This window comes from Homo sapiens, chromosome 12, assembly GCF_000001405.40.
Source record: "Homo sapiens chromosome 12, GRCh38.p14 Primary Assembly".
In the NCBI taxonomy this organism is placed as follows: Eukaryota; Metazoa; Chordata; class Mammalia; order Primates; family Hominidae; genus Homo; species Homo sapiens.
The window spans coordinates 100,002,591-100,457,011 of record NC_000012.12 but is presented as its reverse complement, the minus strand read 5'-3'; the positions used below and the strand labels follow the sequence as shown (position 1 = coordinate 100,457,011).

General features: G+C 40.5%; 5 protein-coding genes, 1 long non-coding RNA gene, 2 other non-coding genes and 4 pseudogenes across 47 annotated transcripts, besides 35 other annotated features; 5 read left to right on the top strand and 7 right to left on the bottom strand.

Annotated features, from left to right (window-relative positions):
• Nucleotides 34,957-99,938, bottom strand: SLC17A8 (solute carrier family 17 member 8). 2 transcript variants are annotated; one of them, NM_139319.3, is made up of 12 exons: nt 99,520-99,938; nt 76,059-76,311; nt 65,893-66,011; nt 63,529-63,643; nt 60,595-60,682; nt 55,149-55,235; nt 54,533-54,672; nt 54,267-54,416; nt 52,842-52,974; nt 44,132-44,242; nt 38,856-38,983; nt 34,957-37,197 (listed from the first exon to the last, which is right to left on the bottom strand). In NM_139319.3, the coding sequence occupies exons 1-12, from the start codon at nt 99,618-99,620 to the stop codon at nt 36,853-36,855; spliced, it is 1,770 nt and encodes a 589-aa protein (NP_647480.1). In that variant the 5' UTR covers nt 99,621-99,938; the 3' UTR covers nt 34,957-36,852. The 2 variants fall into 2 exon arrangements, with proteins under 2 accessions (NP_647480.1, NP_001138760.1); NM_001145288.2 differs by lacking the exon at nt 54,267-54,416.
• LOC124903108 (small nucleolar RNA U13) lies at nt 54,762-54,867 on the bottom strand. Its single transcript, XR_007063645.1, has one exon. It is a non-coding gene; the product is annotated as a small nucleolar RNA U13 (small nucleolar RNA).
• Nucleotides 83,564-84,313: an enhancer, noted in NCBI's record as "OCT4-NANOG-H3K4me1 hESC enhancer chr12:100766477-100767226 (GRCh37/hg19 assembly coordinates)". NCBI's record gives its function as "activates a minimal SCP1, AML or CMV promoter by ChIP-STARR-seq in naive H9 embryonic stem cells {active_cell/tissue: H9 hESC(naive)}" and the evidence as "EXISTENCE:reporter gene assay evidence [ECO:0000049][PMID:30033119]".
• Nucleotides 99,487-99,987: an enhancer, noted in NCBI's record as "H3K4me1 hESC enhancer chr12:100750803-100751303 (GRCh37/hg19 assembly coordinates)". NCBI's record gives its function as "activates a minimal SCP1, AML or CMV promoter by ChIP-STARR-seq in naive H9 embryonic stem cells {active_cell/tissue: H9 hESC(naive)}" and the evidence as "EXISTENCE:reporter gene assay evidence [ECO:0000049][PMID:30033119]".
• Nucleotides 99,988-100,488: an enhancer, noted in NCBI's record as "H3K4me1 hESC enhancer chr12:100750302-100750802 (GRCh37/hg19 assembly coordinates)". NCBI's record gives its function as "activates a minimal SCP1, AML or CMV promoter by ChIP-STARR-seq in naive H9 embryonic stem cells {active_cell/tissue: H9 hESC(naive)}" and the evidence as "EXISTENCE:reporter gene assay evidence [ECO:0000049][PMID:30033119]".
• On the bottom strand, nt 115,297-189,835 carry SCYL2 (SCY1 like pseudokinase 2). Of its 5 annotated transcripts, NM_001330256.2 has the most exons (20): nt 189,616-189,835; nt 173,865-174,069; nt 165,352-165,509; nt 160,115-160,250; nt 158,837-158,981; nt 145,819-145,968; nt 144,359-144,580; nt 143,474-143,590; nt 142,398-142,523; nt 141,278-141,454; nt 139,320-139,331; nt 139,087-139,209; nt 133,374-133,487; nt 130,258-130,390; nt 127,693-127,811; nt 122,746-122,846; nt 121,321-121,387; nt 121,106-121,201; nt 119,506-119,625; nt 115,297-118,484 (listed from the first exon to the last, which is right to left on the bottom strand). In NM_001330256.2, the coding sequence occupies exons 6-20, from the start codon at nt 145,927-145,929 to the stop codon at nt 117,840-117,842; spliced, it is 2,283 nt and encodes a 760-aa protein (NP_001317185.1). In that variant the 5' UTR covers nt 145,930-145,968; nt 158,837-158,981; nt 160,115-160,250; nt 165,352-165,509; nt 173,865-174,069; nt 189,616-189,835; the 3' UTR covers nt 115,297-117,839. The 5 variants fall into 5 exon arrangements, with proteins under 5 accessions (NP_001317185.1, NP_001317182.1, NP_001317183.1 ...); NM_001330253.2 differs by lacking the exon at nt 160,115-160,250 and having other exon boundaries at nt 189,220-189,835; NM_001330254.2 differs by lacking the exon at nt 160,115-160,250.
• Nucleotides 126,055-126,276: a silencer, noted in NCBI's record as "fragment chr12:100724514-100724735 (GRCh37/hg19 assembly coordinates)". NCBI's record gives its function as "represses an EF-1alpha promoter that drives an FKBP-Casp9 reporter gene in an ReSE screen in K562 erythroleukemia cells {active_cell/tissue: K562}" and the evidence as "EXISTENCE:reporter gene assay evidence [ECO:0000049][PMID:32094911]".
• Nucleotides 127,002-127,181: an enhancer, noted in NCBI's record as "active region_6859". NCBI's record gives its function as "activates an Ori minimal core promoter by ATAC-STARR-seq in GM12878 lymphoblastoid cells {active_cell/tissue: GM12878}" and the evidence as "EXISTENCE:reporter gene assay evidence [ECO:0000049][PMID:35858748]".
• Nucleotides 160,487-160,781: a silencer, noted in NCBI's record as "tiled region #7724; HepG2 Repressive non-DNase unmatched - State 16:ElonW". NCBI's record gives its function as "represses a minimal TATA promoter and a strong SV40 promoter by Sharpr-MPRA in HepG2 cells {active_cell/tissue: HepG2}" and the evidence as "EXISTENCE:reporter gene assay evidence [ECO:0000049][PMID:27701403]".
• Nucleotides 160,973-161,613: an enhancer, noted in NCBI's record as "H3K27ac hESC enhancer chr12:100689177-100689817 (GRCh37/hg19 assembly coordinates)". NCBI's record gives its function as "activates a minimal SCP1, AML or CMV promoter by ChIP-STARR-seq in naive H9 embryonic stem cells {active_cell/tissue: H9 hESC(naive)}" and the evidence as "EXISTENCE:reporter gene assay evidence [ECO:0000049][PMID:30033119]".
• Nucleotides 161,614-162,255: an enhancer, noted in NCBI's record as "H3K27ac hESC enhancer chr12:100688535-100689176 (GRCh37/hg19 assembly coordinates)". NCBI's record gives its function as "activates a minimal SCP1, AML or CMV promoter by ChIP-STARR-seq in naive H9 embryonic stem cells {active_cell/tissue: H9 hESC(naive)}" and the evidence as "EXISTENCE:reporter gene assay evidence [ECO:0000049][PMID:30033119]".
• Nucleotides 167,774-167,974: a silencer, noted in NCBI's record as "peak1911 fragment used in MPRA reporter construct". NCBI's record gives its function as "represses an SCP1 promoter by STARR-seq MPRAs in K562 erythroleukemia cells {active_cell/tissue: K562}" and the evidence as "EXISTENCE:reporter gene assay evidence [ECO:0000049][PMID:32103011]".
• DEPDC4 (DEP domain containing 4) lies at nt 175,040-225,377 on the top strand. Of its 24 annotated transcripts, XR_944493.4 has the most exons (12): nt 189,933-190,092; nt 193,119-193,515; nt 194,603-194,748; nt 195,244-195,282; nt 200,786-200,963; nt 203,297-203,523; nt 204,476-204,618; nt 204,711-204,836; nt 208,034-208,112; nt 214,443-214,526; nt 215,167-215,369; nt 218,895-219,214. XR_944493.4 is itself a non-coding variant. In NM_001387201.1 (11 exons), the coding sequence occupies exons 1-10, from the start codon at nt 189,936-189,938 to the stop codon at nt 215,340-215,342; spliced, it is 1,668 nt and encodes a 555-aa protein (NP_001374130.1). In that variant the 5' UTR covers nt 189,933-189,935; the 3' UTR covers nt 215,343-215,369; nt 218,895-219,214. The 24 variants fall into 24 exon arrangements, 19 of the variants coding, with proteins under 19 accessions (XP_016874272.1, NP_001374130.1, NP_001306240.1 ...); NR_170595.1 differs by lacking the exons at nt 193,119-193,515; nt 195,244-195,282 and adding an exon at nt 225,075-225,377 and having other exon boundaries at nt 218,895-219,044; NM_001387201.1 differs by lacking the exon at nt 214,443-214,526.
• Nucleotides 189,201-189,260: an enhancer, noted in NCBI's record as "active region_6858". NCBI's record gives its function as "activates an Ori minimal core promoter by ATAC-STARR-seq in GM12878 lymphoblastoid cells {active_cell/tissue: GM12878}" and the evidence as "EXISTENCE:reporter gene assay evidence [ECO:0000049][PMID:35858748]".
• Nucleotides 189,271-189,340: an enhancer, noted in NCBI's record as "active region_6857". NCBI's record gives its function as "activates an Ori minimal core promoter by ATAC-STARR-seq in GM12878 lymphoblastoid cells {active_cell/tissue: GM12878}" and the evidence as "EXISTENCE:reporter gene assay evidence [ECO:0000049][PMID:35858748]".
• Nucleotides 189,411-189,490: a silencer, noted in NCBI's record as "silent region_4766". NCBI's record gives its function as "represses an Ori minimal core promoter by ATAC-STARR-seq in GM12878 lymphoblastoid cells {active_cell/tissue: GM12878}" and the evidence as "EXISTENCE:reporter gene assay evidence [ECO:0000049][PMID:35858748]".
• Nucleotides 189,591-189,640: a silencer, noted in NCBI's record as "silent region_4765". NCBI's record gives its function as "represses an Ori minimal core promoter by ATAC-STARR-seq in GM12878 lymphoblastoid cells {active_cell/tissue: GM12878}" and the evidence as "EXISTENCE:reporter gene assay evidence [ECO:0000049][PMID:35858748]".
• Nucleotides 190,011-190,090: an enhancer, noted in NCBI's record as "active region_6856". NCBI's record gives its function as "activates an Ori minimal core promoter by ATAC-STARR-seq in GM12878 lymphoblastoid cells {active_cell/tissue: GM12878}" and the evidence as "EXISTENCE:reporter gene assay evidence [ECO:0000049][PMID:35858748]".
• Nucleotides 225,378-232,587: 7,210 nt separating the features above from the next.
• Nucleotides 232,588-256,197, bottom strand: ACTR6 (actin related protein 6). Of its 3 annotated transcripts, none has more exons than NR_048568.2 (11): nt 255,952-256,197; nt 251,955-252,072; nt 251,268-251,336; nt 249,226-249,349; nt 246,804-246,939; nt 246,661-246,717; nt 244,658-244,756; nt 244,484-244,562; nt 238,426-238,597; nt 236,866-237,004; nt 232,588-233,226 (listed from the first exon to the last, which is right to left on the bottom strand). NR_048568.2 is itself a non-coding variant. In NM_022496.5 (11 exons), the coding sequence occupies exons 1-11, from the start codon at nt 256,158-256,160 to the stop codon at nt 233,097-233,099; spliced, it is 1,191 nt and encodes a 396-aa protein (NP_071941.1). In that variant the 5' UTR covers nt 256,161-256,197; the 3' UTR covers nt 232,588-233,096. The 3 variants fall into 3 exon arrangements, 1 of the variants encoding a protein (NP_071941.1); NR_048569.2 differs by having other exon boundaries at nt 251,255-251,336; nt 256,093-256,197; NM_022496.5 differs by having other exon boundaries at nt 256,093-256,197.
• Nucleotides 253,716-254,401: an enhancer, noted in NCBI's record as "H3K4me1 hESC enhancer chr12:100596389-100597074 (GRCh37/hg19 assembly coordinates)". NCBI's record gives its function as "activates a minimal SCP1, AML or CMV promoter by ChIP-STARR-seq in primed H9 embryonic stem cells {active_cell/tissue: H9 hESC(primed)}" and the evidence as "EXISTENCE:reporter gene assay evidence [ECO:0000049][PMID:30033119]".
• Nucleotides 254,025-254,084: an enhancer, noted in NCBI's record as "active region_6855". NCBI's record gives its function as "activates an Ori minimal core promoter by ATAC-STARR-seq in GM12878 lymphoblastoid cells {active_cell/tissue: GM12878}" and the evidence as "EXISTENCE:reporter gene assay evidence [ECO:0000049][PMID:35858748]".
• Nucleotides 254,402-255,089: an enhancer, noted in NCBI's record as "H3K27ac-H3K4me1 hESC enhancer chr12:100595701-100596388 (GRCh37/hg19 assembly coordinates)". NCBI's record gives its function as "activates a minimal SCP1, AML or CMV promoter by ChIP-STARR-seq in primed H9 embryonic stem cells {active_cell/tissue: H9 hESC(primed)}" and the evidence as "EXISTENCE:reporter gene assay evidence [ECO:0000049][PMID:30033119]".
• Nucleotides 255,934-256,133: an enhancer, noted in NCBI's record as "active region_6854". NCBI's record gives its function as "activates an Ori minimal core promoter by ATAC-STARR-seq in GM12878 lymphoblastoid cells {active_cell/tissue: GM12878}" and the evidence as "EXISTENCE:reporter gene assay evidence [ECO:0000049][PMID:35858748]".
• Nucleotides 256,107-256,401: an enhancer, noted in NCBI's record as "tiled region #7946; HepG2 Activating DNase unmatched - State 1:Tss, and K562 Activating DNase unmatched - State 1:Tss". NCBI's record gives its function as "activates a minimal TATA promoter and a strong SV40 promoter by Sharpr-MPRA in HepG2 and K562 cells {active_cell/tissue: HepG2 | K562}" and the evidence as "EXISTENCE:reporter gene assay evidence [ECO:0000049][PMID:27701403]".
• Nucleotides 256,894-257,253: a silencer, noted in NCBI's record as "silent region_4764". NCBI's record gives its function as "represses an Ori minimal core promoter by ATAC-STARR-seq in GM12878 lymphoblastoid cells {active_cell/tissue: GM12878}" and the evidence as "EXISTENCE:reporter gene assay evidence [ECO:0000049][PMID:35858748]".
• On the bottom strand, nt 267,063-267,128 carry MIR1827 (microRNA 1827). The gene has a single exon (NR_031728.1). It is a non-coding gene; the product is annotated as a microRNA 1827 (primary transcript).
• Nucleotides 271,145-271,314: an enhancer, noted in NCBI's record as "active region_6853". NCBI's record gives its function as "activates an Ori minimal core promoter by ATAC-STARR-seq in GM12878 lymphoblastoid cells {active_cell/tissue: GM12878}" and the evidence as "EXISTENCE:reporter gene assay evidence [ECO:0000049][PMID:35858748]".
• Nucleotides 283,669-300,621, top strand: GOLGA2P5 (GOLGA2 pseudogene 5; annotated as a pseudogene). 2 transcript variants are annotated; one of them, NR_036632.1, is made up of 10 exons: nt 283,669-283,900; nt 286,025-286,075; nt 295,143-295,410; nt 297,044-297,454; nt 297,809-298,054; nt 298,139-298,214; nt 298,935-299,015; nt 299,273-299,484; nt 299,756-299,847; nt 299,954-300,621. The product of NR_036632.1 is annotated as a GOLGA2 pseudogene 5, transcript variant 1 (transcript). The 2 variants fall into 2 exon arrangements; NR_024261.2 differs by lacking the exons at nt 295,143-295,410; nt 297,044-297,454; nt 297,809-298,054; ... (3 more) ...; nt 299,756-299,847; nt 299,954-300,621 and adding exons at nt 286,345-286,447; nt 287,813-288,088; nt 288,379-288,560; ... (2 more) ...; nt 290,376-290,681; nt 290,872-291,962.
• Nucleotides 290,484-290,984: an enhancer, noted in NCBI's record as "H3K4me1 hESC enhancer chr12:100559806-100560306 (GRCh37/hg19 assembly coordinates)". NCBI's record gives its function as "activates a minimal SCP1, AML or CMV promoter by ChIP-STARR-seq in primed H9 embryonic stem cells {active_cell/tissue: H9 hESC(primed)}" and the evidence as "EXISTENCE:reporter gene assay evidence [ECO:0000049][PMID:30033119]".
• Nucleotides 293,078-293,810: an enhancer, noted in NCBI's record as "NANOG-H3K27ac-H3K4me1 hESC enhancer chr12:100556980-100557712 (GRCh37/hg19 assembly coordinates)". NCBI's record gives its function as "activates a minimal SCP1, AML or CMV promoter by ChIP-STARR-seq in primed H9 embryonic stem cells {active_cell/tissue: H9 hESC(primed)}" and the evidence as "EXISTENCE:reporter gene assay evidence [ECO:0000049][PMID:30033119]".
• RN7SL176P (RNA, 7SL, cytoplasmic 176, pseudogene) lies at nt 298,247-298,510 on the top strand (annotated as a pseudogene).
• Nucleotides 298,866-299,754: an enhancer, noted in NCBI's record as "H3K4me1 hESC enhancer chr12:100551036-100551924 (GRCh37/hg19 assembly coordinates)". NCBI's record gives its function as "activates a minimal SCP1, AML or CMV promoter by ChIP-STARR-seq in primed H9 embryonic stem cells {active_cell/tissue: H9 hESC(primed)}" and the evidence as "EXISTENCE:reporter gene assay evidence [ECO:0000049][PMID:30033119]".
• Nucleotides 299,755-300,644: an enhancer, noted in NCBI's record as "H3K4me1 hESC enhancer chr12:100550146-100551035 (GRCh37/hg19 assembly coordinates)". NCBI's record gives its function as "activates a minimal SCP1, AML or CMV promoter by ChIP-STARR-seq in primed H9 embryonic stem cells {active_cell/tissue: H9 hESC(primed)}" and the evidence as "EXISTENCE:reporter gene assay evidence [ECO:0000049][PMID:30033119]".
• Nucleotides 301,809-301,868: an enhancer, noted in NCBI's record as "active region_6852". NCBI's record gives its function as "activates an Ori minimal core promoter by ATAC-STARR-seq in GM12878 lymphoblastoid cells {active_cell/tissue: GM12878}" and the evidence as "EXISTENCE:reporter gene assay evidence [ECO:0000049][PMID:35858748]".
• Nucleotides 301,889-302,008: an enhancer, noted in NCBI's record as "active region_6851". NCBI's record gives its function as "activates an Ori minimal core promoter by ATAC-STARR-seq in GM12878 lymphoblastoid cells {active_cell/tissue: GM12878}" and the evidence as "EXISTENCE:reporter gene assay evidence [ECO:0000049][PMID:35858748]".
• On the bottom strand, nt 302,244-303,533 carry DNM1P19 (dynamin 1 pseudogene 19; annotated as a pseudogene).
• Nucleotides 303,464-303,965: an enhancer, noted in NCBI's record as "H3K4me1 hESC enhancer chr12:100546825-100547326 (GRCh37/hg19 assembly coordinates)". NCBI's record gives its function as "activates a minimal SCP1, AML or CMV promoter by ChIP-STARR-seq in naive H9 embryonic stem cells {active_cell/tissue: H9 hESC(naive)}" and the evidence as "EXISTENCE:reporter gene assay evidence [ECO:0000049][PMID:30033119]".
• Nucleotides 309,609-310,417: an enhancer, noted in NCBI's record as "NANOG hESC enhancer chr12:100540373-100541181 (GRCh37/hg19 assembly coordinates)". NCBI's record gives its function as "activates a minimal SCP1, AML or CMV promoter by ChIP-STARR-seq in naive and primed H9 embryonic stem cells {active_cell/tissue: H9 hESC(naive and primed)}" and the evidence as "EXISTENCE:reporter gene assay evidence [ECO:0000049][PMID:30033119]".
• BLTP3B-DT (BLTP3B divergent transcript) lies at nt 312,341-313,957 on the bottom strand. The gene is made up of 2 exons (NR_186018.1): nt 313,669-313,957; nt 312,341-312,472 (listed from the first exon to the last, which is right to left on the bottom strand). It is a non-coding gene; the product is annotated as a BLTP3B divergent transcript (long non-coding RNA).
• Nucleotides 313,830-314,593: an enhancer, noted in NCBI's record as "H3K27ac hESC enhancer chr12:100536197-100536960 (GRCh37/hg19 assembly coordinates)". NCBI's record gives its function as "activates a minimal SCP1, AML or CMV promoter by ChIP-STARR-seq in primed H9 embryonic stem cells {active_cell/tissue: H9 hESC(primed)}" and the evidence as "EXISTENCE:reporter gene assay evidence [ECO:0000049][PMID:30033119]".
• Nucleotides 313,830-314,723: a biological region, named in NCBI's record as "H3K27ac hESC enhancer GRCh37_chr12:100536197-100536960".
• Nucleotides 313,974-314,153: a silencer, noted in NCBI's record as "silent region_4763". NCBI's record gives its function as "represses an Ori minimal core promoter by ATAC-STARR-seq in GM12878 lymphoblastoid cells {active_cell/tissue: GM12878}" and the evidence as "EXISTENCE:reporter gene assay evidence [ECO:0000049][PMID:35858748]".
• BLTP3B (bridge-like lipid transfer protein family member 3B) lies at nt 314,138-419,940 on the top strand. 8 transcript variants are annotated; one of them, XM_047428554.1, is made up of 22 exons: nt 315,247-315,341; nt 328,287-328,432; nt 348,464-348,626; nt 353,061-353,099; nt 354,155-354,246; nt 358,471-358,660; nt 359,507-359,647; nt 361,175-361,345; nt 367,917-368,097; nt 370,654-370,737; nt 372,354-372,536; nt 373,878-373,996; nt 384,199-384,340; nt 396,969-397,162; nt 397,479-398,983; nt 399,266-399,441; nt 405,791-405,933; nt 406,694-406,844; nt 408,816-409,069; nt 409,374-409,482; nt 417,223-417,416; nt 419,257-419,940. In XM_047428554.1, exons 3-22 carry the CDS (start codon nt 348,564-348,566, stop codon nt 419,374-419,376), a joined length of 4,251 nt encoding a protein of 1,416 aa, XP_047284510.1. In that variant the 5' UTR covers nt 315,247-315,341; nt 328,287-328,432; nt 348,464-348,563; the 3' UTR covers nt 419,377-419,940. The 8 variants fall into 8 exon arrangements, 7 of the variants coding, with proteins under 7 accessions (NP_055869.1, XP_005268796.1, XP_016874538.1 ...); NM_015054.2 differs by lacking the exons at nt 315,247-315,341; nt 328,287-328,432 and adding an exon at nt 314,138-314,420; XM_005268739.5 differs by lacking the exons at nt 315,247-315,341; nt 328,287-328,432; nt 372,354-372,536 and adding an exon at nt 314,138-314,420.
• Nucleotides 314,474-314,723: a silencer, noted in NCBI's record as "silent region_4762". NCBI's record gives its function as "represses an Ori minimal core promoter by ATAC-STARR-seq in GM12878 lymphoblastoid cells {active_cell/tissue: GM12878}" and the evidence as "EXISTENCE:reporter gene assay evidence [ECO:0000049][PMID:35858748]".
• Nucleotides 318,112-318,261: a silencer, noted in NCBI's record as "silent region_4761". NCBI's record gives its function as "represses an Ori minimal core promoter by ATAC-STARR-seq in GM12878 lymphoblastoid cells {active_cell/tissue: GM12878}" and the evidence as "EXISTENCE:reporter gene assay evidence [ECO:0000049][PMID:35858748]".
• Nucleotides 435,837-436,000: a silencer, noted in NCBI's record as "fragment chr12:100414790-100414953 (GRCh37/hg19 assembly coordinates)". NCBI's record gives its function as "represses an EF-1alpha promoter that drives an FKBP-Casp9 reporter gene in an ReSE screen in K562 erythroleukemia cells {active_cell/tissue: K562}" and the evidence as "EXISTENCE:reporter gene assay evidence [ECO:0000049][PMID:32094911]".
• On the top strand, nt 447,121-448,025 carry RPS4XP1 (ribosomal protein S4X pseudogene 1; annotated as a pseudogene).

Sequence of the window (454,421 nt, the reverse complement as noted above, 5' to 3'; positions counted from 1 at the left end):
CCGCCCGCCTTGGCCTCCCAAAGTGCTAGGATTACAGGCTTGAGCCACCGCGCCCGGCTGTCAAATCTTAATATAAACCTCCATGGCTGCAAATAGAAGAATCAAAGAAAATTAGATAATCATCATACTTGTCATGTATTGACCTGCCATTTTTCATGTAATTAATACTTATTCAAACTTTCCAAAGTAGATCCTGTTTCCTTCTGTACAGCCAAGGAAGCTGAAGCTGGCTACGGAGCTTGCCTAAAGCCAAGGGCTAGAAAGTCCAAATAGTGGGGTGTGAACCAAGGCCCATCAGTCTTCCAACACTTACACTCTTTCCCTATACAGAGGAATCTCTGGGCAGAGGATTTTTCCTTCTCTAAGAATCAGAGGGATCTGGGACTGTCTGCTGGACATGAAACATAGCTATTCTTCTAGCAGTTTAGGCACAAAAAACCACAACTAATACACAGAACAGAGAAGAAATATTCCTGCATTCTCACAATGCAGCTACCACTAAGGGTTTCCTTCCAGGAATGTGAGTAGGGAGAATGAGATGGGATCCACTCAGGTGTGCAGTTAGTAGATTCCTGGAAGGAAATACGTAGTGGTAGCTGCATTGTGAGAAGGCGAGAATATTTCTTTCTGTATTAGGTAGTAGGAAAGAATATAAGCTCCTTAAGTGCAAAGGCCACTCTTACTGATCTTGGTATGTATCCTTGGGTTGAGCACATAGCCCAGGTGCTCAATAAATGTAAGATGAGAGGGTGAAGAAAAAAGCAAAGGCAAATGGAAGTGGGAGTGAGTCTGGCCCTTGGTCGTCTAGTCCCTATCCACTGAGTTTCTCACAGCTGGCTCCATCACAGTTTGTCAGGTGTTCCGGGGTTTCTACTTTCCATCAAACACAGTCTTATAATTCTACAATCTCTAAGCTCAAGTATTGCATCATGTTGGCATAACTGAAGGAGACATACCTAGAGCATATTCGCTTAGCTCCTCATAGAAATGTTTTGTAAGGATTTGCCATCTGCTTTTTAGAGACCATTGAATAAACAACTTTTATCTGCAAATCATTTTTGTTTCTTCTGAAATATAACATAAATAACATGGTCATTTATGTTACCCTCATTATTAAAGTCCATGCAGAAAATTGTTCCGCTAAGCTTATATGCTTTCTTATGTTAGGTATGTAACTCATCATGTTTCTATTTTTTGCTCTAGCTTCTAAAACTTCCAAGTTTGAACCCTCTAATTGTAGTTTAATTCATTTATTTATTCATTCAGTGAACATTTATGGAAAATGATTACTTTAGTTTCATTATCTTGTCCCTGCCTCATAGAGCTTTGATTTCCTTTTTATCATTATTGTAACTGCTTTTCTATTATATGTTTAGTACAATGTATTTTTATTACATGCATCTTTTGGAAGTTGCTGTAGAGAATAAATGTAAATAATAAATAATTAAAATAGTTTTACTGTAAATATGATAAGTCCTGGGACATACTATTGCATAGGAGCTAAGCACACAGGGCTTGGAATCCCATAGCCTCTAGAGTCAAATCTCAGTTCTGCTCCACTAGCAGTATAAACTGAGATGAACTATGCTTTCTGAACCTCACTTTGCCCACCTGCAAAATAGGGCTAAGAATTCCCACATGAGATGTTTATGAAGATTAAATAAGACAATGTATAAAAAGCACCTAGCATGGCCTGGCACATGGTAAATGTTTTAACAGTCACTACTTGTGTTAAAGCAGGTAAACATACAACAAATAATTCTGTCCATAAATACCTTGTCTCTGAGGTCGGTTGAGCTTGGTTTCCATGAAAAATAAATGGACATTTTTAAAGCCTCACATTTTAAATTAATTTTAAACTGTTTTCTTTTGGTCTTCTCCAAGATTCTCGGCCATGTTCCATCACCCCTTGTTGTTGAGTCCTCTTGTCTAATTATAAACTAAATTCTGGCTTGTTAGCAAGAAAGATTTTTCTCAGGCTCTGTTCTATAAACAATACCAGAGAAATCACAGATGCCTTGAAAACCAGGAGGGCTCTCCCAGTCTGCAATTTTTTTTTTTTTTAATCTTAAAGAACCACAAATGACTCTGACTTTAAAAGTTGTGTATTTGCTCTCAACAAGCACAGCACATTAAGCCTTTCTCTTCTATAGCACACATTATACTGTCTTATAATTGTTTATTTCCATGGCTGCCTCATCCAAAAACTTCCTGAAGGCTGGCAGACCATCTCATTCCCCATTCATCCTCTGTTCCTAGCCTAGTAGCAAGCATATAGTAGGTGCTCAATAAATATTTGTTGAATCATTGAATGAACCAATCAATTAATGAAAAACTACATGAAGACAAGGACCATATCTAATGCAGTGTGTTGTCTTCTGGGGCACTTATCATAGTGAATGAATGAATCAGCAAATGAATATCATTTAACCGAGTCCACTTGAGATACAAATAACTTTTAAAATAAGAACAATTTAAACATGATTCTTTACCTTCAGCCACAAAACAAGAACTTTTTAAAATCTCAGTCAATTTATTTTTAGAGAACGTTCAAAGCCACGCCCAGTGTTTAAGAGATTGACTATTTTCCTCATGACTATTTTCATCAAATTCTCAAACATTACTACTAATACAAAATCATCAAGTTCACATAACATTTTGCTGTGGAATCTTGGTGTTGTACTTTCTCCTTAGTGACAGAAGCTTGGGCAAAGAGCAGAGAGGGGTAAATGGACCCCCGCCCAAGATGGAGACTGAGTTTAGCAGGGCCCATAGCTGGAGCCTGGGCTTTGTTCTTCCTAGGACTTGGCACAGCTGGAAGACTGTTAAGGGAAGCCGGCCAGGAGTTCATTTAGTACAGAAACCCAGGAGACTCTAGGGAAATAACTCTTCCAAAACTGGATTCAAAGGTAACAAGCCAGTGTAAAGCTGAGGGGTGGTTCTACGTCTTTCCAATTGTGCACTCATCACTTACTCAAGTGCTCTCCCTGTCACTCAAGATCCTGGCACACACATGAACCTCAGCTCCTTTCCTGGGTTGTCACACACACACCCATACATAAAACACAACGTCACAAAGCCTGTCTTTGTGTGGCAGACAAAAAACTTTGGTAAGTCCAGATTTCTGTCAAGTAACTTGGTACCCCTTCCTCTCTCCTCTTCGTAGGAAAAAAAAAATTAAAATATATTCATTTACCTATACAGAGAAACATCCAAACTCCTTTTATTCTAACTTCTCTCTCCCAATGCTTATATTTTCACACCCAAATGGCTCTTATATTCCTAAACAAAGGCACTTCCTTCCCTAAGATGAATCTCATACCAGCTATTAAAGAATTATTTTTGCCACCTCAACAGAGATTCCTAATTGTTTCTCAATATCCATTCTTGCTATATTCACTCAGAACCCTTAATTTTAGCTGGGTATATGGACACCCAGCATAAAGGCTGTCTTTTTCAGTCTCTCTTTCAGCTAAGAGTAGCCAAGGAATATGAGCAGACCTCATGTGAGCAACTTACTAGTCATGGAGTACGTCCTCCACCTTCTTTTTACCTCCTTCCTATTGGATGAAATGTGGACATGATGGTGAAGGCTGGAGCAGCCATCTTGGACCATAAATGAATGGTATGTGTTGAAAATGACAGAGTAAAAAGATAGAAGGAGCTTGAGTCCCCAGCACTACAGAGCTGCTGTTCCTGTCCTGGACTATTTATACTCTGACTATTATGTGAGAGAGAAATAGACTTTTCCCTTGTTTAAGCTACTTTTATTTTGGTTCTTGGTGACAGCCACTAACACTGTATCCTGCCAAATATACCACTTTACCCAGATATTGGCAAACATCAGCAGCATCAATAGATATGTGACAGGCATTCTAATCAGGTTATCCATTAGAGTGAGCCCTGCTCATTTCTCTTGCTTTATTGTTTTCTTCTTTCATGTAGAATCATTCTGCAGACTCTTATCAAGTTAACAGACTTCTATTGTTTTTGGTTATAAATTTAAAATGTTAGCATTTTATATGGGATGGGATTTTTTTCAACCAATTCCAATTAATCTTGCATGTTGCTGAATTTAACTTTAGTTTACATTTAAGTTCAATTTAAAATTTCTATGTAGATTTTATTAAGCTTATAACTTTTATTTCTTTCAGATTTTTTTGAAAAAAAAAGTATAATCTTCAAACGTTCAGAAAAAAACAGAATTTTTTAACCCCAAGAAATCACTAGCAATCAAATTCAAGAAATCTTAGGATTTTGTCAGATTTGTTTCAATTCTTTATTTGAAAGAAATAAAACCCTATGTACAGTTGGAAAATCACTAGCAATCAATTTCAAGAAACCTTAAGATTTTTTCAGATTTCTTTAGATTTTTTATTTTAAAGAAATAAAACCTTACATATAGCTGGAAGCCCTGTATACCCTCCCGGATCCCATTCTCCATCTTTCTTCCCTTAAGGTTGCCACTCTCATGAGTGTTGTGTGTTATCATTCCTACATATATATTTATACTTTTACTATCTACCTAATCATAAGCCACGTATAGTAATCTTCTGTGTGTTTTCAAATTTTAAATAAATAAATGATAAGAATATCATTCTGCAACTTGCTTTCTTATTTAACATTAGATTCTGGTTCATTAATTTTAATTATATTTTATAATTATTCTGCAATGTGCTCATTCTTCCATTAATGAACATTGAGGCTGTTTTTACTTTTCCACTATTTCAACCAATGCTTCAATGAACTTTCTAACTCCAGATGCGAAGGCTCATTTTCTAGAATGTTTGCCTAGAAATGAAATGGTAGTGTTATAGTATATGCATATTTTAAATTTTAATAAACTTTGCTAAACTGCTCTCCAAACTTGCTCTACCAATTTATACTCTCATTCCACTATATCTTTACTAGTATATGACATTGTCAGATTTTTTTATTTTTGCCAATACAAGGGGTATTCAATGGTATCTCATTATCATTTTAATTGGCATTTCTTTGATTACTGGCAAGGTTTACTCACCATTTAGTTTCCTTACTGTGATTTGCCTCTTTGCCTATTTTACTATTGGGATATTTGGCTGTTCTGTTCATTTACAGCTATTCTTCATATTTTGAGAATCTTAACCTTTTTTAGTTATGTGCATTGCAAATATTATCTTCTCCCAAGCTATAAGCTGTCTTTTAATTTTGATGTACATAATTTAAACATTTTAATGTTAATTCTTTCTGTCTATGAATTGTGCTTTTGTCTTCTGATGAAGAATCCTCTCCTACCTGAAATCATAAAAACATTCCTGTATATTTTAAGCTAATAATTGTAAAGTTTTGTTATTCACATACAGATCTTTAATCCATGGAGAAGTAAATATAATTTGAGTTTAAATGTTTTAATTCTAGGAATAACAAATTATGGGTCTTATGACATTTGAGGGATTGGTGAAAGAAAACAAAAGGAACCAGATTTTGAAAAAGTAGAAATAACATTCAAAAGCATCCAGAAAAATATCATAAGTAGCTGAAAGAATTCTGTCATATGTTGGGGAGGGGATCAAATTTTAAGTACTTTTAGGATCTTCTCATTAATTTCTCATGCAGTGTGTGATCCTTGGTTTATGTACTGAGCTCAGTGGGTGCACCACTCCAGGTCTGCTCATCCTCACTCCCTCAACAGCCTTTGACACTTGCCTTTCTTCCCAGGCTGGAGCAATCCCAGAGAAGGCTCACATCTCAGCTGCTGCCACCATCGCCTCATATCCTAATGTCTCCAATTTTCATAGCCTCCTCCGGGACGAGGACTGGACTTAGGCATGGAGATGCAGCAGGTCCTGTGTGCAGGTTCAACCTGACTAAACCCTAGGGAGTTTCTGGTTTTCCCAGCTCACAATTGCCCAGAGGGACTGGCAAATGAGGGAGACTCAATGGCCTGAAGAGCTGATTTTCACCAATGAGGCAGAAGATGAAAACAAACTTGCAAATAAATTTCTTGCCCTTATTCTTCTTCCACAGCATATTGTTCTGAGAATCAGTGACTCCATGTGACCACTCTGGAGAAGTCCCACATTAGTCAGTGATGTTTTCCTGAGAAGCCGTGCCTAAACTTGGCAGCATACCAGCTTGTATTGCTTTCCCTCCTTATCTGCCGTTTTCCCTCTCCTTTGTCTTCTGTAGGATTGTATCCCTCTCTTCAACAAGCCATAGCACGTACATTTTGTTTCATATTCTCCTTCTAGGGACTCCAGACTAACAGAATTGGCTTAAATTTTTTTAAAAAATGTTATTTATCAGTAACCAAAATTCAAATGTTTATTAAAGCTGTAAAAAGTTCTATTAAAGATGTTAAAACTACGATCAATACATTTTGTAAATACTGTATAAATGAGTCAGTTCATTGGCAAGTCAATCATGTGGAGAATTGACTTGCTTCTGTAGAAGGGAAGACAAAGAGAAGTCCAGCAATCTGAGTACTATTTAGAAGATACATCCGATAGGAATTTGTTATGAACTGAATGTGAAGGTTAAGGGATGGATGATATTAAGGATTACCCCTAGGTTTCTGTTTGGGGCACCTGAATGAATGGCAAGCCCATTCGCTTCATTAAAGCAGAGGGAGGAGGTTTGTGTGTGTGTTAGGGCTGAAGACTGTCAGGGAAGGCCGAAGACTGGATTTGGGCTACAGACTGTCAGGGAAGATGATGAGTTCATGGAATCTGAAGGATCTGAGATATTTTGTAGGCATTTGCATAAATGAGTCTAAACTTCATGTAGATCTGAGTTGGAGTCATTGATTTTTGAGTGCTATGATGAACACTGCTAATTGACTAACAACCTCTTCTCTCATCTTCCTTGCTAACAGAACCCCACTTTTATTCAGGCAGTGATGTACTCAGTTTATGAATTAAAATTGATTAAGCCAATCATGGTAACCCCATTTCTCTTTGTCATTGATTGGTTGAGGGTGTACGTATAATCCATTTCTAAGACAAGGGAAATCTATTGGGGAACTTCTAAGAAAGATTTTCCTCCCTGATAAAACAGCATGAGAAGAAATCTCACTTCTGCCTTCAAAACTCCCTGCCTTCTCATTTTAAATGTGTTACGTGAGAATCTAAAGCTTGGAGTTCCAGCCGCCATTTTGAAACCATGAGACAGCTCTGAATGGAGGCGCTGAAAAGCAGAAACAGCCCAGGTATCTGATGACACCTCTGAGCCCCTGAGCCAACCCTGGAACAGACTTTCTCCAGACTTATTGTTCTCTGACATACTTAAATATCATCATTGTTAGGCCATTACTGGGGACGCTGACATCTGCAGCCAGTTTCCCAACGTCACACAGATATCTTCTGCATACCCTTGATAAATGGAGCCATAGAAAGTAGATGAGGCTGGCAGAGAAGGTCTTGGATAGAACTCAGAAAAATGCCAATGTTAAAAGGACATAGAGGAGTCTGCCGAGGGGTATGAGAAGAACTAGCTCAAGAGATGTTAACCATCCCATATCACAAAGCTAACAGTAGTTATAATCTAGCAGTATCACAAGGAAATAAATATTTTAAAATGTAACTCTGAAAATACTCTGATTCTATAATAGTGGATACAAATGATTATGCATTTGTCCAAACTCACAGAATGTACAACACCAAGAGTGAACCCTAATGCAAACTATGGCCTTTGAATGAAAAAGGTGTGTCAGTGTAGGTTCACTGATTGTAAAAAATGTAGCAGTCTGGTGCTGGGTGTTGCTAGTAGGAGAGGCTATGCATTTGTGCGCAGGTGTATATGGAAAATCTGTACTTTCTGTTCGATTTTGCTGTGGATCTAAAACTCCTCTAAAAAATAAAGAATGTAACTCAAAATGATCCATTTGGCTTTGAAATTCCAAATCTGTTCAAATATTTAGCCAAAGATAAGGCGAAAAACAGAAACCATAGGTTTTTAAAATCTAAATAAAGATTTTTAAATTTTTGGGACCTTCATTCTTTGTTTCACCACATTATTCCAAATTAAGAATTAGTTTGGAGTCATTTGTTGATAAAGTGAACATCTTTAAATTCCATGCTTAAGAGTTTCCTATGGGTTTGGGTCATGAAATTCACTTAGCCTTGGAGAAATAATTGCTTGTCAGCATGAAGCCAAGCTGATGAATAATTCTGACAGCATCATGCACCAAATTAGTGAACCGGCCAACTTCAAATTTCTCTATTAGCTACTGTTTTTGCCAAGTGTTTAATTGTGAATGGATGTGATAAGTTATCCCTCTCCCTTCACTTAGAATAAATATTTGTAGACTCAGTGACATTACACTATCCTTATAATGCATTTATTCTTTCCTTGTGTTAGTGATAATTTAAGGGCATAATACTCTGCTGGATCATAGCATAAAAGATGAGGTCAGAGAATACTTTATGTGAGATAATAGTGCAATTTTAGAAATGTTCAAGGTAAACTAATTTAGCACAAGGAAGACAAAAGGGCATGGGAAAGAGCTCTGGTTAGACAGAGCTGGTATTGAATCTTGGCCTCACCACTTAGAAACTGTGAGAAATTAAGCAAGTTTCTTATACTTCTTCAGTGTCCGTTTTTCATCTGCCAGATGGAGATAATAATATCAACTCCATAGGGTAGTTCTGAGAACTAAATCATGTCTGCAAAGAGCTAGCATAGTGCCTGGCTCATAGTACATTGTTAATAAATAACTAAAAGTCCTAAATCCATACATTTATAGATTTAATATTGGAAAAGGTTATTGGGGCTAAATATTTGTTAACTATGTTGCAAAAACATTATTCCCAATCAGTTACACATTTCCTTTCTTTTCTTTCGCTTGAGACAGAGTCTCACTCTGTCACTGTCACCCAGGTGGTGTGATCGTGGCTCCCTGCAGCCTTGACCTTCAGGGCTCAAGCAATCTTCCCACCTCAGCCTCCCAAGTAGCTAGGACTACAGGTGTGTGCCACCATGCCTCGTTAATTTTTGTATTATTTTTATAAAGATGGGGTTTCACTGTGTTGCTTAGGCTGGTCTCAAACTCCTGGGCTCAAGTGATCCTCCCGCCTTGGCATCCTAAGATGTTGAGATTACAGGCGTGAGCCACCACACCCAGCCAGTCACACATTTCTTAGCTTTGTCTATAGTATATTTCTCTGGGCAAAAAAGTCCCATTTTTATACAAATGATTTGCTTAAGATTTTTCATCCATTTATAAGTGGGATGGGCATAAATTTCCTTCTGAGTGTGCTCACTGTGTCCCTTGTTCCATGATTGTCTTTCAGCTCCAAGCCTACCCTTCCATGCTTTGATTTGAGATGCTGGAGCTGGAACTCTGCAAACTGTATTTCTGCCTTGCCAGCTGGCTTCTTATTAGACTAACAAAGGAGACTGCAGGGCTAGAAGAGGAAGAAAGGATTTGCTCCTGCCTGACAGCTTGCTATGTTCTTCTGTCTGCTTCCTTTTCCTGTGTGCGGTAGCCCAGCAATGCTTCTTTATCCATACAGTGGCTTTTCCCATAGCAACAACGGAATCCAGTTTGGGGTCTTCCAACACTTGCAGAACCAGCTTCATCATGCCCCTCCCCTCAGAGACACCAGTACAGGCGGGGCAGCAGCCCCTCCTCATAGATCTGAGTTTCAGTTCATGGGGCTCCTCCTCCGAACTTCTATATGCTAATAAATCCAACTTATTCCCTTTATTCCTTCACCCCCTGAAATAGAAGCTGCTTTCTGCAGCTGCTAAAATTGTGGTAACTGAGAGTTCTCTTTCTGTCCTTTCAGTTACCTAACAGTGTTATATATCTAGTTTTGTATTTTTTCCTTTATTTTACCATTTTTCGATAACTGGCAAGCTTTCTCTTTCCCAATTAGACCTTCACAGTCCATTATCCTTGTCTGACTTTGATAACAGAGTCTGGTAGCATTTTTTTTTTTTTTTTGACAGAGTCTGGTTCTTGTTGCCTAGGCTGAAGTGCAATGGTGCCTTCTCAGCTCACTGTAACATCCACCTCCCGGGTTCAAGCAATTCTCCTGCCTCACCCTCCCAAGTAGCTGCAATTATAGGCACCCGTCACCATGCCCAGCTAATTTCTGTATTTTTAGTAGAGATGGGGTTTCACCACGTTGGCCAGGATGGTTATGAACTCCTGACCTCAAATGATCCACCTGCCTCAGCCTCCCAAAGTGCTGGAATTACAGGTCTGAGCCACTGCACCCGGCCATGGTAGCCTCTTCAAATGAGTTACAAAGCTTTCCATAGTTTCTCATCTGTTCCTTGAAATTCAATAAAACTCTCCTATAGATGCTTCTGGCCGTAGTGTCTCTTTAATAGGTGTGTTTTGAAATTAATTTTCAATTACCTCTATGAATGTAGGTCTATTCAATTTTTCTGTATCTTCTTCAGTCAATTTTGGTAATTTGTGTTTTCCATGAAAATTATCCAGTTCAACTTTTTTTTGTTTTGCTTTGTTTTTGTTTATTTGTTTTGAGACAGGAGTCTCACTCTGTCGCCCAGGCTGGAGTGCAGTGGTGCAATCTCAGCTCACTGCAAGCCCTGCCTCCTGGGTTCACGCCTTTCTCCTGCCTCAGCCTCCCGAGTAGCTGAGACTACAGGCGCCCACCACCACACCCGGCTAATTTTTTGTATTTTTAGCAGAGACGGGGTTTCACTGTGTTAGCCAGGATGGGTCTCCATCTCCTGACCTCGTGATCCACCTGCCTCGGGCCTCCCAAAGTGCTAGGATTACAGGCGTGAGCCACTGCACCCAGCCTCAACTTTATTTTCAAATTTGTTGCTGTTAAGAGAATATTGTTGCACAATATTCTCTTAAAATCCTGGCTGGGCACGGTGGCTCACGCCTGTAATCCCTGCACTTTGGGAGGCCGAGGTGGGCGGATCATGAGGTCAGGAGATCGAGACCATCCTGGCTAACACGGTGAAACCCCGTCTCTACTAAAAATACAAAAAATTAGCCGGGCATAGTGGCAGGCGCCTATAGTCCCAGCTACTCAGGAGGTTGAGGCAGAAGAATGGCGTGAACCCGGGAGGCGGAGCTTGCAGTGAGCCAAGATTCGGCCACTGCACTCCAGCCTGGGCGACAGAGCAAGACTCCGTCTCAAAAAAAAAAAAAAAAAAAAAAAAATCCTACTACCAGTCATATTCTAATTTGCCTGGTTACAGAATTTTAGGTTCCAAATCAAATTCCCTCAGGCTTTTGAGAATTTGGCTCACTGTATTTTAGTGCTCCACCAACAAGAAGTCTGTTACTACTCAACTTCTCTTCCATTTGTAGAGAAAGCTTCCCTTTCTCTTTTCTTTTCCTCTGTAGACATTCTCTATTTTGTTTTCTTTTTTCATTATAGAGTTCAGAATTTTAACCAGGTGGATTTTTGTTGCATTCATTCTGCTTGGAATTTTCTGGGTCCTTTCAATCTAAGAATATATCTCTATTTAGCTCTAGAATGTTTTTCTATTGCTTTGCTAATCTTTGATTCTTTCCTCTCTCTGTCTGGAAATCTTAGATGAATGTTGAACCAGCTTCCACTTCTAACCATGACTGAGTAACAGGGAAAGGCTTTATGCTCTTTCCTTAAGCAACCAGAAAACTAGATAAAATACGTGAAATGATGGCTTTTAGACATTGGGTAATAGGACTTAGGGCTATCATCCCTGAGAAAAGTGAAACAAATGAGGTAAGCTTTGCGATTGCCCCATCTTACTTCCTGGAGGCAGTTTCCAGACCCCAGTGCATGAAGGGTTATCCAAACAGAACTCACTTGGCAATCTTGCCAAATCGAGGGGACAGAAGTCAGAGTTTGAAGAGGTACCATTTCTCAGATGACAAAAATGAAAGAGTATGACCGCACTTTCTGTTGGCAAGACTATGGGGAAACAGGCACCCTTATGCATTGTTGGTGGGAATGCACACTGGTAAAACAATCCTGGAAGGAAATTTGGCAGTGCATTACAAAACTACATTTGCACTTACCTTTTGAACCAGCGATCCCACTGAAGATACATTTCCAACATGTATCTCCAACATGTGTGTGTGTCTCTCTATATATATGTATATATATGTGTGTGTGTATATATATAATATATATATATATATAGTTATTTACTGCATCATTGTTTTAACTGAAAAATATTGAACAACCTAAACACCCATATTTAGGACCCTGGTTGGATAAACTATAATGTATCTACACAAGGGAGTATTATGCTGCTGTAAAAAAAGAATGGGAGGCTGGGCATGGTGGCTCATGCCTGTAAACCCAGCACTTTGGGAAGCCAAGGCAGGCGGATCATGAGGTCAAGAGGAGACCATCCTGGCCAACATGGTGAAACCCCGTCAACACTAAAAATACAAAAATTAGCTGGGTGTGGTGGAACGTGCCTGTAGTCCCAGCTACTCGGGAGGCTGAGGCAGAAGAATCACTTGAACCCAGGAGGCGGAGGTTGGAGTGAGCCAAGATCGTGCCACTGTACTCCAGTCTGGTGACAGAGCAAGACTCCATCAAAAAAAAAAAAAAAAAAAAAGAAGAAGAAAGAAAAAGAAAAGAAAAGAAAAAGAGAATGAGGAACATTTCCATGAGCTGGAAGGGTGTAATCTACAGGCTATATTACCAAATGAAAAAGGGCAAAATGAAAAAGAGTATATACAATTTGCTACCCTTCAAGTAAGAAAGAAGGTTCTAAGCCAAGCTGGCCTGTAATCCCAGCACTTTAGGAGGCTGAGGTGGGTGGATCGCTTGAGGTCAGGAGTTCAAGACCAGCCTGGCCAACATGGTGAAACCCTGTCTCTACTAAAAATACAAAAATTAGCCAGGTGTGGTGGTGGACACCTGTAGTCCCAGCTACTCAGGGGACTGAAGCAAGAGAATCATTTGAACCAGGGAGGTGGAGGCTGCAGTTAGCTGAGATTGTGCCATTGCACTCCAGGCTGGGCAACAGAGCAAGACTGTCTCAAAAAAAAAAAAAAGAAGGTTCTGTAAGAAAATATACCTCTTTCTGCTCCTTAGCACAGAAGAAATGCAGGAAGGATAATCCAGAAACTAATGAGATTATTACCTGCAAGGAGTAAGTGGGAATGAAGTAGAGAAGGTGGAGAAAGAGGAATTGGGTGGTAGGGATGGGGGTGGGGCTGCTGCAGGGGCACTTCTCTGAATATACCTTTTGGACAGCCTTGACTCTAGAATCAATGTAATGTTTCACATGTCAAAAAATAAAGTCAGTTAACACCAACTAAGATGAGTGTGTCCATGGGGGCAGAGAGGAAGGGGAACAGAAAATGAAATACAAACAGTAACAAATGAACTTAACTATATTAAATGTGAATAATATAACCACACTTGTTGCACCTCTGCCAAGCCAAATCAGAAACCAAACAATGCAGTGAGGACTGCGGAAGCCTAAGTCTGCCTCAGAGCCAGAGATCTAACTTTGTTCTCATGTTTTCTCTTGCCTGCACATCTGAATTTCCCCAATTGTTTTACTAGGTCTCAGTTGTTTATCATCATCCTAAATAATATCCTTAGTTAGCAGCTGGAGAAGCCATCAGTTTAGAAAAACACTCATTATTTTTAGATTTGGTTTGTAGTTTTAGAAAAATTGGCCAGTTGCAGTGGCTTACACCTGTAATCCCAGCACTTTGGGAGGCCAAGGTGGGAGGGTCACTTGACTCCAGGAGTTTGAGTCTACCCTGGGAAACAGAAAGACCCTGTCTCTACAAAAAATAATTTAAAAAAAAATTAGCCAGGTGTGGTGGTGCACACCTGTGGTCCCAGCTACTCAGGAGGCTGAGGTGGGAAGATCACTTGAGCCCAGGAGGTGGAGGCAGCAGTGAGCTGTGATCACACCGCTGCACTCCAGCCTGGGCAACAGAGCAAGACCTTGTCAAAAAAAAAAAAAAAAGAAGGAAGGAAAGGAGGGATGGAGGGAGGGAAGGAAAGAAAGAGAGAAAGAGACAAAGGAAGGAAGGAAGAGAGAGAGAGAGAGAAAGAAAGAAGGAGGGAGGGAGGAAGGAATATCTAATATTGGGTCCAGCACCATGCCCTGCTAAACAGAGGTCTACAAGTGAAAGAAATCGACATAGCGTTGATCAAAAAGAAAATTCTTCTGTTATGAAATAAAGGGCACTGTGTTGGATATTTCATAATCATCAGCTTCTACATGACTTTCAAATGCTCTTCATGCTCATTAACACAGATTAATAATAGCTTTTTAATTAATACTTTAATCAAAGTTGGAAGAGAAGTAGGCACCAGTTTTAAAAGCATGGTGAGAAACTGAATAAGTGAGTGTTTAAATTTTCACTGCTGGGGACTTTAAAGTCTTAGCTTATCACCACCATGTGTTAGGTATAATCCTGAGGAATGATCAGAATTGTTTAAAAAATGTTGACCTGGTGATTTTCCATTCAGCTTTTCCTCTCATGAGGAAATAATCAGAGACATACACAAATATTTACATACAAAGATTGCAGCATTATCTTTAATAGTACAAAAATGGAAAGTGCCCAGATGTCCAAAAATAGAGAAATAGTTAAAGGCGTTAAATGTCACAGCTATGCTATGGTATATTATGCATTATTAAAAATTATTTTTTAAAAAACTTTTTTTTTTTTTGAGATGGAGTCTTGCGCTGTCATCCAGGCTGGAGTGCAATGGTGCAATCTCAGCTCACTGCAACCTCCACCTCCTGGGTTCAAGTGATTCTCCTGCCTCAGCCTCCCAAGTAGCTAGGACTACAGGTATGCACCACCATGCCTGGCTAATTTTTGTATTTTCAGTAAAGACGGGGTTTCACCATGTTGGCCAGGCTGGTCTCAAACTCCTGACCTCAAGTGATCTGACTGCCTCAGCCTCCTAAAGTGCTGGGATTACAGGCGTGAGCCACCACGCCTGGCCTCTAGAACATTTTAATGACAGAATAACAGAATGTTAGAAAATAATGTTACAGAGAAGTGTGTCTCCATATCCTGCTTGCTAACAGAAAAATGTTGGGTATCAATAGCTCAGAGATATTTTCATTGTGTTACATTTTGTCTTAATGCATGATAAATATATAAGTTTGAGTATGTATATGTATAAAATATGCATATTGTACACACACACACATACCCCCTGCTACATACACACACATCCTGGAACAATTAACAAGGAAGAAAATAATGACCAGATAGAAACACACCAAAATGTTAACAAAGATGATCATTAGATTATAGCAATTGTGAGCAATTCCTGTTTCCTTACATATATTTCAGATATTTTCCAGATACTCTGCATTAAACATGTATTACTTTTACTAATTCTCTTCTTCCTGTTGCTCAGGCCAAGAATCTTGGAGCCGTCCTTGACTTTATTTCTCTAAAACCCCATATCTAATCTATCAGCAAACCTGTCAACTCTACCTTTAAAACAATTCCAAATCTACCTGCCCATTTCTCACCACTTCCACTCACGATGGTCCAAATCACCATCATCGGTAGCCTAGATTTCTGCCACAGCCTTATTTCTGGTCTTCCTGTTTCAACACTTGCACCCCCACCCACACCCCAGTTTCTAGAAAGAGCAGGAGGGGTCATAAAAGAACATTATAAGGAGTAAAAGAGAGTCCCATTTAGAGAGCAACAAGCTGAAGTCTAAAGAGGAACATCTCTAATGGGGGAATTGAGGAAAATGGCTAGAACATTTCAAGGAATACCAAAGTCTGACACTGCAGTTGTTTTCCAATTCTGTGTTTAAATCACATACTTCACCTCCCATTAGCCACACAAAACACACAGGAAAATATCTCTTATCCATTGTCGCTTTGCGTTGGTGTGATTTGGGGTTTCTTGTGGTAAATCCATTCAGAGAGAGCACAGAGAAGGTAGGAGGCAAAATGACAAACAGAGCAGGAAAGAAACTGGAGTAAGAAGTGACCACTCAGAAAGCTTAAGGCAGGGTGCTGGGTTCCCCACAGTGCATACAATGGAGGCTTCAGTCATTTTATTTCATTATGATGAGAGAAGGGACCTCAAAAGTCTGGGGAACGTAAGGCTACCCACTCAAGCATTTATGTTACATTAATATGTCAGGAAAGAGATAGGTTGATCAAATGCCACTTCCAAATTGTTTTCTAATTGGCTTCATGTGAATATCTCATGAGCAGAGGCAATGTCTCATTCACCTTCATTTCCCCCCGCACCTGCCACAAAACAGGTGTCAGAAAACATTTGTAAAACAAATGGATTAATGAAGAAGGAAGGAAAGAAGGAAGGAAGGAAGGAAGGAAAGGGAAGAAGGAATAGAGGGAGGAAAGGAGGAAGAAGGAAGGAAGGAGAGAATTTACAGGTAATAAGAATAGCTAGTGCTTCTTAAGTATTTTCTATAGCCAGGCATTCTAAGTGTTTTCATGTATTAACATACATAAACCTAACATAGATTTATGTATTTTCCCCAAAAGTCTTCAAGTACATTCTCATTAATTTAGCCATTCAACAACTATTTATTGAGAACCACTATGTGTCAGGCACCTTTTTAAGTGCCGTGGTACAGCAGTAATCCAATACAGTCACTGTTACAGGATTCACATTCCCTGACTTGAGATTAGAATTAAATTCCCTCTGGCTTTGTGTACCTTGTACATTTGTATTGTCAACTTCACTAGCGAACAGATTCATGGTGCACAGAAACTCTCTAATGAGACTAAAAAAGGAGCAGATGTTCTTAATTTCAAAAAGGGTGTTCATCAAAGCTGTTCTTATATAAGTTGTCCAGGTGCTGTTGGCTTCTGAAAATGCTTATAAGCACCAGAGCTAGAAACTCTGAGGGGATGTCCTCATTATTCCATTATATGAACAACTAGAAATGACAGGCAGAGTCAAAGCAAAGTAATTATCCTGTTAATTCAGGCCTCCCCAAAAGCTCCTTGTCTCAGCAGTTACCTTAGTTCACTAATAATTAACCTCACATAGATTTATGTATTTTCCCCAAAGGTCTTTCTCATTCAGTCACTCAGCAACTATTTATTGAGAACCTACTATGTGTTGGGCACATTTGGAAATGCCTGGGTACAGCAACATTCCAACAGTCACTACTCTCATAGAGTTCACATTCCCTCACAATTGAGGCAGCAGAAGAGCGATCCCCATTTTACAGAAAAATAAATGGAGGTTCAGAGAGGTTAAGTGACTCGGATCATGGATCAAGCAGAGAGATAATGGCACTGTATTCTGATTCTTACTACTTAGAATTCACAACACTATGACATGAAAAGATTGTTTTGATGAAATAGTTTACTGTAAAATGCTTTGCCATCTGTCACACACACACTGTGAAGGCTCTTGAACACATAAATCCTCTGTGGCATTGTTATTTAGAGGATTCAGTGCAAGGAGAGAGGTAGATAACCAGCAGGAAAGCTGTAGGTATCCTTGATTCCTCTCTTTCTCTCAAATCCCACAGCAAATCTTACCCAGAACCCAGTCACTTTACTCCACCTGCATTGCTATCACCCTAATCTAAGCCATCATCATCTCCCATCCAGACTTTTTTTTTCTTTTTTTCTATCCTTTGCTTTTTTTTTTTTTAGATGGAATCTTGCTGTCTCACCCAGGCTGAAGTGCAATGGTGTGATCTCAGCTCACTGCAGCCTCTGCCTCCGGGTTCAAGTGATTCTTTTGTCTCAATCTCCCGAGTAGCTGGGACTACAGGCATATGCCACCACACCTGGATAATTTTGTATTTTTAATAGAGATGGGGTTTCACAATGTTGGCCAGGCTGGTTTTGAACTCTTGACCTTAGGTGATCCTCCCACCTCGGCCTCCCAAAGTGCTGGGATTACAGGCATGAGCCACCAGGCCCAGCCTCATCTAGATATTTGAAGTAGATTTCTATGTGGTCTCACTGTCCTTCTCACCCTTGACTTTCCTCAACACAGCAGCCAGAGGAATATATATATATATATATATATATATTTTTTTTTTTTTTTTTTTTTTTTTTTTTTTTTTGAGACGGAGTCTCGCTCTGTCGCCCAGGCTGGACTGCGGACTGCAGTGGCACAATCTCGGCTCACTGCAAGCTCCACTTCCCGGGTTCACGCCATTCTCCTGCCTCAGCCTCCCGAGTAGCTGGGACTACAGGCGCCCGCCACCGCGCCCGGCTAATTTTTTGTATTTTTAGTAGAGACGGGGTTTCACCTTGTTAGCCAGGATGGTCTCGATCTCCTGACCTCATGATCCACCCGCCTCGGCCTCCCAAAGTGCTGGGATTACAGGCATGAGCCACCGCACCCGGCCGGAATATTTTTAATTTGGAAGCCAGATCTTGTCTCTACCCTGCCAAACACCCTGCAAAGGATTCCCTCCTTTCACAAAGAATTAAGAGCCAACATCTTTACCATAGCTTACAAGGCCCCACACAATCTGGCTCCCATTTTGCCTGACCTCATGTCCCACCATTCTCCCTTTCACTGTAATCATTCTAGTCACAGCAATCATCTCGAGGTCCTCAAATCCACAGGGCATGTTTCCACCTCCGGGCCTTTGCACATCCTCTTCTGTCTGCCTCAAAGATTTCACTCCAGATATCTGCATCTTTACGTCCTTCAGGTCTTTGCTCCAGTATCACCTTCTTAGTGAAGCCTTCCCTGATTCTCCTTTTTGAACTTGCCACATGCTCAAATATTTTCATTCCCCTTTATCTTGCCCTATTTATTTTCCTCATCACACTTACCACCCTTTAAAAAAAAAACTACAGAAATTGCTTATATATTATGTTCAGGAATTTTTCTTTCTTCTATTCACTTATGTATTCCCAGAAGCTACGATAATGCCTGCTATTACTGGTAGACACCAAGCAAATATAAGTTATTATTATTATTATCATCATCACCATCGTTTATAAATTCCAAAGAACAGGAACTATGAGGCTTATACAGAAAGAAATTTCTTCCATTTGGAGACACTATAATTCAGAAAATGTGATCAAAGGTTTTTATAGTCAAAGATATTAAATTGGAATCCCAGCTCTGCCATTTACTTGGGACGTTGGGTGAGATATTAATATTTGGCCTCTGTGAGTCTCAGGTCTCTTGAATATAAAATGGGAAAAATAATACCTATATCACAAGACTGCAGTACTGAAGAGAGGATATAATATACAGAAAGTGTCTAGTTTGATCAGAGCACAATTAATGTGAACTCTCTCAAATTAGTAGTTTCATTTTACGTTGGCCAGATTCTTATCTAATGGTGTGGCTTTGAATACATTCCTTCCACTCTTTGAGCCTCATTCACATAGCTCTACAATAAAAGGGTCCGTTGAGGTGTTCTCTCTCAGTATAAGCCCATGACCTTGACTGGCTTGGAGGGCTCCAAAGGGGCTGACGGGAACCTTGGGCCTCACAAGACATTGCTTCACCCTTTCCCATGGGTTAGCTAATCTGCAGCTGTTCATTACTGAGCCCTTTAAAAGTCAACAGATAATAACAGGAGATAAATAAAACCTTTGTCACTTACTGCTCTACCTTGGTTTTACACAAGTGCTGCCAGAATGAGTTGCAACAGGAACCTTTGAACAGACTAGTCAAATGTTATGTGCTGATAAACGTTTATTTAGAATGCAGTTTTTTTTTTCCTGGAATTTCTCAGTAATTAACCAACTGCTCTAATCAAGATCCTCTTAGGCAGCTGTTTAGAGTAGTTGTCCCCAAATTTCTCACCACTAGGTACTCCCCTTTTTGCTCCCATACCTCCTACACATAAATCCAAGTTTTCAAAGTTTTTTCTACCAAATAAACTGCATGCATCAGGTGATAATTCCTGTATTTTTCTTCAGAAAATATATTCCCTAATATGGGAAATGCCTGGAGGAAGCCTCTCTAGGTTCTTAAGGAGGGCATAGAAGCGACGAGAGTGGTGTCTTATAATTGATCTGTTAGAACAGATTGGAGATTGGAGACAGGAAGAGGAAAGAGCTGGAAACCTCAGCCAGGCTGGTACATTTATCCAGTAAAGTGGAAATGGCTCATGGTAATGGGGATAGAAAGTCACAGGTAGATCTGAGAGACATTTGGAAGAAAGAAGCAAGTCACAACCCCTGATGATGGCTCAGTAGTGTCACGGCTATAAGAAAAGGGTGGCCTTACTCTTTTGAATTAAATTGTTCTGGGTAAACACTAACATTGATCAATTTAACAAAATCTAGTGTGGCTTCCTCCAGGCATTTAAAATGGAGTTTGGGGGTCAGGTCCAGTGGCTCATGCCTATAATCCCAGCAGTTTGGGAAGCTGAGGTGGGAGAATCACTTGAACCCAGGCAATGAAGACAGACCCCATCTCTACAAAAATTTAGTCAGTCGTGGTGGTGTGTGACCATAGTCCCAGCTACTTGGGAGGCTGAGCTGGAAGGACTGCTTGAGCCCTGTGAGGTGGAGGCTGCAGGAGCCATGATTATGCCACTGCACTCCAGCCTAAGCAGCAGAGCAAGATCCTATCAAAAAAAAAAAAAAAAAAAAAAAGAAAGAAAGAAAGAAAAGAAAAAGAAATGAAGTTTGGATGCTGAAATGTTAAAAGATGTTTTGTTGGTTTAAGTGGAAAATGAAATAAAATATTTCAAATCAGAGCTTGCTTGGAAAATTCAGGAAGAATAATCGAGGTAGCAACTGCTCACTAAATCAAGTTTACAGGGCTTGTCTTGGCATTGTTCATTGTGCAACTTCCGTTTCCTATCCTCTTTGTTTCTCCTATGCCCACCCTGACAGGAAGGCCGCCTTTCCTCCACCTGTTGAAATCTTACATTCTCTCTAAGACTTAGTCCTATTTCTATCTCTTCTATAAAGTTTTTCAGGCAAGGCCAGTGGTTCTTAACCTTAGCTGCACTTTGAGATCACTTGGCACCACCAGTTTTCTGGAGTGCAGCCTGGGTGCACCCTCTGAGTGGTTCCAAAGTGTAGTTAATGTTGAGAACAATTATTATAGGCCTATTTTAGTCCCTGCACATAGAAAAAATAAACAAAACAGACAAAGCCCTAGCTTTCATAGAACTCATATCCTAGTAGGAAAATAAGCAATAAGCATATTTTTAATAAGGCAATTTCAAAGACACTTGCACTGCAGGTTTATAGCAGCAAAATTTGCAATCACAAAAATATGGAACCAGCTCAAATGCCCATCAATCAATGTGTAGATAAAGAAAATGTGATACACACACACACACACACACACACACACACACCATGGAATTTCTACTCAGCCATAAAAGGGAATGAAATAAATAATGGCATTCACAGCAACCTGGATGGAATCAGAGACCATTATTCTAAGCGAAGTAACTCAGGAATGGAAAACCAAACATCGAATGTTCTCATTTATTAGTGGGAGCTAAGCTGTGAGGACGCAAAGGCATAAGAATAATACAATGGCCAGGCGCAGTGGCTCACGCTTGAAATCACAGCACTTTGGGAGGCCCAGGCGGGCGGATCATGAGCTCAAGAGATCGAGACCATCCTGGCCAACATGGTGAAACCCCGTCTTTACTAAAAATACAAAAATTAGCTGGGCATGGTGACGCATGCTTGTAGTCCCAGCTACTTGGGAGGCTGAGGCAGGAGAATCACTTCAACCCAGGAGGCAGAGGTTGCAGTGAGCCAAGATCGCGCCACTGCACTCCAGCCTGGCCACAGAGTGGGACTCTATCTCAAATAACAGCAATAATAATAATAAAGAATGATACAATGGGCTTTAGGGACTGAAGGGAAAAGTTGGGAGGTGGGTGAGTGATAAAAGACTACACGTTGGGTACAGTGTACACTGCTTGGGTGATGGGTGCACTAAAATCTCAGAAATCACCACTAAAGAACACATCCATGTAACCAAAAACCAACTGTTCCCCCAAAAACCTATTAAAATTTAAAGATAAATAAGTAAATAAATAATAAGGTAATTTCAGAGTGATAAATAAAATAGATAAAAGTACATACAGTAATAAAACAAAAAGAAGCTAAGAAAGTTGAAGAGGCAACTTTAAACATTCTGAGGAAATGACATTGAACTGAGAACTGAATGTTGAGAAGGAGCCAAGATTTAAGGAAGGAGCACTTTAGACAGAGGGAACTGCAAGGTGGGCAAGTTTGAATAACAGAAAGAAGGCCTGTGAAAAAAAAGGATGAGTAGAACAATACAAGATTGAAAAGGAAGGCAGGCATCAGGTGATGTGCGGACTTGTAGGCCATAGTAAATCTTTGTTTTCTGTTCTACCTGTGAGGAAGAGCTATGGTAGATGGTTTGCAAAGATGGCCAAACAATCTTCGTGTCTCTGTATGGATGCTCCTTTGCAATGTGACTTTGAGGCTCCTCTAGTCAAGAGGTAAAGTCCGTTTTTCTTCTCCTTGAACTAGGTCTGGCCTGTAACCAAGAGAATGTGGAAGAAGTGACATTGAGGCCCTGCAGCTTTCATCTCTCCTTACAATGCTGCTCTGAGTCCATCATGTAAAAAAATAAAATTAGTCTAGCCAATTAGGGCATGAGTGCCATTTGGAGGAGAACCAGAGCACCATGATCAACAAATAGCATCAGCTCCCTGGGAGGCTGTCTAGTCCACCCAACCTCAGTCAAACTTGAGATGACTATAGTCACAAGAGTGACCAGGGGAGACCAGCAGACCAACCACCTAGCTGAGCCCAACCCACAGAATTGTGAGAAAATAGTTTTGTGTTCTAAAAACATAAAAACAGTGGTGGTGTGTTGTGCAGTGATAGACAAGTGATACAGGCATCTTTGGAGTTTTAAATAGGGAGCAAAATAACATTTATATGTTTTAAAGACCAATTTTGTCCCAAATACATTGATGGATTTATCCATAAGAACCATGGTCTTCATCAATCTTTCTAAAAAACATAAAAATATTATAGCCTCCATTTGAGACAGTGCAACTCACAGGGCTGTGTTGGATTACTGGGGCTTTAAACCCTTCTCCTCAAAATGAAATCTTGTCCTCAAACATATAAAACTGTGTGAAACCACGAACACTAAATTAAAAAGCCAAAAGTCATTTGACTTTCTACCTCATTTTAGCTGAGAATAGAACTTTTGAAATCTGATGAAAACCAGGATCACATTTTAGGCCAGAACTCGTTATGAAATATGTTCCTAAAGAAGATTAAAAAGGAAGTATCTGAGAACTCTAAACTGTGTTATTCTATGTTCTGCTGAAATAATCAAGGAAGCATTACATCATTTTTTAAAATGTGAAAGATTGAAAACTGATCTTTCAGTTGAAACCACTAAAAAAAAAAAAGAAATTAAAGATGATGATCTTTGGGCATGCAATCTTGGAAACAACTTTAAAACAACCAGCACTCTGAAAACATAAAAAGCTATTTTGTCAAAAAATTCTGTAGTTAGCAAAAGCCAAGATGTTTGCCCTTGCTGTGCATAATTATTTGATTTTCAGAAAAATGAGATTCACTTTGGTTATATTAAGTAGCATTATTTTTTAAATAGTTCTTTAAGTAACAAGATTTAACCAGCCTTTATGGCTATTTATTCACAGTATTCATAGTATTTCCCATTAATTTCTGAAGGATGTTAGCATTATCCTTCTGGGGTGTTCATCACTGTGCTTTATAATATATTATAGTCAGATGTTACATGGCTTGAGAGGAAACTATGCAGACTCTTTCAAAATGACTTTACCTATTTAATTCTAATATCTTATATTCACTATTTAGAATGGTGGGAAAAGATGAAAGAGGAATCAATCGAAGATGTTCTCACCTACCTGACCACTTCACCACTATAAGCCAAACTCCTCTGGTTATCTATTGCATTAGAGAAAGAAAAAGAGAGTTATGGAGAAGGACAAGAAAGAAGACAGCTCCAAATGAAGGAAGGAGACAGGTGAAATATGATAGAGAATAAACCAAGGCAGTCAGATGAAGAAAAAAGAAAGTGAGAAGAGAAAGTCAGATGCTTAAGCCAAATAATTAGGCTTTTTCAAGGGCATCTCAGGCAGTGGTCACAAAGCCACTACATAATTATTAGGTTTCCTTCAGCTTAGCACATTATCTGTAGCTCATTCTGGGCAAATCTTAGCCTCTTTTGGCCCTTGGATAACTTTGAGAATATGGTGACAGCTACAAAATACAGTTGACCCTTAAACAATGTAGTGGTCAGGAGCACTGACACTCACGCAGTCAAAAATCTGCATATAACTTTTGATTCCCCAGGAACTTAACTACTAATAGCCTACTGCTGACTCAAAGCCTTACCAATAACATAAACAGTCTATTAATGCATATTTTGTACATTACATGTATTATATACTGTGTGTATATATACATATATATAATATAGAGGAGAAAAGTAGAGAAGAGAGAGCAGAAGAAAGCTAGTATAAAGTAGCTAAAGAAAAAGAAATGTTATTAAGAAAGTTGCAAGACAGAGACAATTTATTTACTATTTACTATTTATTAAGTGGAAGTGGATCATCATAAAGCTCTTATCCTCATCATCTTCGTGTTGAGTAAGTTGAGAAGGAGGAGGAAGAGGAGGGGTTGGTCTTGCTGTCTTAGTGGTGGGAGGCAGAAGAGGTAAAAGAAGTAGAAGAGTTAAAGGGGAGGCAGGAGAGGTAGGCACACTTCATATAACTTTTTTTTTTTTTTTGAGACGGAATCTTGCTCTGTCACCCAGGCTAGAGTGCTGTGGCACGATCTCGGCTTACTGCAACCTCTGCCTCCCAGGTTCAAGCAATTCTCCTGCCTCAGCATCCCGAGTAGCTGGGATTATGGGCGTCCACCACCACGCCTGCGTAATTTTTGTATTTTTAGTAGAAACGGGGTTTTGCCATCTTGGCCAGGCTGGTCTCGAACTCCTGACCTCGTGATCCACCTGCCTCGGCCTCCCAAAGTGCTGGGATTACAGGCATGAGCCACCGCGCCCGGCTGATATAACTTTTATTGAAATATATGTGTGTATAAGTGGACCCATGCAGTTCAAACCCATGTTGTTCAAGGGTCTACTGTGTAGACAGACCCTCTTCTCAGAAAAATGTGCACATATACCCTTAGGTTTAGTTCATATTTTCTGAGAGTTTTCTGGAGACCCTTCCCATGGACCCCAAACTGAGAATTCTAAAGGTCTCACCTCAAGGCACTTGAGATAGCTACTCCCACACCAACACTATCCAGAACAACCATGGCTTCTCTGACTTCATGATCTCATTATAACAGCTCCTCCTTCCCCGTGACAGTCTTTCCATAGGAAATGTGTGGCAAAGAGGGAGGAGGTTTACCGGAAAAGCTCTGCCTCCTTCCCCGGTTTTGATAAGGGAGGTTAATCCTGCTCTGCCATGAGCGCTGGCTGAAAGGGCCATGCCTTCCAGCCCCACTGGGGAAAGCTGAGGAGGAAAGGGAAGTGGATTCACCTGGCAGTTCCTCTCAAGCCTGGCTGCCATGTTTCAGCAAATGCTACCACACAGATGGCTGAAAGAGTCAAAGTGTGTCCGGAATTGGTGGGTTCTTGGTCTCACTGACTTCAAGAATGAAGCCGCGGACCCTCGCGGTGAGTGTTACAGCTCTTAAGGTGGCGCGTCTGGAGTTTGTTCCTTCCGATGTTCGGATGTGTTCGGCGTTTCTTCCTTCTGGTGGGTTCGTGGTCTTGCTAGCTCAGGAGTGAAGCTGCAGACTTTCGCTGTTAGTGTTAGAGCTCCTAATGTAGCGCGTCTGGAGTTGTTCCTTCCTCCCGGTGGGCTCGTGGTCTCGCTGGCTTCAGGAGTGAAGCTGCAGACCTTCACGGTGAGCGTTACAGCTCATAAAAGCAGTGTGGACCCAAAGAGTGAGCAGTAGCAAGAGCTATTGCAAAGAGCGAAAGAACAAAGCTCCCACAGTGTGGAAGGTGACCCGAGCGGGTTGCCCCTGCTGGCTCGGGCAGCCTGCTTTTATTCTCTTTTCTGGCCCCACCCACATCCTGCTGATTGGTAGAGCCCAGTGGTCTGTTTTGACAGGGCGCTGATTGGTGCCTTTACAATCCCTGAGCTAGACACAAAGGTTCTCCACTTCCCCACCAGATTAGCTAGATACAGAGTGTCCACACAAAGGTTCTCCAAGTCCCCACCAGAGTAGCTACAGAGTGTCAATTGGTGCGTTCACAAACCCTGAGCTAGACACAGGGTGCTGATTGGTGTGTTTACAAACCTTGAGCTAGACACAGAGTGCCAATTGGTGTATTTACAATCCCTGAGCTAGACATAAAGGTTCTCCACGTCCCCACCCTACTCAGGAGCCCAGCTGGCTTCACCCAGTGGATCCCGCACCGGGGCTGCAGGTGGAGCTGCCTGCCAGTCCCGTGCCGTGTGCCCACACTCCTCAGCCCTTGGGTGGTTGATGGGACTGGGTGCCGTGGAGCAGGGGGCGGCGCTCATCGGGGAGGCTCAGGCCGCACAGGAGCCCATGGAGGGGGTGGGAGGCTCAAGCATGGCGGGCTGCAGGTCCCGAGCCCTGTCCCGCGGGAAGGCAGCTAAGGCCCGGTGAGAAATCGAGAGCAGCGCCGGTGGGCTGGCACTGCTGGGGGACCCAGTACACCCTCCGCAGCTGCTGGCCCGGGTGCTAAGCCCCTCATTGCCCGGGGCCGGCAGGGCTGGCCGGCTGCTCCGAGTGCCGGGCCCGCCAAGCCCACGCCCACCCGGAACTCCAGCTGGCCCGCAAGCGCCGCACGCAGCCCCGGTTCCCGCTCGCGCCTCTCTCTCCACCCCTCCCTGCAAGCTGAGGGAGCCGGCTCCAGCCTTGGCCAGCCCAGAAAGGGGCTCCCCCAGTGCAGCGGCGGGCTGAAGGGCTCCTCAAGTGCCGCCAAAGTGGGAGCCCAGGCAGAGGAGGCGCCGAGAGCGAGCGAGGGCTGTGAGGACTGCTAGCACGCTGTCACCTCTCAAAAGTTCTCTCAAGTCAGTAGCATGTTTTTGTGATAATGGCTTAACTCAAACTTTGTTTCAGAATCCAGACATGATGAATGGATATAAGTATGGGGAGGGAGAGAGGTAAGAAGAGAGAGAGGAAGAGAGAGGAGAAAAGAAGAGAAGAAGAGGAGAGAGCAGAAGAAAGAGAAGGGAAGAGGAAGGGAGGGAAGGGAAGGGAAAGGAGCGTGGAGAAATAGAGATACTATTACCTTGGGTTATTCTTGTGTTTGAAGTGCTTTGGAGCCCTGGAATTTCAGTCATCTGTTCACTTCAAATGTAACTATGGAAGAAATGCACATCAAAGCCCCCTTGAAATTGTTTTTCAGTCAGCTGCACTTTTACATTATCTGTTCTATTATTGTTGCTAGTAAATTTAACCAGTTACTTACTGAATGATACACCGCATAGAAATAAAAAGTCAGGCTAATTTTCCCTTGAAAATATCTCTTACAGGTGAAGTCAAGGATTTATAGTCAAGAACTTCGTTATTACTATTTATAATGGTGAAAATGTAGAAACTCTCTAAAGCATCTAACAACTGACATCTAAACATCTAACAACCAGTCTAGTTGTTAGACGTTTGGTCATTAAAATCGTGTTCTCATTGATGAGAATGTGGAGTAATTGGAACTCGAATTCATAAATGGTAGAAAAGTGAAATGGTACAAACATGATGGAAAAGTGTTTGCAGTGTCTTATAAAGCTAAACATATACCCGCCCTAGGATCCAGCAATTCTGCTCCTAAAGAAATAAAAACATGTTCATAAAAATACAAGAATACCTATATAAGCTTTATTTATAATACCCTTCCCCCGAAAAAATTGGAAACAACTCAAATGGCTATCAATAGAAGAATAAGTAAACAAATTTTGGTATACCCATACAATGCAGTATGATGCATCTATTAAAAAATGAACTACTGATAAACACAAAACATGGATCAATTTTTAAAACATTAACTGAAGGAAAGGAATAGGATTCAAAAGAGCTGATTCTGTATAATTCCATTTATATGAAGCTTAAGTTCAGGCAAAATTTATCTACAATAATAGAAATCAGAACAGTGGTTACCATTGAGGACTGTTTACATAGGTATATGTATACAAAGGTAAAAATCAACAAAGCAGTAAACCTGATTTGTGCATTTTATTGTATGTGAATTTTAAAAAATCGTGTTCTCAAAGAATATTTAAATACATGAGGACTTATTATATATGGTTAAGTGCAAACAGTAGGATAGAAAACTGTAGCTATAGTATGATCCCAATTTTGTTCAAAAATATGTGTATAGAGCAAGCTTGTCCAGCCCACGGCCTATGGGCCGCATGGGGCCCAGGACAGATTTGAATGTGGCCCAACACAAATTTATTAAAACGTGAGTTTTTCTGCGATTTTTTTTTTAACTCATCAGCTATCGTTAGTGTTAGTGTATTTTATGTGTGGCCTAAGACAATTCTTCCAGTGTGGCCCAGGGAAGCCAAAAGATTGGACACCCCTAGCATAGAGAAAAGACTGGAGGCATACATGCCTGAATGTTAAGAGTTATTAAATCTGAGGCCGGGCTTGGTGGCTCATGCCTGTAATTTCAGCACTTTGGAAGGCTGAGGCAAGAGGATTGCTTGAGGAATTCAAGAGTTATTAAATCGGCTGTAATACTAGGGTCATTTTTATTCTCTTCAATACATGTTCTATATATTGAAGCTTTTCTACAAGAAGCATATATTATACTTTTTAGACAAAAAAGGGGGAGGTTTCCCTCTCATTCTTTTTTTGAAGAGGTCAAAGGAGTCAAAGTAAGACCTCAACACGGTCTTACTTTGTTGCCCAGGCTAGAGTGCAGTGGCATGATCACAGCTATTGCAGCCTCAAACTCCTAAGCACAAGCAATCCTCCTGCCTCAGCCTCCCAAGTAGCTGAGACTATAATCACATGCCACCATGCCCAGCTAATTTTTTTAATTTTTTGGTAGAGATGAGTTCTCACTATGATGCCCAGGCTGGTCTCAAACTCCCGGCCTCAAGCCATCCACCTGCCTAGGCCTCCTAAGGTGTGGCTACAAGTGTGTGCCACCACACCCAATTAGAAAAAAAAATTTTTTTTTTAGGTTTTCTATAGCAAGCCTGTTTTCCCATTTCCATTCCCTGAATCCTAGTCTAGGCCCTCATTTCTAAATTGTTGTAATAGACTCCTAACTGACCTCCTAGACTCAAGATTCTCTCTAGCCCAATCTCTTCTCCTCTGAATGTATCTTCCTTTTTTGAAACTAGAATTCTATTTTTGTTTCAAGCATGCAGTATCTTCTCTTTGAAGTTCAGGTTTGTTCTATTCCCTGTGATACCTGGTTTCTTCCAAGTACCTTTCTTCCTGTTTTTGTTGGTCTCTGTCTTTCATATTGGAAACTTCCCCAAACTATCTGGCAATCCTTGGCTGTCTGTTCATAAGTAAGAGGAAGACAATAAAATGTTCACCCTTGATTAAACACATACTGTTCAGGATTTTTGTCATCACCACTATATTAAAACTGCCCCTGTCAAGGCACCAATGATCTCCATGTTGCTAAATCCAATGGCCCATCCTCAGTCCTCATCTTCCTTGATCTCACAGAAGCTTTGACACATGGACCATGCACTCCTCCACACCACACTTGCTTCACTTGGCCACAGGACACCACTCTCTCGGGGTTCCATCACCCCTACCCTCTATCTCCCTTTTTCTATCTCTTCTACTTGCTCCTTCTCGTCTTCCTGATCTCTCTATGTTGGAGTGTCCCCAGGGCTCAGTCATGTTCTTCTCTGCACTGGAATCTTGATGATCTCATCTGGTCTCCTGGCTTTACAGACCAACTATGTGATGTGATAGTGACTCACCAATGTACAACTCTAGCTCTGACTTCTGGCCCGAATCCTAGACTGTATTTCCACTGCCTACCTGATACTGCCACTGAGATATCAATAGGCAAGGAAAGCTCTAAAATCAAACAAGTCAAAATTCCCAGTTCCTTCCCCCAGTATTGTCCTGCTCCTCCCCAGTCTTCTGCCTCTCAGAAAATGTTCCCTCTTCCTTTGAAACATGTCCAGAACCTGAGTACTTTAAGGGACTTAGTGTTCTTTAAATATACCCATCATGTTCCCCCTTCAGGGCCTTTGCCCTTGTTTTTTCCTTTGCCTGGAACCCTTTCCCCCAAAATGCACTTGACTTGCTTCCTCACAGCCTTCAGTTCTCTACTCAAAGATCACATTATCCCTGGACACTTGACCTAACACATCATCCCTCATGTTCCCCACCCCCCTTACCTGGTTTTATGTTTGTTCTCAGCACTTAGCACTGACATACTGTGTCCTGGTTTTACTCATTAACAGCCTTATTTTTTGTGCCTTCCCCCAGAATATAAGCTCCATCAGAGCAGCGACCTATTTTGTTTACTTATTTTCTAGCCCTACTGCCTAGAACATTAGAGGTGCTCGTTACAGGTGCTAAATAGTTGTTGAACTTAGCTAGGTGTGGTGGCACATGGCTGTAGTCCCAGCTACTCAGGAGGCTGAGGTGAGAGGATTGCTTGAGCCCAGGAGGTCAAGGCTGCAGTGAGCCATGATGGTGCCACTGCACTCCAGCCTGGATGACAGAGTGAAATCCTATCTCAAAAAAAAAAAAAAAAATTGTTGAATGAATAAGTGAATGAATGAATGAATAATTCCCTTGGGCAGGGCTTGGTGGGTAGGTCCCACAGGGAGTGACTAGGCAAGGATCACTTTATTTTGATGGGGAAAGCCCCAAATGTCAATAGCTGTAAGCCCTTTTACTTATATGTGAGTTCCCACCACTGATCCCATGAATCCTATAATCTCCTGCTTAGGGGATATGATTCTGACTGGCAGCATTTTGGAAGCTCAGCCCAAGAAGGAAGCTGGAAGCTTTCAGTGTTCGTTATGCAAACTTTTGATTAATTTCCCTGTGTATAATAAGGTTCATTCATTCATGCATGCACTTGAAGAATAATTACCAGGTGGCTATTAAATGCCAGGCATCTCTAGATACTTGAGATACATCAGTAACCAAAACGGACCAAAATCTCTAGCTTTTGGAGCCGATACTCAGCTATGATGGGTGTTCTTGAATCCAGAGTGCCCCCACCCAGAAAATGAACTTCCTGTTTTCCACTAGGTTTGGGGAGGGGCAGTTTCTTGGTTGAGCTGGTGGGAGAGAGACTCTGGGGTGATAACTGCTTCTTACATGCCCTTTCAACAGCATTGCTAAATCTGATAATGATAATTTTCAACCAGTCCTTATGTTCTCAGTCCTCCTCCTCCAACCCCACTCCACTCTTCACTCTGTCCTCCAGAGGTACCTGGTGCTGGTACCTTCCATTTTAAACCTTTCTTGGGTGCAGTAACATGAAAGAGCTTTCTTCTTTTTCACTCAGTTCTGCTGAAGTCAGTTAAGACTCATGCATCCTTATTCAGCTTTCTAAACGTGATTTTTCTCCCTCTTTCACTTTGTCCTGGCCAGTTTATGTGTTTTTTTATTTTAATTTTAGAAATCAGCTAGAAATGACTGCATTTATTCCGCCATGTTTAACAAGATAACCTGAGTGCCATCACCAGCATAATCTCCTTAAACACCACATCAGATTTTGAAGATCATATTGGTTGAGCACCCAGTTTATGCAAGGCATGTACTGTGTGGCTGGATGTTTGTTGTGTCTATATTTGGGATTCCTGGGAAAAAATCAGTCCCTTGCAAACCAACCCTCACTCAACACAAACACACCCAGTAAGCGTTGGGTTCAACTTTCCTATCTTACCTATCTGCGTAGCTATGGAAATAGGGGAAATACAGGGGCCCCTGGTTCTCTGCAGTCCAGCAGTTGATGAGAAAAATGATCTCACATGTTCATCTGGCTTTTCACCTGTCCCTATCTCCTTAGGTCTAGAGTAAACTGCCAGAGCTCATTCCATCACTTTGATCATACTTCACTGAAGTAACTGGAACACTCTTGACTTTGAGAACACCACTGTCTGGAATTACTGCTAGCGAGTAGAAGCCATAGAGAACAGATTAAAGATTAAGAATTAAGATTATGATTCAATTAAGATTAGATTAAAATAAGAGTTTGATCTTAATTAGGCTTATGGTTAAAGAATTTAAAAATTAAGAATAGATTATTAGTGTTAATTAAGAATTAAGATTAAAATATGGCCTTAAGGGACCTGACTTTAAATTCTTCTCTGAAATACCATTTACTTATTAATAAATGCTTGGGAATAAATAATTAACCCTTTCTCATTGGGTTGCCATGAGAATTAAATGAGATTATGTATGGAAAGGACTTAGTATAAGGCCCAGGATACAGTACTACTTGTAATCTAAAGGAAAAGTCAACTTTTCTGCCCCTTCAGTTTGGCCCACGTGGTTATTAGTTCATGTTAGAATCAGGCCATAATCTATTTTATTCCAGGAAATTGATATTTTTAAGGCCTCTGGTCCTCCCTGGAGGAAGCTCACGGGCCCTTTCCCTACAAAGATTTGCTCCTTACAACCTAGTTCAGATCTCTCAGAATGACACATAGCAGGTTTACATCATTTATGACAGTTGGGGTTAGAAAACTATTTCAATATGCTAAGTGAGAGTTCATAAGACCCTGAACCAAGGCTAGAGCTGAATGGAAGGTGTAATTCATGCTTGCTTAGCAATCTACATGTTCCCCTTTGTTTCCTAGCCACGCTTGAAGTTAGGCTTGGGCTATGTACTAGCGTAGGTCAATGGACTGCAACCAAAAGTGATTGTGTTGCTTCCAAGTAAAGCAGTAAAACCCATTGTGCCTCCTTCTCCCTTCCCCTTTCATGGTGATATCAGAATTTATATGTTCCCAATAATTGACTACAAGATGCTGAATGGAGAAAATACATCCTGGATACCTGAGTGACTGGAATAAGCCTCCACTCCACCTGACCCCAACCAACCCACATTCAACTTGTAACACAAGAGAGAACTAAACATTTGCTATATTAAGCCACTGAGATCTAAGTTTAATTTATTATCACACTCTCCCTGAGGAGGTAGATTAGTTTGAGAGAACTTGTGAAGTTAAAATTAAAAGATATTTCAGCGTTTGTTAATGACAGACTAGGTAGTTCAGACCAACCTTCCTACCAGAAAAGCTGAACTAAAAAAAAAAAAAAAAAAAAAAAATTAATTCTGCTCAAAAGCATTGAAAAGCCAAAACAGTAGTGAAAAATACCCAGGCTACCATCTGACGTCTGACAGAAGATGAAAATCCAGAGAAGTGACTCTGACATTTGAGGCCACTTTTCTCCTGGGAGGATTTGTTAATTCGAACAAAGCCAGTGTTTGATGGCTGAGCAGTGTCTTTGATGGCCTGGTATGGAAACAAGAGTTGGACCCCGGTAAAAACATTGTAGTGTGGGTTGGGACCCTGAAGTGTTATGCTCCAGCAGTAAGGGTGAACAGGAAGTAAGAGCCTTCATACATCCTGTTGTCCAGCTTCAAATCATCTGGATGGCACAAAATACCTAAGGCCCTGCAACTGGACTAAGGTGATCCCAGACTGTTAATGCCCTTAGGCTCATGAAAGAAGCAAACAAAAACCTCCTAGAAGGACAAAAAAAAAAAAAAAAAAAAAAAAAAAAAAAAAAAAGCGGCATTATTTCGTGGCTAAAATTGCTAAAAATTATTTCTACAAATAATTTTTCAAATGCAATGTCTGATAAAGTCAAAGAAAACCAGGCATAGATGCAGTTAAGATAGTATGAATAAGGACCAGCAAAACCAACAACAACAACAACAATAAAAGAGACTAACATGGTCTCCAAATATTAGAACTAAGCAGACTTTAAAACAATTAGCTTACTATGTCCCAGAAAATAAAATACGGTATTGAAAATTTCAGCAGAGAGCTGGAAATACTTTTTAAAAGACATAGCAGAAACGAAAAAGAACCAATAAAAATTCTAGAACTGAAAATACAATCACTAAGATTAAGAACACAATGGATGGAGTTTTGCAGGTTAGACCTCACTGAAGAGAGAGAGATAAAGAACTGAAAGATAAGTCAGGAGAAGATATCCAGCATGACATATAAAGAGGCAAAGCACTGGAAAATACAGAACAGGTGATCAGAGACCTACATACAGTCTAGAATACATTTAACTGAATGCCTAGCAAAACAGTAGAGACAGAATGGAGCAAAAGCAGTATATTAAGAGGTAATGGAGAGAGTTTTCCCAAGCTGATGTAAGACATGGATCCACAGATTGAAAATTAAATTACATGAACTTGGCAGAGAAGAGAGAGAAGGGGAAAAATATTTTAAGTCAAGGATGACTCTAAGAATTCTAGCTTGAGCAAAAAGATAATGTGACTAACTGAGATAAGAAATAGAGAAAGAAAAACAGATTTATTGGGGTTGGGAGGAGGCAGAGTAAAATAGAAATACACATAATAGGTTCCAATTTTTACCTGTTGAATTTAACATCCAGACAGGGATAACAAATGGGCCATTATTTCTTTAATACTTACTTTTCTTGTCATATTAAGGAATTTCCAAAACTTTGATTGTTGGAAAGGATCATCAGATCTTTCTTGTCTCAAGAACCCTGCACCTACAGGCCTCCTTCCCTTCCTGCTAGAATCCATGGTTTGCATCCATGAATTGACCTACAAATGGACATTCGCAGCAAAATGTACAATGACTTGCAAATGGCATCTGTCTGGTGTTAAAATGTAATTATTTATCCATTGCTACCTATGCAGAGAAAAACCCATCACAACAAAATAATGTATTTTTTAGTTTTTAACACCTTGATCCATGACTTCATTTAAAAAAAAATACATATTATAAAGGCAAGTTACAGGAAAAACGTGGGTTTTCTGCATATGATACCAACTTCAAATGATGCGATAAATACAACTTTGTGTCACAATATACAATACTACCTTAAGGATTATCGTGAGTTTTTAAAATACAATTATTTGACTTTACTAACACACACACAAAATAAAACACTGGCTATCATAAATTGCTAATTTTTTATTTTTTATTTTACTTAGAAAACAGCACAACTTTCACAATAAGTTCCAGGGATAATGGATAAAAATGACATAGCATGTTTTCTTTTCAACTGGAAAGTCCCCCAAAATGTTAAAAGATAATGATGATGACAGCTATTTACGTGGGCATTTTCTGCATGCTAGGAACTGTTTTATGGGGCTTGCATGGATTCACTCATTAAAGAGATTTAAAGATGTCTACTAACATAAATTGTATGCTAGTGACATAAAGAATATTATTTAATGAAGAATCGCAATTTTTCCCCAAGATTATTCCATTTATAAAATACACTACAACTCAGCTAGTATCACTGGGGACCAGAAATACATGTGGGAGAAATTAGAAAAAAAAAAAAAAAAAAAAAACACTTTACAATAATAAGCTACAAGTAAATCTATAATTTTTTCCGTATTATATTTTTCTTCTGAAAGTAGGAATAAAATGTTTAAAATCAATGAACAGGAAAATAATTTTATTTTCAAATAACACTTTAGATGCCAATGTTAAAATTTTAAATATATCTAAAAGTATCCATGTAATTGCCTTATGCAATCAAAGGTGAATTTTTCAACAGTAACTGTAGGTCTAATTGCCCCAAATGTTTTCATTGTAGTATTTCTCTGTATAACTACTGCTATATTATTGTGATTTCCCTGAATATCATTCCAAATAGAGTCATCATGAATACTTTTGATACAAAATCATAATTTTATACAATCTGATGAAACTTCCTAATATAATCTCCAGCAGAAAAGGCTAAAGAGATACATTTTTTAAAAATAGAAAATTCTTTCAGAAGAACTTTACCTAAGAAAACACATGAACCTACTTCTTAAATTATTAAATGTCTTAAAAGTTTGTAAGTAGTTTGGGACATCATTTAGCTACATTCTTAATATTATGGAAAGTTGAAATTTAATAGCCAATCTCTTGTTTACTGCTTTCAGCTATTTTGACCATCAGATTTCTAAAAATTTGGCTCTCTTGCTTAGCTTTTCTTTAAAAACCTATTTGAATCTCTGATGTAGTCTTTGACCCTTATTACTTTAAAAACTATGGAGTCACAAAACCATTTGACTCTTCAGATAACATAGAACACTGAGGGTCTTTGAATCTAGCCTCTCACACATTTGAATCCCCTCTGCCTCATCAACCCAAATGTTTCCCTTCCCCAACACCTGCTAAAGTGGTGAGTTACTCACAATTACTCCATTTTCAGTTTTCATTATTACAAATGTCTTCCCTACACTGAATGGAAATCTTCCCTAAAACTGCCACCTATTGAGAGCTTCAACAGTCTCAGCACTGACCCTGGCAGATGACCTTGGGCAAGTTCATTTCTTGTTGCTTTAGATGCCTTGGTTGTAAAATGGGGATAAGAAATGTGTGTCATAAAGGTGTGGAGATTAAATAAGAGTGTTTATAAAGCACCTGCCACAACGTGGGGTTTATTGGGAATATGAAGCCCTCCTCTGCATGGCTACCCTAGAGATGTGGTGGCAGCTACTACTACTGTTTACATTCCTTCTGGCCAAACATCCCAATTTCCTTCAATGTTTCTTTGAACAACATGGTATTGTCTCCTTTTTCTTCTAGTCATTCCTTTCTGAATAAGTTTAGCTCTTTGAGAGAAGGGTCAACTGTCAATTCAAAAAATATGTATTATCAACTATGTTATCAACTGAGCGCAGCTCCTTACCTATACATGTCATTGAAAGATAATATTTCTCTTTTCCCTGTTGCTGGTTAGATCTTCTCCCCTCCCAATATTTGGACCTCTGGCAAGCTGGGCTACAAGAAAGGCAATAGGTATGGATACTTTCTGTTTCTAAAGTAAGGAGAAGACAGAAGTGCCTCTCAGACATTAGGATATAGTTGAGAAGTTTCTCTCTTCATTCTGGTAGGATGTCAGCTCTTCCTCATCAAGGGTCGCTCCTCTCTGTCCTTTCCATTCCTTCTTCTGGACTTCACAATTCTGGGAGGTGGCTCCATAAGACATCTTCTTTTTGGGACTCGCAAAACTCTCATGGTTGAGTTCTATCTCCTCAGCTAATTCGTCCTGGTCAATGATTCCACATTTCTCCTCAGAGAGATTCTCTGGGTCAGCCCACTCCTGTTTCTCCCCAGAAGCAAAGACCCCATAGAAGATCACACCACTGTAATGCACCAGGGCAGCTATGAGGAACACATTCTGCCATTCTTCACGGGTCTAAATAAGGAAATAAAGTGCCAATTAATGTTTTAACTAAAACTAGAGATTACCAGTATGTCCTGGAGGCCTCCACTGTGAAAAAGCACCTGCCCATTTGGAAGGTGATGCTCTAGAGGCTCCTTGGGCGGGAGGACGTGTGTCAGAAGCACCATCCGGGATTCAAACCAAATTTAAAAGAAAAACTTAAAAAATGAAAGTTAAGACAACAATGAATATGAAAGTTAGACAAAACAATAAATACGTATTTTTTTAATTTAGAAAATTCTTTTTTTTTTTTTTGAGATGGAGTCTCGCTCTGTCACCCAGGCTAGAGTGCAGTGGCGCGATCTCGGCTCACTGCAAGCTCCGCCTCCTGGGTTCACACCATTCTCCTGCCTCAGCCTCTGAGTAGCTGGGACTACAGGTGCCCGCCACCACGCCTGGCTAATTTTTTGTATTTTTAGTAGAGGCGGGGTTTCACTGTGTTAGCCAGGATGGTCTCGATCTCCTGACCTCATGATCCACCCGCCTTGGCCTCCCAAAGTGCTGGGATTACAAGAAAATACATTTTAAAATAAACAACATATACAAATATTAATACCTGCAGCACCATTGCATAGCTTTTTGAATACTCAAATGGGGTTTCCCTTCACATAGTCAGCTAAATTAAAATTGTTTTAGGAACCCACCGTTTTAAATATCAGAAGTCTCCTTCTTGCTTGTTGTTGGATACATAACAATATTTGAGCCATTAAAGTTCTCACCCTTGACTGACAAGAACTTTATAATATTTTCAGTGTAAAAAAAAGTATGTCAAAAAATAATGGGAATTTGTGTCTAAGGTTGGGGGAAGATATCTTGGATTTAATAGTCAGGTTATCAATCCTATCATTTCATGAACAGAGATGGAAAACATGAATTCTCTGCCTATAAAATCCTACCTTTTCTGTCAAAAAGTAAGAAAATTTATCTCACACTTTCTTCTGCAGGAAGCTGCAAAAACTTCTGAAGTTATATTTGTAATAGGCAATCCAACTAAGAAAATAGATGGGGGAAAAAAATCCCATGGTATCAAAGAATTCTTATTTGCAGAAAGCAGCATCTTGAGACGTTTCAGTGACAAAGATAAAGAAATCATGTGGGCTGTGGTTGAACTCTGGATGGATCTGCCTCTACCATCCACCCTTGTCTAAATTCACAAAGGCTCAGTAACAACTGGGTAGGTTATCAATGTCCTGTTTATTTTATTCTTAACAAGGAAGTAGAATAGCACTCATCTTTTTATGCTGAAACATGCTAAGCAATGGATGGAAATAGGCTATAAGGTTTAATCACTGAGAATGAGAAAACAATCTTCAGTAACTCATTTATCCCAAGTTGACTGCCTCAGTTTCTTCTTTGGGTCTCTAAACAGTTTCTATGGCCCATCCCCTCTCCCCAGACTATTATTCCTCAATTGAGAAAACATAGAACAAAACAACAACTAGCCTTGGTGCCATTGATAAGCAATGATTTGAAAATCAGAAGAAGGAAGAAAAAAAAAAGAAGTTCAGCTGACTCAGTCAAGGTCAAGGACATACACATTTACAGACTGCAGTAGAGCCTTGAAATCTCAAGTTTGTGTAGAGCTCCAGTCCTCTGATATTGTAACCCATAGCCACAAAGGAGACCTTTACCTTGTGCCTGGTCATTGCACCGACAATGAGGGGACAGACCATTCCAGAGAGGGTTCCCACTCCGTTTGAGATCCCCATGAGAATGCTGGCATAGCGTGGGGCAATGTCCAGGTGGTTGACATTAAAACCTACAGTGAAGCCAAAACCTCAAAATCAGAGTCAAGAACAGAATTTCAAATATGCTTTGGAAAATACTCAGTTGCCCCAGCCTTTACCAATCTGTTTGGTTTCCTCTAGTATATGACTAGTTTCCAGACCAAGAGGACTGGGTTCAAGAGGCTGTGTCTGCACAAAGCAGCACTGGTAGACAATGCTGGAATTGATTATGGATATCTATCAAGGGCTCTCTCTATAAAGAGAATTATGGCATCTCTACCTTGTAGGTTCTGAATTCCAAAATACGGTGTTTGGCACAATATTGAAAAGCCTAAAGCCTGAATCACATTTATTCAGAGTAAATAATCATACAATCACATACAGTATGACTAGACCAAACCTTGCTTTATAATATTCCCACTCCTACCCCTGACTTACTCTTAAAAGGCAGCCAAGGGTAAGCCTACTTTATTGGCCACATGGCCACATTTTCACACAATGAAAAGGGTGCTTTTTAATGAAACATTTGCACAAACATTGGGAGAACCTTCTGTAATTTATGAAACACTTTCACACACCTACTTGATTTGGAGTCTGTAAATCTGGACTTGAATCTTATTTCTACTATGTAAACAAGTAATTTGGGGGCCTTTGTTTCTTCATCTCCAATATGAGGATAATATTACTATTCACTTCACAGAGGTGCTGTGATAGAGACTCAGGGGAAATAGGTATGTGAAGCCCTTGGCAAATATCAAAGCTATGCTAACTACCACTACTACTACTGCTACCTTCTGCTGCCATTGCAAAGTAACTCCCTCTCTTTGAGGTCTTCTATCAAAAGATAATGCTGCTGGCCGGGCATGGTTGCTCACGCCTATAATCTCAGCACTTTGGGAGGCTGAGGCGGGTGGATCACCTGAGGTCAGAAGTTCAAGACCAGCCTGGCCAACATGGCAAAACCTCACCTCTACTAAAAATACAAAAATTAGCCAGGCATGGTGGCACATGCCTGTAATCCCAGCTACTTGGGAGGCTGAGACAGGAGAATCACTTGAACCCAGGAGTTGGAGGTTACAGCGAGCTGAGATCTGACTTTGTCAATATATTGCAGGGGTGCATGTTCAAATCAGACAGACCTCAGTTCTGGCAGCTTAGTTGAGATGCAAGCCTAGACCAAGGATTTAAACTTCCTGAACCTTAGTTTCATCTACATAACGGGATAACGATTCTTATAAAATTGATGTAGGAATTAAGTTAAATAATGTATGTTAACTACATGGTGCATAGACGTGTAAACCAACATGCATGCTCTTTACAGGTGGTTAGCCATCCGTCTTGTTTACCACCATCTCCCCTGAACTAGCAAAGTGCCTGGCACATTGTAGTCACTCAATAAATAGTTGCTAAATTAATTACCAGCTTCAGCTACTGAAATTATAGCAAGGGGTTGTAGGCTTTATTCATCTTTTTGTCTTCCTTTGCTTTGCTTTTTATTTCTCTATTCTGTGCAAAAAAAAAAACTGAAAATAGGACTTAAAACATTTTTTTGTTCTAATCTGGCACACTGGTTGGTTGTCTTTCCTACTTCCCTTCAGGGAGAAATTTTGAGAAAACTTTTTGGTAATAATAAACATACCTTATCTTTCAGGTCAATGTGCCAAATGATCAGAATATAAAACAGCTGCAAGTTCATTAATCTTACCATGGATTTGAATGTGATAAACACTTTATTAGAAAAGAATCCAGAGATAAGAAGCAATTAATATGATTGTTGAGTATTATGCTCTGATACAAAGCCTGGGCATCTGCATTCAGCTAAAGATAATGTGGGAAAAGCCATTTAGGTTTCTAGCTGCACAATCCTGACATTTGGGGAGGGGGGAAAATCACTGAGAAATTGAGATATTGATAGATTTTTATAGCAGATAAAAAAATTACACATAAACTGAGAGAATCTATCTTCTGTATAGGACATTTCCCAAAACAGGCATCACTCATCTCTTGCCTATTTTTAACTTCATCTATCTCAGCAGTCTTGTCTATAATCAGCTCCTAAATTGTGCCAGTCAGTCTTCCCTGACATCTATGTTTATTCCTTTAAAAGTTGGCAGACAGTAGATTCTGAGGAATTATTGCCCCTGTGGCTGCAATCCCTCCCACAGTGTCATTGCTGGGACCAACAGACCTTTATTCCACACTCCCAGCCACTTCACTCGGCAAGTTAAACCACACTTTGGTTTCCCCACCAATAAAGTGAATATAGCAATACCTTTCTCATCAAGGTTGCAATGAGGATTAAATGAAATCATGTTTAAAAAGTGGCAAGAAGGCCAGGTGTGGTGGCTCATGCCTGTAATCTCAATACTTTGAGAGGCCAAGGCAGGAGAATCACTTGAGGCCAGGAGTTCGAGACCAGCTTGGGCAACATCGTGAGACCCTGTCTCGAAAAAATATATATATATCTGGAAGTGGTGGCACATGCCTGTAGCCCCAGCTACTCAGGAGGCTGAGGCAGGAGAATCAGTTGAGCATGGGAGGTAGAGGCTGCAATGATCCGCGATCATGCCACTGCACACCAGCCTGTGTGTCAGAGCGAGACCCTGTCTATTTTTTTTTTTTTTTTTGAGACAGAATCTCTCTTTGTCACCCAGGCTGGAGTGCAGTGGTGCAATCTTGGCTCACTGCAACCTCAGCCTCCCCAGTAGCTGGGACTACAGGCACATACCACCACAACCAACTAGTTTTTGTATTTTTAGTAGACATGCGGTTTCACCATGTTGGCCAGGTTGGTCTCGAACTCCTGATCTCAGGTGATCCATCTGCCTCGGCCTCCCAAAGTGCTGGGATTATAGTCATGAGACACTGCACAAGGCAAGAGACCCTGTCTAAAAAAAAAGGAAAACAAAAAAGCAGTTTATGTGATTTGGAGTATTGGGTTTCTCTCCTTCAGATTGTGACTTAATTGGCAATCGGGGGAAAGGAAGCAATATGAACTTGAACATTTCAGTATCTCTGGGAACAGGATATGGATCTCTTTTGCATCACAAAGTTATCAAGGGAAGGCGTTCCTCCGCTTCCTACTGGAAGCAAATCGTGATTGCTCTGCCCTTGCTACTCAAAGTGTGGACTGCCCTGCAGCAGCAGCAGCTCTGGGGAACTTGCTAAAACTGCAGAATCTCAGGCTCCACCCTAGAGCTACCAAATCAGAATCTGCATTCTGAAATATCTTATGGTGATTTCACATAACACTTTGAGAGGCACTGGGCTGGTGTGTGTACTAATAGAACAATAATGGTGAACACTCATTAATTTTGTTATGCATCTGGCACTGTGCTAAGGACTTCAAATAAATACAGCTAAGGTTTTTATTTGAATAAGTATTTCCACTAGAATGTAAACTTTATGGGGATGGACACTTTCATTTATTCACTGCAATATCCCCAGTGCTAAGAATAATGCCCAGCCCACAAGAAGTGCGGGGAAATACATGAATTATCTAAGTTTATCCTCCCAACAACCCTATGAGGTTGCTGTTTCATCTCTCCAATCTCTAGATGAGAAAACTGAAGCTTGAGAGTTTTCATAATTTAGCAAATTTTTTATTTTATAAATAGTAAATAGTAAAGAGGGCCTCAAACCCAGGTCTATGCATCTCTAAACCAAATTACTTAGCTGCAAGTTACTTTTAATTTAGACTTTTACTTTATTTTCTAATTTATTCATCAACTCTATTTATTTTGAAAGATACAAGCCCCTGTCTTAGGGCAGTTTAGACCAGAGGTTCCATATTTTTCTATTCTGGGACACTAACACTGTTTGATATTTAAGGCAACCTGGAATAATGGAAGGAGCACGGCCTTTGGGCCAGGCAGAACTGTTCTGTCATCCTTCCTTTGCCACTAACTGTGTGATATTAAGAAAGTATCAAATTTTTCTGAGCTTTAGTAAAATAGTGAAAAACCCAGTAGCATAGTGATATACTACTACTTGCTTCACAATGTTATGATATATATACAATATATGTGAAATTTTCTTTAAGTAACCATTTTTTATTTTTATTTTATTTATTTATTTTTTTCTTGAGAAGGGGTCTCGCTTTGTCATCCAGGCTGGAATGCAGTGGCACGAACTCAGCTCACCGCAACCTCCAACTCCCAGGCTCAAGCCATCCTCTCACCTCAACCTCCTGACTAACTGGGACTGCAGGTGTGCGCCATTACACTTAGCTAACTTTTTGTATTTTTTGTAGAGATGGGGTTTTGCCATGTTGCCCAGGCTGGTCTTGAACTCCTGGGCTCAAGTGATCCATTCGTCTCGGTCTCCCAAAGTGCTGCGATTACACGCGTAAGCCAGCGCACCCGGCCAGTAACCATATTCTTATTACGATGTTTTAAAGATAGACAAACAACTAAATTTCACTCTTTGACCCAGTTTTGCATAGGAAGCTTCTGATATGATTGCACTCTGGCCTTTCTCTCACATATAGTAGACTGGTTTCTGCTCCTGTAAAATGGGGATCGTAATAGCACTGATACCCAGCAGGGTAGTTGTGAGAGAGACAGGGCTTAATATATGCAGATCTCATGGAATATTCCCTGGCACAGAATCTGTGCTTGGTCATCGCTAGCTCACATCATCATTGTCATTATTCTTTACCCTGTTCAGAAAGTCACTTCCCCTCTATGGACCCGCATTTTCTTGTTTGGAAAATGAAAGCAATGGAGTAGACAAAAATCTAAAGAAGGTTTTCACTCTTAAAAAAACTTCTGATCCTATGACTGTAATGACACTCGCAGTTCTCTAGCAAGAGGGCGAGGCTTGAAAAAGTCACAGGAGCCTCTGTCAGGTAGGGTGACATGGTGCTAAAGTATGAAAGTCCACTTCACCCAGGACATATGCTTGGGCCTCTGCTCGTGTCTCAGAAGGGTCATCTGCACTTTGTGTCTTTTCCCGTAACAAAGTAAGTAGGAAAAATTCCACCTTAACTGAGCTCCCAAGCCCAGTTCTCAGTGATCTTACAAAATCACCCCCACTAGATCACATTCTCTGGACGGTGGTCCTGCTCTCTGAGAATGGACTGGCTACTGAAAGAAGGTGCTACAATATCCTTGTCCTTCCTTCTTCCTGGGACTTGTTGAATCTATAGTCAAGATCTGGAAACCCAAAGGACACATTACCTGAAATAGCGAAGCCACTAAATCCTACAGCAAGTACCAGAAAGGAGATAGCCACCCCTTTGGTATGCGAAAAGCCAACCACCAGGAGTAAGGTTGCCTCCATGCCAAAACCTGCAAATGGAAACAGCAAGGGAAAAAAATGTCATTTTCATATCGGTCAACCCAAGTTCATTTATTTATCAAATAAGAACTAACCTATAATTCCACAGACCTAAGTTTATTTTGTTTGTGTCTATGTTTTTTTTTTACTTTAAGTTCTGGAATTTAAGTTTTTTTTTTTTTTTTTTTAACTTTACTTGAAGTTCTGGGATTTAAGTTCAGGGATACATGTGCAGAATGTGCAGGTTTATTACATAGGTATACATGTGCCATGATGGTTTGCTCCACCTATCAACCCATCATCTAGGTTTTGGGCCCCACATGCATTAGGTATTTGCCCTAATGCTGTCCCTCCCCTTGCCCCCTAGCAGGCCCCAGTGTGTGATGATCCCCTCCCTGTATCCATGTGTTCTCATTGTTCATCTCCCACTTATGAGTGGGGAAATGCAGTGTTTGGTTTTCTGTTCCTCCACAGACCTACATTCTGGTACAGTGCTTACAATGCCACCCAGGACTTTCATGACTACATGACTTTGCTAATATTCCCTGGGTGTTCACAAACTTTCTAACATTATCGCGGTGCACCTTGAACACCACACGGTCCCAATAGGTTCCAATGATGCTCCTGAGATGAGGGATGTTAATTATTAGTTGCTTCATGGGTAGCTGTCCCTGCCATTGTTAAATACTAAAACTCTACTATATAACTGTGGTAATGATTCCCCTTTGACTAGTTATGGCCTTTCCCTTAAAAGTAAAATGACAACACTCTAATATTTATTGCCAAAAGCAACCAGAAAACTGTAGCAAATATCTGAAACAAAAACAAACAAAGAAACAAACAAAAACAGCACTTCACCCCTTGTAAAGCAAAAGTCAAAATTTTTCTATTTCAAAGTTCACCAAGCTCTCAGGCCTCTTAAAAAAAAAAAAAACAAACAATACATGAGAATTTTGCACAGAAAATATTGCAGAACAAAAGTACTTTCTGTTCCTTTCATTCAGAATAAGTGAGTCTAGCACAATAAAAAATAAAAAGAATGAGGAAATTATGAAGAAGTTCCTTCTCACCCGAAAAAAAAGTTCAGCTGACAACAGACAGAAAAATGATATAAATATCATTTCCAAGTATATAGAGTGCCTTAGGAGGGGGAAGAGACAATTAGTGGTGCTTCATTTGGAGACTGTCTGCTGATTCCAGACATCTCCACACAATTGTTCTACAGTACCTCAAAGGCAACATGCCCAAATCAATTCTCTCATCCCCTATTTTTATTTATTTATTTATTTATTTTTTCTTTGAGACAGAGTCTTGCTCTTATCACCCAGGCTGGAGTGCAACGGCATGATCTTGGCTCACTGCAACTTCTGCCTCCCAAGTTCAAATGATTCTCCTGCCTCAGCCTCCCAAGTAGCTGGGATTATGGGCATGTGCTACCACGCCCAGCTAATTTTGTATTTTTAGTAGAGTTGGGGTTTCACCATGTTGGCCAGGCTGGTTTCACCATGTTGGCCAGGCTGGCCACTCCTGACCTCAGGTGGTCCGCCCACTTCAGCCTCCCAAAGTGCTGGGATTACAGGCATGAGCCACCACCCCTGGCCTCTTCCCCTATTTTTTTACTCCTAAACAAACAAGCAAACCATCACCAAACCATCGCCACCACGTGCTTTCTTCTCCTCTAAATTAATCTTCCATATTCTGTGTTTAGAACCCAATCTTTAGAGTCAAACTGGTATGGGTTCACTTTCCACTTCAAAATCACTAATTTTGTGACCTTGAACAAGTTACTACACCTCTTAGATTCCTCATCCAAAAGCTGGAGATAGTACCACAGCCTTGTGAGGTATCGGAAAAGTAAATGAAATTGGTATATGAGGTACTGAGTGTGGCACATGGGCACAGCTCAACAAATGATAGCCAGAAGTCCGATGCAGAAACTTCAGAACTACCTTGGACTTCTCCTCCTGCCTGAGCTTTCATATACAAATCTGCAGGTTTGGCCTCGGAAACATCTGTCCAGTGCAACTGCCACTTTCCCCTCCCCTGTCACTGCTTTAGTTCCAGGCCCCGTGACCTCTTACCAGGAAAACTGCAATAAGCCACCTTTTTTTCTTCTTTTGTTTGAGATGGAGTCGTGCTCTGTCACCCAGACTGGAGTGCAGTGGTGCAATCTCAGCTCATTACAACCTCTGCCTCCCGGGTGCAAGTGGTTCTCCTGACTCAGCCTCCCCCGTCGCTGGGATTATAGTCCACCACCACGCCCGGCTAACTTTTTTTTTTTTTTTTGAGATGGAGTCCTGCTCTGTCACCCAGGCTGGAGGGCAGCAGCGTGATCTTGGCTCACTGCAAGCTCTGCCTCCCGGGTTCGTGCCCTTCTCCTGCCTCAGCCTCCTGAGTAGCTGGGACTATAGGCACCCACCACCATGCCCAGCTAATTGTTTATATATTTAGTAGAGATGGGGTTTCACCGTGTTAGCCAGGATGGTCTCAGTCTCCTGACCTCGTGATCCACCCACCTCAGCCTCCCAAAGTGCTGGGATTACAGGCGTGAGCCACCACGCCCAGTCTAATTTTTGTATTTTTAGTAGAGGCCGGGTTTCCCCATGTTGGCCAGGCTGGTCTCCAACTTCTGACCTCAGGTGATCTGCCTGCCTTGGCCTCCCAAAGTGCTGGGATTACAGGCCTAAGCCACCATGCTCAGCCACAATAAGCCACTTTGGTAGTCTTCCCAACTCGTCCTCCTCTGATGCATTCTCAATACCACTGTCTTTCTAAGCCACACACCTCATTATTTGCTCCTGTGCTTAACGTGTTTGTCATGAGCTCCATATCATGAGTATAGTGTTCTATAATGAATACCTCCTGCTGTTCCAGTTTCATCTTCTTCCAGCCCTCATCTCTTTGCTTACTGCCCCCATTCTGTGGATAGCCCTCTGTGCCACAGACATACTCCTCTATTAGCTGTTTTCTAACCACACAATACTATCTCATGCCTGTACATATTTTCACACATTGTTTCTTTACCTGGGATACTCTTCTCTCATCATTTTCTCTTTTTCTGGATAAATCTTACTATTTTTAAAGTCCAGATTAAATAGTGCCTCCTCTAGAAAGCTTCCCTAACAACCCTCTCCCTACCCTCAACCAATGAAGCTGACATCACCTTCTCATCATTTTATAGAACTTTTCAATATTGCTTTGTAACTTTTCATTTGTGTTTCTGCCTCTCCCACAAAACTGTATATTTAACACAGAGTCTGTCTAGCATGTAGTATGCACTCAATAAATAACGTTTGGCCAGGCATGGTGGTGCACACCTATAATTCCAGCTCTTTGGGAGGACGAGGCAGGCGGATCACCTGACGTCAGGAGTTCAAGACCAGCCTGGGCAACATGGCAAAACCCCTTCTCTACTAAACATATGAAAGTTAGCCAGGCATGGTTGCATGTGCCTGTAATCCCAGCTACTCAGGAGGCTGAGGCGGGAGAATCACTTGAAACCGGGAGGTGGAGGTTGCAGTGAGCCAAGATTGCACCACTGCACTCCAGCCTGGGCAACAGAGTGAGACTCTGTCTCTAAATACATACATACATACATACATACATACATACATACATACATACATACATACATAACGTTTAATGAATTAATGCAAAGGAAAGGAAATGGGACCCAGAAAGAAGAAAATAAGATTCACAAGCTGAAGTACTTACCGTAAATGATGGTTAAGTTATTAATATTTACCTTTTTGAACCTATTTCTTCAACACTACTATAAAGAAGGGCAAGAACTAATAATTGTTTTAAATGGCTTCTAAAGAGGATGAAATGTAATTAGGGAAGTCTTACTTTTAAAACTATAGGCTTTATATCATTGCTACTTGTTCTTAATTTTGTTTCAACATTTAAGACTACACATAGGGAAAAATAGCTAGTGTTTCATATACTAACTATATGTGTCTTAGAAGTGCCTATCCTAAATAACAAGGCATCTGGCTGAAACTTCTTTTATTTTTACACTCTGAACAGAAGCATGCAGAAAGTCAATTCCCCCAAAGAATTAGAATGATGACATTGTATAAAGAATAAAACTTACAAATGATACATCAGTTCATCTGTAAGAAAAAAAATTTTGGCCAAATAGCAGATTGCCAGTGGAAAAAAAAGCATTTAAGAGCCTAAATGGTTTCTACTGACAGTTAAAATACTAGAGACAGGGCTGCATGTTTCAGGAGCTTAAGGATAAAATTTCAACTTTAGGGGTAATCAGGAGATCCTTAAAATTGAACCTATTTAGAGTTGACAAGAAAAACAAAACTAGGACTTAAAGGCCTAAGAAATATTTTATTTCATATTAAAATAATCTGAAGTTCACACTTGCAACTGATTCAGCCAGAATAGAATTTTTGACCTCAGTTACACTTTGCATGTTCTATAGAGGGGGCAGGACAAGAATTTGGCATCTGTCTTTAAGCATCATAGACGTAGACCCTGATTCAGAATGAATTGAACATCATGTCTTAAGTGATCTGTTTTGCTTTAAATGATTTTAATGGCATATTAAAATCTATGGAAATAAAAGATGACAGGCTCCAAGATATGTGTGATCCTTCTCAGATGAGAAATGCCTTCTATATTTCTTAGTAGGAAACCAAAAAGCCAACCAAAATTCTCTGGAAGATCATACCAGTGCTTCATCATTTCCAAATCAACCTGCATTCTTCACTGATGGCACAAAACTTTGTTTTCATGTAGTTATCTCTGCTCTAGCATCTCTGTATTTAAGCAGAAAAAGTGGGACCATTATGGTCTTTTTAAAAATTTTATTTTCTATATATAACTCACTGGTCCTACTATGTCAAAATATAAAAGAATGGCCGGGCACGGTGGCTCATGCCTGTAATCCCAGCACTTTGGGAGGCCGAGGTGGGTGGATCACAAGGTCAGGAGATCGAGACTACCCTGGCTAACACGGTGAAACCCCGCCTCTACTAAAAAATACAAAAAATTAGCCGGGTGTGGTGGCGGGTGCCTGTAGTCCCAGCTACTCGGGAGGCTGAGGCAGGAGAATGGTGTGAACCTGGGAGGCGGAACTTGCAGTGAGCTGAGATCACGCCACTGCACTCCAGCCTGGGTGACAGAGCGAGACTCCATCTCAAAAACAAAACAAAACAAAACAAACAAACAAAAAAAATATATATATATATGAACATGAAAAGCCATGTGAAGAGGTATTTTTTAAAGATGGGAGATGAGGCAGAAAGATTCCACATATGCCTTCTAGTTTCTGCAGAAAAAAAACTATTTCCTCTCAACAGGCACTTTGTTAGCAATTAAACATCTTTGAAAGTTCTCATCACCACAACATAACATAATCACCACCAATTATGGAGAAACAGCAGAGGTACTGGGGCAGAATTAAATAGGAACAAGACATTCCCACAAAATATGCTCAAGAATATCCAATGCATCTGGGTTTAGAAGAGGTTGTGCAAGTAGTGTTTAAAATCCAGAAACTTATTTAAAGTTGCCAGTTTAGAAGTACATTTTTTTGTCCAAAGGAAATACAATCACAGATATTTGTTAAAGAACTCTTTGAAAAACTTCTGTGTTTTTTGTGTCTTGAACATAGGAGAAAAAAAGCAGCATTAACATTTGTTGAGAACTTTTTATAGGTTGAACACCGCACTAGGTGCATTCATACGTTGTATCATTTAACTCTCATAACTATCCTCTGAAGTAAATATTATTATGTAATTTAAAGATGAGAACTGTTGGCTCTGAGAATTTAGAAATTGACCCCCCTCTCTCCATCTCCATTGCCACCTCATTTGTCTAAGCCACCATCTTCTCTAGACAGGACAACTGAAATCACCTCCTACCTGGTCTCCCTTCTTTTACTCTTGTACCCTGCATAATTCCCCAGATTAAAAATAAATAAGCAAGGCCAGGCGAGGTGGCTCATGCCTGTAATCCCAGCACTTTGGAAGGCCGAGGCGGGCGGATTACTTGAGGTCAGGAGTTTGAGACCAGCCTGGCCAATATAGTGAAACCCTGTCTCTACAAAAATACAAAAGATTAGCCAGGCATGGTGGCCCATGCCTGTAATCCCAGCTACTCAGGAAGCTGAGGCAGGAGAATCACTTGAACCCAAGAGGCGGAGGTTGCAGTGAGCTGAGATTGCACCACTGCACTCCAGCCTGGGTAACAGAGCGAGACTCTGTCTCAAAAAAAAAAAAAAATGAGATCATATCCATTCCGTGCTTTAAATCATCTGCATCTCAATGTACTTCAAATAAAACCCAAGCTCTGCATACGCCGACAAGGCCTGCCATGATCTGACCCTAGAAAAACATCCCGATCCCGTCTCCCGTCACTCAGCCATTCTGACTCCCCTTCCTTCTATTCTCACACAGGCCACATTCCTGCCTGCCCCAGGGTCATTGCACATACTATTCCCTCTGCCTAAAATCTTTTCCTGAGAGAGCTGCAATAAGGCACCACATGATGAGTTGCCAATCTAGCCATGTGGACATATTCAGAGGGATCACTGGAGAATGGCATGGCTTTAAGGAAACATAAGAGGAGAAGAATTGAGCTGGATGTATAGAGAGGACTGGATTGAGAGGTGAAGGTGAGAACTCACAGGGAAAGAGAAAGGGAGTGGGCAAAGTCAGAGACAGAAAGATATGTTCAGGGCTTGGGTGAGGGCTGTTCAGCTGGAGCAGAATTTTATCATTAGAAGGGTGAGGCTTTGGCTACTGTATTAGTTTTCATTTTATAAATGTTTTATTTTTTAATAGAGAAAAGTTCTCACTATTGCCCTGACTGATTTCGAACTCCTGAGCTCAAGTGGTCTGCCCGCCTCAACCTCCCAAAGTGCTAGGATTGCAGGAGTGAGCCACTGCACCCTGCCTACCGCTGTGTTAGTTTTCATTTGCTGCTGTAATAAATTACCACAAACTCAGTGGCTCAAAACAACACAAATATCAAGTATCTGCTGAGGGATAGACTTAGGGGTCTTTAAGATCTATTCCAATGATTAGATGTCACCTCTAAAATACTCTCTGCACTATTGTACAGTTCTGGAGGCCAAAAATCCAAAATGGTACAGGGCTAAAGTCAAGGCAGCAGCCTACAGAGTTGCATTCCTTCTAGAGGTGCTATGGCGGAATCTCTTCTTGTCTTCTCCAGCTTCTAGGGTCTGCTTGCATTCCTTGGTTTGTGGCTGCATCACTCTGACTCTTGCCTCCACCATCACATCTTCTTTTCTGACTCTGACCCTCCTTCCTCCTTTTATAAGGATTATTGTGATTATATTGGGCCCACCTAGATAATGCAGGATAAACTCCCATCTCAAGAACCTCAATTTAATCCCACCTGCAAAGTCCCTTTTGACATGTAAGGAAACATATTCACAGCTTCTGAGGATTAGGACATGGGCATTATTCTAGCTGCTACAGCTCTCTTGGAGAGGACTTGAATGCAATGTCCCAGAGCTTCACCTCCTGCCCACCAGATAGCAGGCCTATATCCGCTAACCCTCAGTCCTCTACAAGAAAGTTCAAGCTAAGGTCAGGCCCACACATCCCTGCCTGGGACCAGCAGTCAAGGAACTGGGAGAACAGGTGCCAACAGACTCTTAGGCTTTCTTCCCGAAATGCTATGGGATCAGATCATGCCTGCTCCTGTGTCCCTCGGTATAGTCTTCACTTCTAAATGTGCCAGACCTAGCTATCTGTCAGAGCATACGCAATCCGTCCCTTTCAACTTAATATCACAGTTGTGAGCTCTTGCCCATAGGTGGCGCTATCCTCTACCTCCTGCTCGCTCATCCTGACTAGTCCTCCAGAGGGGTAGCCGCAAACTAAGAGCTTTGGCGGTAGGCTCCGGCCTACCTGATACCTTGCAGGGATCTGCTACTTGAGCAAGTCCCTTTATTTTACCTCTGTTTCCTCATTGCAAATTGCATATAGTAATAGTACCTGCTCCACATGGTGGTTATGAAGATTAAATAAAATAATGTATGTAGAAGATTTAGCTTAGTGTCTGGCACAGAAAGCATTCAATAAATGTTAATTTTAAAAGCTAAACAAAAAAGATGAGTTTTTTAAAAAGCACTCATGAACATTGTAGGGGTTCACAATTACTTTCGCCTACCTCTTTTGGGAAATCACCTAACATTCACTTTGTCTTTACAAAATTAAAACATAAAGCAGGAGCTAAATAAAATCAAGAAAGAGAATGGTGTGTGTGTGTGTGTGTGTGTGTGTGTGTGCATATATCCCATGCACAAGCATAGGCTAGGAGGAAAGACTACTTTTCTTCTGTTTCTTACCAAAACATATGGATAGGTAGAAAGGTAAGCAGAGAAGGGAATAAACTACATAAGCAAACAATAAATGTGGAAGGATGTATGGAAAGGTCCCAGCTGGATGACCTCTTGGCAGCACTGTGATGGACAACACTCAAGTGTCTGCTGAGGGACAGACTTAGAGGTCTTTAAGATCCACTCCAATGACTAAATGTCACTTCTTAATATATGCTCTGCAGTTCAGTTTACCCTAATTCTACAAAAGCTGCCTAAGCCATCTATGAAATCCACAGTACCTCCACAGTTCATGATTTTTCTGACAGCAGTTGTGGTTAAAATTTGTCTGCTTCTTAAATAATCAGCCAATTGTCCTCCAATAGGTACAACGATTGTCATAACCATGTGTGGGACTGCTGACAAGAGACCCACCTGGAAGGGAAAGAAACAGTAAGCAGTTTGTCATTATTTCTGAGAGAGGGGCCTCCCTAATTCCCTTGCCCACCTCCACTCCACAGCCCCCCTACCTACCACCACCAAATTTAAGCATCTAATTATGTGGGAGCTGGGTAGGCCTGAATTTCATAATAAATAAATGATGAATGAGCGAATGATTTTAGACCTATCTGTGTCCTCTACCAGATTGGAAGCTCCTTGAGGGCAGCGATGACTTTTATTCATCACAGAGGGCATGGCACATGGGAGATAAAGCACTTGGCACCCAGTGAGCACTGATGACTGATGACAGCCACCATTTCATGATTATGCCAGCTCTTCCATGGTCACTTCTGACAGTATCTGTAGCTAGGCAGACATTTGTGTTTGCTCGGCTGCTGTTCTTTCCCTTGTAGGAAAGAGGTTTATCTTATGATGATGGTTGATGATTCACTATCCACACCCTTCCTCCCTAAAACACAATTGGCTTGATGATAATGTCTGGGAGCATTGAAAGAGGTTCTTTCTTTTTTTTCTGTTTATTTTTTCTTCTTCTTTTTTTTTTTTAGACAGAGTCTTGCTCTGTTGCCCAGGCTGGAGTGCAGTGGTGCAATCTCGCCTCACTGCAACCTCTGCCTCCTGGGTTCAAGTGATTCTCCTGTCTCAGCCTCCTGAGTAACTAGGATCACAGGTGTGCATCACTACGCCCAGCTAATTTTTGTATTTTTAGTAGAGGCAGGGTTTTGCCATGTTGGTCAGGCTGGTCCTAACCTCAGGTGATCCGCCAGCCTTGGCTTCCCAAAATGCTGGGATTATAGGCGTGAGCCACCACGCCTGGCAGAAAGAGGTTCTTTCTAACCCATTGCAAGCAATGATTGTTACTGCTATAGCCACCATTATGGAGAAGGGGTGTTCTGCAAAATGAATGGTAAGGTTCTTACTGCTACTCACTGAGTAGCTTACAGGAAAAAAAGAAAACCCACACCCTCAAATCTTTTTATCCTTGCCTAATATGCCGTCCTTGAGCTAGCTTCAAAAACACTCTAAGATTGGGTACAACATAAATCTTTAAAGCAGCTTAATACGGCTCTGATCCTTGCTAAGAAGAAATTAAACAGCTATGCATACTATGCATAGAATGTATAACTTGTCTGACAGCCAGGCTATTAGGTGTCACAGAACTGTTATGAATTATGATCAGCAATTTAATTATTTTATCATACAAAGTTATTCTCTGTAGAATCAAGAGATTTAAAGTTCAAAAATATTTGGAGCATCTGTGTGTTTACCTTACTTATTGCAAATCCAAAGACCTCTTCAAAATAAGCAGGCTGACTTATGAGGAGCAAATAAAAGGTCCAGCTTCTGCAAAAATTTGCCACAATGATTGCATAAACCGGCAAAGATGTGAAAAATCTTTTCCATGGGGTACTAAATTTCTAGGGAGTAAAAATACCATGATATTTTTAGTAAAGATATTGACATTTTTTCTGTAAGAAGGCAACACAATCACTTATGAAAAAAGGTAAGTCTTCATCTGACTTTTTATACTTACACTTAGACTAACCACGTTGGCCCCCTCTCCTATGCTTGTCTCTATATAGGTCTTCTCCTCATTGGATATTGTTGGATGAGCTGCTGGGCACTCATAGGCCTGCAACAGCCAAAACATGTACCAAATAATCCCAAACATGCCTGCAGTTAAAAAAGAAAAGGCTGGGTTATATGGTCTCATTTTCTTCCGTTTCTAAATTTTTCAATTTTTACCATATATATTTTTTTCAGGTAAAATGGGTAATGTACCAATGTTGTAACAAGGTTTGAGGGACTCAGACATCTCATACATGCACGTGAACACCCAATTATCACATTTATGAACTACAAAAGGATCTTTACAATATTTCCAAATGGCAGTATGTTCAGCTAGGGGTAAGTATTTTGTTGACGTTCCTCTTGTTAACTGGTATTTAAAGAAAGACAATGTTCTACTTATTTTTTTAGGTCAACTTTAATATAAATATTAATCAAATCATAGATAAAGTATTCCATTTATACAATAAACTTGTTTTAGTAATCTCTATTTTGATGTAATGAACTCTGAGCCAAACCCATATGCAGTAAAATACCATCTCTATGAGTCACATGTGAACTTGTGAAGTCAAATCACTCACCATAAATATAAAAGACAGAGGACCATCCAATGTACTGCACCAACACCCCAGCCAGGGGCATGGCAACCACTGCCCCTGCATAGGAACCTGGAACAAGAAAAGATTGAGGGAATCTGACCAATCATCATGCAAGCCTTTTCAGCTCATTTAGAATTCATATGGTAAAGTCAGGAATTAATCAAACTGAGCAGGAATCAGACTGCCTCCGTGCAGAGACAGGCAAACTCCCAGTGTGCCACAGAACAGGGCTTCCAGGAGAGGAAGGTCACCAAGATGCCCTTTAACTTCATCCAGAGACCACACAGGATTTAGACAAAGATTGCTCCAGCATCACAGTTTGGAATTACATGAGAGAATGGAATCAGAAGATGAAAAAAATCTAAGAGAAATTTTGAAAATTCAACCAGGCGCAATATTGGAAGCTAAAAAGAGCAAGCAAAGGAACATACAAAATTTGCTTAGGAGGACTGGGAGGATTCTCATCCAGATCTTTAAATGAGGGACATTGAATTATTTAAAAGATCATGATTTTTAAAGTCTTGATTAAAAAAAAAAAGGAGAGGGTTGCCAGGCACGGTGGCTCACACCTGTAATCCTAACACTTTGGGAGGCTGAGGTGGACAGATCACTTGAGGCCAGGAGTTCAAGACCAGCCTGGTCAACATAGCAAAACCCCATCTCTACTAAAAATACAAAAAATTAGCCTGGCATGGTGGCGCGTGCCTGTAATCCCAGCTACTTGGGCGGCTGAGGCACGGGAATTGCTTGAACCCGTGAGGCGGAGGTTGCAGTGAGCCAAGATCTCACCACTGCACTCCAGCCTGGGTGACAGAGTGACTGTATCAAAAAAAAAAAAAAAAAAAAAGGTGAGGGGTGAACAATTAAATTCCAGATGGCAAGAGGGCTGCTGTCTCCATTCAGCTCCTGAATGGGTACATTTTTACATGTATTTCTTACTTTGTAAAACTTAACCTTGCAAATGCTTACCTGTGTGTGAATGTTTATCTTGTCTAGACAAGATAATTGTGACTAGAGGCAGTGAGCTGACCTCTGCTATCCTCTGGACGTCTGGTAGGGAAAGATGAGCCCTGTGACCTCCCATTATTGGGAGTTATTAGCTGAAAGGAGAAGTTACTCTCTGAAACTCCCCCTGGGCTGTGAATGAAAAAACTCTTGCTTCAGAAAAAGTGAGTGGTGAAAGGAAATTCTATATCCCAGAATTTGATGCTAAGGAAGATCTTTAGGAAATGGGAGGTTGGGGATCTTCCAGAGAAATAGATTAAATCACATCTTTCCAAGGTGAGCCTGACCCTCGGTGAAAGGCCCAGCCTGAGATCTGGAATCTGAACATCATGACACCCGAGGAAGTCAAGAGACTCATTTTCCTCAGAGATAAGATGGGAATGAAATATCCATCTCAAGGGGTTGTTTTGAGATTCAAATAAACTATGTATGTGAAGATGCTTTGTAAGCTATAATGGGTTACACAAATGCCAGCTATTACCGCTATTATCATGTACAGAATGACAACACACTCAAAAAACAATCTCAGGGCTCCTCAAACCAATAAGGTGAGCACTCCAGGCATGTGTTGAAAATGGGCTGCAGGTCTCATTCTGCTGTGCGTGGAGATAGGGTGGCCTTTGTCCCCAGGCCAAATACCCTGGGAGGTGGGGTGGGTGAGTCTGGTTTAGGTAATGCAAAAGAATGCCTGGGACAGGGGCAGGTAGAGAATAACCCCACCAACTAAGATGCACTGAGTGCTTTCTGGGTGCCTAGTACCATGCTAAGTATACTGTACCTATGACTTTGTTTAACTCTCCTTCAACCTGACAAGGTAAGTACCAATATGACCCCCATTTTATAAGGAGAAAGCCAGGCTGGAGGAGGGGAGGCAGATTGCCTGAGGTCACACAGGTAGAAGTGACAAGTCACAGGACAGGAGCCCAGGTCTGTGGAACCCCAAAGCCCTTACTCTTATTTAATCATTCAGTCATGCCTCCTTCACTCAAAAGCACCTAATAATTCCCCTTACATAGTAAAAAGCATTCTATCATTGGGGAAACTTTACAATGTGATATGGCTTGGCTCTGTGTCCCTACCCAAATTGCATCTCAAATTGTAATCCCCATGTGTTGAGGGAAGAACCTGGTGGGAGGTGACTGGGTCATGGGGGCGGATTTCCCCCGTGCTGTTCTTACGATAGTGAGTGAGATCTCATGAGATCTGATGGTTTAAAAGTGTGGCACCTTCCCCTTCACTCTCTCTCTCTCTCTTCTGCCACCATGTAAGATGTGCCTTGCCTCCCCTTTTGCCTCCTGCCGTGATTGTAAGTTCCTTGAGGCCTCCCCAGCCATGCAGAACTGTGAGTTGATTAAACCTCTTTCTTTTATAAATTACCCAGTCTCAGGTGGTTCTTTATAGTTATGTGAAAACAGACTAATACACAATGTGACCTAAACTACCCTTCTTTTCTATCAGAAAAAATCTTCCTCATCCTTTTAGACATTCTCCAATGTCAGTTCCTATTAGACACAGCCCCTTGAGCAAACAACAGGGCACTCAGCCCTTACTGCAGCTGCCCCCAGCTGCTCCCAGACTGCCCTGGGGAGCAGACTGCAGCTCAGTCCCCTGGGCCTCAGATGATTGTTGAATGGTATGCAAAGAAGGAAGAACAGAACTGGGGGTGAGAAAGAGCCCCCGGTTCGGCCCTCACTAGCTGTAAGAATTTAAATCTTTTTTCCTCCCTCAGCCTCAGTTTCCTCAACTATAAAACAATGGGTTGTAACTGGATGTATTAGTCTGATTTCATGCTGCTGATAAAGACAAACCCAAGTGTGAGCAATTTACAAAAGAAAGAGGTTTAATTGGACTCACAGTTCCACGTGGCGGGGGAGGCCTCACAATCATGGCAGAAGGCATAGAAGAGCAAGTCACATCTTACGTGGATGGCGGCAAGCAAAGAGAGAGCTTGTGCAGAGAAACTCCCGTTTTTAAAACCATCAGATCTCATGAGACCCATTCACTACCACGAGAAAAGCATGGGAAAGACCCACCCCCATGATTCAATCAATTCCCACCAGGTCCCTCCCATAACACATGGGAATTATGGGAGCTACAAGATGAGATTTGGGTGGCGACAGAGCCAAACCATATCACTGGATGTTTTCTAGAATCCCTTCTAACTCCAATATCTTTTGAGATTAAGAATTTATACACTCCAAGCCTGGGTTTCCTTCTTCCACATTTTCCTTTGGCTGTTCTTTGAAACCAAGGCCACACCTTAGCTGGGACATGTAATGAGGCCTGTGTCCTTGATCAGGTAACTTTCCTTGAGAGTCAAACCATTTCTTAAATCAGCCCTTTTAGGGCTATAAAAACACACTAAGAATGGGGAGTGGCTGCTAGTCATGCTCATTTTGCTGGCAAATCAAAATGAAAGGTCTTACAAATAAACCATCCAAAGAAAGTAAGGTCAAGGATCTAACAAGCCACAAGGCCAGCTGGGGTGAGTCTTATCCTCTTCTAGAGTTGGTATAAGCACAGTAGTAGGGATGGAGATGCTTAAACTGCAAATGAGCGGATGGAGATGGTTTCTAAGGACAAGAGACACTGAATATGTAAAGACATCTCAGCTGAGCATGCAATTCCCAACGAGGCACAAAGTAGGCATAGCGGTGAATACCTCACACCACATTCTCAGGATTACTTTATTATTATTTCAAGGAGGTAAAAGGCCAGCAGGAAGAGGAAAATTAAAACATATGCAGAAATAAATAGAAAGCTATCTTTCTCCCTTTAGCAAAGAAGAATATCTTAGGAAAAGTGTGCTAGTTTGAAAATCAGACAGACCTAAGCTGTAATTCACACTGCCTAGGCCACACTGTGACTTTTGTGGTCTAAGGTACTTTTTTTTTTTTTTGAGACGGGGTCTTCCTCTGTCACCCAGGCTGGAGTACAATGGTGTGATCTCGGCTCACTGCAACCTCCACCTCCGGGCTCAAGCGATCCTCCCACCTTGGCCTCCTGAGTAGCTGGGACCACAGACATGAGCCACCGCACCCAGCTAATTTTTTGTATTTTTGGTAGAGATGGGGTTTCACCATGTTGCCCAGGTTGGTCTCAAACTCCTAGGCTCAAGCAATCCTCCACCTCAGCCTCCCAAAGTGCTGGGATTACAGGTGTGAGCCACCATGCCTGGCTGGTCTAAGGTACTTTTACCTTCATGGGCCCCTTCCCCCGACACATTTACCACTGTGTTGATGGCAGCGGCATGTGCTGTTGTTGTTCTGTTGTTGATTGATTCCTAGGGACCCAGCCACACCTAGAGAGGCCTGTCCCACAGGGGTAGCTTGGAGATGGCAACCTCAGCAAGGTGAAGTTTGGAGATGCAGGAATTAAAGTCACATACTACTTGGGGGCTACTCATTTACTTTCAGATAAGATGGATGGTCTCTACTTCTTATTATCTGGGATATAATGACAAAAATTAATTTACATTTCTATATGACAATGTGTACATGGTAGGAGCGTGAAGTAAGGAAAGTTCCAGATCAACAGTCAGGTCTTGTTCTAGCTCCATGATCTTGGGCAAGTCACTGAACTTTAGTTTCATATAAAAAGAAGAGGCGTGGGATGCTTGATGATCCCATCTTTCCACTTTTGTCCTTAGCAAATGTCATTTGTTGGCTAATCCAACAACCACTTCCAACCCTTTCTCCCTTCCCCTTCACTCCTGAAGAGGCTGGTGAAGCTAGGCATCTGCTTGCCTAGCCTCCTCTGCATTTAGTAAAGCATATGATACAGTTAGGGCCAAAGAAATTAAAGTGGAAGGTTGGTAGGGGGCTTTGGGAAAGCTTTTGTTTTCCTGATGAAAGGGACAGATGGAATAAGCACAGAAGTAAATAAAAAGCTATGTCTGAGGATAGCAGAGTAGAAAGTCAGAACATGCCTAGGCCCTGGATGGATTTTTGAGCAGCAGAACCAACACTAGCCACCACTCACCTTTAGAATTCTGTTATATAAAATAAATAGACTCATTTTAAGGCCCTTAGTAGGGTTTTCAGTTGCTTGAAGCCAAAAAAGCATTCCATTTCTTTTTTCTTTTTTCTTTTTAGATACAAGGTCTCACTCTGTCACTCAGGCTGGAGTGCTGTGGCCATCATAGCTTAATGCAGCCTCAACCTCCCAGGCTCAAGCAGTCCTCCTGCCTCAGCCTCCCTAGTAGCTAGGATCCCAGGCACACACCTCCATGCTCGGCTAATTTTTTTTTTTTTTTTTAAAGACGAAGTGTCACTATATTGTCCAGGCTGATCTCGAACTCCTGGGCTCCAGGGATCCTCCTGCCTCGGCCTCCCTAAAGTGCTGAGATTACAGGCGTGAGCCACTGCATGAACCCAAAAAAAGCATTCATAAATAAAATTTGTTACGATTCTAATATACCCACCACAAAAAGAGGTTGTGGCCAGTCGGCTTCTCTCCAAAGGTGGTGCCCACTTACTCCACATCCCATGGCAGGCTGGGTAGGTCACACCCTGGCAGAAGAGTTGAAAATAGATTAGTTGATTTGACTGTAGTTTCTGCTTGTGTTTAAAATATGGATGCTGCTTCTTCACACAGGCTACAATATAAAAGCCCAATTTACAGACACTGTTGTAGGTTGAATGTTTGTGTCCCCACCAAATTCCTATGTTAAAACCTAATTCCCAATGTGATGGTATTTGGAGATGGACCTTTGGGAAGTGACTAAGTAATAAGGGTGTAGCCCTCATGAATGAGATTAGTGCCTTATAAAAGAAACTCCAGAGAGCTCCCTCATCCGTTCTGCCATGGGCAGACAAAGAGAAGGTAGTTGTTTATGAACCAGGAAGCTAGCTCTCCCAAGTCACCGATCTGCCAGCACCTTGATCTTTGACTCCTCAGCCTCCAGAACTGTAAGAAATACATTTCTAGGCCAGGAGCGGTGGCTCACGCCTGTAGTCCCAGCACTTTGAGAGGCCGAGGTGGGTGGATCACTTGAAGCCAGGAGTTCAAGACCAGCCTAGCCAACGTGATGAAACCCCATCTCTACTAAAAATACAAAAACTAGTTGGGCATGGTGGTGCATGCCTGTAATCCCAACTACTTGGGAGGCTGAGGCACAAGAATCGCCTGAACCCAGGAGGCAGAGATTGCAGTGAGCTGAGATTGCACCACTGCACTTCAGCCTGGGCAACAGAGCGAGACTGAAAAAAAAAAAAGGCCAGGCACAGTGGCTTATGCTTGTAATCCCAACAGTTTGGGAGGCCGAGGTGGGCGGATCACCTAAGTCAGGAGTTCGAGACCAGCCTGGCCAACATGGCAAAATCCTATCTCTACCAAAAATACAAAAATTAGCCGGGTGCAGTGGCATGTGCCTGTTATCCCAGCTATGCAGGAGGCTGAAGCAGAAGAATCGCTTGAACCTGGGAGGCAGAGGTTGCAGTGAGCTGAGATCACACCACTGCCTCCAGCCTCGGTGACACAGTGAGACTCTGTCTCAAAAAAAAAAAAAAAAAATTCTTTTGTTTATAACCTACCTAGTTTATGGTATTCTGTAGAAGCCCAAATGGACTAAAACAGACACTAAACAGCATGATTGAGCTATTTTGACTCACAGTACAGATGCTGAAATTCAAATACACTTCACATGTAAGCATGGTAGGAGATGGGGGAAAAGGTCTTTATATTTATATTTCATATTATCATAGACTATCAGTGTAGGAAGAGCCTTCCACAATCAGTTGGTCCATCCACTCATTTCAAGATACAGAACCTGAGACTCAGGGCTGTTAAGTGACTAAAATTTAGTCTTCATGGATGCTAATATCGTGTTCTTTCCACTACACGGGTACATCCCAAAGTGTCATATATGTCCCTCTAGTGGGACTAGAGTTGGATTTGAAATGATATAACAACTTACATTTTTAATTATAATATATATACTAGTGTATGTATATTATATACATACACTATATATGATACAGTATATATATACACTATATATATTATATATATACTATATATGTATATATTATATATACATATATACACTAGTATATATGTTATAATTAATCTATATATAATTAAATTTATATATAATTCTACTATATATATGTATGCTTTGAAAAAGATGTAACTAGTGGCTGGGTGTGGTGGCTAACACCTGTAATCCCAGCATTTTGGGAGGCTGAGGTGGGCGGATCACCTGAGGTCAGGAGTTCAAGACCAGCCTGGCCAACATGGTAAAACCCCATCTCTACTAAAAATACAAAAAATTAGCCGGGTGTGGTAACTGGCACCTGTAGTCCCAGCTACTCAGGAGGCTGAGGCAGGAGAATCGCTTGAACCTGGGAGGCAGATGTTGCAACGGGCCGAGATCATGCCACCGCACTTCAGCCTGGGCTACAGAGCGAGACTCTATCTCAAAAAAAAAAAAAAAAAAAAAGGAAAAGATGTAACTAACACATCAAACCCATGATTTCAAAGATGGTATTGCTTAGAGTAATAGGTATCTTTTGTTTTTTGTTTTAAATGAGTCGATCTAGGGGAAAACAATAGGCAAATAATAGTACAAGTTGTACATGGGCATAACAAACTGGCGAAGGTCAGAGGTGAATGACTGTGTTTGGGAAACATTGCTGTATATCGAGGGTTGGCAAACTATGGGCCAATTGGTTCACCATCTGTTTTTGTATAGCCCACAAGCTAAGAATGTTTTTTACATTTTAAAATGGTGAGAAAAAAAATCAAAAGAAGAGTAATATTTAATGGCACACAACAATCATATGAAGTTCAAATTTCAGTTTGTAAAATGTTTAATTGGAACGTAGCCATGCCCATTTGTTTCCATATTGTCTCTGGCTGCTTTTGCACTATAACAGCAGGGTTGAGTAGATGCAACAGACACTGTAAGGCCTGTAAAGTCCAAAATATTTACCTTCTGGCTCCATATCATGCTGCCTCCTTCATTGAATTAAATCTCTGCATCAGACTACACCCTTGAAAATGTACAGATTTATTAATGAATCCACTTAAATTGTTTTAGTGGAATGAGCCTCTGCTATGTGAACTGTAGATTTGGGCTTCAGTTACACTATCTATTAAAATGAAGAGGGTCAGGTTAGATTATCTCTAAGATCATTATGCAAGGGTACTTTATTGTTCATAAATGTAAAATCACACAAGGCATTTTAATTAAAATTCTTGCAATTTTAGCCATTACCAGAGAATGGAAACAGCAGGAAAAGGAAGAAAATATAGAAAAAAACTGAGTAAAGGGGATTTTCTTCAGAAGGTGAATTTTCTAAAGGACTGCGCTGTCTCTAGCAATATCAAAAACTGTAAGGAAAGTATCTCCTACCTCCACTAAACCTTGCAGAATTCTGACACACATGACGCATCCGTAATGCACTCTGGCTGCAGAGGGAATAAACATGTTCAGAGTCGATGTTAAGAAGATGGCAGCTCCAAAGACCCTGGGGGACCAAAGCATTGTGTTATTCGGCAGGTCTGCTGATGGATGTGCTACTTCAGCTAAGCACCAGAAACAAACCTAACAGTTCATGAAAGATCCCTGTGGAAATCCCTGTGGAAAGATCGTACCTGTAATCCCAGCACTTTGGGAGGCTGAGGTGGGTGGATCACCTGAGGTCAGGAGTTTGAGACCAGCCTGGCCAACATGGTGAACCCCATCTCTACTAAAAATACAAAAAATTAGCCAGGCATGGCGGCTGGCACCTGTAATTTGGAGAAATAGATGTGTTAGGGTCTAGTGCACCCCAAGCTAGACTCTTGGGCTTCTTTGATTCCCAAGCTCTGGCCCCTGGACCAACTATGAACAAATTTTTGGTGGCACAGGGATGTCCTGCCTGGATGATGTCCTGAAAAGTTGGAGATTGGCCAGGTTCAGGTAAGCTTGCTAGAGACCTACCATCCTGCCTGGTTCCCCACCGACTGATCTTTTCTGACTGTTACTGTATGTTTGAGGTTGTTTCCTGCTTCCCAGAGTCAGAAACACTGACTATCCAAGAAGCATTGTATGTCCTGGGACCAGCCAAGCACAAGACAGGTTGTGTACCTGTCTTAGCTCCCATTTCCTGGCCAGCTCAGGGTGCCCTGGGAAAAGAGAGCAAGCAGCATTTTCTTCCCCTCTCACTTATGTTGATGATGTTTCCACTCTTTTTATGTGCTGGGAAATTAGATTATGTGTGATTTTTTTTCAAGGCTGAGGTGTAAGCGGTAACCCAGGAAACCATAGCAACCAATATTTTATCACTTTTTAAAAAGAATACAATAGATAACTAACAATAAATAAAAGACATAAATTAGACAAGAACCTAAATAAATATATGCTTATTCCTATTTAGATCTTATGGTAGTGGCTTCCAATTTTTTTACCTTAACCCATAAACAAAATATATTTTATATTGCAACCCAGTCCATACTCATACATACAAATGTAACTGAAACAAGTCTCAAAAACCAATATTTACCCTTATGTGCAATGCATTCAGATATTTTCTATTTTATTCTATTTGATTATCTTTTCTTCTATTTCTCTCTTTTTTAAAAATGCTCATTGGTAAATCATTATATTGTTTTCACAACTATCTAATGAGTTGTGCTTTAGAATTTGAAAAAAAAAACCACTTTTTAAAAATGGAATGCACTTCATGAAATCCATTTATGGAAAGTCATATGGGAAATACAATTGGAAGCGACCTGGAGAGATTTAGTTCACTCCTTTTCTAATACATGATACATTCTACAACATCTCCCCCAAGTGGCCATCCTCCTCTGCTTGAATACCTCCGGTGACAGAGAACTCACTGCTTCTTGAGACAGCTCACTCTGTTCTTGGGTACTTTTAATTGCTCAAACACCCACTACAGAGTCTCAAGGACATTAGAGACACATCTTGCAGTCTAGAGGCAAGCCCCCACCACTCATCTGAGAAAACCTTTATGGTACTGGGTGATATTAACCTAAGATTACAGAATGTCACTGGTCAAGGGGAACTGAAATACAATCTAGTCCAATGTTTCATTTCACAGATGAAGAAACTGAGGCCCAGGGAGGGAAGGAAAGTGACTCAATAGAGGTCACCCAGTGATCCAGTTAGGGGGCAGGAACCATTTCTCCTGACTCAGAGTTGATTGGTCTTTTTACCACATAATCACTTGAAGAGTTGCAAGGTAAATTTAATTGGATGAAAAACGAAATAAAAAGAAACTCTTGACTGGGCGCTGGTGTCTCACACGCCTGCAATCCCAGTACTTTGGGAGGCTAAGGCGGGTGGATCACTTGAGGTCAAGAGTTTGAGATCAGCCTGGCCAACATGGTGAAACCTCGTCTCTACCAAAAATACAAAAGTTAGCTGGGTGTAGTGGTGCACACTTTTAATCCCAACTGTTCAGGAGGCTGAGGAACCAGAGTTGCTTGAATGCCGAGTGGGGTGGGGGAGGGGGTGGGGCAGAGGTTGCAGTGAGCCAAGATCACACCACTGCACTCCAGCCTGGGTGACAGAGTGAGACACCGTCTCAAAAATAAAAATAAAAATAAATTAAGATCAGGGTCATTTGGGATCAGTATCTGTGAATTGCATCTATCCAGATGGCTCCTGTTTTTCATTCTGCACCCCCAAATTGAGAGCCAGCTATGCAGAATTTATAGGTACAAAGCCACATTTCATTGGTTTGTATCATGTTATATCAATTTATCTTACCTGTTAGCAGCAAACTTGTTTGAAATGAAACCACCTGGAATTTGTGTCATAATATAGCCCCAGAAAAAAGATCCATGGATAAGGCCCACTGTTTCTGGATCCCAGTTAAACTGTGCTGTCTGGAAATGAGAAATCAGATATAGTTGTGTTTGTTAGAAAAAGGCTGACAACCATTTTTTACCAATGAGCCTACACAATAATTACCTCATGAGGTCTTTCTTTTTTCATTTATTTAACACATACTTATGGAGGGCATCTTACATACTTGGGGATAGCAGCAAGCAAAAGTCCTGGGCCAGGCGTAGTGGTGTGTGCCTGTAGTCCCAGTTATTTAGGAGGCTGAGGTGGGACCTCAGCCTGGCTTGAGCCTCCTGGCTTGAGCCCAGGAGGTCAAGGCTGCAGTGAGCCAAGATAGTGCCAATGCACTCCAGCCTGGGCAACAGAGTGAAACCCCATCTTAAAAAACAAAACCGGCCGGGTGCGGTGGCTCACACCTGTAATCCCAGCACTTTGGGAGGCTGAGGCGGGTGGATCACGAGGTCAGGAGATCCAGACCATCCTGGCTAACACGGTGAAACCCCATCTCTACTAAAAATACAAAAAAAATTAGCCGGGCGTGGTGGCGGGCACCTGTACTCCCAGCTACTCAGGAAGCTGAGGCAGGAGAATGGCATGAACCTGGGAGATGGAATTTGCAGTGAGCTGAGATTGCACCACTGCATTCCAGCTTGGGCAACAGAGTGAGACTCCATCTCAAAAAAAAAAATGAAACAAACAAACAAAAGTCCCTGCTCTCATAGATTTCACCTTGTAATAAGAGATTATGTACAAATTTAAATATATATGTATTTATATTAATGGTCATGGTGACTCACACCTGTAATCCCAATGCTTTGGAAGGCCTAGGCAAGAGGATTACTTGAGGCCAGGAGCTCAAGACCAGCCTGGGCAACGTGGCGAGACCCCATCTCTACAAAAAATCAAAAATCTAGCCAGCTAGGCCAGGTGCAATGGCTCACGCCTGTAATCCCAGCACTTTGGGAGATAGAGGTGGGTGGATCATTTGAGGTCAGGAGTTTGAGACCAGCCTAGCCAACATGGTGAAATCCCATCTCTACTAAAAATATAAAAATCAGCTGGGTGTGGTGGCAGACGCCTGTAATCCCAGCTACTTGGGAGGCTGAGGCAGGAGAATCACTTGAACCCAAGAGGCAGAGGTTGTAGTGAGCCAAGATCACACCACTACACTCCAGCCTGGGTGACTGAGAGAGACTCCATCTCAATAGTAATAATAATAATAATAATAATAATAATACAAATCTAGCCAGGTGTGGTGGTGTGTGCCTGTAGTCCTAGCTACTCAGGAGGTTGAGATGGGAGGATCCCTGGAACCCAGGAGTTGGTCAAGGTTAAGGTAAGCTACAAACACACACTGCACTCCAGTGGGAGTGACAGAGCAAGCTCCTGTCTCTAAAAATACATATATCTAATGTGTGTGTCTCTCTCTCTATATATATATAATATATATAATGTGTGTGTATATATGTATATACACAGAGAGAAAAAACACAAAATAGCAATGAATGCTAAGGAGAAAATAAAATAGCTTGTGAATAAAACAAAAAATGGGGTTTTGGGGGGCTACTAAGTTATTTACTACATTATTCAGATGCCAGTTTTGTGATAGCACAAAGAGAATTAGAGTCTTAAGTCTCTCATTTCTTAATGAGGACAATAAAGCCCATTCTACCTATCCATAGGATGTGTGGGGATAAATGGCATGAATATTTCTAGTAGGTTATCTCTCTGCTTAGAGATTTTGCATGTAACAGATTAGGATAGTGACTGGCACACAGTGTAGACTCAATAAATGTTAGCAGCCATTACTGATACTATGCTGATGGCAATAGCAACAACACAACCTTCCACAACCCTTAGGCCATTGAAAATGTGATTCTCTAGGGCTGGAATCCCTTTCCTCATATTCTTTCCCAGGTAAAGTAACTCATTCTTTTTAGACTCATTGTAAATGGTCCTTCCTCAGAGGAAACTTCCTGAATCCCGAAAATTGAACTGGTCCCTTTTTCTTGGGCTTGTCTTACAGACCTTTGGTCCCACAGCCATGGCACCAACACAGTGCTGTCTTCAGTGAATGGACATCCACATGTCAATTTCCCACACAGGGCACCAAGAAACTCTAAGATAGCAGCCATGTCCTGTTTGACTTATAGTCTTAGTACCTAAATCAAACGCCTGGGAACATAGAAGGTACAAGTGTGTATTCGCCAAATGAATGAATAAATGAATGGCTTTGTAAAGCTTTTTGATATCAAAATGCAAATATGGAGTAAGAGGGTTCCTAATTATCAACATACTATGTTTTATAAATTTTCATCACTGCTTATCTTATTTTCCTGTCACAAGTTATTACATATTTATCCGCCCATCTGTTCAACGTTCGTCCTGTGCTTCCTGAATGCAATGTTAGGTGCTGGACAGTGTAAATACAGACTCAAACAAGCATTGTCTTTGCCTTCTAGGAGCTCACAGTCCAAGCCACTTTGGCCTATACTCTCTATTTCTCATTTTACGGATTAGAAAGTTGAAGCTCAATGGTAAAAAGGAACTAGCTAGCTATCATTAATTCAAATCAGCTCACCAAATCTGTATTTTGTGTTTATTGTGTAACACGCATAGTTCTATGCACTGGGGTACAGCAGTGAACAGCTGTAGTGACTCCTGCCATTTTGAAGATGCCAGTGGAGATAGCAGGTGATAAACAATTACAGGCAGAGTTAGATGGTAACCAGCAATAAGATGAAAAAATAAAGAAGGGAAGGGAATATGAAGTGTTGGATGGCAGTGTGGTGGGGTAAATTTTAGATAGAACGGCCAGGGAAGTCTTCACTGAGAAGATGAGTTTTAAGTAAAGACCTAAAGAAAGGAAGGGAGCAAGTCATATGGTCATTTGAGATGTGAGCTTTCCAGGCAGAGAAACAGCAAGTACAAGGGACCCAAGGTAGGGTTGTGTCTTGCGTGTTAGAGGAAAAGCAGTATGTCAGTACAGCTGGAGGGTAATGAATGAGGAGGAAGAGAATAGGTGTTAATGCAAGAGAGGTTACAATGATGAAGGGTTCTTTAAGACATCACCGGAACTCTGGCTTTTAAACAAAGAGAAATGAAAACCATTGGAAAATTTGAGCAGAGGTGGAATATGATTTCACTAAGGTGCTTTCTACAGATTTCCTCCTTTAATCTTTAAAACACCTAGAGGTAATTGCAAATGAGGAAACTAAGGCTTAGAGAGATTAGTTTACTTGTCCAAGGTCATACAACTATTTGCAAGGAAAAGGGGACACAAAACCTCTCATCTGCCTAACCCCAAAACACGATATTCTTTCTATTGCTTGGAGAGACTTAATTTTCTCACTAAGGAGAGACAAGACTTCTTTGCCCAGATCCACAGAATTACCTGAGGATCCAAGACAGAGGGAGAACTAGACCCTTTCTCTAACTCCCACTTCAACCAGCTGCTAATTGTCAATCACAACATCCCTTTCTCATGCCTTTCTCTCTGGGGAAATAGTGCTTCTGTCAATCTCTGAAAGAAATAATACATGAAGAAGAGCCCCTAGGCTGCTGAGAACTGACTTTCATTGTCATTTGAGACCCATTAAAACCATAATAGTGGACTAAAGACTTGAATAGACATTTCTCCAAAGAAGACCAATAAATGGCCAATATCTACATGAAGAGGCGGTCAATGTCACTAACCATCAGGGAAATGCAAATCAAAACCACCATAAGACGTCACTTTATACCTGTTAGGATGACCATTATCAAAAACAAAAGACAAGAAGTGTTGGTGAGGATGAAGAGAAAATAAAGCCCTTATATACTGTTGGTGGGAATGGGTGCAGCCACCATGGAAACAGTACAGAGGTTCCTCCAAAACTTAAAAACAGAACGAATGTATGATTTAGCAATCCCACTTCTGGGTATTTATCCAAAAGAGTTGAAATCATGATCCAAAAAGATATTAGTACCCCCATGTTCACTGAAGCATTATTCACAATAGCCAAGACGTGGAAAAAACCTGAATGCCCGTTGACAGATGAATAAAGAAAATGTGGCTGGGCGCAGTGGCTCATGCCTGTAATCCCAGCACTTTGGGAGCCCAAGGCGGGTAGATCACTTGAGGTCAGGAGTTCGAGACCAGCCTGGCCAATGTGGTGAAACCCCGTCTCTACTAAAAATATAAAAATTAGCCTGGCATGGTGGCACATGCCTGTAATCCCAACTACTCAGGAGGCTGGGGCAGGAGAATCGCTTGAACCTGGGAGGCGGAAGTTGCAGTGAGCCAAGATTGTGCCACTGCACTCCAGCCTGGGTGACAGAGTAAGACCCCATCTCAAAAAAAAAAAAAAGGAAATGTGGTATACACACCAATGGAATACTATTCATCTTTTATAAAGAAGAAAATTCTGCAAGATGTAACAACTGGCATGAACCTGGAGGACATTACACTCAGTGAAATGAGCCAGTCACAGAAAGACAAATACTGCATGATTCCACCTACATGACATACCTAAAATAGTCAAATTCATAGACTTGAAGAGTAGAATGATGGTTGTCAGGTGCTGGGGGAGGGGGAAATGAGGAGTTACTAATTAATGGGAAAAAGTTTCAGTCAAGCAAAATGAACACGCTCTAGAGATCTGCTATTCAACATTGTACTTAGAGTCAACCATAATGTATTGTACACTAAAAACTTTATTAAAACAGTAGCTCTCATGTTAAGCATTCTTATCACAATAAAATTTTTTAAAATTATAAATTTTTAAAAAAATGGCCCTGTATATGGACCATCACTATAATAAACCAAACACTGTGTCAGATATTGTGAAAGGCCAAAAAATGGCCCCCAAAAGATATCCACATCAAATCCCCAGGACCTATAAATGCTACCTTATCTGGAAAACAAGTCTTTGCTGATGTGAAAATGTCAAGAATCTTAAAATGAGATATCTGGACTATCCAGCTGGGCCCTAAACCCAATGACAAGTGTCCTTATAGGAGAAAGACAGATGGAGATTTGAGACAAAAGAGGAGACACGCAGAAAGATGTCCACGTGAAGATGGAGGCAGACATGAGAGTGACATTGTCGCACACCGAGGATCTGCTGCAGCCACTAGAAGCTAGAAGAGTCAAGGAAAGATTCTCTGCTAGAGTCTTCAGAGGGCATGAGGTGCTGCCAACACCTTGATTTAGACTTCCGGTCTCCACAGCTCTGAGAGAATAAATTTCTATTGTTTTAAGCCATCAAGTTTGTGGTAATATGTTACGGCAGCCTTAGGGAACTAATATAGGTATTTAATATAGGTTAGCTTATTTGATCTTCAAAGCAGTCCTTTTATTCCCATTTCACAATAAGGGCAATGAGGGTTAGCAAGGAACTTCTAGAAATGTCAGTTCCTGTCTGCTCACACTTCTGAGAGGATTGCACCTTCCCCCGCAACATGGGATTCTCCCCGACTGACTACCACAGCTGACTGGACACCTGAGTAGAGACAGCCAAGCCAGTCAGGTGTGGTGGCTCACGCCTGTAATCCCAGCACTTTGGGAGGCCGGGGTGGACAGATCACCTGAAGTCAGGAGTTCAAGACCAGCCTGGCCAACATGGTGAAACCTCGTCTCTATTTTTAAAATACGAAAATTAGCTGGGCGTTGTGGCATGCACCTGTAATCCCAGCTACTTGATAGCCTAAGGAGTAGAATCGCTTGAACCGGGGAGGTGGAGGTCGCAGTGAGCTGAGATCATGTCACCGCACTCCAGCCTGGGCAACAGAGGAAGATTCTGTCTCAAAAAAAAAAAAAAAAAAAAATGTTTAAGACAGCAAAGCCATAGGCTAGGCTCAGCCAGTCAGCCTCTCCCTCTCTCTGTGTCTCTGTCTCTTTCTCTTTCTCTCTCTCTCTCTCTCTCTCACACACACACACACACAGAGAGAGAGAGAGAGACAGCAACCCAAACCCACAGAGATTCTAGTTAGACAATAGTGCACTCTTGAACCCAAATAAGTCCCACGGAGTCACAGAGTCAGGGCCAAGTAAATCAGCTTCCTAGCAAGACAAAGGCTCAAGGCACTTCCACTGTGGAGGGCAGTGAGAAGCCAGGGAAGAGGAAAGAAAGCAGTCCATGAAGGACCAGGGAAAACGGAGCTGACTCCAAGAAAAGCCAATGAAAGACTCTGTGGGGCAAGCAAGCTGGAGACCTTAGCAAAGGCTTCTCTAGTTCCCACGAGGGAAAGCTCCATTCAGCACTTCTGGCAGGGCCTGTCCTGCGGCCTCAGAAAGAATTACATAAAGACTCCCTTCCCTCCTCAGGGTGGAGGACAGCCTGGGTTTCAGCCCCACCTCAGGCTGGCTTCTGCGTCCTGGGTGCAGACTGCACACATACACCACAGACCTGCTTTCTGCCCTTGGCTTTCACGAGATCCTCTTACAGCCCTACAATAATCCCCACTACCATTTTTTGTTTGTTTGTTTGTTTGTTTAGATGGAGTCTCACACATCTCGACTCACTACAACCTCCAACTGCCAGGATTCTCTTGCCTCAGCTTCCCAAGTAGCTGGTACTACAGGTGTGCGCCACCATGTCTGGCCAAATTTTTTGTATTTTTTAGTAGAGATGGGGTTTCACCATGTTGGCCAGGCTAGTCTAGAACTCCTGACCTCAGGTGATCCACCCACCTTGGCCTCCCAAATTGCTGGGATTACAGGCATGAGCCACCATGCCGGGCCCCAATAATCCCCTTTTAACTCGAGCCAGTTTCACTGCACATTTCTTCGCAACCAGCAATCTCTGACCAGGACACAAGGGCAACTTATTCAAGGTCCCAGAGCTCATTAAAACCAGGTCTGGCCAGTTCCAAAGCCCATGCTCTGAATCCTACAGGGCCCACAATCCATGGGAAGAACTTTGGACTTTTCCTGAGAGTAATGAGAAAACAAAATCACAAGTTTCTCAAACTTCGGTCATTTTATTTTCTTACTATATGCCAAACACTTTTCTAAGAGTTCACATGTTTTAACTCATAACTATTAAATTTAAAATATGGGCCAGGCACAGTGGTGCATGCTTGTCCCAGCACTTTGGGAGACCAAGGCAGGAGGATCCCTTGAGGCCAGGGGTTTGAGATCAGCCTGGGCAACATGGCATGATCCCATCTCTAAAAAAAATTTTTTTTAATTAGCTAAGAATGGTGGCATGAGCCTGTGGACCCAGCTACTTGGAAACTGAAGTGGGAGGATCACTTAAGCCCAGGAGGTCAAGGCTGCGGTGAACTATGATCACACCACTTCACTAAAGCCTGGGCAACAGAGATCCCGTTTCAAAAAAAAAAAAAAGTGTTCACGCTTTAGTTAAAATCACTCTTCATACCCCTTGTAGAACATATGCCACATATTTGAAAGATCTACCTATTCATACTGCTTATTTCTCTCCTTCTTTTGAAATAAAGATTTAAAGATATCTCAGTGCCAAATATCTAGTTTTTCCCTTAAAACAGAAAAACCAAACAAACATACCAGCCATTCAGAGCCTTTCTTAATACAATTAGCAAAGTATTTGTCATTTGGTTGAACATGCTCACTTGATATCTAAGCTTTGTTCTAGGCGGACAAGAGAAATAATCTGCTATAAATTAGAGCTGTACTAGAGTTACTGATACTAAATTCCTACTCCTGAGTCCAGAGGAAAAAAATTTAAACCATATTTCAGATTTTAATCAGTTTCTCTAAGACTCCAGAGGGCACAGCCGTAGAAACTAGAGAGCGCACACTAGCATTGTTCCTCGGGTTAATCAAAATGTCTTTTCCATATGCCTCAGAGCAGACTCTATTGACCAAGGTCTATCTTTTCAGGCAACAAACAAATGCAAAACAGCATCTCATTTTGATCTGGGCCTCAGCAGACAAGTTTTAATTAGCTGGTCTTGCTCACAAAAGGCTGAAAGAATGCATGTGATACACATCTGAAACCTTGCTAATATACATCATTCTTTATTTTAAAAACGCATGATATGCCCTTCTACCTCTATCCCCCACACCCCACAAAAGACAGGATATCCTTTTAGGACAGATTTGGCTGTGGCATCAAATAGAGACTAGTTAGGAGGATCTCCATGGTGCTGTTTTCCTCTGGCAGAATAATCTCTTGGTTTGAAAAAAGCAAAAACAAATAGCTTGCAGACCAACTAAAGACTTCTTTTGACAGATTGAAATCAAATTTTCTCAAACCAGTGCCTGGCAGGAGACTGTGCCAGATGATGCTAATAGATATGGCATGAAAGAGAGCATTCTATGATCAAGTCAGTCCAGAAAATATTGCCTACCACGTCTCCCTCTTGGAAAGTCTCATAAGACACAGCACAGTATGGGCTCCAGGTCTCGCACTGCCTTCTTCATGGCACAGCCTGCAGTGCAGTGATTTCCCAGACACTAGTTCAAAAAACTGTGATCTAAATGTTTCTTCAAATAGAGGGAGGGACCAGAGAACTATTAAATGTCTCTCTGCAGATGAACGGATTTCTGCATGAGTCATTGCAGTGTGTGAGTTTAGTACGATGAAACATGCATTTATGGGGTGTCCACTGGGCAGACATTTTTGTTTGTTTCTTTTACCCCATAACCTCAGTACTTCTCTAGGTCTATCGTTTAAGCAGCAAACCAGATTTTATGTTTCCAGTGATTCCTAAAACAATACTATTTAAGTCACTTCGAAGTATCCTTGCTTATAACTATGATGGCCTCTGAACTGGCCCTGTGGCCTCCATTCCTATCTTACCTCAATCTGGCCCCCTGCAATGGGGCAGTGAACAATCTGGAGCACAGATGTGATCATTCCATGCTTGCAGCCCCTTGCTACATGCCTACCAGGCTATGGATGATCAGCCCCCTATTTACTTCGCTGCCTCCACCTCAACGTGCTCTACCCAATCACTGGGAGTTCTCAACCTGGAGTCTGTGGATGGAATCCTGTGCATCTGAGAACTTGGATGGGAAGAAAACATGCATCTTTATTTTCACTCTTAACCAAAATTTAGCATTTTCTGCCATTATGAATGTAGGCAACAAGCCACCGTCATATGACTAGTACCTATGACTGTGTCCCACGTGGAAATAGCAAATATGTTCAAATCGTATTACAGTCATGGCCACTATTTCCAACAATGGCATACATTCCAACTTAAAATCAGAGTAAATGTTAGACCCAATACTAGATTTTGTCACTGATGTACTACTAAAGAAGCCCATATGTTTCTATGTCACAAATGTGATTTTTAAATGTTTTGGTATTTATATTTTAATATAATTGGCTTCTTTTGTCATCCTTTGTGTTTTATTTTAAGAACTTAAAACATTACTTTGGCAAAGGTTCATTAGTCATCTCCAGGAGTCCATGACACAGAAAAGATGATGAGCTCCTGTTTCAGTTCCTAAAATATACCTACATAGCATGTGTACGTTCTCTCTCTCTCTCTCTCTCTCTGTCTCTTTCTTACAGTCCTTCACAGTACCTTTTTCTTCAAACATTCTTCTTCCCACCACACCACACCCTCTTTGCCTGGTCCAGCCATCACTTTGGGAATTTGTTCACAATAGGGAAGTCTGGGCTGTGCCCTCTCCTATGAGCCCAAGAATCCTGTGTACCTCCAACGTGGCACCTACCCCCTCAAACTGTCATCACTTACTTGTCTCCATGAGGACAGGGCTCAGTCTAGGTCATTCACCTTTCTATCCCCATCATTCTGCACAATGCCCAGCACAAGTAGCCACTCTCCATTTTTGTCATATCACTGAAGGAATTGCAGGGCTTTCTCTCAAGGAGCAAAGTATTGACACAGCTGCAGTCAACAGTTTCCTCAGGATTGTAGTCTCAGCTACTGATCTGAGATGCTGAGATGCTGAGATGCTGAGATGCTGAGATGGGAGGAGCTACTTATCTGAGATGCTGAAATGGGAGGATGCTGAGATGGGAGGTTAATTTCAACCTGGCAGGTTGGGGCTGCAGTAAGCCAAGATCGTGCCACTGTACTCTAGCCTGGGAGACCGAGCGAGACCCTGTCTCAAAAAGAAAAGTCTTCCACCATGGACTGATACCAACCTGAATTTCCGGTTTTCCATCAACATATACGGTGCTATTGTTGACCATTTCCACAATGGCAACTCCAAGATTGCACCGGATCCCAAAGGAAATGCAGAATCCCAGCCCACTCATGATAGCAATGATGTAACGCTTGGGGAGGCCGCAGCAGTGGCAGTCGCAGAGTGGGGGGCTTGGCCTGGACGTCTGCACCGGCCTTCCTTCTTCATTCAGCTCAATGTTATCTTCTTCCTCAGTTGTCCCATCGATTTTTCTACATGGGAAAAAGGATAGGCAGAAAATAAAAGCCAGGATTAAAGGAAAAAGAAAGTATACTAAGCAAAAAGAAAAAAGGTACCAGCAGATGAAAAACAAAAAGGAAGACCCATAGTAGAATACTATGGAGGTATTACTATTATTATTAAAGTAAGTTATTATTATTATTAAATATTATTATTATTATTAAAGTAAGTTATAGTGGCTAAAACTACTGATGTTCTGGGTATTGTGTGGGACTTTTATAAACATTCAATCAATCATTTAAATTTTATAACAACCCCATGAGGTAGACAGTGTCATCATGTCATTTTATAGATGAGGAAACTAAGTCATTTGAGGTAGGATAGAGGCCCAAGTCCAGAGTCTATGTCTAAAACAATATGCTATACTGCATTTCCTGCTGAAAGAGCATTGACAGACTTTGTTCACATTGCTCGACCCAGCTGATACAGTTGACCTTAACCTTTCTAAGTCTTTTTTTTTTTTTTTGAGACGGAGTTTTGCTTTTGTTGCCCGTTGCCCAGGCTGGAATGCAATGGCACGATCTCGGCTCCCCGCAACCTCTGCTTCCCAGGTTCAAGCGATTCTCTCACATCAGCCTCCTGAGTAGCTGGGATTACAGGTCTGCACCACCATGCCAGGCTAATTTTTGTATTTTCAGTAGAGACGGGGTTTCTCCATGTTGGTCAGGCTGGTCTCAAACTCCCGACTCAGATGATCCGCCCGCCTCAGCCTCCCAAAGTGCTGGGATTATAGGTGTGAGGCACTGTGCCCGGCCTAATTTTTCTAAGTCTTAATAAAATACTAAGTGGAGGTGGAGAGGGACATTTTCTATCACAATGCACACCCATTTGGTTGTATATCCTTTTCTCCTTAGATGGTTCCTCTAAGGAGGTGATCATCCAGCACCTTTTATTCAAATGGTAGACCTCTATAGATTCCAATTATGGCACATTCATTACAGTGAATTTATCTCTTCTTTTAAAAAAAAAGTAATTGGACAAACGGAACCCTATCTGTCAATTATAAAGGAAGTTGTATCCTCTTACTTATTGTCATCTTTCTGAGGATACTGTCATGGCCCACTTAAGGTCCAAGTCTTTTTAAAAATAATTAAAGCTTGCAAGTTTTCATAAATATTAAATGCAGTGATAAATAGCTAATATAATGGTTAACCCAATAGTTTGGATAAAACACAAGTCATTTGCCCACAAGTTCATATGAAAGATAACCTTGGCAGGTTCTTTTTTTTTTTTTTTTGGGGACGGAATCTCGGTCTGTTGCCAGGCTGGAGTGCAGTGGCACGATTCTCGGCTCACTGCAATCTCTGACTCCCTAGCTCAAGCAATTCTCCTGCCTCAACTTCCTGAGTAGCTGGGATTACAGCCATGCGCCACCACACCCAGATAATTTTTGTATTTTTAGTAGAGACGGGGTTTCACCGTGTTAGCCAGGATGGTTTCGATCTCCTGACCTCGTGATCCGCCCACCTTGGCCTCCCAAAGTGCTGGGATTACAGGCGTGAGCCACCGCCCCCGGCACCTTGGCAGGTTCTTATGACTCAAGGAAATCAAATTTCCGGCACAAGTATAGAGAAACAAATACACTGGATTCAATTCAGTTCATCAGATATATATTGAGCGCCTACTGTGTCTCAGGTACTGGGCTAAGTATTGGGGAGCAATAGACAACGTGACATATTATCTGCCTTCTTCCAGCTCTTAGGCTGATGGGGAAGAAAGACACATATACAAGCAGCTATAATTACTGGATGATGTGGGTTTTATTGAAATCAAAGTGAAAAGCAATGGTAGAACAAGGGAAGGAGCTTTGAATTTCAACCGGTGAGCCCAGAGTAGAAGCTTAGTAAATGTGCCAGAACATTAAAGCAATTGGAAAAGAACCTAACCATTTCCCTACCAATGTACCTACCTACCTGCCGGCCTGCATTTATACTGATGGGGTCTATGCAGTTGTCCATGCTTCTAGCTAAGTCCAGCCCCTTTCCCTGGACACTAGATCTTGTCCCCTTTTATCCCCTCACGAATATTGCTCCAGAAATCCCCACCCCCACGCTTCATTCATTATGTTCTCCTCCCTAGTATAATAGATCATTCCTGTTGCCTATAAATAAGCTTTTATTCCTCCCATATTAGAATCTAAAATAAAAGACATTTTCTCTTTCAGTTATCCTCCTATTTCTCATTTTCCTTTTTTTAAGAAAGAAATGACTGTCTTCAATTCCTCTCCTCCTGTTCTCTCCTGGACCCACTCCAGCCAGGTATTCCCAACCTGAGCCCCCAAAACTGCCCTACTTAAGGTTATCAATGCCCTCCTCATGGCTCAGTCCAAAGGTCATTTTCAGTCCTCATCTGATTTAATCAACCTAGCAGCAGCATTTGATACAATTGACCACTTTCTCTTTCTTGGCCATTTTATGTTTTTCCAGGAAAACACTTGGTCATCCTCCTAATTCTTCTGTTTTATCTCTTATAGCTGATTCCTTCTTACCTCAACCTATATACACTAGAATGCCTAGGACTCCATTCTCGGGTCTCTTGCTTTCTGTCTATGCCCTCTGGACATCTAAGCAGGCTCTGGGCTTTAGATACCATGTATATGCTAACAGCTCCCAATCTTTATAACTAGACTTATCTGACATCTCCTTGGACACCTAAAAGGCAGCTTAAACTTAACATGTCCAAACTGACTTCCCCTAAAAAAAAATTAATTCCTGAAGTTATTCTCATCATAAGTAATGACAATTTTGCTACTTTGGTTGCTCCAGCAAAAATCTTGAAGCCATCAGGCTGGGCGCGGTGGCTCACGCCTGTAATCCCAGCACTTTGGGAGGCCAAGGCAGGTAGATCACCTGAGGTCAGGAGTTCGAGACCAGCCTGGCCAACATGGCAAACTCCGTCTCTACTAAAAATACAAAAATTAGCTGGCCGTGGTGGCACGCGCCTGTAGTCCCAGCTACTCGGGAGACTGAGGCAGGAGAATCACTTGAATCTGGGAGGCGGAGGCTGCAGTGAGCTGATATAGCGGCATTGCATTCCAGTCTTCATGACAGTGAGACTCCGTCTCAAAAAAAAAAAAAAAAAAAAAAATATATATATATATATATCTTGAAGCCATCTTGGATGCCTCACTTCTCCAATCTATGTCCAACTGAGGAGCTCATGTACCTTACTTTGAATGTTGAGTCGCCCACTTACTCAGCTGTGTGACTTTAGCCTAATTACTTAAACTCCCTGGACTTCAGTTTCTTCATCTGTAAGCTAGGAATTATAATAGTTTCTTCTTCATAGGGTTGTTCTTAGGATTGTCATAAATGAGTTATCAAACTTAGGTAATTTAGAACAGAACTTGCCACATAATAAAAAGCAACATATACCAGCTATTTTTATTACGTTAATCCTCACCGTCACTTAATGAGTCTATGATGCTAGACTTAGCATTGATGCCATTAGCTCTGAGAGGCAGTTGGATGATAGGACTTTATAATGGGCTGCCCTAGTAGTCTCCATGAATTTCTGGCAACCAAATACGTGTAACTTAAGTAGGATGGAAAACTGATGCTCTAGGCCTGGCGTGGTAGCTCACGCCTGTAATCCCAGCACTTTGAGAAGCTGAGGTGGGCAGATCACCTGAGGTCAGGAGTTCGAGACCAGACTGACCAACACGGCAAAACCCCGTCTCTACTAAAAATGCAAAAATTAGCCAGGCATGGTGGCGAGCACCTGTAGTCCCAGCTACTCCGGAGGCTGAGGCATGAGAATCACTTGAACCTTGGAGGCAGAGGTTACAGTGAGCTGAGATTGCACTGCTGCACTCCAGCCTGGGTAACAGAGTGAGACTCCATCTCAAAAAAAAGAAAAGAAAAGAAAGAAAACTGATGCTCTAATATTGACACATTACTATAATAGTATATTCCTAGCAGCTAAAACAAGGATAATATGTAACAACCACAGTAATATTGTATGAGGCAAATTCAGTTCTCTCCCTCTGCCCTCCTCTACAGATACTTTCATGTAATTCTCTTATTTGATCATTAATACAGCTCAGTGAGACATGGGAAATCTAATACTCCCATTTGACACAAAATACAACTGTAGTTCAGAAAGCAAGAACAAATTGGCCAAGGTCACACAGCCCTTAGTGGGTAGAGGCAAGATATGAAACCCTTCTCCTTTGCTGTCTAGGTTCCTTGGACCACTTTCCTGTGTGTTCCCAGCACACCAGGCCATGCTCCTTCTCAATGATCTTCCTGAGTCACTTTGTCATCTGTACCTGTTACTTTGTAGTCCTTGCGCAGCCATCATGACTCAGAAGAGCAGGGGAAGAGAATGGACTCTGGACTGAGAGATGCCCAGTGCTATCTCTCCCTTGTGCTAGCTCTGTGACTTTGGCTAAGTTACTTGACCTTCTACTAGTCTTCCAGGGATGCTGTAACAAAGCACCACAAACTAGGTGGCCTAAACAACAGAAATGTATTTTCCTACAATTCTAGAGCCAGAAATCTGAGATCCAGGTTTCAGCAGGCCTTGGTTTCTTCTGAGGCCTTTCTTTTTGGCTTGCAGATGGCTCTCTTCTCCCTGTGCCTTCACATAGTCTTCCTTCTATGTATCCGTGTGTCCCAATTTTTTCTTCATATAAGGACATCAGTCATATTCGATTAGGGCCTACCGTAAGGACCTCATTTAACCTTAATTACCTTTTTAAAGACCCTATCTCCAAATATACTCATATTCTGAGGTACTGAGGGTTAGAATTTCACCATAATGAATTTGGGCAGATCCATATGAAGACACAATTCAGCCCATAAGAATCCCTATCTCTAAACTGGGCTAATCGTAATGGGTATCTCATAGGGTTGTTCAATGATTGATGCATGTAAATGATTCACGGCAGTGCCTGGTACGTAAAAAGTGCTTTATATTAATAAGTGGTAAGTACTATCACTATTGCTATTAATAAAGTGTCACCAGTCATAAGCTTAGCGCTCTCTATATACATGCAGATGCTTTAGATGAAGGCTAATGAAAACTGAAAGCGCTGTGGAGCTTTGCACTGCTTAATTGCAGACAGCCCCAGCTGCTGTGCTCTGAATCAACCACCCATTTGGCGTGGGGACAGCGCCTCTTTCTCACAGGCTGTTATTCTGCCAAGAACTGAGCACCGCAGGGATGTGAGGCCGTTCTTTCCTGCCAGAGGCAGGACTCCTCTGACAGCGACTGGCTCTAGGACTCTGCACTGGCCATGCCAAAATGTCCCAGTATTGTAATATAGTCTGAAAGTCTTCCCACCTAGCTTTTCTTCCTTCCCTCTCTCCTACACAGGTAGCAGTTTGAATGCTCCCCCAGCCTCCTCCAGCTCCTTCCCCATTTTCCCTCAATAAATCTCTTGGCCAGGTGTAGTAACTCATGCCTGTAATCCAAGTACTTTGGGAGGCGGAGGCAGGAAGATCACTTGAGCTCAAGAGTTTGAGGCTGCAGTGAGCTGTGATTGTGCCACTGCACTCCAGCCTGGAAAACAGAGCGAGACCATATCTCGTATGTGCCGAGTCCTGTCTTGGTATCTGCTTTCTTGGAAGACCTGAACCAACACAAGCACCCTCTGTGTGCACAGTGTCATCTTAGACATCCCGAGACTTTCCAGAGGGAAGACATACAGTATGGGAGATGGGGAGAAAGAAGGGGAAAGTAACGATCAAAGGGAAAGCCCTGAAAGAAGGAGCTGTGGGCTCCACAAGAAGCAGGACCTACAGCTGGCTGACCTGAAGCCAGCCCCTCACAGCAGCTCTCCAGTTGGAGATGGGATATCAGGAGCTGTGGGGAGGGGTCTGAGCACAGGATCTCACTTTTCTTTGCCCAAAGTGGCAGCTGAGCCACCACTTCAAGGGATCATGGGCTCAGGAGCAAATGAGGATCAATAATTAGCAGGACCTCCTGAGTTGTTTGTGAGTCCTTTGCATAATATTGCTGTGGCAAAAGGGGAGCATCAAAATGAACAGAAATCTAACTTCCCCCAGGCAGGGGGCTCAGAGTCAGATTTGATTTGTTTTGTTTTATTTATTTTTTTGAGACGGAGTCTTGCACTGTCACCCAGGTTGGAGTGCAGTGGCGCAATCTTGGCTCACTGCAACTTCCGCCTCCCAGGTTCAAGCAATTCTTGTGCCTCAGCCTCCCGAGTAGCTGGGATTACAGGCGTAGGCCACCACGCCCGGCTAATTTTTGTATTTTTAGTAGAGACAGGGTTTCAGCGTGTTGGCCAGGCTGGTGTGGAACTTCTGGCCTCAAGCAATCCACCCATCTCAGTCTCCCAGAGTGTTGGGATTATAGGTGTGAACCACTATGCCTGACCAGATTTGATTTGTTTTAAAAGCATTCAAATAGCAGGCCATTTCTTGTATAGCCTAGCTCACAGAGGAAGACAGAACCCCCTCACCCTGTATCATGGAACACACCAGGCTTCTGGGCAGTCAGATAACCTGGATTTGATTTCCAGCTCTGCCACTGATACGCGAGCTGTGTGACTTGGGGGCAAATAACCTGGCCTCTCTGAATCTCACATATCCTCTTCTGTACAATAAATATTTATCTCACAGAGATACATGAGCCGACCCTACAAAGACTAACACATTATCACCAATAAATGAATAGACATTGCCTGAACGTTAGGGTCTCTGCCATCCCTGGTGTTTCCTTGGCATTTTATACATTCCTCTGTTAGAACACTTCTCACATGGAGTTAGAGTCATTTTCATTCAGCAGCATAGGTGCTAAGTAAATAGCCACTGATTTGGGCCAGGCACAGTGGCTCATGCCTGTAATCTGAGCACTTTGGAAGGCTGAGGCGAGAGGATCACCTGAAATTAGGGGTTCGAGACCAGCCTAACCAACATGGTGAATGAAACCCCGTCTCTACTAAAAATACAAAAATCAGCTGGGCATAGTGGCTGGCACCTGTAATCCCAGCTACTCGGGAGGCTGAGGCAGGAGAATCTCTTGAACCTAGGAGGCGGAGGTTGCAGTGAGCCGAGATGGTGCCATTGCACTCCAGCCTGGGTGACAGAGCGAGACTCTGTCTCGGAAAAAAAAAAAAAAAAAAAAAAAGTCACTGATTTGTGTCCATATATGAATGAAGGTCTCCCTGATCCCAGGACCATTTCCAACTCATCTTTATTCTCCATGTTCAGCATCGTGCCTGGAAGCAATGAATCCTTGTCCAACTGAATGGAATTGGTGGATCAATTCCAGACATCACTCCTGGCTTGAAGCACTTACAGACAGGGTTAAGGATCTATTCATCCTGCCCAGAAAAAAGGCTTTATAAAAAGGGGAGGAGACGAGAAAGTTATTTAAGAATAAGAGAAGAAAAACGAACTCATTTCTTAGGAGTTGGAGGACTTTAATTATCCATAATAGCTATTTATCCCATTTCGTTTTCCTTCCCTGCTTGACTGCAGTTGGTCTTTTAGATCAGAGAATCTTCATTCTTTCTAGAGTGACATTCTCATTGTTGTTTCTCCAAATATAGACAGCCGCGGTCTGCAGACTGCTGGCCCTCTGCACACTAGGGAGGTGCCTGCTCTCTGTTCTCAGGCACAGTTGTCCAGCAAACATCCAAGCCCCAGGGGTCTAATTGCCTAAGATATGCTAACTAGTCCTTAGGCACTTAAAGAACTATTTCTTTGCAATTCAAATGTTCCCACTAATTGCGGAAAAGGTTTTGTTTTGTTTTGTTTCATAGGTAATAAGATCAACATTTGGAGCACAAAGTGAGAGAACTTGCAGATAATTTTACGTATTTTAAAAATCCATTTACTGGCTGGGCGTGGTGGCTCACGCCTGCAATCCTAGCAGTTTGGGACGCTGAGGCAGGAGGATCCCTTGAGCCCAGGAGTTCGAGACCAGCATGGGCAATATAGAGAGAGCCTATCTAAAGTTAAATATATATATAAAACAGTATTTTTAAATCAATTTACTTGCTCACTGTATTTGGTATGAACTGAAATGTGTGACCCAAAATTCATGTGTTGAAGTCTTAACCCCCAGTACCACCAAATGTGGCTATATTTAGGATGAGGTGCTTAAGGACGTAATTATGGTTAAATGAGGCCCTTAGGGTGGGCCCTCATCTAATATGAATAATGTCCTTATAAGAAGAGGACATTTGAGCCAGGTGTGGTGGCATGGATGCCTGTGGTCCCAGCTACTTGGGAGGCTGAGGGGAGAGGATCACTTAAGCCCAGGAGTTGGACACTGCAGTGAACTATGATCTCGCCACTGCACTCCAGGCTGGGTGACAGAGTGAGACCCTGTTTCAAAAAAATACATAAATAAAAAGAGACTTGGACACACAGAGACACCAGGGATGCATATGCATAGAGGAAAGCCATCTGAGGACATAGCAAGAAGGCAATATCTGCAAGCCAAGGACAAAGGCCTCAGGAGAAATCAAACCTTGATCTTGGACTTCTAGCTTCCAGAACTGTGAGAAAATAAATTTCTGTTTGTTAAGCCACCCATTCTGTAGTATTTTGTTGTGGCAGCCCTAGCAAACAAATACAGCATTCAAATTTGCCCTCTGAAAAGGTCCCATTTAGCTCATGTTGTCTTTTACACGATCCTTGAGTTGCTATTCTACTGGAAGAAGAAAATTAACTGAAGGACGTTGACTACTTGCTACACTCTAGGGACTCCACGAGGTTTCTATAAAATATATATTATCTCCCTTAATTCTCAAAATAGTCTTGACAAATAGGAGATATCCCCATCTTACTGCTCAGAAGACTGAGACGCTCAGAAGACTGAGACACTCAGAATATTTAAAACCTTGCCCAGCTGGGCACGGTGGCTCACGGCTGTAATCCCAACAATTTGGAAGGCCAAGGCAGGTGGATCACCTGAGCTCAGAGTTCAAGACCAGCCTGGCCAACATGGTGAAAACCCATCTCTACTAAAAATACAAAAAAGTTAGCCGGGTGTGCTGGCAAGCACCTGTAATCCCAGCTACTCAGGAGGCTGAAGCAGGAGAATCACTTGAACCTGGGAGGTGGCGGTTGCAGTGAACTGCACTCCAGCCTGGGTGACAGAGTGAGAACTCTGACTTAAAAAACAAAACAAAAGAAAAGAAAACAAACAAACAAAAAAAACTTGCCCAAGGATCATCCAGCTGCAGCTGGTGAAGGGAGAACACAACTGAGATTTGCTATCCAGCCTATTGCTACCAGTGTGCCACACGAACTAATCAGAAAGCGCCTGACGAATGGCGAGTGCTTTACCTACAGAGACTTTTTTTTAAAGGTTCTGGAGGAGTATTGCAGTGGGATTCAGAGAACATGCCCTGGAGACAGACAGTACTGGGTTCAATGCTGACTGTGGTATTTATTAGGTATGTGGCCTTGAGCAAATTACCTAACTTCCCTCAACCTGAGTTCCCTCATTTATGAAAGGAAGATGGGACTACTGTGAACGTTAAATGAGACCGAGTTACAAAATGCTTAGCATAATTCCTGGCACTTGATAAATAATCAATAAATGGTAAATTTTAAAGAAAGGAAGGAGAATTTAAAATACGATCCCCAGAGCTAGTTTGAGATTTGAAATAGGATCTTATCAGCATGGATTTCAGCACACCACATTCAAAAGGAGCTCAATAAAGTGCACCTGGCCAACGCCAGCCCAGTCAATGCTCCCACAGTATCTATGTCTCTCATTTTTAAATTAATATTTGCCTCTTCCAGTAGATTATAATTTCAGAAAGTCAGGAACCAAAAATCCCTAGCACTCAGCCCAGCTTCATAGATTTTGAGGTATTAACCTATGCTGTTTTTGTTTCCTCCTGGTAATTTGACCCTTTCCTATCCCCCCATTTAAGCAGAGACTCACTGCTTCTTACCTCAGCAGGGATCATTAGATGAACAAGAGGAAAAAAAGATAGTCTCTATGGCTTTAAAAGCCTAAGTCACAGATGACAAGCTGAAAGCCCAATGGCCATATGTGGCCCATAGCCATGTTTTGTTTATCTGGTATAATGTGTGTATGGGTCTTTGCTTTTTTTTTTTTTTTTTTTTTTAGAATTTAGATTAATTGGCTGGGCACGGTGGCTCATGCCTGTAACCCCAGCACTTTGGTAGGCCAAGGCATGCAGATCACTTGAGGTCAGGAGTTCAAGACCAGCCTGGCCAACATGGCAAAACTCCATCTCTATTATAAATACAAAATTAGCTGGACATGGTGGTGCATGCCTGTAATCCCAGCTACCCAGAAGGCTGAGGCAGGAGAATCGCCTGAACCCAGGAGGCAGAGGTTGTAGTGAGCTGAGATTGTGCCTTTGCACTCCAGCCTAGGTGACAAGAGCAAAACTCCATCTCAAAAATAAAAAATAAAAAATAAAAAATAAATTTAGATTAATTGACAGAGTTTAAAAACCAAGGCCCAGCACAGTGGCTCACACCTGTAATCCTGGAACTTTGGGAGGCCAAGGTGAGAGGATTGCTTGAGGCCAGGAGTTTGAGACCAGCCTGGGCAACATAGTAAGACCCCCATCTCTACTTTTAAAAATTGTATTAAATAAATAAAAAAATAAATAAATATCAGGAGATAGCTCAAAAAAGCAGAAACAAGCAAACATATAAAACTTTGGATTTCTTGTTCATTTTGAAAAATCTGAAGACCTGAAATAATCAAGCTCTCACTCTGTCATGGCTACAATTGGCTCTCAATTTACCACAGTCCCCACCACTCCCTATTGTCACTTCCATAGTGAGCTCAGTTGCCATTTAACGTTATACTTGCACTGTTACTTTTCTAGTAGTTAAAATCAAGACATTAGAAAAATATGTTTTGTACCCATGTCTGTATCAAAAGTTGAAAAATAAAAATTAGACTAGTAGCACACATATGTAGCAGACAACCATCATTTATAGCTGTCCAATATCTTAATGAATTCTTGATATTTTGAATCTTGCTGGAGCAGCAAAAACAAAACAAAATAAAAAACAACAAAAACAAAAACAAAAAAAACACCTACTTTTCCTAGGCTCTCTTGCAGCTACAATGCAGGCATGAGAGGTGGACTCTGCTAAATCCAAAGCACTTGAATGAGATTTAGATACGGGACAGAACAAGAAGAGGATACAGCATGCAGGGGAATGGCAGTGCAGATGGTTTCAAATGCAACAGAGGCAACTGGCTCCTCTGTGACTGCTGTGGCAGAATTTCTGGAACAAGTCATCAATATAATCAACACTTAGAAGCAGGCAGTGGTGGCAGCTGTGTTTTATCCAGAACAGTCTAGAAGTATATGTTCTCTGCTGCTTTTTCCTGGAGAATACAGCATCCAGACCTGATCCTTCCAGGAAGTCTGAACAATTCCTAACATTCTTTTATTTTTTATTAATTTATGGTTTTGAGATGGAGTCTTGCTCTGTTGCCCAGGCTGGAGTGCAGTGGTGGGATTTCGGCTCACTGCAACGTCTGCCTCCTGGGTTCAAGCAGTTCTCCTGCCTCAGCCTCCTGAGTAGCTGGGATTACAGGCACGTACCACCATGCCTGGCTAATTTTTGTAGTTTTAGTAGAGATGGGATTTCACCATGTTGGCCAGGCTGGTCTCAAACTCCAGACCTCAGGTGATCCTCTCCCTGCCTTGGCCTCCCAAAGTGCTGGGATTACAGGGATGAGCCATTGCCCCCAGCCCAATTCTTAACATTCTTTACGAAATTTCATTCCACTTTAGCTAGAGTGTATTCTGTTGATTGCAGCTAAGAACTTTGAATGATACAACATATTTCCTTGCAGAAGTGGAGCCTATTTCTATGTGTTAATATGTAGTGTGTCTATGTCAAAATATATAATATGGTTGCTTTACTCTGTAGGTATTGAATCTATAGGCCTTACTAACCTTTAAGAAGCACTTAGAAAATTTGATTGTTGTAAAAGTACTTGGGAGAAGTTGTAAAAGGAGAGAATATAAACTTTAGATGAGAAAATACACTTTTGAGCTAAGAAAAGATACTGGGAGCAGGAGTCGTAGAATCTGATGAACATTTACATCAAGAAGCAGGAAAGTATGCCCGGGAATGGATCCTGAATGTACTAGATTTGGAGGGAGTAGGGTAATAAAGTTGGATAAGGGAGAGTTCATCAATATGGGAGGTAGATTGAATTCTGTCCTCCAAAATAGATATGTTGATGTTCTAACCCCCGATACCTGTGAATGTAGCCTTATTTGGAAATGGAGTCTTCACAGATGTAATCAAGTTAACATGAGGTCATAATAGATTGATTTCATGACTGGTGTCCTTATAAGAAGAGGGGAATTTGAAATCATAGACACAGACACCAGGGGAGAAGACCATGTGACAACAAATGCAGCAATTGGAGCAATGCATCCACAAGCCAAGGCACGCCTGGGATTCCCAGCAGCTACCAGCAGCCAGCAAGAGGCAAGCATGAGGCCTCCTTAAGAGCCTTCAGGAGGAGCTTGGCCCTGCCAACACCTTGGGTTTGGACTTCTGGTCTCCAGAATTGTGAGAGAATAAGTTTCTGTTGTTTTAAGCTACCTAGTTTGTGGTACTTTGTTACAGCAGCCCTAGGAAACTAATAAAGGGGGCATGGTCCCATGACACAGGGTCTAACATCCCGGCAAAGGCCTTAAGAGAAATGATCCTGATAAACTGCTAATACGGTTCTTGGAAACTTAAACAAAATAGATATGTCCAGAGTAGCCTGGTGACTTTTAAAATATAATTCTGTACTAATTTCTAGTCATTATTACATTATACACAGAGATACAGGATATGGCCACCATGACTTTTAAAAAAAATAACTTGAAAGCTGGGCACAGGGGTTCACGCCTGTAATCCCAGCAATTTGGCAGGCTGAGGTGGGAGGATGGCTTGAGCCCAGGAGTTCGAGACCATTCTAGGCAACATAGCGAGACCTTCGTCTCTACAGAATATTTTAAAAATTAGCCAAGCATGGTGGCTCGCAACTGTAGTCTCAGCTACTCAGGAGGCTGAGGTGGGAGGATCACTTGAGCCTGGGAGGTTGAGGCTGCCGTGAGGTATGATTGTGCCACTGCACTCCAGCCTAGGTGACAGAGTGAGACCCTGTCTCAAATAAATAAATAAATAAATAAAAGAATAAAAAATTATCCATTCCAGGAGAGAATGCCTAAGGCCACAAGAGTGTCCTTATTTTGGTTGGTCCAGGTCTACATCCTCTCTTTTCCTTCATTGTTATATAAACCTAATTTACAAGCCTATTTCATTTTTTAATGCCTGGTATAAAAATTGCTGAATTTGAACCAGTCATAGCGATGAATTACTGATAATTAAATTGGCTATCTTCTATTCCTTTAAGTAAAGTTTTGATCTCTATTATTTGGAATATAAGAATTCCATAATTGTTATATCTTTAATGTTGATCACACTCTTGATCAATTAAAAGGTCTCTCTTTAACTTATTTTCTTTAAAAATGAGAAATGTTGGGAACTGTTACAGCAGATTATAAAGAAAGATCAAAAGCCTCAAATAAATGACTATGCAGGAATGGATTTTCTATATAAGACCAGAAAACCCACAAACGAACTATATTTCTCAGGAGGCCTGAGGAATACTCCTGCTCTTAAGATAATAAGGAATGCAGTGGTGATGGGGCCACAGGCACCACTGATGCTCAGAAGCTGCTGTCCTCTTCTGGCTGAGGCTCACAGTAGAAGGTGCTGCTCCAGAACCAGTGGCAATTGGGATGATTGGGAGCACTTAACCATCATAGGTAAGGGCAGAAAATTCAGAACTACAGTTAGGGAATCAGCCCATAGGAATCTCAGAGATGACTCACAGAACATGGTGCTCCAAGGAACAAAAATAAAATGGGCAGCCAATAAGGGTATTGCTTCATATACATAAAACCAGAAAAGATAAAGAGCTGATGAATGGGCAGTAGGCTGAGGCTGGCCACCCCAGTGGAAAGTCACACTCTCTTGCCCAGTTTCTAGGCCAGAATCCAAAGACTGAAGGAGAAGACCGAAGGTTCCGTGACTAAGGAACCTGCAACACCACAGAAGGAAATGCAGTCATGATGCCCACAGTCCTTCCCCAAAGGACTCTACCACCATTAATTTGGGTAAACATACACTGAAGAAAGAGAAATACCTCTATCTTTTGCAGACTTTTGGATAAAGGGGCAAATTGATGTTGATACTCAGAGATTTATAGCACTATTCTTCCTCCATTAGAGTGGGGCTTATAAGGGTCAGGTAATAAGTGGAGTCCTGGCACAGGATCGTCTCATAGTGAGTTCATGTCCATGGACCCATCCAGTGGTCATTCCCCCATGTATAATTCCCACATGTATAATTGGAAGAGAGACACCTAGCATTTGGAAAACGCTTTCCGTGGTTCCTTGACTTGTAGAATAAAAGCTATTGTAATAGAAAAAAGTCAAATGGAAGTCCTTAAAACTGTCATCCCTGTGTAAGAAGATAAATCAAAAACAGTATTATATTATGCAGAATGACAGAGATTATTGCACCTTCAGAGATTTAAAGGATGCAGGGGTGGTAGCCCCCATTGGATCCCAAGGTAATTCACCAGCCTACCCCCTGAAAAAAAAAAAAAAAAAAAAAAAAAGAAGGGATCACGGTGGATGACAGGGAACTACCACACTCTTAACTCATGTACATAGCTTGCCTGTCTTGATCTGGTGCATTCTTTCCATATCCATTAGAAAGGAGGCTAAGAAATTCACAATGACATGAGATGAATGACAGTATATATCCGTGGATTGTTCTCTCTCATAATATAGTCAGAGAGACCTTCTGGACCTGCTGCAGAACATCACATTGATCTATTATGACCAATAGATGACATTATGTTATTTAGACCTCAGGAGCAAGAATTGACAAGTACTCTGGATGCCTCAGTAAGACATGTGTGCTCCAGAAATAATTGCTACAAAGATCACAGGTCCATCACGTGGGCGAAGTTCACAGGAGTCTAGTGTTTGAGACATTCCAGAACATTCCCTTCAAAGTGAAGGAAAAGTTATTGTGCTTTGAACTTCCTGCCACTAAGGAAGAAGCACAATGGTTGGCAGACCTCTTTGGGTTTTTGAGGCAGTGTATTCAACACTTGGGAATATTGTTCTAACCCACTTATTCCATGACATAAAAGGCTGCTGGTTTTTAATGAAATCCAAAAACAAGAAAATGTTCTGTAGCAAGTCTAGGCTGCAATAAGGGTGATCTTGCCACTAGGGCTGTATTCTCCAGCATACCCTTGGTACTAAAGTCATCTGAATAGGAAAAGACACTATATGAGGTTTCTGGCAAAACTCAATAGGAGAAATATAGCATAGAGCCTTAGGATTCTGGGACAAGGCCTTGTCATCTATAGTAGAGAAATATACAACAGACAAAAAACATCTCATGGCATGTTACTGAGTCCTGGTGGAGACACAGCATCTGACCATGGAATATCAAGAGACCATGCAGCCAAAACGACCCATCAGGAGCTAGGTTCTATCAGACCTGAGAAGTCCAACTGTCCATCATAAGACGGAAGTGGTCCATCTGGAATCTAACACCAGCAGGGCCACAGGACACAAGTAATCCCATGTCAGAGGGGCCAGTTTTCCACCTGACCTATATCTACTATACCAATGCCTCTCCATGAGCTCACACCTGTGAACAAATTACAGGAGGAAAAAAAACTTAGTTTGGTCCAGAGCTGGTCAATTTGGTATGTTAGAGCATGTTGCAAATGGACTGCTGCTATACTTCAGCCCACCCAGGGATGGCCCTGAAGGACAGTGAGGGGGAAAGCCTCCCAATAGGCAGAGTTTTGAGCAGTCTCCTGGCCACACATTTTGTATGAAAAGAGAAACATTCAAAGGTAAGGATATACATGGACTCATAGGCAGTGGTGAATGACCTCACTGGAGGTCAGGGGACATTTAAAGCAATATTGGAGGACTGGGAAAAAGATCTGGGGAAGAGATGTGGATCAATCTATGAGTGGATGCCTAGTATGAGCTCTCCTGATTGCACATTATCACATGCCACTTGGAAGAGGCACAAAACAGACGATAGGCAGGCTGACTTGGCCAGTTGATGTCAGCTAGCTTCCGTCCTCAGCCACCCAGTGCTAGAGCAGTGCACTTATGAACAGAGTAACCATGGCAGCAGGGATGGAGGCTATGTCGGAGCTCCCACTCACCAGGACTGAGCTAGCTCCTGCTGCGGTCAGCAACAAGACTAATGCTGAGCCCCTGAGATGGCACAATTCCTGAGGGGACAAACCAGTCTCTTGGTCAGAAGTTGTTTGTAACAGACCCCTTCCATCCTGGAAAGGGTAGCAATTCATCCTGACTGGGGTTGAAATATTCCATGTATGAGTTTGCCTATTCAGACTACAAGTCTCAGCCAACATCACTATCTGAGGATTCAGTGTCTGATTTCTCAACATGGGATCTCACATCACATTTTTTCAGACCAAAACACCCAATTTATGGTGAAGATGGCATAGCAGTGGGCACATGACAATGGGATGCACAAGCCCCACCATATACCACACCATCCAGAAGCTGACAGCCTGCCAGAGCTAAAGAAGCTTTTTTTTTTTTTTTTTTTTTTGAGATGGAATCTTGTTCTATCACCCAGGCTGGAGTGCAGTGGCTCTATCTCAGCTCACTGCAACCTCTTCCCCCTTGGGTTTAATCAAGCAATTCTCCTGCCTCAGCCTCCTGAGTAGTTGGGATTACAGGTGCCCACCACCACGCCTGGCAATTTTTTGTATTTTTAGTAGAAAATATATGTTTCACCATGTTGACCAGGCTGGTCTCCAACTCCTGACCTCAAATGATCCATCTGCGTTGGCCTCCCAAAGTGCTGGGATTACAGGTGTGAGCCATGGCACCTGGCCTCTGAAGAAGCTTCTTAAAGATGCAGCTGCGACATCAGCTTGGAGATGAAACCCTGGGAGGGTAAGGTGCTATCTTCCAGGATGCAGTATATTCCATAAATCAACAGTTATGCACCTGTAACGCCAGCATTTTGGGAGGCCAAGGCGGGTGGATCATTTGAAGTCAGGTGTTTGAAACCAGCCTGACCAACATACCGAAACCCCATCTCTACTAAAAATACAAAATTAGCCGGGCATGGTGGTGGGTGCCCGTAATCCCACTATTCAGGAGGCTGAGGCAGGAGAATTGCTTGAACCCAGGAGGCAGAGGTTGCAGTGAGCTGAGATCAAGCCGCTGCATCCAGCCTGGGCGACAGAGTGGGACTCCATCCCAAACAAACAAACAAAAAACCCAACAGTTATGATATGGTGCTGTGTGCCCAGTGGGCAGAACACACAGGTCAAAGAAACAAGGCATGAGAGAAGGAGTGGCCCCACTCGCCATCATTCCCAGTAACCCACCTGAGGAATATCTCATCTCTTCAGCTTAGGCTCTGAGGAGCTAGAAATCCCGATTCACAAGGAAGAATTCTTCCATTTAGGAACACAATGGAAATCCTAGTCAACATATGGTTACGACTGCTGCTCAGTCACTTTGGGGTCCTCGTGCCAAGACCAGAAGACATGGTAAGAAGTCACTACAGTGATAAGGGTCATGGATCCTAATCTTCAGGAGGAATCAGAACTGTCGCTTCATCATGGGAGCAGGAAGAAATATGTTTGGCACCCAGATGATCTGCTGGGACATCTCCTGATACTGCCTTGGCTAGTTTTTAACTGTCAGTGGGCAAATACAGCAACCATGACCTGGTGAGGTTATGTTAACCAGGGATTTAGACCTCTCAGGGATGAAGATCTGGGGCAACCCATCAGACAAGCAAACAGAAGTGAGGGAAATCAAAAAGGGGTGGAGAGGAGGGACCAGTCATCACAGTGGGGCCTGGAGTCTGTCTTAATAACTCTTCTTTGGAAGGCTCCTCAGGAATTACAACCATAGAGTCTTGGAGAAGCTGTACCTGGATGGAGTGAACTTCATGTGAGAAGCAAGTTGATCTGAGCGGTGCAGTGGGTGGGCTGTCATAGACACCATAGCACACTCCCCAGTTCCCCTTGATGGGCAAGCACACTTCTACTTCCAGAGCTGCTAGCAGGTCACGGTTGCTGTATTTTCCCATTTGCAGTTAAAACTAGGCAGGGTGCGGTGGCTCATGCCTGTAATTCTAGCACTTTGGGAGGCCAAGGCAGGAAGATCTCCTGAGCCCAGGAGTTTAAGACCAGCCTAATCAACATGGTGAGACCCCCATCTCTATTATTTTAAAAATTAAAATAAAAAAATAAATAAAACTAGCCCAGGCAGTATCAGGAGATGTCCGAGTGGACCACCTCAGTGCCAAACACATCTCTTCCTGCTCCCGTGATGAGGTGACAGTTCTGGTTCCTCCTGAGGATCAGGACCCATGACCCTTGCCACCATGGTGACTCCTTGCCTGGGCTTCTAGTCCTGGCATGAGGAACCCTGGAGAACTTCCCACTGCTCAGTGGCCTCCAAATAAACCCCTCACCCACCCCCATCAGCCCAGAGCTGATGACTGACTGAGGCAGAGATATAAAAGGCTGCCCCACTTGCCCCAAAGGAAGGACTCAGCACATCGCTTGTGCTCCAGAGCCTTCCCCTTTGGATCTGGCCACTGGGCATTGTGAGCATGCATCCTTGCTTGGCTCTTTCTCCTTTCTGTTTTTTTTTGTTTTGTTTTTTTTGGAGATGGAGTCTCCCTCTGTCGTCCAGGCTGGAGTGCAGTGGTGTGATCTCGGCTCACTGCAACCTCTGCCTCCCGGATTCAAGCAATTCTCCTGCCTCAGCCTCCTGAGTAGCTACGACTATAGGCACATGCCTCTATGCCTGGCTCATTTTTTGTCTTTTAGTAGAGACAGGTTTCACCATGTTGCCCAGGCTGGTCTCAAACTCCTGAGCTCAGGCAATCTGCCTGCCTCGGACTCCCAAAATGCTAGGATTATAGGCATGAGCCACCACACCCAGCCTCTCCTTTCCCTTCTTGTTTTACTCCCTCCCAGTTTTTTCAGGAAGAGCTCATTAAATCACATTCTAGGCTCACCCAAATCCCTGTCTCAGGCTGTGCTTTTTAGGGAACCTACCTAAGACAGAGGTGAAGTAAAGCAGGAAAGAGGGACAGAGAAGAGGGCAGGAGGAGGAGGGCAGGTGAGCTTCATGTTTAAATAGAATGGCCAGGAAAGTGGGGATCTTTGAGCACATACTTGAAGAAAGCGAGGGAATGAGCCATCAGGCTATCTGGGAGGAAAGCATTTAAGCAAAAGAAACAGGGCGAAAGCCGGGACAGGAGTGAATCTGGGGAGTTCTAATAAGAGCCAGGAGGCCGGTGAATCCAGAGTAGAGTGAGGCAGGAAAATGTCACAGATGAACTCAGAGAGCCTTCCAAAAGTCCTAGATCACAGAGGACCTTGAAGGCCATTGAAAGGGCACTGGCTTTAACTCTGAGTGAGGTAGTTTTGAGCAGGGGTGAGATGTGATCTGACTTGGTTTCCTAGAGTCACCCCATTGCAGCCAAGTTGCCTGAGGTCATGCAGGCAGGGAAGTAAAGGATGTTGCAGCAGTTGGAACCCAGGATCACCTGATCTCAGAGCAAGCTTTAACACACTCACCTTTGTTGATGGAGCAGGAAGTGCATATCTGGCACACTCCTGAATGCTGAAGACAGACACGATGCAGGGACTAGTTTCATTTAAAGGGAAGATAGACATACTTGTAAGGAGACCAGACTCCCCTTAAGCCTCCCTTGGAGAAAGCCTTCAATAAAGATGCAACTGATTAGGAGAATAGCCCACACTTGACAGCAGATCCAGAAGTTGCTGGCTACATTGCAGTCCAAGTAGACCTCCCTAAACCTAAATAAGTGGCCCAATATCAAGACAGTGAGTGGGAAGAGGAAAGACACTTGATTACAGGGGTAACATAATGTAGTGATTAAGAATGATGGGCATAGAACATCTGGTTTGAAACCTAGCTCTTCCATTTATAGCTGTGTGACCTTGGGCAAGCTACTTAACCTCTCTGTGCCTCAGTTTTCTCATCTGTAAAATTATTGCTAGATGCTGTGGCTCATGCCTGTAATCCTAGCACTTTGGGAGGCCAAGGAGGCAGTATGGCTTGAGGCCAGGAGTTTGAGGCTGCAGTGAGCTATGATCACATCACTGCACTCCAGCCTAGGCAACAGAGTGAGACCCTATCCCAAAAAAAAGAAAAGTTGTAATTATAGTAATCCCCTCTTCATGGGGATTTTAATAGAATTAAATGAGTTTACAGTGTCTGAAAGATACTGTTTTGTCACTGTTATGTTTTTTAGACATGAACAATTAAAGGACACATAAATTGTAATTTAAATTGAACAAATCTGCATGTCACTTTCTGGACATTAGTTTCCAAGTTTAATGCTTTCTATGTCATCTATATAATTCAATACTAAACTATAAATGAGTGCATCTTCTTTCTTCCTGCACTTCTAAAATATTATTTTACCTTTAGCTGATTAATTGCTCAGCTGCTTCTTATCAATGACTGTTTTCCAGGAAAGCTAATCATGCCTGACTGTAATCAAGCCTGTGTGCGAACTCTCAAATGCTTCCCTGTGCAATTGCCACTCCCCTGACTGTGAGGAACACTGTGATTAAAAAGCATCTCAAGAATTCCATTTAGATGATGACCTCAGCCTCAAACATTATTAGACAGCTGTGATTTACATTGCCTTCTAAGTTACAATGTAGGGGCTTCTAGCTTCCAAAAGCTCCTACAAAACAGAAAACAGTTCTTTGTGATTTTTTTACATGGGATTCTGTCAACTGGTTTTACGTGAAAAGCAGTGAAATGAGAGGGAAATGCCCAGTATGTGCCAGGCTCTGGGCAGGGTCATTTACATACAATTACCTTATACACCTGTGATTAATGCCAAACACGTGGCAGAGCTGGTCTTGATAATTCCTCACTAGAACTGAGGATCAACTTGGATCACCGCTCAAGCAATGTCTGTTTTCGTTTCTTCTGCCAATAATTTCTCTCTATAGATCACTGAAAAAAGGGATTTGACCTTGGCTTTATTTTTTCTAAAGCCATTCTACAATTAGGACAACCATGACAATATCTAGCATTTGTTTAGTGCATTCTCTGTCCCTAGTACTGTGCTAGCTGTTTTTCTATTGTTCTGAGGAAACTATTCAAACAGTCCTAGACACATAGCCCAATTTCTGGTTGAGGTCACACAATTTGGAAAATCGCCAATTTTGTTATATCCCTAAGCAAATCAATTTTGTAAACAAAAAGATCTCCATGTAGCTCCTCCAATCAAACATAGCAAAACCGGCTCTTCGATCAATAATTCCTATTGAAAAAAGCAATCAAATTTCACAAAAAGCAATTAAACTTAAGGTTGAAAAGAAAATTCCTAAGTATTTTTATATCAAATATTTTATAAATGAAGGCAGAGTTTGCTGTTTATAATGGTGACTATGGCCCAACGTCATAGGTTTTTAAATTTATTTTATTTTTTTATTTTTTGAGACAGAGTCTGACTCTGTCACCCTAGCTGGAGTGCAGAGACGCAATCTTGGCTCGCTGCAACCTTGAATGTCTGGGCTCAAGCAATACTCCCACTTCTTGGGAAGCTGAGATGACAGGCATGCACCATCATGCTGGCTAATTTTTTGTATTTCTGTAGAGACATGGTCTCTCTATGTTCCCCAGGCTAGTCTCGAACTTCTGGCCTCAAGCGATCCTCCCACTTCCGCCTCCCAAAGTGCTGGGATTACAGGCGTGAGCCACTGCGCCCGGCCTATGGTTTTTATTCTTGACTTTGCCAGATTCCTTTGTCATTACTTGAATAAGCCAATTAAGCTATCGTGCTTATTATGCAAAAATTATTTTTGCGTTTCTAATCAAATGAACGCCAACACAATAAGACGTTACCTGGGGAGTGCTCAACGGAAGGATAAAACACTCTGAAAAAAATGTTATTGTAATTTTTTCTATATTTGGCTGGTTTATGCTGCTGTCACTGAGCTAGGTTTTCATCTAGACATGCTAATTCAGTGTAGGTCTGATTGAAGCTTTTTTGTTTCTAATTACTAAAATAATAAGGTGTCCAACTCTTTTTTCTTATTAGGAAAGTTAATATTAACAGTGATACCATGGAAAATTTAACACTGACAGGAGCATATGTGTTTTAAAACACAAGAAATGGGATGAATCTCAGATTGCCTGGAAATAGTCATTTAAATGAAAAAGTTTTTAAATTTAAGAGATAATAGAAAAGTTAAAAGGACACACCAGATGGCATTTTCACTCACCAGGATTAGAAATAATCATCCAAACAAATAAAAAGTGTATCAAAGTTATTTTTCACATTTATTTATATCAGAGAGATAAAGCAGTCATTTTACCTTGCACATAAGGACCACTTATGAAATCATTTATATAATTTGAGAAGGCATTTACTATGTCTATAAAAATTCATAAATTAAACTGTCACATTAATTCAATCATTTATAGCAAACTCTCCTTCCATTAATATATTTTACTTTAAAAAATATTTACTTTTTGGTTTGGACTAAAATCTCATTCAATTCAGTGATAGTACTTAACATTTTCCCACTGCAATTATGTGAGATTTTCTGCTTCAAAGACATTTTTTAAGTTACTTCCTTCAAATTAATGTGTAACTATCCTTCTCTTTGCAAACTATACAATCAGGAACCACTTTATGTATTTTATTAAATAAGCTAAAAATTGCAAATATTTAATTTTCATTTATAGTGGATTCAGTGAAAAACATAAAAATTATTTCAGTTCAAGGCATATTTGTCATTACTAATGAGTTAACATAAAATATTATCTCCCTAAATATTTTCTAATTCAATGCCAAACATACCATATGCAATATCATCATCTCCAGAAAGTGCTAATCCAGCTATATAAACAGCATATTTGTCTTGATCTTTTCCTAATACAACCCAATACTATTCATGCATCTGTTTTTCCTCCAGGCATAGACTACTGGAGCTAGAAGGGGCTCCAGAAGGATCTAATCTGACCCATCCTCTCCTCATTAAAGTGTGGTTTTAAAAACGTGATACCAAGTCTCTCACACATTGGCAATACGAAGCTACTCAGAAAGGAACTAAAGTTCGCATTCAAACTTTACCTTTGTAAAATTCCCAAAGAATCTCCCACGGCGTTCTTCACTCCTTCCTTCCCAGGTTTCAGAATTTTTTCTTTGAAGGTATCAAATGCTTTAAAAGGCATTTTGAATGAGGGGCACCTCTGAGCCGTTAACAGTCAGTCTCAAAAACTGTCATCCTTCCTCATTTCCAGTGTGAGAACCACCTTGTTTCCCTTGGTGAACACCTGGAAGTCAGTTCTCGTGGAGGGAACTACTCAAAATCAAAAAGGAGATGAAACCCAGCTCGGATCTTCCAAGATAAGACAACTCCCTCCTCTCTCTGCTCCCCACCCCTCCAAAAAAGAGTCCAAGGGGTGTCTGGCTGGGAATTCAGTCCCTTGCAAAAGCTGCACGCTCTGCAGCAGCCTGTGGCAGCTGTCTCAGGCAGCCACTCTCAGACTGAGCGCAGCCTCTCTCCCTCCCTGGGCTGCAGCTGGGGACGCTAACATGAGCTCCGGACCACCAGGAGTCCTGAGACCAGCAGCAGTATCCGTGGCCTAGCTCCAGCCCCTCCAGCCAGCCGCGTCCCCCTCCTGCCCCACCCCAGCTCGCCTGCCGCTCTCACCAAGTGAGACTTTCCAAGGTGATGCTATAGTAACCGGCACAATACCTGCCCCTCAGCCGCCTGGGCTTATGAATGGGCTCTCAGCCAGAGCAGGCACCCAGAGAGAAATTTATGAAACATTTACAGCCCTTTGCTTTTCTGAGGTCTGGCCCTGCAGACAGGCTCACAGCCACCACTCCATGCCTTTTATTCCCCTCATGAGAGTCATGAAGCCGTTTTTCAGCCAGCCACTAGCATGGATGTGGTCCCACGAGGAACTTGCATTTGAGTAGCCCAAATGCAAAACCCAGGCCACATACATCCAGGAGGACATTTATTTGCTCCTAATCAACAGAGCAGGCTCTCTCAAAGTATGATACGTAGATGCCATTTGGGACCATCTAATTGAAGATTTCTGAGCCGGAAGATATCTAGAACCTGCTTAGAACTCTCCACTGACTCCTCATTGTCCTCAGGATAAATAAAATTATTTTTGTTTTTTCCCCTTTTCTCCCTCTAGATGGACTTTTTTTTTTTTACTTTAAGTTCCAGGATACATGTGCAGAACATGCAGGTTTGTTACATAGGTATACATGTGCCATGGTGGTTTGCTGCACCTATCAACCCATCATCTAGGTTTTAAGCCCCACATGCATTAGGTATTTGTCCTAATGCTCTCCCTCTCCTTGCCCCCCAACCCCTGACCAGCTCCGGTGTGTGATGTTCCCCTCTCTGTATCCATGTATTCTAATCATTCTACTACAAAGACACATCCACACGTATGTTTATTGCAGCACTATTTACAATACAATTCTTTATCATGGCACACAAGGCCTTTCCCTGGGACCCTAAGTCTTTCTTCTTGTCACTCTGCTTTCCACATCCTCATTTCACTGAACTCAGCAAGCTCCCTATTGCCTCTGGGCTTTACTCAAGCTATGCCCTCTGCCTGGGTAACTCTCTGCACCCCTTCAACTGGGTAACTTCTAGGGGTTCTAAGGTCATGCTAAGATATCAATCCTCTAGAAAACTGCATGGGCAAGGTGAGATGTCCCTCCTCTGTGCCTCCAAATCACCTGTCCTCTGCCCTAGCAGAGCCTGGCAGGGAGTGGGCGTTACCTAAATACTTGTTGAACTGGGGCTGAAACGCTGCAAGTTGTGGCCACATTTATGGGCAGCAGGATGACGCCTCTGTAAATGCTGCTGCGGTGGAAAAAAAACTCTTCATCTTTGAGGCTCCTGTGTTCCAATCCTCCAGTCTGCATGCGACTGACAAATCATAGGCTATAGGCTCTCAGGCTCCCCAGGAGTCATTTCCACAAGACCAGTCAATATCCTCTGCAAGCCACTGTCCAAATTATCCAAAATTTGAATTAAGTTCAACTAAGTCCGTGCTGAATCCTTGGTAGGCTAAATATTGCTAATATCTTTTGAGTTCTTTCTAGGGTCCTGGCTCTGTGTTAAGCACTCTTTAAGTATCACCACAATCTTCCCAGCAAGACTCTGTGGTAAATAACTTCTTATTTTCCCCAATTTTACTGGCAGGAAACTCAGACAAAAAGAGGTTAAACTTACCTGAGATCATACAGCTAGTAAGTAGCAGAGCCAGGTTTCAGATCCAAACAGCCTGGCTCCAACCTTTTCTCTCTCTCTCTCTCTTTGTCTCTCTCTCTCTCTTGCTCTCTCTCTCTGTCTCCCCCTCCCTCCCTCCCTCTTTCTCCCCACACATACTTTACTGAGACATATTTTGCATTTCAAATAATTCACCCATTTCAAGTGGACAATTCAGATTCTTATAAATTTACCAAGTTGTGTAACCATCACCAGAAAGCAATTTTAGAATATTTCCACCCCAACTAGATCCTTCATTTTCACTGTTAATCCTCATCTCCTATCCCATATCCTGCAACAACTAATCTACTTTCTATCTCTATAGATTTGCCTTTTCTGGACATTTCATGTAAATAGAATCATACAATCTATGGTTGCTTGTGTCTGGCTTCTTCCACTCACTATAATGATTCTGAGGTCTGTCCATGTCATAGCATGTATCAGTAGTTTGTTCCTTTTCTCTTTTTTGTTGAGTAATCCTTCGTTGTAAGGATATAACACAATTTTGTATCTCCATTGACCTGTTGATGGACATTTAGGATAGTTTCTAAAAGGACATTTGTTTCTAAAAGGACAATTTCTGGTCACCAACCTTCCCATCATAACCCCTCAAGACTGAGAACAGGAAGGCCCCAGGAATACGCATGTCTAATCATTCCACCGAGTATTTGCCTGTCCTCAAAAAGCTCACTTATTCATTAAAAGCAAATACAATCACAATAAACCATGATAGACATACTCTCTTACCGAAAGCATCCACTGGTGGAGCTTCTAACCCATTCCTCCAGCCCAACATATCCTTATGTTCCTTATCTCTTAGAGCACATAACGGAAGAAATACTAGGCAAAAACCACATCCATCTCTCCTGAGGCTCAATGACTTCTGAGAGCACTAACCATTCCTGCAGAATGTATTGCTCAGGAAGCATACCTAGATCTGCAGTTTCTTGTGGTGATTTAGATGTTTGATAATAATAATAACTAAGATTTATAGAGAATTATCTACATGCCAGACTTTAAGCACTTAACATGCACTAACTCATTCAATTCCCCACAATGACCCTGAGGTAGGAAGTGTCATTATACCATCCACAGATGAGGAGACTGAGGCACAAAGAGGTGAAGTAAACTTGTTCAAGTTCACACATCTAGGAAACTGAGCAGAGACAGGATATGGACCCAGAAAGTCTGACATCAGAGCTTGTGCTCTTACCTTCTACAGTAGAACTGTTGATAATAGGGACTAGAAAATATAAACCAAGACTATATAGAAGTGAGGCTCATTTCATTCATTTATTCATTTCTTCCTTTTCTTGAGGACCTACCTGGTAGCAGGCCCTTCTTAGGCACTGGTGATATAGGTTGAACTGTGATATTCCCCTTGAAGAAAGAAACCAACCAGAAAATGAATGAGTCCATTACAGTGCAGTGAGTCCCACAAGAGAGGGCCGGGGGAGCACAAACAAGGACACCTACCTGAGCCTGCAGATGGGAGTGGGAGAGGGCTTCCTAGATGAGGGGAGGATAGTATAAACCTTCAGGGAGGAGAAAGACTGAGGCAAACAAAAGGAAAAAACGGGGGAACAAAGACATGCATGAGACAGCATGGCATTTGGGGAACCTTGCATAGCGTTAGAGAGTCAGGTAGGAATGCCCATGCAGCAGAAAACACGACTGGAATGATGATCTTGAACACTATGCAGTTCAGTTGTTGCAGAAGAGCACTGAAACATGTGCTTCCCTGGTCACAACAGCAAAGACATGGAATCAACCTGCGTGCCCATCAGTGATAGACTGGATAAAGAAAATGTGGTACATATACACTATGGAATACTATGCAGCCATAAAAAGAGCCACATCATGTTCTTTGCAGGGACTGGATGGAGAAGGAGGCCATTATCTTTAGCAAACTAACACAGGAACAGAAAACCAAATACCGCATGTTCTCACTTACAAGTGGGAGCTAAACCATGAGAACACATAGACACAAAGAGAAGAACAACACACACTGGGGCCTATCAGAGGCTGGAGGGTGGGAGGAGGGAGAGGATCAGGAAAAATAACTAGTGGATACTAGGCTTAATACCTGGGTGATGAAATAATCTGTACAACCAACCCCCCATGGCACAGTAACACACCTGCACGTGTACTCCTGAAGTTAAAAGTTAAAAAAATTAAAGGAAAAAAGCAATGACAATAATTCAACAAATAAGGATCTCAATAAAGACAAAACTTAAAAAAAAAAAAAAAACCATGTGCTCCCCATCTCAAAATCTCAAATATAGCAAAGATAGGAAATTATGTGCAGTGTGGAATTCTCTGTGGGGGGGTGTGAAACAAGAGCCTGGGTCTGTGCTGGGGATATATAGACTGTAGATACAGTAGAAAAAAAAACAGCCATTGATATATATTTAATGACTTCCCATTGTCCTGTACTAAAAATGCCTCTTCCCTTAGGGAAAATAATGTAACTAAGGCATCTTTAGGGGTGCTTTCCCAGATCATAGCAATTCTTCATTCTCAGAGAACTTCCAGGGTCCCCTGCCCCCTCCCTCTCATAGTGACAGGTCTCCAAAAGTCCTGTAGTTAACTATAATGTTTCTCATCCCCCTGAGCACTGTTGAATGGACCGGGGTAGACACCTGGACCAAGCTGAACCAGTCAGATGTGAGATTCTCCTACTCATTTATTTATTTAATTTATTTATTTATTTGAGACAGAGTCTCACTCTGTCACCAAGGCTGGAGTACAGTGGCACAATCTTGGCTCACTGCAACCTCCGCCTCCTGGGTTCAGGCAATTCTCCCACCTCAGCCTCCTGAGTAGCTGGGATTACAGGTGTGTGCCCTCACGCCCAGCTAATTTTTTTTTTTTTTTTTTTTTTTTTTAGTAGAAACAGGATTTCGCCATGTTGGCCAGGCTGGTCTTGAGCTCCCGACCTCAAGTGATCTGCCCGGCTCAGCCTCCTGAAGTTGGGATTACAGGCGTGAGCCACTGCACCCGACCCTCCTAGTAATTTAAATTTGGAATTACAAGACTGCTAGTTAATCTTGCAGGACTCTGGAATTATAACTATAAGGTGGTTACATTAACTTTGTGGTGTAGAGATGCAGAGAACACTGGTCTTGGAAAAGATTGAGAAATAAGACAATGAAACTATAACAGGGCGAGGGTATGGGGTGAGGATATTTCTCATGGCCTTCCAGGCCTCATCTTCCTAGACTCAGTTGTCCTTTTACCCTTGGGTTTCACAAAATACTCACATCCTTACAATAAATTGCCCAAGATAGTTTCTGCTCCTTACAAATAAAGAGTCTTGACTATTGCGATGATTTAAAACCCAAACCCTGTAACGCCAAGCATTTCTCTAGCTAACACCAGATTGGTGAGCCTGACTGCCCAGTTTGGTGATATGGAGGACTCCAGTCTGCAGCAACAAAACAAAGAGAGCTCATAGGCTGGTCCTGAGCCGGGTTGTTCTAATCTGCCACCTAGACAAAAAAAAAAAAAAAAAAAAAAAAAAAGGAAACCAGCAAATCCCAAACAAGCAACTCAAATAGTTACTACAGAAAATTATTTCATCAAATCCAACCAAAGTATTAGATGGAGAATTTTAACCAGGTAACCAGGATCAGAGGTAATGACCAAATGATTCACCCTTTCCATAAGAGACTTCATAAGGAAACAAAAGTAATGAAGAGAACTGGTCATCTTGGAGTTCTCCTAAATTCCTAAATTCTGTGGCAGCTTTTCCAGCCAACCCTATTCCTTATCCCAACTCCATACTCCTCCTTCTCACCCCCATAACATCCTGAGACAAACATAAAAATTTCTTTTATGCAAGACTTCTCTCAATCCTTTAAAATTTGTATATTGTTAACTATCAGTAGTATTAACCTATATACATATATATATCTCAATTTCTTTCATTGAACTCCCATATTTGATATTAATTCTTCTATTGATAGTCAAGCTTATATACAAAGCATTTTCAAATATCTCATTTGATTCTCACTATAAACTTATGAAACAAATAAGCAGATAAAGAAATAAAGATGCAAATTTTGCCCAAGGTAACCTGGCCAGCAGAATTCAGAGAGCTGGGACTAGGTCCTAAAGATCATTTCCTGAACTTGTACCACCATGGTACATGGTACACTGTGATCATATAATCTTACTCTGAGTAGTAAAGAGTGTCTTTGGTGTAACTCAGGAAAGATATACTCAGAATCTTTGAGCTTTTAGAAACATTATTGAGCACCTAACTATAGGTATGCTTGTCCTAGCTACCATGGAAATTTTTAGAATAAAGTATGAGTGGGACACAGTGGTGTGTACCTGTAGTCCCAGCTGCTACTCAGGAAGCTGAGAGGGGAAGATCTCTTGAGCCCAGGAGTTCAAGCACAGTCTGGGCAACATAGCAAGACTTCATCTCTAAAATAATAAAATAGGCTGCTGGTTTCTAGGGTTACATATTATCTATCTTTCATTAAAATGTTCCACTGGAAATTAGGGCAAATTGACAGCAGAGTGAAGAGAAATTAGTATCAAACACTGATATACTGGCCTCTGGATTAAGATTGCCACCATCCACCCCATTCTAGGTAAGACTCCCCTTCTAAGGGAAGGCTAGTGGGAACCTTTATCCCATTCTATTGTAATTGCTTCCGTATCATCTTTCTGACTTGAGTTTCATGATCACATTTTATTCTCACACAGTAGAATAAAAAAGTGTATATGACAAAGTAGAATGGCCAAATTGATATTATCCCCATTTTACATGTGAGCAAACTGAGGCTCACTCAATAACTTGTCCAAAATTACATAGTTATTGGTGGAGCCGAGATTTAAACCCACCTGATTACAAATGTCACTTTATTTTTACATGCTGCTTCCAGTCCATAATAAAACACTGTTAGTCCCATTAATTTCAGCTCACTGTAAGTCAGCTACTCAGTTAATTTGTAGTTCAATTAATTTGACTCTAGTTTCCTAAATTACAGGATTTTTACACTATATGTAAAAGACATCTCCATAATACTTTGCAAATATAAACATGCATACATGGAGACCCTGGAAACATATCAATTTCCATTTTCAGTCTGTCACTGTAACTGCCTAGATATTAGGTGTCATTCATTTTCTTCCCAAATACATTAAATGAAATTTGAAAAGAAATGGTCAGATAACCAAAATACAGAACTTTAGGGTGTTTTTATACAGCATGGAATCAATCATTCATTAAGTATTTCACACATGATAAATGTCAAGAATTTGCTTTGAACATGAATTCCTTATATTTATGAAGAACTTTTAACTTCATTTTCACTGCTCCTTTGAGCCTTATAACTACATATAGAAAGAACTATGTTGAGCCAACTACTCCACTTTATTGTTGAAGCCCAGGGCATGGAGAAGGCCAGTGATACTTTGAGGTATCAGGCAGAGATGCAACAAGAAGTCACACTCATGTGCTCATTTGCTTGCTGCCATTGCTTACCTATAACAAATTATTTCTCATTTCATCTTGGAGGGTATCTCTCCCCAAGGTAAGGTATCTCATATTGGGGTATCCCAACATAAGACACTCAATTATCAATTTTTTAGTCTGTTTTCTGGCTGTAAAGACAATAACATTATTATTATTATTTAAAACAGAGTCTTGCTCTGTCACCCAGGCTGGAGTGAGCGCTATCTCAGCTCACTGCAACCTCCACCTCCTTGGGTTCAAGCAATTCTCCTGCCCCCAGCTTCCCAGGTAGCTGGGATTACAGGTGTGTGCCACCAGGCCCAGCTAATTTTTGTATTTTTAGTGGAGATGAGGTTTCACCATGTTGGCCAGGCTGGTCTCAAACTCCTAACCTTAAGTGATCTGCCTGCCTCGGCCTCCCAAAGTGCTGGAATTACAGGCTTATTTTTTAAACATGTGTTATACTACCCATATGCTCCGAAATCTCCCCTTGCGAAGAAATGAGGAAAGCTGGATTCCTTTCATTTGGTATTACTGCAGTGTGGAAACACTAGATTTGCTTTATGCACTATGCATGGTGACTTGCAAAAAATACTCAGGGATATACTAGAAAATCTGATAATCTGTTAAATACAGTTGTATTGTAATAATGCAAACTGAAATGTTGAAAGATCAAAACCAGAGATAATATTTTGAAGGATTTTTTTACCACCTTCATTTTTCTTGAAGGTGCAGATAGAACCCTGCGTGTCCAGATAATTTTAACACATAGAGCAGTGAACAAGGATGATATTTGGGGGGTTAAGGGTCACGGCAGAACAAACCCACACACCGTTCACAAGTATTTCTCATGATCCCATCCTTTTGTAGATGCTACACCAAAAGGCAGATATTCTTCCCATTATCTTCCCTAGCCTATTCATGTTAAAAAAAATCACCTGTAAAGGGGCTAATGTAATGGATGATTACTTGGGAGATAGTGACATCTTCTGGTAGTTTACAGACTAAATATATTTATGGCAGACATTTCCCCCACAACCCCAAAATCCAGCCACGGTTTTAAAAGATTTATTCTATATACATTAAGCCCCCAAGTGTGGATTCTTAAATGTATGAAATATTCAATAAAATATAAACCAGCTAAAAAATAACATTATAGCTCACTTATTCTGCTCCTTGCCTTGCTGTCATCCCTGGCTCTAATAGAAATGTTTTAATCAGCTAATATTTTTTTCTTTTTGGTATTTCTCCACATGTTCTAATTTAGGCAGCTAGCATTAATTCTGCTTTTCTTAGTCATGAAAAATTGACCAGATTTCCCTTATTTGAGAAGTTTTCATAAAATCTCAGAATTCAAAAGGACTTTGGCAGTTACCTGCTCTAATCCGCTCCCTAGTAGTTCAAACTTAATTTGAGAAAATGTGACCAAAGTAATCATTTGGTAGCATAAAAAAACAAAACAAAACAAACAAACAAAACACAGAAAAACAAAAAACAAAAAAACAGTAAAAAACTTTACAAAAGCTCTGTGCAGCTGAGCTCGGGCCCTGTCTCCTTTAAGCCTTCCCGACTATCTAGATTGCGTGTCCCTCCTACATGGATTTTGCTCATAGTGTGTATCACACTGTTCTGCACCTGTCTGCTTACTCAACTACCTTTATAACTACAGTGCAAACCCCCTGAGGGCAAGGCCTATATCTCATTTCTATTTGTGTCCCAAGAATCTCACAGTGCCAAGCGTATAGTATTTTATAGCTTAGTTTTATTTATGTATTTATTGAAAAATAAGTGCATTCAAATGGTGCCAGATGGTTTTTTTTGTTTGTTTTGCGACAGTCTCATTCTGTTGCCCAGGCTGGAGGGAGTGCAGTGGTGCGATTTCAGCTCACTGCAACCTCCGCCTCTCGGGTTCAAGCGATTCTCATGCCTCAGCCTCCCAAGTAGCTGGGGTTAGAGACGTGCACCAACACGCCCAGCTAATGTTTGTATTTTTAGTAGAGATGGGGTTTCACCATGTTGGCCAGGCTGGTATCAATCTCCTGACCTTTAGTGATCCATCCACCTCGGCCTCCCAAAGTGCTGGGATTACAGGCATAAGCCACATCGCCCAGCCAGGTGAAGTATTTGTTTTTCATTAAAGCAGAGTTTATTTTAGAGATCTATATCATCACAAAGTGAGTGGAAAAATCTATTGAGCACCTACTATGTGCCAGGAGCTGTGCTAGGTGCTTTGCACACTTTGCACACTAATCCTAATAGGCCTGTAAGGTGTGATCTTATTTCGTAGCTGAGAAAACTTATTCTGGTCAGTTAAGTGAAAGAGACAAGATTTACACTCATTCAGTCCGTGTAACTGTTTATACTCTACCTGATTCCAAAAGAGGATTTCTATGAACATAGATAAAAAACTTATTTTAAAAGGAAATCAGAGCAAATGAGAAATAAGGATTTTTTAAAAATCAGATAAAGCCAGAAGGTACGCATTGAATATTGCATACTATTATTATCCTATACATTTGCTACAGGTAAACAGCACATTTGGCTGAATCTCTTAGCTGTATTACCTAATCTGTTACTTTATGCGGACTTTAAAAGGTAGAAGCAGGCCAGGCGCGGTGGCTCACGCCACCCAGCACTTTGGGAGGCCAAGGCGGGTGGATCACCTGAGGTCAGGAGTTCGAGGCCAGCCTGGCCAACATGGCAAAACCCTGTCTCTACTAAAAATACAAAAAAAAAAAAAAAAAAAAAATCAGCCAGGCGTGGTGGCTGGTGCCTGTAAACCCAGTTACTTGGGAGGCTGAGGTACAAGAATCGCTTGGTCCCAGGAGGTGGTGGTTGCAATGAGCCGAGATCATGCCACTGCACTCCAGCCTGGACAACAGAGTGAGATTCATTCTCAAAAAAAAAAAAAAAAAGGAAGGGCAAACCACTTGCTTAGAAGCACATTGACTCCTGAACTGAAACCTGAAACCTCTCCAGTGGGTCCTCAAAGAAGCTATTTATGTGGGAGTGAACCAATGTCATCCCTGGCGTAAATACAAGTTCACAGCATAGTCAAAAGCTACCAGTGATAAAAGAAACCTGATGCATGGAGAAAACAAGGCAACCCAGGCACAAAGGTCTCAAGAGTGGGCTTAATTCAGAATTTCTAGAGAAAATGAATGGATTACTCAATTTTTGGCCTCCTCAATAAACATCTCTCAAAAACGAGATTTTGCCCATTGGGCAATAGAGAGTTAAATGTTGCTCTCTGACAAGTGGCTGGAGTACAGGTACCATTGCTGATTGAGGGCAGATTCACATAACCACTGTAGCTGGAGACAGACGTGACAACCTCTTATAAAATGTGAGCAGTCTAATGAGGACACCCACCTCAGTGAAAAGCCTTTCCATCTCTTTACAGATACAATCTTAAGAGTGCCAAATGTTAGAGACAAGATTTTCTTAAAAACAATTTTGGGGCCGGGCACAGCGGCTCACTCTTGTAATCCCAGCACTTTGGGAGGTCAAAGTGGGTGGATCGCTTGAGCTCAGGAGCTCGAGACCAGCCTGGGCAACATGGTGAAACCTTGTCTTTACCAAAAAAAAAAAAATTAAATTAAATTTTAAAAAATACAGAAATTAGCTGGGTGTGGTGGTGCATGCCTGTAGCCCCAGCTACTCAGGAGGCTTGGGGTGGGAGGATTGCTTGAGCCTGGAAGGTGGAGGTTGCAGTGAGCCAAGATCATGCCACTGCACTTCAGCCTGGGTGACAGAGCCAGACCCTGTCTTAGACAAAAAAAAAAAAAAAAAAAAAAAAAATTGGATCTGTTACAACACGCAAATGTGTAAAGTACCCTGCCCCACGTCTATAAAGTGTGAGTACTACAATTTTAGCCTGAAATTTTTTTAATAAAAGCACCTTTTTCTGGCTCCAAACTTCATACACCATATGCTTCTAGTGTGACCATGGATATGCCTCACATTTGAGTTTTGACTGATCATTATGTTCAAAAAGACTGGTAGGCTGAGGGGCATAGACTTGGGGCAAATCTATGTTTATTCCTACAATCAAACTACAGACATTAACGTCTCTATCTCATTTACCTTTATATAAAAGTCAAACACTGCCTTTACTAGCAACCAAGGTCACCACACAAAGGAACATATCCAAAACACAGGAGGAAAAAAGACAAAAATTGGAACTGCATCCAGTAGGTATAATTAAAGTAGCCAAACTGTATTTCTACTGTGGGAACTTTCAAAAGAACTTCCATAAAGTTTTAATATAGGATAGGTAAACACAATTCCAATGGCTTTTGATAGCAGTATATATTTATGGCCCCATTTTAAAATGACTTATTATTGGATTCAGGCTCTATCAGTGAGGGTAAGTAAGGAGACAGAAACCCCACACCAGATACTTGAACAGGGAAGTTTTAATATAATATTTGCTAACTAGTAGAAGCTGGTAAATTATTTGTAGGGGCAAAAGAGGACTCTAAGGGGCACAGAAGTAGCAGGTAAAAGGCAAATACTGCCTCTAGGCTGAAGAAAAGTGAAAAAAAAAAAAAAATGAACTAAAGACCAGGAGAGGCTCTCTTCCCCTACTCCACTCCCAAGCTGAGATCAGACTTCTCTGGAGAGGGTGTGGTTTCTACAGGAACATTCAGCCTGCCATGGTGAAGAAACTTGTCCGAGGGAATGGGCCACAGAATGGAAGACAGTTGCTTGATGGAGTGGCAGAGCTGGCATGGAAGCAGCCCATGGGAGCTGCTCCACAGTGGCTCAGGGTTGGGAGAAGGTAACCTGAGGTGCAGCTGGAGCTCCTCTGTTTGGACTGCTGGGCTTCTATGGTGGATAATAATGGGAGACCCACAACCATAAGTAAAGTATCTTCTTGCAGCTCTTGCTTTGCAGTGCCACTCTGGGGCCCTCATTTTTCCAGCTGGCAAAGGAAAAAAACAGTACAAGGCAAGGCAAAGGATGGGTTTGGAACTGAAACCATAAGTTGATAAATGCCATCATTCACTCCTTTAGTCACCGAGCTTCCATATACATCCACATTGTCTTATTTATTTTTTAGATGGAGTCTCACTGTCACTCAGGCTGGAGTGCAGTGGCACAATCTCGGCTCACTGCAACCTCCGCCTCCTGGGTTCAAACGATTCTCCGGCCTCAGCCTCCCAAGTAGCTGGGATTACAGGCGCCCCACACCTGGCTAATTTTTGGTATTTTTAGTAGAGACAGAATTTCACCATGTTGGCCAGGCTAGTCTCAAACTCCCGACTTCGGGAGCCGCTGTGGCTCAGGCCGGTTGCCGTGGCACTCGGGGAGGCGAGGCTACACGTTCGAGGCCAACCTGGTCAACATTGATTCAAACTCCCGACCTCAGGTGATCCACCCGCCTCAGCCTCCCAAAGTGCTGGGATTATAGGCATGAGCCACTGAGCCCAGACTATATCCACATTATCTAATGCAGCAGCTACTAGCCACGTGGCTCCTAAGTACCCGAAATATGACTAGTCTGAAGTTAAATGTGCTAAGTGTAAAATACACACTGCATCTCAAAGACTAAGTACCCAAAAAGATGTAAAATGTGAGTTTTTTATATCAATTCCATGCAGAAATATTTTAATTTTTTTTTTCTTAGATAGGGTCTCACTCTGTCACCCAGGCTGGAATGCAGTGGTGCGTTATCGGCTCACTGCAACCTCTGGGCTCAAGTGATCTTCCCACCTCAACCTCCCAAGTAGCTGGAACTACAGGCATATGCCACCATACTCAGCTAATTTTGTGTATTTTTTGTAGAGACGGGGTTTTACCGTGTTGCCCAAGCTGGTCTTGAACTCCTGGATTCAAGCTATCCACCCACCTTGGCCTCCCAAAGTGCTGGGATTACAGGCATGAGCCACCATACCTGGCAATATTAAAATATAATAAAATCAATTTCAGGGCCTGGAGCAGTGGCTCATGCCTGTAATCTCAGCACTTTGGGAGACTGACGTGGGCGGAGCATTTGAGGTCATGACTTCGAGACCAGCCTGGCCAACATGGTGAAACCCTGTCTCCACTAAAATTACCAAAATTAGCTGGGAGTGGTGGCGGATGCCTGTAGTCCCAGTTAGTTAGGAGGCTGAGGCAGAAGAATCTCTTCAACCTGGGAGGTAGAGGCTGCAGTGAGCCGAGATCGCTGCAGTGAACTGAGATCACAGCACTGCACTTCAGCCTGGGCGACAGAAGGAGACTGGTCTCAAAGGAAAAAAAAAATCAATTTCACCTATTTTTAATGGGATTACTAGAAAATTTTAAGTTACATATGTGGTTTTTACCCCTGGTAGTTAAATCCTTTCTGAGTGGCTGGAGCAACTTTGCTTCTTTGGACAGAAAAAGTTTCTAAACTTCAACAAGTTCCATCTTGGTGAAATGGCTTTTTCTTTTCTTTTTTTTTTTTAATTATACTTTAAGTTCTAGGGTACGTGTGCACAACGTGCAGGTTTGTTACATATGTATACATGTGCCATATTGGCATGCTGCACCCATTAACTCGTCATTTACATTAGGTATATCTCCTAATGCTTTCCCTCCCCCGCCCCCACAACAGGCCCCGGTGTGTGATATTCCCCCTCCTGTGCCCAAGTGTTCTCATTGTTCAATTCCTATGAGTGAGAACATGCAGTGTTTGGTTTTTTGTTCTTGTGATAGTTTGCTGAGAATGATGGTTTCCAGCTTCATCCATGTCCCTACAAAGGACATGAACTCATCCTTTGTTATGGCTGCATAGTAGTCCATGGTGTATATGTGCCACATTTTCTTAATCCAATCTATCATTGATGGACATTTGGGTTGGTTCCAAGTCTTTGCTATTGTGAATAGTGCTGCAATAAGTCTATGTGTGCATGTGTCTTTATAGCAGCATGATTTATAATCCTTTGGGTATATACCCAGTAATGGGATGAGTGGGTCAAATGGTATTTCTAGTTCTAGATCCTTCAGGAATTGCCACACTGTCTTCCACAATGGTTGAACTAGTTTACGGTCCCACCAACAGTGTATAAGTGTTCCTATTTCTCCACATCCTCTCCAGCACCTGTTGTTTCCTGACTTTTTAATGATCGCCATTCTAACTACTGCACTCCCTTCTCCCCAAGTCTAAAAGCTTTAATTACGCTATATGTCTGGGTACTATAAACACTGCTAACCCAGATGCCCCAACTCTCCTCACTCATATTTCAAACCAGCAGCCAGAGGCTGATTTTGACTATGTACATTTCTGTCATCTCAACTCTCCCCTCATAGCCATTTTTTCTCAATGTAAACATATTTATGATACCCAATAAGTACTGAACACCTACTTGCTACATGTCTGTCTTAACAGAAGCACTTCCAGAAGAATTCATACAGTAACAGATGCAAGGTGGTAGAGAGCAGATTAGGAAAAAATCTAGCTTCTATTCCAGGCGCTGATTTTTTCGGGTTAAGCCATGCAAGCCTCAGGCCCTCTGTTTCTACCTCTGCTGGGAGAGATAGGGCTGAATTACTTTATTTTTTTTTTTTTTTGAGACAGAGTCTTGCTCTGTCGTCCAGGCTGTAGTGCAGTGGCGTGATCTTGACTCACTGCAACCTCTGCCGCCCAGGTTCAAGCGATTCTCCTGCCTCAGCCTCCCGAGTAGCTGGGATTACAGGTGCATACCATCACGCTCGGCTAATTTTTGTATTTTTAGTAGAGACGGAGTTTCCCCATGTTGGCCAGGATGGTCTCGATCTCTTGACCTTGTGATCTGCCTGCCTCGGCCTCCCAAAGTGCTGGGATAACAGGCGTGAGCCACTGCGCCTGGCCTACTTAGTTTTATTCAAACTAAGTCATGAAATCCTTTAGCAATTGTAACCAACTTTTTAATTAATAGAATAAAAAGAGTACACTACACCTATTAAAGACGTTTTCTGAAACTTTTGTTTCAGGTAAATATTTTATATAGCAGTTGTAGGGTAAAATGTCTTTCTTATTGAGTGTCACAGTTAAGAGTTTGAAAGCCACTGATGTAGATAATCTCTCAAAATCCTATATAGTTTGAATTCTTACAGATTCATTTGTTCCAAAATTATTTTAAGACCAGTAATCACAAAGTATGAAATCACAACTTAATATGGAAAGTTTTATCAAAGCTAAAATTTATTTGGTGCATACTCCTCTTGATATCAGGTATGTTCGCATATACCTTTTTCTTTCATGTGTAAAAACAACCATGTGAGGTATTTTACAGGTCAAAAGAAAACAAAAACTACTTCCTTATTCAGTGTAAAGGAGGCTTATAAGCATTCCAAAATAAAAACAAACAAAAACCAGACAAGTACATAGTCTATTTCCATTTCCTTTTATACATCCTCTCTATATATCACACATTTAGCAATAGGAGAATAGAGAACTAATTCAAATGCAAGGGAATCTTTTTTGTAGATTCTGTTGACAGATGCTCTTTAACCTAAACATTTTCTACTCTAAACATAACGGACTTAATTGTCTTCAGTACGTGAAATAATTTTAAGGTGATCTAGTACTTTGAAAATTTCATTCACTTAAGAACACTTAAGCTGAAAAATAGCACTATTTTTCAGAGGCAATTTCTCAACAGAAAAAGGCAATGGTAACAGTTCAATTGATGGAAATGGTTGAAATAAAATACCTGAAGTAGAAAAAAGGTGTAGGAACAATTTTGTAAAAACATAGCACCATTACCTCAACGAATGAACAAATTTTACATACTGTATTTTTTTCAAATGACTTATTTTCATATTTAGTAGTTCAAGTTCTATAAGCTGTTATATTAAGCTTTCTTTCTGTTTAAGAGTTCAACACTAACATCATGTTATTTTACAAAATAAAAAACAATTTCTCAATAAACAGTGACTACTAAATTGTTACAAAGAAAAATTCTTCAATACTTATTTTATTCCATATGTAGGCTTTTTCCCAAAAGACATATTAATATTGCATTACAAACAGGACAGCTAATCTGGTCAAGTTGTGAATATATTTGACAAAAACATTTGATCTTCCTACTGTTTTTCATTTATTGGATGCATTTCTTTAGCAATTCTGTTAGTCCTTTTTCTAAAATCAAGTTAACCAAGTACAGCCCATACAGAAATCAGATGTGAAAGCTGACTTCTATTTTTTAAAGTACCCTCTTAACTGAATGCTGCCAGCAATAATATAATTAAATTACATTTTGTAATCAAGTGCTGTGTATTACATATATTGTGTATATATTTTCAATGAATATTCATATAAAATGAATAAACAATACCAGCATACTAAACTTAATATGGTTTATTTTAAATGATTGCTGGTTCCAGATAATTAAAAACCATCAACTCTATGGCAGCAACTATAATACATATATAGTTCGTTGAAAGATGGTTTTAAAGTTTTATGAGTGGAATATTATTTTTTAAAATACAAATGACATTTATAGCATAAGGCTCTGTGGTTGAATAATCAGCAAATTAAAGAAAAATATCAGAGAAAGGTTTTGAAAAATAAAGCATGTTTCCTGTTAAGAGAATTGATTCTTTCCTTCCTAAAAATGGCTAATAGAAATTAAAATATTTAAACAAAAGGTTCCTAAAATTCCTAGAAAAAAATTGAACTTCAGTAGCAGTAATTAATGAGGTCAGACTATCATGGCAAGCTGAAAATCTGTTGGTGGTCAGAAGATACAACTGCTCAATTTTTACAGAAGTAAAGTTTATTACATTTGAAACAATACAGCAGAAACCTCAAAAGTTTACTCATAAATATAGTTTAATTCTTACAAATCTTCTTTTGAAAATGCAATTCATATATGCTGCAACCTCAGAAGTTTGAATTTGAAATGAAATATGAAGGTAGTAGTCAGGGAAGTCACATCAGAGTGCCTTGTCAAATATCCAAACAAATCAGCACATACCTCTTCCTTGATACAGGAGGAAAAAAGTGATTCTAAATATATCCAAGTGAATGCAGAAAAATACATTACTATTTGAGGCAGACCATGCTAAAATATAATTTACAATGATTAGTTTGCACTTAAGATGGTTAATAACGCATTTAAACCAATGAAATGAAGGTTAAGTTGAATTTTGTAGTATTTGCTCAGTCTCTGTACTAAACAATAGTTCATCTGAAAAGTTTGGAAAAAGCAAATAACCTGATACTTCTCTTTATGCTTATCATTTTCTCACTGTCATCTTAAATGCAAACAAATCAATACAGCATCAAGATTTTTTACATATTAAAATGAAGACTAATGACTCATAGACTGTGTACCATATAGTACTTAATAGATGAGCTTGCAATGACCATCACCTCAATTTTTTAAATAACACCAAGATCCACAAGCCAAAATAAACATTTGATTAAAAAGTTATGTTATTCAAGATAACTCAGTTTCCTTTTTCTCTTTGAGATTGGGAAGGGCTGGGTCTTTAAAAACCTGAAGAGGAGTTGGTAAGAGGAAAAAATCCTCAATGCTTTAAAAAACTCAACTGGTTAGAAGTCCATACAACTACTATGCTGGCATGGACAGAGATGTTTCCTGTCACAGAACTGTTCACTTTCCCATAGAAGTACTTCCTCCAAGCCAACTATATAAAGATGTAAATCAGCTCACCCATGATTGAAACTGAAATAATCCTTCAAAATAGAAGTAAGACACCTCACCCAAAAAGATCTTTTAAATCATTGCTAGCTGAACTGCTATTGGTCATAGTAGTTGGTGGCTGTGCAAAGTTCTGTGGGTTAAAGAAAGGATTACCCTGCATACCAAAAGCAGATTGTCCTATCACGTTCATCTGTGTCCCCATTACTGAACTGCCCATAGTTGGAGAACCTTGAGGAGGTACAAACTGATTAAGCCACTGATTTGGTTTCTGTTGTGATAACTGGTTCATGCTAACTTTGGGTTTCTGAGGGCCAAAGAGATTATTAAGGGCAGACATATCTGTGGGTCTTTGTTGGGTCTGCTTTGCACCAGCAGGAGGAACACTCAAAGCATTGAAGTTTGGCAAAGTGGGAGGTGTTCCCAGAGTCATCTTGGTCACTCCAACTGTGCTTGGACTACTGTAGAAGTTCTGGTTTGTATTAACGGGCATGTTGAATCCTGAAGTCTGAAAGCCCATATTGGCATTTAGGCCATTTGTCAAATTTCTCTTTGTATTATCAGTTGGTGTAGAAAACATCATACCAATGCCCATGGAAGGAACAGAAGTGAAAGTACTTGAAGCAGAAGATTTAGGGGTACTAACAGAAAGGCTGGTCAAGGATGACATATTATCCATCAGTGTGTCTGTCAAGTCCTTAGTCTGAAAAATATGAGAGAATTACTTTATCTCTAAGAAATATAAATTACTTTATAATTAGTAAACATTTGACAGATTAAATTATAAAGGACAAGTTAGAATTAAGCTCAATGGTCTACACCAAATTAGCAAACTATAGCCTGCCGGTCAAATACAGCCTGCCACCTATTTTTATATAGTTTTTACAGATGAATATTTGCAATCGATTTGATGATAGGGAACACTAACTGTAAACTCCAATTAAGCAAAATATTATCTTGTCAAAAAAAGAATCGCATTCTTCTTATTCTATATTACAAAAAATACAGTAATTTTTTACTATTATTTGTATAGTTTGAATTTCATCAAAACTTTATAGGAATTTGTTTCCTCTATTCTTAAAAAAGTACCTACAAAATATTCTCAGTTTTGCCTCTTGGCCCACAAAGGTTTTTCTCAGAGAAAATGTTAGTGATTAAGAGGTAACAAAAAAATAGTTTAAAGAAAGCTTTTAAGATAAAGCTATCTCTGAAACCAGTAACAGTGTAAACTCTCTACAAGCAGGGCCCTTATTCACTGCCATAGCACCAATACCTGGAACAGTGCCTGGAACACAGGAGAAAACAAATACTAGCCAGGTCATGTAGGTACATCTTAAATCAAGTTACAAATCTAACTATAATTGAAAAGTCAAACACAGAAAATAACTTCAGCTCAAAAATATGTTAAGAGCATGAATATAATATTCTGATCATTTCAGAGTGAACAGAGTTGAATGAGTACTATGAGTCCTAATCTCTTTTAAGAACCCTTCCTATTCTTCTAGCTTCTTTTTTACTGGTAACAAGCATTGTCACAAAACATTATACATTAGGCAGGTTATAGCTGAGTTGGAAAATCATTTATGCCCATACTTCTTAGAAACCACATATTAAGGTATTATTTGAGATATATTTTTATACAAATACTAGTAGACTAAGTTCTATACCACCTTACTCCTTAACAGTCGTATTCTGGAAATTACACAAAAGAAATGAACTCTGACCTGTTTAACAGTAGCAACAGGTGTGTGCACTTGGGGTTTAAGAGGCTGCTGGCTTTTCAGCTTCTGTGCCTGCTCTTGTTCTTTTGCTAATTTTTGTTTTTCTTCAAGTGTAAGTGATGCCTTAAAACAAAATAAAGCAAAAAATCAACCGGCAATTTATTAAGTCCATTTGTAAAACAAAAGATAATCTCTTCGGGTAAAGTACATCTTACTACTTCACTGAAAAGCAAACTACTCTTGTCTTGGTGATTGTCACAGTAAGCTGTATTTCAAATTACTATATAATTTAACTTTAGATAAAAACTCACAGGATCTGTGCAAAAGTATTTCCAGCATGAAAATAATAATTATTTTAAAACCATTCATTAGAATCACTTTTTTCCAGACAATGACAATAAGATTTAGTGATTTCATTCTTGAAAATTGGGAAATCTATTTAAACTCTAATCTATCTCACCCCAAGAATATTTTAGGAACTCACAAAAAGCAAAGAATGAATGAAACAACATTAGCAGTTCTTTCACTGCTGATGTCTACAGCAAATTTGATGTCTTGTCTTTTATCAACTTTGCTAAACTAAAAGCTCACAATGTTCTCTTACAATTTTGTAAACTACTATGTCCAGTAGTCCCTTAGCTTTACACATACAGTATTCACATTTATGAATGAATAGAAGAATGCCCTCAGCAGAAGTCACAAACTGACTTAAAGTTTTTTTATTGGATGCTAACCAAGAGAAAAGTATCCTATTATAGTTTCATATTCAAAATCAGAGGGGGAGCAAAATTTTAGCAAGAAATAGAGAAGAAAAAAATGTGCTCAGATTTTTTATCTACTTATGAGATGGAATCAGATCTATTTTGAAAATCCTCTTTAAAATATTGTTGGTCTGCCATTAATAAGTCATGTATACATCATGTACCCCTGCTGGAATAAACCAAGAAGGGTACATCATCACTTCTGTAGTATGCCTGCCAAAAATGTACAACTTTAATCCAATTATGAGAAAACATGAGACAAACTCAAATTGATGGCCATGCTACCAAATAACTGACCAGTACTCTGTGAAAGTGTCAAAGTGAAAATCTGATGGACTATAAAAGTTGACACCATGAAATGACAGAAGATGAGGTTGCTAGGCTCAAAAAGAATGGAAGGAGTTTGGAACTCAAACTGTTGGGAATGTAGTGAGTGGGAGAGAAATTAAAATACTGAAGAGCAACAATCAGAGACAGCCTAGGATAGCTGGACAGCACAAATCTATAGTAGAATCCATCAACACAGGAGCAGAAGCAAAGAGAGACAGTGGGATTCACCAAGGGGTGTGACTGGCAAAGTACAAGAGAAAGGACAAAGGAGTCAAGGAGTCTATAAATATTACCTTGTGGCAAGTCAAGTAATAATGGAAGCTAAAAATCTTAAGTATGTTTATTCTCAAAATGGGTTAGGGTCATGTTTAACTGATAAAGGAATTTCAGAAAGATAATTACAAATGTTTCTTGTTAAGCTGCTGAACAGTATTTCCCAACAAAAATCTGTGGTTTACAGGAAGTCCTACAGCATAAAATAAGAGGGCTGAAAGAACAGTAAGGAAACTCACTCTTTTATGTTTATTCTGTAACCCGTCCTCTTTATTTTCGGACTCACTGCCAGTCAGAAGGTCTGCTCCAATGTTGTTAAAAACTTTGTCAATTTGCTGAAATAGAAAAATGTCAATAATTTAAATAAGTTCAATAAAAATGTGATTTTGCTGCTTAAAGATTAAAAGCCCTCCAGATGAAGCATACTTTCTGCAAAAATTAAGCTGCTTCTTACCTGATTCCCAATATTTGTAACTTTCATCTCCTCAGAAACATTCATTTGATTTCCTATATCCAAAGATCTGTAGGAGAGTTGAATTATGATAAAACAATAAAAAGAAATGCATATTTTTAAATACTCATGCCAAAAATTATTTATTCACATGGAATTTATTAGACCCCAATTAAACTCTTTAAGAAGAGTCATCTTTTCCATTATTTTCTACTGTTAATGTCTGCTTGCCCCAAAAATAACATTTGTATGTAAGTCCATTTCTTAAACTCAACATTGGGGATTTACTGGAGAATTTATTCAAGGTGTCATAAAACCAGTCAAGCATGGTTCTCTTGTCAAAGAGCTTAACATCTCACTCAAAGACAAGATATAATATGGGGAATTCAATGTGATTAAGTTCTGAGTCTGTGATACTAACAATGAATGCTATAATCACTGTTATGTGAGCCAGATCTATGTCCTGAGAAATAGGTAAGATTTAGATAGGAGGAAGAAAAAGGAAGGGTTCATTTGCCAACTCAAATATAAATACTTGTTATTAAAAATTTATTTCTACCTATAATGCATTTTAAAAATTATTTCTCCAGATTTTTATGTTAACATAGTCAATCCATCAAACACCACATACATACACACTATAGAATACTTCAAGCATACAAAGGGCTATTTCACCTATTTCTATACCATGTGTATTTACTTTAAGTCTTCATCTTGTGGGCAGAAGCTAAAGAGTTTCTACTTGGGGACCTTGTTCATGATTTATATCAATTTTACTGATTTTTAGATGTTTTTTGGTTCAGGATCAAACTTTAATAGGTATCCTAGATTCATGTGTTTTACTCTGGAGCAAAGAATATAGTGGGGCTTCGATTTTAATAAACTAGATTCAACAGTCAACGATTTCCATCTTTGCCTTCTTTGAATACTAGTTTTCTGCAAATAATTTAGAAAATCCTCCCTAAAAATAAAACCAGGTGAATGTTGTGATGCTAAATATGAAATGAATGCTCTCTAAATGTTTGTGGGGCTGGAGAAGAGAGAATGAAAAAAAAATCAAAACACTAGAAGTTCATAAATTTAAAAAATTTTCCTAATTGGTGCTTTTAGTTTTCAGCAACCTGAGTTTACAATGCTAGTGGCTACTGCTGACAAGAAATTTTTCAGAAACAGAATTTTCTTTATGTAGATAAAATGCTAAAATTATACCATATTACACTTTTGTACTCAGAAGTGACACTAGATTTTTCAACCACATTCTATTTTAATTCAGTTCAACTTATTAACATGATGGTAAATTTTGAAATGTTTTACATGTGGTCAAATTTAAATCCAGCAAGTTTTCTATTCCATATTCCAGAAAATCAATCATAAGACAACTATAATTTCACTCCCGGACCACATATAATTCATGTGCAACCTACTTACTTCTGCTGTTCTTGCATTATATGAAGTTGCTCCAGTTTAGTCTTATGTTCAGACTCCAATCTATTAAGCATTTCTTTTATGACGGAAATGAAAGAATTGAACTGGTATAATGAGAAATTGATATGGTTACAATGTTTCAAGTTAGCAGCAAATGTAATCAATTAAGATAATTCAGTAAATTAATCATAATATTCTCCATTTTTACCAGTAGAATAGGATCCAGTCACAGCGCTGATATTCAATAAGAATGATACATTTAAATTCGGCATATCATAGCAAGCTTTTATAATATCTTTGGTGATGATATGATAGTTGATGAGGCTTTTAAGTTCCAGAAAACATGTCTCAATAATGAGTTTTACTCCCGGAGTTGTTTAATAGCTATTATTCAGGGGCCTTGTATAAATTCACCCTTAGCAGTTATATATTGATCTTCTTGGGATAATTCAAAATTAACCATCTGAATTTGTGCCTTCTAGAAATAATCCATTTAATAGGCATAGAAAATTCCTGCTTATTCAGATTGCAATGACATATCTGGCTAAAATAAATCCTGTTTTCTGACAGTTGAAAAATTAAATGTACATAATCCAACTTTCAAATAATTAGATTTCATAAAGCATACCTAGCACTATGTCTTAACATAGTTTAAGCTTTGGTTAATTTTGGTCAACTGCTGATCATTCATCCCTATGGTACTTCATTCAGGATCATCATAAACAACTTATTTGAATAACACCACGTTACAGGAAGAATCTAGAAATGGCTCTCCTCCTTTCCCCAAATTTTATAACTACATTTTTGTGTTGAGTGTTTATACATACACTATTTTATTAATCCTCACAACTCTTCAAAGTAGGTTCATTAATATTTCTAATCTACAAATGAGGAAACTCAGGCTCAATGAGAGGTAAAGGAACTCAGAGATGCTAGAGAGCTCATATGGCAGAGCTAGAATTCATTCTAAGCCTGTCTCCAAAGTCTGCACCCTTTTCTACTACGTTATACTGCTTTTCACCATGCTCTATCAGCAGCAGCTTCTTCATCTTATGAGAAAGTCAAAAGGCATGTTTCCAAAGCAGTTTACTATGATTGACTTTCCACTGATTAGGGTTCCTAAAACTTTTTATTGAAGTATACTAACACAAAAGTCTACATGTCAAAGTGCACAGACAAAAAAAAAAAAAATTCACAATTCACACAAATTGAACACACCCAATGTAACTAGTAGCCAGATAAAGAAACAACATCGGTCCAGGCATGTGGCTCACACCTGTAGTCCCAGCACTTTGGGAAGCCAAGACAGGAAGATCATTTGAGCCTAGGAGTTTGAGACCAGCCTGGGCAACGTGGAGAGACCACATCTCTACAAAAAAATACAAAAATTAGCCAGGAGTGGTGGTACATGCCTGTAGTCCTAGCTACTTGGGAGGCTGAGGTGGGAGGATCACTTGGGCCCAGGAGGTCAACGCTGCAGTGAGCTGAGATTGTGCCACTGCACTCCAGCCTGGGAGACAGAGTGAGACCCTGTCTCAAAAAAAAAAAAAACAAAAATAAAAACAAAAACAAAGCAAAATCATTGTCAACATCCCAGAAGCTTCCTTATACCCCCTTCCAGTCATTTTCCACCCTCATACTCTTTGGGTAAACTTTATTCTGACTTCTAGCAGCATAGTTTAGACTATTGTACTTTATATAAATGGATCATTCAGCAGATCCTCTTCTATGCCTGGCTTCATTCACTCAACATGTTTGTGAGATTCATCCGTATTGTTAAATGTAGTTTGTGCAGAAAACAGTTAACATTGTAGGCCTAAACTGCTATCCTCGAAAACTCCTGCTTGCAAAATTGGCCTTTAGCTGATGTCTGGGAACTCAGATTTCAGAAAGGTTCCTATTATTAACTGGTAACAGTGGTTTACTTGCCTAAACTGTTTGTACAAAGAATATGTTCTATGCTGTACACCTGCCTTCCTTCTGGGAGTTTGGAATTTGAGTACATGCCAGGCAGAGGGTGTTACTTGATCAGACCTCATTGAAAACTCTGGACACTGAGTCTCTAATAAGTTTCCCTGGTTGGCAACATTTCACATGTATAACCACAATTCATTACAAGGGGAATCCTGCGTGATTTCACTGGGAAAAGACTCTAGAAGCTTGTGCCTGGTTTCCCTAGACTTTGTCCTATGAACCTTTTCCCTTTCCTGATTTTGCTTTATATCTTTTCACCATAGTAGAGCACAGCCTGGGCATAACTATATGCTGAGTCCTGAGTCCTCCTACTGAATCATCCATTCTGGGGGTGGTCTTAGAAACCCCCCTCAAACACAACTGATTGATTATTCAGTGTACTGCTGCAGGGCATTTGCTGTTTTTTATTCAAATGCTGAAAATGTATTTTCCTAAGTTACTTATCTTTGTCACTTAATGTATAATAGATTTAAATCATCTTAAATCAGAAAGGAACTAAGAAGGCAGTCTTAAATGAGAAACACTGACCATGAAACAAATGGGAAGGCAGACCACATCCATGCTAAACTACTGTAAAATACAAGAAGATATGAATCAAAATATTTGTTGATGAAAATAGCCACTCCCCCCACCCCAAAAAAAACCCACTAAGCTGAAGTAAATTAACACAACATTTCAAACAGAATTAGAGACAGGGTCTTGCTTTGTCATCCAGGCTGGAGTGCAGTGGTGCAATCTCAAATCACTGCAACCTTCACCTCCCAGGCTCAAGCAATCCTCCTACCTCAGCTCCCTCTGGTAGCTGGGACTACAGGCGCACACCACCACACCTGGCTAATTTTTGTATTTTTGTAGAGAAGGGGTTTCACCATGTTGCCCAGGCTGGTCTCAAACTCCTGAGCTCAAGTGATCCACCTACCCTTCCCTCCCAAAGTGCTGGGATGACAGGAGTGAGCCTATATATCCTAAAATAAGCATTTGGGAATATTTAAAAACTCTAAATCAGAAACATGAGAACTAAGAACAGAAATGACAAAAAGCTGAAGGCTGTTTTAGGCATATTATCCTATTCCTCCCCAATACTCACTGTCTCCCTTCTTGCCCACCCTAACCTCAACTCTGCTATCCAAGATATGAAGAAATTACCAAACCAAAAATTAAAATCTAGGGGGCCAGGCATGGTGGCTCATGCCTGTAATCCCAGCACTTTGGGAGGCCGAGGCAAGCAGATCACTTGAGATCGGAGTCTGAGACCATCCTGGAACATGGTGAAAACCTGTCTCTGCTAAAACTACAAAAATTAGCCAGGCATGGTGCCTCATGCCTGTAATCCCAGGTATTCAGGAGGCTGAGGCATGAGAATTGCTTGAACCAAGAAGGCGGAGGTTGCAGTGAGATGAGATTGCTCCACTGCACTCCAGTCTGAGTGACAGGGCGAGACTCCATCTCAAAAAAAAAAAAAAAAGAAAAAAAATTAAAACCTAGGAACAAATTTTCAGAGGCTTACCCTATTACTTCAAATGAAATGTTCATTCTGATTAGTTTTATAAATTTCTCTACCTCCAAAACTCTGCTCACTCAGCACTCTCCCCAATGCCAAACGCTCTCAACTTCCAGCTTTCTGCTTCCCTCATTGCTGTAATTCACTCTCAGTTCTAAATCCTCCCTGCCTATCCATCTCTGATGCTCTCAGTTAAACAGTAACCCAACTCAGTCTTTTCCATTATATTTCATTAAATACTAGTTCTGTTGTGAACAAAAATGACTCGTCTCTATATCTCAATTTTCTCTCAATTCAATTAATATTTTTGCTTCTGTCATTGCACTAAGTGCTGGGGCTATAATGAAGAATAAGCTCTAATAACCAGTCTTTGAGGAGTTTCTAATCTTCAGGAAGAATCAGTCACATAAGAACACAGCTGTGACAAACAGCGATAGAGGTATGCAGAGAGACAATTCCATAATAATCTTTGGACACATTATTCCTTTACTCAAACATTTACCACACCTTGAAAGTTCAAATACCTAAACCAGACAGGCATTTAAAGTCTACCTATTCTAGTCTCAATTTATCTTTCTCCCATTATTCTCCTACTGTATTATATATATCTGCCAATCAAATTGAATTATTCCTTCCCAGTGATATATAGACTCTTAAAATGGTTCCCAATTATCTCCTCCTCCTGCCATTCATGCCCTTGTGGAATCCCCTATCTTTGAGTGTGGGCTGAACCTGTGACTTGTTTCTAAAGCAACAGACTATGGCACAGGTGATGGGGTATCACTTCCTTGATTACAAGGGACTATAATTTCAGTCTTGCTAGCAGACTCTCTTTTGCAGGCTTTGATGAAACAAGTTGCCATGTTGGAAAGTCCCATGTGGCTAGGAACTGACAGTGGCATCCAGCTAATAGCTAAGAATGGAGGCCCTAAGTACAACAGCCCAAAAGCAACTGAATCTTGCCAACAACCACGTAAGTGCGCTTAGAAGTAGATCACTCCATAGCTGGGCCTTGAACGAGCCCCAAGTCCTTTACTACAGCACTGTGAGAAACCCTGAGCAGGGAATCCAGCTAAGCCATGTTCTGGCCTGACCCACAGAAGCTGTGAGATAATAAATGTGTGTTGCTTTAAACCCTTAAGTTTGTGGTGATTTGTTCTGTAGCAATCAATAAATAATGAATATACTCCCCAAACACATTCTATAACTTTGTTCTTCATTCATGTCAATTTCCCAGCCCCAAATTTAAAGTAGTCCCAAATCCTACATATTTCTCAACATCCTGCTCATTTACTATTTACCAATGACGTCTTTAACAATCTATCCTTCCACCCACAAACTTTCTTCATTTAGTTCTGTGGCATATTCTCCCCTCACCCTTTTTTTTTTAACCAATCTTTGTAATATATTTATATATCTAATGCCAAGAAAAAAGTAAGCTGAATAAAATGAATAAAGCACAAAAATACTCCTACCTGATTAAGATTAAGATTGTTTTCAATACTCAGGGGAATAAGATGAGGCAACACTTTTCCGGCCAGCTGCTCTTTGGTGATTCCCAACTTCTTATGAGTAAAAGTACATTTGTAAATACCTGATAGAAAAGAATGTGACAAATTTTATAAGTTAACACCATAAATTCATAGAAATCATGAAAATAATATATGTATACGAAATCCCTTGATAATCTGTGTAGTACAAGTTTTTCCCAATCAATGCCTAGAATAATGATGTTCTTACATATGAATCAGAATGATTTCAGCCTTTATCATCAGGCCAGATTTAAACACCATGACATATTTATCCTGTGTTCTTTTGGTTTAGGAGTACATTTAATGATAGCATAACATAAGAAGCTTATCAGAACCAGGTTCAATTCTTATTGTGCAGCAGTAAGGTTACAGAATGGCCTTCTATTCTGAAACATCTAAATATATATTTCAGAAATCATACTCAAGGCATCTATTTCAAAGGGTATAGTATAGGTACAGTCAAAATATAAGTCCTACACCTTTATTCACTTCTTCAGCAAATCAAACTCAACATGTTTGAAATTTAATAACTGAATTCAATTCCACAAAATCCTTCCCTATTGTCTCACCTATTTACTCAATCTTCAAGACCCCACTTGTTACATCTATCCACAAAGCCTTCATTTGGTAAACTGAGTACATTTCCGCCTCATTCTCTGAATGCTTTTGAGTTCTAAGTGTTTTGTATATAATCCAAAGCTTTGTGAAATACCATCCCCCATTATTCTGTTAATGTGCACATGACTTATATACCCAAAGAGTAACTTTATTGGGCACCTACTAAATGCTTATTTGCTGAGCACTATGCTTGTTACTTTCCCTTTGTTTCAGTGAAGTCTCACAAGAATCCTAAAATGACGTTAGTCTCATCCTCATTGGATAAATAAACTTTTCAAAGTCACCTCAAGAACTGACAGAGCCAGGATTAGAGCCAGGGCTCAAATTTCTACTATGCCAAACTCCTGCTCAAAAAGACTTTTTTTTTAAGACAGGGTCTTGCCCTGTTGCTCATGCTGGAATGCAGTGACACGATCATGGGTCCCTGCAGCCTCAACCTCCCTGGTTCATGTGATTCTCCCACCTCAGACTCCCAAGTAGCTGGGACTACAGGCGCATGCTACCACACCTGGCTAATTATTGTATTTCTAGTAGAGATGGGGTTTTGCCATGTTGCTCAGGCTGGTCCTGAACTCCTGGGCTCAAGTGATCTACCCACCTTGGCCTCCCAAAGTGCTGGGAATACAGGTGTCAGCCACTGCATCCAGCCAAGAAGACAAACTTCTTTCTGCACAAAAGATTCATGCGATATCCCTAGAGTACCTTCCATGTCTATAGAGGTCCACAATAAATACTTGCTAACCATTCCCACAAATATTTACTGAGCAGTTTCTGCAGGCCAAGCACTACATTAGGTGTTAAGAATACATGGATGAATAATATAATTTTTCTTAAAAATTAACAAAGAACCAGGCGGTAATCCCAGCACTTTGGGAGGCCGAGGCAGGTGGATCACAAGGTCAGGAGTTCAAGACCAGCCTGGCCAAGATGATGAAACCCTGTCTCTACAAAAAATACAAAAAAATTAGCCATGCGTGGTGGCAGGTGCCTGTAATCCCAGCTACTCAGGAGGCTGAGGCAGAGAATTGCTTGAACTCGGGAGGCGGAGGTTGCAGTGAGCTGAGATGGCACCGCTGCACTCCATCCTGGGTGACAGAATGAGACTCCATCTCAAAAAAAAAAAAAATTAGCAAACAACCTTAAATTAAATAAAAAATGAACCTGTTAAATGTTTTTGTGACTCTATAGCTATGCCTATTTTATTAGTGCAGCAGACCCCTGGCATTTTCAGATTGGACTTCTATAACTTTAACTATATATAAATGATTTCAGAGTTTCTTAGTAATTTGTAATTATGCTGAGAGAACAGAATGTCCTATAAGGTTAACATGCTTCATCAGCATATCACTTAGCCACAAAATATACTAATTAAGACTTAAACATATTAGAAAACCAGCTCCTATCACTTACCACTTATATGATCTTGAATCACTTATTTTACCTCTCTGAGCCTCAGTTTCCTTATAAAATAGAAACAATAGTACCTATTTAATTGAATTTGGGGAAGAATAAAATAACATAACGCAGAGAAAATACTTTGCCTCTTACAAATTGAGTATCAAATAAACCTCAGATATTACTACTAAGACCAGTATCAGCATTTCCAGTAGCTTTGTTTGCCTCTCTCACTTTGTACCATTTTATGGGGAAAACTACATGCTATCATGATATTCGTAAAGCTAGAATTCTTAAATATCTTATTCCTTTATAAATGTCAAGATTCTACTGCTTTTGCTAAACTTAAAGAGAAAAGTTATATTATGGTATTTATCACATCATTCTTCAATTATGAAATGCTATATACACGAAAGGAGAGTATAATTGTTTTATAGATTGGAAAATTTATTTGCATGATAAAATAGCATCAAATGACATTAAATTTTCAGCTACCTAAAATTCCCATGAGGACCGCAGGTTCCTTGGATGGAATTTGTTGTAAGAAGGGTAGGATATCATCAAGTACAAACCACTTATCCAAGTATTCCAAAATCTTTCCTAAGCACACTAATGAATTTACACGAACCTATTAAAAGAGGTAAATTGCATTAGTCATTAAAAGTTTTCAAAATCTAGAACAAAATATTTAAGTGTAAACTTAATCTTCATATAAATATGTTAAAGTCTCAAGAATAAATGTAGATTTAGAAGCTCTCATCCTTTATCAACATAGGAAATTCACTTATTTACTAATTTTCCTGGCTTGTTTCACAAAGAATTTATGATTGCTTCACCAGGTCACTAGTGAGCTAAAGTCAAGGAATGACTACAATCTTGTAGCATTTTAAAGTGATTAGAATTTGAGAAACTTTTACTACATTATGTGTTACTATCATAAGAACACTCCTTTGGGGACATTTGAATAATAAAAAGGACTACATTCTTTGCACCAAGTGATCATTTTCACCCACATTCCAGTATTTTACTCTAACTTGGGTTCAATTCATTTTTAAACTAAATATTTTAACATGTGAAGGTATCCATATATGTGTTTTCTATTTCCAAATATACAGTTATTAAGACCTCTTATTTAGAAGCTTTTATCAAAATTCCATATGCACTTGACTATTTGATAAATACATCATACCCTACTTCTATTTGGAATTTCTTAAGATAGAATATCTTTAAGTCAGGACTATAGTATTAATAAAACTCCAGTTTTCAAAAAACAGTAAACCAACAAAGGCAGAAAATAATTTTGTTGGCTAATAAAGCACCATAGTTCTACAGGAAAAATGGGGAAAAATTTCCATTTCTAAAAAACAATGTACAATTGTTTTCTGAAATTAAAACACAAGAGATATTATAAATTCAAAAAGGTATCTGAACGCTTAACTTGTACTCATAATTCGTTTTATAAAAGGAACAGCTGCATTCTACTGAGATATATATATATTTTAAGCAAAACCGAGAATACTAATTTTATTTACTTTTAGGATATATAAAATATTAGTCATGTAAGTAATGAATAAATATAGCTCTTGGAGGATTTTACCTAACTCTGTGTAGAATTTTTAAAAATTTTATTTTCAGGGAAGAGTATTAAGACACAATACTAACTCACGACTCAGGAATTTCCTAGTCAGAATTTTAAACTTTTAGAGATAGAGGACTATGAATACAATTTGGGAATTCCTATTTGCCACTCTGAAGGTAGGCAGAAGCACTGAAAGTACTATCTAAAATCCACTTAAAAGGTGACATATAAAATGTAAATCCATTCCTAGTTACTGTTCTAAATATAAATACATTCATTATAACTTCTTGTAAACAACATGCCTTAACGGCCAGTTGGCATCTTAAAAAGAAACATACATATAACTGGGCAGCAATTCACATCATTTAAGTATCCATGTTTCCCATTTCTACATACCCCTACATATGCTCAGAACTGAACTAGAACAGGTACTCGCTTTGCTTTGGTTTTGGATTTTTTTTGGGCGGGGTGGGGAGCGGCGGGGGCTTGCTCTGTCACCTAGACTGGAAGGAGCAGCACAATCACAACTCACTGCAGCCTCGACCTCTTGGTCTCAAGTGATGCTCCCACCATGCCACCACATCCAGCTAAATTTTTTTATTTTTAGTAGAGACGAGGTCTCGCTGTGTTGCTCATGCTCGTCTTGAACTCAGTGCTCGAGATCCACTCGCCTCAGCCTCCCAAAGTGTTGGGATTAAAGGTGTGAGCCACCATGCCCGGCCTACAACATGTACTTTGAGAAAATGTATGTTAATATAAATTTATGCTGCCATAAAATAAGGTACATAGTATGATTGTAAGATCTTTAAAAGGGCATTTTGAAAACTAAATTTTAAGCTGTATATTACTACCATCTATTTTAAAAATTCAATTGTAAAATTGAGAATTTTAGAGAAAACAGCTACTTTTAATGATAGTGAAGACTCAGAGAGGCACAGTGACTTTTCAAGGTCACAGGGGTTGTTAGTAACAAAGTGAGAATAAGAACTAAAACTTGACTTTATTTCATTTCATACTTGTTTGTTTCAGTAATGATTTCTTTTTCTACTTTGGTGTTACATTTTCCATTTCAAAGCCTTTCAACCAAGAAATGAACTAAAATAGATTCAATGGCTATAAGATAAAATCATATCATTCAAATTACTTTTGCTTATAATTTTATTAAGCTGTTTATTTTTATTTAAATTCACATTCCACCAGATAAAGACGGGATCTCCAGAGAACTAGTTTTACAAAATGCAAATTTAATAATATGTCCGTTATCAAAAATCAATATCAAGAACTGGTCAGGCAAAAGAGAACATTTCTCCCTCTTTAAAGCTGCTATTTTGAAGACAGCATTCAATATTACTTCTATAAAGAAATATAAATGTGATAAACTATTATATTTAGTGTTAGAGAAAAGGCTGGGGACATTTATTGCTTTCAATATGAGATAATGAAAACTTTGTTATTAATTCTACCTTCCTTGACTAACAAGTAACTGAATGTTAAAATTTTGTATTCAAAGAAGGTAACTATTTCCTTGGTCTACATTTTTTAGCACAACTATTTATCCTACTTGTATTCACATTAATTTATTGCTTTCTTGTACTCTACTTTTTTAAGAAGTGGGCAAGTCAGTGAGAAATAAGACATTTAGAGACCAATAACTAAAAATAAAGGCTATTTATAAAAGGAAACTTTTCAACAAGTTTTTACGCTTAGATACCAAGTTAAACTCTCATAATATTTTTAAACTAACAACAAAATAAATTCAGTTAAAGCAGAAAAGGATTAAGAAAAAAATAATCACCCAACTTTTTTACTGAAGCACTCAAAGTAAAGGGACAGCAAGTAAGGTTAGGAATGCAATATTATAAATTATGTATCAAAGAAAACTACAGCTCATTTTTATAGTACTATATACAAGTTATCTACAGCCAAGATGAAATACATCAACAATCTATAAAAGGGTTATTAAACAATAAGAAAATGATTTAAAGCACTGACAAGTGAAAAGAAAAACAAAAATTAATATGCAATTACTTACCGCAAGGGAAGATGTTTGTAGACAAGCATTTTTAATTCTTGGTATCAAAGCGTTTTTCATGGATGGGTAGTCTATAAGATTTGCAAAGGTTGGAATGATGTTTAGACAGAGCTCCTATAAAGAAAATAAACTGAATCAATATTAGGGAAAGACTCATCTTTTCTCTCTGATATTACAAAGTTTTGCATTTGCATGGCTAAACTGTCATATAGTTTGAAACAAATTTTCATATATATTATTTGGTCCTTTCAACAACTCTTTGAAAAATGAATGGTTATAATCACTTTTCAGTCTTACAGATGAGAAAAAAAGCTCAGAAGACATTACTCAAAGTCATACTAGGTCATAATAACTAGTGTATGACATCCAAACTCCCTGATCTCATTCCTAATCTCTTTCTTTGATAACACAAGTCCTCGTTTATCTTTAAATAACAACACATAAGTTTTGCTATCTCTCAGAAGAAGGGAAAATCAAGTATGAAATCATGTAAAAATACTCCTCTCAAGTAATTCTCTTAGCTGTTACATATATCCATATGATAACATACAACAGTTTTTTAAAACAACATACCGAAAGGAGTGTTTAATTTTTTTTTTTTTTTTTTTCTTGAGACAGGACCTTGCTCTGTCACCCAGGCTGGAGTGCAGTGACGCAATCATAGCTCACTGCAGCATCAACCTCCCAGTCTTGTGGGATCCTCTGGCCTCAGCCTCCTGAGTAGCTGGGACTACAGGTACACGCCATCATGCCCAGCTAATTTTTTTTTTTTTTTTTTGAGACGGAGTTTTGCTCTTGTTGCCCAGGCTGGAGTGTAGTGACATGACCTTGGCTCACAGAATCCTCCGCCTCCCGGGTTCAAGCAATTCTCCTGCCTCAGCCTATCCAGTAGTTGGGATTACAGGCACATGCCAACACACCCAGCTAATATTTTGTATTTTTAGTAGAGATGGGGTTTCACCATACTGGCCAGGCTGGTCTCAAACTCCTGACCTCAGGTGATCCACCTACCTTGGCCCATGCCCAGCTAATTTTTCAATTTTTTGTAAAGACAAGGTCTCACTATGTTTCCCAGGCTGGTCTCGAATTCCTGAGCTCAAGCAATCCTCTCACCTTGGCCTCTCAAAGTGCTAAGATTATAGGCATGAACCACTGAGACCAGCCTTAAAAGAGTGTTTAATAATTTTTAGAAGAAAATTGAGGACAGAGTATTACATAATCCCAATTCTTTTTTTTTTAGTTTTCTTTTTTTTTTTTTTTTTTTTTGAGACGGAGTCTCGCTCTGTCGCCCAGGCTGGAGTGCAGTGGCGCGATCTCGGCTCACTGCAAGCTCCGCCTCCCGGGTTCACGCCATTCTCCTGCCTCAGCCTCCCGCGTAGCTGGGACTACAGGCGCCCGCCACCACGCCCGGCTAATTTTTTGTATTTTTTAGTAGAGACGGGGTTTCACTGTGTTAGCCAGGATGGTCTCGATCTCCTGACCTCGTGATCTGCCCGCCTCGGCCTCCCAAAGTGCTGGGATTACAGGCGTGAGCCACCGCGCCCGGCCCTTTTTTTAGTTTTCTTGGGTTTTTTTTTCTTTTTTTTTTTTTTTTGGAGAGTCTTGCTCTGTCACCCAGGGTGGAGTGCAGTGGCAAATTCATAGCTCACTGTAGCATCCTGGGCTCAAGTGATCCTCCTCCCCAACTCAGCCTCCCAAGTAGCTGGCACTACAGGCATGCACTGCCATGCCTGGTTAATTTTATCATCTTTTATTTTTGGTACAGACAGGGTCTTACTATGTTGCCCAGGCAGGTCTCAAACTCCTGGCTTCAAGAGATCCTCCCACCTCAGTCTTCCAAAGTGCTCAAATTACAGGTGTGAGCTACCGCACCTAATCCCAAGTTCTAAAATGTGTAGGTACCTGTGTCTATCCATAGGTTTAGGAAAAAAGACTAGAAGGATATATATGAAAATGTTAACCATCGTCATCTGTGAGAGCGAATTTTAATTTCTTTTTTTTGTTATTTGTAAGTACTTCCAAATTCTGAAACTTAAAGCAAGCATAACTCAGAAATGGGGGAAAAAAAGATTTAAAACATTCTTGTTAACTAATGTGGTGCCATAGTAGAAATGATAACTGGCAAATTCTGGGAATAACAGGAAAACAGAGGGATGACTGGGGGCTAGGGAACTAAATGAGAAAATGAAAAGAAGAAATGGCTTGAGAACTAACTGGCTAAAGTACACACATCTCAGGCAGTTTATGAGAGATGATCCTTGTAGCAAAGCATAAGAGAAGGGATCACTGAGGAAAACGGAAGCACAAATGTGAATTAGGAAGGATACTACTGAAAATACTGGCAAACTTCAAGACATCCATTTATAGTTAGAAGACAGAAATAAATTAACTACTAAGAATCTGTTATCAGAACACTGGATATATTTTATTTGCTTTAACTTATTCTTAGGCTTCCAAAAGGCAAATGTAAGAGAGTTAATTGTTTGTATCCACTCAGAACTATTAATAATTAAGTGATTGATAAAATTTAAAAATGAGCCAGGCATGGTGGTGTATGTTCCTGTGGTCCCTGCTACTATGGAGGCTGAGGGAGGATCACTTGAGCCTGAGAGAGCGTGGGAGGTCAAGGCCACAGTGAGCTAAGATTGTGCCACTGCACTCAAGCCTGGGCCACTGCACTCAAGCCTGGGCAACAGAGTGAAAGCCTGTCTCAAAAATATATAAATTAATTAATTAATTAAGGACCACAGATGGGAGAAGAGAATGGGCAAGTGTAAGCAGTCAGTGGGACACTATGTTCCTATGTTCCCGTAAGGAGCTTCCTTACAGAAGATCAGGCTTTAAGACAGAGAGACAGAGATAGGCAGACTTACAGGAAAGGACCCCCTAACACCTGTATTATTAAAAAGCGACTGGAAAGTGCCATGCTGTCCAATCAAAGTCATAGCAGGAGGTTACAAAGAGGCAAATCTTAAATTCTGTCTAAATCACTTAGCTAACATAGGGAGAGCTCTCTCCCGAAGAGGAGACAGGATGAGGAACTTTATTTATTTATTTATTTATTTATTTATTTATTTATTTATTTATTTTTGAGACGGAGTCTCACTCTGTCGCCCAGGCTGGAGTGCAGTGGCACGATCTCAGCTCACTGCATCCTCCGCCTCCCGGGTTCAAGCCATTCTCCCTGCCTCAGCCTCCTGAGTAGCTGGGATTACAGGTACCCGCCACCACACCCAGCTAATTTTTGTATTTTTTTAGTAGAGACGGGGTTTCGCCATGTTGGCCAGGCTGGTCTTGAACTCCTGACCTCAGGTGATCCGCCTGCCTTGGCCTCCTAAAGCACTGGGATTACAGGCATGAGCCACCGCACCCAGCCCGGGATGAGGAACTTAATAACAGCCGGGATGAGGAACTATTTTAATAACAGGAGATTGCAAAACACAAAATCAAACCTCAAAGGAGTCTAATTAGCAAACTCTCAGAAACTTCTGTTTATTTTACACTTTATAATGGGTGGTGGGTGGCGGTGATGAAGATAATTTCGATATCCATTTAAAAGGTAAATTAATTTTCAAAAATTGTGTCTGATACACGTTTATAATGCCTCTTTTTAAGAATCCTACCTTTTGCAAACCATCTTCTACCCGTCCAAATGTTTTCAGAACCATCTGTAGCCTCTTAAATATTTCTAATCAAACTTAGCTTTAAAAATTTCAATTTAAAAATGAATTTCAGATGTTACTTTCTAGCCTACTATTTGCAAGAACCTGGAGGAAAAGATTTCTTATTTCTTGCTTTCTCTAGGATTCTCCTAATTGTTTAGATATGCTTTATCAACTAAGCAGTGCTAATTTCATGACTAAAGACTTACACTGAATGATACCAGAAATGCTGGTTTCCCCAACCTGGCCAACATGGTGAAACCCCGTCTCTACTAAAAATACAAAAAAAATTAGCCAGGCATGGTCGCCCATGCATGCAATCCCAGGTACCTGGGAGGCTGAGACACGAGAACTGCTTGAACCCAGGAGGCGGAGGTTGCAGTGAGCCAAGATTGCGCCACTGCACTCCAGCCTGGAAAAACAAAGGAAGAAATGCTGGTTTCCAAATCTTAGCAAAGTTACAAAAGTCAATCTGAATTATATACTACTTCAATAAAATACTTGCTGACACTTATTGGTCAAATTAACTATAAAGAAAAATGGATTTCATGTCACTTAATCTTCCCCTCCCTCTTCTTTAATATCACTAAATATAAAACAAGTTTGGCTGCACAGAGCCTGTGGGAATGTTTTGTGAGGCTATAATTCACAATTTCTTTAAAAAGAACTAAGAAATAGAGGTAGACACACCTTCCCCACTCATCCATGTCATTTGGACAAAGGCAGCATACCCTCACCTTTAAGAAGGCAAATCTAATTATAAGGAAAAAAATGTTAACATCAACCTCACAGCCTTGAACAAACGAAATAACTTAGCAGACAAAGACTGAATTAAGTCCAAAAAGTGACCTTAAATATGTAGTATTAGGTTCATATTAACTTTAGAGTAAATAACTTAAAAAAATCCTATTTTATTAAAATGTTTATACTAGCAGAGACTATAAGCTTTTACTACAAAACCATCCTGCAGTGAGATGTTCTTAACATAAGTATGTATTTTCAAAGTGAAAAAACTAAATTACACTTTTAATAGTGATCCAGAATTTCTTTCAGACAAAGAACTCATAGAACCAAAATTTTAATCGCAAAGACTACAAAACTAACAGTCTGGCAAAGTATATGGTGTTTTAAGATGGCCTTTGTGGAACAAAAGTTATAACTATACATGCATTAAGAATGGTCACACTAAATTACTGTCTGCTTTTCCATCTACCTGCTGTACAAATTAACTTCATTGCAGAAGAAACAGCATCTCTACATAGAAAACTGAGTTACCAAGCAAGAAGGAAAATTATGAGTATGGGAAAATACCTACTCAATGTTTTCATGAGAAAAAGGCACACGTGGCCACGCCCAATGGCTCAGGCTTATAATCCCAGTACTTTGGGAGGCTGAGGCACGAGGACCACCTGAGGTCAGGAGTTCGAGACCAGCCTGGCCAAAATGGCGAAACCCTGTCTCTACTAAAAATACCAAAAATTAGCCGGGTGTGGTGACAGGCACCTGTAGTTCCAGCTACTAGGGAGGCTGAGGCAGGAGAATTGCTTGAACCCAGGAGGCGGAGGTTGCAGTGAGCCGAGATTGTGCTACTGCACTCCAGCCTGGGCGACAGAGCAAGACTCAGTCTCAAAAAAAAAAAAAAAAAAAGAAAGAAAAGAAAAAGGCACATGCATCTTCGGAATTTTTGTTCATAATTATCAGTTTAGAAAGAAGCAGAAAGATGAAGGTATACAATAATACAAACTACAACATATCAAATCTTCTTCCATAATAGTACATTTCTGATAAATAAAAGCAACAAATCTACCTCATAATGCAGGTATTATGTACACAGACTGATTACTTTTTTCACTTACAATACACTGATTCTTTAAATTAGTTAGGAGTGAATATATTTTAGTTACAGTATATCAATAATGTGATTCAAAAGATAAATATATTTACTATTGAGTTATGTATTTTATGACTTAAATCCAAAATGTACTTTATACCTCTTCTTCTGCTTTAAGAATCAAAATCATCATTAAAGAAAAACAAATCAGATACTGTACCTGGATCTGAATGGAAGGAGCTTCTAGTGCTCTGTAAACCATGGGTAGAACACTGTTCTTTATCTCATCAGGAGGGGTTTTGGTTAGTAGCAAATCCATTTTTTGTAGGAAAATTAACAAAATCTGTTTAGAAAACGGAAACAATGTATTAAAACCTGGAATCTTTAAAAGATTCAATATATGCCAAATGTAAAGCTTCTTCAAAAGAATAACTCATATATTTTGACACTCACCATGTTGCTAGCCTGAATGCGTGGAAGACAAAAACACACAAATCAAGTCTCTTACATTTCTGGAGGCACAATATTTAACATCTGCTCTGAGTTTAAATGTTAATTAAATAAAGACTAATCTCCTCTCACATATCTACAGTAATCTATCACTTGCCCACACATACCAACTATCTGGAAAGCTACAGGGTGAAAAAAGCCAGTAAAGTGAGATATCCCAAAGAAGTAAAGTCCATCACTTGGCTTCTATGAAGCTCAAGAGAAAAAGAAAGTACAGAACTGAGAGGGAGTATAAGAAAAAATTCTAGACGCCAGGTGCAGTGGCACACACCTGCAGTCCCAGCTATTTGGGCGGCTGAAACAGGGGAATTGCTTGAGCCCAGAAGTTAAGTCCAGCCAAGGCAACATAGCAAGACCCTATCTCTTAAAAAAATTTTTTTTATTTTAGAAAAAAATGTTTTTAAGTTGTCCCTGGTCATTCTTCCACATACCTAAATTATAAGGAACATACTGCCCCTTCTATTTATACAGAAATTAGTTTTGCCAAGACTCAGGGAAGAATATTCGGAAGAAATTTTTTCTTTTTTTTTTTTTTTGAGACAGGGCCTCACTCACTCTGTCACCCAGGCTGGAGCGCAGTGGCGCGATCATAGCTTACCGCAGCCTCGACCTCCCAGGGCTCAGGTGATCCTCCCACCTCAGCCTCCTGAGTAGCTGGGACCACAGGCAGGCACCTGGCTTATTTTTGTATTTGTTTGAAGAGACAGGGTTTCACCATGTTGCCCAGGCTGGTCTTGAACTCCTGGGCTCAAGCAATCTGCCTGCTTTGACACGACAAAGAACTGGGATTACAAGCGTGAGCCACTGCACCTGGCCCAAAAGGTATTTTTAACTGGACAACTAAGAGAAAAAAGAATGGAGGCAAATAAGAATTCAGATTATAGGATCCTTAGGGTACTATCTTGACTGATGCATAGCTTAGGGAACAGTGGCTCCACCAACTTTCCCTCATGACACCTTGACCATTTGGGGGAACCCTGCTTCACAGGCTACAGCTCCCTCACTTGTTCTTTCCCTAATTCACAGAAATTCTCACCTTACCACCACATACTTCCTTCTGTTCCCCTCCTTTCAAGGGAAGGACTACAAAGAATCATAAAACCATTAAATTAGATAGTTGATATATAACTAATAAGCTATTCCTATACAATGCTACAAACATGTAATAATACCTGCTATGTGCCAGAAAATTTCATTTAATCTCAACAATCCTTTTCATTTTAGAAATGAGGAAATAGAAGCTTTAAGATGGCAACGACACAAGTCATACTTCAAGTAAGGAGATAAAGAAGCCCCAATTCAACCCAGGTGTGTGACTCTACTGCTCTTAAATCCAACATTACCTTCAATCTAGCAAATATATATTATATACATGAGAGACTGATTACTTTTTTCACTTACAATACATATACACATTATTCCCATGGTGCTGTAAGCATTTTCCTATTCTAGTGGAAGTAGTTATTAGCAATAAAATGGAGAGAAACAACTGGCACAAAGCACCTACATATTAAAGACTTAAATAACAAAATAATCAAAAATACTTCAAATACTTCAAAGTGCAAGAGAAAAACAAGTATTTATTTTCCTAAACCTGTAACTTTCTACAAAGTATATATATGGTACATAAAGAACAGTATAACACATGCAAAATTTCATTGCAGTTTATCTTCTGAGATAGTAACTTATGGAGAGCTACAGACATTTAACTGCAAAGTTCAATCATAATTTTAAAAATAGTTTGGTTCAAACATGTAAAGCAGCTTTCTGACTAATGGAAAAGAAAGTCTCATACACTTACCTCAGTTTTTTTTAAGTCATATATTCATTCCTTTTGTTTTCAGTGATAGTCACAATCATAAATAACAGTAGATAAATACACAAAAATATCTATAACATACCTGGATTGGCTCCTGCTGCTTAAACACAGGGCCAAGTTCAGGAAGAATTAATTTGACATATTCTTCTTTGGTGCATTCCTCAGCAATAAGTAGAACATTGGGCAAAACAAAAGGTACCATGTCAGGGTTTACAAATTCTGAAGTCAAACAAGGCAAAATTCTCTGCACAATGACACGCTGAAAGGCAAAAATGTTTTTTAAAAAAAAAATAAAATTTATTAAAGGTTTTTAGTATTAGTTAACACTAAGGTCTAAAACCTCTAATCCCTTTAGGTAACGTGACGATACAATTTATGGTTGAAACTGGTATATTTTCAGAGTAAAGTGGGATGCTATTGCTAATTATGCAAGGATAAATAGCATAAACTGGAAAGGTCATGGGTAAAAGGGGACACACGGTCACCCTACCTGTAGGAAACTTACCCTAATTAGTCTCCACCGCTATGTTTGTTTTTCCTCTTGATTCCTTCATTACTTACGATTCATACCACACAACATAAACACTATCATGTACTGTTAACTGTTTCACACGTTAACCCTAGCTACACTTACTATAAGGGCCTGAGAGCAGGGACAGTATTTTATGCCTCCTCTTTACTCTCCATAGCATCTAAGTAAAGAGTCAGACAAACAGTAGGTAACTAACGAATATCTGATAGATTAAACACTGGAAATGTTTTTACAACCAGGAATTATTAGTATTCCAACCAGTGCCTCTTCAGCATTCACCAACATTTTAAAAACTGTATTACACTCATCATTTAATAAGTCAGAAAAGGAGTAAAGGAATTGGAAAGGCTAACATCAACAGAAGTACCCCTTTAACTGCTGGTGAGACAATGAACTCCACATGATAGCTTATGGACTCTTCTTCTGACCTTTAATATCCAACTGCTGTCTCTGCCTAGTTAGTATCCTTCTAAATTTTTTAGCCTATTTATTTTTGGACCACGCAAAAAAAGGTCCACTGAACTTTTGGCTTCAGTTGGCAGTGTTTTATAGTCATTTATGTACCTCAGGCAAAGTTATATTATTTTCTTGGAAGAGTTATGGTAGTAAGTCAAAATAAACTTTAACTTCTAAAATCCTGATTATTAATAAGAAACTAACAATAACAAACCTTGGGCAGTTTTGGTAGAACCTTTGGCAGTCCTTTGAAAAACTGTGATTTCTGAAGATTATCTCTTTGGAATAAGGTATCAAAATATTGCAGTGTTACTGCACCAACATCATCAAAGAAGGGAATCTAAAAAAAATGGAAATAAAGTATTTTGATAAATGTTAAATTGAAAGTACTTCTCATATCTGAAACTGTCACAATATGGTAAAAAAAATACTCAGAAACATTTAGCAAAATGCTGAAGATCACCTTAGAAATTCTAATTATAAAACTCTGAATAAGAAAATAAATGATTTTTCAAGTTCAAATCTTTGGAATCTGTACCTGTGAATTGGCTGGGTAAAAACTTTCTTTTATGTAAGTCTAAAATATTGAAAGATTAAATAAAATAATTTGAAGGCATAAAAATACCAGTTATTAGTTAAAATCCATGGTTGGCCCGGGCACGGTGGCTCATGCCTATAATCCCAACACTTCGGGAGGCCGAGGTAGGCAGATCACCTGAGGTCAGGACAAGACCAGCCTAGCCAAAATGGTGAAACACTGTCTCTACCAAAAATACAAAAATTAGCCAGGTGTGGTGGTGGGGGCCTGTAATCCCAATTACTTGGGAGGCTGAGGCATGAGAATTGCTTGAACCTGGGAGGTGGAGGTTGCATTGAGTGGAGATCGTGCCACTACACTCCAGCCTGGGTGACAGAGTGAAACTCTGTCTAAAAAAAAAAAAAAAAAAATCCATGGTTATATGAGTGAAATAAAGGACTATGAATTCTCTAAGAGTCTAGAACATCTGTTTACTTAATTGTGACTGTTAGCACTCTGCTTATTTGAAATCTTAATTTTCTATCAGAGCAATTACGTACATATTTAGCTGTGTAAGATTAAGCAAAATTGAATATTTAATACACTCAAGGATACAGATGTTATTTGGGGCTGTATCTGACTGTTGCTTTAGAAGAACTTAATCTCAGAACAGGGATCCCTGGGGAAAAATATTTTTTTAAAACCCAAAAACTTAATCTACTTCAACTCATTTTTTGTTCCTCCATCTTAGGCAGAAATCCACATGTACTCACCTTTGTCATTTGATCTGCATCTGGTCTTACAGTCGGAGTTACATTTAACAGTAGCTTTACATGTTCACGAACTTCCTCAGGTATATTTGTAAGTGAACTAGATCCTAAACGACTCAACTATTCAAAAGAGTGATAACATTAAATGAGTATAAAATATTTAAAAAGACATATACATTTAAGAAAACATTTAAAAATTTACTCAATATTTTACTACAAATATACTGACTACATTTTAAACACACTGTTAATTCTATTGTTGCAAAACAAAACCCTTATCTTTAATACCCAAAATTGTTTCTATTCCTACAGTAAAATGTTCCAGTATTTATATTTACTCAAATGCCATGACTAAAGTTCTGTAACAAATTTTAACTAGTCCTCTTTATTTATTTGAAAAAAATATTTTTTTGAGACAGGGTCTCACTCTGTCACCCCAGGCTGGCATGCAGTGGCACAATCATAGCTCACTGCAGCCCCAAACTCCCAGGCTCAAGTGATCCTCCCACCCTGATCGGCCTTCCAAGTAGCTGGGACTACAGGCATGTGCCACCAAGCCCAGCTAACTTTTTGTATTTTTTTTTTTGTGGAGAAGTGGTTTGGCCATGTTACCCAGGCTGGTCTCGAACTCCTGGACTCAAGTGATCCACCCGCCTTGGGTCTCCCCAAGTGCTGGGATTACAGGCGTGAGCCAGAGCACCTGGCCTAGTCTGCGTTACTTATAAATTTGTTAAAATAAAAATATAATAAATTATTAAGCTGATCTTATGCAAACTTAAAATGAGATACTCATGTCATTTAAAGAATTTCCTGAACACATTTTGGAAAAAAATCAAAGACACATTTAATAAATTTTTTAATGCAAGCAAATTATTTATAGGCAAATACCTGATCCAACTGCCTACTGAAACTCTTGTAAATATCTTGCTTGTTGACTTCAAATATAGGTTTCCCTTTATTAAATACAGCATACATAACAGTTCCTAAAGAATACATATCACTGGCTGTTTCACAGCTCACAGAAAGTATGTATTCAGGAGCCAAATATTCAGGATTTGGAAGACACAATGAAGGTAAATTTGGGTCCCATTCTTTACAAGGAAATTTAGGCTGTAGTAAGAAAAGGAATTACATGGGTTACTTCAAATTCAACCAAACAACTATCAAGCAGTAGTAATCTATCTTTAAATTTCTACTCGGTCATGCAAGTAAAAATGCCATCACGCCTTCAATCCCAAAATTCCCAAATTCCCAAATGTAAAAAAGTCCATGCAACAAAATGAGAAATAAGAACCGTTACAACTGAGATTACTGGAGTCTCTTCCGGAAGACAAATTATCACTGTAATATGTAATATGAACATGTGAAGGTCTGGCTCATGTTTTATGATACACAGGCTTCAAAAGTTGTATGAGCTCAGATAGAGACTGTTGTTTGCAATTTGTTCTTTCACTAATTAGCTATGTGATTTAGTTAAAAAGTTCAAAAGATTGTAGTAACGATTAAACAAATGTGTGGAAGTTTGACCTAGCAGTGTCTGACCCACTCATGATATATATCCAACCAATACTAGTTAGTTCTGATTACCTTAAAACTGGCTGCTCAACTTACAAATCTTAGGTCAAATCACAGGCCCTCTAACGACTACATATAAGAAAAACCTATCACCAACGATCATAAGGTGCCATATCACCAAGGATCTTCTATGCCATGCAGACCCAATCAATACAAGGCAGAATTGATTTAATACAGTGTTTCTCTAAGTATGAATAGGCAGGTATCCTAATCATTAAGAAAAGGTGCTTTGGAAGCAGAAAGGCTGCGTTCAAATTCTGGCTCTATCACTTACCATCTACCTAAATTTAGGCAGTTCTTTTATTCTCTGAGCCTACTTAACTTATCTGTATTATTCCTATACCCCACTGAGTTATTGTGAGGATTAAATAAGTACAGAGAAAGTGTGTGGAAAAGTGCTTCAATAAGAATGTTAGCTATTGCCACTGCTATTATTATGCTCCCTAAAGAATATTCCATGACCCAATAAACAGGAAACACTGCTAGAGAGTCACATGTGTTATTGCATTTGACATCCTGAGGAAAAAAAAAAACCCTATTTAATCAAATAATTCTTAAATTTATTTAACTCTGGCATCCTTTTCTCAAATAACATTAACTACTGTGGTAGTAATGTGCCGAAGAATACTCTTAAGTGCAATGAACACTATAAATTTTCTATAAAGCTGTATATCTAAACATACCACTGTACCACATAGCCTATTTCTAGTCCATTCCAGATGCAATCAAAATTTCCCTGGCCTCAAAAATTAGAAGACTAAAACTTTCATTACCTCTTGTTCAGAAGGATTGGTTGATGATACACAAAAATCAAAACCCATTATTTTCCAGGCTCCACTTTTATTCAAAATTATATTTTCAGGAGTGATATTTCCATGCACCATTTTCACACTGCTATGCAAGAATGACAATCCTTCAGAAACCTGTAAATGGAAAAAACACATTTTACACTAAATAAAACTCCTTTCAATTATAATAAAATGTCTCACAAAAATAATAATTATTGCTACTCTTCACAATAAAAGTTTTGCGTGTCAGCTAAAAATCAAATTTCATCATAAATACCAAAGTATACACAGATGTAGTCAATTGCCAGAACAATCTGAAGATTAGTGAGAAAAATCTAGTTATAAAACCAGAGTACACCTATTTATTAAGTTCCTTCCTATATGCATATAAACAGAAGAAAAGATAAAGAATCCTTTGATGTCCAAATTTATTCAGTTCCTGAGTTTGAAAAGTGAGGGAATCTTTTATTCTTGAGTTGCAGACAGTGAATATTAAGATTTTTATATACATACACTTCAGATTGAAATTCAGTTTTCCTGAATAGCATTATACTCAGTTTTCAAATATTCAACTGAAGTTCACTTATTCTCACAGTGGATTAATATTTGGTAATTTTTATATTTGTCCCTGACATCACCACGGAATGTGTCAACCAAAACTAAAGGTTAGATTTCTGTTTCCAAGGAGTAGCTTTTGGCAAGCCAATGCACACTGACTTCCAGGACTTGAACATACATTCCAAAGAAGACATATGAATGGCCAATAAACACATGAAAAGATGCTCGAAGTCACTAACCATTAGGGAAATGCAAATCAAAACCACAGTGAGCTCTCACCTCACATCCATGAGGATGGCTACTATTTAAAAAAAGAGAAAATCCAGGCTGTGCACAGTGGCTCATGCCTGTAATCCCAGCCATTTGGGAGGCCGAGGCAGGCGGATCACAGGTCAGGAGTTCGAGACCAGCCTAGCCAACATGGGGAAACCCCGTCAATACTAAAAACACAAAAATCAGCCAGGCATGGTGGCGCGTGCCTCTAGACCCAGCTACTCGGTAGGCTGAGGCAGAAGAATCACTTGAACCTGGGAAGTGGTGGTTGTAGTGAGCTGAGATTGTGCCACTGAACTCCAGCCTGGGCAACACAGCAAGACGCCATCTCCAAAAAAAAACAAAATAAAAGAGAAAGAAAAAAGAAAATCCACATCTTTACATACCATGGGATAATTAAAATAGAGAGAGAGAAAAAAATAATAACTGCTGGTGAGGATATGGAGAAACTAGAATCTTTGTGTACTGTTGGTGGGAATATAGGTGCTATGTAAAACAGTATAATTGTTCCCCCCAAAAATAGAATCAGTGTATGATCCAGCAATTCTATTTCTGGGTAGATACTGCAAAGAACTGATAGCAGGGTCTTACAGAGATGTTTGTATACTCATTTGCACAGCAGCATTATTCACAATAGCCAAAATGTGGAAGCAATTCAAGGTCCATTGACAGATGACTGGGCACATAAGCTGCTTATAATGTGTATAAGCAACTATCATCTATCAATGGACACATGAATTGCTATGCATATACATATAATGGAATATTATTTAGCCTTTAAAAGGAAGGAAATTCCAACAAATGCTACAACATGGATGAACCTTGAGAACATTATGCTAACATAGGCCAATCACAAAATAACAAGTACTGTATGATTCCACTTACACGAAGTACCTAGAGTAGTCAAATTCATAGAGACAGAAAGTACAATTGTGGTTGCCAGGGGCAGGAAGGGAGGAGGAGTTGGAGGAATAAGGAGATACTGTTTCAGGGGCAGAGTTTCAGATTGCTAAGATGAAAACAATTGTGGAGATGTATGGTGGTGATGGTTCCATGACAATGTGAATGTACTTAATGAACGGACTCAAATGTACACTTAAAAATGGTTAAGATGGAAGAGGGCAGAGTAAGATGGCCAAATAGAATCCTACACTGTATATCCTCCCTGCGCAGGAACACCAAATTTTAAAAACTAGCTGCACACACGCGCGCGCACACACACACACACACACACACACACAAATCAAAATACCCAAAAATCAGGTGAGCACTCACAGTACCTGGTTTTAACTTTGTATCACTGAAAGAGGCACTGAAGAAGTGCTCTTTCATGGCTGGTTAGCAGTCAGTCCTCAATTGCCTACACCATCTCTCCCCAGTCCCTTACTGGGGATGTACAGCATAGAGACATAATCTGTGCACTTGGGGGACAGTGTAGTGACTAGGAGACTTTATATTGATCTCAGTGCTACCCTGTAACAGCAGAAAGCAAAGCTATGCTGGGCTCAACTAGCACACATGCTCTAAGGGAGCATTTGAACGAGACCTAGCCAGATGGGAATCACCCATCACAGAGGTCAGAACTGGAGTTTCTTGGCAGGCCTCTGCACCATGGACCAAAGTGTTCTGGGGACCTAGATAAACTTGAAAGGCACTCTAGGACTACACAAGGACTGCAATTTCTTTCTTTTTTGTTGTTGTTGTTTAATTATTACACTTTAAGTTCTGGGATACATGTGCAGAATGTGCAGTTTTTTTTACATAGGTATACACGTGCCATGGTGGTTTGCTGCACCCATCAACCAGTCACCTACATTAGGTATTTCTCCTAATGCTATCCCTTCCCTAGTCCCCCACCCCCGGACAGGCCCCAGTGTGTGATGCTCCCCTCCCAGTGTCCATGTGTTCTCACTGTTCAACTCCCACTTATAAGTGAGAACATGCGGTGTTTGGTTTTCTGTTTCTGTGTTAGTCTGCTGAGAATGATAGTTTCCAGCTTCATCCACGTCCCTGCAAAGGACGTGAACTCATCCTTTATTATGGCTGCATAGTATTCCATGGTGTATATGTGCCACATTTTCTTTATCCAATCTATCATTGATGGGCATTTGGGTTGGTTCCAGTCTTTGCTACTGTGAATAGTGCTGCAATAAACATACGTGTGCATGTGTCTTTATAGTAGAATCATTTATAATCCTTTGGATATATACCCAGTAATGAGATTGCTGGGTCAAATGGTATTTTTGGTTCTAGATCCTTGAGGAATCGCCATACTGTTTTCAACAATGGTTGAACTAATTTACACCCCCACCAACAGTGTAAAAGCATTCCTATTTCTCCACATCCTCTCCAGCATCTGTTGTTTCCTGACGTTTTAATGATTGCCATTCTAACTGGCATGAGATGGTATCTCACTGTGGTTTTGATTTGCATTTCTCTAATGACCAGTGATGATGAGCTTTTTTTCATATGTTTGTTGGCTGCATAAATGTCCTTTTCAGAAGTGTCTGTTCATATGCTTCGCCCACTTTTTGATGGGGTTGTTTTTTCTTGTAAATTTGTTTAAGTTCCTTGTAGATTCTGGATATTAGCCCTTTGTCAGATGGATAGATTGCAAAATTTTCCTCCCATTCTGTAGGTTGCCTGTTCACTTTGATGATAGTTTCTTTTGCTGTGCAAAAGCTCTTTAGTTTAATTAGATCCCACTTCTCAAGTTTGGCTTTTGTTGCCATTGCTTTTGGTGCTTTAGTCATGAAGTCTTTCCCCATGCCTAAGTCCTGAATGGTATTGCCTAGGTTTTCTTCTAGGGTTTTTATGGATTTAGGTCTTATGTTTAAGTCTTTAATCCACCTTGAGTTAATTTTTGTATAAGGTGTAAGGAAGGGGTCCAGTTTCAGTTTTCTGCATGTGGCTAGCCAGTTTTCCCAACACTATTCATTAAATAGGAAATCCTTTCCCCATTGCTTGTTTTTGTCAGGTTTGTCAAAGATCAGATGGTTGAAGATGTGTGGCATTGTTTCTGAGGCCTCTGTTCTGTTCTATTGGTCTATGTATCTGTTTTGGTATCAGTACCATGCTGTTTTGGTTACTGTAGCCTTACAGTATAGTTTGAAGTCAGGTAGCATGATGACTCCAGCTTTGTTCTTTTTGCTTAGGTTTGTCTTGGCTATACAGGTTCTTTTTGGTTCCATATGAAATTTAAAGTACTTTTTTCTAATTCTGTGAAGAAAATCAGTGGTAGCTTGATGGGGATAGCACTGAATCTACAAATTACTTTAGGCAGTATGGCCATTTTCACAATATTAATTCTTCCTATCCATGTGCATGGAATGTTTTTCCATTTGTTTGTGTCCTCTCTTATTTCCTTCAGGAGTGGTTTGTAGTTCTCCTTGAAGAGGTCCTTCACATCCCTTGTAAGTTGTATTCCTAGGTATTTTATTCTCTTTGTATCAATTGTGAATCGGAGTTCACTTATGATTTGGCTCTCTGTTTGTCTGTTATTGCTGCATAGGAATGCTTGTTATTTTTTATTGATTTTGTATCCTGAGACTTTGCTGAAGTTGCTTATCAGCATAAGGAGATTTTGAGCTGAGACGATGGAGTGTTCTAAATATACCATCATGTCATCTGCAAACAGAGACAATATGACTTCCTCTCTTCCTATCTGAATACCCTTTATTTCATTCTCTTGCCTGATTGCCCTGGCCAGAATTTCCAATACAATGTTGAATAGGAGTGGTGAGAGAGGGCATTTGTGCCAGTTTTCAAAAGGAATGCTTCCAGCTTTTACCCATTCAGTATGATACTGGCTGTGAGTTTGTCATAAATGGCTCTTATTATTTTGAGATATGTTCTATCAAAACCTAGTTTATTGAGAGTTTTTAGCATGAAGTGGTGTTGAATTTTATCAAAGGCCTTTTCTGCAACTATTGATATAATCATGTGGTTTTTGTCATTGGTTCTGTTTATGTGATGGATGACATTTAATGATTTGCATATGTTGAACCAGCCTTGCATCCCACGGATGAAGCCGACTTGATCATGGTGGATAAGCTTTTTGATGTGCTGCTGGATTCGGTTTGTCAGTATTTTATTGAGGATTTTTGCATCAGTGTTCATCAGGGATATTGGCCTGAAATTTTCTTCTTTTGTTGTAGCTCTGCCAGGTTTTGGTATCAGGATGATGGTGGCCTCATAAAATGAGTTAGGGAGGAGTCCCTCTTTTTCTATTGTTTGGAATAGTTTCAGAAGGAATGGTACCAGTTCCTTCTACCTCTGGTAGAATTTGGTTGTGAACCCATCTGGTCTTGGGCTTTTTTCGGTTCGTAGGCTATTAATTACTATATCAATTTCAGAATTTGTTATTGGTCTATTCAGGGATTTGACTTCTTCCTGGTTTAGTCTTGGGAGGGTGTATGTGTCCAGGAATTTATCCATTTCTTCTTGATTTTCGAGTTTATTTGCATAGAAGGATTTATAGTATTCTCTGATGGTAGTTTGTATTTCTGTGGGATCAGTGGTGATATCCCCTTTATCATTTTTTATTGTGTCTGATTATTCTCTCTTTTCTTCTTTATTAGTCTGGCTAGCAGTCTATTTTGTTAATCTTTAAAAAAAAAAAAAAAAAAAAACCAGCTCCTAGATTCACTGATTTATTTTTAAGGGTTTTTCATGTCTCTATCTCCTTTGGTTCTGCTCTAATCTTAGTTATTTATTGTCTTCTGCTAGCTCTTGAATTTGTTTGCTCTTGCTTTTCTTTTAATTGTGACGTTAGGATGTTGATTTTAGATCTTTTCTGCTTTCTCCTGTGGACATTTAGTGCTATAAATTTCCCTCTACATACTGCTTTAGCTGTGTCCCAGAGATTCTGGTATGTTGTGTCTTTGTTCTCATTAGTTTCAAAGAACTTATTTATTTCTGCCTTAATTTCGTTATTTACCCAGTAGTCATTCAGGAGCAGGTTCTTCAGTTTCCATGTAGTTGTGTGGTTTTGAGTGAGTTTCTTAATCCTGAGTTCTAATTTGATTGCACTGTGGTCTGAGAGACTGTTTGTTAGGATTTCCATTCTTTTGCATTTGCTGAGGCGTGTTTTACTTCCAATTATGTGGTCAATTTTAGAATAACTGCAATGTGGTGCTGAGAAGAATGTATATTCTGTTGATTTGGGATGGAGAGTGCTGTAGATGTTTATTTGGGCCACTTAGTCCAGAGCTGAGTTCAAGTCCTGAATATCCTTGTTAATTTTCTGTCTCGTTGATCTGTCTAATATTGACAATGGGCTGTTAAAGTCACCCACTATTATTGCGTGGGAGTCTAAGTCTCTTTGTAGGTCTCTAAGGACTTGCTTTATGTATCTGGGTGCTCCTGTATTGGATGCATATATATTTAGGATAGTTAGCTCTTCTTGTTGCATTGATCCCTGTACCATTATGTAGTGCCCTTCTTTGTCTTTTTTGATCTTTGTTGGTTTAAAGGCTGTTATATCAGAGGCTAGGACTGCAACCCCCGCTTTTTTTTTTGCTTTCCATTTGCTTGATAAATACTCCTCCATTCCTTTATTTTGAGCCTATGTGTGTCTTTGCACGTGAGATGAGTCTCCTAAATACAGCACACTGATGGGTCTTGACTCTTCATCCAATTTGCCAGTCTGTGTCTTTTAATTGGGGCATTTAGCCCGTTTACATTTAAGGTTAATATTGTTATGTGTGAATTTGATCCTATCATTATGATGCTAGCTGGTTTTGCCTGTAGACAGTGGGTGCAGCCCACAGAGGGCAAGCTGAAGCACAGTGTGGCTTCACCTCACCTGGGAAGCTCAAGGGGTCGGGGAACTCCCTCCTGTCGCCAAGGGAAGCCATGAGAGACTGTATGTCCCATGAGGGATGGTGCATTCTGGCCCAGATACTATGCTTTTCCCACGGTCTTTGCAACCCGCAGACCAGGAGATTCCCTCAGGTACCTACACCACCAGGACCCTGGGTTTCAAGCACAAAACTGGGCGCCGTTTGGGCAGACACCGAGCTGGCTGCAGTTTTTTTTTTTCAAACCCCAGTGGTGCCTAGAACTCCAGCGAGACAGAACCGTTCACTCCCCTGGAAAGGAGGCTGAAGCCAGGGAACCAAGTGGTCTTGCTCAGCAGATCCCACCCCCAAGGAGCCCAGCCAGCTAAGATCCAATGGCTTGAAATTCTTGCTGCCAGCACAGCAGTCTGAAATCAACCTGGGACACTCGAGCTCAGTGAGGGGAGAGGCGTCTGCCATTACTGAAGCTTCAGTAGGTGGTTTTCCCCTCACAGTGTAAACAAAGCCGCGTAGAAGTTCACACTGGGCAGAACCCACTGCAGCTGCAAAGCCACTATAACCAGACTAGCTCTCTAGATTCCTCCTCTCTGGGCAGGCATCTATGAAAGAAAGGCAGCAGCCCCAGTCAGGGGTTTATACATAAAACTCCCATTTCCCTGAGACAGAGCATTTGAGGGAAGAGGCAGCTGTGGGCACAGCTTCAGGAGACTTAAACATTCCTCCCTACTGGCTGTAAAGAGAGCAGCGGATCTCCCAGCACAGCACTCGAGCTCTGCTAAGGGACAGACTGCCTCATCAAGTGTGTCCCTGACCCCAGTGCCTCCTGACTGGGAGACACCTCCCAGCAGGGGTCGACAGACATCTCATACAGGAGAGCTCTGGCTGGCATCTGGCAGGTGCCTCTCTAGGACAAAGCTTCCAGAGGAAGGATTAGGCAGCAATCTTTGCTGTTCTGCAGCGTCCGCTGGTGATACCCAGGCAAACAGGGTCTGGAGTGGACCTCCAGCAAACTCCAACAGACATGCAGCAGAGGGGCCTGACTGTTAGAAGGAAAATTAACAAACAGAAAAGAATCAACAGAAAACATCAACATCAACAAAAAGGACATCTACACAAAAACCCCATTTGAAAGTCACCGACATCAAAGACCAAAGGTAGATAAATCCATGAAGATGAGGAAAAAACAGTGCCAAAAGGCTGAAAATTCCAAAAACCAGAATGCCTCTTCTCCTCCAAAGGATCACAACTCCTCACCAGTGAGGGAACAAAACTGGACAGAGAATAAGTTTGACGAATTGACAGAAGTAGGCTTCAGAAGGTAAGTAAAAACAAACTCCTCCGAGCTAAAGGAGCATGTTCTAACCCAATGCAAGGAAGCTAGGAACCTTGAAAAAGAGGAATTGCTAACTAGAATAACCAGTTTAGAGAAGAACATAAATGACCCGATGGAGCTGAAAAACACAGCATGAGAACTTCGTGAAGCATACACAATTATTAATAGCTGAATCGATCAAGCGGAAGAAAGGATATCAGAGACTGAAGATCAACTTGATGAAATAAAGCATCAAGACAAGATTAGAGAAAAATGAATGAAAAGGAATGAACAAAGCCTCCAAGAAATATGGGACTATGTGAAAAGACCAAACCTCCGTTTGACTGGTGTACCTGAAGGTGATAAGGAGAATGGAACCAAGTTGGAAAATCCTCTTCAGGATATTATCCAGGAGAACTTCCCCAACCTAGCAAGACAGGCCAACATTCAAATTCAGGAAATACAGAGAACACCACAAAGATACTTCTTGAGAAGAGCAACCTCAAGACACATAATTATCAGATTCACCAAGGTTGAAATGAAGGAAAAAATGTTAAGCCAGAGAGAAAGGTCGGGTTACCCACAAAGAAAAGCTGATCAGATTAACAGCAGATCTCTCTGCAGAAACCCTACAAGCCAGAAGACAGTGGGGGCTAATATTCAATATTCTTAAAGAAAAGAATTTTCAACCCAGAATTTCTTATCCAGCCAAACTAACCTTCATAAGTGAAGGAGAAATAAAATCCTACACAGACAAGCAAAAGTTGCGAGATTTTGTCACCACCAGGCCTGCCTTACAAGAGCTCCTGAAGAAAGCACTAAATATGGAAAGGAAAAACTGGTACCAGCCACTGCAAAAACACACCAAATTGTAAAGCACTGCAATTTCTATGCAACTCTTAGTCCTGGGCTGGGCTTAGAGTCAACTGACTAGGATGGCAAGTGTCCTAGGGAGATCTAGGGAGACAACAACTGGGACAGATAAGGGAGTGCTTGCACCACCTCCCCCACCCAACCCCAGGCAATGTAGCTGGCAGCAACAAAAGGGTCTCCTTCCTTCTGTCTGAAGAGAATAGAGTGAAGTGTAAAAAGGACTTTGTCTTGCATTTAGGTAACAGCTCAGCCACAGTAGAATACAGCACCAGGCAGTTTTAAGGGCCCCAATCTAGACCCTAGCTCATGGATGACATTTCTAGACACACCTAGGCCAAAGGGGACCCGCTGCCTTGAAGGGAAGGACCCAGTCCTGGCGGGATTCATCACCTGCTGATTAAAGAGCCATCGGGCCCTGAATAACCAATAGTGATACCCACATAGTACGCCATGGGTCTTGGGCTGTGCTGGCTTCAGGGCGGTGACCCAGCACATTCCCAGCTGTGGTGGCTATGGTGAAAGACTCCCTTTATTTGAGAAAGCAGAGGAAAAGCAAAGGGAACTTTGTCTTGCACCTTAGGTACCAGCTTGGCCATAGCAGGGAAGAGCACCAAGTGGGTTCTTGAGGTGCCCAAGTCCAAGCCTAGGCTCTTGAAGGCAATTCTGGACCAATCTTCCAGACAGAAAATCAACAAAGAAACATCAGACTTAATCTGCACCATAGATTAAATGGATCTCATAGATATTTACAGAACATTTCAACCAATGGCTACAGAATACACATTGTCCTCAAAGAATTCTTGAGTAATGCCCTACAAGTACAGGTAACCGAAGCAAAAACGGACAAATGGGATCACATCAAGTTAAAAGCCTTGCGCACATCAAATGAAATAAACAACAAAGTGAAAAGACAACCCACAGAGTGGGAGAAAATGTTTGCAAATGACCCATCTGACAAGGGATTAATAATCAGAATATATAAGAAGTTCAAACAACTCCATTGAAAAAAAAACTAATAATCTGATCAAAAATGGGCAAAAGATTTGAATAGACATTTCTCAAAAGAAGACATACAAATGGCAAACAGGCATAAGAAAAGGTGCCCAACATCAATGATCATCAGAGAAACACGAATGAAAACTACAATGAGATATCAACTCACCCAAATTAAAATGCCTTCATACAAAAGACAGGCAGTAACAAATGCTGGAGAAGATGTGGAGAATATAGAACCCTCGTACACTGTTGGCGGGGATGTAAATTAGTACAAGAACTATACAGAACAATTTGGAGGTTCTTCAAAAAACTAAAATTTGAGCTACCATACAATCCAGCAATCCCACTCCTAGGTATATTCTCAAAAGTAAAAAGGAAATCCGTATAGCAAAGAGATATCTGCACTCCCATGTTTGTTGCAGCACTATTCACAATAACCAAGATTTAGAGGCAAACTAAGTGTCCATCAACAGATGAACAGATACAGAAAATATGGTACATATACATAATGGAGTACTATTCAGTCATAAAAAAGGAGATCTTGTCATTTGCAACAACATAGATGGAACTGGGTGTCATTATGTTAAGCAAAATAACTCAGGGACAAAAAGACAAACTTTGAATGTTCTCCCTTATTTGTAGGAGCTAAAAATCAAAACAATTGAACTCATGGAGATGGAGAGTAGAAGGATGGTTACCAGAGGCTGGGAAGGGCAGTTGAGGGAGGTGGGGGAAAGTAGGGATGGTTAATGGGTACAAAAACAATAGTTAGAAAAAAATGAATAAGACCTAGAACTTGCTAGCACAACAGGGTGACTAAAGTCAATAATAATTTAATTGTACATTTAAAAATAGCTAAAGGAGTATAATGGATTGTAATACAGAGGATAAATGCTTGAGGAGATGGATGCCCCATTTTCCATGATGCAATTATTATGCATTGCATGCCTGTATCAAAGTATCTCATGTATAAGTATATATACCTACTATGTACCCACAAAAATTAAAAATAATTTTTAAAAATGGTTAAGATGGTATTTTGCCACAATTCTTTAAAAAATACAGCTAAGAGAATGACAAGATAAGCCAGATTGGGAGAAAATCTTTGTAAATTATGCAAATTATGTACTGTGTCCACACGTAAGTCAATAAGAAAACAACCCCTCAAAAAAATGGGCAAAGTATCTGAAGAGATATTTCACCTAAAAAGATATTCAGATGGCAAAGAAGCATATGAAAAGATGCTCGCTATCATTATTGATCAGAGAAATACAAATTAAAAGCACTATGAGATACTACTGCACACCTGTTAGAATGACTGATACCAAAGAGACCAAAGATAGCAGATTTTGGCAAAGATGTGAAAAAAATGAAATTCTTATATGCTGCTGATAGAAATGTAAAATGGCACAACCACTATGGAAAACAGTATCATTTTCTTAAAAAGTGAATCATACACATACTATTTGATCTAGCCATTCCTCTCCCAAGTACTTGATCAGGAGAAACGAATGTGTATGTTCATACAAAAACTTGTACATGAATGTTCATAGCAGCTTTATGCACAGTAGCCAAAAACTAGAAACAACCCAAATATTATGAACAGGCAAATGGACTAGCTGTGGTATATTCATAAAACTACTCAGCAATTAAAAAAAAAAAAGAATCAACTATTGATACACACAACATGTGAATCTCAAATAATTATGTTGGTTAAAAGAAGCCAGACCGAAAAAGAATAGGTACCATATGATTCCACTTATAAAATTCTAGAAAATGCAAATCTACCCATAGTGATAGAAAGCAGGTCAGTGATTTTCTGAGACAAGGGACAGACAAACTGCAAGGAAAAGGGGACAGGGATTACAAGGAGTATGAGGAAGCTCTTGGGGGTTACAAATAGATGCAGTATCTTGATCGTGGTGATGGTTTCACAGGTAAGTAAGTGTATGTCGAACTTATAAAACCACATACTTTGAATATGTGTAGTTTACTGTATGCCAATTATATCTTAATAAAGCTGTTAAAACGTAATAAAAATAATGTCTGCCCAAAAGGAACTTAGAATCTACTATATAAATTTATTCTATGGCACTGAAGATATTATTTTTGTTGTTGTTGTTGTTTTTTTAAGACAGGCTCTCACTCTGTCACCCAGGCTGGAGTGCAGTAGCACTATCATAGCTCACTGCATCCTCAACCTCCCAAGCTCAAGCGATCCTCCTGACTCAGCCTCCTGAGTAGCTGGGACCACAGGTGCATGCCACCATGCCCAGCCAATTTTTAAAATTTTTTTGTAGAAACAAGGTCTTGCTATGTTTGAGCTCAGGGTTGTCTCAAACTCCTGAGCTCAAGTGATCCTCCCTTCTCAGCTTCCCAAAGTGCTGGGATTACAGGCATAAGCCACCAAAGTCAGCTGTCAGGATATTATTTTGGTAAGCAGGGAAAGGAAAATCTGAAAAAATGAGCATATATGAAAAGGCTAGCCAGGCGTGGTGGCTCACTCTTGTAATCCCAGCACTTTGGGAGGCCGAGGTGGGTGGATCACGAGGTCAGGAGTTCGAGACCAGCCTGGCCAACATGATGAAACCCCATCTCTATCAATAATACAAAAATTAGCTAGGCGTGGTGGTGCACGCCTGTAATCCCAGCTACTGGGGAGGCTGAGGCAGGAGAATCGCTTGAACCTGGGAGGTGGAAGTTGCAGGGAGCTGGAGGTTGCAGGGAGGTGGAGGTTGCAGTGAGCTGAGATCGTGCCATTGCACTCCAGCCTGGGCAACAAGAGTGAAACTCCGTCTCAAAAAAGAAAAGAAAAGGCTAACAATACCTCTTGATATCACTAACTAAATTCCTTAAAGATAAAATTTTTATTTTTATCAAATACTTTATTTCAATTGAATGTTTTATAAAATGTATTCAGTTTAAGAATCAAAAGGAACCCACTCCATCCACTAGCCAATAAGTGACCCCCCAAAGGTTACCAATGTTATCAGTTTGATATATTTAAAATATTATTTAACCCGAACAACAAACTGCAGAAAAAATTTCCAGAACATAGGAATAATGACTAAATTACTAACAAGAACCAAAAGTTTACCTAAAATAGTTTTACATGGTTAATAAGTTTGAAATGCCAAAACCAATTTTAAAGGAAACAACTCTTTTTTACATGATGAATAAAAATACATACCTGAAGCAAACCATATTTGGTTTCTACATCATAAAGTTTATAATCCTTAATGTCTGGAGATATAGGGGAAGGTAGATTTTCCCAGTTACCAAGAACATTGGCTAAACTGGCAAAAACTGGTTCTGTACAAAATGCCAAGCAATCCCTGTTTTAAAAAAGAAAAAGTTATTTACTATCATATTATTACACATTATCAAAATCAAATATACATAAAATATTAGTGCTCCTATTAAACTATCAATAAGAAGGTAACTATTTTACATTTGTTAATTTCAGCATAGACATAATCCACTTAAACCAACAAAGTTAGGAGCCTCTGCATACAAATTATACTAGATAAATCACTCGGTCTTTTAAACTAAGTGTTGTGATAACTGCGATCTTTTTTAAAACTTAAAAAGTGAAAAAATAAAACACCACCTTGTTCAACCACCTTGTTCAAATGATTGATATTCTTTATGGAAAACCAATAAACTAATTCAAAATACTGTTACATTACACTTATGGTATTATCCTTATTTATTAAGGCTGTTAATTTTCAGAATACGCTCAAAGGAACTTCTGGATTTCCCACAGATGACCCTGGAATAGGAGTAGTCAGGAAGAGAGACAAGGCACAGCTAGCTCCAGTAGCCCAGTTCCCACTTCACAAAACAGCTTTGATCTATTTTATATGTCATTTTGAAAGGTGTCACAGTTATTAAATTTTTTAAATTACTAGTCTTTCATGTACAAGAAGATTTATAAACTCAGAAAATGTTAGATATTAACATTCAATGGCCTTACAGGGTAATGATCAAGAGCTCAGGCTTTGAGGACAGATACCTGACTTTAAGTCCCAGCATCCCTATGTGCTGTCTTGGTAACAATGGACACTACTGTTCTGAACCTCACTTCACCCATTTGTAAAATGGTGATAATAGACCCACCTTGAAGGGTTAGTATAAAGATCTAATGAGAAAATCATGTAAAATACATAAAGCATGTAAGCTCAATAAGCTTACCATTGCTATTATAATTACCAAGCATTTGCCACCCAAGCCCTAACACTTTAGGCCTTGGGCTTTAGGCTCTGGCAATGAAGAACTACAAAGTAGTACAGTAATGTGGCTACATAACAAGCTTCTGGGCCTGCATAGTAACTGTTAAATGGCAGTTATGTCCTTTAATTGATGTCTCATCTGTTCCAATACCTGAATAACTTTTCTTCTGCCTTAAATCTGTTTTTCAAATGAGAGCATATGCAGAAGCTTAATATATAAGAAATAAAAACAGAACTTAGGTTGAAGGTGAGAAATGGTCACATTGTCCTGCTGCCTGCTCAGCCATCATCAAGGAAGCTGCCTTGTTCTGTACTCCCAACACGTAGCTCATTAACACATTGGACCATAAGGCATGCTTTTGTTGAACTGTACTGTTAAAAAAAAAAAAACTGTCTTATAGACTTACATAGTGTCTTCTCTGCTAGGTCCCTTTGAATCTATTTTTTTTTGCTTCCAAACTGTCATCCTACTAAAATTACTGAATGTTACTAACAACTTCTCACTGGTCAAATGTAATGGATTCTTCTCTGTCCTTATCTTCTTTTTTATTCTGTATTCCCCAGTGTTAGCAGGTTCTTTTTCCTTCCTTTTGCTTCCATGACATGCTGCCAATTCTCCTGCCATACGACAATATTCCTCCTTTTTCTTTGGCTCTTGTTTTCCCTACATTTCAAGGTTCTTTCCTCAGTACTCTGCTCCTTTTACTCATACTCTTGAAAAACTCACTTTTTTTTAGGTTTTAATTACTGCCTGTAAGTGACTCACCCCCATATACATCACCAACTCTGGACTGTCATCTGAATTACTCTTTCTGAAGTGCATTTCCTTTGGGTAATTCCAGTGTCATGTCAGTATTATTAATTCATTAAAAACTGGAAGTTATCTTTTTCTTCCCTAAAGTGTCCCTATTTCTATCAATGCTACTACAATTTTTACAACCTAACAATTAGGACATCTTAAAGTAATCTTTGAATTGTCTCTCTTCATGATTGCCAATAAATTCCTAATTCTATAATATTTAAATCACCATACAAAAAGCTGCAGGGACACAGAAAAGTATAACTGATAGTCCTTCTCCCCTCAAGAGACTTGAAATGTAATTATGAGATATAAGACATGTAATTCTGCAGCATTCATTCAGGAAGCACTCATAAAGAGCCTACCAGGTGTCGGCCCTGGCCTGGGGCTGGGCTTAGAGCCAGGGCAGGATGGCCCGGCATCTGCTCCATGGAGCTCACAGCCCAGCCTAGGCTGGCAACTCCAGTCTGCCCCAGTTTCCAGTTCTGTCCATTCCCCTTGCAGCTCAGCATGGATGAAGCTTTGAAATCCAGCTCTCCCTCTCCCTCTCCCTCTCCCTCTCCCGTCTCCCCACGGTCTCCCCCGTCTCCCCATGGTCTCCCTCTCCCTCTCCCGTCTCCCCACGGTCTCCCTCTCCCTCTGTTTCCACGGTCTCCCTCTCATGCCCAGCCGGAGCTGGACTGTACTGCTGCCATCTCGGCTCACTGCAACCTCCCTGCCTGATTCTCCTGCCTCAGCCTGCCGAGTGCCTGCGATTGCAGGCACGCGCTGCCACGCCTGACTGGTTTTCGTATTTTTTTTGGTGGAGACGGGGTTTCGCTGTGTTGGCCTGGCCGGTCTCCAGCTCCTAACCGCGAGTGATCCGCCAGCCTCGGCCTCCCGAGGTGCCGGGATTGCAGACGGAGTCTCGTTCACTCAGTGCTCAATGGTGCCCCGGCTGGAGTGCAGTGGCGTGATCTCGGCTCGCTACAACCTCTACCTCCCAGCCGCCTGCCTTGGCCTCCCAAAGTGCCGAGATTGCATCCTCTGCCCGGCCGCCACCCCGTCTGGGAAGTGAGGAGCGTCTCTGCCTGGCCGCCCATCGTCTGGGATGTGAGGAGCCCCTCTGCCTGGCTGCCCAGTCTGGGAAGTGAGGAGCGTCTCCGTCCGGCCGCCATCCCATCTAGGAAGTGAGGAGCGCCTCTTCCCTGCCGCCATCCCATCTAGGAAGTGAAGAGCGTCTCTGCCCGGCCGCCCATCATCTGAGATGTGGGGAGCGCCTCTGCCCCGCCACCCCATCTGGGATGTGAGGAGCGCCTCTGCCCGGCCGCGACCCCGTCTGGGAGGTGAGGAGCGTCTCTGCCCGGCCACCCCGTCTGAGAAGTGAGGAGACCCTCTGCCTGGCAACCGCCCCGTCTGAGAAGTGAGGAGCCCCTCCGCCCAGCAGCCGCCCCGTCTGAGAAGTGAGGAGCCTCTCCGCCCGGCAGCCACCCCGTCTGGGAAATGAGGAGCGTCTCCGCCCAGCAGCCACCCCGTCCGGGAGGGAGGTGGGGGGGTCAGCCCCCCGCCCGGCCAGCCGCCCCGTCCGGGAGGGAGGTGGGGGGGTCAGCCCCCCACCCGGCCAGCCACCCCGTCCGGGAGGGAGGTGGGGGGGTCAGCCCCCCGCCCGGCCAGCCACCCCGTCCGGGAGGTGAGGGGTGCCTCTGCCCAGCCACCCCTACTGGGAAGTGAGGAGCCCCTCTGCCCGGCCAGCCACCCTGTCCAGGAGGGAGGTGGGGGGTCAGCCCCCGCCCGGCCAGCCGCCCGGTCTGGGAGGGAGGTGGGGGAGTCAGCCTGGGGGAGTCAGCCCCCCGCCTGGCCAGCCGCCCCATCCTGGAGGTGAGGGGCGCCTCTGCCCGGCCGCCCCTACTGGGAAGTGAGGAGCCCCCCCGCCCGGCCAGCCGCCCCGTCCGGGAGGGAGGTGGGGGGGTCAGCCCCCCGCCCGGCCAGCCGCCCCGTCTGGGAGGTGAGGGGCGCCTCTGCCCAGCCGCCCCTACTGGGAAGTGAGGAGCCCCTCTGCCCGGCCAGCCGCCCCGTCCGGGAGGGAGGTTGGGGGGTCAGCCCCCCACCTGGCCAGCCACCCCATCCGGGAGGGAGGTGGGGGGGTCACCCCCCCGCCTGGCCAGCCACCCCTTCCGGGAGGGAGGTGGGGGAGTCAGCCCCCCGCCCGGCCAGCCGCCCCGTCCGGGAGGTGAGGGGCGCCTCTGCCCGGCCGCCCCTACTGGGAAGTGAGGAGCCCCTCTGCCCGGCCACCACCCCGTCTGGGAGGTGTGCCCAACAGCTCATTGAGAACGGGCCAGGATGACAATCGCGGCTTTGTGGAATAGAAAGGGGGGAAAGGTGGGGAAAAGATTGAGAAATCGGATGGTTGCCGTGTCTGTGTAGAAAGAAGTAGACATGGGAGACTTTTCATTTTGTTCTATACTAAGAAAAATTCTTCTGCCTTGGGATCCCGTTGATCTGTGACCTTACCCCCAACCCTGTGCTCTCTGAAACATGTGCTGTGTCCACTCAGGGTTAAATGGATTAAGGGCGGCGCAAGATGTGCTTTGTTAAACAGATGCTTGAAGGCAGCATGCTCGTTAAGAGTCGTCACCACTCCCTAATCTCAAGTACCCAGGGACACAAACACTGCGGAAGGCTGCAGGGTCCTCTGCCTAGGAAAACCAGAGACCTTTGTTCACTTGTTTAGCTGCTGACCTTCCCTCCACTATTGTCCTATGACCCTGCCAAATCCCCCTCTGTGAGAAACACCCAAGAATGATCAATAAAAAATAAAAAATAAATAAAAAAAAAACATGTAAATACAACATAAAATAACAAGGATAGGTAGGATTCTAATAGGTGACACTAGAGACGCTGATAGAAAACACTCCAGAGGAAATAGCACCAACAAATACAGAGTCAGGAAAGTGTAGGATAAGTGTGGGAAAACCAGTCTACTTTGGGATACAGGATTCACAATAGTATTACATAACAGACAGAAACTATAGTGTTCTGGGTTTATCCATGAAAAGAAAGGCAATAAAAAATATTTTTATGACAAGAGACATATGAGCAAGCCAGGTGCAGCAGCATGCACCTGTGGTCCCAGCTACTTGATAGGCTGAGGCAGGAGGATCACACAAGCTCGGGAGTCCAAGGCAAGCCTGGGCAACAACAGCAAAACCCCACCCCAAAAATTAAAAAAGAAAAAGAAGAGGCCAGGCACAGTCACTCACACCTGTAATCTCAGGGAGGATCACTTGAGGCCAAGAGTTCAAGATCAGCCTGAGTAATATAGCAAGACCCCACTTCTACAAAACAAAAAATTTTTAAATTAAAAATCAAAAAATTAGCTGGGCATGGTAGCACACACTTGTAGTAGTCTACTTGAGAGGCTGAGGCAGGAGGATCACTTGAGTCCAGGAGTTCGAGGCTGCAGTGAGCTATGATGGCACTACTGTAATCCAGCTTGGGCAACAGAGTGAGACTCTTGTCTCGATCAATCAACTGACACATTAGCATATTTTTGGGTAGATGCAGCATGGTGCAGTAAAAAATAAAAACAGGGACTCAGGAATCAGAATGACAAAATGAATCCTAGCTCCAGCACTTAAAACCATACAGTTTCTTTGATCCTCTGTTCTGTGTAATTGTGAGAATTAGATGAATTAAACAATGTAAAACATTTAGCATAGTTTTTCACATAGTAAATGTTTGTATTTTTCCTTTTATGTTTAAAAAAAAGATCTTGTGCCTTTGAAGGGTGAGATGGTAGAAAGTGGTTATTGAGGATTCCAACGTAAGAATTGCAGAAACTCAATATATAATAAAAGATAAAAGCAAAACTGTACAATTGAAGGGAGATGGGACCTTCATCCCACACAGCCTGGAACCCTGCCAGTTCTGTGTCCTCCACTTTCCCATTCTTCCCCTATCCTTAAAAATCCTAAGGGCCAACAGGGCCACAGGACACAAATACCAAATGATCTGATTAAGATTTTCTGAATTAAGAGAGGGGAATACAGTCTGCTGAGAAAGAAGGAAGAAAAGCATAAATTTGGGTTATAAGTAATGTCGAAAAGGTTTATAAAGCTAGCGTATCTAAAGGAGTATTAAAAGTGCCACAAGCTTGAGAGTCTAGTTAAGATTACATAAATTTCATTTTCTTGTCACTCTCACTAACACTTCCCAAGCTCACCCTTGAGAAAAATAGATGGTAAAGTAACTGAGAGCTATGGACTGGCATGCTAGGCATAGTAGAAGGTTAAGTGTCTGAAACAGTAGTTGGCACACACACAAAATTGGCCTCCAAATACTGTATCAATGAAAAGGAGACAAGAAATTCTAGCAAATTAGCAAGGACAGCTACTTTCAGGCAAGAACTGTATTCTATACCCTTGTATGTTCTATTTTGACTATTGTAGTCATGAGCACAGGGTAGCCACTGAAGTACAGAATCATGGCAAAAGTAAAGAAAGTATTAATATTTCAAAGAGAGACATATACGTAGACAATGCAAATAAATTTTAGGGAGAAAACTAATGCATAAGAACTCAACACTTAGAGTATAAGAATTTTTCACTGACAATACTTGAAACAGATTTCAAATATAAAATTATTTTTAACTATTTGTTCAGGAAGTCTACTATGTAAGTTTTTGTAAAAATTTACCTGGATTCTTCTAAAGGATGCTGGACAGTAAGAAGTCGAGGGTGTCGAAGCCGAGTTAACTGTTGGACTCCTCGTTTTAGAGAATCAATGATTTGATCCTTTTCAAATTTTTGATACTTGTCAATCAGTTTTTTATCAAAGACAAAAACTGCCACTTCCTAAATAAAAGAATTGTGTAATTTTAGTCAAGAAATATAGAAAAGTAATAAAATTATATGAATGTCACAATCTACAAATAACTATGCCATAAAAATTTTAGCACCATTGTAATACTTTTCTGATATCAAAGAGTTGGTTTCCTTATGATAGTAAATCTAAACATTTTAAAAGGTGTAAAACCTAGAGTCCTCATCTAAAGAACACAGGAAAAACCTTACCTTTGAATTCTGCTATCACAGGTACATATTAATTGTGTACAATATGTTGTTTCCTGTGTAGTAATCTCTTATGGACACAGAATTCAAAGAAAATGTTTAAAAATTTAAAATGTAACTTACAATGATAATCGTGAAGTATACTACAAAATCTTGAAATGCTTTTTGAAAGAAAGGTTGTAAGTCAGGGAGTACTTGTTTGTAAGAAAAATGAATTTGTAGTATCTTTTACATATGAATAATCTATATTCTATCTCATACCTTCCTATCCCCCATCTTGTTAGGGGCAGTAAATGTAAACGGTTACTAGTACAGGGACTTGCTCTCCCACCACCTCTCTTTGAAATCATTCACAGCTTATTTTATACTACTAAAAGCACACATCCTCCTTACCATCTTCTTCCTTTCATTATTCCTCAGATACCCAAGGAAAAACAGTTCTCATCTAGTTACCCACTCTTAACAAATCAATAAAAAAACAGCTCTACTGATAGGTGATGTGTTAAATTACTGATGTGTGTTCTTGGTAATAACGCAAAATAAACTGGAAACGAAATTAGCAAAGAATGCTAGCCTTCCAAAATTCCTTGAAAGATTTAGAAACTCTTTCAGAATTTCTATGTCTTTGAAAGCCTCAAATTAAACCTACTGCTACTCAACTATCAATATCCAAGACAATTAGTTTTCTATTTTATTCTCATTTTTTTCTCTTCTAATTATTTTCTTCTGTTCTGCATTTTTGCTACATTAGCATTATTATTTTCATAAGTTAGCCTGGCAACTCAACCATCTCATAGAGATTCACTGCAAAAAGTCCAATCCAATAAATTTCTCAAACATAACTTGTAAAATGAGGGTTCCTTATGTATATAAATGAGTTAAGGATATTAGAGGAGTAAGTCTCTGAAAAGTGGCAACAAAAAGGAATTATTTAGCACTGTAACTCAATTAAAACACAACGTCCCCCCAAGCATTTGTGAATAAGGCAGCATTTACTACAATAAAACAACAGAGGATGTATCTATACAGCACTCAAGACACTGGCATTAGATCAGAGGAGCCTTTGAGTCAATTTCCCTTCAACTGACCAGCTGCCTTTGGGCAAGTTTTCTCAACAGAAAAAAAAAGAATAAATAATAGTATGAATACCTCAAAGGACCACTGAAGAATAAGTGACACAGTAATATAAAAAGAACTTATTGTAATACCTGACATATTCAATTAATGTTAGCTAACGTCGTTACACCACTAACATCAAGACTTGTATTTTGTTATTTTTCTATTACTGATGAGTTTTCTGCTGACACACATCTGATCAATGACACATACATATGATCAATGACACACATTCAAGACCCATGGTCAAGAATCAACTTTGAAAGACAGAGATTCAACAACCTGTCAACTTGATAAGGAACATTAATATACTAAGCTAAACAAAATGATGTGATATAAACCCAATACCATTCCCATGTCACACAGAAAAAAACATGCAGCATAAGAATATAACAGTGATCAAGAGCCCAGTTTCCAGAGTCACACAAACCTAAAATGAAATTTCACTCCTCCATTTATTATGTCGACCCTGAACTCAAACCTTGGTCACTGTTATTTTCAGACCACAGTCATAAAAGGAATGAGATAAAAAATGAAAATATAATACACTCTACAGCTAAAGTTTCAGGCATTAGTCTACTAGAAAATCTTACAAATAAAGAGGTTCCCAAGTCAACTATTTATATAATAGAAATAACAAGATAGCATTTGCGTATTTATATGTGCCAAGCATTGTGCTAAGTACTTTTCAGGAATTATTCTATTCCTCACAGAAACCCTACGAGACAAATATTATATTAACTTTACAAATGAGGATGTTGTGGAGAAGATAAATGTTTTCTAAGATAAAAAAAGTCAAGTTTCAAACAGTTAGTCCACAGGACTATATTTTTAGCCAAGACATCATTCTGTCGCCCCAGAAATAACACAGGGAAAATACGGAACACCAAAGCAAAACACGATGCATGTCTTCAAGAAAGAAATCAGTCATTTAGGCTGAGTAACAGCTTTAAATAGCACTCATATAAACACCTAATCTTAACTCCTGATCATTACGAGGCACAGGACAGCCAGGAGGTAAGAGTTTTACATAACACTAATTCGAACTAAAAACAAATGACCTAAAACTTCAAGTTCTCATCTTGCCATTCATGTGCACAATCTTATTTTAGTAAGTCTTCTGCTATAACACATTTTATAAATGTATCCAATTTAAATGTGTTATGGCCGGCACGGTAGCTCACGCCTGTAATCTTTGCACTTTGGGAGGCCTGGGTACTCCAAAGTGTCCAGCACTTTGGAGCCTGGGCAGCACAGTGAGATTCCATCTCAAAAAAAAAATTTTAAATAAATAAATGTTTTATTTTTCAAGTCTTTTTTTTTTTTCTTTTTTTGAGACAGGGTCTCACTCTATTACCCAGGCTGGAGTGCAGTGGCACAATCATGGCTCACTGCAGCCTCCACCTCCTGGTCTCAAGTGATCCTCTCACCTCAGTCTCCCGAGTAGCTGGGACCACAGCCACACACCACCATGCCCAGCAAATTTTTTAATTTTTTTGTAGAGACGAGGTCTCACTATGTTGTCCAGGCTGGTCTCAAACTCTTGGACTCAAGCAATCCTCCCACCTCAGCCTCCCATAGTGTTGAGATTACAGGTGTGAGCCACCGTGCTCAGCTCAAGGTGTTCTAAGTATATATAAAAAAAGGACTACATGAAATAGCTCTTGCAGTTTCACCACAAGTAAAGAGGAACACTATAGTTCACGAAGAAAAAGAAAACACTGGCTGGACATGGTGGCTCATGCTTGTAATTCCAACACTTTGTAAAAATGAGGCAGGAGGATGGTTTGACGCCAGGGGCTTGAGACCAACCTGGGCAACACAGTAAGGCCCCATCTCTTAAAAGAAAAAAAGAAAAGAAAAAAAAACTCACAAAATTCTCTCAGATAGTCCATTGTTTTACTTATCAAAGATAAGTCCTAAATAAGTCAGAAGAGGTTATCAACTATCTTAAAAATATTTTCTCTTTGTTTCAATCAGGTGATTAAAATTAACCAATGTTAACAAGGTTGTGTTGTTAATCCTCAGGCCTCATACTGACTTCCTAAAATAAAACTATTACACTGTACAAAGCCTTTCATCAGAATACATCATAATCTAATTTCATTTTTCTTTTACTACTTTTCTATACTACCCACTCTGCTAACACACATCATTTATGCAAAAGTCCAGTCACCTTATATATATTACAATCCTCTTGAAGAAAGAAACAACGTCTTATGTGCCTCTGTATCTACCACAGAACTCAGCAGTTATGCCTAGAAGATACTCAGATGTCTATTGCTTACTGATAGTAAATAAAGATAAGCAATTAAAGCTTTTTATTATCATCTTTAATTAAAATATTTTTTAACTTTTTATTAACAAAAATTTCAAATATACAGAAAAGATCAAATAGCACAATCATCCAGTATGTCTTCTGCTTAAGATTCAACAACTGTTAACTGTAGTTAAATTGAGGGTTTTTTAATACAAAAAATTATTAGAACAAAATATAAGCAATATATGGTATCCTATTATTTATTTATTCATTGCAGATTCTTTAAAAACACTGGCAAAGAAAGACACTTACTAAAAAGTATTTTTTCTCAATAGCCTAATTTAAACAAAAAAGGCTACGGAAGTATTCTAAAAGACTGTAGTATTTGTCACAATACAGTGTATGTCCCATTTGATACAGACCTAATTTATAATTTTTAAGAGCTACTTGTGAGCCAGGCATGGCGGCACACGTCTGTAATCTCAGTTACTTGGGAGGCTGAGGTGGGAGGATTGCTTGAGCCCAGGAGGTCAAGGCTGTAGGCTACGGTTGTGCCTGTGAATAGTCATTGCACCCCAGCCTGAGCAACATATTAAGACCCCCTCTCTGGAAAACAACAACAACAACAACAACAACAAAAACCAAAGAAGCTATTTTGCTTACTACAAAGTTGAGCTCTGTTGATAACAAGATACTTAAGTAATAAAATTTAAATTACATGATTTATAGTAATGTGTCTCGATTCTCTAACAGCGATCATGACCTCCACTAATCTAACCCTCAGAGGCACCAGAGGTGGCTTTTGGAACACAGATGTTCCCTGAGATCTCTATTTTATGGACCCCCATGACTGGCTGGTGGTGACTGTCAAGCATCACACACTTCATTTTTCATCTGATTTTGGGATAATGTTCCTTCTTCAAAACAGTAAAGCAAAATATAAACTTTTATTTATATTAAGTTAAAAATAAGTTGCTGAGAAGAATGAAAGGTAAAAACATATACCCCTTAAAATTACTAGTCTATGATCATCTTTTGTCTAAGTGACATGACTAGCATATTTGGCTTCACATAAAAGTTTCCTTTATTTTAAAACTATTAATTATTCTAATTTAATTATTTATTATAATTTAATTATGCTTTTGTATATACAATATTAGCAAGCCTCATCCATGAATACTGGCATCTGGATAACACAATGTATATTTTGTAGTAAGGAAGGGATTACGTCCAACCCAACGTTTGGTAGAGTGGATAAGATATGAACAATTATTTATCATATAATAATTATTAGAAATCAATCAATCTTCACTATCCTCACAGAAACAGTCATTTCAGGGAGGTGTTATGAAGCCCCTGAAGTAGGGCAAAACTATCAGGTCAACAAATACAACTTTTAAAGCCAACTAACACAAACCTACCCTATTTTCTTTCTTTTTTTCAAGAAAAAAGGTCTACTGCAAAAGCAAATATAAAAAGTCATAATAAATGTAGGATACTAGAAGACTACTCATAAATGTTAAATGAATCAATTTTGAAGGGTAATTCCTTGACAATACAGAATCTTATGTCAAACTAAACAGAAGTGCTTAATAAATAAATGCTTAAATATCCCAAGACCAGGCAAAATTACATATATAAACATACACACATACACACACATTTTTTTAAACATCCTCTCCCAAAATAAATCCCTTAGCTTGATATTTGACAGTTGAAAGAAATTTCAAAATCTAGAATTATTATTCTACTTGAAAGGAGGTAAAAATTAGGCACTAGGGACATAGCTGAGACAGAAATTAGATGTATATGGTGTTTTATTAGAAATTATTTAAACAAATTAGCAGCCTTGATAGTCATAATATTCCTACCTAACAGATAACAGTATTCCAATTTTTAAAGGACATACATGTACGTATGTATGTATGTATACGGTAAACATTTATCATTTATTATATATATAGCTTGGCCAAAATAAAAATTTCCATCTTTAATGGCTAGTTTAAATAAAGTATAACTTAAAAATTAGTAAAGTCAATGAAATCCAACCAAGAGCATTTGCCTCAGAAATACCTCTCAAATAAGTATTTACAACAAAGAACATAACAATGTTTGAAAAGAATACCTATATTCAAATGACCATTTTAAGCCTGAAAACATGAAACTGTGTAAAAAGACTAAGTCAGTTAGAAAGCTATTAACAGAAATATAATGGTATAAATTCTATGTTTGAATTACCTATCAGACATTTTTAAAGTTCAGAAGAGAGGGGAGCAGGGAATATTTCACTGAATTTTCAAAAATTAGATAAACCCTCCACCCAGAATGTCTAAAATTAAAAAGACTATATAACAAGATTGGCAGGGATGTGAAGAAACTGTAACTGCTGGTGGAAGTGTATACTGGCACCACACCGGAAAAATTATTTGGCAATGAACACATACACTACAACCTAGCAATCCCACACCTAGGTAATGCGTCATATGTGCCAATGGCACATACAAGAATGTCTACAGCTATACTCTATCAATGAAAAGAAAAACTGCATTGTTCAACAACACAGATATAGCTTATCCATATACTATTAAGGAAAAGGGATCAAATACAAGAGTATATACAAATGCATTTAAATAAAGTTCAAAAACAGGCAAAATTATTCTAGTGTTAAAGGACAGGGTAGTGGTTATCCCTGGAGAGAAGGGGGTTAGGGATAATGACAGGAAAGGACATGAGTATTAGCAGTGTTTTTTTTATTGGTCCGGATGCTGGTTACATGGGTGTATTCACTGTGAACATTTATCAAGCTGTACACTCATGATTTGTGCAATATTCTATAATATGCTGAACATAAGTTATTAAAAATAAGTTTATATTTTAAAAATTAATCAGACCACACAATTTTTTTTAGACAGAGTCTCCCTACATTGCACATGTTGGTCTTAAACTCCTGAGCTGAAGGGGTCCTTCCACCTTGGCCTTCCAAAGTGCTGAGACTACAGGCGTGAGCCACCATGGCTGGCCGACACCACAGTTTTTATTCTCTAAATATTACCTGGAGATGTCTTTAGCATCCCTGCTGAGATTCCAGAAAAAAATAATAGTGAGAAACTAAGAGCTGCTTCTAAATGAACACTCAAAAAAGAAACTAGGCCGGGCGCGGTGGCTCATGCCTGTAATTCCAGCACTTTGGGAGGCCGAGACGGGCGGATCACTTGAGGTCAGGAGTTCGAGAGCAGTCTGGCCAACACGGTGAAACCCCGTCTCTACTAAAAATTCAAAAATTAGCCAGGCATGGTGGTGCACGCCTGTAGTCCCAGCTACTTGGGAAGCTGAGGTGGGAGAATTGCTTCAACCTGGGAGGCAGAGGCTTCAATGTCAAGGTGCTTAAGGACTTAGCTATTCTTTAAAAAATTAACCAGTAGTAAAGACAGGATATTCAGTTCTGACCCTTGCAAGTTGAAGGAGGCAAAAAAGAAAATTTGAACCTATATCCACTGAGCTCACTGGTGTACCACCTTTAATTCCAAAGCAATAAATACAGAAAAAAAGTGCAATGTAGAAAAGTTCCCTAAGAAAATCCAGTGCTGATAGTCAGCAGTTGAGAATGGTGTTCTATCATTTGTGCCTGGTTCTCATGTTCTAGAAGCTCCAAAATCATCAGGAGATTTCAGCATATGAACTACTGATATTACCACAACTACCTAGAACCTTTCTAGTTACGCACAGAGATGCTATTATATATTACCACATCCTTAATAAAAATGTCTAATTTTATAAATTTGTTATTTTGTTTTCCCCTTATATAACTGATTGTAAAAGCAATTTGTGCTAGAATCAGAGGAGGTTGTTCATTTACAAAACTCATGACCTCATTAATAGTTTTTAGGTAGTCAATACTCAAGAAACCATTTACTTTTTTGGATGAGCTTATGGTGAATTGAAGAAAAAAGCAATGTTCAAAAGTAACAAATCGATCAGCATTTCAGATGCAGATCAACTCTGAATTTCAGTAAAGACTTCCAAATGGCAATAAAAACAAGACTTAACAGGTTGAATACAAATGACATACCAGCAATTTATCATAGGACCAAGATTCCTATTTCATAAAAGGATAACCAAAGCCAATTCAGTCTTCAATGTACTTACCTGGGAAATAAGCTAACTTCGGAAAAGTAGCAAATAATGCATACCCACAATTGTATGACTGTGGTAGTCATTGGGAGGTATATATAAGAAATCCTTTACATTTTACAACCCATATATTTCACTTGTAGGGAAGTAAAAGACTTTTGAAAACAGTGATTTTGGCCGGGCACGGTGGCTCACGCTGTAATCCCAGCACTGACTGCACTAAGACGCACTTAACGTTGAAAAATTTAACTGGGTATTTTGCCAGTAACATATTGACAAATATGAAAAGAAAATTTAAGAAACACGGCAATTTCTATCCTAAAACATATGCTTCACTAAATATTACAATCTAATATACTCGTTTGCTCAACTGACATGTTTATTAAGTAAGCAAAATTATATTTCAAGATGATATGGTATGTCAAACAGTATATGTGTAACCAGGAGATTCAGAGCATGTTTAAAAGCATTTGTTTTTTTGTATGACTTAATAAGATAAAATGAGAACTAAAGAACCCATTTAAGAACCTATTAAAGAACTTTTGGCATTTCTTAACATAAAAATGCACACATGCATTTTATGGTTCTTAGCATGTGGGTTTTTTCCAAGTGGATGCTGAATTAAAACTCACCTGCTTTGTTGACTTTTTTGTGCCATTAAAAATCTTCCAAGCTAGCCCATTGCCACCACTGGCAATGTGTCGACCAACATCAAATTCTCTAGTGACAGGATTTCCCATTACAGCACTAGTGACATCAGCTGTTACTTTTGTAACAGTACTCTTCAATTTATTAAGCATGGACTCCATGGCTGCAATATTGGGTAGTTATAGTTACCTAGAAAAACAGAAGGATAGTGGAGAACTGATCATTTCTTATCTATATAAGCATTTATTCATAGTTTAATTTGAAAAGTGTAAGATCTCCCAAACAGTGAACAGAATAATCCTATATAGATGAAAGTTGTATGTTGGTTTTATCTTCAGAGAACCCAATACACTTTAGTACAAATTTAAGTCCAGAAATCAAACTGCTCGTTTCAACCTCAGTTCTCACTGACCAGGAAAAGATATACTCACACTTGACAATGACATTAAGAAAGAGAATGAATATTGCTCAACTGTATAACATGGATCCTTTAAGACTTAAAGTGGGGGATGGGCATGGTGGCTCACGCCTGTAATATCAGCACTTCGGGAGGCCAAGGCAAGCGGATCACCTGAGGTCAGAAGTTTGAGACCAGCTGGCCAACATGGTGAAATGCCATCTCTACCAAAAATACAAAAATTAGCCAGGCGTGGTGGCAGGTGCCCGTAGTCCCAGCTACTTGGGAGGCTGAGGCCCAAGAATCACTTGAACCCAGGAGGTGGAGGTTGCAGTGAGCCAGGATTGCGCCACAGCACTCCAGCCTTGGTGACAGAGTGAGACTGCATCTCAAAAAAAAAAAAAAAAAAAAAAAAGACTAAAAGTGGGTTTTGTGGGGTTTGTGGGGTTTGGGAGGCTGAGGCAGGAGGATCACTTGAGACCAGGAGTTCAAAATCAGTCTGGCCAATGTGGCGAAAAACCATCTCTACAAAAATTACAAAAATTAGCCAGGCATGGTGGCGCGTGCCCACAATCCCAGCTACTAGGGAGACTAAGGTACAAGAATTGCTTGAACCCGGGAGACAGAAGCTGCAGTGAGTCAAGAGTCGAGATCACACTACTGCACTCCAGGCTGGGTGACAGCACCAGACTCTGTCTCAAAAACAACAACAACAACAACAAATATAGGAGGTCTGACTCTCACTTCACATTAAACATTTATTCTTATTTTTTCTTTTTCCACCCCTTTTCACAGGTGTTGATCACTTCACATTAAAAACAACAATATACAACTTAAAAGATGCTAACACTTTACACTTTACTAAGCAATAAATTTGTACTTTCTTTTTTTTTTTTTTTTTGAGACGGAGTCTAGCTCTGTCACCCAGGCTGGAGTGCAGTGGCATGAACTTGGCTCACTGCAAGCTCCGCCTCCCGGGTTCACGCCATTCTCCTGCCTCAGCCTCCCGAGTAGCTGGGACTACAGGCGCCCGCTACCACGCCCGGCTAATTTTTTCTATTTTCTAGTAGTGACAGGGTTTCACCGTGTTAGCCAGGATGGTCTCGATCTCCTGACCTTGTGATCTGCCCGCCTCAGACTCCCAAAGTGCTGGGATTACAGGCGTGAGCCAAAGCGCCCAGCCTATTTTCTTTATTATTATTTTTCTGTAGAGACAGGGTACTGCTATGCTGCCCAGGCTGGTCTCAAACTCCTAGCCTCAAGTGATCCTCCCATCTTGGTCTCCCAAAGTGCTGTGATTACAGGCATAAATAAGCCACCACACCTAGCCCAAATTGGTATTTTATAAAAAGTTTTGTTATTAAAACAATAATTACATTCAACTATGAAATCATTTAAGAATATTTCCTAATAAAGAAGCATTCAGGCTTGTAATCCCAGCACTTTAGGAGGCTGATGGAGGTGGATCACTTGAGCTCACGAGTTCAAGACCAGCCTGGGAAACATGGAGAAACCCTGTCCCTACAAAAAATTCGAAAATTAGCCAGGAATGGCAGCATGTGCCTGTAGTCCCAGCTACTTGGGAGGCTGAGGTGGAAGGATCGTTTGAGCCCGGGAGAGGGAGGCTGCAGTGAGCTGAGAAAGCACCACTGCACTCCCGCCTGGGTGACAGCCAGGCTCTATCTCAAAAAAAAAAAAAAAAAAAAAAAAAAAAACACTGATGGTAAAGGGACAATAAAATACACATAAGCATACAGTCAGAAGATTATTTTTAGAATTTTACATAGGTTTGTTATTAATGACTAGTGTCATTAATGAATACTTATCATTTAATTGGTAATTTTTAATAAGCATAATGATCAGTAGTTGTTACAGGTTGAATATTTATCCTAAATGCTTGGGACCAGAAGTGTTTTGGATTTTTTTATTTTTTCAGATGTTGGATGCTTACATTATATACTTACTGCCTGAGCAATCCTAATTCAAAAATCCAAAATCTGAAATGCTCCAAAGAGCATTTCCTTTAAGCACCATATCACTGCTCAAAAGTTTCAGATTCTGGAGCATTTCAGATTTTTGGATTAGGGATATTCAACCTGTATTAATAATTAGTAATTGCCAGGCTTAACTTTTCTCCTTTGGTAAATTAAAATAGACTCTAATTGTGATGATGTCTGTTGACATCTTTAGTTGAAGAAAGTTAAAGGAAGCTTTCTTCAAACTAGAATGTCTGCATCTCTAGGGTTACATGAAGACTTTTCAGGGAATACATGGGCATAGACAGTTTTAAGGTAGCAGTTCCTAATCTGGAGTCAGGTAAAGACTTCAAAGAGAATTAGAGGTATTATTAGGCCCCCATACTAGGTTTTATTATTGAATGCATTAAACATATATAAAACCATTTTGTAGTTATGAAAATGTTATTACAATTATTTCAAAACAATTTTTTCTATACATTTTATTTCATACATTTAAAAATATTACTCTAAGTAAATAAATGAATAAATAACTTCTGCCCATGAGGGAGGAACAAAGAGTGAATCTGCCCTCTTGCTTTTAACAACTAGAAAACTGAACAAAATGTATTAAACACATTTTTTCAGACATTGAACAGGCAGCAAGAGCCTTTGACCCCAGTAAGAAAGAGAACAAGAGAACCAGGATTGCCCCAGAGGCACATTCCAAACTACAGAGCATAGAGCAGAATTCCAAGTAGCTATCTAGCTGAATTGAGAAGCTGGAGGGACAAACTGGCATTCAAGAATGCGGAGGTAGATGAAAGTTCTGAGATACAATTTCAAAGTGAATGAAGCTATGCTGAAGAAAATGCAAACTGGTCCCCTTCATGCTCTGTTCCCTGGTCCCACACATGCTTATGCATAGTGTGACACTCCACCAGGTCTGGCAAGAACCAAACTAGAGAGCTATCAGTTGAATAGTTTCAAAGTTCACACAAGGCTGCAAATCATTTGATATCTCATCAGCCAGAGTAGTGAGTCTTCACTGACCACTAAGACAATCAGCAGAAACCTGTAAGAACCATGCCTTAATAGTGGGGTAAGCCACCCTTAGAGTAAAAGCTAATCTAAATCCACTCTAAAATCAATTATCAAATGACCAAAGTAATCATAAATTACTAAACAGCCTACCAGAACAAAACCCAATAGTCATGAAAGACACATAACATGCACAAAAAAATTCAGATACTAAACAATGTAACATTCACAATATTCAGCAGGCAATCAACAACTATCAGACATGCCAAGAAGCAAGACGATGTGACTTATACAACAGTAGACCCCAACCCCTAGGCCGCCAGATCAGTACCAGTCCACGGCCTATTAGGAACCGGGCTGCAGAGCAGGAGGTGAGCGGTAGGCGAGCAAGCATTACTGCCTAAGCTCCGCCTCCTCTCAGATAGGTGGCAGCAATAGATTCTCAAAGGAGCCTGAACCCTACTGTGAACTGCACATGCAAGGGACCTAGGTTGTGTGCTCCTTATGAGAATCTAACTAATGCCTGATGATCTGAGGTAGAAGAGTTTCACCCTGAAACCAAGCCTCCCATCCCCCATCTGTGGAAAAACTGTCTTCCACGAATCCGGTCCCTGGTGCCAAAAAGGTTGGGGACTGCTGCTATACAAAGCTCCAAGAAATTAAATAAACCACACACAGGATAAACACAAAGAAACCCATACATAGATATACCAAATAGCTGAAAATCAGTGATTAAAAGAAAAATCTTAAAAGCAGCCACAGAAAACAAGTAAATTACATATAAGAACAAAGATAAGAATTTCCTCAGACTGGCCAGGCGCGGTGGCTCACGCCTGTAATCCCAGCACTTTGGGAGGCTGAGGTAGGCAGATCACAAGGTCAAAAGATGGAGACCATCCTGGCAAACATGGAGAAACCCCATCTCTACTAAAAATACAAAAATTAACTGGGCATGGTGGTACGCGCCTGTAGTCCCAGCTACTCAGGAGGCTGAGGCAGAAGAATTGCTTGAACCCGGGAGGTGAAGGTTGCAGTAAGCCGAGATCACGCCACTGCACTCCAGCTTGGCGAGGGAGCAAGACTCCATCTCAAAAAAAAAAAAAAAAAAGAATTTCCCCAAATTTGGCAGAAACAACACATGCCAAAGAACAACTGAATGAGGTCTTTAAACTGCTAAACGAAACTGTCAGCCTAGAATTCTACAGGTTGGGGAAAAAACTTTCAAAACTCAATGTGAAATAAAGACATCTTCAGAAAAACAACAGATAATCACTATAAAAACTATTAGAGATGGGAGGATCACTTGAGCCCAGCAGTTCGAGATGAGCCTAGGCAACACAGTAAGACCCCATCTCTACAAAAAATAGAAAAATTATCCAGGTATGGTGTCATCTGACTGTAGTCTCATCTACTCAGGAGGCTGAGGCAGAAGAATCAATTGAGACCAGGAGGTGGAGGCTGCAGTGAGTTGTGATTGCACCACTGCACTCCAGCCCGGGTGACAGAACAAGACCCTCTCTCTAAAACAAAACAAAACAAAACAAAAAAAACTTAAAGTTTTTAAACCAGAATAATAAAAATAAAAAATGATGTGGGTATATAAAATACTTTTCACGTCATAATACCTTTAAAAGATAGCTGATCATTTAAAGCAAAAATAATAAAAATGTATTGTGTTTATAATATATGCAGAAGAAACTGTAACAAGAAAGAACAGGAGGGGAAATATAAGTATATTTTTTAAAGATCCTTACATTATATTTGAGGCAGTACAGTATCATTTGAAGGCAGGTTGTGGTATTTAAAGTTAAAAGATATATACTGTAGACCCTCAAATAATAACAAAATAAAAATAACAACAAAATAATAAAGTGATATAACTAAATTGTAGAGATAAAATTTAGTTAGTAAAAAAAACCCTAAAGTAAACTGAATATAAAAAGAAGCGGAAAAGAGGAAGGAACAAAAAACAAATGTGGCAAATACAAAATAAATAGCAAGATGGTTGACTTAAATCCAACCATATCAATAAATTACATTAAGTGTAAATAATTTAAAATTTCAATTACAAGGCAGAGATTATCAAATTGGATAAAAAAGCAAGACCTAACTATATGCTGCTTACAAAAACCCACTTTAAAAGTATAAAAACACAGGTAAAAGAATGTGAAAGTATACCAAGCTGGAGTGGCAATATTAATAACAGAATAAGCTTGAAGACAAAGAAGTCATTTTGTAATGACAAAGTTGTCAATTCACCAAAAAGACATAACAATACTAAATCTGTACACACCCAATAAGAGAACTTCGAAATAAATGCAGCAAAAAGTGGCAGAACTGACAGAAGAAATAGACAAATTCATAATTATAGTTGGAGACTTCAAGAGTTCTCACTTAGTAACAGACACAGACGAAGCAGAGAGAAAAATCAGTAAGGACAGAGACTTCAACAGCACTATCAAACAACCTGACCTAAAACACACACTCTACAAATGACAAATTGTTTTCATGCAGACATGTAACATTCACTAAAAATGGTTTTCATGTAGACACGTAACATTCACTAAAATGAACTATATGTTGGGCTATGAAATAAGTCTCAAAATATTTATAACTACTGAAATAATACAAACGATTCTCTTTGACTACAATAAAATTAAACTAGAAATCAATAATAGATTAAAATATATAGAAAAACTGCAAATATATGGAAATTAATCAACGCTTTTAAATAATCCAAGGGCTAAAAAAGAAATCACAAAGAAATTTTTAAAATATTTTGAAGAGAATGAAAATGAAAATGAAAATTTGTGGGTCATATCTAAAGCAGTACTTACAAAGAAATCTATAGCTGTAAATGTTTATATTAGGGAGTTTAAAAGTCCAAAATAATGGTCTAAGCTTCCACCTTAGGAAGCTAGAAAAAGAGAAAATTAAAATAAGTAGAAGAGGAGGAATCAATGAAAGAGACTGAATTTAATGTAATACTTTATTTAATAGAGAAATGAAAAAGAGGAAAAAAATCCAATGAAGTAAAAAAAAAGTTTTGAAAAGATCAATGAAATCAGTAAAACTCTAGCTATATTGATCAAGAAAATTTTAGCAAGGTGCAATGACTCATGCTTGTAATCCCAACACTCTGGGACACTAAAGCAGGAGGATCACTTGAGCCCAGGAGTTCAAGACCAGCCCGAGCAACATAAGGAGACCCTGTTTCTACAAAAACAAATAAAATAAAATGTGCAGGGCATAGTGGTGTGTGCTTATGGTCCCAGCTACTTGGGAGGCTGAGGTGGAAGTATTGCTTAAGCCTGGGAGATCAAGGCTGCAGTGAGCCATGATTGTGCCACTCTCCTCTGGCCTGCGTGACAAAGAGTGGGATCCTATTTCAAAAATAAAAATAAAAAGAAAGAAAATAAAAATTTTAAAAGACACAAATGACCAATAACAGAAATTCTACAGATTCTAATTCTAAAGCTTCTAAATGAATAGGGTATATCATCAAACATTTAAGGAAAAAAATCATACCAAGTCTACACAAACTCTCCCAGAAAATAGAAGAGGGGAGGATACTTTCCATTTCATGTTATGTAGTCAGCATTACCTTGACATCAAACCAAATAATGCAATGGCAATAAAATTGCAAACCAATGTCCCTCGTTAATATGTAAAAATCCTTAAGATATTAGAACATCACATCCAACCCCACGACCAAATGGGGTTCACTTCAGGAATGCAATGTTAATTCAACTTTTAAAAATGAATCCATGTAATTCACATTAACTGAATAATGAAAAAAAGCAAGATAATCTCAGTAGAGGCAGAAAAAAAACTGACAAAATTCAATACCAATTCATAATAAAAACTCTTAGGAAACTAAGAACAGGAAGGAACTTCCTCAACCTGATAAATAGCATCTTTGAATAATTACAGCTAACATTATATTTAAAGATAAAATACTAACCACTTTTCTCCCTAAGTTTCAGAACAAGGTAAGTATACCCACTTTTACCACTTCTATTCAATATTCCAGTAAAGGTCCTAACCAAGGCAATAAAGCAAGAAAATGAAATAAAAGGCATTCGGACTGCAAAGAAAGAATACAATTTATTCCCAAATGACACAACTGCATACACAGAACATCAGAAGGAATCAATCTACAAAATAGCTATCAGAATGAATACATGAGTTTGGCAATATAGTAGAATACAAGAACAACATATTTGAAAAGATTGTATTTCTAGGCTGGGCATAGTAATTCATGCCTGTAATCCCAGCACCTTGGGAGGCTGAAGTGGAAGGATTGCTTGAGTACAGGAGTTTGAGATCAGCCTGGGTAACATATCAAGACTCCAAAAAGTTTTTAAAAATTAGCCAGGAGCAGTAGCACATGTCTGCAGTCCCAGCTACTCAGTAGGCTGAGGTGGAAGGATCACTTGAACCTGGGAGGTTGAGGACGCAGTGAGCTGTGATCACACTAATGCACTCCAGCCTGGGTGACAGGGTGAGACCCTGTCTCAAAAAAAAGAAAAAAAAAAGAAATTGCATTTCTATGTATTTCTACTAGAAAATTTAAAATTTAAAAATACTGTTTCAAGGGTATGAAATACCTATGAATAAATTTAACAAGCTATGCAAGATCTATACAATGAAAACAAAATACTGCTAACAGAAACTGAAGAAAACCTAAATAAATGGAACGATATATACTGTGATCATGAATTGGAAGATTCAATATGGTTAATGTGTCAGTTATCCCCAATAATCTAGAAACTCAATGCAATTCAACCAGAATCCCAGCAGGCTTTCTGTAGAAAGTGACAAACTGATTCTAGAATATTACTGTGAGAAGGGATCCACAGGCTTTACTAAATTGTCAAAAGGGTCTATGGCACAAACCAAGGTTTTAAAGCCCTATCGCTCTCCAAATTGTCAACTTCCAGGTGTACTCTTTCCTAAAATTGATTTGCCTGAGAACAAGTCTATGTCCTGAAGATTTTCCTTAACCACTTCTTTGTTCACAATTTTTTCCCACTTGACTAAAACAAAGTATTTCTCTCAGCCATCCCAGTGTTACTGTAGGCCATTTTCCTAGGTGTAAAAAAATTTTGTGGGAGGAGGGGGATGCAATCTGTAGATTTAATTCTATGAGAAAGCCACTTAAGAGTAAAGCACAAGGAAGTTTGATAAGAAATACTAAAGGAGGCTGTACCTTGCTTCTTTCAGGACAGATGTTAATAACAACAAGAACCCACGCCTTATCTACCACAGAACTACAGTTAAGAAGATGGTTGTCACAGAGATATATAGGAACACATTTATTTCAATTGATAAACTCCAAGGTTTTGATAAAGTAAAGCACTATCACAATATACGACAATTTAGAAATTAGATCTTTTGCAACTATTTAAACTCTTGACAAAAAAACTCCAGCTGTGATCAACTTAAAAAATGTGCAAGAGGAGCACATGTTATTCAAAATTATTGGATACACAAGCAAAAATATTTGAAGACCACTGATCTCAGGTAGTTTGTATCCTGTTTTCTCTATTAACGAAATTATACTTATGTAAATATAACCCACTTTCTTCTATTAAAGATTTGAACTGTCTGTAAATGGAAATGGAGACTGACTTTCCCTTTTTAATTTAATGCTGCATTTTTGTAAGCAGCTAGAAAATGTTGCTACTGGCATTATGAAAACATTTACTGGCTATGCCAAGTTGTTCTCTATGAACATCTGCTGTTGATTTTGACGGGAAGGTGAAAGGATACAAAATTCTATTTAAAACCATACATATCTATTCCTCTAACGCTGCCTGACAAGCTATATATTAAATGCCGTGCATCTTGTTATACACTGAGAATACAGAGGTTCTTCTTTTTAGGGACTCCGTCCAATAGCAGACTCAGTCCTCCAAAGAGTTACAGCAATTAACTTGTGGTAAGAATGTACATGCTATGGAAATATTAAGATGGGCTCAAAACTATAAAGTAAGGGGGGAAGGAGTATTCCAGAAGGGATTATAATACCACGTGCCAAGATATGTAAGGGAGGAAGACTATGGTGTGGTCTGCAAACTACAGTTACATATGAAAACAAAGCATATTTTCAGAATTGATATTCAAATTTGAGATGCTATCCATCATCCAGAGTCAACACTGATGTACGTATGGCAAAGAACAGGCATGGAAATTCATTTGGTGGTTTAATATTTACTGAGTATCCACTATGTATCTGATACCATATGAGAAACTGGGAAGGAAGTAAATGAAAAATAAGCTATGAAAAATCTTACATCAAAGGGAGAAGACAGACAAGTAAAACCACCACAGCACTAGCCTACAGAGTGATAAAACGCTACAGAATATACATGCACAGTGTTATAGGAACAAAAAGAAGAGGAATAGAATGTTTCCCAAAAACAGTAATGCTAGAGGAGTAAACTGGATAGAGAATAGGAGAATTGTAGGAGTAAAATCACAAAGCAAAAACCAAGTTCAGTTAAAAGCTGAAGAAAAAGAAGAAAGTATGGCAAAGGAGGCTAAAAAGCCAGATCACCAAGGACATTGAGTAGTAAGAAATCAAGCTATGGAAGCCACAGAAGGGTTTCAGGCATCAGTAAGATGATCAATCACTCTATCAAGCAGAGTGAAAGATATACTAAAGGTGGAGGCTGAGAATATGGCAAGACTGAAGAGAACTTCAATATGCAATTCAGGGATATTTATAATTCAGAATATATAAAAGCAAGAAAATAAAGGAAATATGGTCAAGGAAGATAGAGAAGAGATGGTGGGTAAAGGAGGTATTTCAAAGGTGCTAGTTATACAGATATTTATTTTGTATTTACATGTTAAACTACGTTATATACTTTTATGTGTTATATTTCACATTTTAAACAAATTTTTAAAGGGAGAAGCGTTGCTGAATTACAAAAATAGCAGTGAGAAAGGAGAAGAAAGGAAAAATTAAGAAACAAGTTAAAACCAAGAGAAGAAAAGAACGAAACTAAGAATCCTACCCCACCCCCAATTTCACAGTCTAGGTGGAAGGTGAAGCCATTTACCAACGACATATAGAAGCCAGTTGTTTTATAGGGGAAGAACTCAACTTGGACATGTAGAATTTGAGCTGCCTGAATGACACTCAGATGGAGATATCTAATAGGTTTTTAGACATGCAGGCCAAAAACTTAGAAAAAACCGTCCAGACTGAAAGTAAAAATTGGTGCACGATGAGCCAGTATGGTAGACTATGGCCTTGAAAAATATCACCCAAGAATACCATGAAAATTACAGAAGGCCAAGGACAGAGTAATCTCCAAGGAGCCTGTAAAATAAGACCTGAACTTAAACGAGATTTTGAATTATTAGCATAGCCATTTGACATATAAGAAACCTAAGAGTCCAAATACCTTTTCTTAAAATGATAGCTTTTCATTTTTCCTTTGATTAATGAAGAAAAAAGCCTATATTTTCCAATGACAAAGTTATAAATGATGGAAATTCTTAGTCATGTAAGGCATTTCTCATTGTACACCATTTATTATAATTCACTTGAAATTCAATCATCTGCCCTTCCTAAATTTCAGCCAAAATAGGATTTGGGGTAGCTTCAGTATGATTCCAAGACTGTGTATCTCTCTACCATCTAGCTCAGCCATCACCTGGCTTTCAATAGAACCAGCATGTGAATCTGTTGTAATACTAGATTTTACGTGCACCTGGCAGAAAGTAGGATGAGTATTACAGCATCTGACAGCAGGTAGCTGAAAGGAACTGGCAATTCTTTCAGTCCTGCCTGCTCATGAATTCTAGATACAGCAAGAAATGTAACAGGTAAAATTATATTTATGCTTAACAAAGACTTCCTGAATTTTCAAATAACATGACTACAAACAGTCCTATACTTCCCCAAGAATATATTTTTACTTTTTTCCCCAGCTTCCCAAGCTTACAATCCCAAGAATAAAATATTATAAAGCAGAATGAGCTTCCATTTTTGTTGAAGTCACTGCAATGCAAATAAAAGGCTTACCGTAATTACATCTGGCAATGAAGTTACATTTAATAACTTTCAGTCTCATGGCACCTAGCAGAGACTAGACTTTCAAAAAGCACAAAATAATAGACACTGACTACAAAGAACAACAATATAAAACAAAGAAACTCAAAATAGTTTGCTTTATCCCTTAAAGGGGCACAAAGGTCTGAGATTTGTATGTAAATGCCTGAAAATAAGAGAATACCATTTATATCATCATTTATAGTTATTCAATGAATTTTTGTAATTCTAATTAAGAATTACATTCAAGAATTACATTCAGAAGACATGAAATACGGTTAAATACTTCACAAAATCTGGGGGAAAATACGTGTGCTTATACTCCCATATGCAGTACTTACCTGTTTGTATCTAAAGAAAGATGATCTTAAGATATATTCTCTCTCTCTTTTTTTTTTTTTTTTTTTTTTGCTGCTCTGCAAGGAGCAGGGCTAACTTTAAGGCCAGAGTTGGCCTTAAGATGTATTCTTGAAATATACATTTCTGCTTGTGGGAGCACTCAGAGATTACTAGAAGTTTTTTAAAAGAAAGTTTTCAAAAACTGGATAATGCTCTTCTTTGTTCTATACAGAAATCATGTTTAATCTTATACAGAACAAAGATTAAACCAGCTGAGTATAATCATTCTCTTTACAATTACAAAGAGTATCTAATTATCAGACATAGTTAAGCCAGAACAGATTACAGAAGACAAGCCTGATTTTAAAAACGAACATAAAAAACTGAAAAGACTTAGCAATGTACAGCCAAGTTAGTACACAAATTATTGGGTACCTACTAGATGAAAAGCACCATGCTAAATGCAGGGGGAGAAACAAGAAGTAAAACATTCAGTTTCTGTCACTGGTCACAAATTTTAAGACCACTGTACAATAAGATTTAAGATTTAAAAAGCAACATGAGGCCAGTGGCTCATGCCTGTAATCCTAGCACTTTGGGAGGCCAAGGCAGGAGGATCACTTGAGCTCAGGAGTTCGAGACCAGCCTGGGCAACATAGTGAGACCCTGTCTCTATGTAAATAAAAATATTAAAAAAAAAAAAAAAAAGAAAGCAACATGAAATTTCAGGCAACATACGCTTAAATATCAAATTAGTAATTTAAACAATAAGTAAGATCTGAGGAAAGATTACATCCAAGTTTTTTGAAGCTACTTCCAGCCCATGTATTTAGTGAACTATAGTTTTTACAACAAGAAGTTAATCAGATTCTTGAAATTATTGTAATTTTTTTTTAAAGCAGTAGCAGAGGGGTGACAGTTTCTCACTATTCAGGCCTTCCAGCTAGAGAAGAGGGACAAGGAATAACTGAGTAGGAAATTAGATTAAATGATCACTTCCTTAAAGTCTACAGTTCTTCCTTAATTTAAGAAAGTATAAAATCTCGGCCAGGCGCGGTGGCTCACGCCTTTAATCCCAGCACTTTGGGAAGCCGAGGCGGGTGGATCACGAGGGTCAGGAGATCGAGACCCTCCTGCCTAACACGGTGAAACGCCGTCTCTACTAAAAATACAAAAAATTAGCCAGGCCTGGTGGTGGGCGCCTGTAGTCCCAGCTACTCGGGAGGCTGAGGCAGGAGAATGGCGTGAACCTGGGAGGCGGAGCTTGCAGTGAGCCGAGATCGCGCCACGGCACTCCAGCCTGGGTGACAGAGTGACACTCCGTCTCACAAAAAAAAAAAAAAAGTATAAAATCTCAAATACAATGTATGAAAACAAACTCATAAAACACAAGTACTGTCTAAGACAGTGGTTTTCAAATTCTGGTGAACATCTAAATAACCTGGATAACTTCTTAAACCACATAGATGCCTAGGTAGTATCTCAAACCTTTGGAATCGGAACCTATAAAGGTGAAGTATATCTGTATCCTGAGAAAGCTCCGTAAGTGATTCTGATGAACAGCAAAGTGTTAAAATTAAGTTACATGGTTAAGTACACACTCTTCAGTGGTAAGGAAATCTGAGTTCAAATGCCAATTCTAATATTTACTAGAGCCATCACCAACTAACTACCCACCCTAACACTATTTCTAATCTACAAAAAGGGGAAAAGCTAGCTATACCTCAAGTGATTGTTATAAGGATTAACAGTGATGATAAGATAAAATGTTTAGTACAATTCTTGGCCCATTCAGTAAGCATTAAATGAATTCATTCATTTAATAAACATTCAGCACTTACACATCAGGAGATGAGGAACATCTAATTAATTTATTAAGTATTAATAAACATGACAACTCTTCAATGGTGTGGTAAGAACATATAATCAGGAGAATGTATTCTAATCAGGAAAGTCTTCCCTGAAGTGAGCTGAATGATGAATAGGCATAATTGGCTAAAAAAAGAAAGGAAGGGCATTTCCAAGCAGAGGAAGTAGCATAACCAAAGCCACATACTTGAAGCAGGAGAACAGAAAAGACAGGGTGACTAGGGGAGAAAGGGAATGTCAGAAAGCACAGTGGAGATGAGTTTGGAAAGGGGACCGACTATGCAGGGCTTGTAGGGCATGTTAATGTGTTCGATTTACTTAAAAATGGTGAGAAGCCACTGAAAGATTTTAAACACTAAGACAATGTTATTAGGTCTGCATTTTGAAAAAGTCACTAAGTCTTGTTTGGAAAACTACAGGAGACCACAGTAGATGCAAGCAGACCATAATCAGGAGGCTACGGAAGTAGTCAGGATGAGAGATGGTGGTGGCTTGGAACAGGACTACTGTTACAGACGAAGAGCAGACAAGAGTCAAGAGATATTCAAGAGGCAAAATCAACAGGACTTCATGAGAGGCTGAGTATGAAGCACGACAGAGGAATTGTCAAACTTCAACTTCTATACAAAGGAATGGATAGTGATGCTACCCACGGAGTTAAACACAGTAAGAGGAGCTATTTTTCTTCTTGGGGTGGGGGAAGGGAGGTATATCATGAATTTCAAACATGTGAATATGAGTAGTTATTCCCAGTAACAGGGTTGATCTGTCTAGAAAGTATTCCACAGTATAGAAGTACAATGTGCCTGTATTTATTTTACTGGGTATTTATGAATCTTAGAGACAAAATAGGTTTCTGCATGTGAGTAATGTAAATCTAAAGAGAATGAAGGCCCTTACCTTCCATTAGGTTCCCTTCCTTTACACAATCCCCCAAAAGCATTCTTTATGATTACAGTTTAATGTTGCCTCAAGAAGTAATTTATATACTCAGCTGATTTCATTTTTAAATATTTTAAAAATATTTGTGCTAAAGAATAAGACAGCAAACCAAACAACAACAAACCTGCAAAGTCCAAAAGGAATCTTCAAGCACCTGACTTTCAAGCCATCACCAGAACATAATGGGGTTTTACAGTGGCAGGCTGATTTGGAGCATTTTTGCTAAACTATTTATTTTTCAGAACGGAGATAGGCTACTTAGAAAACTCACTCATAGTATCCAATGTTTTTAGAAAGTGTCATCACAAATAATTCCTGAGTTTGACGTACTAAAAAATAGTTGACACCTTCCAATGAAGTCACTACAGGCATAGCGCTTTTAAGCAGCTTGTCTGGAGCCTCCTCGAGTGCCTTAGAGGGTGGATTTGATAATATGGCCTCCTTAATTACGGATCACAGGTATGTGCTCAAAGTCCAATAAGTTTTTGCAAGCTTTATCGGTCTAAACCCTCCTCCATCCGTATTCTCCCGTTTAGAAAAACAAGACTGCAGGAGTAACCGTGGGGTTTTTTCTCTTAACAAAACCCCTGCCCCACCCACCTCACACACAATAACCTTCCATTCCAGAACTAAAGCTACTGTCAGAGAAGGACGGCGGGCGGCAGGGCCCTGGCTGGTGACCCAGGCTACCGGATTCCGGACCTCAGAACTGAGGTGAACTCTCTCACCCGGTCCTAGAGTAGTGTCCAATGTCCCCGAAAGGTACTACGTTCTCCACCACCGAAACCCGAGCTCTCGAGCCGGCATGGGGGGCTCTCCCTCCGGCAGCTGACTTCGATCCCGGGTCTCCCGTCGCCTCAAGGCCTCTTTCGAGGACTCGGCCCTCTCGGATCCGCTCCCCGGAGCTCGCTGCTCGTCCAGCCCCGCTTTGCGCGGGCGCCGACCGCCGATCGCCCGGCCGGCCGCCGGCAGGCCCGTCACCAGGCAACACCCACCAGCCTGAGCGGCCCTGGGAGGCCTAACCCGGGCGCGAGTCCTCCATTCCCTCCTCGCCGGCTCCGGGAGCCCAGGCGAGAGAGCCGCCGGTGAGGGAGGTCGGTCGGTGCCGGCGGCCGGTCACTTACCTCTTCCTTCTTCCAGGAGGGGCGGTGCTGGGGCTCTTTCCCCCCGCCCCCCTAATAAACGCCTCCTGGCTGTTCCTGCTCTGCCTTCGTGCCTGGCCACTGACTCTGGCTTTACTCCATATCCTCCGCCGCCCCCGCGGCCGCAAACGTCGGAGCTAGAAGGAAAGGGGTGGGGAGGGGAGGGACCGGGGACGAAGAGTAAGGGAGGGGGAAAAAGACTAAAAGACCTGCCGGCCGGGGGCATGACGTCACTTCCTGCCGGTTCGGAAGAGGCGGAGCCAGTACTTCTCTCCGCCCCGGGTGTCAGGTGGGGCGGGGCTATGGTGCCAGGGGAGGAGCCAGCGCGCGAGCTTATGGCGGTTCTTTTGACTCCGAGGTTCCGTAGACTTGTCAGTCAGAACGAGCTTCCGGGCCCAGGGCTGAACGGGCCAAGTTCCAGGAACCGTAGAGATGGCTTCTGCCGGAAAAGGAGGACAGGTAGCCCTGTATATCCTAGCCAAATGTGCAGTGAAGGTGGAGGGGGCAGCTGAAGGGAGCAGGCGGCTGGGACTCTGCTCCTCATTGGTCCAGGGCCCCGCCCATTTCCTAGCCCCGCCCCCTTCCTGCCCTACCAGGCACTGGACTGGGGGACCCAGGACTGAGGCTTTTTAGGGGTTACTGTGGTGAAGTGCCCTTGGAGCGTGCAGGAAAGCGTTTTTTCTCAAACTTTAATATACATACGAATCCCTAGGATCTTGTGAAAGTGCAAATTCTGATTGAGGAGTAGGGTCTGATAATCTGCGTTTCTAATACATGTCCAGATGGCACCAATGCTGCTGGTCCCTAGGCTACACTTACAGCAACAAGGGGTTAATGTACTAGAGGGCAAATTCCTTGAGCTAGAGGAGTTATTTCTTTAATCTAGCCTACTTGTTTAATGAAGGTTAGAGAGGTAGACTGTCTATGGAAAACAGGCTGTACCGCTGTATTTTCCACCTACCCCGTCGAGTACCCTCCTGCCCACCTCCGCCCATCACTTTCTGGCCTCCCCTCCTCAGTCTCCGCTCTGCCCACAATGTCTGGGGATAAGATTTCTTGAGTGATTAGACGGGTAACTTCTGTTACAGAAGGAATTTGAGGGTGGTGGATTTTTATTTCTGTCATTTTATCGTAAACATATGTATAGTTGGGCATACTTTTGCGGTTATGCATAGTTGGAGAAGAGAGCTTAAGTTCTTGGATTCTACCCACTTCCCCCTGCAAATCTAGAAAAAACATTCTAGAAGTTCTAAGTTATTCCCTTATCATTCTTTAATTTTTTTAATTAATTTTAATTAAATTTAATTTTAATTAAAATTTTACTGGGGTACGGAAGAATGAAGAATGACTGCGAACTATAGGTTTCTTTGTGGAATGATGCAATGGTCTGAAATTAGATAATAGTGATGGCTGCACAACTTTGTGAATGTACTAGAAACACTGAATTGTACACTTTAAAAGGGTACATCCTCTTTCATCAGCCACCATTACAATCCTTCTTCCCCAAGGTTACTCGTTTGAAGTTTATTCTTCCAGATCTTTCTATTTATTTACATACATTTTTACATAGGTTGGGAATTCATTTTTACCTAAGTAGGATAATAATATACAAGTTGTTCTGCTCAGCTCATTTTTAAAAAATTTTTGTTTTGGGTTTTTCTTTTTCCCTACTTAATGAGATCCTTGCACACTATAAACATAGCTCTACTTCATTCTTTCTAATGGCTGGCTACTATTCTATAGTAAGGGTATACCATAATTTATTTAACTGTTTTTTTCAGGTAATAGACTGTTTTTTTTCCCTTGCCCAGGCTGGAGTGCAATGGCGTGATCTCGGCTCACCGCAACCTCCACCTCCTGGTTCTAGCAATTCTCCTGCCTCAGCTTCCCAAGTAGCTGGGATTACAGGCGTGCGACACCATGCCCAGCTAAATTTTTTTGTGTTGTATTTTTGGTAGAGATGGGGTTTCACTATGTTGGCCAGTGTGGTCTTGAACTCCTGACCTCCACCTGCCTCAGCCTCCCAAAGTGCTGGGATTACAGGCTTAAGCCACTGCGCCTGGCCAACTGTTTTTGTTTCTAATTGAGACAGGGTCTCACTCTGTTGCCCTGACTGGAGTGCAGTGGCAGGGTCACAGCTCACTGCAGCCTCGGCCTCCCTGGCTCAAGTGATCCTCCCACCTCAGCCTCCTGAGCAGCTGGGACTATAGGAGCACGCCACCATGCCCCACTAATTTTTTGTATTTTTTATAGAGTCTCCCTGTGTTGCCCAAGCTAGTCTTGAAATCCTGAGTTCATGCGATCCTTCTGCTTCAGCCTCCCAAAGTGCTGGGATTACAGGCATGAGCCACTGAACCTGGCCAGTAATAGACATTTTGATTGTTTTTAGGTTTTCATTATTTCTCAGCAATTTTTTTTTCTTTTTGCCCAGAGAAGTGGGATTTCTGTTATTTGGAGAGTAAGTTCAGCATGTGATAAGGCAATTTTTTTTCATTATGCAATATGTCCATGTAAAATAAGGCACATCTTTATCTAAACCCCTTAATCGGGAGCAACAGTGGAAGCACTTTCTAGAGCCCAATATCTCTACAATGTTTGGTAGTTTCACTTCATAATTTAGATAATTGGGTTATATTCAAGTATTCAGCTCAAGTGGGTATGTGACCCTCTTTCATTTTTCAGCAAACTTTTTTTTTTTTTGAGACAGAGTCTTGCTCTGTCACCAAGGCTGGAGTGCAGTGGCGCGATTTCAGCTCACTGCAACCTCCATCTCCTGGGTTGAAGAGATTCTCCTGCCTCAGCCTCCCGAGTAACTGGGATTACAGGCGCATGCCACCACGCTCGGCTAATTTTTGTATTTTTAGTAGAGGTGGAGTCTCGTCATGTTGGCCAGGCTGGTCTCAAACTCCTGACCTCAGGTGATCTGCCTGCCTCGGCTTCTGAAAATGCTGGGATTACAGGTATGAGCCACTGTGCCTGGCCTTAGCAAACTTTTTAAACAGCTGGTTTAAACAATTAAAAAAATTGATTATTTAGTTCTTTGCCTTGATCTCCCTAATGAAGAACTAACCATTGTTCAAAAGGGCAAAAAGAAAAAAGAAAAGGCAAAGAGTTTGGTGAAGCCACAACTCTGTAATAATCAATACTCAAGTGTATTTGCATTACTTTTAAATATGCCCTAAAATAACATTCTTGAAGATTCGGTATAACTAGTAGTTAACCATGTAATAAGGGTATATAAATTCATATAATAATGTATTTCACATCAGTAAAGCAAGTTCCCAGGTTTACTCTGTTTTTATTGGCAGACCCACATGGTGCAACTTAGTAAATATACTATAGTTTATGTAAGATGTGAGATGACACGTAAGAAGGACATTACCAGCAGATATGCCTTCAACAAGCATAAGGTTGTCAAAACTGAAAAATTTGCATATTTTTGTATAATCTAGATTTGTTAGAAATGCATATTTAATTTTTTTCAGGATGCTCTGGTCCTTTTCAAGCTACTCAGCTATGGGATGGTATTATTCACTCTCTTCAGGCCCAAGTGGAAATAAAAAGAAGGAGGCATCATTTACAGACATACAAAGACTGTTTCACTGGTTCTGATGCTGTCGATGTGGTCTTAAGTCATCTTATGCAAAACACGTGCCTAAGTAGCAATGACATCTCTTGTCTTAAAGGGGTTCATCTTTGCCAAGTTCTAATGAATCACAAAGTATTTGAACCAGTAGGAATGAAGAAGCTTTTCAAAAAAGAAAAGGAATTAGAATTTGAAGATTCCAACATTAGTCTCTACAGGTTTCTAGGCAATAAATCATCTTACGATTGTTGCAAAAGACAAAAGGATGCTGAGAATGAGTTCAATGAAACCTTGAGGTTAGTGTTACCTAAGATACTGTAATATATTTTATTTAGACCCTAGAAGAACTGTCTTTATTGAGCTAAACTCGAATGTGTACTTTTTTCAGAAGCCAATTAAAAAAAAAAATCCATGTGAAAATTAATCCACTTATGCATTTCCTCTAAAACTGGAATGATGCAATAGACTAGAATTAGATAATAGTGATGGCTGCACAACTTTGTGAATGTACTAGAAAACACTGAGTTATACACTTTAAAAGGGTGACTTTTGGCCAGGTAGGGTGGCCCACGCTGAGGCAAGACGGACAGATCACTTGAGATCAGGAGTTCGAAACCAGCCTGGCCATTATAGCAAAACCTCGTTTCTACTAAAAATACAAAAATTAGCGGGATGTGGTGGCAGGTGCCTGTATTCCTAGCTACTCAAGAGGCTGAGTGAGGCACAAGAATCGCTTGAGCTGGGGAGGTGGAGGTTGCAGTTAGCCAAGATTGTGCCACTGTACTCCAGCCAGGGCGACACAGCAAGAATCTGTCTCAAAAAAAAGTGAATTTTATGGGATGTGAATTATATCTCAGTAGTTTTTACTGTTTCCAATATAGCAGCATCTGTTGCTGTAACCAAAAATATATATTATTCCTTTTCCTTTACAACATTTTGTTTTCCTTAGAGCAAATACAGTTTTGTTTTCTGTTTTGCTTAGTTGTTGAAGACATTATCACATAAATTTTTCAGAGTTTATACCAGGAAAAACTATGTCTTCTAAGGAATGGATATGCTTTCTAATTTGAAAAATGACTTAGCCAGTGTACTAAAAGCCAAGGTTTTCTGGAAACTCAGAACAAAAATTTTCTATTCCATCATAACAACTATGTTAACCTTAGAATTAGCATATATGCTTTTCTTCTTTATTTAGAATTCTAATTTGTCCTCTTTTGGTGATAGTCTATTAAATGAATTATTTGCATCTTTTATTATAAGCTGCCTGAAATCGTTTTTGGAAATAGAGAATGTATGAATAAATTTTAATACATTAATTTAAATATATATTTGAAATTTTGGTTCTGTGTATAATGAAAAGAGCCACGTATTATTTTTTAACAGACCAGGATATGAAATGATTTCAAATCCTCTAGCACAGGAGATTGGTGAGGAAAGAATTGAGGAACTTATTCATACAATAAATGGGAATCCAGCTTTATGTCCAAATATCACAGTTCAGAAACCTTTTCTCCGGCTTTCAAAAGAAGGTAATTTGTTTTCATTATTTTTTCAGAACATGGTAAGGAAGAACTAACTTCTTTTTAACAGGTTCTTATAAGCAGTTTCAAGGTCACGGCAAAATAGAGCAGAAAGTACAGTTCCCACATACCCCTTGCTTCCACTCACACACAACCTTCCCCATTATCAACATCCTGCAACCAAGTGGTGCATTTGTGATAATCAATGAATCTACATTGATACATCATTTTCACCCAAAGCCCATAGTTTACATTAAGGCTCAGCCTTGGTGTTGTACATTCTATGGGTTTGTACAAATTTTTGATGACATATTATCTGTCATTATAGTATCATACAGAATAGTTTCAGTGCCCTAAAAATTCTCTGTGCTTTACCTACTCATTCCTCCCTTCTCTCTAACCTTAGGCAACCACTAATATTTTTACTGTTTCCAAGAACTGACGTTTTAAATGTGATTTAAGTAGTGTATTAGTGTGTTGACTCCCTCCTTCTCTTCCCTGTAGGAGTTTCCTTCTACACAGCAATTACATCAGATAAGACAGGTGAGGCAATATACATCTAATAACACTTAATTCATTTTTTACAATGACTGTGACCAGATTAACTGGAGGTGCTATAGTCTGCACTGCAAGAGAAAACATACGGACTCACCACAGTCCTTAGTATTTGTCCTGCAAGACCATCTTCTTAATGAGTGTATCCTTTGTCCATTGTGTAAACTCCTCCCAAACATCTTCCTACTCTTTCCCTTTCTCAGAACAAACTAGCTAAACTACCTGTTGCACCACTCCTCTTTACTATTTACTTCATCTACTTGTGTTTTTCTCCTTAAAATGCCACTAATGGCAGATAAAAGAGCACCATAGCCAGGGCAGTTAGGAGAGATACATACAAAATTCATTAATGGCCCTTTACTCCATTTGGTCAAACCATGACAGAAGCAAGACTAGCTATGACTTGCACACTGGAGGACTGTGATTTATCAACAATAGTTAACATTGGCATGATAAAGGAAATACAGGGTGCCCAAAGAAAGGGTGTAGAATTGAGAAGAAGAACTAAAAGAGAACTCTTTTTTTTTTTTTTTTTTTGAGACGGAGTCTCGCTCTGTTGCCCAGGCTGGAGTGCACTGTTGTGATCTTGGCTCACTCCAACCTCTGCCTCCCAGGTTCAAGTGATTCTCCTGCCTCAGCCTCCAGAGTAGCTGGGACTATAGGCGCCCGCCACCACACCCGGCTAATTTTTGTATTTTTTAGTAGACACGGGTTTCACCATGTTGGCCAGGTTGGTCTCGAACTCCTGACCTCAAGTGATCCACCCACCTTGGCCTCCCAAAGTGCTGGGATTACAGGCGTGAGCCTCCTTGGCTGGCCATTGAGACACAGTTTCACTCTTTCGCCCAGGCAGAAGTGCAGTGGTGTGATCTCAGCTCACTGTAAACTCTGCCTCCCAGGTTCAAGCAAGTCTTGTGCCTCAGCCTCCAGAGTAGTTGGAACTATAGGCGTGTGCCACCATGCCTGGCTAATTTTTTATTTATTTATTTATTTTTTGTATTATTAGTAGAGATGAGGTTTTGCCATATTGGCCAAGCTGGTCTTGAACTCCTGACCTCAAGTTATCCACCCGCCTTGGCCTCCCAAAGTGCTGGGATTATAGGTGTGAGCCACCATGCCTGGCCGTAAGAGAACTCTGATGAAGACTAATATTTAAAGGGCAAGCAGGAGAGTCCCCCAGAAGTACAGTTTTTATCTAGTACAAATGAAAAAATAACTTTTCCCATTATTTTTTCTTGAGGTCATGACGTACCTCTAGAAATTTCAAACTAAAAGTGGATATGATTTATCAGTAAAGGCCAGGGCACGGTGGCTCACGCCTGTAATCCCAGCACTTTGGGAGGCCAAGGTGGGTGGATCACTTGAGGTCAGGAGTTCAAGACCAGCCTGGCCAACATGATGAAACCCCATCTCTACTAAAAATACAAAGATTAGCCAGGTGTCGTGGTGCGTGCCTATAATCCTAGCTACTCTGGAGGCTGAGGCATGAGAATCACTTGAACCCGGGAGGCAAAGGTTGCAGTAAATGGAGATCGCGCCTTTGCACTGCAGCCTGGGCAACAAGAGCGAAACTCTGTCTCAAAAAAAAAAAATTCTATAGGTAATAATAAGAATAATTTCCACTTATTTTGGACCTTTCTCTGTGCTAAGCAATTTGTTATGCATTTTATATTTATCCATGATTTTACAGTAGCCTGTAAAGTGAAGGGTAAAACTTGCATTTTATAGTTAGGGAAACAGAATCAGAAGGATCACATTAAAAAAAAAAAAAAGACATAGGAGGGAATGAAAGCTGTCACTCTAATGTGGGTTTTTAAAAGTATTATCCTTACCCTTGTTTTATAGGCACATAACGTAACCGTTCAAATAGCTGTTCTAGTTTTGTTACAAAAAAATAGCAGTTCCCCACCCTTTCATTCCCTCCTCCCCAGACAGGCCATTTACAACTCGTATCTCTAAATAGCATGCTTATATTGTTACTTTATGATTTTTCAGTTTTAGGCACATCCATTAATTTTCTAAAAGGGAAAATGGGGATTTGTGTCTCTTTCCCTCCCTGTATCTATCTTACGAATACTTCCCTATGCCCCCATCTTTTAATATAATTAGATTGCTTTGATTAGAGCAATACAGCATGTTTACATTATTTTGTAGAAAAGAGCTATTCAGAGTTGAGGTATGTAATAAACCATCTGTTGTTATAACTGAAAATATATATTATTCCTTTTCCTTTACGACGTTTTGTTTTCCTTAGACCAAATACATTTTTGTTTTCTGTTTTGCTTGGTTTTTTACATTCATACACATTTTCACCTACAAACACTCCAACACTTATCCAAATCACCTGCTGGCATGCTCAGGTGTATCAGGTATTTTTATCAATTTCATCTTCTTGGGGAAATCCCCTTCATAAGGTTTCTCATGTCTCAATAACGGACTGGCTGCCCTCTATACTTGGTGCATGGTTGTCATCCTGGTGTCTGCCTTTACCATGATCATGGGGATTACCTTTGCCTGTTATATTGTAGATCTCCTATGTCCTGCCTTCTGTGCCTTTTCTTGTTTACTGCTGATTTTAGTGGCACACATTTTCTAGTAGTTTCCTGACAAAGGGTACATGGGATATATATATATATTTTTTTTTTTTGAGACAGATTTTTGCCCTGTCGCCCAGGCTGGAGTGCAGTGGTGCGATCTCGGCTCACTGCAATCTCTACCTCCTGGATTCAAGTGATTCTTGTGCCTCAGCCTCCCAAGTAGCTGGGATTACAGGCACACACCATGACACACAGCTAATTTTTATGTTTTTAGTAGAGTCACAGTTTCACCATGTTGGTCAGGCTGGTCTCGAACTTTTGGCCTCGAGCAATCTGACCACTGCAACCTCCCAAAGTGCTGAGATTACAGACGTGAACCACCGCGCCTGGCCTGAGATAATTTTTTTGTTTGTATTTCTGAAATTTTCTGTATTCTAGCCTCTTATTTGATTGACAGAATTCTAGGTGGAAATAATTTCTCAAATACTTTTAAAGGTATTTCCCCATTGCCTTCTAGCTTCTTGTGTTGGTGTTGCAAAGCCTTGGCTGTGATATGAAGGAAGGAAAAAAGACTAAAGCCATTCTGATTAATGACACTTTGTATCTGATTTGTTCCCCATCTCCACCCCAAAACTTAAGAGTCTTCTCTTTGTCCCACACTTTCTGAAATTCTAAAGTAATATACTTTAAGGTAAATCTATTTTTACTTACTGGGCTGTTGCAATCTAGAAGTTTTTTTTATTTCATTGGTGATTTTCCCCATTTCTCCCTAACTCTACCTTCTCTGTTCTAATTCCGATCTCTTATTCAGATATTGGACCTTCTTAACTAGTCCTCTAATTTGTATATATTTTTCTCTCTTATTGTTCATGTTTTTGGGATTTTTTTGTTTTACCTACTAGGAAGTATCTTCAAATGTATCCTCCAGTTTTCTTATTGATACCTAAAAACACTTTTCCTTTTTTTCTTCTTTTTTTACTTTTTCCTCAAATCACTTTCAAGTTCTCAGAATTTCCTTTCTTGTGGCATCCTGTTTTTGTTTTATTGTTGCTTGTTTTGGTTACTTTTATATCCCTGGCACTTAGAACAGGAGTTTGAGACAGCAGTGAGCTATGATCATGTTATGGCACTCCAGCCTGGATGACAGAGCAAGACCCTATCTATCTATCTATCTATCTATCTATCTATCTATCTATCTATCTATCAATACATTTTAGAATTTCACATGAAATCTCCCGTTTTTATACATTAATTTTCTTCAAAGTACTTTATAACCAAACAGATCATGGCTGTGGGCCAAATTTAGTCCACAGGCCACTGGCTTGGGAGCTCTGCAAGAAACTTACTATAACTGTTGCTTTTGTAGTTTTGTTAAATAAAAGGAAAACCAGGCTGGTCCAAATGCAATGGTGTTTACAACTAATTGATAACAACCAGTTAACAGATTTCTTTGTTCCTTCTCCACTTCCACTGCTTCACTTGACTAGCCTTAAAAAACAAAAAATAGGTTGGGCACAGTGGCTCACATCTGTAATCTCAGCACTTTGGGAGGCCAAGGCAGGCAGATGACCTGAGGTTGGAAGTTCAAGACCAGCCAGACCAACATGGAGAAACCCCGTCTCTACTAAAAATACAAAATTAGCTGGGCGTGGTGGCGCATGCCTGTAATCCCAGCTACTCGGTAGGCTGAGGCAGGTGAACCTCCTGAACCTGGGAGGCAGAGGCTGTGGTGTGCCATTGCACTCCAGCCTGGGCAACAAGAACAAAACTCCATCTCAAAAAATAAATAAATAAATAAAAACAGGCTGGGCACAGTGGCTCACGCCTGTAATCCCAGCACTTTGGGAGGCCAAGGCGGGTGGATCACTTGAGGTCAGAAGTTTGAGACCAGCCTGGCCAACATGGTGAAACCCTGTCTCTACTAAAAATACAAAAATTAGTCTGGCAGGGTGGTGCATGCCTGTAGTCCCAGCTACTCTGGAGGCTAAGGCAGGAGAATCACTTCAGCGGGGAGATGGAAGTTGCAGTGAGCCGAGATTGCACCATTGCACTCCAGCCTGGGCAGAGTGACACTCTGTCTCAAAAAGTAAGTAAATAAATAAAAATAAAAATAAAGGAAAAACAAAGTATTATGATGATGGTTAGGGTGATGAAAAACTTAACAGGAACTTAACAGGAATGACTGGAAATCCAAGACAAAATTAGCCTAATACTGTATTTTAGTTTAAAAACAATGAACTGGCCTGGCGCAGTGACTCACGCCTGTAATCCCAGCACTTTGGGAGGCCGAGGCGGGCGGATCACTAGGTCAGGAGATCGAGACCATCCTAGCTAACACGGTGAAACCCCGTCTCTACTAAAAACACGAAAAATTAGCCGGGCATGGTGGTGGGCGCCTGTAGTCCCAGCTACTCAGGAGGCTGAGGCAGGAGAATGGCGTGAACCTGGGAGGCGGAGCTTGCAGTGAGCTGAGATCTCACCACTACACTCGAGCCTGGGCAACAAAGCGAGACTCCATCTCAAAAAAAAAAAAAACAAAAAACACAAAACAAACAAACAAAAAACAATGAACTACAATTATCTATGTTGCTATAAATAGAAAGATAAATAATTAGTAATCTCATTCTCTCAGATGTGTAATATAAGTTATAAGCATGACTAGTAGTTTTTTATATTTAGAATTAATGTTGGCCTTAAGAGCTAGATAATATATCTTTATAATCAGCATAACAGAAAATAAAATTAATATGGCTCATAACTCTGATGTTTAAGATCAATCTTGAAAAATTGTAATATAACAAATGTAAATTATCTAAGCATTAAATTAACCCATTATATTACTACTGAACTAGTTTTACTTTTGTATTATTTAGAAATAGAACGATTTATAATATTGGTTGAATGTGTATGTTTTATTTACCAATCTTGATCATTGCATTACTTTCCTTTTCAAGATGTTTGGAAAGAACAAACATTATTATGTCTTCTTCAATTGATTCACCTTCCATTCTTGGACAATATTTTGGAGCCTCCAGTTAAAACACAAAATCTTCAACTAAACAAAGAGGAAGATCTTGTTATCACTAACACTTGCCTAGACAGAGAACTTATTCCAAGCTTATGTCTACCTGAGTAAGTGACCATTTTTATTGTCAAATAATTTGTAAACAGTTTTTTTCACATATTTGCCCTTAGTATTTTAGGATGTGAGAAAATATTCATGTTATAAGCTTATACTATCTCTCTTTTATAAATTATCATTATGAATCCTCATTTGATCTAATAAAGCCATTGGTCATGACCTATAAGATCACTGGAAATCAGAGTGGTTTGGTTCGTACGAATTCATTTGTATGTCAATCATCTTCTCCCCGCATCATCCAAAATTCTGTCATTTCCATTTTATTACCCTAAATAATGCAACCATCCCAGTTTCTACCAGCTTATTTATCCCTGCCCTAAAAGAAACCGTAGTCTAGAAGGGGGAGACATACATGAGAGAAAAAATTATAGTCTGAAAGATAAGCCCTATCATAAAATCGGCCTAATTTGTAGATAAGAGATTAAAGGAACCCTGAATGAGGCTCCTTTCCCTTTTACTCCCAACGCCAAGCTATTTCTCACTTCTGAATAAAGCAGCTGCTGGAAACTATAGGCATTAGACCTTGAGTACTGTTGGGATTCCAGCAGGGAGAACTGATATAGTGCTTCCTCCCATGTGAGCCAAACAAGAAAAGAAGATGAGACACCAAGGCTGAGGAACAGAAAACTTCAGATCTTGTGAAGAGGTTAGTGATCAGAGACCTCTGGACCCTCTTAGTCAACTATGGTCCTGTTTGTACATGACAGATTTCTCTTATTCGCAGTAGGCCAAGAAAGACCCAAACAAAGGGCTGAGTCTTCCTGCCCTTGAGTCAGGGATAGTATAGGGACACCAGAAAAGAAACAGGATTTCTGCAGGTGCCGCTGCAGGAAACTCACAGCAGCCAGTCTGCCTTAAAAAGCTTCCAGGCAAAAAGGGCAGATTAGCTGTAAGAGAAAAGCAATCAAACTGTCATTAGTCTTTTCATCTGCAATACTAGGATCTAGAAGACAATGAATCACACATATTAGGCAAGATGTACTGTTCATCTGTCAGGAGAAAAAAAGAGAAAGGAGGAAAGAAGGGCCAAAGGGCCTGTAATCCCAGCAACTTGGGAGGCTAAGCTGAGAAGATTGCTTGAGGCCAGGAATTCAAGACCAGCATGGGCAACATAGTGAGACCCTGTCTCTCTGAAAAAAAAATTTTTAAATTAGCTAGGCAAGACAGCACATGTCTATAGTCCCAGCTGCTCAAGAAGCTGAGGTGAAAGGATCACTTGAGCCCAGGAGTTGGAAGTTAGAGTGAGCTATGACTATGTCACTGCACTCTAGCTAGGTGACATAGCAAGACCCTCTGTCATATTTAAAAAAGAAGAAAGAGAGGGAAGGAGGGAGGGAGAAAGAAAGGAAGGAAAGGAGAGAGGGAGGTAGAGAGGAAGGAAAGAAAGATACTTGAGGATTTTGAAGAATTCAGGCCAGGCACAGGGGCCCACACCTATAATCCCAGCACTTTGGAAGCCCAAGGCAGATGGATCGCTTGAGTCCAGAAGTTTGAGACCAGCCTGAGCAACCATAGTAAAACCCCGTCTCTATGCAAAATACAAAAATTAGCCTGGCGTGATGGTGCACGCCTATAGTCCTGGCTACTCGGGAGACTGAAATGAGAGGATTGCTTGAGCCCAGGAGGCAGATGTTGCAGTAAGCCAAGATCATGCCAGTGTACTCCAGCCTGGGCAACAGAGTAAGATGCTGCCTCAAAAAAAAAAAAAAAAAAAAAAAAGTCAAAAAAAAGGGACATACCATTAAGGGAAATTACAGTAAATACTAACCTATCTTGGCAAAACCTGGGGGTTGGGAGGGCAGCAGATATGGAAAAGGGAGAAATGAAGGCCTTCCAAAGGAGTCACCGGAGGGCAGGGGAGTGACAGGACCCTAAATTTCTTATCTTATTGGGGTGGGCAAATAAGAAAGGGAAAACAATGTGTGGTGGGGTAAACAGTTCATCTGGGTTGGGGAAATATTTGGTATCTTATTTTCAAATAATAATAGAACCATACGCAACTCATCAGAGCAGGAAAAGGGAGGGGAACTACTAACAAAATTAGATATAAATAATAAAGGGTTCATTAAAAATTATTTTAACTTCTTGAAAATAAAAGTCCATAAAGGTGTGGTGGTATTCAGTAAGGAATACAGCCATTCCCTCTCATACAGTCCTTCACTCATCCAGCAAAATGTATTGAAATGCTTCTCCCAAAAAATAATTTCTTCTTTAGATTTATCTAGCTTAAATAAGCCAGATTTTTTCATGTTTTATCAAATAGTGCTTTAGTTAAATGGAAATGTTAACCATTGCTTTATTTTGGTTTGCATTTTCCCTCTAGAATCGATAACTGGCTTAATGCAGCAATTGAATGCTTGGAGTATTTCCCTGACCAGTTAATAGTTACAGTTAGTCAGCAGTTAATGCAAAACAGAAATGAAGAGACAAGATTGAACAGTCAGAAGAAGATACTCTTTGATGTCATAGCAAAATACTATGCTCAAGAGAGAGATTGCCTATTAACTGATGAGTATTTTGATATTCATTCAGGAATTATTGAACTTTTAGGTAAGATAGGATGTTTATATTTTAATTTTTGGTGTAATAAAACATTTTAAAATATACAAGTTGAAATAGAAAATTGTGTATACTATATGAGTATTACATTTTAATATTTTTCTTCTATGATGTCAAGGTACTTCAAGAAGTCTTGTTTTACTTCACTACTATTGCCTACCTTGTAAATTATATTATCAAATGTAACTAATATAGTATAGTGCATAAATCTAAGGCAGTACATCACAGGGACATCGCAGGGACATTCTAAGAAACATGATATAGCCAGGAGCGATGGCTCACACCTGTAATCCCAGCACTTTGGGAGGCCAAGGCGGGTGAGTCACCTGAGGTCAGGAGTTCTAGACCAGCCTGGCCAACATGGTGAAACCCTGTCTCTACTAAAAATACCAAAAATTAGCCAGGTGTAGTGGCGGGCGCCTGTAGTCCCAGCTACTCGGGAGGCTGAGGCAGGAGAATGGTGTGGACTCGGGAGGCGGAGCTTGTAGTGAGCCGAGATCGCGCCACTGCGCACCAGCCTGGGCGACAGAGTGAGACTGTCTCAAAATAAAAAGAAAGAAACATATGTTATAGTACAAGGATTTAAGAACCGAGGTACCTAGAAATACTAACTTCTGAGTTATTAATTTGATGACCTTTTAGCAAAATGAAAATTGAGTGACATAATATGTCATTTTTTAGCTGTGTAAGTGGCCATATAATTTCATGTTAAAAACAAAATACTGTTTGATAATGCTGGATATAGCTACATCGCATATTACATAGAATTATAAAGATAATTTCCTGTGTGTTTGAAATATTCCATAATAAAAAATTTTAATTGTAGAAAAGAACCTGCAAACTAATACAACATTGTAGCATTTTAATTGACTACTAAGTAAATACTTACTATACTCTCCATTTTTCATCTTATGCTTTGTTTTCTTTGTAACCTATATAACAGAAAATGAGAAAAGAGCAGAAGCACTTGAAGCAACACAACTATATCTAAGATTGCTGTTGCTGAACATTAGAGAAGAATTACGACGGCTACTTACTTTTATGGCAATGGCATCAGAGCCCAATGCCTACAAGTTGCAAAAACAGGTGAAAAATTTTGCAATAAGTTTTGCCATTTTTTTTTGCTATTTTTTTCCTCTAAAAACCATTTATGCTAATGTTAATCTTTCTGTTTACAGTATGATAATAAAACAGTGGTCCTGAAAACTCTTGCCAAATCAGTTTTGCAAGCCAAATCATTATTAAAAGTGCGGGCAGAACAACTGGTCTGGTTTCCACTGGAGTACCACTCTGAGCTCTTCAAGGTATCTCTGGCATTTTGCCTGGGCACATTTATTACTAAGCTACTTGTGTCAAGCAGAAAAGCAAATCATTCACTTAGTAAATAATTTACTAAGTACCTATAATGTGCAAAGTTTGAAGAAATGCTGACTCCCCACACCCACAAAAGAGAAGAAAGCAGACTTAAAACCGTTTTGTTGGCTGGGTACAGTGGCTCATACTTGTAATCCCAGCACTTTGGGAGACTGAGGCATGTGGATCACTAGAGCCTAGGAGTTTGAGACCAGCCTGGGCAACATAGCAAAACCCCATCTATACAGAAAGATAACAGGCCGGGCACAGTGGCTCATGCCTGTAATCCCAGCACTTTAGGAGGCCCAGGTGGGTGGACTCACCTGAGGTCAGGAGTTCAAGACCAGCCTGGCCAACATGGCAAAACCCCGTCTCTACTAAAAATACAAAAATTAGCCAGGTGTGGTGGCGCGTGCCTGTAATCCCAGCTACTCAGGAGGCTGAGGCAGGAGAATCGCTTGAACCTGGGAGGCGGAGGTTGCAATGAACCAAGACTGCGCCACTGCACCCCAGCCTGGGCAACAGAGCAAGATTCCGCCTCAAAAAAAAAAAAATGCCAGGGGTGGTGGCACACACCTGTGGTCCCAGCTACTGGGGAGGCTGAGGTGGGAGGGTCAGTTGAGCCCATGAGATTGAGGCTGCAGTAAGCCATTGCACCAGCCTGGGTGACAGAGTGAGACCCTGTCTCAAAACAAAACACTTAGGAGTAGCAGTAGCATTAGTAAAACATGGTCATATTCTTATTTTGAAACGTTTTTGAAATAGTTTTTTTTTAGCCTCACTATTATATTTTAGTACCAGACAATAGTATGAATACTTTCAATGGTGTTATTTCTCCAAAGCCTCTATAAAGAATTCCCTTTCTTCTGTTTTCTGGCTTAAAAATGTGTCTAGCTGGGCACAGTGATACATGCCTTTAACCCCAGCTACTCTGGAGGCTGGGGTGGGATGATTTGAGCCCAGGAGTTTGCAACTAGCCTGGGCAACATTGCAAGACCCCATTTTATTTTTAAAAAAATTTTTGTCTCATGTCATAATGCAACATATTGATCCAAATTTTGTAACAGTTCTGTGACCTTAACTGAACTTTTTTTTCCATTATTTACAAGAAAAAGGTGGTACTAAGTATATACAATAGAGGCAGTCCCATTAACATTAAACATTAAAAAATGTTTCATTCATGAATTTTGAATGAAACATATTTTAAAAGGTCATTTGTAAGTCAGTTGTTAGGTACTCTACACCTAGTTTTTCATCCAAATAAATAAATAATAGATGGTAGTAAGGGCCCAGGTTATGTAAATGTTTTATGCTACAGTCACTAAAGTAAAATTCTCATATGTAGTTTTTCTCATATGTAGTTTACCTGCTAAAATGGGTCCCAGATTTCAACTAGCAATTTAGAAAGAACACTTCTCTCCTCTCTCCTCTTCTGTACTACTCAGCTTCTCTCTGCTTTCCTCTTTCTCACTCTACCCCCTCCTCTACATAAATGAATCTGCCTCTTTCCTACACATGGTACAGACATTAGGAAGGATTTTTTTTCATCTTTCTACCTCCCCCTTCATGTTCCAACTAGCAGTGTCATAAGGAAACATACTGGTTCAGGCCAGGTGCAGTGGCTCATGCCTGTAATCCCAGCATTTTGGAAGGCCAAGGCAGGTGGATCACTGGAAGTCAGGAGTTCGAGACCAGCCTGGCCAACATGGTGAAACCCAGTCTCTACTAAAAATACAAAAAAAAATTAGCCAGGCATGGTGGTGGACACCTGTAATCCAAGCTACTTGGGAGGCAGAGGCAGGAGAATCACTTGAACCCGGGAGGCGGAGGCTGCAGTGAGCCAAGATCGCACCGCTGCACTCCAGCCTGGGTAACAGCACAAGACTCCATCTAAAAAAACAGAAACATACTGGTTCAAATTTTGTACCAGGCCACAAATGGAGAAAAGGAACTTGACATGGGCTGGAGGAAGTGGGGATATGGAAATCAGGAAGCAGGGAGAAGGGCCCTGATAGTTGGTTTCTAGAGATTAGAGGCTGATACATTTCAGGGAGGCTGAGGTGGGGATATTTATGATAGGGGCTCTCGAACATGCCACGCTTTTTCCTGTTACGGGGCTGTCCCTGTGCTGTCTACCTTTGGCCACTGCTTTCACTCTGGCCTCTTTCTCTGCTTTGTTTTCATAGTGGCACTTATCACTACCTGAGATTATATGTATTATGTATTTGCCTATTTTTTTGTTGTTGTTAAATTGTCTTTCTCTCCTATGAGAATGTAACTTCCCATAAATTCGGGAACTTGATCTACTCATTCATCACCTGTAACAGTACCTGGCACATAACGTTAAATCACTCACTCAGTTTTTATAGAATGACAGAATGAAGTAAAGGGGGCAGCATCATGGCTGGAAAGTGGCAGGACAAGTGGAAGCTAATGAAAAGGTAGCCTGCGAGCCAGGATGAAGGAGCTATCTAGATGTGAGCTTTGGGATTGGTAGGGCTAGGGCATGCCCTCTGTAACAGTATTATTAGTCAATGGATTATTTCTCCAGATACATATAGTAGTCTGGGATTACCTTTGGTATAACCAAATTAGGAAAGGAATGTATACCTATTTTGTTTGGGGGTTTTTGTTGTTATTATTAGAGATGGGATCTCGCTGTGTTGCCCAGACTGGTCTTGAACTTCTGGACTCAAGCGATCTTCCCACTTCACCCTCCCAAAGTACTGGGATTACAGGTGTGAGCCACCACGCCTGGCCTATTTGCCTATTTTAGGAGAATAATTTTAGTGTATTTTAGAGCTACTATTTACATATGGACTGTGTAATTACAATGTAATGTTATTTAAATAAATGCTGTAAATTACAAATAATTTTTATTGTTATAGGAGAACATTTCACTAATGATGGGTTAACCTAATTTTAAATACAGTACACACATGAAGGCAGAAAATAAGATTTTAAGAGTGCTAAAAAAATTTCAAGAATTTATGATTCAGAGGCCTTCTACCACCCACCCTTTCCACTCATCTACAATCCTCTCCCTCTACTCATTGGTCAAAAATATTGAGATGTTTTTCTTTCTATGTTGAAATGCTGGCTAGAAAAAAATCATATTAAATATTTTGAAAATACCTGTTTTGTGTAGACACCAGTTACTTTATTGGATCTGGTTAGTAAGAAACTTAAGAAGCTTCTACATGGAGAAGATGCAGATGCCATATCAGGTATGGATTCCAGCTTGTTCCTCCTTTATCATTAAGTGACTGTTGTTGCCAAATGAGTTGGGAAGGCATCAAAGATGAGTATGTAATAAATATATGTAAAATGTTGTAAAAAGTGGTTACAGGAAGGTTATTTTTTAGTATCTCCAGGGCAAGTTCTTCTCTAGTTCTTTTTTGAAACCCTTTATTTACCTTTTCTACTAAGAAGGCAGGAACCTTCTGTCTCTCACTGCTGCTCCCAATTCTCACCTCCCCTTCAATTATCACCCACATGCCTGCTTCTTTGCTCCTGTGCTCTCTGTTGTATCTTCTTCTGACTCTCTCAGATTCTTTTTCTTGTTTTTCATCCTCTCTCCCTTGCCTGCTTCTTTTTTAGGGGAAGGATCAAATTTTATAGAGGAGTAGCCTGGCCCCCAGTTGAATAGACTCCATGATTCTTTTCATTCAGTGTCTTTAGGCTATTGATCTTATGTTTTAACTTATAATTGTTTAAAACTATAATGTATTTTTAATCCAAGTTTACTAAGATTGTCATGCAGGAAACAAAATAGCCTAATAGGTATATCTGTGAGTGCCAGCACCAAATTGTCTGGGCAAGTCATTTAACCCCTTTTTGCCTCAGTTTCCTCAACTACGAAATGGGAATGATAATATCTATTTCTTTGTGCAGTTAGATATTTAATATTTATGCTATTAATAGGATATTAGATATTCTATTAATATATAATGCTGGTTGTAATTAATTATGATTAATATATCTGAATATGACATTAGCTGACACATATACTGAGCCCTACTATGTGTCAGAAACTGTGTCGAAGATTAACATAGACTTATGAAATTATTTAATCTTCACAATAATCTGTGTAGGCATATTAATATTATTATTATTTGATTTTATAGGGGAGGTAGCTGAAGCTTAGAGAGGTTGCGTAACTTGGTGAACTAGAAAGATCGGTGATTTTTTTTCTTTAAAAAGATGTTTCAAGGGTTGTGGCAGGGCAAAAATCATCCAAAGGCATTATTAATTGTTGGAAAGAACATTTACAGAGGAGGGCATAAGTGTACTTGCTTGAATTGCTTGGAATTTCTCAGCTAATAGATGCTATTTTCTCTCATTCTCTTCTTTGAATACGGAGTATATGGCAACAAGTATGTTGCCACATGCATCCTATTTGGTGTAATTAAACAATGATACTAATGAAGTATTCTGAAACTAGTACTTAGAATCTTTTGGATTAATTTAATCTTATCTGGCTAATTTCAAAGCAAACATTAAATGGCTGCCGTTACTGCATTATCTTTTCACATTCAACTTTTCATTATTTTTGACTTTTGAGGAAAATAGAAGGATTGTCAGCATTTTACTCTTTATTTCTATTCAACAATATATGCTAGGCTGGGTGCGGTGGCTCATGCCTGTAATCCCAGCACTTTGAGAGGCCAAGGCGGGCAGATCACCTGAGGTTATGACTTCGAGACCAGCCTGGCCAATGTGGTAAAACTCCATCTCTACTAAAAATACCAAAAGTAGCCAGGTGTGGTGGTGCATGCCTGTAATCCAAGCTACTTGGGAGGCTGAGGCAGAATCACTTGAACCCAGGAGGCGGAGGTTGCAGTGAGCCAAGATCATGCCACTGCACTCCAGCCTGGGTGACAGAGCACGACTCTGTCTCAAAAAAAAAAAAAAAAAAAAAAAAACACTAAGGGGAGATTATAAATATAAGTGTTTTGCACAATGCTATGTGCTACAAGCACTTGGAAAGTAAAGAGTTTTCTGATAATATTTTTCCTTAAATAGCTTACCTATTTTATCTCTTCTTGAAACTTATCTCTTACTCAGTAAAACTGTCAGAGTATATCAGTAAACAACTTTAAATTTTTAAATTGCCTCCATGCTTTGTGTTGTATGCTTTTTTCTCTGTAACTTACTTGAAATTTATTTTCTTTGCTTTTCTTTTTTTTTGAGACAGAGTCTCACTCTGTCGCCCAGGCTGGAGTGCAATGGCGCATCTCGGCTCACTGCAACCTCCGCCTCCTGGGTTCAAGTGATTCTCCTGCCTCAGCCTCCCAAGTAGCTGGGAATACAGGCAAGCACCACCACGCCCAGCTAATTTTTATATTTTTAGGTAGAGACAGGGTTTCCTCATGTTGGCCAGGCTGGTCTCGAACTCCTGACCTCAAGTGATCCGCCCGCCTTGGCCTTCCAAAGTGCTGGGATTACAGGCATGAGCCACTGTGCCTGGCCTGATTACTTGAAATTCATGAGTATTGATTTAAAATGCTTCTGACAGCCAGGATTTGTCTGTCCATCTATTCATTCAGTTATTCACTTAACATTTTTTGAATCTCTATAGTTGTGCCAGAACTTGTATAAGCACCACAAAATGCAAAGAGGTATAAGATAATGCCCCTGCTTGCAATAAGCTCACATTCTAACATTCAAAATGACTAGCACATAGTAGATGTTCAATAAACATTTGTTGACTAAATTCAGTGAAAGAGTTGATGAATGAGAGACAGCCATATCAATGAATCATAAAAATCTGACAGGGATATGTTCAAGCCAGAGGAGATTATGGAAGCTTGGAGGAGGATTACCTGACCACCTAGTCTGAGGGAATCAAAGCTTGTAGAAGAGATAACGCATAATAGGAGTCTTAAAGAATAGGAGCTTAAAGAATTAGAACAGTGTGAGCAAAAATAGGTAAGCACTAGAAACAGCAGTCAGGCATAAGGCAAAACAAAATGAAACAAAAATGACAAAAAAAAAAAAAAACCCAGGCGTAGTGGCATATGCCTGTGGTCCTAGCTGCTTGGGAGGCAGATGTGGGAGGATTGCTTGAGCTCAGTAGGTCAAGGCTGCAGTGAGCCTTGATCATGCCACTGAACTCAGTTTGGGTGACAGAGTGAGATTCTGTCTCAGAAAACCAAAAAAATTTAAAAATAAAAATAAAATAAAATAAGAAACTGCTGCCAAGGAGATAGCAGAAATTGAAACTAGAGAGATTGATAGGTATCATCTTATGAAGGGCCATATTTAGCTACCAAGTCTCTAGGCAGTTGGAAAGGCATTAAAAATTATTTTTAAGGAAGTGATACGACCAGATTTGTATTTTAGATAAAGAGTGCTGGCAGCAGTGTAGAGAATGGATTGACCTGGAGGACTGGAAGCAATCCTGGTTGGGAGACTACTATGACAACACAGTGAGAAATTATGTAGGCCTGTACAATGCACAGGCATGAGGGATGAAGAGGAAGGAACAGTTTGAGAAATATTTAGGAGGTAAAATTGGCAACAATTGATTTCACTTGTGGGTTACGAAGAAAAGTGACTCGGCGGGATGCAGTGGCTCATGCCTGTAATCCCAGCACTGGGAGGCCGCAGCAGGCAGATCACTTGAGGTCAGGAGTTTGAGACCAGCCTAGGCAATATGGTGAAACCCTGTCTCTACTAAAAATACAAAGATTAGCCCAGCATGGTGGTGGGTGCCTGTAATCCCAGCTAGTTGGGAGGCTGAGGCATGAGAATTGCTTGAACCCGGGAGGTGGGGGTTGCATTGAGCCGAGATCTCGCCACTACGCTCCAGCCTGGGGGACAGAGCGAGACCCTGTCTCCAAAAACAGAAAAGTGACTCAAATATGAATCCCAGGTTTCCAGGTGGGGTGACTACCACCGTATTTAGGGGAATGATGGAGTCTGTTTGGGGCTTTTGATTTAAAATAAGGATGGGGCCAGGTGTGGTGGCTCACACCTGTAATCCCAGCATTTTGGGAGGCCAAGGCAGGCGGATCACAAGGTCAGGAGTTTGAGACCAGCCTGGCCAACATAGTGAAACCCCATCTCTACTAAAAATACAAAAATTAGCTGGGGATGGTGGTGCACACCTGTAGTCCCAGCTAGTCAGGAGGCTGAGGCAGGACACTCGCTTGAACCCGGGAGGCAGAGGTTGTGGTGAGCTGAGATTGCGCCACTGCACTCCAGTCTGGGCAACAGAGTGAGACTCCCTCTCAAAAAATAAATAAAATAAATAAATAAATAAAATAAGCATGGGACGTTGTGGTTGAGATTTTCAGCAGGGCAACTAGATGTACAATTTGGAAGTTCAGAGGAGAGAGAGGAGCTAAAAATAAATATCTGGGTTGGGTGCAGCGGCTCACACCTGCAATCCCAGCACTTTGGGAGGCTGAGGCAGGAGGATTGCTTGAGCCCAGGAGTTCAAGAGCAGCCTAGGCAACATAGTGAGAACCCATCCCTACAAAAATAGAAATAAAAAACTAGCCAGGCAAAATATAAAAAATTATTCAGCAGGATGAGGCAGGAGGATCGCTGCAGGAGGTCCAGGCTGCAATGAGCCATGATCAACGCCACTGCACTACAGCTGGGGTGACAGAGCAAGACCCTGTCTCAAACATAAAATAGGCCGGATGCTGTGGCTCATGACTGTAATCCCAGCACTTTGGGAGGCCGAGGCGGGTGGATCACAAGGTCAGGAGATTGATACCGTCCTGGCTAACACAGTGAAACCCTGTCTCTACTAAAAATACAAAAAAATTAGCCTGGCCTGGTGGCGGGTGCCTGTAGTCCCAGCCACTCGGGGGGCTGAGGCAGGAGACTGGCGTGAACCTAGGAGGCAGAGCTTGCAGTGAGCCGAGATCGCGCCACTGCATTCCAGCCTGGGCGACAGAGAGAGACTCTGTCTCAAAACAAACAAACAAACAAACCAAAAAACCATAAAATAAAATTGTATTTTATTGTATTTTGTGTATATATATATATATATATATATATATATATATATATATACACAGAGAGAGAGAGAGAGAGAGAGGGAGACACCTCTGCCTGTGCTAAGTAAAGGTTCAAGGATAAAACTTTGACATCAATAGTCAAGGGGTGAGTAAAGAGGAACCTATGAATGAGAGAAAAATATGTTAGGAAGGCAATGAGAAGAAGTCATGCCATGAAGCCAAAGAAATATAACATTTTAGGATGGAGGGTTCCATGTATTGGAAGATCAGAACGGCCACTGGATATGTGGAGCCAATTAGAGCTATCTTAATCACTTGAGAGGCAAAATCCAGGTTGCAGTGGGAAGAGAAGGATAGAATGGGTAGAGAAATGAAGACTGGATGTATGATGAGAAGGGGAAGAGAGGAACTGGGCAATAACCAGAGCAGTGCAAGGTCAAGGGAGAGATTTTAGCATACTGATCTGCTGAGAGGAAGGCATCAGAAGAAAGGGGGTATTGAAAAAAAAGAGATGCTGGTGGAGGCAGGCCCTGGAGGAGGCAGGAGGTAATTAGTTTGAGGGCATAGGATCAAGGGTTTTCCTGGAACAGGAGGAAGGATTTTAGAGTAAAGGTGAGCGTATATGGATGTAAATAAATGTGTAGTGCCAAGGGTAGGAAGTTGGGGGATACTATTAAGTGATGAATCCATTTTCCTCGATAAAGTAGGAGGAGACCATATTGTCTGAGGGTTTACAAGGGGAGCACTGAATGGATGACATGAGAAGAAGGGAATAGTTTGAAATAGATGGTTAGGGGAGTTGAGAAAGTTTAAGTACAGGGATTGATGCATAATTCTGAGCACCACATAAAGCAGGAGATTCTAAATTTTAGTGGTACCGATTAGACGGTATTTTTTTTCAACACTTACAGTACCCCCCCTTTTATCTGTGGTTTCACGTTCCACAGTTAGAAAATAGGTGAGTATGGTACAATAAGATATTTTAAGAAAGAGAGACCACATTCACATAACTTTTACTCTAATATATTGTTATAATTGCTCTATTTTATTATTGGTTATTGCTGTTAATCTCTTATGATGCCTAATTAATAAATTAAACTTTAATATAGGTATGTATATATAGGAAAAAACATAGTACATATAGGATTTGGTACCACCTGCAGTTGGATGCACCCACTGGGGAATGTAGCCTCTGGGAATAAGGGTGAATTACTGTATTTCCTTGAATGTTGGAGTGGACACAGTAGATTAGAGCATTGATTAAGAGCTGGGATTTTGCTTTGTCGCATGTTGCAGAAGGATAGGTGTGCAAGAGAATTAAGGACACATATTGATGAAGCAGTGGCTCAAGTGTTCAGATATGTGATGGACTCAGGATGGGAAAGAAGAAATGCTAGAAGTATGCTAAAACTGGCACATCAAGGTTTCATGTTCTGAGACTGAAGAAAGTTGACAGAGAGCCAAAGGCAGCATAGCATAGTGTTGAAGACACCAAGCCCCAGTAATGGACAACCCTGGGTTCAGATCCTAACTCAGCTACTTTCTAGCCATGTGGTCAAGCTTTATTTCTTTATCTTTAAGGTATGGCTGAAAATAACAGCTACACATCTACAGCTTAGGATACTGGAGATTTAATGAGAAAAAGTACCAAAAGGTTGACACATGGTAAGCATTCATTGTAAGATATTATTATTATTTGAAAAATGTAGATTCCGAGTAGAGAGTTGAGTATAGGAGCGTAAGTTTTCAGAGGCAGTGTAATTCCAGGCTATTTCCATAGGTGTATCCTATTATAGTGAAGATAGGCAAAAAAAAAAAAAAAAAAAGCCCTCATAGTAATGGTCTTCAGGGTTTCAGACATTAACTCTGAGAACTGCTTTGGTGAGTGTGGAGGCTATGGTGGCTTCCTCTGTAAATCAGCATAGGTTGACTGTACATGCTAAGACAGCTCACAGAGCAGTGTGAAAAAGCAGTGCTATAGAATTCAGACATTCTTTGTTCATGTTTTGAACATGCCTTTAACTTATTGGCCATGTCACTTAAATTTTTTATGTATTTCTCTTGAAACTGGGATACTAGTTTCTTGCTTCTAGTTATTTTAGAGATCAAATAATGTATGTAAAATAAAATCATGTATGTTTTGCTAAAGTAAAAGCACTTTTGAAAGAAACTGTGGAACAAAGAAAGCCTAGGCATAGGTAACATACCGTAAGACCAGTTTGGATAAGTACAGTTTAGTTGGTTTTTTAACTTGCTTTTCCAGTGGTACTTTTCTTTTTCTTTTGTTTTTTTTTTTTTTTTCCAGGCTTTACGTTTTGCCAACCCTTGACATACAAGGAGTTTGAAAAGCAGAAGGGAAGGACAATTCAGTATCTACACCAGTTGGCTCTTGAGATTAATAGTAACCCCAGCATCTCTCTGAAACGAAAAAAGAAATTAATTAAGGAATTTCAAAAACACCATCCAGAAGCTTTGAATTAACATTTCTGATACAAGAAACTACAATTTGTAAATATAAACAATTCTCTGGTGGTTTTCTCAAATTGCCATACTTACACTTCAGAGAAAGCATAATCTCAAAGGATTTTAAGTGTTTTATTTTTTATTTTTATTTTGTAGAGACAGGGGTCCTATTATGTTGCCCAGGCTGGTCTCGAACTCCTGGCCTCAAGTCATCCTCCTGCCTTGGCCTCTTAAAGTGCTGGGATTATAGGCATGAGTCACTGTACTTGGCCATTATTTTATTTTTATAAAATATTACTTTTAATTTAATCATGCTTAAAATATGTTAAGGAAGTTTTTAACTTTAAGAAGGAATACAAGTTAGCCTTCATGTTTGCTGATTCACTTAATTATGCTGCTAAAATCACTTAATAAATGTGCTGCTATTATTAGGGATCTAGTACAGTTAATTTCCTTTTTTTTCCACAGGAAAGGAGCTTTTCATACACAAGCTCTCTGAAGAAAGCATGCATTTTCCTTAGTATATGATTATTTTCAAGCAACCCCCTTAACCTGCTGTAACTTAAATAACTGTGAATCATTGAAATAGGGAAAGATGCATAAAGTAGTTGTTTTGTTTTGTTTTGTTTTGTTTTTGAAATGGAGTCTTGCTCTGTCCCAGGCTGGAGTGCAGTGGCACCATCTCACCTCACTGCAACCTCTGCCTCCTGGGTTCAAGCAATTCTCCCTGCCTCAGCCTCCCGAGTAGCTGGGATTATAGGTACCTGCCACTATGCCCGGCTAATTTTTGTAGTTTTAGTAGAGACAGTGTTTCGCCATGTTGGCCAGGCTAGTCTTGAACTCCTGACCTCAGGTGATCTGCCCACCTTAGCCTCCCAAGGTGCTGGGATTACAGGCGTGAGCCACCACACCCGGCCACATGAAGTAGATTTAAAAGGCCACAAATTAAAAATTCGTAAACATCAAAACTGTGATTTCTCTCTCTAATTCTTCTTCAGTCCATATTTTATGGTTATCTTCTTTCCTTCTCATTCTTTCTCTGCTCCTTCCTTTTCTTTCCTCTTTCTCTCTCTCTTTCCAGCTCTTTCACTTTTTTCTTGCCTGCTTCTCTCTCTTTCTTTGTTTTAAATTGGTTAGTTCACTCTATGGCATCATTCCCTAATGTAGCAGAGGTTACAGATTCAATACCTATGGGAAGTTTTACACAGAAAAATTCTTATGGGCCAACCTTGGTGGCCCATGCCTGTAGTCCCGGCACTTTTGGGAGGCCAGGGAGAGGGGATTGCTTTAAGTCCAGGAGTTCAAGACCAGCCTGAGTAATAGTGAGACCCTGCCCCTATCTCTACAAAAACTACAAAAAAAAAATTTAGCCAGGTGTGGCAGCCCACACCTATAGTCCCAGCTACTCAGGAGGCTGAGGTGGGAGGATCTCTTGAGCCCAGGAGTTTTAGGCTGCAGTGAGCTATGATTGCACCACTGTACTGCAGCCTGGGCAATAAAGGAAGCCTGTCTCAAAAAAAAGAAGGAAAAAAGTATTTTGTGGTCATCTTAATTTATATTGTTGATCACAGGGAAACAGAAGCATAATTAATTAAATTCTTGAAAAAATAAACTATATTAGACAGATGTCATCAGTTTTATCTTTTTGTATAAAACCTTTATCAGTCATCTTGAATTAGAATGCTTAGTTTCAAAGTTCTCAACTAAGAAGTCAGACATGGTGGCATGTAGCTGTAGTCCCAACTATTTGAGAGGCTGAAGCAGGAGGATCCCTTGAGCCCAGGAGGTTTAGTTTGTTTGTTTGTTTTTGTAGAGATGGAGTCTCACTATATTGCCCAGGCTGGTCTCAAACTCCTGGCCTCAAGCAATCCTCCTGCCTCTGCCTCCCAAAGTGCTGGAATTACAGTTGTGAGCCACTGTGCCTGGCTGACCACAGGAGTTAGAGGCCAGCCTGGGCAACACAGCAAGACCCTGTCTTGCGGGGAAAAAAAATTCTCAGCTAAGGCTTGGCCTGGTGGCTCACACCTATAATCCCAGCACATTGGGATGCCAATGCAGGAGAATTGCTTGAGACTGGGAGTTCAAGGCCAGCCTGGGCAATATAGTTTGACCCTGTCTCTACAAAAATAAAAATAAAAATTTTAATTGCTGGGCAGAGTGTGGTGTACCCTGTAGTTCTGACTACTCAGGAGACTGAAGTGGGAGGATCACGTGAGCCAAGGAGTTCAAGGTTTCAATGAGCCATGAGTGTACCACTGCACTCCAGCCTGGGCAATAGAGTGAAACGCTGTCTCAAAAAAAAAAAAATTATTGGCCAGGTGTGGTGGCTCACATCTGTAATCCCAGCACTTTGAGAGGCCAAGACAGGTGGATAACCTGAGGTCAGGAGTTTGAGACCAGCCTGTCCAACATGGTGAAACCCCATCTCTACCAAAAATACAAAAATTAGCGTGTGTGGTGGTGGGCACCTGTAATCCCAGCTACTTGAGAGGCTGAGGCAGGAGAATTGCTTGAACCCAGGAGGTGGAGGTTGCAGTGAGCTGAGATCACACCGCTGCACTCCAGCCTCAGCAATAGGGAGAGACTCTGTCTCAAAAAAACTAACAAACAAAAATTCTCAACTAAGAGTCTGTGAAAAGGTTTCAAAGGGCCAAAGTACAATACACTTTCTGAAACTGTAGGCAGTTTTTTGTGTATCTGTGCTTATGGCATCTTTCTAGGAAGACAATCCATGGCTGTCAGCAAATTTTCACGAGGGCTGTGGCGCAAGCACAGTAAGAACCACTGGGTTCAAGAATCTAAAAGTCTTTATTGATGTATATTTATATATTTCCTAAATTTTGCTTTTACCTTATGGATAAACTATTAAATATCCCAATGTTATATTAACATAAGAGCATTGGCTGGATGTGGTGGCTCATGCCTATAATCCCAGCACTTTGGGAGGCTGAAGTGGGTAGATGCCTTGAGCCCACGAGTTCCAAGACCAGCCTGCACAACATGGCAAAACCCCATCTCTAGTAAAAATGCAAAAATTAGCCAGGTACAGTGGTGGGTGCCTATAGTCCCAGCTGCTCAGGAGGCTAAGGTAGGAGGATCACTTGAGCCCAGGAGCAGAGGTTGCAGTGAGCTGAGATTATGCCACTGCACACCAGCCTGGGCAAAAAAAAAAAAAAAAAGCACTAAGCTAGATGACTTTTAAGTTCTTCCTACTTAAAAAAAAAGAAAGGCTGGGTGTGGTGGCTCACACCTGTAATCCCAGCACTTTGGTAGGCCAAGGCAGGCAGATGACCTGAGATCAGGAGTTCGAGACCAGCCTGGCCAACATGGTGAAACCCCGTCTCTACTAAAAATACAAAAAATTAGCCGGGAGTGTTGGTGCATGCCATCTACTTGGGAGGCTGAGGCAGGAGAATTGCTTGAACCCGGGAGGCAGATGTTGCCGAGATGGTGCCATCGCACTCCAGCCTGGGTGATGGAGCGAGACTCTGTCAAAAAAAAAAAAAGCAACCCAATTATATGACACTGGAAGATAAAACTGCCCTAATCTGCATATTTTTTTTTTTTAAGTTGGGGAGGAAGTTAGTATACTTCCAGTGGAAGACCTGAGAGGGTACCTGAAGAGATACCGGGAAAATATTGGAAACATGCCACCAAGCCCTCTTCGATAGAAGTCTCCTTATTTGGAAAGTTGCCATTTTAATGTTCAGTGTGAATCAGGTAGGGATTTGCTAGTCATCACTATGAATGGTGGATACTTTGACAAATGCTTTAAGGATATTACCATGTTGTTGCGTCTGCTGTTCAGAAAATTATAACCTTAGACAAATATCTTTGCACTGAGCCTCAGTTTTTTAAAAATCTCTAAAATAAAAATACACATGCACAGATTTGTATTTTTAAGATCGAGCTATTCCTTTAATAGTTTAAGGTTGAAACAAAGAAATAAAAAATGAAATAAATTAAAAAAAATTTTTTAAGATTGGGCCAGATAATACCAAAGGTACCTTCCAACTCTTCGATGGATAACAGTCATCTGTCCATCTGTAAATAGTGGGTTCGTGAGGGAGAATCTGTGATGTGGTAACAGGAATATGGGCTCTGAAGTCTACAATTCAATGCAATTTCCATTAAAATACTACCATCATTCTTTACAGAACTAGAAAAAATAAAAATCCTAGGCTAGGTGCAGTGGCTCACACCTGTAATCCCAGCACTTTGGGAGGCCAAGGTGGGTGGATCACCTGAGGTCAGGAGTTCGAGTCCAGCCTGGCCAACATGGTGAAAACCCATCTCTACTAAAAATACAAAAATTAGCTGGGTGTGGTGGCACACGCCTGTAGTCCCAGCTACTTGGGAGGCTGAGGCAGGAGAATCACTTGAACTTGGGAGGTGGAGGTTGCGGTGAGCCGAGATCACGCCACTGCACTCCAGCCTGGCTGGCAACAGAACGAGACTCTGTTTCAAAAAAAAAAAAAAAGAAAAAGAAAATCCTAAAATTCATATGGAAAGAAAAAAGAGCCTGCATAGCCAAAGCAAGACTAAGCAAAAAGAACAAATCTGGAGGCATCACAGTACCTGATTTTAAACTATACTATAAGGCCATAGTCACCAAAACAGCATGGTACTAGTATAAAAATAGGCACATAGACCAATGGAACAGAATAGAGAACCCAGAAATAAACCCAAATACGTATAGCCAACTGATCTTCGACAAAGCAAACAAAAACAGAAAGTGGGGAAAGGACACCCTCTTCAACAAATGGTGCTAGGATAATTGGCAAGCCACATGTAGGAGAATGAAACTGGATTCCTCATCTCTCACCTTATACAAAAATCAACTCAAGATGGATCAAGGACTTAAATCTAAGAACTGAAACTTTGAAAATTCTAGAAGATAACATGGGAAAAACTCTTCTAGACATTGGCTTATGCAAAGATTTCATGACCAAGAACCCAAAAGCAAATACAATAAAAACAAAGATAAATAGGTGGGACTTAATTAAACAAAAGCGCTTTTGCACAGCAAAAGGAACAGTCTGCACAGTAAACAGAGAACCCATAGAGTGGGAGAAAATCTTTATACATCTGACAAAGTGCTAATATCCAGAATCTACAAGGAACTCAAACAAATCAGTAAGAAAAAAACAATCCCATCAAAAAGTGGGCTAAGGACATGAATAGAAAATTCTCAAAAGAAGATATACAAATGACCAACAAACATATGAAAAAATGCTCAACATCACTAGTAATTAGGGAAATATAAATCAAAACCACAATGCAATACTACCTTACTCCCACAGAATGGTCATAATAGAAAAATAAAAAAAAAATAGATGTTGGCATGGATGTGGTGAACAAGGAACACTTCTACATTACTGGTGGGAATGTAAACTAGTACAGCCACTATGGAAAACGGTGTGGAGATTCCTTAAAGAACTAAAAGTAGAACTATCATTTGATTTAGCAATCCCACTACTGGGTATCTACCCAGAGGAAAAGAAGTCATTATACCAAAAAGATACTTGCTCACACATGTTTATAGCACCACAATTCACAATTGCAAAAATACGGAACCAGCCCAAATGCCCATCAATCAACAAGTGGATAAACAAAGTGTGGTATATGCATACAATGGAATACTATGCAGCCATAAAAAGGAATGAATTAAGGGCATTCGCAGCAACCTGGATGGGATTGGAGACCATTATTCTATGTGAAGTAACTGAGGAATGGGAAACCAAACATCGTATGTTCTCCTTCATAAGTGGGAGCTAAGCTATGAGAATGCAAAGGCCTAAGAGTGATACAGTGGGCCAGGCATGGTGGCTCATGCCTGTAATCCCAACACTCTGGGAAGCTGAGGCAGGTGGATCACCTAAGGTCAGGAGTTCAAGACCAGCCTAGCCAACATGGTGAAACCCGTCTCTACTAAAAATACAAAAATTAGCCAGGCGCAGTGGCGGGCACCTGTAATCCCAGCTACTTGGGAGGCTGAGATAGGACAATTGCCTGAACACAGGAGATGGAGGCTGTAGTGAGCCGGGATCATGCCACTGCACTCCGGCCTGGGTGACAGAGCAAGACTCCATCTTGGGGGAAAAAAAAAAAAGAATGATACAGTGGAGTTTGGGGACTTGGGGGTGAAAGGGTGGGAAAGGGGTAAGGGATAAAAGGCTACAAATTGGGTTCAGTGTATACTGCTGGGGGGATGGGTGCCCCAAAATCTCACAAATCACCACTAAAAAGCTTATTCATGTAACCAAATACCACCTGTTCCCCAAAAACCTATGGAAATGAAGAATTTTTAAAAAGAGAATAAAAAAAAAAAAAAAACCTTAAAAGAAAAAAAGAATATGGGCTCTGGAATCATAGACCTGGATTTACGATTTGACCTGTTTGGGTTAAAAGGGAAAATACTATCAGATGAGTATTCTAGATTAGGATAAAATATAGTTTAGAAATAGAATTACCAGAAGTCAGAGTTGTTAAGCATACTTTAAATATCTTATTTTGTTATCATTTAAATTGAGTATTTCCTACAACATTCTCTAATGGAGCTTATTTTTATCAACGTGTACATATATATGTATATGTATGTGTATATACATATATATATATACACACACATACATCCATACTACTACTCAATGAAACTTGTAAACAGTGAAACGTTTGTAAACAATGAAACTTGTTTACAAAGAAACTGACTTCTACTGAATAGTTTTTGAAGGTTCTGAGGCATTAATTTCCAAAGGGAAATTTCTAACCAAGCATTGCCATGCCACCTAGTGACAGCTTCATAAAGCACAGTTATTAGGCTTAAAAAGAATTAAGTTCCCAAGGGTATCATCATTCAATGTTAGGCTAAACAGTTTGGAGGGACTTACGTGTAAAGCATTTTTTTCTCTGTATAAATAAATCCAGCTTCAATTACTGGAAAGCTTTGCTCCTGATAGAATATTCAGTAAATTTCCATGACCATTAACGGTCTGATTCATAACACTTGAGACTGTTTAAACTTCTTAGATTATTCGGTCTCTACGAGATGACAAAGATTGTTTGCTTGACCAAACTTTAGTCAGGCTCCTGAATCTTCTTCTAGTCCCATCTGTGCTCTTCCTTGTAAAATCCCATTTTAGCAAAGAACCCTGCTGTGTCAGTTTAGCAAGAAGCCCCCACCGTCAATATCTGATCATACTCAATATCCAATCAGGTTCCTCATCCTTCATCATTCCCCAAAGGTTATGTGTCATCATCCTGGCCAGTCTTCAGCGAGAATCCTGTTAGGTCAGTTCAGCCAGAATCTCCCTTACCCTTGAGGTTTTTCTCTGAGTAATTTTCCATTCATTGACCCCTGACCTGCTTCTTGGCTATAAATTCCCACCACTTGGCCATGCCGTACCCAGATTTGAGGCTAGTATCTCTCTCTGACTGCAAAATCCCATAGCAGTGGTCCCTGTACCTATTTTGATGGTCCTGAATAAAATCATCTTTTAACAAGTATCATTGAACAATTTTTTTTGTTGACAGGTACTATCCACATAAATAAAAGTTTGGTTTTTTGTTTGTTTGTTTCTGGAGACAGGGTCTAACTCTGTCACTCAGGCTGAAGTGCAGTGGTGTAATCATGGCTCACCACAGCCTCAACCTCCTGGGTTCAAGTGATTCTCCCACCTCAGCCTCCTGAGTAGCTGGGACTACAGGCACATGCCACCAAGCCCAGCTAGCTTTTTTTTAAGAGACAGGGTTTCGCCATGTAGCCCAAGCTCATAAAAGATTTTCTAACTCCAAAAAAAATTTTTTTTTGAGACAAAACGTTTTTCTTCTTATATAACTTTTATACATAAAGAATTCAAGACTGAAATCTGTTATTGAGATCTTTTTCCTGGAAATCTTTCCTTCCGGTACACTCTACAAGTAGATTGCAAGTGCTTCTATTTGCTGATTCCTTGCATGCTAAAAAGATTTTTGGAACACAAAAACCAAAAAAGTTGGGGCTGAAGCCTCATCTCTGATGCTTAGCAACCCTATAACCAATGATGCTACCTAATAATTCATTCATGAGTATAATCATTCAGCTTTTCAGCTATGCCAGGTATGATGTAGGAGACATAAAGTGGATGTCATAGTCCCACCCTTGGAAAAGTAACTCTAATACAAAGAACATAAACATGACATTAACAACGTAGTAATGTATAGAGGTATGAAGACAGAACTCTATACAACTATTTTATTATGGCATCTGAAAGAGAAGCAGTATTTAAAGTTGGTCGTGAAATCTGAATGGGAGTTAGAATTTGTAACAGCATCTCTGGAAGAGGGACGAGAATGTTTAAAGGGACTGGGTTGCCGAGAACATTTTATACATATTTCCATCTTTCAGGGGGCTGTATGCATATGCATACATGAAAATTATATATATGTATGTATATAGGAGTGGCAGCTTGGGTTAGAAAGATGAGGAGTTGAGAGTAAATTTAACTTTGATATGTTTAGGGTGAGATACTTGTGAACATCTAAATTGAAGGTGTGGTAAAGCATAAACTTCAAAATTAGACCCACCTGTGTTTGACTCGCAAGTCCACTACCTAATGTGACCTTGAACAGTTTACTCGTTGTTTTGAACCTAGGTTTTCTCATTTGCAAAATGGAGCTAGTATACAATTGTTGCAGTTAGGATTAAATGATATGTACATACATTGCCTGTCACAGGTTACACTATTTTAATAAGTGCTATCCTCTCACCCGCCAGGCCTGTTTCTTTTTTTGTGTTTGTTTTGTTTTGTTTTGTTTTGTTTTTGAGATGGAGTTTCCCTCTTGTTGCCCAGGCTGGAGTGCAATGGCGCGATCTCGGCTCACCACAACCTCCTGCCTCCCAGGTTCAAGCGATTGTTCTGCCTCAGACTCCCAAGTAGCTGGGATTACAGGCATGCGCCACCACGCCTGGCTAATTTTGTATTTTTAGTAGAGATGGGGTTTCTCCAAGTTGGTCAGGCTGGTCTCAAACTCCCGACCTCAGGTGATCCGCCCACCTTGGCCTCCCAAAGTGCTGGGATTACAGGCGTGAGCCACCGTGCCCAGCCTTAGGCCAGTGTTTCTCAAAGTGGCCCAAGGTCTACCTGCACCAGAATCACCTGGAGTGCTTGTTACACAATGACGCCTTTCCATACCTAATAAATTAATTTACTGAGATGGAGCTTGAAACTCTGAAATTTAACCGTCACATTGGAGTTGTGAGGTATATAAATTATGTTAATTAACCCATATACAAAGATTTTTTTTTTTTTTTGAGACGGAGTCTTGCTCTGTCGCCCAGGCTGGAGTGCAGTGGCGCGAACGTGGCTCACTGCAACCTCCACATCCTGGGTTCAAGCTATTCTCTAGTCTCAGCCTCCCTAGTAGCTGGGATTACAGTTGCGTGCCACCATACCTGGCTAATTTTTGCATTGTTTTTTAGTAGAGACAGGGTTTCACCATGTTGGCCAGGCTGGTCTCAAACTCCTGACCTCAGGTGATCTGCCTGCCTTGGCCTCCCAGAGTGCTGGGATTACAGGCGTGAGCAACTGCACCTGGCAAAGACTTCTAATTACACAACTGTTCACTGACTCAAGTTTCTATTAGCATTTTCCTTTAGGCTAAAAATATGAAACCACTTAACCTTTTGTCAGAAAGAATATGATACTTCGAAAGTTAAAAATGAATATATGAGACATTTTCCTAATAATTCTTTTTTTTTTTCTGAGGCAGGATCTCTCTCTGACACCCATGCTGGAGTGCAGTTGTGTGATCTCAGCTCACTGCAACCTCTGCCTCTCAGGTTCAAGCGACTCTCCCGCCTCAGCCTCCTGAGTAGCTGGTACTACAAGCGTGACCCACCACACCTGCCTAAATTTTGTATTTTTAGTAGCAATAGGGTTTCACCATTTTCCTAATTCTTAAAGTGCAAGTTCAGAGTAAAACTAGGTGCTTTAAAGATGGCTCAAGGATGCTAAATACTAACCATTAAATTAGCAACAAAAAGTTAATAAAACATTAAAATTGACAAAGATATTTTGATAAAGTTATTCCTTTGTTTTATTTGTTGTGTGTTTTATTGTAAGATTGTCACTAGGGGCCAGACATGGTGGCTCACACCTGTAATACCAGCACTTTGGGAGTCTGAGGCAGGCAGATTGCTCGAGCCCAGGAGTTGGAGACCAGCCTGGGCAACATGGCAAAACCCCATCTCTACAAAAAATTTGCCAGGCGTGGTGGTGGACACCTGTAGTCCCATCTACCCAGAAGGCTAAGGTGGGAAGATCACTTGCTGTGAGGAGTGATTGAGCCACTGCACTCTAGCCTGGATGACAGAATGTGACCCTGACACACACACACACACACACACACACACACACACACACACACACACACACACTCTAAAAAAATTTGCCGGGCACAGTGGCTCACACCGGTAATTACAGCACTTTGGGAGGCCAAGGCGGCTGGATCACTTGAGGTCAAGAATTCGAGACCAGCCTGGCCAACATGGTGAATCCCCGACTCTAATAAAAATACAAAAAAATTAGCCAGGTGTGGCGGGCGCCTGTATTCCCGTCTACTGGGGAGGCTAAAGCAGGCAGGTAGGATTGCTTGAACCCAGGAGGCAGAGGTTCCAGTGAGCGGAGATCGCACCACTGCGCTCCACTCTGGGCAACAGAGCGAGACTCATTCTCAAAAAAAAAAAAAGATTGTCACTAGAAACTATTTTAAGTTAGTTTAGGGCTTATACTTCAGAATAAAAGGGGTATAACTAGCAATTCAACTATTTTGAAGGCCGGGTGCCGTGGCTCACACCTGTAATCCCAGCACTTTGGGAGGCCGAGGTGGGCGGATCACCTGAGGTCGGGAGTTCGAGACCAGCCTGACCAACGTGGTGAAACCCCGTCTTGACTAAAAATACAAAAATTAGCCGGGCATGGTGACGCGTGCCTGTGATCTCAGTTACTCAGAAGGCTGAGGCAGGAGAATCACTTGAATCCAGGAGGCGGAGGTTGCAGTGAGCCAAGGTCGTGCCATTGCACTGCAGCCTGGGCAACAAGAGCGAAACTCTATCTCAAAAAAAAATTGAATAAATATATATTTAAATATATATTGAAAATGTGAGTGAACACAATTTGAAAAATGTTTTGTGTTAATAAGATACACAAATTATAAAATTACACAATTCAGTATTTCAATTGCTAACTCTTTAGTGCTTCTATAATTATTCAAATTAATTTTCCTGATTTATTTTTTTCCTACTGTGTTTTTGTTTGTTTTTTAGAGACAAGGTCTTGCTCTGTCACACATGCTGGAGTGCAGTGGTATGATCATAGCTCACTACAGCCTCTAACTCCTGGGCTCAAGTGCTCCTCCTGCCTCTGCCTCCCAAAGTGGTGGGATTACAGGCGTAAACCATCTTGCTGGGCCCCTACTGTTTTCTTGAATGCTTACCCTCCTTTCTTAGATTCATTGTCATCTTACTACAGTACTGTATCCTTAAGCAGTTCTTTCAGAAATTGTCTCAAGAGTGGCACTTTGAGTCCTTGTTTATCCAAAAGTTTCTATTTTGCCCCCAGGCGTTGAATACTGGTTTGACCAGGGACTGCAGCTCCTGTTGCTCAACATTTAGTGTAACTTCCTTATAGTGTGTCTTCCTAAACTTCAGAGAGTAGAAAGCTAAAAACCTCATTTTCCAGCTCCTTTGTAGCCAGTGTTCTGAGTATGATTTACATAAAACTGTTTTTTTTTTAAAATTATTACTATTTTTTGAGACGGAGTTTCTCTCGTCGCCCAGGCTGGAGTGCAATGGTGCAATCTTAGCTCACTGCCTCTGCTGGGATTACAAGCATGCACCACCACGCCTGGCTAATTTTTTGTACTTTTAGTAGAGATGGGGTTTTGCTGTGTTAGCCAGGATGGTCTCGATCTCCTGACCTTGTGATCCACCCACTTCGGCCTCCCAAAGTGCTGAGATTACAAGCGTGAGCCACCGCGCCCGGCCAAAAAAAACATTTTTTTTTTAAGAGACGGTATCTCACTCTGTTGCCCAGGCTGGAGTACAGTGGTGCGATCTTAGCTCACTGCCACCTCGAACTTCTGGGCTCAAGCAATCCTCCTGCATCAGCCTCCTGAGAAACTGAGAGTAAGTAGCTCATAAAATTGACTCATGTCCTTAAGACCAGTCTGAGTCCAGTCCTGTATATGCCACTTCCACTTGATGGCAGCACATCCTGCTGAGCACACCTAATCCACAGTGCGGAGGAGAAATTATCTCAGGGAGACATCAGAGCAATATTTCTGGTGGTTCAACTTACATGAAGACATGAGTAGAGATGACAGTTAATGGTTTGACCAAAGGGTCAGAGATTTGACAACTACAAGGTAAGAAACCTAGGCCAGGAACAGTGGCGTAGGCCCATAATCTCAAAACTTTGGGAGGCCAAGGCAGGAGGATTGCTTGAGGCTAGGAGTCCAAGGCCAGCATGGGCAACATAGTGAGATTCCCTGTCTCTAAAAATAAAAATAAAAAAATTAGCCAGCGGTAGTGGTGCAAGCTTTTAGTCCCAGCTACTCTGGAGGCTGAGGTGAGAAGACCACTTGAGCCCAGGAGTTCCAGGCTGCAGTGAGCTAGGATCATGCCAGTGCACTCCAGCCTGAGCGACAGAGCAAGACCCCATCTCAAAAAGAAATAAAAATAAATTTTAAAAAAGAAAGAAAAAAAAAGAAACTTGGGAAGCAGAAGCTTTAGGGAAGTATGTGGACAAACTCAGAATAGGCCCCAAATGCAAGGATATTTGTTTCCTGTGTGAAAGCTTATCAAAAGCTTTCTTATCAAAAGCCGTCTTCTGTAGGTAAGGCTCTTAATATTTAGATGGACAGCATAGCATACACTGTGGACATTGATTAGCCTCTTTCCCCAGCCATCCAGTGCTAGCTCAGTTATGCTACATTCTGGGAAAATTCCCTCAGCTTCTTTCTAACTCAGATTTTCAGTCTTTTTTCTTTTCTCGTTTTCTTTCTTTCTTTTCTTTTTTTTTTTTTTTTTTTTTTTTTTTTTCAGAGTCTCTGTCACCCAGGCTGGAGTGCAGTGGTGTGATCCTGGCTTACTGCAACTTCCACCTCCTGGGTTCAAGCAATTCTCGTGCCTCAGCCTCCCGAGTAGCTGGGACTACAGGCATGCACTGCCCTGCCCAGCTAATTTTCGTATTTTTAGTATGGACGGGGTTTTACCATGTTGCCCAGGCTGGTCTTGAACTCCCAGGCTCAAGCCATCCACCTGTGTCAGTCTCCCAAAGTGCTGGGATTACATGGGTGAGCCACTGCACCTGGCCCAGATTTTCAGCACAGTACTAGTGTCCATTCTGCTGTTCAATCCATCTATTAAGCAAAAGTTTGTCTTTTTATTTTTAGTTTTAGTTTTTTTTTTTTTTTTTTTTGAGACAGGGTCTCACTCTGTCACCCAGGCTGGAGTGCAGTGGCACAATCTCGGCTCCCTGCCACCTCCGCCTCCTGGGTTGAAGCAATCCTCCTGCCTCAGCCTCCCAAGCAGGGATTACAGGTGTGCACCACCACATTGAGTTGGTTTTTGTATTTTTAGTAGAGAACGGGTTTCACTATGTTGGCCAGGCTGGTCTTGAACTCCTGACCTCAGGTGATCTGCCTGCCTTGGCCTCCCAAATTGCTGGGATTACAGGCGCCCGGCCCAAAAGCTATTTTTAATAACTTATTTTTAATTTCTAAGAACTATTTTTGTTATAGCAACCTGCTCTTTTTACAATAGATACAGTGACCCCATCAGTCCTTTAGAGGATATTAGTTTTTGTTTTTTCCTTTATTTTCTTCCCTTAGGGATTCATTCTTGTTAGATTTGGGGCCTCTCTGGTGATAAGTATCCCTCAAATATTTAATGCTTGGTTGTCTGCTCATTTTTTTTCATTTCTGAATTCCTGTTTACCCATGGGTGAATCCAAGTTTTTTTGTTTTTTTGGTTTTTGTTGTGTGTGTGTGACGGAGTTTCGCTCTTTTTGCCCAGGCTGGAGTGCAATGGCACGATCTCGGCTCACTGCAACCTCCGCCTCTCAAGTTCAAGTGATTCTCCTGCCTCAGCCTCCCAAGTAGCTGGGATTACAGGCACCTGCCACCACACCCGGCTAATTTTTTGTATTTTTAGTAGAGGCGGGGTTTCACCATGTTGGCTAGGCTGGTCTCGAACTCCTGACCTCAGGTGATCCACCCACGTCAGCCTCCCAAAGTGCTGGGATTACAGGTGTGAGCCACCATGCCTGGCCAATCCAAGTTCTAATTTGGTGTTTTGCCTCTGGTTGTTGGTGGGGGGTGAGAGGGAAACAAGAGGGAGATGTGCTGAGTTCCCTAGGGCCCTGCCCTGTCTGAATTCTTTCTAATGAGGTCCAAGCTCTTGGCTTTAATCAGAGTTCAGTGACACAACCCACTGCTCCGTTAAAATTTTTTTCTTACTTTGATGCCCTTAGGGGATATGAAATTATTTCAGGTTCTAGTCTTTCCTTTCCAACCTTTACACTTTAACCCCTTTTACTGCCCAGCCTCAATAACAAGACAGGGAATAGGGCACAGCTGTAGGTTTCAATCTTTTAGTGGCTAACCCATGATCTCCTTCTACTCTTTTTTTTAGACAAGATCTCACTATGTTGCCCAGGCTGAAATATAGTGGCTATTCACAGGTGAAGCTGTAGCACACTGCAGCCTCAAACTCCTAGGCTCAAGCAATTTTCCTACCTCAGCCTCTTGAGTAGCTGGGACTGCTGACACATGCCGCCATGCCCAGCCTTCTCCTACTCTCTGTATTTGTCCTGAGATTAAAATATCTCTGGAATTGTTCTTACCTCTTTGGTAGTTTTCTCCTGCCCTGATTTGGGATATGGGTTTTCTTGTTTCTCTAACAATCTAATCATATTTGTTTTCCATATTTTAGACACTTCTCCACATCAGTAGTACTCTTTTTGTTTACTAGAATTATGGATTTAATCTTACAAAAGATAACAGAATTTTGTCATGCACATAATATGGACTCTAATAAAATGAATACCCAGTGTCCAACATCTAGCTTGAGAAATACTATATCACAAATAGCATTGAAATGCACCCTGTGTATTCCTCCCTCATGTACCTCCCTCCCCCCTGCAGCGGACGTTTAATGTGACTTGGAACAGGTAGAGAAATAGGTGAACATGATCAGTTTGCTATGTTGAGGCAATCATTACTGAATTCAAAAATTCAAAAATGTTTTTCCACAACAATACATATCTTTAAAGTGTCACTCCAGTATTACTATTTAGAGCCAATTTTTTACGACCTATACTGTCTCCAGATAGAGCTAATATTAAAAGTGTTCTTTGAAATCAAACATATTAAAACAACATCTATATTTAGCAATAAAGTTTCAAAATTAGATAGGTGTTGAAATGGATGAAAGCTTTGATCCTAGTGATAACAGATTAGGGTTTATGTTCATTAATGTCAAAAATCAATTTGTAGGGCCAGGCACGGTGGCTCATGCCTGTCATCCCAGCACTTTTGGAGGCCGAGGCGGGTGGATCACGAGGTCAGGAGTTCGAGACCAACCTGGCCAACATGGTGAAACCCCGTCTCTACTAAAAATACAAAAATTAGCTGGGAGTGGCAGCATGCACCTATAGTCCCAGCTACTCAGGAGGCTGAGGCAGGAGAGTTGCTTGAACTCAGGAGGCGGAGGTGGCAGTAAGCCAAGATCCTGCCACCGCACTCCAGCCTGAGCAATGGAGTGATACTCCATCTCAACAAAAACACACACACAAAAACACCAATTTATAGTGGCTCCAAAATGAGCACTATGAGACCTAATTTATATAGAAATTAGTTTACTGTAATAAGCATGTGAAAACACACATACACACTATTCTCAGAAGAATGTAAACATCAGGCTGGGGCATGTTTGGGACAAAGGCAGCTTTGAGGAATGACCCATTTTCTCAAAGGAAAAACACCTGGTTGGCATTCTGCCATCCAGGATGAGGTCCAGACAGGTAATGGACTTTAAATGAGGACTTACCTTTTTACCTCCATTGACATCACCTTGAACTTCTAGCACAGTTATATTGTTTGGTTGCAAGAATTTCTTTTGTACCACCAGCATCTTCTTGCTGCACTGTCCACAGATTATATGCCAGTAACCGGGTATCACACAAACATGGTCACTTTGCAACTCTGCAATGATAACCAGTCTAGGCCTAGGAAGGAATGACCAGGCCCTAAAGCAATATAATCTATGACTGTAAGTGGACAGCTTTCACCCTGACCAGCATTCATCTTTTCACTTGAGTTTTCCTTGAGAGACTCTTTGACTCTAGGCCATCATAGCAGGATTGTCAATCAAAGTCCCTAGAGCCATAGGGTAGGAACATAATCCTAGTTAGGGGAAAACACTGCTAGAAATTTGATTCATGAGCACAATGACATAAGATAGAAAATACAGGAGCTGAGATATTTTGATGGCAGGGCTCTAGGACTGTCCCTGTTTCTGTAACTTAAGATTTCTAAAATTACTCTGGTTTTTATCTTTCTTAAGGCTGTGGACCCAGCTTTTCTTAGACTTTATAAGCTATCCTTTGTCCTGGATAAATTTTGTTCTGCTGAAGATATAGCCCAAATGAGTTTCTACTGCTTGCAATCAGAAAAGCGTACCTGATCCATTCATTGATGTCACTGTCAGCTGTTCCCTGAAATTGGAAAGCTGGAATCTAACACTTTAATGTTTATTATGGATCACTGTTTTGTTTTAAAAACAAAATGCTAACATTTGTATCAAGAGTGCTTGAACAGGCCAGGCGCGGTGGCTCATGCCTGTAATCCCAACATTTTGGGAGGCCAAGGCGGGCAGATCACTTGAGCTCAGGAGTTCAACACCAGGCTGGCCAACAAGGTGAAACCCTGTCTCTACTAAAAATACAAAAATTAGCCAGGTGTGGTGGTGGTGGCACACGCCTGTAATCCCAGCTACTCGGGAGGCTGCGGTAGGAGAATCGCTTGAACCTGGGAAGCGGAGGTTGCAGTGAGCCAAGATCACGCCGCTGCACTCCAGCCTGGGTGAGAGAACAAGGCTCCGTCTCAAAAAAAAAAAAAAAAAAAGTTCTTGAACAACCCTGAGTTAACTTCAAATCTCTTTTCATTCATCCTAAAAAAAATAGTACTTTTATGAGTGAAATAAGATATTCTGCCCACACAGTAGTGGCCAAAAAAACTTTATTAGCTTAGTCTCCACCCTTTTAAATGTACTCTAGGTACAAAATAAACATTATACACATATAAGATCAGTCTTTCCAACTTTAGAATGTATAAATAAGAATGACATTTTAAAATAAAATAGTTTAGTCACAGTCACACAAAACTACCTTCTAAGGAAAACTGTCCAGTGAAGCCGTTAAATTTGTGCTTTCAGCTATGAAGAATTAAACTTAAAATGCATTCATTCTTCTTTTAATGAAAAATAACCTACCCTTGGAAACAGCATAAGCATTGTTATGGTAGTCTAGCTCCTAAATGAAAATGTGGACTGAGTTACAGTTTACTGTAGTAACCTACCTAAGAAGCCTTTGAAAATTAGCAATCGATCAAAGTATTTACATAAATTCAAGCCTTTTTCTTAGGACAAAAGGTAACACAGTTCCTTAACCTCTTTTAAAAGGAACTTTGAAATTAAACCTTATGGTCACAACTTTCATTCAAAAATGTTGCTTAAATATCAAATTTCTCTTCACAGACGCTATGTCCATTTTCTTCGTAATCTTCTCTTGTTACCACCATATCTTCAAAATCATCATTCTCTGATATCAATTTTCCACCTTCCCAGGCATAAGTAATAGGGCTGAAAATAAAGGTATAAATGAACCCAGATGATTTTACAGGAAAACTGAAATGCCTGAAACATAAATTACTATTAGGTTGGTGCAAAAGTAATTTGTGTTTTTTTTGCCATTAAAATGTGGCAAGCTCTACCCAACCCAACAGAAAATTGTTTAAGGTACAGAAATAAGCATACATTTCATATGAGTAGAGCAACCCAAAAAGGAAAGGAACCTTGTTTACCGCTACAAAATAGTAAATGTTCCTTTTTCCCTATGTCCTGAATTTATGGACCCTCTAATTCTAAAGAAAAAACAAGGATATAAGCAAAAGATCAAAAGATGCCTAAAAGGAAAAACTGTCATACTGAGTCTAAATTCTGTATGTGGCAAAGATATGTCATCTCAATAATTCTCATAGCAACTCATAAAATAGCTATTACTCCCACTTTCTTTCTTTTTTTTTTTGAGACGGAGTCTCACTCTATCGCCCAGGCTGGAGTGCAGTGGCACGATCTCAGCTCACTGCAACCTCTGCCTCCCAGGTTCAAACGTTTCTCCTGCTTCAGCCTCCGAAGTAGCTGGGACTACAGGCACATGCCACCACACATGGCTAATTTTTTTTGTATTTTTAGTAGAGGTGGGGTTTCACCATGTTGGCCAGGCTGGTCTTGAACTCCTGACCTCAGGTGATCCACACACCTCGACCTCCCAAAGTGCTGGGATTATAGTTGTGAGCCACCACACCCAGCCTACTCCCACTTTCTAGATTTGAAAAATGAGGCTCAGAGAAGTTAAGTCTGGAACTAGAATTTAGGCTGGAACTAGGATTTAACTCAGAACTGTTTTCACAGTCTGTGCTTTTGCTGATAGACTTTGTTGCCTCTAATAAATGAAACAGAAAACATAGTGTATGATAAACAATTATGTGGGAAGACACAGACAATAGGTAAAATTAGAGCAGGTAAAACATCTAGTTTGGTTTTGCTATCTACAACCAAGGTTATACTATGTGTTATGACTCAATTCTGTTTCTACTATTCTTTTTCCCCAGTTTAGAGTTTCAAATCTGAAAAAGGTAAAGAAAAATGTTAAATCAATATTTTCTAGCCAAGTATGATGGCATATACCTGTAGTCCTAGCTACTTAGGAGGCTCAGGCAGGAGGATTGCTTGGACCCAGGAGTTCAAAGTTGCAGTGAGCTATGATCACACAAGTGACAGAGGGAGACTTTGTCTCTATTAAAACAAAGGTCGGTTATGGTGGCTCATACCTGTAATCCCAGCACTTTGGTAGGTCGAGGTGGGAGGACTGCTTGAGCCCAGGAGTTCAAGACCAGCCTGAGCAACATAGCAAGATCCCATCTCTACCAAAAATTTTAAAAATTAGCCAGGCATGGTGGCTCATGCATGCAGTCCCAGCTACATGGAAGGCTGTGGTGAAAGGATCACCTGAGTCCAGAGGTCAAGGGTGCAGTGAGCCGTGATCATACCACTGCACTCCAGCCTGGTAACAGAGCGAGACTGTGTCTCAAAAAAAAAAAAAAAAAAACCCAAAGCCAGGCGCAGTAGCTCACACCTGTAATCTAAGCACTTTGGGAGGCCAAGGCAGGCGGATCACAAGGTCAGGAGTTTGAGACCCGCCTGGCCAACATGGTGAAACCCCATCTCTACTAAAAATACAAAAATTAGCCAGGCATGATGGCATGTACCTGTAGTCCCAGCTATTCGGGAGGCTGAGGCAGGAGAATCGCTTGAACCTGGGAGGCGGAGGTTGTGGTGAGCCAAGACTGCGCCACTGCACTACAGCCTGAGCAACAGAGTGAGACTCCATCTCAAAAAATAAAAAAAAAATTGAAAAAAATTTTAAAAACCCCCCAAAACACAACTTGGCTGGGCTAAGGCAGATTACTGAGCCCAGGAGTTGGAGGCCAGCTTGGGTGAAACAGTGAGACTCCATCTCTACAGCAAAAAAAAAGGTTTTCTTTTCTTTCTTTTTTCCTTCTTTTTTTTTAGAGACGGGGTCAAACACTGTTGCCCAGGCTGGAGTGCAGTGACGCAATCCTAACTGACTGTAACCTCAAACTCCTGGACTCAAGCCATCTCCCTACCTTGGCCACCCAAAGTGGTAGAATTACAGGTGTGAGCCACCAAACCTGGCCAATAAATGTTTTATTGTATTTATATTTGCATTAAGCTTTTATAAAAATAGATTTATATATAAGTATACACATATATTTATACATATATAAAAGCAGTAGACGCACAATAAAAATTTATTTAATAAAATAATAAGACCTATTTCTGTGGATCCCTTGGCCTGTAATCTGTGCATGCAAGAGAAAAAGCCAATATGCTTTATAGTCTTAAGAACATATGAACATTAGTGGTGATAAAAATCATCCCAATATTTTTAAATTGTTTATTCATTTATCTCATAGCTATAAAAGAAAGTGATACCAATGAGGGCCTTCTATTAACTTGCTGATTTTGGAAAATTCTACTTTAGCTTTAAAACAAAACTCTAGAATTAAGAGTCAGGTATGTGGGGTCTTGTTTGCAACTCTGCCACTAACACTAGGGGTGAGTTTTTAGACATATACTTTGGGTAAGAAGTCCTCACTCAAGGTAAGAAAACTGGGTTTTAATCTGATCATTGCTATTAACTCACCATAGGGCATTTGCCAACTCATGAGCCCTTGTTTCTTTATTTACAAAATAAGAATATAGAATAGGATGATATATAAGCCCTTAGAGCTGTAAAATTCTACCTTCTTTTTTTGTTTTTTTTTTTTTGCCAGGGGGGTTTGTTTGTTTGTTTTTGAGACAGAGTCTTGCTTTGTCACCTAGGCTACCATACAGTGGTGCAATCTTAGCTCACACCAACCTCCACCTCCTGGGCTCAAATGATCCTCCTACCTCAGCCTCCTGAGTAGCTGGGACTACAGGTGCACACCAGCACATCCGGCTAATTTTTTGTAGAGACGGGGCTTCACCATGTTGCCCAGGCTGGTCTCAATCTCCTGAACTCAAGTGATCTGCCTGCCTCAGCCTCCCAAAGTGCTGGGATTACAGGCAAGAGCCACTGCGCCTGGCCCTACCTTAGTTTATTTTAACCACTGAAGTGGAAGTGATGATATGCACTTTTTCTCATATAACACTGTACAGGGTAGACATAAAACAGTTTTGAATTTTAAAAACCTCATTAATAAAAGTCATTTAAAGGAGAATTTAAAAAATTCTAAAACAATTTATGAATTGATAAAACTTATCACAATGGTTCAATTATTCAATTTCTATTCCTGACAGAAACTGTCAATAAATAATACATCTCAGATAAATCATATAGACAATAACCTGATTGCTTTGCCTATAAAAATCTCTTAGGACCAAGGCTGATTTACTACATGGGAGTAATCACCCCATATACTTAATTAAGCACCCATTGTGTATGAAACATTATGGCTGGCACTTTACATACTTCCATTTAATTTAGTGAAATGTAAGGTTTATCATTTCAATTTTTGAAAGAAGAAAAATGAATATTCAGCAGGTGAAATGAACCTGCCACCGTGGGAGAGCCAGGTTTTAAACTCAAGTCAACAGACCACCTTTTCTACATGTGGACTTCCATGTTTCGTTTCTATATAAAACAACACTTACTTTTCAGGCAGCACAACAGAAACATCATAATCTGTTGGAGTAAGACATCGAACTTCTGAGTAAACCCGATCCCTAAATCCTGGGAAAAGGGAATTTCCTCCTGTCAAGACAATGTTCTTAAAAAAATGCGGCTGCATTTCTTTAAAAGAAGAAAAGGAGAAGGAAAGGAAAAAAGGCATTAGAAAATCTGTTTACTTTTCTGGAAAGATGTGGATGAGGGATCAGATAAGAAGCAATTAGGGATTACAGTTACTGGTGGGAAACCAAATAAATTTTCAGGTCCATTCTAAGATTTGTAATGAGGTTACAGTTTATACAAATAAAGACATGAAACAGTGAAAAATGACCACATAGATCTTTAAAAGAAAAACCTAAGGTGAGGGGGGTAAACTACTGGCTACTTACTATACACTCATGTAAGCCATATATAAATGAGTGACACTGTAGTAAAAAAAACAGTTGGTAATTATAATTATTCTTCTCTAAAATGGAAGGGGGGTGGTTCTTGCTGTAGGCTGAGACTGTGAGCTACCACAAGGATGAAAACGAGGTCTTTCATGACATTTGAACTTACAAGCCCAAATCTCCACATTATCTCATTGAGGCAAACATGTATGTTGTGCAATACTTACCTTTGATAGTTAAAAACACTCATAAACTATGTTTAAAGAAGGGATCTAAGTATGAACACTCATTAAAGTTACATGATAGCAAATGTTACTTAAAGCCTTCAAAACACCACTGGAAAATCCATCAGGAATTAACAGGTATGGGCCGTCCCACCTAATGTTTCTGTTCAGTAAAACAAGGGCAGAGTTTCCTTATATTGACCTCGAGTCTCACTCTGCCATGACCTTAAAGCAGTGTAGTACAAAATGTTGTACACATCATGACTGCAACTTTATATAAAATGTGAAATATGAAAATAGCTGTGAAATAATTATGTATGGACAGCATTATGTTTTTCTTTTTTTTTTTTTTTTTTTAATGAGAGGAAAGCACATGGCCTGTGCTAGATTTTCTCCAATGCCTACTTCTTGCAAACCAGGGAGATAGTAAAGTACCCTAAAACTCTGGAACATTATTTACTTAAGGCATGTTTCAGGAGAATCCAGAAATCACTATGAAGCACCATATTCCAATCTCTTTAAAATTAATCCTGTATGTTACTCTAAATATAGCAGAAAGAATAAGTCAGTCTACCAATAGCTGAAAACCATTAAATTGTTACATTATAAATTTATATTCTGTACAGATCTGGGTTAAATTAAAACTTTCCTAAAATGGATATGGCAATTTAATGCTCATGGAGAGATACATTTCTTCAAGTTTAAATGGACCATAATGATTTTTCCTCTATCGAATTTATAATCACAAAAAAAAACTTATAATCAAAGATGAATCAAGAATTATATAAATGCATTATGGGATCTACAAATCTCTGCAAATAAAACAGACTCACCAATTTGCCTGAAATTATTTAGAGGAAACAGGGTTCACAGGGCTTATGATGTTTTTAAAACAATTATAATTCTTTAGTATTTTACTCTATTTATGTACCTTCAGGTAGATTTTGAATTGAATAGACAATAGCTTCTGGAATTCCCATTTCTTGAATGCCTATATCAGAAGGATTAAAGAGTATTTCCGGAACAGCAAATCTCTCATTGGCCAAACGAAGAATTTGTTCCCCAGATTTGTATTTTCCACTCAACACCATCTCTTCCCTTGGCTTAAAGACAAAGAAGATTAAAAGTTTAAGTTATATTATCTAGCTCACATGACTAATAATTAGTAATATGCAATTATATATGCAATAATATATTAATAATATATTAATAATGTTCTTGGAAGTTTCAGGATTCTCAAAATTTAGAAGAATGTGTGGCTGCCTTTACTGTTGCCAAAATCACACAAAACACAACTAAATAATTACTGACGCTAATATGGCTGTTCCTTCAAAGATAATTTGGCAGCTTTATTCCACACACTTTAAAATACAAAGAGGGCCAGGTGCCCTGGCTCACACCTGTAATCCCAGCACTTTGGGAGGTCAAGGCGGATGGATCACTTGAGCCCGGGAGTTCAAGACAGCCTGGGAAACATAGCGAGACCCCCGTCTCTTAAAAAACAAAACAAAAATTAAAATACAAAGAAAAAAAGGAGGAGAGACAAGAGAGAACTTCATAATATACCTATAATGGTACAATGATTCTAGTTTCTAGGGAACAAAGAACACATTCTAAATAAAAAACATTTACTATGTCTTGTGTTTCTAGTACTGTCTACTTTCACTCCCCTAATTTAGGTGTTTACTGGATATGTGGCTCTATTCTATTAGGATTCCCCCTTTCCCTTCTGGAAAGAGCCTACATCTCTACATTTCTTTAATATGTATTCAATCTCTATTCAAAATTAGTTTCCAAATGATGTAAGCAAGTCCATGGTCCTTATCCTTGAACTTACCTTATAATGCTAACTTTATATGAGGCCTATGTATAACAAACTTTAAACAACCATGACTCATATTTTCTTGTTATTTATTTTCTGCTAACCCACCCAATCTGTGAGCTGTAGTGCTGAGGGGGCTGCAAAAATAATCTCCTTCCACAATATTCTAAATCATTAAAATAATGGTCCCTCTCAATTTTACAACCATCAGCTTTCCTAGATTCAGGTAAAGACATTCATTTCATTTGACTTATAAATGCAGTTGTCCTCCCATAAAAGGATAGGTCCCTTAATATAATCAGCCATCTACTCTCTATTCAGATTTCAGCTTCCTGAGAGGTTTTCTCTGCTTCCCAAATAAAAAGATCCTTCACTATTCTCTATCACCCTATATTATCCTTCATAGCTTATATTGTTCACCATCACATATCCACTAACTATCATAAAAAAGTACCTGGCACACAGTAGATACTCCATGAATTCTTGAATAATAGTAAGCAAGACAGCAACATGTCATTCATTAAACATATTACATACATTATCCCACTGAACTCTCATATAACCCTGTAACACGGGCATATTTTCCTTTTAAATTAATGATGCAATTGGGCTCTGCAAGGCTACATTACTTGTTCAAGGTCATTCATATCATAATCCAAAGCACATACAAAATATTCCTTCCATGATACTACCACTCATAACCTGGATATAAATGGTTAGATTTTGATCATTTGGGAATTCCATGCTCAAAACATTATTCTAAAATAAAAAATATCCTGAAAATTATACAGTATTCACAAATACTCCAGGAAGAACAGAAAACTATAAATCACTTTTAACCCAGAAAACTATAAATCACTTTTAACCCAAAATATTGTTATATAGTAACAAAGAGAAGAATATTATGCCTCATAGAAGTATTCTTCCTTCTCAAGCAGAATGGAAAATATTTTCTATGAATTTACAAATTCATTAAATTCCAGCCATTCACTGACTTGAGTTTAAGGGATATAACTCATTTTATCAACATTCAAAATAACCTGAGATAGTTGCAGACTTAGGAATTTCAGTTGACAAAACATTAGAGGTTATCTAGTTTATAGCCCTGATTGACAGAAGAGGATCATGTGACTTATTCTAGATTAAATGACTAACTAGGGGAGAGAGCCAGAACTAGACATCCTTGTTAAATGTTAGCACTAAAGCCATTAACCATTAACAAGTAATCTGGAGGCTGGGCACACTGGCTCACGCCTATAACCCAGCACTTTGGAGGCCAAAGCGGGAGGATCACTTGGGCCCAGGAGTTGAGGCTAGCCTGGGCAACATAGATGAGCGTGGTACCTCGTCTCTACAAATAACTTTTTAAAAACTTAGTCAGGCTTGGTGGTGACCATCTGTGGTCCCAGCTACTTGGGAGGCTAAGGTGGGAGGATCACTTGAGCCTGAGAGGTCAAAGCTGCAGTGAGCTGTGATCACACCGCTGTGCTCCAGCCTGGGCTATAGAACGAGACTCCGTCTCAAACCAAACAAAAAGTTAGTTCCAGTACAATTAAAGAAATGATCAGTGTATGTTATACTGGCTCTGCAGAAAGTGGTAATCCATGATGAGGACGATTTTCTCAATTTAGGTCAGTCGAATTCATTATACATTAGTAGGCTTCCTCTTTCTGATAAGAAAGAAAACTGGAATTTCTATTGGTTGTTATCTGTAATGATATTACAGGCCTATTTTTATTGCTATTGTTACTACCATTAGTGCTAGAAAATCAAGTATGTAACTTCCCCCAGCTACTTAAAAATATTCTTGAAACTATCAAAATTCAAGTGTTAACAAAACCCTAGGAATAAAGGCTCTCAAATAAATATTTATTTTAATCAAGTATTAAAATCAAAACAATATAAAAAATTCCAATATATAAAATACAACTGTTTCTAAATCTTTAAAAAATTATTAAGATGATTTAACACAGACTCTGAATAAGGTGTACATTTTAACGAAATTGACAAAGATTAAACCATTCTTTCTACAATAAACATTTGCGGTAACACTGTATCATCTGCCAAAAGCCCAGTTCCAACTGACTTTGTCCACTCATCTGCTATTAAAATACACATTATATATGAGAATCAGCAACAGAGTGTATCCTGAGTAAATGAAGCCCACACAGTCCATAACCAGATTGTGTTCACAAGGTCAAAAGCCAATAAAAAACCTTATATGGCTTCTGCCTTTTCTAAAGATGAGTAAAGTAATGGTCAACTGGGAGAATAACCACACCTCTACTGGCTTATTGCATAAGGTACTCACTTGAGAAAACACGGCTTATGATTTGGCAAGGAAGAAACTGGCAGAGTTTAGAAGAAAATGTCCAATAAACAAATAGGTTGTAATTTGCAGGGAAGGAGAGTTTTTCTAAAAAGAAAGATTTCCTAGTTGACTATCCAATCATCTGGAAGAGGTTTTAAGTTTTCAAACTTATGAAACAGGCAATTCTAGGAAGAGGAACTGAGAACACGGATACAGGTTTTGTTTTGTTTTCAAGTGCCCCAAGAGATTCCAATGATCAGTCAGATTTGAGGAGACTGGAAATCACTGAGACTTTACTCAGATCCATCTCTGTAGAAATCAGGATTACTTTACCCCTATTAACCCTATAGAGTACCATAAAATTTCCACAAGGTATCAGCTATAAAATATGACAATAATCAAATGTGCCTAGTAAGAAAGAGGTTTGGTATTTAAATGTTTGGGGCAGTTTTTCTTGTCTTGTGAAGAAGAAAAAAAATACACCTTCCGTATCTTAGCCAGGACTTGGGCTTCCAGTTTCTCTCTACCTGATACATGCCCAGGCAACCTTATCCCATCATCTATCTCAATTCCCATTTCTGAAAGCCAGCCTAGGTCCTTTCATAAGGATCTGTTTCACTTTTTGTTTTTTGTTTCTTTTGTTTTTAAAGAGACAGGATCTGGCTCTGTTGCCCAGCTCTGGAGTGCAGTGAAATGATCATAGTTCACTGTAACCTCAAATTCATGGGCACAAGCAATCCTCCCAACTCGGCCTCCTGAGTAGCTAGAACTACAGGTGTGTGACACCATGCCCAGCTAATTTTAATTTTTTTTTTTTTTTTTGTAGAGACAGGGTCTCACTTTGTTGCTGAGGCTGGTCTCAAACAATCCTCCCACTTCAGCCTCCCAAAATGCTGGGATTATAGGTAGGTGTGTGCCACCACACACAGCCATAAGGATCTGTTTCTAAGAACATAAAAGGATGATTTCAGTTTTATAAGGCCCCAAGTAGTCTCTGAACTCTGATTCATACTTCACCTCAATAATCTGGCCCAAAAAAATTCACTTTTGTTTTCAGGCATACTAAGTATAAATAATTATATAAAACCCATGTATTCACCAACCAGCTTAATGTAACTTTACAGATAAGCTGACACTCCCCTAATTTGGTATTTTATCATTCACATACATAGTTTTTTATACTTTTACTTCATATTTAAGTATACCTTAATAACATATTATTATTCTCACCAAAAAGAGAACATAATTATTCTGCATAGACTAAAAGTGTACATAGCTTTCTAAAATGTGCTTTTCTGTGAAAATCAGATTTCTGAGATTTGTCCATGCTGTTTATATAAGCTCTACTTGATTTCTCTACTGCTTATTATTTTACTATACGAACATATCAAAAATTAATCTCCTTCCATTAGTGGATATTTAGGCAGGTCTCAATTTTTCATTATTTTAAAGTACACTGCAATGAATATTATCATAAATGTCTCCTTGCCCAAATGTGCTTATGTTTCTGACCAAAGATTTTTAACTTCCCAACAGTCCTCATCAAGCTGGTAACCAGAAATGCAAACTTCACATTTACCTAACCACAGAAGTAATTTTATCTGAGCTGATAAAAGATAAATAGAAATTATTTTGACATCCATGATAAACTGCTTCTCAACACTTTGAAATGCCATTGGATTTTGCCCTTTTCTAATCTAATCATACCAGACCAAACAGAAGTAGAATTTGGCCCTAGGTCAGCTATGTCAATAATTTTCACAATAGGAAAATAACCAATTTCTAACTCAATTTAAACTAATTTTTAAGTAAACAAAAATGGGTTAGCCATAATATACATAATGATACTGTTTATCTCCAGATTTGCCCTATGTGCTATCTTTTGGCTGATAGTTCTTTTTCTAAATAAATTTACTAAGAAATTTATTAATCAAATTTCACTTTTGCCGGGTGAAATGGCCAGCAGGAAGGTAGTAATCAACAACTCTCGAAGGCCCAAGGAGCTGTGGCTCACGCCTGTAATCCCAACACCTAGGAGCCAAGGCAGGAGGATCATTTGAGCCCAGGAGTTCAAGGTCAGCCTAGGCAACACTGTAGGACCCCACCTCTACAAAAAATACAAATATGAACCAGGCGTGGTGGCACATGCCTGCAATCACAGCAACTCTGGAGGCTGAGACAGGAAGATCACTTGGGCCTGGGAGGTAAAGGCTATAGTGAGTGCTGTGATCGCACCATTGCACTCTAGCCTGGATGACAGAGTGAGATGTTGTCTCAAAAAAAACCAAAAAAACAAAACAAACAAAAGAAAAGCAACTCTCTAAGGCCCTGCCAATGCCAGCTGGATGTGAAATTCTTTTTTTTTTTTTTTTTTTTTTGAGACAGAGTCTCGCTGTGTTGCCCAGGCTGGAGTGCAATAGTGTGATCTCAGCTCACTGCAACCTCCACCTCCCAGGTTCAAGTGATTCTCCTGCCTCAGCCTCCCAAGTAGCTGGGACTACAGGCACCTGCCACCACACCTGGCTAATTTTTTTTGTATTTTTAGTAGAGACGGGGTTTCAGTATGTTGGCCAGGCTGGTTTTGAACTCCTGACCTAGTGATCCACCTGCCTCAGCCTCCCAAAGTGCTGGGATTACAGGTGTGAGCCACGGTGGCTGGCCTAAATGAAATTCTTTTCAAATCTAACTGAGGTGATCACTTGAAATATCACTGATTTTTTTTTTAATTTTATAATAGAGACAGGGGCTTGCTTTGTTGCCCAGGCCAGTCTCTTAACTCCCATCTTAGCCTCCCCAAGTGCTGGGATTATAGACAGGAGCCGCAGCAACCAACCATTGATGGTTTTTAAAAATTACCTTACAAAAGCCCTTTTTAATTGTACTGAAGTCAGGCAAGACATAGTCTATCATTACTGTATTTTCTTCTCCTTTCAACCTGGAAAACAAAATTGAGATTTATGAAACATTCTAATTATGTGTAACATCCCCTAACAATCTACTTTCCAATTCTTAGATTGTCATTATACATACTTTGCAATATCCATGTCTCTATAAAAATCCTGAGACACATAGCATACATCTTCTTTCACTTGATTAATCACATGTGTTTCATCCATAACATGTAGCTGCCTAACAGAAATAAAAGTTGTAAAATTTGAAGCAAAACAATTAAACATAATTTATAATTATCTGAAATTTTTTTCTGGAATTAAATTTTCAGGTAACTGATTTTTTGAAATTTTAAATTCTTGAATGTGTAAAATAATTTTAACTTTATGGAATACTGTCACTTCCATTAATTTCCACACTATTCCTCTGAGGGTAGGTATTAGTCTAGTTTATAGGTAAGGAAACTGAAAACAAAGATGTTAAGTGGGGTTTATCTAACTAAAGATCAAACATTCCCCCGCAAACCATTCTGAATAGAATCTTGCTACAATGCCTTAACTCTATGCACTTTCTTTTCTGATTATATTAAGTATTGCTGAGTCAGCACACAGTACCAAGCACATACAAGCTGTTCAATAAATGTTTGACTGAGGGTGAAGCTTAAACATTGGCTTACTATAGAAATAAAGATGTTTAAAAATAAACAAAAACTTTTCCACCTCCCAAAGTGCTGGGATTACAGATGCGAGCCACTGCACCTGGCCATAATTATTTTTAATGAAAAAATGGCTAAATGTATGGCATGACTGGGTGTGGCCATCCCAGTATTCATTCTCCCACCAGTATCTTTAAAACATATATATATATATATTTTAAGCTGACATGTAATAATTGTACATATTTCTCAGGTACACAGTGATGTTTTGCTGGGAGCTGTGGCTACGCCTGTAATCCCAGCACTTTGGAAGGCTGAGGCAGGAGGACAGCTTAAACCCACGAGTTTAAGGCCAGCTTGGGCAACATAGTGAGAACCTGTTTCTACAAAAAAATACAAAAATTAGCCAGGTGTGGTAGCACATGCCTGTGGTCCCAGCTACTTGGGAGGCTGAGGCAGGATAATTTCTTGAGCCAAGGAGTTGAGGATGCAGTGAGTAATGAACAAACCACTGCACTCCAGCCTGGGTGACAAAGACCCTGTCTCAAAATCAAAAAGAAACCCACACAGTGCATCAGATCAGGATAACTAGAATATTCATCATCTTCAACACTTATCCATTTTTGTGTATTGGTAACACTCAATATCCTCCTTCTAGTTATCTGAGACTGTAACATTCTTGCCAAGCTCAGGGGCGCGAAGTGCAGGTCAGTAATCCCAGCTACTAAGGGAGGCTGAAATGGGAGATCTTTTGAGCCCAGGAGTTTGAGACCAGCATGGGCAACACTGTGAGACCCTGCCTCAAATAACAATAATAGTAATAATAAAATTGTAAAAAGAAAACAAACAAAAAGAAACTAACATTCTTCAGATAACAAACATATAGCGATGGAAAGCCAATTAGTAGTTGCCAGGGGTCAGCGACACAGTCAGGGAGCAAATACAAAGGAGTAGGGCACATAGGGGAGCAAAGGGATCCTGATGGTATGATACCATCCAAAGTTAATGTAACAAGAAATTGAGATTTAAGAATTCTACTTATGTGTTAAACACAATAAAATTAAAAATAGTAGCATAAGTTATGTTAATGTACAACATTTACAATTTTTTTTTTTTTTTGAGAGAGAGAGAGTCTCACTTTGTCACCCAGGCTGGAGTGAAGTGGCGCGATCTCGGCTCACTGCAACCTCCACCTCCTGGTTCAAATGATTCTCATGCCTCAGCCTCCCGAGTAGCTGGGATTACAGGTGTGTACCACCACACCTGGCTAATTTTTGTATTTTTAGTAGAAGTGGGGTTTCACCAGGTTGCCCAGGCTGGTCTCGAACTCCTGGCCTCAAGTGATGCACCCACCTCGGCCTCCCAATGTGCTGGGATTACAGGCGTGAGTCACAATGACTGGCCTTAAAAGTAAGGAATAATCTTAAATTACTGTAAAAGGTTCCTCCCCAGAGCCCCATCCTCCCAAAGAATCAAAGCTAAGCATCACCTGTAAGATATGATCTCCTTTAGATGATTGGTTAAGAGTTTTCCTCCCACATTTATCCTGCAAGGGGAGAACTCAAATTTAATTATCGCACATATCATTCTGTTTAATCTTTAGAAACAACATGAAAATTAAATACAACTCACCGAATAATTGCTTCTTTTTTCTTTTTACTTCTACAATAAGGAACTATATGTGTAAAGGAATATCCACTATCAACAATGATACAGCATAATTCGGAAGGATTATCTCGGAAATACCTATGTGCACTGAGAGCCCCAGCTATTTAAAAAAAGATAAAAAAGTGAACAAAAATATAACACTAATTTAAAGCAATTAAAAAGGTAGGAAACAAAGACAAGCACCAAGACAAAAATGTTCCCTTTATTACAAGAAAAATGTTAATTTATAATACTATTCATAACTGTCAAAAGATCTTTATTGTGTTTATACTTTAAAACACCACACTTACATGGTAAACATAATAAAAATTTGGTATCCGTTTTTAAAGGTAAATATTCACTCCATAGTTTAAAAGAATTACTACAACAGCAGCTCATTTTTACTGATCATTTATTACATGCCAGACTCTATTCTAAAATCTGTATAATGAGTGTGTGTGTTAATACTCAAAACAATTCCATTTTACAGATAAGGAACCTGAAGCTCAGAGAAGTAAAGTAATGTGCTCAAAGCCACACAGTTAGGAAGTACCAGAGCCAGGATTCAAACCTAGGCAGTAGGTTGAGACCTCAGAACTATTGACATTGGGGGTTGGATAACTCCTTGTTGTAGAGGGCTTTCCTATGCGTTGTAGGATGTTTAACAGCATCTTGGCCTCTACCCATGAGATGCCAGTAGCACCTTCCCGGTGGTAATGATCATGGCACACTGCAACCTCCACCTCCCGGGCTCAAGTGATCCTCTTGCCTCAGCCTCTCCAGTAGCTGGGACTGTACACATGCACCACCATGCCTGGTTAATTTTTTAATTTTCTTTTGTAGAGATGGAGTCTCACTATGTTGACCATCTAGCCTAAAGTGGTCCTGCTGCCTTGGCCTCCCAAAGTTCTGGGATTACAGGCATGAGCCACTACACCTGGTTGAGATTGTGCCCTTAACCACTGCCCATACTGCTGCTTATATGGACTTAAATTCTGAAAGTTAAATATTTAAATACTTTCATTGTACCCAACCATGTCATGTAATCTAAGCCTGTAATACACTTGCTTCTAGATGATATTTACAGATTGTTCTCCCTCACACTGGCAGCCTGAGCTACTAACATTATTTCAAACAATAAGAATTCGGCCTGGAGCCGTGGCTTATGCCAATAATCCCAGCACTATGGGAGGCCAAGGCGGGAAGATGACTTCAGTCCAGGAGTTCGAGACCAGCCTAGGCAACAAAATGAGACCCTGTCTCTACAAAAAATAAATAAATCAGCCAGATGTGGCAGCACATACCTGTGGTCCCAGCTACTTGGGAGGCTGAGGCGGGAGGATCCCTTGAGCCCAGGAGGTGGAGGCTACAGTGAGCCATGTTTGTGCCACCACACTCTAGCCTGGGCAACAGAGCAAGACCCTGACTTAACAAAAACAAACAAACAAACAATAATAATTGCAAACACATAAATGACAGGAAAGATAACTACCTCAGAATCTTTCAGAAATAAGAAATATGTGGCCAGTAACTTCATTAGAAGAAATATTAGTAAAAAGATAAAATGAGAGATGTCTGACTATATAATCTCTAAGGGTCCATTTAGTTTTAAGATTCCAAAACTTGCGCAGTGGCTCATGCCTGTAATCCCAGCATTTTGGGAGGGCAAGGCGGGTGGATCACTTGAGATCAGGAGTTCAAGACCAGCCTGACCAACATGGTTAAACTCCATCTCTACTAAAAATACAAAATTAGCCAGGCATGGTGGCGAACGCCTGTAATCCCAGCTACTTGGGAGGCTGAGGCAGGAGAATCGCTTGAACCCAGGAGGTGGAGGGTGAGCAGAGATTGCTCCATCACATGCCAACCTGGGCAACAAGACCAGAACCCCATCTCGGAAAAAAAAAAAAGAAAAAGAAAAATCCAAGACTTATTTCCTTCAAATCTAAAAAATGCCACATAGTATTCTGGAACTTTAAGAGTTTCTTTACTTGGTTCATATCCATATTCAAGCTTCACAGAATTCAATTTCTTTTTTTTTTGGAGACAGGATCTCACTCTGTCACCCAGGCTGGCACGATCATAGCTCACTGCGGCTTCAACCTCCCAGGCTCAAACGATCCTTCTGCCTCAGCTTCCTAAGTAGCTGGGACTACAGGTGCGTGTCACCATGCCCAACTAATTTTTCTATTTTTTTGTAGAGACAGGGTTTCACCATGCTGCCCAGGCTGATCTCAAATCCTAAACTCAAGTGATCTACTCGCCTCAGCCTCCCAAACTGATGGGGTTACAGGTGTTAGCCACTGTGCTAGCCAAGAATGCCACTTAATATTTTGGGACTTTATGAGTATTACCCTATTCATATCCATAGTCATATAACTCAATTTCAGTGAAAACTTGAACTCACCATTTACTCTTAATACTGCTTGAAACTGGTATTCTTCAAATAGAATTTCATTCATTGATTCTTGAATTGAAGTGAAGTTAAAGTATGGTTCAGTGATAATAATATTAGTATCTAAAAAATCAACCTATAGGAGAAAACATTCCAAAATGTTTCATAATTTGTAATGATAATTAACACTTGTTTTACATGTACAAACAAATTTATTTAATCCTCACAATAATCGTGATGTCTTATTACTATCCCCATTTAATAGATGAGCAAACTGAGGCACAGAAAAGTTAAATAAGTGACCAAGTTCATAGAGCTATTTAATGACATAGGTAAGATTTGAATCCAGGGAGTCTAGTTACAGAATCCATGTACTCAACTATTATGCAATTTTACTTCTGTTAGAGGTAGCATTAATAAAATGTTACCAGCCTGGCACAGTGGCTCATACCTGTAATCCCAGCACTTTGGGAGGCTGACGTGGAAGGATTGCTTGAGGCTAGGAATATGAGACCAGCCTGGGAAACACAGCAAGACCCCACCTCTACTAAAAAAATAATAATAATAATAAATAAAAATTAACAGGGCATGGCGGTGCATGCCTGTAGTCCTGGCTACTTAGAAGGATAAGGTAGGCTAATTGCTTCAGCCTGGGAAATTGAGGCTGCAGTGAGCCATGATTGTGCAACAGAGCAAGACTCTGTCTCTAAAAAATGAAAGAAAATGTTACCATAAAATTGTTTAAAGACAATTATAGAAACATTAATGAATGATACAACAAATATTGGGGCTGTTATGTTTCTAAATGAAAGGAAAACAAGGTCAGGCACGATGGCTCAGCTTGTAATCCCAGGACTTTGGGAGGCTGAGGCAGGCAGATCACCTGAGGTCAGGAGTTCCAGACCAGCCTGGCCAACACGGTGAAACCCCATCTCTACTAAAAATACAAAAAAAAAAAAAAAAAGAGCCAGGTGTGGTGGCGCATGCCTGTAATCCCAGCTACTCAGGAGGCCAAGGCAGGAGAATCACTTGAACCCAGGAGGCAGAGGTTGCAGTGAGCAGAGATCATGCCACTGCACTGCAGCCTGGGCAACAGAGCAAGACTCCCCCTAAAAAAAAAAAAGAAAAAAAAAAGGACAGAACAAGACAAAGACAAAACAAGAGAAGATGGGGCTGGTGCGGTAGCTCACGCTTGGGCGGATTGCTTGAGCCCAGGAGTTTGAGATCAGCCTGGGCAACATGGTGAAACCCCATGTCTATTAAAAAGAAAAGAAAATCATAATAAAAAAAAACTTGCAGATGTTTTATTTATGTATTTATTTATTTATTGAGACATAGTCTTACCCAGGCTGGAATCCAGTAGTGCAATCTCGGCTTACTGCAACCTCCACCTTCCAGGTTCAAGCAATTGTCCTGCCTCAGCCTCCCAAGTAGCTAGGACTACAGGTGTGTGCCAACATGCCTGACTAATTTTTGTATTTTTAGTAGAGACGGGGTTTCACCAGTTGGCCAGGCTGGTCTCAAACTCCCAACCTCAAGTGATCCACCCGCCTCAGCCTCCCAAAGTGCTGGGATTACAGGCATGAGCCACTGCGCTTGGCCTGCAGATGTTTTAAATTAAAAAAAAAAAGGCAAAGGGCAAGATGCTTAAGATATTCAAGTTTATGTAATTCTCTCACACACATTCTTGAGAAGTATTAAAACTTGAACATTTTCTCCTTATACCTATAATCACATTACAGACATTAAAAACACAAAATCCTCTTGTAATATTCATGTATTTAGATATGTAAGCAAAAACGTTTGTGAAAATTAAGATGATATAGTGAATTGATCTAATAATAGAAATCTGAAGTAAAATTTTGAGTTTCATACAGACTATCTTTACTCAACCTCTACTTCAACATGGAAATTTTATTCACTTGCATTTATTATTTATTTTAAATGTGCGGAGAACATTATTCATAAGTTTATAAATCTTAAAATGTAAATTCTAATTTTTCATTACAATTAAACATGGAAATAGAATTTTAATACATACTCTAATTTGTTACCTGATACATTTCTTTTCCAAAAAGGTAATCCCAAACTTGTCTCTGAACATCCCAATTCACCAAGTAGCCCTAAAAAATGTTTTTATAAATTTAATTATCAAGAACATTTGAATAATTTTTAAAAATCAGATTATAAATATTTGAATAATTTTTAAAAATCAGATTCCAAATCACTGATTTCTATCTATGGTTACCATTTCCAGTGTAATGCTGTATGAATTTCTTTTTTTTAATTTAAAAAAAAATTTTTTTATTATACTTTAAATTCTGGGATACATGTGCAGAACGTGCAGGTTTACTACATAGGTATACTGCTGTATGAATTTCAAACCAATTATGTTAGTATGTTTTTCTCCTTTAAAAAGTTAAAAAACAAACTCACAAATAAGCAATAACTAAAATGTCAGAGGTTCAAAAGACACACCAATATATACAGTTGCCTCCCTATACTTATTTTCTTAAATTAATGTGTGCATACCACTTAGATTTAATGTAAGTAAAAATCAGTACTCACAATAAGTAACTAAATCATGGTCGTTTATTTTTACCCAAACAATTAAATTTTAATTTGGGTTTAATTAGGTTGTAGTTAAAATTTAAGTTACACACAGCCTTTTATATACAATTAAAATTATCTTTAAATTTAGGTCTACAATGCTAGAAATGAAACATAATTAATTGGATTACCTTTTGAAAAGGGAGGATGTAAAAGAGTCCAGAAGGGTCTTTTATTTCATCTATCTGGTTGGCAGTAAAAGTTTTAAGACGTGCTGTTTTTGACCGGAACTGACAATTAGGAATAACCCTAGAAACAAGGAAACAAATAATTATCCCCTAAATATTTAGTTCCTAAAAACATTTTTACTTCACCACCACTCTTGATGCCAAAAGATTAGCGTATCCTAAGATTGGTATATCCAGTGTTTCTCATTCTGTCTTAAAATAATACCAAAGGCTGGGAGTGGGGGCTCATGCCTATAATCCCAGCACTTTGGGAGCAGGATGATTGCTTGAGACCAGGAGTTCAAGACCAGCCTAGACAACATAGCCAGAACCTGTCTCTACAAAAATAAAAAATAAGGCTGGGCATGGTGGCTCACGCCTGTAATCCCAGCACTTTGGGAGGCAAAGGCGGATGGATCACTTGAGGTCAGGAGTTCGAGACCAGCCTGGCCAACAGGGTGAAACCCTACCTCTACTAAAAAAAAACACAAAAATTAGCCAGGCATGGTGGCACATGCCTGTAGTCCCAGCCACTAAGGAGGCTGAGGCATGAGAATCACTTGAACCTGAGAGATGGAGGTTGCAGTGGTCTGAGATTGCACCCCTGCACTCCAGCCTTGGTGATGGGGCAAAACTCAGTCTCAAAACTAATAATAAAATAAAACAGAAAGAGAAAAATACGAATCAGGCAGGCATGGTGATGAGCATCTATATTCCTATCTTCTAGAGGAAGGCTGAGGCAGGAGGATTGCTTAAACGCAGGAGTCTGCAGCTGCAATGAACTGTGATCCCACTACTGCATTCCAGCCTGGGTGGACAGAACAAGGCCCTGTCTCTATTTTAAAATAATAATAACACAAAAATGCCCCTCCCCCATTTTTTTTTAAAGTTCAGTATGTAACAAGTTCTATACTGGATCCTTTCTTTCTCTAATAATCCTCAAGAAATCCTTACAGGTAAGTATTGCTTCCGCCACTGCAGAGGCGAAAGCCAGTGCTTTGGTAAAGGTCCTAGTCTTTCTGGCTTTAACACAGAAAGTCTTAATACCATTTGGATTAAAGATTCACAAGTTAGGCCGGGCGCGGTGGCTCATGCCTGTAATCCCAGCACTTTGGGAGGCCGAGACAGGCAGATCACGAGGTCAGGAGATCGAGACCATCCTGGCTAACACGGTGAAACCCTGTCTCTACTAAAAATACAAAAAACTAGCCAGCCTGGTGGCGGGCGCCTGTAGTCCCAGCTACTTGGAAGGCTGAGGCAGGAGAATGGCGTGAACCCGGGAGGCAGAGCTTGCAGTGAGCCAAGATCACGCCACTGCATTCCAGCCTGGACGACAGAGCGAGACTCCGTCTCAAAAAAAAAAAAAAAAAAAAAAAGATTCACAAGTTAAAAATTATGGCCATAAAAATTAAGTTTCCAGCCGGGAGCAGTGGCTCACAGCATGTAATCCCAGCACTTTGGAAGGCGGAGGCGGGCGGATCATGAGGTCAGGAGTTTAAGACCAGCCTGGCCAACATGGTAAAACCCCATCTCTACTAAAAAATATAAAAATTAGCTGGGCATGGTGGTGCATGCCTGTAATCCCACCTACTGGGGAGGCTGAGGCAGGAGAATTGCTTGAACCCAGGAGGCGGAGGTTGCAGTGAGCAGAGATTGTGCCACTGCACTCCAGCCTGGGCGACAGAGCAAGACTCTGTCTCAAAAAAATAAAATAAATTAAGTTCCCATGAAGCCAAAGATCTTCAATCAGCAAGATGCTATAGGGCAGGGATCCCCAACCGCAGGGCTTGTGGTCCGGTACCTGTCTGTGGTCTGTTGGGAACCAAGCCTTCATAGCAAGAGGTGAGCACCAGGGTGGGGAAGGAGGGTGGGGCCGTAAGCATTAACACCTAAATTGCACTTCCTGTCAGATCAGCCATAGCATTAGATTCTCATAGGAGCAGGAACCCTATTTTGAACTGTGCATGCAAGGGATATAGTTTGTGCACTTTTTTTGTGAGAATCTAATACCTGAGAATAGTTTCATTTCAAAACCATCGCCCACACTCATACCCCCAACCACACGTTAAAATTGTCTTCCACGAAACCAGTCCTTGGTGCCAAAAAGGTTGGAGACTGCTGCTGCTACAGGGTACAGAAGTAGCAACTTTTTTTTTTTTTTTTTGAGACCGAGTCTCGCTTTGTCGCCCCAGGCTGGAGTGCAGTGGCGTGATCTCGGCTCACTGCAAGCTCCGCCTCCCAGGCCCACGCCATTCTCCCGCCTCAGCCTCCCAGGTAGCTGGGACTACAGGCGCCTGCCACTACGCCCGGCTAATTTTTGTATTTTTAGTAGAGACAGGGTTTCGCCGTGTTAGCCATGATGCTCTGGATCTCCTAACCTCGTGATCCACCCACCTGGGCCTCTTGCTGCTTGCCATGAGCTTACAATCTGGTTTGGAAGACAAACTAGAGCCATTATTAATTATACACACATGTATGCATACAAATGTGTCTGTATGTGTATACGAGATGACACTGGGATAATACTGTAAAAAAATGTTTTACACCTGCTTATTTCACTTATAATACTGTCAGCATTTTCTCTACATGTTTAAATGTTCTTTGAAGACATAATTTTAAGAAGCTTGAATTTGTTATCAGTCTCAGGTTGTATTTTGGTGTATTTAGCCAATATGCTATTCCTGATTATTTAGCTTCCTTCCCATTTTTTGGCTGCCTGTATACGATGACTATGAATAATACAAAGCACTTCTAATTAATTCTCTAGGTAATAACAGAATTGCTGTGTCATGGCCCGGTGCGGTGGCTCACACCTGTAATCCCAGCACTTTAGGAGGCTGAAGCAGGCAGATCACGAGGTCAGGAATTCCAGACCAGCATGGCCAAAATGGTGAAACCCCCGTCTCTACTAAAAATACAAAACTTAGCCAGGCGTGGTGGTGCGCAACTGTAGTCCCAGCTACTTGGGAGGCTGAGGCATGAGAATGGCTTGAACCCGGGAGGCAGAGGTTGCAGCGAGCCGAGATCGTGCCACTGCACTCCAGCCTGGACAAGAGAGCCAGACTCCCTCTCCAAAAAAAAAAAAAAAAATTGCTTTGTCAGCTGGGTGTAGGGCTCACGCCCCTAATACCAGCACTTTGGGAGGCCAACGCGGGTAGACTGCTTGAGGCCAGGGGCTCGAGACCGGCCTGGCCAACATGATGAAACCCCGTCTCTAACAAAAATACAAAAAATTCGCTGGGAGTGGTGGTGCACGCCTATAATCCCAGCTACTCTGGAGGCTGAGGCGGGAGAATCACTTGAATTCAGGCTGCAGTGAGCTGAGATCGCACCACGGCACTCCAGCCTCGGTGACAATGATAATGATACACATTGCCAAAACGTTTTCCAGAAAGATTGTAACAATTTACATTCCTACTCAGTTTGATTTCCCTCTTTCATTTCTGTTTCAAAAGAAATGAAAAAGAAGGAAAGGAGGGAGGAAGGAAAGAATTTTTTTTAATGCTCTGTTAATTTGATAAAGGAAAGGCGTGTCTTTAGGTTTGCTTATTTATTCAAACATATATTTTATGACTATACATGTTATGAATGCCATTGTATTAACAGTACTTCTGTTTAATTGACCTTACCAACTAGGTCGGCCAGTAGGCCAAAGTCTTCAAAGCCTCTAGATCCTAAGACCGTGATTTTTAGACTTTTGGAGGGTCATAGAACCCTTTGAGAATCTAATGAAACCTATAATCTTGTACCCAGGAAAATCCGCATACACCCAAACACCGTGCCCATAGTTTCCAAAGGCTGATGAACTTTACGGACCCTTCTGTCAGGAACGCATCTCTATAAGCCTATTTTCTTTGGCTATTTCCTGTTACGAAATAAAACATATATCCCACTTCCGGGGCCTCGCAGCCCAAAACTAAAACCAAAATCAATTTCAATTCAAAGCATCACAATCACCCACCCAGCTCCAACCAGGGAATCCCTCTGGCTAAGTCAGGGCCGCGCGGGGGTGTCTGCAGTTCATTGATGTCCGGAGATGAAACGTAGCACATGAAACCACTAGGCGTATATATCTTGTCCCTCGGAGAAAGAAAGTACTTACGACACATTTTCATGGCTGTAACCGATTTTGGCGTTGTAAGCTCCATTATCCAGCACTAAGGTCGTCATCTCACCACCAACCACACCGCAGCCGTAGTTGTTTTCCCTTTCCGACCCCTCTGCTCGAGCTTTTTCCGGTACTCTATGGTTTGTTGGGCGGAGCGTTAGGACGCGCCTCTGGTCACCTTAGCAACGGAGGACGCCGGAAGTCGGAGATGCTAAGCAGCACCGAATGTTAGGGGCTGTGCTTCCAAACTTAACCTGTTTATGTGGTGGCGAGATTTGACTACTATGTGCTTTCTCGCTCATTTCGTATTTGTTTTTAACTACGCAGATTAATTCGCGCAAGTTTTTTCTAATCCTGTAGAGAACCGGCTGCGTGTGTGTGTGTGTGTGTGTGTGTGTGTGTGTCTTCCAATCGCATTCTTCAGACGGTGACATTCTTTGAAGAAAAAAGTGCAAAACTTGCTCTTGGACTCACATTCATACTCTCCTCTTCCCCAGCCCACTTGCTCTTCAGGACGAAGCTGAGTGAGTCTTTCTCATCCAAAAAAGGCTTTTGGGCCGGACGCGGTGGCTCACGCCTGTAATCCCAGCACTTTAGGAGACCAAGGCAAGCAGATCACTTGAGGTCAGGAGCTTGAGACCAGCCTGACCAACACGGCGAAACCCCGTCTCTATTAAAAATACAAAAAGTAGCCGGGCGAGGTGGCGGGCGCCTGTAATCCCAAGTACTCGGGAGGCTGAGGCGGGAGAATTGCTTGAACCGGGGAGGCGGAGGTTGCAGTGAGCCGAGATGGCTCCACTACACTCCAGCCTGGGCGACAGAGCGAGACTCCGGCAGGGCGGGGACTTGGCAGGTGCGGGAGGCAGGACCTGGCTTCCGGGGCGTCGCGGGGGCAACGGCCAGCGGGCGGGGGCAAGGGCCAGCGGGCTAGGACAACTGCCAACGGGCTTGGAGGGGGGCGTTCTACAAATTCCAGGCCACTTTGAGCGCCTGAGAGAGGAGCGGGGCGGCGGGAAGGGGGCACCGCGGGGGCAGGGAGCGCAGCAGCCGCAGCGCGAAGGCGCGGGGGCCGGGGAACAAACGGTTGGCGCGCAGGCAGCCATACCGGGGCCGGAACCCGGGCAGAGGAGGGCAGCGACGGCGATGGGGAGGCTGCAGAGCCCGGGGCGGGTACCGCGCGGGAACCAGCGCGACTGCGTGGCTACCGCAGCCGTCGGTTCGTGTTGGACGGGCGCCGCTGCTGCCTCTGCTACTTCAAGAACCCCCACGACCCGCTGCCCCTCGGCCACCTGGACATAGCAGAAGCCTGCTTCAGCTACCAGCGCGCCGACGAGGCGGCGGAGCAGCCTGCGCACTTCCAGGTGCGCAGCGCGGGAGCCGCCACGGTGCTTGAGGTGGGAACTCGCGCCCTGCAAGCGCCTGGGCCCTTCTGTCGGCGCTCCTTGCCTCCCCTGGGGGCCTGCCCCATCCACCCTCCTTTCTCCAAGGCCTCCTCGCACCCTGCCAACGTCGGCCTGCCTTTCCCCACTTCTCCACATCCCGTCCTCGTTCCTATCTCCTCCCCTCCACCTGGGCTTAGGCCCGGGTGGCTGGGGCTACCCAGCCCAGTCTCCTTCCTCAGACACTTTGACCCATTATCTCCCTCTGCTCCTTCCCTCTGACCCCTCTCTAGTGTCTTCTCACCCCCAGCATCCCGTGGATGTCCGGTGCAGCCCTCCCAAGCATTCATAACCGTAGGCTTCTGCCCCAGGGGCCTCCTTTAGAACTCTGCTAGGACCTTGGTACATCAGTTAACCGCTCTGCCCTTCAGCGTCCTCTAAAATGAGATAGCAGTAGTATCTATATCATGGGGTGTTGAGATTAAACTAATTATACTCTAAACTGCTCAGTAAATGTTAGTACATTTATTTTATTTTTATTTATTTGTTCTTTTTGCCATAGGATCTCGCTCTGTTGTGCAGACTGAAGTGCAGTGGTGTGATTTCAGCTAACTGCAGCCTCATGCCTGGGCTCAAGTGATCCTCCCACCTGAGCCTCCCACCTGAGCCTCCCAAGTATCCGGGACCACAGGTGCAGGCCCACGCCTGGCTAATTTAAAAAATGGTTTTTGTGTGTGTGTGTGTGTGTGTGTGTGTGTGTGTGTGTGTGTGTGTGTGTAGATGGGGGTCTCGCTATGTTGCTCAGGCTAGTCTCGAACTCCTGGGCTCAAACCATCCTCCCCACCCATCTTCCTGGGATTCCAGACGTGAGCCACAGTGCATTTAGCACTATAGACAAAAAGAGTCAGAAATGGCAGGGCCCTTAGAGATATTCCACTACATTTCCTCCGAGAGTGGGCAGGGATGCTCCAGCTAAGGTCACACAGCCAGTAAGTGGCAGACCCTCTTTTCTTGCTCCTTGTTTTGTCCAGGAGAGGTGGGAGGGGGTCACTTCAGCCAGTTAGGCCTTGCTCTTTGAGGCTCTTTTAATCCTCCAGCGAAGAGACATAATGGGAAAAATAATGCAGAAGCAGGAGAGTAGAGTGAGGAGTCCTGGTGCTGAGAGGCCTCCCCTTTCCTTGGGAGTCCTTAGCGGGCTAGACTCTGTCACCTCCGAGGGGTCCACCTGCTTCGAGCACATAGAGGGATCTGGGCCCAGGCCTGGAGCCCAGTATCCTTTCTCCAGGCTGTGCTCCCTGCCTGGCTCCTGTGAACCTCCACCTTCTCTCTCATTCCTCTTCCGCGCTGCAGGCTCGGCTTTCTCCAGGGCAGCAGGGTTGGGCTGGGATGTATGAAAGCACTCTCAAAGCTGGCCACGCGGAGAGCAGAGTAGGCAGGCTCTTGGCCTTATGAGCACAGGACTGTTCCTCAGACCCCCAGAGCTGCTAACAGCTGCAGCTGCCCCCGGAGATGTTCTCAGAGCTTTGTCGACTCAGCTTTTGCCAATTCAAGCAGGATCTGATTCCCATGTTCTCTCGGGCTCCTCTGTCCTGTCTGTAAGTGGGTGCAGACAGCCTGTTTCCCCGAAGGAAGCCAGCCAGGGTTGCAGTCCTACTCAGGCTTACTTTGCGCCTGTATAAACATGGGAATGACCCCGGTGGAAGACCTTTGCCAAAGGTAGAGGCTCTTCCTCAGTGTATACATGGACTGTCCCCATGTCAGGTGAATTTCCTGTAGGATATTTGTTAACAAAGAAAATAGAGCGTCATGTTTCAGATTTTTCTCAGATGACTGTAAAGCCCTATATGGGTTACAGGGCATATTGTCAGGAGCATGGCTTTAGACTTGGATGGGCTTGAACTTGAAGCAGGATCCTGCTGCTCACATGTACTGGACAAGTTATACCACGTCCCAGTTCCTCTTTGGTCTTCTCATTCCTCATCTTCAATGGGAATCTTACCTTCCTCATTAGTGGCTGTGAGGATTCTGGAGAATGTTATGGAAATGGCTGGCACATTTTCCATAGTGGTACGGAAAGTAGTAGGCACTACATGGCATATGAAACATCAAGCAGTGTTTTTGGCCAACTATGTAGTATATTCATATAATGGCATATTATGTGGTAGTAAACAAAGGAACTAGAGCTATAAGTGTCAATGTGGATTACTCTCACAAACATAAAATTGAGCAAGAAATAAGTTACAGACTGATTCTGTTCAGAATGATACCATTTATAGAAAGGTTAAGAAGATCATGTAAAATAGTGCTACAGATCACAAGGATATATACTGTGTCAGGAGGGGAAGAGATGCAAGGGGGTGATGAGCTCTGGTTTCTAGGTGGTGGTTGCCTCTGATGGGAAGAGGGGGGATGTGATTGGGAATGGCTGCCTTGGGGCTGGTGCCTTGTGGCTTCCACTGTTGTTTTGCAGTGTTTTATTTCTTGGACTGGGTGGTGGGTGCATCAGTGTTTGTTGTGTTATGCCATCCATCTTTTTTTTTTTTTTTTTTTTTGAGACAAGAGTTTTGCTCCTGTTGCCTAGACTGGAGCGCAATGGCGCGCTATCAGCTCACTGCAACCTCCGCCTCCTGGGTTCAAGTGATTCTCCTGCCTCAACCTCCCAAGTAAGTGGGATTACAGGCATGCGCCATCACGCCTGGCTAATGTTGTATCTTTAGTAGACACGGGGTTTCACCATGGTGATCAGGCTGGTCTCAAACTCCTGACCTCTGGTGATCCACCCGCCTCGGCCTCCCAAAGTGCTCAGATTACAGGCACGAGCCACTGTGCCTGGCCGCTATCCATCTTGTTGTAGGTTCAGAGTATTTCTTTTTTTTTTAAGAAAAGGAAATATTTTCCTTTGGGTTACTGACAATGGAGGAATATTTTGACATGTAAAATTAAATTGGTCACAGAGTAAGATAATACCTGAGGCCTCGAGTGTTGGCTATTTACAACAATGGAAATGGAAACAGGCAAGGCTTTCCAAAAGAAGGGATCAGGGTTTTAGAGTAGGGGTGTTTTTTGTTTATTTGTTTGTTTTGAGACATTGTTTCACTCTTGTTGCCCAGGCTGGAGTGCAATGGTGTGATCTCAGCTCACCACAACCTCCGCCTCCCAGGTTCAAGCAATTCTGTTGCCTCAGCCTCCCGAGTAGCTGGGATTACAGGTGTACGCCACCACGCCCAGTTAATTTTTGTATTTTTAGTAGAGACGGGGTTTCTCCATGTTGGTCAGGCTGGTCTCGAACTCCCAACCTCAGGTGATCCACCTGTCTTGGCCTCCCAAAGTGCTGAGATTACAGGCGTGAGCCACTGTGCCCAGCCAGGGGTGTGTTTTAAGAAAGATAAATTTCATTGTACCATTATTTCTTTTGAGCTCTAGAAGTAAAAACTTTATGGTGGTAAATAAGGAAATTACCGATTTATCTTCCTTTTCATCTTTCAGATCCAAGAACTGATTCCCATAAGCCTTAATGTTTCACTTCAGGGCTGTCCAGCCATAGAGGAGACCCTGATTTCTAAGGATTTTTAAGTTAGGTTTTAGCCCTGCTCAGACTTCAGCTAGTTGTGTATAATTTTACAAATACCATTTCTTTTCACAGAGGGTTAAAAAGTAAAGAAAAATCAGCAATGTTCTTATTATAGTATTATATATTTTTCTTATTTTAAAGCATCTTTGAGCCTTCTCTGGAGAAGCTGTGGTTTTGTTGGGCTTTTCCAAAATGTTTTACTATGTGAGTCTTAAAGCTGATACAAGAATTTCTTGGTAAACTCCTCTATTCCAAAACTTAGGGATCTGATCTGGTGCCTTATTTTACAGATGCGGTAATAGAGGCTGGAGAGGGTATGTAATTTTGCTGATGTCATGAAGCTAGACTCAGACCCTCTCTGAAAGTAGAGGCTCCAGGAACAGTGAGTGTCCAAAATGTGGAATATCTAATTGTATTGTCCGGTCTGACAAGTCTACTTTTTTTGACTTTGGATATTAATTGTTTTGGATCAGATAAGGTATAGTAGTCTTTCCTTTTACTGTATTTGATAGCTGTCCTTTTTGGACAGTGAGTATCACCAGGAACATTTTACTGCCCAGTTGTTTACCAGGATGCATAATACCTTTTACTGGACATATCTGCAAACTGTTGTAAGGGCCTAGCAGAGGCTGACGCTACTGTGTGCATATCTCTGTGTGTGTAGGGGGGCTGGAGGCTTCTCGTGGAGCTTTACTGGAATCTGAGGCACTTAGGGGAAGGAGAGCATGTGATTGACTGAGGGTGAAGTTTAAACAGCCTTGCTCTTCCGGATCTCTGCAGTCTTCGGAGCAAGAGAGTGTCATCAGACAGTCAGCAAATGATTTCCTTCCTCTGCTGCCTTCTTGTAGGTGCTTGGTGCTCAAATGGACATGTGTGTTGGTTTCCGAGCCACACGTAACGGAATAGCTATGTACACCTATTCTTAACCCACTTTTGTGGGAGTGTGCATTCCCTGTTGTTGAAATTGCTCTTAATGACAAACATGTATTGGCTTGGGTAATCAGAGTGTGTTCAGTACAAACTAGATGTGGTGAACCAGCATTCTTTGCTGTATGGTTCTCCTAAGTTGTTCTACCCTGGAGCATCTACTCAGTCTTGAAGCATTATTTAACCTTTAAGTTATGGGGGCTTAAACTTTTCAAGGCTTTCCAATTAGTAAGTTCCTTCAAGGCAAGTCCAGTATTGTGCTTGTGATACCACAATGGCATTTCATCTTCCACTGCCTTTCACACAGTCCTCATTGCAGGGGAGTCCCCAACCTATTTCCTACCCGCCAGAGGGTGAGCTCCCTAAGGACTGTTTGTATCCTCAGTTCATGCAACAGTATCTGGCACAAAGGAGGCTTTCTATAGACCAGTGTTGGTGTTTGTGTTCCTGAAAAACTCATATGTTGATGCTCCAACTCCCAATGTGATGATATTTAGAAGTGGGGCCTTTGGGAGGTAATTAGGTCATGAGGGTGGAGCCTTCGTGAATGGTATTAGTGCCCTTATAAACGAGACCCTGGAGAGATGATCTCCCGCTCCACCTATGAGGATACAGCGAAAAGGCATTCCTTTGCAAACCAGGAAGAGGGCCCTTGCCAGGAACCAAATTGACCAGCACCTTGATTTTGGACATTCTAGTCTCCAGAGCTAAGGAGTCAATTTGTGTTGTTTAAGCCACTCAGTCTGTGGTGTTTTTGTTATAGCAGCCTAAACTGACTAAGGTATGGTGCCCAGGTAGACACTTGTTGAATGAATGAATAGAAAACGGTTACCCAGTAAGCACTGGTTTTGGTGACGCTTTAGAACTGATCAGCCAGAACTCCCAAATGTACAGATGTATTACATGCCATTCTTGCCTCATGTCATAGAGGAGGCAGCCATTCAGTAAATGCCCACTGAATAGAACGGATATTGGGAATCCAAAAGGGGGTTATGACTCACCCTTCCCCAGAGGAGAGAGCTTACTTACAGTCAGTTCTGTATTTTCAGGTATCTTGTATTTCATGCCCATAGTCAGGACTTCGAGGACACTGTTACAGCAGGGGCAAACTTTTTATGTAAAGGGCCACATAGTATTTTGGTTTTGCACACTCTGCCATCTCTGTCACTATTCTGCTGTGGTAGTACAGAAACAACCGTAGAATGAGTATAGCTGCATTCTGATTTTTACTAATGTACTCTGAAATTTGGATCTCATGTAATTTTCACATTTCACAAAATATTCTTTTAATTGTTTTCAGCCATTTAAAAATGTTAGCTGGGCACAGTGGCTCACTCCGGTACTCCTCCCAGCACTTTGGGAGGCCAAAGTGGGAGGATCACTTGAGCCCAAGAGTTCAAGACCAACCTGGGCAACAAAGTGAGACCCCATCTCTATAAAAATTTTAAAACTGGCCAGATGTGGTAGCAAATGTCTGTAGTCCCAGCTACTTGGGAGGCTGAGGCAGGATTGCTTGAGCCCAAGAGGTAGAGATTGCAGTGAGCTGTGTTCTCACCACTGTACTCCAGCCTGGGTGACAGGCTGTTTTTTGTTTCAAAAAAACAAAATAGCAAAATAAAAATGTTAAAACCATTCTTGGCTTGTAGATTGTACAGAAATAGGCAGAGGCTGGAAATGACTCCAGGCTGTAGTTCACTGACTTGCGTTCTAGGAAGGCCTCAGGAGCTTCCCACTCACTCACTCACTGTGTGTGATTAGGCACTAGGGATATGACTGGACAAGATAGTCCCTGTCCTTGTGGAGCTGTCAGTATCCAGGGAACAGATATTAATAAAATATAACAAACACCAACCAGTGCTAGGAAGTTTGAAAGGAAAGAGAGGCAGTACATGTATAGTTCAGGATCTTGATGTGGTTTAGGGGTTGGGGAGGGCTAGGAAAGACTTTCCTGAAGAAGCGACATTCCAGCTGAGACACAAAGGACGAGTTGGTGTTGACTGGGGGGCGTGGAGAGGGGGAGTAAAGTGTTCTAGGGAGAGGAAGTGGCATAAACAGAGGCCTTTAGGTGGGGGTGCTGTTTGCATGTGGGACTCAAGGAGTGCCTGGTGGCAGCTAGGGGTGAAGGGGACATAGCCTTTGGAAGAGGCAGGGCTTGGGTCAGGGCAGGATTTTGGTCTTTGTCCTAAGAGCTATGGAGTCAGTGAAGAGTTTTAAGCAGAGTTTGACAAATCGTTTCTTTTCTTTCTTCTTCTTCTCCCAAATTGATTGCCTTTGTTTATTTGGGCTGCTGTGATAAAATACCATAGACAAGGTAGCTTATGAACAACAGAAATTTATTTCTCATAGTTCTGGAGGCTGGGAAGTCCAAGATGAAGACAGCAGCAGATTTGGTGTCTGGTGGGGGCTCACTCTCTGTTTTAGAGATGATGCCTTGTAGCGGTGTTCTCACAGCAGAAGGGACAGACAAGTTCCCTCTGGGGCCTCCATCTATGTATACATATATATGTGTGTATATATCCATGTATGTATACATATATATGTATGTATGTATCTAGCTACCTAGCTAAGTGTATTTTTCTCCTGAAATCCCTTTTACCACTCTGGCCTCTTCTATAAGGACCCTGATCTCATTCCAGAGGGGTCTGCCCTCATGACTTAATCACTTCCCACAAGGCTTCACTCTTACTACTATTATCTTGGGGACTAGGTCTCAACATAGGAATTTTGTGGGGACACAGACATTCAGACCGTGGCACTGATGATGGTTTAGTCATGCCTAGTATTTTTATTTAACTAGGTTGGAGGATTATCTTGTTTGTGTATGAAGGGTTGAAGTATTTATATGTTATGTACTGGCAAACATTTAAAAGTAGATAAATGCAAAGCTGAACCTATTTGGAGCAGTTGCTTCTTAATTGTTTCTGAGTTGGGGGTGCTGTGATGGATGAAGCTCACTTTGGCAGGTATGTGTGGCTGGGGCCAGCCCCACCCCGGTGGACTTCCTTTCCTGAAGGATTCCTAATGGCCCTTAGCATTGACTTCTCTCCTGCTGCACTTGCTTTGCTTGTATGCACATTGCCAGTTTCCTTCCACCATGGAGATAACAATTTCTTGAGAAATGAAAGGAGGGGTCAGATGCATTCGGGGTGGAGGTGTACCAGCTCCCACCTCACTGAGGCATCTGATGAGGGTAGACAGGTGTCCTTGGTCAGACGCTTTTACCTTTGAGGCACTGGGGTGCAGACTTCCCACCTCCAGTCAGAACAAAATATAGACAGTAACAACCCCTTCCTCTAAAGAAAGAAAAGGACCCTGCCATTGTATCTCAGACTGGGAGAGGGAAGGGCATTTTCATTAGCAATTTTCAGTTCTGGTATTTATGTAGTGGGGTCTTAATGATATTTGATTGGGTGTTTACCTATATCGTATCAGGCTAGCCCTCAGCTGGGTTTCGTTTACTTTCACAGAATGAATGTATTGTGGAAATGGTAAACTAGGTAGTCGTGACTAATTAGTGGCTTCTAACTAGTGTTCTGTGAAATACTCTGCCTAAAGTGCTCAGTTCAGTAAACATCCTGAGCACTCGGTTGTGTGAGACCATCTGAGGGGCAAGGAGCTGAGAGGATCCCTAGGGAGACTGTGGCTTTCATGATTGTCCAGTAGGCAGTAGCTCACCAGCCAGCACAGGGGGCCCTCAGTCGGCTAGAGATTCAGGATGGTTTTGCTCCCTGATCTAGTCTTTGAGCATCTGCTGTTGTGTCCTACTAGAGCATCACCTCCTAGGAGGAGATTTTGTCAGTATAGTTCACTACTGTGCCTTTCATGCTTAGAGGATGCCAGATGCTTATTGCCTAACCCAAGCTTTAAGCCCTCATATCCTCTTGGAGTGTGTGTGTGTGTGTGTGTGTGTGTGTGTGTGTGTGTGTGTGTAAACCTCTCCCTCTCTGGATCAGTGAGAGTGTTGTTAAGGTTACAAATAAGAAATGCCTAGCACACTGCCTGACTGATTGTAAGTGCTCTGTAAATGGTGGCTACACACCCCAGGCCTGCTGGCATTGCTGCCACTGTTGCCCCTCTGACTCTTTTGAGCCAGTAGGTGAAGTGTGTCTCCACTCCCTTGGGTGGAGTGGACAGGGTGCCTTTCTCAAGGGCAGTTGTGAGGGCTGAGCTGGCCGGGAAGGTGTGCTCTTCCTTCCAGGCCTCCCTCCCACAGGTCTTCTGCGGGCCCTGCAGTTGGCCCTGCTCTGACTCTTAGTTTTTGCTTCATTCTTGACCCACTCAGGCCTGGTAGAAAGAGTTATCTGTGAGCACGGCGGGGGTTCCCAAGAATCTATTATGGTTTTAGTGTCTAGGACTCTAAAGTCGTGACAGTGACTCGTCTCTTCAGCCCCTGTTTGCAGCAGAGGGCGCAAACCAGCTCAAAGCAGGCACACAGATGTTTGGTGAATTGGGAGAAGTTGTTCCTGTCCAGGAGCCATAACGTGGTATTTGTAATTTTCCTCGTTGGAAGGCATGGCTCTGTCTGCCAAGAAAGACAAGGCATGTAGTCACCATGCTGCTGCCTCACAGTGACATTTTTAAAGCCAGACCTTCTAGAGAAGGAAGCAGGAAGGAAGGCGACTTGCTTTTGGGCCCGTGGAGTTTCAGCAGTTGCGGGAAGTTGGCTGGGCTGTGTGTGTGTGTTGCTGCATTGGTGCCTGGTCTTCTTTGATAGCTCCCAGGAGCATGAGGTTGTGCTTAGCAGTTGTGTCCCATCAGTCCTCTTGGTCTCGATCAGTTCACACGCTCCCAGGGCCCCACGTATCAGAAGGGCCGCCGTTGCATAACACTGTCCATGGAAATCACTGCAGTCATGAGAGGAGCAGTGGCTTTGGCCTGTAGACTCAGAGACCTTTCACCATGACTCAGCATGGGAAGCGGAGGCTCAGAGAACTTCAGCCTGTCTTGTCCAGGGCCACCAAGGGAGCAACTGAGCCATGTCTTCTGTTATATTTAGAGTTGGGGGCTGAGGAGGGGCGCCTATCTGCATTCTCTGCCGGTCCTGGGTCCACCTGTTGCAGGGACCCAATTCTAAGGGACCTGAATCAATTCAATCTACTGCCTCAGCCTTTCAGAGGCTTCTCATTGCTTTAGGCTGAAGGCTGTGCTGCTGAACATGGCCTTCAGGGTCCCATGGGGTCTGACTCCTGTCATTTCCTCTGTTGCAGGCCCACTTGACTTCTTGCAGTTCTTCAGATGTATTGTCTTCCCGACAGGCCCTGCCTCAGGCTGTCCCTTTGCAGGGCGGGCTGTCTCTTCTCTGGTTACTTCTGTTCGTTCTTCAGAGAAGCCTTCCCTGTTCCTCCCATTCCTCACTGCCGTGCTTCTCCTTCACAGCCCTTACCACTGCCTGTAGTTACTGTATTTCTTTGTGTACTCATCTGTGGTCTAGCTCCCTTGCAAGGCTGGGAGCTCCATGGGGCAGGGACCCTGTCTGTCTTGTCTCTGGTTTACCCCAGTGCCTCACACGGCCTGGTACATAGTGGGTGTCCAGCATCGACTTGAGGAAGAGTGATGAGGGAAGGCTCCAGACCCTTTCAGGGGCAGAGTTGCTCTACTGCTCCTGCTCCTGCTGCTTGGGGCTCATCATCCTCTGCCCTGCACACCCGTGGCAGGGGGGGTCTGCCCACACCCACCTGCCTTTGTGCCACACTCCCTTCCCTAGCAGGACGATGGTTCCTCTCAGCACTGTCCTTTTTGTTTGGCCTCCTGGTGGGAGGTGAAGCCAGCTGGACTTCCTGGGTCGAGTGGGGACTTGGAGAACTTTTCTGTCTAGCTAGAGGATTGTAAACACACCAGTCAGCGCTGTGTCTAGCTAAAGGATTGTAAATGCACCAATCAGCACTCTGTAAAAACGCACCAATCAGTGCTCTGTGTCCAGCTAAAGGATTGTAAACACACCAATCAGTACTCTGTAAAATGGATCAATCAGCACTCTGTAAAATGGACCAATCAGCGCTCTGTAAAATGGACCAATGAGCAGGATGTGGGCAGGGACAAATGAGGGAATAAAAGCTGGCCACCCCACCCAGCAGCGGCAACCTGCTCGGGTCCCCTTCCATGCTGTGGAACCTTTGTTCTTTCGCTCTTCATCATAAATCTTACTGCTGCTCACTCTTTGGGTCCGTGCCACCTTTAAGAGCTGCAACACTCACCGCAAAGGTCTGCAGCTTCATTCTTGAAGTTGGCGAGACTAAGAACCCACCAGAAGGAACCAATTCTGGACACTGGGAAGGATGTTACCTTCGGACACAGTGTTGTTCACTTTTTTGACTGGGAACCGACAGCAGATAATACACCTTTGTATGTAAATGTATACTGTCAGTATGTACATAAAACTGAAAGAAAAATGTCACTGCTACATATAGTAAAGCTAAGTACTATTTTCTCTTTTAATACTAAAAAAAATGCTTGTCCCCTCAAAATTGACTTCTTATCTTCTTAATTTGATATCCTGGCCCACAGTGGGTCACCACTCAAGTTTAGAGAAGCCCATTCTGCAGGACTGCCTGGCTGTGCAGCTGGTGCTCCCTCCCTCCCTGCTGCATTTTCCTCTCCCCCTCACTGTGGGATGGGGCTGAGGTTGTTCCCTTGGGTAAGAGGCTGTCCCTCCCTGCCTTCAGCAGTTTGAAGGGTTCTCAGGAAGACAGGCAGGCAAGGCCTGTGAGTCCTCTGCCACAGGTGCCGTAGGGTGCAGTTCAAGGCTGAACCCAGCATGTCACAGCCTCCCTGGGTGCACCAGGAAGAAATGGCTTATTCTTTGCGGTGTGGGTTTTGGGAGAGGCTAGTGATGGTTTTGCTCTGAAGACGAGTTTTGACTTAAAGGGCTTGAGCGATGGAGAGGGACTGGCCAAAGGGAAATGTAAGTTCAAGGACACCCATGCAGAGGCAAGGAAGTCAGAACAGGGTGTGTCTCACAAGTGGCATGGGTTCTCATGCCAGGTGCATAGGGTGCTTAAGGGGGTGAGGATAGAAGAGGAGCTGAGGAGGCCAGGGAGCCCAGGGTGAAGGGGTGGGGGTGTCTGCCCTTTGGGCAGTAGGGAACCAGTGGAGCTGTACCTGTCTGAAAGTTCTACAACAAGAGTATTGTTTCTTAGATGTTTGGTTTATTTGAGGCTGTGCACGTTTTATTAGGTGTTTGCTCTAATGTGTTAGAATTGGAAGGATGATGTACTCATCTGTCCAGGTAAATGTCTAGAGTATTTTGGAAAGGGTCTTTCTGATGACACCCTCCCAGATCCTCAGGATCAAAAGACATCATATCAGAAGTAAATATATTCTAACTTTGGACATTAATGCTCCAAACTTGAATGCCAGCTGAAGCCTGGACCACAGCAGAAAGCAGCCTCTCAAAGTCCTTGGTTTGAAGGGCAATAGCTTTTTAGAGAGTGATTGTATTAATTTGCTCTGGCTGCTGTAACAAGTTACCATAAACTTGATGTTTTAAAACAACACATATTAATTCTCTGATAGTTTGGGAGGCCAGAAGTTCAAAATCAGCTTCACTAGGCCTAAGTTCAGGTGTCGACAGGACTGGTTTCTTTGGAGGCTCCAGGGCAAAGTCGGTTCCGGGCCTCTTCCAGCTTCTGGTGGCTGCTGGCATTGCTTGGTCTATGGCTGGCTTGCTGTAATCTCTGCTTCCCTGGCCACATTGCCATCTCCTCTTCTGCAGTTGAATCTAGGCCCACTCCTGAGATAACAGCGTTAATCCATTCGTGAGGACTGAGCCTTCATGGCCTAATCACCTCTTAATGGTTCCACCTCTTAATACTATCACAGTGACAATTACATTTCAACATGAGTTTTGGAGGGGACGTTCAAACCATAGCAAATGACCTCTGGCTTGCAGGCCTGCCACCTGATAGATTCCCCATTTGGCCTGCCTTCTTAGTTGTGTGTTTGTACTTCATTGTAAAAGTCATGCATGTGTATAAAAAGAAAAATCAGCCATTGCTGAGGGGTGCACAGTTAAAAGTGAAAGTCCTTCTAAGTCCACTTCCCAGAAGTCACCACTAGAACTGAAATTGGTTATGTATGCACCCTGAAATTTGCTCGGTGTATATGTGATCTACACAGAGGGATCATGCAGTATCCACTGTTTTAGTGTATAGCTATTTCAGTGACTTAGAATTCCACTCACTCTTCCTTCAAACACAGTTTCTCTATATTTACCATGTCATGAGGCCCACTTATGCCAAAGCTGTGCTCTTACCTGCAGGTGAGTCAGGAGGGGTTAGCAATGGCGGGGAGTGTAGGGCCACTTGCCATGCCCCTTTGAACTGGGGCATTATATAGGCACTTATCTGGAATGTCTTAACTTGTTAGTCTTTATTAGAGCTCTTGTTCTAACAGAGTTCAGTTATATGAATGCGCCCTAATTTAACCAGTTTCCTAGCCACAGACATCTGCTTGTTTCTACTTTTTTTTGTCATTTCAAATAGCATTTTTGTGGTATCCTTGTGTGTGTATATATGTATATATATATATATATATCTCTGTCCTTGTGAGAATATATTTGAGGAATTAATTTGTGGAGGAGGAAATACTGAGTCAACTTTATTGGGATGGCTACAGAGGAAACTCCCCCAACAACCTCCTCCCTGGACCCCCAACCTTTGTTTCCCTCAACAGGGCTTGTAGTCTGGAGGGAGGGAGGGAGCTGGCAGCAGTGGTAGCCTACCTCCCTCCCGTACACGAAGTCCTGGCAAGTGCAAACCCTCTGCCTCTGCCATGTCATCCCACTGCTGAAGAGGTTGTGGTGTTGCCTAAAATGTGGCTGTGCAGGCAGTTTGTGGAGGAGTTAACTCGGAAGAGATTTGATGGAACATTTCCCAACAATTCTGTCAACTCGTAAATTCTGGCTGGTTATCAGAATTCAAACGCATGTCAAAAAACGCATATCAAAAAAATTATTACTGTTTTAGTTAAGACATTTTTAAACTGTTCAGACTTCCGTCTGAAATATGTAAGCTTAGAAAGCAGTTTTCTTAAGGATGACAGCGATCGCTGATATTTGTTTAAAAAAAGCTCAGGCTGAACACAGCCCCTACTAAGGTGCTGTTTTGCTGCTTGCTGGAACTTTCTATTTCAGAGCAGCTGAGTGTTTATAGGTGGGCACCTAGCACAATGCCTGGGAGAACACAGAAGGCCCTCTCAAAGATCTGTCAAATGAGATTGGGATCTTTAAACAGCAGATACTGCCATAGAACAGACTCTAACACCAGCTTAAAAAATAGCCTCATTTAAACCAGCTGTGAGCTCCGCAGTAGAATGCACAGGCAGGACACATGGTTACCACCGAGGCCTCTGTGGGCCAGAGCAGATGGGGTGAGTGTGTCTGAAAAGTCTGCACCCTAATGACCCCCTTGTTGCCCAGTCCCAGAATTGGGTTTCGCCACAAAAGAGCTAAAACAGGAATTGGCTATATAGTGTTTCAGTTTCTGGAGGCTTTCACTTTGAGCCTGATTCCATTTCTCTGTTACCCAGGGCTTGGCAAGTGGCACCGCACCCCCAGCAGGTTAGAGCACAGCTTTGTGTGAGTCGGCTTGTGACAGGCTGGAAACACAGAACCACTGTGGGAGGAAGGAGGGTGTGTGGCAGTTCTAAGTCACTGAAATTGCTGTTCTTTCTCCCCAGGCCATGTGGGGTGTCACTGTTCTTACTCCTCTTTCCTGCATTCCCCCTTTAGGAAGCAGAGCCAAGGAGCACAGTTTGATGGCTAGGGCAAGTGGCAAGGAGAATTGAATTCCTAAAATTGATGGTGTTAGTAGTCACATACCACCTAAGAGAAGGCTGTTGTGAGATCCTTGCCATAGGCAGGGCCACTGAAACGTCGTGGTACACTGAGTCCAGCGGCGTGTCAAAAAAACGAGCAAAAGTAAAGTAAGCATTTGTGAGAGTTTTCTTCCTGAGCAGCTATTTTGAAATAGCTTTCTCTACACTTTTATAATTTTTTATAATTTTTATAAAATCAGACTTTATACAGTATCTTGCTCATTAGGTCACATGGGAATTGACTAGAATCCTTTTATGCAGTGTTTTATGAAGATGTGTGGCACAATGCCAGGCTCTGGAAGAGACTTAGGAAATAAATAGCATGTGCAAGATGCTTTATGTTGTTGACCAGCTCCCTCTTGGTCCTAGGTAAATAAGCCATGAGAAAGTGAATATAGGTTCTAAACAGTGACTCTTTGTTAAAGCAGTTAGCAAAAGGTTATACATTCACATGTTGTAACAGTGTGATGAGAACATAAGTGTGTTATATAATTTCTCTTCATTCTTCTGAATGTTTAAAGTACAAGTAAAAAGGAAACACGATATGCTTTGAAAAACACATTGAGGGGTGGGGTGTGGTGGCTCACGCCTGTAATCCCAGCACTTTGGGGGGCCAAGGCAGGCAGATCACGACGTCAGGAGTTTGAGACCAGCCTGGCCAACATGGCGAAACCCTGTCTCTACTAGAAATACAAAAATTGGCTGGGGGTGGTGGCAGGCGCCTGTAATCCCAGCTACTGGGGAGGCTGAGGCAGGAGAATCACTTGAACCCAGGAGGTGGAGGTTGCAGTGAGCCAAGATCACACCACTGCACTCCAGCCTGGGCAACAAGACTGAAACTCCATCTCAAAAAAACAAAAACAAAAACAAAAAACCACACACATTGAGAAATGACTATTTTACATGAGAATATCATCTGCCTGATTCAAACTAGAGATGAAACCACCTTTTCCCTCCTTATGTTTAATCTACCTCAGAAAACACCACATTATACATTTCTTCCTCTTCTGTGTTTATTTGCATGTTTATTTTAGTAACTTCATTGAGGTATAATTTACCTCCAATAAGTTCACTTATTTTAGGTGAATAGGCTGATGAATTTTAGAAATTATACACATTGATGTAAACACCTCCACAATCAAGATAAATAGAACATTTCCATCACCTTTAAAAATGCCTTCATGCTCTTTTGCAGTTGATCCCTTCCCTTAATCCCTGGCCCTGGGCAACCTCTGATCTGCTTTCTGTCATTATAGCTTTGACTTACAAAAATTTTATATAAATGGAATCCTACTCAATGTAGTCTCCTGTGTGTCTTCTTTTTTTTTTAATTTTTTTTTATTTTTTGAGATGGAGTCTCGCTCTGTCACCCAGGCTGGAGTGCAGTGGTGCAATCTCGGCTCACTGCAAGCTCTGCCTCCCGGGTTCACACCATTCTCCTGCCTCAGCTTCCCCAGTAGCTGGGATTACAGGCACCCACCACCAAGCCCGGCTAATTTTTTTGTATTTTTTAGTAGAGACGGGATTTCACCGTGTTAGCCAGGATGGTCTCGATCTCCTGACCTCGTGATCCACCTGCCTTGGCTTCCCAAAGTGCTGGGATTACAGGCGTGAGCCACCGCACCCGGCCTGTGTGTCTTCTTTCACTGAACCTTTTGGAGACTTATTTATATTGTTTGGTGTTTTCTTATTTCATCCCTTTTATTGCTGAGTAGTATTCAATAAGTACAGCTCTATGAAGTAAGAGGATATAAGCATATGTGTGTGTGTGCATATAAGTAGGTGGTTCATGTGAGCATGTCTCTTCCTCACCACTCCACTTACTGACTGCTCAAATGAATTAATTTAAGATGTCTCTTCATCTTTTGACAGTTTAACTTTTAAAATTTGACTATTCCTTTATTTCTTTTGCAAATTAAGGTTATACTTACAACTTTAAATATTATTTATATTAAGCAATTTGGTTATCATATGCCTTGATACAGTTTTCTTCATGATTCCTGTGCTTGAAGTTTGTTGAGCTTCTTTGATCTGTGAGTTTATAGTTTTCATCGAATTTGGAAAATTTTTTGGTCATTATTTCTTCATATACTTTTATTCCATCTCCTCCCTTTCTCCTCTCCTTCAGTGACTGGCTCATTTGTCCATCCATCCTTCCTTCCTTTGTTTCTTTTGTCTTTTTTTCTGTTTCATTTTAGGTCATTTCTATTGCAGGGTCATCAAATTCACTGGTCTTTCCTTCTACAATGTCTAGTCTGCTCTTATTCCTATTTAGCATATTTTTCATCATAGGCATTGTAGTTTTACCTTTGGAAATTTGATTTAAGTCTGTTTTTAAAAAAATATCTTCCATGTCTCTAAGATGTTCATTTTTTTTTTCTAGCTCTGAGAACATGAAGAATACAGTTAGAACTTTTAGAGTCCCTGTCTGCTAATGTTATCATTTGTTGTTTCTGGCCTGTTTCTGTTGATTGATTGTTTTCCTCATTATGAGTTATACTTCCCACTTCTTGCATGCCTGGTCATTTTTAAAATTGGATATCAGCTATTGTGAATTTTACCTTTTTGTGTGCTGGATTTTTTGGTGTTGCTATAAATATTCTTGAGCTTTGTTCTTGGATGTATTAAATTACTCAGAAACAGTTTGATCCTTTTGAAGTTTGCTTTTAAGCTTTGCTAGGTAAGATGAGAGTAGGCTTTAGGGATATTGTTGGTAGCCTTTCTGAGTACTCTTTCGGATGCCCTGTGAATTATGAGGTTTTCCACTCTGTCTGGTGAGACTAGGCACTATTTCTGGTCCTGTGTGAGGCTCTGGGATTGTTTCCTTTGCTTCTCGCAGGGGGTTCTTTCTCTGTTCTCAGATAGCTTTCTTACATGCAAACCCTGATCAGTACTCAGTTGGAGATTAGGGGGACCGTCTAAGATCTCTGCAACACTCCCTCTGTGCAGCCCCCTTCTCTTTATTACTCTGCTCTGTCAGCTGCAGCTGCCTTGAGACTCCCCACTCTATCTTCTCAGCTCAGAGAGATGCTGGGCTCCTCCTGGGTGCCCCTTGCCTGCACCCTGGCCTGGAAACTGTCCCCGGACAGTAAGGTGGTCTTACCTCATTGGCTTTCTCTCTCTCAGGATCACTATCCTTTGCTGCCTGATGGCCAATGACCGAAAACCACAGTTTCTATACTTTTTTCAGTTCTTTAGTTTTCACGGCGGAAGGTAAATCTAGTTCCTTTTATTCCGTCTTCACCGGAAACAGAAATCCCAACCTAGTTTTTAAAACTTTTAATGAAATATTTTTAGCACACGGGCAAGTATATTGATTACTCAGATAGCCATGACTCATTTTTATAGTTTTGTCATTTTTCCACTGCATTTTTAAAAACAAAACATTACAGATACAATTAAAATCCTCTCTTCTTTTTTTTTTTTTTTTTTTTTCCAGACAGAGTCTCATCCTGTTGCCCAGGCTGGAGTGCATTGGTGCAATCTCGGCTCACTGCAGTCTCCATCTCCCGGGTTCAAGCAATTCTCCCATCTAAGCCTCCCTAGTAGCTTGGATTACAGGCATGCGCCCCCACACATGGCTAATTTTTGTATTTTTAGTAGAGATAGGGTTTCACCATGTTGGCCAGGCTGGTCTCAAACTCCTGACCTCAAGTGATCTTCCCACCTCAGCCTCCCACAGTGCTGGGATTACAGGCGTGAGCCACCGTGCCCAGCCAAATCCTCTCTTATTAATCCTATTCTTCTTTCCCTTTACAGAGGTAGCCAATATTCTGTATTTGATTATTGTCATTCATGTGTGGATTTTAAAAAATAGTTTTACTACATATGTATGTATCTATAAATAGTCTCTATTAACAGTATTATCTGAAGACATAAAACAGTATCATGCTGTACCTATAATTCTTCCATTTTCTTTCACTTTTCATTCAGCATTTAAAAAATATTTATCCCTATGATACAGATAGCTTTAGCTGAAATGTGCATTCCACAAGAACAATAATCTTGCTATGTTTTGTTCACTAGGATATTCCAAGCATCTAGATAGTGTCTGGCATGTGGTAGGCTCAATCAACATTTGTTGAATGAATGAGTTCATTTTAAGTGCTGTATAGTACTTGACTATATGAATATGCCACAGTTTATTCTCCTGTTGATGAATGTTTAGCTTGTTGTACCTTTTTTTTTTTTTGTAATATGAACAGTGTTACAGTGAATGTTCTTGTTTGTGTCTCCTTGTGCACGTATGTAAGGATTTATTTTAAGAAATACTGGGTGTTAGGGGCAGGCGCCTCTCCAACTTAGCAGTACCTTGCTGAGTTACTCTCCATGGTAATATTATCAATTTATACTCCCACCAGCAGTGTATAAGAATGCCAATTTCTCCATATTCTCACCAACATTTGATATTATCAGATATTTTAATTTTTGCCAATCCTATATACATAAGATTACGTTTTGTTTTACTTTTGTTTTTGTTAATAACACATATCATTTTTCCCAATAGAAATTTGATGTCTTCTTTCCATCCTGGGAATGGACATAATGATAGTCGGAGGTCTGTGTTTTATGCCAATGAAAAGTGGGAATTTTTAGACCCAACCCCTAAGGACCTAGAGGAGTCCATAGTACAGGAAGAAAAGAAGGAGCCAACCCCTGAAGGAAACAAAGGTATCAACACACTTCCTGTTGTCTGTCATTCTCTCTACTGCCATCTGTTAACCACCAGTGATGTGGGAGGCACTTTATTAGCAGGTATTTCTAGAAGCATAAGGCCTAATTGGGGCTTGCGTTTCCTTTATGGGACTTAAAACATAAAGGCTTGGCAAATTATTTAATAAATGTTATAAGAAATAAATGACTGTCTAGTCCAATGGCTCAAAATTTTTTGGGAAATAAAACACTTGGAAGTCATGATCCTCTTTATGGAAATATTGATTTTAAAAAACTGTATAGTTAATATAAATGATCAGGGCCAGGTGCGGTGGCTCATGCCTATAATCCCAGCACTTTGGGAGGCCGAGGTGGGTGGATCACTAGGTCATGAATTTGAGACCAGCCTGGCCAACATGGTGAGACCCTGTCTCTACTAAAAATACAAAAATTAGCCAGGCAGGAGAATTGCTTGAATCCGGGAGGCAGAGGTTGCAGTGAGCCGAGATTGCGCCACTGCACTCCAGCCTGGGCAACAGAGCGAGACTCTTCCTCAAAAAAAAAAAAAAAAAAAAAATTTTGTCTTTAGAAAACTCATCAAATTAAGATTGATAATTCAGAATAACATTGGATTTTTGTTATTTGAGTAATATTATATGACTGGCATTTTGGGAAAATCATTCATTTCATTCTTTCTGTATCAGGCACATTTAGAGTTTATGACCTGGTTCTGTGTGTAATCTTATTCTTCAGATTCCCAATGCACAGTTTTTGCTTGTCTGTAGATGCTGTTGTTATTATGACACACATAATAGGTGTGTCCATTAGGGTAGGGTAGGGTAGGGTCCATTGGAGTCACCGTAGCTATTTATTCAAATAGGATCTTTCCAGAAGCATGTATTATAGATACTATTTGATATTGAATCTTTATTAAAAATTGTTTTAATGGTTAATAGATATTGTGAACTGCCACTGTATGTTCAGTTGGTTACCTTTTGCCCTCATTTATTCTACTCCAACAACCGGCCTAGGTTCTGTTCTTCAAACCTACAAGGCATGCTCCTATCTCAGTAACCTTTACAATTGCTGTTCTTTCCATCTGGAATGCTTTCTCCACATATCTGCATAACTGACTTCCTATCTGCCTTCAGATCTTTGTGCAAATGTCATCTTAGGGAAGTATTTTCTGATCGCCCTAGTTATAATTGCAACTTAAATCTCCTACTTCTTGTCCCTCTTTTCTACTTAATTTTCTCCTTAGCAACTATCACTATCTGGCAGGCCCTATATTTCACTGCCTCATTGTCTTCCTCCCCTTTCCTAGAATATTAGTTTCATGAGAGTAGGAACTGTATCCACCTAGTTGCCTACTCAATACATTATACCTAAGACAGTACCTGGAGTAAAGCAGATACTAAACTATTTGAGTGAATGAAAAAACAAAAAAACAGGAACGAGTGAGTGAATGGATGAATAAAAATATAAATGGTTGAAAACATATATGAATAAATATGTAGATGAAAAATACTCTAAGGCCAGATGTGGTGGCTCACGCCTATAATCCCAGCACTTTGGGAGACCAAGGCAGGCGGATCATGAGTTCAGGAGTTCGAGACCAGCCTGGCCAACATGGTGAAACCTGTCTCTACTAAAAATACAAAAATTAGCCAGGTGTGGTGGTGGCGTGTGCCTGTAGTCCCAGCTACTCAGGAGGCTGAGGCAGGAGAATCGCTTGAACTCAGGAGGTAGAGGTTGCAGTGAGCTGAGATTGCGCCACTGCACTCCAGCCTAGATGACAAAGTGAGATTCCGTCTCGAAACAAACAAACAAAAATACTCTGATAACAACCTGTATTTTTTTGCAGTAGAAATAAGATAACCCATTAAAAAATTGAGTTTTTAGATATAGATAATTTTTTGCTTGCCTGCCTGGCAATATTTAAGTTAAGTTGGTATCCAATGTTATTTAGCTACAGTAATGTTTGGAGTGCTATAAAATTTGTAATCAAATACATTTGTTACTTTTTAAAAAGTTTATTATCTGTGAGAAAAGAATAGTTTTCAAGTTTTTATAGAATTAAGCAATACATGGGACAGAATTTTTTTTTTTTTTAAGACAGAGCCTTGTTCCATCGACCTTGCTGGATGGAGTGCAGTGATGCAATCATGGCTCACTACAGCCTCCTGGGCTCAAGCACTCTTCCCACCCCAGCCTCCTGAATAGCTGGGACCACAGGCACACCACCACAGCTGGCTTATTTGTTTATTTTTATTTTTTTGTGGAGACAGAGTCTCCCTGTGTTGCCCAGGATAGTCTCAAACTCCTGGGCTCAAGCAAATCCTCCTGCCTTGGCCTCCCAAAGGCCTGTAAGTGCTGGTATTATAGTCGTAAGCCGCCACACCTGGCTGAGAAATCTTAATTCTTTCTGATAATATGTCAAGTATCCCTTTATCACCCCAATAATGTTTATGCAGTCTGGCTAGATTTATAGTGATGAGAGCTCTTTTTTGCACATAAATCCTAGGGGTATAGGAAGTCTGACTTTCAAATCAATAGAGTAACTAAAATATTTTAGAGCCACTTAAATAGATGACTGCACTGGTAGGTGTGAGACTCATCAGTCCATCAGAGCCATAGTAACTGTATATTGGAGAAATTGGAACCGCTTTATCTCTGGATAGCCCTGGGCTGCTGCTTACCTGCTAATTTTGAGTTTCAGTGCAGTTAATAGATTGGGAGTTTGGAAGAAAGCTTAGCTTTCCTCATTGAAAACTTTAAAAGGCAGATGGTCTGACTCCTCCAGACCCCTCAACCCACACCAATATTGCATACAACCCTCCACCTACATACATATGTGCACAGCCTAGATAAAAAATTAGTTGTACGCTGCATGATACTGAACATAATGAAGCTACTAGATTGTGACTTTCTGAGGACCTGCTTGGTTCTGAGTTTTCTTCTCCTTTTCAAGTAGTCTGGAGATTATGGTTTCACATTAGGGTAATTCATCTAACAATAACTGTTTTGCCAAAATCTGCTTTTTTGCATTGGACAAGTGCTGCACTTACTTTATTCTATACTGTGTGCTGTGTTTATCGCTTTTATCTTTGTATTCTTTGCATCTGTAGCATGTTTGCTGGTGGTTTGTTTTCTCTTTGCTATTTTGACCAGTTGACACATTGGAGATTTTCTCATCTGTAAGAAACTATTTTTAAAAGTTTATGTTCCATCCCCTTTTCTTTCCAACTTAATGCACTAAGCATCACTTTTTTGTTTCTTTTTGGCTTTTTTTTTTCTTTTTGTGGAGAACGGGGTCTCTTGCTTCTAGGATTCTAACATATTTGCACCTTATGGTTTCTACTCTTTGATAAATTTTCAAGTTTGTGTCAGAAGCCATAGCCTTTATCTTGTACTTCCAGGCAAATATTATAATTCCTTATTTTTCAACAGTTTCACAAAGGCTGAAAAATTTGCCTCATACTTCCCTCAAAGCCAAACAGTTGCTTCAAACTTCATCTACAAATAGAGGTAAGTACTAAGTTTAAAGTTCAGCAGATGATCTAATTCAGTCTTAAGCCTTTTGACATACTGAGTCAGTGGTGTCTGTAATATAACATGTTTTAGTCTTTTTAAAAAAATAACAATAGGCCAGGCGCTGTGGCTCACGCCTGTAATCCCAACACTTTGGGAGGCTGAGGTGGGTGGATCATGAGGTCAGGAGATCAAGACCATCCTCGCTAACACAGTGAAACCCCGTCTCTACTAAAAGTAGAAAAAATTAGCTGGGCATGGTGGCACGTACCTGTAATCCCATCTACTCAGCAGGCTGAGGTAGGAGAATCGCTTGAACCCGGGAGGCAGAGGTTTCATTGAGCCGAGATTGCGCCACTGCATTCCTGGGCAACAGAGCGAGACTCTGTCTCAAAAAAATGAATAAATAAAAAATTTTAAAAAGCAATAAAATAATGAGAATTTATTATGTTATTTGGGTAAATCCAGAAGAAACATTTTCTACAGAGGTATGTATTGGGTTGTTTTTCTGAAAGGAGTAAGTGATATATAGAGAATTTATTTTTGTTACCAACTTAAAACTAAAGGTCATTGTTTCAACTTTATGCCAACTGAAATTCATAAGTGCTTTAAAATGAACTTTATATATACATTTTAATGGACTCGAGCAAGCATTTTTGGACTGATTTCATAGAAGTAGAATTTCTGGAGGAAAATAATATAAAACAGTTTTAGGGATTTTAATAGAAATTTTCAAATTATCCTGCAGGAAAATTGGTTCAGTTTATACTCCCACCAACAGTGACAGAGCTCCAGTTTCCTCCTTCCATCTGTCATCTTTGCTGGTCTTTAAGCAGACAATATTGTTTTCATTACATTTCTTTGGTTTCTAGTGCTTTTGGATCTTTTTTACGTGCTTACTGGCCATTTTTATTTTTGTAGGAAGTGCCGGTTTCTCCATTGCCCACTTTCTGTTGGAAATCATTTGTTTTTTTCTGAGTAATTTTATAAAATTATAAAATATTTTATCTTTTTTTATCATTTGTCTTTTTCTGAGTAACTTTAAAGATTTCTTTATAAGCTAAGGATACAAACCTTTTATCTGTCATTGAAGTTACAAAAACTTTTTCCCAGTAAGTAATTTGTCATTTTGCTGTATTTTTTCTTTGCTTTTTGCTAGCCAAACTCCAAAGTCACATTTTACTTAATTTTTATCCTGCTGAATGAAAGCATTTTAACTTAGTGATTTTAGTGTAAACAGGAGCAGGACAGAATGTAATTATCTAGGTCTCGTTCTGTCACCCAGACTGGAGTGCAGTGGCATGATCATAGCTACTGCAGCCTCAAACTCTTGGGCTCAAGGGATTTTCCCGCCTCAGCCTCCCAAGTAGCTAGGACTACAGGTGTGTGCCACCACGCTCTGCTAATTTTTAAAATTTTCTGTAGAGATATGAATTCGCTATGCTGCCCAGGCTGGTCTTGAACTCCTGAGTTCAAGTAATCCTCCCACCTTGGCTTGCCAAAGTGCTGGGATTACATGTGTGAACTACTGCTCCTGGTTGAGAGTTTACTTTTGTTTGCTAGTGGTGTTCTTGGTATCTTTTCACATTTGAGGCTTTGGTGCTAGTGCTGAAGTATTACACTCACCATCTAAGGTTTACAGGGCTTGTGTTTTAATATCGAACAGATGAAACTGTTCTGCATCTTTGCAGGTATACAAAATGTGCCTACCAGGACTCTCCTTTGTATCCATTGAAAGCAAGAAGTAATAGAGTAAAATTTTGCCTGGCTAGAGGCTTTGAAAGAATGGAGTATTCTGGTTTAATTCTATTAACTTAGAATTATGAAGGTGAAAAAATTTCAAAACTTTTAATTTCATGTTGAATGCAATTTGAAAATATAACCAATGATTCCATTTTTTTTCTAATAAGTTTGGACATTCAGATCTACTTGATCTTTTATTATAGAACTCCTACTGTGCCTGAGACTTACATTGTGAAGATCCTTTTCTAAAACTTTAGATGTAAGAGGATGTAAATGGTATTGTGTGAGATCAGGCTGGATGAGAACTGTTACCTGTAAATACACTTTTTAGACTAAATCTCTGATTGCCACTTGTTTTCTAATTTAACTCATAAAAATAAAACACATTGGATGGAGGGTGGAAGTAGGAAGGAGATTTATGTCTTTTAATTGCATGTCATTGTTTCATATCAAGACAGAACATATAGCATCCCTGGCTTTGGACCTACAGAAGGAAACACATTTTTCTACCTGCTGTATGCCAGAGGTTCTTGAACACCTGGAGGGTTTATTGAAGCACAGATTGCTGGGCCCTACTCCAGAGTTTCTGATTCATCACTTCTAGGGTGGGGCCTGATAATTTGCATTTGTAAAAAGTTCTTAGCTGCTGCTGGTCCAGAGACTACATTTTTGAGAACCACTCTTGTACACTAACTAACTACAAATTGTAGAACTCTAGAAAAAAGCTTAGTTTGGTTTGGGATAAGAAGCACAAAGGTTATGGATCAAATCATGAAAGCTTCAACCATTGATACCAACCTAGTGTGGAATTCACATAACAAGCAATACACAATGACATAACACAGTTCTTGGTTTTCATGATTGTAAGTCATAGCCAACTATTGAGTGAGAAATTCAGATTCATTTACAAGGTTTAGAGATTCCAGGTGATTCTAGAAAAATAGAATTTAGTGATTAACCCCATGAGAGTAGGAGTTATTTATGTCCTTTTTCTCTCCCCTATCACTTAGCATTTAGCCTTACTTTAGAAGGGCCCTGTATTTGCTTTAAACTGTTAAGGAGCTTTGAATGCTTATTAAATTGAAAGCTTTGTTTATTTATTTATTTATTTATTTATTTAATTTATTTTTGTGAGTTGGAGTCTTGCTCTGTCACCCAGGCTGAAGTGCAGTGGCGCGATCTCGGTTCACTGCAACCTCTGCCGCCCGGGTTCAAGTGATTCTCCTGCCTCAGCCTCCCATGTAGCTGGAATTACAGGTGCCCACCCCACCACACCTGGCTATTTTTTGTATATTTTGTAGAGACAGGGTTTCACCATGTCAGCCAGGCTGATCTCGAACTCCTGACCTCAGGTGATCCACCTGCCTCAGTGTCCTAAAGTGCTGGAATTACAGACGTGAGCCACCATGCCCAGCCCAAAAGCTTTATGTTTTTAAAGATATTAGACATGTTTCTTGTGTAAAAAAAAATCTTAACAATAATGTAGGAGAATAAGAGAAACTTTTTCCAAAAAAGAGAAATCACTATGATTATTTTGTCTCATTGGAATGTTGGATAACGTAGTCTGCTTCATTAATCATCAAGCGTGCTATGGATTTTTCCATTTTTACAGGATTTGTACCTCAATTGATGGAATATTGGTAATTCTTCTACTCCATTTGAAGATGAAAAATAAAGGCCAAAATCATAGGCCTGGCACAGAAGCTGGATAATGAAGACAGCTCCGGAGGAACACATAGATACACACACATATAGACACACACATATATAAAGTACACAGACATATTATTTTTAAAGTTTATTTTTTAAAGTTTTAAAGTTTCTAAAATGAAAGCTGGCCCTGCCTCTCTCCCAGAGTGAGCGGAGACAGCGGTTGCATGAGCAGCTTTCCTTGTGAGGCCACAGGTCCCTCTGGACACGCTGCTGCCTGACCATGCCTCCTTTCCCTTTCAGCTTTCTCATAGACCAATGGGCTTGGAGCATTAAGGCCATACCCCTATTATGCATTCTAGTGCGACCTTGTTTACACCTCCCCTGGCTCAGTCACACAGCTGTGTGGTAGGCTACTAGAAGTGTTTAGTAGTTGTCACTGGGATCATGCTGATGTGGCCCCATCCCCGCCTCTCCCTGCCCTGTGATATCGGAGGAAACCTGACAGAGCAAATTGGCCATGGCCAAGAAAAAGGTAAATGCACCAGGTTGTGGCCCACCGTCCCAGGCTCCCTCCAATGGCAGGACTGCTGCCAGAGTCTGTGGCACTCCTGAGGCACACTGGGCTGGGCCCCACCCAGTGCCTCTGGGCTCCCCCAACCAAAATCTTGTCAGCCAGCCCCTCCCCCTCAGCAGCCCAGCCTCTGCCCTCACCAGTCGCACCAGGGTGACTTTGGGTGGGTGACTTCTGGGGCTCCCTGCTCCATACTCAGTCTTCACCTTCTGCTGCCCCAAGCCTGACCTCCCTGGGGTCTTTGGGCTGACATCTCCAAGGTCCTGGGTCCTGGCCCTGCACCCACCTCCCACATCTCAAAGTGGTGACTCGGGCCTCATGCTGATAGCCAGCCCCCACCCCAGGGAGGAGTAAAATATAGTGACATCACAGTCCCCCTAGGAACTGTCATTACTGCCACGAGACTGGCCTTTGATCTTAGGACCCAGTCCACTAAGTGTTCTCACCCTGCTTCTGGTTCCTCTGGTCACAGCACAGATTTCCAGCTGGAAGGGGAATGGGGACTATGGGATCTAGGAACGAAAGGTTTCAAGCTGCCTTACTCCCTTAGCATAGACATTGACAATGTGAAAAGCCCACACTTTCCCCATGAGCTCAAAACGTTGACAGTGTCTCTGGGTAGCAATAGGAGAATGGGTTTGGTTTGTTTTTCTCCCAGACTTCTACTCTCCAGAGAGTTTAGCTTTTTTTTTTTTTTTTTTGAGTTTTCCACCTCATATTCGAATTCTCCATGGTTCTGGGACCAGAATGCCCTTCAATCAGTGGTCTCTGGAGTAAGATCTGCTTATCTCCTGTGGAACAGATCTTGGGAAATTGAATTTGACAGTTTGAATCTTCCTAATATCATCTCAACCTAGGGTACTTTGAGTGCCTGGGGTTGTTGCTTCTTGGGGAAGTGCTAGCCTGACTAGTTGTCAGGAGCCCTGTATTTTTACCTTGATTGAGTCCCTAATTTGTTCTTTGATTCTGAACAAGCCACCTCTTCTCCTTGGGCTTGCATTTCCTGAGGAGGTAAAGTTAGAGAATATCAAAGGTCTCTGTTAGCTCTCAGAGTCCAAGGTTTAAAGGCCCACTAGAGCTGGGCATGGTTGCTCATGCCTGTAATCCCAGCACTTTGGGAGGCTGAGGCAGGCGGATCAGGAGGTCAGGAGTTCAAGACCAGCCTGGCCAACACAGTGAAACCCCGTCTCTATTAAAAATACAAAAATTAGCCAGGCATGGTGGCACGCACCTGTAGTCCCAGCTACTTGAGAGGCTGAGGCAGGAGAATCGCTTGAACTTGGGAGGTGGAGGTTGCAGTGAGTCGAGATGGTGCCACTACACTCCAGCCTGGGCAACAGAGCAAGACTCCGTCTCAAAAAAAAAAAAACAAAAACAAAAAAGCCCACTAGAATGAAAACCTCAGGGCCAAGGGCTCCTGTCTGTCTTTTTCTGTCTTGTATCCCTGCTATTAAGAACCATACCTGGCACATATGTGCTCAGTAAATGTTTGTTGAATGAATGCACCTTTCTAAATTACAAGCTGGCAGAAGGGTGGGCTTTTCTCACACTTCATCTCTAGAGGTTTATGTTACTGTCCCTTTGAGAGACTCCAGATTCAGACTTTCAGTTCTATGGCTGTGGGCCAAAACCAACAAAGACCCAAATCCTCTTTCCTTGGGAGCTTGAGGAGAGTTTACCAGTTCATGTTTCCACTGAGTCTGAGAACTTTGCCTTTAAAATCCATTCCTGGCTGCTGCCTACCCCTTCCTGATCTGGGGAATAGAGTCAAGGGTGCCATCCTCAGTCACCTTCTTTTAACTCTCTCTAAAGAAACAACAGAACCAAGAAATGGTGGATCAGTTGGAAGAAGTAACTCTTTGCTTACAACATGACTGCTGGGTTTGGGAGGCACTCAGATGTAGAGACCTCAGTCTTGTCTCACCTAGTCCAGCCTGGGGAAGAAGGCTCACCCCTCAGATTCCACCCCATCCCCATAAGGTCCCTGATAACTTGGTCCCATGGGTGGAACTGTCCTGGGGCATGTCCCTTGCTGTACCATCTCTGCCTCCCCCTAGTAAGAGCTCTGTCTTCCTCTTCCTATAGGAAAAGAAAGAGTGCCACCAAAAGCAGGGAGCCCTAAGGGAGCAGTTACAGGTGAGTAGAGAGTGTGAAGTTCCCTCCTGTCCTCTGGAGAATGTTTCTTCCCTTCTCTATCAGCTTTTGGCTTTTCTACCAAAGGTTCACATTCAGAATGTAGAAATCCTTGTATCAGAGAAAGCTGAGTTACAGCCTGGCTTACACTCAGCATGCTGCCAGGCAGAAAGAAGGTCGGAATCTGGGCACCCCATCATCCTTCAACTTGGCACTTTGACAGGCCATTAGGGGGAGTCCTTTGGGCCCCATCTGAACCTCTCTCATTCCAGGAGTCTGAGGATCTGGCCAGCCGCCTTTAGTATTCCAGGCAGTGTGTGGGAGAGTTGGAGCAGGCTCTCTGCTGTCTCCACACAGCAGAAGAAAGCAGACAGGGTGAGTCCAACCGCCTGCCCCATCCCCTGGCAGCCTGGCTTCCCAGGTGGCGGAGTGAGCCTAAAGGTTCCTTCTGCAGGATGGAATGTCCTGCCCAGAAGGCAGCATGGGCCATTTCTTGCTGCTTTTGTGTGTGGTTGTTAGACGTAGCCTGGGGCTGAGTCCGCTTCTGTGGGTGAGTTAGGGGCCCTGTGGGGAGCGAGCACTGGACATAGAGCTTGGAGGCCAAGTGCTCACCCTGCCCTTAACTGGCTTTGGCCTTTGCCAAGTGCTAAGTGGGGAATATGGTACTTGTACTGTGAAGGTACAGAAGAGTATCTTTAGTATGTTACCATTTGTGTAGAGAGAGGGAACGTGTGTGTGTGTGTGTGTGTCTACATACATACTATGATCATATACATAAAACATATCTGCAAGGATTCATAAACTCAGGAGGGTGTTAGTGGGAAAGGGGCGGGAGAGCATTAGGACAAATACCTAATGCATGCGGGGCATAAAACCTAGATGACGGGTTGATAGGTGCAGCAAACCACCATGGCACATGTATACCTATGTAACAAACCTGCACATTCAGCACATGTATCCCAGAACTTAAAGTAAAATAATAAATAAATAAAACACAAAAAACTCAGGAGAGAGGAACAGGGTGGCTGGGCGATATTTCCCTTCTGTACCTTCTGAGCTTTGGACTATGTGAATGCATCATCCTTTCAAAAAGTGAACAAGAAATTGATTTCCCCATTCCTGTCTGTGCCCCCACCCCCAGTGAACAAATGGGCTTGGAGAATCAGATATACCTGGGGTTTCAAATCCCAGCTCTGTCTGAGTGATCTTAGGCAAGCACTTAACCTCTAATGCCCCATGTTTTTTGTTGACACAATAGAGGTAATAATAGTAGTTGTCTCACATGGTGGTTGTGAGGATTAAATGGGATTGTTAGCATGGTGGCTGGTGAAGCACTCAATAAAGGTTCAAACCGTGGTAGTAATAACGGTAAAACAATAGCAATATTACGTAATCCCTCTGGGCCTCTGTTAGCCAGCTGTAAATTCAATCTCTTTCCCTGTCCCTTCACGCTTACTAAGTTCTTTTAAAAACAAATGAGACTGACTGGGCGCGGTGGCTCATACTTGGAATCCCGCACTTTGGGAGGCCTAGGCGGGCGAATCATGAGGTCAGGAGTTTGAGACTAGCCTGGCCAACACAGTGAAACCCTATCTCTACTAAAAATACAAAAATTAGCTGGGTGTGGTGGTGGGCACCTGTAAATTCCAGCTACTCAGGAGGCTGAGGCAGGAGAATCGCTTGAACCTGGGAGGCCGAGGTTGCAGTGAGCTGAGATCATGACACTGCATTTCCACCTAGGTGACGGAGCTGGACTCCATCTCAAAACAAACAAACAAACAACAACAAAAAAAAAAACAAATGAGACCATGGGCTTGGAAATGCCTTGAAAAAATGTCAAGTGTGATTCAGAGTGAGGAAGTATTACTGTGGAATAGTTACTGTAGCTATTGTTACCGGTCGGCCAACTGCTCCTCTGCCTGCTATATCCTGACTTAACCTTGGTCTGTATTTGCCGTACAACAAGGAGTTAACCAAAGAGAGAGACGCCCTCAGGCTGGAGTTATACAAGAACAGGTAGCATGGGGGAAGGTGGGATGGGAGGTCTGGGGGCCCTTAGCATGGGTGATGTGCTGGGAGGTTGGGGGGTACAGGTAAGCATGGTGAGGTGGTCATACAGGTTTGCATATGTGCACAGTTAAGCTGTAGTGCTGGTGACTCATGGTGTAGCCTTGGGCAACTCATGCCTTCTCTTGGGCCTGCCATCTGTGACTTTGGATTCCTAGGGTTCCTTCCAATGCCGCGGTTCTGTGTTGGTTAGGCAAGGGTGCAGGGTTGATCACTAAAGCAGTCCTTTCTGTTCTTAGTTCATTCCTTTCTCTACTGCTTCTGGCCATAACCGAAGCAATGAGGACCTGAAGCAGGAGAAATCAGAATTGGAAGAGAAGCTTCAAGTCCTGGTGACTGAGAAGGCTGGCATGCAGCTTATTTTAGAAGAGCCGCAAAAGAAATTACAAATGATGGCACTCCTGCTTCAACAGGCTAGGGGGTGCGGCTCCGGGGGTGGTTGGAGCCCCATCCAGCTGGGGCCATGGTCTAGGGATCATGTGGGGTATGGGGAGGCTCTAGCCAAGCGTTGGAAAATTTGGGTCCTTGTTCTGATCCTACCATAGAATCCTCTAGAGAGTGCTAAAAATCTACAAATTGGGGCCCTACCATAGTCCTGGGTAATCAGAATCTCAGGGTTAGGGCTTAAAAAAAAATTTTTTTTTAAAGCATCATAGATGAAAACCATTATTTTATAAATTACATTTGTATGGCTAGCTAATGAGTCTGTATACTTCCATCTGACGTTCAAGCCAACACTTTCACTATTCCATGGGTAATAATAGAGAGTAGAGATTTTTTTTATTTGAAATGGGGTCTCTCTCTGTCACCCAGGCTGCAGTGCAGTGGTGTGATCTCGGCTCACTGTAGTCTCTACCTCTCAGGCTCAAGCGCTCCTCCTGCCTCAGCTTCTCAAGTAGCTGGGACCATAGGTGCACACCACCACGCCTGGTTAATTTTTGTATTTGTAGAGATGGGGCTTCACCATGTTGCCCAGGCTGGTTTTGAACTCCTGAGCTCAAGTGATCCACCTCCCTCAGCCTCCCAAAGTGTTGGGATTCAGGCGTGAGCCACCATGCCCAGCCTGAGATCTTTTTAAAATTATTTAATTTTTTATTTCTAAAGCAAAGAAACTTGACAGCAGAGTCGTATTGACTGAGTTGTACATTAAGCCTAGCCCTAGCCCTTTTAAGGTGCACTGTGTGGAACGGCCCAGGCTCCCCAAATCTAAACTTCTCACTCTTCACCATCCAGTTTTCAAGGCACTGTGAAGCCCCTGATGCGAAACAGCAGTTACCGCAGGCCATGGAGGAGCGGGCACAGCTGAAAGCACATCTAGGGCAGGTGAAGCTTTGCAGGGGAGGGATGTGGAAGGAAGATGACCCCAGGTGGCCAGGAGCAGGTGAGGACCAGTGACAGCCCTTTGTAACTTTTGTACCCATTCTTTAAGGTAATGGAGTCAGTTAGATAACTACAAACGGAGAGAGATACGTATGCTGAAAATCTGAAAGGAGGGAGGGCCATGTGGTGTCAGAGGAAGCAACAGATGTCGGAGCAGGTGAGACCTGACCCTTCAGCCCCCCACCTTAGATAGATCACTTGATCTTTCTAGGCATCTGTAAAATGGGAAGACTATAGCCAGAGTTGGTCATGGGTCTGGGCTGTGTGAAGGCAAGGTCAGAGAGGGAGATGGTAGCCTATCCAGCCACCAGCCCTTCTCTTCAGTGCCCTTTCCCTCTGTATTTTGGGCAGGTGTGCACATTGAGAGAGGAGAAGGAGGATAGCATGAGTTGGGTATAAGAACAGTAGATGAGCTTGGCTGAAGTGAGTAACCAGATGGGTAAGCGGGGGCTGTGGTGACCTGGGAGCAGGACTGGTGTCAGAGGGCTGTGGGGGTGGCTTAGAATGCTCCAGGGAGGTGGGTGGATGGAGGGCTTTGGGGCAGAGGGAGAGAGGTCTGGGGCAGAGGGAGAGAGGTCTGTGCCAGGAGTTGGCAAGTCTGGTAATCTCCATGAGAATCAGTGTCCCCATCAGCAAAGAGGGAAGCGTGTCCATTGTCAGCCATCCACAGTTGTCTCTATCACAAAGTGGCTTGGAAGATTGGCTAATATCCGGGTGCAAGGAATCATTAGCAGGGAGGCCAAGTTTGGGGAGCCTGAGAGGAGCTGTGGACCAAGAGGAGGGTTTTTTTGAGAATCGAGAGGCCCTTACTGTCTGCTTCCCTTCTTACCTGAACCCCTGCCCCTGGAACTCCCAGCAGGGCCCTCCAAGGTGGAGCAGCAGCTACAAGCAGAGGCTGACCACCTGCAGAAGGAGCTGGAGAGTCTGGCAGCTCCGAGCCCAGGAGCAAGACACTGAGGGCTTCAGTCACCCGAACCAGGAGTAGGAGGAGAGGCTGCTGGAGCTGGAGCAGGTGGCCGAGCTCTTGCGGGAGCAGGCAGAGTCACGCAGGCAAATCCTGGAGACCATGCAGAACAAATGCACCACCATCAGCCACGTGCTCACCCAGAACCACAAGCTCAAAGAGCAGCTGTCTCCGCTGCAGAACGGATTCATAAAGCTGGTGCGTGACCCCATCTGGAAAGCCTGCTCTCCTCCCTAGCACTCCCGGCCTTTGTTTTCCCACCCATAAAATGAGGCAGTGTACCCCTAATGTGAGATGGTAATTCTGAAGGTACCTGTGAACCAGAGCCCTGCTCTGATGGCTGTGGGGAAGAGGGAATGATTTTTCTAACCTGCCTCCACCCTTCCAGGTGCCACGGGAGGCAGACACCAAGTTCTGGGGTCTCCAGCTGCAGTGGGTGGCCGCCAATTGCTTCTCTCTGTCCAGACTAATGAGAACATGGAGATCACCAGTGCACTGCAGTTGGAATAGCACGTAAAGAGGGAGCTGGGAAAGAAGCTGGGCAAGCTAAAGGACATGGTAACCCTGCCCCATCCAAGAAGAGCTGGAAGGCGGGCACCAGCCTCTGGGGAGGGGAGGTGTGAAGCCAGAGGCAGCTCCAGCCTGGGGGACAGGTGACCCCAGCACCCTCCAGGGCAGTCCTGTGACTGTTTCTTGCTTCCCGCCCTCTGACATTTAGTGGTGGGTTCGTTCTTCCTAGGTCTGGACATCATCATCCCAGCTGGAGTCATGGAGCCTCCCAAACATAGGGAAAGAGATGGTGGTATAAGAGGTTCCTTAGAGTCAAACTAGATTCCGGCCTTGGCTCCACTGGTCACCTACTTTTCATCTCTAAGTCTCGGTTTCTTTAACTTAAAAGGGAAGTTAGCACCTTCCTCTTGGAGGTGCTGAGGATTAAATGAGATAATACGTGGAAAGCATTAGGCATGTAGCACAGTTAGCAGATGGTGGTTGGCTCCCTCTGCTTTTCCATCAGTCTGTGGCCTAGTTTAAATGGTGGGAGGAAGGGTGTGAGATTTAAGGCTGGTTGTAAGGGATCAGTCAGTGTAGTTGGAAAAATTGTAAGATGAAGTTATAGGATATAGACACAAACCTTCCTGGAAGGCCAGAAAGTCTGCATAGCTTCAATAAAGGATTTGGCTGAAAGCAGCGTAATCCCCTTTACCTTGAGTTGATAGCAATAGAGCAAATAACATGGGAACGTGGGGGAGTTTATTGAATAGCTTGTTTACTCATGTGGTCCTAAGACCAACCTTTGATTATCCACGGGTGCATGATTGCTCTCTACTCGGTGGTCGGCAAATTTAATTACCCACAGGTGTGTTGACTCAAAGCCTCTGTCATTAAATCTATGCTGAATAAATGCCGTCAGGGCCAGCTAGTCAAGGTGCACAACTCTTTTTGTGCGTGGTGTGGCCCCTTAGCTGCTCTGTCACTGAATATTGGTGTCTGAGTATGTTATTCATCTGCCGTGCAACTGGGGTTTGCAGGACAGACCCCTGCAAGTGGTGTCCCGCGTGAGGCACACTGTGAAGGATCACAACGGACCCCTCGAAAACAAAGGTGAAAAGAACTGCACAGTCAATAAGTCAGTAAGTCATTGATGCCCGCTCGGAATTTCCAAGTTTGGCGGGGATTGTTCAGGCTAGGGTTTCATCATGGGACAACAGTTATCAGCTCAACAGGAACAGTATATAAAAGTATTGAAGCAGCTGCTTAAAACTAGTGGAGCCTCATTTTCACAGGCTCAATTAAGGGACCTAATGCAAACTGTTGTCTCACATAACCCATAGTTCCCAGAAAAAGGAACGCTAGACGTAGAGCTCTGGGAACAAGTGGGGAGAAATCTTAATCAGCATCATGTGCAAGGGCAATGGGTCCCAGTATCATCTTTAATGCTATGGGCCTTAGTCAGGGCAGCCCTGGCTCCATTATACACAGAAGAGCCTAAAAAGGGGAAGGAGGAGGAACCGTCACCTGCTTTACCACCTCCTTTTCCCTCAGCCCCAATATCGCCAGGCCAAAATAACAAAGAGGAAATGGAGGTTTTGCCTGAGCCCCCTCCTCCAATAAATAGGAAAAAAGACAAGAGCTATGCTACAGCTATGGGACCCTTTCTTAGGCAAGAGGCATTAAGTGGGGAGCTCTTAGCCTGCCTGGTAATACAAGATTGACAGGGCAATTGGGTATATAAACCCATTTCTTTTAACATTTATAAAAAGTTAAGAAAAAGCATTAGAGGCTGAAACCGCGTGGCCAAATGGGTGGTAGGCAGAAGGAAATACTTGGCAGCAAAGGAAGCTCGCAGACCTGGAGCCAGCAAGTGCTTCCAGGAACTCAGCCTGCACAGAGGCAGCAGTGACAAGGAGCCAGGCGCAGCACACCAGAGCTGGCCTGATAGGGAGGGGCAGGAGGCGTGCACGAAGGTCCGCCCAGCGGCAGCAGGGTGAGGGAGCAGCACAGACAAAAGGTGGCACAGACAAAAAGCAGCGCCTGAGCAAGCGCAACATGACCGCCGCCCCGGGACCCGCCGGCTAGACTCTCTGGCTCCGCGGGTGGCCCATGGCAAAATTTCATGTGTTCCTTGTATACAAGCGACATCCCAGATTATAATTCTCTGCTAAGATTTAAGTACAATTTAAGAATTTAAAACACCTCTTTCTAATAATGGCCACTGTTGCTTTTACACTATTCCCCTGGCAAAGCAAGACAGAAAAATTTGCATTTACAATACCAGCTATCAATATTGAAAGGTCAGCTTGCCGATTTCATTGGAAAGTGCTTCCTCAAGGAATGCTAAACAGTGCTGCCATGTGTCAGTATCATGTAAATCAAGCTTTGTTCCCCAGTAGAAAAGAATTTCCTCATTGCAAGGTTATTCATTTTATGGATGATATTCTACTAGCAGCCCCAGTGGAGCCAGTGCTTTTAAGTTTATATACCTCTGTCATAAAGAATGCACAGCTAAGTGGTTTAATCATTGCACCTGAAAAAGCACAAATGTCCTCTCCTTGGAAGTATCTTGGGTACATACTTCCTGGTCAGTAAGACCTCAAAAGGTTAAATTAAATACTAGCAACTTACACACCTTAAATGATTATCAGAAATTACTAGGTAATTTTAACTGGCTTCACCCCACCTTGGGCATTCCTACTTATAAGCTGCAAAACCTGTTTTCTATCTTAAAGGGTAACACAGCCCTGGATTCTCCCAGATATTTAACCCCTGCAGCAAAAAAAAAAAAAAAAAAAAAAAAAAGATGGAAGAAATAGAACAGGCTATTTCTCAAAGACAACTAAATCTCATAGATCCAGAATATTCTGTTCAATTGTTTATTTTTATTTTCCCCACTAAACACTCCCCTACAGGGTTAATAGGACAAATGGCCCCAGAGCTATGCTTTCTAGAATGGATTTTTTGCTCACATACCGAGACCAAAACACTATCTCCCTATATCCAGTTAATCAGTAAAGTCATATATTCAGGCCACCGATAGTTCACTCCCCCATACCTAATGCTTTAACACTGTTTACGGATGGTTCTAGTAAACATGGAAAAGTGGCAGTCTGGTGGAGACCACATAATTCCATCAATCGATCTGGATTTACTAACACTCAGAGAGCTGAGGGTGGGGCCTTGATATTGGCTTTGGAAACTTTTTCCACTCAGCCCCTCAATATTGTTAGTTACTTGGCTTACTCTGTTTATTTACTGCAGAACCTTGAGACAGCCCTAATTAAGTCCACTCTGGAGCCCACCCTGTGTGCTCTTTGACTTCAGCAATTGCTAGATCAGTGTACACATCCTATTTTTATTATATTCAGGGCCACAGCTGACTGCCTGGCCCACTGGCTTATGGCAATGATGAAGCAGACCTTCAGGTTATGACATCAGTGCTTGACCAAGCCACACAATCGCATCAATTTTTCCACCAAAACTGGAGAAACTTGTCTAAACAATTTCAACTTACCCAGAGGCTGGCTAAACAAATTATCCTGCAATGCCGAGATTGCCAGCTCACAGGCACATACCCTCCTTCAACCCTAGAGGATGGGAACCTAATAAGTTATGGCAAACAGACGTTACACACATCCCTGAATTTGGAAAACTTAGATACGTACATGTATCCATTGATTTAATTAGTGCAAATGCCCTTCCTGGAGAGTCTACTGGATATGTCACTAAACATCTTCTTTTAACTTTTGCATTTATGGGGCAACCCACAAAAATTAAAACTAATAATGATCTAGCTTATGCCAGCTCACAATTTCAACAATTTTGTCACATGTGGAACATCCAACATTCCACAGGCATCCCGTATAACCCCCAAGGACAAGCCATAGTAGAATGTGCCCACTCCACCCTTAAAAATATGCTCAAAAAACAAAAAAGGGGAGTATGGGTAAGGACCCTGCAGCATTATTGGCACAAGCCTTATTTACCCTTAATTTTTAAAATTTAGATGACAAATTTCAGTCCATTGTAGAAAAGCACTTTGCTAAAACCTCTCAAGACATAAAACTGCAGTTTTATGGAAATATGTGAACAGTAATGTATGATGTGGTCCAAATGAATTGTTAACTTGGGGAAGAGGATATGCTTGTGTTCACACCCCCTCAGGTCCTCTTTGGATTCCAGCACGACGCATCAAACCATACCATGACGTGACTAGGACCCAACCTAGAAATGAAGGAACTGACCCTACAGGACTCACAACCCTGGATAATGCAGTGTCCTCGGACGGCAACAAGCTCTGGACATTACCTGGGGGATGCTGAAGGCGGCAACTGAGGAGGCTGAATGAATCCTGCTCCAGACACAGACACCATTCACTCCAGATAATTTGTTGCTTGCTATGCTCTCTGTTGTACATTGCAACTCGCATAGGGTATTGATACTTCATATGCTCTTGCTTTGTCTGCAACCTGTACCTGGTGCACTCTATTGGGCTCATATTTTAGATCCACCTTTCTTTCACCCTGTCACCTGGGCAGACACCTCCTTCTCAGCCTTTAATAACATAACTGCTTGGCTAGGAGGGATAGATTTACCCCCAGTGGGGTCCCTCATTAATGGCACACATTAAACTAAGGTGCCAGGTAACACTACATATCATTCCACTATCCTCCCACTGTGTGTAAGTTATAAAGGTTCTAACCCTGTGTACCTGCCCAAACACAATTATGGCTACATCATGGCAAAGGAGATGCCTTAACATTCCTAGCTGCAGGTAGCCTCAAACCGGGCGATGCAATCAATGCCACTTTCCCAAACATTCCTTCCTGTGTTAAAGAACAAAGCCGGGAAAGTAATGGATTCCACTTTAGCTGGGAGGTCTGTCATGGGGAATAAGCCCATATGCTCCAGTTAGGCAATTATAACATCTTAGACTGGAGCCCCCACAGCCACTTGCAGGGCAGCCTTACTAATGTCCTCATCCATCATGGCACCAATCACAGTTTCATAGCCACGTCCCATTCCCCTATGATTTGGGCCTATGGGGGGATAGGATATTCCAGACCCCAAGTAAAGTCCATGCCACCCCAAGACACTTTGTGGTGCCTGGGACATCTTAGCACCTCCTTTGACACCTGGCATTGGACATATCATAATTCCAGTCACAACTATACTACAACCTTTATTCATAATCACACTGATCAGTGCCTGATTTGCACTACCCATCCATATGTTTTCCTTGTGGGAACTAATATTTCTGTTATACCCCAAAACTCCATGTTTGTGACCCAGGTGCAGGGACAGCCTTGGTTCACCTCATGTATTACTAATTACAATATATCTAATTATAAATATTACTAGAGTCGTGGTATTAAGGAGACAATCTGAGGCATTCCCACCAGTCAATTTGACATGCGGTTGGCAAGGTTCCTCTTCCCTTCCCACTTTAGATCGTGCCCTGTCCCAGGTCAGACCCGAAAGATTCATAGGCACACTTACAGCCTTCATAGTCTCAGCCATAGTCATCCTAGCAACTGCTAGTGTGGCTGTAGCATCTATTACTGAATCAGTACAAACAGCTGCTTTTGTAGATAATTTGGCCAGAAATGTTTCTAATGAACTTCTCTTACAGCAAGGTATAGATCAAAAGATTCTTGCACATCTGCAAGCCCTCGAGGCTGCCTTTGGAATATGTGGGGGAGCGACAAGATGCACTGGCATTCCAACAGCAATTAAACTGTGACTGGGAGCATAAACATATCTGTGTCACTTCTCTACCATGGAATCAGTCAATGCATAGTTGGGATGAGGTGAAACAACACCTCTGGGGAACCTTTCATGACAATTTAACAGCAGACATAAGGCAACTTAAAAATACAATTTTAGAATCCCTTCAAACTGTAGATCTACACACCCAACAAACAGCCATATGGAAGGGTGTGTGAGATTATCTCTCCTGGATAGACCACCGCTCCTGGGGGCGGGGGGTGGTGGGTCACTCCTTGATTAGAAAAGAATGTTGCTAATTATACTCATGTTTGTCTTATGTTATTTACTAATTTTAGGATGCAAAGCCGGAATAAGAGCAATGACCACCATGCCTGACAGACCTGTTGCTGCGCACACCTGTACTCTCCAATGAACAAGACTGAATGCAAAAAAAACAGAAAATGGGGAGATTTAGGGGATCAGTCAGTGTGGTTGGAAAATTGTAAGATGAAGTTACAGGATATAGACACAAACCTTCTTGGAAGGCCAGAAGGTTTGCATAGCTTCAGTAAAGGATTTGGCTGAAATCCTTTTTACCTCTAATCCCCTTTACCTTGAGTTGATAGCAATAGAGCAAATAACATGGGAATGTGGGGGAGTTTATCTGAATAGCTTGTTTACTCATGTGGTCCTAAGACCAACCTTTGATTATCCGCAGGTGCATGATTGCTCTCTACCTGGGGGCAGGGGGAGTTAATTACCCACAGGTGTGTTGACTCAAAGCCTTTGTCATTAAGTCTGTGCTGAATAAATGCCATGAGGGCCAGCCAGTTAAGGCCTGTGGCCGCCACAACTCTTTCTGTGCATGGCCCGGCCCCTTAGCTGCTCTGTCACTGAATATCGGTGTGAGTATGTTATTCATCTGCTGTGCGGCTGGGGTCTGCAGGACAGACCCCTGCAGCTGGGGAAGGAGGCATGGGACTCTGGGAAAGGGAGGCAGTCATTTAGGCCTGGAGCCAAGGGGCCAGGGGCCTGGGTAGGCAACAGAGCCACACAGTGACCTTGCTACCCTATTTATGGGCCAGCCACCACCTGCCCTCATGCCCAGGGTCTTTCTGCAGGTGGAGCTGAAGAGCCAGGAGGCTCAGAGTCTGCAGCAGCAGCAGGACCAGTACCTGGGTCATCTGCAGCAGTATGTGGCCACCTATCAGCAGCAGGTGGTCACCTATCAGCAGCTGACCTCTGAGGAGGAGGAGCTGCACAACCAGTTACTGCTGCAGACCCAGCTCGTGGACCGGCTGCAGCAGCAGAAAGCTCAAAGCAAAGCTGTGGCCAAGATGGGCTGCCAAGAGTTGCGGGAGACCCAGGTGAGGGAGTTGCTCAGGGCAGGGCCCTGAGGGTAACGACCTGGCAACCTTTGTGCCTTCTCACTCCCTTTCTTGGCCCCTTAGGAGCACCTGGAAGCTATCAGCCAGCAGAACCAGCAGCCTCAGGCCCAGTTGAGCCTCATGGCTCTCCCTGGGGAAGGTACCGGAGACTGCTCACAGGAAGAGGAGAGAGCCCCAGGAGGAAACGGGAACTGTTAGCAGCATAGGATTGAGGAGCTGAAACAGACTTTTAGAACAGCTGGTCATTATGCCAACCAGGTGTCCACACTAAGTTTGGCACCAATATGGTGACCTTCTGGGAGCAGGGGACCACCAGGTTAGGTTGCCTAAGGGTGGGTGAACTGGCCCAGGTCAGAAATGGAGCAGGTCGGAACTCCCATGCCTATTGGTAGTGGGACTGCACCTGGGCAACATAGCAAGATCTTGGCTCTTTAAAAAATAAAGAGGCCGGGCACGGTGGCTCATGCCTGTAATCTCAGCACTTTGGGAGCCTGAGGTGGGTGGATCACGAGGTCAGGAGTTCAATCAAGACCGACCTGGCCAAGATGGTGAAACCCCGTCTCTACTGAAAACACAAAAATTAGCCGGGTGTGGTGGCGGGCGCCTATAATCCCAGCCACTCGGGAGGCTGAGGCAGAGAATTGCTTGAACCCAGGAGGCAGAGGTTTCAGTGAGCTCAGATCATGCCACTGCACTCCAGCCTGGATGATAGAATGAGACTGTTTCAAAATAAAGAACAGCTGCTCATTCCCCACTAGGGAGGGGCTGGCCTAGGGTTACACAGTGAGGGTGGGGGCAGAGGTGGGCCCACTCTGCCCTTGTTGGGTTGTCTGAGGACCTCTCTGGCCACCCCCAACAGGAGATGGACAGTGAGGAGGAGGAGGAGGTGCCTCAGCCCATGCCAAGCATCCCGGAGGATCTAGAGAGCCAGAAGGCCATGGTGAGCCTGACTCCCCCTGCCCCACCTTTGCTGCCTCCCTCTGTGGTCCCTCCCAGACCCCCTTCTGCTCTTGGGTTCCTGGCCTTCTGATTTCTCTGGTCCCTCACCCCTTCCCTGGGAGCCAGTGGTCAGACACCATTTCACCTGTGACTAACAGGTGCATCCTCTGAGGCCCCCCAAGGCAAGGCCTGCTCTCCACCTCCCTGCCCCGTTCATCCTGTGTATCCCCCATAAGAATGCGTACCTCTTGCCTGCAGGTGGCATTTTTCAACTCAGCTGTAGCTAGTGCCGAGGAGGAGCAGGCACGGCTATGTGGGCAGCTGAAGGAGTGCACTGCCAGCGCCTGGCTCATCTGTTGGCCTCGGCCCAGAAGGAACCTGAGGCAGCAGCCCCAGCCCCAAGAACTGGGGGTGATCCCATGTGTGGGGAGACCCACCAGGCCCTGCAGGGGGCCATGGAGAAGCTGTGGGTGAGTCTTTCCTGGCATGGGCCAAGAAGGGTTGGGGCAGGAAGGTCGCTGCCTTAATGTGACCCCATTATTTTGGCTCCAGAGCCGCTTTATGGAGCTCATGCAGGAGAGAAGGTGGACTTGAAGGAGAGGGTTGAGGAACTGGAACATTGCTGCATCTAGCTGTCTGGAGAGAGACAGACACCATCGGGGAGTGGGAAGCCAGGGCACGGCAAAGAGAGCTGCACATTGGTCAGAGGGGCCCCAGCGTCTGAGTCCTGTCCTCCTGCAGGAGAGTACATCGCACTGTACCAGAGCCAGAGGGCAGTGCGGAAGGAGGAGGAGTGCATCAGCAGGCTGGCCCAGGACAAGGGAGAGGTGAAGGTAGGGCGTGGAACATCTCTGTAGGGGTGGAGGGTGGAGGGTAGAGGGGGTGGGGTTGGGGATGGTCTCAGACACAGGCAGAGCAGCTGAGCACCCCTCCCTCCAGGTGAAGCTGCTGGAGCTGGCGTGGCTTGTGGACGACTGCAACAAGTGGCATAGCAGATTCCTGGCAGCTGCCCAGAACCCTGCTGATGAGCCCACTCCAGGGGCCCCCGCCCCCCAGTAGCTTGGGGCTACTGACAAGCCAGGGTAGTGAGTAGAGTCCTCAGGCACAGTGGGCACGCAGGAGCAGGGGAGGGCTCCCACAGCACCCTGCCTCCCTCTCTCCAAAGATCTTTGTGAGGTGAGCCTTGCCAGCAGTGGGGAGTCTGCACAAGGAGAGGCGGGGAAGCATTCTCCCTGTGACAACCCCACTGAGCAGCAGATCATGCAACTGCTTCATGAGATGCAGAACCTCCAGGAGCACCCAGGCTTGGGCAGCAGCCCTTGCATTCCTTTTTTGTACCAGACTGATGAGAACAATGAGGTGAAGATCACCATCATCTAAAAGCCGGCCACTGTCAGCAAAACCTGGGGAAGTGGGGCTGGAGGCTCTGCCCCTACCATGTCCCTACCACCCCTTCCCAGTCAACCCTTTACCCTCACAGTAGCAAGCATAAGACCCCTGTCTAATGTGGGGAGACAGGTGGAGATGAGGTGAAGATCACCATAATCTAAAAGGCCACTAAATAAAAAAATAAAAAATTTTAAAAAGGTATGGGATTTTAAAAAAAATGTATGGGATTATAAAAAGTTATAGGATTAAAAATGTTATGGGATAAAAGTTATGGTATAAAAGTTATGAGAAGTTATGAAGCCAGACATGGTGGCTCACGCCTATAATCCCAGCACTTTGGGAGGCTGAGGTGGGTGGATCACCTGAGGTCTGGAGTTTGAGAGCAGTCTGACCAACACGGAGAAACCCCGTCTCTACTAAAAATACAAAATTAGCCAGGCGTGGTGGTGCATGCCTCTAATCCCAGCTACTGGGGAGGCTGAAGCAGGAGAATTGCTTGAACCAGGGAGGCAGAGGTTGCAGTGGGCCGAGATTGTGCCATTGCACTCCAGCCTGGGCAACAAGAGTGAAACTGTCTCAAAAAAAAAGTTATGAAAAGTATAAAAAAGGATAAAAGTGTGAATAAAATAAAAGCGGGCAGCTGTCAGCAAAGCCTGGAGAAGTGTGGGGCCAGAGGCTCCGTCCCCATCATGTCCCAGCCACCCCTTCCCAGTCACCCCTTTACCCTCACAATAGCAAAATAAGACCCGTGTCTAATCAGGGGGAGGCAAACATGCAGACCCTTTGCCACCTTGGCCAGAGCTGACTCCTTAAATTTCTGGACGATGATTATTGTTTTAAGAGTCAGAGGCTTATAGAATTGGCTTGTTTGGAGGAGGCCTAATGGCCTCCTTAACTCTCACCAAAGCAATTTTTTCCTCAGGGGGGCTCCCATCTTCTTACTCAGAGAGGCGGCTGAGGCAGGACAATGGGGCTAATGTAGACCAGGTGAGGGCACAGGCTCTGGAGTGGCCCCCCTTAGTGTACATACTATATCCGTGTAACATTTTGTATATTCCAGTGGTAGGGCCACCTCCTGTGTCATACATAGCAGAGGTTGGAGCTGGCATATGGGTAGGAAGTTCTGATAGTTATTTGGGGCTGGAAAACTTATTTATTGATAGCATAGGCCAGGGGAAGGGGCAGAGATGGGGTCGTGGCACTGTGGTGATGCGACTCCTGTTTATTTTGCTTTTTATTTTGGAATGTATTTAGCCATATACTGCTTGGCCTGGTGTATTCCTGTTTCCCTCACTGGGTCATGGAGTTTGTGCCACTGAACAGGGAGCCCCAAAGTGAGCATGTCCAGCTGGGGTATTGGGGACCTTCCAGGCCTGTTACCTGTATGCTGCCTGGTAACACCTGGGGAATTCCACAGGAACTGCCATGGCACCTATGGGTGACCATGGGGCCTGGACGGCTAACAGGCTCGGAAGCCTGATCTAGCAGTGGCAAGTAAGGCAGGTGCCAGCATCCAAGGTCACTGACTTCCATCCAGCCCAGTTGTCTTCCATTTTGTTCTCCTGCCTCCCTCGCCTGTCTGCACCTGGTGGCCTGTTCTGTCTGTCCCTCTAGATTGCCAGCTGCCCCACAGGCTTCCTCCAATCTGAGTTCATGGCCCTGCCCCCTAGTGGCCAGAGCCGGCTTCACAGGATGAGAGCCTGCTAAGCTCCGGAGGCTTTCCAGGAAGCGTCCCTTGGAAAGGATGTGGCCTTTTTACCACTCCCAATAGCACCCTGGTAATGGGTTGACCCTTCCCCTCCCCTGAGCTCCACAGAGAACGCAACCAGCAGAGGACACATTCCCCGTCACTTAGAAATGGGTTTTATTCCCAGCCAAGGGACAGCAGGACTGGTAGAGACTGTCGGGCCACACAGCTGTCTGCACAGCACCCCCAAGCTTGTCGGGCGGCAGGAGGGATGGTGGGGACTGGCTGTCCACAGGCCAGGCATGACAGGGAGGCTCACTGGAGGTGATGGACTTTGGATGGGGATTGTTGGGGGACAGTGTTCTCTTGTAGTTGGGTCACAAGACTCCACAAGGACAGCACGGTGACTGATTCCCAGCGCTAGAGGCGAGGCAGTCGGCCATGTGTAGGAGTGTATACATATATGTACACACACACACACGTATATATACACATATGTGTGTATGTATATATATGCATATATATACATATATGTGTGTGTGTATATGTATATATATATGAGTATTTATAGAACAGGGCAGGGGTGTACCACAGAGGGGGCACAAGTTTTCACCAAAGGTTATGCCTGGATGTGTCAGCTCACCACTACAACAGACCATCACAGATGAAGGGGGCTGGTTTTGGGGCTAGGGGAGCCACTGTCAAGTCACAGAACAGTCGTCCAGGCAGGCTTGGAAAGGAAGGTCTCTGAGAAGAGGAGGGATCTGTTTAGAGGTAGAAGAGGGCCCTGGGGCTCTCAGGATGGGATGGATTTGCCTGACCCCATTGGCTGGCAGTTGGAGAGAAAGCAGAGAGAAAACGGGAGAGAGAAAAGTGAGGAGAGAGCTGGTAAGGCAAGCGCAACGCACTGCAGCAGTGGTGGGAGGGCCAGGGAGGGGAGGACACAAGTGTGGATGTGGCAAGATTCCTGGAAAAGAGGGGCTAAAAGGGAAAGGGGAGGAAGATGGAGGAGCCGGAGCTTCACAGGTAATGCCTGGGGGCTGCGGCGGCCCTCCCCACCCCACACATGCTGGCCTGTCACACGGCATCTAGGCAGTGCACCCACAGTTCAGACCGAAACTCAGCCCCCTCGGGCTTCCCACTTGTCACCCTGTCTTCCAACCCACTGGCCCAGGGCCACCCCTCGCTTTGGGGAGCCCTACACAACAGCCACCAGGCCTGACAGACAAAGAACATTGCTTGAACCAAGAGGATGAAGCTAAAAGGGATGCATGGCTGGAGGGAGTGCCCAAGTCCCCCCTGGGTGGTCAGAAAGCCCAGGACCCTGGGGGAAGCAGGGAGTGCAGGCAGCCAGATGCCAGTGGCCATAGATTTACAAGTCTAAGAGGGGAGCCTCAGCTGGTTGGGGGGCTACAGGTCGCATAGATGAGGCTGGGCCCTTCCTGCCAGGAAAAGAAGAGCGAGAGTCAGTGGTGGGGGAAGCCTGGCTGGAGCTCAGCCAAGCCAGCAGGCACTGTCATCCCCTTGGCTGAATAGCATAGGCGACCCCTAGGAGCAACAGGCCAAGGTGCCTGAGCCCACTGGCTGGCTATGGTCCTTCAGCTGGGGCCAGGGACACTGCCTTCAGTCACACGCTAGCAGGTATGACGGTACCCGGGAGGGAGGCAAGACCCCACACTAGCAGGTATGATGGTACCCGGGAGGGAGGCAAGACCCCATCTCTACTAAGAAAAAAAAAAAGACCGGGCTCTGTGGCTCACGCCTGTAATCCCAACACTTCGGGAGGCTGAGGCCGGTGGATCACCTGAGATCAGGAGTTCAAGACCAGCCTGGGCAACATGGTGAAACCCCATCTCTACTAAAAATACAAAAATTAGCTGGGCACGGTGGCACGTGCCTGTAATCCCAGCTACTTGGGAGGCCGAGGCAGGATAATCACTTGAACCTGGGAGGCGGAGGTTACAGTGAGCCGAGATCGCGCCACTGCACTCCAGCCTGGGCGACAAGGGTGAAACTCTGTCTCAAAATTTAAAAAAATTAATAAATCTTTAAAAATCAGCCAGGTGTGGTGGTGCACACCTGTGGTTCCAGCTACTTAGGAGGCTGAGGTGGGAGGATTGCTTGAGCCCAGGAGGTTGAGGCTGCAGTGAGCCATGATTGTGCCACTGCACTCCAGCCTGGGCAACAGAGCAAGACCATGCCTAAAAATAAATAAAAAATAATTTAAAAAATTGAGAAAGATGGGAGGAGGGTGATTGCATCTTGATTTTCTCTAAACTTTAATTGAAATTGAGCTTTTCCTTCCATGGCGAATGTTGCTAGGAACAAACCTCATTAGTGTTAGCAGCACCTGTTACTTTGTTACCAACAGAAATCACAGATATTTTCATATTACACTGCAGCTGTTGCAGACATCTCGGGATAGCATTTTTGCTCATCATTACCTCAAAATTATAGTAATTAGACCTAACTTTGGATCTTGTTATTTAATGTGCCAATAAAGCATATCATGTAATATCACAAATATTTTCATAAACTTTATTTTGATATAATTTATTTCCATTGCTCTCTGTATTTTATTTTGTGCACTTAAAAAAAAAAATCTATTCTGAGCAGTCCATGGGCTTCCTCAGATACCAAAGAAGGCCACGGCACAAAAAGGCTAAGGATGCTGGGGTCTAACCCAGAGTAGGTTTGCTGACAAAGTGAGGTACTGGAAGCATTCAGATGCAAAGAAATGTGTTTCTGTGATTTTCCATGAGGCACTCTCTCTCCACCTCCCTTTCAGGTAGGATACTTTTATGGGCAGAACCTGGTCATTTTCCTAAGAAGACAAAGGCTTTGTGTACAAAAGGGGGCAGAGCCCAGGATGGCTGTGGGCCAGAGGTAAAGATTCCAAAGTCAGACAAATAAGGGGGGTATCTCTTTATAATCAGTAGAAGTGTGGGGCTGAGGCGGGGCAAGGCCCAGGTGAGCTCCATGAAGAAGGGTTGGGGTAGGAAGGTAGAGGGACAATCCTGGGAATTGGAGGTTGCAATGAGAAGAGATTGTGCCACTGCACTCCAGCCTGAGTGACAGAGCGAGACCCTGTCTCAAACAAACAAACAAATAAAGAGGCTTCCCTGGAGCTCTTTAGTTATTTACAACATTTTACAAAACAATGTAGGTAAAGAATAAGGCTAATCTATAATCAGAGAAACAAAGGCTACAGCTGCCTAGGTTATAATTGCCCTTTTTTTTTTTTTTTTTGACTCAGGTGCTGTAATCCCATTCCTTTAAGGCTAAGAATATTTTAAAGTTCCAACAATTCATATTTGGAGTTATTTTATTTTTTAAAAAACTGAGACAGGGTCTTTCTCTGATGCCCAGGCTGAATTGCAGTGGCATGATCTCAACTCACTGCAGCCTGTGAGATCAAGTGATCCTCCTGCCTCAGCCTCCCCAGTAGTTGGGACCTCAGGTGTGAGTCGCCACACCTAATTTTTTTTTTATTGTTTGTAGAGACTAGGTTTCACCGAGTTGCCCAGGCTGGTCTTCAACTCCTGTGTTCAAGCAATCCTCCTGCCTCATTCTCTCAGAGTGGTGGGATTACAGGCATGGGCCACCACGTACAGCCAGAGTTACTTATTTTCACAGTGGAAAGTTTCTTTGAGCCAAGTTTGAGAACTGCAACCCTGAAGACATAGATTTAAGTTTCCTTGAATGTATGTTCCAACTAGTAGCAGTTACAATTGGTTTGTTTTGTTGGTTTTTTGGGTTTTTATTGAGACAGTGTCTCACTGTCGCTCAAGCTGGAGTGCAGTGGCTTGATCATTGTTCACTGCAGCCTTGACCTGCCGGACTCAAGCAATCCTCCCTCCTCAGCCTCCTAAGTAGCTGGGTCTACAGGATCAAACCACCACTCCTGGCTAATTTTTGTATTTTTTTATAGAGTCAGGCAGGGTTTCACCATATTGCCCAAGCTGGTCTTGAACCCCTGGGCTCAAGAAATCCACCCACCTCAGCCTCCCAAAGTGCTGGGATTACAGGGAGGAACCAACAAACCTGGCTTGGCCACAAGTGGATTTTTAAAGGATAAGAGGGCCGGGCACGGTGGCATGAGCCACCCTGTAATCCCAGCACTTTGGGAGGCTGAGGCGGGTGGATCACTTGAGGTCAAGAGTTCGAGACCAGCCTGGTCAACACAGTGAAACTCCTTCTCTACTAAAAATACAAAAAAAATTTTAGCTAGACATGCTGGTGGGTGCCTGTAATCCCTGCTACTCAGGAGGCTGAGGCAGGAGAATTGCTTGAACCTGGGAGGCGGAGGTTGTGGTGAGCCAAGATCCCACCATTGCACTCCAGCCTGGGCAACAAGAGTGAAACTCCATCTCAAAAAAGTTCTTAAATTGCTTACCAAGAATTTACATTGGTTCATTAAAATAACATAAGCAATTTATTGGCTATATGTTGCTCTTTGTATCAGAAATTCCAGGAACATGAAGATAGTGAATGAGGGTACACTGTGCAACTTGTGGTAACATTTTAAGTAATTTGGGCCAGGCTGGGTGGCTCACACCTGTAATCCCAGCACTTGGGGAGGCTGAGGCGGGCGGATTACTTGACGTCAGGAGTTCGAGACCAGCCTGGCCAACATGAGGAAACCCTGTCTCTACCTAAAAATACAAAAATTAGCCAGGCGTGGTGGCATGTGCCTGTAGTCCCATCTACTTGGGAGGCTGAGGCAGGAGAATCACTTGAACCTGGGAAACGGAGGTTGCAGTGAGCCGAAATCACACCATTGCATTCCAGCCTAGGCATCGCAGCGAGACTCTGTCTCAAAACAAAAAAACAAACAAAAAATTTTTAAGTAATTTGTTAGTCTGGAAACTACAGGGTAAGACATAAAAAACCAAAATGCCTTTAAACAACCCTAGACATGGGTGGGGGAATGTTGACTACGTCTCATTCTCATGTCTCTTGGGGTCTAATACATTTTACATACCTCACATTTTCCAGACTGCTCTGAGCTACTTTTCTTTCTCATAGTCATTCTATTTTCTCCAATTTAATATTAAAGTTATAAAATCTAAAAACCCTTAAAAACAAAAGTTGTAAGATCTCTTATTCCAGTCAAGTAAAGAATACTTTGTAAATCTTACATCATAGAGCAGCCATCATTTCTATTTATCTCTCATCCTTTAAAATATGCTATTTTCAGGCCAGGCATGCTCGTTCACACCTGTAATCCCAACACTTTGGGAGGCCGAGGCAGGCAGATCACCTGAGGTCAGGAGTTCGAGACCAGCCTAGCCAACATGGTGAAACCCCGTCTCTACTAAAAATACAAAAAATTAGCTGGGCGTGGTGGTGCTCTCCTGTTGTCCCAGCTACTCAGGAGGCTGAGGCAGGAGAATCACCCAGGAGGCAGAGGTTGCTGTGAGCCTAGATTGCGCCACTGCACTCCAGCCTGGGTGACAGAGCTAGACTCCACCTCAAAAAAAAAAAAAAAAAATGCTCTTTCCATCTTGTCTCTCCTGTTTATCCACCCTTTCTCATTTAAGCTTCTTTTTCCTTTCCTCATGACTTACATACCCTTTGATCAAGATTATTCTTGTTCTTGGCTTCAGCTACCACGATTCGTAAACCAGAATTTCCACCCAAAACTATAACCTTACAAAATTTCCACTGAGAAATCCTCAGAAAGCCTTAACAGCAAGAAATTCAACAGGATCTTATCTCCAAAACTGCCTGTCCAACTATATTACTTAACTAGTGGCGTGCCCCGAGCAAAAACCTCAATTACCTTCAATATTTATCCTTGATTTAATCTTTGGCATGTGTCCTTTACCTTCTTTCACCTCTACTGATACTGTCTTACCTCTCACCTGAAATAATGCCACCACCTTCTCAATGCCCTTTCTGCCTCCATTCTGTTCTCCATCCTCTGAACTGACAGCAAAATTGTCTGTAAATATTTTTCTGACTCAGAAATATGAACATCTTCCCCAATTAACCCATCATAGAGGTCTTCAGGACTCACTATTTCCTATAAAATGATGTCTATATATTTACATTTACAATCTCATCTCCCTCCAATTTTTTTTTTTTTTTTTGAGGCGGAGTTCCGCTCGTGTTGCCCAGGCTAGAGTGCAGTGGCGCAGTCTTGGCTCACTACAACCTCCATCTCTTGGGTTCAGGCAATTCTTCTGCCTCAGCCTCCCAAGTAGCTGGGATTACAGGCACCCGCCACCATGCCCAGCTAATTTTTTGTAATTTTAGTAGAGACAGAGTTTCACCATGTTGGCCAGGCTGGTCTCTAACTCCTGACCTCAAGTGATCCACCAGCCTCGGCCTCCCAAAGTGTTGGGATTATAGGCCTGAGCCACCGCGCCCAGCCTAAACTCATTTTATAGTCTTGTGCTGGTGAATGCTTAACAACTAGATCTCTAGGGGAAAAAGCCCTGCTTTCTATGTTGTAAATACTGTCATCATGGCTGATTTCAAACTATCCTTGTGGACAAAAAGAATCAAAGTCTATAAACTATTTGAAGAGATTTATTCTGAGCGAAATGAGTGACCATGGCCCATGACACAGCGCTCAGGAGGTCCTGAGAACATGTGCCCAAGGTGGTAGGAGTGCAGCTTGGTTTTATACATTTTAGGGAGGCACAGACATCAATCAAATACATTTAAGAAATACATTGGTTTGGCCGGGCGCGGTGGCTCATGCCTGTAATCCCAGCACTTTGGGAGGCTGAGGCGGGCAGATCATGAGGTCAGGAGATCGAGACCATCCTGGCTAACACGGTGAAACCCCGTCGCTACTAAAAATACAAAAAAAATTAGCTGGGCATGGTGGCGGGCGCCTGTAGTCCCAGCTACGTAGGAAGCTGAGGCAGGAGAATGGCGTGAACCCGGGAGACGGAGGTTGCAGTGAGCTGAGATCGTGCCACTGCACTCCAGCCTGGGGACAGAGCGAGACTCCATCTCAAAAAAAAAAAAAAAAAAAAAATACATTGGTTTGGCCAGGCCTGGTGGCTCACGCCTGTAATCCTAGCATTTTGGGAGGCCGAGGCAGGCGGATCATGAGGTCAGGAGTTCGAGACCAGCCTGGCCAATATGGTGAAACCCAGTCTCTACTAAAAATACAAAAAATTAGCTGGGTGTGGTGGCGCGTACCTGTAGTCCCAGCTACTCGGGAGGCTGAGGCAGAAGAATTGCTTGAACCCAGAGGCAGAGGTTGCAGTGAGCTAAGATCGCACTACTGTGCTCCAGCCTGGGCAATAGAGTGAGACTCCATCTCAAAAATATATATATATATTGGTTTGGCCAGGCGCGGTGGCTCACGCCTGTAATCCCAGCACTTTGGGAGGCCGAGGCAGGTAGATCACAAGGTCAGGAGATTGAGACCATCCTAGCCAACATGGTGAAACCCTGTCTCTACTAAAAATACAAAAATTAGCTGGGTGTAGTGGTATGCGCCTGTAGTCCCAGCTACCTAGGAGGCTGAGGCAGAAGAATCGCTTGAACCCAGGAGGCAGAGGTTGCAGTAAGCTGAGATTGCGCCACTGCACTCCAGCCTGGCGACAGAGCAAGACTCCATCTCGAAAAAATGAAATACATTGGTTTGGTCCAGAAGGGCAAGACAAGTCAAAGGAGGGGAGCTTCCAGGCTATAGGTAAATTTAAACATTTTCTGGTTGACAATTGGTTGACTTTGTCTAAAGACCTGGATGATCTGGTTAAGATAAAAGATCGTGGAGACCAAAGTTCTTTTGAAGTCTTAATGTGGCTGCCCTTAGAGACAATAGATGACAAATGTTTCGTATTCAGACCTTTAAAAGGTGATAGACTCTTAGTTAATCTCTTCAGGATTGAGAGGGCCTGTAAGAAAAAAACCTAACTATGTTAATAGAGATTCTTTATAGATGCAAATTTTCCCCCACAAAGAATGGCTTTGCAGGACCATTTCAAAATATGGCAAAGAAACATGTTTTGGGGTAAAATATTTTGACTTTCTCCTTTGTCACTGATAAAACAGGATGAGGTAAAGAAGCTGGCCAAAACCCATCAAAACCAAGATGGTCATGAAAGCAACCTCTGGTCATCCTCACTGCTCATTAAACACTAATTATAATATATTTGCATACTAAAGGAAACTCCCATCAGGGCCATGACAGTTTACAAATGCCATGGTAACATGGAGAAATTACCCTATATGATCTGAAAGGGGGAGGAACTCTCAGTTCCAGGAACTCCCTGCACCCTTACTAGAAAACTCATGAATATGTACCCTTTGTTTAGCATATAATCAAGAAATAACCATAAGTATAGTTGGGCAGCCCATGCTGCTACTCTGCTTATGGCGTAGCTATCCTTTTATTTCTTTACTTTCTTAACAAACTTGGTTTCACTTTACTCTTGTCAGCTTGGTCTTGAATTCTTTCCTGCAGAAGGCAGGAACCCAAGTAGCCTCCCAGCCTGAACCCCAATTTGGGGGTCACCCTACCACAACCAGCATAGCTAAATATCTGCAGAGTTCAGTTTTGATATGGACAGGAGACAGGGAAATACTGGGTAGAACAGAGTGGTTCCCTGGCAAATGCCCTACTCTCAAGCCTGGAAACCCACCGTCCTAAATGGGAACAGGCATTTCTGTTTTTGTGCTCAAAAGTTGCCTTTTGGCCTGCCACAGCACCCTATCTTGTATCCATAGAAAGCCCAAACCCCAGGCTCCACAAGCAGATGAGCAGACAAGGAGATGAACAGATGAGCAGAAGAATGGCAGACCAGTGCAGCAGAGACAAGAGAAGTAGTGACTGAACGCTGAGAAGAGTTTGGCCACTGGATGGCCAAATTCCAGGGGAAGATCATCTTCCCACTCCATCCCCTTTCCAGCTTCCCATCCATCCTGTTGAGAGCCACCTCTACCACTCAATAAAACCCCACATTCACCGTCCTTCAAGTCCCTGTGTGACCTCTTTCTGGATGCCTGACAATGACCTGGATACTAAGAGGGCACTGAGCTAGTTAACACTTAAGCTATCTGTGGACAACAAAGCTAAAAGAGTGCAGTGTAACGCATGCCCACTTGGGCTTCAGGAGTTGCAGTTACCCACCCCTAGACGCTACCATGGGGCCAGAGTTCAAAAGTCCTTGCTCCGGCTTCTGCACTTGCCCATCTGTGTGCTCCCTGTCCTATTAGGGGTTTGCATGTGCTCGGTAGCCAAGCAGATGAGCCACCCCCCTGTGTACTTCGTGCATTAGTGTTAGTCCTGCGAGTGAAGTCAGGGAACCCTCCTGCTTCAGTTTTAAATCCAAGTCTTTGATTTCAGGGTCCATTTTTTTAAAAAAATTAAATGGATTTATTCATATCTTTGAAATAATACCTCTACTATAAGTCTGTCCCCAAATGAATTACTCCTTCCTCTGTGTTCTTATAGCACTTTGCTTGTTTTTGGTAAAGTAATTAATAATACCTAGCCTTTATTGAGTTTGCTATAAGGCAGGTTAACAGTAGCTACTAATAATAATATCTCTTAACACATGAGATCACTGAAGCTGAGAAAGATTAATTTGCTGAAGTTTACACAGTTATAAAGTGGCCAGCATTTGAACCAGAGTCTACTAACAGAGCTGAAGGTGTAAGTAACATGAGTCTGCCTTCCAAGCCAGGCCGTTAACTCTGATGGCAGGAACAGAGATTTTTGTTTTCATTTAGGCAACCCCAGGATACTTGAATAGTGCCTGGTTTATAATCTATGATAAATGTTGAGTGTAGTCAGCTGGGTGTGGTGGCTGATGCCTGTAATCCCAACACTTTGGAAGGCTGAGGCGGGCGGATCACGTGAGGTCAGGAGTTCGAGACCAGCCTGGCCAACATGGTGAAACTCCGTCTCTACTAAAAATACAAAAATTAGCCTGGTAATCCCAGCTACTTGGGAGGCTGAGGCAGGAGAACTGATTGAACCTGGGAGGCGGAGGTCGCAGCGAGCCAAGATCGTGCTGCTGCATTCCAGCCTGAGCGATGGAGTAAGACTGTCTCAAAAATAAAATAAAAATAAAATGAAATGTTGAGTGTAGTCAACTTACACGTCTATCCTTTCCATTCTTCAAAAAGGGCCAGCTTATTGGACTATGTGTAAACTACTTCCCACCCAACTCCCAAGATGTACAACCACACATCTTGCTAATACATCCCTCAGGGGTGGTACAATTTCTTTTCCTGTTTTAGATATCACTAGTGTTAAAAGAAAAACTTCAGCCAAATTAAATTTAAAGGAGTTTAACAATGAACGATTCCTGAGTCTGGCAGCCCCCATAATCACAGCAGATTCAGAGAGACTCCAGCACAGCCACATGCTGGGAGCAGATTTCTGGCCAGCAAAAGGAAAGTGAGGTCTAGAAAATGGAAGTGAGGTACAGAAACAACTGGATTGCTTACAGCTCAGTGTTTGCCTTATTTGAACACAGTCTGAACAGTTGGCTACATCTGGCCAAAACTCAGTGATTGGCACAGGTGTGGGCTATGGTCGGTTTATACCTCTGCTTATTTTCATAAGTTCATGATGTACAGAAAAACCTTTAGGCTGAACTCAATTACGTAAGGAGGCAGTGTTAGGCTAAACTTGACTTAACACTGAGTAATTTTTTTTTTTTTTGAGACAGTCTTGCTCTGTCGCCCAGGCTGGAGTGCAGTGGCTTGATCTCAGCTCACTGCAACATTTGCCTCCCGGGTTCAAGCAATTCTCCTGCCTCAGCCTCCTGAGTAGCTGGGATTACAGGCGCCCGCCACTATGCCCAGCTAATTTTTGTATTTTTTTTTTGTAGACACAGAGTTTCACCATGTTGGTCAGGCTGGTCTTGAACTCCTGACCTCAAGTGATCTGCCTGCCTCGGCCTCCCAAAGTGCTGGGATGACAGAAGTCGTCATTTTAATCTCTGAAAATGTTAGCTCTGTTTGGGATTGGGTGGGGTGGAGGTGTAGAATTGTAACAGTTTTCCCTAGTTCAACAATTTCCTTCCTTCCTTACAGAACTTTTCATATGATATTTACACCTTTAGGTTCAACCTAGTGAAGTGGGTAAGGCTGATGATTAATCTATTTCACAGATGATTAAAATGAAACTAATAGTAAAGAAATTATTTTCCCCAGGATAACACAGCTAGAAAATACCAGAGCCAGGACTTGAATTATACACCTTCTAATTCCTAGGTCCTAGACTACTAGGAACCATTGTCAACCTTTACTTCCCTTAGAATAGCAATAACCAAAGGAAACATTAAATTGCCACATTTAGGTAAGGGAAAGGCAGGACACCTTAACAAAAGAAAAAAAAAAAACACCAAAAACAAAAACCTAAGGAAGAATATGAAGAAAGGTGAGTAGGTCAAGAGAGCAAAGCAAGCACAGGAGTTAATGGCCGATTCTTAAAACATTCTAAGGAGGCCGGGTGCAGTGGCTCACGCCTGTAATGTCAGCACTTTGGGAGGCTAGGAGGGTGGATCACGAGGTGAGAAGTTCGAGACCTACTGGCCAATATGGTGAAACCTCGTCTCTAATAATACAAAAATTAGCCGGCCGTGGTGGTGCGCACCTGTAATCCCAGCTACTCAGGAGGCTGAAGCAGGAGAATCGCTTGAACCCTGGAGGTGGAGGTTGCAATGAGCCGAGATCGTACCACTGGACTCCAGCCTGTGTGACAGAGCAAGACTTGTCTCAAAAAAAAAAACAAACAAGCAAAAAAATAAAAAACATTCTGAGGAAATGAATAAGGGAAGTAGGACGTGGAAGTAAAAATCAGCGACGGGTCAGCGATGGAGGCGGGAACACCAGCAGAGGGAAGGAGGGAGGATTAAGGCCAAGAAGGATGGTGTATTGAGAGTCAAGGGCCCTGTGTCGCGAGGGCTAAGAACCCTGGCGCCAATGCCACAAACCTCCCGCCCCCGCCCAGAGCCCAGCCAGAGCCCAGCCAGAGCCCGCCCAGAGCCCGCCCAGAGCCGGCGTTGGCCCCGCCCCGCCTCGTGCCGGCCCCGCCTGGAGCCGCCCCGCCCCCGCCCTCCACCGAGTCTCTTAGGTGATGCTGCAGCCAAGATGGCGCCCGCGGCGGCCGTGGCGGCCTGAGCGTGATGCTCCGGGTTCTCGGCGGCGGCTGTGGCCTTGGCCGGGGCCTTGGGTCTCTCCCGGTCGTGAGCGATCAGCGCCTCTCCGCCGGCCGGGCTAGCCGGGACAGAGAGGAGACGGCCACGAAGAGAGGAGGCAGTGAGCAACAGGACGAGACCGCGGCGTCTCCAGCCTCGGTACCATGGCCGGGATCATCAAGAAACAAATCTTGAAGCACCTCTCCAGGTCAGTGAGCGCCTCGGTGTCGGCGCCAGTCGGCCTCCACCCCAGCCCGCACTGGAGTCAGCCTGCGGCTTCGGGGGCGGCGGCGCCTGGCGGCTGTGCGGGAGGCGACCTTCGGACTTCCCCGCTCTGGCCGGGGCAGAGGTCGCGGCCCCGGATCTCTTGTCGCCGGCGGCGCCGGGGGCTGGCCTCACGAATCGGCCCCTGACGCGTCTTCTCCCAGGGTGGGCGCGCGGAGGAGCCCGGAGTGCGGAGCGCGGCGGGCTGGGATCGCTCCCGGCGCGGCGTCTGGGGGCGTCCCGGCTCGGCTCTGTGCGGTACTGAGCGGAGGCTGGAGGTGGCCTGGCGTCACCCAAGTGCCTGGTTAATGTGCTGGGCTCTAACTCGAGTTCGGTGCTCCTTCCCCTTGGAGCAGAGCGGTTCCGTTAACCGAGGGCTTCTGGCGCAGTGTGGACGCTCAGTGGAGGCTGTGTTCTCAGTGGAACGTTAACCTTGTGATTGTTCTGAATTCCTCCCACCTTGGCGTTCCCGCTCTGTGGCATCAGAGGGTGTGCCTGTTTGCACAGTTAGGATTTGTTTTAGGTAAATAAGCAGAGTTCGCAGCTTTGGCAGGTTCTTTCTGGAGTCCTATGAGACCCACATCATTATTACTGAACATTTTTTTTTTTTGGTTTTTGCTCTTTTTCCTCTGCAACTCTAAAATTCAGGGAGTTAACATCTGTGGTGATTAAACCCAAGACATGTCATTCTCTCCATTTCATAACGCGGTTTTAGTCAGAAACATGACTCAGTAAGGCTGGCAGTTTGTTACTGCTCTTGGCTTCTCCGTGTTTGTCTCAAGACACAGGCTAAATGTAGGCTCTTGTTCCAAGTTGTTACCAGCGAACTCAAAGCCCTTGGTTAGGATCCCTTTCTGTTCGATTTGTAAGTTAATTTTAACTAATTTTGGGAAGACACGGGTATGATTATAGACTTGTATAGTAAACATAATTCTTGATTCCCCAGATTGTCTTATACCACAGGTTATATATTGGGAACAGAATTCTACTTCTGTGATTCAGCAAATATTTTCCTCACTTATAATACTGAATAAGATATAGCACTTTTCTTAAAAGTAGCAAAGTATAGCAGCGTGTGTGTGTGTGTGTACATATATATACATATGTACATATATACATATACATATATACACATATATACACATACATATATATGTGTACTACATATATATGTGTATACACTACACATATATATGTGTATATATGTAGTATTTTTTTAGTAGAGACTGGGTTTCACCAGGCCAGGCTGGTCTTGAACTCCCAACCTCAGGTGATCCGCGGTCCTCGGCCTCCCAGAGTGCTGGGATTACAGGTGTGAGCCCCCACGCCCTGCATGAATATGTATTTCTTAATGTTATCACTCATTGAAAAGTTTCTTTTAAAATTATATATATGGCCCAATCTTGAACTATCTTATTTTGGAAGGTTTTATCTATTTTTAATTTATGTCCTCCCGCCTTTCTCATACCCAGCTCCACAAGAAAATACAGATCTGCAGAAAATGATTTGAATGCCTACTTTCTCACTCGTCCAAGGATGATGCTGCATAGCTAGTACCACTCTAGATGCTTGGAAGAAAAGTTAATTCAATCAACAGATAGTGCATTAGAGTTTAATTCTTTTATAGAACTCCATTTGAGAGGGGCTCTTAAAAATTAAGAGCATGCATACCAAAGTATAATAAAAAAAATTAAGAACAAAGATGTAATGGCTTACTGCATGAGATAGAAAACACCCATATATTGAAAATTGAGTCTTTAGGGCTAGTTTTTATTTTATTTTATATATATATATATATATATATATTTTTTTTTTTTTTTTTTTTTTTTTTGAGACAGAGTCTCACTCTGTTTCCCAGACTGGAGTGCAATGGCATGATCTCGGCTCACGGCAGCCTCTGCCTCCTGGCTTCAATCAGTTCTCCTGCCTCAGCCTCCCGAGTAGCTGGGATTACAGGCATGCGCCACCACGCCTGGCTAATTTTGTATTTTTAGTAGAGACAGGGTTTTTCCATGGTGGTTAGGCTGGTCTCAAACTCCCAACCTCAGGTGATCCGCCTGCCTTGGCCTCCCAAAGTGCTGGGATTACAGGTGTGAGCCACCGTGCCTGGCCCTTAGGGTTAGTTTCTAAATCTGTATGATTTGTAATAGCTGTGTGATAAATAGTGTGATGAGGATTTTTTTTTTTTTCAGAGATGAGTTTTTGGGACACTTGAGTTTTCAGTTATTTCATATTTCAAAACATCCTTAACTCAGGTGACTAAAGAGTATCAAATTTTTATTTTTGGTTAATAAGTTAATCTTACTGCTAATTGCTGTCATCTCCTAAGAAAAATAGTTATTCAGAAATCTAAAGGCAGCTCGTAATTGACAAAAGAAGGCAGGTGTTGTGATAAATTATAGTTACTCAGGAAGGAATGAACTTTTGAAATTACCTGGTTCAAGTTTAATTTTATAGAATATCCAGTAATGAAGATGTCACTACATTGACCTAGTGGTCTGGGATACAGTAGAATATAGTTTACCAGGAAATAGTTGAACATACTAGTTTCTAATACTAGACATCATGTGAGGCCTGTGTATGCAACCCATTGCACCTTCTCAAAGGTGACCTTTCCTGACCACAGAGTTTAAAATTGTGAGCCCCCATATTGCCAGTCCTCTTGCTTGCATTATTTTTCTCCATAGCACTCATGCTTGTCTGTCGTACATATTTATTTCTTTATGTATTTTTGTCTTTCTCCACTTAAATGTAGACTCTATGAGAGCAGGGATTTTTGTCTTGAGGCTGGCATAAAGTAGGTACTCAACAACTATTTGTTGCATGAATGTGGATACATAACATGAATGAGCTTACTTTCTCTTACATTGCTTTTTTTTACTGAGGCAAGACTACTGCCAATATTCTTATAGATTTGGGAATGACCAGTTTCCCTGTGGCTTTAGGAGGCAGTGAGTAATTGAATCATTAAATAAATGTGGTGCCTTTGGATCCTGGAAAATAACTAGGAAAATGACCTAGTTCTTACAGGGGTTTATATGAGGGGTCTTCCGGTAAGGAAATAACCCAGTTATTGTATGGGGGGAGGAGTTCTGCCAGTAAGGAGGAAGACTGTGAACCAACATGAGAAAGAGCTCTCATTTTTAGCCTTGAGGTTGAAATATAGTGCAGTTGCAAGATTAAAACCATCTTTGCCTGGATGAAGGGACTTGAGAAGCTGGTATGTTGGGAAAGTATGGAAGAGGAATTGTTCTTAAGAGATTAACAGATTCTTTAACTCAATGCTAAACTATTTGAGAACTGTAAATCTATATACTTGTTCCTTGCCTAATTGTTAGTTTGTATTCCAAACATCTCTCCAGTTGTTAATAAAAAGTTTATCTACTTGAAGAATCTGAAATGAGGACAAGGAGGTGTGTTGGTGGGATGGGGGAGCTTAGAGTAGTGACATTTTTCCAGAGTGAAACAGGAAAAGCTTTTGAAGGAGAAACTGCCCCGATTTTTCAAACTGTAATAGGACTGAATGTATTTTGGGAGGGTTTTCTAGGAGAGTAGTTTTTCACATGGGAATGGAAACTTCTAAAGAGAAGTCGTAACAAATGTGAGAAAGGAAATAAAAGCAGAAGCTACCTTTCAGCTCAAGACATTAGTGTGTGTGTGTGTGTGTGTATGTGTATGTGTATACACATGTACACACCTGTGAACAGGCGCTTGCAAATCGGCAAAGTGGACGTATATTTAATTAAGCCAGGACCTGAAAAGGGGTAGGGAAGTTTTGGATACAGACACTCTCTTCTCCTTCGCTCCCTTAGGCTAAGGGCATACTGTGCTCTGCACAAGGTTTCCTGGGAGTGGGAGTTGACTGGGCAGACATTCACCTCACCTCGGTGGAGTCATCGTATAGTTTAAAGCAGCAGTTGTCAACCAGGGTCAGTTTGTCTTGAGGTGACATTTGGCAGTGTCTGGAGATATTTTTAATTGTCAAGACTTGGAGGGGAGGGTAATACTACTGCCATCTAGTGAATAGAGGCCAGGGATGCTGCTAGACGTTCTACATTGCACAGCATATTCCCTCACAACAAATAATTATTTGCCCAAATGTCAGTAGTTCCGAGATTGAGAAACCAGCTTAAAGTGTACAGGTGTGTGTCGTATGATTGAGCTAGGGTTCTGTGCTAGTAAAGTTGTTTTGCCTGCAAACATCAGAAAGCTGATCTATTTAAGTAAAAAGGGAAATGTAACAGAAAGCAGAAGAATATCTGAACAACCAAATCAAGGAAAGAACAGGAACCAGCTAGCTCCTAGAATCTCATTGGAAGAGTTCTTGGACCTTCCTCTTAAAGTAGCAGCAGGGTTTTTTAACCTTGGCATCATTGGCATTTTGAAATAGATAGTTCTTTGTTGTGAAGGCTGTTCTGTGCATTGTAGGATGTTTAATGTCTCCAGACATTGCCAAATGTCTCATAGGAGGCAAAATTACTCCTGGTTGGGAGCTACAGCTTTAGAGTGCTGGCCTATCTTCCATAATTCCCAGTCTTTGATCTCTCCTGTCAGGTTTCAGAATCCCCTAGAGAGAAAGCCTTTGTGACCCAGTTTTGTCTACCCATGGTTCAATTAGCAATGGCAAAGGGTTGTACAGCAAAAATATGGTAATGGAGAGGGCTATTTTGAGTTAGGCTTGTTGCTCCATTAGTCATCTGTAATAGGCAGTGCACTAAATTAGATTTCCAAGGGCCTCATTTGCTACATTAAGGAAATTGAACTTTATCCTGGGGGTGAGGAGTGACTACTAATAAAGGTAAGAGGGATATGCTCATTAAAGCAGTCTTATTTTTGAAGTCTAGGGTTTAGGAGCAATATCTGGGGTGGAAATACGGAGTCTACAAATGGACTCTGAGTAACTTAAGTAGAAAATGGGGCCAGGTGTGGTGGCTCATGCCTGTAATCCAAGCACTTTGGGAGGCCAAGTCAGGCAGATCACTTGAGCCCAGCAGTTTGAGATCAGTCTGGGAAACATGATGAAAACTCTGTCTCTACCCCAAATACAAAAATTAGCCAGTCTCATAACCTGGTCTCAAAAAAGAAAAAAAGAATATTCATTATGGACATTCAGAAGGGTTAAACACATGCAGGATTTGGTGCCTGAATGGCAAAGTGATGAGAGGGATTAGAGTGCCTCACTTTGTGTTGATGGGATTGGCCACTAGATTGAGGATATATAAGGAAGGGGAGGAGAGGGCGGTAGCTGATAGCCTGGAGAGAAAAGGAAAGAACCGTCAAAGGATTGGGAATGCTATCTAGGTGGAAAAGTAATGGAGTAAAGGAATGAGATAATTGGAAGGGTTGGAGATTTTGTCTGAAACTGTCACATTGAAGTTTAAGATTTTAGAAGTGAAGTAGATCTGGTTTAGGAAAAGCTATCTGAGGCTGGGCGCCGTGGCTTATGCCTATAATCCTACCACTTTGGGAGGCTGAGGCGGGTGGATCACCTGAGGTCGGGAGTTCGAGACCAGTCTGACCAACACGGTGAAACCCTGTCTCTACTAAAAATGCAAAATTAGCTGGGTGTGGTGGCCCATGCCTGTAATCCCAGCTACTCGGGAGGCTGAGACAGGAGAATTGCTTGAGCCCGGGAGGTGGAAGTTGCAGTGAGCTGAGATCGGGCCATTGCACTCCAGCCTGGGCAACAAGAGCGAAACTCCATCTCAAAAAAAATAAAAAAAAAGAAAAAAAAGAAAAGAAAAGCTATCTGATATGGCCATAGAAGTGAGTTGCTGAAGAAAAGTTAAGGTGCATATAATTGGAGATCAATACTGCTAGGTCTAAAATCTTTCCAGTACTGACCATTCCTAAAAGGAAATGCAGTGTAGCTTATTTAGTCTGCCAGACATTATTTTTTCAAATGCTAACTTCACATCATTACTGATAGGCTAATATTTGTATCATAAACTTTTATGGTAAAGCTCAGTAAATAATTTTTGAGAGTTTATGTATTTAACGTTTTTGAGCACATATATATATATGCCACATAGTGGGCATTAGAGATACAAAGATGAGTAAGACATGGCTTCAGTTTGTGGGAAGCTTCAGCGATTCCTATTCTAATATAAGAAGCATGAGTAGGATCACTAACTGTAACCTATTTCTAAATTGGACTACTTGTCTGGCATTGCGGGTGATGTGAAAAAGGAAGAAAAAAATAAAAAAAATTTTATTGCTATATGAAATTTGTTAGATTTTGCAACTAGGAAAAAAACTGATTTAAATATTGTTTTTTGGATTATAAATTTACTTGAGTAGGTTTGAGGTGTTTTTTTTTTTTTTTGAGACAGAGTCTCGCTATGTTGCCCAGGCTGGAGTACAATGGAGCAATCTCAGCTCACTGCAACCTCTGCCTCCTGGGTTCAAGCAATACTCCTGCCCTAGCCTCCTGAGTAGCTGGGATTACAGACATGCACCACCACACCCAGCTAATTTTTGTATTTTTAGTAGAGACGGGGTTTCACCATGTTGGCCAGGCTGTTCTCGAACTCCTGACCTTGTGATCCACCCACTTTGGCCTCCCAAAGTGCTGGGATTACAGGCATGAGCCACCGTGCCTGGCTGACAGTATTCACTTTTAAATAATCTCTAATAATGTGGATTTTGACACTGTATGTACTAGTTGCTTATTTAAAATAATTTAATGAGTGCCTGCCTTGTACCAAATATTGTACCATACTGCTGGGGATGTAGCAGTTAACACACTAGGCAAAGATCCCTGCCCTCGTGGAGTTTACGTTTTAATCAGAAACAGATAGTAAGTACATAAATAGGTGAAATACTGTGTAAGTACAGTATATCAGTGTGTTAAATGCTACTGAAAAAGTAACATAGGGAAAGGGGATGAGAAGTACAATAAATTGGGGATGGAGTTTGCAATTTTAAATCTGGTGATTGGGAAGGCTTAATTGACAAAGCAATATTTGAGGCCGGGTGTGGTGTCTCACCTGTAATCCCAGCACTTTGGGAGGCTGAGGCGGGCAGATCACTTCAGGCCAGGAGTTTGAGACCAGCCTGGCCAACATGGTGAAATCCTGTCTGTACTAAAAATACCAAAATTGGCCGAGCGTGGTGGTGCGCACCTGTAGTCTCAGCTACTAGAGAGGCTGAGATGGGAGAATTGCTTGAGCCCAGGAGGCAGAGGTTGCAGTGAACTGTGATAGCACCACTACACTCCAGCCTGCAGAGTGAGACCCTGTCTCAAAAAAAAAAGAAAGAAAGAAAAAAAAGAAAGCAATATTTGAGAAGAGACCTGAGAGAGATAGTGGGAACAAATGCAAAGGGTCCAGAACTGGGAACTTGTTTGATATTTTGAAAACATACGAAGACCACCAATATAGGTGGAGAGAGTAAAGTGAGAAGAGGAAGATGCGATCAAAGAGAAAACAAGGGCCAGATCATGTGGGACCTTGTAGTGACTTTGACTTTTACTCTGAGATTGGAAGCCACTGGAATGCCTTGAGCCAAGGATCACTCTGGCAGCCATGTGGGAATTAAATAATAGAAGCACAAGGGCAGAAACAGGAACCCAATTAAGAGATGTTAACTATTTAGGTGAGAGAGAAATTGGATTGAACGAAGGCAGATGCAGTGGAGTTGTTGAGATAGTGATAGTCAGGTTCTAGGTGTATTTTGAAGGTAAAGGCAGGATTGACCGACAGGTAAGATGTGGATTGATAGAGAAGAGAGGAGAGCAGTAATGGGTGACCATCCAGAGTTTTTGACATAAGCAACATAAGCAATGGAAAAGGTGGAATTGCTATTAACTAAATCGGAAAATTGGAGAAGACTGCAGGAGGAGCAGGCTTATGGGAGAAGATCAGGAGTTTGTTTTGGATATGTTAAGTTGGATGAAAGTTCGATTTTTTTTTTTTTTTGAGACAGAGTCTCGTTCTGTTGCCCAGGCTGGAGTGCAGTGGCACAATCTCAGCTCACTGCAACCCCTGCCTTCTGGGTTCAAGTGATTCTCCTGCCTCAGCCTCCCGAGTGGCTGGAATTACAGGCAGCCGCCACCATGTTTGGCTAATTTTTTTTTACATTTTTTATTTTTAGTAGAGATGAGGTTTTATCATGTTGGCCAGGCTGGTCTCAAACTCCTGACCTCAAGTGATCCACCTGCCTCAGCTTCCCAAAGTGCTTGGGATTACAGGCCTGAGCCACTGCGCCCAGCCCAAATGTTAGATATTTAATTGGAGATGTCTTCTCTTTTATTTGTGATCTAATTTAGACTATACATGTTTTAGTCTGACAACAATGGAAGTATGTTTGTGGTTATCCTTTGGCTTATGCAATAAACAATTACTGGGAAGCGAATTGTGAGTTGAATTTTCAGGGGTGGATTTTTTGCTATTGTTGTTTTTTTTTATCCTTTTAAGTACATGCACTACAGTAGTCCTCCTCCATGGGCAGCACACTTCAAGACCCCCAGTGGATGCCTGAAACTGCAGATAGTACTGAACGATATGTATATTGTGTTTTTTTCTTTATGTACATCCCTCTGGTAAAGTTTAATTTATAAATTAGTCATGGTCAGAGATTAACAAAAACTAATATGTAATAGAAAAATTGTAACAATATCTGTATATTGTAATAAAAGTTATATGAATGTGATCTCTCTCTTTCTCAAGCTATCGTACTGTACCACAGGTAACTGAGACCGTGGAAAGGGAAATCTTGGGTAAGGGAGGACTACTGTATATAGCAGGTGTCTTTCTCTTTCATATTAATTTCCAACTAAAACCGGATACTGATTCTTGTTGGGTGCTTGGTCTAGGAGATGTTGCAATATTAGCATACTAGAATCCTGGAATCAGAAGGGATTTGTTCCTATCTCAGAGAAGGAAATTATTAAAACATTGACATTTGTGACTTGTCCAAGGTCTCACAGATAGTGTTGAATGGTAAAGTCACTGATCCAGTACCCTTTTCATTGATTTTTCTGTGCTGCCTATTAAGGTGTTTCCTACTCGCCCCCACCCCACCTCAACAGTTTGCTTTTCTTTTTACCCAGTTTTCAACACTACTCTTGTTTTACCATCCTGCTGTAGTATCCCTTAGGAGATTCTTTTATGACTTGAGAATCATTTGACTCTGCGGTCCTTTGAAGTTAGAGGAACATAATGTTTTGACTCAGCATTTCTTGAAAGTTGGGGGATGTCTCAGGCCATTTTATGTTGCTATAAAAGATTATGGGGCTGGGTAATTTATTTTAAAAGACAGGTTTTATTTGTTTATTTATTTATTTATTTTTTTGAGACACAGTCTCACTCTGTTACCCAGGCTGGAGTGCAGTGGTGTGATCTCGGCTCACTGCAAGCTCCGCCTCCCGGGTTCATGCCATTCTCCTGCCTCAGCCTCCCGAGTAGCTGGGACTACAGGCACCCACCACCACCCCCAGCTAAATTTTTTTATTTTTGTAGAGACAGGGTTTCACCGTGTTAGCCAGGATGGTCTCCATCTCCTGACCTCGTGATCTGCCTGCCTTGGCCTCTGAAAGTGCTGGGATTACAGATGTGAGCCACCACGCCCGGCCTATTTATTTATTTTTGAGACAGAGTTTACTCTGTTGCTCAGGCTGGAGAATAGTGGCACAATCTCAGCTCACTGTAACCTCCACCTCTCAGGCTTAAGCAATTCTTATGCCTCAGCCTCCGGAGTAGCTGGGATTACAGTCATGTGCCACCACGCCTGGCTAATTTTTGTATTTTTAGTAGAGATGGGGTTTCACCGTGTTGGCTAGGCTGGTCTCAAGACTCCTGGCCTCAAGTGATCCACCTGCCTTGGCCTCCCAAAGTGCTGGGATTACAGGCGTGAGTCACCACACCCGGCCAAAAAATAGGTTTATTTATAAAGAAAAGAGGTTTATTTAGCTCGTGGTTCTACTGGCTGAGAAGTTCAAGGGCATGGTGCTGGCTTCCAGATAGGGCTTTTATGCTGCATGACAACATAGTGGAGAAGGTAAGGGGAAGTGGACACTTAAAGAGGGCAGAGCCTGAGGGATGTCTTGGCTTTATAACAACCTACGCACGTGAGAACTACTTTATTTTCTGTGAGAACTTACTACTGCAAGAACAATACCAAGCCATTTATGAAGAATCTGCCCCCATGACCCAAACACTTCCTACCTACTAGGCGCCACCTCCCAACACTGTCACATTCGGGATCAGATTTCAACATGAATTTTGGTGGGGACAAATAAACCATATTGAGACTCTAGCGGGAAAACATAATGTCTTTTTTTCTTTTCTTTTTTTGAATAATTTTCCTTTTTTGCAGTATTACACTTTGCTTTAGTACTGCAGTTTAAACACTTTTTAAATAAGTTGATCTCTTATCAATTACATGTGTTTTAAATTCTGCATATTGTATGCTTAGGACAAATAATTTTTTTAACAGTGGGTGTGGCTGGGCACGGTGGTTCACGCCTGTAATCCCAGCACTTTGGGAGGCCAAGGCGGGTAGATCACCTGAGGTCAGGAGTTCGAGACCAGCCTGGCCAATATGGTGAAACCCCATCTCTACTTAAAAATACAAAAAATTAGCCGGGCATGGTGGCGCATGCCTGTAGTCCCAGCTACTCAAGAGGCTGAGGCAGGAGAATTGCTTGAGCCCAGGAGGCGGAGGTTGCAGTGAGCTGAGATTGTGCCCCTGGACTCCAGCCTGGGCAACAGTGAGACTCCACCTCAAAAACAAAACAAAACAGTGGGTATTAGTGGCTGGAGTTTAGTTTGAATGTAAGTTACAAGTAAAAGACTTTTGGTTATTTTCATAAGTGAAAATCGAGTAGTTATATTAAAATCAAGTTATTCAAATAAAATTGAAGCCAGTGTGATTCAGGATATAATTTATTGTTTGGTTTTTCAGACATTATATTCACTAATAGTTTGATTGACAGTTTATTGACTTATTTTAAGATTATTCCCAGCCAAGATGAATGTTGTGTATAAACTTTGAATTTCCATATTAGTCATAAACTAGGTTGAATTTGAACTTTATGCATATTTACTATTTTTCTACCCAAAAATACTACTAAGAAAGAGATCTGGCTTCTTTTTACCACTACCAGTATAGCATCAAATGTTTTCCTTTACTGTTGTCTATTTGTAAATCTTTAAAAAATTTTTTAAATAAATTAAAAATATATATATTTTAAAACTTTAAATTAATTAATTTTTTTTTTTTTTGAGACAGGGTCTTGCTCTGTCACCCAGGCTGGAGTGCAGTGGCATGATTACAGCTCACTGCAGCCTCAACTTCCCAGGCTCTAGCAATCCTCCCACTTCAGCCTCCTGAGTAGTGGGGACCACAGGTGTGCACCACCTTGCCTGGTGAATTATTGTATTTTTGGTAGAGATGGGATTTTGCCATGTTGCCCAGGCTAACCTCAAACTCTTGTATTTGGGAATAAACTTCATGATACCAGAAAATTCAGTGATTTTAAGATATGGCAAAAAACTCTTTCTCTCTCTCTCTCTCTCTCTCTCTCTCTCTCTCTCTCTCTCTCTCTCTCTCCCTCCCTCTCTCTCTCTCTCTATATATATATATGTATGTATGTATGTATGTATGTATGTATTTTTTTGAGATAGAGTTTCATTCTTGTTGCCCAGGCATGGAGCGATCTCAGCTCACTGCAACCTCCACCCCCTGGGTTAAAATGATTCTCCTGCCTCAGCCTCTCAAGTAGCTGGGATTACAGGTGCTTGCCACCATGCCCAGCCAGTATTTTTGTTTGTTTGGTTTTAGTAGAGACAGGGTTTCACCATTTTGACCAGGCTGGTCTCAAACTCCTGACCTCAGGTGATCCGCCTGCCTTGGCCTCCCAAAGTGCTGGGATTACAGGCATGAGCCACCGCGCCCAGCCCCAACTTGTTACTTTTGCTGTGCTGCAACTTTATATATAACTGAAATGCACTATAAAGAGGGGCATCCATAAAATGTAAGATTTATCTTATTTTTAAAGAATATAGGTATTACTGAGTATGATTTTGATTATCTCTTTTGGTAGATTGTTCATTCCTACCAGTACTTAAGGAAGGTTCTGTAAAATATACAAATAAAATTAAGATATAGGAATGTCTTCTGGAAACAGTCTGGTAGATGAGTGAATAAATAGAATTCAAGATAATGAATCTTATGAGAGAGTCACAAGCAAAACGCTATGCAACCTTAACAGAGAGACGGTGAAACAGAGGTGGTCTGAATGTCAGAAAAGCTTGTAAAGAAATAATGAAATGAGGCCGGGTGTGGTGGGTCACACCTGTAATCCTAGCACTTTGGGAGGCCAAGGCGGGCGCATCACTTGAGGTCAGGAGTTCAAGACCAGCCTGGCCAACATGGTGAAACCCCGTTTCTGCTAAAAATACAAAACAATTAGCTGGGTGTAGTGGCGCATGCCTGTAATCCCAGATACTCAGGAGGCTGAGGCAGGAGAATCACTTGAACCAGGAAGTGGAGGCTTCAGTGAACCGAGATCGTGCCACACTGCACTCTAGCCTGGGCAACAGAGTTAGACTCCATCCCAAGGGGGGGAAGAAAAAGGACATAAATGACAGCTTGAGAGTAATAAAATAGTTATTAAATCTATTTTCCTGGACTAGAGCGTGTATACAAAGGAAATATTTAAGGCAAATATCCAGAGAAGTTAAGGGTAATTTTTTAGGTCCTCCAAATTTGGCTGCAATTTTAATTTCCAATATTACAGTTTTCTCCTTTTTTTCCACCCATGTTTTGTTGTCTTATTCCTGCAGCCAGATTGTCTGTATCTCTTCATAATAGGCCTTCTTCTCTCAGCTTTATTTTAGTAGTACATTTTCCATGGGCAGCTTTAATGAGGCTAATCATTGGCCTCCTCCATTTTAAAACTCCTTTAGGTCTTAAAGCATATCCTGTTTGTTTTATTAAAACAAATGCCTTGTTTTTTGTTAATTGTGTGGATAGTCATCTCTTTAAGGGCAGAATCGCCCTGGCAATGTTTTAGAAGCCAGGGACTTTGCTTGTCTTGTTCACCGTTGTATCTTTAGCATCCGCCACAGGACTGCAGTACATAGTAGTTGTTCAAAAACATTTTTAACTGACTGGAGAAATAAATTTGTACTACTTTGGCCTCCATAGAATACATAGAACATAAATTGGTTGCTCTGAATACATTTTTGGCAGGTTTAACTAGTTGAATCATATCCGGAAAATTTAGATTAAAAGCTTTTCTCCCCCCACTATGAATACTATAGTTTTCCAATTTATTTTTGAGTATATAGATATGGCCTATTGCTGGATATCTCTTTGGTTTGTGGATTGTTTTTTATGGCTAGCTTTATGCCTCAGTATTCTCGGTGAAATGAGAATTACAGTTAAAAGTGGGGGTTTTGTCACTTAAACCAGTTTGATAATCTGTATGTGTAGACTGCTTGCTTTGTAGATTGCTTATCTTAATTGATTTCATTTAATGTAAATTATACAGTTCAGCTTTTGTATAACTTCTATGACATAGTATCTCATTTTTGTTAATTGACAGTTTAATATAAAATTAAAAAGATAATGTGAATGTAATTGGGGAGTAGTAGTAACAGTGACAGAGAAAATGAAGAAAATCTTAAATGGTTAATTCATCTTAGAATTTAGGCAGTTTGCCTTTAGTGAATCCAGTGTGAAATGCAACTGTTTTTTTTTTCCAAAGGGCACCACAGCTAAATTTTTTTAATCATCATTCCTTTCCTCTTCCTTCCCTTAAACTTGCTCCCTTCTGTGTCCCCTGTGTACCCATTCCCTGCAGCGTTCCCTGCTGGCTGTGGTGGAGATTGGTGTGCTGTGAATTGCATAATCACCCAAATGAGTACCAGAGGAGTCTAAGAAACCCTGGCAACTGACTGCTTGCTTTCACCAGGAATAGGGACCTTTTTCTGAATTTCCTGCCCTCAGGTAATACTTCTATTCCCCATGCTTTTTTTTTTTTTTCATTCTATAAATGCAAGCACTTAATATGCCCTGCATAAAGATACTTTGAGAATATTTTCTTACTGTTTTAGTCAGATACCTATTTCATTTTCTTTACTATGTAGCTAGAGGCTCATGTAATTCCTCTCTGAGTGTCTTCTCTTTCTTTTTTTTGAGACTGAGTCTCGCCCTGTAGTCAGTGTCTTTTCTAATAGATAAGGTTTGGCAACATACTTAAAGTTATAACCATCTCTTCCTGATGTTGCAAGAGAGTTTTGTAACTTCCTGCCAGCTGTTTGGAAATAGTAGTTAGCATTTGATCTACTTTTAAATGAATGGGTAAGGCTTCTTAGTCTAATGTAATTAGTGAGGTACAAAGTCTCCTTTGATAAAGAGGCTGTTTTGAATAATTCATTCATCATTGAGGGATTTAAGAATTTATTTTGTGTATTTAATGATAGTTATCTTTATCAAAGAGATTGAAATAAGTCTCACAAACAGCAGTGCAAATGGGATTCTTTTTTTGTTTTTTGAAGTGGTAGGGGTGGTGGGGGGAAAAGGTGTTGCTCTGTTGCCCAGGCTAGAGTGCAGTAGTGCAGTCACAGCTCATTATAACCTCAAACTCCTGGTCCCCAGTTATCCTCCTGCTTCAGCCACCAGAGTAGCTGGGACTACAGGCATGTACCCCATGCCTGGCTGAGTTTTTAAATTTTTATAGAGATGAAGTCTCACTATGTTGCCCAGGCTGGTCTCAGAGCTCCTGGGCTCAAGCAGTCCCCCCACCTAGGCCTCCCAAAGTGCTAGGATTACAGGTATGCACCAGCATGCTCTGCCAGGATTCATTTTTGAAGAATTTAAGGGTTTTACAGCATTCTCTTCTACCCTCTCCTGTCTTTTTAAAAATTTCATTATCAGGGAAAGCAATTATGTTATAAAACCAGGTTATTGGAAATGGTGCTGAATTTCTTTCAATTTAGGACTCAATGAAAAACCTAGAAACTCATATCACTGAATACTTCTAATTCTTGGGAAATTTATCCACATAAATACTTTGAACTTCCAAAAGTCTTGTAATAAATTGTTAATTAAATGCCACAAGTAGAATTGTGCAACTTATTACATACTTACCTAAGAGTAATGGACAAATGAGAAACTTATTGGCTATATGCTAAAGCAATTGTATAGGCCTAGTGGCCTAAATATTGTTTTACGTTCTTGCCTGCATTGATTCCATGCTTTCATTTGGGAACCTGGATCTCAAACAGAATTGCCAAGGGAAAGGTGCCAAGCTTTAACCTCAGGTGGAAACCTTTGAGATTCACTTTAGTATATTAATAGTTAAGGTCTTTTATTGTTTAAAATGGCTTTCAAGGATGGTTCTGATTTTGTGTATACCTCTAGCAAATCCTCTGAGACGCTTGCTCGTGAAGTATAATCACAAGTGTAGCCCTTTGTTTTTTCTAGATTATACCTCCTTAAAACATATCTTTTTTTTTTTTTGGCCTGGTTTATGCTTAGCTTATTCAAGGTGAAGTGTTATGATTGTATTCCAAGTTTTAACCACAGCTATCCATGTGTTTATTCAAATCACCTACCAAGATTCATTCCTTTTTCTTCTTTACCTTCCTGTTTTAATCAGTCATGATTACTTTATATTGAAATAACTATTGAACTTATCTTCTTTATCCTAAACCTAGGACATAGCAGGCTGCTTGGAATAAAGTAGATATCAGTAAGATTTGAATATCTCTCATCACCAGATTTCATTAATTATTTATTGCATCAGTTGTTGCAACTAAACACTGAGTATTTTCATCTCCTTTGGGTCTCATACTTCTGTATTCCATCCTTGGCGCTGTTAAGAGAAAGATGTTTCCAAAATGCTAATCTTAACATTTAATTTCTTGCTAAAAATCTTTTAATGGCTCCTGTTTAAGCTTTTTTTTTAATAAAAAATTTTGTTTATAACAGTAGAATTTTTGTGCCCAAAGAGATTTTAAAAGAGAACTTTACTACATAAAGTAGACAAAAGTAGAGCTCCTCTAGTTGAGTCAGTAATTGGATGGTGGGTGGTGGTGGTTCCTTTGGCATATTCTTTCTTTTTTTTTTTCTCCTCTCACTTGAGTTGAACCATGAGCAGTCTTCTTAGGGGCACTGTGGGAAAAACATTGATGTGTAGGTTAAAACCCATATTCGTTGGCTTGGAAAACAAGAGTCCTTCATGATCTGGCTTCAGTTGGCTTCTCAAGGAATATTGTTTCTTTCCAAACTACCTGAGGCCTTATCTTACATCTGTGTCTACTGTGTGACCCTGTAATCTTGAACGTGCTGCTGCTGCCGCCTCTGAAATGTCCTTCTCTCTGCCTTATTCACTTGACAAAAACTTACTGTTTAAAAACGTAGCTTGAGTGCTGCCTACTTTTATGAAGCCTTCCCAAAGTCTTCTTTACTATTTTCTTTATTTTAATAGATAGCCTTACTCTTTTGCCCAGGCTGTTCTCAAACCCCTGGGCTCAAGTCATCCTCCCACCTCAGCCTCCCAAAGTGTTGGGATTACAGGCGTGAGCCACTGCACCTGGATATCTACTTTACTGTTAAGAGAATTGATCATCACCCTTTTCCTTGTGATTCCATTTTATCCTGTTGCCATTTTTATTGTATGACCTATCACATAGTACCCAGCACATAGTAAGATCATAACATATTGCAATGATTTATTTATATGCTTGCTTCTAATAATAAAATGTGAAGTTCTTGAAAAACAGTAACTATTTCTTATTTGTTTAAATTTCCCAAGAGCCTAATGAGTGACTGGCAAATAGTAGGCACTCAGTTTTTGCTATGAAGGATATATGTCTAGTTGTGTCAGATCTTCTGATATTTCAATAAAATCTGGATGCCCATATTTTCTGCCCTGCCCTGCTCCCCTCACTCTGTTGCCCATGCTGGAGTGCTATGGCGTGATCACAGCTCACTGCAGCCTTGACCTCCCAGGCGTAAGTGATCCTTCTGCCTTACCCTCCCAAGTAGTTGAGACCACAGGTACACCACCATGCTCGGCTAATGTTTTATTTTTTCTAGAGATGGGGTCTCCCTATGTTTCCCAGACTGGTCTCAAACTCTTGCCCTCAGGTAATCCTCCTGCCTTGGGCCTCCCAAAGTGTTGAGATTGTAGTCGTTAGCCACCATACCCAGCCTGATGCCCAGATTTTTTTTTTTTTTTTTTTTTGAGATGGAAACCGGTCGCTCTGTCACCCAGGCTGGAGTGCAGTGGCGCAATCTTGGCTCACTGTAGCCTCTGCCTCCCGGGTTCTAGCGATTCTCCTGCTTCAGCCTCCCTGAGTAGCTGGAATTACAGGCGTGTGCCTCCATGTCTGGCTAATTTTTGTATTTTTAGTAGAGACGGGGTTTCACCATGTTGGCCGGGCTTATCTGGAACTCCTGACCTCGGATGATCCGCCCATCTCGGCCTCCCAGAGTGCTGGGATTACAGGCGTGAGCCACTGTGCCCGGCCTCAATGCCCAGATTTTAATGTAAGGTCTACCCATATATATATATATATGGACCTTAATAAATAAATATAAATATATATATATATATATATATATATATATATATATATATATAAAATTTTTTTTTTTTAAGGCAGGGTCTCACTCTGTCACCCAGGTGGGAGTATAGTGGTGTGATCATAACTCAATGCAACTTTTAACTCCTGGGATCAAACGATCCTTCTGCCTCAGCCTTCCAAGTGGCTAGGACTACAGGTGTGTGCCACCATGCCCAGCTAATTTTTATTTTTATTATTATTATTTTTTGAGATGGAGTCTCACTCTGTTTCTCAGGCTAGAGTGCAGTGGAGCAATCTTGGCTCACTGCAACCTCTGCCTCCTGGGTTAAAGTGATTCTCCTGTGTTAGCCTCCTTGAATAGCTGGGATTACAGGCGCGTGCCATCACGCCCAGCTAATTTTTTTGTGTTTTTAGTAGAGATGGGGTTTCACAATGTTGGTCAGGCTGGTCTCGAACTCCTGAGCTCGTGATCTACCCTCCTCAGCCTCCCAGAGTGCTGGGATCACAGGCGTGAGCCACCATGCCTAGCTAATTTTTATTTTTTTTAATATTTTGTAGAGACAGGATCTCTGTGTTGCCCAGGCTGGTCTCAAACTCCTGGTGTCAAGCAGTCCTCCTTGCCTCAGCCTCCCTTAGTGCTGGGATTACAGGCGTGAGCCACTGTGCCCTGCCTAGGTCTACCCATTTTTAATGGTTTTTATTTATTTATTTGAGAGACAAGGTCTCACTCTCTCTCCCAGACTGGAGTGCATGGTGTTATCATAGTGCACACTTAAATGCAGCCTCAAACTTCTTGGCTCAAGTGATCCTCCTGTCTCAGCCTCTGAAGTAGCTAGGTCTACAGGCATGCACCACCATGCTTGGCTAATTAAAAAAAAAAAAAAAATTCTCGTAGAGATGGGGTCTTGCTATGTTTCCCAGGCTGATCTTGAACTCCTAGCTTCAAGCAGTCTTTCTGTCTTCGGCCTTCCAAAGTGTTGTGGGTACAGGCATGAGCCACAATGCCTATCCTATTTTAAAGGTTAACAACAAATTGAGATTTTTAAAAACACTGTGTGGGCCAAATAGTATCTGTGGGCAGACAGCTCACAGGCTGCCAGTTTGCATTCTTTCATTCTTTAAATGTTTATTTGGAAAAACTGGTTATATGAGATTGATTTTTTTTCATTACACGCATAATTACAAAAATAACCAAGCCAGACAAACTCTGTGTAAATTGAGAATGCATTTAAAAAAAAAAAGGCAGTTTAAACCATTGGGAGCATACTTTGATTCTTGTTCCATTAATATTTTAGGTTTTAGTTTAAAAAATTTATGCCTTGACGTTAATCAAACTCAAAGAGCCTGTCCGTCAGAAGTTCTGGAGGCCCAGACTTGCAATGGGTTTGGTGGGCAAGGACTGGGGTGACGGAGGGCAGTCTTGGGACTGAGCCCTCAGCCTGTGGGATTTGGGATCTGATACCATCTCCAGATAGACAGTGTCTGAACTGAATTAGAGGGCACACAGCTGGTGTCCACTGCTTGGTGTGTGGGGGAGAAAACTCCACGCACACGGTCACAGAATTTTTCTGTGTTGATGATTATTGTTGTGTGAGCAGAGGAAAAACATCGTTAGAGAGTTTCCCTATACACTACAACACTCAGTTCCTTCTAAAATACCATTTTTTTAAATTGTTTTTGGCTCTGTCTGCCCTGACTATAGTAAGCCCTATAGGGCAAAGATCTTTGTCTGTCTGTTCTCTCATACATCCCAAGCACCCAGATTGGTGTCTGCCACATAGTAGGTCCTCAGTTAATATTTGTTGAATGTACAATACCTTTAATCTCTCAGACACTCTGCTAGGGACTGAGGACAAGATCCCTGCTCTCTTGGAGCTGATCTTCTAGTTGGGGAGAGGCAAACATGTAAGAAGGCAAGTAATTGCAAATTCTAATAGACCAGGAAGATCAAAGTGGATGAAGCGAGCAGAGCATGGGATGGGAGGAGAGAGGAGAGAAGCTGCTCTGAAGGGGTGATGAATTAGGGTAAACCTAAGAGATGAGAAGGATGAGAGGGTGAAAAGCATGCCAGGCACAGGGAGCTGCATGTCCAACTGTTCTCAGGGGAGAAAGTTTGGCCTTCTCTAGGAACAGACGGAGAGAAGGCAAGGGATCCTAAGGGAGATGGTGCAAGGGCTTTTGGGGAGTTTGGGGTTTATCCAAAATGTAGTAGAGAAGAGGGTTCTTGAAGAGTTTTCAGCAGGGATGGGACATGTGGGATTTGTGTAAAGCAGGGAGCAAACTATGGCTCAAGGGCCTGCTTTGGCTCACTGCCTGTTTTTGGAAACAAAGTTTTATTGGATCACAGACACACCATTAGTTTTCTTAGGAGCTACAAAGGCAGAATTTATGAAAAAAGAAAATGTTTATGCCTGGAATATATGCTAAGTCTTACAAATTTACACTGAAAGCTCCTTGAGGGTAAGAGTTGCCATATATTGCTACAATGCCTAGTAAATGCTCAGTAAATATGGTTGAACTGAAAATTTATCAGTATGATAATGGAATGGTAACTGATCCTAAAATACCTCTTAAACTAAAATTGTACAGGTTTGATTATAGTCTGGGCTCTACTTTAGTGTGACCTTCAGCATTTGACTTAACCTCTCTAGGCTTCATATTCTCTACTATAAAATGAGGAGGTTGGATTAAATTATTTGATATTCTTTGTAGTATGAGGACTGCCTATGGCTCCACTTTTTTAAGCTTAAAATTGCTTCTAATATCTCCATTGGATGGCAGATGCAATGGGGTGGTTTTCAAAAGGCCATGGTTCTAATACCTTATATATTTTTATTCCATTGTATTTTATTAATAGTTAACAAGTTCATTTATTTTATTTTATTATTTGAGATGGAGTCTCACTGTGTTGCTCAGGCTGGTCTGGAACTCCTGGGCTTAAGTAATCCCACCTTAGCCTCCTGAGTATCTGGGATTACAAGCAGGCACCACCATGCCTGGCTAAATTCATTATTTTTTAAGATATTTATATATACACATATATGTGTGTGTATATATATAGTATGTATATATCTTATTTGAACAGCTTTATTAAAATATAACTGATTTATAGGCAATACACTGCACATATTTAAGGTGTACAATTTGATGACTTTTTTTTCTTGAGACGGACTTTCGCTCTTGTTGCCCAGGCTGGAGTGCAGTGGCACGATCTCAGCTCACCGCAGCCTCCGCCTTCTGGGTTCAAGCAATTCTCCTGCCTCAGCTTCCCAAGTAGCTGGGCTTATAGGCGGGCGCCACCACGCCCGCTAATTTTGTACTTTTAGTAGAGACAGGGTTTCACCATGTTGGTCAGACTGGTCTCAAACTCCCGACCTCAGGTGATCCGCCCTCCTTGGCCTCCCAAAGTGTTGGGATTACAAGCTTGAGCCACCATGCCTGGCCTGATGAAATTTTAACATATATGTAATCATAATACCATTACCATAATTAAGAAAATGAATATTCACCACCCTCAAAAGTTTCCTCATGCTCCTTTGTAATCCTCTCTCTCCTTCTGCCTCATTCCTGGGCAACCACTGATCTACTTTATATCACTTAGGTTAGTTTGCATTTTCTGTTTTTTTTTTTTTTTTTTTCCATGAGATGGAGTTTCACTCTTGTTGCCCAGGCTGGAATGCAGTGGCACTATCTCAGCTCACTGCAACCTCCACCTCCCAGGTTCAAGTAATTTTCCTGCCTCACCCTCCCGAGTAGCTGGGATTACAGGCATGTGCTACCACACCCCACTAAAAATTCTGTATTTTTAGTAGAGGCAGGGTTCCTCCATGTTGGTCAGGCTGGTCTCAAACTCCTGACCTCAGGTGATCCGCCCACCTCGACCTCCCAAAGTGCTGGGATTACAGGCGTGTGCCACTGTGCCCGGCCTAGTTTGCATTTTCTAGATTTTTATATAAATATGCATTTTTTCCTGGCTTCTTTCACTCAGCATTATTATCTTGCAATTAATCTATTTTATCGTATGTGTACATTCTTATTGCTGATTATTCTATTGTGGATATACCACAATTTATCCGTTTACCTTTTGATAGATATTTGGGTTGTGTCCGTTTGTCAGCTATTAGAAATAAAGCTATTATGAACATTCGTGTATAAATCTTCGTGAGGACATAGGCCTTTCTCTCTCTCTCTCTCTCTCTTACATAATTGTATGTGCTATGTTTTCATATGAAGGTCCTAAGCTTTTCATTCCTTTTAAGTAAATTCTTAGTAGTAGAATGGTTAGGTATATGCTAGGTATATGCATCACTTTAAAAACAAATTCCAAACAGCTTTCCAAAGTGGTTTCAACTTGTTCATTTTACATTCTCACAAATACGTATATGAGAGTTCCAGTTGCTCCATATCTTCACCAATACTCAGTATAGTTAGCCTTTTTAATTTTAGCTATTTTAGTGGATAAGTAGTGGTATCTTACTGTGGTTTTTAATTTGCAGTTTTCTAATGACTAATGTTGGGCATCTTTTCAAGTGCCTATCTGCCATCTGTGTCTTCTTTGGTTCCAAGGTCCCTTTAAATCTTTTGCCTATTTTATTTTTTATTTTTATTTTTTTCTTTTTTGAGATGGAATCTTGCTCTGTCACCCAGGTTGGAGTGCAGTGGTGCGATCTTGGCTCACTGAAACCTCCACCTCCTAGGTTCAAGCAATTCTGCCTCAGCCTCCCGAGTAGCTGGGATTACAGGCGCCTGTCTCACGCTCAGCTAATTTTTGTATTTTTAGTAGAAATGAGGTTTTGCCATTTTGGCCATGCTGGTCTCAAACTCCTTATCTCAGGTGATCCGCCCGCCTAGGCCTCCCGAAGTGCTGGGATTACAGGCGTGAGGCACCACGCCCAGGCCTTTTGCCTGTTAGTGAATTGTCTTACTTTCAAGTTGTAAGAATTTAAAAAAAATTGTAGGTACAAGTCTTTTTTCAAATATATGCTTTGGAAATATTTTTTCCCAGTCTATGGTTGCCCTGTAGTTACAGTGTCTTTCAAAGGGCAGAGGTTTTAATTTTGATCCACTAACTTATTTTTTTCTCCTATGATTTGTGCATTTTTTGTTGCGTTAAATCTACCAAACTCAAGGTTACTAATATTTTCTTCAGGAGTTTTTAAGTTGTAGTTCTTAGATTTAGGTCTGTGATAATTTAGAGTTAATTTTTGTTTATGGGGTGAGGTAAAGGTCAAGGATTTTTTTGTTTTTTGTTTTTTTTGCATATGGCTGTAACATCATTCTGGTACCACTTCTTAAAAATATTATTTTCATTGACTTGTTTTTGCACCTTTGTTGGAAATTAGCTAACCATGAATTTGGGTCTTTTTCTGGACTCTGTATTTTGTTGCATTTATTATTTATTTACACCCACCATTATCAGACTGCCTCGATTACTGTAGCTTTTAGATAAGTCTTGAAATTGGCAGTATAATGTTTCCAACTTTGTTCATCTTTTTCAGAGTTATTTTGGATATTCTAGGTCTTCTACATTTTCATGAAAATTTTAGAATCAGTATGTCATTTCTCTCAAAAAAGAAGCCTGCTTGGGTTTTGCTTAGGGTTGCCTTGAATCTGTAAGTCTTTTTGAGAGAATTGATGACATTTTAACAGTATTGAGTTTAATCCACTAATATGTTTTATTTCTTCATTTATTTAGATCTTCTTCAATTTCTTGCAACAGTATTTTGTAGTTTTCAGTTTCTAGGTCTTGCACACCTTTTGACAAATTTATCCCTAAAAATTTCATATTTCTTATGCTAATGTTAATGGTAGTTTAAAATATTCAGTTTCTGATTGTTGCTACATATAGAAACATAATTTATTTATTTATTTTTTTATTTTATTTCATTTTTGAGACAGAGTCTGGCTCTGTCGCCCAGGCTGGAGTGCAGTGGCGCGATCTCGGCTCACTGCAACCTCCGCCTCCTGAGTTCAAGCAATTCTCCTGCCTCAGCCTCCCGAGTAGCTGGGACTACAGGTGCATGCCACTAAGCCCAGCTAATTTTTGTATTTTTAGTAAAGACAGAGTTTTACCATGTTGGCCAGGCTGGTCTTTGAACTCCTGACGTTGTGATCTGCTCGCCTTGGCCTCCCACAGTGCTGGAGTTACAGGCATGAACCGCAACACCCAGCTGATTTCTTTATTATAATTTTTATTGAGTGAAATTTACATACAATAAAATGAATAAACTTTCCATAATCAGCTCTGATTTTTTAAAAATAAGCTTTTAATCTTAGAATAGTTATGGATTTATAGAAAGGTTGTGAAGATAATGCAGAATTCTCATACCCAACATTTAGTCTCTCTTACTATTAGCATTTTACATTCATATGGTTCATCACAATTAACTAATGTTGATAATTATTATAGGCCATACTCTGTTCAAATTTCCTTAGTATTTCTTTTACCCAATGTCCTTTTTCTATTCCATGGTCCCATTCCAAATATATTACATTTAGTCATCATGTCTTTTTAGGCTCCTCTTGGTTGTGCCCATTTCTCAGACGTTCCTTGTTTTTGAAGACCTTGAGAGTTTTTTGTTTTGTTTTGTTTTGTTTTGTTTTGAGACGGTCTCACTCACTCTCCCAGACTGGAGTGCAGTAGTGTGATTATGACTCACTGCAGCCTCAACCTCCTGGGCTTAAGCAGTCCTCCTGCCTCAGCCTCCTGAGTAGCTAGAACTACAGGCATGCACCACTACACCTGGCTAATATTTTATTTTTTTGGAGAGGCATAAGCCACCGTGCCCAGCCAACCTTGAAAGTTTTGAGGAGACCTGGCCACGTGTTTTGTACAGTGTCCTTCAATTGGGGTTTGTCTGCTGTTTTCCTTTAAAAAAAATACAAAAATTTATATAAAATTACTCATTTTTTTTTCTGGGACCAAGAGAAATGCCAATTTCAACTGTGTCAAGATATCTTTGGTTGCTCTATAAAATCGATACACATAAGTCCAGGATTGATAAGAGTAGTATAAAAAAGGCATTCTTTGTATCTCCTCCACGATAAATCTGTGATTTTAAATCTGATGCATATAAATGAGTCCCCCAGATAACTTCCTAAAATGGAGATTTCTAGGCCCTGCTCCATATCAAGAGCACCAGAATCTCTGGGAATGGGCTTGAAATGGAGTAGTTTTAAAAAGCACCCCAAAGGTCAGGTGCGGTGGCTCATGCCTGTAATCCCAGCACTTTGGGAGGCCACAGCAGGAGGATTGCTTGAGCCCAGGAGTTTGAGACCAGCCTGGGCAACACAGCGAGACCCCATCTCTACAAAAAAATTAAAAATGAGCTGGACGTGGTGGTGCTGGGCATGTTGAGGAGGTCAAGGTGGAGGCAGGGGAGGTGGAGGCAGGGGAGGATCTTAGGAGGTCGAGGCAGGGGAGGATCACTTGAGCCCAGGAGTTCAAGGCTGCAGTGAGCTGTGATCACACCACTGCCCTCCAGCCTGGGCGACAGAACGAGACTGCCTCAAAATAAATAAATAAAAAGTTCTGCAGGTAATTCTGAAGTCACTAGTGTATGTCTACCCTTTTTCTTAGGATTAGATTGGCATTAGGGGTTTTTGGCAAGGAGACCACAGAGGTTAGTTAAGAGCTCTTTTTATTATGTCAAATCAGGGGTACATATTATCAACATGTCTTATTGCCGATGTTGACGTTGATAACCTGGCTGATGTAGCATTTGCCAAGTTCTCCACTGTAAAGTTATTCTTTTCCCCATTTTCTTACTGAACATTTTGGAAGGAAGTACTATGTGCAGCCCTCACTAAAAGAATGAGGAGTTATGCTCCACCTCCCTGAGACTAGAATATCTATGTAATTTTTTTGGAACTTTTCTGCCAGGAAGATTTCTCTATTTTCTCCAAGTTATTTATTTATTTAATCATATGTTTATATTAGTGTAGACTTCTGTATTTTTGTTTTATAGTTTGTGTTATTATCCAGTACTGTTTTATTTATTTTGTTGCTCAGATTCTTTCAGCTTTGGCTATTGGTAATTCTTTCTTACGGCTCCTCTGTCCCTTCAACTGATTTATTTTTATATTGGCCTTATATCCTGCAACATTGCTACACTCATTTTTTAGTTCTGGCAATGTCTTTAATAATTCTGTATGATTTTCTACACAGGTGATCATGTCATCTGGGAAAAAATAATTTTACTACTTTTCAAAACCAGATGCCTTTTATATATTTTTCTTACCTTATTGTGTTGGCTAGAACCTTCAATACATTGTTGGAAAAAAGTGATGAGAGCAAACACCCTTGCCTTGTCCCTGTCTTAGGGGAAAAGCAATTTTAGTCTTTTCTCATTACACGTAATTTTAGCTGTAGAGTTTTTGTAGATGTCCTTTAGAGTTTTGGGGAAGTTCTCTTCTGTTCCTGTCTTGTTGAGAGTTATTTTTTCATGAATGGGTGTTGACTTTTGTAAAATGCTTTTTTGGGCTCTATTGAGAACATGATGTAATTTTACCTTTTTTTTTCTTTTCTTTTTTTTTTTTTTTTTTGAGACAGGATCTTGCTCTGTTGCCCAGGCTGGAGTGTGGTGGTATGATCTAGGCACCAACTCCACCTCCTGGGCTCAAATAGTCCTCTCACCTCAGCCTTCTGAGTAACTTGGACTACGGGCCCCTGCCACTATGCTTAGCTAACTTTTAATTTTTTGTACAGATGAGGTCTCACTACTTCTGGGCTCAAGCCATCCTCCCACGTCAGCTTCCCAAAGTGTCAGGATTACAGCCGTGAGCCACTGTGTCTGGCTAGATTTTACTTTTTTTTTTTTTTTTGAGACAGTCTCATTCTGTCACCCGGGCTGGAGTACATTGGCACCATCTCGGCTCACTGCAACCTCTGCCTCCTGGGTTCGAGTGATTCCCCTGCCTCAGCCTCCTGAGTAACTGGGATTGCAGGTGTGCACCACCACACCCAGCTAACTTTTTTTGTATTTTTAGTAGAGATGGGATTTCATCATGTTGGCCAGGCTGGTCTTGAACTCCTGACCTTAGGTGATCCGCCTGCCTTAAAGTGCTGGGATTACAGGCGTGAGCCACCTCGCCTGGCCTAGATTTTACTTTTAATGTGGTGAATTGCATTAGTTGGTTTTTGGTTTTAAACCAGCCCTCATTTCTAGAATAAACACTTGGTCAAGATGTATTATACTTGTGTGTTTTTTTTGTTTTTTTGTTTTTTTTTCCCAGACAGGATCTCACTCTGTCACCAAGGCTGGAGTACAGTGGCACGATCACAGCTCTGCAGCCTCAATCTCCCGGGCTTGAGGGATCTTCCTACCTCAGTCTCCCAGGTAGCTACAGGCGTGTGCCACCGTGCCTAGCTAATTTAAAAATTTTTTGTAGAGACAAGGTCTCACTATGTTGCCCAGGCTTGCCTGAAACTCCTGAGCTAAAGTGATCCACCTGGCTTTGGCCTCCCGAATTGCTGGGATTCCAAGTGTGAGCCACGACGCCCGGCCTATACTTACTTATTGTTTTAAACTTTAGTTCATACCTTGGCTTGTGAAATCATTTTAGTTATGATCACTATTTTATTTTTTGAGACAGAGTTTCACCCTGTCGCCTAGGCTGGAGTGTGGTGGTGTGATCTCAGCTCACTGCAACCTCTGCTTTCCAAGCTCAAATGATTCTTCTGCCTCAGCCTCCCAAGTAGCTGGGATTACAGGCGCCTGCCACCACATCTGGCTAATGTTTGGTATTTTTAGTGGAGACGGGGTTTCGCGTGTTGGACAGGCTGGTCTCGAATTGCTGACCTCAGATGATCCACCCACCTTGGCCTTCCGAAGTGCTGAGATTACAGGCGTGAGCTACTGCGCCTGGCCGATCACTATTTTAAAAGACTGTAATAGAACATATCAGACGATTAAAATACTGCTTCATGAAATTTTGCACCTTTTTTTTGTATCCTTACGAAATTGTTATGTATAGTGTATTTCTTGCCTTAGGTTATGTAAAAAAATTTGAAAATCCCTTAACTAATTCACATTGTGAGCCTGGAGATAATCAAGTACCTCAAATAATGAAGTGTTGTATTAAAAGAGGTACACCTGGAGTGACAGGAGTGTAGGTGATTAAAAGAGAAAATGAGGAAATAGGAGTTTCTGTAGAAAAGCCTTGATCTGTTTCTTAGTTTTGATTGAAGGGATCTTTATGGTTGCATGATGAGGCCCATGGGCTGTGAAAGGATTTAATTAGTTACAGATAATAACTTAGTGATCCAAGCCAAAGTACTTGGCAGTCTGTCAGATTTGGGCAAGTTTTTCTGAAAACATCTTCTCTTGTATGACTTTAAAATGTGGCTTTAAGGTATTTTCCCATCTGAAAGTATTGTTTTGAATAAAATCAAACAGAAGCTGTTAAATTCATTTGCTTGCATACACATACTGGTTCTTATAAAACTCTTCATATGATAATGAGAATTTCATCCTTGTAGGGACACACAGTCTTGGGATACTAGCTAGTGATGTCAATTACTGGTTCATATTAAGGATTTGAATTGGGTCCAGTTGAGAAGAATGGAAAATGGTGGAGAATAATCTTTTCAGTACCTTTCAGTTCTAAACGTTGTGGCTATGTGTTTCTCAGTCACTCTCCATTATTAATTTATAAGTTTGATCCCAAAGTAGTCTATTTGTTTCAAATTTCTGGAGGAAAGAATATGATCGAATAGCCTAGATGCCATGTCAACCTGTAGATCAATCACTATAACCAAGGAAGTATGTTAAAAAAATCTTAGATGTGCATCTTTCCCCTGTATATACAGTTTTTCCCAGAGAAGAATGAATCACTGTTAGCTGGGTAGCCACTCCAAGAGGTATTTATTAATAACAAGCTAAATAATTGAATTATAACCATTAAATATTGAATTACAGTGCTGAAATAATTTACTTTCTAGGTGACTAAAATTAATCATTTTCTTTAAGGCAGTGGTTCTTAGCATATTCTGTGTCCAAAAACCCCCTTTGAAAGTCTGATAAAATATTGTAGACTCCTTGAAGCCCATCTAATACCTGCAGATCAAGAGTGCCTACTTTTTAAGTTTATTAATTAAACAATCTAACATGCATTGTTAAATTCCCTGTAACATCTAGTTTTTCATGTTATACCATGAAATATTGTATAATGGGAATTGTTTTTCTCTTTTTTTTTTTTCTGAGACAGGGTGTCTCTATGTTGCCCAGACTAGTGTCAAACTCTTGGCCTCAAGTTATCTTCCTACCTTGGCCTCCCAAAGTGCTGGGATTAGAGGCCTGAGCCAACCTGTCTGGCCTATATCTTAGTCTTAATAATAGTGAACACTTACTGAGTTATTACTCATATTGGGGATCATAACTAGCATTTTACATGTTCTGAGTTAATCCTTAAAACAACTCTGTGAGGCAGGTACTATTATCCCCATGTTACAGATGAGGAATCTGAGATATAGGTTAAATAGTAAGCAGTAGATAGCATTTTACCTCTTGTTGAGATGAGATTTTTTTTTTACACAGAGTCTTACTCTGTCTCCCAGGCTGGAGTGCAGTGGGGCAATCTCAGCTCACTGCAACCTCTGCCTCCTGGGTTCAAGTGATTCTCCTGTCTCAGCCTCCAGAGTAGCTGGGATCCACACCCAGCTAATTTTTCTGTATTTTTAGTAGGGACGAGGTTTCGCCACGTTGGCCAGGATGGTCTCGAACTCCTGACCTCAGGTGATCCAGCCACCTCAGCCTCCCAAAGTGCTGGTATTACAGGCATGAGCCACCGCACCCGGCCGAGATGAGATTCTTTTTGTGTGTGTGACAGGGTCTTACTCTGTCATCCAGGCTGGAGTGCAGTGGTGCTATCATGGTTCACTGCAACCTCGACCTCCTGGGCCCAGGTGATCCCCCCACCTTAGCCTCATGGGTAGCTGGGACTACAGATGCATGCTACCATGCCTGGCTAAGTTTTGTATTTTTTGTAGAGATGGGGTTTTGTCATGTTACCCAGGCTAGTCTTGAACTCCTGGGCTCAAGCAATCCACTTGCCTCAGCCTCCCAGAGTGCTGGGATTACAGGCATGAGCTCCTGTGCCTAGCAAGCTGAGATTCTTTTTTTTTTTTTTTTTTTGAGATGGAGTCTTGCTCTGTCACCAGGCTGGAGTGCAGTGGTGCAATCTCGGCTCACTGCCACCTCCGCCTCCCGGGTTCAGGCAATTCTCCTGCCTCAGCCTCCTGAGATTCTTGGCTTTTTGTGCATTTATTCTCTGTTCCCTTAACCAAATTATAAATCTTTGATTATATGGACCTTTTTGTTTTGTTTTGTTTTGCCCTTAAATGTTTACTTAGTGCAGTGCACATAATTTAGACCCTAATAATGGTGTATTGATTGTAAAATGTATAATCTAAATCAAGTCTACTTTTTTCATTTGCTTGGAAATTTTATTGCTGTTGTTAGCTATTATTTTTGTTTTTTGTTTTGTCTTTGAGACAAAGGCTCTGTCACCCAGGCTGGAGTGCAGTGGCAAAATTATGGATCACTGCAGCCTTGACCTCCCAGGCTCAAGCAATCCTCCCAGCTCAGTCCCCTCAGTAACTGGGACTACAGGAGTGTTCCACTATGCCTGGCTAATTCTTTTTTAAATTTTTTGTAGACATAGGGTCTCACTAATATAGTCACTCACTAATATATAGACCAGCCCAGGCTGGTCTCAAACTCTTGGGCTCAAGTGATCTTCTTGCCTTGGCCTCTCAAACTGCTGAGATTTCAAGCATGAGCCACTGCTCCTGGCTAAATTACATATATTTTAATCCTCCTCATTTTTCACTTTTGCTCTTGCCAGGCCAGGCTTTTTTGGTTTCCCTTGAACTTTTGTCTTTATAAAAGTGGTACATGCTCGTTATAGAATACTTATACAGAGAAGTATAAATAAGGAGAAGTAAATCTAGGCTGGGTGTGGTGGTTCACACCTGTAATCCCAGCACTTTGGGAGGCTGAGGCAGGAGGATTGCTTGACCCCAGGGATTCGATATCAGCCTGAGCAACATAGTGAGTCCCTGTCTTTAAAAAATAACTAGCTGGGGCTGGGCACGGTGGCTCATGCCTGTAATCCCAGCCAGCACTTTGGGAGGCCGAGGTGGATGGATCACAAGGTCGGGAGTTAGAGACCAGCCTGACCAACATGGTGAAACCCCGTCTCTACTAAAAATACAAAAATTAGCTGGGCGTGGTGGTGCGTGCCTGTCATCCCAGCTTCTCAGGAGGTTGAGGCAGGAGAATCGCTTGAACCCAGAAGGCAGAGGTTGCAATGAGCTGAGATTGTGCCACTGCACTCCATCCTGGGTGACAGAGCAAGACTGTCTCAAAACAAAACAAAACAAACAAACAAAAAAAAACAAAAAACTAGCTGAGCATGGTGGCATGTGCCCATGGTCCCAACTGCTTTGGAGGTGGAGGTTGCAGTGAGCCAAAATCAAACCACTGCACTCTAGCCTGGGCAACAGGGTGAGACCCTGTCTCAAAGTAAATTAAATAAATAAACTAATTAGCTGGGTGTGGTGGTCCCAGCTACTTGGAAAGCTGAGGTGGGATCACCTGAGTCCAGGCGGTCGTGGTTGAAATGAGCCATGATCACACCACTGCACTCCACCCTGGACAACAGAGCGAGACCGTGTCTCAAAAAAGCAAAAAAAAAAAAAAAAAAAAAAAAAATCTAAAACCCCACCAGCCATAGGTAGTCATGGGATTTTATGATGCATTTTTTACATACTTGAAATTATAGCACATAATTTTGTGACTTGAATTTTCATCAAACATTATAATATAAACATTTCTTTATAAGACTGGCAACATATATTACTTGATATGTATGTATTAATAATATAGTGTATTATAATTAGATGGGGTATCCCTCTTGGGACGTTTAGATTGTTTTCACTCTTTTTTTCTTGTAGATATCCTTGAAATGAACATTCTTGTACATACCCAATCAAGGTGTTGCCTGATTTCTTCACTAACCATGCTTCACCTCCATCCCCATATTCCTCCATGCCCAAGACTAAGGATATATAGTCAAATGTTAGAATATATAGTCAAATATTCTGTTTGAGTTACTCAGATTAGTCTGTTGTCCATCCTTCCTTCCCTATAAATATTACAGATAACAGTATTTCTGATATTTTTTCAATTCCACTTTATATCATCTCCCTCCTGTCTTAGAACCTTTATGCATTTTATTCCTCTGCTTGGAATACTTTCTTTCCCTACCCCCTTTTCCTCCTTGCCTAGTTAACTTCTCTTCCTTTAGATACCAGCTCAAAAGTCCCTGTTTCAGAGAAGCTCTGGATTAGAACTCCTGCTATATTCTCTCTTAGTTGTGCCATTTGATCCGTCTCACCAACTAAACTGAAAACTCCACAAGGGCAGGGACCTCAAGTGTACTGCTTCCCAGTATGTGTGTCTGCATAATGAATTCTCAATAAATACTTATTGAGTGTTGTCTTCTGGCTCTAATATTCTGCCTCAGGGAAGTGGCAGGGTTTTTTGTTTGTTATCTATGGTTAGGAATGGCATTCTATGAGAAAGCGTCGTGGTATTGAATCAAGCGTGATCAGAAGCAAGTGTAATACAGCTCAGCATCATTGGTCAAATACATGTGTTAAATGATTGTTGTATTTCTCAGTTGACATCCTGTGAGAAGATATGAATTCAGATAGAATCTGGCTCAAATTCTGGTTTGGAGTCAGTGGAGAAACATGAGTTTATTGATTGGTATTCTTGTTGACAAGTAGGGCATGTGAATAACCCAGTATATAATGTTGCTTTATATTTAATTTCCAAAAAAAGTAAAGACTAACTCTTGTTAGCCAGTAGTTTAGTTTTTTTCAGTAATTTCACTTTTGAAAAATTATTTGTTGGGCATAGTTAGTAATTTTTATTTTTTAGGGTTGTTTGGAAGATAAAGTAATGTATATGAATGTATTTCAAAGTAGATGTGTAATGTATTTTCATTGTTAGTTGTGATATTAGGCAAGTAAGTTCAAGTTTCTCCTTAGGTTTACTTATTCAAAAATTGGGTTAAAATTAGTATAGACCCTAATAGGTTATCATGGGAACTAAATGAAATAGTCACGCATGTATGCCAAGAGCTTGGAACACAGTAAACCCTTGGAAAATGCTCACTCTTACATTAACTATTTCCAATCTTTTTTTTTTTTTTTTTCTGAGACAGGGTCTCACTGTGTCACCCAGGCTGGAGTGCAGTGGCACAATCTCAGCTCACTGCATTCTCCACCTCCTGGACTGAAGCGAAACTCCCACCTCAGCCTCCTGAATAGCTGGGACTACAGGCATGCGCCAACATGCCCAGCTAATATTTTTGTATTTTTAGTAGAGACCAGGTTTCACCATGTTGGCCAGGCTGGTCTTGAACTCCTGCCCTCAAGTGATCCGCCCTCCTCAGACTCCTAAAATGCTGGGATTATAGGTGTGAGCCACGCACCTGGCTGCCTTTATCATTTCTTTGTGTTACAGACATTCCAGTTACACAATTACTTTAAAACGTACAATAAATTATTGTTGACTGTAGTCACTTTGTTGTGCTGTTGAATACTATATCTGTCTTAGTCCGTTTTTATACTGCTATGAAGACATACCTGAGACTGAAGAAAGAAGTTTAATTGGCTTACACTTCTGCATGGCTGGGGAGGCCTCAGGAAACTCACAATCATGGTGGAAGGTGATGGTGAAGCAAGGCATGTTTTACATGGTGGCAGGAGAGAGAGAGAGAGAGAGAGAGAGAGAGAGAGAGAGAGAGAGAGAGAGAGAGAGGAAAACTGCCAGACACTTTTAAATCATCAGATCTTGTGAGAACTCACTCCCTAACTATCATGAGAAACTACCCCCATGATCCAGTCACCTCCCACCAGCTCCTTCCCCTGACATGTGGGGATTACAATTAGAGGTGAGATTTGGGTGGGGACACAGAACCAAACCATATCAGTATTGTATTCATTCTACCTAATTGTATTTTTGTACCCACTACCCATTCCCACCCCTGCTCCCCACCACTACCCTTTCCAGCCTCTGGTGACCATCATTTCTACTCTTGATCTCCATGTATTCAATTGTTTTAATTTTTAGCTCCCACAAATGAACGAGAGTGTGTAAAGTTTGTCTTTCTGTGCCTGGTTTGTTTCACTTAACTGTAGTGTCCTCCAGTTCCATCCATGTTGTTGCAAATGACAGGATCTCATTCTTTTTTATGGCTGAATAATACTCCATCGTGTATATGTACCACATTTTCTTTATCCATTTGTCGTTGATGGACATTATGTTGTGTCCACTCCTATTATATTTTTAGTTCTCTGTATATTTGAAAAAATGACTCTGGAGTATAGTAACTGACACATAAATAAATGTCAATGTGTATTCTCTTTCAGATTTACCAAAAATTTATCTCCTGACAAGATAAATCTAAGTACCCTTAAAGGAGAAGGTGAACTGAAGAATTTGGAGTTGGATGAAGAAGTACTCCAGAATATGTTGGATTTGCCAACATGGCTTGCTATCAACAAAGTTTTTTGTAATAAAGCGTCCATTAGGGTGAGACTTTGATATCTGTGGCTTGATATTTGTGGAAGGCCTTTCATGTTTTCCTTCTATATTTTGGCTCTAGCTTTTAAAATACTTAATTTTAGATAATTGTGTAAAAACATTTTTATTAATATAATTTCAAAAGAAAGATACCTTTGCATAAATGTGTGCCTTATGTGTAAAGGCATATATTAACTACTTTATAGATCTTAATTTTTGTGTAAAGTGATTCCATTAATATTTCAAAATTATTAATTTGTTAATAAAATAATTGCATCCATTTGGTACATGTTCAAAGATAGTTTTTTCATAAGTTTTATTGTCAAATGGGACAATCTAAACTTGTAGTGAGTTGCTGGGCATGGTGGCTCACACCTGTAATCCCAGCACTTTGGAAGGCCGAGGTAGGCGGATTGCTTGAGCCCAGGAGTTTGAGACTAGCCTGGGTAACATAATGAGACTGCATCTATACTAAAAATAAAAATAAAAAAATAGCCCAACATGGTAGCACATGCGCCTGTAGGCCCAGCTACTTGGGAAGCTGAAGCAGGATGATCGGTTGAGTCTGGAAGGGTGAGGCTGCAGTGAGTCATGATTGTGCCACTGCACTCCAGCCTGGGTGACGGAGTGAGACCCTGTCTCAAAACAATTTTTAAAAAGTAGTGAGTAAATACTTTTCAAATGAAGACATGAGAACTAATAAATTTGCAGTTTTATCCCTTTTCTTCATTAGTTTCTTTTTCATTTTGAGATTTTTTTTTGAGACGGAGTCTTGCTCTGTCACCAGGCTGGAGTGCAGTGGTGCAATCTCAGCTCACTGCAACCTCTGCCTCCCGGGTTCAAGCGATTCCCCTGCCTCAGCCTCCCAAGTAGCTGGGATTTCAGGCACGTGCCACCACGTCTGGCTAATTTTTTTGTATTTTAGTAGAGATGGGGTTTCACCATGTTGGCCGAGATGGTCTCAATCTCCTCACCTTGTGATCCGCCCGTGCCCAGCCCATTTTGAGATTTTTAAGGGTCTCTGTTTACTGTTAGTATCATTCCTATTATTATTATTATTATAACTTATTATTCTACTTATCTTTTTTTTTTTTTTTTTTTTTTTGGGAGATGGAGTCTTGCTCTGTCACCCAGGCTGGAGTGCAGTGGCACCGTCTTGGCTCACTGCAGCCTCTACCTCCCAGGTTCATGCAATTCTCCTGCCTCAGCCTTCCAAGTAGCTGGAATTATAGGCGCATGCCACCACACCTGGCTAATTTTCGTATTTTTAGTAGAGATGGGGTTTCATCCTGTTGGCCATGCTGGTCTCAAATTCCTGACAGGTGATCCACCACCCGCCTCTGCCTCCCAAAGTGCTGGGATTACAGTATGAGCCACCGTGCCCGGCTGACCTCTACTTATCTTTAATCATATGTCAATTTGTGTCACTTCTTGGTCTTAAAGATGAGGCTTTGTTTAAGAGTTGTCTGCTTAGTTGAAATACTGCATGCTGATTGTTTCCTAAAACTAAAATTTGGGCTCCTAAGAAAAGATTATAGAAAAGTTCCTATATCCTTTGATGGTCACTTTTAATTTTTGTTCTATCCTTTGGAAACCTAAATATCTACAAAGACTTGACACTTTCAGTAAATTTTTTTTTATTTCAATAGCTTTAGAGATACAAGTGGTTTTTGTTTACATGAGTGAATTGTATAGTGGTAAAGTCTGGGATTTTAGTGCATCTGTCAGCTGAGTAGTGTATATTGTACTCAGGAAGTAGTTTCATCCCTCATCCCTCTCCTACCCCTACCCACCTTCTGAGTCTTCAAAGTCCATTATGCCACTCTGTATGCCTTTGCATACCCATAGTTCACCTCACACTTAAAAGAACATGTGGTATTTGGTTTTCAATTCATGTTACTTCACTTAGAATAATGGCCTCCAGTTCTTTTCAAGTTGCTGCAAAAGACATTATTTTGCTCTTTTTTTATGGCTGAGTAGTATTCCATGGTATTTATGTACCACATTTTCTGTAACCACTCATAGGTTGATGGGCACTTAGATTGATTCCATATCTTTGCAATTGTGCATTGTGTTGCAATAGACATATGTGTCCAGGTGTCTTTTTTTTTTTTTAATAGAGTCATGTTTGAAATGAGGACCAGTGTCTTTTTCATATAGTGACTTCTCTTCCTTTGGATAGGTACCCACTCGGTAGTGGGATTGCTGGATCGAATGGTAGATCTACTTTTAGTTCTTTGAGAAATTTCTATACTGTTTTCTATTGAGGTTGTACTAACTTATATTCCTACCAGCAGTGTATAAGCATTCCTTTTTCATCACTTCCATGCCAACATCGATTGTTTTTCAACTTTTTAGTAATGGCCATTCTGGCTGGAAAAAGGTGGTGTCTCAATGTGTTTTTAATTTGCATTTCCCTTATGATTAATGATTTTGAGCATTTTTTCATGTGGTTGTTGGCCATTTGTATATCTTCTTTTGCAAAATGTCTGTTCATGTCCTTGCTCACTTTTTAATGGGCGTGTTTTTTTTCTTGCTGATTTGTTTGAGTTCCTTGTAGATTCTGAATATTAGTCCTTTGTCAGACACATAATTTGTGCATATTTTCTTTGTCAGATGCATAGTTTGTGAATATTGACAATCCGTAGGTTGTCAGTTTACTCAGATGATTATTTCTTTTGTTGTGTAGAAGCGTTTTAGTTTAATTAGGTCTCATTTATTTTTGTTGCATTTGCTTTTGGGGTCTCAGTCATAAATTCTTTGCCTAGGCCAACGTTCAGAAGAGTTTTTCCTAGGTTTTCTTCCACAGTTTTTATGGTTTCAGATCTTAGATTTAAAACTTTCATTTATCTTGAGTTAATTTTTGTATACAGTAAGAGATAGGGATCCAATTTCATTCTTCTACATGTGGCTATCCACTTTTTCCAGCACCATTTATTGAATATGGTGTCCTTTCTCCAGTTTGTGTTTTTGTATGCTTTGTCAAAGATCAGTTGATTGTTAGTATTTGGCTTTATTTCTTGGTTCTCTATTCTGTTCCATTGGCCTGTGTATTCTGTTCAATGGAACAGAAACAGAATACTTTATTCTGTTCCATTGGTCCATGTGCCTATTTTTACACCTGTTCCATGCTGTTTTGGTTACTATAGACTTGCATAATTTGAAGTTGGGTAATGTGATGCCTCCAGTTTTGTTCTTTTTGCTTAGGATTGCTTTGGCTATTTGGGTTCTTTTTTGGTTCCATATGAAGTTTAGGATTGTTTTTTCTAATTCTGTGAAAAATGATGTTAGTACTTTGAGAAGAATTGTGTTGAATTTGTAGATTGCTTTGGGCAGTATGGTCATTTTCACAGTATAGATTCTTCCAGTCCACGAGTATGGGATATATTTCCATTTGCTTATGTCATCTATGATTTTCCACAGTGTTTTGTAGTTCTCCATGTGGAGATCTTTCAACTCCTTGGTTAGGTATATTCCTACATTTTTTTTTTTTTTTTTTTTTTTTTTTTTGTAGTAGCAGTAGTTATTGTAAAAGGGATTGAGTTCCTGATTTGATTATCAGCGTGGTTTTTGTTGGTTTGTAGCAGTGCTACTAATTTGTGTACGTTGATTTTGTAACCTAAACCTTACTGAATTTATTTATTAGATCTAAGAGCCTTTTGGAGGCAAAACTTGGCATTTTTAGTACAGGGTATATCAACATTATGTATTTGATGTTTCCTACATTTTATATTAATGGCCGAACTTTTGTATTTGTCTTGAATATTTACAAAATGATTGCTCAGAATTTTAGGATTAAACAGGTTGTTAAGCTCTTCATTTAAATTATGATATTAAGATTTGTTTTAAGGATTGTTAAAAAAAAAAAGATACTTAAAAGAACCTGAAATTGGCCAGGCATGGTGGTGCGTGCCTGTAATCCCAGCACCTTGAGAGGCCGAGTTGGGTGGATCATTTGAGGCCAGGAGTTAGAGACCAGTCTAGCCACCATATCAAAACACTGTCTCTACTAAAAATACAAAAATTAGCCGGGCGTGGTGGCACTTGATTGTAATCTCAGCTACTGGGAGGCTGAGGCACGAGAATTGCTTGAACCCAGGAGGTGGAGGTTGCAGTGAGCCGATATCGTGCCACTGCACTCCAGTCTGGGCAACAGAAAGAGACTCTGTCTCAAAAAAAAAAAAAAAAAAGAAAAAAAGAACTTACAATTTCTATTCAAAAGATGTCTGAGGAGATATAGCTAGTAATAATTTCTTAAATAAAATGGGTACATCTGGTTTCAAAAGTATGAGTGAGTTGCTTAGTTTATTTTGTAGTTTAAGAAAAGTGATTTTATATAATTTGGTGTGTCTGTCCTATATTAATATAACACCTGTATTGATTACTGTTTACATTATTTTCTTCTTAATGATTGATCTTAAATTAAAAATTTTTCATTTGTAGATCCCATGGACAAAACTGAAAACACATCCCATCTGTTTGGTGAGTTCTGAAACCACTTTAGAAATAAACATTTATATATATACATTATCTAGCTACTCTGTTCATAGTAATCTTTTGTTTCATGGAAATATAGTCTGGATTTTTCACCAGTTAGGTTTCATTTTATTTTGATAGGACTCAGGTTTTTCATCCTTTAAATGAGAAGCTTTAACCTTAAAGTAGGAGCATCTTTAAAGTTTTTCAGGTCTAGAATACTGTGTTCTAAATTGGTATAGTATTTTATTGCATCATTTAACTCTTTGTTGATGTACTATGGGATTATTCTTTCAGTAACATTTGATCCAGACTGTCTTTGTTTCTCCTTTTAGTGATCTAGTAAATTATGAAATATGTTCTTTAATATACTTTGCTTTTTAAGGAAAGTTGAAGAAAATTGATCATTTGTTCGTTCATTTAAAAAATACAATGATCAAGAACATGAATAAAACAAGACAGTTTCAGATAATAATAAATGCTATATATGAAATAGAGAATGAAGAATGACTGGAGTAGTGTTAGTGATGGCGATTAAGGACATTAGATCTTTCTTCAAGGAGAAAAATATTACCCTGAGAAAGAACCTTTTCCATTATGGGAGTGTTTATTTTTTTTCACATTTCCTGCTTATTTCATATTTCCCATAGTTTTGTGTCTCATAGCTCAGATCTTAGATTGTGATAAGCTTTTTGGGGTAGTTCAGTCCTACTTATTAATATATAATTTCATCAATGAATATATCTGGGAGTAGAGATTCTGTTTTCATGAAATCTGATGATTTTAGTAGTTAATGGCTATGTCTTAATTCCCCACCCCCCAACACCTGTAATACACATAGCTTTTCCACCAGATAATAAATGCCTTGAGAACTGATTGAGTGCTTTGTGTTCTTTTTTGGCATTTGTCTTTTTAGACCTGTAGAGAGGCACTTAAATGACTCTGCTCACTTTTTACTTTCTTCCTAAAGAAAAATGAAAGAGAAAATAATCTTAAATAATACTTTAATAATATACGTAGAATAAATAATCTAATTGTTTATATTTTAACGTTTTTATTAGTCCCTGGATAAAGTAATAATGGAAATGAGTACATGTGAAGAACCAAGAAGCCCTAATGGCCCATCACCAATTGCAACTGCTTCAGGACAAAGGTAAGCTACTTCCATTAATCTGCATGACTGCCAATAACAGGACATTAAAAAAAAAAAAAAAAAAAGCCTTAACCTCAAATGGCCTCTATTTCAGTCAGCTCTCCCATCAAACATTTTACAATTTTAGTTATATACATTGCAAAGTTGCAGATTTGACTTTTAACTTTCTTTATTCATCTTGCTTTCCTTGCTATTATTAAATAATAGTGATTAACTAATGGCAGAGCAGCAACAGAAAATGGAAGCAGAAGAATTTAGGCATTATATAAATCAGATAGCCTCTGATCAGTTTCTCTGCATATCATTTTCTGTGCATCAGTGGAACTTTTATGACTCTTAAGAGTTAAGTTGGGAGGCTGGGAGCGGTGGCTCATGCCTGTAATCCTAGCACTTTGGGAGGCCGAGGCGGGTGGATTCCCTGGACTCAGGTGTTTGAGACCAGCCTGGGCAAAACGGTGAAACCCTGTCTCTACTAAAATACAAAAAACTTTAGCTGGGCATGGCGCCATGCACCTTTAATCCCAGTTACTTGGGAGGCTGAGGCAGGAGAATTGCTTGAACCCGGGAGGCGGAGGTTATAGTGAGCCAAGATCGCGCCATTGCACTCCAGCCTTGGTGACAGAGCGAGACTCCGTCTCAAAAAAAAAAAAAAAAAGAGTTAAGTTGGGCTCGGTGTAGTGGCCCACGCCTGTAATACCAGCACTTTGGGAGGCTGAGGTGGGCGGATCACCTGAGGTCAGGAGTTTGCCACCAGCTTGACCAACATGGTGAAACCCCGTCTCTACCAAAAATACAAAAACTGGGTGCGGTGGTATACGCCTGTATTCCCAGCTACTGAGGAGGCCCAGGCAGGAGAATTGCTTGAACCCGGGAGGTCAAGGCTGCAGTGAGCTGAGCTCATGCCACTGCACTGCAGCCTGGGTGATGGAGAGAGACTCTGTCTCAAAAACAAAGAGTTAAGTTGATGCCTTAAATTACAGACCTTTTGGGTTACTCTAAAATTCATTAAGTTTAAAATGTTTTTGCTTTCCACAGGTTGTATTTTGATAGATGAAAATCAGATGCTAATACAGCAGAAGTATGGGGATCATTTCATAAAGTCTTTTTGAAAAGTTAGAAGTTATTAAATTTTTAAAAATATGTTGTCTGCTTTTTTGCACTCAGTGAAATTTAAATCTAGAACTATACATGATTTTTCTACAACAGGATTTCTGCATTATTTTTGCGTTCACATTAATTGTTGACATAGATTTTTAATGTGATTAATGCCTCCTCATATTGCGTAAAATAGCAGCTCTGAACATGTATAGTATTCTAGGTGTTATGTAAAACAATTGATAAAACTTTTCTTGAGGATGAATGCATTCGTGTGTGTACACAGACACACACTCACTTACTCCTGTTTTACAAAGGTTGAGCCACCTTTATGTTAGTGCATGCCATGAGAATACCTACAGTGCATGCCATGGGAATCTAATGGTGATTCGTTCCACTTCTAAGAGTTGACTAAAGGCCAGGTTTATCAGATGTGCAGTTTATATTTGGACTACAGATATTAGTGACTGGGAAAAGAGCTTTCATGTTAACTTCTTTGTAATGTAGCATCATCCTGCAACTTCAGATTTTACAGGTTAGATTATGATTTCAGTTTTCATAGAATAGTTGTTGGCCTTTAGGTTGGCTAGAGTCGGAAAGAACTAAAATGAATCATTTTGTCCTTGTGTGCTTAGTATAGTTGATAGTGTTCTTCCTAATTCTTGTTTTTATAGTATCATAAGCTTTATAATTTTGGCTTTCTAATCATGTGATGATTTAAACTATTTAAATCATCCTCATATTTTGACATATGGCAGTATGGTTAATCTATTTCAGCATTTTTTCAGACTTGCCTGATTGTAACAGTCATTTAGAGTGCTTATTAAATCTACAAAGTCTCTGAAGCTCCTTTTCTTGAATTTCTGATTCAGTAGGTCTGGAATGGATATCAATAAAATGAATACATTCATTGAGTGGTGTTCAGAGTAAAAAAAAAAAAAAATAGAATGTGAATATGTATTTTTGGGTCTCACTCTGTTGCCCAGGCTGGAATGCAGTGGCATGATCTTGGCTCACTGCAGCCTTGACCTCCCAGGCTCAATCGATCCTCCCACCTCAGCCTCCCAAGTAGTTGGGACTACAGGTGCAAGCCACCATACCTGGCTAGTTTTTTGTATTTTTTGTAGAGATGGTGGTCTCCATGTGTTGCCTAGGCTGATTTTAACTCCTGGGCTCAAGCAATCCTCCTCCCTTTGCCTCTCAAAGTGCTTGGATTATAGCTGTGAGCTACTGTGCCCAGCCAAAAAGTCTTTTACATTTTAAGAAGAGTATTAAAAAAATTTTTTTGCAGCCCTGAGAACCAGAAAAGGTTTAGAGAATGAGAAGAGCGTTTTTTTAAAAAATTATTTTTTTATTTTTATTTTTTGAGACAAGGTCTCACTCTGTTGCCCAGGCTGGAGTGCAGTGGTGCCATCTCAGCTCACTGCAACCTCCACCTCCCATACTGAAGCGATCCTCTCAGCTCAGCCTCCCGAGTAGCTGGGACTACAGGCATGCGCCACCATGCCCAGTTAACTTTTTTGTATTTTTAATAGAGACAGGATTTCTCCTTGTTGGTCAGGCTGGTCTGGAACTCCTGGGCTAAAGTGATCCACCTGCCTTGGCCTCCCACAGTGCTAGGATTATAGGTGACAGCCACTGTCACCATGCCTGGCTGAGAATAGCATTTTTTTTTTTTTAATAATTTATATGTAACTAGACTAGATTGTTGTGTCTGAGGTTTGTTTTCCTGTTTTTTTTTTTGAAATGTGATCTCTCTCTGTCACCCAGGCTGGACTGCAGTGGCATGATCACAGCTCACTGCAGCGTCAACCTCCTGGCCTCAAGTGATCCTCCCACCTCAGCTTCCCAAGTAGCTGGGACCACAGACATGCACCACCATGTCCAGCTAATTAATTAATTAATCAATTAGTTAATTAATTTTGAGACAAGGTCTCGCCCTGTTGCCCAGGCTAGAGTGCAGTGGTTTCATCTCAGCTCACTGCAACCTCTGCCTCCTGGGCTCAAGAGATCCTCCCACTGCAGCCTTGTGAGTATCTGGGACCACAGGCAAGTGTTACCATGCTCAGCTAATTTTTAAATTTTCTACGGATACGAGATCTGTCTGTGTTGTCCAGGCTGGTCTTGAACTCCTAGGTTCAAGTGGCCTCCCAAAGTGCTGGGATTACAGGCATGAGCTACCATGTGTGGCCTCTTAAAATATTTTGTGGAGACAGGGATCTTGCTATATTGCCCAGGCTAGTTTCAAACTCCAGGTTCAAGAGATCCTCCTGCCTTGGCCTCCCAAAGTGCTGAGATTACAGGCGTGAGCCACCAGGCCCAGCTTAGATTATTGTTTTAATAAAAAACATTTATTTTTTCAATATAAAAATGAATAAACTGGGCCTGGTGGCTCACGCCTGTAATCCCATCACTTTGGGAGGCCAAGGTGGGCAGATCATCTGAGGACAGGAGTTTGAGACCAGCCTGGCCAATATGGTGAAACCTGATCTCTACTAAAAATACAAAAAATTAGCCAGGTATGGTGGTGCATGCCTGTAATCCCAGCCACTCCGGAGGCTGAGGCAGAAGAATTGCTGGAACCCGGGAGGTAGAGGTTGCAGTGAGCTGAGATCATGCCACTGCACTCCAGCCTGGGCGACAGAGTTGAGACTCTTAGGGAAAAAAAAAATAATAAAATGGTGACGTGCAAATTATCTATGTATCTATGTATCTATGTATCTATGTGTCTGTCTGTCTATCTATCTATCTGTCTATATTTTTAGACAGAGTCTTGCTCTGTCACCCAGGCTGGAGTGCAGTGTTGCAATCTGAGCTAACCGCAACCTCCACCTCCTGGGTTCAGGTGATTCTCGTCCCTCAGCCTCCCAAGTAGCTGAAATTACAGGCATGTGCCACTGTGCCTGGCTAATTTTTTGTGTTTTTTTTTTTAGTAGAGATGGGGTTTCACTGTGTTGGCCAGGCTGGGCTTGAACTCCTGGCCTCAAGTGATCTGCCTGCCTCAGCCTCCCAAAGTGCTGGGAGTACAGGTATGAGCCACCATCCCCAACCAGAAATGTGCAAATATTAATAGAATTTTTAAAAATTAGTTTTGTCATTAGTGTATTTTGTTTTGCTTTGTTTTTCCAGTGAATACGGCTTTGCTGAAAAAGTAGTTGAGGGAATTTCTGTTTCTGTAAATTCTATAGTCATCAGAATTGGAGCAAAAGCCTTCAATGCATCATTTGAACTTTCTCAGCTTCGGATCTATAGTGTAAATGCACACTGGGAACATGGAGATTTGAGATTTACTCGTATTCAGGATCCACAGAGAGGAGAGGTAACATTTTTTTCTTTCTTTTTTAAATGTTTCATTTAGTGACAAGTAAAAGAGGACGATTAAAAAAATCACATCTCATGGTTGCCTTTTAACTTTGCTTTTCTCTGTATTACTTTTTTTGGGGAGGGTGCGGGGAGACAGGGTCTCACTCTGTTGCTCAGGCTGGAGTGCAGTGGCGCAATCACGGCTCACTGCAGCCTTGACCTCCCTGGGCTCAGGTGATCCTCCCACCTCAGCATCTTGAGTAGCTGGGACTAACAGCATGTACTACTGCGCCTGCCTAATTTTTGTATTTTTGGTAGAGACAGGGTTTTGCCATGTTGCCCAGGCTGGTCTCATACTCCTGGGCTCAAGCTATCCACCTGCCTTGTCCTCCCATAGTGCTCTGAGATTACAGGCCTGAACCATTGCACCCAGCTCTCTGTATTACTCTTAATCATTCATTTATAAAATGTGCACATTTTAATGTCTTTACTCTAGTAAATCTTTCCATTTAAAGCCCTATTTTAACTTCTCAGCTACTCAGAATTGAATTTTTAAATTCCCCAAACTAAAATATGTTGTTTGTTTCTTGGTAACGTGATTTCATGCATTTGAGCTTTACATTAACTGAATTACTTAGATTAAAAGTATTAACAGCTTTACATATGATGAATATGAATATGAAGAGGTGTAATTGAATTTGATGGAATAATGCAATTTACAAAAATAAAAACATGGTGAATATATCTAAAATGTCATGTGAAAATTAACTGAGAATATACATTTGCTTTGTTTTTAAAAATCTACATTTTTCTCATTCTGTTTTGCATGAGTAAGTGAAGTTAATCTCTGTGTTCTCCTTAGGTTTTGACTTTTAAAGAAATAAATTGGCAGATGATAAGAATAGAGGCAGATGCCACCCAAAGTTCACATCTTGAAATTATGTGTGCTCCTGTTCGATTAATAACCAACCAATCAAAAATCAGAGTCACACTTAAAAGAAGGGTGAGTCAACAAGATTACATTTTTGATTCATGTGTTAACTGTTGGATTTGACTTTTTGATTTGTGTGTTAACTATTAGTTAACTATAGGAAATTTTAAACAATGTCTTAGGTGAAATATTGGCATATTACCAGTGGCATATTAAAATAATGCAAAATAAAGGGAGGTATAGTTACTCAGATAATATTTATAGAAAACTGGTATAATGTTCTTCAGTCTTAGGTTTAATAGATTTTTCAAAGGTTTTTTGTTGTTCTTTTTATTTTTATCTTATTTTATTTTTTTTGAGATGAGATCTCACTATATTGCCCAGGCTTGATTACAGTGGCATGATCAAGGCTCACTGAAACCTTGACCTCCCAGGCTAAAGTGATTGTCCCACTTCAGCTTCTCAAGTAGCTGGGACAATAGGCACGCCCACTATGCCTGAATAATTTTTTAAGTTACTTGTAGAGATGAGGTCTTATTATATTGCTCAGACTGGTCTTGAGCTCCTGGAGTCATGTGATCCTCCTGCCTCTGCCTTATTTTTATTTTTATTTTTGGAGTTGGGGTCTTGCTCTGTTGCCCAGGCTGGAGTGCAGTGGGACAATCCTAGCTCACTGCAGCCTCGAACTCCTGGGCTCAAGGGATCCTCCTGCCTTAGCCTCCCAAGTAGCTGAGACTACAGGCATGCACCACCATGCCTAGCTTATTTTTATTTTTTTTTTGTAGAGACAGGGTCTCGCTTTGTTGTCCAGGCTGGTCATGAACTCCTGGCTTCAAGCAGTCCTTCTGTCTTGACCTCCCAAAGTGCTGGTATTATAGGTGTGAGCCACGATGCCTGGCCTAAACATTTTTATTTTTGGTAAATTGAATATATTTCTCAGTTGCCAAATACTTGTTGAACATTTACTGTCTTATAATTTCATTTCTTCTATTGAATCTTTGAATTAATACAAGTAATTATATAATTTATCAGCTATAAATGCAAAATTAAGTTATATAAGTGCTATATAACTTGTAAGGTACAAGGATTTGTCTGTCTTTTGTTACCACTGCATCTCTAGTACTAGGTGATATTCCTTTCATATTATAGGAACTCAGTAAATACTACTACTTTTTTTTTTTTTGAGACAGAGTTTCTCTCTGTCACCCAGGCTGGAGTGCAATGGCACTATCTCTGCTCACTGCAACCTCTGCCTCCTGGGCCAAGCAATTCTCCTGCCTCCACCTCCCAAGTAGCTGGGATTACACAGGTGTCCGCCACCACACCTGGCTAATTTTTGTATTTTTAGTAGCGACAGGGTTTCTACCATGTTGGCCAGGCTGGTCTTCACCTCCTGACCTCGGGTGATCCACCTGCCTTGGCCTCCCAGAGTGCTGGGATTGCAGGCATGAGCCACCGTGCCCGGCCAGTAAATACTTCTTGTGTGAAGGAAGAATCCATATTTCTATTCAAAAACGTTTTGAAAACATTTTTTAATACAAGCGTATTATAAGGTTTATATCTTGGCTTAATTTTATAAAACATTTTTTTTTCCTACAGTTAAAGGACTGCAATGTCATAGCAACAAAGTTAGTTCTAATATTGGATGACTTATTATGGGTTTTGACTGATTCCCAGTTGAAAGCTATGGTACAATATGCAAAGTCTCTTAGTGAAGCAATAGAAAAATCAACAGAACAAAGGAAGAGTATGGCTCCTGAACCTACACAGGTAAGCTATAAAGTTAACAGGAAAAATACTTACTTTACATGAAAATAGTTTAAAAATTAGAAGGAATTGTTGGTATTTTCTTTAAGAGACAGATTGTGAGGTTTTGAGTACAAGAATCTTCTTTATCTAGATATCTTCTATGTAATTTTATATAAGTAGTAGCTATCATATCTGTTAGTGTTTATTCTGTTTAGAGCTCTGTATTAGGCACTAAAGCTAATGATGACATAAAAGTATTCGATGTTTTAATACCTCTGTTTAGGAAGTTAAAAGAGTACAGTTTTAAAACTACTAAAGTAAAAGCAAATGAGGAAAAAACCTGGGTAATTATAGGCAAGAGAGGACGTGTGAGAGTTAACTGTGCAGAGAATCAAAGCCATAAGGAATTGCTGAAATTGAACACAAAACTTCTGTTGGAGTTGTCTGATGGCTGGGGCAAGAACAGGGACAAGCATAATGAGCTATTTATCACTTTCTTAAAAGTGATTATTAGTTTGTATGGAGCATTATTAGTTGGTATGGAGAGGAAAAGTTTTTCTGGTCTTTCCCAGTAGTAAGTTCTGAGTACCAGTACATCAAGGTCTTTATAGAAGAGACAGTGATAGTTATAATGGATAATATTTTAAATAATTTTATGCAAAGTATAAATGAATTTTTATATCTACCTCTAGTAAAAACGTAACTAAATATTATAAAATTATACACCTACGAAGCTATTTCCTTGGAAACAGTGTTATACATCTCAGATATATAGCTTGTTGGTGATCCAGCTTTGTACATGGGAATGGCATACATTTAGGCTTTATTTTTTGAAACAGTCTCCCTTTAGCCCAACCTGGAGTTCACTGGCACAATCTCAGCTCACTGCAACCTCCACCTCCCAGGTTCAAGCAATTTTTGTGCCTCAGCCCCCCGCGTAGCTGGGACTACAGGCAAGTGCCACCTCGCTGAGCTAATTTGTTTTGTAATTTTGTTAGAGATGGAGTTTCGCTGTGTTGGCCATGCTGGTCCCGAACTCCTGGCCTCAAGTGATCTGCCCGCCTTGGCCTCCCAAAATGCTGGGATTACAGGTGTGAGCCACCATGCCCGGCCTAGGCTTTCAATGAATATCACATTGGCATTATCTATTGCCTGCCTACTATTTCCTAAGGTGCAGGGGTAGGGGTAAACACTGATGTAAAAATGAATATCATCTGACCCTGGCCTGAAGGACCTCAGAGAATAATGGTGAGTCAAATATGAAACAAATCTTTATAAGTAGGGGACAGGGGCTCATGTCTATAATCCCAGTACTTTGGGAGGCTGAGGCAGGAGGTTTACTAGAGGCCAATAATTCAGGACCAGCCTGGGCAATATATTGAGTCCCATCTCTACAAAAAATTTAAAAATCACCCAAGTGTGGTGGTGGTGGCATATACCTGCAGTCCTTAGCTACTTGGGAGACTGAAGCATGAAGATTGTTTGAACCCAGGAGGTCAAGCCATTGCACCCCTGCACTTCAGCCTGCGTAACAGAGTGAGATCTGTTTCCAAAAGAAAAAAGGAAAACAAACAAATCCCCAAATCATTGTAGTTCAACATAAATGTTAGCATGAAGAAGTAAGGGAAAGGGTTCTGTGTAGGGACTACAGAAACACAGAGAGGTTTTAATTAATTGCTTGCAGGGTGTGGAAAGGTTTCACAAAGAGGTTAATAAAATTACGTCTTAGAAATGAGTAGCAGTTCACAGGCAGACATAGGGAAAAGGCATTTCAGAAGAGACAATAGAATCTGCAGAAATATAGTATTTTTAAAGATCATGATATTTTCTGGTAAAGATAAGAAATTTGGTGTTACTAGAGTAGCGTTTTTAGGAGTGAGGTTCAAATGCCTCACGATATATTACAATTTTCCAAGTTTTATATTTTAAAGAAATTGAGTTCCACACATTCCACCTTGATGTGTATTCTTTCTTAAACTTGATCTGCCAGAGAATATGGTTGCATTAAGATGTCAGGCTGGTTTTCCCTTTCCATAATGACTCTAATCCTACTTTATAAATGAAAGACATTATTACTCATCCTCAGTCTTACTAGGATGGATTTGAACAGGAAGGGGGTAAAAACTCCTCTGGGAAACAAGATAGAGTGGCAATTTGAAATATTGCTATTCATGTTGGAAATTGCAAGCCAGATGATTTTTAGTTATTTTCAACACATGTGAAGGAAGATCAAATAATTGTCAGCTATTAGAGATTATTAAAGTAATTTTTTTATAGTAGATCACTTTGTGAATCCTGGCAGGTAACTCGAAAGAATCGAGTCACATGGCTAAAACAAAACTGCTTTCCTTCCAATCTGTCTATTTATGTGAACAAGGTCTTCTAGAGCCTGTAGCCATAAAAACAAATAAACAGATATAGAATTGAAGGTAAACTCTGTATTATTCTACCAATAAATTATTCATCCATGAGGCATCTGCAGAATTCTCTGGGGGACCTGATTTTAAACGTTTGGCAAACAGACCACTGGGCCCTAACATAGAATAGTTTTCCTGGACTGGTAGCCCGAGTTGAAACAAAAGTTTGCAGTGACTGTATATGAAACATGTTGTATAATGTATTGAAGAATTTGGACATTTTCCTATGGGCATTTGGGAGCCAGTGGAAGTTTTTAAGTAAGTTGAGGATAAGGAAGAGAGAAAAGTTCAGAACTTTAGAATGACAGTTGGTAGTACCGTTAGCCAATAAGGGAAGGCAGAAGGAAGTAGATTTAAGGGAGGTGAGGGTAAGAAAAGTCATTTTGAAGCTGAAAAAGTATAAGGAAAGAAGTACAGGAGACTATTTTGCAATATTACCATCATAGACATAAATACTATTCTGTTAAGACTTGCAAGGAAGATTTTGGTAGCTTAGGTTGTGATTGGTAACAGAGATGGCAGTCGTAGTTAAAGACTAATAGATTGAAGGTTGATATTACTATATAGCTCTTATAATATGTGGATATGTTTATATAAAATGGAATATGGATTAGAAAACTAGATACATATATATTAGGAAACTAGTAACAAGGACAAAATTTTGTAATCTCACTATGCTAATAAAACCTGTGCTACCATTTTGAGGTATTTTCTTACAGGTTTTTGCCCCGGCCTATGTACTTTTTCTTAGTTGTAGTTAGTATTTTGAGGTATTTTCTTACAGGTTTTTGCCCCAGCATATGTACTTTTTCCTAGTTGTAGTTAGTGGGCATATGCAAGTTTCTTCCATGTCTTTAGTCTTTGTAGCTATTACGTTTTGTTGCTCCATAATATTTTATAGTGGATATACTTAACCATTACCACAGAATTGCTTTCTTGGGTAGTAGTTATCATGTCACTACTTCAGATATCACACAGAATGTCCTAATCTGATTGTTTCAGGTCCCAAGACAACGTGTCAGAAAGTGAATTAGTTAACAGTGTTTCTTTGCTCAACTTTACAACTAGGCAGTTGTTTTCTATTATAAGTATTTGCTTAGCTTCATTTTATTCTTCTCTAAAAGAGAAAGAAGACTATTTTGAAAATTAAGAGTTATTAACATTATTCATAGGGGCCAGGTGCAGTGTAATCCCAGTACTTTGGGAGGCTGAGGCAGGCGGATCTTTTGAGGTCAGAAGTTCAAGACCAGCCTGGCCAACATGGTGAAACCCCATCTGTACAAAAAATTAAAAAATTAGCCAGGCATGGTGGTGGGTGCCTGTAATCCCAGCCACTCAGGAGGCTGAGGCAGGGTAGTCTCTCAAACCTGGGAGGTGGAGGTTGTTGCAGTGAGCTGAGATTGCACCACTGCACCCTGTCCTGGGCGACAGAGCAAGACTCTGTCTAAAAAAAAAAAAAAAGATTTGGCCAGGCGAGGTGGCTCACGCCTGTAATCCCCGCACTTTGGGAGGCTGAGGCGGGTGGGTCACCTGAGGTCAGGAGATCAAGACCATCCTGGCTAACACGGTGAAACCCTGTCTCTACTAAAAACACAAAAAATTTAGCCGGGCGTGGTGGCGGGTGCCTATACTCCCAGCTACTCGGGAGGCTGAGGCAGAAGAATGGCATGAACCTGGGAGGCAGAGCTTGCAGTGAGCCGAGATCATGCCACTGCACTCCAGCCTGGGCAACAGAGCGAGACTCCATCTCAAAAAATAAAATAGAATAAAATACAAAATTAGGGGCCGGACGCTGTGGCTCACGCCTGAAATCCCAGTACTTTGGGAGGCCAAGGCGGGCAGATCCCAAGGTCAGGAGTTTGAGACCAGCCTGTCCAACGTGGTGAAACCCTGTCTCTACTAAAAAAATACAAAAATTAGCTGGGCGTGGTGGCGGGCGCTGTAGTCCCAGCTACTCTGGAGGCTGAGGCAGGAGAATCGCTTGAACTGGGAAGCAGAGGTTGCGGTGAACCGAGATCATGCCACTACACTCCAGCCTGGGTGACAGAGTGAGACTCTGTCTCAAAAAAAAAAAAAAAAAAAAAAAATTAGCCAGGCGTGATGGTGCACGCCTATAATCCCAGCTACTTGGGAGGAAAATCACTTGAACCCAGCAGGCGGACGTTGCAGTGAGCTGAGATCATGCCACTACACTCCAGCCTGGGTAACAGAGTGAGACTTTGCCTCAAAAAAAAAAAAAAAGGATTATTCATGAGGCAGAGAGCTTATAGTGGCCCATTTTTTTTCTTCCAGAAATAGCATCCCAAAACCTGACTTTACCATAGTATTAAGAAAAAGGTTTGTAGGTAGATAAATGTTTATATTTTTATTTTTATCAGTATTTATCTTGATAAGAGAGAAAACATAATGAAAGAAGTACCGGAGAGTATTTTAAATAGCACCATCATAGACATAAATACAGTCTTGTTATAGCTTTGAAAATGGGAAAAGCAGGAGAAAAAGTGTTTGATATCAGTTTAACAATTAATTAATAAAAAGTTTTCTGGAGTCTATAGTATTTAACGTTTTACAGCTATATTTCACTTTGTTTCTTTACTTACCTTGGGCTGCAATCATTTTCATGAAGAGATTCTCATTTACTAAGTATACTTTGCAGTTCTTTTACAGTATGATCATAGTTCTTCATAGATGTAATATGTGTAAATATATATACATGCAAAATACATATACTTTGATTTTCTTTAATTATCTTTAGTTAATAACTTGTTCTAAATTTGAACATTGTTAATTTTTAAAGTGGAAAATTTGGTCTTATAATTATTATAAAAATTCATCTACAGTTTTGTGGCTCATATGTCAGATAATCTTACATTATAGTTATGTATACAAAATAATTTTAGGCTATTAGAGGTTCATATTTATTTTTATATATCAACAGGGTTCTATACTATTTCTCTTCAGGGAGAAAAATATTTGAACTCACAACCTATTTATAAATCCTGTCTCCTTTCTGGCTTCTTTAGTTATTCAAGTTCAAAGGACATACCACATCTTTTAGGAGAGGCACCAGAGCACTTAGAGTACTAAATAATATCACAGGGGCTTCTACAAAGATGTGCTTTATTTCTATAGGATATCATATTAGTCCCTTTTCACGCTGCTGATAAAGACATACCCGAGACAGGGCAATCTACTTACAGTTCCATGTGGCTGGGGAAGCCTCGTAATCGTGGTGAAAGGCAAGGAGGATCAAGTCCCATTTTACATGGATGGCAGCAGTCAAAGAAACAATGAGGAAGCTGCAAAAGCAGAAACCCCTGATAAACCATCAGATCTCGTGAGACTTATTTACTACCACCAGAACAGTATGGGGGAAGCCACCCCCATGATTGAATTATCTCCCACCAGGTCTCTCCCACAACACGTGGGAATTGTGGGACTACCATTCAAGATGAGATTTGGGTGGGGACACAGGGCCAAACCATATCAGATATATAACAGTGTATACAGGGCCCACATTTGTTTTGTTTTTAATATATATAATATTCAAATAAACTGCCTTTAAGAGTTAACTACATTTTCTAAAACAAGGGCTATAAATATGTTAAATATAACTTCAGATATTTACTGAGATATATTGGGTTCATATTTGATTTGTGTATAGTTTTACAGTTTTTTTGTTTGTTTTTTTGTTTTTGTTTTTGTTTTTTTGAGATGGAGTCTCGCTCTGTTACCCAGGCTGGAGTGCAGTGGCACGGTCTCAGCTCACTGCAGCCTCTGTCTCCCGGGTTCAAGTGATTCTCCTGCCTCAGCCTCCCAAGTAGCTGGGATTACAGGCATGCGGCACCACGCCCAGCTAATTTTTTATATTTTTAGTAGAAATGGGGTTTCAGCATGTTAGCGAGGCTGGTCTTGAACTCCTGACCTCAGATGATTCGCCTGCCTCGGCCTCCCAAAGTGTTGTGATTACAGGCATGAGCCTAGTTTTACCGTTTTTAAATTTTAGTTTTATTCTTAGGTAATTCAGAAAATATTTTAGGGAAAATATATTATTGATGAAAAATAAGATGTACTATGGTTATTTTTCATGACTTTCGACTGAAAATACTTAGATTTTTGTGTGAAATTTCCAGTATTTAAATTGGCAGTGATAAGGCAGTTTCGAATCTTTTTAGAGCTCTACAGTAGTCGCATCTGCCCAGCAAGTGAAGACAACGCAAACTTCAAATGCTCCTGATGTAAATGATGCAATTGTGAAACTATTCAATGATTTTGATGTTAAGGAAACCTCCCATCATTTAGTGATTTCTCATCTAGATCTACACATATGTGATGACATTCATGCTAAAGAAAAAGGTAAAATAACTTGCTTATTTCAAACTATTTTGGTTTTTCTAGAATTGACTACAAAACTGGATTGTTTATTAAATCTGTTGTGTAGGATGTCCTGTAAGATAATTTGTCATAATTGTGTTCATATGAATATATAGATGAAAGGCACAACTGGAAGCATATATTGGTATGAAATTTTATTTTGCTTTAGCAGTACTTAAGCTTAATTATTTGTTAGCTATCAATGCTAACAATAAAATTAGCTTTAAAAAAATCAGACTGAATAGATGATCCTCTAGGAGGATGATGAAATATTAGACTCGCCTTTGAATTAACTTTTTGATAATGTTGAAATTGTCTCCAAATTAAATTTTAGTCCATACTTAATTCATAATTATTTGTAGATGTGTTTTCAGCATTGCAGTTTTTCTACCTATTTTGAATAGAAGCACAACTGTGCAACTATTTAACATATTTTATGGCCACCTCTCTTCCCATCCTTCCAAAATTTGATTAGGAAGCAAAATTCCAGTTAGGAATTTTCTTTTAGTTTTTGTCCCTGTTATTTTTCCTTATTTAGTAGATGTAGTTCTGTAATCTAGGCGCTGGGCGTTTTTGTTTCTCTGCTGGAGAGCATCCCTGGCCCAGAAGTGTTGGGGTTGAGTTCAGCAGGTAGGCCTACCTTAAGGACTATAATTCTCAAACTTTGGTGAGCATTAGAATCAGGCTGAAGACCTTTAAACAATAGAGTTATCTGATCTCTGTGCCTCAGATCTGAATCAGGATCTATATCTACAAAAATTTTTGCCATGTGTTTTTAAGCTGAGAAAGTGAATATTGAGACCCTGGATACTTAGCAGTAGAAGTTACCCTGCCTTCATTAGACAAGGCAGCCTAAAAGATTCCAGCCTAAAAGGTTGGAGGGGCAAAGGTGAGGAAGATTCGGGGTTTGTGGAGGGATTTGTTATCTTTTGTTCTGACTACCATTGTGTCATTTGACTTATAGTTGGCATCTTTTACTTTAGAGATTTGAAAGGAAAATCCAAAAAAGTTAGAACAAACCAAACTAAGAAAATGAGGTGGTCAAGATTAAGTAGTAAGAATGAGAATGGAGAAAGTGTTTTCTAAGGCCTTACATTCCTCACTATTCCCTGATAGAATAAATTGAATGATTTTATTTAGGAAGAAAACCTTTTCACCAAAATATCTCCTTAATAGTACAGGTCTGTAATCACTATTGTGAAATCCAAAAGGCTCTGAAATATTATAAGTTTGTGAAAAACTCATTTGGTGGCAAAACCTGACTTATGCCAATACTTTTTTTTATTCTTTGCCTGCTTCCTATAAATATTTATGTTTTGCTGCAGAATTGCTATTTTTATTAGTGCTGCCTCAGAACCTGCTGAGAGTGTTGCATGGTATATCCTGTATATACCGTATCATATTACTGTCGTGAAATCTAAACATTTCTGAATTCTGAAACATTTGGCTTTCCAAAGGTTTTACGTAAGGGATTGTAGACCTGTGCTGAAAATTCTACTAGTTGAGATAAATTGGATTTTACAAATTAATATAGGGAGTGTATACATAGCTATGTCTCAGTTAGTATTTTTCTTTCTTCTGATTGATTTGCCCATTTTGTTTTAAAATTTGATTTTTATGTTCACGTTATACCAATTTGTAATCTACTTTTGATTTTACTATAGCTGTGTGACTTTGGACAACTTACCTAACCTAACAGACTTTTAATAATTTCCCTTTTTTTTTTTTTTTTTTTTTTGAGATGGAGTCTCACTCTGTTGCCCAGGCTGGAGTGCAGTGGCTCAAACTCGGCTCACTGCAGCCTCTGCCTCCCAGGTTCAAGCGATTCTCCTGCCTCAGCCTCCCAAGTAGCTGGGACTACAGGGGCGTGCCACCATGCCCAGCTAATCTTTGTATTTTTAGTAGAGACGGAGTTTCACTATGTTGGCCAGGCTGGTCTCGAACTCCTGACCTCGTGATCCACCCGCCTCGGCCTCCCAAAGTGCTGGGATGACAGGCGTGAGCCACCGCGCCCAGCCTTAATTTCCTTTTCAGTAAGAGGTAGGATGATATGGTGTAGTGTTCAAGATTTCCTGGGTTCAAATCCAAGCTTTGCACTTAACTAGCTGTATGTCCTTGGCCTCTTTGTGCCTCAGTTTCCTTATCTTGAAGATGGGGATAATAATGATTGTACCTATCAAATGCGGTTGTTATGAAAACCAAATGAGTAAGTTTACCTAAAGTATTTAAAATAATGCCTGACATATGGGGAGGCCTTGTCAATATAAAAGTTGTGCTAGTATCATCTGTGAACTCTACCAGGGCAGGGATTCTGCTATTCTTATATTCTTACCTTTTATCCTGGTGCCTTACAAATGAGGGGGGCTCAGTAAATACTCATTGGATTGAATTATATTTCCTAAAATCCTTAATGTGCCGTCATAAAAGAGAGACAGTTATTACTATTTGGACTCCAAGTATGCTAAAATTTTTCTGTGGTAAATTAAATCTTTCTGATAATTGACTTAATATTTCCCCCCCCCCCTTTTTTTTTCCCAGAGTCAAACAGACGTATTACTGGAGGGGCAATGCAACTCTCTTTTACACAGCTAACTATAGATTATTATCCTTATCATAAAGCAGGTGTGTATAACAGCATCTTTAAAAGATATAAATGTTGTTTTCAAATTATATAGCTAATTTATTTAGTTTAGTTTTATCTTGCTTTTATTTGTTAACAAGAAATGAGATGAAGAGATTGGTATTTTTCTCCTGGCAGTATTTCATTAAGAAAGTAGAATTGCCATGGAATATAGTCATACAGTGTATATTGACATTTATATAGATTTTTAGAAATCATAATTTTTAGAAATTGACAGTTTTCCAAATAACCAATTTAAAACTTAAAAAAAAATCAGGGTACAGAGGACATGTGTTTGTGCTGTTTTGTTAGTTGTGACCAAAACAAGTTATTAATGTTTTAAATTTTTAAATGATTTATATATTTAAAAATTAGAAAAGAGTATGAAGCTAGGAATGAAAAGAGTATGAAGCTAAGAATAAGAGTATGTTTAGCTAAATTATAGGATTCCAGATTTCATAGGCTCTTAACAATCTGGTATTGGTAGATTCTTTCTCCCAAATAATGAAAAGAAAAAAAAAGTATGATTATTGTGACCAAATTAATTTGACTTTATACCGTTTTTGCCTTCTGTTAGTATTTAGCATTCACACAAGTGAGAAAAACCAAACTAGAGATCATAGAGTTTTCCAGGACATTTAAAAAATGGTAAAGTTTTTCTGTTCACACATTTTTGTTTACACGTTTTTTAACCAATGTTTGTCATTTCTATGTTGGTACCTGATTAAATTTAAAAGTTGTATGATTTTTTTTTCATTTTAAATTTTCATTGCCAACATTCAATATAATAATTCTCTTTTGAAGGATTTTGTCTTATATACTATCGTCCTGACTCATAAATTAACTTACAAATGCATAAAATTTTTAACTAGATATTTATTTTTGAAGAGGTGTGAAACATTCATAGAGTAAATTTTCTTTTTTTTTTTTGATCCAAGGCCTCACGAGTGCAGTGGTGTGATCACTGCTCACTACAGCCTCGACCTTCTGCCTCAGCCTCCCAAAGTGCTGGGATTGATTACAGATGTGAGCCACTGCGCCTGGCCTGATTTTATTGTCTTAACCCTTTTATGTGCATTTTTCTTAGTTGCTACAGAGAAGCCTAATGATTCTGATTATATATTTTTCTTCCAAAAACTAACTATGGCTGAGTACATCTTGAGAAGTTTTATTGGTTTCTTAAATGTTTTAATCATCATCATCTTATCATTTTTGTGGTTTAGGTTTTTGTTAGTTAACTTGATAACACATCTTTGAAGAAAGGATTCTATTTATTTGATAATATTTTCTGGGATTCAGTTTAATGCAGGTTTACCAGGTAATTGAGCATCCAGTGAAGGGTGACGAGTCATATGGCTTTAAATTGAATCTTAGTGATTTTCTACTAAGAATGGGTACTAGATAGAAACTCCTCCAGATGATTTGCTTTTGACATTCTTTCCCTCTGTTTCAAATGTTTTACTCATATTTCGAAATTACATGTAGGTGAAGCCTGTAAATTTTTCAGATATCAAAGTCTTTCTTGAATAAACGACTAAATCTCATTGGAAGCATTACTATAATATAATAAATGAAAGTTGTACATTTTTCAATGAAATACCTGTTGTTCATTTTACAGGAGATAGTTGTAATCATTGGATGTATTTTAGTGATGCAACCAAAACAAAAAATGGATGGGCCAATGAGTTATTGCATGAATTTGAGTGCAACGTTGAAATGCTTAAACAGGCTGTGAAGGATCATAATGTAGGTTCACCTCCTAAATCCCCAACACATGCCTCTCCCCAGCACACACAAACAGGTATTTTACCTATAATAGCATTCCCCTAATATTAAGAGTGTTTGCACTCTGTGTGTGTGTGTGTGTGTGTGTGTGTGTGTGTGTGTGTGTGTGTGTGATCATAGTATTTCCTGTAAATGAGTATTTTTTTTTCTTCTTTTTAATGTAGAGATGGGGGTCTTGCTATGTTGCCTAGGGTAGTCTCAAACTCCTGGCCTCAAGCGGTCCTCCCACCTTGGCCCTCCGCAAAGTGCTGGGATTACAAGTGTCAGCTACCATGCCCAGCCAAGTATTTTTTTTTTTTCTTTGAGACAGGGTCTCACTCTGTCTCCCAGGCTGAAGTGCAGTGGTGTGATCTCGGCTCACTGCAACCTCTGCTTCCCGGGTTCAAGCGATTCTCCTGCCTCAGCCTCCTGAGTATCTGGGATTACAGGCACATGCCACCATACCCAGCTAATTTTTGGAGTTTTAGTAGAACCAGGGTTTCACTGTGTTGGCCAGGGTGGTCTCAAACTCTGGACCTCAAGTGATCTGCCCACCTCAGCCTCCCAAAGTGCTGGGATTACAGGCGTGAGCCACCACGCCCGGCCTAAGCCAAGTATTTTTAATTAATGTCTAAAACCCCTGTATCCTTTGCTCAGACCAACATAGGCTTGTGGACCAAAGCACTTTTAAAATTAATACAACCAATAATAGTCACACCCAGGAAGAATTTTTCTAGAAGGTTTCTTTTTTTTTTAAGTCAACACATAATAATTGTACGTATTTATGAGGTACAGTGTGATACTACTACTTTTTTTTTTTTTGCTGGCCCAGTAAGCATTGAAATGTGATATTTTGATACATGTATACAAACGTATAACACTAAAAGCAGAGTAATTAGCATATTCGTCACCTCAGACATTTATTAGTTAAGTTGGGAGCATTCAAAATCTGCTCTTACTAGCTATTTGAAAAAATAAATTATTAATTATAGTCACCCTATAAATGCTAGAATTTACTTCTCCTATCTAGCTATACCTTTGTATTCACTAATCACCCATTGTCTGCCCCTCCCCTTCCCTCCCCCATACCCTTCACTTTCTACTTCTATGTAAATATGTCATTTTTAACAAGAGTCCCATTCCAGAGTTTTTGTAGAAGACTAACTTAAATGTGACATGTGTGATTCTTCTTAAAAGAATAATCATCACAATAACTTACATCCTGTATTACTTTATAATTTATAAAGTATGTCCACAAATATTATCTTGTTTGAGAAGTTAGTATTCACATATATTTCTGGTACCTGCCTTAATAATAAAAGAGTGACTGTTAAAAATAATTTTGCAATGAATTGAAAGGAGTTTTTGTTTCCAACAGAGAAGGACTACCCTCTGAAAGGGACATGCAGAACACCTTCAGTATTATCTCAACAATCAAAAGCTAAGCTAATGTCTAGTTCTGTTGTGGTTAGACTTGCAGATTTCAATATATACCAGGTATGTTTTCTTTTCCAATTAAGTTTTCTCATAAACACTTTAGTATCTCATCTAAGCAACTTAAATAACAAATGCTACCATTTTATTTAAAAAATCTTTACAAGGTTTATGAAATGGCCATATTAGATGGCATAGAAAATATCAGTTTATTAATTTTTGATTATATGGTTACTCAGTTAACCAAACTAACTTTATAGGCACAGTCCTTAAGTTTGCCTAAATGCTTCTGACACAAAACAGCATGTTCTCATTACAAAAACAGATGCATAGACCAATGGAACAGATTAGGGAACCTAGAAATAAAGCTGCACACCTACAACCATGTGATCTTCGACAAAGTCGACAATAACAAGCAGTGGGGAAATGCTTTCCTATTTAATAATGTTGCTGGGATAACTGGTTGGTCATATGCAGAAGATTGAAATTAGACCCTGTTGTTTCACCACACACAAAAATTAACTCAAGATGAAATGAAAGACTTAAATGTAAAGGCTGACACTATAGAAACCCTGGAAGACAACCAAGGAAATAGAATTCTAGAGATTGGCCTCGGCCAAGATCTCATGAGGAAGACTCCAAAAGTAATTGCAACAAAAACAAAAATAGGCAAGTGAAACCTCATTAAAGAGCTTCTATACAGCAAAATAAACTGTCAACAGACATCCTACAGAATGGGAGAAAATATTCACAAATTATTTATCTGACAAAGGTCTTAATATCCAGAACCTATAAGGAAATTGAATCGACAAGCAAAAACCAAACACCATTAAAAAGTGGGCAAAGGACATGAACACACACTTCTCAAAAGAAGACATATGTGCAGCCAACAAGCATATGAAACAGTGCTCAACATCACTAATCAACTGAGAAATACAAATCAAAACCACAGTGAAATACCATCTCACCCCACTCAGAATGGCTGTTATTAAAACACAAAAAAATAGATGTTGGTGAGGTTGTGGAGAAAAGGGAATGCTTATACACTGTTGGTGGGAATGTAAAATAGTTCAACCACTGTGGAAAGCAGTTTGGAGTTTTCTCAAAGAATTTAAAAAAGAACTACCAATTGACCCAGCAATCCCATTACTGGGTATATACCCATAGGAATATAAATTTTTCTACCAAAGATAACGTGCACTTGTATGTTCATGGCAGCACTATTCACAATAACAAAGTCATGGAATCAACCTAGATGCCCATCAGTGCAGTGGATAAAGAAACTGTGGTACATATACACCGCAGAGTACTATGTAGCCATGAAAAGAATGCAGTCATGTTCTTTGTAGCAACATGGATGCAGCTGGAGGCCATTATCCCAAGTGAATTAATGCAGGAAAAGAAAACCAAATATTGCATATTCTCACTTATAAGTGGGAGCTACACATTGAGTGCACATGGACACAAAGAGGGAAACAGAAGACATGGGGTCTTACTTGAGGGTGGAGGGTTGGGGAAGGGTGAGGATTGAAAAACTACTTAACGGGTACTATGCCCGCTACTTGGGTTGTGAAATTATTTATACACCAAACCCCAGTGACACGCAGTTTACCAGTATAACAAACCTGCACATGTACCCCCTGAACTAAAGCAAAAGTTGGAAGAACAAAAATAAAGACTTCAGACACCAACTACAACTTTGGGAGTTTCCAAAAACTACCCTCTGGTTCAAAATTCACTAGAAAGACTCACAGAACCACTGAAATATATTAAAGTCACATCCATTGTAGTCACATTATACAAATTACAACCAGCCATAGGAAGAGATGCATAAGGCAGAGTCTTTTTTTCCTCCTCTGTATTAGTCCATTTTCATGCTTCTGATAAAGACATACCCGAGACTGGGCAATTTACAAAAGAAAGAGGTTTACTAGACATACAGTTCCACATGGCTGGGGAAGCCTCACAATCATGGCGGAAGGCAAGGAGGAGCAAATCACATCTTATGTGGATGGCAGCAGGCAAAGAGAGAGCTTGTGCAGGGAAACTCCCATTTTTAAAACCATCAGATCTCATGAGACTCATTCACTACCACAAGAACAGCACAGGAAAGACCCACCCCCATAATTCAATCACCTTCAATCATAATTCAGTCACCTTCCACCAGCTTCCTCCTACAACATGTGGGAATTGTGAGAGCTACAATTCAAGGTGAAATTTGGGTGGGGACACAGCCAAACCATATCATTCTGCCCTGGCCCCTCCCAAATCTTATGTCCTCAGATTTCTAAACCAATCATGCATTCCTAACTGTCCCCCAAAGTTTTAACTCATTTCACCATTAACTCAGAAGTCCACAGTCCAATGTCCTGTCTGAGACAAGACAAGTCCCTTCTGCCTATGAGCCTATAAAATCAAAAGCAATTCAGTTATTTCCTAGATACAGTGGGGGTACAAGGCATTGGGTAAATACAGCTATTCCAAATGGGAGAAGTTGGCCAAAACAAAGGGGCTACAGGCCCCATGCAAATCCGAAATCCAGCAGGACAGTCAAATCTTAAAAGTTCCAAAATGATTTCCTTTGACTCCATGTTTCACATACATGTCACGCTGATGTTAAGAGGTGGGTTTCCAGGAGGCGGAGCTTACAGTGAGCTGAGATCGCGCCACTGTGCTCCAGCCTGGGCAACAGAGCAAGACTCTGTCTCAAAACAAAAAAAAAAAAAAAAGAGATGGGTTCCATGGTCTTGGGCAGCTCTGCCCCTGTGGCTTTGCAGGATACAGCCTTCCTCTTGGCTGCTTTCATGGACTGGTATTGAGTGTCTGCTGGCACCTTTTCCAGGCACATGGTGCAAGGTGTCAGTGGATCTACCCTTCTGGAGTCAGGAGGACGGTGGCCTTCTTCTCACAGCTCCACTAGGTGGTACCCCAGTAGGGACTTTGTGTGGGGGCTTTGACCCCACATTTCCCTTCCACACTGCCCTAGCAGAGGTTCTCCATGAGGGCCCCACCCCTGCTGCAAAATTCTGCCTGGGCATCCAGGCATTTCCATACATCCACTGAAATCTAGGCGGAGGCTCCCAATCCCCAGTTCTTGACTTCTGTGCACCAGCAGGCTCAGCACCATGTGGAAGCTGCCAGGGTTGGGGCTTGCACCTTCTGAAGCTATGGCCCAAGCTCTGTGTTGGCCCCTTTCATCCATGGCTGGAGCAGCTGGGATGCAGGGTACCAAATCCCTAGGCTGCACATAGCACAGGGAGCCTGGGCCTGGCCCATGAAACCACTTTTTCCTTCTAGGCCTCTGGGCCTATAATGGGAGGGGCTGCCGTGAAGACCTCTGACATTCCCTGGGAGATATTTTCCCCCATTGTCTTGGGGATTAACATTAGGCTTCTCTTTACTTACGCAAATTTCTGTAGCTGGCTTGAATTCTTCCTCAGAAAATGGGGTTTTCTTTTCTATCGCATTGTCAGGCTGCAAATTTTTTGAACTTTTATACTCTCCTTGCCTTATAAAATGAAATGCCTTTAAGAACACCCAAGTCACCCTTGAATGCATTGCTGCTTAGAAATTTCTTCCACAAGATAACCTAAATCATCTCTCAAGTTCAGAGTTCCACAGATCTCTAGGGCAGGGGCAAAATGCTGCCCGTCTGCTAAAACATAACAAGAGTCACCTTTCTTCCAGTTCCCAACAAGTTCCTCATCTCCATCTGAGACCACCTCAGCCCGGACCTTACTGTTCATATCACTTTCAGCATTTTTGTCAAAGCCATTCAACAAGTCTCAGGAAATTCCAAACTTTCCCAAATTTTCCTGTCATCTTCTGACCCCTCCAAACTGTTCCAACCTCTGCCTGTTACCCAGTTCCAAAGTCACTTCCACATTCAGGTATCTTTTCAGCAGTGCCCCACTCTACTAGTACCAATTTACTGTATTAGTCGGTTTTCACACTGCTGATAAAGACATACCCAAGACTGGGCAATTTATACAGGAAAAAAGTTTAATAGACGTACAGTTCCACATGACTGGGGAAGTCACAACCATGGCAGCAGAAAGCAAGGAGGAGCAAGTCATGTCTTACATGGATGGTGGCAGGCAAAGAGAGAGCTTGTGCAGGGAAACTCCTATTTTTAAAACCATCAGATCTTGTGAGACTCATTCACTACCACAAGAACAGTGCAGGAAAGACTTGCCCCCATAATTCAATCACCTCCCACCAGGTTCCTCACACAACACGTGGGAACTGTCAGAGTTACAATTCAAGATGAGATTTTGGTGGGGACACAGCCAAACCATATCACCCCCACAGTACACTGATGTAATAATAATAAAACAGCGTCTTGGAGCACTTGAAATGTGAAACTTTTCCTCAGGACTTATTAGCTTTCTAAGGATGTGGAACCCTATATAGATGTGTAAATATATGGATGGATGGATATTTAACAATATGCATGAAGTATTGGTCATGAGGTTTTACTCAATCTCTAGGTGAATTGGTAATCAGATTACCCAAAGCCCCCACCCTCTTAACGCAACTAGGCTATCAAGTGTGGCCAGCTCCACCCTGCGTCGTTTTGCTATCATAAACTATCAGCTGTGGTGTCAGGGGCTGTGTTAGGCTGTTCTTGTGTTGTTGTAAAGAAGTACCTGAGACTGGATAATTTATAAAGAAAAGAAGTTTAATTGGCTTTTGGTTCTGCAGGCTATATTGGAAGCATGATGTGGGCATCTGCTCAGCTTCTGGGGAGGAGGCCTCAGGGAACTTTTACACGTGGTGGAAGGTAAAGCAGGAGCAGGCACGTCACATGGCAAAAGCAGGAGCAAGACAGAGAGTGGCGCAGGGAGGTGCCACATACTTTTAATCAACCAGACTTTATGAGAACTCACTGTTGTGAGCACATCACCAAGCCATGAGGTATCTGCCCCCATGACTCAAACACCTCCCATCAGGCTCCACCTCCAATACTGGGGATTACAATTGAACATGAGATTTAGAGGGGACAATATCCAAACTATATCAGGGGCCAACCATAAATAGGAAATTCCAATTCCTAGTTGCTTCCCAGGAGCAGGGTCAGAGGGAGACCAATTTCCTTATTACACAGTAGTCTCTGTGGAAGGATCTAAAATGCCTTTTTTGCTTTACGGAACTACAGTATACTATATATACTGTATTGGCTATACTGTGAATATAATTCTATAGCTAAGAACTCTGTCCTATTTATACTAACAATCTTACTCAGTTTATAATCACCTAACGTGGTCTAATTGCAATGTTTGAGACCAACACGATAATATATGATCTATTCTTAAAAAATAAAAGATTTCTAGATTTATCATTTATAAATTGTTCTGGTTTATTTTGATAAGTCTGTGGCTTTGAGACTTAGTTTTATGTGAAAAGTTTTTATTTAACTCAGTGATTCCCCTCTGGGACCAATTTTGCCCCCCAGGGGACATTTGGCAATATCTGAAGATAGTTTTGGTTGTCACAACTGGACAGGGATGCTGCTGACCTCTAGTGAGTAAAGACCAGTGATGCCGCCTGTTAAATCCTACAATGTGCTGGTCAGTTCCCCACAATGAAGAATTATCTAGCTTAAAACGTCAGAAGTGCCAATGTTTAGAAACTGATTTAACAGTTATTTTCTCATTATGCAGTTACTACTTACTTTACATTCGATATACAGTCATGTGTTGCTTAACATCATTAACTGTACTTAGATGGTATGTAGCCTACTTAAACTCCTAGGCTATATGTATGGTATATCCTATTCCTCCTAGGCTTTAATCTTGTATATCATGTTACTGTATTGAATACCGTAGCAGTTATAACACAATGGTATTTGTGTATTTAAACCTTACCAAACATAGAAAATATACAGTAAAAATACAGTAAATACAGTATAAAAGCTGTGTTATAATCTTATGGGATCCACATCTTATAAGTGGCCTGTCATTGGCAGAAATGTCATTATATGGTGCATGACCATATGCTCCAGCTTTTTAAAAGACTTTAAATTTTAGGATTTAAATAAATTTATGTGGAAATGAGAAAGAGGAATCACTTATAATCCCACATGGTTGTGAGTGAAATACAGTAAGAAACCCCACATATATATACGCAACCACACCAAACACAAAACAAAATAAACAAAAGTAAGTAGAAGAACATAAGATAGTATGTTTGTCCCAATTCGAATAGGTTTTTAACTATTAGAGGAAAAAAGAATAAGCCGTTATTTGTTAAAATAAGTTGACATTTTGAATTGAAAAGAATTTGTTTCCATATATGCAGAGAAAAGCTTTTTAATTAGATACTGTAAGGAACTGACTTGAATTTATAAAGACTATACAAATTAAAATGATTGATTAAGCAATTTGGCTGGGCACGTTGGCTCACGCCTGTAATCCCAGCCATTTGGGAAGCCAAAGTGGGTGGATCACTTGAGGTCAGGAGTTAGAGACCAGCCTGGCCAACATAGCAAAACCCCCTCCCTAGTAAAAATACAAAAATTAGCTGGGAGTGATGGTGCATGCCTATAGTCCCAGCTACTTGGGAGGCTGAGGCACGAGAATCGCTTCAGTCCAGGAGGCAGAGGTTGTTGTGGGCCGAGATTGTGCCACTGCACTCCAGCCTGGATGACAGAGTGAGACTCTTATCTCAAAAAAAAAAAAAAAAAAAAAAGATTGCTGAGGCAGTTTATATAAGAGGAAACGTAAGTAAACCATTGAAAAATTATTCTACTTCATATGAGACATATACACGTCTATTGAATGATGAATGGAAAAAAAAACATCTCTGGGTATACTAAACTAAAACAAATAAATGAAACTGATAAAACTTTATTGGTTGAACTTTGTGAATATTAATATATACATTTTTGATGACATTAGCTGGTTTTGGGGGGTGAAAAAAATGTAACCAGAACCTTAAAACTAATAGTTTTTTTTTTTTTAATTTCAACTTTTATTGTAAACTCAGGGTACATGTGCAGGTTTGTTACATTTTTATATTGCATGATGCTGAGGTTCAGGGTGTGATTATCCCACCATCCAGGTGGTCAGCATAGTACCCAACAGGTAGGTTTTCAGCCCTTATTCCCCTTCCTCCCATCCTCCTTTTGGGGTCTCCAGTGTCTGTTGTTCCCTTTTTTGTCTCCATGCGTACCCAACATTTAGCTCCCACTTGTAAGTCAGAACATGCAGTACTGCAGCCTCACCAGCATCTGTATTTTGACTTTTTAATAATAGCCATTCTAACTAATGTATCTGAGATGGTATCTCACTGTGGTTTCGATTTACATTTCTCTGATGATTAATGATGATTAGTGTATTGAGCATTGTTTCATATGCTTGTTGGCTGCACATATGTCTTCTTTTGAGAAGTGTGTGTTCATGTCCTTTGCCCACTTTTTAATGGTGTTTGGTTTTTGCTTGTTGACTTTTGTTCAAGTTCCTTATAGATTCTGGATATTAGACCTTTGTCAGATGAATAATTTGTGAGTATTTTCTCCCATTGTGTAGGATGTCTGTTGACTCTGTTGATAGTTTATTTTGCTGTATAGAAGCTCTCCAATGAGGTCTCACTTGTCTATTTTTGTTTTTGTTGTGATTGCCGTTGAGGTCTTAGCCATAAATTCTTTGCTAAAGCCTATGTCCAGAATGGTATTTCCTAGCTTTTCTTCTAGGACTTTTATAGTTTGACTTCTTATATTTAAATATTTGTTCCATCTTGAGTTAATTTTTGTATATAGTAGAAGGTGTAGCCGGGCGTGGTGGCTCACACTTGTAATCCCAGCATTTTGAGAGGCCGAGGTGGGCGGATCACGAGGTCAGGAGTTCGAGACCAGCCTGGCCAACATAGTGAAACCCCATCTCTACTAAAAATACAAAACTTAGCTGGGCGTGGTGGTGCGCGCCTGTAATCCCAGCTACTCAGGAGGCTGAGGCAGGAGAATTGCTTGAACCCGGGAGGCAGAGGTTGCAGTGAGCTGAGATCATGCCATTGCACTCCAGCCTGGGTGACAGAGCTAGACTCCGTCTCAAAAAAAAAAAAAAGGAAGGTGTAGGGGTCCAGTTTCATTCTTCTAAATATGACTAGCCAGTCATCCAGGCACCATTCATTGAATAGGGTGTCCTTTCCCCATTGCTTGTGATTGTTGAATTTGTCAAAGATCAGATAGTTATAGGTGTGCGATTTTATTTCTGGGTTCTCTATTCTGTTCCATTGATCTATGTCTCTGTTTTTGTATCAGTACCATGCCATTTTGGTTCCTTATAGTATAGTTATGTAATGTCTCCAGCTTTGTTCTTTTTTCTTAGAGTTGCTTTGGCTATTCAGGCTTTTGGGTTTCATATGAATTTTTAAATATTTTAAAATTTTTTTCTAATTTTGTGCAAAATGATGTTTGTAGTTTGATAGGAATGACATTGAGTCTGTATATTGTTTTCAGCAGTGTGGACTTTTTTTTTTTTTTTTTGAAACAGAGTCTTGTTCTGTTGCCCAGGCTGGAATACAGTGGTGTTAGCTCACTACAACCTCCGTCTCCCGAGTTCAAGCGATTTTTATGCCTCAGCCTCCCAAGTAACTGGGATTACAGGCGTGTGCCACCACGCCCAGCTGATTTTTGTATTTTTGGTAGAGATGGGGTTTCGCCATGTTGGCCACGCTGGTCTCGAGCTCCTGGCCTCAAATGATCTGCCCGCCTCAGCCTCTCACCGTGCTGGGATTACAGGTGTGAGCCATCATGCCTGGCCCAGTTCTTGTAGAGATCTTTTATCTTTTGGTTAGATGTATTCCTAGGATTTGTTGTTGCTGTTGTTGTTGTTGTTGTTTGGCTTTCAGCTTGAATGTTACTGGTATATAAAAATACTGCTGATTGTTTACATTGATTTTGTATCCTGAAACTTTATTGAAGTTGCTTATCAGTCATGGGAGTCTTTTCGTGGAGTTTAGCATTTTCTAGGTATAGAATCATATTGTCAGCGAAGAGAAATAATTTGACTTCTTTTCCTATTTGGATGCCCTTTCTTTCTTTCTCTTGCCTGATTGCTCTAGCTAGAACTTCCAGTACTATTTTGAGTAGGAGTTGTGAGAGGGGGCATCCTTGTCTTGTTCCATTCCTTAAGGGAAATGATTTCAGCTTTTGCCGCTTCAGAACGATATTAGCTGTGAGTTTGTCATAGATTACTCTTACTGTTTTGAGGTATGTTTCTTTGATTCATAGTTTGTTGAGGGTTTTTATTGTGAAGGGACGTTGGATTTTATCAAAAGCATTTTCTTTGCCTATTGAGATAATCATATGGTTTTTGTTTTTAGTTCTGTTTGTGGTGAATCATATTTATTGATTTGTGTATGAAACATAGTCTTTTTGGAAAATGAATTCGAGCGATCAAACTATTTGACGGAAGTGTTTATAGCTATTATTTTTAAATTAATTTTTTATTGTGGTAAGGTATGACTGAATTTACAATAATAATTATATATATATACACACACATATACATATTTAGGTTTTTGCCATTGAAAGTAATGGCAAAACTGCAATTACTTTTGCACCAACCTAATAATATCGGCTAGGTGCAGTGGCTCACGCCTGTAATCCCAGCACTTTGGGAGGCTGAGGTGGGTGGATTGCTTGAGGTCAGGAGTTTGAGACCAGCCTGGCCAACATGGCGAAACCCCGTCTCTACCAAAAAAAAAAAAAAAATCTGTGTCTGTATCTATATATTATATAATAATTGTCGTTAAGCACATTCACGTTGTTGTGTAACCAGTACCATTATTTGTCTCCAGAATTTTTATTATCTCAAGCAGAAACTGTATATAGCTCTGTTACTTTTCATGGTAATGGAGAGATTATGGTAAAGATTATTTTAAACAGCGTACGGGGAAGCATTCTGGATTTGAGGACTTGGATCTATGTCCTGACTGCCATTTACTTATCTATATTATCTGATAGAATATCGTTATCATTTTTCTGTTGTTTTTAAGGCTCACAATAATAAGTTTGTAAGGAATATTGTACAGTGTTGATTTTGTGATTGATAAGGATCCAAAAAGATTATAGAGTTTTCTGAATAGTTGATGGGTGTTTAAAAATAATTCCATGTGAAGTTAAATATATAATAAAGTTTACACTGGAAATTAACCATTAGCAAAGTTTTGTAAGTAGTTTTAAAAGTACTGTCTGGGTTGCATAAATTATTTGGAAAGGTTTTTATTCAGTGTGATTTCAGTAAACTTATTTATCTTTTCAGGTCTCTACAGCGGAACAATGTCGTTCTTCCCCCAAAAGCATGATTTGCTGCAATAAAAAATCCCTATATCTTCCACAAGAAATGTCAGCTGTCTATATAGAATTCACAGAATATTACTATCCAGATGGAAAGGATTTTCCAAGTAAGAGAGTTTTTAATTATTATTTGTCCATTATTTGAGAAAGTATTTTTTTCTTGTTAATATTTTTGAGTTTTATAAATATGAAAAATAAATAAAACTGTATTGTTCCTTATTTATTATTAGTTTTTTGAGAGCTAGCATCTCACTGTGTTGCCCAGGCTGATCTCAAACTCCTAGGCTCAAGCCATACTCCTGCCTTGGCCTCCCAAAGTGTTGGGATTGCAGGCATGAACCACTGTGCCCAGCCCCTATTGTTCTTTATTCTTATTGTGTATAGTGCATAAGTCTAGTCTAACAGTTTTAGATGTTGTTATTATTTGTTTATGTATCCTTTTCCCTCCCTAGCTTGTAGAATCCTTGATGGCAGGAATCATGAGGTTTTTTCGTTTTTTGTTTTTTGTTTTTTTTTCAAGGCAGAGTCTCGCTCTGTTGCCCAGGCTGGAGTGCAGTGGCACGATCTCGGCTCACTGCAGCCTTGGCCTCCCAGGTTCAAGCGATTCTTGTGCCTCAGCCTCCTGAGTAGCTGGGATTACAGGCATGCACCACCAGGCCCAGCTAATTTTTCTGTGTTTTACTAGAGACAGGGTTTCACCATGTTGGCCAGGCTGATCTTGAACTCCTGACCTCAAGTGATCTGCCCACCTTGGACTCCCATAGTGCTGGGATTATAGGCATGAGCCGCCATGTCCAGCACATCTGGTATTTATGTTCATTTTATTCCAGATATTCAACTTACTTTGTGCTTAATAGCTGTTTGTTAAAGAATCAATGAAAGCTAGGTTATTTGTAGAATAAAGTCATTTGTTTCCCCTTAGTAAAACTCCATTTATATGTCAGCTATATAACTTCATTTATATATTATTGAAAAAGTAACTGAAGTTGTCCTTTTAGCTGTAGAGAATTTTTTTGACTGTTTTAAAATGCCTAAATGTATACTTTGGGCAACTTTTAGCATTTACAATTTTCAGAAATATTGAATTACATGAATTTTTATTTTTAGAAGCTTCTTTGGCTTTCTAACGTTAAAATGATTGTACATTTGTATTCTTTGAATATTAAAACTCTTTAGCTTCCTAACATTAAAATGATTGTACATTTGTATTCTTTGAATATTAAAACTCTCTGCTATTGTCTCAGTTCATCTAGAAATTCCTTTTTTTTTTTTTTTTTTTTTGGAGACATAGTCTTGCTCTGTCACCCAGGCTGGAGTGCGGTGGCGTGATCTTGGCTCACTGGAACCTCTGCCTCCCGGGCCCAAACAATTCTTGTGCCCCAGGCTTCCGAGTAGCTGGGACTACATGTGTGTGCCAACACTCCCGGCTAATTTTTGTGTTTTTGATAGAGATAGGGTTTTGTCATGTTGGCCAGGCTGGTCTCTAACTCCTGGCCTCAAGTGGTCTGCCTACCTCAGCCTCCCGAAGTGCTGGGATTACAGGTGTGAGCCACTGCACCTGGCCCATCTCGGAATTCTTAAACTAAATGTTGCCCTCTTTTCTGTGATACCTTTTTCATCATGCTAGCTGAAAATCATAGTTGAAAATATTTAGATGAAATAGGTTTTGTTATCAGAGGCATAACAAGTTTTATGTCCTTTCTTTAAAAGTAGAACTCCAAAATACTTAGACCTACTTGCCCATTTATTTAATATTGATTTATTAATATATGTTGTTTTTTTTTCTGAGACAGATTCTTGCTCTGTTGCCCAGACTGGCATGCAGTGGTGCGATCTCAGCTCACTGCAACCTCTGCCTACCAGGTTCAAGTGATTCTCCTGAGTAGCTGGGACTACAGGCATGCACCACCACATCTGGCTGATTTTTGTTAATTTTTTTTTTAGTAGAGGTGAGGTTTCTTTTCTCCTTGTTGGCCAAGCTGGTCTTGAGCTCTAGGCCTCAAATGATCTGACCTCCTTGGCTTCCCAAAGTGCTGAGATTACAGGCATGAGCCACCGCACCCACCCTATTAATATATGTTTTTAGTTTCAAAAGGAACTTCTGATCCTTATACCATAGATTTTGCCTTTGTTGCTAAATTAAGAGATGGCATCCTGGGAATTACAAGGCTGTCTATCTGTTTTATTGCTTTATTCCTAGTTTGGGTTAAACTTCTGGCATTGGCCAGGTGCAGTGGCTCATGCCTGTAATCCCAGCACTTTAGGAGGCTGAGGCGGGTGGATCACCTGAGGTCAGGAGTTCAAGACCAGCTTAACCAATGTAGTAAAACCCCGTCTACTAAAAATGCCAAATTAGCCGTGCGTGGTGGCACCTGCCTGTAATCTGTTCGCTTGAACCTGGGAGGCAGAGGTTGTGGTGAGCTGGGATCATGCCATTGCACTCCAGCCTGGGCAACAAGAGCGAAACTCCGTCTCAAAAAAAAAAAAATTAATTAATTAAAAATAAAAAACCTTCTGGCATTTAATCCTATCTTCATGTTTCAACAATCTTTTGTGGTTTTTTGTTTTGTTTTGTTTATCTGTGTGTGTTTCTCATTTGTTTCTCTCAGCTGCCTTCCTAAGCAGATGAGAAAACTCAAGATAGATGAAGGAAGACATCTGCTCTGCATCTCATAGGGAGTAAAATGGCACAGTTGAAACTCAAGCATTGTCTTGTAAATCTAAATTCATTGTTTTTTCTCCACTGTATTACACTGCTCCCCTTTGCCCCTGTATTCACCACGGCCATTGTCTGTTATTGCATAATCATAGTATTCCAGCCATGCCCCCATAATTGTTTTTCTTAAATAAAATATATCATTGAACAAGTAATTTTTAAAAATTTTATTCTATTTTATTTTTATTTAAAAAAATTTTTTATTTCCATAGGTTATTGGGGAAAAGGTGGTGTTTTGTTACATAAGTAAGTTGTTTAGTGGTGATTTGTGAGATTTTGCTGCACCCATCACTGGAGCAGTATACACTGTACCCTATTTGTAGTCTTTTATCCCTCACCCCCTTCCCACCCTTTCCCCCTGAGTCCTCAAAGTCCATTGTATCATTCTTATGCTTTTGCATTCTCATAGCTTAGCTCCCAGTTATGAGGAAGAACATACGATGTTTAGTTTTCTGTTTCTGAGTTACTTCACTTAGAATAATAGTCTCCAGTCTCATCCAGGTTGCTGCAAATGCCATTAATTCATTCCTTTTTATGGCTGAGTAGTATTCCATCATATATATACACACATACACACATGTATGTATATACATATATATACACACGCACATATATGTATGTATATACATACACACACACAAACACCCCCACCCACCACAGTTTCTTTATCCTTTCATTGATTGCTGGGCATTTGGGTTGGTTCCACGTTTTGTAATTGCGAGTTTTGCTGCTATAAACGTGTGTGCAAGTATCTTTTTCATATAATGACTTCTTTTCCTCTGGGTGGATACCAAGTAGTGGGATTGCTGGATCAAATGGTAGTTCTACTTTTAGTGCCTTTTTTGTTTTTTGAGATGGAGTCTTACTCTGTTGCCCAGGCTGGAGTGCAGCAGCACGATCTAGGCTCACTGTAACCTCCACTTCCTGGGTTCAAGCGATTCCCCTCCCTCAGCCTCCTGAGTAGCACCACTGCATCTAGCTAATTTTTGTATTTTTACAAAATTTTAACATGTTAACCAGGCTGATCTTGAACTCCTGACCTTGTGATCTGCCCGCGTCAGCCTCCTAAAGTGCTGGGATGACAGGCGGGAGCCACCATGCTCTGCCTACTTTTAGCTCTTTAAGGAATCTCCACACTGTTTTCCATAGTGGTTGTACTAGTTTATATTCCCACCAGCGGTGTGGAAGTATTCTCTGTTCACTGCATCAATGCCAACATGTACTATTTTTTGATTATGGCCTTTCTTGAAGTGAGAATGGTGATATCGCATTGTGGTTTTGATTTGCATTTCCCTGATCATTAGTGATGTTGAGCATTTTTTTCTATGTTTGTTGGCCATTTGTATATGTTCTTTTGAGAACTGTCTACTCATTGTCTCAGCCATCAATCCCTTTTTGGTGGGATTGTTTGTTTTTTTCTTGTTGATTTGAGTTCATTGTAGCTTCTGGATATTAGTCCTTTGTCAGATGTATATAGATTGTGAAGAGTTTTTCCCACTTTGTGGGTTGTCTGTTTACTCTTCTAACTGTTCCTTTTGCTGTGCAAAGCTGTTTAATTAAGTGTCAGCAATTTATCTTTACTTTTATTACATTCCCCTTTAGGTTCTTGGTCATGAAATCCTCGTGTAAGCCAATGTGTAGAAGAGTCTTTCCAATGTTATCTTCTAGAATTTTTATAGTTTCAGGGCTTAGATTTAAGTCCTTAATCCATCTTGAGTTGATTTTTGTGTAAAGTGAGAGAAGAAGATCCAGTTTCATTCTCCCACATATGGTTAGCCAGTTATCCCAGCACCATTTGTTGAAAAGTGTGTCCTTTCCCCACTTTATGTTTTTGTTTGCCTTGTTGAAGATCAGTTAGCTGTAAGTATTTGGGTTTACTTCTGGATTCTCTATTCTGTTCCATTGGTCTGTGTGCCTATTTTTATACAGTACCATGCTGTTCTGATGAGTATGGCCTTATAGTATAGTTTGAAATCAGGTAATATGATGCCTCCAGTTTTGTTCTTTTTGCTTAGTCTTGCTTTGGCCATGCAGACTCTTTTTTGGTTCCATATGAGATTTTGAATTTTTTTTCTAGTTCTGTGAAGAATGATGGTGGTATTTTGATGGGAATTGCATTGAATTTGTAAATTGCTTTTGGCAGTATGGCCATTTTCCCAATATTGATTCCACCCATCAATGAGCATTGGGATGTGTTTCCATTCGTTTGTGTCGTCTATGACTTCTTTCAGCAGTGTTTTGTAACTAACATTAATGCAGTGTTTTGTAGTTTTCCTTGTAGAGGTCTTTTACTTCCTTGGTTAGGTATATTCCTAAGTTTTGTGTTTTTTTTTAGCTGGTCCTGGACTTTTTTTTGTTGGTAATTTTTAAATTATCATTTCAGTTTGGCTGCTTGTTATTGGTCTGTTCAGACTATCTAATTCTTCCTGATTTAAGCTAGGAGGGTTGTATTTTTCCAGGAATTCTTCCATCTCTTGTAGGTTTTCTAGTATATGCACATAAAGATGTTCATAGTTGCCTTGAATGACCTTTTGTATTTCTGTGGTGTCAGTTGTAGTATCTCCTGTTTTGTTTCTTACTGAACTTATTTGGATTTTTTCTCTTCTTGGTTAATCTTGCCAGTGGTCTATCAATTTTATTTATCTTTTCAAAGAAACAGCTTTTTGTTTAATTTGTCTTTTGTATTGTTTTTGTTTGTTTCAGTTTCATTTAGTTCTTCTCTGATATTGGTCATTGCCTTTCTTCTGCTGGGTTTGGGTTTGGTTTGTTCTTGTTTCTCTAGTTCCTTGAGGTGTGACCTTAGGTTGTCTGTTTGTGCTGTTTCAGACTTTTTGATGTAGGCATTTAGAACTATGAACTTTCCTCTCAGCACCACCTTTGCTGTGTCCCAAAGGTTTTGATAGGTTTTGTCACTATAGTTGTTCAGTTCGAAGAATTTTTTAATTTCCATCTTGATTTCATTTTTGACCCAGTGATCATTCAGGAGCAGGTTATTTAATTTCCAGGTATTTGCATGGTTTTGAAGGTTCCTTTGAAGTAGATTTCCAGTTTTATTCCATTGTCATCTGAGAGAGTGCTTGATATAATTTCAACTTTCTTAAATTTATTGAGGCTTTTTTTGTGGCCTATCATATGGTCTGTCTCTTGGAGAAAGTTCCATGCTCTGTTGAATAGAATGTATATTCTGCAGTTGTTGAATGGAATGTTCTGTAAGTATCTGTTAAGTCCATTTGTTCCAGAGTATAGTTTTTTTTTTTTTGAGATGGAGTCTTGCTCTGTCGCCTAGGCTGGAGTGCAGTGGTGTGATCTCGGCTCACTGCAAGCTCTGCCTCCTGGGTTCACGCCATTCTCCTGCTTCAGCCTCCAGAGTAGCTGGGACTACAGGTGCCTGCCACCCTGCCTGGCTAATTTTTTGTATTTTTTTTTTTTTTTTAGTAGAGACAGGGTTTCACCGTGTTAGCCAGGATGGTCTCAATCTCCTGACCTTGTGATCTGGCTGCCTTGGCCTCCCAAAGTGCTGGGATTATAGGCATGAGCTACCACGCCCGGCCGGAGTATAGTTTAAATCCATTGTTTCTTTGTTGACTTTCTGTCTTGATGACCTGTCTAGTGCTGTCAGTTGAGTATTGAAATCCCCCACTATTATTGTGTTGCTATCTATCTCATTTCTTAGGCCTATTAGTAATTGTTTTATAAATTTGGGAACTCCAGTGTTAGGTGCATGTATGTTTCGGATTGTGATAGTTTACTGTTGCACAAGGCCTTTTATCATTGTATAATGTCCCTCTTTGTCTTTTTTAACTGCTGTTCCTTTAAGGTTTGTCTGATACAAGAATAGCTACTCCTGCTTGCTTTTAATGTCCATTTGCATGAAATGTCTTTTTCCACCCCTTTACCTTAAGTTTGTGTGAGTCCTTATTTGTTAGGTGAGTCTCTTGAAGGCAGCAGATGGTTGGTGAATATTGGGGGAACCTGTCCCCAGTATTTCAATGTAGGTTCTTTCTGTTTTCCCTAAGTGTCGGCCAATCTGAGAAATAAAGAGAAAGAGTACAAAGAGAGGAATTTTACAGCTGGGCCGCCAGGGGGTGACATCACATGGTGGTAGGACCGTGATGCCCACCTGAGCCGCAAAACCAGCAGGTTTTTATTAAGGACTTCAAAAGGGGAGGGGGTGTATGAACAGGGAGTAGGTCACAAAGATGACATGCTTCAAAGGGCAAAAAGGAGAACAAAGATCACATGCTTTTGAGGCCAATAAAGATCACAAGGCAAAGGGTAAAGCAAAGATCACAAGGCAAAGGGCAAAATCAAAAACTCCTAATAAGGGTCTATGTTCAGCTGTGCATGTATTGTCTTGATAAACATCTTAAACAACAGAAAACAGGGTTCAAGATCAGATCACTGGTCTGACCTCAAATTTACTGGGGAGTGGTCTTTTCCCAACCCTCATAAGCCTGAGGGTACTGCAGGAGACCAGGGCATATTTCAGTCCTTATCTCAACCGCATAAGACAGACACTTCCAGAGAGGCCATTTATAGACCTCCCCCCAGGAATGCAATTCCTTTCCCAGGGTCTTAATTATTAATATTCCTTGCTAGGAAAAGAATTTAGCGATATCTTCACTACTTGCACGTCCGTTTATAGGCTCTCTGCAAGAAGCAAAATATGGCTCTGTTCTGCTCAACCCCGCAGGCAGTCAGACCTTATGGTTGTCTTCCCTTGTTCCCTGAAAATCGCTGTTATTCTGTTTTTTTTTTTCAAGGTGCACTGATTTCATATTGTTCAAACACACGTTTTTCAATCAATTTGTATAGTTAACGCATTCATCACAGTGGACCTGAGGTGATATACATCCTCAATTTACGAAGATAACAGGATTAAGAGATTAAAGTAAGACAGGCATAAAAAATTATAAGAATATTATTAGGGAAGTGATAAATGTCCATGAAATCTTCACAATTTATACTCCTCTGCTGTGGCTCCAGCTGGTCCCTCTGTTCAGGGTCCCTGACTTCCCACAACAGGTGAATTCTTATCTGTTTTGCAGTTCTGTATTTTCTAAGTGGAGCATTTAGGCCACTTACATTCAATGTTAGTATTGAGACGTGAGGTACCATTCCATTCATCATGCTATTCGTTGCTTGTATACCTTGTTTTTTTTTTTTAATTGTTAATTTTTTAATTTTTTTTTTAATTTTTGTTTTATAGATCTCTGAAATTTATGCTTTAAAGAGGTTCTGTTGTGTTTCCAGGATTTGTTTCAAGATTTTGAGCTCGTTTTAGCAGTTCTCGTAGTGGTGGCTTGATAGTGGTAAATTGTCTCAGCATTTGTTTTTCTGAAAAACACTGTATCTTTACTTGACATGTGAAGCTTAGTTTCACTAGATAAAGAATTCTTGGCTGATAATTGTTTTGTTTGAGGAAGCTGAAGATAGGGCTGGAATCCCTTCTAGTTTCTAGGGTTTCTGCTGAGAAACCTGCTATTAATCTGATAGATTTTCCCTTACAGGTTACCTGGTGCTTCTGTCTCACAGCTCTTAAGAGTCTTTCCTTCATCTTAACTTTAGATAACCTGATGACAATGAGCCTAGGCAATCATCTTTTTGTGATGAATTTCCCAGGTGTTCTTTGTGCTTCTTGTGTTTGGATGTCTAGGTCTGTAGCAAGGTCAGGGAAGTTTTCCTCAATTATTCCCCCAAATATGTTTTCTAAACTTTTAGATTTCTCTTCCTCCTTAGGAACACCAATTATTCTTAGGTTTGGTTGTTTAACATAATCCCAGACTTCTTGGAGGCTTTGTTCATGTTTTCTTATTCTTTTTTTCTTTGTCTTTGTCGGATTGGGTTAATTCAAAGACCTTGTCTTCGAGCTCTGAATTTGTTTCCTCTACTTGTTCAATTCTATTGCTGAGACTTTCTATAGCATTTCGCATTTCTATGAGTGTGTCTATTTATTCCTGAAGTTTTGATTGGTTTTTATTTATGCTATTTCCTTGAATATTTCTTCTTTCACTTCTTGTATCATTTTTTGGATTTCCTTACATTGGGCTTTGCCTTTTTCTGGTGCCTCCCTGATTAGCCTAATAACTAACCTCCTGAATTCTTTTTCAAGTAAATCAGGGATTTCTTCTTGGTTTGGGTCCATTGCTGGTGAGCTGTTGTGATTTGTTGGAGGTGTTAAAGAACCTTGTCTTGTCATATTACCAGAGTTGTTTTTCTGGTTCTTTCTCATTTGGGTAGGCTCTCTCAGAGGTAATGTCTAGTACTGAAGGCTGTTGTTCAGATTCTTTTGTCCCATGGCATGTTCCCTCGGAGTGGTATTCTCCCTTTTTTTCTTTTCCTTTTTTTTTTTTTTTTGAGACGGAGTTCACTCTTGTTGCCCAGGCTGGAGTGCAATGGCACAATCTAGGCTTACCGCAACCTTCGTCTCCTGGGCTCAAGTGATTCTCCCGCCTCAGCCTCCCGAGTAGTTGGGATTACAGGCACCTGCCACCACACCAGGCTAACTTTGTATTTTTAGTAGAGACAGGGTTTCTCTGTGTTGGTCAGGCTGGTCTTGAACTCCCGACCTCAGGTGATCCACCCACCTTGACCTCCCAAAGTGCTGGGATTACAGGCGTGAGCCACTGTGCCTGGCCGGTATTCTCCCTTTCTTCCTGTGGGTGTGGATTCTGAGAGCCAGGCTGTGGTGATTGTTATCTCTCTTCTGGATCTAGCCACCCAGCAAGTCTACCAGGCTCTGGGCTGGTACTGGGGGTTGTCTGCACAGAGTTCTGTGATGTGAACCATCTGTGGCTCAGCTGTGAGTACCAGCACAGTATTTGGGTTGTCTCTCAGGTCCTGCAGGAGCAATCTGCTTCTTTCAGAGGGTCTACGGGTCCTCCCAGTTTTCCTGATTTATTCCTGTAGTGATTCTGGAGCAAAAATTCACTATGTGAGCCTCCACACACTGCTACGTCCATCCGAGTCGGAGCTGCAAACTAGTCCTGCCTCCCGCCTGCCACCTTGTCCCTGAACAAGTAATTTTTCTTCAGAGTTAAGAGTAGTTTCCAGTATTTATGACTTCTAAGCTGTTTTTTTTTTTTAAATTCTTTTCTTTTTTTTTGAGACAGCCTCACTCTGTGCCTGGGCTGGAGTACTGTGGCACAATCGTGGCTCACTGCCGTCTCAAACTCCTGGACTCAAGTGACCTTCCCACCTCAGCCTCGCTAGTAGCTAGGATTATAGGCATGAGCCATCATGTCCAGCTAATTTTAAATTTTTTGTAGATACAAGATCTCACTCTGTTGCCTGGGCTAGTCTCAAACTCCTGGGCTCAAGCCATCCTCCCACTTTGGCCTCCCAAAGCGCTGGGATTACAGACATGAGACAACACTCCCAGCCATCCAGGCTTATTTATACAAGCTTTGTTAGCATGTACCAAAGGAATTATAATCTCATTCTATAATCTGTACTTTTTTTTCTGAAAAAAGTTACAAAATTCCTTCCTTGCATTTTAAACTTGACCCCTGTAGATACCTGGTAGTGGAATTGCTAGATTAAGTTTAACTGTTTTTTAATTTAATGTTTTCTTAGAGAAATTTTCAAAAATAAACAAAAGTAGAGAATATAGTATGTTGCACCCTCATGTAGATGAGTTAATTTTCATTCTTCATTATCTCTGTTTTGAACAAAACTAAATGATCCAACTTTTATAATCTCTTAACTTTCGTTTTACCATTGTGAAAGTAACGTACACATTGTATTTTAACAATAAAGAAGAAAAAGCCAAAACAATGCTTGTACGCTTGCAGTTTTAGATATCTGCTCAAACGTAAGTATATTCATTTGTTAGGGCTGCTATAACAAATACCACAGACTATGCAGCTTAAACAACAGAAATTTATTGTCTCACAGTTCTGAGGCTAGAGGTCCGAGATGAAGACTTCAGCAGGATTATTTCTTCTGAGACTGCTCTCTTTGTAGATGGTCATCTTTCCCCTTTGTTTTCACATGGTCTTCCTTCTGTGTATGTGTGTATGTCCCTCCTGTTCGGTTCTTATAAGAATATGAGTCATAATGGACTAGGGCCCACCCAGTGAACTCATTTTACCGTAATTGTCTGTTTAAAGGCTTTAGCTCCAAATACATTCTGAGCTACAGGGGGATAGAATTTCAGTAAATGAATTTTGGAGGGACACAATTCAACCCATAGCAATAAGTATAGCATTGTTAGTCTTGTTTTTAATGCATGTATTTCTTTTACATATTTAATTTGCACCCTGCTTCTTTCCCTTCGTGATATCAGAATATTCAAAGTTTCTACAAGCTGCTTTTAAGTATTATTAACTACATACTAATCTGTTTTATAAGTAGACTTCTGTTGGAAACTGCATATAGATCTTTCTTTTTTTTTTTTTTTTTTTTGAGACGGAGTCTCGCTCTGTCATCCAGGCTGGAGTGCAGTGGCGCGATCTCGGCTCACTGCAAGCTCCACCTCCCAGGTTCACACCATTCTCCTGCCTCAGCCTTCCCAGTAGCTGGGACTACAGGCGCCCGCCACCACGCCCGGCTAATTTTTTGCATTTTTAGTAGAGACGGGGTTTCACTGTGTTAGCCAGGATGGTCTCGATCTCCTGACCTCGTGATCCACCCGCCTCGGCCTCCCAAAGTGCTGGGATTACAGGCGTGAGCCACCGCGCCGGCCCTGCATATAGATCTTTCTACTGCTTAGTGTCCTGGGTTCCTTTTTCAGTCCCACATCTGCTATCGGGGTTCTTTCTGTGCTCTAGTCTTGGGCAGCATTTGCTCCCTAGTCTACTCTGTGACTACCATCATCAATCAATCTACGTTGAGATATTCCCTTTACTTCCTTTCCTTCCAGAGTGTGATGCAGTCTCTGCAGCACCCACTTTATTTCTATTCCCAAAAGGCAGGCACCTCCACTTCACAATTGCATGTCTCTGATAGACTTAAATTGTAATTTTTCTCTGTTTGTATATGTCTCATGTAATAAACTACGAACTTTTAAGGAAAAAGGACCATGCCCTATTTTTTTGTTTTCTTTGTGCTTAGGGTAAGACAATGTAGTTGACATTCAGTGAATCTTAAAGGAAAGTGAATGAATAAATAAATAACATAAGCAAATAAACCATATTCAGGACATTGTTACAGTGTTCCCTCTCCACTGGTATCTCACACCTTTGATTTATTTTTCTTAAATTTAGTCTAAATGCTCTAGATATGCATAACTTTAGCTTTTGTAGGAATAAATATGTCTGAATTTTTAGAATAAAAGATCTTCAAGGTGCTCTGAAAACAAAATGTCTTTTATGGTAGAAAAATATGTATATTTCAGGAAGTGATATACCCTCTAATTGTAAATATTAGTTTATTTTAGGAGAGCTATGAAAGAGTGAATTCATTTTATTATTCAGGAGATACTTGGTTTTTACATTACTCCAAGCACTATTATAGGCCTTGATTAAAAGTGGGGAATAAATTTATGCACGGTCCCTCCTTTCAAGGAGAACCTGCTAGCATAGCACTTTCATAAGAAATTGGTTAACTTAGCTCTCTCATTTTAGAAGATATAGATTAAGATTCAGGTTGTAAAGTCTACAGAAATATGTGATCGAGGACCACTTTGATGTGATACTTCATCAAGAAGGTAATGTTTTTAGAGGTTTGCTTCTTGGTAAATACAACCTTAGGAAAGAAATTGAAACAGTGCTTCCTGTTTTATGCAGTTAGTTTTAGATTAATTTATATATTCAAAATATTCATGTGTTTTATATATTTATATGTTATAGATATTTTGAAATATTAAAACATTTTTTCAGTTAGGCATGGGAAATTTTTTTTGTCTATCTAAATGTGTTTGTTATCATTCCAATGTATCACTTTGATTTTGTAAATAATACCTCAAATTTGTTTTATCTTAAGAAAGAATAAAACTGACTAAACATGTATTTTTTGTTCTCAGGGAAGATTTAGAACCATCCAATTAAAAATTTTTAAAAAACATCTTGTCTCCACAGTTCCATCTCCCAACCTCTATAGCCAGCTGAATGCACTACAGTTTACTGTGGATGAAAGAAGCATTCTATGGTTAAATCAATTTCTGTTGGATTTAAAACAGAGTCTTAATCAGTTCATGGCTGTGTACAAGTTGAATGACAATTCAAAATCTGACGAGCATGTTGATGTTCGAGTTGATGGCTTAATGCTAAAGGTATCATACAAACAAGTAGTAGTAATGATTTAATTTTGTTCTTTTTATTTTATGATTTGTGCGTATATGTATGTTACATTGATTATTAATTCATGTTATGTTTTTTAAAAAGATTCTCTTCTTAGTGGTCATGTAAGTCCCCTTTACTCAATTTAATAAGATTTGAGGGGAAGAGTTAGTGTTTTACGTCTTAATAGGAAAGTAGTATTTTGGGGGAAAGGTCAAGAAAAAGAATTTCTGAGCTAAGTCATGTTCTTTTATCTTCAAGATGTATGGATTTGCCAGTTGGATGAGATTAATTTTTCTTCTCTTCTAGTTTGTCATTCCTTCTGAAGTGAAATCTGAATGTCATCAAGATCAGCCACGTGCAATTTCTATTCAGAGTTCTGAAATGATTGCCACAAATACAAGGCACTGTCCAAACTGTCGACATTCTGACCTAGAAGCTTTGTTTCAAGACTTTAAAGATTGTGATTTTTTTAGTAAAACATATACCAGCTTCCCCAAATCTTGTGACAATTTTAATCTTCTACATCCAATTTTCCAGAGACATGCTCATGAACAAGATACCAAAATGCATGAAATTTATAAAGGAAATATTACTCCCCAATTGAATAAAAACACTCTTAAAACTTCTGCTGCCACGGATGTTTGGGCTGTGTACTTTTCTCAATTTTGGATAGATTATGAAGGGATGAAAAGTGGAAAAGGACGGCCAATAAGTTTTGTAGACTCATTCCCTCTTTCCATTTGGATTTGTCAACCAACAAGATATGCAGAGTCACAAAAAGAGCCGCAGACTTGTAATCAGGTATCTCTAAATACATCACAAAGTGAATCTAGTGATCTGGCTGGCCGATTGAAGCGGAAGAAGCTCTTGAAGGAGTATTATAGTACAGAGTCTGAGCCTTTGACAAATGGTGGTCAGAAGCCTTCTTCATCAGATACATTTTTCAGATTTTCCCCTTCCTCGTCAGAGGCAGATATTCATCTCCTAGTTCATGTTCATAAACATGTCAGTATGCAGATTAATCACTACCAGTATCTGCTTCTACTTTTCCTGCATGAGTCACTTATCCTGCTTTCAGAGAACTTAAGGAAAGATGTAGAAGCTGTAACTGGCAGTCCTGCTAGTCAGACATCCATTTGTATTGGAATTTTACTTAGAAGTGCAGAACTGGCTCTTTTGCTCCATCCAGTGGATCAAGCAAATACTCTTAAGTCTCCTGTTTCTGAAAGTGTGAGCCCAGTGGTACCTGATTATTTGCCTACAGAAAATGGGGATTTTTTGTCTTCAAAAAGAAAACAAATTAGTAGGGATATAAATAGAATTAGAAGTGTAACTGTTAATCATATGTCAGACAACAGATCTATGAGTGTTGACCTTAGCCATATCCCTTTAAAGGATCCTTTGCTTTTTAAATCAGCTAGTGATACAAATCTGCAAAAAGGCATTTCTTTTATGGACTATTTATCAGATAAACATTTAGGGAAAATAAGTGAAGATGAAAGTAGTGGACTTGTTTACAAAAGTGGCTCAGGAGAAATTGGATCAGAAACAAGTGACAAAAAGGATTCATTTTATACAGATTCAAGTAGTATCTTAAACTACAGAGAAGATTCGAATATACTTTCATTTGATAGTGATGGTAATCAAAACATACTTTCAAGTACTTTAACTAGTAAAGGAAATGAAACCATAGAGTCCATCTTTAAAGCTGAAGATTTGCTTCCAGAAGCAGCTTCACTCTCTGAAAACCTGGATATCAGTAAAGAAGAGACCCCCCCAGTTAGAACACTTAAATCACAGTCATCTTTAAGGTAACAACATTTTATTGGCCTTTTTAAAAATTAATTTATTTTGTGGAGCGTGTGTGCCTATGAGTGTATTTTGTTTTGAGGCAGAAAAGCTCATGACAAAATATGGCATTGTTAACATGTAGAAGAGTAGATGTTTCAAAATATGAAAACACTTTGAGCTTATACGTTTAAATATAATTTCAGCTATGGATGCTATATACATATTTTAATTCTCTTAGAAGTATTTTTTAGATAGAATTCTTTTCTCTATATGTAATAATTTTCTAATAATTTTGTTAACAGTGGAAAGCCTAAGGAACGTTGCCCACCCAACCTGGCTCCTCTCTGTGTTTCTTATAAGAATATGAAAAGAAGCTCTTCACAAATGTCATTGGATACCATTTCACTTGACAGCATGATATTGGAAGAACAGTTATTAGAAAGTGATGGAAGTGATAGCCATATGTTTTTGGAAAAAGGTAAAGTTATGATACGGCTTAAGAATTCATATTACGTACATACACCTTAGGAGAAAAGGGATGCTTTTAGTTATATTCAGTAATTGTTAACTGTACCCATGCTTTTTAAAGTTACTGAACATAACTAAAAATAACTGAATATTTCTACTTATATTTAGTAATTGTTAATTATTAATAATATTTAGTTATTTTTAGATATATTCTAATTGTTCATTATAGCCCCCCAAAAAGACTTATTTATACATACAGGGACTATGCAAGAGTACCTAACTTTCCTCTAATGGTTGTTCCATTGTTTCTTTTAACCAGATACTCCTGCCTCTCTATGGCTGAGATCCAGCAATTATATGTATGCAGTCATTTAGACCATAAAGCAGGCGACATTAAGGCTACCAGCCTCTATTACAGAGACTCCTATATTTGGAAATTTGATTAGGTGGGCTTAATTTGCATGGTGAATTCTACTGATTTACAAAATTAGGATTCTTTCACATATATGATAGTATATGGTGTAACTACATGATTTTCCCATTTTATTGAGAGACAACCAATGCCCCAGTAAAGACTGCTAGAAATGACTTAGAAGGTGTTAGTTGCATCTCCCTCATTAAGGCATTAAGGAGTTTGTAAACAGGAATTAGAAGCATGGGCCATAGTCAGAAAGTAGTTGCTGCAGACACAAAAACATAGGATACCAGAGGCAAATATGAATTACTTTCTTTTTTCTTTCTTTCTTTTTTTTTTTTCACTCTGTCGCCCAGGCTGGAGTGCAGTATTGTGATCTCAGCTTACTGAAACCTCTGCCTTCGGGTTCAAGCAGTTCTCCTGCCTCAGCCTCCCAAGTAGTTGGGATTGCAGGCATGCACCACCATGCCTGGCTAATTTTTGTATTTTTACTAGGGATGGGGTTTCGTCATGTTGGCCAGGCTGGTCTCAAACTCCTGACCTCGAATGATCCGTGCACCTCGGCGTCCCAAAATGCTGGGATTACAGGCATGAGCCACCATGCCTGGCCTGAATTACTTTCTGTTTGAAAGGAAATAAGCCCACTGATTTAGATGAAAAGCTTAGATTAGATAATTAGTAACATAATAAATATAACAAGTATATAATAAGTAATAATATAATATGTATTATTGATGTAAGTACCATAGTGGTAGCTACCATTTATTGCCAAGCAATGTCTGTTTTGTTCTATCACAGAATACCACAGACTGGGTAATTTATAAAGAACAGAAATTTATTTCTCACAGTTCTGGAGGCTGGGAAGTCCAAGATCAAACCTCATCAAATTGTAAGCGTTGCATTTTGCAGTCCTCTGGAGGTCAAGAGAAGCTACCTGAAGCCTCTTTTTTAAGGGTCTTAATCCCATTCATGTAGGGGTAAGCTCTCATGGGCTGATCATCCTTTAAAAGCCCTACCTCTTAGTACTATCACTTTGCCAACACATGAATTTCAAAGGGACGCATTCATACTGTTGCAGGTGCTTAAATAGTTTACTTCTTTTAATTTGAGTGACAACTCTGTAATAATAGAAGCTAACATTTATTGAGCATTTACTTTGTGTTGGTACCATTCTATATGCTTTGTATATATATTAATGAATTTAAACCTCACAATTCTGTCAATAGTATACTGTTATCTTCAGAGAGTGGTTAAATAACGAATCCAAAGTAACACAGCTAATTAGTGGTTTAAATTCAGACATAGAGCCTATTGTCTACTATGTACCTGATTGCCTCAACCCTGTGAGGTATAAGTGCTTATTCTTATCCTTCTTTTACAGATAAGGAAACTGAGGCTCCTGAAGTTTAAGTAGTTTTCCCATAGTCACATTATTGTACGCAGAACTGGGATTGTCTTTCTTGTTATTCTTTTTTTTTTTTTTTTTTTGAGATGTAGTTTTTTTCTTGCTGCCCAGGCTGGAGTGTAATGACATGATCTCGGCTCACTGCAACTTCTGCCTCCTGGGTTCAACTGATTATCCTGCCTCAGCCTCCCGAGTAGCTGGGATTACAGGCACCCACCACCACGCCTAGCTAATTTTTGTATTTTTGGTAGAGATGAGGTTTCACCATGATGGCCAGGCAGATCTCAAATTCCTGGCCTCAGGTGATCCTCCCATCTCAGCCTCCCAAAATGCTGGGATTACAGGTATGAGCCAACATGCCTGGCCTCTTGTTTGTTATTCTAAGCTAATATTTACTATACCAGTTACTATTTTAAGCGTCTTACATGTATTTAATCTTCAAATAAATTGAGGTAGGAACTGTTATCTTCATTTTAAAGGTGAGGCAAACAAAGCCTAGGGAGGTAAGCAGCTTGCCCAAAGTTATGCAGCTAGTAAGTAGTAGAGTTTAGCATTTGAACCCAGTTAGTCAGACTTCAAAGTCTGAGCTCTTCTATCTGACACAAACACGTCTTCTTAAAAAAATTTACTCTTTACATAAGTCAGAGAAAAATCTCTCTACTAGATTCCAGTTTACTTTATCTTGGTGGGAGACACTAGTCAGTTTACCTTACATGATAGATGATATTTAATAACAACAATAGCAAACATTTATTAAACCACCCTTAGTCATGTTGCCAAGTGCTATAAAACACATTAATTTATCTAATCCTTAAGACCATCATATGAGGTGGTTATTATTATTGATCACTTTTCTATAGATTTAGAAACTAAAGCTTAAAGAAATAAGGTATCTAGTCCAAAAGTTTTAGCCAGGAAGTAGTAAGAGGCAGAGTTGTCAGCTAGTCTGACTGATGAGCCCAAGTTTTTAACAAGCCGTTAAGCTATTCTAGCTCCCCAGACTTGGGGAATGTGTACCATACATAAACAAAAATTCTCTGTCTAACTCTGTTATAATTCATAGCAATCTTCTTTCCAGCATATCACTTAAATGTAGAAGAGGTACTAATGTGTGTCATGAAAATCTATTCTAGATTCGCAGATAACTCTAGTTCCCCCGTGCCCCCTTTATGATTTAAAATCCTACCTTAATAGAGGATTTTTGTCCTATGATCAAAATATATTTCAAAAACAATGTTCTTCTGGCAGATAACCCTACTTAATCTGAAAGCATCAGTGATTTTATTATTTCTAATAATTAAATAATAAGTAAAAGTGACTACCACTCAATGTGGAAAACTTGGAAAATACAACCACAATTTGGAGAATAAAATCACCAAAAAGTCTCACATTCACAATATATCAACTGTTATTTATTTTATGAATTTGTGTATGTACCCATATATATGTATGTTTGCTGTCATATTATGTATTTGGCTTGTAACCTACTTTTTATCATCTGTAAGTATTCTCTAATATTATTTAAACTCCTTTGAAAATATTTTTAAGCCTATATAAAATTGTCATAAGAATGTACCATAGCCTTTTAAAGATTTCCCTGATGTTGGATGTTTAGATTGTTTATAATTTATCAGTTATAAAAGTGCTATAATTATATTATTGTTCACAAATTTTTGTCTGCATTTTTGATGACTATCTTAGAATAGATTCCAGCAGTAGACTATTTTTAGGATCTTAAAAAGTGTAGACTTTGTGTGTAACATTTTAATGATATACATTCCTGGTTCTTTTGAACAGTGACTTATTTTTATGTCAGGGTCATTAATTTTCATTGGAAGGAGACTCTTGGTATTTTGTTTTGTTTTAATTTTACAAGAAATATATGAGTATTCTCTCATTTAAAAAGGAGAATAAGGGAGATACTAATGTGATATCTTCAATTTTTTACTCTAGGCATTTCCATAAACCAGATAATATGGAAATCCCTAGAGTAAAAATTGAAGTTATCACCTTAGTATCATATCACCCTTACTGTCTCCTTGATATCATTCCCCACTGCAGAAGTAACTACCGTCAACTTTTGGTGTATATGCTTCCAGGCTTTTATCTATGTATTTTTATATACGTGTGTGGGTGTGTCAGATACATACAAAGGTATGTGTATACAAAAAGATATGTATGTGCATGCGTGCATGTATACATATTTGTGAATGTATGTACATATTTATGAACACATATAAACACATAACTGGACTATCAGCCTACCTCTGGTCCCTAACTAGTCTTTCCACATCTCTTCTTATCCATTTGCAGTTCATTCTTTATTCTGTAGCCAAAAAATATATATATTTTTGATACCAAGTCTCACTCTGTTGCCCAGGTTGGAGTGCGGTGGTGTGATTTCAGCTCACTGCAACCTCCGCCTCCTGGGTTCAAGTGATTCTCCTGCCTCCTCAGCCTCCTGAATAGCTGGGATTACAGATGCGTGCCACCACACCCGGCTAATTTTTGTATTTTTAGTCGAGATGGGGTTTTACCATGTTGGCCAGGCTGGTCTCGAACTCCTGACCTCAGATAATCCACCCGCCTCAGCCTCCCAAAGTGCTGGGATTATAGGTGTGAGCCACTGTGCCTGGCCAGGCAAAATACTCTTAAAAAACACAAATTTGGCCGAGCGCAGTGGTTTACACCTGTAATCCCAGCATTTTGGGAGGCCGAGGCGGGTGGATCGCGAAGTCAGGAGATGGAGACCATCCTGGCTAACATGGTGAAACCCCGTCTCTACTAAAAATACAAAAAATTAGCCAGGCATAGTGGCACACGCCTGTAGTCCCAGCTACTCAGGAGGCTGAGGCAGGAGAATCGCTTGAACCCGGGAGGCGGAGGCTGCAGTGAGCAGAGATCGCACCACTGCACTCCAGCCTGGGTGACAGAGCGAGACTCTGTCTTAAAAAAAAAAAAAAAAAAAAACAGAAAAGAAAAAATAACAACAACATAGATTTGATCATGTTGTTTTCCACTGTACTGCTGATAACTTGTAATTGCTTTAAGGCTATTAAGTTAAAATCCTTAACATTACTGACAATGCTCTGTGTGATGTGGCCCCAGCTTACTTTTTCTGATGTTTTCCCATGTGCTCGTTATACTTCAGATGGATCATAGTTTATTTCAGTCTTTATCTCACTTTCTTTACTGTGATAAACTTTTCCATCTCAGTCTGTTGTACCTGTTTCTGGAATGCTCTTTTTCTTTCTGTTTATTTTATTATTTTTAATTTTAATTAGAGTGGTTAAGGATAACTCTTCGCTTTATTTTTCCCACTCATTATTTTATCCACTCAGTGTTTTTCAGAGTGTCTTTTTGCTCTCCTTGCAATTATTCTTTTCCATGTAAATTTTAAAAAAATTTGTTTAGAGGGGGCCAGACACAGTGGCTCACGCCTGTAATCCTAGCACTATGGGAGGCCAAGGCAGGCAGATCACTTGAGGTCAGGAGTTCGAGACCACCCTGGCTAACATAGTGAAACCCCGTCTTTACTAAAAATACAAAAATTAGCCAGGCGTGGTGGCGTGTTCCTGTAATTCCAGATACTCGAGAGGCTGAGGCAGGTGGAGGGTGCAGTGAGCTAAGATCGCACCACTACACTCCAGCCTGGGCAACAGAGTGAGACTCCATCTAAAAAAAAAAAAAAATTTAAAGGGAATCTTTTTTTTTTTTTAGATGGGGTCTCACTCTGTCCTAGAGTGCAATGCAATGGTGTGATCTTGGCTCACCGCAGTCTCTACCTCCCAGGCTCAAGTGGTCCTCTGCCTCAGCCTCCCAAGTAGCTGGGACCACAGGCGAGTGCCACTACGTCTGGCTAATTTTTTGTATTTTTGGTAGAGATGGGATTTTGCTGTGTTGCCCAGGCTGGTCTTGAACTTCTGGGCTCAAGTGATCCTCTCTCCAAAGTGCTGGGATTACAGACGTGAGCCACCACACCCAGGCTTGTTCACTTTAGTGGAAATATTATTTTATCAGAGATGTCTTCTTAACCCCTGATGATGTTAGGAACCCCTTATGAAATGCCTTTATTAGCCCCTCATACCACAAATGTATTCACAGGTATTTTCCCTGGGCCATTTTTTTAATAATGTATTGAGCACCTACCACATTGCCAAGCACTATGTTAGAAGCTGACTACAGAGTAGTAAATACAATAATAAATTGAGACTTATGTTTTGTATGTCTTTAGGTTTTCTTACCTAATTTTTCTATTAATTCATTTTTATGGCATTTTTTAAAAGTATTGATCTGTGATGGCTACTGAATTTTAAAAAAAATTGTCTTTTACCACAGATAGTTTGAGAAATATTGAATTATAGCACATTCATTGTTTGCTAACTAATTACAATCTAATTTTTCTTGGTCCATTTTTTAAAGGAGGCAGTGCTTGAGAAAGAGTTGAAGGGATAGTCCATTTTTGTTAAATAAGCATACAGTGTTAGATCATGTGTAAAACTGACTTTAATTTATTAATTTACTTTTGTGTTATTTCAGGAAATAAAAAGAACTCAACTACAAATTACAGGGGCACAGCAGAAAGTGTGAATGCTGGTGCAAACCTACAGAATTATGGTGAAACTTCTCCAGATGCCATCAGTACAAATTCAGAGGGTGCTCAGGAAAATCATGATGACCTGGTAATAATCATTTCAGAGAGATTCTATGAAGATAAATGCCACCAACTTTATTTCATATTTGACATGTATATATTTTGAGACATTCATATATAAAATGAATTCTTAGATGGTGGGCAATTCAATTTGCAGCTTTTGTTCTTGAAAATGCCTCCCCCCAATCGTTTTTCCTTTGATTTTACTTTTCTAAATTTGTTTTATTCATATTGAGGAGTGGAGGCTCTTTCTTTTTTCTGTATTGCTTTTTGTATTTTTATTTTTATTTTTTTAGAGACAGGGTCTCACTCTGTTGCCCAGGCTGGAGTGCAGAGATGTATCCATAGCCCACTGCAGCCTTGAACTCCTGGGCTTAAGTGATCTTCCTGTCCCAGCCTCCCTAGTAGCTGGGACTATAGGTGCACACCACCACACCTGGCTGTTTTAAATTTTTTTGTAGATATGGGGTCTCACTGTGTTGCCCAAGCTAATGGTTTCTTTTAAGCCCTCCTGATGCAGTGAAATACTTCTGGGAGACTTGAAAAATATATTATGTCTAGCTTTTAATGAAAAACATTTTACAATCCTTGTGACCTAATTTTTTTTTTAAGTAAATGAAAGGTTTTCACTATAATGTAACAACCGTGTTCTGTAGGTCACAAGTATACTTTTGGTCTGGTAGGTCACAATTGTATTTTTAGAGGGTAATGGTAGTTTCCTATATTATTTCTTAAATTTTGTTTTGAACTGCTTGGCATACTAATATTATTTATGCAATCATTAATAGATGTCCGTTGTGGTATTTAAAATTACTGGTGTTAATGGGGAAATTGACATCCGAGGGGAAGATACAGAAATCTGTCTTCAAGTGAACCAGGTGACACCAGACCAATTAGGCAATATCAGCCTTCGGCATTACCTTTGTAATCGTCCAGTTGGTAAGTTTTTTTTTTTAATTATTTTTCATATACAATGGTTTAATATGTTTTAACTTTTATATATGTCTCACCAGCAATCCTATCTTGGCTATAATTGAATTCAAGGAAAATTACATTTACTTATTATTAGTAGTTAGTGGTTTTTTCTATAGTGTGTGGAGCTTCAATAGGAAGACATAGCTTAATGGTTCCATGGTATAAGGGGTAGTAGAGAGGAGTGATTTTGATGAAGAAAATTTTTGTTTTGTTTTATTTCGTCTCCAAAAAACTCATTTTGTTTGAAATTATTCCTGGCTTTACTCCATGGGATGAGAATGTGTGTGTGTGTAGACCTAGACAGATAAAAAGGCAAAATAAAATCACATTAATCAAGTTGTTTGTTGGCAAGTTCTCTTGTTCAGCAAGTTCACTCTTGTTTTTCTTGCTATGGGAAAGAACACTAACCATTACCAATTTGTGGCTGTTTCTTTTACCTTCTATTTTAAAAAATAAAAATATTTGAATTTTGAAATATTTAAATAATTCTTTGGAGTTAGATTTGAACTCTTGCATTATTTTCTGGAATGTTAATAAGTAGTAATAACACTAATTAAATATAATTCTGTACCTGGAATACAAGATTCAAGAGCAATTCTCCACCTGGAATTGTGAATGGAGACCTATCCTTGGTGTAAATAAATACACACATCTTTAATTTCTTGCAAATCTCTCCCTTTCACACACATGCATATATTTGACCTGTTTAAGACTAGTCACACCCATGCTGAAGAAAAATAAAATACCTTCTCATTATGAATTTTTAAAACTCCATCATGAATTGATATAGCAGTCTTCTTATGAGGACCTGTGGGATAAATAACTTTCATACCTCAGAAACTGAAACAGCTTCGCCTTTCCAGGACGAGTTTGTTTTTATCTTAAAGGTTATATGAGTTGCAAAACTGATCATATTTTTATCTTTTTTGCTAGGGAGCTCATTTTTGGTCCACCTTTTGGTATAGGAATTTAAATAATGCATTTTGGGTTATTAATCTTACCAACTACTTTTCCCCTTTTCCCTTCCATCCTTACTTTTTTCCATGTCTCCTCATTTTTTATCAGATTATACCATGTGCATATTGCCTCTTACCCATTTTGGAACCAATTAGCATAAAACAAATAAGCAAAATGGTTACCCTGAGTGTGAGTTTACAAGTAATTTACTTCAGGGGTTTCACTAGGAACTTTTGTTTTTTAAGTTAGATATTCTATTATTGGAATTTTAAAATTTGTTTTTAAACTATGTGTTTATACCTCTCTAGGCCATCTATAAATTTTTTGGGGGGACAGGGTCCAGGCATAAGTAAATGTAATTTTACACACACACACACACACACACACACACACACACACACACTCACTCTCACTCTCTCTCTCTCTCTCTCTCTCTCTCCCCCCCCTTACTATAATTTCAGTTTTTGGTTTGCCTTCTAAAGAAACAATTTAATGAGGTCTTTTCTGTTTACTTTTCCATTATTTGAGGACCCAATTTAATGAGGTTATTTAAGGACCCAATTTAATGAGGAAGGTGCAAAACCTCAGGCTTTTGTTACTTCTTGAGAAATGGCTTAAGAGTCACTTTAAATGTCTGACTTATTTCTGCTTCACAGCCAACATTTGAATGTATAGTTAGGTACACAATCAAACACACACTAAGTATCTGAGGCATGTATCACACCTTAGTTCTATCATAATGTGTTTTTCTTGTTATCAAAAAAACAGAAAATACAGAAAAATCAACATTATTGTAGTAGAAAGTTGCCATAAAATATTGAAATTAGTGTGTGTACGTATATTGTATATGTACTATAGAGTATCATTTAAACTAGGGGGAAATAGTAAAACTAGTATTATTTTAATGTACTACATGGCACATAATTGTAATATTATTGAATAATGCTACAAACATTTTTGTATGTTCATTTTCCTTAGGTTCCGATCAGAAAGCTGTAATTCATTCCAAATCCTCTCCTGAGATTTCTCTGAGATTTGAAAGTGGGCCTGGTGCTGTAATACACTCTTTACTTGCAGAAAAAAATGGATTTCTGCAGTGCCACATAGAAAACTTCAGCACTGAGTTTCTTACATCTTCTCTTATGAATATTCAACATTTTTTGGAAGATGAAACTGTTGCAACAGTAATGCCAATGAAGATACAAGTTTCTAACACGAAAATAAATTTAAAAGTATGTTAATAAATAATTTTATATTTTCATGTTCCTTTTCCTTATCTGGACTTTCATTCATGTCTAAGAATGTGCCTTCTCTATAAAATATATTCTATCAGCATTTATTAAAATGATTTTGTCTTTTTTGGTAAATGATGTAGAGATCTTTTTTGGAAATTAGGAAATATATAACAGGCAAAATATAACAGGCAGTTTTCTCGCTATATCAGCTGAAACATATAAAGATACATGTGTTATCTTTAACTCATTAAAAATATGACCGAATGAAGTAACATGTCAATGTTATTTTTCTTTCCTGTAGGATGATAGTCCCCGGAGTAGTACAGTATCCCTTGAACCAGCTCCTGTAACTGTACATATTGATCATCTTGTGGTAGAGAGAAGTGACGATGGCTCTTTTCATATCAGAGGTATATATGAAAAACTATTTGTTTATTTATGAGATGGAATTTTGCTCTTGTTGCCCAGGCTTGAGTGCAATGGCACGATCTCAGCCTACTGCAAACCTCTGCCTCCCTGGTTCGAGTGATTCTCCTACCTAAACCTCCCGAGTAGCTGGGATTACAGGTGCCTGTCAACACGCCCAGTTAATTTTTGTATTTTTAGTAGAGATGGGGTTTCACCATGTTGGCCAGGCTGGTCTCAAACTCCTGACTTCAGGTTATCTACCCACCTCAGCCTCCTAAAGTGCTGGGATTACAGGTGCGAGCCACCTCGCCCAGCCGATGAAAACCCATTTAAATGAACACCTACTCAAATTTCGAAGTTAAATTGTTTACCTACTGATTGTTTCTTTTCACTTATTATATTTCTTATATGTATATACATATGTAGTAGTGGAAGATTGAGGGACACCTTCAGTACATTGTAATAAAGTATCATCTATATATGTACTGGCCTCTACCCTGGAAAAAACCTCATATATAGTTGGTTTAGTACCTGTTGTACAAATGTGTTTTGAATGTTGTAGAAAGTGAGAGAGGCCTTTGATCTTGCTTGTGTCTCTCAGTTGATCTCTTTCTTAGCTTTATTTCCTACTTATACTCCTTATAATGGTACTTACCTTGCACTTCTCTGCACTTTGCACGTCTCTACGTTCTTATTTGCCTTGTTATTTCTCATTGGAATTGCTCATCATTATGTGGATTTTATTCATCCTTCCATTGTTCTCTCAACTGTCTTCTTTATAGTGACACTTCCTTTTTATTATTATTATTATACTTTAAGTTCTAGGGTACATGTACCCAACGTCCAGGTTTTTTACATAGGTATACATGTGCCATGTTGGTTTGCTGCACCCATCAACTCATCATTTACATTAGGTATTTCTCCTAACCCTATCCCTCCCCCCAGCCCCCACCTCCCAACAGGCCCTGGTATATGATGTTCCCCTCACTGTGGCCATGTGTTCTCATTGTTCAACTCCCACTTATGAGTGAGAACATGCGGTATACAGTTTTCTGTCCTTGCGGTAGTTTGCTCAGAATGATTGTTTCCAGCTTCATCCATGTCCCTGCAAAGGACATGAAGTCACCCTTTTTTATGGCTGCATAGTATTCCATGGTGTATATGTGCCACATTTTCTTTATCCAGTCTATTATTAATGGACATTTGGGTTGGTTCCAAGTCTTTGCTATTGTGAATAGTGCTGCAATAAACGTATGTGTGCATATATCTTTATAGTAGCATGATTTATAATCCTTTGGGTATATAGCCAGTAATGGGATTGCTGGGTCAAATGGTAATTCTAGTTCTAGATCCTTGAGGAATCGCCACACTGTCTTCCACAGCGGTTGAGCTAATTTACACTCCCACCAACAGTGTAAAAGTTTTCCTATTTCTCCACATCCTCTCCAGCATCTGTTGTTCCCTGACTTTTTAATGATCACCATTCTAACTGACGTGAGATGGTATCTCATTGTGGTTTTGATTTGCATTTCTGTGATGACCAGTGATGATGTGCATTTTTTCATATGTCTGTTGGCTGCATAAATGTCTTTTGAGAAGTGTCTGTTCATATCCTTTGCCCACTTTTTAATGGGGTTGTTTGATTTTTTCTTGTAAATTTGTTTAAGTTCTTTGTAGATTCTCGATATTAACCCTTTGTCAGATGAGTAGACTGCAAAAATTTTCTCCCATTCTGTAGGTTGCCTGTTCACTCTGATGATAGTTTATTTTGCTGTGCAGAAGCTCTTTAGTTTAATTAGATCCCATTTGTCAATTTTGGCTTTTGTTGCTATTGCTTTTGGTGTTTTAGTCATGAAGTCTTTGCCCATGCCTATGTTCTGAATGGTATTGCCTAGGTTTTCTAATCGGGTTTTTATGATTTTAGGTTTTACATTTAAGTCTTTAATCCATCTTCAGTTAATTTTTGTGTAAGGGGTAAGGAAGGGATCCAGTTTCAGCTTTCTACATATGGCTAGCCAGTTTTCCCAGCACCATTTATTAAATAGGGAATCCTTTCCCTATTGCTTGTTTTTGTCAGGTTTGTCAAAGATCAGATGGTTGTAGATGTGTGGTGTTATTTGTCAGGCCTCTGTTATGTTCCACTGATCTATGTATCTGTTTTGGTTACTGTAGCATTGTAGTATAGTTTGAAGTCAGATAGCGTGATGCCTCCAGCTTTGTTCTTTTGGCTTAGGATTGTCTTGGCTATGTGGGCTCTTTTTTGGTTCCATATGAAATTTCAAGTAGTTTTTTCCAGTTCTGTGAAGAAAGTCAGTGGTAGCTTGATGGGGATAGCATTGAATCTATAAATTAACTTGGGCAGTATGGCCATTTTCACGATATTGATTCTTCCTACCCATGAGCATGGAATATTCTTCCATTTGTTTGTGTCCTCTTTTATTTAATTGAGCAGTGGTTTGTAGTTCTCCTTGAAGAGGTCCCTCACTTCCCTTGTAAGTTGGATTCCTAGGTATTTTATTCTCTTTGTAGTAATTGTGAATGAGAGTTCACTCATGATTTGGCTCTCTGTTTGTCTGTTAATGGTGTATAGGAATGCTTGTGATTTTTGCACATTTATTTTGTATCCTGAGGCTTTGCTGAAGTTGCTTATCAGCTTAAGGAGATTTTGGGCTGAGATGGTGGGGTTTTCTAAACATATAATCATATCATCTGCAAACAGAGACAATTTGGCTTCCTGTTTTCCTAATTGAATACCCTTTATTTCTTTGTCTTGCCTGATTGCCCTGGCCAGAACTTCCAATGCTGTGTTGAATAGGAATGATGAGAGAGGGCATCCTTGTATAGTGACACTTTTTTATAATCTGATGTGAGTTCTTCCACTTCTTTTGGCACTTTTCTGTACGTTAGTTACTTTCGGTGTATTGCCTGTGTACTTAGTTCACCTTTAATGTTTGCATCTCCACTCTAACAAAAGTTTTAAGGTCGCTAATGTAAGGTCTGTGTCTTTTAAGGTAGTGAGTAGTGGAAAGAGCATGAGTCAGTAGATTTATATCTTCTGGGCTTCACTATTTTAGTAGCCAGTTGAGGGAATGACATGTGCATCTGTTTCATCTCCTATCAAAAACCTCATGAAATGACAGAAAATGTGTCAACTGAAGAATAAAGTCATTAACAGTGCTACAGAAGAAAGGACAGGACAATTTCAGATATAGGAACAGTTAGTGGGAGCCTTCTAAAGAGTCTTTTCCTCTGTAGTTTGGGAACAACTGGAGACAGACATAGGAGAAAGGCCAACAAAGATCAAAATGGTAGCTTCATTACTGATAATAGCTCAGGTGAAGAGGATAGCTTAGGTCTGTGAGAAGACTCTGCCCAGCCCTCTTTCCCAAATGTGTTAGCTCCCAAAAATTCAGGTCTGTCTTATTAAAAAAAACAAAACAAAACAAAACAAACAAACAGAAAAGAATGCACCCTCTTGGCAGGAGTTACAGCATATACCAAAGCAAGAGACTGAACCACATATATATAGTTCTTTAAAAAAAAGTCAATCAGATAAATCATACCTTCTTCCCTGGGAAGCAGTGAGAAACAGGACCAAAAGAATCCAAGAGGACTGCATGACTGAAGTTCCTCCTCAAAAATAGGAGGAATCTCCCCAACAAGATACTGAGGTTAGAATTAGCCCCTGAGGCAACAGCATGAATAATATGGGCATTCCTTTTTGGGATCCTCCCCTGTGCCTGTGCCCAGTAGTAGACTTCAGTAGGGTTTGCATATAGACTAAAATATTGAGGGTAGATTATGCAGCTGCTAAGCCCCCAGGAAGGGAATGATTCCCTATCTAGTTAACAAACTTGGTGTATCTCACCCAGAAGAGCAAGCTTTCCTTTCCCACAGTCACTAGAGGTCAGCTATGGCAAATAGAAACAGCATTTATAGGCAAGAAAATGGGATAAACATGAACAAGAAAATAGGAAAATACAAGACATTCAACAATTCTGAAACATTTGAAAATAACAGTACTAATCAGCTTTTATAATTATAAGCTAGAAATGCTCTCTAGCTGATTGAGTAGAAAAGGAGCTTGGCAAAAGATAATTGGAATGAATTGAATTGAGAGTTCAGAGATAAACTCTTACATTCATTGATCTTTGGCAAGGCTGGCAAAACAAGTCAATGAGGGAAAGAATAGCGTTTTCACAAGTGGTGATGGAATGACTAGATAGCCACATGAAGGAAGCTGAACTTCTTCCTTATGCAGGCATACTTTAAATATATTGCTGATTGGGTTCCAGACCACCACAATAAAGTGAGTATCACAGTAAAGCAAGTCATAAAAATTTTTCAGTTTACCAGTGCATATGAAAGTCATGTTTACACTATTATTATGTCTAAAAAATGTACATAGCTTAATTTAAAAATACTTGATTGCTGGCTGGGCGTGGTGGCTCACGCCTGTAATCTCAGCACTTTGGGAGGCTGAGGCAGATGGATCACCTAAGGTCGAGAGTTCAAGACCAGCCTGGCCAACATGGTGAAACCCTTGTCTGTTAAAAATACAAAAATTAGCTGGGTGTCTTGGCGCACATCTGTAATCCGAGCTACCCTGGAGGCTGAGGCAGGAGAATTGCTTGAATCCAGGAGGCGGAGGTTGCAGTGAGCCAAGATCGTGCCACTGCACTCCAGCCTGAACAACAGAGCAAGAATCCATCTCAAAAAACAAACAAACTTGATTGCTAAAAAATGCTAATGATTATCTAAACCTTCAGTGAGTCATAATCTTTTTGCTCACGCCTCAAGGTTGATGGCTGCTGACTGATGACAGCCATGGTTGTTGAAGGTTGGGGTGGCTATGGCAATTTCTTAAGACAACAGTGTTCAACTTTTCTGTTTTCTTGCCTGTGCTTTGGATGTCCTGTATAAGAGTCCATGGCCAAATCTGAGGTCATGATGATTTTCTCATGTTTTCTTTTAAGAATTTTATAGAATTAGCCGTTAAATTTAGCTCTTTAACTCAAATGTTCAATTTGAGTATGGGTAAGGATTAAAGACACATGGGTTTATTTCTGGATTCTCAATTCTATTCTACTTGTCTGTATGTCTGTCTTTGATACTACCACACTGTCTTGATTACCAACTTCCTTTAGAGTAAGTTTTAAAATTGGAACATGTGAGTCGTCCAACTTTATTGTACCTTTTCAAGATTTTTTTTTGACTCTTTTGGGTCCCTTGCAATTCCATATGAATTTTAAAATCAGCTTGATAATTTCTACAAAGAAGCCAGCTCAACTTATAATTTCTACAAAGACGCCAGCTCAACTTCTGATAGGGATTGTGTTAAAGCTGTAGATAAATTTGGGGAGTATTTCCATTAAATCTTCCAATCCATGAACAGTGGGAATTTTTTCCATCTATTTAGATCTATTTATTTCTTTCAACGATGTTTTATAGTTTTCAGAGTATAGTAAGTTTTGTGCTTCTTTTGTTAAGTTTATTTGTATTCTTTTTGACAGTATTTTAAATCGAATTGTTTTCTTTCATTTGTGGATTCTTTATTACACATTATAGAAATGTAGTTTATTTTTGTATATTGATTTTTATCCTGCAACCTCACTGAACTTGATTATTTCCAGTAGGTTTTTAGTTGTTTCCTTAGTTTTTTTCTATACGCAAGATCATGTTTAGTAGAGAGAATTTTACTTCTTCCTTTCCAATCTGAATGTCTTCTATTGTTTTTCTTGCCCAGTTGCCCAGGTTAGAACCTCTAAAACAATGTTGAATAGAAGTGACAATAGCAGGCCGGGCGCGGTGGCTCACGCCTGTAATCCCAGAACTTTGGGAAGCCGAGGCGGGTGGATCACCAGGTCAAGAGATTGAGACCATCCTGGCCAACATGGTGAAACCCCATCTCTACTAAAAATGCAAAAATTAGCTGGGTGTGGTAGTGTCCACCTGTAGTCCCAGCTACTCGGGAGGCTGAGGCAGGAGAATCACTTGAACCCAGGAGGCGGTGGTTGCAATGAGCCGAGATTGTGCCACCGCACTCCAGCCTGGCGACAGAGTGAGACTCCGTCTCAAAAAAAAAAAAAAAAAAAAAAAAAAGTAACAATAGCAGACAGCCTTGTCTGGTTTCTGATTCTGGCCAACAGGAAAAGAGTCTAGTCTTTCACCACTAAGTATCATATTAGATGTGGGATGTTTATACATGATGACCTTTTATTAGACTGAGGAAGTTCCCTTCTATTTCTAACTTGGTGAGTGTTTTTATCATGGAAAGGTATTGGATTTTGTCAGATGCTTTTTCTGCATCTATTGAGATGATCATGTGGCTTTTGCCTTTTATTCTGTTGATGTATTACATTAGTTACTTTTTGGATGATAGATACATTTGCATTCCTGGGATAAATCCCAGTTGACCATGCTTTATAGTTATGTTTGTATGTTGCTGGGTTCAGTTTACTAACATTTTGTTGATGATTATGTCTATATTCTTCAGCATATTGGTCTTAGTGTTCTTGTGGGGTTTTTTTGTTTGTTTTGTCTAGATTTGATATCAGGGTAATACTGCCTTCATAGAAAGTTTGGGAATGCTCCTTTTGTTTTTTGGAAGAGTTTTTAAAGATTTGATATTATTCTTTAAATGTTTGATAAAATTCTCCAGTGAAGCCACCTGGGCCTGGGCTTTTCTTTGTGGGTAGTTTTATGATTACTGATTCAGTCTCTCTCAGCTATAGGTCTATTGACATTGTCTTCTTGAGGCTATTTAGGTAGTTATTGTCTTTTTAAGAATTTGTCTGTTTCATCTAAGTTACATAGTTTTTTTTTGTTGTTGTTGTTGTTGTTTTTGAGACGGAGTCTCGCTCTGTCGCCCAGGCTGGAGTGCAGTGGTGAGATCTCAGCTCACTGCAACCTCCGCCTCCTGGGTTCAAGGGATTCTTCTGCCTCAGCCTCCAGGCTGCCTTCTGCCAGGCTACAGGTGTGCACCATCATGCCTGGTTAATTTTTGTATCTTTAGTAGAGATGGGGTTTCACATGTTGGCCAGGCTGGTCTCAAACTCCTGACCTCAGGTGATCCACCCGTCTTGGCCTCCCAAAGTGCTGGGATTATAGGTATGAGCCACTGTGCCAGGCTTAAGTTACATAGTTTTTTGTATTTTTTATTTTTATAGAGACAGGTCTTGCTACATTGCTCAGGCTGGTCTCCAACTCCTGGTCTCAAGCAGTTCTCCCAGCTAGGCCTCCCAAAGTGCTGGGATTACAGACATGAGCCACTGTGCCTGCCCTAAGTTATCTAATTATTGACATACTGTTGTTTATAGTATTCCTTTATAGTGTTTTATTTCTGTAAGGTTGGTAGTAATGTCACGTCTTTCGTTTCTGATTCTAGTAATTTCTTTTTCTTGGTCAGTCTAACTAAAAGTTTATTAGTTAATCTAATAATAAGCCTTTAAATTAAATCTATTAAATCGAATAAACCTTTAATATAAAAACATAATAAATTATGTAATTAACTTAGATGAAGTTGACAAATTCTTGGGAAGAATTCTTAGGAAGAAAAGTTTATTTAGTTGATCTTTTCAGAGAATAAGCTTTTGGTTTTACTGGTTGTTCTATCTCATACTACTATCCTCATAACTAATATATATAGATATTTAGTTTTAAATTAGATTTTCACAATGGAACTTTTAAAGATTTATCAAGTATTTGGAAATGTTATCTGAGCATGTTATTTGTTTGATCAGATTCTCACATGCTTAACACTGGAAATGATTTGAAAGAAAATGTCAAAAGCGATTCAGTGCTGCTGACCAGTGGAAAGTATGATCTGAAGAAACAACGCAGTGTCACGCAAGCCACTCAGACAAGCCCAGGGGTTCCTTGGCCTTCTCAGTCAGCTAACTTTCCTGAGTTCTCCTTTGACTTCACTAGGGAACAGGTAATGGGAAACCTAATTCAGATTCAGCTTCAGCAATTAAATAACTAGGTATTAAGATACTAATAGTTAAAACATTGTTTACTTATTTTAATAAAATGTACCGAGTGCTTGTTATTGTGCCCAGGTGCTTTGCTAGGTGCTATGGTTAGAGTGTTGAGCAAAAAATAAAGAAAAATTTAATACCTTCTGCCTTCCTCCAGTGCTATCTCAGTATTTTTGTGATTTTTCCTTGTAGATTTTTTATTTGAAAAAATTAATATTCAAGTGTACATACTATATAATTTTACTTAATTGTTTAACAAAATTTTTTCATATTGCTGTATTTGCTTAATTTTTTTTAATGGCTTAGTAATATGGTTTTGGGTATGCTATCATTTCTGAAACTTCTATAAACATTTATTAACATTCAAGTTGCTTTTGATTTTTTTTTTTTGCCATTATAAAGAAACAAAATGTTCAGCAGAGTTTTAATCTGTATGATAGAACCATAGAATGAGTTAATGCATCTGTTCAATGAGGATTTATTCAATGTCAGCTCTGAGCTAGGGATATAGAATTCAGCAGTAGATGATCCGTGACTATTGAAGAACTCAAAGTCTAGTGGGACAAGAGTGTTCAATTGGTAGTCACAACGTACTGTGTCAGATGCTATACTACAGATGAAGAGAAGTATAGGAAACTACCTCACTTGGTCGATAAGGCAAGAATTCTTAAGCTAGATTTAGAAGAAGTTTGAGAACTATTTGAAATTAACTGCATATATTTTAATGTATCTATGTGACGCAGAAAGTTCTTAGTTTTATATCCCCGTACTTAGGAATGGCTATATTTGCTCTAATATATTTGCTCTAATATAGCCATTCCTAATTATGAGGGAATGGCTCTAAGAGGATAAAATACTTGAACTAAGTCTTAAAAGGGTGGTGGAGGAGACGTATTGGCCATCTAGATGAAAATGTCTGTAGGGCGCTGTGGCTCATGCCTGTAATCCCAGCACTTTGGGAGGCCAAGGCGGGCAGATCACCTGAGGTCGCGAGTTCGAGACCAGCTTGACCAACATGGAGAAACCCCATCTCTACTAAAAATATAAAAATTAGCTGGGCATGGTGGCGCATGCTTGTAATCCCAGCTACTCAGGAGGCTGAGGCAAGAGAATCACTTGAACCCGGGAGGTGGAGGCTGCAGTGAGCTGAGATTGCGCCATTGTATTCCAGCCTGGGCAACAAGAGCGAAATTCCATCTCAAAAAAAAAGAAAATGTCTGATGACACATTCAGAATTTGAGTCTGGAGCTCAGGAGAGAGGTTTGTGCTAGGTGAGTCTATGATAGTTGGAGCCATGAGAGATAAGATCATCCAAGAAAGTGACTCAATACAAGAGAAGACGACCGAGCAATGGAACTAACAGAATGTCAAATTTTAAGAGTTCTTAAAAAGTAGAAGAAAAGATGAAAAGGGCATACATAGGTTGAAATGGATAAATATGAAACAGCTGTGGCATAAAAGCCAGAAAAAGGAGAGAGGCTGAGAAAGTAGGTGTAGCTCAGCAATGTCTAAAGCCATAGAGAGGTCCAGGAAAATTCATATGAAATGAAGTCACTATTAGACTAGGAAATTAGGAGTTAGTATTTTGTATTGCTGGGTCAAAACATGGGAACATTTTTTAAGTGCTTGATACATGTTTCCAAATGTTGTCTCAAAGCAGTTTTCAGCTTAAGTGCACTCTCACCAGCAATGGGCATTTTTACTATCCCAAGTGTCATACCTTTGGATACTATATAAATAGTCTGTATTTCCTGAAATGATTAAATTATCTTATCCCCCCGCCATTTATCATTTCAGCTCATGGAAGAGAATGAATCTCTTAAACAGGAACTGGCTAAAGCTAAAATGGCTCTTGCAGAGGCTCACTTGGAAAAAGATGCTCTTCTTCATCATATAAAGAAGATGACAGTTGAATAGCAGGAGTGGCAGTCAAAACTGAAATTATAGCTCTGGAGTAGGAAGGTTATATTTATAATGTGGATGTTACCAGTTAGGGGAAGACTTTTATTTTCATGAAAAGACAATAAAACAAAATGGAATGTGATGAAGTGGTGACTATTTCAAAGCCAGTTTAGAAAGTATTAGTACGGGCATTACAATCTTTTGGTTGTTTTGTGTTTTGGGGCTTAACCCTCTTTTAAGCTGTTGTGATCTAGGGAAGTCAACACATAGTGTAAAATAATTACATGCCTAATGAAAAGAAGATGTCATTTCCTAATTTTGATATCTCATTTTCGGCATTTTTTAAAATGTAAAAGGAAAACCTCTTGTGTTCACACAGATTGCTGAATTGATTTCTCCATATTTGTTAATAATTTACTATTATTTACAAAGATTCAAATGCTTTTATGACTAATGTAAAATGAAAAGAGGCTTACATTTTAAATGTTATTAAAATTATGTACTTAAATCTATAATTATTTAATTATTGTAAAAAGTCCAAGCAGATCAATAAACTATATAATTAATGGGTTTGGAAAATCATCACCCTACTGAACTTACAAAATATCTTGAAAATGTGAAAAATATCATTTTAAATAATGGGTACATTGTATAAGTGGAAGCTATAATTTTCAACAAAAAGATGGTACAAATGTAAAAGTAAAAAGCACAAACTATACAAAAGCAAAATCTATGGCCAAGTGATTTAAAAGCATTACTTGTACATTCCTTTAAACATTTGTTGTTAGAAGCAAAAGAGTAATTTATCCTGCTAAATTTGGCACCATTTGTAATTATAAAAATTTTGATTAATACTATTTATATTAATTTCTTTACCTTCATTTTTTCTCCTTAAGGAGTTGATTGTTTTTGGAAATGTTTTTTTCCTTGCACATAAGACAGTTTCATACCATTCTTATAGAATCATATTAGGTGGGTGTTTGCACATACTAAATTTATAAAGCTAGTTTTGATTAAAGCTCTATGTGAGATATATATACATACACAAGTCTTCTATAATAAGAGTCGTTGGTGAATTTTGAATTCTATTTTGTTAGGAATTAAGGTTGAAATCAACATGAAAGAATCTCAATCATGCATTATAAAATAAAAGTACATGGGTGTTAAGAAACAAGAGACTTTTAAAGATTTAAAATATATTTCTGATAGAATTTAACTAAGTGGTGTGTATTTTAAAATTCACATTCTTAAACATAAATCTATCCAAGATAGAAAATGAAATAGCTGGACTACTCTTTCTTTAAGATACTTGAAAATTTTAAACCACATTGCAACACTTTATGGTGCTTTGCGTGTTTGGCATGACATACACAGTGGTCCTGGTATATAAGTGCTTGGGGGAAAATACATATTTTGTTTACATTAAATTTTGAAGTGATTTAGGCTTTATTGAAAACAATACTGGCCTTCCCTCCCCTTCTCTAACATCCATTTTCATTTACGTTATTTAAAATATACAGGCACTGTTTTGGGTACAGAGGATATAGCCAAGAGCAAATTGATAGTAGTTTACCTCAGAGTATTAAAAAAATCATAATAAGTCATGTTAATCTAAAACTATATAATAGCCTTAGATTAAATGTGCAGATGTCTAATTAAAGATTTAAAATGTATAGCGTATGTCCTTAGAACATTTGATTTTTAGGTATACATTCGGCAAAAACAGTCTGTTATGGAAAAGAAGGATTGATGGGACATTAACTTCTTCCGAGCTAACATTGTTTCTGAAGATTGACCTATTCTATATAAATTTAAATTTTTCTATGTTTTTCTTTTTTTTTTTGCGATGAGGTTTCGCTCTTGTTGCCCAGGCTGGAGTACAATGGTGTGATCTTAGCTCACCGCAACCTCCGCCTCGTGGGTTCAAATGATTCTCCTGTCTCAGCCTCCTGAGTAACTGGGGTTACAAGCGCCCACCACTACGCCCAGCTAATTTTTGGTATTTTTAGTAGACACAGGGTTTCACCATGTTGGCCAGGCTGGTCTTCAACTCCTAACCCCAGGTGATCCGCCCACCTCGGCCTCCCAAAGTGCTGGGATTACAGGCGTGAGCCACCGTACCCGGCCTCTATCGTATATTATAATTGCTTATTGTTATAGAAGCTGAATGTTTTACTTACTACTTTTAAATTTATTTGGTCTTCCCAAGGAAATCATACAAACGGTAGAGATTATGATAATCTGAGCATTCTGTGTGCTTAGTTTGATTTTTTTATTTATAAGCAGTACTATTTTTATAGATGTTTAAAATTCATAAAACACTGTATTCTGAGAGGTAGGTATTATTCAAATGTTAGAAATTTTTTTTAAAAAAATGCCCTGAGGCTTAGAAAGGACAAATGACTGAAATCACAATTAGTAATCTGGTCTTTAGACTTAAAGCCTAGTTATATGCTTTTATTATAGCTTAGTCATTAATTCACACATTTTCCCTTATCTTTTTTATCTTTTAAAGGTGACCATAAAACTTTAAATTGTGTGTGTACGTCTATGTATGAGGTATATGTTACCCTGTTTGTGTTATTCAAACTACCTAAAAGATAGGATGATTTTTGTTTAAGTGAATCCCAAACTAGCAGTCTGAGAAATACAGGAAAGCCTGATAATTGACTTACCAGAGTTGGCTTTTTTTTTTTAAGTTACCATAATTTAGATATAAAGTTGTCATGTCCTGGAATTTAAAAAAGAAATCTCTAGCTGAGAGATGTTAATGGTCAGGAGTTGAAAATGACAATTGTGCTTTGCTTTTTATTTTTATTTTTTGTTTACTTTTGAGTTTTTTGGAGTTTTTTTCCTATATTTTTAATTGAGAAGTAAAAATTATATATTTATGGTGTACAACACGATGTGATACATGTATACCTTGTGGAATGGCTAAATCAAGCTGTCTAACATGTTACCTCACAAACTTTTTTTGTAGCGAGAACACTTAAAATTTTGTAACAATTTTCAAGTATACAGCATATTGTTATTAACTGTAATCACGTGATATACAGTAGATCTCTTGAACTTATATTTACTAACTGCAATTTCGTGTCCTTTTACAAACATCTCCCCATTTCCCCATCCCCCAGCCTCTGATAACCAGAATTTTACTCTCCATCCCATGAAGTTGACTTTTTTTGCACTCCGTAAGTGAGATCATCTAGAATTTTGGCATGTCTTTCTGTGCCTGGCTTATTTCACTTAACACAGTGGTCCCCTGTGTAGCTGGGACCACAGGCGTGTGCCACTACACCCAGGTTTATCCATGTTGTCAGAAATGACAGGATTTCCTTTTTTTAAAAGTTGAATGGTATTCTCTTATGTATATTTTCCACATTTGCTTTTTCCATTCATCCATTGATGGACAGTTAAATTGATTCCATATCTTGGCTATTGAGTAATGCTGCAGTGAACATGGGATTGCAGATATCTCTTCCACATACTGATTTCGTTTCCTTTGAACATATACCAAATAGTGGGATTGGTGGATAATATGGTAGTTCTATTTTTTAATGTTTTGAGGACCCTCCATACTGTTTTCCATAATGGCTATAATAATTTACATTGCCACCAACAGTGTACAAAGCTTTTCTTTCCTTTTCTCTGCATCCTCTCCAACACTTCCCTTTTGTCTTCTTGATAATAGTCATTCTAACGGGTATGATTACAGTAGCTTTGTAGTGGGTTTTCTGTGCTGTGCTTTTTAATTTCATGTATGTAAAAAACATTGGGTATTTTGAATGTTTTTCTTTTCTCACCTTATCCTAGAACTTGAGGCTGGGCGCGGTGGCTCATCCCTGTAATCTCAGCACTTTGGGAGGCCAAATTGGGCAGATCACTTGAGGTCAGGAGTTCGAGACCAGCCTGGCCAACATGGTGAAACCCCATTTCTACTAAAAATACAAAAATTAGCCAGGCGTGGTGGTGCACGCCTGTAGTCCCAGCCAATCAGTAGGCTGAGGCACGAGAATCGCTTGAACCCAGGAGGCCAAGGCTGCAGTGAGCCACGATTGCACCACTGCACTCTAACCTGAGCAACACAGACTCCATCTCAAAAAAAAAAAAAAAAAAGAACTTGGAAATGCCCCCATATATACTAGTTGTGATGAAGCATTATTTTTAGTTAAGTCATATAAGAATGACTGTGTATGACCAAAGGCAAATATATGTGGAAGAAACTCACCAGGAATTCTTTTGTGGGTTTTTATTCAATACATGTCAGTAGGGGAGTTATACCCCCTTTTTAATAAGTTTGTGTTAACCTACAGTCTAACCAAGGCATCTTATCCCAGTGAATGCCACCACCATTCACCCTGGTTCCCAAACTGGTAACATAGAAATAATCTTGACATATCTTCCTATCACTTTGTCATCAAGTCCTGTCATTTTTACCTTGTAAACATCTCTTAAATGTGTCTACTTCTCACCACACCCTAATCTAAGCTACCATCAGCACCTTTTGCCTGCATGACTGCAGTTGTCTCCTAACTGTTCTTCCTGCAGCGACTCTGGCCCTCCCTGTATTCACTCGACTGCAAGCAGAATTCTCCTTTTTGTTCGAAGTTCAATTTTAATCAAGACAACCCACCTACCTGCACTTGCACCCCTAGCTTAAAATGCTCGAATGGCTTTTTATTGTCCTTAATGATGAAAAGGAAATATTTTATGTGACCAAATATATTTGACCTATGAGGTCAGATATATTAGGGCCACTATCTAAAGCATAGTTCCAAGCATTAAAATAGTTACTGTCTCAGATTAAAACAGTGGCTGGCACATCACCTCAATAGAGGTTACCTATTCTTGTTGCCACTTAGCCTCATATGTACCATGTTTTACTTAATACCTTCATTGTCCTTTAAGTATTCGGAATGAGAATTACAGTGCTTCATTCAGCATAAGACTTTTGTTCATGCTGTTTCTTTGGCCTGAAATATCTATCCCTTCCCAATTGCCTAATTAATTCCTATTTGTCTTTCAGATCTTAGCTAGTTCATCACTTCCTCAGGGAAACATTCCCTAATTTCTGTCACAGAGTAAGACCCGTTGTTATACGTCTCACCTGACCATGTACCTCTACTTAGCATTTAACACGTGTAATTTTGTATGTATTGGTTTGATTAATGTCAGAACCACTAGATTGTAAACTCCATGAGGACCGGAATTTTGTTTCTGTCATTGTCATTGTTCAACTTTGTATTTTTTATGCCTCATACAGTGCCTGGCACATAGTAGGTGCTCAATTAACTTTATTGAAAGAATAAAATGAATGGATGAGGTATCAAGGATGTTTTTCAGATATCAAATTCTTCCTTTCAGTTTGATTGAAGGGAGATGAAACACAGAAAACTAGTTGCTGGTAGTTATTAAAAGGGGGGCAAACTTCTTGAATCCAAAGGAGAAAAAAAGATGGGAGGGTGGAATGGGAATATTTGCCATACTGTGGGCTTCTGGATTTTGAATATGTGAACTTACAGTTGATTTATCACAAAACAAAATTAGCATATCACTTAATGGTACTACAATGCCAGAATGTCATCTGGCTTTGATTGTAACATATGATGTGGCTGTTGCGATCTGCCAATATTCTCAGCTAAACAGATGGAAGTAAGTCCAAAAGAGTAGTGGGTGAAGTAGTTTCTCCTTGGGAAATTGACTAATACTCAGAATTAATTTCAGCTGTGCCTAATTCCTTACGGTCCAAACAATCTCCTTTTAGTCTGTACTTTGAAGTGCTATAGAAAGTAAATTTTGTTTCAATTTTCCTTTTAGAATATATAAATACCAAAAGGTAGAGATACACAGTATGTAGAAGCAGTAGTGTTTTTAAAATGCAAATTTCATTAAATTATAATACTTGATTTTTTTTTTTTTTGAGACAGGATCTTGCTCTGTCACCCAGGCTGGAGTGTAGTGGCACAATCATAACTCACTGTAGCTTCCAGCTTCCAGCTCAAGCAATCCTCCCCCGTCAGCGTCCCATGTAGCTGGGCCTACAGGTGTGTGCCACCACACCCAGCTATTTTTTTTTTTCTTTGTAGAGATGGAGTCTCACTCTGTTGCCCAAGCTGGTCTTGAACCCCTGCCTCCCAAAATGGTGGGATTTCAGGCATAAGCCACCATGCCCAGCCAATACTTGATACTTTTTTTTTTGTTTGTTAGGTGGAGTCTTGCTCTGTCACCCAGGCTGGAGTACAATGGCACAGTCTCGGCTCACTGCAACCTTTGCCTCCCAGGTTCAAGCAGTTCTCCTGCCTCAGCCTCCCAAGTAGCTGGGACTACAGGTGCACGCCACCACACCCAGCTCATTTTTTTTTTGTATTTTTAGGCGAGAGGGTTTCACCATGTTGGCCAGGCTGGTTTTGAACTTCTGACCTCAGGTGATCCGCCTGCCTCAGCCTCCCAAAGTACTAGGATTACAGGCGTGAGCCACCACTCCCAGCCACTTAATACATTTTTAATTTTTGGGTTCTTAAGATCGATTTTTTGAGATGTAAAAAATGAAAGCGTGAAACAATGTAAGCATGATGATTTTTTATAAACCATTAGATGTTAGACAATAATTGTAAATTTTAAAGAAATTCATGTGAATGTTAAAATACTGAAATTTAGCATATATGTTGTCAACAGTATTGTTACAATCTTAGCAGGTTTGAGAATTTGAAACCTTTTAGGGAAGCATATTAAAAAATACAAACTCAATGTTTTTCCTGCTATATATATAGTATTATAAATTATGCACAATAAATTTTTGGTCCCAGAAAAAACACATCACTTAATAAAAATAGTAATCTGGGTTTTTTTTTAATTCTGAAATCATTTAGACAGAAAGGTAATATTATATAACTTATAAGTTAGTTTTTATTTTCAACATGCTGTCATTAACAAAAAAATTTGTTATTTACAAACTATACTATTTGAATGGTAAGTGAAATTTCTTGTATTATTTTAAAATTTATTGGTTAATTTATTGACCCAGTTTACCTGAATTTCTCATATTAATTCTTCATTGTGTTTAGGAATACTTGAGCATTATGAAGGATAGGAAAGTATATAGCGAAGTGATGAACCTTTCTTGCAACCATTCAGCAGAAGCATTTTGATTTATATGACAAGAACTCAAATACTCAAAATGTCATCAAGAATGATAATTTTTTTGAAGAAAAATAGACATGCAAATAAATGTTTAAGAAAAAGATGGCCAGGCATGGTTGTTCACACCTGTAATCCCAGCACTTTGGGAGGCTGAGGCGGGTGGATCACTTGAGGTCAGGAGTTCATGACCAGCCTGGCCAACATGGTGAAACCCCGTCTCTACTAAAAATACAAAAATTAGCCGGTCATGGTGGTGCTCATCTGTAGTCCCCGCTACTTGGGAGGTTGAGGCAGGAGAATTGCTTGAACCTGGGAGGCAGAGGCTGCAGTGAGCCAAGGTCGCACCACTGCACTCCAGCCTGGGCGACACAGCGAGACTCTGTCTCAAAAAAAAAAAAGAAAAAAAAAATCAGAAGTGTCTAGGCCGGCACGGTGGCTCACACCTGTAATCACAGCACTTTGGGAAGTCGAGGCAGGTGGATCATTTGAGGTGAGGAGTGTGAGACCAGCCTGGTCAACATGGTGAAACCCTGTCTCTACTAAAAATACAAAAAAATGAGCTGGGCGTGGTGGCACACACCTGTAATCCCAGCTACTTGGGAGGCTGAAGCACGAGAATTGCTTGAACCTGGGAGGCAGAGGTTGCAGTGAGCTGAGATCATGCCACTGCACTCTAGCCTAGGTGACAGAGTGAGAAGTTGTCTCAAAAAAAAAAAAAAGTATCACTGAAGGATATGGGTAAAATAAATGTATAGGGGTATGATGAAAGTCCATCCTTCATAATATTTAAAATCACTCCAAGCCCGGGCTCGGTGGCTCATGCCTATAATCCCAGCACTTTGGGAGGCTGAGGCAGGCGGATCTCCTGAGGTCAGGAGTTTGAGACCTGCCTGGTCAACATGGTGAAACCCTCTCTCTACTAAAAATAGAAAAAATTAGCTGAATGTGGTGGTGAGGGACCTGTAATCCCAGCTACTCAGGAGGCTGAGGCAGGAGAATCACTTGAACCTGGGAGGTGGAGGTTGCAGTGAGCCAAGATCATGCCACTGCACTCCAGCCTGGGCGACAGCAGGATTCCATCTCAAAAAACAACAAAACAAAAACACTCCAACTAAAATAGATACACAGTATAATCAGAGCAGGGGATTTTGAAATTACTGAACAAGTCAAGTATAAGGAAATATGTTGAACAAAATTCCAATAATTAAACACTTGTGAAAGATCTATAATAATTCACTTGGCATGTGCATCATTTGAATTAAAACCTAAAGCATGTTGGTTGTGGTGGCTCACACCCAAAATTCCAGCGCTTTGGAAGGCTGAGACAGGAGGATTGCTTGAGCCCAGGAGTTTGCACCCAGCCTGGGCAACATAGACCTTGTCTTTACTAAAAATTTAAAAAATTAGCTGGGCATGGTGGCACAGGCCTGCAGTCCTACCTACTCAGGAGGCTGAGGTAGAAGGATCGCTTGAGCCCAGGTATTCAAGGCTGCAGTGAGCTATGATTGTGCCACTGCACTCCAGCCTGGGCAACAGTGAGACCCTGTCTCTGGAAAACAACAGTAACAACAACAACAACAACAAAAAACCCTAAAGCAAATAAATTGGCACATACAGAAATTCTTCAATTTAATGTAAAAAAAATGGCATATGCAATTTAATTTTTCATTAAATGATATACCCACAAGGGTATATCTATTGGAATCTTATGGTTCCAATTTGACATGAAAAGTGAGTCTGGACTCTCACTGCTATCATTATACCAATAATGTTGGGGCAATTTAGTGTTTATTTGAATTCAGTATAGTTACTTTATAATTTATTATCATAATTGGCATAGCTATGGTAGCCATATTTGTTGCTTTTTTCCACCAGTTTATTTTTACTCCATTTCTTGCAGTTGAACAAGAGATTTTTCAATCAAGACTTTGGAACTACGAAGATGGAAGAGATTTGAAGAGGGATATAGAATGAGTAAATTAAGCAACTTTTTAATATCCTATTTCTATAAATATCCAGAATTTAAAACATTCCTGTATTATAATATCTAAAAACATGCTAAGGCTAAGTATATCTTTATTTTAAATGTTAAGTTTTTCCTAGCAAAGATATTTGAGAATTACTATATTCATATATGTAATCCTTTTCTGTAAATCTTATTGGGGGCGCAGTTAACACTTTGCAATTTTTATGTGTATCAATACTTCTACCCCCTCCTTTTTTTCTTTTTTTGCCTTCAGGAACAATTGAGTTTCTTGTTAGTACTCTTTACTGAGTATCCTTCAATTTTGATTTTCTGGGGTAGTTCCATAAATATGTCCAGAGGCTATTATAGTGCCACCAATTTTAGAGATTGAAGCATGAATAATATATACACTGGCAATTTTATACTTCCAATCATCCCTCCATGTCCATGGGAGATTTGTTCTAGGGTCCCCTTGGATACCAAAATCCAAGCATCTTTAAGTCAGGGAGTTGGTTCTTTGGATCAACAGATTTCATATCTTCATTTGGTTGTGGATATGGAACTCGTGGATATGCATGGCTGACTGTATTAATTGAAAAAAAAATTGCGTGTGAGTGAACTTGTGCAGTTCAAGCCAATGTTGTGCAAGGGTGAACTGTACTCTTCCTCCCTGCTTGTACAATTATTGCAGTACATGTCACGAAGTCAGATAAAATTATGGCATCTTAAGGGTTGGAAGGAAACAGAAGTTCTGTTGCTCAGCCTCACACCAAAGCAAATCCAGAATGCTCACAACAGGGAGTCACCAAATTACAGCTGAAGTTCTTAACAAGAAAACATACTACCCCATAAACCTTTCTGTTTTAAGTAGTTCTAGTTTGACCTTTTTTCTCCTATTTGTGAATTAATGTAGCTCCCCATTACCACACTTGGTCCTAGGTTTTTCATTCACATTACAGAAGAGCTGTTATATCTCATGCCAAGTCTTCTTTTTTCTAGACTTTACATCCATAATCCTTTATTCCTCAAAAGACATGGTTTCCAAAGCCTTCACCATTATTTGCCATTTAGATGTGCCCCAATTTGCTAAAGTTCCGCTTAAAATGTGGTCACTTGCATAAGTTAGCATGCTTCTGTCTACAAGTAAAGGAAAAGCCAACTAAAAGTGTTACCCTATTCACATAAGGAAACATCTGGCGATGGGGTGGTTCCAGATGCTTACTGATGATGACGGACCCTAGCTCTTTCTGTCTTTCATCTCTGCCATCCTCAATGCAGGGGATTTTTATCCTCATGTTCATGGTTGCAAGCAGCTTCTAGCAAAACCTCTTTAAACATAGGCACATTCAAAGGCAGAAAAAACTCATTTTCCTCACACTTTTCTTTTTAAGTAAATCTCTCCTTTCCAGTAATGGCTCAGTTGACTTCCCTTTACATGTCACTGTACCTAAATGCATCACATTCCCTCCTGAACCATCTGGTTAAGATAAATCACCCTGGGCTGGGCGTGGTGGCTCACACCTGTAATCCCATCACATTGGGAGGCAAAGGTGGGTGGATCACCTGAGGTTGGGAGTTCGAGATCAGCCTGAGCAACATGGAGAAACCCCGTCTCTACTAAAAATACAAAATTAGCCGGTTGTGGTGGTGCATGCTTGTAATCACAGCTACTTGGGAGTCTGAGGCAGGGGAATCGCTTGAACCTCGGAGGCGAATTTTGCAGTGAGCCTAGATCGCACCATTGCTCTCCAGCCTGGGCAACAAGAGCGAAACTGCATCTCAAAAAAAAAGAAAAGATTAATCACCCTAAGGACTGGAGTACTGATTCTTCCGAGTACGTGGCCACAGAGGAAAGAACCCAGTTAAAACTAGGGATCTGTCTACCAGAGGGTAGGGAAGGGGATAGATTTGAGCAGGGAATTCAGTCTGCCAATTACCAAAACTGAAAACAGGTCCTGCATAATGACATTTTGGTCAACAACAGACTCATTATAGGAAGGTGGTCCCATAAGATTATAATGGAACTGAAAAATTCCTATCGCATAGTGACATCCTAGCTATCTTAACATCATAGCACAATGCATTACTCATGTGTTTATGTTGATGCTGGTGTTAACCTATTGTGCTGCCAGTAGTATAAAAGTATAGCATGTCCTGTTTAGATTTCTTCCAAGCATACTTTCCTTTCTTTCCTGTTCTAAAGCCTTTTTAAATAAACTTCCATTCCTGCTCTGGAGGAAAAAAAGTATAGTACAATTATGTACATAGTACTTGATAAACATTTGATTTAAACTTGATTACTGGCTTATGTATTTATTATGCTACTGTTATTTTAGAATGTACTACTTATTAAACAATTTTTTTTTTTTTGAGACAGGGGCTCACCCTGTTTGCCCCAGACCAGAGTGCAGTTGCCATTATCACGGTTCACTGTAACCTTGACTTCCTGGGCTCAAGTGATCCTCCCACCTCAGCCTCCCAAGTAGCTGGAACTACAGGTATCTGCCACCATGCCCAGCTAATTTTTGTACTTTTTGAAGAGACGGGGTTTCACCATGTTGCCCAGGCTGGTCTTGGACTCCTGGGCTCAAGCAACCAACTGTCTCAGCCTCCCAAAGTGCTGGGATTACAGATGTGAGCTACTGTGCCTGGCCTAAACAAAAAATTCAACTGTAAGCAGCCTCAGGCAGGTCCTTCAGGAGGTATTCCTGAAGAAGGCATTGTTGTCATTGGAGATGACAGCTCCATGATATTGCCCCTGAAGACCTTCCAGTAGGACAAGATGTAGAGGTGGAAGACAGTGATATTGATGATCCTGATTTTGTGTATGCCAAGGCTAATACATGTGTTAGTGTCTTTGTTTCAAAAGTTTACAGTTTAAACAATTTTTAAAAATAGAAAAAAAATCTAGAAAAAGGACCTAAGGAAAGAAAATATCCTTGTATAGTTGTATAATGTTTGTGTTCTAAACCAAGTGTTATTATAAGAGTTAAAAAGGTATAAAGAGTTAAGTTTATAAAGTAAAAAAGTTACAGTAAGCTAAGTAAAGAAGTATAGTAAGCTGAGGTTAATTTATTATTGAAGAAAGAAAGGTTTTTTTATAAATTTAGTGTAGCCTAAGTGTACAATGTTTATGAAGTCTACAGTGGTGTGCAATAACATCCTAGGCCTTCACATTCACTCACCACTCACTGACTCACCCAGAGCAACTTCCAGTTCTGCATGCTCCATCCACGGTAAGTGCCCTATACAGGCATACTATTTTTTTTTATCTTTTATACTGTATTTTGACTATATTTTTTGCATGTTTAGATACACAAATACTTACCATTGTGTTGCAATGACTACATTATTCACCAGAGTAACATGTTCTACAGGTTTGTAGCCTAGGAGCAATAGGGCTATACCATATAGCCCAGGTGTGTGGTAGGCTACACCATCTAGGTTTGTGTAAATATACTCTACGATGTTCACACAATGACAAAGTCACCTAATGACACATTTCTCAGAATGTATCCCCATTGTTAAGTGACACATGACTATACTTATACTATGCAGTCTAACTGATAAGGAATATAATGGGGCTGTGGCATTCATTTAATGAACATGTTAAAAAACTGTTATGTGGCAGGCACTGGGCCTGGTATTGGAATACCATCTACCTATCTCTGCTTACAGGATTCATCTAGTGGGGCAGATGGACAAATAAAGAAGTAATTTCAGTATGATATGTTAAATGCCATGATAAAGTAAGTAAGTACATGGAACCCAGTTTTGGGGAATCAAAGAAGGCTTTTCAGAGGAAATGATATCTAAGCTGAAGTCTGACAGATAAGTGTAAATTAACCACTGGTTAGAAGGTGCTAGGCAGAGAACAGTTTGGAGACAAGAGTATATATTGAAGAATGGTTCATACAGGAGAACTGTAACTACTGGTCCAGATATTGTTTCTTTTAGGGTAGTCTAAGCGTATGTTTTCTTTTTTTTTAAGCACTTTTTCCTTCCTTATATAATTTGTGCTGATTTGTAACCATCAAGATTTTTTCATTCAAGCACATTTCTTGCCGAGTCAGGTCTCTCCTATTCTGTATATTTGCAGGTAATTTTTTTCCACCTTAATATAAGTATTTCTGTTTACTTCATTGTGTTTAGGTTCAATATATATTGGGCCAGGAGTCAGCAAATTTTTTTCTGTATAAAGGACAAAATTAAGTATTTTGTGAATCATATGGTCTCTGTTGCAGCTACTTAACTCTGCTATTATAGAATGAAGTTAGCCACAGACAATATGTAAATGAATGGGCATGGCTATATTCTATAAACTTTATTTACAAAAATAGGCAGTGGGCCATTGTCAGCCAACCTCTGATCTAAACCTAGACTGCCAGTATTATTCCAGTCCCAGGGTAACTTACCCCCAGCACAAGGAAAGTGAACTTCCATCTCTTCGCAGCCCATCTTCCATGTAGAGAGCCTGACCCAGGAAAGAAGTGATCTGTGGATCTGTAATTAAATGATTTTATTAACCATATTGACTTAACCGGAGTTAGCAGGCAAAGCTACACCCCACATACCTAAGCCCACAGGTTGGTTCTTCCTTTATTATTTTTCTTTTCAATAGGTTTTTGGGAAACAGGTAGTATTTGGTTACATGGATAAGTTCTTTCATGGATTTCTGAGATTTTGGTGCACCCATCACCTGAGCAGTGTACACTGTACCTAATGTGTCATCTTTTGTCCTTCACTCCCCTCCCATCCATTCCCCCCAAGTTCCCAAAGTCCATTCTTTTTTGTGTGTGCGTGTGAGACAGAGTTTAGCTCTTGTTGCCCAGGCTGGAGTGCAATGGCACAATCTCGGCTCACTGCAACCTCCGCCTCCCGAATTCAAGCGATTGATTCTCTTGCCTCAGCCTCCCAAGTAGCTTGGATTACAGGCATGCGCCACAATGCCTGGCTAATTTTGCATTTTTAGTAGAGATGGGGTTTCTCCATGTTGGTTAGGCTGGTCTCAAACTCCCAACCTCAGGTGATCTGCCCGCCCCGGCCACCCAAAGTGCTTAGGATTACAGGCGTGAGCCACTGCACCTGGCCCCAAAGTCCATTCTTATGCCTTTGTGTCCTCATAACCTAGCTCCCACTTATGAGAATGAGAACATACAATGTTTGGTTTTCTATTCCTGAGTTATTGCACTTAGAATAATGGTCTCCAGTTCCATCTAGGTTGCTGCAAATGCCATTTTGTTCCTTTTATGGCTAAGTAGTATTCCCTGATATATACATACCATATTTTCTTTATCCACTCATTGATTAATGGGCATTTGGGCTGATTCCATATTTTTGCAGTTGCAAATTGTGGTGCTATAAACATGCGTGTGCAAGTATCTTTTTTTTTTTTGAGATGGAGTTTCATTCTCGTTGCCCTAGCTGGAGTGCAATGGTGCAGTCTCAGCTCACTGTGACCTCTGCCTCCTGGGTTCAAGTGATTCTCCTGCCTCAGCCTCCCAAGTAGCTGGGATTACAGGTGCCTGCCACCACGCCCAGTTAATTTTTTGTATTTTTAGTAGAGACAGGGTTTGCCATGTTGGCCAGGCTGGTCTCAAACTCCTGACCTCAGGTGATCTACCCACCTCGACCCCTCAAAGTGTTGGGATTACAGGCATGAGCCACAACGCCTGGCTGCAAGTATCTTTTTCATATAATGACATCTTTCCCTCTGGGTAGATACCCAGTAGTGGGATCACTGGATCAAACAGATCTACTTTTAGTTCTTTAAGAAATCACACTGTTTTCCATAGTGGTTGTACTAGTTTACATTCCCACCAGCAGTGTAAAAGTGTCCCTTCTCACCACATCCACATCAACATCTATTATTTTTTGATTATGGCCATTCTTGTGGGAGTAAGGTGGTGTCATATTGTGGTTTTGATTTGCATTTCTCTGATCATTAATGATATTGAGCATTTTTTCATATGTTTGTTGCACTGTATATCTTGTTGCATTTGCTTTTGGGTTCTTGGTCATGAAGTCTTTGCCTAAGCCAATGTCTAGAAGGGTTTTTCCAATGTTCCCATCTAGAATTTTTATGGTTTCAGGTGTTAGATTTAAGTCTTTGATCCATCTTCAGTTGATTTTTGTATAAGGTCAGACAGATGAGGATCCAGTTTTATTCTTCTACATGTGGCTTGCCAATTATCCCAGCACCATTTGTTGAATAGGGTGTCCTTTCTCCACTTTATGTTTTTGTTTGCCTTGTCGAAGATGAGTTGGCTGTCACTATTTCGCTTTATTTCTGGGCTCTCTCTTCTGTTCTATTGATCTACGTGCCTCTTTTTATACCAGTACCATACTGTTTTGGTAACTATAGCCTTGTAGTATAGTTTGAAGTTGGGTAATGTGATGCCTCCATATTTGTTCTTTTTGCTTAGTTTTGCTTTGGCTATGTGGGCTCTTTTTTGGTTCCATGTATTTGGTCCCCTATATTTCGCTCACCTCTCTAAATTTGTCTCAGCTTCAGGTAAGGTCAAATCCTCCTGTGATCTGGACCTTCAGGTTACCCAGTGAGGATGCGTGTTTCAGGGGCGATGTTCCCCCTCTCACACTATGAGCGCTCACAGTTTTTCAGCTGTCTTACGGAGCCTGCAGTGGCAAGCCGCTTCCTTCAAAGAGTCTGTGGATTCTCCCTGCTTTCCTGGCATATTTCTGCGTTAGCAAAAGGCCATGATGTAGGTCTCCATATGCTGCTCTGTCCATTCAAGAGGGAGCTGCTAGTTAGTGCTGCCTCCTATCCACCATTTTTTCAACAATCATTATCCTTTATATGTAATCACCCTTTTCTTAGTTACCTCTCTTAATTCCCCCTAGCTTCCCAAGAAGACTTTCTTGGATAGCCATACAGTTTCTTTGATTATCATATCATTATATAACAGAGAGAGGTTTGGTGCCCTTGACAATATTATTTTGTCCTTTTCCAGCCCTTCTTTGGTGATAACTCTGATACTATTAAGTGTTCTTCCAGGGTATGCATATGATGTCTCTATGATCAAATATCTGTGAAAGCTAGATATTCCTTTCCACTTACAGATCACAGAGGCATTTGTTGTTAAATTGACCTTCTAATTTTTACCCTCTGTATTTTCTATTTTTGTAAAACATTTAAATAATTTTTATTTATTTATTTATTTATTTTTTGAGATGGAGTCTCACTCTGTCACCCAGGCTGGAGTGCAGTGGCGCAATCTCGGCTCACTGCAAGCTCTGCCTCCCGAGTTCACGCCGTTCTTCTGCCTCAGCCTCCTGAGTAGCTGGGACTACAGGTGCCTGCCACCACACCTGGCTAAGTTTTTGTATTTTTTAATAGAGACGGGGTTTCACTGTGTTAGCCAGGATTGTCTCAATCTCCTGACCTCGTGATCCGCCCGCCTCGGCCTCCCAAAGTGCTGGGATTATAGGCGTGAGCCACTGCACCTGGCCTAAATAATTTTTAAATAAATTATTTAGTTACTTATTTTAGAGACAGGTCTCATGTCTCCAGGCTGGAGTGCCGTGGTACGGTAATGGCTCACTGCAGCCTCGAATGCCTGGGCCCAATCACTCCTTCTGCTTCAGCCTCTGGTGGGGTGTAGCTGAGACTACAAGCCTGCGCCACCTTGCCCAGCTCTGTGTATTAGTTTTCTATTGCTGCCATAATAAATTACCACAACTTTATTATTTCACAGTTCGAGTTGGAGGTCCTGGTATAGCGTGGCCCAGGTGGGTCCACTTCTTAGTCACACAAGGCTGAAATCAAGGTGTCAGCAGGGCTGCACTCCTTTCTGGAGGCCCTAGGGTAGCTCTGCTTCCAAACTCATTCAGGTTTCAGACCCAGATTAGTTTCTTGTAGTTTTAGAACAGAGGTTCCATGTCCTTGGCTAGCCGTGGTTCTCAGCTGAGAGGGAGTCATTCTCAGCTTCCAGAGGCTATCACATTCCTTAGCTCTGAACCCCCATCCTCCATTGTCAGAGTCAGAAATAATGAGTCTAGTCCTTCTCACATTTCAAGTTCTTCTGACCTCCCCATTCTGTCTCATCTCTTTTGCTGCCACCTGGAGAATGTCCTCTGCTTTTAAGGACTCCTATGATTAGCCCTTAGGTAATTAGCCCTTGGGATCACTTGGATCATCCAAGATAATCTCCCTCTCATAAAGTCTGCAGCCTTAATTGTGTCTGCAAAATTTCCCTTTTGCCATGTAACAGAACATGCACAGGTTTTGGGGAGGAAGATAAACATCTTTGGGACCATTATTTTGCCTAATACAACCTCCTTGTACTTTTGGTTTTATTTTGGGTTCAGGGTGTTTTTTAGTGCAATCACTTGGATTGTCTATTTAATTCTAAAATAGCTTTTAAATATATTTTATCAGTATTTTTTTGGTTAATGTTACTCGTCATTCTTTTATTTGCTAATTATACAATTGCTTGGCATTTATATTTATGTAATCATGAAATAATTTTTCTCCTTAATAATATATCATGAACATTTCCCCTTGTGATTATGAGTTCCTTATAAATATAATTTTAATTATAGCATGATATTTCATTGAATAGATAGACTAACATTTATTATCAGTTGCTCTATTATTCATCATTTGGGGTTTTCCCAATGTTTCTCTATTGGAAATAACTCTGTAATGAACATCTTTGTGCCAAAAGATTGTCTACATGTTGGATTATTTTTGTAGGATAGATTCCCAAAACTAGATTAACTGCATTCCCAAAAGTAGATACCAAGGACATTAATTTCCTAAGGTAAAAATTGCTTTTCTAAGTGTTGACAAAATGTATATTCTCAGAAGCACACTTACCAGTGGTGAATATCAGAATTAATAGCAAAGCAAATAAATACTTTTTTATGGTAAAATTGATAGATAACTCTATATCTTGCTCTCTTAATTTACTTCTTATGATTACCAGGAAGGATAAAGATGATATTTAATTAAGTGTGCTATAGTTTATATATTATTTGTTTTTGCTCTTTGCCAATTTATGTATTGGGACCTTGGCGTGATGCCTCTCAATTTTATGAGGTTGTGAAAGGAAAATAAAAACTCAGGACCTTGATTCACTATACCAAAAGGAAAAAATAAGCTGAAAACTGAGTAGTGCAAGAAGCTGCCTTTCCTTCTGTTCCTAAGCAGACAGCTACAGATAAAAAGTTAAATTATCTCCACAGGTGGCTACTCTATGTTCACCTTATCTTATGTAAAATCCTGATTTACCGAGCCTGAGATGAATACATAATTGACTATTTCCCTACCTGCCCCTTTTCTCTTGCTACATGTGGATTCAGTAGTGTAACCATACCCTCCCTCCTTCCCCTCCAGCCTGCTTTTCCCCTTTAAATATTGAAGCCCTGAAAATCATCTTTTGAGAGATACACAGACCTGTCTCCTGGGTGCATGTCCTTAACCTTGGCAAAATAAACTTCTAAATTGATTGAAACCTGTCTCGGATACTTTTCGGTTTATAAGCTCTTTATATATACAGTGTTATAGCTACTAACTATATCACATTTACTAAAAATATGACCCAATACACTTCATACACATTTAATACTTCTAAATTTCACTGAAGAAAAGAGCCCAAGAGAAACCTGTATAATAATTTTAGACTTAAGCATTTTTGTTATTCTTTAACTTTCTCATCTCCTTTTACTATTATTCAATTATATTTTTAAAGTAAAATTGTTTTCTTTTCTTTTCTTTCTTTTTTTTTTGAGACAGAGTCTTTCTGTGTCATCCAGACTGGAGTGCAGTGGTGTAATCTCAGCTCACTGCAACCTCTGCCTCCCCAGTTCAAGCAATTCTCTTGCCTCAGCCTCCTGAGTAGCTGGGATTACAGGTGCGCGCCACCACGCCAGGATGATTTCTGTATCTTTAGTAGAGATGAGGGTTCACCATGTTAGCCAGGCTGGTCTTGAACTCCTGACCTCACGTGATCTGCCCGCCTTGGCCTCCCAAAGTGCTGGTATTACAGGCATGAGCCACCGCACTTGTCCAGTAAAATTGTTGTCTAATATTATTTTTCAAATCTTGTAGAAAACTTGAAAATTACTGTGCTAGTTGTTTTCAAATATTCTTTCTCCCCTTCTCCCATAATAGAATCTCCCATGATTATCTGATTGCCCAGGGGAAAAATATGTATGTGTGTATATATACATATATATATATCACATGTATAGGTACGTGTGTGTGTATATATATATATATATATTACATATATGTATATATAAATACAATTTATGTATAACATATATATGTGTGTATAAATAAATTTGTATTTTTAAAAATATATGTATAAAATGCAATTCCAAGACTCTTTTGCAGCTAAGGGTGGCCATATGACCAAGCAGAAGAGGTATGTACTGCTTCTGGGAAGTTTCCTTAAAGGGAGGGACCCATTTTTACTTATTATTTCTTTCCTCCTACCAGCTAGAGCAAAGATACGGTTTCTCCTGAGTAACAAAAGGAGAATCAGGAGAGTATGGTGCCTTTAAAACCAAGCAAAAAAGTTATTTAAAGATGGAAGGAATGATTGGCTATGTCAAATGATATTGAAAGGTCAAAAAGGTGAGGAATGAGAATTGACAATTAGATTTAACAACGTGGACATGGTTGATGACCTTGAAAACAGCAGTTTCAATGGAATATTGGGGGAAGACCTGTTTGCAGTGGGGCTCAAGAGAGAAAACAAGGTGAGAAATGGGAGAGAATGAGTTCTATATTAAAAGATAAGCTATCCATATATTTACAATCCAAACTAAAACACATTTGAAAAGGCCACCATTAATAATTGAATGATGATTTAATTAATTAATAATGAAGCATAAACTGGAACTGTCATGTCAAATGAGTAAATGTCATTTTGGGAAAGAAAGGAAAGAGATAGGGTTGTGACTGAAAGTGGGATCAAAAGAATGTTGGTTTGTTATTTTATTTTATTTTTTTAATGAGTAAGAAATAGTAGCGAATGAGAATGATCTAGTAGAGAGGTATACTTTTATGATGGAGGGGAAAAGATACATTTTTGGAGCAATGTCCTTGAGTAGGCAAGAGGGGATTGTATATAGTCCAAAAGTGGAAAGGCTGGTTGGCAGAGAATATGGGGACAAATGCAGATAGGTAGGCTTATGTGGTCATGGGAACCTTTGTAAATATTTTTATGAGGTTTTGTGTTTTCTCGTTGAAATAGGTAGTGAGGTCATTAGCTAGGATTGAAGATTAGGAAAGAGGTATTGGAGGTTTTCAGAGAGAGAAGATATGAAATAGTTTTGGCCAGGCGTGGTGGCTCATGCCTATAATCCCAGCACTTTGGGCAGCCAAGGTGGTGAATCACTTGAGCCCAGGAGTTTGAGACCAGCCTGGGCAACATGGTGAAACCTGTCTTTACTAAAAATACAAAAAAATTAGCTGAGCGTGGTGGCATGTGCCTGTAATCCCAGCTACTCAGGAGGCTGAGGAAAGAGAATTGCTTAAACCCAGGAGACAGAGGTTGCAGTGATCTGAGATTGCGCCATTGCACTCCAGCCAGGGTGACAGGGCAAGACTCTGTCTCAAAAAAAAAAAAAAAAAAAAATCATGTGTTGTAAGTGACACCAATCAACATAGTTTTGTGTTTTGCTCTGTACAGGTTTCACTGTGCAGGTATAGTCATGGAGAGGTCTGAAAACTGGATTTAATGAGTTTTTTTGTTTGTTTGTTTGTTTTTAATTATACTTTAAGTTCTAGGGTACATGTGCACAACGTGCAGGTTTGTTACATAGATATTCATGTGCCATGTTGGTGTGCTGCACCCATTAACTCGTCATTTACATTAGGTATATCTCCTAATGCTATCCCTCCCCCCTCCCCTCACCCCACGACAGGCCCTGGTGTGTGATGTTCCCTGTGTCCAAGTGTTCTTATTGTTCAGTTCCCACCTATGAGTGAGAACACGCAGTGTTTGGTTGTCTGTCCTTGCGATAGTTTGTTCAGAATGATGGTTTCCAGCTTCATCCACATCCCTACAAAGGACATGAACTAATCCTTTTTTATGGCTGCATAGTATTCCATGGTGTATATGTGCCACATTTTCTTAATCCAGTCTATCATTGATGGACATTTGCTATTGTAAATAGTGCCGCAGTAAACATACATGTGCATGTGTCCTTATAGCCACATGATTTATAATCCTTTGGGTATATACCCAGTAATGGGGTGGCTGGTCAAATGGTATTTCTAGTTCTAGATCCTTGAGGAATTGCCACACTGTTTTCCGCAATGGTTGAACTAGTCACAGTCCCACCAACAGTGTAAAAGTGTTCCTGTTTCTCCACATCCTCTCCAGCACCTGTTGTTTTCTGACTCTTTAATGATCGCCATTCTAACTGGGTTGAGATGGTATCTCATTGTGGTTTTGATTTGCATTTCTCTGATGGCCAGTGATAATGAGCATTTTCTTCATGTGTCTGTTGGCTGCATAAAATGTCTTCTTTTGAGAAGTGTCTGTTCATATCCTTTGCCCACTTTTTGATGGGGTTGTTTGATTTTTCTTGTAAATTTGTTTAAGTTCTTTGTAGATTCTGGATATTAATCCTTTGTCAGATGGGTAGGTTGTAAAATTTTTCTCCCATTCTGTAGGTTGCCTGTTCACTCTGATGGTAGTTTCTTTTGCTGCACAGAAGCTCTTTAGTTCAATTAGATCCCATTTGTCTATTTTGGCTTTTGTTGCCATTGCTTTTGGTGTTTTAGTCATGAAGTCCTTGCCCATGCCTATGTCCTGGATGGTATTGCCTAGGTTTTCTTCTAGGGTTTTTGTGGTTTTAGGTCTAACATGTAAGTCTTTAATCCATCTTGAATTAATTTCTGTATACAGTGTAAGGAAGGGATCCAGTTTCAGCTTTCTACTTATGGCTAGCCAGTTTTCCCAGCACCATTTGTTAAATAGGGAATCCTTTCCCCATTTCTTGTTTTTGTCACGTTTGTCAAAGATCAGATGGTTGTAGATGTGTGGTGTTATTTCTGAGGGCTCTGTTCTGTTCCATTGGTCTATATCTCTGTTTTGGTACCAGTACCATGCTGTTTTGGTTACTGTAGCCTTGTAGTATAGCTTGAAGTCGGGTAGCATGATGCCTCCAGCTTTGTTCTTTTGGCTTAGGATTGTCTTGGCAATGTGGGCTCTTTTTTGGTTCCATATGAACTTTAAAGTAGTTTTTTCCAATTCTATGAATAAAGTCATTGGTAGCTTGATGGGGATGGCATTGAATTTATAAATTACCTTGGGCAGTATGGCCATTTTCACAATATTGATTCTTCCTATGCATGAGCATGGAATGTTCTTCTATTTGTTTGTGTCTTCTTTTATTACATTGAGCAGTGGTTTGTAGTTCTCCTTGAAGAGGTCCTTCACATCCCTTGTAAGTTGGATTCCTAGGTATTTTATTCTCTTTGAAGCAATTGTGAATGGGAGTTCACTCATGATTTGGCTCTCTGTTTGTCGTTAATGGTGTATAAGAATGCTTGTGATTTTTGCACATTGATTTCGTATCCTGAGACTTTGCTGAAGCTGCTTATCAGCTTAAGGATATTTTGGGCTGCGACAATGGGGTTTTCTAAATATACAATCATGTCATCTGCAAACAGGGACAATTTGACTTCCCATTTCCTAATTGAATACCCTTTATTTCTTTCTCCTGCCTGATTGCCCTGGCCAGAACTTCCAACACTTTGTTGAATAGGAGTGGTGAGAGAGGGCATCCCTGTCTTGTGGCAGTTTTCAAAGTGAATGCTTCCAGTTTTTGCCCATTCAGTATGATATTGGCTATAAGTTTGTCATAAATAGGTCTTATTATTTTGACATACATCCCATCAATACCTAGTTTATTGAGAGTTTTTAGCATGAAGGGCTGTTTAATTTTGTTGAGGCCTTTTCTGCATCTATTGAGATAATCATGTGGTTTTTGTCTTTGGTTCTGTTTATATGATGGATTACGTTTATTGATTTGCGTATGTTGAACCAGCCTTGCATCCCAGGGATGAAGCCAACTTGAACATGGTGGATAAGCTTTTTGATGTGCTGCTGGATTTGGTTTGCCAGTATTTTATTGAGGATTTCTGCATCGATGTTCATCAGGGATATTGGTTTAAAATTCTCTTTTTTTGTTGTGTCTCTGCCTAGCTTTGGTATCAGGGTGATGCTGGCCTCATAAAATGAGTTAGGGAGGATTCCCTCTTTTTCTATTGATTGGAATAGTTTCAGAAGGAATGGTACCAGCTCCTCTTTGTACCTCTGGTAGAATTCAGCTGTGAATCCGTCTGGTCCTGGACTTTTTTTGGTTGGTAAGCTATTAATTATTGCTTCAATTTCAGAGCCTGTTATTGGTCTATTCAGGGATTCAACTTCTTCCTGGTTTAGTCTTGGGAGGGTGTATGTGTCCAGGAATTTATCCATTTCTTCTAGATTTTCTAGTTGATTTGCATAGGGTGTTTATAGTATTCTCTGATGGTAGTTTGTATTTCTGTGGAATCAGTGGTGATATCCCCTTTATCATTTTTTATTGCATCTATTTGATTCTTCTCTTTTCTTATTAGTCTTGCTAGCGGTCTATCAATTTTATTGATCTTTTCAAAAACCAGCTCCTGGATTCATTGATTTTTTGAAGGGTTTTTTGTGTCTCCATCTCCTTCACTTCTACTCTGATCTTAGTTATTTCTTGCCTTCTGCTAGCTTTTGAATGTGTTTGCTCTTGCTTCTCTAGTTTTTTTAATTGTGATGTTAGCGTGTCAATTTTAGATCTTTCCTGCTTTCTCTTGTGGGCATTTAGTGCTATAAATTTCCCTCTACACACTGCTTTAAATGTGTCCCAGAGATTCTGGTATGTTGTGTCTTTGTTCTCATTGGATTCAAAGAACATCTTTATTCCTGCCTTCATTTTGTTATGTACCCAATAGTCATTCAGGAGCAGGTTGTTCAGTTTCCATGTAGTTGAGCGGTTTTGAGTGAGTTTCTTAATCCTGAGTTCTAGTTTGATTGAACTGTGGTCTGAGAGACAATTTGTTATAATTTCTGTTCTTTTACATTTGCTGAGGAGTGCTTTACTTCCAACTTTGTGGCCAATTTTGGAATAAGCGCAATGTGGTGCTGAGAAGGATGTATATTCTGTTGATTTGGAGTGGAGAGTTCTGTAGATGTCTATTAGGTCTGCTTGGTGCAGAGCTGAGTTCAATTCCTGGATATCCTTGTTAACTTTCTGTCTTGTTGATCTGTCTAATGTTGACAGTGGGGTGTTAAAGTCTCCCATCATTATTGTGGGAGTCTAAGTCTCTTCGTAGGTCTCTAAGGACTTTCTTTATGAATCTGGATGCTCCTGTATTGGGTGCATATATATTTAGGATAGTTAGCTCTTCTTGTTGAATTGATCCCTTTACCATTATGTAATGGCCTTCTTTGTCTCTTTTGATCTTTGTTGGTTTAAAGTCTGTTTTATCAGAGACTAGGACTGCAACCCCTGGTTTTTTTTGTTTTCCATTTGCTTGGTAGATCTTCCTCCATCCCTTTATTTTGAGCCTATGTGTGTCTCTGCATGTGAGATGGGTCTCCTGAATACAGCACACTGATAGCTCTTGACTCTTTATCCAGTTTGCCAGTCTGTGTCTTTTAATTGGAGCATTTAGCCCATTCACATTTAAAGTTAATATTGTTATGTGTGAATTTGATCCTGTCATTATGATGTTAGCTGGTTATTTTGCTCGTTAGTTGCTGCAGTTTCAGCATTGGTGGTCTTTACAATTTGGCATGTTTTTGCAGTGGCTGGTACCGGTTGTTCCCTTCCATGTTTAGTGCTTCCTTCAGGAGCTCTTGTAAGGGAAGTCTGGTGGTGGCAAAATCTCTCAGCATTTGTTTGTCTGTAAAGGATTTTATTTCTCTTTCACTTATGAAGCTTAGTTTGGCTGGATATGAAATTCTGGGTTGAAAATTCTTTTCTTTAAGAATGTTGAATATTGGCCCCCACTCTCTTCTGGCTTGTAGAGTTTCTGCCGAGAGATCCGCTGTTAGTCTGATTGGCTTCCCTTTGTGGGTAACCCGACCTTTCTCTCTGGTTGCCATTAACATTTTTTACTTCATTTCAACTTTGGTGAATCTGACAATTATGTGTCTTGGAGTTGCTCTTCTCGAGGAGTATCTTTGTGGCATTCTCAGTATTTCCTGAATTTGAATGTTGGCCTGCCTTGCTAGGTTGGGGAAGTTCTCCTGGATGATATCCTGCAGAGTGTTTTCCAACTTGGTTCCATTCTCCCCGTCACTTTCAGGTACACCAATCAGATGTAGATTTGGTCTTTTCACATAGTCCCATATTTCTTGGAGGCTTTGTTCGTTTCTTTTTAATCTTTTTTCTCTAAACTTCTCTTCTCGCTTCATTTCATTCATTTGATCTTCAATCACTGATACCCTTTCTTCCACTTGATCGAATTGGCTACTGAAGCTTGTGCATGCATCATGTAGTTCTCGTGCCATGGTTTTCAGCTCCATCAGGTCATTTAACATCTTCTCTATGCTGTTTATTCTAGTTAGCCATTTGTCTAATCTTTTTTCAAGGTTTTTAGCTTCTTTGCGATGGGTTCGAACATCCTCCTTTAGCTCAGAGAAGTTTGTTATTACTGATTGTCTGAAGCCTTCTTCTCTCAACTCGTCAAAGTCATTCTCCGTCCAGCTTTGTTCCGTTGCTGGTGAGGAGCTGCGTTCCTTTGGAGGAGAAGAGTTGCTCTGATTTTTAGAATTTTCAGCTTTTCTGCTCTGTTTTCTCCCCATCATTGTGGTTTTATCTACCTTTGGTCTTTGATGATGGTGACGTGCAGATGGGGTTTTGGTGTGGATGTCCTTTCTGTTTGTTAGTTTTCCTTCTAACAGTCAGGCCCCTCAGCTGCAGGTCTGTTGGAGTTTGCTGGAGGTCCACTCCAGACCCTGTTTCCTGGGTATCACCAGCAGAGGCTGCAGAACCGCAAATATTGCAGAACGGCAAATGTTCCTGCCTGATCCTTTCTCTGGAAGCTTCATCTCAGAGGGGCACCTGGCTGTGTGAGGTGTCAGTCGGCCCCTACTGGGAGGTGTCTCGCAGTTAGGCTACTCAGGGGTCAGGGACCCACTTGAGGAGGCAGTCTGTCCGTTCTCAGATCTCAAACTCCATTCTGGGAGAACCACTACTCTCTTCAAAGCTGTCAGACAGGGACATTTAAGTCTTTAGAAGTTTCTGCTGCCTTTTGTTCAGCTATGCCCTGCCTCCAGAGGTGGAGTCTACAGAGGCAGGCAGGCCTCCTTGAGCTGCGGTGGGCTCCACCCAGCAATGGTGGATGCCCCTCCCCCAGCCTCGCTGCCACCTTGCAGTTCGATCTCAGACTGCTGTGCTAGCAGTGAGCGAGGCTCCATGGGCATGGGACCCTCCGAGCCAGGCATGCGGGATATAATCTCCTGGTGTGCCATTTGCTAAGACCGTTGGAAAAGCACAGTGTTAGGGTGGGAGTGTCCCGATTTTCCAGGTACTGTCTGTCATGGCTTCCCTTGGCTAGGAAAGGGAATTCCCCGACCCCTTGTGCTTCCCGGGTGAGACGATGCCCCGCCCTGCTTCAGCTCACACTCCGTGGGCTTCACCCACTGTCCAACAACCCCCAGTGAGATGAACCTGGTACCTCAGCTGGAAATGCAGAAATCACCCGTCTTCTGCATCGCTCGCGCTGGGAGCTGTAGACTGGAGCTGTTCCTATTTGGCCATCTTGGAATGAAGTTTTATTATTTATCCAAGATAAAGGCAAGAGAATTCAGGATATATGGAAGGAGATGGATTTCATCATTTGGCCATATAATACATTTATCATAATTTTATAATTTGACCATGTGTAATTTAACCTGATGTGTTAGTTTCCTAGGGCTTCTATAACAAAGTACCATAAACTTGGTAGCTTAAAACAAAATAAATGGATTGCCTCAGTATTCTGGATGCTATAGGTCTGAGATCAAGATGTTGGCTGGGCTATGCTCTCTCTGAATTTTCTAGCAGAAGATCATTCCTTAACGCCTGCAGGTTCTGGTAACCCCAGGCCTTCCTTAGTTTGTGGTAGCACAATTCTGATCTCTACCTGTATCTTCACATGGCTCTCTCTCTCTCCCTCTGTGTGTGTGTGTGTGTGTGTGTGTGTGTGTGTGTGTGTGTGTGTCTGTCTGTCTGTCTGTCTGTGTCCAGATTTCCCTTTTATAGGGACATGAGTCATATTGGATTAGGGTCCAACCTAATGACCTCATCTTAACTTACATTAACTCAAATTAGAGTTCTTGGTGCCCTTCTCCCATATCCTTTCCCCAGCTGCAACCTGTTAATCTTTTGGTCCTTACCTTTTTAGTAAGTGGCACTACCACCCACACAGCCAAAAGCTTGGCTTCTTTTGATTCTACCATTTCCCTCAACTCATCCTCATACATCTGCAATCCTTCAGCTTGTCTTATTGCATATCTCTACATGTATTTCCAATTTATCAATATCTTTTCGTTTTCACACTCCTGCTCAGTATGAACAACATAATTTCTCACCTTCAGTAGCTTCCTAACTTCCACCCTTGCCTTGCTCTCATCAGTCTTTTTAAAGAGAAACCAAATTTCTACACACACTGGAAGATGGGGGTCCTCTTTCCTTGCTTAATGCAGCCATGACTTGTGATCCCAAGAAGCATCTGAAGTGGGTAGCAGCTCCAAAGCATTGGATGCTGGATAAGTTGACCAGTGTGTTTGATCCTCGTCCATCCACCGGTCCCACAAGTTGAGAGTGTGTCTCTCCCTCATCATCTTCCTAAGGAACAGACTTAAGTATGCCCTGACAGGAGATGAAGTAAAGAAGATTTGCATTCAGCAGTTCATTAAGATCGATGGCAAGGTCCAAACTGATATAACCTACCCTGCTGGGTTCATGGATGTCATCAGCATTGACAAGACGGGAGAGAATTTCCATCTGATCTGTGACACCAAGGGTCGCTTTGCTGTACATCATATTACACCTGAGGAGGCCAAGTACAAGTTGTGCAAAGTGAGAAAAATCTTTGTGGGCACAAAAGGAATCTCTCGTCTTGTGACTCATGATGCTCGCACCATCCACTATCCTGATCCCCTTATCAAGGTGAATGATATCATTCAGATTGATTTGGAGACTGGCAAGATTACTGATTTCACCAAGTTTGACACTGGTAACCTGTGTATGGTGACTGGAAGTGCTAACCTGGGAAGAATTGGTGTGATCACCACAGAGAGAGGCACCGTGGATCTTTTGACGTGGTTCACATGAAAGATGCCAACAGCAACAGGTTTGCCACTCGTCTTTCCAACATTTTTGTTATTGGCAAGGGCAACAAACTGTGAATTTCTTTTTCCTGAGGAAAGGGTACCCACCTCACCATTGTTGAAGAGAGAGACAAAAGACTGGCGGCCAAACAGAGCAGTGGGTGAAATGGTCCCTGGGCGACATGTTAGATCTTTGTATGTAATTAAAAATAATGTGGCATGATTAAAAAAAAAGAGAAAGAAACCAGTATGATCTTCTTAAAATAGAATGAGATATGTGACTACTATACTTAAAACACTAGCAATGTTCAGTCTGCTTAAAATAAAATTCCAAATCCCTAACATGGCACACAAGGCTCGGTGTGATCTGACACCTTCCTAATCTATGTTATGCTTATTTCCGCTCCAGCCTTAAGGAAATGCTCACATCATTCCTTCTGTCTGGCATGCTCTTCTCTCAACTCTTTACCTGTCTAAATAATTTTTAATTTTCAGATCCTAGCTTAAATGTCATTTAAGTATTTAGTTTTTAATGTAATTTGCAGGTATTCTTCTTAAAAACAATTAAAACAATCAGATTTAACTTGTGTTATTGAATTCGTTGATCACTATCAGTTGTTTCATAACATGACTTCTTTATGAGTTGTCTTATTCTTCTCTCAGTTATCTATAATATTTTCAAGAAAGATATATGGGTGGTATATTTTCTAAGTATGTTTATTTCTGAGGATTGTACCCTCAATAAAAAAATGATAGTTTTGCTGGATTTTTAAATTTACAAGTTACAATATGTTCTTCCTCTCATAGAAGTACTGTTGATTGCCTACCCAGCAGCCATTTCTCCTTTTTTCTTATTAAGAAAATTCTGATTTTGTTTGGCCAGTCCACCCTTCTCTACCCCGACGTGCTTTAAATCAATTGCTTTCCCGTTAATAGTGATTGGCTTTGGAATGGGCATGTGACACAACTCTAGCCAGTGAGATCTTCTTTCTTATTCTGCTCGATATTGTCATGTCTGCTTGTAATGCCTGGAACTGTAGGACCGACTCATGAACAAGGGGATGAGTAACTCAGAATAAGCTGATCTCCTGAGCCTGGCAAAGCAGAAAAATGGAAGAAACCTAGGTCTTTGAGCCACTAAATTAACCAATCTCAGAGCCAAATTAGAAATTCTTATGTGAAATAATAAATCTGCCTTATTGTCTATACTATTTATATTGGGTTTTCTATTTCTTAGGGCTAAGAATCTTCTGATGCACAACTTTTATATGTTTTATGTTTTATATTTTAAGAGTACGTTTTGTTGCTTCTTGAATAAAATACGAGACCAGCATGGTTCTTGCTTCCTTACATGTAGTCTGTTTTTGTTGACTAATTGCTAGCAATATTTTAAAAACCAAAAGTCTTCTTCAGTTCTTTCTATAATTCTTTCTTCTTTTGCTGATCTTTCTTCTGTTGATATTGCTTTAAATTTAAACACTACTAAATAAATTATCAGGGCTGCCTAATAATCTCTCTGTATTCACTCTTGCAGTCTTCAAGTCAGCTGCTTCATGTTTTCTCCTCTTGCTAGAAACCTCCAACACTCTTTCTCCCCTCAACTCATTCAAGCTGATGACTTTGCTTATTACTTCACTGTTGATATAGTTTGGATATGTATCCCTGTCCAAATGTCATGCTGAAATGTAATCCCCAAAATTGGAGGCAGGGCCTGATGGGAGGTGATTGGAGTATGGAGATGGTTTTCTCATGAATGGTTTAGCACCATCCACTTGGTGCTGTCCATGCATTAGTGCATGAGATCTGATTGTTTAAAAGTATTTGGCACACCACCGCACCCCTTGCTCCTGCTTTCACCATATGACATGCCTGCTCCCTGTTCACCTTTTGTCTTGATTGTAAGCTTCCTGAAGTCTCTTTAGAAGCAGACGTTGCTATGCTTCCTGTACAGCCTGCAGAACCAGGAACCAACTAAACCTCTTTTCTTTATAAATTACCCAACCTCGGGTATTTCTTTATAGCAATGCAAGAATGGCCTAATGCAACTGTGAAGATGAAAGTAAACAAAAGAGAATTTCTACATCTTCCTATTCTGTGTCAGACATGAAGATGTGCCCACTCAGCTCTCCCTTCAATAAAAGGCTAGTTGTCTATTTGCAAGGATTGTGCTTAGCTGCTAGCTTCCAGCAATTAATCCCTTCAGGGTTCCCTTCTGCTTTCAAACTGACGCCATAGGCTTCTTTTGTGGCCTTCAGCCAACAACTGAGCAAGGCAATGTGCAAGGGTCTGTTCATTTCCATCCAAGGATCCAAGGTGGGACTCCTCTAACAGGCAATCTTGACTTTGGAGCTGGACCGGCAGAGACTGTTAGGACAGCATCATAGAAGTCTACATTGTTGTCTGATGGCTCCAGCTGACTCATGCCTTTTCCATTTACAGGAGTCACTCCCCAGTAAACATTTTAGGCTCCTCACTCTGTCTTAGTGTCTGCCTTCTGGGAAAACTAACCTGCAACACCTCCTAAATCTATTGGTCTAACAGTATGGGGTCCTACATACACTGCCTTGCATGGGCGAGTTGTGTAGGCTGCATCTCACACCAGATATTCCACTTGTGATGCCTCTAAACCATTCAAGAATATTTCTCCTGAAATTGTTTCCTCTCTTCTACATCATCAATTTTTCTCTTTCTATGGAATTATTTTTCCCAGCATACAACGTGTTATAAAATTTGTCATCCTAACAACAACAACCAAAATTTCCTTGAACTTACATTCCCTTTCAGCTTCAGCAATATTTTCCTACTCCTCTCTATACAAGAACTCTTCAAAGTACTGTTTGTCTCTCTTTTATCCTTTCTCATTCTATCTTGAACTAACTCCAATTAGGCTTTTGTCAATTAGGGACAAAATATGCTCTTGTCCAATCCCCACTTTGCTTCAGTTCTCAGTCCTCATCTTACCTGACTACTCAGCAGCATTTGCTGCAGTCAATCATTTCCTCCTTTTCAAACATTTGCTTCATTTAGCTTTCAGGATCTACTTTATCCCATGTCTCTTTCCCCTCACCTCACTGGCTGTACTTCCTCATTCTCTCTCTCTTTTTTTTTTTTCAGACAGAGTACTGCTCTGTCGCCCAGGCTGGAGTATAGTGGCGCGATCTCAGCTTACTGCAATCTCTACCTCGAGGGTTCAAGCTATTCTCTTGCCTCAGCCTCCCGAGCAGCTGGGACTACAGGCGCTGGCACCACGCCCAGCTAATGTTTTATTTTTAGTAGAGATGGGGTTTCGCCATGTTGGCCAGGTTGGTCTCAAACTCCTGACCTCAGGTGATCTGCCTGCCTCGGCCTCCCAAAGTGCTGCTTCCTCATTCTCTTTTAATGAATAAATTCCTGGTTGTTCCAGGACTCAGTCCTTGGCTTATCTCCTCTGTCCATATTCTCTTCCGTGGTGGTCTTTTCTGATGTGATGGATTTAAATACCACAAATGCATTGACTATTCCCAAATTCCAGCCCTGACTTCTTCCCTGGACTCTAAATTCATATATTTAACTTCCACTTGGGTATTTTCTAGTTTATACTTTGTGTCACCAGTGCTGCCACATACAGAGAAGGAGCTATCAATTTTGACAACTTGAGATGAGTCCATTTCATCTAGATTTTCTTTTCTTTTTTTCTTCTTTTTTAAAATATATTTTGAGACGGAGTCTTGCTCTGCGCAGGCTGGAGTGCAGTGACATGATCTCGGCTCACTGTAACCTCTGCCTCCCGGGTTCAAGTGATTCTCCTGCCTCAGCCTCCCAAGTAACTGGGATTACAGGTGCCCGCCACCATGGCCAGCTAATTTTTGTATTTTTAGTAGATATGGGGGTTTCACTATGTGGGTCAGGCTGGTTTCAAACTTCTGACATCAAGTGATCTGCCCACCTTGCCCTCCCAAAGTGCCGGGATTTCAGGTGTGAGCCACTGCGCTCAGCCAAGATTTTCTTTTCTTTTTCTTGTTTTCTTTTTTTCTGAGACAGGGTCTCACTCTGCCACCCACGCTGGAGTGCAGTGGTGCGATCTCCCAGATGCAAGCAATTCTCCTACCTCCCTAGTAGCTGGGACTACAGGCACGCACCACCACACTTGGCTAATGTTTTTGTTTCTGATTTTGTTTTGTATTTTTAGTAGAGACTGGATTTAACATGTTGGCCAGGGTGGTCTGGAACTCCTGGGCTCAAGTGATCTGCCTGCCTCAGCCTCCCAAAGTGCAGGGATTACAGGCATAAGCCACCACACCCAGGCCAAAATTTTCTATTTTTAACTGTAGAATTATGCATAATATTTAAAACATAATTTTGTGTAGTTTTCTCTGTTTTTGACTTCATTTTCTTTCTTTGTTACAGAATTTGCCAGAGACAGGTTTGAGGTTGGTTTGTTTTTTAAAAATATATTTACTGGATACTTACAATAATTCAGCATTTTGTTAGCCATTTTCAGGTATATAATTTAAGTAATTTAGTTTGATGAAGAAACAATTTTATCTTCTACTGATGACTTGAAAAGATGTTGATAAACTATATGCTTCATCTGTTCTATAATTTTGCCAGCTTTCAATATCATGCTTATTAGCATTTAGTTTCTGGAATTCATTTTTTATGTTTTGAAAATGGAAACATCTGTGCATCTTCAGTCTTCTGGCAACTCTTGTGTTCTCCACTTCTCAAAATTACTGATGATAGTTCTATGGTGTATTAGTTCGTTTTCTGTTGCTTATAACAGAATACATGAAACTGGGTAATTTATAAAGAAAAGGAATATATTTATTATGGTTATGGAGGCTAAGGGGATGTATCTGGTGAGAGCCTTCTTACTGGTGGGGACTCAGCAGAGTCGTGAGATGGTGCAGGGAATCACATGGCGAGAGGCTGAGAGTGCTAGCTCAGGTCTCTCTTCTTGTTCATATGAAGGCACCAGTTTCTCTCCCATGATAACACTTTAATCCATTAATCCATGAATGGAATAATCTATTCATTAGTGTAGAGCCCTCATGATCCAATCACCTGTTACAGGACCCACTTCTCAATACTGTCAGTTGGGGATTCCACATGAGTTTTGGAGGGGACAGTCAAACCATGCTTATGGTTACATCATAGTATTATGTTTTATACGCAAGAATGTAATTCACTGGTGGCTGAAAAGACCTGAACCAGTTTAAAGAAACTAGGTGTGTTCTTGCTATGCTTTCATTGTCTCATAATAATGTTTATATACCTCTTAAATTTGCAAATTGTTCTTCATGATGAATATAATCAATGCAGCAGTTATTAGCAGTGGCTTATTTCCTTAAACAATAGGATTTTCTTTTCTAGTTTTTTCTAGATTCAGTAAAATATCCAAAATGATTTAATTACCATTTTATTTTAAACTGTGTGGTAAAAATACATTTTAAAGAACCAGTAATTGTCCTTGTTTGCCTATTATCATATTTAAATTTTGATAAATGATAAGCTTCAGTGGACAGCATTGAACATATATATTTTTCTCTAAATATTACCCTCTTCCAAAGGATTAAAAATGAAAGGTTTCATAAAGATAGACATATAGATGAATGGAACAGAACTGAGAATCCAGAAATAAATTCACACTTATGTGGTCAATTGATTTTTGGTAAAGGGGCCAGATAAATTAAATGGGAAAAGAATGGTCTTTTCCAGAAGTAGTGTTGGAATAACTGGATATCCACATGGAAAGGAAATAAACTTTGAATCTTTCTTCACATTATACACCAAAATTAATTCAAAATGGATCATTGTCCTAAATGTAAGGGTAAAAACGTGTGTATTCCAGAACAATGCATAGGAGAAAAACCTTTGTGACCTTAGGATAAGTCGCAAAAAGCATAAGCCATTCATGAAATAATTAATAAATGAACTTCAGAAAAATTAAAATCTTTTGCTTGTTTAAAATCGCTAAGAAAATGAAAAGACAAGCTCCAGCTTGGGAGAAAATATGGGCAAAATATTTATCTGACAAAGCACTTGTATCCAGATCTAATTAAGAACTTTCATAACTCAGTAATAATATAAACAGCTCAATTTTTAAAAACAGGCAAAAGATTTGTATAGGCACTTAACAAAAAGATGCTCAACCTCATTGGTTATTGGGGAATGCAAATTAAAACCACAATGAGATACTACTACACATCTTCTAGACTACCTTAAAAGGACTTGAAATGCCAAGTGTCAGTGATTAGATGGTATAACTGGAACTCTGATACATAGCTGGTAGAAATGCAAAGTGATGTAGCCACTGGAAAACAGTTTGGCAGTGTCTTAAACACAAAAACATATATCTACCACATGACCCAGCAATTACACACTCTTAGATGCTTACTTCAGAGAAATGAAAATAATATGTCCACCCAAGGCATTGTACACAAATGTTCTTAGCAGCATTATTTATAATAACCAAACAACAGAAACAACTTAAATAGCCATCAACTGGTGAATGTATAAACAACATGTGGCATGTAACGTTCAGCAGAATACAGGTCAGCAAATAAAGCCGAAACTACTGATATTCAGAAAAATGTGAATGAATCTCAAAAACATCACGGTAAGTAAAAGAAATCAGACACAAA

Bases quoted from the DNA above. Each gene is read 5' to 3' on its own strand.
- SLC17A8 (NM_139319.3), bottom strand. From the start codon at position 99,620: ATGCCTTTTAAAGCATTTGATACCTTCAAAGAAAAAATTCTGAAACCT. The intron at 76,312-99,519 runs GTAAAGTTTGAA...TTTCCCATGTAG, and splicing joins TCTTTGGGAATTTTACAAAG to AAAAATCGATGGGACAACTG. The intron at 55,236-60,594 runs GTGGGTATATTA...TTCTTGTTCCAG, and splicing joins GGCCACAACCTCTTTTTGTG to GTTCCTATGCAGGGGCAGTG.
- SCYL2 (NM_001330253.2), bottom strand. From the start codon at position 174,041: ATGGAGTCCATGCTTAATAAATTGAAGAGTACTGTTACAAAAGTAACA. The intron at 144,581-145,818 runs GTAATGAAAGTT...TTCTTACTACAG, and splicing joins CCAATCCTTCTGAACAAGAG to CCTAAATTTCCTTGTAAAGA. The intron at 122,847-127,692 runs GTAGGAGTATTT...TCATTATACCAG, and splicing joins ACAATCTTAATCTTAATCAG to TTCAATTCTTTCATTTCCGT.
- DEPDC4 (NM_001387201.1), top strand. From the start codon at position 189,936: ATGGTGCCAGGGGAGGAGCCAGCGCGCGAGCTTATGGCGGTTCTTTTG. The intron at 194,749-195,243 runs GTAATTTGTTTT...TCTTCCCTGTAG, and splicing joins TCTCCGGCTTTCAAAAGAAG to GAGTTTCCTTCTACACAGCA. The intron at 204,619-204,710 runs GTGAAAAATTTT...TTCTGTTTACAG, and splicing joins CCTACAAGTTGCAAAAACAG to TATGATAATAAAACAGTGGT.
- ACTR6 (NM_022496.5), bottom strand. From the start codon at position 256,160: ATGACGACCTTAGTGCTGGATAATGGAGCTTACAACGCCAAAATCGGT. The intron at 251,337-251,954 runs GTAATCCAATTA...AACATTTTTTAG, and splicing joins ACATCCTCCCTTTTCAAAAG to GGCTACTTGGTGAATTGGGA. The intron at 244,563-244,657 runs GTATGTATAATG...TTTGTTTTCCAG, and splicing joins AGAGACATGGATATTGCAAA to GTTGAAAGGAGAAGAAAATA.
- BLTP3B (NM_015054.2), top strand. From the start codon at position 314,377: ATGGCCGGGATCATCAAGAAACAAATCTTGAAGCACCTCTCCAG. The intron at 354,247-358,470 runs GTAAGCTACTTC...TTGTTTTTCCAG, and splicing joins GCAACTGCTTCAGGACAAAG to TGAATACGGCTTTGCTGAAA. The intron at 397,163-397,478 runs GTATCATACAAA...CTTCTCTTCTAG, and splicing joins TTGATGGCTTAATGCTAAAG to TTTGTCATTCCTTCTGAAGT.